The 516994-nt window shown below is 46.8% G+C and overlaps 6 protein-coding genes and 3 long non-coding RNA genes across 21 annotated transcripts; 4 read left to right on the forward strand and 5 right to left on the reverse strand.

The window, feature by feature from the left end:
* Positions 1-4321: 4321 nt before the first annotated feature.
* On the reverse strand, positions 4322-18791 carry LOC309350272 (uncharacterized protein). Of its 6 annotated transcripts, none has more exons than XM_081877141.1 (4): positions 18216-18587; positions 16306-16630; positions 7190-7354; positions 4322-4980 (listed from the first exon to the last, which is right to left on the reverse strand). In XM_081877141.1, exons 1-4 carry the CDS (start codon positions 18546-18548, stop codon positions 4778-4780), a joined length of 1026 nt encoding a protein of 341 aa, XP_081733267.1. In that variant the 5' UTR covers positions 18549-18587; the 3' UTR covers positions 4322-4777. The 6 variants fall into 6 exon arrangements, with proteins under 6 accessions (XP_081733267.1, XP_081733269.1, XP_081733272.1 ...); XM_081877143.1 differs by lacking the exon at positions 18216-18587 and adding an exon at positions 17909-18142; XM_081877146.1 differs by lacking the exon at positions 18216-18587 and adding an exon at positions 17583-17723.
* A 2736-nt stretch (positions 18792-21527) lies between these two features.
* On the reverse strand, positions 21528-61514 carry DDRGK1 (DDRGK domain containing 1). Its single transcript, XM_081877214.1, has 9 exons — positions 61366-61514; positions 55265-55426; positions 49510-49616; positions 46935-47036; positions 34771-34893; positions 30009-30047; positions 24111-24167; positions 22941-22989; positions 21528-21747 (listed from the first exon to the last, which is right to left on the reverse strand). Exons 1-9 carry the CDS (start codon positions 61451-61453, stop codon positions 21575-21577), a joined length of 900 nt encoding a protein of 299 aa, XP_081733340.1. The 5' UTR covers positions 61454-61514; the 3' UTR covers positions 21528-21574.
* On the forward strand, positions 26453-34764 carry LOC309350465. The gene is made up of 3 exons (XR_014160405.1): positions 26453-27329; positions 33651-34268; positions 34635-34764. It is a non-coding gene; the product is annotated as an uncharacterized lncRNA (long non-coding RNA).
* Positions 61515-73295: 11781 nt separating the features above from the next.
* On the reverse strand, positions 73296-75634 carry LOC309350515 (olfactory receptor class A-like protein 1). 2 transcript variants are annotated; one of them, XM_081877488.1, is made up of 2 exons: positions 75429-75634; positions 73296-75301 (listed from the first exon to the last, which is right to left on the reverse strand). In XM_081877488.1, the coding sequence occupies exons 1-2, from the start codon at positions 75554-75556 to the stop codon at positions 74437-74439; spliced, it is 993 nt and encodes a 330-aa protein (XP_081733614.1). In that variant the 5' UTR covers positions 75557-75634; the 3' UTR covers positions 73296-74436. The 2 variants fall into 2 exon arrangements, with proteins under 2 accessions (XP_081733614.1, XP_081733615.1); XM_081877489.1 differs by having other exon boundaries at positions 73296-75497.
* Positions 75635-83486: 7852 nt separating this feature from the next.
* Positions 83487-84590, forward strand: LOC309349347. Its single transcript, XR_014159863.1, has 2 exons — positions 83487-83846; positions 84327-84590. It is a non-coding gene; the product is annotated as an uncharacterized lncRNA (long non-coding RNA).
* A 6445-nt stretch (positions 84591-91035) lies between these two features.
* On the forward strand, positions 91036-109548 carry LOC309350445. Its single transcript, XR_014160379.1, has 2 exons — positions 91036-91504; positions 109351-109548. It is a non-coding gene; the product is annotated as an uncharacterized lncRNA (long non-coding RNA).
* Positions 109549-152377: 42829 nt separating this feature from the next.
* LOC309350216 (5-hydroxytryptamine receptor 7-like) lies at positions 152378-174475 on the reverse strand. Of its 2 annotated transcripts, none has more exons than XM_081877031.1 (3): positions 172683-174475; positions 166130-166656; positions 152378-154688 (listed from the first exon to the last, which is right to left on the reverse strand). In XM_081877031.1, the coding sequence occupies exons 2-3, from the start codon at positions 166639-166641 to the stop codon at positions 153917-153919; spliced, it is 1284 nt and encodes a 427-aa protein (XP_081733157.1). In that variant the 5' UTR covers positions 166642-166656; positions 172683-174475; the 3' UTR covers positions 152378-153916. The 2 variants fall into 2 exon arrangements, with proteins under 2 accessions (XP_081733157.1, XP_081733156.1); XM_081877030.1 differs by lacking the exon at positions 172683-174475 and adding an exon at positions 170604-170784.
* Positions 174476-200294: 25819 nt separating this feature from the next.
* On the reverse strand, positions 200295-453287 carry SLC4A11 (solute carrier family 4 member 11). Of its 6 annotated transcripts, XM_081876743.1 has the most exons (21): positions 453228-453287; positions 444928-445063; positions 325833-325883; positions 312829-312981; positions 291722-291768; positions 288256-288487; positions 286497-286578; positions 264703-264826; positions 261251-261457; positions 258093-258177; positions 248263-248388; positions 246644-246757; positions 240891-241023; positions 239939-240012; positions 234342-234558; positions 233128-233234; positions 229557-229725; positions 225037-225210; positions 216195-216390; positions 209186-209355; positions 200295-207328 (listed from the first exon to the last, which is right to left on the reverse strand). In XM_081876743.1, the coding sequence occupies exons 2-21, from the start codon at positions 444983-444985 to the stop codon at positions 207265-207267; spliced, it is 2583 nt and encodes an 860-aa protein (XP_081732869.1). In that variant the 5' UTR covers positions 444986-445063; positions 453228-453287; the 3' UTR covers positions 200295-207264. The 6 variants fall into 6 exon arrangements, with proteins under 6 accessions (XP_081732869.1, XP_081732868.1, XP_081732865.1 ...); XM_081876742.1 differs by lacking the exons at positions 444928-445063; positions 453228-453287 and adding an exon at positions 434488-434528; XM_081876739.1 differs by lacking the exons at positions 444928-445063; positions 453228-453287 and adding an exon at positions 398759-399093 and having other exon boundaries at positions 291722-291765.
* A 39896-nt stretch (positions 453288-493183) lies between these two features.
* LOC309350116 (kyphoscoliosis peptidase-like) lies at positions 493184-506931 on the forward strand. The gene is made up of 7 exons (XM_081876776.1): positions 493184-493589; positions 496187-496946; positions 498384-498501; positions 498666-498783; positions 500982-501173; positions 503960-504150; positions 504771-506931. The coding sequence occupies exons 2-7, from the start codon at positions 496302-496304 to the stop codon at positions 506090-506092; spliced, it is 2586 nt and encodes an 861-aa protein (XP_081732902.1). The 5' UTR covers positions 493184-493589; positions 496187-496301; the 3' UTR covers positions 506093-506931.
* Positions 506932-516994: the final 10063 nt, after the last annotated feature.

Genomic DNA, 516994 nt, shown 5'->3' on the forward strand with positions numbered 1-516994 from the left:
CTGGAGGAGGGCAAATGTTGTCCCTATTTTCAAAAAGGGGAAAAGAGAGGACCCAAATAATTACTGCCCAGTCAGTCTGACATCAATACCAGGGAAGATTCTGGAGCAGATCATTAAGCAAACAGTCTGTGAGCACCTAGAAAGGAATACTGTGATCACCAAGAGTCAGCATGGATTTCTGAAAAATAAGTCGTGTCAGACTAACCAATGCAATTCTGGGCTGCATCAATAGGAGTATAGCATCTAGATCAAGGGAAGTAATAGTGCCACTGTATTCTGCTCTGGTCAGACCTCACCTGGAGTACTGTGTCCAGTTCTGGGCACCACAGTTCAAGAAGGACACTGACAAACTGGAACGTGTCCAGAGGAGGGCAACCAAAATGGTCAAAGGCCTGGAAACGATGCCCTATGAGGAACGGCTAAGGGAGCTGGGCATGTTTAGCCTGGAGAAGAGGAGGTTAAGGGGTGATATGATAGCCATGTTCAAATATATAAAAGGATGTCACATAGAGGAGGGAGAAAGGTTGTTTTCTGCTGCTCCAGAGAAACGGACACGGAGCAATGGTTCCAAACTTCAAGAAAGAAGATTCCACCTAACCATTAGGAAGAACTTCCTGACAGTAAGAGCTGTTCGACAGTGGAATTTGCTGCCAAGGAGTGTGGCAGAGTCTCCTTCTTTGGAGGTCTTTAAGCAGAGGCTTGACAACCATATGTCAGGAGTGCTCTGATGGTGTTTCCTGCTTGGCGGGGGGTTGGACTCGATGGCACTTGTGGTCTCTTCCAACTCTATGATTCTATGATTCTATGAACTATTAATGGCTGTTTGCTTTTAAATCTCAGTGGAAATCTCAGTGGAACCTCAGTGGAACCTTACAGGGAAGTATACCTCTGAATATTACACTAAATGTAATGGTCCATTTAGCTTAGTAGTGGTCACACTGAGTGGATTTTAGACAGGCCTCTGTCCCAGTCCTACCTGGGACAGTGAGGCTGTGGCTCCAGAAAGGCAATCTTGAGGGATCCCCGTTCCACCTTGCCGGTGGTCTCTGGGCCCTGGAACCCAGCCTGACCTTACCACGATGTCCCTGGCTTCTATGCTGAATGGCCGCCCGGCCAGCACTTACTTGCTCCTCTCGAAGGGGCGACCCCAGCATGGCCCAACCCAACACTCCTCTCCATGGGCATCGGGGGCGTGGGGTTTGCCCACCAAGGGCTGTGTCAGCCGGCTGGTCTCCCTCCTGCGCTGGCGGGTGGGCAGGCAGCACAGCATGGCCCCGCTTGGCTCCAGGGGCAAGGGCTGGGCTGGCGTGGCGGGCTCTGTGCCCTGTGCCTGCCTAGCGTGTGCCCTGGGCACCAGCAACCCATGCTATGTTGCTGAGTTCCAGTAGAGACATATACAGCGTCCTTCCCCACTCCCCAAGAAATCTCACCATATTGCAACTGCCCCACAGCCATGTCTAAATCTGCTTTTGTTCTTCTTCTTCTTATTTTTTGCTAACGGCATTCGTACAGCTGATTGAGAAGACTGAGATTATCCTACATGCAGTAATAATCATCTGCAGAGGAGTTTGCTTGAATAGTGCAGATGCACAGTGGAACAAACGGGGTGGGTTGCAATAAAAGTTGGGGAGTGAGTTACGTATAATCCTGGCACCCAGTTTATGGAGTCTGCACCCGCAACCGCTCTGCTTAGCTCCTGTTATCGTCGGCTGGAGCATTTCTTGGACATCTCCTCTTTCCACTTTCCTCTTCTTTTCTTTTATTGCTCCATTGTTTGGGGGGTTGGGCTCGTTCCCGCTGTGCACAATGACTCTATTCATACAAATCGTTGGCTCGGTGAAATAAATAAATAAATGAAATTGAAAAGTGAATGATTAACCTCGAATGGAGGCAAAGAGCCCTGGGAACCTGCGGGCAGAAATGGGATCCAGAGCCTGAGGCGTCCAGCGCATGACTTTGGTGGTGGGGAAATGAAGGGAGGACTAGGTAATGAAACTTTCACTAAGCGGCGCGACTCTGGGCAAGCCAACCTGCTCTTTGAATTGCGGCAGCGGAGTTTCGAGTAACCTTGCTGTTGCCCTCCAGAGTTCCTCTGCCATGCTTGTGCACAGTTGCTATAGAGACGTGTCACGCAGAAATCCGAGAGACACTGCTGCCATCCCCTGGGCAAGGCACAGATTGTCCCATTTTTGGACCTCGACAGTACAGACCCCCTCCAGACAAGCTGTTTATTCAGGGTTCCTCCCGTGTTGATTGCACAAGGCTTATGAGGGGGCTAGACAGCGCCCGGCCTTTACAAAGCATTTGTTCTGCTTTGTTTACGGGGCACTCATACAGCAATGAGCATCCGTCCTGATTTATTTGCACAAAGCTATTTCGGTGCGGTGGTTAAGGGACGCGGGTGGCGCTGTGGGTTAAACCACAGAGCCTAGGACTTGCCGATCAGAAGGTCGGCAGTTCAAATCTCCACGACAGGGTGAGCTCCCATTGCTCGGTCCCTGATCCTGCCAACCTAGCAGTTCGAAAGCACGCCAAAGTGCAAGTAGATAAATAGGTACCGCTCCGGTGGGAAGGTAAACGGCGTTTCCGTGCGCTGCTCTGGTTTCGCCAGAAGCGGCTTAGTCATGCTGGCCACATGACCCGGAAGTTGTATGCCGGCTCCCTCGGTCAATAGAGCGAGATGAGCACTGCAACCCCAGAGTCAGTCACGATTGGACCTAATGGTCAGGGGTCCCTTTACCTTTTTATTTCGGTGGTTAGACTGCAGGCCGCTCTTGATATATTTTTTCTACAAAAATATAACGAAAATATTTTTACTCCGCCTTTTCCTCCCAGAAACTCAAGGTGGCACTGTTCTCCCCCTTCCCCATTTTATCCTCACGACAAGCCTGCGAGGTAGGTTAGGCTGTGAAAACATGACTCTCGACTTGCTGACTTGCACCAAAAAGACTCAAATATGTCTATGGTACAAGGAGTCGACGCAAAGCCCATCCCACCAAATACTATGGCACATTTTCCAGCTGCAGTTTTCAGTAGTTTTATAAAGAGCTGGAAATTGAGGGCTGAATAACAGGACATGTATATAAACTTAAGGATTGCCCAGCGCTGTTTCTTAATGAAGGAAAGGCAGATTCGGGAGAGGGGCAGAGAATCAGAAATAAATTTCCCGTCTGCAGGAATGCAGTTCAAATGAAAGCTAAATGCAGATTTTTGGACCATGGTGGTGCTGGGGGCAAGCAGCTGGGGTGGAAGTGGGGGCAGCAAACCACAGAATCTGTAGACATAGAACGGGTTAAGTTACTCCCCCTGCTTCTTCACTCCAAATTCCTTCTCACCTCCTGAAACTGCCTTTTTAATGGCATCAGGGCTGTATGCCTGATGTATGCTGATGAGATGAATAGCTAGCTGCTTTCACTTCCAGCAGATTTTCCTTGCTCTAAGGCTGCCTTGGGGTGCCTTTGTTCCCTCCTCCCCACCCGATGTTGCAAACATCATGCTAACCTGATGTGGACCATGAAACAAGGTGACATTGCAACAAAGGAAGACTTAGCTCCTGCCCACTTCTGAAATCTTAGATGACGCTGACATCATCTTGAAAGAAAAGGGATGACTCCTACAGTCCTAAGCCGTGCAAATGTATTTTCAGGGCCACTACCTCTCTTTAGCAAACAATTCCTCCCCTGTTGTTGCCTCTCCTCCTTTCAATCCTCCTCATCGCTGCTTAAGAAGTGGTACCCAATGTTGTGTACTGAGGTTCTCACCCTAGGCCAGCAGGGGGATACTGTAAATAGTTTTCACTCAGGTCCACATACGCAAATAAGTGACGTTCAGTGATTGGATAGTTACAGAAAGTTGTTACTGTTGCTTTGTAGTGGAGCTCTATATAAGCAGCTTGGCTGAACCCTTCAGCTCAGTTCTGTTCTGGCCTGCGAATAAACAAGAGCTGTTTGAAGAATCGCTGTGTCGTCTGATATGAAGAAGAAGAGAAGAGTTTGGATTTGATATCCCGCCTTTCACTCCCCTTCAGGAGTCTCAAAGCGGCTAACATTCTCCTTTCCCTTCCTCCCCCACAACAAACACTCTGTGAAGTGAGTGGGGCTGAGAGACTTCAGATTAGTGTGACTGGCCCAAGGTCACCCAGCAGCTGCATGTGGAGGAGCGGAGACGCGAACCCGGTTCCCCAGATTACGAGACTACCACTCTTAACCACTACACCACACTGGCTCTCCCACAACTTAACACCCAAACTTCTGCTGGTTCCTGGAGGCAGAATACATAAACCTGGAACTGGTGGTTTTGGAACAGAACACCAAACAAGATGTTGTTTCTTGCCTAGGTTTATTTGCCAACCTTTATTGAAAAGCAGTGTGATTTGGTTGGTGGTCACAACAATGGGCAGACTTGCATGCAATCTTCTCACCTTCATAAACAACAGCTAGGAACAAGAGCTGAGCATCTCTTGCTCCTCCCCTCCTGCTCTGGCAGGTTTTCTTTAAACCAGAATTCCCCACTACACACAACTCTGGTTGACAGCCATCACTTAATATCCTAGCTAGTACACTAACAGCAAACCAGAGTTCCCTTTCTGGAACTTAAACAAACCAGGACTTTCCACATGAGGGTAGGGGTGAATTCATAGTTTTCACCTTTGTTTCAGGCTTCACAAACCATGGTTTCTGAACCAGGGACTGCTGCATCCAAACCAGACCATTGGCAGGGTGTTTAGACTGTGCAGAGGGTTGTGGGCTTCTCTCCGCCGTTTTCGGCTGCGCTGACGCTATTCTTGTCTGCTGAGCTTCATCGCCAGAAAGCTTAGCGTGCTAGCTAAGCTCGCGAAAGCAAGGGACACCAGGGCGATATAAAAACTCTCTCCTAGGAAACTGAGCAACTCGGCGTTCATCAGATCATCCCTGTAGATCCGTTCGTTAACCGTCACAAAACACCAGCAACAGATTCCAATGAGGATTACAAGGAAGATGCCTGCAGGGGGAGGGAAAAGAAAGCCCATTAGAAAGGTCTCATTAGAGTCCAATTCTTCCTGTTTGTGTCATAGAGATGGAACAGGTAGGCAGGGCAGCTATGAGCTTATCTGTTGACAGCTGTTGGTTCTGGGAAGCCATGCACAGTACTTAAATTTCATCTGTCTGTCTGTCTGTCTATTATGTACTGAGTTGAATAGGATCCAAAATGCAGCAGTCTGATTGGTCCTAGAACAATAAGACCCAGATTGCAGCAGTCTGATTGGTCCACAGGAGCCACCCAATCCAGCTCCAGGTGGAAGTGAATCCGCAACCTGATTGGCCTACAGGAGAATCCGGGAATTAGCCAATCACGTGGGGCCCATTATGAAAATAATGTATATAAAGCAGACATTCCGGGGGAACTCCTATTCCTCCTCACCACTATGAGCTGAATAAAGAGAATGAAATCCACTCTCGACTCCGAGTATATTTCACTATCTATCCTGAGCCCTGCAGGAACAAGCCAGTGGCCCATCCTGGGTGATGCACAAGACTATTTAAAACAACACGTAAAATCTAAATGTCAGTTAAAAGCCATTCAACCAATAAAACAGTTCAGCAACAATAAAAAGAAAACAGATTCCACCTAGAGTGTTGCACCCAAATGCCTGCATGAAAATGGGTATATTATTGCCTTCTGTTATGGAGGGGGATTGCCTTATCTCCAGAGGTGTGAGTTCCACAACCAGGGAACCACCATGGAGAAGGCTCTAGCAGAAGCTGCCTTATACAGAGTCAGACCATTGGTCCATTTTTTAATTATTTTTTTAAAGAAGAGTTTGGATTTGATATCCCGCTTTATCACTACCCTAAGGAGTCTCAAAGCAGCTAACATTCTCCTTTCCCTTCCTCCCCCACAACAAACACTCTATGAGGTTAGTGGTGCTGAGAGACTTCAGAGAAGTGTGACTGGCCCAAGGTCACCCAGCAGCCGCATGTGGAGGAGCAGGGAAGCGAACCCGGTTCCCCAGATTACGAGACTACCGCTCTTAACCACTACACCACACTGGCTCTCACCATTGGTCCATTTGATGCAGTGTTGTCAACACTGACTGGCAGCAGCTCTCCAGCATTTCAGGTAAGGGTTGTTCCCAGTCCTACCTAGAGATGCCAGGGAAGGAACTGGGAGCCACCGTGTGGAAGACAGACCCTTTACAGCGGAGCTACAGCCTTTCCCCAAAGGTTCGGCCCAGCTTGGGATTATTGATACCCTGAGCCAGCAAAGTTATTGACATAAATGTGAGGCAGACCCGCTCCATGGCATTTAGGGTGTGAGAAAATTAATGCAGACAAATACAACAGCATTCTTATCCCCATTGCCTATTGGCAATCTATGCTTAGTTGAATTTGTCTGCATTAAATCCCCCACAATCCCCTTCTCACCATGGACTCAGCTATACAGCTGCAAATAAAACATTTTAAGTGTGTTCTAAGTACAATATGCAATGTGACACTACATGGCGATGGCAAAACTTATGGAAAACTCACTGTATTTTAAAAAACGCTTTAAAAAAAAAGCATTTTCAGAACGGTTTTTATATGTGTGTAGATTCCACCAGTATGGCATGCAAAGTTTTCTTAAACTACTCTCAGTCACACTGTAACCTCACAGGGCCCAATTGGAGAGATATGGGTGGGTCAGGTATAAATTAAATTTAAAATCTACTCTGCCTTCTCTTTGTGGATAAATGTGCAAGGCACACCCAGAAAATTTATACCCATTACTTTTGTTCTCTCACTGACACCTAGATTTTGACTGTGGGCTCTTTGGGAATTTTCTGCGTCTTGTGCCTTATTCACTGGTGCATCTTCCAAAACAACCATGAAAACTATCAAGACCTGCAACAACACATTGCTATGTGGGGTGTTCCTGTCCAGGGTTCAAGCCAGCCATGCCCTCTCCCAGATTTCCCCATTGCATTCCTCCACCTCGGTTTTCCATTCCCCACAACAGTCACTTATTGTTCTGTGAGCCACAGAACACGTCGAGTCGGGACAAAGCACACAAGGGCCGCTCTCTTCTGTCAGCCAGCTATGCATGCAAACTGAAGATTTCCCTTGCTCAATTTTTTTAATACCAATGCAATTTATGGGTTGAGTTGAAACTGTCCCTTATCAGTGTTAGATGCAAAAGAACCGGCAAGTCTACGTAGAAACTGGCAAATTACCTGACAAAATGTGCAGGGAAGTAGCAACGGCTGTTCTACGCTTGCCTAGGATCTCAATTTCCATGAAATCCAGGAGAAAAGCCGCAAAGCCCAAGAACATGCCCACGAAACAAATGCTGATAAACCACGGCACGAAAGCAGTGTTGGGAAAGAAATGAACTTCCGCTGTCGGAATAGAAAGGAGAGGGAAATTCATATGGCAAACTGTAAAGGTAAAGGTACCCCTGACAGTTAGGTCCAGTCGTGGACGACTCTGGGGTTGCACGCTCACCTCGCTCTATAGGCCGAGGGAGCCGGCGTTTGTCCGCAGACAGTTTTTCCGGGTTATGTGGCCAGCATGACTAAGCCGCTTCTGGCGAACCAGAGGAGCGCACGGGGAACGCCGTTTACCTTCCCGCCGGAGTGGCACCTATTAATCTACTTGCACTTTGACGTGCTTTCATAGAATCATAGAAGAATCATAGAATCATAGAATCATAGAATCATAGAGTTGGAAGAGACCACAAGGGCCATCGAGTCCAACCCCCTGCCAAGCAGGAAACACCATCAGAGCACTCCTGACATATGGTTGTCAAGCCTCTGCTTAAAGACCTCCAAAGAAGGAGACTCCACCACACTCCTTGGCAGCAAATTCCACTGTCGAACAGCTCTTACTGTCAGGAAGTTCTTCCTAATGTTTAGGTGGAATCTTCTTTCTTGTAGTTTGGAACCATTGCTCCGTGTCCGCTTCTCTGGAGCAGCAGAAAACAACCTTTCTCCCTCCTCTATGTGACATCCTTTTATATATTTGAACATGGCTATCATATCACCCCTTAACCTCCTCTTCTCCAGGCTAAACATGCCCAGCTCCCTTAGCCGTTCCTCATAAGGCATCGTTTCCAGGCCTTTGACCATTTTGGTTGCCCTCCTCTGGACACGTTCCAGTTTGTCAGTGTCCTTCTTGAACTGTGGTGCCCAGAACTGGACACAGTATTCCAGGTGAGGTCTGACCAGAGCAGAATACAGTGGCACTATTACTTCCCTTGATCTAGATGCAATACTCCTATTGATGCAGCCCAGAATTGCATTGGCTTTTTTAGCTGCCGCGTCACACTGTTGGCTCATGTCAAGTTTGTGGTCAACCAAGACTCCTAGATCCTTTTCACATGTACTGCTCTCAAGCCAGGTGTCACCCATCTTGTATTTGTGCCTCTCATTTTTTTTGCCCAAGTGCAATACTTTACATTTCTCCCTATTAAAATTCATCTTGTTTGTTTTTGGCCCAGTTCTCTAATCTGTCAAGGTCGTTTTGAAGTGTGACCCTGTCCTCTGGGGTGTTAGCCACCCCTCCCAGTTTGGTGTCATCTGCAAATTTGATCAGGATGCCCTTGAGTCCATCATCCAAGTCGTTGATAAAGATGTTGAATAAGACCGGGCCCAAGACAGAACCCTGTGGCACCCCACTAGTCACTCTTCTCCAGGATGAAGAGGAACCATTGATGAGCACCCTTTGGGTTCGGTCAGTCAGCCAGTTACAAATCCACTGAGTGGTAGCATAGTCAAGACCGCATTTTACCAGTTTCTTTACAAGAATATCATGGGGCACCTTGTCAAATGCCTTGCTGAAATCAAGGTAGGCTACATCCACTGCATTCCCTTCATCTACCAGGCTTGTAATTCTGTCAAAAAACGAGATCAGGTTAGTCTGACATGACTTATTTTTCAGAAATCCATGCTGACTATTGGTGATCACAGTATTCCTTTCTAGGTGCTCACAGACTGTTTGCTTAATGATCTGCTCCAGAATCTTCCCTGGTATTGATGTCAGACTGACTGGGCAGTAATTATTTGGGTCCTCTCTTTTCCCCTTTTTGAAAATAGGGACAACATTTGCCCTCCTCCAGTCTGCCGGGACTTCGCCTGTTCTCCAGGAATTCTCAAAGATGACTGCCAGTGGTTCTGAGATCACATCTGCCAGTTCTTTTAATACTCTTGGATGCAGTTCATCTGGCCCTGGAGACTTGAATACATCTAAACTAGCCAAGTATTCTTGTACTATCTCCTTAGTTATTCTGGGCTGTGTTTCCTCTGCTGAATCATTTGCTCCAAATTCTTCAGGTCGGGCATTGTTTTCTTTATCGGAGAAGACTGAGGCAAAGAAGGCATTGAGGAGTTCAGCCCTTTCTGTGTCCCCTGTTTGCATTTCACCATCTTCTCCTCTGAGTGACCCCACTGTTTCTTTCTTCTTCCTTTTCCTACGAACATACCCATAAAAGCCTTTTTTGTTGCTTTTAACCTCTCTAGCAAGCCTGAGTTCATTCTGTGCTTTAGCTTTTCTGACTTTGTGTCTACACGTGCTGGCTATTTGTTTGAATTCCTCTTTGGTGGTTTCCCCCCTTTTCCATTTTTTGTACACATCCTTTTTTAATGTTAACTCAGTTAAAAGTTCTTTAGATAGCCACCCTGGCTTCTTTAGGCACCTTCCATGTTTCCGTCTCATTGGTATTGCCTGAAGTTGTGCTTTTACTATCTCCCTCTTAACAAACTCCCAGCCATCATGAACTCCCTTTCCTTTTAGTATTACTGTCCATGGGATCTCACCCAGCACTTCCCTAAGTTTTATGAAGTCGGCTTTCTTAAAGTCAAGAAATTGAGTCCTAGTATGCTTGGCTGCTGCTTTCCGCTGTATAGTAAACTTCAGAAGAGCACGATCACTCGGGCCTAATGATCCTTCCACTTCTACCCCACTAACCAGGTCATCAACATTGGTTAGGACCAGATCTAAAATGGCTGTTCCTCTTGTTGCTTCTCCCACTTTCTGGACAACGAAGTTGTCTGCAAGGCCAGTGAGGAATCTGTTTGACCTTATGCTCTTGGCTGAGTTTGACATCCAGCAAATATCCGGGTAATTGAAGTCCCCCATTACTACTATCTCCCTTCCTTTTGCATGCTTGGCCATCTGTTCCAGGAAGGCATCATCTATGTCCTCCGTTTGGCTTGGGGATCTATAGTAAACTCCCACAGTGAGGTCCCTGTTATTCTTCTCTCCCTTAATTTTGACCCAAATGCTCTCACTTTGGCTTTGAGGTTCTAAATCTTGGATCTCTTCACAGGTATACACATCCCTGACATATAACGCCACTCCTCCTCCTTTCTTGTCTGGTCTGTTTCTCTGAAATAGATTGTAACCCTCCATTATTACATTCCAGTCGTGGGACTTATCCCACCAGGTTTCAGTGATGCCTATTATGTCATATTTAGTTTGCTGTACCAAGAGCTCAAGCTCATCTTGTTTATTACCCATGTTTTGCGCATTAGTGTACAGACATTGAAGTCCATTAATCATTCCCCCGTGTCTCTTATTTAAGGATTTTTTCCTCCCACCACTAGGTCTGCGTGCTGTTTGCTCCATTTGGTCTATGACATTTGGATGATCATGTTCATCAAGTGATAGACTCCTACCTTCAGGAGCACTGTCTTCCTCCCCCACATTAGTCAGTTTAAAGCCCTCCTGATGAGGTTTCTGAGATTTTTGGCAAAAACATTCCTTCCAACCATTGTGAGGTGCAGCCCATCTCTTGCCAGAAGTCCATCTTCAAGAAACTGCAGTCCGTGATCTAAGAATCCAAACTGTTCCTGTTTACACCATTTGCGAAGCCAGCTGTTCACTTCCACTATTTTTCTCTCTCTCCCTGGGCCACGTCGTTCAACTGGGAGGACAGATGAGATGACAATTTGTGCATTTAATTGCTTCAATTTCCTGCCCAGAGCCTCATAGTCTCTTTTGATATTCTGGAGGCTATTACTTGCAGTGTCATTGGTTCCCACATGAACCAAGAGGAAGGGGTATTTGTCAGTGGGTTTTATGATTCCTTGCAGTCGTTCAGTTACATCTTGGATCTTAGCCCCGGGGAGACAGCACACTTCCCGAGACATCTTGTCAGGCCCACAGATCACTGCTTCTGTTCCCCTCAGTAGGGAATCCCCTATCACCACTACACGCCTCCTCTTAGGTTTGGTCGGGGTTCTTCCGTGATCTGTCCGTTCCAAGGTCGCCTGCACATTCCCTGAGGACTGACTTTGCTGCTCGTCTTCATATACCTGATCAACTGTAACGAGGGAGAGATCCTCAAATGGAGTCTGCTCTTCGTCTTCCATTCTAGGGGAGAGGACCTCAAAGCGATTGTGTATTTCTAAACAATCAGAGCGAACCCTGGGCCTCCTACTTCTTTGAGTCACGTTTCTCCATATATTTGGCTCCTGTGTTGGTGAACTAGCCTCCTTCTCAGGGGAGTCCCCTGTCTCCTCCTTGGTGGAGACGGTGTGCTCTGTTGCTTCCAAGAAGAGCTCCAGCTCTCTAATTCTTTGGAGCGTAGCCACACGTTCCTCCAGTTGCTGGACTTTGTCTTTTAAGAGGGCAATCAACATGCAATTGCTGCAGGTAAAGCTGCCTGCAACCTTTGGCAAGATGGCAAACATTGTGCAGGAACCGCAGGCGACTGCAGCTGTTCCCTCACTCTCCATCTTGAGAACGTGTCGTTGGGGCTGGCTACAGTGGTCCTCCATCATAAGAAGCGTGCAGACAGGACAAGTAACTCCCCCCCAAAAAAACCTAGGTCTCCCCCAACAAACGTTTGAGACTAGCAGCGCGCGCCGCTGCCCTACAAGCTCTGATAAGCTCCTCCCACAGCTAATCACCTACCTCAACAGAAACCCTGCCCCCACTGACCTTTGCACAGGGAGAGCAGCTAATCAGCCACAAGAAACACACACAGGAGAAAACCCTTTTTGCTCCTTCTTCAGCCGCTGCTCTACAAGCTCTGCTAGGTTTCGAACTGCTAGGTTGGCGGGAGCAGGGACCGAGCAATGGGAGCTCACCCCGTTGCGGGGATTCGAACCGCCGACCTTCTCATCGGCAAGCCCTAGGCTCTGTAAAGGACAACACATCTGCACAAAAACCGGAATCAATTTGTACCCATTTTTTCACCCAAACTCCCAAGGCCTCCCCCGAAAAATCCTGGGAAGTGTAGTTTGGTGAGCTTATTGAGGAACACAAGAAGTTGCCTGATACAGAGTCAGATCATTAGACTACCAAACTGTCCAGGCTGAGAGGCAGTAGCTTTCCAAGGTTTCATTCAGGCCCGACAAAGGCCTTTCCTAACTTTAACTGGAGATGCTGGGGGCGGAACCCACACCCTTCTGCATGCAAATCAGATGCTCTGCTACATGCTATGGCCATCTCTCTGTTAAACTAGTTTAGATGGCTAGTTTAGATGTATTCAAGTCTCCAGGGCCAGATGAACCGCATCCAAGAGTATCAAAAGAACTGGCAGATGTGATCTCAGAACCACTGGCAGTCATCTTTGAGAATTCCTGGAGAACAGGCGAAGTCCCGGCAGACTGGAGGAGGGCAAATGTTGTCCCTATTTTCAAAAAGGGGAAAAGAGAGGACCCAAATAATTACCGCCCAGTCAGTCTGACATCAATACCAGGGAAGATTCTGGAGCAGATCATTAAGCAAACAGTCTGTGAGCACCTAGAAAGGAATGCTGTGATCACCAATAGTCAGCATGGATTTCTGAAAAATAAGTCATGTCAGACTAACCTGATCTCGTTTTTTGACAGAATTACAAGCCTGGTAGATGAAGGGAACGCAGTGGATGTATCCTACCTTGATTTCAGCAAGGCATTTGACAAGGTGCCCCATGATATTCTTGTAAAGAAACTGGTAAAATGCGGTCTTGACTATGCTACCACTCAGTGGATTTGTAACTGGCTGACTGACCGAACCCAAAGGGTGCTCATCAATGGTTCCTCTTCATCCTGGAGAAGAGTGACTAGTGGGGTGCCACAGGGTTCTGTCTTGGGCCCGGTCTTATTCAACATCTTTATCAACGACTTGGATGATGGACTCAAGGGCATCCTGATCAAATTTGCAGATGACACCAAACTGGGAGGGGTGGCTAACACCCCAGAGGACAGGGTCACACTTCAAAACGACCTTGACAGATTAGAGAACTGGGCCAAAACAAACAAGATGAATTTTAACAGGGAGAAATGTAAAGTATTGCACTTGGGCAAAAAAAATATGAGAGGCACAAATACAAGATGGGTGACACCTGGCTTGAGAGCAGTACATGTGAAAAGGATCTAGGAGTCTTGGTTGACCACAAACTTGACATGAGCCAACAGTGTGACGTGGCAGCTAAAAAAGCCAATGCAATTCTGGGCTGCATCAATAGGAGTATAGCATCTAGATCAAGGGAAGTAATAGTGCCACTGTATTCTGCTCTGGTCAGACCTCACCTGGAGTACTGTGTCCAGTTCTGGGCACCACAGTTCAAGAAGGACACTGACAAACTGGAACGTGTCCAGACGAGGGCAACCAAAATGGTCCAAGGCCTGGAAACGATGCCTTATGAGGAACGGCTAAGGGAGCTGGGCATGTTTAGCCTGGAGAAGAGGAGGTTAAGGGGTGATATGATAGCCATGTTCAAATATATAAAAGGATGTCACATAGAGGAGGGAGAAAGGTTGTTTTCTGCTGCTCCAGAGAAGCGGACACGGAGCAATGGTTCCAAACTACAAGAAAGAAGATTCCACCTAACCATTAGGAAGAACTTCCTGACAGTAAGAGCTGTTGGACAGTGGAATTTGCTGCCAAGGAGTGTGGTGGAGTCTCCTTCTTTGGAGGTCTTTAAGCAGAGGCTTGACAACCATATGTCAGGAGTGCTCTGATGGTGTTTCCTGCTTGGCAGGGGGTTGGACTCGATGGCCCTTGGGGTCTCTTCCAACTCTAGGATTCTATGATTCTATGAAACTATGGAACTCACTGCTACAGGAGGCAGTGGTGAACACCAAGGTAAAGGTAAAGGGACCCCTGACCATTAGGTCCAGTCGAGGCCGACTCTGGGGTTGCAACGCTCATCTCGCTTTACTGGCCGAGGGAGCCATGTACAGCTTCCGGGTCATGTGGCCAGCATGACTAAGCCACTTCTGGCGAACCAGAGCAGCACACGGAAACGTCATTTACCTTCCCACCGGTGTGGTACCTATTTATCTACTTGCACTTTTACGTGTTGTCGAACTGCTAGGTGGGCAGGAGCTGGGATCGAGCAACGGGAGCTCACCCTGTTCCGGGGATTCGAACCACCGACCTTCTGATCGGCAAGTCCTAGGCTCTGTGGTTTAACCCACAGCGCCACCCGCGTCCCGAACACCAACCTAGAAGGCTTTAAAAGAGGACTGTGACAAATTCACGGACAAGAGGGCTGTCGATGGCTCCTAGCCAGGATGGCTCTTCTTTGCCTCCACAGTCGAGACAGCGATGCTTTTGAATGCTACCGGTTGCTGGAAACTACAGCAAGGGGAAGTGCTCTTGTGCTTGGGTCCTGCTTGCCAGTTTGGCACAGGCATCTGGTTGGCTACATCTTGTGAGAACAGGATGCTGGATCCACCTAACCCCAAGGCTGTCTGTTCTGACTGCAGTGGCGTAGCGTGGGGGGTGCAGGGGGGGCGGCCGCACCGGGCGCAACATCTGGGGGTTAGGGTTAGGGATAGGGTTAGGGGGCGCAAATCCAGGGTTAGGGGGCGCAAATTACTTGCCTTGCCCCGGGTGCTGACAACCCACGCTACGCCACGGTCTGACTGGCAGCAGAGCTACTAACCCAGCTTGTGGTACCCATGGCGCTTTTATCTAGAGATGCTCTGGCTTGTTAAACAGGAACCTGATACTTTAGAACATATTTTCTTGTGATTTTGGCATTTATGCCAGAAGAAAATGATTAGAAGCCTTACAGCTCAATAGGCAGATTTCTATGCTACCAACGGTTCAGGACCTGCTTTTGGACAGGAATGATCAAATTACTTTAATAGTGGCTGAATTTTTGAGTGCTGTCCACGTAGAAAGACTAAAGAAAATTAGTGGTTCTTAACTGATCGGGGATTTGGTAGTGCTGTATTGTATTATTTATGCAAATTGTTCTTCTCTGGAGTCAAAGATATTACTGGGACAAACCTTGTTATGTTGAGTTCGTATTTTGCACCATTTGTATACGGTGTCTGTTTGATAATGTGTGGTTTGCTATGCCTAATAAAGGATCTTGATTAATAATTGTTAAACCTTGCCAGTCTGCCTACCAAGTCCTGAAGCAGGACTTTGGAACTCCCTCCCTAAAGAAGTCAAACTGGCCCTCTCCTTGTTGTTCATTTGCTAGCAGGTGAATATTTCTTGGTTCAACAGGCTTTTGGGAACAAATTGCTTTTAATGAAAAGGGTGGTGCTGTGCTGTTTTAATTATACCAATGTTTAATTGATTTTCAGTTGTTTTCCCTCTGTGTTTTTAGCTGCTCTTACAGTGGAACCTCGGGTTGCGGACGTAATCCGTGACGGAGGCACGTCCGCAACCTGCAGTGTTCGTAACCTGCAGCACCACATCTGCGCACGCGCGTGACGTGATTTAGGGCTTCTGGTGAAGTAGCGAAATCCGGAAGTAACCCTTTCCGGTACTTCTGGGTTTCCTGTGGCCCACAACCTGAAAACGCGTAAACTGAAGTTTCTGTAACCCGAGGTAGCACTGTATTTTTATCTGTAAACGGCCTTCACTGTCAGTGGAAAAGACGGGGGAATAATAATAATAATAATAATAATAATAATAATAATAATTTTCTGAAAATGACTCAGAGAGAGTCTTGGCGTCTGCTCAGCAAACGGCTCAGCCTGTTTTGTGAAAGTAGCAAGTCCAGGGTCTTCAGGGAGTAGAAGTTTGTATTCACTATTCACTCAGCGCCGTAACGATAATTTACGACAACCATGGACAAAAATACAAGGCTTCAGCAAAACAAACCGAGCTTTTGCAAAAGCTTTTTGAAAAGCAAGTGATTTAAATATACTTTTAGAGGGGTGGGGTGGGGTTGAACTCCTAATTTTAAAATAGTTTGAACAGCGAACCACAGGAGCAAATGAAAGCAACGTAAACATAACCACCTACGCCTAGCTGATAACACCAAGGTTTCAGGTTTGATCTCTATATGGGATAGAGGGGGTTGGACTAGATTTGGGCCCCCTTGGTGCAGAATCCCCACCCACCCTGAAACGGCGCAGGAGCAGGGGCTGTTTGGGGGAGAAGGCCCTCTTACGAATGTCTGTGCCGTTGGGTTGCTGTGTCTCGTACACTTCCATCACGTCGGGCACCCCGAAATTGTACGTCACCCACCGCTTCGGCTGCCTGGTATATGGATATTGAACCACGGCCACCCACTTGAGCAGGGAAACGGCCACGCAGAGGCTGCCCAGGCTCAGACACTGCATCAGAGCGGCCAGCAGGCAGTAGATGGTGGACAGAGACAAGCCGTCAAGCTGTTCGTGGATGGAGCGGGCTCGCACGCCTTTCGACGCCAGCAGGACGCTCAGCACCTCTGCAGACTGGATCGATTCTTGGTGCGACTTGCACACGTGGGCTTCCTGCAAAGACAAAGGGTGGGGCCAGTTCCATACATGCCACAGACGCTCGGGTTGAGATTTCTGCATTGCAGGGGGTTGGACTAGAGGACCTCCAGAGGTCCCTTCCAACTCTGTGGTTCTCTGTGTCTTGCCCACTGTGGCTCTCAATGCACCCAGGATGCTATTTTTCACAATTGCTGCAGGCCTCCTTCCTGTGGAAAATCTGAAGCTGTTGTTGGCCCCATGTACGTACCTCGAAAGTATCCCAGAAAAACATTTCTCCGACGCAAATAGGGATGTCCTATTCCTCCTCCTCCACCACCACCATCATCATTTTATTATTTAGACCCCGCCCATCTGACTGGGTTGGCCCAGCCACTCTGGATGGCCTCCGACATACATAAAACATAATTAAACGTTTTTTAAAAACTTCCCTATACAGGACTGCCTTCAGATGTTTTCTGAAGGTTGCCTAGTTACTGATCTCCTTGGCTCAGGAGGTCGGATAACTCTAGACCCGTGGTTCCCAACGTGGGCCATATTAAGGGGGGCAATTCGAGAACGAGTTATTAACAGTTAATGGCCTTTTAGGCTTCCTCCACGTGAATAGGAGTTCACTATTTGAATAATAAGAATTATATGTCACAGGGGGTGGTGGGTGGCACCAGGATTTGAGAGATGCTTAGGTGGGGCATGGCAAAAAAAGAAGAAGAAGAAAAAGGTTGGGAACCACTGCTCTAGACCCTCCAAAATAATAATAATAATAATCAATTATTTGTACCCTGTTGCTTCCAACAGAGATTAAAAATAGGGACATCCTAAGGGAAGGTGGAACATTCCAGGCTCAAAAAATTTACGGCTTCTGTAAATCTGGGATTGTCTCTGGAAAACAGGGATACTTGGGAGTGATATCCCATTTTTTAATCACGAGAGAACGGCCGTCATATAGGTTGTGGCTCCTGTGTCTGCGAACCGTGGGGAAGGGCGCCATCTTGTCCTCTGCCTCAGGCCGCAAAATGTCTTGGGAAGGCCCTGCGAGAAGCCCATGCTTCCTAGGGCCTCAATCCGAGGCCCAACCTCTCATTTATGGCATGGGTTCTGGATTCTGGCCTCAAGGCTTTGCCACATACACGGACGCCCAAGGTGCAAGTCCTTCGCCTGCACACAAACTACGCCGGCTCCTCAGGCCCAGCCCCAACTGTTGCTCGGCAACTGTTATGCGCCCAAGGGGGGTTGCGCTCTCCAGCCCCAACCGCAACCTCCCCACGGTCGCCTTGCGCCCTGCGCATGGCGGCTCACCGGGACTTCGTTCTGTAGCGACATGGCTGCGTGTTTCCCTCCAGTCCCATGTGGCTGTGCGCAGACCAGTGCGCGTGGAAGCGACAGCAGGCCAGAGAACCTCTGTGGCAAAACAATGGAAGGGCAACTGTTCTGTTGCCACAACTGCCGGCACATCGATCACATCAGCGCCAGGGATGGGGAACCCTAGGCCCGCCACATGGCCAAACTGTGGAACTTGCTCCCTCAAGAGGCAGAGATGGCCGCCAGCTTCGATAACTTTATGATCACTGCTCTATAGCAATTGTTGTTATACAATTCCATTCACCATATAGATGAGTTTATGAAGCATTTCTGTATCCTTCTGTTGCGTTGAAGAATTCCACGAAACAGTGGATAAATCCTGAGGTTGAATCCTGACAAGACAGAAGTACTGTTTTGGGGGGACAGGGGGCGGGCGGGTGTGGGGGACTCCCTGGTCCTGAATGGGGTTACTGTGCCCCTGAAGGACCAGGTGCGCAGCCTGGGAGTCATTTTGGACTCGCAGCTGTCCATGGAGGCGCAGGTTAATTCTGTGTCCAGGGCGGCTGTCTACCAGCTCCATCTGGTTCGCAGGATGAGACCCTCCCTGCCCGCGGACTGTCTGGCCAGAGTGGTGCATGCTCTAGTTATCTCCCGCTTGGACTACTGCAATGTGCTCTACGTGGGGCTACCTTTGAAGGTGACCCGGAAACTGCAATTAATCCAGAATGCGGCAGCTAGACTGGTGACTGGGAGCGGCCGCTGAGACCACATAACACCGGTCTTGAAAGACCTACATTGGCTCCCAGTACATTTCCGAGCACAATTCAAAGTGTTGATGCTGACCTTTAAAGCCCTAAACGGCCTTGGTCCAGTATACCTGAAGGAGCGTCTCCACCCCCATCATTCTGCCCAGACACTGAGGTCCAGTGCCGAGGTCCTTCTGGCGGTTCCCTCGCTGCGAGAAGTGAGGTTACAGGAAACCAGGCAGAGGGCCTTCTCGGTGGTGGCACCAGCCCTGTGGAATGCCCTCCCACCAGATGTCAAAGAGAACAACTGCCAGACTTTTAGAAGACATCTGAAGGCAGCCCTGTTTAGGGAAACTTTTAATGTTTAATAGGTTATTGTATTTTAGTGTTCTGTTGGAAGCCACCCAAAGTGGCTGGAGAAACCCAGCCAGATGGGTGGGGTATAAATATATTATTCTTATTCTTATTCTTATTCTTATTCTTATTCTTATGCACTTCTGTCAAAAATACCTGTTGGGAGTACTTGAATCTCAGTGCCATCCTGCTCAGAAGTTGAACTGAAGTGTTCCAAGTTGGCATTCCTTTAGGTATACTGGGCCAAGGCCGTTTAGGACTTTAAAGGTCATCACCAACACTTTGAATTGTGCTCGGAAACATACTGGGAGCCAATGTAGGTCTTTCAAGACTGGTGTTATGTGGTCCCGGCGGCCGCTCCCAGTCACCAGTCTAGCTGCCGCATTCTGGATTAGTTGTAGTTTCCGGGTCACCTTCAAAGGTAGCCCCACATAGAGCGCATTGCAGTAATCCAAGCGGGAGATAACCAGAGCATGCACCACTCTGGCGAGACAGTCTGTGGGCAGGGAGGGTCTCATCCTGCATACCAGATGGAGCTGGTAAACAGCTATTATTAAGTATGTACATTCAGTGAGCTCCAGAAACCAGACCCAGTGAGAAAATGTGCTGTGTATTAAATAGCCAGTGGTTCTGCATCTATAATGTTAGACATCTCCGTTGATTTTTGTGTGCAACACTGCTGTTCCTAATAATCCGGCGAGATGTGCTATCTGGGTAGTTTTTCTGCCCTAAAATCGTGAGCCTACTCGAGGGGTTGACAGTGTGGTGCTGTGGGTCCAATGGTATTCTTGTGGTCCTCCTGTGGCACCCACAAAGTCCTCTGCCAACTGTGTAAAAAAGGACCTCCTTTTGTTTCTCTGGAGCCTTCCTTTCAACTTTATTGTTTGCTTGTTTTTAAATAATTTTTTATTAGGTTTTACAATTCCATCATTATAATAACATATCAAATCACATACTGAAGAGTCCCCAGATTCCCCCCCAACTTCTCTCAACTTCTTATTCTGGTTTTTAACACATTTCCTTCCCCTGCTTGCTATATTACCCTTTATATCAAATTCTTTATATCCATGAAAGGGGGGGGGGATTGTGTGGTCTCCGAGAAGGCTGATCGATCGCCAAATGATTTATATCTGTGGAATACAGTTCATTTACATTGCAATATTGCAAACAGTCTGCCCAACAATAGTAACAACTCAACAACGTCTATAGTAACAACTCAACAACGTGGAAGACACTGCGTCACTAAATCTCAAAAGAAAGGTTTGGACAACAGCCCAGATTGGAGTGATTTAACAACTTGGGAGTTGCTGCGTCATTTAACTTCAAATGATAAACCTGGATTGGAATGAAGTCAGGAAAAGCTGCTCTGGTAAATAGACAGTTGAAAATATATATATTTACAAATAAAGCTGTATTCGGTGGATGGAAGGACATATGATTTTTGACATGATTGAGAATTGCATAGCTAGGGACAAATAACTTTAAAGCGTTAAGACCAGAAGGCAGAAAATATGAAAACAACAAGAAGAGGCAGGACTGAAGATTTGGAGATATGCTTCAGAGGTCCAGACTATGGGGAGCCCAGAAAAATAAATAATTACAATTTGGAATACAATTTGGTCTTGTTTTATTTTAGTTTCTTGTTTTTAATTGGAGTATGAAGTGGATATGTTGATTGGCTGTTTTTATTGGAAAATCTATAAAAATGTTTTTTTAAAAAAATTCATTATATCCAATAGTATTCTCTTATCCTTTTTACATCAGTTGCAAGTGTTTACTCAACTTTATTGAATGCCCCCTAATTCCAAATATTACACCAAAGCCCTCATCATGCTGTCTGGAAGTTTCCTCTGCTTTTCTGGCACTTCTCTCTCCTCCTGAAACATTTTTTTTATTTTATTTTTTGGACTTCTGCAAACCTGCAGGTTTGTTCAATCCTACCAATACCTCTCTCTTGTGGACGGTGACACTGGTTTGACTATAGAAACAATGGCACTCACAGTATGAAAAGGAGCAGAAGAAATGATGACACCACTTAACAAAAAAATTATTTGTCATATATATATATATATATATATATATATATATATATATATGTGTGTGTGTGTGTGTGTGTGTGTTTACTTTTTTTTACACACAATTTTGGCCTTCTGCCAAGAAATCAGGTGATTTCTTCACCTGAGTATCCTGTTTTAATTTGGTTATTTTATTGCATAGTTTATAAAGAGACCACTTCATTATGTATTTTAATTGGTCTGATTTTTTTAAAAAAACAGCGACGACACCCATCTTCTGATTCTGTATGATACTGAACAAGCGTAAGAAAGTACATAAAACGACACCATATTTTAATAATGTTGTACGGTTGGCATTTGGGTTTTGTAAATTGCTTAGAAGCCATCGTGGCATATAAATTATAATATATTTTATATATTACTTTATATAATATATTAAAATATATTAAGTGGCATATAAATGAAATGACAAGGAAAACAAAAATTTGATGGAGACACCCGTTTTATAACCACACTTTATTTCCTCTGAGCGTGTAAAAATTGCCTTTTTATGCCACCCCCTTAGCGATTGCTCTGGCCTCGGGTTCCAGGTTGATGAGAGAATTGCTCTGCTGAGCCAGTTCTGTAATGGAGACACGTCCCCTCCGCCGAATGAAGTCGGCCACGGCCGTCATTTCCTCCGTCGTGATGTAGATGAACTTTCCTCTGTCATCGATTACGCCTAGAGGCAAGGCCAAACCGGAATTAAGCTCCGCAAGCTGCTCTTTCTACATTCGTTTTATTGCCTAGCTAGGATTTCTTAATCAGCCCGTCTCCAAAGGTTTGGGTTCGGCTGCACGATATAAATACTGTAACCTCTAATTGACGAATTGGTTCCATTAGGGCCCTAAATGTGATTTTAAGTGTCCTACTAATTAATGGGGGTGGGTGGGTTTGCTTTTACTCTTCTTGGCAGGTTTACCTACATCGCTCTATCATCACCAGCCAAGGGCGAGGCAGGATGTGTTGCCTGGAGCATGTCGCTTGATGGAGGAGGAAAGAGTTGATGGCCCCCTCTACAAAAATTCAATCAGCCTTCTTTTTAAGCATCTCCTCCACCCCAGTATAGGAATGCAGCAGGCTTCTTGGCTCCCTCCCTGTGGACTGCCTTCCCATCAGATGTCAAACCACTACTTGACTTTTAGAAGACATCTGAAGGCAGCCCTGTTCAGGGAAGTTTTTAATGTTTGATGTTTTCTACTATCTCAGTTTTTGGTTAGCCAGCAACGGCCAGACACGAGTCTTCTCAGAAGTAATCCTTGACGTTTAAGTTGTGCTAATTTGGATGTATGGAAGTGAGAGCTGGACCAGAAAGAAGGCTGATCGCCGAAGAATGGATGGTGTTGGAGGAGACACTTGAGAGTCCCATAGACTGCAAGAAGATCAAACCTCTCCATTCTTGAGGAAATCAGCCCGGAGTGCTCACTGGAAGGATGAAGCTGAGGCTCCAATACTTTGGCCACCTCAGGAGAAGAGAAGACTCCCTGGAAACGACCCTGATGCTGGGAAAGATGGAGGGCACAAGGAGAAGGGGACGACAGAGGACGAGATGGTTGGACAGTGTTCTCGAAGCTACCAACATGAGTCTGACCAAACTGTGGGAGGCAGTGGAAGACAGGAGTGCCTGGCGTGCTCTGGTCCAGGGGGTCATGAAGAGTCGGACATGACTAAACGACTAAACAACAACAACAATTTGGACCCATCTGCAACTATTTTTACTCCGACAGCTGACATTTTCAGCACTGGGATGTTACCAAGCTGAAACAGCAGCTGAATATCAAAAATAATCAACCAGAGATGTTCAGGTGCTGCTGCTGCTATACTGCTGCTTCAGTCTAAACAAGGCGATCGGCCCCATAATGTTTTCACTGTTACCTGTGAGCGTTCCATCAGCCATCAGGTCTTGCACTCTGTTAATTGCATCCTGTTGAGGAAAAACAAACCCTGTAAGCATCAAATTTCATATTTCCAGGTGCAGAGGCATGTTTTCAGACAACACCACGACACACCAGCCTTTCCACAAAGGCCTGGCAAGTGTCTGCTTCAGGGGGACATTTCTCTTACACATCAGCATACATTAAAGGCGAAGAGGGAATGCCTATATATTTATTTATTTCGATCAATAACAAGTTGAGAAGGTAGGAAGAAAGGAAAATACGTAAAACACCATATGATACATTAAGTTCAATATTAAATACAGAATTTAAAAACAATGCAGAATATAAAAACAGATGGGAGAACTATAAAACAATGATAATTTAATGATGAGGAGCAACTTAAGGTGTTAGCAATTTTAAAGTTAGAGCAAGATCCTGCGCTGACAAGCTATCGCAGCCGCACAAAAACTAGCTACCTTGGCGATAATCTTGGGAGACTGGCCAACCAAAAGATAATCAATATAAAACACTTCAGATCTGCCTAGTATACTTTGTAAAATTTGAATAGTGAAATGGTGGCGGATATCACAATAGGAAGAACAGGACATGCAATAAAACATGTTCCGCATTTTCTATTTTCTCTGTTTGACAGGGGCATAAGCACCCATTGTATGGCACTGTTGCAACTACCCTCCTGTACTGCAGATGGAAGCACATTAAATTTAGCCTGGGTAAATGGTTTCCTAAATTTTGGAATAGTCAGATGGATCAGATGATCTCCACGAAGAAACGCCCGCTCTGATTCTAAAAGCTGGAAAAATAGAAACTGTGTTTATATAATTTTGCAACTTGGCATCCCAGATGCATTGGCACATGTTTTGGTTGGCTTTTGCAGAATCCACAGCAAGAGTGGCATTTGGCGAGAATCCTAGTTTTAGGGCTTTCTCATTTACTGTGCCAAATTTTCTCATTATGTCCAGGAACCCTTCCCCTGTGCTATGATAACACAGGGTAGCGCATTTCCCCAGCGAACATCGCTGGATGCCAACAGAGAGGATATGCGGCCCTGATAGGACACCATCCCATGAGGTCGGTGTCAAAACATATGGATTGGATTGGCGGTGTCTCTGTCGCTGATGCACCTGTGGCCTGGCCTGCAAACACGTACCTGTGTCCTTATGCCCAGATGGGAGGCCAGGTCCTCCAAAAGAACCACTTTGGCACTCTATGAGGAAGAGGCAAAAACCTGAAATTAGCGAGTCAAACAGTACACATTTTGCAGCTTTATTTTAACACAAACTGGACTTTGGTATGTACTATATTATCAGTTGGTGAAAGATTTTGGGAACTTAGTTTTGACAGAAATGATAAATATTGCTAAAGAAACTGTTGTTTGCTATCCAAGATGAATGTCGCTGAATATTTTTTGATGATACCAATGTAAAATACATTTGTCAAAATAATTGTTCTTCTGCTTGAACTCGGCAACGTGAGCCGTAATTGCAACTCAATGGAAAACAGCCCAAAATCTTACACTGGGCGCTTGGTAATTATTATCCCTACAGACACTTTTCCAAACGCAAAGTTGGCTAAAAAATAATAACCAATGTGAATAGGTAAAGGTAAAGGTACCCCTGCCCGTACAGGCCAGTCGTGTTCGACTCTGGGGTTGCGTGCTCATCTCGCTCTAGAGGCCGTGAGCCGGCGCCGTCCGAAGACACTTCCGGGTCACGTGGCCAGCGTGACGAAGCTGCACTGGCGAGCCAGCACCAGCGCAGCACACGGAAACGCCGTTTACCTTCCCGCTATAAAGCGGTCCCTATTTATCTACTTGCACTTAAGAGTGCTTTCGAACTGCTAGGTGGGCAGGAGCTGGGACCGAACGACGGGAGCTCACCCCGCCGCGGGGATTCGAACCGCCGACCATACGATCGGCAAGTCCTAGGCACTGAGGTTTTACCCACAGCGCCACCCGCGTCCCAACCAATGTGAATAGCAGTCCTTAAAAAAGGAAAGGGAAATGTACAGTGTGTAAACAAATAAACCCATTTCATCGGATAAAGGCCAGCCTTTCCAAGTCCCCAAGTTATGAAGTCAGATGCAGCCGAGCTAGAGAACTGAGCATTATGGACTGAACATACTGAACTGGAACCAGTCCATGAAAACCAGTTCTCAGAGCTTGGAACTGCCAGGGTTCTGCATATCTTCTTCTAAAGGGATTAAGGGGGAAGAATGCCAACTGCGGTCCTGCTCAGCTGGGCACCAGCTTTGCCAGGGCGATGCAGCCAGGATCCTGCCTGCCTGCTCCTGACAGCCCATAGTCACCTGCACAACAACAGCCGTGGTGGACTGGATGAGGGCGAAGGAAATCAAAACTCTTGGTCAGCCGTGTAAGGCAAGACAGGGAATAGGGATTCAACCCGTGTTGCGTGTGGTTACGCTCCTCCTGAGGCTCACAATTAGAACATGCTCCTGGACTCAGCCCTGAGCATGGATACTCAAGTCTCTGCGGTAGCCAGGAGTGAATTGGCAGAGTTAAAACTAGTGTGCCGGTTGAGCCCGTTCCTTGAGATGTCTGATGTGCCAGCACATGCCTTAGTTCCATCCCGCTTGGATTACTGCAACCTGCTCTACATGGGGCTGCCTTTAAAAAGGGCTCAGAAATTTCAACTGGCTCATAAAGCTGCAGCCAAATTGTTGACCGGGTTGGTGATAAGGAGAAGGCATGTTAGGAGCTAGCCGGCAGTAAATCACACTGTGCATGTTGGAGTTAACTCTTTATTAGAAAAAAAAAAAAAAACACGTGATCTGCACAGGGGTGACAAAGTGTTGGTGCTGACCTTTAAAGCCCTAAACGGCCTCAGCCCAGTATACCTGAAGGAGCGTCTCCACCCCCATCGTTCAACTTGGATACTGAGGTCCACCTCTGAGGGCCTTCAGGTGGTTCCCTCACTGGGAGAAGTGAGGTTGCAGGGAACCAGGCAGAGGGCCTTCTCAGTAGTGGCGCCCACCCTGTGGAACGCCCTCCCATCAGATGTCAAAGAAATAAACAACTATATGACTTTTAGAAGATGTCTGAAGGCAGCCCTGTTTAGGGAAGTTTTTAATGTTTGATGTTTTATTGTGTTTTTAATATTCTGTTGGGAGCCACCAGAGTGGCTGGGGAAACCCATCCAGATGGGTGGGGGTATAAATAATAAAAAATATTACTATTATTATTACTACTGGGTGACATCACCTTGCCGACAAAGGCCGGTATAGTTAAAGCTATGGTTTTCCCAGTAGTGATGCATGGAAGTGAGAGCTGGACCATAAAGAAGGCTGATCGCTGAAGAATTGATGCTTTTGAATTAAGGTGCTGGAGGAGACTCTTGAGAGTCCCATGGACTGCAAGAAGATCAAACCTATCCATTCTGAAAGAAATCAGCTCTGAGTGCTGGCTGGAAGGACAGATCCTGAAGCTGAGGCTCCAAGACTTTGGTCACCTCATGAGAAGAGAAGACTCCCTGGAAAAGACCCTGATGTTGGGAAAGATGGAGGGCGCAAGGAGAAGGGGGCGACAGAGGACGAGATGGTTGGACAGTGTTCTCGAAGCTACCAGCATGAGTTTGACCAAACTGCGGGAGGCAGTGGAAGACAGGAGTGCCTGGTGTGCTCTGGTCCAGGGGGTCACGAAGAGTTGGACACGACTAAACAACAACTACTTCTACTACTGTAGCCCTAATGAGTGCAGCAACTCATCTCCAGCAGGTCTTGTTCCCATGAAGCAGGTGCTGAGACTGAAGGTCCCTGCCTTCCCACATCCATCTAAGTCCCCTTCCTCTCCAGGGTTTTCGCCAAGCAATCATAGACTGCGTATGTGTGCAGACAATATCTCCTCCGCCTTGTTCATTCCTCAGAGGAACAAGCACTCAGGTCCTGCTGAATGGGCTTTTCGCACACATCTGGCTGGCTACTGTGAGAGCAGGAGGGCAGACCAGGTGGGTAAATGGCCTGATCCAAGAGAGCTCTTCTTACAGACAGCCGCTGTCCCGCCAACTAGCTAATGCCAAAGCAAGAATCGGTGTTTTGTGCTCTGCTTCTTCTCCTCTTCAGAAAAGCTTTCAGTTAGCAGACATCTGACAAAAGGTAAGATCTTCTGCTTTCATTTGGGCTGTGTGGGAGGGATTGCTTCAAGTACTAAACTTGGTGGTTTAAGGCTTTCAGGTTTGAACAGGGAGGGGAAGCAGCGTTAAAGGTTTTATGCGACCTTAATTGTGAAAAATGTACTTTGAGCGGGCAGAGGGTGGGGTGTACGGATTCATTCACCATAGAAACAGGAGAATCAGAAGGAAGGAACTTGACAATACAAGGCAGAGATGAGAATCCTGGCCTAATGTTAAGCTGTGTGTGTGTGTGTGTGTGTGTGTGTGTGTGTATATATATATATATATATATATATATATATATATATAATTTTTATTTTTATAATCTACAAAACTGTCTTATTTATTTTATAGTACAGAACATTGATTATTGCTTTTGTTTTATGGCTCAATGGTCTTGTTAGATAGTAAAATTCATGTTAAATTGCTGGTTTAAGGCATTACCGTATTTTTCGTCCCATAGGACGCTCCGTCCCATAGGACGCACCAAGTTTTTTTTTAGTTTTTTTTTGGGGGGGGGGGAAAATAAAGGAAATTTTTTTCCCCTTTATTTCCTCCCCAAAACCAGGTCGGGGAAACCGAACCAGGTCGAGGAACAGCGGGATGGCGGCGCTGCGCCTCGCTGCTGTCCCCTGAGCTTGTGGGGCTGGCCGATGTCTGCCCAGTGCGAGGGGCACTCTGCTTCAGGGCGCCCCGCGCGCTGGGCGGCAGGCTGCTATCCGCAGCGAGGGGAGCCCTGCGGGGAACTCCTGCAGGGCTCCCCATGCTGCGGATGTCTGCCCGGCGCGAGGGGCGCTCTGCTTCAGGGCGCCCCTCGCACCGGGCGGCAGGCTGCTATCTGCAGCCTAGACAGCCCTGTGGGAACTCCCGCAGGGCTGCCTAGGCTGCTGATGTCTTCCTGAAGCCTGGCGAGCGAGAGGGGTCGGTGCGCACCGACCCCTCTCGCTCTCCAAGCTTCAGTGAAAGCCTGCATTCGCCCCATAGGACGCACCCAGATTTCCCCTTCATTTTTGGAGGGGAAAAAGTGCGTCCTATAGGGCGAAAAATACGGTATTTCTATGGGAAAGTGTGCCTTCGTTTTGGAATGCTTTGGTTTTGGAACGGACTTCCGGAACCGATTAAATCTGAGAACCAAGGTACCACCGTATTGTGTGGGTGAGTTGGGTGTTCCCCTCAAATACCCTAATCAGTTTTCTTAAAACTTTTTTTTTTAAAAAATCACTGTCAAGTAGGAGGCTTATTTTCCCGAATGCTGACCAATCAGTGCTGTGCATTGCCCCTCTGCTACAAACGGCTTCCCCTGAGCTCAATGATTAAGAGAAGGTTATACAGTCATACCTCGCGTTACAGCCGCTTCAGGTTGCATTTTTTCGGATTACAGACCGCCGAAACCCGGAATTACCGGGACGGGTAACTTCCGGGTTTCGGCGGCCGCACATGCGCAGAAGCACTAAATCGCATTTTGTGCATGCACAGAAGCGCCGAATTGCAACATGCGCAGACGCGGGTTGCGCATGCTACGGGTTGCAAATGTGCATCATGCACAGATCACGTTCGCAACCTGAGCGTCCGCTGTACAGTCTGACCAAAATGGGGCAAGTCATTGAAACCTCCTGCCCTGAAAGCCATTAGCCCTTCCTTGCTTGTATTCTCAGATTCACAGAATCATAGAACCATAGAGTTGGAAGAGACCCCAAGGGCCATCGAGTCCAACCCCCTGCCAAGCAGGAAACACCATCAGAGCACTCCTGACATATGGTTGTCAAGCCTCTGCTTAAAGACCTCCAAAGAAGGAGACTCCACCACACTCCTTGGCAGCAAATTCCACTGTCAAACAGCTCTTACTGTCAGGAAGTTCTTCCTAATGGTTAGGTGGAATCTTCTTTCTTGTAGTTTGGAACCATTGCTCCGTGTCCGCTTCTCTGGAGCAGCAGAAAACAACCTTTCTCCCTCCTCTATGTGACATCCTTTTATATATTTGAACATGGCTATCATATCACCCCTTAACCTCCTCTTCTCCAGGCTAAACATGCCCAGCTCCCTTAGCCGTTCCTCATAAGACATCGTTTCCAGGCCTTTGACCATTTTGGTTGCCCTCCTCTGGACACGTTCCAGTTTGTCAGTGTCCTTCTTGAACTGTGGTGCCCAGAACTGGACACAGTACTCCAGGTGAGGTCTGACCAGAGCAGAATACAGTGGCACTATTACTTCCCTTGATCTAGATGCAATACTCCTATTGATGCAGCCCAGAATTGCATTGGCTTTTTTAGCTGCCGCGTCACACTGTTGGCTCATGTCAAGTTTGTGGTCAACCAAGACTCCTAGATCCTTTTCACATGTACTGCTCTCAAGCCAGGTGTCACCCATTTTGTATTTGTGCCTCTCATCTCTTTTGCCCAAGTGCAATACTTTACATTTCCCCCTTGATTCCTGCCACCTCTTTTTCTTTTATTCCCCCAGCACCGGCTGGAAAGCTCATAGAATCACAGAACTGTACACTTGGAAGGGAATCAAAGGGTCATCTAGCCCAACCCCACATAATGCAGGAATCAAGAGTTGTAGAAACATCAGCAGGTGGCCGTCCTACCTCCGTTTAGAAAACCTCCATTGAAGGAGAGTACCAGGAGTGTGTTCTGTGGCTGCGGTTTGGGCTTGCAAACGGCAGATACAGATCCCAGTTCTGCTTACGAACCCGAGTGACCAAAGGGGCAGAGTATTGAAAGAACTCACTGCAGCACTCTTTGCCACAGACCAAGCTGAGTAGTGAACCCATTTTACAGATGCAGTGCAGACAAGTAGCTTACAAGAGACACAACTCTTTATGCGAGAGAACGAGGCGCTTTGATAGCCAAACAACAGATGTGCAGCAGAAAGGATGATATTCATTGTTAAAGGGAAAGAACAAAGGGAGTGTAACCTACCTTGATGTAGTCGAGAAGTTCTGATACGAAGCTGCGGGACTAGGTACAGCAAAAGAAACTATTATTAATCTGATGCTGCTATAGATTATAAAACCAATCTCTGCCTGGATTTCTATGCAAAGGGCCAAGCGTGTCAGGGACAGAAGGCCCTCATTGCTTAAGTACACGTAGTCCCCTTGGAGTTAGGAATGTCCGGGTGGGTAATTCTGCTTTCGGAAAAACTTCTGTCCTGCAACTGACCACCCGGTTTATTGTGGATTTTGTCTGAAATGGCTTAAAAAGCTTTCCACCACCACCAGGAGCTGCCAGGTGTCATGAAATTGGCTCGTGCATGACTTTTGCACAGAAAAGCTCAAGATACACGTTGATTTACCCACGCGTAGTTGCTATTCTCTGAGAAACGTAGAAAATAACAGGATATATTTATCCGAAAGTCTTCAAACTTACACGACCCTTTAAAAATTAGCTGATGGAGGTGAATACATCAAAACAGGGCCCTGTCCTGGCTTCTGATCCATAATTGACTTCTGACTTCTGCTCAGTGATTGAAACTAAGACCTCCACGTCAATTCTGACTATGGACTAACATAAACTCTTATTTCTAATTCTGTAACAAATTATTGTGTTACACATATCTTTATGAGTTTGAGTTTGTAATCTCTGTTAGAGTTTGTAATCTCTATTTGAGTTTGTAATCCTTGTCAGAATACATACTTTTGAATGGATCAGTTTTTGTTAAAACTGATTATTTATTTGTGAGTAGGGACTACTCACACCACTGAAACTTACATTGGCCTGAGTTCTTGGTGTGCTTTTTTTCTTGGCATATTTAATAACAAGAACTCCAACTTATTTGACTTTCGTAGATGGCGCCACGCAAAAATGTGCTGCATTCAGATGGCTCTGCATTCGTGAGGAATTTATGCCTGGGGCTCCCTCCCCGAAATCTTACTTATGGTCTCTCTCACCTCCTTCTTCCTCTTCAAATCCTTCCTGGAAACCCACAACCGAAGCAGATTTTTTGTGTGACTGCACCTCTGCATGCTCGCTGCTCTACTGCTGTCCCCTTGCCTCGGTCTACCCCAGGCATAGGCAAACTCGGCCCTCCAGATGTTTTGGGACTACAGCTCCCATCATCCCTAGCTAGCAGGACCAGTGGTCAGGGATGATGGGAATTGTAGTCCCAAGACAATTGGTGGGCCGAGTTCGCCTATGCCTGGTCTACCCTCTGCAATCTCCTTAACTGGTGAGTCTGTGGGCTCATTGGGCAGGGACCTTCCCCCCTTTCTCTTTGCATATATTTATTTTTAAAGTACCGTGTACACAATCGCAGGAGTGGGCAGACCACTTGGCATATCTCTTCGACAATTTGCAGTATATTGCTCTCGATTTCCGATTCCCCATCGTTCAACAAGAGCAATGGTTTAAAACCAGTTGATGGTAAAGAATGCTGGGAGCAGGGAGAGAGACAGAGGACCAGGAATGGATTTTCATATGAAAGGCCTTCTGAGCTTGCTTCTGGCACCGACCATACCGGTAAATTCCTGGACTGAGCATGTGCTCAGAGGCATAATGTTTCAACTCTTTATTGTACGGCCACCAAATTAAGCCACTATTTTGGAGCAGGCTCAAGGTTTTTGTGTGTGTTTATGTACTCAACCGACTTCTTCCTTTTTAAAAAATGAAATTAGACAGACACACAAGAGAGCACCAAAATCCTATATGGCATTTTTTAAGGACAGCCCCTTGTAACTACTGTATGAACATGCTTTTAATTAAAAAAAATATATCTGCATTAAATACGTATTTTTTTTTAAAAAGAGGATATCATCCTGGGTTCCATATTGATAGCCGTTAATTCAGATCAGAATCTATAGGGCAAAGGTGTCTATTCAAAAGTAACCCTCTGTGAGTTCATGGGTCTTATTCCCACGTAACTGGGCAGAGAATTGCGGCCTAAGTGCTAAAAATGCAACAGTTGTAACACTCAAATTAATTTTATTTATTTTTTAATATGCTTGATGTATGTGTTTAGAAATACCGGCCAAAATATTATGGGACAATGACAAAATGAGGAGAAATAAAGCTACTCTGGAATCTAACATAATAAATATTTATGGGTTTTTGTACCAGATTGGCTCATCCCTGCCCCAAAACACTGTTTGTGAAATAACAGAATTCATCAAAGATGGCAAGTCTATTTCACAAGCTACCAAAAGACCGTGGGTAACATCACCTCGGGGTGGAGTTGAATCACTTTTTCTAATTTGGCGCAGGGAACTTAGTAAATGCAAGAGGTATTAAGTTGTCTGGGCTTTTGGTATCAGAAATATTGCAACAGCACTGAGTATCTTTGGGTGAAATCCAATGCAGTCATACTTACGCCCACTGATTTCAGTGGGTCTACTCTGAGAAGGACTATGTTGACCATCGCCCTTTGTAAATAAAACTATGGGGAAAGGACTATCACTTGACCCATAAGCTTGCAATAAAAAAACCAAAAAACTTTGGCACAAGAGAAAATGAAAATTCATGCGACGTGACCTTAGAACAGGCATAGGCAAACTGGGCCCTCCAGATGTTTTGGGACTACAACTCCCATCATCCCTAGCTAAGAGGACCAGTGGTCAGGGATGATGGGAGTTGTAGTCCCAAAACATCTGGAGGGCCGAGTTTGCCTATGCCTGCCTTAGAAGGTTGCCATCTACTTAAGATCGTTTTTGCTCTTAATAGAGGAAATTGTTTCACACCCTCCCTTCCAGCACAGTCTGTTCATGTTCCACCTGAGAGCAGAATTTAGCTGGCGGCATTGATGGGCTGCAACAATCGACATGAAAGAGACTTGGGCTGACACTGTGCCTTTTGTTTAATGATTCAACGGCAGCAGACGCTGAATTACTAAGACTCTACGGTGTTGAATCCTGAACCTTCTGTGCCCCTGGTGCTTATTTTTTTTAGCCTGACATACGGCCTAAGCAGAAGCCAGGTGAGAGAAGGGCTGGGCATCTGACCAGTCCAAAAAATAAAAGATTTTTTTTCTGTCCATTTAGCCAGCCAAATCATATAACTGTAGAGTTGGAAGGGCCCCAAAGGTCATCTACCCCAACCCCCTACAACGCAGGAATCTCAAAAAGAATCATAGTATTTTATCAAATTATATGTTTTCTTTTTTAAAAAAAAAAACCACAAAAAATTAACATTATGACATCAACCAAAAATAAAATTATCAAGAGGTTTGAGTGTCACGTTACAAACCAAAAGGCAGATAGCAGTTATTGTGCAGCGATACTGCCATTTCCTTTTTTTACAAAAGCAATTATTTTATTACAGAGTAATAGTTGTGGTTTTTTGTTGAAAGACATGTAACCATTTAGTTTATTACCTCCTTACAGAGTCCCCATTTTAAACTCGCAACAGCCCTGCAAAATGATATAGGCTAAGGCTGCCCAAGCATCACCCAAGGAGCATCTTATCCTGGCTCATTATCCTATTTGTTAATTGACATTAGGGGAAAGTTCTCTGCTTTGGATGAAACTGGGCTTCACACAAGCGAGGATACTCACGAAGAAGTCTGCCTGCAGTGGGAAAACACTTACTCCTAGCTTCATAAATACTAAGCCGAGAATGATTGCCGCAACTGAGACAGTGAAGTTTTGGGGCAGGGGTCAGCAAACTTTTTCAGCAGGGGGCCAGTCCACTGTCCCTCAGATCTTGTGGGGGGCTGGGCTATATTTTGAAGAAAAAATAAACTAATTCCTATGCCCCACAAATAACCCAGAGATGCATTTTAAATAAAAGGACAGATTCTACTCATGTAAAAATATGCTGATTCCTGGACCGTCCGCAGGCCGGATTGAGAAGGTGATTGGGCCAGATTCGGCCCCCAGGCCTTAGTTTGCCTACCCATGTTTTGGGGGATACCTGATAATATTGGACCGCAGTCAAATAACAAGTGGGTTGGCTGACCGTCCAATTAACACTATCCAGCTGACCCATTGGCTGAAATGCCATCACTAACTGGGAGTCACTTTAATCCGATTCTTAAGTATGCTTTTAGGAACTTGACTTCTTCCTAACGTGCTGTAGTCCTTCATCGAAATGGGGGTCTTTGGCCTCATGTCCTGTGCCAATCTAATAATTCCACCTCCCGCAGCTGACGTGCCGTGACCCTCTCTCTGACGCATATGAATTTCACCTGGAAAAAGAAGTCTTATGAGCCCTGAACTTTTTGGGGCGAAGTCAGCCAAGTCAAGATGCAAGGTAAAGGTAAAGGGACCCCTGACCATTAGATCCAGTCGTGGCCGACTCTGGGGTTGCGGCGCTCATCTTGCTTTAGTGGCCGAGGGAGCCGGCGTACAGCTTCCAAGTCATGTGGCCAGCGTGACTAAGCCGCTTCTGGCAAACCAGAGCAGCACACGGAAACGCCGTTTACCTTCCCGCTGGAGCTGTACCTATTTATCTACTTGCACTTTGACATGCTTTCAAACTGCTAGGTTGGCAGGAGCAGGGACCGAGCAACGGGAGCTCACCCTGTCGTGGGGATTCAAACCGCCAACCTTCTGATTGGCAAGTCCTAGGCTCTGTGGTTTAACCCACAGCGCTACCCGCGTCCCTTTAAGACGCAAGGTAGACCTATGGAAATTGCAACTTAGTCTAATCAGGTGTCTGCCATAGCTGGATCCAACCTTTTGTATCTATTCAAGAGAAGCATCTGCAACTATCCCTCAAGCCGGTCATCGCACTCCAGCCCGGCCAAACTTACCTCTTCTTCGGTCATGCCTTCATCCTCTCCTTCTTCTTCCACCACAAAACTCTCCTTCAGCTTCAGGTATTCCTCATATTCCCGTTTCTCCTCTTCCTCTTTTGCCTTCTTCTTTTCTTCTTCCTGCAAAGCGAGGGAAGACAGAACTACATTATTTAATGGTGCATTGTTATATTTTTGCAAAGTGCATCCTGCTACCTGGACCCACCTGAGGACGGCTTACGGGCGGCCAGTCACTTGTGATACATCCTTTATATTAGCAGTGTTATACTTCTTTATATCCAGCCTTTCCCCCAGACCCTGCGACTCAAGGCAGCTCACACAAATTCAAACGCCGCAGAGCCAAAGACAAAAAAGCCCCAAAATTGTAAAAGATAATAGTCGGAAACCAATTAAGCAGAATTGAAAACAATGCAGATTATAAAACCTTGGTGGTAACAAGCGACTAATCAAACTAACAACAGCAGTCATAATGAATCCAACAGACTGCTGTAAAACAGGGGTCAGTAAACCTTTTCAGCAGGGGGCCAGTCCACTGTCCCTCAGACCTTGTGGGGGGCCGGACTATATTTTGAAAAAATATATATGAACGAATTCCTATGCCCCACAAATAACCCAGAGATGCATTTTAAACAAAAGGACACATTCTACTCATGTAAAAACACCAGGCAGGCCCCACAAATAACCCAGAGATGCATTTTAAATAAAAGGACACATTCTACTCATGTAAAAACACGCTGATTCCCGGACCGTCCGTGGGCTGGATTGAGAAGGCGATTGGGCTGGATCCAGCCCCCGGGCCTTAGTTTGCCTACCCATGCTGTAAAACAACGGGAAATCAACCAACTGCCAATGCCAGTGTCAGATCAAAACTCGCTTTAACTGTATTGGAAGGGTTTCTGTAATAGAGACGATTGTCTGATATATAATACAGGAGAAAAGGTTGTGAAGGGAAACACTGTGGAGGTATAGGTGGGAAGTCAATACATGAAGCTATTTAATTTGAAGTCAGTTTGTAAAAAAAAATGGCAATTCAATAAAAATTATATATTTTTTTAAAAGAACTCGGAGGAAACCTGTTTTCGATTTCCAGCAAGGTGACGGGTCAGTAAGGGAAGGGTTCAAAAAAGGAAAGCAATGCAGTCGAAAGGGCCGTGGCAGACGGTCTTGGGTTCAATTTTCAACATCTGCAGGTGGTGCTAGGAAAGACTTTCTGCCTGAAACCCTGGAGAGCCACGAATGGTCCGCGTGAGCAGGACCAAACTAGATGGACCAAGGATCTGACTGGATTTAAGGCAGCTCCCTGGGATTTCTCATCGACACGACTCCTGCTTACCTTGCTAAGGGGACAGAGCTCCAATTCCCCAGGAGAGGCAGGCAGCGGAGACAGTTCCAGAGAACCCTCCTCTGTTTCGAACTCTTCATTTTAGCAAGCTGCCTCTTGAGAAGTTCTGTTTCTAGAACTGCTCACCTCCATGCGCTGGCTTAGACCAAAAGGGAAACCAACGGTCTTATAGACAAAACAGCACTGCCAATTTGCATGAGGCCGTCTCTAATCATTTGCAGAGAAGAGGAAGTCCCCACCCCTCAAGCCAAAGTATCATTTCCACCCCCCACCCCAGTTTTCAGATTTGACCATGATTTGGTGCAAGAGTGCAAGTTAATTTCTGAAATCCACAAAGACGCAACCTCTGTTCCAATAGCACAACCAAGCTCTAAAATCATAGAATTGTAGAGTTGGAAGGGACCCCGAGGGTCATCTAGTCCAACCCCCTGCAATGCAGGAATCTCAGCTAAAACATCCATGACAGATGGCCATCCAACCTCATCTTAAAAGCCCCCCATGAAGGTGAGTCCACCACGTCCCAAGGGAGACCCTTCCACTGTCAATCCACTGTCAAACAGCTCTTACCATCAGAAAGTTCTACCTGATGTTTAGTGGGAATCTCCTTTCTTTGGATTTAAGCCATTGGTTCGAGCCCGACTCTCCAGAGCAGCAGAAAACAAGCTTGTTCCCTCTTCCATTTGACAGCCCCTGAGATATTTGAAGATGGCTATCGTATCTCCTCTGTCTCCTCTTTTCCAGGCTAAACAGACCCAACTCCCTCAACAGTTCCTCATAAGACTTGGTTTCCAAACCCTGGATCATCTTGGTTTCCCTCTTGGTGGGGGAACATGAGAAAATTGTTTAATAATAATAATAAATTTTATTTATACCCCGCTCTCCCCGGCCAGAGGTGGGCTCAGGGCGGCTAACACCAGTAAAATTACAGTAAAAACATAATGGGGGGGAACCAATTTAAAATACAGGTTAAAATGCAATTTAAAATGCAGCCTCATTTTAAAAGTAACCCATAGATCAAAATCATAAGGGGTGGGAAACATAAGGGTCAGACTGAGTCCAAACCATAGGTCAGGCGGAACAGCTCTGTCTTGCAGGCCCTGCGGAAAGATGTCAAGTCCCCTAGGGCCCTAGTCTCTTGTGACAGAGCATTCCAACAAGTCGGGGCCAGTACTGAAAAGGCCCTGGCCCTACTTGAGACCAATCTAACCACCTTGCGACTTGGGACCTCCAAAGTGTTGTCATTTTGGACAACATACTGCTTAATGCCAAGTTTCTAAAAAAGGTTGCAAGCTATAAAAACCAGTTGCACAAACATTTAAGCACCCACAATTAAAACATGCAGTGAATCCCACTGCAACAGACAAAAGACTGAGAACTTGCAGCCCTGCAGTTGCTTCCATACTCTGACACCCACCATCCCTGACAAGAACCATTGGCCATGCTGGCTGGCGCTGATGGAAGCCTAACACTACCTTAGGGCCACAGCAAGTATCCCATCCCTGCAATTAAATCTAAAGGTAAAGGGATCCCTGACCGTTAGGTCCAGTCGCGGACAACTCTGGGGTTGTGACACTCATCTCACTTTATTGGCCGAGGGAGCCGGCGTACAGCTTCCGAGTCATGTGGCCAACATGACTAAGCCACTTCTGGTGAACTAGAGCAGTGCACAGAAACGCCGTTCACCTTCCCACCTATTTATCTATTTGCACTTCGACGTGCTTTTGAACTCCTAGGTTGGCAGGAGCAGGGACCGAGCAACGGGAGCTCACCCTGTTGCGGGGATTCGAACCACCGACCTTCTGATCAGTAAGTCCTAGGCTCTGTGGATTAAATGTAGGTGGCAATTAAAACAGGAGAGCCAGGCCAGTAAATCGAGGGGATGCCTGCATAATTCGTTAAGAGCCTTTATTCTCCTTTCAAACCAATAAGCTGCATTCAAATGTTATTGATATAAAATTGGGTTTGCATGTTAAAAAAACAACAACCCCGGGGAGTGTGCATAACACAAGGGAGGCTTTTTGGCAGCAGCACATCGCAAGGAGCTGAAGCTCTGTAACGTGAGATATTTGCTCTCGCTGATCAGGTGTCCGTGGTAAACCATTTCCTCCAACAAAAAAACTCCACGGGTGAAAGGGAAATTCCCAGGGCTGCTGCATGCTGAAGCAATGGGTGGTTGTGGGGTGGAAGCATCTATCGGGGCCGCTGGGGATTTTGAGAGGAAACAAAGCAATTTAAAAATATACATTTTGGTTTTTTCAAATGCCAGAAAAGACTTGTGGAAAAGACTGCGTGAGAGTGTGTATGAACGCTCAAAATCAGTGTTCCTCTTCCCCGCTAATAGTCTGACCAAGTAAATGCAAGAATAATGGAAGCCCAGACTAGAAAATGAGTGCAAAATAATTGCTCCCGGCTAGTTTTTATCAGCCATGAGTGCGGAGGGCACAGATTGCTGCCCAGTCTGAACCATGCCCTCCTGTTCATGCCCTTGAGCCATGCTAATTGAAACTTAATCGACACAACAGAACTAGACAGAGCTCTGGACGCCTCTTGAGATTCATTGACCGCAACAGTAGACTCAAGGTCTTGGTGGATCCAAGTGATTTTATCTCCAAAATGCTTTGCAAAGAAGTCACAGCGAGCCACCGTTGGTAACTGTGGGCAAAAGGGCCCATGCCACCCAGAAAATTTCTGCTAAGTGGCATTTCTTTCTTTCCAGTAGCACCTTAAAGACCAACTGAGTTAGTTCTAGGTATGAGCTTTCGTGTGCATGCACACTTCTTCAGATACCAAGTGTGCATGCACACGAAAGCTCATACCTAGAACTAACTCAGTTGGTCTTTAAGGTGCTACTGGAAGGAATTTTTTTATTTTGTTTTGACCATGGCAGACCAACACGGCTACCTATCTGTAACTGGCATTTCTTTGTTGCATTGCCTTCCCTGCCATGGAGCAGGCGGGATATTGAGCACTCCCCAGTGTTTGACTGCATTCGTCTAGTTTTTCTGCAATTGTGTCTAAGCTGTCCCCTGGCTTGTTTCATTGCCCTGAGCTCCGGTATATGCTAAGACATATGGGACGCGGGTGGCGCTGTGGTCTAAACCACTTAGCTTCTTGGGCTTGCCGATCAGAAGGTCGACGGTTCGAATCCCCGCAATGGAGTGAGCTCCCGTTGCTCTGTCCCAGCTCCTACCAACCTAGCATTTCAAAAGCACACCAGTGCAAGTAGATAAATAGGTACTGCTGGGGTGGGAAGGTAAACAACATTTCTGTGTGCTCTGGTTTCTGTCATGGTGTTCCTTTGCACCAGAAGTGGTTTAGTCATGCTGGCCACATGACCCGGAAAGCTGTTTGTGGACAAACGATGGCTCTCTTGGCCTGAAAGCAAGATGAGCGCCACAACCCCAGAGTCGCCTTTGACTGGACTTAAACATCCAGGGGTCCTTTACCTTTACGCAAGTGGGCCCTAGGACACAAGAGAGGACACTTGGGGTGATCGTATCAATAGCCCAAGCTGCCTGTAAGTCAGCTGGATCATTCAACCTCTGAGGGTGGGCCATATAATAAATAATAATAAATTTTATTTATACCCCACCCTCCCTGGCCAGAGCCGGGCTCAGAGCAGCTAACACCAGTAAAATTACAGTAAAAACATAATAGGGAAAAAAAAAAAACCAATTTAAAATACAGGTTAAAATGCAGCCTCATTTTAAAAGTAGCCCATAGATCAAAACCATAAGGGGAGGGAAACGTAAAGGTCAGACTGAGTCCAAACCAAAGGCCCGGCGGAACAGCTCTGTCTTGCAGGCCCTGCAGAAAGATATCAAATCCCACAGGGCCCTGGTCTCTTGTGACAGAGCGTTCCACCAAGTCGGGCCAGTACTGAAAAGGCCCTGGCCCTACTTGAGACCAATCTAACCACCTTGCAAATTGGGACCTCCAAAATGTTGTCATTTGTGGACCTTAGGGTCCTCCGCAAGGCATACCAGGAGAGGCAGTCCGGTAGGTACGAGGGTCCTAGGCCAATATGTGTGTCGACCCCCTTTTGCAAGGGAGGGAAAGGTGCTGAACACCTAAATCTCACCAGGAAATGATCCAGCCATGACAAATGACTGATGCAACGCCCACCCCACCCCCCACTTTCAGATTATCTTCTGAATAATCTCGAGATCCAGAGTGTGGCCTGCCACTTGAGACAGGCCAATGACATGTTGGGACCACCATCTTGGGATGGAAGGACTGAAGCCCCTAAGAACCAACACTGGGAGTCCTCAACACAATCTCTGTCAGCTCAGGAAGGGAGACTGCTGGGCAGAGGGGCAGGAGGCAAACCAGCAGAATCCCTAATCTGTCCCAATTAATGGTAAAAAGCTAAAGGTACCCCTGCCCGTACGGGCCAGTCTTGACAGACTCTGGGGTTGGTGCGCCCATCTCACTCAAGAGGCCGGGGGCCAGCGCTGTCCGGAGACACTTCCGGGTCACGTGGCCAGCGTGACAAAGCTGCATCTGGCGAGCCAGCGCAGCACACGGAACGCCGTTTACCTTCCCGCCAGTAAGCGGTCCCTATTTATCTACTTGCACCCGGGGGTGCTTTCGAGCTGCTAGGTTGGCAGGCGCTGGGACCAAGCAGCGGGAGTGCACCCCGCCGCGGGGGTTCAAACCACCGACCTTTCGATCGACAAGCCCTAGGCGCTGAGGCTTTTACCCACAGCGCCACCCGCGTCCCTCAATCTGTCCCAATTACCCTACGCCAAATGCAACAGGAAGTGGACAGGAATCCTGGAGAGAGTGTGAGAGAGATAGGATTTCTACGGATCACAAAAACTCCCTATTTGCCACCCTCAAGTCTGTTCTGATGCTGTACAGAGCACCCAGTTGGGCATAGCTGGGCGAGACCAATTCTTCCCTGCTTACCCACCCAGGTCTTGGTAATGCAGACCAGGGCAGCCTCCTCATCCACAATCAAATTATGGATAAGGGAGGTCTTATTCAAGACCGACCTGGTGTTCATAAGAGGCAGTCGTAGACTGGAGGACAGGCAGATAGGACGACCCCAATTCCTCTCCCCAATGGAGACCCCCACCTCCCACACTATACGACCCTTTACCCAGAACCACTATGTTTCAGTGGAATTCAAATTGCCATATGATAAAACCAATATAGAGGAATAAAAGAAGAAGCAATAAATTTGCAGTTAAAAACAGGGCATTAAAATTGCTACAACAGGCAGGAAAATCATTAAGTAGTCAGCCAAGACCTTCGACTCTTTTCAGGTGGTTTGTGGTGGGAAGAGGAGAGTGAAGTTTGGGAACCACTGGCACGATTTATTTATTTTTAAAGCAAGGAACAAGTTTCAAACGGTTAAGCAAGCTCAACCAACATATGAAAACCAAAACCAAAACTTCTCTTTGACACTTCTATTGGCTAGGCTCTCCCTTCTCTATTTTGGAATCAGCAAGGAATCTAAATTTTGCATTGCAAACAGACAACTGTTCGTTAAAGGCTTTTGCAAACGTGAACAAAGAAAGAAGAACATGGAAATGCTTTAGTTTTGCTTGGTAACAGGGGATTTCCCCCCTGCTTTGAGGAAGTTAAGAAAATAGTCTGAGAATAAGCAATGAAAAGCTCAGTTTGAAGCAAGAGATTCCTGCGATCTCCTGTGGAAACTCAGGCAAAGCAAACCGGTTTTCTGCACCTTATTACCAGTTGCAAACAGAACGAGTTATCTCTCCATTCCTTATGCGATTTGCACCCCGCTGACTTATCCGTTAAGTCACCAGCTCAGCAGTAAATAGCGGGTTTTGCTCGCAGAATGTCCCAGGTTGATGCAATCTTTATTTATTTGGATCACTTCTATACTGCTTCACCAACAGACAGCACTGGGCTTAGATAGCACAAGAAGGCAGCAGGAACTCCCATCAGTCCCACCCAGATTGGGCAGAGGTCAGGGATGATGGGAGTTGTAGTCTAACAACATCGGGCAAGTGTCAGCTTGGCCACCACTGGCTTTGAAGAGCTGCCTGCCTGATCCCATGTGTTCGTGTACACTTGCACCGGGGGCACAATCTTGTACACAATTTGCTGTCCTGTAAAATATACTGATGACACAACCTTGATGGCAGAAAGTGAGGAGGAATTCAAGAACCTTTTATTGAGGGTGAAAGAGGAGAGCGCAAAATAAGATCTGAAGCTCAACATCAAAAAACCGAAGATCATGGCCACTGGGCCCATCACCTCCTGGCAAACAGAAGGGGGAGAAATGGAGGCAGTGAGAGATTTTACTTTCTTGGGCTCCATGATCACTGCAGATAGTGACAGCAGCCACAAAATTAAAAGACGCCTGCTTCTTGGGTGAAAAGCGATGAGAAACCTAGACAGCATCTTAAAAAGCAGACACATCACCTTGCCAACAAAGGTCCATATAGTTAAAGCTATGGTTTTCCCAGTAGTGATGTATGGAAGTGAGAGCTGGACCATAAAGAAGGCTGATCGCCGAAGAATTGATGCTTTTGAATTATGGTGCTGGAGGAGACTCTTGAGAGTCCCATGGACTGCAAGAAGATCAAACCTATCCATTCTGAAAGAAATCAGCCCTGAGTGCTCACTGGAAGGACAGATCCTGAAGCTGAGGCTCCAAGACTTTGGCCACCTCATGAGAAGAGAAGACTCCCTGGAAAAGACCCTGATGTTGGGAAAGATGGAGGGCACAAGGAGAAGGGGATGACGGAGGATGAGATGGTTGGACAGTGTTCTGGAAGCTACCAGCATGAGCTTGACCAAACTGCGGGAGGCAGTAGAAGACAGAAGTGCCTGGCGTGCTCTGGTCCAGGGGGTCACGAAGAGTCAGACACGACTAAAAAGACTAAACAACAACAACAACAAAATATATACTGAATCCATGAAATAAGGCTGGTGCTGCAGCTGCTGTCTCGCCGGAGGTGGAGTTGAGAGACTAAGGGGAAGACTCCCTGCCCGTGCGGGATGTGAAGAACAAGGGGTGTAGGGGGGAGATCTGTAGCTCAGTGGCAAAGAATCCATAGGCATGCAGAAGGTCCTAAGTTCAAGCCCCCAACGTCTGAAGGTGGGGCTGGAAGACCCTTACCTGAAACCCTGGAAAGCTGCTGCCAGTCCATGCAGACAATACTAACTAGAACAAAAGCCTTACTCCTGTGTGTTTCTCAGCTCTGTGCAAGCCTTAAGTGCCCAAATTTCCTGTGCCAATACTGCTTGGCATTACTCAACGTCTATGCAATTCTCGTTTTCTCTCTCTCTCTATATGTGTGTGTATGTACAGTGGTACCTCAGGTTAAGTACTTAATTCATTCTGGAGGTCCGTACTTAACCTGAAACTGTTCCACCACTTTAACTAATGGGGCCTCCCACTGCTGCCGCGCCGCCGGAGCCCGATTTCTGTTCTTATCCTGAAGCAAAGTTCTTAACCTGAAGCACTATTTCTGGGTTAGCGGAGTCTGTAACCTGAAGTGTATGCAACCTCAGGTACGTATAAACACATACAGTCGTACCTTGGAAATCGAACGGAATCCATTCCGGAAGTCCATTCGACTTCCAAAACGTTTGAAAACCAAATCGCGGCTTCTGATTGAAGCTCCTGCAGCCAATCAGAAGCTGCGGAAGCCCCGTCGGACGTTCGGGTTCCAAAAGAACGTTCATAACCAGAACAATCACTTCCGGGTTTGCGGCATTTAGGAGCCAAAACGCTCCAGGGTGTTCAGGATTCAAGGTACAACTGTATAATATATATGTGGGTGGGTGCACAGACACCCACGCGTGAAATTTAAGGTGTCTTGCGGCACAGAGGCGAAGACTGAGCTGAGAGCAGAAAGTGCCCAACACAATCGCACCTCGATCATAAACCCGCCAGACAATTTCACACAACCCACTCTTTCTCAGCTTCCCCCCACCCCCATTTACAACGTGAGAGTAAGAAGGATCTTATTTTGCAGGGCTGCAGACACGAAGCATTTTGAGGGTATTACGAAACCTCCCTAACTTCATGCATTTATATAACTTGATGAAGAAACGGTGCCCTGAATATGCTCCTGCGCTCTCGCTCTCTCCCCCCCCCAATCCCTTTTATCTTGTGCGTCATTTCTATTAAGATTGTGAGCCTGCGTGTCACTTTTCAATCAAGCACCTAAAAAAACCTTAAGGTTGTACAAAGAACAACAGCAGCAACAACAACAACAACAGCAACCCTTTTTTAGTGTCTCCCAACTTATGAAGTACCGGTCAGGCTGGAAGTATACAAAATTTCTGAAGAAGCAATTGAGACCTGGACCAGGACAATGGTTATCTACGTAGTCCAACCTCTTGGTCTTACGATCGACAGCCAGATCCCTGCGAGAAGGCCCACAAACAGGACCCGGGTGCAACAGAACTCTCCCTGCTTCTGCGTCTTCCACTTTTGTAGGTGCTCCAGAGAAGTGGCAGAGCATAGCCATTGGAACTAGTAGCTAGCATCCGACCCAGACTCTGTGTTCATCCTCTGAGTCCCTTCTCCGTGTGCCTCCTCCGCGAGAGGTCGGGAGGGTGGCAACATGAGAACGGGGCCTTTTTTGCAGTGGCTCCCCGTTTGTGGAATGATTTCCCCAGGGAGGCTTGCCTGGCGCCTTCATTTAGGTGCCAGGCGAAAGTGTTCCTCTTTAACCAGGCCTTGGGCTGATTAATATTCTACTGCCTTTTAAATGTGTTTTTGGGAGGGGGTGTTGTTTTGTTGTTTCTGTTTTAACTATTTATTTGTGCTTTTACCTTGCATTTTTATCTTGTGAGCTGCCCTGAAATCCTACAATGAAGGGTGGCACATCATCGCCATCATTTGTCCAATCCTCTTTCGAAGCCATCCAAGTTGGGGACAATCACCAATTGAAATTATGACACATATCGCAGTACAATCAGGTCAGGGAACTGCCATCAGCTCAGAGGCGAGAGGTGGAAGGGCAGTTGTGTTACAGGGAGCCTCCGAAGATCTTGCGAAGCAGTTAGAATCATAGAATCATAGAGTTGGAAGAGACCACAAGGGCCATCGAGTCCAACCCCCTGCCAAGCAGGAAACACCATCAGAGCACTCCTGACATATGGTTGTCAAGCCTCTGCTTAAAGACCTCCAAAGAAGGAGACTCCACCACACTCCTTGGCAGCAAATTCCACTGTCGAACAGCTCTTACTGTCAGGAAGTTCTTCCTAATGTTTAGGTGGAATCTTCTTTCTTGTAGTTTGGATCCATTGCTCCGTGTCCGCTTCTCTGGAGCAGCAGAAAACAACCTTTCTCCCTCCTCTATGTGACATCCTTTTATCTATTTGAACATGGCTATCATATCACCCCTTGACCTCCTCTTCTCCAGGCTAAACATGCCCAGCTCCCTTAGCCGTTCCTCATAAGGCATCGTTTCCAGGCCTTTGACCATTTTGGTTGCCCTCCTCTGGACACGTTCCAGTTTGTCAGTGTCCTTCTTGAACTGTGGTGCCCAGAACTGGACACAGTACTCCAGGTGAGGGTCTGACCAGAGCAGAATACAGTGGCACTATTACTTCCCTTGATCTAGATGCTATACTCCTATTGATGCAGCCCAGAATTGCATTGGCTTTTTTAGCTGCTGTGTCACACTGTTGGCTCATGTCAAGGTTGTGGTCAACCAAGACTCCTAGATCCTTTTCACATGTACTGCTCTCAAGCCAGGTGTCACCCATCTTGTTCTTCCTCTGGCGAGGAGGGAAGCCCCGCCTCTAGTGGGGAAGGGATGCAGGGATCGGAAGATGCTAGAAGAGCCGCAACACCGAGCCTGAGCAAAGCGGGGGAGAGGCAAGTCCCTCTTTGCCAACGCCCTCTGTGCGCAGTCGGTTTGCGCACAGAGAGGGGAGGAGAAGAATGGGGGTCAAAAGACTGTTATGCTGGGGAAAGTTTAAGGACCGCCCACTCCCAGATTCTGCTAGCGACATGGACTTGAGATGCTCTACACTGTACAGTGGTACCTCAGGTTAAGTACTTAATTCGTTCTGGAGGTCCATTCTTAACCTGAAACTGTTCTTAACCTGAAGCACCACTTTAGCTAATGGGGCCTCCTTCTGCCGCCGTGCCGCGGGAGCACTCTTTCTGTTCTCATCCTGAAGCAAAGTTCTTAACCCGAGGTAATATTTCTGGATTAGTGGAGTCTGTAACCTGAAGCGTATGTAACCCGAGGTACCACTGTAAATGTTTTTGTACAGATAATAAAGCTTGGAAAAGACCGGTGGGAGTCTTGCCTGTTTGCTCTCAAGCAACCACGCCGGCACATAACAAATCACATCTTAGGTGTGTGAATTCAACCATGTGCAGCTGAAAGTGCACAAGTGAAATCCAAACTAGGGGGAAAGCTTAAAGGTTCAGCCCGACGGCTCTAGGATGTTCTCGCGAGGCCATCTGAATTCTCACGAGATCTTGTGTGAGCGTCCCTGGCCTTCAGGAGCCGGCATGATGATCAGGTCTCCCCGCCAATCGGCCCACAAGCAAGGCAGAGAGCTCAAAAGCTTTGTGCCAGCAGTACGGAGCATTCTTTCTCTCTCCCCTTCGCCCGCTAGCTAAAGGTTTGGGACTACACAATTTCCACGGATACATGGAACCCTTGGAACTGAACCCCTGTGTAAGATGCATTGTATATTTATATTTTTGCCCTTTCCCCGGAAAGCTCCTGCTGGCGTACCAGCATGTCCCAACCAGCCTCCTCCCTGGTGGTTTATTTTCTGATGTCTTTGCACCAGGTCCCCACACGGGATGTTTCTGAATTCAGAGCACACCCATCTCAAATCCCAATCCTTTCACCCCTACCTGCTTTTCCTCCTCCAGGCGCAGTCGCTCGTCCTCTTTGCGCCGCTCCTCCTCTCTCTTCTGCTCGAGCTTCTTCCGTTCCTCCCGTTCCGCATCTTCGGCCTTTGGAAATTGGGGAGCAGGGAGAAAAAGCGAGTGTTATTCTCTGGCAAGTTTGCAGGCTAAGTCCACCTACCTGCTACCTAACCACCTAACACACGTACACACATACGTATGTGGGGAATGTGACCCAAGTACATCAGACAGGAGTGGGGAGGGAACCTTTCTCAGTCCAGGGGCCAGATTCCCTTCGAAGCAACCTCCCAAGGGCCGCATTCCATCGGTGGGTGGAGCCAGAGGCAAAAGGAGGCAGAGCCACAAACGTAAATGTGACCTTTGTGCAGAAGGCTAGTCTGTAGGCACACTCACACACCCTCTTCCAGCCTCCATCCCAGCAAGAGACATGGCCAGAGTCCAAGGACACATTCCAGGCAGGCAAAACCACTTGGTGAGATGAGCAGGGCTTGTGATGTGTTTGTGTGTGTGGCTTTGAAGGGCCAGGGGAGAAGGACTGGGGGTCCACACCCAGCCCTTGCTTCTCGAACCTTGAGCAGAAGATCATCTCCCCCCAGATCAACCTTCTCAGTCGGTTCTTGTAATCAGAAAGCTCTTAGTGGAGCCAACTCTTTGTGCTGCCTAGGTGTTGGCCCACCCGGGGCCTTCTCAGTCGTGGCCCCGTCCCCTTGGCAAAGTACCTCTGCCCCCGCTTTGTTCATTCAATTTTATTTTTTTTGCATTTATATCCCAATTTTCCTCCAAGGAGCTCAAAGTTGGTGAACATGGTTCTCTTCCTCCCCATTTCATTCTCACAACAAGGCAGGCGAGGCTGAAAGACTGCCGCTGGCCCAAAGGCAGGTTTTTTACCATTGTAACATGGGCTAAGTTCTGCACACACTCATTTCCTTTCATTTCCAGGGGAAATGAGACATGGTGCTGATCGTCAGACAAGGGCATTTCCCACCCGCCTTGCCTTCAGAACAGAGTTGCTGCCGTGGGCCTTATGTCTCTCTGTCTTTTATGAACCGAGTGGAAGACTATGAGTCATGGAGGTGGGGAGAGAGCGCATGTGAATTCAGCGTTTTTGGTTGCTAGCTTGCTAATGTTGCAAACAATGTTTCATGGGTTGTGATGTGATGCTTTGCAAGTCTTATAATACGACTTTTGCTGTGGTTGTGCTTTTCAGCTTTTTTTTTTTTAGTTGTCTTGTTAATGGCGTTTTAGAGAAAGTGATTGTTTTAGTGATGTCCCGTAATGGTTTAACTGAGGATTTGTTAATAATTCTAGATGACATGTTGAAACTGTGGTGTCCTATTAGGCTATTGTTATTCATCTTTTGCGACACACTTTGTGACTCGTGTTGAGTGAAAAGCGACATAGAAATAAATGCATCTAAAGGCATTTATGGGGAAGTTTTCAATGTTTAATTTTTTTATTGTGTTTTCATATTTTGCTGGAAGCAGCCCAGAGTTGCTGGGGCAACTCAATCAGATGGGCAGTATATAATTAGAAGAAGAAGAAGAAGAAGAAGAAGAAGAAGAAGAAGAAGAAGAAGTTGTTGTTACTAGCCCAGAGATGGAAGGAAGAGACAACCCTGACCAGAGTGGAATGGCAAATAAAGTTGATAGACTATGCCGAAATGGCAAAATTAACGGGGAAGCTCAGGGATCAAGAAGACAAGAAATTTAAAAAAGAATGGGAAATGTTTATAATGTATATACAGAATCATTGTAAACAGGTCAAAACATTAGTAGGATTTTAAATACAGTGGTGCCTCGCAAGACGAAATTAATCCGTTCCGCGAGTCTCTTCGTCTTGCGGTTTTTTCGTCTTGCGAAGCACGGCTATTAGCGGCTTAGCGGCTATTAACGGCTTAGCGGCTTAGAGGCTATTAACGGCTTAGCCGCTTAGCAGCTTTAAGAAAAAGGAAACAAACTCACAAGAACTCGCAAGACGTTTCGTCTTGCGAAGCAAGCCCATAGGGAAATTCATCTTGTGGAACGACTCAAAAAACGGAAAACTCTTTCGTCTTGCGCGTTTTTCGTCTTGCGAGGCATTCGTCTTGTGAGGTACCACTGTACACTTGTAATGCAATAGAACGTATAATCTAGGAAGATGAAAACTTGAAGAAGTACTGATATGCAGTTGAAAATAGAATCAATAGGACCCATGGAAGGTTTGGGGGAAGGTCAGGAGATTCAGAGCAATATTGATATTTGGATTTTGTATTGTTTTGTGTTGTATGCTTATATTTTGGAAAAACAAATAAAATTTATTTATTTCAAAATAATAATAATAAATGAAACGAAATGAAATGAAACGAAACACACTCACAAACCTCTCTCTATCCCCCATACAGACAAGTATCACATTCCAGCCAGGCAAAAGCAGTTGGGGTGCAAATAAAGGCTTGTGAGGTGTATGCCTTGGAGGGAGTCAAGCAAACCAGGTCCATGAAGGGGGAATCCTGCAGGGCTGCGATTGGCCTGCAAGCCTGAAGTTCCTTATCCCTACTTTGCAAACTCTGGAGAACACTCACCTCCCGCTGAGCCTTCCTGGCTTGTTTCTCCTCTAGCTTCCGCTGTTTCTTTGCTCCAACCTTCCCAGAAAACTGAGATTCAGCCGCTTCTGCTCCATCGTTCTCCTCTGCATAAGGATATTAAATGATTAAGAAGAGAAAATGAAAAAGTAACGAGAGAGAGCCCATTATCAAAGGGATCGCACAACAGGGGGCCAACTTGGCTGGCTTCTACCTGTCTTTCAGGAAACTTCTTAAGTCTTTCCTGGGGGCTGGGACGTGATGCTATTCGTGCACGAATGATTCTGATTTTAGGCTATTTATATATGGTAGTTATAAATTGTTCATCTGTTTCGCTGAATATTTTTTGCCGGCTCCTGAGAGAACCTTTTGAGTCGGTTGGAGGGGAATCTATCTTAACACAAAACTTTTTGGCGTTAGGGCTGGGCGATACCTGGTTTTTGCCATCATGATGTATCACCAGCTAAACATTGCAAAAAATAACAATATGGCATAATGTCTGAAATAAGGATTGGGCTATGCAGAGGCCTTGGCCAGCTTCATGGTTTTCCCTGCACCATGATTTCTGCATAGTGCACACACGCACGTCATGATTTGCGATATATTGCAGGGTCAGAAATGATGAAACCCCTATCACAATATGGACTTCAAACTGGTTTTGGATATTGATGTATCACCCAACCCTAATCAGATGATGGACAGAGAGAATGACCTGAATGAGGAGGCAAAGATTAAGGACGCCAAGAAACAATAACTCTTGAACATACTTGGGAATTGGGCACCAAGGCTTAGCTGATATCACTCTACTCCTTATCAGTTGTGAGCTGGCTTGTGGAGTGGGAGGCCTGGAAAAGAAGGCTGGCTGCATTGGGAGGAGTCTGCACCTGGTTCAGAACAGGTTGTGGCTTCTCCAACTAGAGGGGTTCATATTCTGAACCCCCAGTTCTGAAATATGCCCGCATCACTATAGGAAACCTGCCCTGTTGCGACGACTACTGGCGTCCAATGAGCCTGGTTCTGTGTTCTTGTTTCTGTTCAGGGATTCTGGTAGTTGCAACACGGGGCCAAAGGAGACCCTAAGGCAATGTGTGGCTTAAGAGTGTGTGTGTGTGTGTGTGTGTGTGTGTGTGTGTTGGGGTGGGTGTGTATTTGCATTCAAGTGTGATCCTGACTCTTGCAGGGTCCGTATGTGAGGGACTCTCCCTCTTACTGTTGCCACTCTCATCAGATGACCCCATAACACAATCAAAAAGTTAGGCTACCACTTACTCCCAGATGAGATCTTGGTGTAACACTAAACTGTGGTTTAACATCCACAAGCCTTCTCTGTCCTCTCCTCTCCTCCCACGGAACAGTTGCGAGGAGGAGGATGGAAGCGCCTGCTATATCCGAACCAGGATCTGAAGTTAAACTATGGTTTATCCAGCTGTAAACCATGGTTTAGGCAAGGTTCAAGGTTTGACAAGCTGCTGACACTAGGGAAATTTGTGGCTTAGTGTATGTGTGTTTGTGTATTTGCTCCTGAATGAAGGGTTCATCCAAGTGTGATCCTGACGCTTGCTACGATGAGGAGGATGGAAGCACTTGCTTCCATTTTCAACTAACCAAAGTTTGCTACATCCGAACCAGGATCTGAAGTTATTTTTAACCAAGGTTTATCCAGCTGTAAACCATGGTTTATGCAAGGTTCAAAGTCTGACAAGCTGCTGCCAGGGGACAGGGTGGTGGGAAGCTTCCAATCTCCTTGTTGCAAGGGAGGAGTGTACAAGCCCAAAGGTAATTACATTTTTTGCTCTATAACACTCACTTTTTCCCTCCTAAAAAGTAAGGGGAATTGTGTATGGAGCGAATGCAGGCTTCGCAGCTATCACAGAAGCCAGAACAGCAAGAGAGATTGCTGCTTTCACTGCGCAGCGATCCCTCTTGCTCTTCTGGCTTCTGAGATTCAGAATATTATTTTTCTTGTTTTCCTCCTCCAAAACCTAGGTGCGTCTTGTGGTCTGGTGCGTCTTATAGAGCGAAAAATACGGTATGTAGCACGAAACTACAGGTGGGGAAGTGAACTTCCAGATGTTGTGGATTTCCCAGCAGGCATGGTCAATGACCAAGGATGATGGAAACTGCACTCCAAAAATATCACGAGAGACACAGGTTTCCCATACGTGCATAATAATAATAATAATAATAATAATAATAATAATAATTTTATTATTTATAACCCGCCCATCTGGCTGGGTTTCCTCAGCCACTCTGGACGGCTCCCAACAGAACGCTAAAGACAGAATAAAATTCCAAAGATTAAAAACTTCCCTAAACAACTGTTCTTATGAACTAGGTCAAAATATTTTTTACTTGCGACGTATCTGGCAATATCAAGCAGCCATGGTCAAAAAGCAGGGAGCCAACTTATGGCATTGGCCTAGTCAGCGGGCAAGTGACTCAAGCTTAATGCAGTCTCAACTCAATCCCTGATGGTGAACTCCTTCGCTGAACTGAAAGATTCAACACAAGCAGCGCCGTGCCTCGGAGATTACTTCAGTGGGTTTGGTAATTTGACAGAAATTATAAGCAGCCTGGCCTGAAAACATCAAAAGGGCTTTTTTCTTATTTCACTCTTTTTGAAATGCCTCCGCACTTCAAAGAGACCCACCCCAAGTTGAAAAGTTCAGAGCTGTCAATTTACCATCTGGGCGCCGCTAAAACGCAATCGTGAATTCAGCAGGCGCACGGTTCGTGCAGATCAAAGGCGAGGCTCTGCCACTTTCAAAGTGGAAAAGCACAGTCCCCTTTCAAAGAGGGAAGCCAGCCTCGCACGCTTTTTATGTGCTACCAATTTCACAGCAAACAAAGCACCTTCCGTTCCAGCGGTTGTGCAAGTTCCCACCAACGGAATTATTCCAGGCCGTGTGGCAAGCTGGCAGCAGTGGCAAGGACTTCTCAGTGTGGAATTACCAACATAATGTATGGCTTCTGATCTACCTTAACCCATGGCTCTCTCCCCATGGAACTGCTCTCACTGACTCTATGTATATGCTGGGAGCCACCATCTCCCATCTCTGGAGCAGGGAAATCTTTTTTCCCAGCCTGAGGGCCGCAATTCCATTGGAGGAACACTTCCAGGGGGCCACATGGCAGGGTGAAGGAAGGAATATGTGCCTTTAAAGCCCTAAACGGCCTCGGTCCAGTATACCTGAAGGAGCGTCTCCACCCCCATTGTTCTGCCCGGACACTGAGGTCCAGCTCCGAGGGCCTTCTGGTGGTTCCCTCACTGTGAGAAGCCAAGTTACAGGGAAGCAGGCAGAGGGCCTTCTTGGTAGTGGCACCCGCCCTGTGGAACGCCCTCCCACCAGATGTCAAAGAGAAAAATGATTACCAAACTTTTAGAAGACATCTGAAGGCAGCCTTGTTTAGGGAAGCTTTTAATGTTTAATAGGTTATTGGATTTTAGTGTTCTGTTGGAAGTCACCCAGAGTGGCTGGGGAAACCCAGCAAAATGGGTGGGGTATAAATAAATAATAATAATAATAATTTAAAATGTAGCTTTCTACGGTGGGCCATTTTGAACCCACTTTCCCATGCACCCTCTCTATCTTCCACCCAGAGAAACAAGAAGCATGGCCAGGGCTCAAGGGCACTTGCCAGCCAGGCAAAACCACCCAAGGAGGATGTGAGGCAAAGCAGGTGAGGGGGTGTGGCCTAGGGAAGAGGGTGTGGCTGAGGCATGTGGCCTGGGGAGAATTGCAAGAGCAAAACACAGAGATATGGAAGGCTGCATTTGGTCCCCCAGGTCTGAAGTTCCCCATCCGTTTCCTATCCCACATGCAAACTCCGGCATAGATTATAGCCTGCTACACAGTTGTGGCCAAACCAGAAAATGGCCCCAGTGCTATCTGAAAGCTGCCTGTTTTTAGATGATCTATCATGAATCTGGAGGCGATATTCCTAGAATACTGCTATTCGTCAGCTGGCTCAGCTGCTTTTGTTTTCCAGATTTAGTGCTGTTTGCAATTTTACTGGCATAGTAGTAGTAGTAATAATAATAATAATAAAAAAATTTATTTATACCCCGCCCTCCCCAGCCACAGCCGGGCTCAGGGCAGCTAACACCAATAAAATCACAGTAAAAACATAATACGGGAAAAAATAACAATTTAAAATACAGCCTCATTTTAAAAGTAGCCGATAGATCAAGACCATAAGGGGAGGGCAACATAAGGGTCAGATTGAGTCCAAACCAAAGGCCAGGCAGAACAGCTCTGTCTTGCAGGCCCTGCGGAAAGATGTCAAGTCCCGCAGAGCCCTAGTATCTTGTGATAGAGCGTTCCACCAAGTCGGGGCCAGTACTGAAAAGGCCCTGGCCCGAGTTGAGACCAATCTAACCACCATGTGACCTGGGACCTCCAAAATGTTGTCATTTGTGGACCTTAAGGTCCTCCGCGGGGCGTACCAGGAGAGATGGTCCTGTAGGTACATGGGTCCTAGGTTGCATAGTAAAACAGTGAGCACGTAATGTTAAACCAAACCATGGTTTAGTGTGAACAACCAAGCATGCGGAGACGCAAGGGTGGAAATCGCAGCCGCTGCCACGCTACCCAGAGCTGAGCCACGGTTTGGGCTTAGTGTTATGTCCAAACTTGGGTTCATGCAAACCACAAGCCTGCATTTAGATGTTCATGCTAAGCCAAACCATGGCTTTAGTCTCAGTAGAATGGCAACACAAGGGGAAGAGCAAAGAGGCTGCAATTTCTGCTCTGAGTACTCCGACCTTTGCTTGTTTGCACTTGGTCACGATTTGACTTGGCATTAGCGTCCAATCTGGATCACTGTACAGTGGTACCTCAGGTTACTTACGCTTCAGGTTACAGACTCCATTAACCCAGAAATAGTGCTTCAGGTTAAGAACTTTGCTTCAGGATGAGAACAGAAATCGTGCTCCGGTGGTGCGGCGGTAGCAGGAGGCCCCATTTGCTAATGTGGTGCTTCAGGTTAAGAACAGTTTCACGTTAAGAATGGACCTTTGGAACGAATTAAGTTCTTAACCAGAGGTACCACTGTAGTTTGATCTGTTCTGAAACCCCCATAATTCCATAATTACGTAAATGGCTACCCTAACCCACCCATGGATATTGGCAGCGGCGCTTAGCAGTTGGACAGCTAACTTCAGTCCTAGACCAAGGCTGTCAGACTCTAGGAGCAGCTAGATTTGCCATAGTTTTGTCTCAACCCTGAATGACAGCCACCATGTTAACTTGAGCGTGCCTATTTTTCATACCGGCAATTCGTGGAGGAGGGGATTAATTTGTGTTGTGACCTTCAGGAGTCTTGGTCATTAAAACCTTTCATGGAAAGCTACTTTTAGGTTTTGTGTATGTGCCAGTGTGGTGTAGTGGTTAAGAGGAGTGGACTCGTAATCTGGTGAACGGGGTTCACGTCTCTGCTCCTCCACATGCAGCTGCTGGGTGGTGCTTCAGGTTAAGAACAGTTTCAGGTTAAGAACGGACCTCCGGAATGAATTAAGTACTCAACCCGAGGTACCACTGTACTTTTAGTGTTTTTTAACTGCTGTGGTGCATTGTCTTGGATCTTCAAAAAGTGGGGTGTAAATGCTAGAAATAAACAGATATTTGAGAAGCGAGAACATGGGTCCTAGTTGGCCACTGTGGATGGAGATGGGATGCTGGATGAGATTGGTCGAACAGACTCTTCAAATAGCCAAAAACTAATCTGACAAGGAGAAGCTGTTTGCATCGGTTACCTTCTGCCGCATCCTCTGCCTGCTGCGAGCGTCTCTGAACCAGCACCCGGTTCCCCAGGTTCCTGCGACGCCGGGGCATCCCCTCTCCCCGCTCGCTGGTGTGGGGTTGAGGCCTGCCAGCTGCAACAACGGCCGCCACATTCTGCTGGTGCTCCTCATCACCTAGAGAAAGGGGACATCTTTGATTGTGTCTCCACCACAGCTAGGTTATTCAGAACTGAGTCTTTTGGTTCAGTACTATTACTAAGGAATTTGTGCACAAAATGCTTTTGAAAAGAATGTAACGGCGCACCCTATGCATGGAGTTAAATGCGTACTGAACTCATGGCTCAATGGCACCACCCACAGGACACACAGATCAATCCGACGCATGTCTACTTAGAAGCAAGTCCCACTGCGTTCAGATGACTGTGCGTAGCAGGTGTGGCAAATCCTGCGGCCAGATGTTGTGGAACGACTGCATCCAACGTCATCAAGGCCATTGGCCTTGCTGGCTGGGGCTGATGGGAGTTGGGAGTCCACGAACCTCACGGGTCAGGGGGTAAACAGGTTCATCTCTTCTGCTGTACAGGATTGCAACCCAAATGCCCCAGAAACATTGCTCAGCAGAGATCGAGACGGCGATGCATCTGAAAATCTGATTTCCCCTGCTAGCTGCAACTCTAGAGACAGGAAAACCAATGGCAGAGCTGACATGTTAAGTATTCAGTAAAGGTAAAGGTAAAGGGACCCCTGACCATTAGGTCCAGTTGTGGCCAACTCTGGGGTTGCGGCGCTCATCTCGCTTTATTGGCCGAGGGAGCCGGCGTACAGCTTCCAGGTCATGTGGCAGCATGACTAAGCCGCTTCTGGCAAACTAGAGCAGCGCACAGAAACAGAAACGCCGTTTACCTTCCTGGTGGAGCGGTACCTATTTATCTACTTGCACTTTGACGTGCTTTCGAACTGCTAGGTTGGCATGGGCAGAGACCGAACAACAGGAGCTCACCCCGTTGCAGGGATTCGAAACGCCGACCTTCTGATCAGCAAGTCCTAGGCTCTGTGGTTTAACCCACAGCGCCACCCGCGTTAAGCCAGGAATTTTGAAATATGCCCTGAGGTTTCTCAGAGTTTTATGCTCTTGGAGAAAGTCAGGATATCCCAAGGAACAAATTGCAACAGTGCTTTCAGACCTAGAGTGGTATTTTAAGTGTTTTTTCGATTAGCACAAGGACTTCCATTTATGCAGCGGAACTCGCCCCGGCCCCGAGCTTCTCTCTGCACTCTGCACTCTCTCAGAATCTGTTGGGGAAGCCCCCAAAACAGATTTTGGGGGCACACAGGGAGAAAAGGAGTGCAGTTCTGGCATGCAGCCAAAAGTCCTTGCACTGATGAATCCTGCCTCTGCTTGCTGGGGTAATATTTACAAGACACTTTGAACCGGCCCCATCAGAAAGCAAGGTGGGTCTTGCATGCCTCATCTCTTGTGAGAAGTACTACTACTACTACTACTAATAATAATAATAATAATAATAAATACATAAATAAATAAATAAATAAAGGAGTGCTGCAGTCAGGTGATTTTTAGACTCATGAATTAAGGTTCTTAAGGGGAGAGGTAAAGGTAAAGGTAAAGGTACCCCTGCCCGTACGGGCCAGTCTTGACAGACTCTAGGGTTGTGCGCTCATCTCACTCTAGAGGCCGGGAGCCAGCGCTGTCCGCAGACACTTCCGGGTCACGTGGCCAGCGTGACGACGCTGCTCCGGCGAACCGGCACCAGAGCAGCACACGGAAACACCTTTTACCTCCCCGCTATAAAGCGGTACCTATTTATCTACTTGCACTTAAGGGTGCTTTCGAACTGCTAGGTGGGAAGGCGCTGGGACCGAACGACGGGAGCTCACCCCGCCGGGGGGATTCGAACCGCTGGCCATGCGATCGGCAAGTCCTAGGCGCTGAGGTTTTACCCACAGCGCCACCCGCATCCCATTAAGGGAAGAGGAGGGGGGCTCTTTTAGGTAGCAGCATGTATTACTTTGCTTATTTCAAAACATGCGGCAGGAAAACCTGTTGCAACACATCCATGACTGTGTGGGTCTGAGGAAGTGGAAAATGTCTTTTTCCATGTGCCCTTAATGATCAGCCACACAAAGTTCATCTGAGCAATGTAACGGTTTCTACAGCAAACTGGGCTATGGGGTCAGAATATACAGTATATACACGTATATTAGGCACTTCAGCTGTAATTCTAAATGCTGCCTGTTATACCTGCACTTAAATTCAACTTCTCAAGTTCATCTAATTGCAGTGGCTCCGTTTCTGGAATGCTTGCCTTATATACCTTCACTACAGATCTTTAGGTGCCTGGCAAAAGCATTCCTCTTCTCCCAGGCCTATGGCTAATTAAATATGGCCTTTTAAAATGTGTGGGTGGGGGTATTTTGTTGGTTTGTTACTATGGTATGTGTTTTTATATTGTAAACCACCCTGTGATCGTCAGATGAAGGGCAGTATTGAAATACTACTACTACTACTAATAATAATAATTATAATAATAATAAGACTAGGAGTACAGCTGCTGCATATTCATTTTGTCTGTAAAAAACCCCACATAATTTTATTACCTATTTTTTCTGATGTTTTACAATTTGTTGTTCAGATAATATTCAGCTTTGTTGGCCGTTGGGCACACTATAAAAGGACTGATAGTAAAAACCCCTGCTAGAATCGGATATTAAAAGGGAATGAAAATGGTAGCCCCAGAGTGAAATTCCAACACTCGCACAAAACTACAGAAATTTCTGTGTGCAAATTATTTATCCTTCACAGATACACACTGCCAGGATGTGGATAAAGGACCACATGATTTTTTAAATTCTATTTTGCATGTGCTTCATGGAAATATCCAAATAAGAACAGCAACATAGAAACTTTGTTGGCTTGCCGCTGCGCCCCCCCCCCCAATCACAAAGTTGAACTGAACTCTCCTGCAGCCTTGATGTTAAAACAAAAAGGGGAGAGAAAAGATGCTACCGCCAAGACACATTGTGTAAGACCCACCTGCACTATGTCAAGAGTGTAAAGATGGAGAGTCAGGGTTGTGTGTGCGCGCACAGAATTGTCCAAGACACACAGAGTTGTGCAATTGTGCAGTTATCTCCCCCCCGCCCCCCGCTGCACCACATCCTGCAACACCTCAGATTCAAATACCCAACTCAGCCTTCCTTGGCTTGCGAAATGTCAAGTCTGCTGACGTGGATGATGCCTCAGACGTCATTAATGATCTGCCTTGAAGTGCCATGCAGAAATATGGTGTTCAGAGATGTTGATTAAGAAAAGGAATGGAATTGATCAAAAAACTTTGGGAAATAAGGGAATGGATTTACTGATTGGATAATGAAAATAGAATACAGAACGGGGAGGTATGAGGAAGTCGGGGAAAATAGGTTGAGAAAATAAGGCTCGAAATTATACTTGTTGTTTTTTGTTTATGTATGTTTTTGTTGTTGTTGTTTGTATTTACATGTTGTTATTGGAAATTTTAATAAATATCATTAAAAAAAAAAAAAAAGAAGTGCCATGCAGAAAGGATGTCAGACGTATAGTAACCCCTGCAGAAATGACTAGAAGTCACTTTTGGCCTCTGTGCACAGAGTTCAAATACTGGGCGCCTGGTATGGTGCACCTCTTTATGGTTCCGGGTGCAATTGCTTAAAAAGGCTCATCTCGGGACAACAGGAGCAGATGATCTAAATACCTGATTGATGTGCTCTCAAATACAGCAGAACCCAAAGTGCACGCATGTGTGTATCTAATAAGGGTGGTTATTTTTTAATTTCTGAGGTGGCAGCCACAGCCAACATTTTGCATTGATCTGGATTGAAGTGCCAAGGAATCACTCCTTAAATGCTTAATATCGACAATCAGAAGTCTGGGGCCAGGAAAAGTTTCCCCATCTCATTTGTTTGTGCCTCCTCAAAAATGTGATGCTGAAATTACCTCCAGGGTAGCAATGAAGGAAAGGCACTCTGCACATGGTTAGAGTCACTCTTTCCAGGAGGCAAAGAGACACAGGGTATGCAAAAAAAACAGACTCTGGCACAGCCTACCTAGGTCAGCAATGCCAGAAAAATGGGACTGCGGGTCAGTATATGCTTTATCCAAAGAAGCCAAGCTTCTCCAGCTAAGTCCAGGAACAACTCGTGCTCATTATCCAGGCGCTGTTGCCAACGTGGTGCTCTCCAGATGCTACCAGACTCCAAAAGCCCAGTGGCTCCTGGCTAGCAACTAGGGATGGCAGGAGCTGCAGTCTGCCAACATTGGGCAGACACCACATCACCTACCCCTATAAGGTATCAGACTACTAGGCAGATTTTGTTTTCATCTTGTAATTTTACGTTGTGAAGCACACCGAGATCTTTGGATGATGGGTGGTATGCAAATTTAATAAATAATAATAATAATAATAATAATAATAATAATAATAATGTAATGGGCCGACTCCATCCTGTGTGAGGCACTCTGTGTGTCGGGTTGCCACCTTTGTTCTGGCAAAATACAGGACAGGACGGGGCGAGTGGTGCACGATGTTATTTTATTTTTTAAAAAAATCTGGCGCTGAAAACAAGCAATCCATTACAATCTGTTGCATACTAACAGCATGGCCATAACTTGGCAGAGAGAGGAGACCTGAAATGCAGGACAAAACTCATCGATACAGCACACAGCATTCGGTAGCAGAAGCAAGAATAGTAACAAAAACAATCAATGCTTTTTTCTTTTTTTTTGCTGGGGGGGGGGAATGCAGGGGTACACATCCCCCTAAACATTTTGTGAATCTAAGTTTGGCCTCATTGAGCAGCAGTGTTTCAATATGAGTAGGAAAATGAAAAATTCTAATTTTTTTTTATAGAAAAAAGCACTAATAATAATAATATGCAGCCACCCATCTGACTGGGTTGCACCAGGAAGTGAAATGCAGCTTCTGGGGCTGGGGAATGAGTATCAGATTACTGACCTTGACAGATTAGAGAACTGGGCCCAAACAAACAAGATGAATTTTAACAGGGAGAAATGTAAAGTATTGCACTTGGGCAAAAAAAATGAGAGGCACAAATACAAGATGGGTGACACCTGGCTTGAGAGCAGTACATGTGAAAAGGATCTAGGAGTCTTGGTTGACCACAAAACTTGACATGAGCCAACAGTGTGATGCGGCAGCTAAAAAAGCCAATGCAATTCTGGGCTGCATCAATAGGAGTATTGCATCTAGATCAAGGGAAGTAATAGTGCCACTGTATTCTGCTCTGGTCAGACCTCACCTGGAGTACTGTGTCCAGTTCTGGGCACCACAGTTCAAGAAGGACACTGACAAACTGGAACGTGTCCAGAGGAGGGCAACCAAAATGGTCAAAGGCCTGGAAACGATGCCTTATGAGGAACGGCTAAGGGAGCTGGGCATGTTTAGCCTGGAGAAGAGGAGGTTAAGGGGTGATATGATAGCCATGTTCAAATATATAAAAGGATGTCACATAGAGGAGGGAGAAAGGTTGTTTTCTGCTGCTCCAGAGAAGCGGACACGGAGCAATGGCTCCAAACTACAAGAAAGAAGATTCCACCTAAACATTAGGAAGAACTTCCTGACAGTAAGAGCTGTTGGACAGTGGAATTTGCTGCCAAGGAGTGTGGTGGAGTCTCCTTCTTTGGAGGTCTTGAAGCAGAGGCTTGACAACCATATGTCAGGAGTGCTCTGATGGTGTTTCCTGCTTGGCAGGGGGTTGGACTCGATGGCCCTTGTGGTCTCTTCCAACTCTATGATTCTATGATTCTGGGTTGGGAGGAAAGGAAGAGGCACTCTGCACATGCTCAGAGGCGGTCTTATTTAGACACCCACCCCAAGGGGACAAAGCTCTTAAAAGATGTTGTCAAATATAATATTATAGATATTATTTTATACTATATACTATATTATTACATAATATCTAATCTAATCTACATATTAGGACCCCCCCCCCAGGCTTCTCTTTCCCACAACCTTCCCCCCCCCCTTTCCAAGCAGGTGGGAGATTCCGCCCCCCCCCCACGGACCAGGTAGAGAACTCTCCCCCCCCCCTCGTCCTACCCGCGCGCGCCTGTCCCCTGACGCGGCTGACGAAGACGAGAAGCGCCGCCAGCAGCGTCGCTGCCAAGACGTAAAGCACCGGGTCCATCTTCGCCTCGCAAGCTCCGCCCCTTTTGGCCACGCCCCTCCCTCCCTCCGACGCCGAGAGGAGCCCGGCCAATCCAGAGCGAGCCCGGCAGAGGCGACGTGGTTCGGCGCGGCTCGGGAAAGCAAACCACGCCCACCGTTCGGAGAGAGGGGCGGGTCCAGAGCCAACCGCCGACGAAGCTTTCCGACGAAGCGCTAGGGGCGTTCTCCCGCGGCGTAACCTAGCAACTGGAGAGGACCCCGCCTGGCAGTTGTTATAGCTGGCTAGTGAGGATGCCTGCTTGGAAAGTGCCAAGTTTCCCCTCCCTTTCCGATTGAAAAGCAGGCCAAGGCCTAAATGGACTCCAGCGCCGGCACTTTCTGTGACGGTGCCGCTTTCTGTAGCTTTTTAAAGATAGGGTCCTTTTTAAAAAAAAAAAATGGACCCGAGGGGCTGGCTAAGTAGCTGCCTGCTGAGCAGTGGGTGTGGGGCGGGTTGGGTCTTGCCTCTTCAGGTACGCTGTGGCTGATGGGAGTTGTAGTCCAAAACACCTGGAGGGCATTAAGCTGCGGCTGCCCGTGTATTCCTCCACACAAATAATAGTGTTCCTGCAATTTCCTTGTCTGGCCACTAGATGTCGCTGCAGTTCCAAAGATGCTCCATAGAAGCTCCATAGACCTCTGATGGGGACAAAGGTTGCCCTTGCAAGTGCGCTAGAAAAGGTAGTGGGGACAGAATTGCATATTCTTACCATTCAGGGTACCAACGTCTTTTGCAAATCTGTTCCTTGCACCGTTTCCTGTAGATAGTTAATAATTTCTTAATCTGAGGTACTATTTCTGGGTTAGCGGAGTCTGTAACCTGAAGCGTCTGTAACCCGAGGTACCACTGGGGTTGTGTGGGTTTTTTTGTTTTTACTTTAACAGTCATCACTAGTTTCCTCCTAAGCTGGTTCTTAGCAGTTTGGGGGTCTGGCTGCATTCTTACATACAGTGGTACCTCAGGTTAAGAACTTAATTCATTCCGGAGGTCCGTTCTTAACCTGAAACTGTTCTTAACCTGAAGCACCACTTTAGCTAATGGGGCCTCCCGCTGCCGCTGCATGATTTCTGTTCTCATCCTGAAGCAAAGTTCTTAACCCAAGGTACTATTTCTGGGTTAGCGGAGTCTGTAACCTGAAGTGTCTGCAACCCAAGGTACCACTGTACCAGAGATTTCACCAGAGATTTCAATGGAAAGGCTGGATTAAGATGCATTTTCCTACAATAATCAGGGTAGTTTAATATTATTATAATGGTACCTCGGGTTACACAAGGAACTCAGAATGGCAACCAACAGCAGCTTCTCGCCGTTCAACCCAGCATCTGAAGACTGGGAAGCGTACGCCTCCCGTTTCACCTTCCTCCTAGAAGCCAAAGGGGTCACCGACGAAGAAGACGCCAAGAAGAGGGCGACATTCTTCAGCGTCTGCGGAGAGGAGACGTTTGAAATCACCTGGGCTCTCCTTGCACCCGAAGATGTCGCTACTGTTCCATACAAAACAATAATGGAACAGCTGAAGGGGCACTTTTCGCCACAGCCCTCAGTGGTGGCTCGTCGAAATGCCTTCTACACAAAGCGGCAAGCCCCTGGGGAAACCATAACTGGGTTTGTGACCTCTCTCCGCCAAGCCGCCGGTTCTGCAACTTCTCAGAGTTGGAGAACATGCTTCGTGACCGCCTCGTCAGTGGCCTGAAGGATGCGAAGCTGCAACGACGCCTCAACGCTAAGAAGGACCTAACGTTCCAGGTCGCTCTGGAGGAGGCCCTGGCAACGGAAGCTGCCGAGAGGTCGATGCAAGAGGCACGGCTGAGCCTGCCGTCCCAACCGAGGGTCCACCACGAAGACCTCACCGACGACTCAGGATCTGACAGGGAGGAGGTGCACCGAGTACAGCAGCGCACTCAAGCAGCCCACATACCACAGCTGCCTCGCCAAGAAGGAGGGAACTGCGCGAGCTGCGGGGAAAGTCACGAGAGGAGGACCTGCCGTTTCCGCAACGCAGAGTGCAGGGTGTGCAGAAAATTGGGACGCATCGCCTGGGTGTGTCGGGCTCGGCCCACCTGACGCCAGGCATCAGATGACCAATCCAAGAGCCCCAGGTCCCGGGGTCCAACGCACCAAGGCAACTCGACGGAGCTCACGGACTTCTAGGTATACCAGTTGCCCCACCCCAACGTAGAGAAAATTTATGTAGAGGTACAGATAGAGGGGCCCCCGTGCCGGATGGAGCTTGACACGGGTTCAACTCTATCCATAATCTCGGCAAGGACCTTAAGGAAATTGTGTCCTACTGGGGGTCCCAAACTCAGGCCGGCCCCATTCACCCTCCGGGACTTCCAGAAACGTAAGGTCCCCACAATGGGGGTGGGGACCTTCAGGGTGCAATATCGAGGGCAGACGCGGCAACTGGACTTGCTTGTGGTCAAGGGCCCCTACATTAGCTTACTGGGATTGGCATGGTTTGGACCACTGGGGCTAGCCATCACCGGGGAAACCCCAATCATCACACCTGTCAAGCCTAATGGTTCGGTCCGCATCTGCGCAGACTACAAATGTACCATAAACAAGGCCCTCACGGCCCACGCATACCCAGTGCCAGTGGTCAGCCATGTCCTTGCCACCCTGGCTGGGTCGAAAATTTTTGGCAAGCTGGACTTGGCCCAAGCATATCAACAGCTGCCAGTAGATGAGACCACAGCAGAGGCACAGACGATTGTGATGCACAGAGGAGCGTTCAGGGTAAAGTGGCTGCAATTCGGTGTCAGTGTGGCACCAGGCATATTCCAGAATCTAATGGACTCTCTCCTTAAAGGGATTCCTGGTGTCACCCCCTTCTTCGATGATGTGTTGATTGCCGGGCCTACACCAGAGGAGTTTGAGGACCGCCTCTGCACCGTTCTGCACCATTTCCAGACGGTGGGTCTCAAGGTGAAGCGGGAAAAATGTCTACTAGGAGTGCCTCAGGTGGACTTTCTGGGATTTATGGTGGATGCAGAAGGGGTCCACCCGACTGGGGACAAGGTACGGGCCATTTGTGATGCCCCAGCGCCCAAGAGCAAGACTGAACTTCAGGCCTTCTTGGGACTATTGAACTTTTACCATTCCTTCCTTCCCCACAAGGCGGCGGTAGCGGAGGCCCTACACAGACTCCTGGACAAGCGGGCCCCTTGGGTGTGGGGCCAGTACCAGGAGGCTGCATTCCAGGCAGTCAAGGACTTGCTTGTCTCAAACTCGGTCTTGGCACACTTCGACGAGAGGCTGCCGGTGGTGCTAGAATGCGACGCCTCACCCTATGGCATTGGCACTGTCCTGGGACACCAACTCCCGGATGGAAGAGAGGTACCGGTGGCATACTTTCCCCAGACACTCAACGCAACCGAGCGGAACTACTCGCAAATCGACAAGGAGGGTCTGGCAATCGTGAAGGGAGTAAAAAAATTCCATGATTTCTTGTACGGGCGGCCCTTCACCGTGGTGACTGACCACAAGCTGTTGCTTGGCTTGTTTGCCCCCCAAAAGCAGACCCCCCAAGTGCTGTCTCCTCGCGTCCTCAGGTGGACAATTTTCCTTGCCAGCTACCAGTATGCACTGATTCACCGCCCTGGGAAGGCGATGGGCCATGCGGACGCCCTCAGCAGGCTACCACTACCGGAAACAGGCCCCGACCCAGCACCTGCACAAGAGGTTATGAGCCTGGAGCTGCTTCCCGACCGCCCCATTCAGGCACAAGAATTGGCACACCATTCCAAGAAAGACAGGGTCATCTCCTGGGTCCTGGACTGGGTGTGGAGGGGATGGCCCAGCAGCAGCCCCGGGCCAGAATTCGCCGGCTACACAACCAGCAAACATGAACTGTCGGCCCACAAGGGGTGCCTGTTATGGGGAAGCAGGGTTGTTGTTCCCTAGCCCCTCCGCAAAAGGGTCCTCACAGCCCTACATGAGACACACCCAGGGGTAGTAAGAATGAAGGCCCTTGCCAGGAGTTATGTGTGGTGGCCGGGGATCGACGGAGAGATAGATGCCTGGGTCAAACACTGCCAGGCCTGCCAAGAATCCTGCCCGGATCCCCCAAGGGCCCCAGTCTAGTCCTGGGAGTCTGCCCGAGCACCATGGTCACGCCTGCATGTGGACTTCGCTGGCCCCTTTCAGGGGAAAACATTCTTCATAGTGGTGGACTCCTACACCAAATGGCTGGAAGTCGCACTGGTACCGTCCACTTCTACGTCCGCAGCCATCTGGGTACTACGCAGGCTGTTTGCTACCCACGGTCTCCCTGACACTCTCGTCTCAGACAATGGGACCGCATTTATGTCAGGAGAATTCCAAACTTTCACAGTGCAGAACGCCATCCGCCACATCCGTTCAGCGCCATTCCACCCTGCCATCAATGGCCAAGCAGAACGCATGGTGCGGACCACCAAGGACACCCTTCGCCGCATGACACAAGGGGATTGGGAGTACCGCCTTGCCACATTCCTTCTAGCACAGCACAGCACAGCACCCCCAGCTCAACGACTGGCCGGAGCCCCGCCGAACTACTAATGGGTCGGCGCCTTGCAATCAGATTGGACCGCCTTCACCCCGATAGAGCTCAGGATGATGTAGTGGTGGGGGAAGGCAGGAACCCCCGGACCTTCAAGGCCCATGACCCAGTGTACGCAAAGAATTTTGGGGCAGGCCCAGCATGGGTAGCTGCCACAGTCACCAGAGTCACTGGCCCCGTGTCGTACGAGGTGTTAACGGATGGGGGGCAATGCTAGTGCCACCACTGTGACCAGATATGGCGACGATTCTCAGGAGAAAATCAGGAGGAGGACAGATCAGAGGAGTCCCAAGGGAACAGTGGGGCAGTGAGGCCCATAGAACAGGAGGGGCCAGCAGGAGAGGCAGAATCAGTAAATACAGAGAGGACCCGCAAGGCCGAAAGGACACCGGAACCAGAACCATGACTGAGCGAGCCGGTTGCGCCAGACCAAAAAGCCCCATCACAGCCAGCATCCTTGGAACATGAGCCAGAACCTAAACCCCGGACCAGGGAACACCCCAGGCCGCAACGCACACGCAGGCCGCCGGCGTACCTTGAGGACTATGAATGTGACCTCCCAGGCAGGACTGGAACTTAGAGGGGAGGGGTGTTATGTACTGAGTTGAATAGGATCCAAACTGCAGCAGTCTGATTGGTCCTAGAACAATAGGATCCAAATTGCAGGAGTCTGATTGGTCCTAGAACACTAGGATTCAGAATGCAGCAGTCTGATTGGTCCTAGAACAATGCAGCAGTATGATTGGTCGGCAGGAACCACCCAATCATGCTGCAGATAGAAGTGAATCCACAACCTGATTAGCCTACAGTAGAATTCCGGAATTAGCCAATCATGTGCAGCCCATTGTGTAAATAATGTATATAAGCAGATACTTTGAGGGGACTTTCATTCTTCCTCCTCACCACTATGAGCTGAATAAAGAGCATGAAATCACTTTGCGACTCTGAGTATATCTCAGGGGCAATTCCTGATCAGATGCCTGTTTACTTCCTGTGCCCCAGAAAATACACAGCCGGGGCCCTTGGTGGGAGATTTCCCCACAATGGCAGAATGGGGGTGGTGAGGTCGGGGCTTCCTGGGAACATTGGCATGAGCACTAGATTGACGTCGCCTGTGCCACCCAACGCTACCCAGGTAAGATGCAGCAGCATCCGTTTCGGGAGGCCGGCCACTGTGGCTTCATCCTGCCAGGTGATGCTGGTACCTTCATTTCTGTTAAGATAGTATCAAGACCATCGGTGAGCCTGCTAGGAGCTGAGCGATATGGCGAAACGGGAATTTCACCTGCAAAATTGGAACTTGGCCACCTTGTAACAAGACTTGGGGGGGGGGTCCCCCTCTTGTTTGCGTATCCCTATCTGTTCTTGCCATGCCCAGATGTGAAACTGACAGTTATTGTTGTCCAGGGAAACTGATGATCTTACAATGGCGTGATTAAAGAGAGAATCTGAGCGTGGCCAGCCAGCGGGAAGGAAATCTAAAGATAAGATGTCCTAATCTGTCCCTTTGCCGGGCGCTTTCCCCATCTGACTGTTTGTATACCAAGATGGCTCCGGTTTGCCAAACAGCTAAGCAAACCGCCTTTGAGTCCGCCCAGGTGTGTTTGCTCTTCAGCTCGAGCTGTTCATTTTGGGGGGAAGTTGGGTGAGCTGCAGAGAGCGGAGATTTTGTGTGGTTCAACAGGCAATGGATTTTTCCACCTGCCTTGTTCCACCCTCCAGCCCTCACATCCTTTCCCAGACCATCTCTTTGAGAACAGTAGAAGCTGCTGGGAAGAGAGGAGTTCAGGGATATAAAATAATAATAATATAAAAAATGATAAGTTGTGTGTCCTTGTTTCCCAGTATGAACCTTTTGCATTGTTTTGTGTGTTCTGTGGTATTTTATGCCTTGTGACTTGCTGTTATTTTTTATTGATTACAGTTTAAAGGTAAAGGGACCCCTGACCATTAGGTCCAGTCGTGGCCGACTCTGGGGTTGCGGCGCTCATCTCGCTTTATTGGCCGAGGGAGCCGGCGTACAGCTTCTGGGTCATGTGGCTAGCAAGCTGCTTCTGGCAAACCAGAGCAGCGCACGGAAACACCGTTTACCTTCCCGCCAGAGTGGTACCCATTTATCTACTTGCACTTGATGTGCTTTCGAACTGCTAGGTTGGCAGGAGCAGGGACCGAGCAACGGGAGCTCACCCCGTCGCGGGGATTTGAACTGCTGACCTTCTGATCGGCAAGTCCTAGGCTCTGTGGTTTAACCCACAGTGCCACCCGCGTCCTCTGATTACAATTTAGTAATTCTTTATTGTAATTGATAACTATTAAATTATTTGCTGATATTTAATTTGACTGTTTACTATTATATTCTAATGCATTATTGAATTTTGCTTTATTTGATATAAGTTGTACATTTTAAAGTTATTGTGATTTTTTTTTTTTATTGGATCATATTGTTATCACGTGTGTGGTCTCTGCTGTCTCTGTTGTCTATGACATCCCCCCCCTTTTCATTTCGCTTTTTATTTGTTTACTGCCTTTCTATAAAAGCGAAATGAATAAAGGGGGGGGGGAATGCCACCACCTGCCCCACCAATCTTCTCCATGGGAGAAATGAGCAAAACATCATGTTGCTTGTAAAATGGTGGGGACAAATGGGGTGTCCACCAAGGCCCTGAAATTCTTCAGAACAGGGCTTCCATGTGCCCAGAATTTCCGAGACATAGTCAGGATTCGGCCCTCATAAACAGCGTCCGGGCGGAAATTGCAAATAAGCTCAATTTTTATTTATTTATTTTACGGAACAGCTTTTGTGTCCGGATTTTGCCTTTTTGAAATATGTCAACCCTATTTCAGACGCTTCAGTGTCAGCTGTACAAGCACCCCATGGCTTCCCCCAAGGAATTCTGGGAGCTGTCGTTTGTTCAAGGAGATCGTGGCGGCTCTGTGACAGGTGAGCTGATGCTCCCAGAATCCTTTAGGAAAGTCACACGCTTTAAATGTGTGGTGCGTACGGGACTGGAGTGTGTGTGGAAACTAGCCTAGTACAGTCATACCTCTTGTTACATTTGCTTCAGGTTAAATCTTTTCAGGTTGCTTCCCGCGGCGACCCGGAAGTGCTGGAAAGGGTTACTTCCAGGTTTCGCCACTCGTGCATGTGCAGACGCTCAAAATGACATCACGCGCATGCGCAGAAGCGGCGAATCACGACCCACACACGCGCAGACACGGGTTGCATTCTGCTCACGTTGCGAACGGGGCTCCGGAACGGATAGCGAAAGGGAACATGGACATTTGCTGTTTCACTCTTTTTTGCCTCTGGCCCCCAACATATGGCCCCCCAAAGGGAAATGTGGCCTTCAGTCTTCAATAGTAATAATAATGGCAGTATTTATGGTATATGGGACACGGGTGGCACTTTGGGTTAAACCACAGAGTCTAGGGCTTGCCGATCAGAAGGTTGGCGGTTCGAATCCCCACGATGGGGTGAGCTTCCGTTGCTCAGTCCCTGCTCCTGCCAACCTAGCAGTTCGAAAGCACGTCAAAGTGCAAGTAGATAAATAGGTACCACACTGGTGGGAAGGTAAACGGCGTTTCCGTGCGCTGCTCTGGTTCGCCAGAAGCGGCTTAGTCATGCTGGCCACATGACGTGGAAGCTGTACGCCGGCTCCCTCGGCCAATAAAGCAAGATGAGCGCCGTAACCCCAGAGTCGGCCACAACTGGACCTAATGGTCAGGGGTCCCTTTACCTTTACTTTATTTATGGTATATGCCATCCATTCCTGTTCTAGGGTTTTCTATACCATCAAGATGGGTAATATATATTTGCCTCTTTTTTATGAGTACAATATGGCAGGATGGGATGTGTTATGGTCATCTACGTTACTTTTGCGGTTTGTTTCGCTTCTGGGGAAACTACCCCCCCCCCCCAGTCGTTGCTTGAGATCGCGCCACCGGTTTGCAGCATTCATTTTACTCTTGGGAGTTCTCTCTCTCTCTCTTTTTTAACTGAAAAAAATTATTTATTAATATTAACAACAAAATAGAACAGTACATCAAAACAAAGAAGAAACAGTTCCAAATCTTACAGATTAAAACACAAAACAGAATGAAATAAAAAGAAAGAATAAAAGAAACGAAGATAAAAGACAAAGAAAAAAAGAAGAAAGACAGAAATATTCCCAACACCGTATTCATCGTTATGTAACCAAAGTTGATAAAACTAAGACTTCCACCGACCTCACAACCCTTCGTTTCAGTCTCGTTATATCTCTCTGTATTTCCTTATTATCTCAATCCTAATTTGATTATGTATATATATATATATATGTCAATATTCCTTTCCCTTTCTATTCATGAGGTCATTCTAAACTCAACCAGATTTTTACCCTTGAACCTTGTTTTTTGAAGCATTCATTCAAACAGTCCCATTCCTTCTTCACACAACTTTTTGGTTTTTGTCCTATTATGTCCACCAGTTTGGCTAACTCTAAGTATTCACAAAGTTTACATAGCCATTCTTCCCTGGTAGGTATTTATTTCCCTTTCCAGTACTTAGCTACCAGGATTTTTGCCGCTGACGTCGCGTATAAGAATATTTTAACTTTATCTTTTGGAATGTCATCATTTAATATTCCTAATAGGAATGCCTCTGGACTTTTACTATAAGTTATTCTTAGTATTTTCTTTATCTCCTCATGAATCGTGCCCCCAAATTTCCCAATCTCTGGGCATGTCCACATATGGTAGAAGGTTCTGTTTTGTTTCATACACCTCCAGCACTTATTATTGTGCATTTTGTTCATTTTAGCCAGCCTTTCCGGGGCCAAGTACCACCTATGATACATCTTCATATAATTCTCTCTTATTAAATAACATGCTGTGAAGTTTATGGTTTTTGTCCATAATTTTCCCTACTCTTTGTATTCTATTGTATGACTAGATCTTGTTTCCACTTTTTAGTGGCATTTCCCTTTTCTTCTTTTTCTGATTATCCATTCTGACGCGGGTGGCGCTGTGGGTTAAACCACAGAGCCTAGGACTTGCTGATCAGAAGGTCAGTGGTTCAAATCCGCCCGATGGGGTGAGCTCCCGTTGCTCAGTCCCTGCTCCTGCCCAACTAGCAGTTCAAAAGCATGCCAAAAGTGCAAGTAGATAAATAGGTACCGCTCTGGTGGGAAGGTGAACGTCGTCTCTGTGTGCTGCTCTGGTTCACCAGAAGCGGCTTAGTCCTGCTGGCCACATGACCCGGAAGCTGTACGCCGGCTCCCTCGGCCAATAAAGCAAGATGAGCGCCGCAACCCCAGAGTCAGCCATGACTGGACCTAATGGTCAGGGATCCCTTTACCTTTAACTATTTGTAGATTTTTAAGATACAGTGGTGCCTCGCAAGACGAAAAGAATCCGTTCCGCGATTCTCTTCGTCTAGAGGTTTTTTCGTCTTGTGAAGCAAGCCCATTGACGGCTTAGCGGATTAGCGCTATTAGCGGCTTTTAGCGGCTTATCGGCTTATCGGATAAGCAGATGAGTGGCTTAGCGGCTTAGAAAAAGGGGGGGGAAGGGAAAAAAAGTCGGAAAAACTCGCAAGACATTTTCGTCTTGCGAAGCAAGCCCATAGGAAATTCGTTTTGCGAAGCACCTCCAAAACGGAAAACCCTTTCGTCTAGCGGGTTTTTCGTTTTGCGAGGCGTTTGTCTTGCGGGGCACCACTGTAGTCTTTTGATTATTGTATAATATTTCCTTTTCCCACACTGATTTTTTTTTTATCAAAACCCTTTGATATTTTTTATCCTTCTTGAACGTTGCTGCTAGCTGGTGATATTCTAGCCAATTTACCCCACTCTGTTTTAGTTCAATTTTTTTCACTTTCACTGCTCTTGGGCATTCTCAACGCAGCCTCTGAATACCATGCCTCTCCCTCTCCCCCCCCCCCCGCTTTGCAAGATAACCAAACATCAGCACTTTGACGCTGAAGGGTCAGTTACGCGGTGAGCTTTTGTTCCCGTGTTCCAGGCTGGGTGGCGATGCTTGGAGCTGTTCATTTGCCTTCAGCTGATTGCAGGCAAATGTTTACCTGCCTCCCTTCGCCTTTGGAAAGGAGAACTCTCTTTCCCCCAGAAAATGCCTTGTTCAGTCGGTCATCAGGAGTGGGTGTGTTGCTTACATAGGGTTCTCGTATCAAGCAGGGGAACCAACCCGGGACTCCCGTTTTGCAGTTCCAAAGGCAAGGTGTCAAGGCTGAGAGTTGCTTTAAAGGTACCAAGAAGTCTCTACTGCTACACGTCACCCCAATCTCTGAGCATAGAGGGGCTCCAGGTTGTTCCAGGTGCTTTTACAAGTTTGATTTCCTCGGAATGAAGGTCAGCAGAGACTGTGGTGTCTTTAAGATATATGGTTTTATAATAATAATAATAAATTATTACTTATACCCCACCCATCTGGCCAGCTCCCAACAGAATATTAAAAGCACAACAAAAACCAAACATTAAAAACTTCCCTAAACAGGGTTGCCTTCTGATGTCTTCTAAAAGTCAGATAGTTGTTTATTTCCTTGGCATCTGATGGGAGGGCGTTCCACAGGGTGGGTGCCACTACCGAGAAGGCCCTCTGCCTGGTTCCCTGTAACTTCGCTTCTCACAGTGAGGGAACCCCCAGAAGGCCCTTGGAGCTGGAGGGCTGAACGATGGGGGTGGAGAAGCTCCTTCTGGTATACGGGGTGTATTATTTACACCTATGTACAACCTGAGCATATGATGGAGGTGCTCACAAAACATTTATCAGGGAGAGGCTTGATTGCCCGGGCAGCAATCTCTGAAGAAACACTGTCTCCATTTGGTCTCAGTTTTGGACATACCTTGCTAAATCTCTGACTGGAGATGGGGGTGTGGGGGTGTACGAACACATCTTTTCCACAACGCACCTACGTGCGAAGGAGGGCATAAGGACATTAAGGTGTAACAGAGCACAAGTATTCCTGTTATACCCAATGGCTTATTTCAAACTGTTGGGAATGCTACAAGCCAGCCTGTTGCAAAGAAATGAATGCCTAAGAATAGCCAAAGGCACACCCAACCGAGCAGTCAGAGATTTAGCTGAATCCGAACACTGGAATTTTTTTTAATAGCAAGGTATGTCCAAAAGGCCAAAACTGAGACTGAATGGAGACAGTGTTTCTTCAGAGATTGCTGCCCAGGCAATCGGACCCCTCCCTGATAAACAGGGACATTGGAAACATACAACAATAAATGGTTTGAGGGAGGTTACCAATATTTCAGCAGGTAGAGCAGAATAAATCTAAAATTGCTCTCCTTCAGAGGACCCTTGGGTGCTGTCCATGGTGGTCAACACAGAGTTGGAACTCTGTCCTGGGAAAACAACACCAACCAATTGCTCTGGGTTTTCCATTTCCTTCCTCCAGTCCTTGCCTTCCTTTGTGGCCATTCCTCCTCGCACACAGGGCCGCAAAACTGCCAGTTCCAGTCCCCATCCCACACCACACGCTCCTTCCCCGCCTCTCACCTTTCCCCCCTTCAGAACGGGTGTGGCCAGAGTTTCCGACTCTCAATTGTTTTAACAGTGGCACCGATGGAACGACCACACTCCACCTCTGTTTGGCTAGTGAAATGAAGAGAGCAGACTGGTGAGAAAGGATTGTGTGCTTGGTTCTGTTGTTGAAAACAAATGCCTGAACTCACAGACGCCCTGCTCTTTCATTCTGTACCTGCATAGCTGTCAACTTTTCCCTTTTCTTGTGAGGAATCCTATTCAGAATAAGGGAATTTCCCTTTAAAAAAGGGAAAAGTTGACAGCTATGTGTATCTGGCTCGGGTTGGTAGATCTCGGGTATGAAGTAAAAGGATAAACTGCATCCCATGAACCTGACATCGGCCCGCCCCTGGTTTAGGCTATGTTTTCTGCATGCTCCCCTCTTCTCTGGGCTAATTGCCGCTGCTTGACATCTGTCTCCCCAGTATTCTGGTCCTGTTCCCTTCCCCTCATCTCACGTCCATTTACATGGCTAGCTAGACTGATCAAAGGTGGTCAGGTGGTGGCCGCCCTGCTTCCCTGAAATCTGAGATGTAACCTCAAGGTAGAAGGCGAGATATCAAAAGAATAATAACCATAATTGTAACCTGCGTAGAAGAACTGGAGGCAGCGACATAAAAGCCAGAATCCAGTGCAACAATTATGAGTTCTCCATGCCCATCCTCCTTGTGAAGTCTTCTTACATCCTTTCCCACCAACGAGGATGCTGAACACATCAACTGGTCAGGATCCAGGAGATAGATAGCTGATATTCTGAAGGAACATTGGTTCCCAAACTGTGATCTGTTTTCTTTCAGGTTGTGGCTTCCTTCCCCATGGAGGAACAGCCTTTTGTGAGTTTGGGCAAGGCGGCTGGACTTGGCCACCATCTGTGGGGCACATCCTCCTAGGACAGGTTCTCAACCATGGTTTGCCTGGTGCACCTCAAACACCAGCAGGCTTCCACCAGGTACTCCCGGACCTTCCTGTAGCCAAAGACCACAACGTATGAGCTGGCCGAGTAATAAACGGAAGACAGGATGCCGTAGAGGGCGCTGAGGACGCTATTTTCGAAGCTGCTCTTGATGTACCCCGAGGCAATGGCGATCCAGACCATGTCGTTGGAGATCCAACAGACCACATATATGGACAGCAAAGAGAGCAAGACTTTCGTGGCCTGGGCAGTGTGCTTGTTCCAGCTGCCGCTGGTGACCGAAGAAGCCGCTTTCACTTTTCGGCTGTGCTTGCAGAGAAGGTCGATGATGAAGACATTGAGGACGATGACCAACAGGACGAAGACGAGGTCCAAACTAACCGAGGCGTATGTGGTGAACTTCATGGCGAAGCTCCCTGTGGACCTTAAGCAGGTTGACGTCGCCAGGTAGGCGATGGTCTTGTTCCTTCTGCCCACCGTCTTCTCATACTGCAAGTAAGGTATCTGTAAGAAGATGCTGACTATCCAACACCCGGCCAGGGTGCTGTTGACGTACTTGCCCTGGTGCCGGTAAATGAACTTGGACCACCGGTAGCTGGGCCGACGGATCTTGATGAGATGCAGGAAGCTCAGGTTCTCCACCGACCAGATGCTGATCAGTCTCAGGGTGTGGTATGTGTAGAGCAGGATCCTGCAGCCCAGTTCTCCAAACACCTTGGTGCTGCTGAAGATAAGGAGCCCCGGAATGGCCTTGTAGCAGCAGAGAAGGAAGTTCACCAGGGACATGTTGACAATGATGCGGTCCAGAGGCTGCAGCGATTTGTGCCGGATGGCGTTGCTGATGAAGGCAAAAAGGACAATGAGGTTTCCGACCATGCCGACGAAGGACGACAGGTACATAAGGATGGATGTCGCGAACATGAGATTGTGCACCATGGTGAAGCAAGGTCTCGCGTGCACATTACCGGGTTCCAGACGCCTCACTTCTTTGTTTGGCTTCCTTTTGGTAGCTCTCCGGTCTGACACAGGACACCAGCTTCTTTGCAACCCTATGAAAGGCAGGTGTCCGGAAGGCGATTTCCCCCCTGCTCATGAGATCCGGGTGTTCTTTTATATAGGCACAACTTCTCCTGGCGCACTCCCACCGGGGACATGATTACTCTGCTATTTGCATAAGGCTTGTTATCTTATTTTCCTGAAAAGGGTCAGGTGTAAAGCAGATTAGCCAGGGGCTGATAAGAAATGTGCCAAGGCAGGGAGGAAACCGAGGGAGGGAGCAGGATGCAGGAGGGAACACGAGGAGGCCATATACGTGGCCAAAACAACTTTCAGATGCGCTCGGAGGGGGGCAGCCGAAGGGATGCCCATCAGGCGATGTCGGACTTCAGTTGGCACCAGCCCCAACCAGCGTGGCCAGTGGTTAGGTGTGGTGGGAGGTGTGGCCCACCACATCTGCAGAACACCATGTTGACTGGCCCCGTGTTATGTACTCAATGCACCGCTCACTCTAATTTATGCCGCTTTGAATTCACCCTCCATTCTGCAAGTGCAAAGAAGGAGATTTGCAGCATTCAAGATCTAGCTAGCGAGCTGTATATACACAGAAATGTAGAATTGTTGAATTGGAAGAGGAAGAGTTGGCAATGGCAGAGGCAGCAGCCGACAGATCTGCCAAAGGGGGTCCAGATCTGCTCCCCAGTGCAGCTGCCTCACCCTGCTTCCTGAGTGGGCTGGTCCTCCCTCCCCAACATTACTAATGCCCCGCCTAGTTAGGGGGCAGATTTCTAATTCCGCCCCGCCCCACAGGCTGCTACTACCTAGGTCTAATCCTGTTGGCTCCGCTTTCTCATAAACACACCTATTGAAAGGTACAGCGGGTGGGAAGAGATTTGGGGGTGGAGAAACAGTGGGTGGGGGGGTTAAGCACAAACCCTGCTGTTTCTCCCTTCTCAGTTACACTGCCCAATTGGAGAGATGCTATGGGCTGGTCCTGCCCTGTCCGTTTCCTTTCAAACACACATTTTAAAAGTATTGTCAAAAAGTGGTCAGTGGGAGGAGGGTTAAGCACACAGCTCCCTGGGTGCGCCTCCCTTCTCATTTGCACCATCCAAAGCTGTTTTCCTTTCTTTTCTTTTTTTATAAAAAAGACATGGGTAGGTCTTTAAGGAATACGTCCTTGCATAATCTGTAGTTCACACCTGTGGCCGTGATCTGGTGGTAAGAGGGAGGTTGGATTTTGCTCACAGATGCTATGAGAACACACAGCTGGCTACTGAATTGCGGCAAAGAGACATGCAGAGGATCTCTTGGAAACAGGGAAGTGCCTTTGTTGTTGGTTGCTGGGAAATCTGCTGAGGACAGAAATCTTTATCCAGTGATTGAAAACCGGTGTCGTTCAACCATTGTTGCAACCAGGAAAGGACCCGCCAGTCATTTGTCATTGTTCTTGCTCCAATTTTGTTCTTTCCAAAGTTTACCTTCTCCACGACCCATGTTGGATGGGATTTTGGGGGGAGAGAAAGGGGTAGCCTAAATCTGGTTCCAGACCCTCCAAGTTTCCCTATTTTCCAGGGATGTCCCTAGTTTTAGAGAAGCTGTCCTAGTTTCTGATTGGATCCCAGAATGTCCCACTTTTCCTTAGGACGTCCCTATTTTCATGGGAGAAATGTTGGAGGGTATGGAGTTATCTGACCCCTGAGGCATCTGAAGGCAATCCTGTATAGGGAAGGTTTTTTTAAAAAAATGTTTAATATTTTGTTATGTTTTTATATGTGTTGGAAGCTGCCCAGAGTGGCTTGGACAACCCGGTAAGATGTGTGGGGTATAAATAGTAAAATTATCATTATGGAATGGGACGTCCCTATTTTCATTGGAGAAATATTGGAAGGCATGTGATTCCCATACAGTTGAAGGCCTTGAGAAGAGAAGACTCCCTGGAAAAGACCCTGATGTTGGGAAAGATGGAGGGCACAAGGAGAAGGGGACGACAGAGGACGAGATGGTTGGACAGTGTTCTCGAAGCTACCAGCATGAGTTTGACCAAAATGCGGGAGGCAGTGGAATACAGGAGTGCCTAGCGTGCTCTGGTCCATGGGGTCACAAAGAGTCAGACACGACTGAACGACTAAACAACAACAACAAGCACACCCAGCTGCATGGCTCCGAAAAGGTGGTTTATAAGGTTAAAACGTCGATACACTTCAAAGTCGATGGGAGTTGGATAACACCTGAAGGATGCTGGGCTGGAGAAAGGTGGATCTTGTTCACAAAACAGGTAGCTGTTGTGTAATGATGGTGTCTCCAACGTTGCACCTCTGGGCACCATGCTTCCCTCAGTCAACCCCCTTCGGTGATCCCCAAGGCTGCCATAACCTTGTATTTTAATCTTTTCATTAGGGAAAAGAAAATAAGTGGGGTAGGGTTTGGTTGAAGACAGAAGTGCCTGGCGTGCTCTGGTACAAGGGGTCACGAAGAGTCGGACACGACTAAATGACTAAACAACAACAAAGGGTTTGGTTGGCTGGGTGGGGGGGCACCCTTTTGTGGGGGTCGCTTCCTGTTTTCTTTCTCTGCGTTTCCTTTGGCTTTGGTGTGTGTGAATATTTCGCCTGCTTTTCGGTGCTGGTTAATAATAATAATAATTTATTATTTATACCCCGCCCATCTGGCTGGGCTTCCCCACCACTCTGTGCGGCTTCCAACAAAATATTAAAATACAGTAATGCATCAGACATTAAAAGCTTCCCTAAAGGGGTCTGCCTTCAGATGTCTTCTAAAAGTCTTGTAGTTGTTTATTTCCTTGACATCAGATGAGAGGACGTTCCACAGGGCGGGTGCCACTACCGAGAAGGCCCTGTGCCTTGTTCCCTGTAACCTCACTTCTCGCAGTGAGGGAACCACCAGAAGGCCCTTGGCACTGGACCTCAGTGTCCAGGCGACGATGGAGGTGGAGACGCTCCTTCAGTTATACTGGGTCGAGGCCATTTAGGGCTTTAAAGGCCAGCATCAACACTTTGAATTGTGCTCGGAAATGTACTGGGAGCCAGTGTTCCAGTCACCAGACTAGCTGCCGCATTCTGGATTAGTTGTAGTTTCCGGGTCACCTTCAAAGGTAGCCCCACGTAGCGCGCATTGCAGTAGTCCAAGCGGGAGATAACCAGAGCATGCACCACTCTGGCGAGGCAGTCCGCAGGCAGATAGGGTCTCAGCCTGCGTACCAGGTGGAGTTGGTAGACAGCTGCCCTGGATACAGAATTGACCTGCGCCTCCATGGACAGCTGTGAGTCCAAAATGACTCCCAGGCTGCACACCTGGTCCTTCAGGGGCACAGTTACCCCATTCAGGACCAGGGAGTCCTCCACACCCGCCCGCCTCTTGTCCCCCCAAAACAATACTTCTGTCTTGTCAGGATTCAACCTCATTTTGAGTATCGCCAGTTTTCCTTCTGTGAAATCGGTCTCTTGTGGGCAACCTCAGCAGTTTCTTAGCTTTCCCAATATTGCCTCCAGACACTGGGGATTCCTGGTCTAAATGTGGCTGTCTCAAAATTCTGCTTCTCCCATAAGTGGTGTGTTAATGTCAGAATGTGCTCTGCTGTGTTAGGATGATGACACTGGACCCTGTAAGAATAAGACACAGAGACTTATGGTCTGTGTGTGTGGTTTGGGAGCTGCACGGCCAGGGAAAAAACAATGCTGTCCAGGGTTGTAAAAACTGCAGAGAGAATAATTGGGTGCACTCTTCCCACCTTGGATCAAATCTATGCTTCCAGGTGCCATAAGAAAGCGGCAGAGATAGCGCAGAATAGTGCGCACCCCGGAAATGATCTCTTTCAGCTTCTGCTTTCTGGAAGAAGGTATAGGGTTATAAAGGCCAGGACTAGCCGCCTGAGAAACAGTTTCTACGCAAATGCAATTCTGGTTCTAAATGCAGCATAAGGGGTCTCTATAGTATAGTGTATTTTAAAATGGGGTTTCAGAGTTTTTAGGGGTTTTTGAATGTTTTATGTAGTTTTATGTAGTTTTGTAGTAGTTTTATGTAGTTTTTCAATTTCATTGTTCTGCATGGGACAATGACAATAAAGATATCGTATATCGTATTGTATATCGTAAAAACAGAGTTGGAAGGGGCACCCAGGATCATCTAGTCCACCCCCCGCCATGCAGGAATCTCAACTAAAGCATTCCTGACCTCTGCTTAAAAACCTCCAGTCAAGGAGAATCCACTGCCCATTGTGGTCCTCTGTTCCACTGTCAAACGGCTTTTACCGTAAGAATGTTATTCCTGATGTTCAGTTGGAATCTCCTTTCTTGTAACTCAAGGCCATGAGTTCGAGTCCTGCCCTCCAGAGAAGGTATAAAGTCGCTACTCTGCGAGACTTGCTGCAGTCACTTAAATGTCCCTTGAAAACATGCTTAATTCCATGCGGAAGGAGAATCTCACATACATAAGTTAGCATGGTTTTGATAACTGGACATCTGTTATGGGAACTGCTGATGCTCATTTTGTGGTCATGTCAAGGGCTGCATTTCTACTGCTCCACTCTAACTAGGCTCATTTACTTGCCACCCACTCAGAGCAACCAGATCTACCTTGATGACATTATTGGGGTTTCTGAAAAAGCTGCGCTCCCAGTATCTCCACGCCCTTGCAGACCTTCTCTGAACACTCCCAATTGTGTCAAAGATCTGCTTGCAACATGTGAAGTTAATTACTTTGTGTTGAGCTGCATCGGGGAAATGTGATTTTAATTAAGCAAGTGTGCGTCACGAAAACATATGGGAGAAGCCAGAAAAACACTAACACATTAGCAAAAGGGGGTGAATCGTTGTCAGGAGAGCAGCAACGCTGGCAACCTGCAGAAAGTTGCATGCGCTCTCTCTCTCTCTCTGATCGCTTGCTTGAAAAGATCTGGGATATAGCTGTCTTGGTTCATTGGTGAGCTGGGCCACAGGAACTGTCTCGTGCGTGCCTAGAGTCAGGATCAAAAAAGCTGTGGAACAAGCTGGACGTTAGGAATGAAGGACAAGCCAGGACCAAAGGGCAAGCTGGAACTGAAGGACAAGCCAGAAGTCAGGACTGAAGGACAAGCCAGGACCAAAGGGCAAGCCGGAACTGAAGGACAAGCCAGAAGTCAGGACTGAAGGACAAGCCAGGACCAATGGACAAGCCAGAAGTCAGGACTGAAGGACAAGCCAGAACTGAAACACAAAAGGATACAAGAACACATGGGAGTTCAGGAAGACCAATTTTGCTCAAGCAAGGTTCAAAAAGAACAATAAGCCCTTTTTATACTGCTTCCTGTCCAGAAGAATCCCACAAACAGTGAGTGGAGGCAACGTACGTTGATGAAGAGGCTGCCACCTGCAGTTCAACAGCTCAGCCACATGAGGGAGCTGCACACAGACCCAGCCATTCCTGTAAGCTTCATTCTTGAAAAACTTCATTCGTGAAAAACCCAGTCCTTTGAATTGACTAAGAGGGCACCCTCTGATGAAGCAGACAGCATTATTAACTCTGATGCACCGAATCACGCTGTGTTTAAATCATAAAATGCTGCACTTTAAATGCACAGATATTTATCACTTTTAATGCAAGAGTATATAAAAAGTGCAGGTGGCCAGTTGCATTTCCACAGATGCATTCGCCCACCTTTCTCATGGAAGAGAATAGCTCTTCTAAGAGGGTATCCCTGCTACACCATCAGGCTAAAACAAGGGCAGGCCCTGGGTAGGACTGCCCCCATGTGGACAACCATCACAACTGCAGCTTGGCAGTGGTACTTTTGGTTTTTTCCCTGGGCATTCCTCCTATTCTTCTTTGGAGATCCCTCGTAGCCGAGTAAGATTGTCTTCCATAAACACGGTTTTAGCAATGAGTCCGTTAGTGACTGTGGAAGCCAATTCTGGATCCACACGTCCTTCCACAGTGGGGACATTGGTTTCCGGGCGGGAGTTGATCATGGTGTGGATTTGACAAGCGCATCTTCCTCTTAGCACATTTCTCTCTTGAGTCCTGAGTTCGAGTGTCTTCAAAGCCCATGACACCTTGGTAAAGGCTGTTCTCCAACTGGAGCGCTCGCAGGCCAGTGTTTCCCAGTTGTCAGTGTTTATACTACATTTTTTTTAGATTTGCCTTGAGAGAGTCTTTAAACCTCTTTTGTTGACCACCAGCATTACGCTTTCCATTCTTAAGTTCAGAATAGAGTAGTTGCTTTGGAAGACGATAAACAGGCATCCGCACAACATGACCAGTCCAACGAAGCTGATGTTGAAGAATCATCGCTTCAACACTGATGAGTGATAGGCCAAGCTTTTCGTAAGCTTCTGCAAAGATATTCAGGATGGTTTGGAGATCATCCTCTGAGCATGCACAGACTACGTTGTCATCAGCATACTGAAGCTCTATGGCGGAAATTACGGCAACCTTACTCTTTGCTTTCAGCCTGCTCAGATTGAAGAGCGTTCCATCTGTTTGATATATGATTTCTACTCCGGTGGGAGTTTCCCTTCCACAAAGTGTAGGATCATGGCAATGAAAATAATGAATAGAGTTGGGGCAATAACACAACCCTGTTTAACACCTGATCCCACTGTAAATGGTTCATTTTGAGAGCCATTGTTATCTGCGATTGCTGCTGTCATATTATCATGGAGGAGCTGAAAGATGTTTACAAATTTATCTGGGCAGCCCATTTTCAGAAGGACAGTCCACAGGGCATTACGATTTACAGTGTCGAAAGCCTTAGTCAGGTCAATAAACGCCATATACAGGGGTTGGTTTTGCTCTCTGCATTTTTCTTGAAGCTGTTGAGCGGTGAAAATCATGTCCACTGTGTTAGAAGGAGGCTGGAATGAAGTTATGTGGCTTTAGCAGAAGTATTATAAAGGACTAAGTAAAAATAGATTGTTAATGGATGAAAGGAGGGAAGGTAAAGTTACATTGTATCAGGATAAAAATTGGGAAGGATGGAAAGGATTTGTTGAAATAGCTAACCGAACTAGAATACAAAAAAGGGAGGTGTGAGGAGGTCGCTGAAACAAGTAAATGAAAGTTAATAACATTGAAAGTATTGCATGTGTTTTTTTTCTTTTAACTGTTTTTGTTTACTTTTGTTATGTATATGTAGTATTTTTGTCTTTGTATTGTATTGTATTGTATGGTTTTGTTATGTTTAATTCTTTTTCTTTTCTTTCTGTAACTTTTAAAACTTTAATAAATATTATTTTAAAAAAAGAAAAAAAAAGAAAATCATGTCTACCGTCCCCCTAGAAGGCCGAAAACCATTTTGGGATTCAGGAAGGGTCACCTTGGATTTTGTTAAGAGACGGTTTGCTAAGATCCTTGCAAGAATTTTGCTGGCTGCAGCTAATAGAGAGATGTGCTCCCTGCATGGGTTGGCGCAGGATGCGGCTCTGTAGCTAGAGGTCAGAGGTTCATCAAGATCCAATCTGTTGGTGCATGAACATCTACTCTTGGGTTCTCATTTCTTTCTGCAGCAGTGTTCTTTTAACAGAAAAAAAATCTTGCATCTTTTACTTTTTTTATAGCAGCAGCAGCATTCCACCTCTCTCTTAGTGAAATTCCCATTACAGGAATAAACACCATTTAGAGACTTGGGCAGGCCACTCCCTCTCAGTCTAAGCTACCTCGCAAGGTTGTTGTTGTAAGGATAAATTTCTCAATCAAGAGTTATCTTCTGTCCATTATGAATCAAGCTTGGCTTTCTGGCTGAGCCATCTTGTCCAAGTAGCGAAAGGAATCGATTTTGATGATGCAATTTCAAAATTTGAAGAGAACACAAGTTAGGAAAAAAAGATTTTAAGTGCTTGTGCTCACAATGTTAAATAAATAAACCCGAAAATAACACTTGCAATTTTATCTTATTTTTCCTTCTTTTAATAATTTCAACGTGGGGAGGGCTGACTAGAAATTTTCCACACCGGGCACCACCTCACCTTGCTACACCACTGTTTAGAGTCTTTATTATTTACAAAACTTTACGCTGGCCATTAATAAAGAAAGAAGCAAATAAAGAAACACAATATTTTTCTCTTTTCAGCCATCTGGTCAGAGACCTAATGCTGATTCATTCACATACTCATTTTACACTGACCCAGACTTAGCTGATCCCATGCCCTGGTAAGGACACCTGTTGCTGGGGAAATTTTCCGTTGCCTAGCAACTTGTTCAAGGCCATTTACAAGTTTCTTCTAGAATATTCCAATCACCAAGTTTCTCATGCACCACAAGGACAGTGCAACTCCTAGAACTGTCCATCCGGGAAGAGACAGATGAGCTTCAGCAGCCAGCATATCTGCTCCACAGAAGGATATTCTCCGATCTTAGATCTTAGCTTTTCTTGTTGGGCTACCGGACAATATGTGAGATGTCTGCATTCTGTCAAGGGCTGGGCAAATCAGTTTAACTTTTATAAAAATGGGCGCAAATATGGGGAAAGGAGCAAAAGAGAACCTGTTTTTCCTTTTGCAGGTTTTGTTTCTGCTGCCATCTAGTGGCCAGTTCAAGGCTTTAGCAATTGTGGCAGGAGGGAGAGGGATGGACCAGAAAACGTTGTTGTTGTTAAAATGAACATTCAGAAAGGGCTGGAGGTGTTTCTTCTTATCCATGTGTAGGCAGATATACTTGGAGAATTTGATATTTGCAGATCTTCACATGTACTGGCCTGGTCTGCACCTCACAGACTAAGGTGAGAATTGGAAGGTCAGGTTCCGTACTTCTGTCTGAAATGCTGGGGTGCAGTTTTGTGTTAGCTTAAGTCTATCAAAATGCCTTTTAAATCATATGTTTTGAGAGAAAGCACATTATTTATTACTTATATTTCCCCCCGACCTTTCCCCCAGGGAGCTCAAGTTGTTTGACGTGGTTCGTCTCTAATTTTATCCTTGCGACAAGTCACAAGAACCCTGTGAGGTGGGTTAGGCTGCAAGAAGGTGGAGAGCCCAAGGCTGATTTGAACCCAGCTCACCCAAGTCTTAATCTGCCACACTAATCACTCGCCCACAAAGTCTCTCCGCACCAGAGAGAGTTGGTTTTCATGTGGATTAAAACAAAAAGCAGATGAATGCAGAAACAAACAGAACGGAACAGACTTGCGAGCACATGCACGAAGTGAGAAAAACAGATCTATTCATCTCTACCTAAAAGTGATCTAATAGGTCTTTGAAATATAGAATTAATCATTTAACAAACACAGTTTTAATAAGCTGATAACACAGGCTTTTGGCTGATAAACATTCAGTGTCCTTTTAAATGTGTTGGTGGAAGGGGGCTGTTGCATTTGTTGTTGTTCTTGTTTTATAATGTATTTTGGGTTCTCATTTTGCATTTTTATGTTGTGAACTGTCCTGTGATCTTTGGATAAAGGGCAGTGTGCTGGTCCTGGGGGGTTACAGTGCGGCGTGGTCCAAGTCCAGTCTGAGGTCAAGGGTGTGGTATGGAGGCTGTCCATCAAGGCTGAAGCGGGGTCCAAGGCAAGGAGTCGGGTGGGGTCAGGAACTCTGGCAGAAGAGCAGGACAGGGTGCCAGCAGGAACAGGTTACCACCAATGTTGCTTGTCCCAACCTGGGACTGGGCTGGCTGGCCCTGAGGCATAGGGCGGCCCTGGTCCACAGGTGACTCGCCTCTCCTGGCCTGGAGGCGAGCAGTCCTCCTGCGGGAACTTAGTTCCCTCCGCCTCTCTGCTCTGAGCCTCTGCAGCTCAGGAGAGGCTGGAGGGTTACTGGACCCAGAGGCAACCTCAGCTTCCCCTGACGGGGCTGAGAGTGGAGCACCTGCAGGCAATGGGTCCACCATCACCTCCAGAGCCAGAGCAGACTCAGCTGGTGCCTGCACCTGAGGATCCAGCACAGGTGAGGACCTTTCAGGCTCAAGCCCCAGCCCCGGCTCAGCTGGTTCTGGAGGCGGGGGATCCTGTGCAGGCTGGGATTCCTCAGGTTCAGCCTCTGAATCCAATTCCCAGGCCATCACAGGCCTCTGTCTGTCTCAGGAGACAACAGAGGAAGGCGCCTTTGGAGGTGAAGTCAAACTTTTGGAGAGTTACAGCGCCTGCTGTGGCTGTAGAAACCGATGTGGGAGAGACATGTTTTGTTGCAGCTGAGGCATATGAAGGCATCTGGTTGTGCTGATGCAAATGCACAGAGGCATTTTTTCTCTCTGTGCTCCTCCCAGCAGTCATTCCTTCTGTGGCCACTGCTGTGGATCCACAACTTGACTGTCTGTCTCCAGGTGCTGCCCAGCTGCAGAATATTGGGGGGGGGGGGCTAGCCCCTTCACTCATTTTTTGGGGGGAGCCTTGGCCCCTACGGCCCCACATGGATGGCGTGCCTGTTTGGGGAGGGGAAAGGGGGAAACTTTGTTGTGCTACTGGAACTCATAGGCCTAGCTTCCATCACCGTGCCAGGTCATAGCTGTCAACTTACAGATTTGAAAATAAGGGAAAAGCAGCCTCGAAAATAAGGGATCAGCAGCCAAAAGAAAGGATTTTCCGGGCACAGGTATGTTCAACTTCTGAGCCCCTCCGAGCCAAAGGCAGAAAGCCCAGCCAGCAGCCAAACAAAGCCTCAAGCGGTGGTTCCCACAGCGCAGCAACCCGGCAAAGGGGATGCAGCAAGGAAAACCACCGTCAGCTCTCCGCTGGGAAGCGCTGAGCAAAGGCGAGTCCCCAGGCAACGCGGCCGATTTGATCAGCACAAGGCATGCAAGCTCCACCCCCCAGTTGTTCTTAGACTCCTTATTGGGTGAGCAACGCAGCCAAGCAACACAGTTGGAGCCTCCCTCCTCCCTGGCCGGCAGGGAGGGAGGGAGAGGAGCTGCTTCCTTTGAAACCAGGGAAATTTAAGGGACATCATCAATAAGGGACAGCAGCGGGAAACGGCGCTGGGATAAGGGACTTTCCCGCCAAATAAGGGACGGTTGACAGGTATGTGCTGGGCTAGTTAAATCGGGGCCACGGAGCCACATTTTGAGGAAACTGATAATTTAAGACACAGTCACTGAGCTGGAAGATATTGTGGGGTGCTGGGGAGCAGACAGAAAGCTTTGAATCTCCTTCGCTGACTCCTTGACTTTACAGCCTTTTCACCTTTCCCACCCTTATAACTTTGTGGGCTGTAACTTACCCCTTTGCTGGAACACACCCAGACAAGAAGAAAATTGCTTTTATATTCCGTTCTTGCCTCTTATAATAATTTTGCACCAGGTTTGGTTTCCCTGCGCTGAGTTTGTCACACTTCCGTGGCCTCCTAATTAATCTTTGTTACTACATTTGGAAGATTGTGTTTCGCTCCTTATCAGAGCTGTTCCTGATTATTTTTACACAGAGCTAACCTTTACTAGCTTGGCTTATTAATAGCACTGATTAACTGTTACACGTAGCGAGCTCAGCTTTGTCCTGGGGATAGATTTCATTTTAATAGGTTCCATTTCATTTCTCCTTATTTTCTTTATTTTTGGGTGAGCCTCAGGCTCCAGTATTTTATTTTAAGGCAGCCTTTGCCAACCTGAAGTTGCCCAGAAATTTTGGACCACAACTCCCATCAGCTCCAGTCCGTAGGGCCCTGGGGCTAATGTAGTGGTGTAATTAGCCGCTCGGATGCCGGGTGCGGTGTGCACATCCTGCAGCCAGGGACGGGGCGAGCCACCCATGGGGCAGGGTGCATTGTGTGGAGGCTCTTCGCCGCCACCCCCTCAGCTGTAGGGCAGCTGAGGTAGAGGCGGGGCGTAGACGCAAGCCTCACGTTGCCGTTTCAGGCTCCCAAACCACCACGTCTGAAATATACTCAGAGTCGAGTGTGGATTTCATGCTCTTGATTCAGCTCATAGTAGTGAGGAGGAATGGAAGTTCCCCCGAAATGTCTGCTTTATATACTGTACATTATTTACACAATGGGCCTCACGTGATTGGCTAATTCTGGGATTCTCCTGTAGGCCAATCAGGTTGCGGATTCACTTCCACCCCGGATTGGATTGGGTGGCTCCTGCAGACCAATCAGTCTGCTGCAATCTGAATCCTATTGTTCTAGGACCAATTGGACTAATGCATTTTGGATCCTATTGTTCTAGGACCAATTGGACAGATGCATTTTGTTTTTTTGTTTTTATATATATAAATATTTATTAAGGTTTTTTTATAAAAGAAATGCACAAATAATAAACAGCATTGGTTATATCGTAACATAATTTCATAACTTCTTTGGACTTCCTCACGTTTTCTGCTCCCACTTACATCGTTGAAAAATTTTTCAAGCAAATTATCAACTTGTTTGCAATCTTATATCCAATCATTTAAATATAATCTAACAATTCTCCAAAAGGTTTATGTTTTCCTTAATCTGACTTATCATCAAATTCCAATCTAATTTAGTGGTGGCCAGTTATTTATGATCAAGCATCCTTCTTAACGTTCAACCAAATTACAATATTTTTGTAAATAAGTCTTAAATTTCTTCCAATCTTCTTCAATCCTTTCTTCTCCCAGATCTCGGATTCTGCCGGTCATCTCCGCCAGTTGCATATAGTCTATCAGCTGCATCTGCCACTCTTCCAGTGTGGGTAGATCTTGAGTTTTCCAGTTCTTGGCGATGAGTATCCTTGCTGCCGTTGTTGCATACATAAAAAATGTTTGGCCCTTCTTTAACACCTTCTGGCCGACAATACCCAGGAGGAAGACCTCTGGTTTCTTAGTGAAGGTATACTTAAATACCTTTTTCAACTCATTATATATCATTTCCCAGAAGGCCTTCACTTTAGGGCAAGTCCACCAGAGGTGAAAGAATGTTCCTTCATTTCCTTTACATTTCCAACATTTGTTATCAGACAAATGGTATATTTTGGCAAGTTTAACTGGGGTCATGTACCATCTGTATATCATTTTCATTACATTTTCCTTCAAAGCATTACATGCAGTGAAGTTCAGCCCAGTGGTCCACAACCTTTCCCAGTCCTCAAACATAATGTTATGCCCAATGTCCTGTGCCCACTTTATCATAACCGATTTAACCATTTCGTCTTGTGTGTTCCATTTTAACAGCAAGTTATACATTCTTGATAATACCTTAGTCTTTGGTTCTAACAATTCTGTTTCCAACTTCGATTTCTCCACCTGGAACCCTAATTTTTTGTCATTTTTAAAAACTTCTTTAATCTGGGCGTAATGTAACCAGTCTCGCACTTTATCCTTCATTTTCTCCAAACTCTGCAATTTCCAATTGTCTCCATCTTTTTCTAATATTTCCCAATATTTTGGCCATTTGGCCTCCATATTGGGTCTTTTTCGGGCCTTAGCTTCCAGAGGGGAAAGCCACCTCGGAGTTTTGTTTTCCAATAAGTCTTTGTATTTTGTCCAGACATTAAATACTGCTTTCCTGACAATATGGTTCTTAAAGGCCTTATTGATCTTAACTTTGTCATACCATAAGTATGCATGCCAACCAAAAGCATTGTTAAAACCTTCCAAGTCCAACACATCAGTGTCTTCGAGAAGTAGCCAGTCTTTTAGCCAGCAGAAAGCTGCGGCTTCATAGTACAACTTTAAATCTGGCAGGGCAAAGCCCCCTCTTTCTTTTGCATCAGTTAATATCTTAAACTTAATTCTGGGCTTTTTGCCCTGCCAGACAAATCTAGAGATATCTTTCTGCCACTTCCGGAAGCACTCCGTCTTGTCCACAATCTGTAATGTTTGAAACAAAAACAACATTTTTGGCAATACATTCATCTTAATAGCCGCAATTCGGCCTAACAAAGAAAGCTTCAATTTTGTCCAACTGTCCAAGTCTCTCTTAATTTCAGACCAACATTTTTCATAGTTATCCTTAAATAGACTCAGATTTTTTGCTGTTATATTTACCCCTAGGTATTTTACTTTTTTAACCACAGTTAGTTCTGTTTCTCTCTGAAACCGTTCTGACTCTGTGTCTGTCAAGTTTTTTCCCAACACCTTAGTTTTCTGTTTGTTTAGTTTAAATCCCGCCACCCGACCAAAATCTTGAATCAGTTGTAGTACGCTTTTCGTACTAGATTCTGGCTCCTGCAAAGTCAAAACTAGGTCATCTGCAAAAGCTTTGAGTTTATATTGTTTCGCTCCGACCTGAATCCCTTGCACCAACCGGTCCCCTCTGATCATATTCAAGAGCACCTCCAGAACCGAAATAAATAACAGAGGGGAAATCGGGCAGCCTTGTCGTGTTCCTTTTTCAATTTTAAACTCTCTGTAACCACATTATTAACTATCAGTTTTGCCTTTTGTTCTGAATATATTGCATCAATCCCATTCTCAAAACCCCGTCCCACTCCCATTTCTTTTAAATTTCCCTTCATAAATTTCCAAGAGATATTATCAAAGGCCTTCTCCGCATCTATAAAAATTAGCACTGCTTTTGTATTTATGTCTGTTTGCAAAAGTTCCAAAATGTCAATAATGTTCCTTGTGTTAGCAAACATATGTCTATCTGGGAGAAAGCCTGCCTGATCTTTATGAATTACTTCATTTAAAACTCTTTTAAATCTACTTGCCAAAATATCTGCAAATATTTTGTAATCCACATTTAGAAGGGAAATGGGACGATAGTTCTTGAGTTGTGTCTTTTCAGTTTCAGATTTTGGTATCAATGTGATAAAAGCTTCCTTCCACGATTCCGGCGCCCTCTTTCCCTCCATAATTTCGTTGCTGACCTCCATCAATGGTTGAATCAAATAGTCTTTTAATATCTTATAATACTTGGAGGTCAGACCATCTGGCCCTGGAGATTTGCCCAATTTCATGTTCTGAATGGCTTGTTCGATCTCTTGTCGTGTTATTTTACTGTTCAGGAGTGATCTATTTTCTTGTGACAGTTTTTTAAGTCCTTTTTTTCCCCAAAAATTGTTTAATCTCAACCTCATCCTGCGGCCCTTGAGTATATAATTTTTTGAAATATTTCTGTACATTATTTACACAATGGGCCTCACGTGATTGGCTAATTCTGGGATTCTCCTGTAGGCCAATCAGGTTGCGGATTCACTTCCACCCCGGATTGGATTGGGTGGCTCCTGCAGACCAATCAGACTACTGCATTCTGAATCCTATTGTTCTAGGACCAATTGGACTGATGCATTTTGGATCCTATTGTTCTAGGACCAATTGGACAGATGCATTTTGGATCCTATTCAACTCAGTACATAACAACATCACTCCCAGGAGAGACGCATGGCTCTGGCACACTGCAGGCCCCACAGTAAGTGCCGGCCCCCACAGTGTGGCACTCAGTGCCAGCCACATTTCGTTACGTTTCTTGACTGAACTAAAAAGTTTCGTAAGCCCATTTATTTTAAACTCATGTTTTTGTTATTTTGTCATACACACCCCTTAGCAATGATCCCCGGACCACCCCCCGCACCCCCTTCCTCTGCCACTGGGCTGATGGAAGTTGTAGTCCAAAATATCTGGAGGGCACCAGGTTGGGGAAGCCTGCAGGAGCTTCTTTGTGGCCAGCTGCTGGTTGGAATGCTCACTGGAAGGACAGATCCTGAAACTGAGGCTCCAAGACTTTGGCCACCTCATGAGAAGAGAAGACTCCCTGGAAAAGACCCTGATGTTGGGAAGGATGGAGGGCACAAGGAGAAGGGGACGACAGAGGACGAGATGGTGGGACAGTGTTCTCGAAGCTACCAGCATGAGTCTGACCAAACTGCGGGAGGCAGTGGAAGACAGGAGTGCCTGGCGTGCTCTGGTCCAGGGGGTCACGAAGAGTCGGACACGACTAAACGACTAAACAAGCTGGTTAGAATACAATTTCATTACTGCCATCATTGTTGTGTAATTGTCCCACAGATTTTATTTCTGCCTTTTGGTTGCCCCCATGCAGAAAGGTGCCCTCCTGCAGCATCACTGCATTGGCATAAAGGAGCGCATTTCTGTTCTGAGCGCTTGATCATTCACCTTTGAGCACAATGAACCACACACGTGAAGAGGATGATACCTGGGGGTCATGACCTGGAACCCAGCTAAGATGCCTTTACCTAAGGCAGCTGGCAAGACCCTCAGGTCAGTAGAGCGCACGCACTCTGCCTCTAGACGGTACATGTTTCTGACACCTGAAAGCCATAACACTGAAGTGTGCACATCATGTACACAGCTGACCCCAGCCTGCTGAGTGCTGAGTCCACATAAACATGTTCTCACAGCCACAACCGAATTGTATCTAACGTTGCTTAAACCGCAAGGCGTTCCCCCAGTTATGCTGGGCCTGAGCTGGAGAAGTAACAGTAGAAGTAAAGGTAAAGAGACCCCTGACCATTAGGTCCAATCGTGGCTGACTCTGGGGTTGCAGCGCTCATCTCGCTTTATTGGCCAAGGGAGCCGGCGTACAGCTTCCGGGTCATGTGGCCAGCATAACTAAGCCGCTTCTGGCGAACCAGAGCAGCGCATAGAAACACCATTTACCTTCCTGATGGAGTGGTACCTATGTATCTACTTGCACTTTGACGTGCTTTCGAACTGCTAGGTTGGCAGGAGCTGGGAACGGAAAGTGGGAGCTCACCCTGTTGCGGGGATTCGAATCGCCGACCTTCTGATCAGCAAGTCCTAGGCTCTTTGGTTTAACCCACAGCACCACCCGCGTCCCTTAACAGTAGAAGTAGACCTGACTTAAGCATGTTTTTTCTGTGTGTATTCCTCACCAGCAGTGACGCGAGAGAGCATGTGTTTGTGTGTTTGCTATAGTTGTATAAAAGCTTTGTGTATCCTTTCTTCGGGGCTCGGTTCTTTTGGAGATATCCAAACCAAGACTCACTGCTGCAGCTTTGAATAAACTCTTTTCAACTTTTCATCTAGTGGCGTAGCGGCATTTGCAGGTGCCCGGGATGTGTGCTTGCATGAACTGGGCACAACCAGGGCACAGAGGATGAACAGAGCCTGCCATGCCAGCCCTGCCCTCACTGCCAGAGCCAAGCGGGGCCACCTGCCCACCGGGTAGCCCAGCCAGCCAACATGGTTTTGGCAGGTGAACCCCCCTGATGCCCACAGAGAGGAAAGCTGGGCCGGGCCACGCTGGGGTCACCCCTTGCCACGTCCTTCTGTCCTCACCCGCTCACTGTCCAAGCAAGGAGTCAGCAAGCACTGGCCAGACAGCCATTCAGTGAGGGGACCAGGGATGCGAGAGGGCGAGGCCTAGCCCGGCTCCGGGGCCCAGAGAGCCCCAGCGGCAGGCAGAGCAGGATGGGGGGCCCTGGTTTGTGACCCCTCAAATTTGTGCTACGCCCCCATTTCCACACTCGTTCACTTCATTTGGCTGGTGAGGGGCAGCGTTTTGTATTTTGTTCCAGTAACAAGGACGTTCACAGCTTAAAGAGACGTGTGGAAATACCCTGAAGAGAAGACCTTAGAAGAACTCGCTTCTCCCATGAGCAATACAACAAAACAGTAAATGGTTATTCAGCCTAGCAGAACTCTGTGTTTGTTACTGATGCTGGCGACAGGACAGAGCACGTAAATGATAATTAATGGCTCTTATATGGCTTATTAAACAGAGTAATTCTATTGAACTGTCACGGAGGAAAACACAATTCAACAGGCAAGTTGCCATGTCTCTTCCGATGAAGTCAATGAATCCTGCGAATGTTAAGGCGGTAGCAGTTACAACAGCAGGAGATAAAGGGAGGTAGATTTAAGAAGCTTTCATAATAATTAAAATTATACTCTTTCAAAACTGCAAAACAGCCTCCAGAGACCCTGAACAAGTCTGATCTTGCATTTACGGCTCATCTAACATGTAGTGGAGTGGTTTAAATAAATTGATGGGTATTTTGCAGCCCTAAAGAGCCAGCGTAAATGAGATTTGAAGCAAGGCAGCTGAGATCTGAATGGAAAGGATTACGACTGAAGGAGGGATGTCTAGGGATGAAGGAGACACCCATGCCATTTACATTCTGATTTCAACTGCCTTCAAAAGACAACGGTCCTTTGCAATTTGTACTTTGCCAAATTGTCTGATGCAGTTCTCTGACCCATGGGTGCATTGTGGGGAGAATCCTTGCAAAAATATGTGCATTTGGCACAAATGCATGTGGGAACATGCCAATTCGAAGAAATTGCTGGTGAAATTTTGCCGACACAGGCAAAAATTCCTGAGAGGAGATATGACAGCCATCTTAAAGGCTGTCACACGGAAGAGAGAACAAATTTGAAATCTGGAATTTTTATGTAGAGATATTTAAAGTTTAATTTAAAAAGTTGACATACACACACACACACGCAAAATGCAACATGGTTCCCAGTCTTTTATCCTGAAAGCGTCCTTAGTTGCAAACCCAGAAGAAGTAGCTTGTTCTCCCACGCCTTCAGCCCTGGAAACAGCACCACTTAAATCTGACATTTTGCAACGTGTTGCTGTGAGAGCAGCTGCAATCGCTCTCTCCCTTGTTACTGTCAGATGCCAAGAGGCCTGCGAGAGAAGGAAGACTGGACGGGCGCCGGAGAGATGGATAATAAACTCAGCGTGGCGCCCTTTATGAGGACTTTGCCAGCTTGGTGGGGAGCCGATGACAGGGGAAACGATCGCCTTGGGGCCATTCGCCTCTTGACAGGACTGCGGGACGGAATTAGAAACATGTTATTAGCAGGCACCTCCTACCGAAGGCAGCGATGGCTGCAGAATGGGCTTCTCTGGCTGAAGACATCTGCAAAGGCTGCAGGGGGAGAGACCTTTTAGGGATTGCTGTCAACAAACAGCAGTTCAGTTTTCCTGGTGGGATTTCCCCCCCCCCCACACTCTCAATTTTCTTTTAAATCTCAAAACAGACTTGTGCAGGAAAAGTGTCCCTAGGATGTTTTGTCCCTGCCTTGCCTTTTGTTACATCCCTCTTGGTTTTTAAAAGTGGAGGCGGGTTAATCAGAAGTGACTTTCCAGGTGGACTGGAACCACTATGCCAGCTTCTGGGCAGGTGTGTCACTGTCAAAAAACCAAAGTGCTGCACCAACAAGTACAAAATAACCCCTTTGCAGCACCACAAATCCAACTCAGTGGTGTAACGCTGGAAAATGTCGATCACTTCTCCTACCTAGGCAGTTATCTTTCCACAAGGATCAACACTGATGCCAATATCCAGCATCTCCTGAGCTCTGTGAGTGCGGCTTTCTCCTGATTGAAGTGCAGACTGTTTGAGGACCGGGACATTTGCAGGGAAACCAAAATGCTTGTTTACAAAGCTATTGTACTCCTAACCTTACTGTATGCTTGTGAAACACGGACCACTTACAAACACCATCTCCAACTCCTCGAAAGATTCCATCAACGGTGTCTCTGAAAAAATTTACACTTCACTTGGGAAGACAGGCAAACTAATATCACTGTACTGGAAGAAGCAAAGATCACCAGTGTTGAAGCAATGATTCTTCAACATCAACTTCATTGGACTGGTCATGTTGTGCGAATGCCTGATGATCGTCTTCCAAAGCAACTACTCTATTCCGAATTTAAAAATGGAAAGCGTAATGCTGGTGGTCAACAAAAGAGGTTTAAAGACTGTCTCAAGGCAAATCTAAAAAAATGTAGTATAAACACTGACAACTGGGAAACACTGGCCTGCAAGGGCTCCAGTTGGAGAACAGCCTTTACCAAAGTTGTCATGGGCTTTGAAGACTCTCGAACTCAGGACGCAAGGGAGAAACATGCTACAAGGAAGACACGCTTGGCAAACCCTCACCGTGATCAACTCCCGCTAGGAAACCAATGTCCCCACTGTGGAAGGATGTGTAGACCCAGAATTGGCCTCCACAGTCACTTATGGACTCACTGTTAAAACCATGTTTATGGAAGACAATCTTACTTGACTACAAGTGATTGCCAAAGAAGAAGAATGCTTTTAAGGCACCCCAAGCTCCTGACTGGAGGAAAGGCAAAACTGGGGTTGCGGCACTCATCTCGCTTTATTGGCCGATGGAGTCGGCGTACAGCTTCCGGGTCATGTGGCCAGCATGACTAAGCCACTTCTGGCGAACCAGAGCAGCGCACGGAAACGTCATTTACCTTCCCGCCGGAGCGGTACCTATTTATCTACTTGCACTTTGACGTGCTTTCGAACTGCTAGGTTGGCAGGAACAGGGACCGAGCAACAGGAGCTCACCCTGTTGCGGGGATTCGAACTGCAACCTTCTGATCAGCAAGCCCTAGGCTCTGTGGTTTAACCCACAGTGCCACCCGTGTCCCACAGCATCATCCAAAGGTCCCCTCAATTCTCCTAAGAAGATGGTGCCTCTGACAAACAGGGGGAAGTGTTTGGGGTGCCTCACTCTGCCCAACAAAACACCAAACTCTCAGTATAGTACTTTTATTACTTTTTTTTAATTCGCTGTTCCCATTTAAACTCCTGATAATGAAGAAATGCTCTCGTCTACATAACCTTCCCTGCATTCTCTCGCACTCTCCTGGGCCTGCGTTTGAGAGAGCTTGAACTCTGCAGGAGTCTTCTAAGGCAACGAAGCAGAGCGCATTGCGGAAATCAGAACCGACAGATCCAGGGTGCCTTTAACCTACAGCTAAAATATTTATTATATCGGTTTCTCTTCCACCCCGCCCGTCGCACTCTGACAGGATAATGCTTTAAAAGCAGCGCATCTATAAAACAAGGGTAGAAAGAACTCGACACACCCGAAAGGATGCTAACATCCCAATCTCCTTATTATGTGCCTAGCCCCGATGGCCAAACTTGACTTTGAATAAAACTCTAAAGGATGTTCCCCAATAATTTCCACCATCACTTATGAGTGGGCTTCAGTGAGAGCACCTCCTTAGGATTTGAGATGGCAGGAATTAAAATTTGGGCTTTCTGCATGCATCTAATACAGTGGTACCTCGGGGTACAAACGCTTCAGGTTACATATGCTTCAGGTTACAGACTCCGCTAACCCAGAAATATTACCTCGGGTTAAGAACTTTGCTTCAGGATGAGAACAGAAATCGTGCTCCGGCAGCAGCAGGAGGCCCCATTAGCTAAAGTGGTGCTTCAGGTTAAGAACAGTTTCAGGTTAAGAGGGGGAAAATTTTGGACTTCCGGGTCGGCGCCATCGCCGAATGGCGGACTCCCTCCGAGCTCCGGAGGGAGTCTGCACGGCAGGGGCTGGGTCCTACCGCACCGGCGATGCGGGGACCCTTAAAAACCACGGCCACGGGGGCCGTGGACATGGAGACTCGGCTGACACCGTCAGCGCCCTCCCGACTCGTGAAGGAGCCTTTTTAAAGGCTACGGATCGGGTGCCGGGGAGAAGCGTGGTGTTTTGAGTCCTCTGCTATCCCTGCCGTGCGAAGCCGCATGCCATTCGGCGGAGAGCGCTGGCTTCTTCCTTTGAAAATTCGGACCTAAAAGAACAACCTGTAAGTAATTGGAACTTGGATTAAAAAGAGGGATAAAAATTTTAAAAATTTCGGAGCGAGCGGGGGAGGCGCAAAAAAGGAAGTCAGCCACCCCCTCCATTGTAGAAGGATCAAAGCAAAGGATCTGATAACTAAGATCGGAGTAACATCATTTTGGCAAGTTTTTAACCTCACGAGTGAAGAATATGAGATTGAGCTGGAGGAGGAAAGTAGAATTCGGACTTAAAAACAACCCCCCCTGGAACCCCGGGAGCGATCGATGACGGAGTTTGGAGAGGAGAAAGGCAAGTTTTGACAGCTGTCAAAGAGCTGTCAAAGCGGAAAATAAGATAGAGACTATGTTACAAGGACTTTGCTGGTTATATTTGTTATAAATTGGATACAAATTGTTTTAAATAAGGATTACAAAGTTACTAGGGCTAATGGATGCGATCTGGAAGAGAACTCAGTTTTTGCAATCCACCTAGAGGAGCCGAGGGATATTACAAGTTTTAGCTGGAAATTGGAACTGAACTGTTTATCTCCTGGGAAACTGCAGAAATGGAACATTATTATGACTACAGAGGCCACTACACCGAAGAAGACAATGGAATCATCTGTTGTGGAATGAAAGGAACTTGACGTAATGTTTTGTTTCTGAATAACAAGCCTCTGTAAAGGAACTAACTTTTGGAATTAGGACATTTGTGCAGGAAAACAGGGACAGAAAGAAATAGAAAGAGGAGTCTGATCAATAAGAACAACAAAATAACAAGAATTGGACCAAGTCAAAAGTGGGGACATTTGGGACATCCAGATTTGACAAGCTTAAGGATTATAATTTGGAGTTTTTCACTCCTGGATATAAAAATCTGGATGGAAAAAATGGGCCTCTCTTTGAGACAGAATCCTTCCATGATTGGACATTCGAAATTAAAGAGGACTGGCAAAGGACTATGATTTAGAGAGACGTGGAAATATCGGACATTGAGGAACATTGGGAACGCAACCGGGAAAAGGGGGGGTGGGAAATGTGGAATCCTTAAAGGCGTAAACTATGTTTTATTTAGGCTATATACATTTATATGGTATTCTAAAGTGGGGAACTCGTGGTGGGAATAAGCCGATTTTAGGGGAATGGAAAATAATGTTGTTGTTTTTTTTTTAAAAAAAAATTGGGTTAAGGATAACAAGTTTGAATTGAGGAGAAGAACTTGTTGAGATCATTTGAGAGATTTGGAATACAAGGGGGGGAGGGAAGGGGAGGTCCTGAAAGGATGTAATTGGAAAAAGATTTGAAATTGGATGTTTTATTAATTTGTAATTAATTGGAAAATTTTAATAAATATTATTAAAAAAAAAAAAAAAAAAGAGGGGGAAAATTTTGGACTATGTATCCTGCAGGAGAGAGTGATTAAAATTAAATTACCACTGCTCCGAACCTGGGAATGGGCTCCCAGTGATTGATGTTTCGGGAGAGTTCATTGACAGCGAAGAGAACGGATGTTGACAGTCAGTTAAATAAGAGAAATATATTGTTTCCATTGTCCGCTTCTGCGTTTAAAAGGGAGGAAAAGTAACTGAAAATTGAAACTATCTTTACTTTTTGATCTGTGTTGGAAAAGATTGATACAAGTGGAGACTGTTCCCCTCTAGAGGGAGCTTTTGAAACTGTTACAAGAGTGGAGCTGGGAAATCTCCAGCTGCTTGATAAGAACTGTGAGAACTAGAGATTGACCTTGGATATTCAAGAATGTCGACAGGAGAAGCCTTATGGACTGCATTTTCTAAGATAAGCCACCTGTTGGAACAGCTTCATAAAAAGATGGATGCTATGACTACTAAAATTGACATTTTGGAACCAAAAGTGAGCACCAATACAGAAATTATTCAGGATTTGGCACAGGGATCTATTTCAACAGGACAAATTGCTGAAAAGGAGAAGGAGAAAGTTGCTGTTGTCGAACCTAAAGTAATACAAGGGGGAGCCTTAGCCTTACAGAGGCAAATTGAGGACTACAAGTTGAGGCCCTTTATGATTGAGACTAGAAAAAAGTCAGATTTTGAAGATCGGAGCCTGGCCTGGACTAGAAAAGGAAAGTTGGAAGGATCCCTCTATGCAGGGATTAACTGACTTTTGGAATATGGACTTGGGTCAGGAGGAGATTGGAGTTCTGGGGGCCTTTGGATTTGGAGGAATTTTGAAACATGCCCTGAAATACTTTATGGATCCTAGCTTTAATTATGGAAATTTGGCTGACCTGTCGAGAAGGAATAAAAGTATTGTTGGATTGGAGTTTCCCCGAGATCTGCTTTTTAGCATCAAAGAATATGAAGAAGACTGGCAGAAGGGACGTGAAAAAGAGTTAAGAGCCTCGGACATAAGATCTCCAGGTTGATGGACTGTATGGAGTTGACGGAAGTGGCTGGCAGAGTCCGAGACCAGGGAGAAGAGACGGTGGAAGAAGATTGGAAATTTAAAGTCTATATATAGAAATATTGTAAAATTAATGAGTGATAGAAAAATGTTGGAATGAAATTTTATGGCTTTAGCTGAAATGCTATAAGGAGTTAAGCTTAAATAAGTATACTAATTTTAATGGAAATAAGATTAAAAATATGTTAAGACATTTATATGATAGAAAATAGAGAAAGATGGAAAGGAATTGCTGAAACAATTAATGGAAGTGGAATACAAAGAGGGAGGTGAGAGGAGGTCGATGATACAAGGGAATGAAAGATAGAATATGGAAAAGGTATGATGTATGTTTTAAAATTGTTTTTGTTTTGTTTGGTTTAGTTTATTGTGTTAGTTTAATGTGTTAAGGTTGTGTTTTGTATTGTTTATGTATTGTATTGTATTGTTTTTTCTCTTTTTTGTTCTTTTTTTTCTTTTGTCTTCTTTCTTCCTTTTCTTTTTTGTAAGCTTTAAAAGTAATAATTTTTTTTTTAAAAAAAGAACAGTTTCAGGTTAAAAACGGACCTCCAGAACGAATTAAGTTCTTAACCCGAGGTACCACTGTAAAGCAGAATGAGGAGTGGAAAATCCAGTAGAAATCAACCACTATTGCATCAATGACATGTCGCAGAATATACCTGCAGAAGCCCAAAGTTAAGATACCAGTCCTCATGAAACATATGTTTATTCAGAGCTTCATGTGTAAGCACCAGACTTTTCATTAAAAGCAGTCCATTCCCAGAAGCCTGTTGGAACAAGAAAGACTTGTCCTCTGGCAGAAGGACAAGGAAGGAGCCAGTCTGGCTTTTCTAGGAAGGGAGTCCCAAAGTTGTCTGGGAGCTGCCACCAAGAAGGCCATCTCTTGAGTCCCCACCAAGCGTGTCTGTAAGAGTGGAGGGACCAGAAGAAGGGCCTTTCCTGAAGATCTCAGAGCCCAGGCAGGTGCGTATGAGAGAATACGGTATTTTAGGATTGCAGTATTGCTGGGCCAGGTAAGTGGACGCAGACAGTGTATTCTTCCCTCATTCTTCTACCTGCTGCAGCCAACTTTGACCCATGAGAGGGGCCTTTCCTGCCAATCACCTGGTGTCACAATAATGTCTTAATTTTTTTAAAAAATATAATTTTCATCGTTACAATTTTTCCACATTGAAAATAACAATCCATTAAACTTCCCTTTCCCCCCTTCCATGGTTTCCTCCAAGCTTCCATTCCTATGGCATATTCTAGTTAATCCATATCTTCTCTCTCTCTCTCTCTCTCTCTCTCTCTCTCTCTCTCTTAAAAAAATAATATTTATTACTTTTAAACCTTACAAAAGGGGGGGGAGAAAAAAAAAGAAAGCAAAAGAGAGAAAAAACAATACATTACAATAACACAACACAACATTAACACATTAAACTAAACAAAACAGAACAAAAACAGTTTAAAAACATACATCATACCATTTCAATGTCTTATCCTTCATTCCCTTGTTTCCTCGACCTCCTCTCACCTGCCTTTTTGTATTCCATTTCTATTAATTGTTTCAGCAATTCCTTTCCATCTTTCTCTATTTTCTGTCTTATAATTATCTTAACTTATTTTAACCTTATTTTCCATTAATACTATAATACTTATTTATGCTTAACTCCTTATAACATTTCTACTAAAGCCATATAATTTCATTCCAACGTTTTTCAAACACTCATTAATTTTACAATATTTCTATAAATAAACTTTAAACTTTTTCCAATCTTCTTCCACCGTCTCTTCTCCCTGGTCTCGGATTCTGCCAGTCATTTCCGTCAATTCCATATAGTCCATCAACCTGCTGATCTTCTGTCCGAGGCTCTTAACTCTTTTCCAAGTCCCTTCTGCAGATCTTCTTCATATTTATACATGCACTTTACTTTGTCTTCTGCTGATCTTGTTCTTAATTTCCTTCCTTTAATGCTGAAGAGTAGATCCCGGGGAAGCTCCTGTTAGAATTCAGGCTCGGTCAGAGGTATGTGCCTATCTGCAGGCACCGGCTGAATTCCTTTGACCTCCCTCCGGCGACTCCCGGCAGGAAAAAACACACGAGGTCCGTTCCGGCGATTTTCCTCAGGCTGTGAGAAAAACACACCAACTGCTTCTCCTCCTCCTCCTCCTCCCTGCATATCCCCAGGGAGGGGAATCAGACACAGACAGAAATGTAACTACATGCTTTTATTCCTGTCTATAGCAGTCATATAGTAAAAGATGTCTGCTCTCTTCAACAAACAGAGAGAAACTCCAAACTCCACCCATGTACATCCTGTACAGGTCAAATGACACACACTGAGCTCATATCCTGTGCTCAATAAGGATGGACTGCCCCTTTGTTTCCATGGCAGCAGTCACACACATCCTGTCTGGCTTTGGTGGCACTAGCAGCTGTCTGAGCTGTTAGAGCCTTTGCTTGCTGCAGCATTGCTGCTTTAGAATAACATACTCCCCCTAAAGTATCAATGCGTGCTGCGAGCAAAGCGTCATCCAGAGAAGAAAACAAACAGTTGTTATACTTATAACACTCCCCTGTTGTTTCAGTTCCACCCTTGGAACTACCCGCCACTGGTTTTACCAATGTACCTCTCTGGTTGTGTGACTTCCAAGGAATGAGTGCATCTGCATTACCTTGGTTAACAACTCCCTGTCGTGCCTTTGTCTCTGACTCAGACACAGCTTCAATTTGACCTTGGTCGTTTACAATAGCAACAGCTAGGTTAGCAAACTCCTTTGAATACCTCTTGGGTGGTACACCCTTCGTTGCTCTCTCAGACCTACGTAAGAAGTGCTGCTCTTCTTTGCTTTCTGGTTCAGCCTTTGGACTCTTAGGAGAACCAGTACCAATTGTAAACAGTGGTTCGTCTTCCTCCTCTTCTGAGGGTCTAGTCATTACGTGAGATCTCCTCTCAATGACTGTGACAACTGAGCTGTCTGAGCTATCGCTGTCATCAGTACTACTGAACTCAACAAAATCAACATCATCATCAGAATCATCATTACCTGTGGGAAATGTGTGAACAACCACTCTCTCCTGTTCAGGAGCACTCTCTAGAAATTTTGTGAGAATCACCTGACCAGATTCAGACAAAATTACTCTGTAGAGACCCTTTTCATAACCCACAAAAATGCCTCTGGCATTCTTTACTCCATCCGGAGCTTCTGTCCTCACATGAGACCCAAAAACCTTGAAATGGGCAACAGAAGGTTTTCTGTGGAACAGTTTCTCAAAAGGAGAACTTCCCAACTCTTTTGAAAACTTTCTCAACCACGTATAACAATATGACATTAGCGATTCAGCCCAGTACTTATGTGGCAGATGTGAACTAAGCAATTGCGCTTCCATTCCCTTTTGCAATTCTTTGTTCACCCTAACACAGACACATCTGTTCCAAGCTTCTTCTGAAGCTGCAATTTTGTGTCTTATCCCTTTCTTCTTCAGGAACCTCTGGAAATCCTGTAAAAGAAAAATTGGCTTCTCATCTGTGCAAAGACAATCTATGTCAGCATCATGCATATTTTTAACCTTGTCACAAAACTCTTTAAACCTCTCTAAGGCTTCTTTCGGTCTCTCCAAAAGATAAATCCAGACAAAACCTGTGAAAGAATCAACACATATTAGGTAATACTTTGCATTGCCTCTAGAAGGTGCTAGAGGACCAATCACATCAGCATACACCCGCTGAAATGCCTTGTCGACCCTCGAGGTGACCTGCTTGGCGTTCTTCTTGGTTACACCTGCAAAAGAAATCATGTTAGAATCACAAGAATTACATTCCATGTAATCACTTTGATCAAAAGTCAACAAATATAGTCCATCTTTCTCTTTGGCAGAAAGATACAGCTCTCCATCTTTGTAGATCTCGCAGTGTTGATCATCATAGGACAGTTTTAGTCCCTTCTTGGCAATCTGCGATACGCTGAGCAGATTGTACTTTAACTCTGGAACCAAATAAACATTGTTTATAGTCAAGTTCTGACTTTTAAGATACACAGTCCCAATTCCGGTGGCTTCCAGCTCTTGACCGTTGGCTTGTTGCACAGCGAAGCTTTGCCTCTTAAACGACGAAAACAAATCCCTGCGATGGGTCATGTGAAATGTACACCCAGTGTCTATGATAAAAACGTTCTCCACATCTGGCTTGGTTCCTTTCGACATCAAAGCCTTTGCAGGCTTCGTCTGTGACTTGGCATGACCTCTGCCTAACGCCTCAGACTTCGTGGAGCTTCCCTTGGCTCCCTTGTTCTGACATGTCTTCTTGCAGTACCGCTGAAGATGCCCAGTCTGTCCACAATTGAAGCATTGGACAACGTTCATAGCTACGGCATTTTCTCCAGTAGCTGTAGCAGTGGGGGTGTCAGAACTCCGTTCTTGTCTCCCCGTGTCCTTGACTTCCAGGGCAGCAAGTCTGTCATGTTCACAAAGAACCACGGCAAAGACCCTCTCCGACGTTAAATCTTGCGCTGGGAGAGACCCCAGCTGACTGGCAACCGTTTTGTAAGTCCGATTCAGACTGTTGATCACCATGAAGCAAAACACTTCCTCCTGCAGACGGAAATTGCGTTCCACCATCTGTTGACGCAGAAATTTCATTTCCGTCAGGTGCGCTTGAACATCTCCATCAGGCGCAAGCCTCAGGTTGGTCAGCTTCTCAAAATACAGCAACGCTGAAGAACCTGCATCTCTCTGATGTGTCCTTCTCAGCGTGTCCCAAACATCTCTCGCGTGCTGTAAATCTTGTATATGAATAAGCTGCGAATCTGACACACACAGAATTATAGCAGTTCTGGCCTTCACATCCTGTGACTCCCAAGCACGCGTTGGTGCTGCTGGGATGGGGTTCTCAATCACCCCAAACAGCCTCTGATTCTGCAGCAGGGCCTTCATCTTAATAGACCAAGATGCATAATTGTCACTGGTCAAAAGGGGGAAAGAAGGCAGGGCTCCCCCCTTCTTAGCATCCATTTTGAGTCCTTGCATTGACTCTCAAACACAAGGCTCTAAAATCCAATAGCTGGCTTGTTTACACTCTGTGCACCTGGCAGCTATAACACTGGCTGCTTGCAAAGTCGCTTTCAAGAGTTTCTTTCTAAGGACCTAGTCAAAACACTTCCAGCCCTTATCTTGAAACTGGCCTGTGTTGCTAAGCAACTGCATTCTTTTCCTTGGACAGGATTAACCACAGGAATGTTTGGAATGCAGAGTCCTTCTCTCTCGGAGCTGTTTTTCCCAAACGCGGCTCCCTCGAAGCAGAGAATGAATCAATCTGCATTCACACCTTTAAGCCCGAAAATCTCATACCTGGGCTCCGTAGCTTGGCTTTCAGCTTCCTCTGGTGAGCTTCTGGCTGCAGAGAAATAGCCTCTCACTTCAGGCTTCCATGGAGCAATGGAAACAGCAGCTCTGCCACTCTTTGATGCAGACTTCCATGGATCGTAGAAACCATCTGGCTCTTGCTACCACTGTTAGAATTCAGGCTCGGTCAGAGGTATGTGCCTATCTGCAGGCACCGGCTGAATTCCTTTGACCTCCCTCCGGCGACTCCCGGCAGGAAAAAACACACGAGGTCCGTTCCGGCGATTTTCCTCAGGCTGTGAGAAAAACACACCAACTGCTTCTCCTTCTTCTCCTCCTCCCTGCATATCCCCAGGGAGGGGAATCAGACACAGACAGAAATGTAACTACATGCTTTTATTCCTGTCTATAGCAGTCATATAGTAAAAGATGTCTGCTCTCTTCAACAAACAGAGAGAAACTCCAAACTCCACCCATGTACATCCTGTACAGGTCAAATGACACACACTGAGCTCATATCCTGTGCTCAATAAGGATGGACTGCCCCTTTGTTTCCATGGCAGCAGTCACACACATCCTGTCTGGCTTTGGTGGCACTAGCAGCTGTCTGAGCTGTTAGAGCCTTTGCTTGCTGCAGCATTGCTGCTTTAGAATAACAGCTCCGACCTAGCAATGTTTTTATTCCTTCTGGACAGGTCAGCCAAATCTCCGTAGTTAAAACTAAAATCCAAAATATATTTCAGGACGTGTTTCAAAATTCCTCCAAATCTGAAGATCCCCACAACTCCAATCTCCTCCTGACCCAGGTCCAGGTCCCAAAAGTCAGTAAATCCCTGCATGAGGGGATCTATCCAACTTTCCTTCTCCAGTCCAAGCAGGGCTCCAATCCTCAAAATCTGACTTTTCTCTGACTTATAGTCATCAAATTGCCTCTGTAAGACTGGGGCTCTCTCCCTCTCCACTTGTATTACTTTAGGTTCAACAACAACAACTTTCTCCCTCGCGTTCTCCACAGTTTGCCATATCAAAATAGATTCCTGTGTCGATTCCTGAATGGTTTCTGTATAGATATTCATTTTTTGTCAAAAATAAGTCACTTTTTGACCCAAATTGTCAATTTTAATAGTCATCACGTCCATCTTCTTGTGGAGCTGTTCCAATGAATCACTTATCTTACAAAACGCAGTCACTAAGGCTTCTTCTGTCGACATTCTTAAACAATCCAAGGTCAATTCCTGGTTCTCACAATTTTTTATCTTGCAGCTGGGAATCCGCCCAGATCAACTCCTGTAACAGCTTCAAAGGCTCCCTCTAGAGGGAAACAATTTCTATTTGTATCAATCCTTTTAGGCACAGTTCAAACAATAAAATTAGTTTCAATTTTCAGTTACTCTTACTCCTTTTTAAACGCAGAAGGAGACAATGGAAACAATGTACTTCTCTTATTTAACTAGCTGTCAACAACAATGAACTTTCCCAAAACGTCGGTCTTGCTAGCAGCCCGTTTCCAGGTTCAGAGCAGTGGTAATTTGACTTCCTTCCCTCTCTCCTGCTGGCTTACGCGATCCAATATTTCCCCCCTCTTCTCCTGCTTCCAAGGGGGGTTTAATGATTTTAGCCGATGGAAGTTTAATCCTTCACAGAGGACTTTCCAAGACTTTAGCTTACAAGCTCTTTGCTTCAATCTATTTACAAAAGGGGAAGGCGGACTTCCTGTTTAAAGCCTCCCCGTTTCGGTGCCAAATTAAGACATTTAAGAATCCAATTTTCCGTTCTACTCACGGGTAGTTGTTTAGAATCAAATTGTCCACAGGAAAAAGTCAGCGCTCTCCGGCAACAGCAATGCGGCTTCACTCCGTGAAAAAAGCAATCAATTCGAAGCACCGCGCCGCTCACCCCACGTCGCTCCAGATCTCCGAAACAGGGTTTCCCCATGAGTAGGGGAGGCGCAAAAGGTGCCAGCCGAATCCCACGTTCACAGGCTTCTCCCGCCTGTAATTTTAGTGGGTCTCCGCCTTTGCCATGGCGGCCAGACCCTAATTTCCATGGAGCGAATTCCTCCTGGTCAGAGGAATTCCGCCATTGCCGGAGGCGCCAACCCGGAGGTCCCGTCATATCTTCTCTCTCTCTCTCTCTCTCTCTCTCTCTCTCATTTATGCAACAACAGCAGCGAGAATGCTACTTGCCCAGAAATGGAACGAAGGAGAAGTACGAACTAAAGAAGAATGGCAGAAGAAACTGATGGACTATGGAGAGATGGCGAAACTGACAGAGAAGATCAGAAACCAGGAAGATCAAGTATTTTCAAAGGACTGGAGTAAATTCTTAATTTACTTAAAAGACCACTGTAAACAGTTAAAATCATTGGCAGGGATGTAATGACACTTGTGATGTGGAATTAACTATTGTAATTATGGATATATAACAGATGGATAACGGTAAAAGATGCAAAAAAAAAATAATAATCTTAAATGTGGAACCCATGGAGGGAGGGAAAGAGGGCCAAAGGTTCAAAAGAAACTCTTATTTTAATATTTAAAGTTGGTTAAAGTTAAAATGCACAAAATGGCTAAAGTTAAAATGCACAAAATTGTGTAAAACCAAGAAAAAATATTATTTAAAAAAAGAAAAAGAAGAAAAAAGAAGAAGATCCCTGCGGGATCATCTCAAAGGTCCATCAAGTCCAATATAACATTTCCCACAATGCACCACTAAAGACTCCAGCAAACCTACGAGTGGCACACACAGCTTTGTGACCTGATGTGCAAAACTCGCTGGTCGATTATGCCAAACATAATGCATGCAGAAGGGGCCAATTTAGGGCATTTGTACATGCTGACGCTTCCTCAGCTCTCTCCAGGAAAGGAAGATGGAATATATAAATATATATACGATGCCCAGAAGATCTCGGCGTTCGCATTGACAGCCCCACGGAGATGTCAGCTCAGTGTGCTGCTATGCTTAGCAAAGCGCATATAATGCATTCCGCCGAAATTCAAAGGAGGAGAGGGAATAGGAGGGGAAGCGTGGAATTGTTGTGATTGACAGAGCAGGGCAGCGTTACCTTGAAGGAGAGTTTGCAAAGGCAGAGTGTCCCAGATAACGCCCAGGGTTTAAAATACTGTTGGAAGACTTTGGATTGCGCAGGAGGAGCCTGGAGAATAATCTACTCGGAAGGAAGTTCTAATGCATCCAAAGGGGCTTACTCCTGTGTAAAGCGGTGTTAGCACTACAGCCTAAGAAAGGCAAAGAGAACTGAGTTTGGACATTCTTGGATGTTGGCACCCTTCCTGCAGATTTGATGGGGGGAGCAGCGGTCTTTGCCTGTTTGGGTGTCTGAGCTGTGAAATTGCCACCTAGGCTCAACCTGTATTTCTCTAAATGAATACAAAATATTAAAATAAGGTTACCAGATTTTTTTTTCAAAGAATCCGGGGACACTTTTTTTTTTTTTTGAAAACAGGGGGAAAAGTTATTAAAAATTATTATTTTTTTAAAAAATTAAGAAGTAATCTCTTCTGTGGTCTCCTCTGTTGAGCAACCTTCCTCTGGGCCCCGGCCTGCTCTCTTGGAGCGCTAGCCGCCATGGAGTAGGCTCAGGTCGGACCTGGGCTCAGCCACGTGTCCTTGCCCTCCCAGTGCTCTCCTTCCTCTCCTCCCTAGCTGCGGCGGTGGCGTGGCAAGCTTGGGGCTCCCCTCTTTTTTCTTCTTTCTCTTTCTCTCTTCCTTCTCCTTCTACTCTCCTCCTTCTCCCTGCGTCAGCTCCGGGTTTTTCTTGGCCCCAGAGCACCGCTGGGCAGTTGGCCAGGCACTCTCGCTCCTGGCTTGATTTGTTCCGCGGGGTGTGTGTGTCAGTGGTTCCCCCAGTTGATGCACCGGGCGTCCCCGATTCCCACTCGGCAGTGGCAGCGGCAGTCTCAGCAGCCCGGAGCCAGCCTGGTAGAGCAGTTGGCTCTGGCTGGCTTCAGGAGCTGCCCACTGCCAAGGCGCCTGCCATTCTGCCTCACCGGAAGTCCCCATATGATGTGTCTTGTGCCATTGAACCAATCATGCAACATTCATTCCCTACTAAGAAATCTACAACCATTAAAAGATAAACCGGGACATTAAATGAAATCCGGGGACAGATTTTGTCCGGGGACAGATTTGTAAATCCGGGGACTGTCCCTGAGAAACGGAGACATCTGGTAACCATATATTAAATGCCAAGGATTCTGGAGTAACTTTCTTCCAAAGCGCACCAAACCTGGTTCAGCACTGCAGTCGTACCTTGGTTCTTGAACGCCTTGTGACTCGAACGTTTTGGCTCCCGAACACCGCAAACCCGCAAGTAAGTGTTTGCGAACATTTTTTTGGAAGCCAAACATCCGACATGGCTTCCATGGCTTCCGATTGAGTGCAGGAAGCTCCTGCAGCGATTCGGAAGCCGTGCCTTGGTTTTCAAATGTTTTTGGAAGTTGAATGGACTTCTGAAACGGATTCCGTTTGAGACCCAAGGTACACCCCTTGGATTTTTTGCCCCACTGGAGTGAGCCTACCAATGTATGCAAACTGCTTTGCTGGATGAGACTAAGGAACTGCCCCACCAGAGGGATGCCTTCTTTCCTTGTGGCTGGACCAACCATCAGCCAATTTTAAATGGGCCCTAAAGACAAATTTTGTATCAAACGTCAGGATTGTTTGTTTCCTTGCTTGTGCTTTGTTCTAATTATCTGTTTTTTTCCTAATGTATTTTAATGAAGATTTACTGTTGCATTGTTTTTTCTTGCTTGCTCTTGCAGAAAAAGGCAGGATACCGATGTAAACAAAACATAACTCAGAGTTTTGCACCAGAAAAATATTGACAGCTGTTGTGGTGAGATGTTCATGGGAAGTGAGGTTTCACCTGGTTACTTGTGGTCACAAGTATTGGTCACAAGATACCTCCATTGGAAGCAACCTCTTCTTATAAATAAAGACAACCTCATTCAGCTGCAGAAGCTTTTGTAGTTCTTTAAAACAATTGTGTTGTTTTTTAAAAACAACAACCAAGGTGACTGTTTTACTGTACCTTTCTGACTGGTGTCAGATATAGGAGTACAGTGGTACCTCGGGTTACAGACGCTTCAGGTTACAGACGCTTCAAGTTACAGACTCTGCGAACCCAGAAATAGTACCTTGGGTTAAGAACTTTGTTTCAGGATGAGAACAGAAATCGTGCTTCAGCAGTGCGGCAGCAGCAGGAGGCCCCATTAGCTAAAGTGGTGCTTCAGGTTAAGAACAGTTTCAGGTTAAGAACGGACCTCCGGAACGAATTAAGTACTTAACCCAAGGTACCACTGTACACTGTTCTTCATGGCTACTAACCAATCAGATTTCCCTTCACATTGCCCACACCCTTATGATATAGAAACTTGTGGTTTTTAAAAAAATAAACTGTTGAGATTCTTGGGATGCTGAATTTTGCATGTGGCACCAAAAGTATACCTAGAGATATGGAATGCACACATCTGTGCAGCTGTTAAAATGAGAAGCAATGCGGATTTACTTGTAAGAAGCCTGAATGAAAAATATCCTTTCATGCAATCAAGTTAGATATTGCTGCTTGCTCCCCTTTCAAAGATGGCTAGGTTTTTATGGCTGCTGTTGTTGTTTTTTAAAAGCATTTTGTTTTGCCCAGAGTATTGCATGCTATGAATTAGCATCAGCAGGTTTTTTTTCTGGGTTTAGCCTCTGGTGAATGCTGGCGAGAGTTTCTTATGCAACCCAGCCATTTTTCATAATGCATGAGGCGTCATTCAGATGCAGCCGTGGTCCCTGGAGGTTCCCCAATACCTTGTCTCATTTTCCCTGCCCATGGCTTTTGCCAGCCCTGGTTTAGGTTTTAGAGAGACCTTTCCACTGCCCAGCGGGATAAATTTTGTACGTTAGCGAACCTTGTACTTACCGTATTTTTTCTCTATAAGACTCACTTTTTCCCTCCTAAAAAGTAAGGGGAAATGTGTTTGCGTCTTATGGCGCGAATGCAGGCTGCACAGCTATCACAGAAGCCAAAACAGCAAGAGGGATTGCTGCTTTCACTGCGCAGCGATCCCTCTTGCTGTTCTGGCTTCTGAGATTCAGAATATTTTTTTTCTTGTTTTCCTCCTCCAAAAACTAGGTGCGTCTTATGGTCTGGTGCGTCTCATAGAGCAAAAAATACGGTATTTGCAGCATGCATGGGGATGTGTTGGGATGCGCTGTGCAGCTTTAAGGCCCTTTAAGTCTTCTCCAAACTGGTGGTGCCCTCCAGATGTTTTGAACTACCACCCCATCATCCTTGACCATTGGCCGTGCTGGCTGGGACGGATGGGAGCTGTGGTCCAGAACAACTGTCAGGGTTGGAGTCAGGTGCAGCTCAGCAAGAAAGGACACAAGATGCCAGTGAGGTTAACTCTTTCTTCCAGGAAACAAAAATGCAACTCTGCCTAGTGGTCGCAGCAACCCTTCCCAGTAGGTCTTGCCCCTATGGAGAAGTTGCCAGGTCTGAAGGTCTCTGCCTTCTACTGCTCTCCCCCTAATTTTTATTAAATTTTCAGTTTTACATTTTAAAATATTCATTTAATCAACCTTAAAATATCAATGACTTCCCTTCTTCTCTTTCCATGGTTCATTCTGCATATCACAAACCCCTGCATATTTTACATAAACCAAACCATTCAGTAATCCATTATTACATCCATCAAAACTTGTTTACACTGTTGAATTTATCATAATGCTGCCCACATTTTCAAATATACACAATGTTCCCCCAGATATTCAATAAACATTTTCCAATCTTCTTTAAACATATGTTCTTCTTGTTCTCTTGTTCTGTGTGTTAAATCTGTGCATATTCCATCAACTTAAGTTGCCATTCTTCTTTAGTTGGGACCTTGCTTGTTTTCCATTTTTGGGCTAACAAAACACAAGCTGCAGTAGTGGCATGCATAAATGGTCTTTTTTTTACACCTTTCCATCCAAATTATCCCCAACAAAAAGTAGTCTGTAAATCATTTTCTTTCTTTTTTTATAGAATATTTATTAAAGTTTTCAAAAATAATACAATGTAAAATAAAAAGAAAAAATTACAAAAATACAAAAATAAAAACAATTAAAAACACATAGAATTTCCATTACTTATTTTCTTTTAACTTATTTTCCAGACCTCCTCATACCTCCCTTTTTTGTATTCCAATTCAGATTGTTAGTTCAGCAAATCCTCACCATTAGTTTTTACTTATTTCTAAACCTTTTTTTTCATATTCTCTTAAGCATTACAGCTGGAAACCACTTAATTTCTGTCCAACATCATTCTAACATTCATTAATTTTACAATATTTCTGTAAATAGTCTTTAAATTTCTTCCAGTCTTCTTCCGCCGACTCTTCTCCCAGGTCTCGGATTCTGCCAGTCATTTCTGCCAGTCCCATATAGTCCATCACCTTCATCTGCCATTCTTCCAGAGTGGGTAGATCTTGTGTCATCTCTGTAAATCATTTTCAGGTATTTCTCCTTCAAGCAATAACATGCTGTAAATTTCAGATCGCTCTTCCAAAGTTTTCCCCAGAGATTAAAATCTATATTTTGTCCTATAACCATTGCTTTCTACTGCTCTTAAGGCCCCTCCCCTCCCGGATGTTTCTGAAGCAGACTCAAACTGTGTCTGTGTACCTCTGTCTGGACACCATGTTATCCTAGGATGGAGAGCAATAGGCGAGGTGTGTGTGTGTGGTTTGGTTGATAATAATAGCAATAATGTATTATTTGTACCCCGCCCATCTGGGCGGCTTCCAACAAAGATTAAAAATACATTAAAATGTCACACATTAAAAACTTCCTTGAACAGGGCTGCCTTCAGATGTCTTCTAAATGTCAGGTAGTTGTTCATCTCTTTGACATCTGATGGGAGGGCGTTTCATAGGGCGGGTGCCACTACCGAGAAGGCCCTCTGCCTGGTTCCCTGTAGCTTTGCCTCTCGCAGTGAGGGGACTGCCAAAAGGCCCTCGGCGCTGGACCTGAGCGTCCGGGCAGAACGATGGAGGTGGAGATTCTCTTTCAGGTATACTGGGCCAAGGCCGTTTCAGGTTTTAAAGGTCAGCACTAACACTTTGAATTGTGTTCGGAAACATACTGGTCTTTCAAGATTGGTGTTATGTGGTCTCGGCGGCCGCTCCCAGTCACCAGTCTAGCTGCCACATTCTGGATTAGTTGTAGTTTCCGGGTCACCTTCAAAGGTAGCCCCATGGAGAGCACATTGCAGTCGTCCAAGCGGGAGATAACCAGAGCATGCACCAGTCTGGCAAGACAGTCCGCGGGCAGGTATGTCTCATCCTGCATACCAGACAGAGCTGGTAAACAGCTGCCCTGGACACAGAATTGACCTGTGCCTCCATGGACAGCTGTGAGTCCAAAATGACTCCCAGGCTGCGCACCTGGTCCTTCAGGGGCACAGTTACCCCATTCAGGACCAGGGAGTCCTCCACACCCGCCCGCCCCCTGTCCCCCAAGAACAGCACTTCTGTCTTGTCAGGATTCAACCTCAATCCATTAGCCGCCATCCATCCATGATGGAAGTTAGAAACACAGAGACTCATCTTCCTCTGTGCTCAACCCAAAGCTGTGAGTCAATGCATTGCCTGCCTGCCTGGCTGGCGAAGGGCAGAGGAAGGGGGGTGCTGTGGGGGCAGGCCGCCCCGGGTGTCTTCTCTGAGGGGGTTACATTTGGCGGGCCACCTGGCTGCGACTCCCAAGCTTACCCTGAGCTGTCAGGGGAAGGGGGAAGCTGTGCCACTTTGCTGACGGCATTCCTCCCCTCCCACTTCATTTTGATGGCTTGGGAGTCGCGGGTGGACGGCTAGCCGAATGTCCGCCATCGACAGCTCACTCCACGCCTGTGCGTGGCCTGCTCCGCCCCTGGCTGCAAGGGCACGCATGCCACTCCATTTACCCGAGCGACTAACCCGTGCCTGGGAGGGCACCTTCCACCCCCCTCGGGAGCACGCCTGCCCTGGGCAACATGGGCATATGCTCTGCCGCTGTGCCTGGCCTCCTAGTAATAATAATAATAATAATAATAATAATAATAATAATAATAATAATAATAATATATTTGTACCCCGCCCATCTGGCTGGGTTTCCCCAGCCACTCTGGGCGGCTTCCAACAAACACAAAAAATACACTAAAATGTCACACATTAAAAACTTCCCTGAACAGGGCTGCCTTCAGATGCCTTCTGAATGTCAGGTAGTTGCTTATTTCTTTGACATCTGATGGAAGGGCGTTCCACAGGGCGGGCGCCACGACCAAGAAGACCCTCTGCCTGGTTCCCTGTAGCTTTGCTTCCCGCAGTGAGGAAACCGCCATAAGGACCTCAGAGCTGGACCTCAGTGTCTGGGCAGAACGATGGGGGTGGGGATGCTCCTTTAGGTATACTGGACAGTTGTTCGGCCATTCCCAACAGCAACGGCTGGTGGACTGGCTGGCTGGCTTGCCCACTTGCTTGCTTACTCTGAGGCCGCCTCAGCTCCTGGCACTTAGCACCCCCTGGCCAGGCACCATTCGCCTGCAGAACTTGTAGCCAGGGCTGCTGCAACAAACAGCCCCACAAGTCTTTGGGAGGCAGAGACTCAAGAGGGCATCAGAGGAGGGAGGGAAGGAAAGAGGGACAGAGGCCAGTGTTGCCCGCGGCATAACTGACCATCATTCAAGGCACCCCAGGGTACCATGGCACACTGGTTGGAAACCATCGTTTTAAGGCATTGGCTGTCACCACTAGGGATGGGCCTCCCTGCCCATTTCTGTTTCTCATTTTGCTCATCTTGACTCCAGCGTGGTGTGGTGGTTAAGAGCGGTGGACTCGTAATCTGGTGAACCGGGTTTGCATCTCCGCTCCTCCACATGCAGCTGCTGGGTGACCTTGGGCCAGTCACACTTCTCTGAAGTCTCTCAGCCCCACTCACCTCACAGAGTGTTTGTTGTGGGGGAGGAAGCGAAAGGAGAATGTTAGCTGCTTTGAGACTCCTTAAAGGTAAAGGGACCCCTGACCATTAGGTCCAGTCATGACCGACTCTGGGGTTGAGGCGCTCATCTTGCTTTACTGGCCGAGGGAGCTGGAGCTTCCGGGTCATGTGGCCAGCATGACTAAGCCACTTCTGGCGAACCAGAGCAGCGCACGGAAATGCCGTTTTCCTTCCCGCCTGAGTGGTACCTATTTATCTACTTGCACTTTGATGTACTTTTGAACTGCTAGGTTGACAGGAGCTGGGTCCGAGCAACGGGAGCTCACCCCATTGTGGGGATTTGAACCGCCGACCTTTTGATCAGCAAGTCCTAAGCTCTGTGCACCACCTGCGTCCCTTTTTGAGACTCCTTAGGCTAGTGATAAAGCGGGATATCAAATCCAAACCTCCTCCTCCTCCTCCTCCTCCTGTCCTTCTTCTCCTCGGTCTCCACATTTCCAGATCAGTTTGCTTAAAAAAGAAGCGGCCCTCATGAATATTCATTGACTATTTTAGTGCTGCTAATGTATGCATACTTGCAAGCAATTTCCTCTAATACAATGCATTCTTTGTCTGTTGTTTTGGTTGGAGTTTGGGATATATAAAGCAGCAGAATGCCGAAATAAATCGTCTGGTAAGTGTGCTGATTGAAAGAATGATTTTTTTAAAAAACAACACAAAACTTGGATTTATTATTCCTGGCAAGGAAGCCCATTCTGAACACCAGCTTCCATGTGGCTGTAATGGAGTCATGAGGTCAACCAAAGAAGGTCTAAAACTCAACCCTCACTGAACTGGAGGAGGGAGGGAGGAAGGAAAAGTCTGAGAAACAACTATCTATGGGTTATCAAGGAGGAGTCCGTGATGAGGAAGGTTGCCTTTCTGTCTATTGCCCCCCACTGGTTCAGGTAACATACTGCAAGCGTTGTTGCTTTATTCCAGCGGTGGCCAAACTTGGCCCTCCAGCTGTTTTGGGACTACAATTCCCATCATCCCTGACGACTGGTCTTGCTAGCTAGGGATGATGGGAGTTGTAGTCCAAAAACAGCTGGAGGGCCAAGTTTGCTCATCACTGCTTTACTCCCAATGAATTTCACAAATACATGAATTTTTATGCCCACTTTTCCCTACCATGCAAATTATTTGGTAGGAGGACTGCACTGCAAACTCTGGAGAAGTCCAGCTGTTGAGGGATAGCTTTTTTTGGCTCATGCATTGTTTTGAGAAGTTCAAACCAAACCACTTTTTCACCTCATTTTGTTCAGGCAACAAGCTTTCGGTTAAGCTCAAACTGCCAAGGCTAGTACTCCTGTAACTTGGAAGCCCATCAATCTAGTGGCCTCAGTCCAGTATACCCGAAGGAGCGTCTCCACCTCCATCGTTCTGCCCAGACACTGAGGTCCAGCTCTGAGGGCCTTCTGGCAGTTCCTTCGCTGCGAGAAGCCAAGAAGCCAAGTTACAGGGAACCAGACAGAGGGCCTTCTCGGTAGTGGCACCAGCCCTGTGGAATGCCCTCCCACCAGATGTCAAAGAGAAAAACAACTACCAGACTTCTAGAAGACATCTGAAGGCAGCCCTGTTTAGGGAAGCTTTTAATGTTTGGTGTATTACAGTATTTTAATATTTTTTTGGAAGCCGCCCAGAGTGGCTGGGGAAGTCCAGCCAGATGGGCGGGGTATAAATAAATTATTATTATTATTATTATTATTATTATTATTATTATTATTAATCAACTTGCCTGCTTCCGATTCCTGGGGAGTTTGTTTGTTTGATGGTTTGTTTGTTTGTTTGTTCTATAGATGGAGTTTGGGGGGAATTAACGTTTCCTGCTTGGGAATCCGGTGACAAGAGTATTATGCTTGCCTGGACAAAATGCCGCTGCAAAAATGAGTACCTAGGGCAGGAGGAACGTTGCAAAGAGTCTTGTGATGGTTTACATGACAGGCAAAAAACCTAGCAATGTTGCAAATCAGAGTGATTGTGTTTATAGGATGAAGGAAACGAGTCCTAGTGGTTGGACTGTGTTTGCGAGAGCTGCCTGATCTCCAAAAGGCTCATGGGGTCTTTGTATGGACAAATCATCATTATACAGCCGAGTCCTTGATTTGATTTCATTTTTCATGTCTCTTTCTCTTCCCAAAATCTTCTCTCCTTCCCAAATAGATATGTGGGCATTTTGTGGCAATTTATTGGATTTTCAAAGATGCCTTCAGTCCCAAAAGGATTGGGACCCCAACCCGTTAGGCAAAAACCAGCAGATACCCCGGTGTGGAACAACGCCGGCTGCAAAGGTAACAGAGATCTAGACCTGGAAATATGGTGCTTTTTAATCCCATGCATATTTGGGAATGATAAGTGTTAAACCCTTTTAGTCAAGGCCCATGTCGATTAAATAAATACTCTGGGAGGAATGAAAGTGCAGGTTTGCGGGCGCTGCTTCCTCTCACGGTGGAAGCAATCCAGCAGTGATAATTGTTATGTTTAGGAAGTGTGAAATTAGATTGTTATATTCAGACTCGGAGTGGCAAGCCTGAGTTAGTGGGAGTTGTAGGGGGGGGTGAGGGTGAGCAAGGGAGTTCAATCAATATTTCTTGGTCAGTTTCCCCCCCTTTATTGTCCTCAACATAAAATAGGAGTGCAGTCCAAACTGCTGTTTCTGAGCATCATCAGTTTTTGTTCTGTGAAATGGGTGTTTTGTGGTTCCATCTAGCTCAGTATAGTCTTCTGGCAGGGGACCTGTAGTATTTCAGGCAGAGGGCATTTCCTTTTTTTGTGGTTGTTGTTGTTTAGTCGTTTAGTCGTCCATGACCCCATGGACCAGAGCACGCCAGGCACTCCTGTCTTCCACTGCCTCCCGCAGTTTGGTCAAACTCATGCTGGTAGCTTCAAGAACATCGTCCAACCATGTCATCCCCTTCTCCTTGTGCCCTCTATCTTTCCCAACATTTTCCAGGGAGTCTTCTCTTCTCATGAGGTGGCCAAAGTATTGGAGCCTCAGCTTCAGGATCTGTCCTTCCAGTGAGCACTCAGGGTTGATTTCCTTCAGAATGGATAGGTTTGATCTTCTTGCAGTCCATGGGACTCTCAAGAGTCTCCTCCAGCACCAGAATTCAAAAGCATCAATTCTTCGGCGAACAGCCTTCTTTATGGTCCAGCTCTCACTTCCATACATCATTACTGGGAAAACCATAGCTTTAACTATATGGACCTTTGTCAGCAAGGTGATGTCTCTGCTTTTTAAGATGCTGTCTAGGTTAAGATGCTGTCTAGGTTTGTTTTATTTGGGTTTTTCAAATTAAAATTTTTACAATAACATATCAACATACAATATAGAAACAAGATTCCACAGAATCTCCTGGACTTCCCTCCTCCCCTTTGTGGGTCCCATTGTTAGTCCTTTCCTCCTGCATCTTTTATAATAATCCAAATCTTTTGCATCTCCATTGTGTCCAAAATTCACCATTAAACTACAAGTATTATTCCAGTCCCACTAATGATTTTACATGTTTACAATGGTTTTTAAGATAGATTATAATTTTTCCCCTGTTCCTTATTAACATTTTGGTCTTTCTGATTTTTCCGGTCCTTTTTGGACTAGACAGAGGCCATTTCTAGCCCTACCTGGAGATGAAGGATCAAACCTGGAACCTTCTGCATGCAAAGCAGATGGCTTTTTCCCTAAGCAGGTGTGCCAGAGGTACTTCAGTAACATGCTGGGGGTCAACTCATGGAAGACATAGCATCATAGAATCATAGATTTGGAAGAGACCACAAGGGCCATCGAGTCCAACCCCCTGCCAAGCAGGAAACACCATCAGAGCACTCCTGACATATGGTTGTCAAGCCTCTGCTTAAAGACCTCCAAAGAAGGAGACTCCACCACACTCCTTGGCAGCAAATTCCACTGTTGAACAGCTCTTACTGTCAGGAAGTTCTTCCTAATGTTTAGGTGGAATCTTCTTTCTTGTAGTTTGGATCCATTGCTCCGCGAATGGTATACTTTTTTAAAGAGCCTCTCCTCAGCAATTGGTATTAAGAGGTGGGATGCCTCTGATCCCAGAGGTCGCCTATGGCCATTAAGATCAGTAGCCATTGATCGTGATGGATGTATGCCAACTCCTGAATTACAGGATGTTGCCAGGTGTTTAGCGTTGGGCGGAAAACAACAGGGTGTGCAATAAACTACTTGAACCACTGGGGGGGCGACAGATAGACTCCTTGTTCTTCCTCCTCACTGATCACTTCTCTCTTTTAGTACGTACTTGTTGGTAAATGACATCACTTCCTGTCAGCCTTTACTTCCTTCCTGCTTCTTCTCCAAAGTTGGCCAGTATTGTCAGTGTGTCAGTGTGAACTTCTTGGACCCATCTTGGCCAAAGCTTGCACTCAGCAAGGCTTTGTTGGCCGGAAGCAATAAACAATAAATTTATTTATTCTTCCAACCATTGGTCTTGCCAGACTATTTATTTCCGTGCACCACTGCAGTACATTTCTCAGGCTCTTAACATTTGCTCATGGCCAAAGGTGCTCATCAATGCCACACAAGGTTTGGCCAGGCCATCTCTTTCTATGCACAAATAGAAGCCACCCAATGTCACCCCACTCTGAGGGGGAAAAGGGAAAAAGGCAAACGAGTTCCATCCTCCCTGTGTTCCCTGACACATAGGCAGGGCACAGTGCCTTTTGAGAAAATGTCTGCTGGCTGACAGCTCGTTGACACAAACGAAGAGGCTCTCCGACATTCGATGAGAGTGATTCTGACAGGAGACCCCTCAGAACACTTTGAAGCATGGACTTCTTACAAAGACAGGTCTTTGCTCTCCTTTGGAAAAAGATGAAACCTACACAGCGCAGACAGGGCTGGATTTATGTTTGATGATGCCCCAAGCTACTGAAGGTAATGGGGCTCTTTATATGTCCAGCTGTCCTTTGTCAACAAAAAATCGTCACTGTTATGTACTGAAGTTCTCACCCTGGGCCAGCAGGGGGATACTGTAGATATTTATGCAAATGAAGGATCGAAAGTGACATTCAGTGATTGGATAGTTTGTATGCAAATGAAGGATCGAAAGTGACGTTCAGTGATTGGATAGTTTTAGAAAGTTGCTACAGTTACGTTGTTCTGGAGCTCTATATAAGCAGGCTGACTGAGCTCTTCAGTTCAGTTCAGTTCTGACCTTTGAATAAACAAGAGCTGTTTGAAGAATTGCTGTGTCATCTGATATGTTCGCCCACAACTTAACAGTCGCTGTTTTCTGTGTTGAATATATGCTATATGGTCATTTATGGACCTAATAGGTATCTAAAGCCATTTGCGCATGTTGCCATGCAACCAGTCCATGCAGAATGCAGGCACTCTATATATAGAAAGGAGCAAATAAGTGATATTTTAGGGAGTAGGTTTGTAGGCGGGGCCCATGACTTACATCATAGGAGCCTACACAACACAAAACACTGTTGCTGTATGTAGGTTTCATTTTATTTGTTTTTTTCTCTTACATTCAAGGTTTTTTTTGCTTTAAACTTTTTGGGGACCCCCAAGAGAGTGGGGCCCTAAGCTATAGCTTGTTTAGCTTCTATGTAAATTCAGCACAGAGCTAAAATATGCAACTCGCTCTCACAAGAGACAGTGGTGACCACCAACCTAGATAATAATAATAATTTTTTATTTGTACCCCGCCTAGCTGACTGGGTTTCCCCAGCCACTCTGGGCGGCTTCCAACAAAGATCAAAAATACATTACAATATCACACGTTAAAAACTTCTCTGAACAGGGCTGCCTTCAGATGTCTTCTAAATGTCAGGTAGTTGTTTATCTCTTTGACATCTGATGGGAGGGCGTTCCACAGGGCGGGCACCACCACCGAGAAGGCCCTCTGCCAGGTTCCCTGTAGCTTTGCTTCTTGCAGTGAGGGAACCGCCAGAAGGCCCTCGGAGCTGGACCTCAGCGTCCGGGCTGAACGATGGAGGTGGGGATGCTTTGAGAACACTATCCAACCATCTCGCCCTCTGTCATCCCCTTCTCCTTGTACCCTCCATCTTTCCCAACATCAGGGTCTTTTCCAGGGAGTCTTCTCTTCTCATGAGGTGGCCAAAGTATTGGAGCCTCAGCTTCAGGATCTGTCCTTCCAGTGAGCACTCAGGGTTGATTTTCTTCAGAATGGAGAGGTTTGATCTTCTTGCAGTCCATGGGACTTTCAAGAGTCTCCTCCAGCACCATAATTCAAAAGGATCAATTCTTCGGCGATCAGCCTTCTGTATGGTCCAGCTCTCACTTCCATACACCGCTACTGGGAAAACCGGAGCTTTAACTATACGGACCTTTGTCAGCAAGGTGATGTCTCTGCTTTTTAAGATGCTGTCTAGGTTTGTCATTGCTTTTCTCCCAAGGAGCAGGCGTCTTTTAATTTCATGACTGCTGTCACCATCTGCAGTGATCCTGGAGCCCAAGAAAGTAAAATCTCTCACTGCCTCCATTTCTCCCCCTTCTATTTGCCAGGAGGTGATGGGACCAGTGGCCCTGATCTTCGTTTTTTTGATGTTGAGCTTCAAACCATATTTTGCGCTCTCCTCTTTCACCTTCATTAAAAAATAGATGGATTTAGCAGTCCCTAATGCTAGCGATGACAAGGACAAGCCAGCCTTCCTCGCCAGCTCTTTATTTGTCTAGGCAAACAACGAGAGTGTTGGCAAGGCACAGAAACAGCAGAAAGATGAAAAAGGAAGCCTCACTGACGTTGTAGAGATGGACCGGAGTGGCATTTACAATTCTCAATGACCTTTCCGTGAAAGAGCATTTGTACCAATCACTGTCTCCTTCGCCGTTCAATTTCAGAAAAGAATCTCATCCGTTACGGTGCTGATTGCCTTTCCAGGTTAGGAGACACAACATTAATTCTATTCGATGAGTTTGCCCCAGGCTGGAGACCCATCTCCCCAAATCTGCGGAACAGAGCTGGCACAATTGCATCTTCTATTCCAAGTCTGATTTAGACGCAAGATTGAAAAGTAACGTTCTGAGTGTGACGTACACAGTGTTATCATTCAGAGGGCAGACGAAGGTTGGAACAATACTTTTGGGATGTCTTAATGTGTTGGAAGCTTCCCGGAGTGACTGGGGCAACCCAGTCAGATGGGCGGCATATAAATAGTGTATTATTATTATTATTATTATTATTATTATTATTATTATTATTATACTTGTCCACTCAGTTTGCTATCTCTCTCTCCAAGTGTCTTTACTTTTAAAAGTTGTGTGCCTCTGCTAGTTTTTAAAATAGACAAGGAATACGGAGAGATGAATCAGAAACTTAGCAACTCTGTGTGTAGCTTACAAAAAATCCTTAACAATAATGTATAGCATTTCAACCATTTCTAATACAGTCGTACCTTGGTTCTCAAACTAATATATTAACATACCATTTTCAACAGTAATTAAACATACTTTTACATCTTATACAATTTTTTGACTTCCATCAATCCTGCCTGAAAATTTTCCAATCTTATCTCTTAGTATACATTTCTTATTTTCCCTATTACATTTAAAACTCACAACCGATATCTCTGTTCTTTATCTAGTTTGTAACGTTTCATATATTTCTCCTTATAAAACGTCTTGTAGTCCTACTAGTGTAATTTGCTGGTTACAATTGTTCTTCAAATAGTTGATTTCCTTCTTCCAATCTTCCGTAAATCTCTGTTCCCGCAGGTTTCGAATCCTTCCTGTCATTTTGTCCAATTCTGCATAATGTATTAATTTCATCTGCCATTCTTCTTTCGTCTACCTTGGTTCTCACACTTAATCCATTCCAGGAGTCCATTCAACTCCTGAAACCATTCAAAAACCAAGGCGCAGCTTCCGATTCTGAGAGCCAGTGTGGTGTAGTGGTTAAGAGCGGTAGTCTCGTAATCTGGGGAACTGGGTTCGCGTCTCTGCTCCTCCACATGCAGCTGCTGGGTGACCTTGGGCCAGTGACACTTCTCTGAAGTCTCTCAGCCCCACTCACCTCACAGAGTGTTTGTTGTGGGGGAGGAAGGGAAAGGAGAATGTTAGCCGCTTTGAGACTCCTGAAGGGGAGTGAAAGGCGGGATATCAAATCCAAACTCTTCTTCTTCTTCTTCGATCGGCTGCAGGAGCTTCCTGCACTCAATCAGAATCTGCGTCGGATGTTTGGCTTCCGAAAAGCGTTCGAAAACCAGAACACTTACTTCCAGGTTTTCGGCATTCGGGAGCCAAAACGTACGAGTACCAAGGTGTTCAAGAACCAAGGTATGACTGTACATGAAATCTTAATTAATATATACAATGCCAAAATAATAATGACATGCGCAACTCAATATCTCAAAGCCTCATGTTAGCAAAGCAGATTCATACATTAAGGTTACAACGCATTTCATTCAAATTTTAGAACAACGTACAATTATTTTTCGCTCTATAGGACGCACTTTTCCCCCTCCAAAAATGAAGGGGAAATGTGTGTGTGTCCTATGGAGCGAATGCAGGCTCCTTGGCTTCAGAGATAGCAACGCAAAGCCTCCGAAGCGCAGAGGGAGAGCTCCCCCCGCGCTCCGGAGGCTTCGCGTTGCTTTCGCTGAAGCTGCCTGAAGCCCCCGGAGCGCAGCGCAAACTCCCGCTGCGCACCGGGGGCTTCGGGCAGCTATCCACAAGTCTTCGGAGCACAGCAGGAGTTCCCGCTGCGCTCCAAAGGCTTGCGGATAGCTGCCTGAATCCCGGAGAGCGAGAGTTTTCCCTCTCTGCGCAGCGCCCCTTCAGCGAAGCAGGAGGAGAAATGGAAGGGGCTCTGTTTCTCCTCCCGCTTTGCTGAAGGGGTGCTGCGCAGAGAGGGGGAGATCCCCCCCGTTCTCACCCTCCTATGGTCCGGTGCATCCCATAGAATGAAAAATACAGCACAATCTTTATACACATCTATTCCCTTGGTTGAGGGCAGTTTAGTTCTTGAGGATATTCTAAATACTCAGAAGTCCTGGGACTTGCTAAGTTTGTGTTATGTACTGAGTCGAATAGGATCCAAACTGCAGCAGTCTGATTGGTCCTAGAACAATAGGATCCAAAAGGCAGCAGTCTGATTGGTCCTAGAACAATAGGATTCAGAATGCAGCAGTCTGATTGGTCCTAGAACAATGCAGCAGTATGATTGGTTGGCAGGAACCACCCAATCATGCTCCAGATTGAAGTGAATCCACAACCTGATTGGTTTACAGTACAATTCCGGAATTAGCCAATCATGTGCAGCCCATTGTGTAAATAATGTATATAAGGCAGATACTTTGAGGGGACTTCCATTCATTCCTCCTCACCACTATGAGCTGAATAAAGAGCATGAAATCACTTTGCGACTCCGAGTATATTTCACTGGCGACGAAGGTGGGATCCCGCTGAGCTGACTGCCACACACAGCACCGCAGCACCGCCACCTGCCGCACCGCTGCCTCGCACCGTGTATCCAGGCTTCAGCTCCGGGACACAAGGAACTCAGAATGGCAACTGACAGCAACTTCTCGCCGTTCAACCCAGCATCTGGAGACTGGGAAGCGTACGCCTCCCGTTTCACCTTCCTCCTAGAAGCCAAAGGGGTCACCGATGATGAAGACGCCAAGAAGAGGGCAATATTCTTCAGCGTCTGCGGAGAGGAGACATTTGAAATCGCCCGGGCTCTCCTTGCGCCTGAAGACGTTGCTACTGTTCCATACAAAACAATAATGGAACAGCTGAAGGGGCACTTTTCGCCACAGCCCTCAGTGGTGGCTCGTCGAAATGCCTTCTACGCAAAGCGGCAAGCCCCTGGGGAAACCATAACTGGGTTTGTGACCTCTCTCCGCCAAGCCGCCCGGTTCTGCAACTTCTCAGAGCTGGAGAACATGCTTCGTGACCGCCTCGTCGGTGGCCTGAGGGATGAGAAGCTGCAACGACGCCTCTACGCTAAGAAGAACCTAACGTTCCAGGTCGCTCTGGAGGAGGCCCTGGCAACGGAAGCTGCCGAGAGGTCGACACAAGAGGCACGGCCGAGCCAGCTGTCCCAACCGAGGGTCCACCATGAAGACCTCACCGACGACTCAGGATCTGACAGGGAGGAGGCGCACCGAGTACAGCAGCGCACTCAAGCAGCCCACATACCACAGCTGCCTCGACGAGAAGGAGGGAACTGCGCAAGCTGTGGAGAAAGTCATGAGAGGAGGACCTGCCGTTTCCGCAATGCAGAGTGCAGACAGTGCAGAAAATCGGGACACATCGCCCGGGTGTGTCGGGCTCGGCCCACCCGACACCAGGCATCAGACGACCAATCCAAGAACCCCAGGTCCCGGGGCCCAACGCACCAAGGCAACTCGACAGAGCTCACGGACTTCCAGGTATACCAGTTGCCCCACCCCAACATAGAGAAAATTTATGTAGAGGTACAGATAGAGGGGGCCCCATGCCGCATGGAGCTTGACACGGGTTCAACTCTATCCATAATCTCGGCAAGGACCTTAAGGAAACTGTGTCCTACTGGGGGTCCCAAACTCAGGCCGGCCCCATTCACCCTCCGGGACTTCCAGAAACGTAAGGTCCCCACAATGGGGGTGGGGACCTTCAGGGTGCAATACCGAGGGCGGACGCGGCAACTGGACTTGCTTGTGGTCAAGGGCCCCTACATTAGCTTACTGGGATTGGCATGGTTTGGACCACTGGGGCTAGCTGTCACCGGGGTGAACCACACTAGCTTACAAGTGGACGTGGACGCCATATGCAAGGAATTTCCGGGGGTTTTCGATGGGAAATTGGGACAGTATACGGGCCCCCCCATTGCTCTACAGCTTGACCCCGCAGTACGACCAGTCAGGCTCAAGGCCCGCCGGGTCCCGTTCGCTCTGAAACCCCGTATAGACGAGGAATTGGACCGGCTCGTGGAGCAAGGAGTGCTGGAACCGGTACCTAATGCCCCCTGGGAAACCCCAATCGTCACACCTGTCAAGCCTAATGGCTCAGTCCGCATCTGCGCAGACTACAAATGTACCATAAACAAGGCCCTCACGGCCCATGCATACCCAGTGCCAGTGGTCAGCCATGTCCTTGCCACCCTGGCTGGGTCGAAAATTTTTGGCAAGCTGGACTTGGCCCAAGCATATCAACAGCTGCCAGTAGATGAGGCAACAGCAGAGGCACAGACGATTGTGACGCACAGAGGAGCATTCAGGGTAAAGCGGCTGCAATTCGGTGTCAGCGTGGCACCAGGCATATTCCAGAATCTAATGGACTCTCTCCTTAAAGGGATTCCTGGCGTCACCCCCTTCTTCGATGATGTGTTGATTGCCGGGCCCACACCAGAGGAGTTTGAGGACCGCCTCCGCACCGTTCTGCACCGTTTCCAGACAGCGGGTCTCAAGGTAAAGCGGGAAAAATGTCTACTAGGAGTGCCCCAGGTGGACTTTCTGGGATTCATGGTGGACGCAGAAGGGGTCCACCCGACTGGGGACAAGGTACGGGCCATTTGTGATGCCCCAGCGCCCAGGAACAAGACTGAACTTCAGGCCTTCTTGGGACTATTGAACTTTTACCATTCCTTCCTTCCCCACAAGGCGGCGGTAGCGGAGCCCCTACACAGACTCCTGGACAAGCGGGCCCCTTGGGTGTGGGGCCATCGCCAGGAGGCCGCATTCCAGGCAGTCAAGGACTTGCTTGTCTCAAACTCGGTCTTGGCACACTTCGACGAGAGGCTGCCGGTGGTGCTAGCATGCGACGCCTCACCCTATGGCATTGGCGCTGTCCTGGGACACCAACTCCCAGATGGAAGAGAGGTACCGGTGGCATACTTTTCCCAGACACTCAACGCAACCGAGCGGAACTACTCACAAATCGACAAGGAGGGCCTGGCAATCGTGAAGGGAGTAAAAAAATTCCATGATTTCTTGTATGGGCGGCCCTTCACCGTGGTGACTGACCACAAACCGTTGCTTGGCTTGTTTGCCCCCGAAAAGCAGACCCCCCAAGTGCTGTCTCCTCGTGTCCTCAGGTGGTCAATTTTCCTTGCCAGCTACCAGTATGCACTGATTCACCGCCCTGGGAAGGCGATGGGCCATGCGGACGCCCTCAGCAGGCTACCACTACCAGAAACAGGCCCCGACCCGGCACCTGCACAAGAGGTTATGAGCCTGGAGCTGCTTCCCGACCGCCCCATTCAGGCACAAGAAGTTGCACACCATTCCAAGAAAGATAGGGTCATCTCCCGGGTCCTGGACTGGGTGTGGAGGGGATGGCCCAGCAGCAGCCCCGGGCCAGAATTCGCCAGCTACACAACCCGCAAACATGAACTGTCGGCCCACAAGGGGTGCCTGTTATGGGGAAGCAGGGTCGTTGTTCCCCAGCCCCTCCGCAAAAGGGTCCTCACAGCCCTACACGAGACACACCCAGGGGTAGTAAGAATGAAGGCCCTTGCCAGGAGTTATGTGTGGTGGCCGGGGATCGACGGAGAGATAGAGGCCTGGGTCAAACACTGCCAGGCCTGCCAAGAATCCCGCCCAGATCCCCCAAGGGCCCCAGTCCAGTCCTGGGAGTCTGCCCGAGCACCATGGTCACGCCTGCATGTGGACTTCGCTGGCCCCTTTCAGGGGAAAACATTCTTCATAGTGGTGGACTCCTACACCAAATGGCTGGAAGTCGCACTGGTACCATCCACTTCTACATCCGCAGCCATCCGGGTACTACGCAGGCTGTTTGCAACGCACGGGCTCCCTGACACTCTCGTCTCAGACAACGGGACTGCATTTACGTCAGGAGAATTCCAAACCTTCACAGCGCAGAACGCCATCCGCCACATCCGTTCGGCGCCATTCCACCCTGCCACCAATGGCCAAGCAGAACGCATGGTGCGGACCACCAAGGACACCCTTCGCCGCATGACGCAAGGGGATTGGGAGTACCGCCTTGCCACATTCCTTCTAGCACAGCACAGCACCCCCAGCTCAACGACTGGCCGGAGCCCCGCTGAACTACTAATGGGTCGGCGCCTTGCAATCAGATTGGACCGCCTTCACCCCGATAGAGCTCAGGATGAGGTAGGGGTGGGGGAAGGCAGGAACCCCCGGACCTTCGAGGCCCAGGACCCAGTGTACGCAAAGAATTTTGGGGCAGGCCCTGCATGGGTACCCGCCACAGTCACCAGGGTCACTGGCCCCGTGTCGTACGAGGTGCTAACGGATGGGGGGCAATGCTGGCGCCGCCACTGTGACCAGATACGGCGACGATTCCCGGGAGAAAACCAGGAGGAGGAGGACAGGTCAGAGGAGTCCCAGGGGAACAGTGGGGCAGTGAGGCCCATAGAGCAGCAGGGGCCAGCAGGAGAGGCAGAACCAGTAAATACAGAGAGGTCCCGGGAGGCCGAAAGGACACCGGAACCAGAACCACGACTGAGCGAGCCGGTTGCGCCAGACCAAACAGCCCCATCACAGCCAGCATCCTTGGAACACGAGCCAGAACCAGAACCCCGGACCAGGGAACACCCCAGGCCGCAACGCACACGTAGGCCGCCAGCGTACCTTGAGGACTATGAATGCGACCTCCCGGGCAGGACTGGAACTTAGAGGGGAGGGGTGTTATGTACTGAGTCGAATAGGATCCAAACTGCAGCAGTCCTAGAACAATAGGATCCAAAAGGCAGCAGTCTGATTGGTCCTAGAACAATAGGATTCAGAATGCAGCAGTCTGATTGGTCCTAGAACAATGCAGCAGTATGATTGGTTGGCAGGAACCACCCAATCATGCTCCAGATTGAAGTGAATCCACAACCTGATTGGTTTACAGTACAATTCCGGAATTAGCCAATCATGTGCAGCCCATTGTGTAAATAATGTATATAAGGCAGATACTTTGAGGGGACTTCCATTCATTCCTCCTCACCACTATGAGCTGAATAAAGAGCATGAAATCACTTTGCGACTCCGAGTATATTTCAGTTTGTGTTTTTAAAACAGATAGGCAGAGGGAAGGGGGTTGTGGCTGGGCTGGCTTGACAGTCCTTCAGGGAATGTCTCCTAGGAACACACAAATCCGCCTTGTACCAGATCAGACAGTTGGTCCACCTCGCCTTGCATTGTCAACAATGACAGTGGCTGTCTGGGTTTTCAGATGGGGGACATTTTTAGCCTTACCTGGAGACACTGAGGATTGAACTTCTGACCTCGCGCATGCAAGGCAGAATGCTGCGCCACTGCTCTATGCGGGGCTGCGCTTGAAGCTGACCCAGAAACTCCAGCGGGTGCAGAATGCCACGGCGAGGCTCCTTACAGGGTCTTTGCCGCAGGATCACATTCATCCAGTGCTTTACCAACTGCACTGGCTCCCGGTGGAGTACAGGGTCAGGTTTAAGGTACTGGTTTTGACCTTTAAAGCCCTCTGTGGCCTAGGAGCCACGTACCTACAGGACCGCATCTCCTGGTATGCCCCGCGGAGGACCTTTCGGTCCACAAATGACAACACCCAGGAGGTCCCAAGTCGTAAGGTGGCTAGATTGGTCTCAACTAGGGCCAGGGCCTTTTCAGTACTGGCCCCGACTTGGTGGAACGCTCTGTCACAAGAGACTAGAGCCCTGCGGGACTTGACATCTTTCCGCAGGGCCCGCAAGCCAGAGCTGTTCCGCCTGGCCTTTGGTTTGGACTCAGTCTGACCCTTATGTCTTCCCTCCCCTTATGGTTTTGATCTATGGGCTACTTTTACAATGAGGCTGCATTTTCAATTGTATTTTAACCCGTATTTTAAATTGGTCCCCCCCCATTATGTTTTTATTGTAATTTTACTGGTGTTAGCTGCCCTGAGCCCGGCTCTCTCCGTGGAAGGCGGGGTATAAATAAAATTTATTATTTATTATTCTTCTTCTTCTTCACTGAGAAACATAATAAGCCTCTTTGTGCCAAGTCAGAGCCTAGTCCATATAGCCAGTGCAGTGGCGTAGCGTGGGGGGTGCAGGGGGGGGCCAGCCGCACCGGGCCCAACATCTGGGGGTTAGGGTTAGGGGGCGCAAATCCACGGGTTAGGGGGTGCAAATCCATGGGTTAGGGGGCACAAATTACTTGCCTTGCCCCGGGTGCTGACAACCCACACTACGCCACTGAGCCAGTGTTGTCTACACTGACTGGCAACAGCTTCTTCAAGGTTTCAGTTGGGGGACATTCCCAGACCTGCCTGGAGATGCTCTCAGAGTTTGAACCTGGAGCCTTCTGCAATGCAAACTGTGAGTTCCACTGTTGTAAGGCCAGCTGCTACGCCCCCCATCTTCCTAGAGAGGTAAGACATGGCCGTAGAATCATAGAGTTGATGGGCAGGATGCTCTTGTTTGAGATCAAAATCAATCACTTGCAGAAGGCTTCTCCCCACACTTCCATCACCTCGCCCAGGGGCCAGCCAACTTTTTCAGCAGGGGGCCGGCCCACTGTCCCTCAGACCTGGGGATGGGGTGGGGCTGGACTATATTTTGAAGGGGAAAAAAATGAATGAATTCCTATGCCCCACAAATAACCCAGAGATGCATTTTAAATAAAAGCACATATTCTACACATGTAAAAACGTGCTGATTCCCGGACCATCCTCGGGCCAGATTTAGAAGGCGATTGGGCCAGATCCGGCCCCCAGGCCTTAGTTTACCATGACCTAGCCTGATTAGACTCTCACGTACCCATTTGCCTCCACATTGCTCTCATCCAACGTTGGCATCCATGGGTATTTTTTTCCAGTGGTGGAATTCTGTGCAAAACATAATGTCCTGCGCTGCTTCACATGACTGCTGCCAACAACGGTCTAATCCTGGTACTTTTCGTAGCTACTGGGTAGCGCATAGCTGACATATGATTACCCCATGTTGTATGCATAACACATTGCTCTGCATCGTGCTGCCTAGGGACCTCTTTGCTGGGTGTTGTCATGTGCAGCGCATCTGATTTCTGCACACTGTTTTTAAAATGCCCCACTTTTCATGCTTGGCCATGCTCTGATGAGTCAAGGGGGGTGGGAGGCCTCCCTCCCAGCTGCTAAAGCCTTCTGAGAGAAAAAATCTGCTCATGTAGGGTGGATAGGGAGCAATCTGTGGGCGGAAAAGAAAATGGCAGTGGTTTGGAGCTTGGAATCGTAGAATTTGTGCTGGGCCTGGGCGTAACCTGTGAAAGGCAGTCCAGGACCAGTCCAGAATCTGAAGGTTCCGCTGGGAGTCAGTCCAATAGGGCCAAGGCAGGACACGAGGCAGGAAACCAGGCAGGGTCAAGCACAGGATCACAGGCAGGTTCTAGCAAACAGCAATGTTGCTCCTGCAACCTGGGGCGGGGTTCGGCAGCCTTTTATCTTTGTCGGGGTAGCGGCCGGTCCTGATCACCCGGCGACTCACCTCCCTGTCTCGCCCAAAGGCGAGAACTCCTCCTGCGAGTACTCAGGTCTCGCCTTCTCTCAGACCTTCGTCTCTGCAGCTCAGGAGATCTCAGTGGGTTACTAGACCCAGAGGCCGCCTCAGCCTCCCCTGACCAAATCGGTAGTGGAGCAGTTGTAAGTGATGGCCCAGCTGGAGGCAATGAGGTCATCCCCGCATCTGGAGCCAGGGCAGGCTCAGGCCCCTGACTCGGCCCTGCTGGTCCTTGTTGCAGGGGAACCTGTGCAGACTGGGACGCAGGCCCCAGACTTGGTTCAGATGATGCCTGAGGCAAAGGATCTGGTGCAGACTGCGTCTCCTCTGGTTCCAAGTCCGAGTCCCAGGCCATCACAGAATCGTAGAGTTAGAAGGGACCCCAAGGGTCATCTAGTCCAACCCCCTGCAATGCAGGAATCCTTTTGCCCATCATGGGATTCAAACTCACAACCCTGAGCTTAAGAGTATCAAGCTCTACCGACTGAGCTATGCCGGCTGTTCAGACGGTGTTTCTTTCGGCCAACGTTGAGATGGGCTCCTTTAAGAAATGAGGTCACAGTGTGTTTGTGTGTGTGCCAAGGAGATGCCCGAAAAGGGTTTGCTTCTTGCAAGGAATGATGGTGGGCATTCTTGGCACTGTAGATAATATGACTGCATTACTGAGCAGTTTAGAAAATGATCGTATGATTCCATGAAATTATAGTGTGGGGTGTTTGTGCCATGCCCTATTTGAGATCATAAAGGGACCCCTGACCATTAGGTCCAGTCGTGGCCGACTCTGGCGTTGCGGCACTCATCTCGCTTTATTGGCCGAGGGAGCCAGCATACAGCTTCCGGGTCATGTGGCCAGCATGACTAAGCTGCTTCTGGTGAACCAGAGCAGCGCATGGAAATGCTGTTTACCTTCCCGCCAGAGCGGTACCTATTTATCTACTTGCACTTTTGATGTGCTTTCGAACTGCTAGGTGGGCAGGAGCAGGGACCGAGCAACGGGAGCTCACCCCGTCACAGGGATTTGAACCGCCGACCTTCTGATTGGCAAAGTCATAGGCTCTGTGGTTTAACCCACAGCGCCACCTGCGTCCCATTTGAGATCATAGGGAGGACCAAATAATAAAGGGGGGGGTCTGAGAGTCCACTTGGAGGCTTAATTTGCAAACAGGTCATTGAGAGATTGCAAGCAGGTAGACAGCCACAGGTTTTTTGCTGTGTGTGTTGGCTTTAAATATATATATATATATCAAAATGTACTTTCCTGCATATATGTTTGATAATTCTCAAATGACATAATGAGGAAAGGAAGAACAAAATCCAAGGATTGTCCTATGTATAGCTCAGTCATCATAAATATAACACCCACTTACACTTTCAGGCATCAAATAGAAAATAAAGATTTGCTAAGGTCTAGCTTTCAGATGCCTGGTGAATAACAGGTTTTATGTGTGTGTTTTTAACTTATTCAATTTCCCCTGGAAATGGTGCATCTGGAGTCAATGGGGAAGAAATATGGGCTAACATATTAGTGCCAACAACATTGTGTGGACCCTGCAAAATAACTTGCCTTCTTGAAGAGCTCCCATCCCACAATAATCTCCCATATCTGGAAGCAGCCAGCAGTCCAACACAATCAAATAAGCCATCCTCTAGCCGTACTCTACCGTGTACCTTTTACAACACCTGAATTTCAGATGCAGAAGAACTGAATTCTTGAGAGACAGAAGGAAGAATCCTGTAAGACACACTGTCTGATCCGCTGTACTTCAAGGTGCAACTGGGGTAGAGAAACGAATTCTGGGTTTATGTCCTGACTCAACTGCCGCTTGTAGCCTAGAGGTGTCAGGGAGCATATAAGCTGTTTGGAAAGAAGCAGTGTCAAGCAAATGCAGAAAATGGTTCGGACGAATTGCATCTATTCAGAACCAAGGGAACCCTGTTCCGAGGTCACGGAATAATGTTTCCAATGCATGTCCAGGTTTTTTTTGTGCAAGTGAAATCTGATGCTGATTATTCCTGCTCTCTGATCAGCTGTCCTTATGTTGGTGTTAGAGCATGGAGGTGAATCACAGAATCATAGAAATGTAGAGTTGGAAGGGACCCTGGAGTCATCCAGTCCAACCCCCTGCAATGCAGAAATCTCAGCTAAAGTATCCTTGACAGATGGCCATTCAACCTCTGCTTAGAAACCTCCAAGAAAAGACAGACCACAACCTCCCAGGGGAGAAAGCCACTTCTGCCCTATGGAGGAGGTGGGGTTGCGGGCTTCATGCCCCCTCCACACGTGCAGAGGCTGGAACCCAGCCCCCATGTGATTGGGGGGATTCCTGGCCGCATCACTCCCTGGCCGGCCAATCGGCTGGCTCAGGGGGCATGGCCTGCCCTATTTAAGGCAGGACATAGCCAGGGATCTCCCTCTTGGCCGCCTCCCAGCTGTTCCTGTTTCCCACCCTCCCGCCCTATAAGGTTTTCGTTCCTTGACCTTACTATGGACCTTGGTTGGTCGCTGTTGAGGGCCTGGTAGGCATTTTTCCACTTGGCAAATTGGCACCAGCCACTTGGTTTTCGCCTACCTCGTAGCAAATGGTCGCAACTTTCTGGGTATTGGCGGTTAGGCATTGGTATAGTTCTGTAGATGCAAGAGGGGAGGTAGCGCCATCACCTGCCCCGCATATTGAAGGGTAGTCCGATAAAGGATTCGGGGGGGGGGCCCTGTCTGAAGCCTGGGGAGGTGAGGGCCTAAGGCACGCCCCCTAGCAGTGACCCCGGGGGAGTTCCTAGTTGATGTGCATCAGCAGGACTCCCCCTACTGGTGGTTAACCCTTCCCGGACTTCAAGCGGACGGGCTGAAGTCGGATATAGTCGGTGAGGACCAATGCCCAAGCCAATACCGCTCATCACCTGTAACCAATAAAGCTGTGGCCTTATTTAGCTCATTAACTTTAATAATTGTGTCGTGTCTCATTATTTCCACTGGGGGGGTCAGGAACTCGCCACGCAACATTCCACTGTCAAACATCTCTCACTGTCAGAAAATCCTGTAGCTTAACTCCATGCTGAGATTTGTACTCTAATCAGCCTTATCGCCAGCCTTCCTTGTCAGGTGGGGCGGGCACATTTGTAAGTGGGGCATGGATATGTGCGCATGATGCTCGACCTCCCTGCATCCATGGAGAGATGTGAGGTGGGGAAGATGTGAAGGCCAGGCCAGCGGAAGGGGAAGTTGGTGACATTCTCCTCCATGCAGAGAGTGTATGCTAACTTACATAATGAGTTATGTAAAGGTCAAGTGGCAGAGAATTTAATATGAACTGCAAGAATTAAATGACTGGTGTATTTTTGGTTTCAAAAGCAAAAAGGGATACAAAGGGGACAGTGAACAAGGGGAAAGCGAAAGTTGCAAAGCAATTGAAATGCTTGATTCTGTAGCTAAGTAGTTAAAAATGAGTGTGGAACTTGTTTTCTCAAAAAATCAGTTTTACTATTGTATTACAACAGCAGTACAAAAAAGAACAGCGTTAGGAACAGAGTTAGTGCACACTACAATGCGATCATCTACAAGCACGTAGGGAGAGTGGGACTGAGAAAAACGCGCATAACTTTACTGTCAAAGTCAATGAGCTTTGAGCTTTGCAAAATATTTACTGCACAATAGGCTTCCTTTCGCAAACCCGTAAAAAGGCATGACAAACATTCCAGAAAGGTTTCTGAATGATAGGTTCACAATGCACCTTTTCAGCAAGGAAACACCCCGATCCCTCTCTACTTCTCATAATAACCGCAGAATAAACTCTCACTTCTTACCGCAGGCAAGCAAACATGTTACTCTGAATTGTGCTTGGAAACATACTGGGAGCCAATGTAGATCTTTCAGGACCGGTGTTATATGGTCTCCGTGGCCACTCCCAGTCACCAGTCTAGCTGCCGCATTCTGGATTAGTTGTAGTTTCCAGGTCACCTTCAAAGGCAGCCCCACATAGAGCGCATTGCAGTAGTCCAAGCGGGAGATAACTAAAGCATGCACCACTCTGGCGAGACAGTCTGCGGGCAGGTAGGGTCTCAGCCTGCGTACCAGATGGAGCTGGCAGACAGCTGCCCTGGATGCAGAATGGACCTGTGCCTCCATGGACAGCTGTGAGTCCAAAATGACTCCCAGGCTGCGCACCTGGTCCTTCAGGGGCACAGTTACCCTATTCAGGACCTGGGAGTCCTCCACACCTGCCTCCCCCCTCTCCCCCCAAAACAGAAGTTCATCTTCTTGCCCCCACCTGTCCTGCTCCACCGTTTCCCAGGACCAGGAGAGGATTGAAGAGGGAGGAACAGAAGCAGGTTGCATGCAGGCTTAGTCTCTGCTTATTTGAGTGCAAATTGTGGGGGGGAGATCCATAAGCTGGGGTCGGGGGTCTCTGTTGCTGCAACTGCCTCATCGGGTCCACACCTAGAAGTCGCTGAGAGACGTGGGACATACATACCTTTTCCTAACCTGCAAGTATACTTTTGACAATGAAGAGTTAATTCCTCACCCTGAACACTCCTTGCCTTACAATTGGCCATACTGGCTGGGGGTGGAGGGGGGGGGTTGAGTCCAACAATATCCGGAAAGCCACAAGTGTCCAACCCTGCCTTAATAATTTCGAGGGCTCTATTTGCAATGCCTGCCTTTGCAGTCTTGATTCCCCCATGAAATATACTTGGAGTCAAGTGTGAATTTCATGCTCTTTATTCAGCTCATAGTAGCAATGAATGAAACTTTTCCCCAAAACGTCTAGCTATATATACATTATTTACACAATAGGCCCCGTATGATTGGCTAATTCCGGGCTGCTCCTGTAGGCCAATCAGGTTGCTGATTCACTTCATCCAGGAGCCTGATTGGTTGCTCCTGCAAGCCAATCAGGTTGCTGAGTCACTTCCACCTGGAGCTGATTGGGTGGCTCCTGCGGACCAATCAGACTGCTGCATTCTGGATCCTATTGTTCTAAGATTCAGCTCAGTACATAACACCCCACTTCAAAGCTTGATTCCATCCCCCATAAAAAAACAAAAACTTGATTTGCCCCCTTTTAAAAAGAAAATATGAAAATGGAAACCGTTGTGTGGGTATGTGTGGGGGCTCAGTTCTGCATCTTCACTCGCAGGGGTGCCAACTTGAATAAAATATTTGTTTTGGTTTTTTTTAAATGATATTTTTGTAAATTTTTAACAAGAAAAAAGTTACAAGACGATAAACAAAAAACACAAGAAAAATACAAAAACCAAAATTTAACATAGAAAGAAAAATAAAAAAATAAAAAATCCCTCTTTTTAATTTCTTACCATTCATTTACTTATTTTCCTGACTTCCTCACACCTCCCTTTTTTGTATTCCATTTAAAAATTTGTTCAGCAAATTCATACCCTCTTAATTTACCCTTAATTATTTGTCCTCACATATTATAGCTTCAAATTTTCGTCTAATATCAATCCATTCTTGCATATTCTTATTTTACCTTATTACTAGAACCACTTCATTTCATTTCAATGTCATTAACATTCAAAAATTTTACAGTGTTTCTGTAGATAGATTTTAAATTTCTTCCAATCTTCTTCCACCAACTCTTCTCCCTGGTCTCGGATCCTGCCAGTCATTTCCGCCATTTCCATATAGTCCATTAGTTGCATCTGCCATTCTTCCAAGCTGGGTAGGTCTTGTGTCTTCCAATGCTTTGCGATGAGTATTTTTGCTGCTGCTGTAGCGTACATAAAGAAAGTTCTATCCTTCTTTGGCACCAATTGGCCGACCATGCCCAGGAGAAAGGCCTCTGGTTTCTTCAGGAACAACTTGAATAAAATATTTGAGGGGGAGCAGGTAAGCCCTGCCCACATAACCAATCACATGACACAGTGCCTCCCTCCTTGTTTCAATGCCTTTGCAAACCAAGGGCTCTCAGGTCTCTGGCAGATTCTGGAACCTGGTCTTGGGGGGGAGGCATGCCACCAATTCATTTGATCCACTTCATCGCTTTTCGATGGCGTTTCAGAATCTAGCCTCCTGTGGATATCTCATTATTAAAATTTAAAGAAGTCGATGATTTTTTAAATGCAGACCAGAAGGCTTTTTGGGTACATTAGAATGGGAAGGTTTTTCAAAAGTTTGGCCGGCCTCCTATCTGATTAACCTTTTGCTCTGTACAAAGAGACCTGCGGGTTGCCAAAACTGCGAAGGCTGATAATTGAATCTGCAGCCTCGCATTTTTAAAAAGACGATGTGGCGGCGTTGGCTGATGCCGCCGTGTGCTTTTTCCGAACAAGTGTTTGGAGGAGAGAAACCCTTCAAAAGGAATATGCATTTTTAGACAGAGAGAGAGGAGAGAACAGCTACAAACAAAAAAAGGATCCCCCGTTATTTAAACTAACTGACTGCTAAGAAATAAAAGACTCCTAAAGGAAGTTGGATTATTCTCAGTAGTCATGACAACACCTTAAATAACTCTTGGCAAGGACAGAAGAAAGGGAAATAGCGGATCCGGTGCAAGGAAAGGTCCGTTAAGGCTCCTGCGCCACTTCTGCATTGCCAAACAGGAGAAAATGGATTTGTGTTTACTGGCGCCCTGGCAGACAGACTGGCATGTAAGTGCGCCATGCCAGGAAACAACATTCTGCAAGGACAGAGTTTAGGAACAGATAGGTAGCCGTGTTGGTCTGCCATAGTCAAAACAAAATAAAAAAATTCCTTCCAGTAGCACCTTAAAGACCAACTAAGTTAGTTCTAGGTATGAGCTTTCGTGTGCATGCACACTTCTTCAGATACACATTCTGAATCTTCTTCAGATTCAGATTTTTTTAAAAATGCGTGTATCTAAAGAAGTGTGCATGCACACGAAAGCTCATACCTAGAACTAACTTAGTTGGTCTTTAAGGTGCTACTGGAAGGAATTTTTTTATAGAGTTTAGGAAGTTACAGAATAAACTAACCCTCAGCGAGTGGGAGCCCTTTGTGGCCCAGATCCTGAGTATTTTTTTTATTTGTAATTAGTTTTTATTCCATTTTAATACACCACATACAAAAAGAAAATATGCAGATACACAGATATCCATCACCTCCTAACAACTAAGAAATAAATAAATAAAATAAAAATAAAACAACACCAATACATTAAATATTGCTCACAATACATTTAACATAAAAATGACTTTTTCCTATGTAGCTGACTTCCTATTTACTCCTTACTTCTATTTTTCCTCTGTTATTCAGTGCCATATTATAACATATTTTGGCTCTAATGTTATTTATTCTATCCTAGGTTTTCCATCAGATTTAAAACTCCTACTGAAGTTATTCAAATGCTGCTACAGACTTCAAACTGTCATTGTTATTTTTCAAATAAATTTTAAAGACTTCCCATTTTATGGTAAATACTTCCTTTGATTTTTTTTTCTTTTTCTTTCTGATAACTGGTCTAATTCTGCATATTCGGTCATTTTTTGAATCCACTCTGATCTAGAAGGGACTTTATCACTTTTATAATTTGTCGCAATGACTATTCTTGCTGCAACCGTAGCATAGAGAAAAGATCCTGAGTGTTTAAAGGCACGCATTCTCCCTCCAACTCATTGATGGGGATGGGTGGCAGCTCAATTGTGGAGCATTTCCTTTGCACGCAGAAGGCAGGAAGAGCTGTCAGAGAACCTTGCTGGCAACCCTAAGGAGCAGCTGCCAGTCAGTGTGGGCAACAGTGAGCCAGACAGACCGAAGGCCTGATTTGGTAGAAGGCAGTTTCTTGTGTTATCAGCAGAGTCCTTGCTCCATGACCAGGTTTTGCAACTCCCTTCTCCAAAGCATTGACCCAGCCCCCACTCTATAGGCCTTGCTGTTGGCACCTGTCTATCTAGAGAGACAGTGGAGTGCGCAGTCAAACCAGTGGGAGTGCAAGCCTGGGCAGTGTCAGTCAGTCAGTCAGTTTTATTGCACATAGCCAAAGGCTGCCGCAATGTACACAGAATCATTCAACAATTAAAAGAAAAGGTGCCATAGGAAGGCACTGGACATAGTAAAAGATCCATCGCATCCTGGTCACTGTCTCTTCGAGCTCCTGCCGTCGGGACGGAGATACAGGACGATGAAGACAAGAACGAGCCGTCTCAAGAACAGCTTCTTCTCCAGAGCGATCTCGGCCCTGAATGGGAAACCTGGACTTTGAAAGTCATCTAATCTTCCTTGCTGTATTATACTGTATTGTTTTAATTAGTGTTTTTATAGTTGTTCTGATTTTGTGTGGAGTGCCCTACCTGGGTGGATGGAGCAGCCAAGTAATCTCGTTGTCCCCGAGAGGGGGCAATGACAATAAAGATATTATTATTATTATTATTATTATTATTATTATTATTATTATTATTATTAAAATATACTGGGCAATGTGGATGGCGATCCTGGGCTGCCCAGAGGACAAGACCCCCCTCTTGATGTGGTCCAAGGAAAAGAGGAGGAAGACTGGGTTGCAGGAGTTCTGGGAAGGAGATGTAGCTACAAGGCGCCATCCAGCCATCCAGTCTGGATTTGTGTAGAGGTTTCGGGTCAGAGTCTTCCTTCTCAATACAATATCTTTATTGTCGTTGTCCCATACAGAACAATGAAATTGAAAATCTACATAGGACATTCAAAAACCCCTAAAAACTCTGATACCCCATAATTAAATACAATATAGTCCCATAGAGACTACCTTACACTGCGTTTAAAACCAGAATCGCATTTGAATAGAAACTGTTTCTCAGGCGGCTAGCCCTGGTCTTTATAACCCTGGACCTTCTTCCAGAAGGCAGAAGCTGAAAGAGATCATTTCCGGGTGCGCACTATCCTGCGCTATCTCTGCAGCTTTCTTATGGCACCTGGAAGCATAGATTTGATCCAAGGTGGGAAGAGTGCACCCAATTATTCTCTCCGCAGTCTTTACAACCCTGGACAGCATTGTTTTTTCCCTGACCGTGCAGCTCCCAAACCACACACAGAGACCATAAATTAATACACTCTCCACAGTACAATGGTAAAATGCCATCAACAGGTCCTTTGAGAGATTGTTTTTCTGGAGGATTCTCAGAAAATATAACCTCTGCTGTGCTCTCTTCATCAGGTCTTTGCCGGTTTCTTCCAGGTGGACCAACCCCCCCTGAGTCTCACTTCCCTCTACAGCAAGTGCAGAAACCGGCTCCATGGCTGTTGTTTGGGTCTCCTATTCATCTCATCCGCTCAATTCGCCAGAGCCTGTCTTTACATGCAGGGGAAGTCCCTGACTCAATGAAGGTTTGAGACCCACTGGCTCCCCTCACCTGGTTTAGCCGGCCATCCGAATCCGTTTCCCAAGGTGTGGCCACTGTTGCATGCTGACAACCCAGGATCTCTGTATACCCTGCCCAGGCTTGAGCCCCAGGAAGGTCACTTCAGTGCCACTAATGCAATGGTTTCACCCCTGGAGGTGCACTCCATTGTCTCTTGAGGCAGATGGGTGCCAACAACACACTCAAACATCCCTCTCTAGCCAAGCAAGCAAGAAGCATTGATCAGAGTGACTCAAAGTTAGGGCCAATCACTTTCTTAAAAGGTAAAGGGACCCCTGACCATTAGGTCCAGTTGCAGACAACTCTGGGGTTGTGGCACTCATCTAGTTTTATTGGCTGAGGGAGCCGGCGTACAGCTTCCGGGTCATGTGGCCAGCATGATTAAGCCGCTTCTGGCGAACCAGAGCAGTGCACGGAAACGCCGTTTACCTTCCCACCGGAGTGGTACCTATTTATCTACTTGCACTTTGACGTGCTTTTGAACTGCTAGGTTGGCAGGAGCTGGGACCAAGCAACGGGAGCTCACCCCGTTGCGGGATTCAAACCGCTGACCTTTTGACCGGCAAGCCCTAGGCTCTGTGGTTTAACCCACAGCGCCACTTGCGTCCCTTAATCACTTTCTTACTTGCAAGAAAAAAGTGTGGTTTTTTTGTTGTATTTTGGGATAGGAGCTTGACAGTCCTCACCTTCCATAGAATCTTCTCAGCCCCCCCCCCTTTCATGTTCTGAAAGCCAGACGATTCTGGCTGTTCCCTCACTGCAAGAAGCAAAGTTACAGGAAACCAGGCAGAGGGCCTTCTTGGTGGCGGTGCCCACTCTGTGGAACACCCTCCCATCAGATGTCAAGGAAATAAACATCTATCTGCCTTTTAGACGACATCTGAAGGCAGGCAGCCCTGTTTAGGGAAGTTTTTAATGTTTGATGTTTTATCGCTTTTTAATTGTTATTGTTAATATTCTTCTGGGAGCCGCCCAGAGTGGCTGGGGAAACCCAGCCAACTGGGCAGGGTATGTATGTATGTATGTATGTATGTATAAATAAATAAAATTCTTCCCAATTCCTTCCTTGGTCCTACCTGGAGGTTTTCTACCTTGATCTGCTTAGCAATTGTTCTTTCCAGCTTTCAACATGGCTTGTGATTGACAGATAATAATGGAATTCTATAAATACAAATGTGCCGCAGGAAGGACAAAAAAATTACGATAAAAGCACATTTCTTGAAGACAGTCATCAGGATAGTGGTTATGATAACAGCTGTCACTTTGAAGGAGGCGAAGAGAGAGGCATTTAGACCAACGAGGAAGCTATTTATTAAGAGAAGGGGGGGTGGATAGATAAGTTTGGGGGCGGGGGAGAGAGACGTTGGAATATGGCCTTGTTTTTGGAACCGATGCAAGTTCCTGAAGCAAAAATGTTGAGGAGCAAATGCAGAATCCTGAGGGAATCCGAATTGTAATCAATGCTAAGTGTGTCACAAAAATTCAAGGGATGGGGAGAACATCCCTTCCTGCCTATCTATTAATCACATTCGCATTTCATCCTTTCTGCATACATTAAAAATATTTATTTATTTATTTTTGAGGGACATCCATGACAGATGGGCCTCCAAACGGATTCTACTTCCTTGGAGGTTTTCAAGCGGGTTTTTAAAAAAGGTTTTTAAGATGGATGGCCATCTGCCGTGGATGCTTCAGTTGAGATTCCTGCATTGCATGGGGTTGGGCTAGATGACATTCAGGGTCCCTTGCAATGCTTGTTGTTGTTTAGTCGTTTAGTCGTGTCCGCCTCTTCATTACCCCCTGGACCAGAGCACGCCAGGCACTCCTGTCTTCCACTGCCTCCTGCAGTTTGGTCAAACTCATGCTGGTAGCTTCGAGAACACTGTCCCACCATCTCGTCCTCTGTCATCCCCTTCTCCTTGTGCCCTCCATCTTTCCCAACATCAGGGTCTTCTCCAGGGAGTCTTCTCTTCTCATGAGGTGGCCAAAGTCTTGGAGCCTCGGTTTCAGGATCTGTCCTTCCTTCCAGACCTGTTTAACTATTTCACCTCCAGCACTCTCTCATATGTTAACGTCACAACCAGTTCCTTGTCATTTTGACAAATGTGGAGCTGCCTTCTGTTTCAGCAGCTCTGGTCTCACCTTTCGACTTTGCCTTATCAAATTTCAAATTTTAAAAGGAGCATATCCTGAGCTAAGATGGTGTGCTGCCCAGGTCGATAGCACAGGGAAAAGAGAATTTGTGCAGATTTCTGTCAACAACAACAACAACTGGGTGGAGGCGAGGTTACATTTGGGGCAGCAATGGGCAAGGTTTTTAAGTTTCCCTGATTCATGTCCCACCTACGTGAGACCCTCATAAGGAAGAGTGGGGGGCACTTTGTTCCCCCAGTGGCAAAGCAAATGCCCCAATTGGAATTTAACAAGCAGGGCATGAGAAGGGCAGCACTCTGCCCACTTGCAATTTCCAAAACCTGATATTTAGAGGCATGTTGCATCTGATACCAGAGGTAGTAAAACTGCCACGACTAGTAACTACCAGTAGACGAATCCTCCGTTCAATTTTGCTCATGCTTAAGTAAACCGCTTGTCAGAGAGCGAGCCGGCAATAAATCACTGTCCAAAGTTGCAGTTAACATTTTATTAGTAAAAACACAATCTTCACAGACTTGGCTGGCTGTCAGGCCTAATGAGGACAGCAGCTCATCCCATGAATCAGTCGCTGAGACTGAATCAGTCGCCGATTCCCCAGCGCCGTCTAAGTCCCCTCCTGTCCAGAGCTTTCCCCAAGCAATCGGAGACTGTGCCTGCGTTCAGCCAGCCTATCCTCCGCCCTTTTCATGCCTCTTCTGGTTCCCCCAGTCCTGACTCTTCTCTGCCTCTTGGTCTCCCTCCTCTTCTGCTTCATCTTCCACCTCTGATTCTGAACTTCTCTCTGCCACAGACTCCCCCCGCTCACTAAGCCCTGTTGCCTCTTCAGCTTCCGACACCGCCTCTTCCCAGTCTTATCTCTCTGAGCACTCATTGTCCCACCACCAACTCGGGCTCTGAGCCTTCTTCCCTTGGTGGTTTCCCGGCTGGTTCCTCCCACTGTTCCTCTGCGTCCAACCAGCCCAGTCCATCGCTGCCAGTGACACATTTCCTAATGACACATATCTTTAAAGGGCGGGAGCTAGGAGGCACCCAACACTTTTGCATTAGCAATTCCACGAAACCTGGCCAAGCAGAGGGATGCGATTGGGCAGCTGTTCCGTCTTCGCTGCCATCAGGCACATTCAAGGGAACGTAGCACACGACAATCTTCTTAATTATGCTCCAGCTTGCTGAACACACATTTTGTTTTCTGGCAGGAAGTGAGAAAGTCTTTGGCTGGGCTTTTGACAGTGGAAATTTCAAGACGCCGCTCAGTTGTATTCGGGTGAGCCATTAATGGATTATAATAAGTTGTATCTGCTAAAATTATCTTCTGCGACTGGAACGGCTCAGTCTTAGTGCTTTGCTATAAGGTAATGGTAATGGTAAAGGTAAAGGAAGGTTAAGTCCAATCAAAGGGACTATAAGGTTGCAGCGCTCATCTTGCTTTCAGGCTGAGGGAGCCGGCGTTTATCCACAGACAGCTTTCTGGGTCATGTGGCCAGCAGGAATAAACCGCTTCTGGCGCAACGGGACACCGTGACAGAAACCAGAGCGCACGGAAATGCTGTTTACCTTCCTGCTGCAGTGGTACCTATTTATCTACTTGCACTGGCGTGCTTTCTAACTGCTAAGTTGGCAGGAGCTGAGACAGAGCTGCTCTGGTTTCACCAGAAGCGGCTTAGTCATGCTGGCCACATGATCCAGAAGCTGTCTGCGGACAAACACAGCCTATAGAGCGAGTTGAGCATGCAACTCCAGAGTCATCCATGACTGGACTTAATGGTCAGGGGTCCCTTTACCTTTATATATGTATGTATATATATATGTGTGTGTGTGTGCATATATATATACATATATATGCTTTCGTAGATTTTCACGGGTACAGGAATGCAGGTTTTGGTGTCCTCGGGTGTCTTCCCGTGTAAAAGTTGGGGTGTCTAGGCGACGTTTCGACGAGGTCTCACTCGTCATCTTCAGGCTGGTGCTTTCGGCTTCTTGTTACTGGAACAGAGCAGGATCTCAGTGTTTGAGTTCCTATAAATACTGTAGAGGGGGTGTGGTGTATAGCCTCCAATGTTCTGGGCAGAGAGGAAGTTCCCAGGTTAGTGTGCCTTTTCTTCTTTTGTTCCTTAATTACTTGAGAGATATCTTGAGTGATTTCTTGAGTGATATCCTGAGTACCACTTAGGTGGGTCATTAGGTGTGGATTAGTTGTTAAAGTCTTTGTGTCTTGACCTCTTGAACTTTGTGAAGAGTTTTCCTGAGAAGATGGCTGTACTGTACTTAGTTGTGCTCTGGCTTGGCTTCGTGTATAGGGGCGAGCTGTGGTTTTGTGGCTTGTGTCAGCCAGATCTGTGTAGGGATTGCAGGGGGGTGCAGCATCCGGAGGTGCCACCATGGATTGGCTACTGGATGGTGTCTGTAATTCATCTGTGGAGAGGGTCTGGGTTTGGGTCTGGTGTGGTTGATTGGTGTTGGCGTTCTGTGTGCCTCTGGATCTGGTGTCAGTTTTTGTGGGGAGGGCTAATTTCCAGATGTCTGGCAAGCGGGATGTGTCGTCACGCTTGTTCATGTTGTGAGGGTGTTTCTCTATCTCGATGGCTTCCATGATTATTCTCTTGTGGTGATGTTCCGTGTTAAAGAGCAATTTGGAATCTGCAAAATTAATTTCGTGTCCTGTTTCTTTCATGTGTTGGAAAAGAGAGGAAGTTTTTTCTTCTTTTTTGACGGCATTCTTGTGTTCTGCGATACGTGCATTTATTCGTCTGTTTGTTTGTCCAATGTACGTGGCTGGGCAGACTTTGCAGGGTATTTCATAGATCCCTTGGTTTTCCAACTGGATTTTATCCTTGGGGTTTCTGAGGATATTGGCTATTTTTTGGTTGGTGCAAAAGGCTGTTTTGATATTGTGTTTATGGAGGATTTTGCTAATTTTATCTGTAGTGCCCTTGATATAAGGAAGGAGGGCCATGCCATTGTTTTCTTCTGTGTCTTGGTTTTTGGGGGGTGTTTCCTTTTGGATTAGCTTCGTAATCCTGTTTTGCTGGTATCCATTGGCAATTAACACGTTTGAGAGATTCTGCATTCCCGTACCCGTGAAAATCTACGAAAGCAAATATATATATATATATATATATGCAGGTTTTGGTGTCCTCGGGTGTCTTCCCGTGTAAAAGTTGGGGTGTCTAGGCGACGTTTCGACGAGGTCTCACTCGTCATCTTCAGGCTGGTGCTTTCGGCTTCTTGTTACTGGAACAGAGCAGGATCTCAGTGTTTGAGTTCCTATAAATACTGTAGAGGGGGTGTGGTGTATAGCCTCCAATGTTCTGGGCAGAGAGGAAGTTCCCAGGCTAGTGTGCCTTTTCTTCTTTTGTTCCTTAATTACTTGAGAGATATCTTGAGTGATTTCTTGAGTGATATCCTGAGTACCACTTAGGTGGGTCATTAGGTGTGGATTAGTTGCTAAAGTCTTTGTGTCTTGACCTCTTGAACTTTGTGAAGAGTTTTCCTGAGAAGATGGCTGTACTGTACTTAGTTGTGCTCTGGCTTGGCTTCGTGTATAGGGGCGAGCTGTGGTTTTGTGGCTTGTGTCAGCCAGATCTGTGTAGGGATTGCAGGATTACACAGATCTGGCTGACACAAGCCACAAAACCACAGCTCGCCCCTATACACGAAGCCAAGCCAGAGCACAACTAAGTACAGTACAGCCATCTTCTCAGGAAAACTCTTCACAAAGTTCAAGAGGTCAAGACACAAAGACTTTAGCAACTAATCCACACCTAATGACCCACCTAAGTGGTACTCAGGATATCACTCAAGAAATCACTCAAGATATCTCTCAAGTAATTAAGAAACAAAAGAAGAAAAGGCACACTAGCCTGGGAACTTCCTCTCTGCCCAGAACATTGGAGGCTATACACCACACCCCCTCTACAGTATTTATAGGAACTCAAACACTGAGATCCTGCTCTGTTCCAGTAACAAGAAGCCGAAAGCACCAGCCTGAAGATGACGAGTGAGACCTCGTCGAAACGTCGCCTAGACACCCCAACTTTTACACGGGAAGACACCCGAGGACACCAAAACCTGCATTCCTGTACCCGTGAAAATCTACGAAAGCATATATATATATATATATATATATATATATATATATATATACATATCTGTATCTATATATCTGCATCCTATATGTACATGTTCTCTCTCTCTCTCTCACACACACACGAGTCTTACCTTTGTTTTTGAACAGCTTAGTTCTCAAACGTTTTGGCTCCTGAATGCCGCAAACCTGGAAGTGAATGTTCTGGTTTGCGAACTATTTTTGGAAGCTGAATGTCCGACGCGGCTTCTGCACCTTCTGATTAGCTGCAGGAGCTTCCTGCAGCCAATCAGAAGCCACACTTTGGTTTTGGAAGTCAAATGGACTTGTGGAATGGATTCCGTTCGACTTCCAAGGTACAACTCTCTCTCTCTCTCTCTCTCTCTCTCTCTCTCTCTCTCTCTCTCTCTCTGTGTGTGAGTGTGTGTAATTTTCTTTTTTGCATGAGACAACTTAATCCCCTGGATGGAGAATTTGAAGGGCATCCTTTTGGTCAAATTGCCAGCTGCACATTCCTCCAGAAAGCATTTCTTCATTTCATGCTGTTTGATTCCGGAATGGCATTCAGATCCGTCGAGGTGGAAAGACAGATGTTGTTTCACCTGGAGAGTGAGGTCCTGCAGGGAAACAGATGACTTTCGATGTTTCCCAAGTGGCAAACATATGCAGTTCCTCTTTTTTTAAAGGGAACCATATGGACACAACATTTCAAGTCAGGGAAGCTCCTTGCATCTTCCTTCAGGATAACACAGTCCCTTAAGGCTACCCAAAAAAACACATTTTGTTATTACTGCTTTTTTTAAAAAAATGTAACTAGATTGCTCCACTTCCCAGCTAAAGCTGAGCGAAGTTGTTTGATTTGCCTTTCAAACATTTACCTTTCTTGGATGCTGTCCCAGAACAGCGACTGCCTTAGAGACATATTCAGAAATAGCTGTGTTACGGTGCCAGCTTCTGTCAAAGGAAACACAACCTTAGCTACGTCCAGAGATCTCCACGGCTGTGTCCCAGAGGTCCCCAAACAGAAGATCCCCAGAAGTCTCTGTTTTCAGAATTATCCTCGTTTTAGCCGCTTCCATTGTTTTCTGCTCTAAAACCTGAGTCAGAAGAACAGCTGTTTTGCTAAGGATGCCCTCAGACAAGTATTTGGACCATTCGCCTCTTTGAAACCATCTCTGCTCACTTACAGGAGGCTTCCCCCAAAGTCATCCTTCGATGGCACCGGATAGCCAGGCCAGCACAAAGGAATCCCTACCTTTCCCCTTTTGGTTGTGAAAAACTTGGTTCATTATTCACGTTTGATGGGAATGCCCCCATGTTAAAAACTTTTGGAACCGAGCATTCTCTATTATATCCATCATTACAAGTCAACTGTCAGGGACTTCTCTTCCCAGAGCGACCAGGCTGCTCCTGAGTCTCCTCGGAGTAGGCAGAAGAGTAGAGTACAGGTGCAATGCTGGCCCAGCAGGAGGTGGAGCAACCGGTGGAGGATATCCTGCTGGTGTTGACAGCGTCATCCAGTCGGTCCAACTGTCTCATCGGTTGAGGACTGAGCTGAGAGGGCTCAGACTGAGCTACTGTGTAAATACTCAATAAATCTAAGAGTAATAAACCTGCCAGCTTGCTGCGTCTTGGTGTGAGAGAGACATCGCAAACCTGACACCAACCTCTTTCTCCAAATCCTGCCTTAGCCCTACTATCTTTGGACATAGACCCTGCGCCACAGAGAACTGGTAGGCTTCTTACTGACTGTGGCACAAGTAGAGCCAGACTGAAATACCCTTGGAGACATGGAAAATAATATCTGGAATAGAGCAATGTCTGAGCATCTTACCAGACACCAATTAAAGGCATAACGAATAGAGACACCTTCCAAGAAACATCAACCCCTTTCTTTAACTTGGTTAATGGCCCATATCAAGACCTTGATATACCAACCACTCAATATTCTTGGTGGATAAAGGTAAAGGTAAAGGTACCCCTGACCATTAGGTCCAGTCGCAGACGACTCTGGGGTTGTGGTGCTCATCTCACTCTATAGGCCGAGGGAGCCGGCATTTGTCCGGAGACAGCTTCTGGGTCATGTGGCCAGCATGACTAAGCTGCTTCTGGCGAACCAGAGCAGCACACGGAAACGCCGTTTACCTTCCCGCCGGAGTGGTACCTATTTATTTATTTGCACTTGATGTGCTTTCGAACTGCTAGGTTGGCAGGAGCTGGGATCGGGCAACGGGAGCTCACCCCGCTGCGGGGATTCAAACCGCCGACCTTCTGATCGGCAAGCTCTAGGCTTTGTGGTTTAGACCACAGCACCACCCACATCCCCATTCTTGGTGGATAGTTTACGCTAATTAATATGTTCGAACCCTGTGTGTGTAAGTTTATGTCTAAACTCAACGGACAGAAAACAATCCAGATGTATAAGTGTTTAATAGTCCAATAAATATTTGCTTTTAAAAATGATGCCCTCAAACATCTGTGTGCTTCTCCGCTCCCTGCATTTAGCCATTGCACTTCAATGGAGCCTCCAGCTTTGGAGACACTGTACCTGTGAGTATCTCTTGTTGGACAACAATCAATGGTGGAAGGCTGCTGCATCCATGTCTTGTTTGAGGACATCCTGGAGGCATTGGGCCAGCCCTCCCGTTAGGCAGAATTGAGATGGCAGCCTCAGGCACCAGGGGCTGGAGAAACAGGGCTGGGCTGGGTATTTAAAAAAACAGAATAGGGAACTATATAGATCATCAGGGTGGAGGCAAGGACAGATTAAGACCTTTAGAGACCCTACGCACTGAAAAGATTAGGGTGCCCCAAATATGTAATTCAAAATAGAATCAATGCTAAACCATAAGATAAAGCTTAATTTATTTCAAAATGACACATGGAGGATGCATACCAAAATTAAAATAGCTTCTTTCTAGATTTTCTGATTGCGGAATTCTGGATAAGTTCATTGAAGCTGACTCAACAAAACACGCTAGGGAAAGTGAGTCAAATTTGTCCTAAAATATTGTTGTGTTCCGTGGGTTCCCTTCCCCATTCTTTTCAGCTGAGAAAAAAAGCTTTCTTTAGAGCAGTTAGTAATCACCAGTGTCAGAAAAACACATAGTGCAAGCTCCATGTTTGGAAACGCACCATGTATTCTGTCTTTCACTATGGTGTCATGAAGGGCAACGTGACTGAATTTCATTTTTCTCATTTAACTTTGCACGCCCATAACAATGGAACTGTCGCAGTTCTACAAAGAGATTTGTGTTCAAGTCAAAAGGGTATGAGTCAATTGGTTTGGAATCATAGAACTGTAGGTTTGGAAGGGACCAAAAGCCCAACACCCTCTGTAATCTAGTCCTACCCCCTGTAATGCAAGAATCTTTTGCCCAACGTGGGGCTCGAACTCCCAACTCTGAGATTAAGAGTTCCGTGCTCTGCTGACTGAGCCATCTAGGAGTGCAAGGCTTTGTACATTCTTCCCCCTCTGTCTTTGGTGAACATAAGAAAAACCTACTGGATCAGGCCAATGGCCCATCTAGTCCCACATCCTTGTTCTCACAGTGGCCGACCAGATGCCTCTTTTGGGAAACCAGCAAGCAGGATTCAAGCACTAGAGCCCTCTCCCCTCCCGTGTTTTCCAGCAACTGATATCCAGAAACATTGCTTTTTCCAGCTGCAGGGGCCATTGTGGCTAGAAGCCATTGATTGTCAGGGACGTGGCTGAATCGAACACATGGGAAGAGTCAGACTCAGGAGATGAGGGATTGCCAGTACAAAGAGAGACAGAGTCCAACTCTGGAGAAGAAATATTGCAGACAGAGCAGGAAGGGGAGGGCTTGCCCCCCCTTCACCAAGAGTTCCATAACTCAGCTAGAGCAGCAGACACAGACAGCTCACTAGAAGGTGGAGGGGGAGAGATAGATGGCAGTGAGAGAGTTGCTATGCAACCAGCAGAGAAACAGCCTGCTGAGAGTTCTTTTGAGAGCAGGGGGGCATTCCACCCTCCTTCTCCCCGAACCCGGAGAGCTGAAAGGGTTAAAATGCAACAAAAGTGCAAAAGAAGAAGGGCTGGACTTTGGCACCCTTCTTGCTGTGACAGGGGCGGAGACTCAGAGTGACCAACTCGTTTCAAAGAGCAGCAGGCTGGGAGCCGCACTCTGGATGTAATTTATAAATAAACATACCATAAAACTGCCAGAGATTAATTCTTATCAAGGCTTGCTTGCCTGTCTGAGATCATTACATTGATTGCCCTTTTCTCCTCCATGAATTTTTCCAACCCTCTTTTAAAGCCATTCAAGTTGGTAACCGTCTCTGCCTCCTGAAAGAGCGAGCAATCAGCACTGTTTGCACCTTAGTTTCCAAGGGCTGGTCTGAAGATCTTCATCTGCTGGCAGAAGGATAAGAAAAACGGAGCCAGTCTAACCTCTTTCAGGAAGGAATTCCACAAAATGGGAGCAACCACAGAGAAGGCTGTCTGTCTTCCATCGCCAATAATGCTTCTGATGCAAGGACTCCTATCCATTTCTCCACCTGCTTTTCCTCTAGCCATACCCACTTTTGCTTCTGGCCTCATCCATTGCTGGTGTGTGGCCCCCAAAAGGTTGTCCATGAAGGAATGTGGCCCTTGGTACACTCTTACATGTTTCTCCTCTCTCTCTCTCTCTCTCTCTTAAAATAAATTTTATTGAATTTTCAAATTGTAACAACGAATTTTCAACAAATCTTAATTGAACAATTTCTATATCCATATTTCTCCCCTCCCCCCTCTTTGGCTTTCCCTGTATTTCCGTATTTCATTCCAGTCCCCCAGTCCGATGCGGTACGCCTCTTTGTGATAAAGTTAGCCCATTGTTGTTCTTTCTAAAAGCCACTGCATGTAGCCAAACCATGTTTCTGCCTGATGGGTATGCTGGTGTTTTTGTTTTCTGTACATTGCTTTGGATGCGTGGACATGCATGGTTACCAGACGGCAGCAGAGACTAGCGAAACAGAGCCAGCAGCTGCTGCGAAATGCGAGAAATGTGGGGAGATAGGGAGGCGTTGGACAGCAAGCTCAGTTAGCAAATGGAAGAGGCTTGTTGAGCCTGGTATACTCCAGGCCACCAACTAAGGAATGAAAATATGCATCTCTGATAACAGAATTATAGAATTTTAGGGTTGGAAGGGGCCACAAGGGTCATCTAGTCCAACCCCCTGCAATGCAGGAATCTTTTGCTCAACGTGGAGCTCAAACCCACAACGCTGGGAGTAAGAGTCCCTTGCTATACTGACTAAGCTATCCAGCATCAACGCAGGACGTGGCTCTTTGTGGAGAGGCCAGGGAATCATCAAAGAAGGAGGAGAAAAACTGTGTTCTGCTACCTGTCTACATGGGTGCATATTATTTTATTATTATTATTATTTATTATTTGTACACTGCCCATCTGGCTGGGTTTCCCCAGCCACTGGGCAGCTTCCAACAAAGACCAAAAATACATTAAAATGTCACACATTAAAAACTTCCCTGAACAGGGCTGCCTTCAGATGTCTTCTGAATGTTAGGTAGTTGTTTATCTCTTTGACATCCGATGGGAGGGTGTTTAACAGGACGGGCGCCACTACCAAGAAGGCCCTCTGCCTGGTTCCCTGTAGCTTTACTTCTCACAATGAGGGAACCGCCAGAAGGCCCTCAGAGCTGGGCAGAACGATACAGGTGGAGACGCTCCTTCAGGTATACTGGACCAAGGCCGTTTAGGGCTTTAAAGGTCAGCACCAACGCTTTGAATTGGGCTCGGAAACGTACTGGGAGCCGATATAGGTTTTTCAGGACTGGTGTTTTGTGGTCTCAGCGGCCACTACCAGTCACCAGTCTAGCTGCCGCATTCTGGATTAGTAGTAGCTTCCGGGTCACCTTCAAAGGTAGCCCCATGGAGAGCACATTGCAGTAGTCCAAGCAGGAGATAACTAGAGCATGCACCACTCTGGCGAGACAGTCTGCGGGCAGGTAGGGTCTCAGCCTGCGTACCAGATGGAGCTGGGAGACAGCTGCCCTGGATACAGAATGGACCTGCGCCTCCATGGACAGCTGTGAGTCCAAAATGACTCCCAGGCTGCGCACCTGGTCCTTCAGGGACACAGTTACCCCATTCAGGATCAGGGAGTCCTCCATACCAGCCCGCCCCCTGTCCCCCAAGAAAAGTACTTCTGTCTTGTCAGGAATGTATGAGAATGTATTGACTCATTTGGCTTAACTCCTTCTGGACTAAACCAATGCTTAGTGGTTGAGCAAATGCTATGCTTGTGGAAGCTCCCTGGTTCAATTCCTTGCATCTTCAGGTAGAAGGATCGGAGAACAGGGGCCGGGGAAGACCTTTTACAGCCTCAGACCCTGGGGACATGCTGCCAGTCAGAGCAGACATTGCTGGCCAAGATGGACAAACTATCGGGCCTGATAGAAAGCCGTTATCTTATGCTCCACTTCTCTCCACCAAAGTGAGGCACAAGGTGCTAATGTCAGGTCCCCTGAAAATTTTTGCTCCGTTTCCCTTTCTAGCCAAAGGACTAGAAACTTGCTTTTTTGTTTTTATTTCAGATGGGGACAGAGCATCTCAGCATGCTGGGTTCCATACTCAAAATCTAAGTCCTCACTTGGTCAGTGTGTGCACCCATGAAAACAAAGAGCCCTACATCTTGCCTCATCTATGGTCTGTTAACATAAACCGCTTCCTCTCTCTCAGTCCCTAGCGGCTATGACTATCCTTACGGGTCGTACGGTAAGGATAATCGAGGCAAATGAATGCGAAATGCCCTGGGCACTCGGGAAGAACTGTATAAATGTTAAGTATTATTATTACATAAGAGCTCCACAGCAAATGTCATGCCTTCTTCATCCTGATGACTTCCAGATGTCGTGAGACTCCAACTCCCATCAGCTCCAGCCAGAATGGCCAAAGGTCAGGGGTGATGGGAGTTGAAGTCCAAATTATCTGGAGGGCATCAGGTCAGGAAAAGCTGTTCTAGGCCTTCTGTTGAACATCCTTGCTACTGCCTCTCGGATATACAATTCTTGCTTGGCTTGCCAGCTAATTTCCTTTCCCTTACAAGGCATTTACTAGGATCTTATAATCCCCTCTCCCCAATTTCCACACATAGGAAAATTCTTGAAAGTAGCAAAATATTGTTTCCCCTTTATACCGCAAATGGCTGCCATAGATGCACAGATTTATTTGGGCCCTTTTGTGAATTAGCATCTTCCGTAGACTTATTTGCAAAGCTGTCGTTTCCCCCAGGGCTGCAGGGGAACCGGATAATCGTTGCCCTGCTTTGGTGATGCCCATCCAGGTGAGCCCCCAATCCTTGGTGTGAGCGGGCAGCCATAGGGAGGGTCTGCCTCCGTTAGTGAGCGACCACAACGCTTTTAAATGCCAACGTCCACATGGGCCCGCAGCCTTAGATGATGCCCTCGTGTTTCTCTGTGGCTTTCAGGGCCTCGTGCATGCTTGCGGCGGACAGCCTGCGGTTGATGTTGCGGTAGCTGCAGCGCAGCAGGTTCCAGAAAGTAGTCCTCAGGTCCCGGTTGAAGAGGGCATAGATCAAGGGGTTGATGAGGGAGTTGGCATACCCCAGCCAGAGGAGAGTCCTCTCCAGCCTCAAAGGGATGCAGCTGCAGCGGCTGCCGCAGATGAATGGCCGGGCCGTTGACATCAGGAAGAAGGGGAGCCAGCAAAAGGTGAAGGCCCCCACGATGATGCCCAGGGTCCTGGCTGCTTTCTGCTCCCTCTTGAAGATGGAGATGTTCTTCCGGTCTTGGCGGAGGAGTTTGGACAAGGTGGCGCATTGCTCCACGGCCTTGCTCCTCTTGGTGCTATGCTGGCGCCGGACGCCAGGTTCGATGCAGTAGGCTCCGTCTGGCTCGTAAGGCCTGGGGAAGTCCATGAATCGGTGTTTCTGAGCGCTGGCCTTGGCTGCCTTGTAGATCCTGTTGTACATGACGAGCATGACGGCCATGGGTATGTAGAAGGCGACGCCGGTGGAGTAGATGGTGTAGCCAAAGTCCTGGCTGATGAGGCACACCCGTTCTACTGTGATGTTCTTCGCCCAGCCAAACAAAGGGGGCAGAGTGATGGAGGCCGAGAGGAGCCAAACGATGGACACCATCTTGGCCATGAGCTTCCCGTCTTGCCTCACGGGATACGTCAGTGGCCGTGTTATTCCCAGGTACCTGGAAAACACCAAGGAAAGGTTGGTAGGTTGGATTTGGCTTCATCAAACCCTTATTAGTCATTAGAAATACAAGGTAAGGTAAAAAGGGAAAGGGCCCCTGGACGGTTAAGTCCAGTCAAAGGTGACTATGGGGTTGTGGTGATCATCTCAATTTTCAGGCTGAGGGAGCCGGCGTTTGTCCACAGACAGCTTTCCGGGTCATGTGGCCAGCATGACTAAACCGCTTCTGGCACAACAGGATACCATGACGGAAAACAGAGCACATGGAAACGCTGTTTACCTTCCTGCCACAGCGGTACCTATTTATCTACTTGCGCTGGTGTGCTTTCGAACTGCTAGGTTGGCAGGAGCTGGGACAGAGCAATGGGAGCTCACCCCGTTGTGGAGATTCGAACCACTGACTTTCTGATTAGCAAACCCAAGAGGCTCAGGGGTTTAGACCACAGCGCCACCCACGTCCCAATTAGAAATATAGGCCATCATAAAATATTCATATACATTTTTAAAAATATATATACGAATAAACAGCCATGTAAAAATATGCAATAACGAGGATTTTCGTAACAAACAAATACAGTACCCCCACAGTTTAAAAGGTCATAGATAGTTTAATTAGCCAAAGGCCTGGGAGAAGAGGAATATTCTTGCTTGGCACCTAAAGATGTATAATGAAGGCACCAGATGTGCCTCCCTCGGAGAGCATCCCACAAATGGGGAGCCACCACAGAAAAGGCCCTGTACTCATGTTGCCACCCTCTGGACCTCACATAGAGGAGGCACACAAAGAAGGGCCGCAGAGGATGATCTCAGGGTCCGGCTAGGTTCATGCATGTTGTATGTTGTATTCACAAAGGCATGCCTATTTATGCCATATGCCTTTTTTATACAAATTACTTGACTGGCGAACTGCACTGCAAAATTCGGGGAAGTGTGAATTTTTGAAAGGTGGCCACGTTTCGACTCTCATGCTATTTCAGAAAGGTGAATTAAGCAGGAACACCTTTAAATGTGACCTGAACGCAATTCCCATCGCTCGCTTCACTCCCCGCCACATGGGGCAGAGCCATTGGTTGAGGTGGAGCCATGTGCTTGTCATGCGCTGCGTCCAGGGTGGATTCAATCCCTGGCCTCTCCAGCCGGTGTCACAGTTAGCAGGGATGGGGAAAAGCTCATTTCTCCTTTCCAAGGAGACGCTGCTCAGGGCTAGGTGGCTTGATGCTCTAACTCAGCAAAACAAAACTCCACACAGGTCACTTATTCCCTCTGCCCACGACACTGCGGCTGCTGAATTGAGTTTCTTTTGGGCGATGCAAAGTGGGTCACAAATCTTTGCAGCAGTGAACACAGCCACCTTTTAACCACCCTCTCAGGAACCGCCACTAGAACCCATGTGGTAGGGTTTCTCTCTTTTTTACAAACATTACTCTGTTCTAATTACATCTCTTTGGTTACCAGGCAACAACGTGTGTGCTTGTCCTACAGGGGGTCCTGCTAGCTCTTGGAGTTAATGTAAAAATAGCAGGGTCCAGGGTCCGTTGCATAACCACGTTGCAGTGGCAGATCATACAGAGGACTGTTTGCAATTGCTGTAAGGATTTAATTAGCAAAACAGAAATGGGCATGCGTGGGCATGAAGTCATGATCCAGATCCCAGGAAATCTCTGTGGCCCCAGAAACCCCTCCAAAGGTGCACTGGGATCTGGGCTGGCCAGGACTGATGAGAGTTTGAGGTCTAAAACATCTGGAGGGAGCCGGCCTGAGAGAGCCGGGTTGAGAATAATTTTATTCTAAATGGTCTAAATGCTTATTATGTTTATTGTGGAAGAAATGCCGGAATGACTGGATTTAGAAAGTTTAGAAAGGCAAAAGCTACGCAGACATCCTTCGTGGAACAAGAGGTGTGTGGCTGTCTCAAACCACCCAACTCAAAAAGTAAAATAAAAAATATGATGTTTGTTTATTTCACAAAAATTATACATCTCTCAGTTGTAAAAAACAAACAAACCACCAACCCACAAACACAGCCTCAAAGCAGTTCACAAAAAAAGATAGAGCAACAAAATCATCAATAAGAAAATTTTAAACTTTAACAATGATAAAGTTTAATGATAAAGCTTGATAAAACAATGATAAAGCTTGCAGGGCAGCAGCTGAAGAAGGAGCAAAAAGGGTTTTCTTGTGTGTGTGTTTCTTGTGGCTGATTAGCTGCTCTCCCTGTGCAAAGGTCAGAGGGGGCAGGGTTTCTGTTGAGGTAGGTGATTAGCTGTGGGAGGAGCTTATCAGAGCTTGCAGGGCAGTTTGATCCATATTGTAGATTTAGGGGAGCTAGTCTCAAACGTTTGTTGGGGGAGACCTAGGGTTTTTTTGGGGGGAGAGTTATTTGTCCTGTCTGCACGCTTCTTATGATGGAGGACCGCTGTAGCCAGCCCCAACGACACGTTCTCAAGATGGAGAGTGAGGCAACAGCTGCAGTCGCCTGCGGTTCCTGCACAATGTTTGCCATCTTGCCAAAGGTTGCAGGCAGCTTTACCTGCAGCAATTGCATGTTGATTGCCCTCTTAAAAGACAAAGTCCAGCAACTGGAGGAATGTGTGGCTACGCTCCAAAGAATTAGAGAGCTGGAGCTCTTCTTGGAAGCAACAGAGCACACCGTCTCCACCAAGGAGGAGACAGGGGACTCCCCTGAGAAGGAGGCTAGTTCACCAACACAGGAGCCAGATATATGGTGACACAAAGAAGTAGGAAGCCCAGGGTTCGCTCTGATTGTTTAGAAATACACAATCGCTTTGAGGTCCTCTCCCCTAGCATGGAAGACGAAGAGCAGACTCCATTTGAGGATCTCTCCCTCATCAAATTTGCAGATGACACCAAACTGGGAGGGGTGGCTAACACCCCAGAGGACAGGATCACACTTCAAAACGACCTTGACAGATTAGAGAACTGGGCCAAAACAAACAAGATGAATTTTAACAGGGAGAAATGTAAAGTATTGCACTTGGGCAAAAAAAATGAGAGGCACAAATACAAGATGGGTGACACCTGGCTTGAGAGCAGTACATGTGAAAAGGATCTAGGAGTCTTGGTTGACCACAAACTTGACATGAGCCAACAGTGTGACGCGGCAGCTAAAAAAGCCAATGCAATTCTGGGCTGCATCAATAGGAGTATAGCATCTAGATCAAGGGAAGTAATAGTGCCACTGTATTCTGCTCTGGTCAGACCTCACCTGGAGTACTGTGTCCAGTTCTGGGCACCACAGTTCAAGAAAGACACTGACAAACTGGAACGTGTCCAGAGGAGGGCAACCAAAATGGTCAAAGGCCTGGAAACGATGCCTTATGAGGAACGGCTAAGGGAGCTGGGCATGTTTAGCCTGGAGAAGAGGAGGTTAAGGGGTGATATGATAGCCATGTTCAAATATATAAAAGGATGTCACATAGAGGAGGGAGAAAGGTTGTTTTCTGCTGCTCCAGAGAAGCGGACACGGAGCAATGGTTCCAAACTACAAGAAAAAAGATTCCACCTAAACATTAGGAAGAACTTCCTGACAGTAAGAGCTGTTCGACAGTGGAATTTGCTGCCAAGGAGTGTGGTGGAGTCTCCTTCTTTGGAGGTCTTTAAGCAGAGGCTTGACAACCATATGTCAGGAGTGCTCTGATGGTGTTTCCTGCTTGGCAGGGGGTTGGACTCGATGGCCCTTGTGGTCTCTTCCAACTCTATGATTCTATGATTCTATAATTTAAAACTTTTGAAAAGTTAAGGTAATAGACTAAAAATAGATTAAACTTTGGCTGGGGCAACCCAATCAGATGGGCAGGGTATATGTAAGCAACAATAACAACTTGCACCAACTATTTAACCATCTGGGTAGGCTTGTCTAAACAAGAATGTTTTTAGCAGGTGCCAAAAAGAGTGCCTGCCTGCTATCAAGTGGTGGGGAGTTCCAAAGGGCAGGTGCTGCCACAGTAAAAGACTGAGTTCTTACCAATGAGAAATGGGTTTTATATGGCACTTGTAACAGTGCGAGTTCCCCCAATTGCAGCAGTCGAGTGGATGCATGTGGGGTCAGACGTTCTTGTAGGCAAACTGGTCCCAATTTGTTAAGCGCTTTGCATGCTAATAGCCCCACCTTAAACCTGGCCCAGTAGCAATTCAGCCACCGGTGCAGCTCTCAGATGGATGTAACAGGCGGAAGTTTCTGAGGCTTCGCAGAAAAGAGCACTCGGCTGAAAATTCCTCAGGACGGCAGAGTTTATTTCAGTTCAGTGTTTTTTAAAAAACAGATCCGGATTAGCAGTGCTTCTATCACCAGCAATGAAGTCCCCCTCCTCCATGTACACAGCATCTGGAAGGAGGCCGTGAAAATACTTGCAAGGGATCGTTAAGTGATTAATTAATCTGTACTTTGAGTCGCGTAAGGCTTAGAGAAGGGTGCTGCATGCATGCTTAAATGCTGTTCAGGGTCTGCTCCAGTTGCTGGGCAGTGTCAGGTCCTATTTGCTTCGGCGACACCTGCAGGCAGCCAGCACCTCTCAGGATTTATTCATTTCAGAGCATGCAGAAGCTCGTTGAGACACACGTGAGGAGGGGTCGGATGCCAGACCCGCCGACACCCATGCTGAGTCCCCAGGGAGCACATGTGCAAGACATGCAACACGCAGGGAGGTGTGGTGGTGTTTGTTTGTTTTTTTTTCATTTTTTGTATTGATTTTCCAAATTTATGAACAAACAAACAAACATAGATCCTAACTGTAATAATTCCACTTTTGTTAACATTATTGAATGACTTCCTCAAATCCCCCTGGCTGAATTTCAGTGTATAATAATAATAATAATAATAATAATAATAATAATTTTTATTTATACCCCGCCCTCCCCAACCAAGGCCGGGCTCAGGGCGGCTAGCAAGCAATAATAAAAACAAGTTGAATGAATACAACTTAAAAACAAGATTAAAAGACAACATTAAAATATTGAAACGTTAAAATATTAAAATGCAGCCTCATCACAGGAGGAGAAAGGAAAAAGAAAGAGGGGGAGGGAATCAAATTGGCTCCAAGCCAAAGGCCAGGCGGAACAACTCTGTCTTACAGGCCCTGTGGAAAGAAATCAGATCCTGCACGGCCCTGGTCTCATGAGACAGAGCAATCCACCAGGCCGGGGCCAGTGTTGAAAAGGCCCTGCCTCCGGTTGAGGCTAATCTGACTTCCTTAGGGCCCGGGACCTCTAGGGTGTTGCTATTTATGGACCTTAAGGTCCTCCGTGGTGCACACCGGGAGAGGCGGTCCCGTAGGTACGAGGGTCCTAGGCCGTGAATTTCAGTGTATATCATTGTAACAATTTTCCAAAACTAATTTTCTCATAAAATTAACTTAGTCAAGTAACATCTTTCTTTCTTTTCATATTAACTTTAAATATATTGTTCTATAACATTACATATTTAAATCCTAAGCCAATCTAGTAATTGCAAGTATTTCTATTTAAATTATCTTAGCATATTTAGCTAAATAGTCTTTGAATTTCATCCATTCCTCCTGGTACTCCTCCTCCTTCTGGTCACGGACTCTTCCGGTCAGGTCGGCTAGCTCCCAAAAATCCATCATCTTCATCCACTGTTGGCACTTCTTGTAATTTCCAGTTCTTGGCTAACAAAATCCTAGCAGCAGTTGTGGCGTACAAAAACAATCTAACATCTTTCTTGGGCAATTTCGGACCTATTATTCCAAGAAGGTGTGGTGGTGTTACTCACCCAACCTCCCATCAGTTGCGTCACTGCTGAGGGGGCATGCGAGGTCGCAGTGGAGCAAATGCACCAACGGAACCAATCCTGCACTCCCTCTGGCGCGTCGACACTGCACCAACCTCCTGACTCCTCTCCCCCTCTAACCTCCCAGTAAGCAGCAATGATGCAACCGACTGGAGGTCAGGTGAGTGCTGCCATCGCGCCCACACCATCCACCACCTGCAACACAGTCAAGTCAGGTGTACCCAGCCCAAGCCAAAGGCGATGGACTTGTTAAGTACAATTGTTTAATTGACACTGAAATGGGGAATTCCCAAATGTACATTAACGAAGGCTTGAATGTGGGGATTTTCCACGGGGCTATATCAAATCCCCGCGACGGGGTGAGCTCCCGTTGCTCAGTCCCTGCTCCTGCCCACCTAGCAGTTCAAAAGCACGTCAAAGTGCAAGTAGATAAATAGGTACCGCTCCAGCGGGAAGGTAAACGGTGTTTCCGTGTGCTGCTCTGGTTTTGCCAGAAGCGGCTTAGTCATGCTGGCTACATGACCCGGAAGCTGTACACTGGCTCCCTCGGCCAGTAAAGCGAGATGAGCGCTGCAACCTCAGAGTCGGTCACGACTGGACCTAATGGTCAGGGGTCCCTTAACCTTTTTTATATCGAATCCCCGCGATGGGATGAGCTCCCATTGCTCAGTCCCTGCTCCTGCCAACCTAGCAGTTCGAAAGCACATCAAAGTGCAAGTAGATAAATAGGTACCACTCCGGAAGGTAAACGGCGTTTCTTTGCGCTGCTCTGGTCTCGCCAGAAGCGGCCTAGTCATGCTGTCCACATGACCCGGAAAAAATTGTCTGCGGACAAATGCCGGCTCCCTCGGCCTATAAAGCAAGATGAGTGCTGCAACCCCAGAGTCGTCCGCAACTGGACTTAACTGTCAGAGGTCCTTTACCTTTTTTTATATTGAAGCTAAAGAAAAGACTGAGCTCTAACTGAGTTGGTAACTATCTATTGTTGTTTTCTGCTAGCAAAAATGTGAGTGTTTAACCTTAGATCAAAGGTATCTCAGAGGGATGGATGAAGGGACCAATCACTCAAGCTGGGTTGGCCACCAAATGGGCCATCTCTTTAATGCAGAGGTGAGGAGCCTCAGGCCAAGGGAACAAATGCAGCCCCTTAGATCTCTCTCCCTGGCCTTGCTACAGGGAACCAGGCAGAGGGCCTTCTCAGTGGTGGCACCCGCCCTGTGGAACGCCCTCCCATCAGATGGCAAAGAGATAAACAACTACCTGACATTTACAAGACATCTGAAGGCAGCCCTGTTCAGGGAAGTTTTTGATGTGTGACATTTTGATGTATTTTTAATCCTTGTTGGAAGCTGCCCAGAGTGGCTGGGGAAACCCAGCCAGATGGGCGGGGTACAAATAATAAATTATTATTATTATTATTATTGCCTCCACCCCAGCCACTTGTGTTATCCCCAAGCAAAACCTTTCATTAGCCTTCCTTCTCACCTTCCTCAAGGGTTTTTGCCTGGCTAGGATTTGTCCTTGAACTCTGATCATGTCTCTTCCTTGTTTGAATGGAGGGCAGAGAGAGGGGTGTGAGTATGTGTAGGAACCAGCCTGTTGTACAAAGCTATAAAAAATATTCATTGTTCCACCTGCCTTTGCCTCTGGCCCTCCAAACACTGGCATGTGGCCCTTGGAAGATTGCCCAGAAGGAAAGACAGCCCTCAGGCTGGAAACAGCTCCCCATCCCTGCTACAAGGGACTTCTGCTTCGTAACCATTCTTTTTTTAAAAGCCACAACAACAACAACAACAACAACAGGCAGTGATAAATGCGATTGCTGAACCCAGCTTGTGTACAATGGGCGCCCTTCACCGAAGAGGCTGCTCCTTTTTATTTCTCTGCATATTTATACTGAAGGGCAGGGCAGACATGTCCAAATAAATAAAATAAATCTCTACCTCTCAGACTTTATGGCTCCTTCTAACGGGAGCACCAAACATTAAATACGTGCAGTCTGGGATTGCTTTTGAATTCCACACGCCTACCCTTTGCATTCAGAGACGCTGCTGCTGCAACTTGCACAATTAACTTTAAGTGTCTGCTTCCTAATTCTGCTCAGATTTCTTTCCTTTGTTTTTGTTTCAAAGATAGAAAATTGCACAGACAAGGAATTAAGTGCACAGACTGGGGGGAGAAGAACAGGGTATTTTAAAAGCATCAAGGGATAGCTGTACAGTGCGGTGCAGAGTGCCAGACTAGGACCCGGGAGAGACACGAATTCGAATCCCCACTTAGGCACAAAGCTCACGGGGTGACCTCAGCCTAACCTACCTCACAGGATTGTTGTGGAGATTAAGAGAGGAGGGAGAGGTCCGTGCACACCCCCCTTTTGCTCCTTGGACAAGTGGGATATAAATACCGCAAAGAAACAAATTCATTATCTTGGCAGATTTGATTTGGATATACAGTAGTGAGGCCCCCTTGGCTTCTAGACTTCCAGACTGTTTTGTAGCTGGGATTCAAGCACTTACCAGAAAATTCAGGGTGTAAAATTAAAGTGGTTTGGGTGCTCTTGCACCATAAACTGCTTTCAACCCCTCCCCAACCCCCCTCCCCTAGAAAGGAAAACAATGGAAAAAGGCACTATGGCTTGACACAGTCTTTCCACCAAGACATCATGACGAACAGCGGATGTTGCAACACCCAGCCATAATCTTTGTGTAAGCAAATCAAGGCGAATGCTCAACGAACAGGTTGTTTGGACGCAACGTGGCTCAGTTGAAATGGGCTTAAATTTGTGGTATAGGCATTTCCTTGTGGTGCGAGGTTGTACTAGACCAGGGTGGTCCAACACGCATACAGCCCTTGTTTGGCAGCCCTCAGCAACATTTGACTCAAAGTATCGACGTGTGCATAGGGGAAAGCTGCATTCAAATTTTTGATGGATTTTTGTGCAGACCCCTTAAAAATCAATCAATCAATCAATCAATCAATCACGAACTGGTATGGAAAAGTGAAAAACGGAAAAGTAATTGTAATGAACAGATTAGGTTAGTAGGACTGCAAGAAGTTTTGTAAGGAGGACTATTTGAAATATTGCAAGAAAGACTATGAGGAGAGTTATTAGTTAATGATAATTAAGAGTAATAGAGAAATTAAGAAATGCAGAATAAGTGATAGAGAATGAAAAATCATCAGAGGAGTTGATGGAAGACTAAAATATTGTATAAGATATGTTAAATGTTATATGATTGTTGGAAATATGTTTTAAAAACCAATAAAAATGTATAAAAAAAGGAAAAGTGAAAAATGAATATTCCAGTCCATTACTTCTCTCTCTCTCCCACACCCCCAGTTTTTCATTAACCCATCCCTACAAAAAAATTGGCATTCCATGGCATCCTCCATACTCTCTGAGCTGAAACCGCTACCTTTGACGGTGACCCGGACTCTGCAATTAATCCAAAATGCGGCAGCTAGACTGGTGACTGGGAGTGGCCACCGGGACCACATAACACTGGTCCTGAGAGATCTGCATTGGCTCCCAGTATGTTTCCGAGCACAATTCAAAGTGTTGGTGTTGACCTTTAAAGCCCTAAACAGCCTCGGTCCTGTATACCTGAAAGAGCGTCTCCACCCCCATCGTTCAGCCCAGACACTGAGGTCCAGCTCTGAGGGCCTTCTGGCGGTTCCCTCACTATGAGAAGTGAGGTTACAAGGACCCAGACAGAGGGCCTTCTCAGTGGTGGTGCCCACCCCGTGGAATGCCCTCCCTTCAGATGTGAAGGAAATAAGCAGCTTCAGATGTGAAGGAAATAAGCAGCTATCTTCTCTTTAAAAGACATCTGAAGGGAGCCCTGTTTAGGGAAGTTTTTAATATTTAATGCTGTATTGTTTTTAACACTCGATTGGAAACCGCCCAGAGTGGCTGGGGCCAAACTCAGCCAGATGGGCGGGGTATAAATAATATATTCTGCAGGCAGTGATTACATGCCATCTTCATTGGGCTGTTTTGTTTTTTGGAGGGGTGAAGTTCTACAGATTCTCCTCGCTCCTACATCTGCAAGTCTCTGATTTCCCCCAAGCCTGCCGGCATCTCCCTGTGGCTGTTCTCACTACATAAATAAAGACACTTGGACAACTGAATTGAATAGACTATCGGGTGACCTCCGTCAGGAAATGTCACCTTTAAGCCACGCATACCATCCTCTTAATTTCCCTGTACTTCAGTGAGAAACTTAGAGAGAGTTTCATTTGCAGTTGAGTACAAAGCACACCAGACAATGACAGTGATTCTAAATAATCGGCCTGGTGAAGGTTTTCTGTATGCACGACATGTGCTCTGCCTCTAAGCAATGACTCTGCCCATCTGAATTCAATCTTCACGCATCCTCGTACTGTTCCCAATCGAGCAAAAGGATCTGAATGCATAGGCTGTACACCCACATCCACGATCATCATCCATAAGGTAGTTGCTTATTTAGCGGTGCTCCTTCAATAGCATACATTTCACATTCAGCAGCAAGAAATTATCAGGGACCATGGGTGGCATCCAACACGCTCGTTCTGTTCACGCAAGGATTTGTAGCTATAAAATGGAACCTCTCTCCTACTTCTTCCCCTGAGTGCACTCCATGCCTTCTCCAAATTTGCTTCGGAAAGGTTTTATTGGGGGGGGGGGAGGAGAGGGGAGAAAGTTCCTTCGCACAAGGGCAAATCCTTGCGCCGACAGAATGAGTTGCATAGCAAATGCTCTAGCCGGGGGTTTCCTGTTTTGATCTAGATCTAGACCTTTCTCAACTCCAATCTTCCCTAGCTAGCAGGAACAGTGGTCAGGGGATGGTGGGAGTTGTAGTCCAATGACATCTGGGGACCCAGGGTTGAGAAAAGCTGGTCTAGATGACCTGCAAAGGCCATGTGCGCATTTTGTGGGATGTGAAACACAAGAGCAGTCAAGTACAACATTCCTAGAGTGAACATGTTTACACATGGGGAGGAATGTTTGTCCAGCCAGCAGGTCAACTTCCTGTTTCCTTCTGGGCTGGGACAGACTTCCTCTGCATGTGACTAGAGGTGGGCGTGGCCAGACCTGTGCAGGTAACAACAAAAGCACAGGGCAAGGCAGCCATCTCTCTCTCTGTGACTACATGCATCGAAGAAGCAACATCTGCTTAGCCAAAGATGCTCTCTTGGCTTCAGCCAAGAGAGGACAAAGGGACTGTCTTCTTATGAGATAGTTTCCAGGTAAATGTTACTTTTCTAAGCTAAGTCTGCCTTCTGGGATCCAACTGTGAGCAGAATGTGAGTAAACTCTTTATACTTTTATAGAAGACTGTGTCGTGTCTTATCTTTTATGAGGGAATAAGGGGAAAATACCAGAACAGTTATAGAGGCTTTAGTGAGCCTGAGCAAACGCATCCGCTGTGAGTTTAAAAGGGGGACTGTTACTCTGCTAAATTGTGAACTTGCTAACACAAGTTGGAAAGGCTATATATAATAAAACAATATGTCCTCTCCTGCATCCCTGAACATTCCCACAACAATCCAATGATTCTATGAACCTGGACAGTCTCGTCTCTGTTTTCTGCCCCTGCTGCTGTTTCCACTGAACATTTCCACACGCATACGCGCACAAACACATACAATTCTGTGAGCCTATGATTCGTAAAACAGGAGACCATCCTTACCGGTCCACGCTGATGACGCAGAGCGTCATGATGGATGCCGTGCAGCACATGACGTCCATGGCAATGAAGACGTTGCAAAAGACCTCCCCAAAGAGCCACTCCCCTCCCACCAGGTCGGTGATGATGACGAAGGGCATGACAGCAAAGGCCACAGACAAGTCAGCCGCAGCCAAGGAGACCACCAGGTAGTTGGACGGCTGGCGGAGCTTTTTGACGATGCATACGGAGATGACGACCAAGCTGTTGCCCGCAATGGTCAGCAGAGTGATGACCGAGAGGACCGTCCCGATGATGACCTTCTCAGTGTCCCCGTACAGCAGTATATCCTCCCCGCAGTCCGTGGCGTTGGTGGCATTGGCGGGCAGCAGAAGGTCTGGCTCAGGGGATGCGGAGGGTTCTTCAGGCATGAATGGAGCTGAGGGCAACTTCTGGGTGGAATACTCCTGACCCGAATCCTCCACGGCGAGAAGATGTTGTTCCGAAAACGGGCTGGGGCCGATCCTGACCAACATGCTTCGAGCAGACCGCTGTGCAGAGAAGAGACACGAGCTTATTATTATTTCAGGCCAATTGCTTCAGCTGCAAAAAAATAAATAAAGCAAACCTCCAGCAAGTTAGACGCAGCAAATGGAGACTGATGCAAATTCGCAGATGTTTGCTTTGTCTGCTTCCCTACCAATGCTCAGATGCTCAGATGCTCTCCTACTTGGAACTAAAATGTAGCACTCAGATACAAAAATTATCAGGGCCGGCCCTACCATTAGGTCAATTGATTCAGCTGCCTCTGGCAACAGATGCTGGTGTGCCGAGGAGAGGGGTTATTCCTGGCCATTCCTGCTGAGCAGAGCTGCTCTTAAGCTCACCAGTTGCCTCAGGGGTGGGGACCGTGTCTCATTGCTGGTGTTGAAATATGAGTTAACTTCCACTCTGCTCCCTACGTGGAATAAGGGGAGGACATCTGGCCTACTCCTTCGGGTAGTGATAAAGCTGGATATCAAATCCAAACTCTTCTTCTTTGCTTTAAGGTAAAGGTAAAGGGACCCCTGACCATTCGGTCCAGTCATGGCCGACTCTTGGGTTGCGGCACTCATCTTGCTTTATTGCCTGAGGGAGCCGGCGTACAGCTTCCGGGTCATGTGGGCAGCGTGACTAAGCCACTTCTGGTGAACCAGAGCAGCGCACGGAAACGCCGTTTACCTTCCAGCCGAAGTGGTACCTATTTATCTACTTGCACTTTGACGTGCTTTTGAACTGCTAGGTTGGCAGGAGCAGAGACTGAGCAATGGGAGCTCACCCCGTCGCGGGGATTCGAACCACCAACCTTCTGATTGGCAAGTCCTAGGCCTCTGTGGTTTAACCCACAGCGCCACCTGCTTCCCATTTCTTTGCTTTAGGCAACATAAAATCTTGAGCCAGCCATAAACAGCATTCACACACACTGCTCACCTGCCATTCTCATACACACACGGTCTGAGGCAGTCTTTGCCAACCTGGTGCCCTCTAGCTGATTTGGACTACAGCTAGCAGGGAGCATTGAAGGGCACCAGGCTGGGCAGAGACTAGTTTAAGAGTTCACCAATGGTGGAATTGTGGCCTTTCCCACCAACACCAGTTGCTCCTGGACTCTATGGGTGGAGAATCCTTGACACTTCGAAACAGTTGGAAAATGTTTGTGAGCATTCCATGATACCCCAGCAGCTTAACCAAACAGCTGATTTCAGCCAACTCCAGCTAGTTCTCTCACTAGCTCATAGCTAGACCGGTTTGAAAGACGGCAGCCTGTCTTGATCTGATGGAGGAGATGGGAAGTTGGCAAAAGCATTTATGTGGATCTGTGAGTTGCATGTTTTATATACTGCAGACTAACTTCTGCAGGCAAAGATTACCCAATTTCAGGATGCACAGCAACTAAGAGAATAAATAGTTAAGACAGCTCATATAAGCATAGTTATCAGTCTCCTTTTCAACCCTTATTCCTCGCCGTCTCCTTTTTAAATATATATTCTATGTTTCCCCAAGTGCAGTTCAATCATAATGAAACGGGCACAGGAAAATATAAGGCTGTTAAGCTGAATTACCCACTGGTCCATTAATAAAACTGGCGTAAGTCTGCAAATGTTTGAAAAGAATTGTCCTAAAGCAAAAAAGAGAGGCATGCTTTCTTTGCTAGAAGATGATCTCATAGCAGGTATAATCTTCCAAGAAGTGGCATTTTCTGCTTCGTCAAAGAGAAGAGGCATGTCACTTTTAAGACAGTACTTGCCACCTGCAATTCTTATAAGTCCTTTTATTAAAAATAATATTTTTTTAAAAAAAATAATCTGCTGCCCACAGCATCTTTTTAGTAGTTCGGAAGTGCTTGAAATTGCTAAATCGTGCTGATGAATCATTTAGATATTATAGCTGAACTAATATTATCAGGAAGATTTCTTCTATGTAGTTGTTACTATATGAATTGGCTCTTCTACATTGTGGAGAGCTGAGTGCAAATTCTGATGTGCAACTGGGTGGTCAGCAATCATTTGGGCCTACCGTTTTCCTGATTCACTGTTACAGCCTTCCCCAGCCGAGTTGCCCTCTAGTTGTTGTAGAACTATAACTCCTGCCAGCCCCAGTCGCCATGGCCATTGCAATGGGAATTGTAGTACAAAATATCTGGAAGGTTGGGAAACGGGGGCTGCTGAATCCACCCCCAACAAATCTCCTCACTAAAGGATCACTCTCTTTATTAAATATTGTTTGCTTCGGAAATATGAACACTGGCAGGGCACAAATTCTGAGGCCGGACCCTTCCCCTGAAAACAACATATTTTTGCAGCGTTAGTCAATATGGCAGCCTTCAGGTGTTGTTGGACTACTTCTCCCATGATTCCATGCTGCTTGGGGCTGATGGAAGTTAAACAGGCAACTCCCCGTTCACGCTCATTCAAGGCACACACAACCGCGCATGCGTGCATCGCTGTGAACCTGGAAGTGGCATGAAAAGGGGCAAAAACAGCCCCGAAAGGAATGGCAGATGAAGATGATGGACTTTTCGGAGCTTGCCGACATGACTGGAAGAGTCTGCAACCAGAAGGAGGAGGAGTACCAGGACGACTGGATGAAATTCTATTTCGTTAAATATGCTAAGATACCTTAATTGGGAAAAACTTGCAAATACCAGATAGGCTTAGGATTTAAATATGTGATGTTAGAGAATAATATGTTTAAAGTTAAAATGAAAAGGAAGAAAGATGTTAAGTGACTAAGTTAATTTTATGAGAAAATTGGTTTTGGAAAACTGTTACAAAGATATACCATGAAACTCAGCCAGGGGGATTCGAGGAAGCCATTTAACAATGTTACTAAGATTGTATTAAGTATAGTTAAGATACATGTTTGTTTGTTTAAAATTCTGGAAAATCAATTAAAAAAAAAATCGGGGGGGGGGGCAGCCCCGGAAGATCGTGGAAACAGCAAAAACAGAAATCCTACGAGCTCTTGCCCCAGCCTTTGAACAGTGGCATAGCTAGTTGCTCGGGTGCCCGGGGCTACGCACGTGCCCTGCAACTGGGGGCAGAGCAAGCCACCCATGGGGGGCGGGGCAAGCTGCCCATGGGGGCAGGGCAGGCCAAGCCTTCCCCTCAGCTGTACGACAGCTGAGGTGGTGGGCAGATGTAAGCCGCGCGCTGCTCGAAAAAGCAGCGCAGAACTTGCAGGCAGTCCGCCAACCGCCTCCCCCTCAGGAGAGGCGCGTGGCTCAGGCACGATGCAGGCCCTGCGGTCTGGCACCCAGTGCCCCCCACCTCACCTAGCTACACCTCTGGATTAGGCAGATTTATGGAGGAGAAGGCTGTCAAAGGCTGCTGGTCATAAAGGCTGTGCTCTGACTGCAAAGTGGAGGCAACAATGCTTCTGGTTTTTGGAAATCACTCGAGGGGAGAGTGCTCCTGCCGTGGCGTAGGAAGAGGGGGGGTGAGGCAGGTGCAGGAATTATTACTTTTCAAAAACACATATTTTTGCCATTTTGTCACCCCCTCAGTGATGACACCTGGGGCGACCCGCACCCACTCCACCCCCCTTCCTACGCCACTGCCTTTGAGGTCTGTGGAGAGTTGGACGTTGAGCAAGGAGATAAGATAAAACTTTATTCACATTAGCCAATGGCCATAGCAACAGTAAAACATTACAGTATACGCAGAAAAGGGAATTTGATATAAGAGCACAATTTAAAGTCCTGAATCAGCCGTCAGTTAGTTGCCCTTATTCTGATTGCCCCTGCTATGAACCTAGCAACCTTTGAGCAAGGAGGCTTGTGGGGAGCGAATGTGATGGAGTTTGGTGGACTTGGTAAGTGCTGATGATTTTTTTAAAAGGGGGTTTTCAAGGGTTTCCAGACGTTTAGAGGGTGCTTGCGGGCTTTTCCAATGGTGCTCCAGATATACACAATTTCACTGAGATGTGTGCTGCCTCAGAACATAATATCCCACATTACCTCACGTGTAATCCAACAACATCTGGAAGATAGCATTCTGGCTACCCTGGTTTTATAGCATCAGGTAATGGGCACAATCCAAATGGACATTCTCTACTGTGTTTTTACACCATAAAAACAATGCTGGGGCAGAGAAGCCAATAGAACCAATGATAGACAGAGATGGAGCCAGTGACAGGTAGAACCAATTAATTCTACATTTCCCCCCGTGCTTCTCCCTGCAAAAACGAGACTAAGGAGGAGAAGGAAACAGGCAAGACCACCCTCTGGGCTGGTCAAAAGAAGGCAGGCAGGTTTGGAAGAATCAAGGCTGATGTTTGGGGGGCAGTAACCTGTTTGCATTTATGGAGTAGCCTCCACGCGATCTTCTTCCATTTCAAAGGGGCTCGCTTGGGCGAACCTCTGAGTTGGAAGTGACAAGCTTAGGGTCACCCAGCAGTTTCTCCCAGCAAGGTATTGCCTTTATCTCAGATCTGGTTTTTTTCCTGTTGCCTTTGCAGGTACCTCTTCAAAACCAGCATTTGAGTCAGTGGTGGCTGGAGCGGAAGGTGGCAGAAATGGCCTGGTCCCATTCATGACTGATTTTAGAAGACTTCAAAAGGTGGAGGGAGAACGTGATTTGCTGGAGTGAGAAGGGATGTCACTTGTGGATTTCATTAAGGGACCTCCCCACCCCCCACATTCTTTCTTCTCTAATTAGGGAACTAGATTAAATGTTGTAGCCAAGTCCCTGGGAAGGGATGTGGGAAGGAGTTGGAAAGTCTAATATTGGATTGATTTTATGTATTCAAGTGTGAATTCATTGATGCATATTGCAAAGGTACACACACACAATTATACCCTTTAGCAAAATAGCCCAAGACATCAGAGTTGTTCAGATAATCAGAAGTACAGATAAATCAAATTGGTGAGTTAAAATTTAGAGAGAGAGGGAAAGAGATTATCATGACAGACAATGAATTCTAATCATCAAGAAGTTCCGAAAACTGAGCAGTGGCAATAAGACTACTAATCTAGCACACAAACATAATTATGTTCATAGCTCTCATGGTATCCCTTCCTCAACTTTTTTCTGCCTTTCACCCACATCCTGGTATTTACACTGGAAGGTCCTTGAGACCAGGGACCTCATTTTACACAAATGCTACTGTGCAAGTATTAAACAATATGCCCTCTATTTAACAAGGTTTGCATTAAGGAACTCAATGGCCATATGTAGCCTAGAAAAGCCTTCCTTGACTTGGTGCACTCCCTATGTTTAGACTACACCCACCAGTCCCAGCTGATGGGAGTTGTAGTACAGAACAACTGGCAAGCTCTAGCTGGGGGAAACTGGCCTACCACAGCCAGCAGCTGAATAAAATGATATTTAGGGACACCATCTGAAGGCAACAGGGATGGGCTGCCAACCGCAGAGAGGGCATTTGAACTTGGCAGCAAACAAGTCTAGACTGGACGTCTTCAGCCAATATGAGATCTAGCAAAGGTTTGATTTGCAAGTGGGATATGTAGGAGAGTGGGAGCTTGTGGGGGGGTCAGACTTTAGGACCTTTAGGCGCCCCGCTTCTCTTAAGAGAGTTGGCACTCCCAACAGACGTTGGCACTCCCAATAGACATCGCTCTCCCAAATCCCATCTCTTTAAACACCATGGATGCTTGGACCATTTTATATTTCATGCACGCCACGCGTGCAAAGCATTGAGGCAGTGCAACAACCTCTGCACCCCACAGAGTCCTGCTGAACTGCAACATCACCCCAGGTTAGACGTCTTCCCAAGTGCCCATTAGTACTCGCATCTCTCTGGCTCGTCTCCTTCGGCTGTTAACAATGAATCGGCTGCGCTCTTTCGGAGAGAGATGCATCTTCTCAAAAGTCTCTCTCCTGCCCACTCCCCTTAAAAACACTTTAAACAAATGCCAAACATCTACTGCAGAAGAAGTACAACTTTCCCCCTTCCCCCATTGTGCCCTGCAAAATCCCAGGCTGAGACTGGCTTTCTGCACATAGCGCATGAGAGGCTGCCCCTCTGATAACTTCAGATACCCTTCCTGCAAAAGAATGGGAAAAAGAAGTCTCACCTCTAAGGCAGCGAGGAGGGAGAAATGTCAGGCAGGAGATGGCTTTTGCCTGGTCTCTTGAGATGGCCATCTTCTGTCCAGGAGCACAGAGTCCCTTTTACCTTTTTGAAATTGCTGGAGACTCTTCAAGCCTGACTTTCAGTGGTCCAAGCATTCCCTGAGAAAGATCCAAGAGTGAAAATGTTGGCTGCAGGTCGCCAGGTTACATCCTCTGGAGGCTGCTTCTATTTCCCGGGCAAGCTAAGAACTGCCACAGCAGGAGGAGAAGATGCAAAGAGGCAGGCTCCCTCAACTCTCTCTCTCCCCCCTCTCCCCCTCCCCTCCTAAGCATCATTCTGCTGCAGACACACAGAGAGTGGCAAGGAAACACCAGGCGAATCTTGGCGGCGGCTGCAAAAACTCAGGGAGAACAGCCTGGGGGATCTCTTCTCGTTTCCCTGAGCAGAAAGAGAATCTGGTCTCTCCCATTCCACCCTTCCTTGCCAGGGCATCAGCAACCTGGACTGCTAGAGGCGAGCTGCGCGAGGAAGGAAACGAGCTTTGTCAGGGCTGCAAGAATTGCCACGAAGGTGCAATCGATTCTGTCACACTTCTTTTGCTGGTTTTTTCGAGGGAGCATTGAGAAAAGCGAAGTGGAGACGCCTTGCAGGAACCTCGCAGAAGCGAATGGTGGTAGCCGGCAGTTAAAGTCTTTCATCTGCAAGTAAACCAAGACCTGCTATCGTTTCCTTTCAGTCAGACTAAAAATATACCTTCTTTATATGAGAACCCTTTCTTTATATATTGAAGTCTACATGGATCATCTGAACACGCGACCCCCAAACCCCACCTAAGACCTAAAAAGGATGACTTCACTTGTTAAGATTTGGGAGCTGGTTAATTTGATCATAGTTGTCACCATAACAAAACCTCAGTGTTGCAAAATGAAAAGTTTTCAGTCATGAGAAACCTGCTATGGATATATAAAGCATTTCTGCATCGTCAAATATTATTTAAAATTTAAAGGTTTTTTTTCCCCTTACAATGCTATTTTGGATGCCCCCCCCCCCCCGTTTTCCTCTCATGTCTGATTTTACGGATTTTTAAATTATGATTTTAAATGTATGTATACATTCTATCCCTGATAATATTGTGCAAAGTGTAAACTTTCCCAAAGTGTCAGAAAGAAAGAGGATCTTGTAAAACCTGAGCTGTACTATCAAATTTCTCTCCTGGCTACCACACTGCAGGACTGAATCTAAGCCAGGCCTGTGTTTGAGGGCCTGTGGTGTTCAGTGCTGAACGTTATCCACGGAGCATGTGAAGTAAAATTAAAGTGGAAAATGTCTTTGGTAGCGAACTGTTCCCTTTCCGCTACTGAGATCCACGGGTAGCGTATGAGATGCATCTAAAAGAGATTTCCCCTTTGCCCACCACAAATTGATCACCAGCAGGTGGGAAGCAGAATAAAAAATAAAAAATGTTAATGCCCCATCTCCCCACCCCCTTCTCAGACACCTCTGGTTTTCTTTCCTTTTTTCTGTGTGCTCGAAAATGGTCTTTCGAACAAATAACCCAGCAAATGGTCCTTTCTGCAAGCAGCAGTTTGACAATTCCTGAAGGAGCATTTAGAAAACGCGTCTCCTTCATCGATCGAACGGTCTTTGTGTTTGAACGAGACTTTATGTATAATGTATAACATATATTCTTCTTAAATAGCGCCGTCCTGCAATGCACACAGCTCTGCTTAGAAGCAAATTTGCTGCCCATCAACATGCTTTCAATGTGCCTCATGAAGCCCACTTTTAAATTGGCTGCTGTTTCAGATTGGCAGCTTTTATTGCTGCTCTATGATGATCTCTCTTTTTGTTTCTATCATGGGTTTCCGTAAGCTGCTTTAGGATCACAGGAAGTTCCTACGTATTGAGCTCTCTGCACATGCTGGGGACATCCTATTTCATCCTCTCCAACATTTCTCCAATGAAAATAGGGGCGTCCTATTCCATCCCATCCAATATTTCTCCAATGCAAATAAGGACATCCTATTCTATCCTCTCCAACATTTCTCCAATGAAAATAGGGACATCCTATTCCATCCCCTTCAACATTTCTCCAATGAAAATAGGGACATCCTATTCCATCCCCTTCAACATTTCTCCAATGAAAATAGGGACATCCTATTCCATACCCTCCAACATTTCTCCAATGAAAATAAGGACATCCTTTTCCATCCCCTCCAACATTTCTCCAATGAAAATAAGGACATCCTATTCCACCCCCTCCAACATTTCTCCAATTAAAACAAGGACATCCTATTCCATACCCTCCAATATTTCTCCAGTGAAAATAAGGACTATCCTGTCCTGTAAATCCAGGACTGTTCCTGGAAAGAAGGGACACTTGGAGGGTCTGACCCTGGCACCTTCTGCATGCAAAGCAGATGCTCCAACACCGAGCTCTGGCGCATCCTCTCATCTGCTTTGGGTGCTAAAATGTTAAAAGGTAAAGGGACCCCTGACCATTAGGTCCAGTCGTGGCCGACTCTGGGGTTGCTGCGCTCATCTCGCTTTAGTGGCCGAGGGAGCTGGCGTACAGCTTCCAGGTCATGTGGCCAGCATGACTAAGCCGCTTTTGGTGAACCAGAGCAGCGCACGGAAATGCCGTTTACCTTCCCGCCGGAGCGGTATCTATTTATCTACTTGCACTTTGAACTGCTTTCGAACTGCTAGGTTGGCAGGAGCAGGGACTGAGCAATGGGAGCTCACTCCGTCACGGGGATTCGAATCGCCGACCTTCTGATCGGCAAGTCCTAGGCTCTGTGGTTTAACCCATAGCACCACCCGCGTCCCTCGCTAAAATGTTAAGCCACCTTCAATACTGATTCCTGACTAGGTAAAGGCAAACTGTGGTTCCTGCCAAGAGCTGGAGTCAACGCGGCTTTTCCTTTGCTCAGTTCATGGCAAGGCAGAACGACTGGGAACGACGACTGGTCTCAATTTGTGAGCCTTGAAGCCAAACAGACAAGCAAACAAATTGACGGTAGCCCACCAAGGACGTGATAAACACCTCGGTTTTGCTAAAGCTTGGGCCTGCACAAATAGGCATGAATTGTTAGTGTTGACGAGACTGAGCCAGAGCCAGACCAATGGTCTAACTGCATATAAGGCAGTTTCCTATTTCTTGAGAAAAACACTTTTGCTCAGTGGTTGGAGCACCTGTCTTGGGTTCAATTCCCAGCACCTTCAGATAGGACTGGGAGAAACCCAGGTGTGCATTGGCTCCAGCTTCTAGGGGCCAGCACTTTGGGAGCCCCCAATACCCCCCCCCAATGTTCAGAATGAGGAGAAGGAAGCTGAGAGCCATTGAAAGAAGGAGCCACCAGCCACTGAAGCTGCGCTGCCGCCACGTTCAGCTCAGCTCCCTGGCTCCTCCTGACGTGTCACTGCGCCTGCCCACCCCAGTCTAAACCACTGAGCCTCTTGGGCTTACAGATCAGAAGGTCGGCGGTTCGAATCCCCACAACAGGGTGAGCTCCCGTTGCTCTGTCCCAGCTCCTGCCCACCACCTAGCAGTTTGAAATCACACCAGTGCAAGTAGATAAATAGGTACCACTGTAGCGGGAAGGTAAACTGCATTTCCGTGCACTCTGGTTTCCGTCTCAGTGTCCCGTTGCGCCAGAAGCGGTTTAGTCCTGCAGGCCACATGGCTCAGAAAGCTGCCTGTGGACAAACGCCGGCTCCCTCGGCCTGAAAGCGAGATGAGCGCTGCAACCCCAGAGTCGCCTTTGACTGGACTTAACTGTCCAGGGGTCCTTTAACTTCTTCTTTTTTCTGTGCAAGTCGGTGCATCTGCAGATGTGAAACCTTGGAGAGCTGCTGCCAGCCAGTGCAGACAATAGCTAGATGGAACAATGTCTGGTTCAGCAGAAAGGCAGCTTCTGATGTCCCGGCGATTGTAATATGTGGCTGGAGGGCTGTGTTCAACCTGGAAGGTTATGATACGTGCAGGCTTGCGTGAATCACAGGGGAGGAGAGGGGGATTATTGGATTCATAGAATTGTAGAGTTGGAAGGGACCAGGGGGGCATCTAGCCCAACCCCCTGGAGTGCAGGAGATGGTTGTTCTTTTTATTCTGTCTTTTATCAGGGGGTTTGGGCTGGGTCTTCATCAGTATGCGGATGAAACCCAGCTCTACCTCTCTTTCAAATCAGAACCAGTGAAGGCGGTGAAGGTCCTGTGTGAGTGCCTGGAGGCGGTTGGAGGATGGATGGCGGCTAATGGATTGAGGTTGAATCCCGACAAGACAGAAGTACTGTTCTTGGGGGACGGGGGGCGGGCAGGTGTGGAGGACTCCCTGGTCCTGAATGGGGTAACTGTGCCCCTGAAGGACCAGGTGCACAGCCTGGGAGTCATTTTGGACTCACAGCTGTCCATGGAGGCGCAGGTCAATTCTGTATCCAGGGCAGCTGTCTACCAACTCCACCTGGTACGCAGGCTGAGACCCCACCTGCCCGGAGACTGTCTCGCCAGAGTGGTGCATGCTCTGGTTATCTCTCGCTTGGACTACTGCCATTCTCTCTATGTGGGGCTACCTTTGAAGGTGACCCAGAAACTACAACTAATCCAGAACGTGATAGCTAGACTGGTGACTGGGAACTGCCGCCGAGACCACATAACACCGGTCTTGAAAGACCTACATTGGCTTCCGAGCACAATTCAAAGTGTTGGTGCTGACCTTTAAAGCCCTAAACAGCCTCGGTCCAGTATACCTGAAGGAGCGTCTCCACCCCCATCGTTCAGCCCGGACACTGAAATCCAGCGCTGAGGGCCTTCTGGCAGTTCCCTCGCTGTGAGAAGCCAAGATACAGGGCACCAGGCAGAGGGCCTTCTCAGTAGTGGCGCCCGCCCTGTGGAACGCCCTCCCACCAGATGTCAAAGAGAAAAACAACTGCCAGACTTTTAGAAGACATCTGAAGGCAGCCCTGTTTAAGGAAGCTTTAATGTTTAATAGACTATTGTATTTTAATATTCTGTTGAAAGCTGCCCAGAGTGGCTGGGGAAACCCAGCCAGATGGGCGGGGTATAAATAATAAATTGTTGTTGTTGTTGTTGTTATTGTTGTTGTTGTTGTTGTTGTTGTTATTTCTTGTGAACTGCCCTGAGACCAGCAGGTATAGGGCGGTTTACAAACAGCAACAGCAACAGCAACAGGCACAAGCACAGACACTCTCAAAAACTGTCCAAGTCAAGGGAGGAGCAGCCAGTCTTCTCCGTGTGATCCTACGAGGTACCTCTTAATAGTAAAGTCGCTGTTTACTGTGAGGACGGGCTCTTTGCCAAGAACTTTCCCTCCTGGGAATCAGAATGGAGGAAGCTGACGATAAGATGTGGGCCCAGAAATATCCTGACTTATTAGCATGTGCCTTGCAATCTTCTTAAAAATACGCAAGATGATTCATCTCCCCATCTGGCTTGCAGGACGCTCAGACTGTTCAGAGGAATGAGAGATTATTAGTTGATCATGTCTAATTATAGCCCAGGTGCTCAGGGGAAAGATCCCAGTTTATCCTCACAACAGCCTTGCAAGGTAGGCTGGGTTGAGACGGGGAAAGCCTTGCTGGGCTCAATCTCGCCTAGCCAGTTTCTTTCTTTCTTTCTTTCTTTCTTTCTTTCTTTCTTTCTTTCTTTCTTTCTTTCTTTCAAAATTTTTTATTCATTTTATAATACAAGTAAAGAACACAAAGAGACATCACTTTGCCAACAAAGGTCCATATAATTAAAGCCATGGTTTTCCCAGTAGTGATGTATGGAAGTGAGAGCTGGACCATCAAGAAGGCTGATCACCAAAGAATTGATGCTTTTGAATTATGGTGCTGGAGGAGACTCTTGAGAGTCCCATGGACCACAAGAAGATCAAACCTCTCCATTCTTAAGGAAATCAGCCCTGAGTGCTCACTTGAAGCTACAGATCGTGAAGCTGAGGCTCCAGTACTTTGGCCACCTCATGAGAAGAGAAGACTCCCTGGAAAAGACCCTGATGTTGGGAAAGATGGAGGGCACAAGGAGAAGGGGACGACGGAGGGCAAGATGGTTGAACAGTGTTCTTGAAGCTACAAACATGAGTTTGACGAAACTGCGGGAGGCAGTGGAAGATAGGAGTGCCTGGTGTGCTCTGGTCCAGGGGGTCACGAAGAGTCGGACACGACTAAACGACTAAACAACAACAACAACAAAGAACACAAACAAACAAATTCTTGTCATATCCTTATTTTTCTAAACATTGTTAAGTGGGCTTCCCCAGGTCCCACCTATCTGATTTTCATTTTACTTCATCTTTAGCAGTTTACATACCGGTATATCATAGTTTCTAACCATCTTTTTTTTAAATCACACTTAAAATAACTTCACATTTTATCACTTACAAATAATACTATTTTAAAATACACTATCTTCTACTTCTAACCCTACAGCCTATTCAAAGCTATTCAAAGATTTAAATATTAACATAGTTTTTCAAATATTCCTTAAACTTCTTCCAGTCTTCTTCCACCGTCTCCTCTCTCTGGTCTCGGAGTCTCCCGGTCAGTTCGGCAAGTTCCATATAGTCTGTCATCTTCATCTGCCATTCTTCGATAGTTGGTAAATCGTGTTTCTTCCAATTCTTTGCTAGCAATATTCTCGCAGCTGTTGTGGCATACAGAAAAAAAAGTGACATCCTTTTTGGTCGCCTAGCCAGTTTCATGGCTGAGTGTGTGTGTGAGTGGCATGTCTTTCTGGTCCACATCTACCATTTTGCTGTATTTAGACTGAAATAACACAGCACTGGTGTTCACTAGAGGCTGATAAGCTAAAACTGGTGACTTCTGATTTCCAAGCCTCATTGAGTTCCCCCAATCCAGCTGCTCTGCTATTTCACCACAGCCAGAGAGCAAGGTTTGTGTGGGGCTGACTCCTCACTGATAATCTGAACTTTTACCTTGAAAATTAACCATCAATCGCCATTTTCAACTATCTCAAGGGCTGTCACATGGAGGAGGGAACAAGCTTGTTTTCTTCTGCTCCGGAGGGTAGGATTCAAGTTACAAGAAAGAAGATTCTAACTAAAAATCAGAAAAACTTTCTTTTTGTAAAAAAAATAATATTTATTCAAATTTTAAAGGTTACAAAAAGAAAAAGAAAAAAAAGGAAAAGGAAAAATAAAAAAGACAGAAAAAATACAATCAGTTAAAAAAAAAGAACAAATCGAACCTTTACATAGCTTTCTTTCCTTTACTTATTTCCTTAACCTCCTCACACCTCCCATTTTTGTATTCTAATTCAAATTATTGTTTCAGCAAATCCTTCCAACCTTGTTTTTATCTTAATAATTTGTCTTAATATACTATAATTTTACATTCTCTCTTTCACCAATTCATTTTTACTTAATCCTTTATGTCATTTCTGCCAAAACCACATAATTTTCTTTTTCCAACATCTTTCTAACAATCCTTAATTTTACAATATTTTTGAAGATAAACTTTAAATTTTCTCCAATCTTCTTCCACCGACTCTTCTCCTTGGTCCCGGATTCTGCCAGTCATCTCAGCCAGTTCCATGTATTCCATCACCTTCATCTGCCATTCTTCTCGGGTGGGTAGATCTTGTGTTTTCCAATACTTTGCGATGAGTATTCTTGCTGCTGTTGTGGCGTACATAAAAAAAGTTCTATCCTCCTTTCGCACCAATTGGCCGACCATGCCCAAGAGAAAGGCCTCTGGTTTCTTCTGGAAGGTATATTTAAATATCTTTTTCATTTCATTATAGATCATCTCCCAAAAGGTCTTAATCTTTGGGCATGTCCACCAAAGGTGAAAGAATGTACCTTCAATCTCTTTACATTAAAAATCAGAAAAACTTTCTGACAGAGCTGTTTGACAGTGGAACGGTCCCCTTTGGGTCGATATGGACTCTCCTTCCTTGGACATTTTCCAGCAGAGGTTGGAGGGCCTAAATAGATGCTTTAGTTGAGTTTCCTCCATTTTAAGGGGTGGGGTCCCTTCCAACTCTACAATTCTTCAGTTCCATGATTCTGCTGTGTCTGACCCATAAGAGAACCTGTCCTCTTCATCTCGTGGCTGTGGATCTTACTCAGGAGTTTTCTTTTTCGTAAAGAACCTCATCAAACGATTTATTATTATTATTTTTTTGAAAATGCAAGTACGCCACGTGTAGCACCGAAAGGCTGGTTAGACAGGGCTCAACATTGCCGAAGCCATGCTGATTCTTTGTCAGCGAGGCTCATTCTTCGACGCGCTGGGTAATTTTATTCTTGACAATGCTTTCCACTCGTTTCCCCCCCACAGCAGATGTCAAGCTAATGAGCCTGCAATTTCAAAGGTCCTTTTTGGTATTAGATTGGCCACTTTCCCAGACCTTGGGTATGGAAAATGAACTTAGGCGAGTAAGAGACAACTTGATAGAAGTTTTTTAAAAAATTAACTATGGCATGGAGAAAAGATTTCTCTCTGTCTGTCTGTCTTTCTGTCTGTCTCTCTGTCTCTCTCTAACACTAGAACTTATTGGTATCCAATGTAGCTGAGTGTTGGAAGATTCGGGACAAATATAATAAACTAATGAAATAAGCATCTTAGAGGAATAAGTAGAAAATGTCATAAAACAAACTGTGCGATAAAATCATGACAGCATAATAAGTACAATGAGAACAATTGGAAGTTTTCTTCATTAGACTTTATTGGATAGGATATGATGCTATATAAATAACTGGCTTTTTTAACTGATTTTTTTTGCTACTGTTAGTTCTTTTTATGTCTTTTTTCTTTTTTCTTTTTTCTTTTTCATTTTTGGGTTCAACTCTGATGTACCCATCTGTAATGTATGGTTGTATTTTAAATTAATAAAGATGATTTTTTTTTTAAAAAAAAGGAAGATTCGGGACAAATAAAATAACGTACTTCTTCATGCAGCACTTATGGAACTCCCTGCCACAGGAGACAGCGATAGGCACCAACTTGTATGGCTTTAAAATAGGATCGACAAATTCAGCGATGTGAGGGTTGTCAATAGCTAAAATGTGTTATGTACTGAAGTTCTCACCCTGGGCCAGCAGGGGGATACTGTAGATAGTTATGCAAATGAAGGATCAAAAGTGACGTTCAGTGATTGGATAGTTTTAGAAAGTTGTTACAGTAACAAGGTACTGGAGCTCTATATAAGCAGGCTGACTGAGCCCTTCAGCTCAGTTCAGTTCTGGCCTCAGAATAAAGAAGAGCTGTTTGAAGAATCGCTGTGTCGTCTGATATGTTCGCCCACAACTTAACACAATGGCTATGCTCTGTCTCTACAGCTTCCAAATACCCGTTGCTGAAAACCACAAGAGCGGAGAGGGCTCTCGTGCTTGTAGGCTTCTAACAGGCATCTGGTTTGCTACTGTGAGGATGCTGGACTCGATACTGGCTACTGATCATAGAATCACAGGCTTGTAGAGCTGGAAGGGACCCTGAGGATCATCTAGTCCAACCCCCTGCAATGCAGGAATATGCAACTGTTCCCTATGGGGATTGAACCTGCAACCATGGCATTATCAGCACCATGCTTGAACCAATGGAACTATCTGGGCCAGCAAGCTATTCATATATATATATATATATATATATATATATATATATATATATGCAGGTTTTGGTGTCCTCGGGTGTCTTCCCGTGTAAAAGTTACATATATATATATATATTCGGTACATAACTCTCTCTACACACACACACACACACACACAGATTTTTATTGATTTTTTAACATAACAGTTCCAGCAGCCATACAACCTATCTTCTCATCTTATAAAATGTTTTAGACTTCCGTCAACACCTCTGATGATTTTCCGTTCTTTATCACTTATTCTGCATTTCTTAATTTCTATATTGCATTAAATGTTCCTTAACTAATAATTCTTTTCATATTCTTTCTTGTAATATTTCACATAATCCACCTTACAAAACTTCTTGCAGTCCTACTAGCGTAATCTGTTCCTCACAATTACTTTTCAAATAGTTCATATATTTACTCCAGTCCTCTAAGAATCTCTGATCCCGCAGGTTTCAAATCCTTCCTGCTAATTTATCTAATTCTGCATAGTCCATCAACTTTATCCTCCATTTTTTTTTCGTCGGTGGGCCAGCAGGCTATTCTTACGTTGTTATGGCAAATAGCACGTTTTTGTTAGAAGTTCAGCCATTTTACATTTGAGTGCCTCTAGCTTGATACCATCAGGACCCTGTGATTCATCAGTGTTTAATTTGTAAAAAGGGCTTAGAATCCCTCATAAGCCATGGTCGCATTTCCCTTTCATTGCATCACAGAATTCTAGATTTGAACCACGAGGGTCATCCAGACCAACCCTATGCAATGCAGGTATCTTTTGTTCAATATGGGACTCAAACCCATGACCTTGAGATCAAGAGTCTTGTGTTCTACTGATTGAGCTATCCTCCACTTTCTACAGCATATTATACCCAACCAAAGCCAACCAGGCAGGTTTCTCCTCCTTGAATTTATCTCCTTTTTTTTCTAGCCATCTAAACTAGCAGCCATCCACACAGCATCTCCTAGAGCAGGCTTCCTCAACCTCGGCCCTCCAGATGTTCTGAGACTACAATTCCCATCATCCCTGACCACTGGTCCTGCCAGCTAGGGATCATGGGAGTTGTAGGTCAAAAACATCTGGAGGGCTGAGGTTGAGGAAGCCTCTCCTAGAGAGACTCCTTTGTTGGGAGCCCCTGGAACCATCTGCAGCTCCCCCGAGTGGTAAACCCCAGAACTGCAGGAGCCGTTTCTTCCTATTTATTTACGTGTTGAATTTGTAATACCGCCATTCATCTGAAGATCTCGAGGTGGTTCACAGCATAAAAAAGCAGAATTAAACCAGGAGGTACATAATAATGAAAAACCAAGAATGTGAACAGGTCCTGGATTTGCTTCACCCACCAAGGTGAGCTTCCACTGGATCTACCTGGACAGCGAATAATCCTCTTAATTCCATGTGATTCCCTTTGAATATCCCACATTTCCTGCACCCCTTCCAACTGTTCTATGGTTCTATGTGAGAGAAAAATCCCTTTCTCCTGAAGGAAACCCTCGAGTCTGCCTTAATGCTAACGGACATGATGAGAGATGCTTGTTGTTTGCTTCTGGTGAGGCATAAAAGGATTCGGAGCGTGTGTGCGTTCGGGTGTGGGGACCGGATTAGAGAAATGACTTTTGGAACGGACAGGCCAAACGTTAAGGACAAAAGGCAGAACGTCCCTCTTCTGCGTAAAGCCAGCAATTCAATTATTCCGCTCCGTTCCTTGCCTGGCAGGAGGCCATTAGAGCACAGCGCTCTGCTTTCCTGGGTCTCTCTGTTTCAAGAAAGGATATGTGAGGGAATTAGGAGGGCGGGGGAACTCCTGAAATGGGCCTGTGGAAATCAAAGCGAAGTCGGGACTCTGTGGACCACCTGCTTCCCACAGCGGCAAACACCCAAACAAGGCACCCTCATGCCACCCACGGGGATTTGAGGCTTCAACCACTCTGGGAATCGTACCTCTGTAAGAGGAACAAAGAAAGACTGTGGAAGATTCCACAAAATCCACACTGGACTCTGCCTAGAGGAACATCGGAGCAAAGACAAGACAGTACTGTTTTGAGGGGACAGGAGGCGGGCGGGTGTAGAGGACTCCCTGAATGGGGTAACTGTGCCCCTGAAGGACCAGGTGTGCAGCCTGGGAGTCATTCTGGACTCACAACTGTCCATGGAGGCACAGGTCAATTCTGTGTCCAGGGCAGCTGTCTACCAGCTCCACCTGGTACGCAGGCTGAGACCCCACCTGCCCGGAGACTGTCTCGCCAGAGTGGTGCATGCTCTGGTTATCTTTCGCTTGGACTACTGCCATTCTCTCTATGTGGGGCTACCTTTGAAGGTGACCCAGAAACTACAACTAATCCAGAACGCCATAGCTAGACTGGTGACTGGGAACTGCCGCCGAGACCACATAACACCGGTCTTGAAAGACCTACATTGGCTTCCAGTATGTTTCCGAGCACAATTCAAAGTGTTGGTGCTGACCTTTAAAGCCCTAATGGCCTCAGTCCAGTATACCTGAAGGAGCATCTCCACCTCCATCATTCTGCCCGGACATTGAGGTCCAGCTCTGAGGGCCTTCTGGCGGTTCCCTCACTGCGCGAAGCCAAGTTACAGGAAAGCAGGCAGAGGGCCTTCTCAGTAGTGGCACCCGCCCTGTGGAACGCCCTCCCATCAGATGTCAAAGAGAAAAACAACTACCCAACTATTAGAAGACATCTGAAGGCAGCCCTGTTTAGGGAAGCTTTTAATGTTTAATAGGTTATTGTATTTTAGTGTTCTGTTGGAAGTCACCGAGAGTGGCTGGGGAAACCCAGCCAGATGGGCGGGGTATAAATATATTATTATTATTATTATTATTATTATTATTATTATTAATCCGAGCAGTCAGGGGCAGAGTGAGCTGCTAATGGCGGACATTCAGCGTGCCGCCCGCCCATATCTGCCAAATGTCACCCCCCTCAGTGAAGACACCCGGGGCATCCCGCCCCCACCGCACCCCTCCCTCCACCCCTGAATCTGAGTCATGGATCCATCTTGCTCAGTACTGCATACACTGACTTTCAGCAGCTCTGAACCTGGGACCTTCTGCATGCAAAACAGATGATCTGAAAGCAATTTATGTTTTCTGACTTTCAGAACAGGTACGGCACTGGTTTTAACGATCACGCCGGTTGCACGATTACAATTTGAGTTAAGAATACGCTTTGACTTTGAGGACTCTGAGGACTGAAGATCATGCTTGTTTATAGAAAGTGGCTTTATTTGGCTGTTATATCGGATTGGACAAAGTGAATATTGTTTTCATATAGCGGACATATGAAGAATCAGAAGTTCTTTATTTTCGGAATCTTATTTTTCTTTCTTTTTAATCCTCCTTTCTCCTATTTTTTCTTTCTTTTTCTTTCTCTATTTCTTTCTCTCCACCTTTTTTGTGTTCTTATTGTATCTAGATCATAGAATCCTAGAGTTGGAAGAGACCACAAGGGCCATCGAGTCCAACCCCCTGCCAAGCAGGAAACACCATCAGAGCACTCCTGACATATGGTTGTCAAGCCTCTGCTTAAAGACCTCCAAAGAAGGAGACTCCACCACACTCCTTGGCAGCAAATTCCACTGTCGAACAGCTCTTACTGTCAGGAAGTTCTTCCTAATGTTTAGGTGGAATCTTCTTTCTTGTAGTTTGGAACCATTGCTCCGTGTCCGCTTCTCTGGAGCAGCAGAAAACAACCTTTCTCCCTCCTCTAGGTGACATCCTTTTATATATTTGAACATGGCTATCATATCACCCCTTAACCTCCTCTTCTCCAGGCTAAACATGCCCAGCTCCCTTAGCCGTTCCTCATAAGGCATCGTTTCCAGGCCTTTGACCATTTTGGTTGCCCTCCTCTGGACACGTTCCAGTTTGTCAGTGTCCTTCTTGAACTGTGGTGCCCAGATAAATAGATAAATGTCTTTGTTTGGTTAAAAAAAGGGGGAAAGATATTAAGTTTTCTAGTTTTCTCTATAAACCTTATTATTATTATTTTAAGGAATATGCTTCTTGTCTAAGAACAAGAAGCAGAATGAAAAACCACTAACTGCAACCAGCAATTTCCAAGTGGTCTGAGGTGGCAAAAAGATGTAGACCTACTGCCTTAAACATGCAAACAGGGAATCATGTTTCAAAGTGGGGAAAGGAGGCTACTCCATCAAGATAAATAAGTAATATCCGCAAAAGAGCTTTTCTCTCTCTTTCCCACCCATTTTTAGCTCCTTCTGCAAGATTAAAAATTCTTGTGCATTGTTCCCTTTCTGATGACACCCCATTAGTGTCTGTTGTGTGTCATCGTCACTCGGGAGGAACACAATGGCGTGCGAAAGCATATCCCAAGCGTGCGCATGGATGTTCCTTCTAAATTGTGGGCCATCTACAGAACTAGCGAGGCTCCAGTCCCCCCCCCTTCTTTTGTTAGGGAGAAGAATAGCCCTTTGAAGCTTCTCTCAGCTTGACGGCTATGGCAAAAGGAGAGCTTGTTCTGAGCGCGAGCCGAGAAGCTGCTGAATAGAGCTCAACCCACAGTGCAAACAAGGAAAGGGATTGCAAGAGACATGGCAGTACAAAGCCAGATGTGTGGGGGGGTTTTTTTGCAGGAGAACAAAGGGGCCAGGGCACTTTTCTGCTGGGAGTTGCTAGCTGCTGGTTTGTTTTTTTTCCTAGCTAGACTTTGATCTCCCTCTTTGCTAATCTTCCTTGGACATCATCTCTACTCGACTGGCCTGCCATATTGGAATTTTTCATGGCATTTATTCCTCAGTAAGGGAGACAATAGGGACGCAGGTGGCGCTGTGGGTTAAACCACAAAGCCTAGGACTTGCTGATTAGAAGGTTGGTGGTTCGAATCCCCACAACGGGGTGAGCTCCCGTTGCTCGGTCCCTGCTCCTGCCAGCCTAGCAGTTCGAAAGCACGTCAAAGTGCAAATAGATAAATAGGTACTGCTCAGGCGGGAAGGTAAACGGTGTTTCTGTGCCTTGTTCTGGTTCTCCAGAAGCAGCTTAGTCAGGCTGGCCACATGGAGCTGTACGCTGGCTCCCTCGGCCAATAAAGCGAGATGAGTGTCGCAACCCCAGAGTCGGCCACGACTGGACCTAATGGTCAGGGGTCCCTTTACCTTTAAGGGAGACAATGGACTCAGCTACATTAGTCAAAAAAAAACCCAACGCTTTGAACGTGTTATAAACATGCAACACCAGATGGCATCAGAGAGCAAACAAATTGCCATTTTTACATAGGGTTTTTTCCCCCTTTGGTTATGGTGATTTAATTTCTGACTTATTTATAGCGTCGCCCCCGGTGTGTCGATCCATCCAATGCCATTATTGAAAGAATGGATGTTGAAAGGGCTGGAAGCAAGCTTTTGAGCGGCACGGAATTCTTCTCCCATCTTTCCTGGGTGAAGAATAAAGCGCTCATCTCGCTTTATTGGCCGAGGGAGCCTGCGTACAGCATGACTAAGCCGCTTCTGGTGAACCAGAGCAGCGCACGGAAACGCTGTTTACCTTCCCATTGGAGCGGTACCTATTGATCTACTTACACTTTGACGTGCTTTCGAACTGCTAGGTTGGCAGGAGCAGGGACCGAGCAGCGGGAGCTCACCCCGTCGCAGGGATTCGAACCGCCGACCTTCTGATCGGCAAGTCCTAGGCTCTGTGGTTTAACCCACAGCGCCGATATACTATGGACAAATATGGGAAATGAATAACATACAAAATAGATGAAAAAACCAGAAGAAGGAAGGAGGGAAGTCAATGCTTAGGAGCAAGTATAAATGTAAAATGCAACACATTATGTGTATGTGGATTATGCAACTGAAAAATATTATTTTGAGGGGGGAATTAAATTCCTGATATTGGAGCACAGGGAGACTTGCAAAGCCCTTTAAACATCTGAGTGAGTGAGTAGCTAGCTAGCTGCAGGGGTGGAAAAAGAAAGCTGCACTGTACGGGCTATTTTCTCCTTTCCCATCCCTTCCTCCTCCTCCTTCACCACCCACCGGATCAGTGGATCACTTGGATATTTTAAGGAAAAGCACCCTCCCACTCAGCCCCTTCTCCTGTTAGAAACTCCTCAGAACTGCTCTTAGAACGACTGCTACTCAGTTGGTTAGAGTGTGGTGCTGATAATGCCAAGGTTCCAGGTTCGATCCCTGTATAGGACATCCTCAGATTCCTGCATTGCAGGGGGTCGGACTAGATGACCCTCAGAGTCCCTTCCAACTCTACGATCCTATGATTATACTACCATCACCACCGGCAATAATAAAACCAGAAAAACCATCTCCACTATGAGGCTGTGCAACAAAGTTCTGAAATAATTCCCAGAGGAGATGAGGAGCCACATGTTGTTTTCCTGGGCGACATCACAACCCAGTTTGTCTTTTTCCCGCTGGTAGATTTAGTGTGCGATACCCTCGCTGACAGATCCATCAGCAGCATTCATATCGTTCAGCGGTTTTTAATGAGAAAGTTGCACGCTCTTGTGATTGCTATGCAAATGTTCAGAAAACTCATTAACTGGCAAGATATTTAACCTCCCACTGCAAACTTCGCTCCGAGCTCACATCTGTTCGAAATCAGAGCAGGAGACCCCTGTTCTCCATGCGCCCTCCATGAACATGTGCGAGCATGTGCCTTTCAGAGGCAAGGCTTGTAGGAACATTAGGGGGTCTTAGCTTTGGGGGCAAAATGTAGGTTTGGGGTACTGGTTTTATTTTCAAAAGCTTTGGTTTCTTGTAGCATCAGATTCCATGTGTTTATTGTTTATTGTGTGAAGAAGTACAGTGGTATCTTTGGTTGCAAACGGGATCTGTTCTGGAGGTCCGTTCACAACATGAAAGGAACGCAACCTGCAGCAGCGCATCTGCGCATGCGCGGGTTGCGATTCGCTGCTTCTGCGCATGCGCATGACGTCATTTTGCACGTCTGCGCATGTGCAAGCGGTGAAACCCAGAAGTAACCCTTTCCGGTACTTCCAGGTTGCCGCGTAACCTGAAAGAACGTAAAATGAAGCAGACATAACATGAGGTATGACTGTATTTCCTTTTGCCTGTCCCGAATCTGTCTCCAACGAATTTCATGGAACGAACCCGAGTTATGGTAATATGAGAGAGGGAGGACAGATACCGAGTTTCTCTGTAATGATAAACACCTTAATCATGTCCCTGCTTAAGTCTTCTCCCTATGCTTCCAAATTTTGTGACTGGATGCCTCCCAGATCTGGCGACTTGTCTAAGTTATGCAACAGGGGTGCCCAATATGCAGGTCTAAGCCCAATAGGGATTGGAGTGGGTGCACTGGGGAGCAAGGCAGGAGAAGGGTTTATGTGAGTGAGTGAGAACACTGACTTAGTTGGTGAAGCCTGACACTTTTTATTTTATCTTTTAAAAAATTAATTAAATTTTCTGTTTTACAATTTCAAATACTCATTTTACATCCTTAAAATATACCAGTGGCTTCCCTGCTTCTCTTTCCATGGTTCATTTTACGTATCTTAAATCCCTGCATATTTTACAAAAACTATACCAATCAGTTTTCCTTTCTTACATCCATCAAAACTTATTTACACTCTTGAATTTATCTTAATACTGCCAGAGTTTTCAGCTGTATACAGGCATGGTCAAACTTGGCCCTCCAGATGTTTTGGGACTACAATTCCCATCATCCCTGACCACGATCCTGTTAGCTAGGGATGATGGGAGTTGTAGTCCCAAAACATCTGGAGGCCCCAGTTTGGCCATGCCTGGCTGTATACAATTATTTTACATGTATTCAATAAACATTTTCCAATCTTTAAACATATGTTCTTCTTGTTCTCCTATTCTATAGGTTAAGCTTGCAAGTTATGCATATTCTGTGAACTTAAGGTGCCATTCCTTTTTGGTTGGTACCTCACTTATTTTCCATTTTGGGGCTAACAAACCACGGGTCACATAACCTTTTCTGACACCTGGGGACTTCACCTGGGCGAAAGTACTTTAAATCATTTCTTTCAATTCATTATACATCATTTCCCAATACTCTTTTACCCTTTTACATGTCCACCACATATGACAGAACGTTCCCTCCTATTCTTTACAACTCTTACACTTATCTGATTCTGTCTTGTACATCTTAGCAAGCCAACTCGGAGTTAAATACCATCTGTGAATCATTTTCAGGTAGTTTTCCTTCAAAGAATTTGTTGTTGTTGTTTAGTCGTTTAGTCGTGTCCGACTCTTTGTGACCCCCTGGACCAGAGCACACCAGGCACTCCTATCTTCCAATGCCTCTTACAGTTTCGTCAAACTCATGCTTGTAGCTTCGAGAACACTGTCCCACCATCTCATCCTCTGTCGTCCCCTTCTCCTTGTGCCCTCCATCTTTCCCAACATCAGGGTCTTTTCCAGGGAGTCTTCTCTTCTCATGAGGTGGCCAAAGTCTTGGAGCCTCAGCTCCAGGATCTGTCCTTCCAGTGAGCACTCAGGGCTGATTTCCTTCAGAATGGATAGGTTTGATCTTCTTGCAGTCCATGGGACTCTCAAGAGTCTCCTCCAGCACCAGAATTCAAAAGCATCCATTCTTCAGCGATCAGCCTTCTTGATGGTCCAGCTCTCACTTCCATACATCACTAATGGGAGCTTTAACTATATGCAGGGCAGCGGCGCACGCAGTTTGATCCATCTTTTAGATTTAGGGGAGCTAGTCTCAAACGTTTGTTGGGGGAGACCTAGGTTTTTTTAGGGGGAGTTATTTGTCCTGTCTTCACACTTTTTATGATGGAGGACCGCTGTAGCCACCCCCAACAACACGTTCTCAAGATGGAGGGTGAGGGAACAGCTGCAGTCGCCTGCGGTTCCTGCGCAATGTTTGCCATCTTGCCAAAGGTTGCAGGCAGCTTTACCTGCAGCAATTGCATGTTGACTGCCCTCTTAGAAGACAAAGTCCAGCAACTGGAGGAACGTGTGGCTACGCTCCAAAGAATTAGAGAGCTGGAGCTCTTCTTGGAAGCAACAGAGCACACTGTCTCCACCAAGGAGGAGACAGGGGACTCCCCTGAGAAGGAGGCTAGTTCACCAACCAGGAGCCAGATATATGGAGAAACGTGACTCAAAGAAGTAGGAGGCCCAGGGTTCGCTCTGATTGTTTAGAAATACACAATCGCTTTGAGGTCCTCTCCCCTAGCATGGAAGACAAAGAGCAGACTCCATTTGAGGATCTCTCCCTCATTACAGTTGATCAGGTATATGAAGACGAGCAGCAAAGTCAGTCCTCAGGGAATGTGCAGGCGACCTTGGAACGGACAGATCACGGAAGAACCCCTACCAAACCTAAGAGGAGGTGCAGTTACAGATAGGTAGCCGTGTTGGTCTGCCATAGTCAAAACAAAACAAATTCCTTCCAGTAGCACCTTAAAGACCAACTAAGTCAGTTCTTGGTATGAGCTTTCGTGTGCATGCACACTTCTTCAGAGTGTATCTGAAGAAGTGTGCATGCACACGAAAGCTCATACCAAGAACTGACTTAGTTGGTCTTTAAGGTGCTACTGGAAGGAATTTGTTTTCTTTTGACTAAGAGGAGGTGATAGGGGATTACCTACTGAGGGGAACAGAAGCAGTGATCTGTGGGCCTGACAAGATGTCTCGGGAAGTGTGCTGTCTCCAAGATGTAACTGAACGACTGCAAGGAATCATAAAACCCACTGACAAATACCCCTTCCTCTTGGTTCATGTGGGAACCAATGACACTGCAAGCAATAGCCTCCAGAAGATCAAAAGAGACTACGAGGTTCTGGGCAGGAAATTGAAGCAATTAAATGCACAAATTGTCATCTCATCTGTCCTCCCAGTTGAACGACATGGCCCAGGGAGAGAGGGAAAAATAGTGGAAGTGAACAGCTGGCTTCGCAAATGGTGTAAACAGGAACGGTTTGGATTCTTAGATCACGGACTGCAGTTTCTTGAAGATGGACTTCTGGCAAGTGACGGGCTGCACCTCACAACGGTTGGGAGGAATGTTTTTGCCAAAAATCTCAGAAACCTCATCAGGAGGGCTTTAAACTGACTAATGTGGGGGAGGGAGACAGTGCTCCTGAAGGTAGGAGTCTATCAATTGATGAAGATGATCATCCAAATGTCATAGACCAAATGGAGCAAACAGCATGCAGACCTAGTGGTGGGAGGAAAAAATCCTTAAATAAGAGACACGGGGGAATGATTAATGGACTTCAATGTCTGTACACTAATGCGCAAAGCATGGGAAATAAACAAGATGAGCTTGAGCTCTTGGTACAGCAAACTAAATATGACATAATAGGCATCACTGAAACCTGGTGGGATAAGTCCCACAATTGGAATGTAATAATGGAGGGATACAATCTATTTCAGAGAAACAGACCAGACAAGAAAGGAGGAGGAGTGGCGTTATATGTCAGGGATGTGTATACCTGTGAAGAGTTCCAAGATTTAGAACCTCAAAGCCAAAGTGAGAGCATTTGGGTCAAAATTAAGGGAGAGAAGAATAGCAGGGACCTCATTATGGGAGTTTACTATAGATCTCCAAGCCAAACGGAGGACATAGATGATGCCTTCCTGGAACAGATAGCCAAGCATGCAAAAGGAAGGGAGATAGTAGTAATGGGGGACTTCAATTACCCGGATATTTGTTGGATGTCAAACTCAGCCAAGAGCATAAGGTCAAACAGATTCCTCACTGGCCTTGCAGACAACTTCATTGTCCAGAAAGTGGGAGAAGCAACAAGAGGAACAGCCATTTTAGATCTGGTCCTAACCAATGTTGATGACCTGGTTAGTGGGGTAGAAGTGGAAGGATCATTAGGCGCGAGTGATCATGCTCTTCTGAAGTTTATTATACAGCGGAAAGAAGCAGCCAAACATACTAGGACTCAATTTCTTGACTTTAAGAAAGCCGACTTCATAAAACTTAGGGAAGTGCTGGGTGAGATCTCATGGACAGTAATACTAAAAGGAAAGGGAGTTCATTATGGCTGGGAGTTTGTTAAGAGGGAGATAGTAAAAGCACAACTTCAGGCAATACCAATGAGACGGAAACATGGAAGGTGCCTAAAGAAGCCAGGGTGGCTATCTAAAGAACTTTTAACTGAGTTAAGATTTAAAAAGGATGTGTACAAAAAATGGAAAAGGGGGGAAACGACCAAAGAGGAATTCAAACAAATAGCCAGCACGTGTAGACACAAAGTCAGAAAAGCTAAAGCACAGAATGAACTCAGGCTTGCTAGAGAGGTTAAAAGCAACAAAAAAGGCTTTTATGGGTATGTTCGTAGCAAAAGGAAGAACAAAGAAACAGTGGGGTCACTCAGAGGAGAAGATGGTGAAATGCAAACAGGGGACACAGAAAGGGCTGAACTCCTCAATGCCTTCTTTGCCTCAGTCTTCTCCGATAAAGAAAACAATGCCCGGCCTGAAGAATTTGGAGCAAATGATTCAGCAGAGGAAACACGGCCCAGAATAACTAAGGAGATAGTACAAGAATACTTGGCTAGTTTAGATGTATTCAAGTCTCCAGGGCCAGATGAACTGCATCCAAGAGTATTAAAAGAACTGGCAGATGTGATCTCAGAACCACTGGCAGTCATCTTTGAGAATTCCTGGAGAACAGGCGAAGTCCCGGCAGACTGGAGGAGGGCAAATGTTGTCCCTATTTTCAAAAAGGGGAAAAGAGAGGACCCAAATAATTACCACCCAGTCAGTCTGACATCAATACCAGGGAAGATTCTGGAGCAGATCATTAAGCAAACAGTCCGTGAGCACCTAGAAAGGAATGCTGTGATCATCAATAGTCAGCATGGATTTCTGAAAAATAAGTCATGTCAGAATAACCTGATCTCGTTTTTTGACAGAATTACAAGCCTGGTAGATGAAGGGAATGCAGTGGATGTAGCCTACCTTGATTTCAGCAAGGCATTTGACAAGGTGCCCCATGATATTCTTGTAAAGAAGCTGGTAAAATGCGGTCTTGACTATGCTACCACTCAGTGGATTTGTAACTGGCTGACTGACCAAACACAAAGGGTGCTCATCAATGGTTCCTCTTCATCCTGGAGAAGAGTGACTAGTGGGGTGCCACAGGGTTCTGTCTTGGGCCTGGTCTTATTCAACATCTTTATCAACGACTTGGATGATGGACTCAAGGGCACCCTGATCAAATTTGCAGATGACACCAAACTGGGAGGGGTGGCTAACATCCCAGAGGACAGGATCACACTTCAAAACGACCTTGACAGATTAGAGAACTGGGCCAAAACAAACAAGATGAATTTTAACAGGGAGAAATGTAAAGTATTGCACTTGGGCAAAAATAAATAAATGAGAGGCACAAATACAAGATGGGTGACACCTGGCTTGAGAGCAGTACATGTGGTTGACCACAAACTTGACATGAGCCAACAGTGTGACGCGGCAGCTAAAAAAGCCAATGCAATTCTGGGCTGCATCAATAGGAGTATAGCATCTAGATCAAGGGAAGTAATAGTGCCACTGTATTCTGCTCTGATCAGACCTCACCTGGAGTACTGTGTCCAGTTCTGGGCACCACAGTTCAAGAAGGACACTGACAAACTGGAACGTGTCCAGAGGAGGGCAACCAAAATGGTCAAAGGCCTGGAAACGATGCCTTATGAGGAACGGCTAAGGGAGCTGGGCATGTTTAGCCTGGAGAAGAGGAGGTTAAGGGGTGATATGATAGCCATGTTCAAATATATAAAAGGATGTCACATAGAGGAGGGAGAAAGGTTGTTTTCTGCTGCTCCAGAGAAGCGGACACGGAGCAATGGTTCCAAACTACAAGAAAGAAGATTCCACCTAAACATTAGGAAGAACTTCCTGACAGTAAGAGCTGTTCGACAGTGGAATTTGCTGCCAAGGAGTGTGGTGGAGTCTCCTTCTTTGGAGGACTTTAAGCAGAGGCTTGACAACCATATGTCAGGAGTGCTCTGATGGTGTTTCCTGCTTGGCAGGGAGTTGGACTCGATGGCCCTTGTGGTCTCTTCCAACTCTATGATTCTATGATTCTATTGTCCTTTGTCGGCAAGGTGATGTCTCTGCTTTTTAACCTTCAAAGAATAACATGCCGTAAATTTCAAGTTGCTTTTCCAGAGTTTTTCTGGAAATCTATATTGTGCCCTAAATCTATTGCCTGACACTTTTAATCCTAGGGCCGTGGGTTCGAGCCCCACCTTGGGCAAAAGATTCCTGCATTTCAGGGGGTTGGACTAGATTACCCTCAGAGTCCCTTCGAGCTCTGCAATGCTGTGATTCTATAAGAAGAACCCTGCTGAATCAGGCCAAAGGGGGCCAATCCAGGAGCTCACAGAGGTTGAGATTCACATTTTAAGGTTGCGTTACTCCTTTCAGAAAGCCATTTGAAAGCATTCACATTAGGATGCAGCCACTAGAGGACATTTGCTCCACTTGCAACGAGAGCGTAAGAAACTACAGAGGAAAATCTAGGGCTGGCATGTTGTTTTCCATCACAACGGATAAGGTCCTACATTTAAGAAAGATCAGGGATACAAGGGAAGAGGGAGGAGAAGAATGGGGTAGGGGAATGAGAGTCACATTAAGGCAAATTAAATTGCGGCAAGAAAAAAAGAGTAATAGTTTCACAGGCCTGCAGGGGAACCAGAAGGCAAACGAGGATTTTCTGCTCCAAGACGAGGCCATGCACTCGCCCAGTTCCTACAGATAAGTCTATTCACCCGAAGCTTGTCATTCTTTTCACACATTATGATTTAAAAGGTACACCTATCTGTGATTTATTTTTATTGTTTTTAATGCGAAGCATGAATGCAACACACCTGGATTTTCAAATCAAGGCACCCATAAGAAGTGCACCCAAATTGCTCAGCTGAGCATTTTCTCAGTTGGAAGTATATGAAAGATCCCCACGGAACAATTGTGCAACGAGGCAGGCTGGATGCCTTATGGCTGTGAAGTATAGAAGCAAATGCATTCACGTAAGATTAGTTGTGAGGATCTGATCAAAGGCTGCAATTAGAAAAAGCTGGAGAGAAAAAAAATCAAATATAAAGTGGAAGAATGCAAAAATAAACATTGTTTTCCATCTTACTATAGGTTTTATTTTGAAAAATAGAATTCCATTTTACAGTTTATCTTTGTTTATGCTTTTAATGCAAGAAGATCAAACGTATCCATTCTTAAGGAAATCAGCCCTGAGTGCTCACTGGAAGGACAGATCGTGAAGCTGAGGCTCCAATACTTTGGCCACCTCATGAGAAGAGAAGACTCCCTGGAAAAGACCCCGATGTTGGGAAAGATGGAGGGCACAAGGAGAAGGGGACGACAGAGGACGAGATGGTGGGACAGTATTCTCGAAGCTACTAACATGAGTTTGACCAAACTGCGGGAGGCAGTGGAAGACAGGAGTGCCTGGCGTGCTCTGGTCCATGGGGTCACGAAGAGTCGGACACGACTAAACGACTAAACAACAACATGTTTTTAATTAGATCTCTGTGGGGACACCAAAATCTTTTAAGGGCCTCTAAAGGTCTTAATGGGACACGGGTGGCGCTGTGGGTAAAAGCCTCAGCGCCTAGGGCTTGCCGATCGAAAGGTCGGCAGTTCGAATCCCCGCGGCGGGGTGCGCTCCCGCTGCTCGGTCCCAGCGCCTGCCAACCTAGCAGTTCGATAGCACCCCCGGGTGCAAGTAGATAAATAGGGACCACTTACTGGTGGGAAGGTAAACGGCGTTTCCGTGTGTTGCGCTGGCTCGCCAGATGCAGCTTTGTCACGCTGGCCACGTGACCCGGAAGTGTCTCCGGACAGCGCTGGCCCCCGGCCTCTTGAGTGAGATGGGCGCACAAACCCAGAGTCTGTCAAGACTGGCCCGTACGGGCAGGGGTACCTTTACCTTTACCTTAAAGGTCTTAATCTGCTGATATGCATGTGTGGGGGGGTGTGCAAACACACACACACACACACACACACACACACATATACACAGTCATACCTCGCATTACAAATGCTTCAAGTTGCATTTTTTTGGGTTGCGTACCGCCAAAACCTGGAAGTACCGGAATGGGTTACTTCCGGGTTTCGGCAGTCGTGCATGCGTAGAAGCACTAAATTTCACTTTGCGCATGCACAGAAGTGAATTGCAACCTGCGCATGTGCAGACGCGGGTTGCGAATGCTGCGGGTTGCGAACGTGCATCCTGCACGGATCACGTTCGCAACCTGAGCGTCCACTGTGTGTGTATGTGTATATATATATATATATATATTTATATATATATATATTCACACATACTTGAAACTTGTTGCAAGTTCGAGAGCTGTTCACAGCACACGTTTTCATTCATGCTGAATCCATTTTCATTGCCAAGTTGTTCCTCTGTCTTTAAGAGCCGTCCAATACACTGCAACCTTAAACAGTGGAGATAACATGGCGGCGGAAGTTTCACCTGCTTAATTGTTGCAGGCAGAGGCATGGTGGTGAAGGGAGAGAAAAGTTGGCAACCCTCCCAGGAAAGAGAAACCAGGTTCAGTCCTCATTAGAAAGGCCTTTTGTTTTCTCCTTCGTAAACTGTAGATGGCAGCTTCTCTCAACAAATCAGGCGAGTTGAGGGTGAAATGTTTCTGTGTGCCAAGCATTTATCCTCCCTTCAGTTTGGAAAAGATTATTATTTGTTCGCTACTCCCCCGTTCCATTTGATTAGTGAGCCTGCTGCAACAGCAACTGTTTCCTTTCCCGATACGCCCTGAGCTCTGTTACCTTTTCTGTGGCCTCAAGGTCTTAGAACTGTACAGTTGGAAGGGACCCGAGGGTCATCTAGTCCAACCCCCTGAAATGCAGGAATCTCCGCTAAAGTATCAATGACAGGTTGCTGTCAAACCTCTCCTTAAGAAGTCCGAGGAAGGAGAGTCCATGTCCACCCAAAGGGGCCCGTTCCACTGTCAAATGATTCTTATTATCAGAAAGTTTTTCTGTATGTTTAGTTGGAATCTCCTTTCTTGTAACTTGAAGCCATGGGTTCGAGTCCTACCATCCAGAGCAGGAGAAAACAAGCTTGTTTAGGGAAGTTTTTTATGTGTGACATTTTAATGTATTTTTAATCTTTGTTAGAAGCTGCCCAGAGTGGCTGGGGAAACCCAGCCAGATGGGTGGGGTACAAATTATTATTATTATTATTATTATTATTATTATTATTATTATTCCTTCTTCCATGCGGCACCCCTTTGGGTATTTGAATACGATCTCCCCTCAATCTCCTCATTTCCAGGCTAAACATACAATCTCAAGAGCTTCTCCTACTTTTGAACCCTTATCATTCTAGCCTCACAAGCCAAGGTAAATTTGAGTTTCTCTGCATTTCTTTACGTATGCAGGGAAATCGGGGGGGCGGGGGCGGGGGGGGAATCAATTTGGTAGCGACAATCTGGGTTTTGGAATTCAAGGTATTGATTTCCTGGCAACCCTCCGAAAAAGGGCCTGTTTGATTGGATTATTGGACTGATTCATCAGTCTGAGCGAAAACCATTCTAGAGTCTCTCCTCTCGTTTAGCGGATGACTGCATTCTCTCCAAACAACCCCCACCATTCCATTTTAATAATGACTATAACTGGACTTCCGTAGTCCAGTGTGCTATTATTTCAAGCATCCACAGTGGCAGAGGGAGTGACGTCTATGGGGACTTCCATTTTCCAACTTTCCTTCCACTCTGAGGGAGCCAGCAGCCTGTGGCCACTAAACTAGCTCACTCCTCACTGGTCTGAAGCAGCGTCTCCACTCCCATCACTCAGCCCAGACACTGAGGTCCAGCTCCGAGGGCCTTCTGGTTGGCAAAATAAGGCCCGGGGGCCAGATCCAGCCCAATCACCTTCTAAATCCGGCCCACGGACAGTCTGGGAATCAGCATGTTTTTACATGAGTAGAATGTGTCCTTTTATTTAAAATGCATCTCTGGGTTATTTGTGGGGCCTAGGAATTCGTTCATTTCCCCCCCAAAATATAGTCCGGCCCATCACAAGGTCTGAGGGACAGTGGACCTGCCCCCTGCTGAAAAAGTTTACGGACCCCTGTTCTGGTGGTTCCCTCACTGCAAGAAGTGAGGTTACAGGGAACCAGGCAGTGGGCCTTATCGGTAGTGGCACCTGCCCTGTGGAATGCCCTCCCATCAGGTGTAAAGGAAATAAACAACTATCTGACTTCTAGAAGACATCTGAAGTCAACCCTGTATTGGGAAGTTTTTAATGCTTGGTGTTTTTATTTTTTTGCTGGAAACCGCCCAGAGTGGCTGGGGAAACCCAGTCAGATGGGTGCCATATAAATAATATATATTTTTTATTATTCCAACATTCGGCTTCATTGGATGTCTGAGTTGGATGGCCATCTGCCATGGATGCTTTAGCTGAGATTCCTGCATTGCAGGGGGTTGGATCAGATGACCTTCAGGGTCCCTTCCAACTCTCTAGATTCTATGAGTTCTGGTCCTACCAGAGAGGGATAAAAAACCTTTCTTTGTCCACTTTCTCCATCATTTTATAAACTTTTATCCTGTTGCCTCTTCCTCGTCTTTCCTCTCAACTCAAAAGTCCCATCCCCTTAATTATTTGGGTTGCCCTCACCTGAACCTTTTCCAATGGAAAGGCAGGATGGAAGTTGTAACTCAACATCATCTGGAGGGTGGCCAGTTAAGGAAGTCTTATAAGGATGATCACCAACCATGTCAGGATTGAGAGAGTGACTTCTCCCACATTAAATGAACAGATTGTGGTAAAAGCATAGTAGGAAAACAATGCTACTGATGTCTTTTATCTGATACAGGAGGGGATGTCCCTATGTAGCAATTGATACACTTGGAAATGCCCCTGTGATTTTAATATATGGCACCTGAAGTCTCATCAGCCATCAATTAAGGGGAGGATTTCAGTGCTTTACCTAGGTGTGGGGGACCCTCATACACACAAAAAAATTAACTATAGGAAGCAGAACCTTTAGACAAAGAGTAGAAATAGAGATTTATTTATTATTATTTTATTAAAATACAACCAAGTTCCTTATACAAATAAAGGAATTTCTGTTGTTTCCAAGAAGCAATTCTTTTATCAAAAGAAAACCATTCACGGAAAAGAAAAGAAGTCATCAATACTAGCTAAGAGGCATGCATTGCAATCCGAACAGAGCGAGTGCAAAATAAAACATAGGCTCTTCTCTCTTGCATTCTATATTCAAAACCCTTGCATTTGGTCACTTTAAAAAATACGCATTTAGAACCGACCTCCAGGCCACTTGGTAAGGAACCCCCCCTCCCCCTTTTGCTACAAAGTACAGCAGTTAACATGAACCGGCTACATTCCAAGTCAGGGAATGGGGGGCAGGGGGACAAATTAAGGGCAAGGCAAACCAAATCTCCCAGTGTGTTTCAGATTGTCTATGCACAATATCGCCACTTAGATGGCCCATCAGCAGGGCGCAAGGTTTGCAGGACTCCTGGCTCAAGAAAAATGTGAAGTAAGGAATATCAAAATACCCCCATCCTGTCTTGGGTTCTGTACATTAACCCATGCCTCTAACAAAGGTAGGGGGGCTGTGGAAAATGAAGGTCCCCCATCCCCGTTTCATTTGAGTCCAGACATGCACCAAGGATTTGCTCTGAGATCTTTCATGCAACTGTTTCCTGCGCAATGGAGCAACCACAAGCAGACTTGATGTCCTCAGTTATGCTGCAGCCTGACACCCCCATCCCGGGGAATATCCAGAATGTTGGGCGCTGTCGTGTGGCAAAGAGATGTAGCGCCGTCAGGTACCTGAGCATCGATCAGTAACGGTTGCTGTGCGCACGCAATCGGATCGCAATGGGTACATTCAGAAAATGGCGGGCGAATGAATTGCAGGTGTTTAGCGGTTGCTAGAGAAAAGGGTTCAGGAAGGAAGCGAGTGCCAAAGGCCACGAAACAGTTAATCTCTGCTGGATCCGCCCAGCAGGGATATGGATCGCAGTGCCACGTTCCAACTCTATAATATTTTGCACACACGTGAATCACCATTATCAATTTAAAAGCGCGCACACAGAGAAGTCAGTGAAAGCAGACTTTTTCGGCGAGAAGGCTCAAATGTTGGTTTGCGGGGGGGGGGGGATATGAAGCACTGGCGTGGGATCTTAGCACTTTAAATCTGGGAGCAGATCAGTGAAGCGTGTGCCGTGGCTGTTTTTGCCAAATCTCCCTTTGATGAACAAAAGCTCACAAATTCAAAAACCATTCCGCGATGGGAAAGCGGCAAGGCGGCAGGGGTGAGAGCTGGTAGAAATCAATAATTCAAATGCACATATGCCACTGCTTCTGAAACACACATTTCCTCTAAACAGAGCAGCTACGGGTGCAGGGAACAAATTGGATGCAAGTCCGGGATAGGGGCTTACAGAGCTGCTCAAAATTTTTTAAAAGGAGCAATGAAGAAAATGCCTAAAAACTGCATACATTCAAATACTGGCTTAAAACCCTGGTCAGCTATACAGCAGAGCCTACCAGGCCACGATAAAACAGTAACCGACTGAGGAAGTTAACTAGATTCCTGCCAAAATATAAACTAGAAGGTGGAGCTGAAGAATTGACTGTAGTCCAGGAGCACTGAACTCTTGAGGGCACAAGCATGTCTGCACCAGAAGAGGGGCTGCTGCCTCCAACGCTGGCTTTAAAAATAGCTAGAAGTGGGAATGCGAGGAAATCAGGGTCTTGTGGGGTGGGGTAGAGGAACGATGCAGCAGAGGATAACTGCATAGCAAACTTTGGGGAGGGGGATAACTCCCCTCAAAATGGCTTGCGCAGAGACACATGCAACCCCACACGTGACGTTCCTTTCGCTGCAAGGCGGATAAGGAGGAATCATCAGAAGACAACAAGAACGCTGAAGGTACACAGGTGGGCGGACTTGCCAATTGGTGTGTTTCCAGACAGCGGCAGGGGACGGGAATAGAAACTGAGGCAGATACGGAGACAAAGGAATTTAGAGGTTGGGTCAGTTTCGAAACAGGAGCTAACACGAAACCGATTTGATGGCGAGTCTCGGTTGGCCGATATCAGAGTCTACTGCTACGAAACACCACTCACGGCTCGCCTCAGGTTAGCTGGCACAAAGCCCCTCTTACTCGTGAGGTGAACTATTTATGGATCTTTAAAGGGAAGCGTTAACAGGTTTTTCTGCAGACAATTGTCTCTGGGTTGTTTAAATGGATAGGCCCATCACCAATTTTCCACCAGAGATGTCTTGTCTCATCATGGCTAACACCTGGGACTCAAGTCACATGATCAGGTGTGACCATTTCTCCGTCCCCTAATAATTCCCCCTCTGCAAGTCACTTCCTGGGAAATCAAATTTTTAATTTACAGAAAAGAAGTCTGTTGAAAATGGATCAGCCCACAACCGTTAAGCCATTCGTGTTACTCATGATGAGCATATATGGATCAACAGATAACAAGAAAAGAGAATTTGGAGGTGGGAAAGATTGTGAATCCCTCCCCAGTCCTTGAGACAGGAAGGAAGGATTCACAAAACCGTCCCCTATTGGGTCTCCAGATTTAGCTTTTGATAATTTTCCAGGGGTTGGTATCTCAATTTTGCTTGGAGCAAGTTCAGGAGGAAAGTTTAGGGGGAGTTTACGGCATCAAGACAAATTTGGCCTAACAACGATCCTCTTTTTTTGCAAACTCTGCTTGAGTTAAGGGAGGCGAAAGCACCCCATAATCACAAAAGGCATTCACAGTATCTCCCGACGAGCGGAACACGTACAGAGATATCTTCCTCGCACCCGTTTCTTTGGCAAGATTCACGCAAAGAAAGAAAATGAAGTTAAAAAAGAAGAAGAAGTCATCTTCTCTACAGAGCTTATAATAAAAGCATTTGGTATGTACATTCTAACCGTCTTAAAACCTTCGCAGTGGTTATTAAAGTGCAGAATTTGTTCTGTCTACGACAGACACTCTTCCTTCGCTAAGTCTGTTTCCTGGTAACCCAAGCGGAGGTCAGTAGAAACAAGAAACAGAAAATAGAACAATAAAACGAACCCCCCCCCCCAAACCAACACCGTTTGCAGCAGGAAAGGAGGGAAAGATGAGGGACGGGCAGTCAGGGAAAACCTTCTGAAGTTAAGACATGTTCTGAGACAGCTCGGTTTCTGGTCTGCTACCTGTTCAAGTACAAGACGAAGACTACGGGGTGGAAGGTTACTGGCCTTAAAATGTGCTAAGCCGCTCAGATATGCAAGCTCTGAAGCTCTGGGTGATAACTGGAAAGAGACTATGAAATGTGTGCCACTGTGGGGGGGGGGGCACTGTGCAATTAAATCTTAAAAGCAGGAGCAGTCTTCGGCAAGAGAGGACCATTTTCACAAAGGTATCTAAGCACATTGCTCGCTGTTAAATCTCAACAAGCTCTGCCTATTTCACACGGCATACAGGCTACCCCTATGCTACCCCCTGGGTATATAGATCTAGAAACCCCAGAGGACTCTGCCCCCATGCAGCGCACAGGGCATTTCCTGAGGACCACGGGTGGGAAGCTGCACAGAGAAGCTGCACAGAAGCTGAAACCAAAATTATTATTTTTTAAAGTTCACATGAGAACATCAGGGATGCTCCTGCCGGCAAGTGAGATCTGCATTCCTTGAAGTTACTCTCTGTTTGCCTTTGCCCAGTCTGCGTCAAACCCTGGCACATCCACTTGTCGTAAGCTGCAAGATAAGAAACCTGGGTTGTGTGCACGGATATATTTAAGTGTTTCTATTATCTGCATCAACCTCCACAGCCAGCCACAGATCACGTGTGCCACGCGCTAGCGATTTGGCTTTTAAAAAAAATATTAATTAAGAGGAGAGCTTTTACCCTGCTTTGCTTCCGTGTAGAACTGAAAAACTGGCCTTTGTAAATGAACTCCCTGTACTCACAGGCAGGTTTCATATCCATCGCACGACTAATGTGCGGTTCTATTACGTTGGATGACAGGGTCCGCCAGAGAGATGCATTTCGGCAGGACCACAGACCCTGCTAAACATGGCAGCCTCACATCTAGCTATGCTCCCTTGCCCTGGCCCTGTAGCATGCAAGAATGAACTTATGACATGCTTTACTACCTCTTCTGGTGGGGCAAGGTCTTGACACATGGCTGCCATTTTGGGCAGCAGTCTTGAGTCTTAAAATCTGTTTACATGCTAAAAAACAAAACAAAATCCAGCTACTCCATACACAACTCCCCTTGGCTTTCTGGAGTCAAATCTCCTGCAAAGATGGCTCCCAAATTTTCTCAGCGCAGAAACACCGGTGTCAACCCCGGAAATGAGTTAAGGGCAGCCCCTGCAAAATATGGCTACATGTCCTACCAGCCTTAGCAGAGGAATTCAAGGCAGTGGGAACTTGAGTGCAGAGGAGAGTTCTTAGTTAAAAATAAAACCAGAGAGAGCAGGGTGTTGTTTGTGAACCTCCTATGGAACAATAAATCTGGCTTCTTACATTATACATTCATACATAGGTGGACTATTTTAAGGTTCCCGCCCATGACTGACTACATGGTGTGTCCATAATTATTCCCTGTGATTAAGCAGCTCGGGACAGAATCACAAACTGCAACATTTTGGACAGGACTTTGCAGACCAGACCTGGTAGGACTTTGCAGAGCCAAGATGCTAAACTGGGTTCATCCAGGCCAAACGAGCAACTCCAGAGATATATTTTTATGCTTTTGGAAAGCTCAGCATGAGAATATGTCATCCGCAAAGGCAAAAAGCCCCCCTTTTGCACTTTTCAAAGGTGGACTGTGTCCTTTGGCCACAAAGGTGGCCAACCTATGCAGCCTTGACCAACCGGGTGCCCTCAAGACGTCTTGGACTGCAACTCCCATCGGCCCCGGCCAGCGTAGTTGGGAGTTGTAGTCCGAATAATCCAGGGAGCACCCAGTTGGCCAAAGGGACAACCTCTCTGAATTTCCAGATGCGGTTCTTTTATTTGGTCATCGTTCTCACTGCAGAAAGTGATGCTCAGGACTTAGTAAAACAACAACAACAGCAGCTCCCCTAGTCTGGCTAACTTAGAACTGGTCTACTGCATTGGGCTGCAGCGAGTGTGCATTTATGCACATATGTGCTTGTCCATTGTGATCTGAACACTGTTCCTGGGCCAAGAAGGGGGGAAATGCTATATTACTCAGAGGATTTCCATGTTAGGTAGAAAAGGAGGGGAGAATCCGTCTCCCTGACATCTGGTTTTCTACATGTAAGGAGAGAGAGAGAGATGATAAACCACTGAAACATAAAACAGTATCTATACCTCACCTGGTGATTATGCAGACCAAGCTGGGAACATCCTTGACTCTGAACTGTCGAACTATCTACAGACATCAAGCCTCTGCAACCAGCAGCTTGGGTTCAGGAACCACTTTACGCCACATCTAGCCTTCTGCAAAGTCTTTAGCTCTCTTTCTTGCAAAAAGGGCTTAAAAAAAATAAATCTTACCTTGCATGGAAGAGGAACATTGGGAAGTGTAGATAACAGGGAAGCTTGACACATATGCCTAATACAATATGGATTTTTGATTCTTTTTTTTTTTTTTGCAGTACTTAAAATAAAAAGGAGGCGGGACCAACAGGCTGGAACACAGAACACGCACACACAAATTATAATTAGGACCCGCAGTGTATAAAGCAGACATTGGGAGCATTCGGATTTTCCAGAAATATAATGTCATGTTTTGCAGAGGGGGGAAGGAGGAGGTTAGCTACAAAATTGGAACAGGGCAGAGACAAGCAGCAGAAACACAGCCTTTGGGTGGTGGAACGAGACAAACCCTAACCTGGAACGAGACCCTGCCCAGGACCCCAATGTTCACTATGTACTGTACATTAAAATTAAACGCCAAGAGCAAATCAAAACCGATGGGAGCCAAAGGGCTAGGATTTAAACGGAGGAGAGGTGGGAAAGAGCAGAAAGTGCGAAGGAGAAAAGAAGAGGAAGGAGGAGAGAATTTAAATTAATGGCAAGATACAGTACATGTTAACACTGATTGCACAAGAACCCTTTCACTCTCTGGTGGGAAAGGGGGGGGGGAACGACAGGCATCAATTACCCAGGACATTTATATGCAAAATATATACACAAATCTAGATTAGCTATGTATATATGTACACATAAGTAGTACTGTACACACAGGGGAAGGGAAGAGGGATTCTGCCAAATGTTTCAATGCCTGGTTCAGTCGCCGTCGTGCAAATCTGCTGTTCCATGTCGGGACCGTCTGCAAGAGGGTTTGGCTAATTCGCATCCACCTCTGGGCTTCCGCTCGAAAGCAGGGAGCTGCCTCTGCGTCAGTGCAGATGCCCCCAGACAGAAAATGATACAGAACTGAAGCAAAAATCTGTCCCGGCTCTGCTCCATGTTGGTCTTCTGGTGGCTCTTGACTGAGTCAGTCACCCACTGATCTCCGGGGCTCCTGGCATGAGAGGTTGTATTCAGAAGCAGAGGAAACCGCCCAGAGGACACTGTAATTCTGTCGGGTTAAAAAGGAGCGCCCTACTGTTCCTTTCGCAGAGCAGCACAGTACAGGGTGTGTGTATTTGGGTGTGTGTGTGTCAAAAATGTCTATAAAAATGCGCTGCCCTTTCCTAAAACAAAGAAGCAGGGAACGCAATGCCAAACTTTTGTCTTTGGGGTTTCCGTAAAGCACACCTGCCGCTCCAGCTTCAAAGAGCGCTGCTTCCCCCACCCCACCCCACCCCAAACCCCCCACCCCTGAAATCTGGGCACTTGGTTGGTCTCTAGCAACATGCCTTTGGGTAGTCAGTTGTGCAGGAGTACAAAAATCAAGTCACGAGAGGTTCGGGGACCAAACCAAACGTCCGGCGAGTCATCTACCCAGACGCCAGCTTCCTTTCCGTTTGAAAAAGATAGAAGCCCGCCGGCTGATGTAAGGGAAACAAGGCTGCGTCTTTCCCTAGTGCTCAGCATCCATTGCGTCCAAGTATTTCGCTTCAATGATCCTTGGAAGCAAGTTATACCTGGGTGGAAGAAGGGGGACACCATTAGATTCTGCCCTAAGCAGAAGACTTTCCGTGTGGCTCTTTTGGGCTCTGCACCTAACGCATTGCAAGGGCACAGGAAAGCGCCTGGCGCTGAGCCACACCAGTGGTCCAAGGAGCTCAGCACCTCCTACACTGGCTGGCAGTGACTCTCTGGGAATTCAGAGCAGGGAATATATCCCAGAGCTACCTGGGGAGTTGAACCCGGGACTTTTCTGTGTGGAAAGCAGATGCTCCATCTCTGAACTGCCGTCTTTCCCTTACGACCCGGGAAGAGAATCTGCTGTGCATGCAGGAAGACCCCAGGATAATTTGCAACGAGAAATGCAGGATACATCATAATAGCAATCATCATCATCACAGCTGTCCATGGAGGCGCAGGTCAATTCTGTATCCAGGGCAGCTGTCTATCAGCTCCATCTGGTACTCAGGCTGAGACCCTACCTGCCCGCGGACTGTCTCGCCAGAGTGGTGCATGCTCTGGTTATCTCCCGCTTGGACTACTGTAATGCGCTCTACGTGGGGCTACCTTTGAAGGTGACTCAGAAACTGCAATTAATCCAGAATGCGGCAGGTAGACTGGTGACTGGGAGCCGCTGACATCATATAACACTGGTCCTGAAAGATCTTCATTGGCTCCCAGTACGTTTCCGAGCACAATTCAAAGTGCTGGTGCTGACCTTTAAAGCCCTAAATGGCCTCGGCCCAGTATACCTGAAGGAGCGTCTCCACCCCCATCGTTCTGCCAGCGCTGTGGTCCAGCGCTGAGGGCCTTCTGGTGGTTCCCTCACTGTGAGAAGTGAGGTTACAGGGAACCAGGTAGAGGGCCTTCTCGGTAGTGGCGCCCGCCCTGTGGAACGCCCTCCCATCAGATGTCAAGGCAACAAACAACTATTTTACTTTTAAAAGACAACTGACGGCAGCCCTGTTTAGGGAAGTTTTTAATGTCTGACGCTGTATTGTTTTTAATATTCAGTTGGAAGCCGCTCAGAGTGGCTGGGGAAACCCAGCCAGATGGGCGGGGTATAAATAAATAAATAAATAAATAAATTATTATTATTATTATTATTATTATTATTATTATTATTATTATCTCCAAGGTGATCTCTGTGGCTTCCGGCACCACGCCTGTTGGCAGACCAGCCCTGTGTTACAAAGATGTCTGCAACATCAACCTGCCGTGAGTGAATCCCTTGCAGACGACCGCAGTGCCTGGAGGCAGACAGCCAAGTCGTGCATCCGCAGCAGTGACCAGAGAAGGAATGACCGCTGGGAGGAGCGCAGAGAGCAGAAAAGTCATGGTGCATCTGCGGCAGTACAACCAGGTGTCTTCACCTGCCCCAGCTGCAACAAAACATGTCACAGCAGGCGCACTCCTCTGTTGTCTCCCGAGACAGACCAATGCCAGCTAAATATTTACATCCCACCTTTCTTCGAATGAGCGTAGGGTTGCTTACATGCTTCCCTGCCCTGCTTCCATTTTGCTCCTCACAACATCCCTGCAAAGTAGGTCAGGCTGGTCTACCATCCTGCCCCCCCCCCCCAAAGTGCATTTCATGGCTGAGCACGCATTTCAACCCTGGTTGCGCCTGGCTCTTATAGCCTGACTCTCTAACCCAGTGATGGCCAAACTTGGCCCTCCAGCTGTTTTGGGAGTACAATTCCCATCATCCCTGACCACTGGTCCTGTTAGCTAGGGATGATGGGAGTTGTAGTCCCAAAACAGCTAGAGGGCCAAGTTTGGCCATCACTGCTCTAACCACTACCAGCAGGATAAAAGAGGCCTCATCCAAGCCCAAAGCCCTCTTGGGCAAGGAGCACATCTCCGGAGCGTACCTGATAGGGACCATTCCGATCATGATGAGGGGGAAGATCATCTTCATGTAGGGCAGGGGAGACATCCCAAATCCACAAAGGATGAGGAGCTGAAGGACCTGCAGACCCGTGAAGTAGTGGATCTTCCTCTGGGGCACCCGGCGGATGTAATGCGTCGGAGGGTAGGCCGTCTGGAAACGACAAGGGTGTTAGCGAGAGACTGAGGCTGCCGCACTCTCCACCCCACCCCACCCCGTCCTTCATCAGAGGAGCTGCTTCCAGGAGAAAATCTGTGAGGGGATTTTCTGTCTGTGCCATAAAATAATAATAAATTTGTTTTATTGGGTTTTATAAACAGGAATAATGTTATACAAACAAGTATACCAAGTTTTCTCATGTCATTTGTATATCACAAAAATAACATGATATAGTGGTGCCTCGGGTTACAAACGCTTCAGGTTACAAACTCCTCTAGCCCGGAAGTAGTTGCTCCGGGTTGCGAACTTTGCCCCAGTATGAGAACAGAAATCACGCGGCAGCAGCAGCAGGCCCATTAGTGAAAGTACGCCTCAGGTTAAGTACGATTTCGGGTTAAGAACTGGAATGAATTAAGTTCATAACCCGAGCTACCACTGTAAATGTGGAAAAATATCTGCAACATATGTTTCATTATTAGTGGTCAATGTACAAGTTCTTGGTTCATGAATTGGTTTAAACAGTTAAGGAGAAAGAAAGAAAGAAAGGGAGGGAGGGAGGGAGGGAGGAAGAAGGGAGGAAGGGGAATGGTGAGTGGGGTGGGATCAGAGGAAAGAACTCACTCTGAAACTCACTTGCAGATGATACCTAACACCATGGAAACTAGCGCTAATATGCCCAGGAACCTCACCAAAATGCTGGAGAGGATGCACCTCCACAGGCACATACCTCCACATGTGGTGGGAATGCCCCAAAAGCCAACTGTTCTGGACAGCAATCATACAAGAAATATGCAAAATAACTAAACAAGTATTAGAAGTCACCCCAGAACTGGCCCTACTAAACATCTTCCACTCACACCATAAAGAGCTCATAACCCACCTACTCTCAGCAGCCAGAAGAGGCCTATTTTCCCTCCCCTGTGTGGTTATGTGCCAGGCATAGGCAAATCTGCTTGTTATTGTCTCTTTTCAGTTCCTCACTTTCCCAGTCTCTCCAGTCAGTTCTACTGTTGGAGGTTGGAGGATGGATGGCGGCTAACAGAATGAGGTTGAATCCTGACAAGACAGAAGTACTATTTTGGGGGGAAAGGAGGCGGGCAGGTGTGGAAGGACTCCCTGGTCCTGAATGGGGTAACTATGTCCCTGAAGGACCAGGTGCACAGCCTGGGAGTCATTCTGGACTTGCAGCTGTCCATGGAAGCACAGGTCAATTCTGTGTCCAGGGCAGCTGTTTATCAGCTCCATCTGGTACACAGGCTGAGACCCTCCCTGCCCGCAGACTGTCTTGCCAGAGTGGTACATGCTCTGGTTATCTCTCGCTTGAACTACTGCAATGCGCTCTATGTGGGGCTACCTTTGAAGGTGACCCAGAAACTACAACTAATCCAGAATGTGGCAGCTAGGCTGGTGATTGGGAGCAGCCACCGAGACCATATAACACCGTCTTGAAAGACCTACATTGGCTCCCAGTACGTTTCCGAGTCCAATTCAAAGTGTTGGTGCTGACCTTTAAAGCCCTAAACTGCCTCACTCCAGTATACCTGAAGGAGTGTCTCCACCTGCATCATTCTGCCCGGACACTGAGGTCCAGTGCTGAGGGCCTTCTGGCGGTTCCCTCACTGCCGAAAAGCCAAGTTACAGGGAACCAGGCAGAGGGCCTTCTCGGTAGTGGCACCCGCCCTGTGGAATGCCCTCCCACCAGATGTCAAAGAGAAAAATAACTACCAAACTTTTAGAAGACATCTGAAGGCAGCCCTGTTCAGGGAAGCTTTTAATGTTTAATAGGTTATTGTATTTTAGTATTTCGTTGGAAGTCGCCCAGAGTGGCTGGGGAAGCCCAGCGAGATGGGCGGGGTATAAATAATAAATTATTATTATTATTATTATTACACATTTCCGCACCAGTTTTGGGGCTAGTATTTTTATTTTTTAAAAGTCCTTGTGAGTCTATCCTGGGGGGAACGTGGCACCCTGGAGGCCCCACAAGTGAGCCATGGGTCCTATGGGAAACAGGATTAAATGGAACCCCAGTTAAGGACCCGAGAGTCTGATTCCTAGAGCAGGTCTCCTTCTCTCCCTTCAGTTGTCATCTAGGGGCAGCCCCTCTGCCCCAGTTCGGCGTATTATCAAATCAACTTCTGAACGCAACTGTAGAGAGCACCCTATTTTTTAAAAAATAACAGTAATAAAGCTTAGCCACAATTCTACTGGTTTTCACTGGTTTTAAAAAGAAAGTCATTTGGACTGAGGGACCAGAGGTCATTGCTGCAACCCAGAATTCAGCATCGTAAAATCAAAACAGCCCCACTAGAGCCACTCATTTGCTAGGACAACAAGACCTTCCGCCGCAGGCCAAAACTACGACTGCCTGCGATTCTGCAGGAGGAGAAAACAAGTGTGATCTCTCCTCCGGGAGCCCGTGTACCTGGGCGAAGCCATCATTCAAAGTTTACTGTTACACACGGACTCTGTCTCTTGCCGCAGTGGCGAAATTTCTGGCTGGCAAACTGTGGGCTCAAGCTCTCCATTTAACACAGGCACGTCCACCTCTATACAGACTGCGATCTACTCCCAGTACAGTGGTACCTCGGGATGCGAATGGGATCCGTTCCGGAGCCCCGTTCGCATCCTGAATGGAACGTAAGACGCGATGGCGCATCTGCGCGTGTTGCGTTTTGCCGCTTCCGTGCATGCGCGCGACATCATTTTGAACGTCTGCGCATGTGGCGAAACCCGGAAGTAACTCCGTTACTTCCAGGTTGCCGCAGAGCGCAACCCGAAAGCGCTCAACCTGAAGCACATTCAACCCGAGGTATGACTGTATAATAAAACTGGCAGTGATCTACTCATTGGCATTGCCCATAGCTGTTGAGCGTTTTTTAGGGGGAGAGCCCAGAGTTGTTGAGCTTTCTTGGGCAGGGGTTGAGCTTTTCTTAGGGGCAAGTGACAAGCTTTTTTTGGGAACGGTAGCATTCAAACACTCATCCATCAGTCCGCAGCCCTCGTGCCACAGACACAGTGAAAAAAGCACAAAATGCAAGGGCGCCGGCGGAGACAATGGGGCAGAGCGCTGGGGGCAGGACGCGTCAAGATCGCTCAGTAACTAGCAGGCGATCTCTTCTTTTTACTACCACGATCGACCTAAAGGACCCTTGTGATCTACCTGTCGATCGCAGTTGACCGGTTGGACACAGCTGATTAACAGAATGAAGATCATGGCAAAGCAGCCCAGAGTGGCTGCAAATACAGTGGTACCTCGGGTTAAGAACTTAATTCGTTCCGGAGGTCCATTCTTAACCTGAGGCACCACTTTAGCTAATGGGGCCTCCTGCTGCCTCCATGAGATTTCTGTTCTCATCCTGAAGCAAAGTTCTTAACCTGAGGTACTATTTCTCATTTAGCGGAGTCCGTAACCTGAAGCGTCTGTAACCCGAGGTACCACTTAATAAAATCATTATTATTATTACTACTCAGCAGCTGTGAAAGAGGGGTGGTAAAGAAACCCTGCACACAAACAGGGCTCATCCAGACTTGTGCCGGTCCCTTGCCTAGATAGCATGAGTTTCTGAGTCGTTTTGCGGCTGCCGTACTGCTGCTGCTGCCCTCTCTGTTAGCATGAAGTAGAGCAAATGTCAGTCCAGAGAAAACCCAGTTGCCGTTTGCTCCGATTCAGTGGCAAGGGCAAGTCCGGACAAGCTCCCAATTGAAGCCTGCAGGGATGGCTTAGAACAGGGGTCAGCAAACTTTTTCAGCAGGGGGCCGGTCCACTGCCCCTCAGACCTTGTGGGGGGCCGGACTATATTTTGGAAGAAGAAGAAAAAGAACGAATTCCTATGCCCCTCAAATAACCCAGAGGTGCATTTTAAATAAAAGGACGCATTCTACTCATGTAAAAACATGCTGATTCCTGGACCGTCTGAAGGGCAGATTTAGAAGGTGACTGGTCTGGATCTGGCCCCCAGCCCTTAGTTTGCCTACCCATGTGTCAGGGAACTGCCATCAGCTCAGAGGCGAGAGGTGGAAGGGCAGTTGTGTTACAGGGAGCCTCCGAAGATCTTGCGAAGCTGTTTTTCCTCTGGCGAGGAGGGAAGCCCCACTTCCAGCGGGGAAGGGGCGCAGGGATCAGAAGATACTAGGGAGAGCCTCAACACCCAGCCTGAGCAAAGGGGAGGGGAGGCAAGTCCCCCTTTGCCAATGCCCACATTGCGCAGTAGGTTTGCGAGCAGAGAGAGGAGGAAAAGGATGGGGGTCACACGACTGTCATGCTGGGGAAGGTATAAGGACCGCCCACTCCCAGATTCTGCTAGCGACTGGGCAGACATGGACTTGAGACGCTCTGCACTGTAAAATACCATATTTTTTGCTCTATAAGACTCACCCCCCCCCAAAAAAGTAAGGGGAAATGTGTGTGCGTCTTATGGAGCGAATGCAGGCTGCGCAGCTATCCCAGAAGCCAGAACAGCAAGAGGGATCGCTGCTTTCACTGCACAGCGATCCCTCTTGTTGTTCTGGCTTCTGAGATTCAGAATTTTTTTTTTCTTGTTTTCCTCCTCCAAAAACTAGGTGCGTCTTATGGTCTGGTGCGTCTTATAGAGCGAAAAATACGGTAGTTTGTACAGATGATAAAGCCTGGAAAAGACAGGTTGGAGTCTTGCCTGTTTGCTCTCGTGAAACCACACCATCACCTGACACCATGGCTTAGAACAAAGGCAGGCGAATGGAAATAGATGCTGCGATCGTCTCCTCTTCTGCTGACAAGCAGCTCTTTGCATCAAGCAAGGAACGAGGGGGTGGCTTGGCCTGGCCATAGCATTGCTCCCAAGCCACAGCTGGGCTTCCACGTGTTAGGAATAAATCACCAGCTGTTTGAGATGTTCTGCCCAGCCTGGTCCTGCGGGTGCCTCTGCTGTGGAAGCAGATAAAAGCTTCCTGATCTGCAGCTGCTTCCTTTCATGCTACCGAGCGCCTTCTGATCAGGGCACTGCCTGCGGATTTTTCAATGCCCCCCCAAAGCATGCTGGGACTGTCTTTTCCTGTGGCAAGAGATGCTTTGGACACCAGCCCAACATGGGAAGTGAACTCTGACAACAGCTAAATACAGGCACGGGTCCTGCGGTCAACAAGAACCATCAAGGAAAGCTGGAGGGGACTTGGAAGAGGGAGTTCAAGGGGGTGTGGAACCATTAGGAGTTCGGGAAGCCCAAACCCAGGAGGTTTGTGACACACGCATCGCAGTGCCCCTAGCTCACGGCTGTACCGTACAAGCACCCTTCTGTTGCTGCAGGGAGGGAGCATTATACAACCCAGTGCCAAAGGTTGCAATCAGAAGCACAGAAATTTGTGCGGCACAAAAAGAGCCTCAGGGGAACACAAACAGGGCGCCGCTTAACCTTCCTGCGTTAGGAAACAGAAAGGAGAAGGGGAGAGGAAAGGAAAGGAAAGGAAAAAATAGCTGCAGATGGACTGCCAGGCTGAAGGGTAATATCTGCGGCTTCCTTCAGTGGTTGGGATGTTTCGATCCTGCCTTTTAAAAATACAAATGTGCTTTGGGTTTTTCTCTGCTTTGTTTTATGTTGGTTTTAATGTATGTGCTATTTATTTGATGTTCTAAGTTGCTTCGAGCTCCTAATAAGTTTAATAAAGTTGTTGTTGTTGTTGTTGTTGTTGTTGTTGTTGTTAGACAGCCCTATATCTGCAGGTCTCAGGGTGGTTCACAGGATCAAATCACAATATAAAACCACAAAACACATAATCAAAATAAAAATGAAAGCAACCCAATAACCACCACCACCAAACACATATTAAAAGGGCATTGGATGTCAATTAACCAAAGGGCTGGTTAAAGAGCAACGTTTTCACCTGGCAACTAATGGTGTATAATGAAGGTGGCAGGCGAGCCTCTCCGGGGAGAGCATCGCATGATGGGGAGCCACTGCAGAAAAGGCTCCGTTCTTGTGATGTCACCCTCTGGACCTCTCATGGAGGAGGCACATGAAGAAGGGACTCAGAGGATGAACATAGAGTCTGGGTAGGTTAATAATAATAATAATAATAATAATTTTTCTGCACAGAGCATACACGTGTGCATTGGTGGTGCAGGGAAGCATTTTGGAAAGCTCCCCAGGCGGCACATTTCCAAGAAAAATGTTCCACCTGAAACAGTCTACCACGTCAATACACCTCAGCCTTAGGCCTGACCTCTCCTTCCTCCACAAGACGGTGGGATTATTGGGGGCTAACCACATGCAACTGCAAGCAAGAGCCTTGCTAAAAGCCATTTCCTATTGGATTTTGGCTCAGCATTTGGTGGGGGGGGGGAGCCCACTCAATCCGAGTCGGCGCCCTGCCCCTGCGGAGAGGGTCTCGCTCGCTGCGGAAACGGCGCCCCTGCCGCTGCGACCACGCAGTGTTGGAGGAGCCCCTTTTATTTCGAAAAGGCTAAACAGTGGCTGCTATGCCGTTGCACAAGCAGAGGGCAAGACCAAGGCCGCTTCTGGTGCCAGGAGGTGAAAGTTGCTGTTTCCCCCCCGGACCGGATGACTGGGATGTTCTTGCTGGCAACTGTCCCAGCGGCATTTCGTCCGTAGGGTTTTTTGCTGCCGGAGCAGAGCCAAGACAACAAACAGGGCGTGAGGCGGCAGCGGTGGTGGCAGGAGCAGAGGGAGATCATAAAAAGCAATCAGAGGCTCTTTAACGGCCGTGTTTTTCAAGTTGCGGCAATCAACTCGTGATTATGAGCTTCCTCAGGAAACAGAGGCCTGCAGGTCCGCCGGGGCCTCAACTCCTTATCCTGCACAGCTTGCAAAGTCCGTGCTGCCCCCCAGTGTGCTTACCTGCTCTTTCAGCAGGAGGGCGACCCTCTCAAAGAGCTGGTTCCCGTCGATGGAGGTCAGGGCGATGTAGAGGAACAGGCCGTAGAGGACGGGCTTCGGGATCAGCTGCAGCGGGAAAGGCAGGAGCAGCAGGGAGAGGCCCACCAGGAAGTTGGCTACCAGGGTGGTCAGCCGGGTCTCCTTCACGCTCACGATCCTGGCCAGGGAGGAAGCAGAGAAGCAGGATGTCTTACTGAGCAGCAAGAGAGCCCATCACGCAAGGATGCGTGCAAGCGTTTGAGAGAGCAAATAGTAGTACAGTGGACGCTCGGGCTGCGAACGGGATCCGTGCAGGAGGCATGTTTGCAACCCGCAGCGGTGTGTCTGCGCACGCGTGGGTTGCAATCCGGTGCTTCTGCGCAATGTGCGATTTAGCGCTTCTGCGCATGTGTGAACCCGAAACCCAGAAGTAACCCCTTCCGGGTTTTGGCGGGCCCGTAACCTGAAAAAACACAACCTGAAGCGTCTGTACAGTGGTACCTCTGGTTACGTACTTAATTCTTTCTGGAGGTCCGTTCTTAACCTGAAGCTGTTCTTAACCTGAGGTACCACTTTAGCTAATGGGGCCTCCCGCTGCCACCTGATTTCTGTTCTCATCCTGAAGTAAAGTTCTTAACCCGAGGTAATATTTCTGGGTTAGCGGAGTCTGTAACCTGAAGTGTATGTAACTTGAAGCGTATGTAACCCGAGATATGACTGTAGTAGTAGTAGTAGTAGTAGTAGTAGTAGTAGTAGTAGTAATACAGTGGTACCTCAGTTTTCGAACGTCTTGGAAGTCGAACATTTCAGTTTTCAAACGCCCAAAACCCAGAATGCTTCCGTTTTCAAACATGCCTCGGAAGTCGAACGACTTCCGCTGAGTTTGTAGATTTCCACTTGTTCCTCGGTTTTCGAACGTTTCATAAGTCAAACGGTCTTCCAGAACGGATTACGTTCGAAAACCAAGGTACCACTGTATTATTTTTTAATTTATACCCCGCCCATCTGTCTGGGTATGGCTGGGTTGCCCCAGCTGCTCTGGGTGGCTTCCAACACATATAAAAACATAATAAAATGTCAAACGTTAATAATTACAATCTGATCCAACACAAAAAGTCACAACAACTTTAAAATAAACAACTTCTATCAAATAAAGCAAAATTCAACGGTCCATTAGAATCTAATAGTGAACAGTAAAATTAAATACCAGCAAATAACAACAAAGAACCACAAAGACCCCGGGCACTCTTGATGGCTGGGTGCCGAGAGATGATTTACACGAGAGGAGGAGCCATCGAAGATCAACCACCGCAGACTGAATGTTGCATCGATCCCGCTATTCGACTGCGATTGGTACTTATCAGGAGTCACAGAATCAGAACTGTAGAGTTGGAAGGGACCCTGAAGATCATCCAATCCAACCCACTGTAATGCAGGAATCTGCAGCTGTCCCATACGGGAATTGAACCTGCAACCCTGGTGTTATCAGCACTGCACTCTAGCTCACTGAGCTATCTCCCGTTGATTCACATGCAAGCAGCTGAGCTCTTGGGTAAACAGAAGAAGCAAGCGGTCTGCATGCATGTGTGAACGACTCCCACCCGTCATACTAGAGTCGGGATTCTGGACCACACCTGGGGCATTGACCTACTTTTTGTTTTGCTATATAGTGAGTGCCTTGGATGTGCCATGCCTCAGGAACAGGACTTAGTCCCTGACCTGGAATTCTGCAAGGCCAAAGGAAGTAGAAACAATAGAGAATAGAAAAACCAGGGGTCTGAAAAGGCGTCAACGGAGCTTTTTATGTTCACCCATAATTCTATGGAAATTGAAGGGTGCTGTGCAAGGTTGGAATCTGGAGTTGCAGTAAGGGGAAAAAATTCAGCATCCTGAAAATACCTTGAATTTTTTAAAAAGTCAAGTTTCTAGTCTTTATCGATGGAAAATGCAGACTTCTTCTTTGTGCAACGTCTGAAGAAACCTCCAAAGTTAAATGGGCATTCTGGTATTCAGGGATGTGTGGCTAGCAAGTGACAGGATTTGTTGAAAGTGCATAATTTATACGAGCCAGGGACCCTGCTTCTCTAGACGCACAATTAATGTGTCTTCTTTACCAATGAGCACACACAGCTCCAGCGATTCTCTTATTCTCGTTCCCACATTCAGAGCTTAAAACTAATTTAGCCTTTGCGGCACGCTACACAAAATCTCTTCGAACGGTTCAAATCCCCCTTTCCTGCCTTTTGATCCTCTCCAAGCCGCAACTATCAGATCTCAGAGGAGGGCATTGATTTCCTTCGTTTTCGTGGCATCCGAATAACCAAAGGAAAGCGAAAAAGAAATCGAAGGGCATCTCAGCAGAAACAGAAAACCCATCACCGCGAGGGGGCCAGGGATTCTGATGAACCTCAAGGATAATCCTGTTTATAGCGCCAAATGATGCTGCGCAAAGTGTAATTTCTATGGGGGGGATTAGGAACTTCAGCCCTGATGTGGATTACGGGAGATAACACTGGCAAACTCCCAAGATAAAATGGCAAGTAGCGGGACAACCTTTTTGGAATTTAAAGTGAGCTCACATGCGCCAAGCATCTCTCTTGCAAACTCCAGGTCCGGCCAGTGGCAAAATGGGCAAGACGTTTATAGAGCATGTTCTCAGCTAGGGAGAACGTTGTGAGGTTTTAAGCAGCATCAGCAGAGGGTGTCACATACAGTATCTCAGGCAGGTCTTTGCAAGGGTCTCTCAGCCACAGACCACTTAGTCAGGGATTCCTCGGCAAAAGGCACTTAACGAAACTTCGAAAGAAAACGGGGCTCCCCCATACTCCCACTTGCCCTGTGCCTAGAAAGCACAGCTCCAAGCGCTTTCCCCACACTTTTGAGGCATGGGTCCCTGCGGTTTCACCTTTGCCCTACTGCTTTCCCCAGAAAATCTGCTCTTTGGTGCTAAATTGGGGAATCTGGAGAAAACCCGATCGACGTTTGCTCCGATTCAGCAGCGAACAGCGGGTTTCCCCAGTGGAAAGTGGCAGGACAAACGGAATTGTGGATGATCCCATAGTCCCCCTCTACCACTACAGCCTCTCACATTCTGAGTCACATTCAGACAAGCAAGGCTGCCATCAGTTACTGGTGACCTGCAGACCAGCTACAGATCACTGTCCCTGCAAGCTCACTTCAGTCCAAGCTTGAGCACGTTTGGGAAGCATTTGAAAACTTGTTTGGGGACTTAAGGTTAACCCAGCAGAAGGGATTGGGGGGGGGCTGGGGACGGAAGGGCTTTTGCCAGGCAGGGATAATGGTTTTGTTTTGTTTTGCTCGTATAATCTGAGCCTACAGGATTCCCACACACACAAGCAGAACAGGCCTGATTTCAATATGTACCTGGATCCTAAACATATGAATACATTTGCTACGATTCCACATGCCTAGCAGAAGCTTCCGGGGGGTGGGGCAGGGGGAGAGGGAGCAGAATCTGGAAAATATGCTCATAGTGCCCGGGAGGTATCGTAACACCCACCAGCTACATGCATCATTGGGACGCGGGTGGCGCTGTGGACTTGCTGATCAGAAGGTCGGTGGTTCGAATCCCCGCGACGGGGTGAGCTCCCGTTTCTCGGTCCCTGCTCCTGCCAACCTAGCAGTTCGAAAGCACGTCAAAGTGCAAGTAGATAAATAGGTACCGCTCTGGCAGGAAGGTAAATGGCATTTCCGTGCGCTGCTCTGGTTCGCCAGAAGCAACTTAGTCATGCTGGCCACATGACCCGGAAGCTGTACACCGGCTCCCTTGGCCAGTAAAGCAAGATGAGCGCCACAACCCCAGAGTCGTCTGCAGCTGGACCTAATTGGTCAGGGGTCCCTTTACCTTTTACATCCATTATTATATAAACCTTCTAAAGCGCACCGGTGTGGAAACAGGATGTTTAGTGGCAGATGGAATTGTTTTCCACCCATGCGCGGGTCCAAAGACATGGTTTGTTGTACAGAGACACAGCACACAACCTCCACACTGTGCTACAAAGCTGCAACCATCCCACAGGAGCAGAACGGGCACAAGGCTGTTCCTGGAGCACAATGTTTAAACGAGTTTTAATTACGCTGCCCTTCCGCTACCTGCCCCGGAGCATAGGACTAGAACCAACGGCTCCAGGTTACAAGAAAGGAGATTCTGACTAAAGCTCAGGAAGAACTTTCTGATAGTAAGAGCTGTTTGACAGTGGAACAGACCCCCTCGGAAGGTGGTGGACTCTCCTTCCTTGGAGGTTTTTAAGCAGAGGTTGGAGGGCCATCTGTCATGGATGCTTTAGCCGAGATTCCTGCATTGCAGGGGGCTGGACTAGATGGCCGTTGCGGTCCCTTCCAACTCCACAATTCTATAATTCTTGTGCAGGGCTGAGTGTGCAAAGACAGCCTTACTCTGGGTCAGCAAAGCTGTCCCCAGTGCTTAGACAGCAGGAATGGGGAAGCTGTGGCCTCTGAGATATTGCAGGACAATGACTCTCATTATCAAAGGGGAAAGGGCTGTGGCTCAGGGGTTGTTGTTCAGTCATTTAGTCGTGTCTGACTCTTTGTGACCCCCTGGACCAGAGCACGCCAAGCACTCCTGTCTTCCACTGCCTCCCACAGTTTGGTCAAACTCATGCTGGTAGCTTCCAGAACACTGTCCCACCATCTCGTCCTCTGTCGTCCCCTTCTCCTTGTGCCCTCCATCTTTCCCAACATCAGGGTCTTTTCCAGGGAGTCTTCTCTTCTCATGAGGTGGCCAAAGTCTTGGAGCCTCAGCTTCAGGATCTGTCCTTCCAGTGAGCACTCAGGGCTGATTTCCTTCAGAATGGAGAGGTCTGATCTTCTTGCAGTCCATGGGACTCTCAAGAGTCTCCTCCAGCACCAGAATTCAAAAGCATCAATTCTTTGGCGATCAGCCTTCTTGATGGTCCAGCTCTCACTTCCATACATCACTACTGGGAAAACCAGAGCTTTAACTATATGGGCCTTTGTTGGCAAGGTGATGTCTTTGCTTTTTAGGGGTGATCAAATCTGTCAACCTCAATGTCTTTTTCACTTATTAAGCTCAGCTCTCCACATTTCCACAACCATTTTCTTTGTCTGCTTAAAGTCCCTGAGAACATTCATCAGCCTTTCATGCAAATTTATCCTGATACTCATTCGTTTGCAAAACAAATTCCCCCGAGTGCAGCAAATTTTGCCTTACTTTTGATAACGCAGGCATTCTTATGCATGCTTTAGTTTGGCCCATGAGTTTTTATACACAAGACTAGGTTGGGAGAATCGCACTGCAAAATTCAGGGAAGCGAGAATGTCAAAAGACGGGTCTGTTTCGGTTTGTGAATTTTCAGATGCTGCAGGTTCAGGAAGTTCACCTTTAAACGAGAATTGAATCATGTTTCTTCCCCCACTCCTATCCAACGAGAGCACCTGCTTTGCATTCAGAAGGCCCCGAGCTCAATCTTGGAGCAGTGGGGTACAGTTAAATTTTTCATAGGGGAACTGTTAGGGGCAGAGGCGCCAGGACGTCTGGACACTGTGCGTATGAGCATTGCACCTCCTCCCTCCCTAAGCTGGGCAAAAGCTTCCCAGGTTTGGGGAAGAAGGCGCCAAGAGGGAAGGGAGCATTTAGGGGATTAGCCTAGTCCCCCTAGTCCACTGACCACGCACCACTGGCTGGGAGAGACCCCTGCAGAACCACTGCACATCGGTGAGGACCATACTGAGATGGTTGGTCAATAAGAGAGCTTCCTACTATGGACACTGGGCCATACTAGCTGGGGGTTGGCAGTCCGACAACATATGTAGAGCCACAGGTCTCCCAGCCCAGGCCCCCTGGACTTGCTTCTGCCCTTGAGAAAACAGACCCACTTGTTCCAGAGGGCTATACCTGAAGGAGCGTCTCCACCTCCATCGTTCAGCCCGGACACTGAGGTCCACCTCCGAGGGCCTTCTGTGGGTTCCCTCACTGCGAGTAGTGAGGTTACAGGGAACCAGGCAGAGGGCCTTCTCGGTACTGGCGCCCACCCTGTGGATAGCCTTGACATCAGATGTCAAGGAAATAAACAACTATCAGACTTTTAGAAGACATCTGAAGGCAGCCCCTGTTTAGGGAAGTTTTTAATGTTTGATGTTTTATTGTGTTTTTAATGTTCTGTTGGGGGCTGCCCAGAGTGGCTGGGGAAACCTAGCCAGATAGGCAGGGTATAAATCATTAAATTTACTACTACTGCGATTCCCAAAGCACCCTGCTAGATCAGATCACAGCTGTAGCATCTCAGATTCCTCAGGGAAGTCCACAAGCGGAGCTTGAAGGAAACAGCTCAGTGGCCCAGACTGCCTCTGATCCCGGAGGCTCACTTTTATAGCCATTGATCGACACAGCCTTCCTGCCGAATCCCTCTTTACAGCCAACCAAAACGAACAGACTATGCATCCAACATAGATGTTCCTAACTGCAGGGCGCCCTCTAGCGGCCACAGTATTTCTTAAAATAATATTAAAAGATTTCATCTGATCATGGACACAGAGGACGATGCTGAGATTTTGTGTTGCAGTTCAATGCGTCGTTCCTCTGTCATGGAAATCAGAAAAGCTTCTGGGCAGTCTGCATGGCTGAAGAGCCTTAAAAAGGGGGAGGGATTTTTGAAAAAATACTTGATGTTTTTAATTTGTTGGAAGCTGCCTAGAGTGGCTGGGGCAACACAGTAAGATGCGGGTGGCGCTGTGGTCTAAACCGCTGAGCCTCTTGGGCTTGCTGATTAGAAGGTCAGCAGTTCGAATCCCCGCGACGGGGTGAGCTCCCGTTGCTCAGTCCCAGCTCCTGCCAGCCTATCAGTTCAAAAGCACGCCAGTGCAAGTAGATAAATAGGTACCGCTCAGGCGGGAAGGTAAACGGCATTTCCATGTGCTCTGGTTTCCGTCACAGTGTCCCGTTGTGCCAGAAGCGGTTTAGTCCTGCTGGCCACATGACCCGGACAAACGCCGGCTCCCTTGGCCTGAGAGCGAGATGAGCGCTGCAACCCCAGAGTTGCCTTGGACTGGATTTAACTGTCCAGGGGTCCTTTGACTTTTACAGTCAGATGGGTGGCATGTAAATTATCACCACCATCACACCAGAACTGGGGGGCACCCAATGTTGTTGAATGCTTGAAAATTCAGGATGGGTCAAAGAAAGGACTTCTTCATGCAGTGCAAGAACTATGGAACTGCCTCCTCCAGTTGTCCACCAGCTTAGATGGCTTTGAAAGAGGATCAGACAATGGCTACCAGCCACGACAGCTCTGCTCTGACCCCGCAGTCAAAGGCACTAATGCTTCTGAATACCAGTTGCTGGAAACCGCAGGAAGAAGGAGGGCTCTAGTGCTCAGAACCTGCTTGCTGCATCTGGTTGGCCACTGTGAGAACAGGACGCTGGACCAGATGAGCCATGGGCCCCGATCCAGCAGGCAGCTCTTATTTTTAAATAATAATAATAAATTTTATTTATACCCTGCCCTCCCCGGCCAGAGCCAGGCTCAGGGTGGCTAACACCACTAAAATTGCAATAAAAACATAACAGGAAAAAAACAAACCAATTTAAAATACAGGTTAAAATGCAATTTAAAATGCAGCCTCATTTTAAAAGTAGCCCATAGATCAAAACCAGAAGGGGAGGGAAACATAAGGGTCAGATTGAGTCCAAACCAAATGCCAGGCGGAACAGCTCTGTATTGCAGGCCCTGTGGAAAGATGTCAAGTCCTGCAGGGCCCTAGTCTCTTGTGACAGAGCATTCCACCAAGTTGGGGCCAGTACTGAAAAGGCAATGGCCCTAGTTGAGACCAATCTAACCACCTTACGACTTGGGACCTCCAAGGTGTTGTCATTTGTGGACCGAAAGGTCCTCCACGGGGTATACCAGGAGAGGCGGTCCGGTAGGTACGTGGGTCCTAGGCCGCATAGGGCTTTAAAGGTCAAAACTAGCACCTTAAACCTGATCCTGTACTCCACCAGGAGCCAGTGCAGCTGGTAAAACACTGGATGAATGTGATCCCGCAGCAAGGATCCCGTAAGGAGCCTCGCCACGGCATTCTGCACCCGCTGGAGTTTCTGGGTCAGCTTCAAGCGCAGCCCCGCATAGAGCGAATTACAATAATCAAACTTGGAGGTCACATTTTATTATTATTATCAGTGCTTTTTTCTTTAAAAAAATTTAGGGATACTTTCATCTTGCTGCTTCCCTTCCCCCTCGCCCCCTTCCTCCCTCCCAACTTCCGGATGAGGGACTCAAGGCGGCGGCGGCGCTGAGAGGACGGGAAGCCCCCTGGCAACAGCAGGTTCAGCTTGAGCAAGGAGGGGCGAGACAGCTGACATGTCAGTTCGTCTGTTGGTCAGTCGGGGCAACACAAAATGTTTAGGGGTCCCCCCAGAAAAAAGGACTGATTATAATTCATTATGGGACATGGGTGGCGCTGTGGTCTAAACCACAGAGCCTAGGGCTTGCCAATCAGAGGGTCAGCGGTTCGAAAGCACATCAAAGTACAAGTAGATAAATAGGTACCGCTCCGGCGGGAAGGTAAACGGCGTTTCCGTGCGCTGCTCTGGTTCGCCAGAAGCGGCTTAGTCATGCTGGCCACATGACCCAGAAGCTGTACGCCGGCTCCCTCGGCCAATAAAGTGAGATGAGCGCCACAACTCCAGAGTCGTCTGCGACTGGACCTAATTGGTCAGGGGTCACTTTAACTTTACCTTCTTATAATTCATTATCTTATATTTCACATGCTGTCAACTGCCCTGGCCTCCAAATAAAGAAACAAACAAACGTTGACCCCGACTTACGTCTCGTAGATGTGCCCGTTCTCCACCCTCTCCTCCACGTAGGCCAGGGCTCGGACATGCATCGGCGAGTGGGGGAACGCAGCGTGGATCCACGGCAGCCCAAAGATGGAGAGCCCTATGTTGATCAGAGCCACAAGGAGCAGGTCCCAGTGATAAGCTGTTCCTTTCACTAACCTGAAATAAACTCTTGTTAGTACAGTTGTAAATGCATGCTAGCCGGGAGATGGGAGCATGCAGACCCGAGTCAGAACAGCCCCGCCCCCAAATGCACAGCAAGCTTCTTGGGTCACACAGAGCATTATGCACTTGGGAAACAAGAGACTTAAGAGAATCACAGAAAAATATAATGGCCAGCTTGCTCACTGGGGCATGACGGTTTGAGCATCTTACACCAATCCTGGCCCAACTGCACTGACTGTCAATTAGTTTCTGGGCCCAATTCAAAGTGCTGGTTTTGACCTATACAGACTTAAGTGGCTCAGGACCGCAATACGTCAAGGACTGCCTCTTTCCATGTGAACCTACCCGGACCCTAAGATCATCTTCTGAGGCCCTCCTTTGTGTGCCGCCTCCTCGAGAGGTCCGGAGGGTGGCAACACAAGAACAGGGCCTTCTCTGCAGTGGCTCCCTGTTTGTGGAATGCTCTCCCCAGGGAAGTTCGCCTGGCGCAGCCTTCATTATACAACTTTATGTGCCAGGCAAAGAAGTTCCTCTTCCACCAGGCCTTTGGCTGCTTGACATCTAATGCCCTTTTAATGGTTTGTTTCTTTTCTTATTTTTATTATGTATTTTGTGCTTTTTATATTGTAATTTTATGTTGTGAACCACCATGATATTTATGGGTATAGGGCAGTATACACATTTTAGTAATAATAATAATAATAATAATAATAATAATAATAATAATAATACAGTGGTACATCGGGTTAAGTACTTAATTCGTTCCGGAGGTCTGTTCTTAACCTGAAACTGTTCTTAACCTGAAACACCACTTTAGCTAATGGGGCCTCCTGCTACTGCCGCACAGCCGGAGCACGATTTCTGTTCTCATCCTGGAGCAAAGTTCTTAACCCAAGGTACTATTTCTGGGTTAACGGAGTCCATAACCTGAAGCGTAAGTAACCTGAAGCGTATGTAACCCAAGGTATAATACTACTACTACTAATAATAATAGAATCAATGAGTTGTAAAGGACTGTGAGGAACAGTCTACTCCAACACTCTGCAATTTAGGAAACTTTCGCCCCATATGGGGCTCAAACCCTCAACCCTGAGGTTAAGAGCCTCATGCTCTACCAACTGAGCTAAACTTGCTCTTGGCCTCGCCTGCATTGGGCTCACAATGACCTCCGAGCTTGTTCACATTTAATAATACTGCCCCAAACATCTCTTTTAACATGAAGCCCAGACCACAAGTCAGAAAGGACTGCCTGGCTCCTTATAATGACAAGACAAACACTGTCAGGGTTTGAGTCCGAAGGCTGCATCTATTTACCTTTAGGAAAATGGAAGGAGCGTTTCCACCCGCATCATTCTGCCCCAACACTGAGGTCCAGCTCCGAGGGCCTTCTGGCGGTTCCCTCCCTGCGAGAAGCCAAGTTACAGGGAACCAGGCAGAGGGCCTTCTCGGTGGTGGCACCCACCCTGTGGAACGTCCTCCCATCAGATGTCAAAGAGAAAAACAACTACCAGACTTTTAGAAGACATCTGAAGGCAGCCCTGTTTAGGGAAGCTTTTAATGTTTAATAGGTTTTGTATTTTAATATTCTGTTGGAAGCTGCCCAGAGTGGCTGGGAAAACCCAGCCAGATGGGCGGGGCATAAGTAATAAATTATTATTATAAGAGGTATGACTGTATTATTATTAAAAAGAGAGAGCCTTGTATTCTGGCAAATTCTGGTGCTCATAGACACCATCTCTCTCTCTCTCTCAACCAATACAGAAAGAAAAAATTCAGAAAGCCTCCTGTTGAATTGGAGGAGGAAGAAAAAATAATGCCGTCTCCCACCAGCCGTCATCTGACACTCTGCTTGGTTCTAGTTAGCTCAGAAACATCAAAGGGAATTCTCAAGCGCTGCAGAGCCTGTGCATAAATCAGGGCTCTCTGCTAGATAAAAGCAAGAGCACGTTCCATTTCTTGGCCTACTTTCAGCTCACCCGCCTGCCGGGCGGCTCAGAGGGAGACACAAGCGCCGGGGGAACGAAGCAACGATGACGGCAGCAGCAGCGTGGGAGAGCAGCTCCGCAGCACAGATCCCTTTGAGGGCTGCGCTGCCTTGTAGACCAAAGAGAATGGTGGGAGGCATCTAGTTGGCCACTGTGAGCACAAGATCCTGGACCAGTTGGGCCACTGGCCTGATAGATCTGGCAGCCAGACTCTGTGCTGGTCTTGATCTCTGGCTGAAAGGGATTCTGGATACACCGGTCTCTTAATTCATATTCACAGCCTTTGGACAACGCTGCCTGGCATCTGGGGGACCAGAGCAGGATGAATCCGCAAGCACAAACAGACTGTAGGGGCTGGAGAGGTGTATTTACAGGACCGCCTTTCCTGGTCTGCCCCACAGAGGACCTTAAGGTCCACAAATAACCATAGTTTAGAGGTCCCGGGCCCTAAGGAAGTCAGACTATCCTCCATCAGGGCCAGGGCCTTTTCAGTGATGGCTCCGACCTGGTGGAATGCTCTGTCCCATGAGACTAGGGCCCTTCAGGATTTAACCTCCTTCCGTCGGGCCTGTAAGACAGAACTATTCCGCCTGGCTTTCAATTTGAATTCAGCCTGGTCTTTTATTTCCCTTCCCTTCCTTCCCCCTCCCCTTTTATGAAGATCACCCGCTCTGAGACCTCACAGCTAATTCTCCCCTGGCCTCCTCGCTGGCCCAAGTAGGAACAATTCAGCCAGCTAGCCCTGGGGATTATCTAATGCTTATTAGATGGATTTCCCCTAAATTGATTTCTGAACTTTGAATTTTATTGTTATTCATGTTTTTATACTGTATTTTACGCTGCTTTTACAATTAAGTGCTTTAAATTTGTTGTTAGCCACCCTGAGCCTGGTTTTTGAATTGGGAAGGGAGGGTTTAAATAAAAAAAAATTATTATTATTATTTATTATCATCAGACGAACACCCGCACCTGGAGGCAGGCACCATACAGGGAAAGGCTGAATTATGGCAACCGCCTGGAAAAACTTGCAGATTTCTGCAATGCACAGATTTGAAACATGTCTTTCAAATCTGAGCATCAGTGCTGGAGATCTGCAGTAACTCAGGCAACATATTCAGTGTGATTTCTAAACCGTTATTTGCCTGTGCCACTGAGCCGGAGCCCAAGATGCTTTTCTTCACTCTCTTTCCAGCTTAGCTTGGATAGCTCAATTGGTTAGAGAGTGGTGCTGATAACGCTAAGGTTGCAGGTTCGATCCCCATATGGGATAGCTGCATATTGCTGCATTGCAGGTGACTGGACTAGATGATCCTCAGGATCCCTTCCAACACTACAATTCCATGATTGTAAACTAAATCTGCCCCTTGCCCCATTGTGTTGCATTCCTCATATACCGCTTAGAGACAAATGTAATTAAGTAGGACATAAGTTGTCTGAATAAGTAAGAATTCAGCGAGATTTCTTTACAATAAAAGCAAAGATGCTGGAATTCTAATTCTAATAATAATAATAATTTATTAATTATACCCCACCCATCTGGCTGGGTTTCCCCAGCCACTCTGGGTGGCTTTCAACAAAATATTGAAGGTAAAGGTAAAGGGACCCCTGACCATTAGGTCTAGTCATGACAGACCCTGGGGTTGCGGCGCTCATCTCGCTTTACTGGCCAAGGGAGCCGGCATACAACTTCCGGGCCATGTGGCCAGCATTTCTAAGCCGCTTCTGGCGAACCAGAGCAGCACATGAAAATGCCGTTTACCTTCCCGCTGGAGCGGTACCTATTTATCTACTTGCACTTTGACGTGCTTTCAAACTGCTAGGTTGGCAGGAGCAGGGACTGAGCAATGGGAGCTCCCCCCGCCGCGGGGATTCGAACCGCTGACCTTCTGATCGGCAAGTCCTAGGCTCTGTGGTTTAATCCACAGTGCCACCCACGTCCCTCCAACAGAATATTAAAAACACATTAAAACATCAAACATTAAAAACTTCCCTAAACAGGGCTGCCTTCAGACGTCTTCCAAAAGTCATACAGTTATTTCTTTGACATCTGATGGGAGGGCATTCCACAGGGTGGGCGCCACCACCGAGAAGGCCCTCTGCCTGGTTCCCTGTAACTTGGCTTCTTGTATTAAGGGACCCACCAGAAGGCCCTCGGAGCTGGAACTCAGTGTCCGGGCAGAACGATGGGGGTGGAGACGCTCCACCAATGTCTAGTCCTCATTGTGAAGGAAGCAGAATTTGACGTGAGGCCTCCCAGCATGCCCCCTGCCCCTACCCCCACCCCACTGCCACCTTAAACGTGGAAGAATTATAACAGAACAGGTGAACACAAAACAGACACACACACAAAAATACCTGTTTTCCGGGGCATTTGTGAGTGATGCCACTATATTTTGCTCGATGAAGAAAAGCATGGAGAGCAAGAACCCCAAGCCCATCGCACTCATAACGGAGCCAATGGAGAGGTCTAGGAGGGGGGCCAACACGAACAAGCTCTCCGACGGGTTGTAATTAAACTTAGACACTGAAAGACACAAACAGGCAGCAAAGGTTTCTTCAGAAACTGCTTCCCGACTGCCACGGTTTTGCGGGCAAACTTAGGCTGCGGAAAGAAAGTGGACTCGCTGCTCTTGTGCAAGAAACCCATTTCCAAAGAAAGAAAAAGGAAGGGGGAGGCCTTTTTGCAGCAAGAACAGAGATGGGAAAATGCACTGAACAATGGAAGACAGTAATTAATTCTCCCAGGTCTGAAACAACAATGTCTATGAAAAGCTACACATGTGAAATGGATTTTATATTTATAAGATGTAACAGAGGCGCTTTATTCTAAGGAGAAAAAAATGTGGTCAGCTGCAAGAATGGACTAACGACAAGTGAAAGATCAGTTGGACATTAAATAAGAAATGATGTGTCTATGGGAGGAAACGATCAACATATGTTTGCAACAGGAGTGAGAAACCTGATTTTAAGAAATTGTATTAAATTAAAGTAATTTGGTTTGATTTGTAATCACTTGGAAAATTAATAAAAATAATCTGGGATAAAAAGGAAAATGCACTGGGAAGTGTGGAATAAACAATGATGTTGGGCAATGTCATATGCAACGTGAAGAACGAATGTTCAATAAACGTAATAGTTGCAAATTAGTTGTCATCCGTCTGTCAACGGAAGAGTGTGCTCTTGGGGTAATAAAAAGAGGTAACACACCTGTTCAAAATTTGTGCAAACAAATCGGGATGGCTCTACCACATTTGTTTGGAAAGTTGTGTGTTTGGTATACATTTGAACACTCTTGCGATATCACAACCAGTGGATACCATTTTGAAACAAGATGGTGGACGGGACCTTGCAAAACTGCCCTTTTGAGCCAGTGTGGTGTGGTGGTTAAGAGCGGTGGACTCATAATCTGGGGAACCGGGTTCGCTTCCCTGCTCCTCCACATGCAGCTGCTGGGTGACCTTGGGCCAGTCACACTTCTCCGAAGTCTCTCAGCCCCACTCACCTCACAGAGTGTTTGTTGTGGGGGAGGAAGGGAAAGGAGAATGTTAGCTGCTTTGAGACTCCTTAAAGGGAGTGAAAGGCAGGGTATCAAATCCAAACTCTTCTTCTTCTTCTTCTGATCTTCCTGAGCAACTAGGGGCAATGATTCAGTGGGTCACCTGGATACAGCTGGGGATGGGAAGTGCTAATTTTGGAAGAATCTGAACCAAGGGTCCATTCAACCCTGTTGGACGGAGGCAATTTTAGATGAGTAGGCAGGAATGAACTAGCTGCAGACTTCTGTAGTGTGAAATGCAGCCTTGCAAAGTCACTTGTTCAGTTTCGCTGCCCTGGAGGTGGGTGGTCCAAGCCTTCTCCTTTAGGACAAACCATTCTGGAATCCCAAGCGTGGTTTGACCTGCCTCTCATGCACAAATTTGGGCCACCAGCCATCCCATGTTTAGGGAAGTTTTTAATGTTTGATGTTTTATTGTGTTTTTAATATCCTGTTGGGAGCTGCCCAGAATGGCTGGGGAAAGAAGAGTGGGGTATAATTATTATTATTATTATGCCCCCAAAATGCACATTTGGTGCAATGCATGGGACATCTGCAATTTGGACTCCTGTACCGACAGAAGCTGTTCCCGTTATCATTTTACAGTAGACGTATAGCTGCAGAATATTGCAGTTTGCTCTGAAAATGACTTCTCCCTATGTAATTGTGACCCTTAGCCAAGATCTGTTCAAGATCCCTGGAGTTCCTTAGCAGTAGCACTGACTCTGGCATTCTTCCTTAAAGGTAAAGGTAAAGGGACCCCGGACTATTAGGTCCAGTTGTGACCGACTCTGGGGTTGCGGCGCTCATCTCGCTTTATTGGCCAAGGGAGCTGGCGTACAGCTTCCAGGTCATGTGGCCAGCATGACTAAGCTGCTTCTGGCGAACCAGAGCAGCGCATGGAAACACCGTTTACCTTCCGGCCGGAGCGGTACCTATTTATCTACTTGCACTTTGACCTGCTTTCAAACTGCTAGGTTGGCAGGAGCAGGGACCGAGCAACGGGAGCTCACCCCGTCGCAGGGATTTGAACCGCCGACCTTCTGATTGGCAAGCCCTAGGCTCTGTGGTTTAACCCACAGCACCACCCTGCATCTTCCTTACCCTCCCCTAAACCCCACCAGGACCTACAAGATCCATCTCCCTCCTTCTCTTAAGCTACACAGCCAAAGCAAGCCTGGACCAGCAAGGCTTGAAAGAGCATGTCCTCTAGTTCAGTGTTGTTGGACTACAACTCCCATCATCCTCAACCTTTTGTTTAAGAGAGCTAGGGATGAGGGGCGTCGTAGTCAAACAGCCAATGGCGACCCAAGCTTGAAGAAGACTGTGGACCAGAAATTGCAAGGTCAGTCTTCCCCGTTCTCCGTACGCAGCAGGAGAACAGCTGGCAGCTGTTGTTGTTATTGGGTGTGTGATGGCGTTTGTGTGTTTGCGCGCCTGGAAACCAGAGCGGCTGCACTCAGAAGATGGCCAACGGCTTCAGGCAAAACACCAGAGTTATATCTTTCATCCCTCCAGCGCTTGGGCCAGTTCCCATCTCAGCAGCTGAGGTGCACCTGAAGCTGTTGCTTTGCAAGCTGCGCAACGGGGATTTCCACAAAATACCCCGCATTAGTTTGCTTTCTGACAGGTGGCAAGGGAGCAATTGTCATTAAGGAAGTCAGGGCACAGGCATGCACACACGCAACCGAAAGCTGCCCACTTTCCAGTTCCGAATGGATGGAATGATGGTCCCCTGGGGGGGGGAGAGGGGGGGAGAGGAACCTTTCTTAATTCTCTTCCATTCATTTCCTCGCATTTCCCATGCGCGTCATCACTGGGGCAGGCGATTCCTGCCTTCCTGATGTGGAAAAGGTGACCCGCTTGGCCGAGAGGGACCTTGGATAATTTTTCAGGTTTCCTTGTGCATCTGATCGTCCTAGCAGATGTGCCAGGCCATCAGCACGTTTCAATTAGGAAAAATATTAAGTGGCGGACGGAGGGAAAAGCTCACAGGTCAAACCCATCACCAGAACATCTGTAGGTTTGCTGACAAGTCTTCCTGCCTTTGGCAATTAGGCGAGCCTTTTGTTCCCTTGCCAGAACCATATGGAGGATCAGGTATTTAATAATAATAATAATAAACAATGCAAAAAAACCCGACGTTTTAATTACGCTGAAATTAAATTACAGGCTGGAATAACTCGCAGGAACAAAACAAACCCTGCTGATACCATCTCGTCTGATTAGCTTGCCGCATGAATTAACGCAGACTGTGAACTTGGGAGCGTAATTATTTGGGTTGTGGGGAGTCACCTCTGGGGTTTGGGCGTCACAGTTCTGAGCTATACCTTCCTCAGGCATGTTTGCGATCCCATAAACCTCCCGGCTGCGAGGAGACCAAAGACTTACTTGTTATTTCCTTGAAGAAATAAGACCCCACGGCGGAAAAGGTTAGGACAGAAATGGGCAAGGCACAGTCGGACAGGATTTCGCGGACTCTGGCGTGCAAATAAGGGCTGCAAGGATAAATATATTACAAATACTCAAGTCAGGGCAAAGGAATACAGCATTTCTACTTCAGGGGCTTAAAATGGAAGGATGGTGGGGGGTTATATAGCACTGGTCCTACTCAGAGCAGACCCAGCTGGATAGCTTAGTGGGTTAGAGCATGGTGCTGCTGATCATCATCATCATCATCATCATCCCCCCTGAAATCTTTATGGACATAGGATGGATGAACCAATTTAGACTGCTTTTATTTCTAAGTTTGCATCTATATTTCTAGCAATGGGAGGAGTAAAATCAGTTTAACTAAGCAACACACAGCACATAATCCAAGTTAAAGATACCTGAAACACATATTTTATTTTTTTTAAAAAAGACCTGGAGATGCCAAGGATTGAACTTGCGAACTTCTGCATATTTAGGTATTCAATTTGTATACTATCCTTCTTCTGTAGATCTCAGGACGGTTCACAACATACAAAGCAGCATTTTATCATTGAGCCACAGGCCTTCCTCTTCAATCTAATGTACTGGGTTCTAAGATGTTTGCAACCCACCAAGTATTGGTACTATGTCTGGCTTTGCTATTCCATTTTTATTTTTATTTTTGATGCTCTAAAGGTAAAGGGACCCCTGACTATTAGGTCCAGTCGTGACTGACTCTGGGGTTGCGGCACTCATTCTGCTTTATTGGCCGAGGGAGCTGGCATACAGCTTCCGGGTCATGTGGCCAGCATGACGAAGCCACTTCTGGCGAACCACAGCAGCACACAGAAACACCGTTTACCTTCCCGCCAGAGTGGTACCTATTTATCTACTTGCACTTTGACATGCTTTCGAACTGGTAGGTTGGCAGGAGCAGGGACCGAGCAACGGGAGCTCACACTATCATGGGGATTTGAACCGCCAACCTTCTGATCGGCAAGCCCTAGGCTCTGTGGTTTAACGCACACCGCCACCCACGCCACACCGTTTTTTTTGTTTGCTTTGTTTGCTTTTTTTTTGCTGCTCTACAACTCCCGTAATTCCTCATCGCTGGTCATGCCGACTGGGGCCAGTGGGAGTTGGATGCCAGCAATACCCAGAGGGCCATGGGCTCCCCATCATCTTTGACGTACCTTTTCTTAAACTGATACAGCGTGTGACCGAGCCAAAGGGTTCCCAGCATCAGCATGAGACTAAGAACGGCTGTCTCTCGCCCATACTGCGTAGCAGCAGGGGGGGCGTCCGTCTGGTTCGCCAGTGCTGAGCGCTCAGCTGACATGTTCAAGAAGAAGGTGGTGTTATCAATCGGTGTGCTGTGCACTCTCGGGAAATGGTAGTACTTTGTAAAAACTAAAACAGAGAGGGAAAGAGAGAAGAAAAATGAGTGCATTTTAATAGAAGCCAGGCCTGTGGCACTCATAGGTGGGGCTGGGACAGGGACAGGGCAAAGAAGAACTTGTTTCTTATTCCAGAGGATCACACAATCTTGGTTTTCGAACATAATCTGTTCCGAAGACCATTCGACTTCCAAAATGTTTGAAAACCGAGGCCTGCTAATTCAATAGAGAAAATTGTGAAAAACAACAGATACACGCAGAGGAAGCCGTTAAACCTCTGAGGCACGTTCAAAAACAGAAGCATTTTCTTCCGGGTTTTTGGCGTTCGAAAACTGAAACGTTCGGCAATGGAGACGTCCAAAAACCAAGCTACCACTGTATTACCTTGTCTGCTCTTTTCAAGGAAAGGAAGACATCTTTGGTCGAACTACATGCTAGGCTCAGCACACAAGGTTTCTCTTTGTCAGGAGTGAGCCAGCAGTGAATCACCCAAACAAGCTGAGCTAAGTCTTTATTAGCAGAAAGCAGGATCTGCAGAGGGGTGTCATGCCTAATGAGCAGAGAGACTCAACGCCGGCAGGTCTTTCCACCATGAAGCAGTTGCTCAGACTGAAGTTCCCCACCTCCCCACAGCCGCCTAAGTCCCCTCCTCTCCAGGGTTTCCCCCCAAGCAATCTGAGACCGTGCCTGCATGACCCTAATTTCTCCTCTGCCTTCTTCATGCCTCTACTGGTCCTGGGAGACAAGGGGAGTTTGTCGCAGCAGGAGTAGGAAATAGCCACAACTCTTCACCAGCTGGACTCATCTCTGCCTCTTGGTCTTCGTCCTCCTCCACTTCAGTTTCTGATTCTGATTCTCCCTGCCACAGACTCTCCCAGACTGTGAAATATGATATTTGTCTCATATTTCAAAGGCTTTGCATCGGGTAAAGGTAAAGGGACAGGGACCCCTGACCCTTAGGTCCAGTCGTGACCGACTCTGGGGTTGCGCGCTCATCTCGCTCTATAGGCCGAGGGAGCCGGTGTTTGTCTGCAGACAGCTTCCGGGTCATGTGGCCAGCATGACTAAGCCGCTTCTGGCAAACCAGAGCAGCACATGGAAACGGTGTTTACCTTCCCGCCGGAGAGGTCCCTATTTATCTACTTGCACATGATGTGCTTTCGAACTGCTAGGTTGGCAGGAGCAGGGACCGAGCAATGGGAGCTCACACCGTCACGGGGATTTGAACTGCTGACTTTCTGATTGGCAAGCCCTAGGCTCTGTGGTTTAACCCACAGCGCCACCTGCTGTGGGAGCCTGACCTAAATCCAGAAGTGTCTAGTCTTGCTCGCTCAGAGACCTTTAAGACGCTCCATCTCTCTCACACATAAAACCACACAAAATATGGTGCTGGTTAGAATCACTGTTTACGCCAAGTCTGGGGTTCTGTCAGGTAGAGACAATTTTTCTGCCTGCTAGAGAGAGATTGTTCTTGCAGAAAGAAGGCAGAGTCGTGAAGGGAACAAGCTGACATAGGTCATGCACTGGTTGAAAGGGTATACAAAACAGGATGATTCCTCCAAGCCCAGCCTTTCAGCGAGTTAAAAGAGCTGCAGACCCTTTTAAGACATCATGAAGTTAAGGGGTAAAGATGCTCAGCAGCAAACAACAGGGCAGATGTGGTCTCATGCAAGAGCCAGCTAAGCACAGGTGTTTGCTAACCATTGTTCACCAGTTCCATGGTTGTTCCTTAGAAGCTCATGTACGTCATTTTAATAAATAACCTAAGATCTGATGTGTGCAACTTTGAAATGCCACGGGCTATATACGTCTGTAGAAAATGGCTGATCTTTACATCATTTTCCTATTCTTCGGATGAACAAAGCCAACTTTTGCTGATAACTCCTAGAGTCTCTGCTCCTTTGTCTGTGCACATGAAACGGTGATTCCCTAATTTTTCTATATGATTTGTGTTGCATTTGTGATGTTCTATGACAGGGGCAGACAACCTAAGGCCCGTGGGCCGGATGCGGCCCAATCGCCTTCTCAATCCAGCCCTCGGACGGTCCAGGAATCAGCGTGTTTTTACATGAGTAGAATGTGTCCTTTTATTTAAAATGCCTCTTTGGGTTATTTGTGGGGCATAGGAATTTGTTCATCCACACCCCCCCAAAAAAATATAGTCCGGCCCACCACATGGTCTGAGGGATGATGGACCGGCCCCCTGCTGAAAAAGTTTGCTGATCCCTGTTCTATGAAGTTCCATCATGTTACTGTCTTTTATTGTTCATAAGGTGCTTTGCAATTCATTTCACTGAAAAGCGGCATAAAAATATAATAAATTATTTCCTTTAAGCGCCAGGCAAAAACATTCCTCTTCTCCCAGGTTTTTGGCTAATTAGCCAATCTATGGCCTTTTAAATTCTGTGGTGGGGAAGGTTTTTGTTTGTTATTATGGTATGGTTTTTGTGTTTTTATACTTTAAACCAGCCTGTGATCATTGGATGAAGGGTGGCATAGAAATTTAATAAATACATAATAAAAAAAAATGATAATAATAATAAGGAGGGGAACTTGTGGCTGCCGGCTGGAATGCTCAAGGGAACCCAAGGCCACAGCCCCCGGCCCTTTTTGCAACCTTTTCTTCCAAGATTTGCATCTCCGTCCCTATCCATGCTCACTTGGAGCTTCCATTGACACCAGCAGAACTTTGTTCTGCTGGGCGGGGGAACACGGTCGTCCAAGCTGAAGGCCACATTGCTATCTGGGCAAGAGTAAGAGCTATGCCCATTGCCACGCCCACTTCTGCTCCTGGCCCCACCCACTGCCATGTGGCCCCTCAAAGGTTGCTTACAAGGAAGGTGGCCCTCAGGCTGAAGCCCCCCCCCCCCACTGCTGATCTCTGGCACTACAAGCATGGGGGATAGCTCAGTCGGTAGGGACTGAGACTCTTAATATCCAGGTTGTGGGTTTGAGCCCCGTGTGGGGTGAAAAAATTCTGAATTATAGGGTATATGACCCTTGTGGCCCTCCCAACTATCCTAAGCACACTCCTGCTCCCATTTCCTGGTTCGTGATAACTGACTGGCAGGTTATCTCCCCAAGCCTGCCGCGTAATTAGGAATTTAGTATTTAATATTCAACTGCCGCTTATTTAGCAACTTTCGGCTGATGCGGCCCAGGAGGGCAGCTGAAGGGATCCCTCTCTGCACGAAAATTGATTAACAGATTGCCCTTTAAATAACACAAAAGGCGTCTCCTGACTAAAGCAGAGCTGTCGCAGCTTCGGGGAGTTATTTAAGGTCCCTCTGATGTTGTTTGCTTCAGCTGCTGCCTGGCTGTTTCCTGCAAAGTGCAGAAGTCAAGATCAAACAGGAGTGCAGCTTAGGTGGCTAAGCCACAACTTTGGAAAACAAAGTGTCATTAAGCTGGTGAGAAGAATGTGGGGCTTGAATGTGATGAGATTTTAAAAAGAGAGGGAGGGGGAAACCTCCCACGCCCCTTTCCTGCAGAGCCGCTGGACCAACGGAGCTTTAGAAATTAAGAGAGATATTCAACTGATCTTCCCGTTGGAAGGAAATGGGTCATACACAGGGATGGAAAAGGACACGGCCTCCCCCCTCCAAGCCCCCAGCAAGCGAGTTCCGAAAAAAACAAGCGGGGGGTTAATGAGGGCTAGAGATTCTGGTTATTCCATACATCTGCAGACCACAGAGGCAGAGGAAAACAACTCACTTCTTGCACTCATTTGTGGGCAGAGGAAATTGTGAACATTCATGCCTTACATTCGAAGCACTTTCACCCCACTTTAAGCGGTCATGGTTTCCACCCAAAGAATTCTGGGAGTCGTAGCTTGTTTCTAAACCCCCCCCCCCAATGCAAAATTATAACAGAAATTACAAACACTGAATCAAAAATAATACCATACAAACAAGGGGGGGGGGGAGGATACAAAAAAAGGAAAACAAAAACAAACAAAAAAGAACAATTTTTTTTCAAATTTTCTCTGATTGTGTAACATGCCGTAAATTTAATATCACATTTCCATAATTTCTCCGAATTGCGTCACCTATATCGCATGCCCAATTAGTCATAACTTATTTTACTTCTTCATCCTTTAACTCACATTCTAATAATAAATTATACATTTTGGATATACTCTTTTTCGAGTTTTGTAATAATAGTTTTTGTAATTTTGATTCTTAATTTCAAATCCTATTGCTTTATCCTGATTAAATATTTGGGCAAGTCGTAGCTTGTTAAGGGTGCTGGGAGTTGAGGAGACCCCCATTTCCCCTCCCAAAACTACAGTTCCCAGGTTGATTTGATGATCAATCCCTCTTCACAGGGAGCTCTGAGAACTGTAGTTCCGTGAGTGGAACAGGGGGGTCTCCTAACAACTCCCAGCACCCTTAACAGACTACATCTCCCAGGATTCTTTGAGGGAAACCACCACTGTTTAAAGTGGTGTCACAGAGCTTTAAATTTATGGCATGAATGTGTCCAGAGGCAGCTTTCTGCCGGCCCGGCGCACCCTAAATGTTCTGGGCCTCAGCCTCTCAACCAGCAACCACTATGAGAGGCCTCCAAATCAAACTTGCTTTTTAAGGTTAGGAGTCCAATCGTTCAGCAGATCTGCGGTATGATCTGTGCTGATTTTACCCTTTGGAATCACAGCACAAAAACAAGGCACGAATGAAGGTCCTCAGTTCCAAACACTTTCCACACCTCGTTCTACAAAGCCCTTTTTGCATGACTAAAGAACAGAATCACTGCAGATGGGGACAGCAGTCACGAAATTAAAAGACGCCTGCTTCTTGGGAGAAAAGCAATGACAAACCTAGACAGCATCTTAAAAAGCAGAGACATCACCTTGCCCACAAAGGTCCGTATAGTTAAAGCTATACGGTAGTGATGTATGGAAGTGAGAGCTGGACCATAAAGAAGGCAGATCGCCGAAGAATTGATGCTTTTGAATTATGGTGCTGGAGAAGACTCTTGAGAGTCCCATGGACTGCAAGAAGATCAAACCTCTCCATTCTGAAGGAAATCAGCCCTGAGTGCTCACTGGAAGGACAGATCCTGAAGCTGAGGCTCCAGTACTTTGGCCACCTCATGAGAAGAGAAGACTCCCTGGAAAAGACCCTGATGTTGGGGGAAATGGAGGGCACAAGGAGAAGGGGACGACGGAGGATGAGATGATTGGACAGTGTTCTGGAAGCTACCAGCATGAGTTTGACCAAACTGCAGGAGGCAGTGGAAGACAGGAGTGCCTGGCGTGCTCTGGTCCAGGGGGTCACCAAGAGTCGGACACGACTAAACAACAACAACAAAAGAACAGAAGGCTGCAAGAACACAACTCCTCATGGTTTCCACAACCAACAACAAAGAGAGTCACCTGCTGCCTGGCTTACCTTTTGTTATGCCCTTGAGAGCATCAAGGACAAATGTGATGGAGATAAAAAGTGCAATGATTTCTTCCGTCGACCTGAAAAGAAATTCCATGTGGGTCATCGCATGTGAGTTACAAGGTCTTATTCGGATCAGCGTTTTAAAATATATTTTAAGGAAAAAGCAAGGCGTGAGAACCCTACGCCAAAGGATAAATGGACATAAATCTGGTATCAGGAATCACAAGACAGAGAAACCAGTAGGAGAACAATCTCCCAGGACATTCTATACAAGATCTCAAAGTAGCTGTCTTATTACAGAAGAATTCAGAAATAGGCTGGAAAGAGAAGTTGCTGAGTTGCAACTTATTACCAAACTTAAAACCATGGAGAGACCTGGTCTGAATAGAGACATTGGATTCTTATCTCATTATACATGATAAAGCTATTTTTAGCCATCTCACCCCTTGCTTTTTCCTGTAAGACCAAATGCAGTCATCAACAGGTTTACCACACCTATCAGCCAATCATTCATTCCCACCACCCTTCTGAGTAATACCCCTCCCCACCTTCTCACTATATAGAAGGGTCTGGTGACTTCTGTTTCAGTGTATCTGAAGAAGTGTGCATGAACACGAAAGCTCATACCCAGAACAAACTTAGTTGGTCTCTAAGGTGCTACTGGATTTTTTTTTTAAAAAAAAAAATTCCATGTTGGTGACACACTTTTTTGATATGCATCCTTTCGTGACACAGTAATTCAATTTTACTAGCAAACGGGAGGTTAAATGAACCCCTTTCCAGCCCTGTGAGGAGCACAGGGAGCGTTCGTGTGACACACCTACACACTGAAGTGTCGCGAAACACAGTTTGGAAAGCTCTGGACTAGATGATCCTCAGGGTCCCTTCCAAGTCTATGATCCTATGGTGGCAATTTCCCGCCTACCAAAGTGGTGGAGATAATGTGAGGAGTTACCTTTTGAAGAGCTTCATTACAAGACTGAAATTGAAAAGGGAGTAGAGCATCAGGAAGAAACTGTTCCAGAGTCCCACCCAGGCGTAGAAAGCGCGAAATTCCAAGTTGTAGTCAGTGCAGATCCCTTTGATCACTGAAAACGAAAAGAGCATCATCACACAAAGACAGAAATGACAAAGACAGAAATGTACCAATGGCAGCCTCAGCTACCCAAATACAACAACCAGCCACGTACAAGAATTAGGTTTCTGTGTTTTTATATTGTAAACAACCTTGTGATCCTTGGAAAACAGGCAGTATATAAATATAGTCAATAATAATAATTATATACAAGTAATATTCTACGCCTAAAGTAACCAGCACATAAACAATTGGATGCAACAACGGATGCAGTTGCACAAAGAAGGCATGTGCATGAATATAGTTATTAAATCATGCTGCAGAACTGTAGTGCCACATGGGGCTTGATTTGTTTATACATACAGTGGTGCCTCGCAAGACGAAATTAATTCGTTCCGCGAGTCTCTTCGTCTTGCGGTTTTTTCGTCTTGCGAAGCACCCCTATTAGCGGCTTAGCGCTATTAGCGGCTTAGCAGCTATTAGCGGCTTAGTGGCAAAGTGGCTATTAGCGGCTTAGCAGCTTAGAAAAAGGGGGGGAAAGGGAAAAAACTCGCAAGACTCGCAAGACGTTTTCGTCTTGCGAAGCAAGCCCATAGGGAAATTTGTCTTGCGAAGCGCCTCGAAAAACGGAAAACGGAGTTTTTCGTCTTGCGAGGCATTCGTCTTGCGGGGCACCACTGTATTGTAAACATGCAATAATAACAACAACAACAATGACAACAATAACTGTGGTGGGATAGTGTGCTGCTTGTGCATAAAAGCTTGATCCCTCTGGGGTTTGGCTGGTCATCCAAACCGATGCACTAACGGAGCCCCCAAAGCATGACTCCGTCAGTCGCTGGTAGAATCTGACAGTGGGCGTCTACGGAATTTACGCCAACATAAAAGCTCTTTGACAGACATGCGCTTTCGAGACTCTCTGCGTGACAGTTTCCGGCGAAGGGTGGGCGTTCCCAACGGGGGTCCCGTTACCTCTCCACTACTCTCACTGGAAGCATCCCAGAGCCTCCCCTCCGCTGTGACTCCTGCACTCCCCCTGCTGGTTCCCTCTTCTACTGCAGATTCTCTCCTATTCTCCTGTAGCCTGTCCACTACCTGTCTCTCCGATGGCAGTTCCCTGACATCCACCTCCCCCCCAGGGCCCCCTTCACCCCCTCCCGCCTCCTCTCCCACTGGCGGTGAGGGCGGAAAGCCCCTGAAGGAACTCTCCTCGTCGTCCGAGGATTCTAACACTTCCAGCCACGGCGTACCGTCTCTCTCCCCGTCTTCCTCTTCTTCGTCGGAGTCGGCTTCTTCACCCACCCCTGACTCTGGGAACCCTTCAAACTCTCCTTCCTCATCGGTGGTCCCAAAGTGTTCCCTTCTAAATCGAGCCACGGGTTGCGGTTTTCTTGGGAAACGCTGATGAAATGTTTCTATTAAAACCTCGTCATTGACTACCTCTGCTGGTACCCAAGTGTTTTCCGACTCTGCTTCCCCCTCCCATGGCCTTTCGGGCGTGGGTAAGGGTTGTAATAGCCCCGCTGGCGCCACCCTCTCTCCTTTCGCTCGCTGGCACCTGTCGCAACCCCTGACATATTCCCGTACGTCCTCCCTCACCTTGGGCCACCAAAACTCCCTGGTAACCAACCACATGGTTTTGTGCTGTCCAAAATGTCCCGCTGTGGGGCTGTCATGCAACTGCTTGAGTACTCTGCCCCTCAGTTCCCCGTCGGGTATGTACAGTGCCCCTTTGTAATACAACGCCCCGTTCTTTTCTTCGAACCCCCCTGTGTTCTCCTCTGTCCTCCGGAGCTCTCTGAGTTTCTCTTGGGCGTATTCATCGTTCTCCGTACCCTCTATCAGTTCCCTCTGCCCCACCAATGCCGCCCCACACACCCAGCGGTCTTCAGGGATTACATGCCTTGCCTCAGGCGCTCCCTCCCCCTCTAAGTACTCAGGTTTCCTGGAAAGAGCGTCCGCCCTCACGTTCTCGGAGCCGGGCACGTAACGAATCTCAAAGTGGAATTTGGAGAACTCCTGGGCCCATCTCACTTGTCTCTGGTTCAGCACTCGGGCTGTTCTCCAGTATTCCAGATTTTTGTGGTCAGTTCGGACTTGAACCTTGTGCTGCGCCCCAATCAGCAAGTGCCGCCATTTCCGGAATGCTTCATGAATGGCGAGCAGTTCTCGGTCGTACACTGTGTAGTTCCTCTCTGATTTGTTCAACTTCCGCGAGAAGAATGCACACGGTCTCCATTCAGACGTATCTTTTCCCGGCTGGAGAAGAACGGCCCCCACCGCTCGGTCTGACGCGTCAGTCTCCACTCTCATTGGTTGTTGTAGATCCACGTGCAAGAGTTGCTCTTCCGACGCAAACGCCTGCTTTAAGCGTTCGAACGCTTGTTGCGCTTCTCCCGTCCAAACAAATTTCTTTTTGCTACTAAGACAATCCGTGATGGGCGCTGTTAAATGGGCAAAGTTTTTGATGAACTTCCTATAGAAGTTTCCGAAGCCCAGGAACCTTTGCACGTCCTTCTTGGTTTTTGGTGTTTTCCATTCCAGTACCGCTTGAACCTTGCTGGGATCCATGGCCAATCCCTTGTCAGACAACCGGTACCCCAGGAATTCCACCTCCTTGGTATGAAACTGACACTTCTCCAGTTTCACCCACAGCCGGTTTTCTCGCAGCTTGCTCAGTACCTCTCTTACATCTCGCACATGCTGCTCCTCATTGTCTGAGTACACCAGGACGTCATCTAAGAACGCTACGCAGTTCTTGTAGAGCAGTGGCCCCAGGACGTGATTCATGAATGATTGAAAGCAGGCGGAGCCCGCTTGTAATCCGAAAGGCATAACGAGGTACTCAAAGGCCCCCAAGGGGGTGAACATAGTGGTCTTCCACTCATCCCCCTTTCTCACACGTATCAAGTTATATGCCCCCCTAAGGTCCAGCTTGGTAAAAATTTTCCCTTTTCTCACCCGTGTTAGAATGTCATCAATTCTGGGCATAGGGAAAGTCACTGGTTCTGACACTGCATTTAGGGCCCTGAAATCACATACAAGCCTGGGCTTGCCTGTGTTTTTTTTGTCCACAAAGAACACTGGGCTGCCCCCCACCGCTCGTGACTCTCTGATGAAACCTCGCTTGAGATTCTTGTCAATGAACTCCCTTAACTCCTGCATCTCACTGTCTGACATTGCATACAGCTTGCCCACTGGCAATTGTGCTCCTGGGAGTAAGGTAATTTGACAATCAAAGGGTCTGTGCGGGGGCAGTTTATCTGCTTCTTTTTCGCTGAATACGTCAAGCAAGTCAGCGTATTGTGGTGGCACCCTCCCTTTGTCCATCACTTCCATCCCTGCTAGAGTGCCCCTGGCGCCTGCCTGAGCCTCTCCCTCCTTGCAGTGTTCTAGGCAATGTGCTGATCCAAAGGAAACCACTCTCTGATGCCAGCCTACTAGCGGATCGTGTAGCGCCAGCCAGCTCATACCCAAGATAATAGGAGCTCCTCCCAAGGTGGCTACGTTAAACGCTATCAGTTCGGTGTGTCGTGCCACCCTCATTATCATTGGTACAGTCTGTTGGCTCACTTCTCCTCCCAACAGCTCCCTCCCATCAATCGTGGTAACCTGCAAAGGCTTACTCAATGGGATAGTCTGTATTTGGTGTGCAGCTGCAAACTCTTTGCTCATGAAATTACATGAGCTACCTGAATCCAATAGCGCCTTTATCTTCAGTGGGTGTCCGTTTGCCAGTTCCAGCAACACCTCTATCACAAGCGCTGGTCTTGGAGGTTCCGGCGTGGGCACATTCATTACTCCCTGGCCTGGCTGCTGTGCCCTGATGTTGGCAACCAGGCGTTGGCTTTTACTGGCTCCGTGATTTCTTCTTCCTCCTTCCCCCCAACAGTTCCCGCCATCCCTTGCCATTCCTTCCTTTGCGGACAGACTCTGGCAAAGTGACCTGGCTGTTGGCAGAGATAGCATCTCTTGCCGCTCTTTCCCTCCTTCTTCCGCCCTTCACTGGTGTTTGAAACTGCGCGCGCGCGCGCTGTTCCAAGTTCCATCGGCTCTGCTGGCGGGAAAGGCTGCTCCGGAATCTCTGGAATGCGGAAGTCCTTCCAACGTTCCCCCTTTCCTTCCCGCTTTTCCATAGCTCTAGCTTCCTGGCGTGCCCCAATGGACAGCGCTGATTTAGTCAGCTGATCCATAGACTCCGCCCTAGGCGCCCGGGAAAGTTCATCTTTCACTGCCGGAGAGAGACCTTCTTCAAACAGCATTTGAATAGGTTCACTAGCAAGGTCCCACCCAAGTCTATGAATCAGCATGGTGAACTCAGTCCAGTACTCACGTACAGATCGGCTCCCCTGTTTACACGCCATTAACTGCCTGCGCACCACTCCCTGCTCGATCTCGCTGGAAAACATCAAGTCCATGGCGCGGAAAAACTTCATTGTGTCCTTTAAGATTTCATTATTGGCTGCCATCAGGGGCCGAACCCAGTCCCTCGCCCCTCCCTCTAGATGGCCAATCACGTACGCCACTCTAGAGTTCTCGTCGGGGAAGTCATCAAACAGTAGATTGAGTGCATATTGCATCTCTGTCCTAAAGGCTTGATAGTTCCGGGGATCCCCCCCAAATTTCTGCACCAGTCCAGGCACCCGTCTGGCAAGTGGGGTGGTCTTCCCCTTATCTGCATCTTGAGCCCTCCTCTCCTCGAGCCTCGCCGTTTGCAGTGCCAGCTGGACCTCCAACGCCCTGTACCTTTGTTCCAGGCTTGGATCTGCGCCAGCTCCCGCTCCTGCTCCTCCGGTTCCGGATGGTTCGCTCATGATGCCTTCTGCTTGCACAAGCTGCTTTCAAAGACTGTCAGATTGCTGTGGTGGGATAGTGTGCTGCTTGTGCATAAAAGCTTGATCCCTCTGGGGTTTGGCTGGTCATCCAAACCGATGCACTAACGGAGCCCCCAAAGCATGACTCCGTCAGTCGCTGGTAGAATCTGACAGTGGGCGTCTACGGAATTTACGCCAACATAAAAGCTCTTTGACAGACATGCGCTTTCGAGACTCTCTGCGTGACAGTTTCCGGCGAAGGGTGGGCGTTCCCAACGGGGGTCCCGTTACCTCTCCACTACTCTCACTGGAAGCATCCCAGAGCCTCCCCTCCGCTGTGACTCCTGCACTCCCCCTGCTGGTTCCCTCTTCTACTGCAGATTCTCTCCTATTCTCCTGTAGCCTGTCCACTACCTGTCTCTCCGATGGCAGTTCCCTGACAATAACTACAACTACTACTTTTCTTTTATACTTTTATACTTTTATACTTATTTTCTTTTAACTTATTTTCCAGACCTCCTGATACCTCCCTTTCTTGTATTCCAATTCAAATTGTTAGTTCAGCAAATCCTCACCATTAGTTTTTTACTTATTTCTAAACCTTTTTTTTTTTCATATCTCTTAAGCATTACAGCTGGAAACCACTTAATTTCTGTCCAACATCATTCTAACATTCTTTAATTTTACAATATTTTCCAGCCACTCTGGACGGCTCCCAAGAGAATATTAAAAAACACGCTAAAACATCCAACATTTTAAAACTTCCCTAAACGGGGCTGCCTTCAGATGCAACACAAGCAGCTGGCGCGACAAACTCACCATTGATGTAGAGCGCTAAAGGAGCCGTCGTCAACAGCACCACAAGCGGCTGGCCTGAGAACAGCGCATAGAGAAGACCACCAATGCACTGGCCAACGATGGTTTTCTGCACATCTGAAAAGTTAGGAGGGGGGGGGGAGATGAATTTGCAAGAATCATGTGGCTGTCGAAGCAAGCTTGCGTTAAATGATGGCACCACTGATGGTGCAAAGAGCACAGTGCACTATGCACACTGGTGCAACAGACATGCTCAAAGCATTAGCTAGGAGCGGAGCTGTGGGAGCATGGACTGTCACACTGGACACAGTTGTGTAGATGCCTGCACCTTTTTTGGTGCAAAAGCAAAACAGTTAAGTCTCTCCTCCTCCTTGTAACAGTCTTCTCCTTTGTACTGTAGCCGCAGTGCCTGCACTGCATATATCTTTTAAAAAAGTATCCTAACAAAGTACAGTGAAACTGGATGCAGTGCTAAGCACCAACTTCAGATTTTCAGCTTTCAAGAAAGCTCACAGTCCATTTGACAGTGAAGAACCACATGCAAACAATGAGTGTGGAAATCTGAGGAACTGGCAGGGTAGGGTCTGGGTCTAATTTCCAGGGGTTGGGGGCAAGTCTTTGATACCCCTCCTTCTGATTGGCAAAGCCAGAATAAATAACATTAATAAACACGGCTTCCTTTCAGACAAGCAGTCAAGGCAGTTTTACTCCAGTAAGCTCTTTTAAGGCACTGTTGACTTTTCGCCCTTTTTCAATTGCGCTGGATATTTTCCAATAATAATAATAATTTTTTATTATCATGCATTGCTTTCAGTTTCTGCAAGCCACCGTGAACTGGAAAAAGCAGACTATAAACGCTGAAATGAAACATGTGTTATGCAAAGCTATAGTGAACCTGCAAATTTGCTCCATTTGTACTTTTTCATTAGAGCAAGCCAATGGGCTTTACTTCTGACATACCACCGGGTGAATGCGTCATGCACTCTACTGGCTCTCAAACCAGTTCTGGGCGATATACCAATACATTGCCCAGGCCGAGTGTGTGTGTCTGTGAACTACTAGTCTAATCTAAGCAGTAAGCTTATCTTGGGACGCAGGTGGTGCTGTGGGTTAAACCACAGAGCCTAGGACTTGCCGATCAGAAGGTCAGCGGTTCGAATCCCCGTGACGGGGTGAGCTCCCGTTGCTCGGTCCCTGCTCCTGCCAACCTAGCAGTCTGAAAGCACATCAAAGTGCAAGTAGATAAATAGGTACTGCTCCGGCGGGAAGGTAAACGGCATTTCCGTGCGCTGCTCTGGTTTGCCAGAAGCGGCCTAGTCATGCTGGCCACATGACCCGGAAGCTGTACGCCGGCTCCCTCGGCCAATAAAGCGAGATGAGCGCCGCAACCGCAGAGTCGGTCACGACTGGACCTAATGGTCAGGGGTCCCTTTACCTTTACCTTTAAGCTTATCTTGGGGAGAGAAGAAAAATCGCCCTTAAAAGGGCTTCCTTTGTTTAGACAGCAGTGGTTTCTTTGGTTGTGATCACACAAATTAGATCTTCCCTCCGGGGTCCCCAGTGAGAACCGGAACTTCCAGGGGGGCGAGCGAGGGATGGGGCAGGAAGGAGGGAAGACTCACCGATGACCCCGTCCGTGTTTTCGTCATTGAGGGAGCCAAAAGCGATGGAAGGCAGGAGGCAGGCGAAGTACAGAAAGATCATGGTGGTGATATATTTGCCTATGGCTTTGTTGTTGCCGATGATGCCTAAAACAAACCCCAAAGAGCAAAGTGAAGAAAGGGGGGGGCGAACTCCACATGGATCGAAGCGCGCTCGACGCCAAAGCTGTAACCAAAAGGGCAGACCCACACTGCAGGAGGAAGGACTGGACAATCCCCTCACGGTCCCTTCCAACTCTATGGTTCTAATAAGAAGCACATGGACAACAAGAGTCATCCCATTTAAGTGGGGGTTGGCTGGGACAGTGGGACAGTCCTACTGGACTAGCCTCTGCTGGTTTGGAGACTTCCCTGAGTGAATCTGCTGCTATGCTTCACTATCAGTGGTCCGTAAACAGTTTGGGGGCCACTGCCCCTTAGTTCCATTAATAATAATAATAATAATATTTATACCCCGCCTTTCCCGGTTCAGAAAACCGGGCTCAGGGCGGCTAACAACAAATCTAAAACACTTAATTGATGCTACAAAAAACAGCATAAAATACGGTATAAAACATGAATAACAATAAAATCAAAAATCAATTTAGGAGGGAAATCCACCCAATAAACATTAGATGATCACCAGAGCTAGCTGGCTAAATTAGTTCTATTTCGGCCAGCGAGGAGACCAGGAGAGAATTAGCTGTGGGATTCCAGAGCGAGGAATCTTTATAAAAAGGGGAGGGGGAGGGAAGGAAGGGGAATAAAAGATAAATGCATCCCTGGTGCCCCCTCCCCTATAAAAAGCATTCTTGTTTATAAAACCCTATAGAGGAAAGAGCGCGCATTACAGTTGTACCTTGGATCCTGAACGTCTTGGTACTCAGATGTTTTGGCTCCTGAACGCCGCAAACCCGTAAGTGAGTGTTCCGGTTTGTGAACGTTTTTTGGAAGCTGAACATCCGGCGCAGCTTCCAATTGAGTGCAGGAAGCTCCTGCGGCCAATCAGAAGCCGCGCCTTCATTTTCGTACTGTCTCAGGAGTCGAATGGACTCCTGGAACATATTAAGTTCGACAACCAAGCTACCACTGTATTCAGAATAGCGGTTTGCACGATTGATAGCAATGCGATAAAATTCAAATCGGTAACAATACATTGCACATTTATTCAAAATCCAATGAAAACTAGTTGGTTTAATTCGTTAAAAAAAATTTGATGAACCAGCTTTTCAAAGTCCGGTAGTCATTTGAACCTTGTGAGCAGCCCCCACCATGTCTCCTTGCCTCTTAGTGGGTAATTCTGCCCCCCACCCCAAAACCCCCCTCTGTTTCACTTTATACCAGGTCATCTTAAATTCCTGGTCCAAGGCAAAACCCACCATTGTGCAGCCACCCTCTTTTTCATGTTGGGTTTGCGCCCACTGCAAAATCTCTAGCAAATGTTTCCAATTATAACGTGGCGTGGGGTGGCAGGAAGAGACCAAAAAGCCCTTAGGGGAAAACCTGATGCAAACCAAATCTTGAACACCCTGTCGCCCTGGCAGCCAACCTCCAGGGGTTTACATAGCGCTGTAGGAGGCTTAGCAGAACGTATGATGAAATGTCAAAAAGGAAAAACATGCAGCAAAACGGCACCTCAAAAACGGCTTTGCTGGCTTGCTTCAAGGGCTGGCATTTGCTTCCCTGGACGCGAGTCAATTATTTTATTTTAAAAATTCTCCAAACAGACAAAGGCAAACCAAACATGGACCCATGCTAAAGCATCACAGAGGCTCCTTTGGGGAGGCTGGTGGGCGATTGATTCCTGCAAATAAATGAACCCCTGGCTTGTACACTCATGTACAAGGAGAGGACTGAAACTAGCGGGAGGGAGGGGAAAAATAACTAGCAGCAGCTGAACCAGAATCTGCCTGCTGTTCCTGAATTTAACAAAGGGCAGAGGGTCAGAATGAAGGATTTCATTCTTACTTGGCCAAAGACTGCCTGCGAAACAGCTGAATAAGGCTCTGCTATGTGTGCGCGCGCGCACACACACACACACACACACACACTCGTCCTTGCTGAAGATAAGATTTCTTTTTAAGCAGAGGAAAATACTCCCAGGCGAGGAAGCTAAATTTGAGAAAATAAACAGAACACCCAGGGGATTCCAATGGCTCTACAGCTTCTATTCCTCATGGCTATTATATCTCACAGAGAGGATGAGACATGTTTGCTCCTGGGAGACACACACACACACACACACACACACACACACACTTTTAATCAAAGCGTTCAGTTTTTGCCACAAATTTGTATTTGCACACAGCTGAATGCACACCACATCTTATTCCTTACATGCTGAGTTTGTCTGAGTGTTATTTTAAACTATGCTCAATAGTCTGGGTGTTATTTTAGACTATGCTCAATAGATGTGTTTGTGTGAGCCCTTGAGACTGGAGCTTCCAGCTCGAAAACACGCTGACAAACAAACATTATCCCTGGGGGAGATAAATGTCGCTTTTGAATTTTTTTTAAAAAAATATTTATGAATTCATGGAACATAGCCTTATGCTGAGCCAGACTATTTGTCCAGCCTTGCAAATAGGTGCAGAGAAGTTGCTAGCCCGTAGAGCATCATTTTTCCATCTAGCCTGCCGTGGGCTGGCAGCGGAGGAATTAAGAAGCACCATGCCTCTTGCAGCAGCTCCCTGCTCTTCTATACTAGGTAAGGGGAAGGGGGCTTTCCTCCTCTTCCAGACTCTCTGGTTTCTATTGCTGAGTTCACAGAGAGATGGAGCACCCCGACTCCCCTCCACTAGTTCTGCTCACACCTGTAAGCTATTCTTGCCACCTATGACTACCAGGCAAGCGCTCCATCTCTAAATGCAGCTCCCACAAAAAAGAAAGAGCAAATCTGTTAGTTTTGGTTTCTCTCTGTTTCTTATTTTAAGTTCAGTTCTCCATGTTTCCTTATCTATTTGCCTTTTTTAAAAGGTCCCCATGAAAATTCATCAGCACATGTGTTTTTTTAAAGTGATATATGCATCTTTAACTCAAGCTTTATCCCAATGTATGCATTTCTGAATGCATCACTCAGTTGGAGAACCTTGCAAAATTCAGAGAAGTGCGAATTTCGAAAGATGGCGGCATCCTGGCTCTTGCAAGTGAGAATGACGAAGGTTCGCCTTTAAACGCAAACCGAATTGGATCGCCCGCCTGTCCCCAACTACGCATGTTGAACAGCTGCAGTATAATGGAAAGAGGAAAGATCTGTGCAGACGGATGCTCACTGTTTTGCAGTCCTTGCCAATCGCGCTCCTTGCAGAACTGCAAAAACACAAAACTCTAATTAGGTGACACAACACCCGTGTGAAGAAAACAAGGCAGGAAGTGACAAATTCAAGGCTAGCCTTTGGCAGGGAAGAGGCAGCAGCATCCATCACAGCAAGTCTCTGCTCCCGGTGATCTCACCACTCTGAAGTACAAGTGTTTGCTTACGACAAACATGGTTCGCCCTCACTTATGGAAACGACTTTGGCTGCAATGGGCTCCACACTATCTGCTCTGAAACTCTAGCTCCAAGGGACTCATTCACACTGTAAGAAAGTAGCAGGAGACTGGGAACCCTGTTCTCATCCCATCTTTTTAAAAAGAGAGAAACAACTAAAGAACTGATAGAAAACTGTGGCCAGAATGAAGAGAAAGAATGCCAGAGAGGCCGAGCAAAGGGAGATGCATATTTTGAAGGGCAAAAAAGACGGCACATTTGACGACTTTTACTTTTAACTGTGGGTTAAACCACAGAGCCTAGGGCTTGCTGATTAGAAGGTTGGTGGTTCGAATCCCCACAACGGGGTGAGCTCCCGTTGCTCAGTCCCTGCTCCTGCCAACCTAGCAGTTCAAAAGCACGCCAAAGTGCAAGTAGATAAATAGGTACCACTCCGGTGGGAAAGTAAACGGCATTTCCATGGGCTGCTCTGGTTCGCCAGAAGCAGCTTAGTCATGCTAGCCACATGACCCGGAAGCTGTATGCCGGCTCCCTCGCCCAGTAAAGCAAGATGAGCACTGCAACCCCAGTCGTCCACGACTGGACTTAACGGTCGGGGTCCTTTTACCTTTAACCATGAATGGAGACTCTCCTTCTACATACCTATGATAAAGAGGACGTGTCCAGGAAAAAGAGGACATATGGCAACTCTCACTGGGAAAGAATCATGGTGTTGCAAGGGAGCCTGAGAGCCTCTAGCCCAACCTTCTGCTAAATGAGTGCAGGATGCAACAACAAGGCCATCCACCCTCTGCTTCATAGGTGCCAGCTCCCTTGGGCCCTGGGTGCTCAAGCACCCACAAAATTTTCCATGAAGTGGCTGGGCACCCACAAATTTCGGCACTAGGGCATGCATGCTGCATGGAACCCATGGCCCTGGGCACCCACGTCATGGGGCCAAGCTGGTACTCCTGCTCTGCTGAAAAGTTCCCACTTCCAGAGGCAGGTCGTTCTACTGTCCGACAGCTCTTTTCTCTTAACGCTTAACCAAGATCGGCCTCCTTGCAATCTCCACCCATTAGTTCTAGTCACGTACACAGGAGCACCAGGGAAGCAAGTGTGCTTTGTCCGCTGCCTGACAGCTCCTCAGATATTTGAAGAATTCTATCGGGTTTCCCCTTAATCGTCTCTCCTCCAGGCGAAAACATACCCAGCTCACCGTGCCCAACTCAGCAGGGGCGGCGGGAGAGCGAGAATGCAGCCTCCTCTACAAGGAATTAAGTGACAAGTACACATTCCCCGAAGTAGGCACATGCTATCTGGAAAGACTTTAATCAGACCTTCTTGGGAAACTGCACACTTCGAACCAAGAACTCTAACGCTATGCGCGGCTGGGAGCACATCGTGCTCAGCGATTTTCCCATTTCTAAAAGCAAGCATCAGAATTCTCCTGCTGTACACACTGCACCATTTTTTAGTCCTTTTGGCTACGAAGCAAAATGGTAGTGACTCAAAGCATTGGGTCTTTTCCTGGGGTCCTGCGTACTTTGCAGGGGCACCCCTCTTGGGACCACAACATGAGATACAGAGCAAGGTTTCCCAAAATTGGCTGTCCAGCTCTTTTTGGACTACCACTCCCATCATCTCCAACAACTGCTTCTTCTAGCTAGGGATGATGGGAGTTGTAGTCCAACAACAGCCAGAGACCCAACTGGGGAAACCCTGATCTATAGTAAGACCTCGGCTCAAAAGCCTCATTTCTACTGGCAGAAAGGTTGGGGACATGGAGTAGAGACTTCTCCACAATTTTCCAGAGAGGCTAATCTGAGCCTAGCCTTGCAGGGAAAAGGAAGAGACTTCTTACTTGGGAAACTTTTTTATTTGGTATGTTAAACTTGATTAGAACACGTATCTGGCTTGTTTCTTCAGATACCACAGTTGACTTATGACACTTTTACAACGCACACATTTCTTATGTTTCAAGCTACTGGCTCTCACTTTTAGGAATTTTGCAAGAGTTGCAAGCTGCACAGGACTGGTGGGATATTAAATCTGTAAAGAAATATACAAAAAATTGGGCAGGTATCTGCAAAATCAGATGGGTGATTTTGTTCTCCACTCCATCCTTCTGGCCTCTACATAAATCATTCCTCAATCTCTGAGGTACCTCCATCTTCCTTAGTCTCTGGAGGGGCTTGGGGGGGGGGATCCCTATAATTTAAATTTTCTAATCAGATTAAATGGTGTGCAGCCTTAGTGATCATTGTTGGAAAAGCAGAAGAAATAAAGTTAACTACATGTTTGGTGGAGTTGTGATGAGATTAGAACTTATTGGGAGAAAATCTTAAATTTATCAGAAGATATGGTTAATTACACCATACCTTTAAATCCATTACAAGTTCTGCTGTGATACCTGCAAAATGATGTTGGTCCAAAACATTTTAATCTTAAGGAAATCTATGAAGAACTGTAAAAAAGTTGTTAGATGCTAAATGGCGCTGATCAGAAGCGAAGCTGCCAAAGCGTATAAGACGACCCCCCAAATTGGCAGCTGCCAATTTGGGGGGTCATCTGATACGCCCCGTCGCCTAATACACCGGAATCTATGATACATAACATCAATATATTATTTCTGCAAATTCCCCACATCTAACCCTAACCCCGCTTCACTGGGTGGCTTCCTCCTGGCGCGGAGCGGAGCCTGTGGCCCACTGCAGCCATACCTGGCGTATAAAACAACCCCCGACTTTTTAACCTCTTTTCCGGGGTTAAAAAGTCGTCTTATATGCCGGAATCTATGGTACAAGGCTGAAGGTGTATGGCAATTAACATGTAGTGTGAATTAACTGGAAATAATAAAAAATAATAAAAAATTAATATAAAGTCAAAAAAGAAAAAAGAAAAAAAGAAAGAATGCGGAAAAGCAGTTGCCAAGAGGTGCTTGGCTGTGGAATTGAGCCCATGGTGCCGGACCCGGGAAGAGAAGTGCCACAGAGGAGCTACACCCCTCCAAACAACATTCCCAAGAACTTGGATTTCATAGGACAGGTGTGAGTCATTGAAGCCCCAAATATACACTCTCAGTCGAGAAACCACAGCTTAGTGCTAAGCCACATGGATATTCAAGGAATTAATAGCCTCTTTGTGGCTAAAGTTCTCTGCAGGCCCAAAGTCAACAGCTAGCATGACCACACCACGGGAAGCCTGCGGGCCAAATCAGGCCAGCCAAACCTATCCAGCAAAAGTGGGGAGGTTCTGGCCCATGGGCCTAATTAAGCCCAACATGGGGCCCAATTTGACCCATGAGCCTGTTTTCCCCAACCATGCCCACGTGCCCCACACCCCATCTTATACAGCCTCCTCCCACTAATGCGCAGGTTACGTTCTGGGCCCCCACACTCAAGTGAAATCGTGCAGAGTGGGGAGCATCCTCTAAAAAAAGCTTCTAAATGCCTATTCCCAGCTGTTCTCCCGCTCTCTCTCCAATCCAGACCAAAACATCTAGAGTTGAAGCTCTGGGGCTGGAAGGACGTTGAAGGAGGTGCTGGAAAACTGCAGCTGCTGCGCTACCACACAAGCCGGCTGTTAGGTGGAGAGGCTGAGCAGCCTAAACAAAGCCCCACCGAGCCCTGAGCCCCTTCTCTGCCCTCACCGATGTCCTCTTCAGGCTCGGGGTGTGTGTATGTCTTCTCATGAGGACAAGGACTCTCTAGCTTTCTCCTGCCATTTCCTGGTATAACAACAACAACAACAACAACAACAACAACAACAACAACAACAACAACAACATATTTATACCCCGCCTATCTGGCAGGGTTTCCCCAGCCACTCTGGGCAGCTTCCAACAAAACACTAAAATACAATAACCTATTAAACATTAAAAGATTCCCTAAACAGGGCTGTCTTCAGATGTCTTCTAATAGTTTGGTAGTTGTTTTTCTCTTTTACATCTGGTGGGAGGGCGTTCCACAGGGCGGGTGCCACCACTGAGAAGGCCCTCTGCCTGGTTCCCTGTAATTTCTCGCAGTGAGGGAACCGCCAGAAGGCCCTCAGCGCTGGACCTCAGCGTCTGGGCAGAACGATGGGGGTGGAGATGCTCCTTCAGGTATACTGGACAAGGCCGTTTAGGGCTTTACAGGTCAGCACCAACACTTTGAATTGTGCTCGGAAATGTACTGCTTCCATGGATTGATTGATTTCCTGGCCTGCACGCAAACACGGTCACACACAAGTTGACTGCGCATTAATGGGGGGGACACCTGTGCATGACATCAGGCATGGGGCAGGGAAAAATATGCCTCCTAACGAAGAACCAGAAATGCCAAAACGCGCTCCCAATTGGCAAGGGAGGGCTTGCTGTCGCTGCCAATCAGCTGGTCGGCGGCGACAGCAAGTCCTGCAGCAACCGGGCGCAAGGCAGTGTTCCCCGCTGAAAACGACGATGAGCAAACATCCTTTGCCAAGGAACTGCCTCCTATAATACTGAAGAATGCTTGCCTGCTTTCCTCCCCCTGGTGCCTTTCTGTTGTACTGTCACTCTTTGCCTACATACAGCTGCCCTATCAATATTATTTTTAAATAAACCTGATCATGCACTGTATAAGGAACATGGAGGTTTCGACTGGGGCACAGTTAGCCCCATGTGAACAGCTGCGGTACCGGGTGCATGGATGACCCAAGGCATTGGCCAGAGGGTGGACTGCACCAACCCCGCAAAGCTGTTTCAAAACTCACCTACGGCTGTTGTATGGCTGTTATCGCAGCTCAGCGAGCCTCAGCTTAGTCACAGCGAGGAGGCAGGAGACTGCCTGGAGACTGCCTGGAGCCCCGCGTAATCTGCTCTGAGCTTCCCAAAGAAAGAGAGGGACGTGCGCGCAGTAAATAAAAGGAAAACAGAGAAAGTATCGCAGGCATTTATGCCAGAATCAGCTCTCGGCATTTCTGAAACAGGCCCCTTCGCAAGATAAATGGCGAACTGCCGATGAAATTGTCGACAGTCAGACAAGGCCGGTAATAGCTTCTGCCTAGGAATCGTACCCAAATTTAAGGGAAATCACGTCACTGAGATATATGTACATAAGCAATAGTGCTCTGTCCAGAGCATGCAATGACTGCTTTTCTTTGCATTCCCACAAAGCTATTTAGGTAGAAAATGGCAGCCCTGCAGAGCTCTCAGGCAATCAGGGAAAGGGATGGATGGTACATGGAAGGGCACAGGCTGTGAATGTGAAGCCTCTCATACAAAGCTGCCTTTATACAGAGTCAGACCATCATTCCATCTCCCTCAGGTGCCAGGAATCTGGGCCCCTCCCGATATTGCTCAACCCCCACCAGCCCCAGCCAGCTCTCACAAGCCACTCTCGCGTTCATAAACCAATAATTTAGAAACTTTCGCCACTTTGTAACGAAGCTACGTTTTACTGCCTGCGCAACTTTTTCTGAATGCTGCATGGAAAATCACATGAATATGACCTTTGGAGAGTCTGTAAGTAAACCATTTTAAACTTACCAAATGTTTGGTCTTTTTCTTTGCTGGGGGGAGAAGGAAACTTTGGAACATACTTGAAAGGGTATATCTTAAGGGTCTAACAGCCTATATTTCCAAATTTGTTCTGCTGCATATTTTGTGACTTTAAATCTCTGCTGGGGTCCTCTCACAAAAGAGTAATTGCCCCAACCTTCGATCTTGGCATTCAGGGTATTATCCTTTTCATATCAATTGTTTTCCTTGAAGCAACAAAAACAACACTAAAAAATGCAATCTTTAGGGGGGAACGCTTTGCAAAAATGCGATTAGACAAAATAGCGTAAAAAAATGTGTACTGTAGGAGAAATATGCGCTAAAACACTGATTATTATTTTTTAATGACTTTAAAAAGAAAAACTCCACGGAAAACCGAAATTAATGAGAAAATGAAATTGACAGAATTGCCAATCTCTACTCTATGGAGACATTAGTCATCATTTAGCTTACATAAATCTTAGGCAGTCATTTAAAAAGCGCCAGCAGTACTATTTTGCCAAAAACAAGGATGAGAACTCTAGTTCTGTTGGATTTTCCCTTGCTTATGAATGAAAATGTGTTTCTACATGTGGATTAGCCTTAGTGGATCAAGGAATTTATCTAAGGCACCAGCCTTGGCTGAAGACATCGGGAATAATCTATAAGCCCAACACTCAGGATCCTTCCTGGTCCAATGTGTGACTGTCTTTCAGAAACAACAGAGCTACTGCAGAGATTTCCCTGCCCTCCGATAAAAAGAAAAGAGTGCTCTTTAAACAGGACATGGTGCTATGAGGACCCCAGTCAGGCCGGCGTTGTCGTAAACAATGGCTCACCTACCATCAGTAAAGTCCAGCGCGTACACTGGAAACCTTCGTGCGATGTCATCAAAAATTCCCTTGCCAACATTGAAGAACTCGTGGAGCTGGAGAGAGGAAGGAAATGTTATGTCAGTTCAAATGCTCATCTATTGTTGAGAGAGGAGAGGGAGGCTCGAGCCGCCTGCCACGAGACCTTTAAAACCAACGGCTTTCCTTTAAAGGCTATGCAGAGGAGATGCTAAATCACAGAATCGTAGAAGGGACCCGAGGGTCATCTAGACCAACCCGCCGCTGTGCAAACGAGGCAATGCACGTGGTTTGGCAAAGCGGCCACCCTGTCTCAGCACCTCCTAAAGAGGCAAGAAAAGGGATCTTGGCCTCTATTGTGTGCGCCATATTTGTAAAATGGCTTCCTATCTCTCCCGCTCCCAGAGGCATAGCAACAAACGAACGTGTTTGCATTAGGGGATGTCCTGAAGTAGAGGACCTTATGCATTATATCTTGTGCTGCCCCTTACATAATGAAGCAAGAGAACGATTTTTAGCACCTGTAATGACAAGGTCCCCTGGCCAGAACCCCTCTGACATGATTTTATATTTCCTCGCAGACACAGATAAGTATGTGACCTGGTGTGCAGCACTCTTTGCAACTGCCGCTAGGAAAATTAGAGCAAATTATATAGCCAAGGTAGCCACCAACTGTAAAGGAGGTGAATTAATTTGACCCTATCTACATCAAGCTGTGGGTAAAACCTCAGCGCCTAGGGCTTGCCGATCGCATGGTCGGCGGTTCGAATCCCCGCGGCGGGGTGAGCTCCTGTCTTTCGGTCCCAGCTCCTGCCCACCTAGCAGTTCAAAAGCACCCTCAAGTGCAAGTAGATAAATAGGTACCGCTTTATAGCGGGAAGGTAAATGGCGTTTCCGTGTGATTCGCTGGTGCCGGCTCGCCAGAGCAGCTTCGTCACGCTGGCCACGTGACCCAGAAGTGTCTCCGGACAGCGCTGGCCCCTGGCCTCTTGAGTGAGATGGGCGCACAACCCTAGAGTCTGTCAAGACTGGTTCGTACGGGCAGGGGTACCTTTACCTTTTTACATCAAGCTATATTCTATCTTTATCACCAAACTCCGAATATAATTGCACACTGTATTAATTAACATTCTTTTTTAATATATTAGTGGCCATGTGGTGATTTTAGCCTATACATTTTATTGTTTAATGTCTGAACCTGTATATTCAGATACTTTTATAGCTCTGTTTCAAGTAGGTAACGTCTTGATAATATAAATGTTTTAAGTTTTTTGTATTAATCCAGCATATTTTCTTTTGAATGATTCTGTGTATATTGCGTCAGCCTTTGGCTATGTGCAATGAAAGTGACTGACTGACTCTCTTGATACTGTGCAGGGAGGAGAGGAGGCAGCCGATATACGGGGAGGGCCTTCGTGCAGGGCTCCCCCCCTCTTGCCAACCAGCAGTCAGATAAATGTTCACTACACAAGATTTTGCATATACAGCCGTACCTTGGAAGTTGAACAGAATCCGTTCTGGAAGTCCGTTTGACTTCCAAAACGTTTTGAAGCCAAAGCGCGGCTTCTGATTGGCTGCAGGAGCCACCAATCGGAAGCCACAGAAGCCCTGTTGGACATTTGGATTCCAAAGAACGTTCACAAACCAGAACACTCACTTCCGGGTTTGTGGCGTTCGGGAGCCAAAACGTCCGAGTACCAAGGCGTTCGGGATCTAAGGTATGACTGTATGCACTACCTCTGGAATGGAACCCCCATGTTTGATGGGACTGCACTGTTGCACAAATAAATAAACGTGGATCTGGTAACAATATGGGAAATAATATAACTAACCAAGGTCAGCTGCAACTACCCATGCATTTGAGGAGTCACAAAATTAATTTCTTTGTGGCATGCAGGTTCCATAAAACAGTACCAAATGTCACCGAATCTGTCTGTTTCCTTTTCTTACTTTCACCGCTTCCAATACAAAAAACCATGCTTGAGGTCACATCCGCACCGTAGATTTAAAACACACAGCTTCTCCCCTCCCCAATAAAAAAGAATCATGGGAACTGTAGTTTTTTAAGGCTGCTGGGAATTGAGGGATAAACTACAGTCCCCAGAATTGCAAGGTAAAATTTGGAGGAGTGCAGATTTTGAAGGACAGCTGTATTTAGGTGCACGTATTGTTTGGGTAAGTGCGAATTGGGAAAATTTGCCTTTGAATGGGAACAGGATTGCATTTCTCTCCCACTCCTAGTGGTCGGAAGATAGTCTCTTCCTGGGTCTGTACGCGGCAGCTTTGCATGTTTCCGACATACATTTGGGAACAAAAGGGATGCAAAGTGCATCTGTCAACACCAGCTTCCAAAACCCAGCAGGGGTACTGGGAATATGCTGTGGCATTTGCTGCCAGCCCTCCATGGCCCTCGCCTGCCCCCTCGCTGCTTGGCCCCCTGTCTGTCCCTTCCAGCCCTTCCCTGCCTTCTCCCCATTACGTCTCTCCACTTGCGGGACAACTTGTTACAGCAACAGGGGTTTCTAACCTCTGCCCCTCTTCTCCCTCCAGGGAGAAAATTCATTTTTGTGCCTTTGTTTTGAGACACAATTGTCTACAGGGCTGGTGGCAGGGAGAGGGTAGGTTTAAAGTGCAGGATGATTTGAGCAGAGTTTAAAAGGGCTATTTTTAAGATTCTTTCTTTCTTTCTTTTTAAGTAGCTCTCAAAGGAAGGAGCAAAACAGCTTCCAACAAACTTGTCCTGCTGTGACATGCGAGAAGTTGATGGCGTTACAGGGCAGAAAAGGGAGAAGGGAAAGGATTGTGACCAATTCAGCAAGGGGGCGGTTATACTTTTTTTGATCCACTGTGATCCACTATGCACCTTTATCATGCCCATCTCTATTCTTAACTTGCTTTTCACTCAGCAGAGAAGTCCTGAACTTTTTTTGGTGGGACTTCTCTTCATACAATGGACATATGGGACTTTGAGGGCTGGATGAGCTCTGCCGACCCAGGATGAGAGACCTGGACCTCGACTCTGAGGGGATGCCCAACTCCCTGTCAGGATTTACGCAACTTTGGCCTCTTTGGACGAGCATCTGGTATTCATCTCAAGATGATTTGGCTTTATAAGGTCCACCTGAAACAGTGGACCTTTGCCACACGTACCTTGAGGGGCTTGTGGTTGTGTACTATGTGTCCGTCGGCCATTGCCGATGGCCTCTGGTTCACGACGGTCAGCAGATGACGTTGGTGAACCAAAGCCTCCTTGAACTCTTCCTCCGTTTTCGTTTCTAGAAGCTTCTGCCGGAAGGTTATATCTGAGAACATTGTGGCAAATGTCCGGCCCACTTCGGTTGCAGTTTTGGTACTTTTCTGAGGGGTGGAAAACAGGACACATCCATGAGTGGTTTGGGTTACCTACACCACAGCTTGAGTTTTATGTTATACCTTAGCTCTGACAGGTTAAACTGATCGACCGTGATCAACAGGTAGATCCCTGGGTGATCCTGGTCGATTGCGGCATCCTTATCGATCACTGGATTGAAAAAACTGGGGAATGAATGTCTCTACCCCCGCCCCTCTTGCTCTGCCCCTCCGCCTCGTCCAGTGGGCGTTGTTTGGCGCTTTCTGCTGGCGATTGGGAATACAATGATTTTTTTTGCGCTGTGTGCATTCGTTAGCGGCGTACTTTAAGGTGAGCGATGAATGTCACCCCTGTCCTTAAAAAAAACTGAACGACTCTGGTCAATCCTCAATAACAATGGGTAGATCACGGCCCATATTTTTATACTGGGAGTAGATTGCAGTCTCTTGGGAGTTGGACGGGCCTGCCTTAGCTGATTTTGGATGTGTTGCTTCAGCACAATCTGCGAAAACCCAACCTTAATGAAACATTATTACAGTGGTGCCTCGCAAGACGAAAAGAATCCGTTCCGCGAGTCTCTTCGTCTAGCGGTTTTTTTGTCTTGCGAAGCAAGACCATTGATGGCTTAGCGGATTAACGCTATTAGCGGTTTAGCGGCTTTTAGCGGCTTAGCGGATAAGCGGCTTAGAAAAAGGGGGGAAAGGGGGGGGAAACCGCAGGAACTCGCAAGACATTTTCGTCTTGCGAAGCAAGCCCATAGGAAATTCGTTTTGCGAAGCACCTCCAAAATGAAAAACTCTTTCGTCTAGCGAGTTTTCCGTCTTGCGAGGCACTCGTCTTGCGGGGCACCACTGTATTATTTATTAAATTTATATACTGTACTTCATCATAAAATCTCAGGGCGGTTTGAAGAATAAATCTTCGGGAACATCAGACATCAAATACTGGGAAAACCCAGCTGCGATCAAACCAAGAGAAGTTTGCAAGAGGTTGAGTCATGCCACACCCACAGCCTTTAAGGGCACAGTAGACAGAATCAGGTCTGGGAGAAATAATTTTCTCTGATAAATCAGACCAGTGGTCCATCTACTCCAGACTCCCCCTGAAGCTGTAGGTTCCACATACAGTGGTACCTCGCAAGACGAATGCCTCACAAGACGAAAAACGCGCAAGACGAAAGAGTTTTCCGTTTTTTGAGTCGTTCCGCAAGACGAATTTCCCTATGGGCTTGCTTCGCAAGACGAAACGTCTTGCGAGTTCTTGCGAGTTTGTTTCCTTTTTCTTAAAGCTGCTAAGCCGCTAATAGCCGCTAAGCCGTTAATAGCTGCTAAGCCGCTAATAGCCGTGCTTCGCAAGACGAAGAGACTCGCAGAATGGATTAATTTCGTCTAGCGAGGCACCACTGTATCCATAATGAAAGGCGGCAATTGATAAGACTTCTCTTCCACAAATTTGTCTGGCACCCTCTAATCTAGTGGTCCTCACATACAGCTGGAAATCAGGAGTACTGTTTTATTATTTCATTCATTTAGGACAGGTCTTTCTTCAATGAAGGGTGGCATCAAATTCCAGGTCAGTTTGCAGATAATATAATCCAATCGACATAAAAGCACATTAGAACCATAAAACAGACAGCTGCTAAAACAAATATAGTGGTACCTCGGTTTAAGAACAGCCCTGTTTACGAAATATTTGGTTTATGAACTCCGCAAAACCGGAAGTAGTGTCCCAGTTTGTGAACTTTACTTCGGTCTAAGAACGGAAGCCGAACGGTGGAAGGCCTCATTCGGGAAAGCGCACCTCAGTTTAAGAACAGCTTTTTTAAAAAAATGGACTTCCAGAAAGGATTAAGTTCATAAATCGAGGTACCACTGTACTGAAAACCTGGTAAACACTTGGGCACTGTACTCTGTGTTTAGGGGTGATTTTAAACAAAATCCCACTTCAATGGGTTTATGGAATGGTTTGTGTTGGTCTTGGACTTTTTAGAAGAAGGATGAGAAACCTGGGGCCTTGCAGTTGTTTTGGGGATCCAACTGCCATCAGCCACAGCTAGCATGGCTGATAGCCAGGGATGATGGGAATTGTAGTCCAGGAACATATGGGAAGTTCCCCATTGCTGTTTTGGGAAAACAGATAAATATTATGCACAAACCCAGCCCGTCAAAAAGAAAATACGTCCCCACACAAACATGTATAAAAGCCTAAATTGGCATTTGAATATCAAAATTCCACAAAATAGAATAGCATGAACGAAGTACATAAAACAACTCTGTATCATGAACGCTCATTTGAAATTGGCCCAAATAACTATGCCAAACGTGTTTCAACCATAATAATGTATTTATATGTATTTTTAATCTTTTGTTGGAAGCTTCCCAGAGTGGCTGGGGAAACCCAGCCAGATGGGCAGAGTATAAATATATTGTTGTTGTTGTTGTTGTTGTTGTTGTTGTTGTTGTTGTTGTTGTTGTTATTAAACATGTTTGGTTTAGTTATATTTAGGTTGATTTGACTTCCCTCACAATGAGTATCCAAGTTCGGTCACTTACAATTTGTTCATGTTTATGATATAACTAGTGGATACAATTCTCTTTGTTTGTGGGGTTTTGATGTTCAGATTCCAGTTGCATTATATATATTGTAATGGTTCTAGGGGTTGCTCGTGCGTAAATCGACGCCACACCTGGCTGGGTTGCCTGGGTGAACCCTATTCTGTCCGGACAGCCACTCATCCGTGGCTGTCTCAATCGCTGGCAGAATCCGTCAGTGGGCGTTTCTTGAACTTCTTCCAGCAAAGAAGCTCTTTGACGCCTAGTCTCCTCCTACTCTCCCTGCGCGGAAGCCTTCTGCGCAAGGAGGGCGTGGGCAGCGGAGGACCCGTGCTCTCCCCGCTGGTCTCCGGCGAGGAGTCATGGAGCCACCTCGTCGATTCCCCCATCTGCCCCCCTTCTCCACTGGTGCTACGCTGATTTCCTTCCCCAGAAGATGGGCTGCTTCTCTCCCTCCCGGGACGCTCTCCGGAATCCCTCTGGAGCCCTCCCTCTCCCTCTGGCTCCGATGGCAGTTCCCTGACATATATATAAATAATACCATACATATTCTTATATTCTGTTATAATGGCATGTCAAGGGATAAGACGAAAGGCACAGGATTTATTATTATTTTTAATCCTGTTTTAAAGAAAAACAATGTCCGGCCTCCTGTTTTAGCAGGATTCCAAAAATAAAATGGAGGAGGAGCTCAACCCTACCATTTTCGGAGGAGCAAGGACCAGAATGACGAATCGCACTTCACAGGAGTTCTCCCCCCAGTTCTGAGGCCTTTCGAGGCGGCTGATGCAAACATGGCGACGCTGAAGGGATTTTATAGTGCAACTGTCAAAAAAGAGAAGAATATTATCAGTAGTCGAAGCAATGCACAGGGCAGCAGACCGTTGCCTTCAAAGAAGGAAATCAGGTTCCTAAGGAAGGGCAGTAGGACTCTGCTATCCAGTGGCGTAGCGTGGGGGGTGCAGGGGGGGGGGTCGGCTGCACCGGGCGCAACATCGGGGGGGGGGGGGGCGCGCTTGCACTCACAGCTCTCTGCCCCTACCGGGTTAGGGGGCGCAAATTACTTGCCTTGCCCCGGGTGCTGACAACCCACGCTACGCCACTGCTGCTATCACAGACGACCGATGGAGGAACGCATGTGGACTTGTAACTTTGAGGCGCGAAAGATGTGCAGGCACCTATGAGGATAGTGTGTTAAATCCATTGGCCCTCCAGATGCAGCTGGACTGCAGCTTCCATCATCCCTGGCCACTGGCCATGCTTGCAAGGGATGCTGGGCGTTGTAGTTCAGCAACATCTGACAGGCCCAAGGTTCCCCACCTTTTAAAGTTGTTTTTTAAAGATTTCTGTAAGGTTTTAAATGACAGATTTTGGCATTTGAGCGGAATAATGCTGGGGTAGCAACGATACATTAAGTGCTAGGTGCCCATCTATCCAATTAACAAGCAAACAAAGAAAAATATATGCCTGTTCTAGCCATGACATTCGGAAGCACATCAAAGTGCAAGTAGATAAATAGGTACCGCTCCAGCAGAAAGGTAAACAGCTGCTCTGGTTCACCGGAAGCGGCTTAGTCATGCTGGCCACATGACCCGGAAGCTGTATGCTGGCTCCCTCGGCCAATAAAGTGAGATGAGAGCCGCAACCCCAGAGTCGGCCACGACTGGACTTAACTGTTAGAGGTCCTTTACCTTTTTTTATATTGACACCAAAGAAAAGACTTAGGTCTAACTGAGTTGGTTACGAACTGTTGTTGTTTTCTGCTAGCAAAAATCTGAGTGTTTAACCTTAGAGGGATGGGTGAAGGGATGAATCACTCGAGCTGGGTTGGCCACCAAATGGGCCATCTCTTTAATGCAGAGGTGAGGAGCCTCAGGCCAAGGGAACAAATGCAGCCCCTTAGATCTCTCTCCCTGGCCTTGCCTCCACCCCAGCCACTTGTGTTATTCCCAAGCCAAACCTCTCATTAGCCTTCCTTCTCCCCTTCCTCAAGGAAACTGGACTTAACTGTCTGGGGTCCTTTACCTTTTTTATCCATGACATTAAACTGAGCAACTAAGGCGTAAGACCATTTCATGGATCCCCCCTTCCCTTCCTATGAAGAAGGTCCAGAGTAATAATAATAATAATAATAATTTATTACTTATACCCCACCCATCTTAAAAAGCATCTTAAAAAGCAGAGACATCTCCTTGCCAACAAAGATCCATATAGTTAAAGCCATGGTTTTCCCAGTAGTGATGTATGGAAGTGAGAGCTGGACCATAAAGAAGGCTGATCGTCGAAGAATGGATGCTTTTGAATTCTGGTGCTGGAGGAGACTCTTGAGAGTCCCATGGACTGCAAGAAGACCCAACCGATCCATTCTGAAGGAAATCAGCCCTGAGTGCTCACTGGAAGAACAGATCCTGAAGCTGAGGCTCCAGGACTTTGGCCACCTCATGAGAAGAGAAGACTCTCTGGAAAAGACCCTGATTTTGGGAAAGATGGAGGGCACAAGGAGAAGGGGACGTCAGAGGACGAGATGGTTGGATAGTGTTCTCGAAGCTACCAGCATGAGTTTGATCAAACTGCAGGAGGCAGTGGAAGACAGGAGTGCCTGGCGTGCTCTGGTCCACGGGGTCATGAAGAGTTGGACATGACTAAATGACTAAACAACAACAACACCACTCCACCCATCTGGATGGGCCTCCCCAGCCACTCTTGGCGGATACAACATCTCTCAAGAGCCATCTCCCCTCGCCTGCCTCCCGCCCTCAGTCTGAAAACACATGCATCCTTTCCTCAAATGTGAGGCATTAGCCAGCCAATCAAAGAATGGCCGCTGATTAAAGGAGTTGGATGGGGCTCCACCAGGATCTGGACCAAAACTCGCACTTCCTTTTCCCTGCACACATTTTTCTTTATCAACACCTCCGTAAACATCCTGAGCCGAATTGCTCAGAGCAAGATTCCCTGAGTCTCGGACAAAGTCTGCCAGAGCTGAATTAATTCCTTCCACCCAGGTGCCATTGGTTAGCACGTAAGTGAATGCATATGAGAGTTTCCGAATGCTGAAGGAGGCCCCTTTCTGATCGACACCTTGATAGTTAAGTCATGCAAATGAAAGCCACCCGCGAACCGTAACAAAGGCAAGCTCATTTCCATTATGTTGCTGAGGACGGTTAGAGAGTTTCTCAGGCATGCAAGATATTCCGTTTCTCTCGCACGGCCTGTCTCCGCTGCCTTCTTTCTTTCTGACCCAACTTTCTAAATGACCCGTCCTCCCAAGAGAAATGCCAAATCTCTCTTAGTCTGGATATCTTCTCGCCAACAAAAATACACTCAGAGGGGGCTTCCCAGTGTCCAGGCAGAACGGCTAACAGATTGAGGTTGAATCCTGACAAGACAGAAGTACTGTTTTGGGGGGACAGGAGGCGGGTGGGTATGGAGGACTCCCTGGTCCTGAATGGGGTAACTGTGCCCCTGAAGGACCAGGTGTACAGCCTGGGAGTCATTTTGGACTCACAGTTGTTCATGGAGGCACAGGTCAATTCTGTGTCCAGGGCAGCTGTTTATCAGCTCCATCTGGTCCAGTATACCTGAAGGAGCATCTCCACCTCCATCGTTCTGCCCAGACACTGAGGTCCAGTGCTGAGGGCCTTCTGGCGGTTCCCTCACTGTAAGGAGCCAAGTTACAGGGATCCAGGGAGAGGGCCTTCTCGGTAGTGGCACCTGCCCTGTGGAATGCCCTCCCACCAGATGTCAAAGAGAAAAATAACTACCAAACTTTTAGAAGACATCTGATGGCAGCCCTGTATTGGGAAGCTTTTAATGTTTAATAGGTTATTGTATTTTGGTGTTTTGTTGGAAGCCACCCAGAATGGCTAGGGAAACCCAGCGAAATGGGCGGGGTATAAATAATAAATTATTATTATTATTATTATTATTATTATTATTACAAGGTTAGACTGCGCCTCTTTCTTGCAGGGAGAAAGGTGCAAGACTCTCCTCCAATGCTTGCCGTGGGATCACATTCATTCAGTGCTTTACCAACTGCACTGGCTCCCGGTGGAGTACAGGGTCAGGTTTAAGGTGCTGGTTTTGACCTTTAAAGCCCTATGCAGCCTAGGACCCTCGTACCTACCGGACCGCCTCTCCTGGTATGCCCCGCAGAGGACCTTACAGTCCACAAATGACAACACTTTGGAGGTCCCAAGTTGCAAGGTGGTTAGATTGGTCTCAACTAGGGCCAGGGCCTTTTCAGTACTGGCCCCGACTTGGTGGAACGCTCTGTCATGGGAAACTAGGGCCCTGCGGGACTTGACATCTTTCTGCAGGGCCTGCAAGAAAGAGCTGTTCCACCTGGTCTTTGGTTTGGACTCAGTCTGGCCCTTATGTTTCCCTCCCCTTATGGTTTTGATCAATAGGCTACTTTTAAAATGAGGCTGCATTTTAAATTGTATTTTAACCCGTATTTTAATAAATTGGTTTTTGTCGTCGTCCTCCCCATTATGTTTTTATTGTAATTTTACTGGTGCTAGCCCCCCAAAGCCTGGCTCTGGCCGGGGAGGGTGGGGTATAAATAATAATTATTATTATTATTATTATTATTATTATTATTATTATTATTATAATATTATTATTATTATTATTATTATTATTATTATTAAATTATTTTTGATAAAACATGTTCTGGGGCTGAATCACAAAAATTGGAGAAGTGATTTCCAATAATGAAAAGCACCCAAAAACCTCAGCTTCAGGAACAGAGAGCGCTCCCAGATTCAGGAGCCTTTCTTTCAGGTTTCCAAGAGGCATCTGAGTGGTCAATGTGAGAATAGGATGCTGGACCAGATAAATAATAATAAATAATATATTTATACCCCGCCCATCTGGCTGGGTTTCCCCAGCCACTCTGGGCGGCTCCTAACCAAATATTAAAAACACAATACAAGATTAAACATTAAAAACTTCCCTAAACAGGGCTGCCTTCAGATATGTCCTTGGCCTGATCCAGCCGGCTTGTCCCATGTTCTTAACTGGTCCACAATGTTGCCATCAACCGATTGCCTATGATGGGATGAGCAGAGAGGGAATCTGCCTATGTTTCTCCCAGTTTCTCATTTTTCCAACTTTAAGTCCCGTTTTCCACATCAATTTGTGATCTTTTTTTTTAAAAGAGTGAAAATTCACCAGCATGTGAATTTCTCCGGGGGGGGGGTGTATGGAATTTCCCCTAATGCAGTGCATTTTCATGCACACTATTTGGCTGGCGAAGCCCACTGCAAAATTCAGCAATGTGCAATTTTCAAAGGATGCCTGTTTTTCGGGTTCATTATTTCAGGAAGTACAAATTAGGTGGGTTCGCCCTTACAAGTCAATGGAATAGTATTTCTCTCCCATTCCTGTGAAAAGATCAAACTACTCTGGTCCTAGCTGACCTGCATAGATCACCTCTTCATTTCTGAGCTCCATTCAAGTTGCTGGTTTTACCATGAAGGCCTTCCTTCTCCTGTTGCACATTCATCCTTGCAATTTCCACTCAACACCTGAGATCTTGCTCTGCGTTCCCTGGTTGGCTGAAGAGCATTGACAAATTGGTTCCCCACAATAATGCAAGGCATTCTCTGTACCTTCCTGCAGAATCAGCTGATTTGTCTATAACGATTTGTCAGTCAGAGCAAGATCACACATGCAAAAATACAATTTATAAGCCAGCGAAAGAAAGAGCAAGAACTGGGATTGGCTACAGCTCCACGCTAGGTGACAAAGAAGTACTACATAAAATGGCTTGTATAAACTCATTTGAAAGCCTGGAGACATCGATGCGTCAGTGCAGGTGGAAAACCTTCTATGACATCCCTCCATTGAGCTAAACAAACAGAACTTGAATATGATTTGCTCCAAGAAGCTAATTTCAATTCCCTGGAGTCGTCAGTGTGCTTAGATTTAATTGCACTCACACCCTCTTGTGTAAATTCATATTTATTGCCATGGAACGCTCCAGATAAATAGGCTGTTCAGTTCCTAGGACTATTTGGGTGTTAAGTCATCTAGCTTCGCAGATCATTTTACTCTCATACATATTCATCAGCAGAGCCGGCGAGTGAACCGAGAGGTGAGGAGCTAATGTACTATTTGCAATTTGCCATTTTGTTCTGTGTGTTCAGTGAGCAACCCTTTTCACCCTTAAAGGTTAAAATTCTGGAAGCTTGAGAGAGGCGGAGGGAATAAAAAGGAAAGATTTCTGTACTAGTTTTATGATTGTGTTTAAGCACACCTCACTTACTTTCTTTATGTTTGACTCAACGAGGGGCTCCTCTACATGCCCTACTGCAGAGTAGACCCTCCCCAAAAGACAGGCACTACCAAACAGAATGGAAAGGCTCCCCTACCATTAAAATAAAGTCTCTAAAGCACAGATGAGGAACCTGGGGCCCTCCAATAGTCTCCAATTCTCATGGACTGGGACAACGATGGGAGTTGTAATTCAACAGCGTCCGGAGGACTACAGATTCCTCAACCCCTGATTTAAAGGCTCTGAATGTGGTCCACTAGGAAACCAGTCGAAGATCATGGCCACTGGGCCCATCACCTCCTGGCAAACAGAAGGGGAAGAAATGGAGGCAGTGAGAGATTTTACTTTCTTGGGCTCCGTGATCACTGCAGATGGTGACAGCAGTCGCGAAATTAAAAAACGCCTGCTTCTTGGGAGAAAAGCAATGACAAACCTAGACACATCTTAAAAAGCAGAGACATCACCTTGCCAACAAAGGTCCGTATAGTTAAAGCTCTGGTTTTCCCAGTAGTGATGTATGGAAGTGAGAGCTGGACCATAAAGAAGGCTGATCGCCAAAGAATTGATGCTTTTGAATTCTGGTGCTGGAGGAGACTCTTGAGAGTCCCATGGACTACAAGAAGATCAGACCTCTCCATTCTGAAGGAAATCAGCCCTGAGTTCTCACTGGAAGGACAGATTGTGAAGTTGAGGCTCCAAGACTTTGGCCACCACATGAGAAGAGAAGACTCCCTGGAAAAGACCCTGATGTTGGGAAAGATGGAGGGCACAAGGAGAAGGGGACGACAGAGGACAAGATGGTTGGACAGTGTTCTCGAAGCTACCAGCATGAGTTTGACCAAACTGCGGGAGGCAGTGGAAGACAGGAGTGCCTGGCGTGCTCTGGGATGGATCATAGGGCCCTTGGCTTGACCTCCAAAAATTCCCCATGACAATGTTACAAACAGCTGACGATGATTATCTTGTCAACCATCTTGGCCCAATCAAACCACACCGAAGGGAAGCCTGGAGATCTTTTTGGCAGACAGCTGCCTCAAGACAAAATCAAAAGTTAAGGGTTTGGGGGTTTTTTTAAGGCATACGGGAGAAAAGGGAAAATGTGTGTGTGCATGTAAAAAACCAGCAACCGACAGCTGACCTGAGTGTTTATGCCTTAACAGTTTATAAACTCACAAGATCTCTGTGACTGAAGCAAGCTCACCAGTGCTGGGAATAAATATTTCAATTATATTTTTAGTGCCACCCTGATTTTAAATGGGAGGGGGGTCCAGTCTTTGGAATGGCATCATTAGAAGACAATATATAACTAAGGGAGTTCCAACGAGGAAAAATAATTAATTACCTTTGCCATGGCAATGAAGCTGAAATGCATCACCCGCAGTGGTAAGGAACAATGGTTTGATTACATACCCAGGTGCTATCTAGAATCATGAGTATGAATGCTAAATAATAATAATAATAATAATAATAATAATAATAATAACTGTTCATGTTTGCTGTTCTTTCTGCTTCTCAGGGTGGCAGACACGGAGGGCTACCTAACTGTATCCTCACAAGAACCTTGTTCTGTACATCAACATTGATGACTGCATTGTAAGAAGCAATGGGACTGCCTGGTCCATCCCAGTTCCGCAAAGATTTTTAAATGGAAAATCCTTTAAAGAAGACTTACAAGGCAGTCCAATGGCTGCACTGCTGGCCTGAGTCTTCAGAAAGGGATATCTGCCCTTTAAACTTGTAAAAACATTGAATACAACCGGCCTGCAGCGGTTAGCCTATGGGACTCCTTGCCACTGCACACTTTGAATGCAATGGAGCAAGTCCCCCAGGGAGCAACCCATCACTCTTAGGGACAATTGTATAAGAGGCAAAAACGTGGCTTCTCCCAATAATTACCTGGGTTCTGCCGGTTCTGGAGTGGACCCGTAATAATTTATAATTTTTAAATAATTTTATTATTTCTGGCCCTCCCATCTGGTTGGGTTTCCCTGATCTGATTTGGGTCTTGATTCACCTGGATTGGATGAGGGGAGTCTGCTTTGGAATCCGAGATTGGCAGATTCTTCCCCACCCCTAATTGTAGGTCGGGATCTCTGTTTGTTGGCTCTGACGTTGTCATGGGAAGTTCTCGTCTGGTCGGAGGTTAAAGCCAAGACTACTTTGATCAGATGAATCATGTTTAAAATACCAAGAGGAAGGATCCTTGGCAGAGGTACGTTGGCCAAAGTCACCCATGTAAGTTCCACGGCAGACCCAGGATTTGAACTCAGGTCCGTCTGGTCTAAATCAAAAACTGCCCACTACCCCATGCTGGTTCTTAATTTATCTGTCTAAATACCACATTGACACCCTGCCTTTCCATGCATTGCACTCTGCAAAAAAAACACACAAAACACCCCCCCCCAAAAAAAACAGCAATGAAAAAATAAGCGCAAATCACAACATATACATTAAACAGGAGCCAATAAAAAAACAGTCGGGGGATTGAATAAAACAGGACAGCTGTAAAACAGAGGTCAGGTTGAAGTCCTATTAAAATGTAGCAACAATTGGACTATGCAGAATTAGACAAACTGACAGGAAGGATTCGAAACCTGTGGGACCAGGGATTCTTAGAGGACTGGAGTAAATATCTGAATTATTTGAAAAGCAATTGTAATAAACAGATTATGCTAGTAGGACTGCAAGAAGTTTTGTAAGGAGGATTATGCGAAATATTGCAAGGAAGACTATGAAGAGAATTATTAGTTAAGGACAATTAAAAGTAATAGAGAAATTAAGAAATGCAGATTAAAGGATAAAGAATGGAAAATCTTCAGAGGTAGTCGATGGAAGTCTAAAAAATTGTGTAAGATAAGAATGTATGTTAAATGATTGTTGGAAATGATATGTTAAAAAAGTAATAAAAATGTAAAAAATAAACAAAACAAAACAAAACAAAACAAAACAAAACAAAACAAAACAAAACAAAACACAGCAGCAAAAAATGAACCTGATTAGACGGTCCAAAGAACTGTCTAAATAAAAATGCCTCTATGTGTTAGCAGGAGGAGAGAGGTGGCTCCCTACGACTCAACAGAATCCTGGGGCAGCCACCGAAAAGGCCCTTCTTTCGAGTTCTTCCAAACACACTTCAGATGTTGACAGGATTGAGAGAAAGGCATGTTTGGAAGATTTCGTAGCACAGGCAGGCCCAAATGGGAGAAGTGCAGCTTATTGGTCAAGCTCAGCTTTTTTGAGTTCTGCCATCAATGATTGAATCTACAGACTGCTGGTGATGCTGGTTTAACAGAACAGAGCGGTCTACGATGGTGCTGGTAGGCTCAGGGCTTTGGCAGAGGGAACGCCGACTCTTTTACTAGCTCTTTTTCAGATGACCAAGCTAGCCAGGATATTGCTGAAAGGGCGGGCTAGGAGGCTCAGCCGATTGGGACAAAGGGATGCAGGTGCTTAAAAATATATATATTATCGGCAAGAACAGGGAAAACAACATCTGAAAATAAAGTATCCACAGCTACTGCTAGAGCCAAAAGCCCCAAACAGATTCTCAAGAGTGTGCAGTTTTCCTAGTGGGCTTTTTACAGGAGACAACAATCCCCAACAATGACGCAGTGACGTCATTCGTTGTCCTGCCAAAATGTCATCCAAACACATGGCAACAACGGGAACACCACATACCTGAACCACAGAAAAAAACTTCCTTATGCCGAGAGTGAAAAACAACAACCACAGACTGAAACCATATTGCGTCGGACGTGATCCAAGCGAGGCCTGGTTTGCTTAGTCCAGAGTCAGTGACCCAGACAGGATTTTTGGCTCTCAAAGCAAGTTATTTTCCACTTAGCAAGGGGGAAAAACCCAGGAATGGTTCTCTGTCTTTATGTGATGCTGCTGCAGAATTACATACCCTTCCAAAATTTTGGGAGGGCAAATTGGGATCAGCACCCTCACATCATCCTGCTGCCATCATGCGCCCACTCATCACACACCCGCTCCCTTGCCCGCCTGCCCAATGACTTACAATTTTTGTTTAACCCTCAAGAAAGAAGGGCTTTTTCGCTGGCTAGGTTCAATTCTAATCCTTCTAACCTCCTTTGGGGTAGGTTTGCAGGTATGGCAGAAGGAGACAGGATGTGTCCATGCGATGCCCACCTGGTGGAAACTCTAGCTCACATGGCCCTTAAATGTAAAATGTATGATCATCTTCGCCAACAATTTCTAGACCATCTATGTATTCCAACATGGAAACCAGAGACAGAGGTTATACACTTCTTATTACAGGGGAGAGACCAGGACCTCACCAAGACAGTATCTAAGTTCCTCTACAGTGGTGCCTCGCAAGACGAAAAGAATCCGTTCTGCGAGTCTCTTCGTCTAGCGGTTTTTTCGTCTTGTGAAGCAAGCCCATTGACGGCTTAGCGGATTAGCGCTATTAGCACTGTTAGCAGCTTTTAGCGGCTTAGCGGATAAGCAGATAAGCAGCTTAGCGGCTTAGAAAAAGGGGGGGGGGAGGAAAAAAAAACCCGCAGGAACTCGCAAGACATTTTCGTCTTGCGAAGCAAGCCCATAGGAAATTCGTTTTGCGAAGCACCTCCAAAACGGAAAACCCTATCGTCTAGTGGGCTTTCCGTCTTGCGAGGCATTCGTCTTGCGGGGCACCACTGTATTTGATTTTTTGTTGCCAAAGTACGCTGCAGGATCCTGGCCCTTGCTGGAGACCCACAGGGATGAAACAGATTGCTCGCCTCTTCTTCCCTTTGGCAAATGACTGTACTGTTGGAATGGCGACGAGATCGCACTGGCCTATTTATTCTGAATGTATTCTGAATGTTCCTATGTAATGCCAATCAAGGTTACTTGACTTGTCTTACCCCCCCCCCCCCGCCAATCTTCTCCTGCCTTCTCCTCTGCCACTGCGGCCAAAGTGCCTTCCTGGAAGGCGACCGTGAAAAGATCGTGCCAACGGCGAGGTGGTTTTGCACGACCCTTTGACGGTCGCGCCAAAGCGATCCAAGAAGATGCTCTGGTGCCTGTCAACAGGCTCTGGCGCAACCCTGCTGACTCGCCTGAGGGTGCCAGTCTTTAATGAGACATTCTGGGATCCAAACAGAAGCCGGGATCCGGGTCATAACCACTCAAAATGGGCCAGTTGTGGGGTATGGAATTATGGAATGTGCCATGATAAAATATGGCACGCAGTGCAGGATTTACAGAACTCACTTCCACAAGATGTGGCAAGGACTAGGACTTTAGATGGCTCTGAAAGGGGAGCAGAAAGAGCCACAGACGGCAAGGCCATCAACAAAAGCTAAGTAGATCCTTCAGATGCAAAGGCAGTATAGCTGAGAATACAAAATGCTGAAGGCATGCGATGTGAGAGGTCTGTTGTTTTCCTGCCCTGCCCTCCTGGAAGCACTTTATTGGCTACTGTTTTAAACAGGGAATTGGACTAAAGCAGCCTTTTTACAGCATCTTAAAAAGCTTGCCAACAAAGGTCCGTATACTTAAAGCTATGGTTTTCCCAGTAGTGATGTATGGAAGTGAGAGCTGGACCATAAAGAAGGCTGATCGCCGAAGAATTGATGCTTTTGAATTATGGTGCTGGAGGAAACTCTTGAGAGTCCCATGGACGGCAAGAAGATCAAACCTCTCCATTCTGAAGGAAATCAGCCCTGAGTACTCACTGGAAGGACAGATCCTGAAGCTGAGGCTCCAAGACTTTGGCCACCTCATGAGAAGAGAAAACTCCTTGGAAAAGACCCTGATGTTGGGAAAGATGGAGGGCACAAGGAGAAGGGGACGACAGAGGACGAGATGGTTGGACAGTGTTCTCAAAGCTACCAGCATGAGTTTGACCAAACTGCGGGAGGCAGTGGGAGACAGAAGTACCTGGCGTGCTCTGGTCCATGGAGTCACGAAGAGTCGGACACGACTAAACGACTAAACAACAAGCCTTTCTCTACCTGTGGGTCCCCAGATGTTGTTGAACTACAACTCCCATCACCCCTAGCTAGCAAGGCCAGAGCTCAGGGATGACGGAAGTTGTAGTCCAACATCTGGGGACCCACAGGTTGAGAACCGCTGGACTAAAGGGACTCTTGCTCGGCTTCAGCAGAACTCTTCTTATGCAGTTGTGCTCTGGAGGCCAAGACGGTTCCTAGGCTTGTAGAGAGTGAGAATCGATACGCTGAGCAAACTGCACAGGGTTCAGCAACATTTGGCCTGGAAGTGGCCAAAAGGCAGCGAAGTGAAAGTGGACTCCCATCTGTCAGAGTCAGCGTGACTAATGGTCAGGGATGCTGGGATGTGTAGTCCAAAAACATCTGGAAGACCACAGGCTGTCTATCACTGCCTCAGCAGAAAGTTCTGCATGCTTAGTTTGGCAGGGCAGGAGAGAGTCGAGAAGAAAAAAGGAAGATATTCAGCAACCTCAGCAAATTAGTTGTTGTTGCTGCTGTTGCACCTTTAGATTTGTATACCGCCCTCCATCCGTACATCTTAGGGCCGTTCGCAACATAAAAATAAAAGATAAAATCAGAAAATAAGCAACTGCTTTAAAAAAAAACCCTTTAAGGGTGGGGGTAAAAAACTAAAAGAAAATCAATAACACTTGGCTGCGTAATTCCAGGGCACAACTTCTAATTAATTGTGGCACTTTAGGCGCCTTAGATGTAAAATGCATGTTCCTTTTTAAAATACTGCATGATAATGACCTGGATTCGCCACAGTAATTCAAGCCCCAGAAGACCAAAAGAAGAGTGGCCTCAAGTCCAGGGAGAAAATTACTTTTAAATCACTCGCAGAAATAATTCACTGCTCCTCAGCACATCCCAAGGCTCAGGGGCGGGAAAATGTGTCATATGAAGACGAATTGTTCGCATTAAGGGAACTGAGTGGCCACTTGCCAGCTTCAGTTCTTTCTGCTCCGCAAAGCTGCTGAGGCCGCTGGCTCGGACGACTCCGATACTTGTTCCGAAAAGGGGAAACCTGTTGTCTGTTTGTGTGTTGCTGATCATTCCGGATTCCCGCGAGGACAGCTTCATTAGCAGATTAGAAGAATAATCCAATGTACGGCATCATTGCCCGCGTTTCAGTCGAAGGCTATTTTTGCCTCCCAGCTCAGCAGCTATGTGGCTTTATTGAATTAAGAGGAAGATTTTGCTGCCCTTCAAATGCCTAATAACTGTGACAGAAGGAGGCAGCTCTGTTCATCGCACCAGTTGGCATTGGGCAGGCTTTTCTGAATAATAATAATGATAATAAAGGAGACAAGCGCATTCCGGACTGTCGCCTATTACAGGGCAAAGCGTGGGCCGCGATTGCACAAACAGAAGCGTTTGCCGTTGTCTGTCTGCTGCAAAAAGCAAGAAATCAACTGAGTGGTTACTTAGCTGCAAGCTCTAGGTGGGGTGCTAAGGTTCTCAGAACCTCAGCTTTGCAAATGTGGTCTCCAGCAAGCAGCAGCGAATATTGCAGGAGTGAGGCCCTCCAGCCACCCCCAACCTGGTCCCATCCAGGTGCTTTAGACTACAACTCCCATCAGCCCCAGCCAGCACCTGTGAGGAATCACGAACAGTGAAATCCTAAACAAACACACAAAAAAGCCAGAAGAATCCAGCAGACCAATCACCAACAGTGAGTTACAACAGTGTTTCTCAAACTTGGGCTTCCACCTGTTGTTGGACTACAACTCCCATCATCCATAGCTAGCAGGACCAGTGGTCAGGGATGATGGGAGTTGTAGTCCAACAACAGGTGGAAGCCCAAGTTTGAGAAACACTGAGTTACAGCCACACGGGTTGTTGCTTATAAAGCTTATAACCCTCTTGGCTCAGATTTGTGATTTGGTACAAATACCAGAGACAAATCAAAAGTTCAAGGGGACAAACAGTTGAGGGACCTGGGAATGTTTAGCCAGGAGAAGACTGGAAGGTGATATGATTGCCATCTTCAAATACCTGGAGGGCTGTCCTATGTGAAGATGGAGCAATCTTGTTTTCTGCTGCTCCAGATGGGAGGACCTCAACCAATGGATTTGGAGATTCCCACTATCTTTCTGATGGGAGGAGCTGTTTGACGGTGGAACGGGAGACCTCAGAAGTGGTGGACCTTCACTGAGAGGTTTGCAAACGGAGGTTGGATGGCCATCTGTCAGGGATGCTTTAGATTTCTGCATTGACTAGTTGACCTTTGGGTGCCTCTTCCAACCCTACGTATCTAGGATTCTGTAAGTTATAGCCAAAAGGAAGCTCATGTTGGAGCTCTACAAAACCAGCAAAGTCTCAGTTGATTGAAGGACACAGAGCTGACTTTTGCTTCTTTGCATGCACACACACAATAGCCCCCGAACAACCTGAGCAAGCAGGTTCGTGAGGAGGCCCAATGAGCTCTGCAGACAAGCTCCCAGGAGCTGTCAAGATGACAACTGCCGCCTTCTAAGCTCAATAAGTCTCTGAGTACCGGAGATGGAAATTCCTCCATGCATGGAGGCAGAAAATATCACACCCATCAAATTGTGACACCTGAAGGTGGGTGGGAAAATGCCTCTGCGGATGCAGTTATGCTCAGACTGGCTTAATTCTCTTCCCAGGGAGCACCAGGAATTTCAGCTTGGGGAGCGAGGAGGAAACAGGTATCTCCTAACAAATCTCAGCACTCTTAATGAATTACGCAACCCAGGATTCTTTGGGGAAAGCCATGACTCTTTAAAGTGGCATGATACCACTTTGTGGTGCCGTAGTCAAGAGAAACACATATTAAATATATTTGAATATGGGAAGACAGGCTCTGGCGGACTCAGCGTGGTTTCTGCCCGTGCTGTAACCCACTTCCCCAAATTGTTGGACTTTTTGCAATAAAAACAATAATAGTAATAATAATAATAATAATAACAACAATAATAATTTATTTGTAAACCGCCCATCTGGCTGGGTCTTCCCAGCCACTCTGGGCGGCTTCCAACAAAGATTAAAAAATACATTAAAATATCACACATTAAAAACTTCCCCGAATAGGGCTGCCTTCAGATGTCTCCTAAATGTCAGGTAGTTGTTTATCTCTTTGACATCTGGTGGGAGGGCGTTCCACAGGGTGGGCGCCACTACCGAGAAGGCCCTATGCCTGGTTCCCTGTAGTTTTGCTTCTCGCAGTGAGGGAATTGCCAGAAGGCCATCAGAGCTGGACCTCAATGTCCGGGCAGAACGATGGGGGTGGAGACGCTCCTTCAGGTATTCTGGGCTGAAGCCGTTTAGGGCTTTAGAGGTCAGCACCAACACTTTGAATTGTGCTCAGAAACGTACTGGGAGCCAATGTACGTCTTACAAGACCGGTGTTATGTGGTCTTGGTGGCCGCCCCCAGTCACCAGTCTAGCTGCCGCATTCTGAATTAGTTGTAGTTTCCGGATCACCTTCAAAGGTAGCCCCACGAGGAAAGTGCGTGATAACACAATTCCATCCAACCCGCCTGCGGAGAAGGCAGCGCTAACCCTGAAGGAATCGCCAACCATGTTTCCAAAGCAAACAAATCAGCATCAATGCTCGATATACACAGGATGTGCCAGTTCACAGAGAAAAAAATAAACCGTGGTTTCTTGGACAATTTCCCACATAGTGCATCTTAATGCCATATTTCAGGAGAATATTCTGAAAGAAAATCGACTGTACATTTCAAGTGGAGAGCAATGCCAGAGAGAGAGCTAAGTTGAAGTCATCTATATTGGCAAGACAGCTTTTGCAGATACTATCCAGACTGTTCTCTGAAGAAATCTGTGCCAGCTGCAGGATTTGACAGATGGACTTAGGAAGAAAAGCTTTGGGGCAAAGTTTATTTTGTGTGTGTGTGTATGTGCTTCAACTGCTGCTGGTGCAAGGATCAGACTTTAATGGATTCCCTTTTGGGCGGCTTTGATTTTTCACGCCACAAGAGAAGACATCCTCTGCTCATTTGCGTGTTCTAATCAATTAATACCACCCTCTCACTAGGCACTGTGTTGGCCTCTTTGGGTCTCAAGCATAACAAAACACGTTTTCAAACAGAGCAGATCGGCGTCCAAAGTGTCGCCTGCAAAAGAGCAACAAGGGACGATGCGTTTGTGTTCATGCCCACAGTTGGGACGCGACAATTCGAGACACTTCCGGCCACAAGGTCTTAAAAATAGAAGCAAGTTTTCTGACAAACCTCAAGTGCCTTAACATCTTTGCTGCTTATACCCTGTATTTATAAAGTGTTTCTAATATATATAAATACACGCATACATAAAGGCACAATAACACATTGTTCAAAACAAAACAAAACTCACAGTGCTATTTAAAGCTTTTCTAAAACGCAGACAGTGGGGGAAGGATATGGGGGAAATAGCTTCTTAAGAGTCATCATTGCAATTAACGTATCCTCCACTGTCCAGCAAAAGTACATGTGGTTACTCTGATTAAAATAAGACATACAAAAGTTCTCTGTGTGTGTGTGTGTGTAGAAAACTAGCCAACATACTAGCAGAAATATTTGGCTATAAACCAGTTTCTTGAGCCCTTCCTCAACCAAGTGCCCTCCAGATGTGTTGGACGACCAACATTTTGGGAGTTGTGGTCCAAAATGTCTAGAGGGCACTAGGTTGACGAAGGCTGCCACGGAAGGATGCATGACTCAGATGCTCTGTGTTATTCACTCCTCGCGGCTGCCTGCCTTCCGAAGAAGGGAACATCAGAATCGACAGCAGCTTGCCACATGCATTTAATTAACCAGAACCTTTGCTCCCTAAGAAATTCTCCCACATCAAAATATGGTCAGAGAGCAGGAACGCAAAGAGGTGTGTTGTGAATCTCACCAGCAAATGCCTCCCGGGAGAGAGAACTTTATATGAGGACGGTTGCCTTGTAGAAGTGATGGGAGGGGGGCTTTTCGGCCTTCTTCTGGGGGCCGTGTTCAAGTGGTGGGCAGATGCAGAAGTGGGCCGAAAAACAAATGCAGGTCTCTCCTTTGTGCAGTAGGCTAGTTGCTACGCAACCCACTCAAGCCTCCATCCAAGGAAGCGAGATGCATTTTCAGAACTGGAGAACACATTTCAGCTAAAGGAAAAAATACTCAAGGAGGGTGCAAAACTGAGCAAGTAGGGGGTGTTGCTGGGAACGGGGTGAAGTCTGGAGAGGGTCCTGAGGGCCAGACAAATAGATCTGGGGGGGGGGGAGCACATCTGGCCTCAGGACCTGAGGTTCCCCAGGCCTGCCATATAACATTGTTGTAATGTCGTCGTCAAGCGCTCATGTTTTTCTACCCAGCCAAGACTGAAATTTTTTAAAGCTTATTCCTAGCGTGGGAATCTTCCGTTCCAAAGACTTGACAAAAACACAATTAGATGTCTGAGAGATAAGAATTGTGGGTAAACAGCCGCACTGGTTGGAACATTTTAGGAGAGGTGTGTGGGTGTTTGGGGTTGCTGTTTTTCGGGCAAAATGTACCTGCTCACCTGTGATTCATAGTGCCTGATTGAAGACAACCTCTATTAACATACAGGAAGGGTCTCATCATGAGTTTACCCAAAGGGAGACCTTGGTGGGCGGTCTAGAAGGTTCTCCATCCTCAAAGCAGATATTTCACACATCACGTCAGAGTGTTTACAGATAGCACACGTCCTGGTCTCTCTTCTCCCCTCCCCCCTTCATATTGTTAATGCATCTTAAAAACATTCTTCTTTCTCTTATTCAATAGTGCATTATACACATCACATGGATAATGTTCAGCGCCAAAGAAAATGCCAGATTTTGCAAAGCTCATAATGAGAAACTAATGAAGTGGAATCTTATAACGGTCTTAAGACGAAAATCTGCAGGCGAAGCTATACGACAACTAATAAAATATCGCTCTATCTAAAAACCCAATTCATTTTTCTGCTTTGTGACCATGTTAAACCACACTGACAAAACTCTACTGCAATACCTTCAGTAGAGAAATTCTATCATGTCAGTGGGATAAGCCAGCCAACAATTTATAAGTTTTGTTCTGCAGCAGCTACATATATCCCTACACATGTTTCCGAGCACAATTCAAAGTGTTGGTGCTGACCTTTAAAGCCCTAAATGGCCTCAGTCCTGTATACCTGAAGAAGCGTCTCCACCCCCATCGTCCAGCTGAGGTCCAGCTCCGAGGGTCTTCTGGCAGTTCCCTCATTGCAAGAAGTGAGGTTACAGGGAACCAGGCAAAGGGCCTTCTTGGTGGTGGTGCCTGCCCTGTGGAACGCCCTCCCAGCAGATCTATTTTACTTTTAAAAGACAACTGAAGGCGGCCCTGTTTAGGGAAGTTTTTAAAGCTTGATGCTGTATTGAAGTTTTTAAAGTTTGATGCTATATTTGGTTGGAAGCAGCCCAGACTGGCTAGGGAAACCCAGCCAGATGGGCGGGGTATAAATAATATATTACTACTACAACAACAACAACATAGGGTGTGTTGCAGTAATTAAAGCCAGCTGGCTATCTCAGCTGCTTAGAGCATGTTGCTGATAATGCCAAGGTTGCAGGTTCAATTCCCGTGAGGGGAATCCTGATTCTATAATTCAAGCCCACTGTGCCCAACATCTAGAGCAGCGTTTCTAAAACTTGGGTCCCCAGCTGTTGCTGGACTACAACTCCTATAATCCCCTGTCAGCACACCGGGGATCATGGGAGTTGTAGTCCAAAACATCTACAGTGGTACCTCAGTTTTTTTCTTTTTTCTCCATTGACTTTGCTGACCGCCCTTTGCGCCTCAGTTGTCGAACGTTTCGGAAGTCTAACAGTCTTCCGGAACGGATTACATTCAACAACCAAGATACCACTGTACAAAGAAACAGGTTGGGGAATTCTGGTCTGTACAGTACTGAGTTATATGGGCATAAGGTGTTTGCAGTCTTAGAGTGCATTTGTTGATTGACAGAGAGTAGCCCGCTCTGTACTGATTCTTCATTCTAATTTTTCTAGTTTATGATGGATTGTTTCATGTAATGTGAGTGCCGTCCCTTGCCCTGGGATCTCTTGCAATGAAGGGTAGGCTGTAAATTCGCTTAATAATAATTCTATCACATAAGAACATCCATTCTGCTGCTCTCCTCCGACTCAAAGCCCTGAGAATCTCAGCCTGGCCCATCTTTCCTGGAAAAGGCAAGCGCACTCAGATTCTATTAGAAACTAATTGTCCTAGACACACTCTTTGTCCTCACAACAGAGCATTCAGGGGGATGAACAAGCCAAGCACCAGCCAAATTCTTTTTTTTCCAAATGACTTTTCTTTTTCTCCAAGGGGGAAAAAACCCTATGTCTCCGAGAGCTTGAAAGGTCAGAGTTTTTATTAACTCGAACGTGCTTTAAAAAGACATATATTTACAAAGCCTGTGTCATTTCAACCTCAAAGAAAGGATGCACAAAGCAAATTTAAAAGGTGCTCAGGGAATAATTAATTCCTCCAGCATTAAACTTTCACCAAAGACCATTGGTACAAGTGTCACAGCATCACACAAACACACACAAATTATACATTTACAGTTAAATGTGCATCATTTCCTTTCCCAGTCACCAAAACGTGAACAACTTTTAGCTGCCGAAAATCAGTGAATGGAAAATTGTTAAGAATTGTGTTCCTGTGTGGGTTCTGGTTTTGTGTTGGTTTTTTGCTTAACCATCACAAAGAGACTATTTATTTATGTTTTGATTTTTTTTGCATTAAGGCTACCCTGGTTAAAAGGGACGTGGGTGGCACTGTGGTCTAAACCACAGAGCCTAGGGCTTGCCGATCAGAAGGTCGGCGGTTCAAATCCCCGCGACGGGGTGAGCTCCCGTTGCTCAGTCCCTGCTCCTGCCAACCTAGCAGTTCAAAAGCACATCAAAACGCAAGTAGATAAATAGGTACCACTCTGGCAGGAAGGTAAACGGCATTTCTGTGCGCTGCTCTGGTTCGCCAGAAGTGGCTTAGTCATGCTGGCCACATGACCCGGAAACTGTACGCCGGCTCCCGCGGCCAATAAAGCGAGATGAGCGCCGCAACCCCAGAGTCGGCCACGACTGGACCTAATGGTCAGGGGTCTCTTTACCCTGGTTAAAGGAACCTCTTACCCAGTTTGCAAGGTAATTCTCCCAATCAGATGGCTTTGCAAACACAAGATGCTCCCTTCTACAAAGGCCAGCCATTGGTCCACCTACTACAGCATCTTTTGGAGCAGAGGTTTTCAAAGGGTTGTTTGTTAGCACCACCACTCAGTTGTGGAAAAAGTCAAGAAGGTTGACTGACTCAGCCCCTGATCATCACAACCAAAGCTGATAAAATTAGTGCCAGATTTACGAAGCACAATGCCAATGATGTCCGCAACAGAGCGGGTGCAGCCTGCTCATTCTCCCCCCCCCCCAATAACTCCCTTTTTAAAGGGGGGAAAAGTGGGCCTTTTTTAGCCGGTTGGCCGAGGGCCCACAATTTCCATTGAACGGCACTGGTTTTGATAAAAGAAAACGAAAGTTTGCCAAGTGGTCTGCCAAGACCCCCAGCAATTTTTAAAAGGTTTGCATTAACTGCAAAGTTTGAGGGTCACTGTTCTATGCAGATGAGCAATAGCTCTCCGGGGTTTCAGAAAGGATTATTTTCCCAGCCTTGTCTGGAGACGTTGGGATATCGAATGCAGGTGCTCTTCTGCCAAGTTATGGCCCTTTTCCAACGCAGCTTATCAGGAGGAAATGTTCCAAGCTTTTGTCCCAGTTTACTTTCTTTTATATTTCTACGGTGGGCTGGCATAACCTCCCCAGGTGTAAGAGGGAAATGAAAGCCAGCAGTCAGTGGCGCCTTTTGGGACTGATAGGTTGGAAGACAGAGCACGAGACTCTTAATCTGAGGGTCATGGGTTCGAATTCCATGTTGGATAAAAAGATTCCTACATTGCAGGGGGTTGGACCAGATGACCCTCATGATTCCTTCCAACTCCAGAGTTCATGGTTCTGTGAATTCTGTGGCTTAAGGAGCAGGAACCTGATAGGAAGTGCGACCCCCTGGATTGGTTGTGAGAAGGGCAGGTTGGTGGGGCAGTGCCCCATTTCTCCATACAAACCAGCCCCCACTGGCTCAATTTCTACAGAGGGGTTATCCCAGCAGTTGGGAGGGGGGTGTTAATTTATGGGAGATAAAGAACGGCCCAATATACCTGAAGGAGCGTCTCCACCCCCATCATCCAGTCTGGACACTGAGGTCCAGCGCCGAGGGCCTTCTGGAGGTTCCCTCACTATGAGAAGTGAGGTTACAGGGAACCAGGCAGAGGGCCTTCTTGGTGGTGGCACCTGTCCTGTGGAACACCCTCCCATCAGATGTCAAGGAAATAAACAACTATCCGACTTGAAGGCAGCCCTGTTTAGGGAAGTTTTTAATGTTTGAAGTTTTATTCTGTTTTTAATGTTCCGTTGGGAGCCACCCGGAGTGGCTGGGGAAACCCCGCCAGATGGGCGGGGTAGAAATGATAAATTATTAGTCTTATAAAGCAAAGAGATGTTTGTGAGATTCTGTGCAGAAGGATGGGTTGAAAGTAAACTTCTTTTCTCCTGCTCTGGAGGGCCGGACTCAATCCAACGGCTTCAAGTTACAAGAAAGGAGAGTCCTACTAACCATCAGGAAGAATTTTCTAACAGGAAGAGCTAATTTGACCGTAAGATGGTTGTGGCCTCTCCATCCTTGGAGGTTTTTAAGCAGAGGTTGGATGGCCATCTGCCAGGGATGCTTGAGCTGAAATTCCTGCATTGCTGGGGGTTGGACTAGATGACCCTTGGGGTCCCTTCCAACTTCCATGATTCTTTGACAAGATTTCCTAATGGAGTAGTCCTTTTCACCATAACTTTGCTTGCAAAAACACTGGATTTCAATTGATCTGTAGGCATGTGGCCTGTTCTAAACCAAACCCGACGCCCTAGACACAGGAAGCTATTGTATACCAAGTCAAGACGACTGGCCCATTTAGCCCAGTACTGCCTACACTGGCCTGGCAGCAGCTCTCCAGTGTATGAGGCTGGAGGCATTCCTACCTAGAGGAGCCGAGGATTCAACTTGGAGGGGCTTCTGTGTGCAAAAGCAGATAATTTAGGACTGAGCTATAGCACTTTCCCTTGGGAAACAGAAAGGAGAAAAAGGAGATGGAGCCTTGCGATAAGAGAGAAAAAATATATTGCCCGCCACACAGTTTGGACAGAGATGCTCTGGCAACAGAAACATACTGTACTTACATGATACAAAGCCAGGACTGTTGATACTGTACCCCAGTGACTGTCGCTGTGACGCCCTGAATTGTATCTGACAAGAGGTGAACTGCAGAAAAGGGGGAGGAAGAGGAAATTAAATACATTTCGAATTATATTCAAGGCCTATCATATATGGAATTACATCTTCATTCAGCCACAAACTATTATCTGAGCTTTTTAACAGGCCGGGTCGCTCTCAGCTGCTCAATGGCCTTGGTATAAAGAGATAAGAAGCATTAAAAAAAGGGAAATCTCAATGAAACACCATCCTTGAAAAACCCATTGCAGCTTTGAAGTGTGAAGTTTCAGCCTCTCTCAAGCTGAAAAGAAAAGAGGAACAATGGCTAATGTGGCTTGGTAGGTTTTTCCGAGAGGGTAGGATCGTTCCATTTTGCAACTTCCTGCTTAATTGGGAAACGAAATGTTCTGGCCAAGCATGGCTGGGACCGAAGACACAAGCAGTGTTATGGGAGACAAAAAGCAGAGAGAAAATGCTAGAGGCTAATTCAGTGACAAATGAGTGTGTATATTCCATCCCGCTACATATCAGAGAGGTTCCATCTGCATTATATTATGTATATTGTCATACACATGTGATAATTTCAACTCTTTTCATATACGCGATAGCTTTAAAACAACAACAAAAGCGAAACAAAACCACAGAAACTCATCAGATGCTTATACAGTGGTACCTTGGGTCAAGAACTTAATTCGTTCCAGAGGTCCATTCTTAATCTGTTTTGGGGGTTTTCATGTCACGCTGGTCGAGTCCATTGTGCGTGTCCATTTATTATGTAACCCGTCTCAAGAGGGCTGGGCGATGAAGGGGAAGGGGGTGGAAGTTTTACAAATAAATAAAAATGCCAGAGGTAGCAGCAGTGCAGGAAAACCTCGCCTTAAAACATCAGACTATTGGGATCATCTAAAGCCACTTCCACACACCCCCCCCCATGATTGGGGGGATTCCTGGCCTTGTCACCCCCTGGCTGGCCAATCGTCTGGCTCTGGGGGCGTGGCCTGCCCGATTTAAAAGCAGGCACGGCCGGGGATCTCCCTCTTTGCCGCCCGCCAGTTGTTCCTGCTTTTCCCACCCTCCCGCCCTTTAAGGTTTTCGTTCCTTGACCTTGCTATGGACCTTGGTTGGTCGCCGTTGAGGGGCCTGGTAGGAATTTTTCCACTTGGCAAACTGGCACCAGCCACTTGGTTTTTACCTACCTGGTAGCAAATCGTCACAACTTCCTTGGTATTGGCGGTTAGGCAATGGTATAGTTCTGTAGATAGAAGAGGGGAGGTAGCGCCATCACCGGCCCCGCATATTGAAGGGTAGTCCGATAAAGGATTCCGGGGGGCGTGGCCCTGTCTGAAGCCCGGGAGGTGAGGGTCTAAGGCACGCCCCCTATCGGTGACCCCGGGGGAGTTCCTAGTTGATGTGCATCAGCAGGACTCCCCCTACTGGTGGTTAACCCTTCCCGGACTTCAAGCGGACGGGCTGAAGTCGGATATAGTCGGTTAGGACCAATGCCTAAGCCAATACCACTCATCACCTGTAACCAATAAAGTTGTGTCCTTATTTAGGCCATTAACCTTAATAATTGTGTGATTATTTCCACTGGGGGAAGGGCGGGAACTCGCCACGCAACTCTGTGTTGCCGACACTGACTGGCAGCATATCTCCAGGGCTTCGGACTGACGCTCGACCTCTTTCAGTTCAGACAAATAGAAAGAAATAAAAGAGGTATCTCACCATTCCCTTCTCTGGGGGCCCCCGAATCGGTGAATAAAGTGCTCATGATTTTGTCAAAGTTGCAGCTGGGCTCCGCGTTGTCAGAGTCCTCCGCAAAGTGTTTCAGCATCTCCCGCAGGACGTCGTCCAGAGAGGTTGCCGTCTCGTCCAGGATGATGCTGGCTCTGGCGAGGAACCCGTCGAGGTCACGGTGAGCTCGGATTTCTTCCTCAAAATTCTTTAACTTTAGGTACTGCAACGGAAAGGCGATGCCTTAGAAACGTTTCCCTAGCAATGAGAGATTCATTCTGCTCCATATTATCTTTATATAAGTTTATATTTTGTGATGTTAACCATATTGCCTAAATACTTAACCTTTTTATGGACTTCTATCTCAATATTTTGCTCTAAATCCTTTTCTTCTTCTTCCTTCAAGTTTTTGACTAGTAGTTTAGTTTTGTTCCTATTTAGTTTAAATCCTGCCACTTCCCCAAATTTCTGAATCTTTTCTATTACATTATCCGAGGTAAGAGAGACTTTCTGCTGTTTATCAGGCAATGGCTTTTCCCACCTGCCTTGCCCCACCGTAAAGCCCTAACAGCCTTTCCCAGACCATGACAAAAGCAGCTGAGAAAGAGAGAAGAGAATATTTTTTAAAAACACAATTTCATAAGTTGCGTGTCCTTGCTCCTCACCAACGAGTTATGCAAACATCACTTTGAAACAGTCAGGTGCATGCTACTTTCATTTAAGGAATATACTCAAGCCAGGCTGAGGTCTTGAGCAGCTCAACCCAGATAGGAAGAAGTTGATTTATATTTTTATTTTAAAGGAGACTTAGGAGGTTCTGCGCAAGTCACCCTCCTTCGGCCTCAGTTCCCCAACTGCTTAATGTGAGTGGACAAAGTTCAATCTCCCAGCAGAGGTAAAGGTAAAGGTAAATGCACCCCTGACCATTAGGTCCAGTCGTGGCTGACTCTGGGGTTGCGGCGCTCATCTCGCTTTACTGGCCGAGGGAGCCGGTGTACAGCTTCTGAGTCATGTAGCCAGCATGACTAAGCCACTTCTGGCGAACCAGAGCAGCACACAGAAACGCCGTTTACCTTCCCGTCGGAGCGGTGCCTATTTATCTACTTGCACTTTGACGTGCTTTCGAACTGCTAGGTTGGCAGGAGCAGGGACCGAGCAACGGAAGCTCACCCCCTTGCGGGGATTCGAACCACCGACCTTCTGATCGGCAAGTCCTAGGCTCAGTGGTTTAACCCACAGCACCACCCGCGTCCCTCCCCAGAAGAGGTACAAGACGACAAAGAGGGCAGACCCTGAAAAACACCTGGTCTCTGCCTTTCATTCTGAATGCCCACCATCTAGGATGGAGCAGGAATCCCCGTCAGCGCTGCCAACTGTTTGCCCGGCCAGCTCCCCCCTCGGGCACAAAGAGCAAGACCTTTTGGGTTTCAGAGGTGCCTTCCTCTCCACCCAGCAAGCAGATAAGCGCCTTATGGGATTTCATGCGTTCCTTGCGCATAAACTGCCACAACCGCCGAGTGCGGAAGGAAGAGCCTGGGATAGGTTAACAGGCAGGAATATACATCAAAGGCATCGCCCCCTTCGAGGGAGTGGGCTACAGTGGAAGAATGTCGGCAGAAAAGATTAAAGCTTTAGGAAGGCTGCTTTAATTTGCCAGGCTGCAGAGCTGGCACCGGTGCTTGTGAAACAGGAAATCTAACTTTCCTTTACGGTAATTATGCACTCATCGCCGCACCGTTTGTTGGCAGGGGGCAAATGTTACTATAGCTATACGAAGTCGTAAATAAATACTGGCATAAGGCGGCCAGGATGGGGCACGAGGGGCCTGTGGAGAGGGCAACTGAGCTATAATTCATATGTCAGGAAGATGCTTTGTTCTGAAACAGACCATTGGGCTCCTCTACCTCAATGTTGCCTACACAAAGAGATGGAGAAACCTGTGGTATTCAGGATGCTGTGAGACTACAGTTCCCATTATTCCTGTTCATTGGGCATGCTGGCTGTGGCTGATGGGAGATGGAGCCTTTCCAAGCCGGAACTGAGAGCCTTCTGCACAAATGTTGTTGTTGTTGTTGTTTAGTCGTTTAGTCGTGTCCGACTCTTCGTGACCCCCTGGACCAGAGCACGCCAGGCCCTCCTGTCTTCCACTGCCTCCCGCAGTTTGGTCAAAGTCATATTTTTCTGCACAAATATGCTCTGTGATTTGCCAGTATCAGACTCGGCCCAACGTAAGGAGAAGCCTGCCTTCTCTTCCGGAATAAGTAACCAAACAATTAAACCCCTGTGTTGCAAACAATTATCAGTAATATCCAAGGCATCACGATGACCAAGTACAACAATGCAATATCAATATAAACTCTTTATATAGTCTATACGGAACATTGAACAATATGAGAAACCAAATAAACAGAAATCTTCTAAATCTCTGAAAGTCACTAAATGTGCACTCTTGGTGGATTCTCTTGAAAACATAGAACCAAATAACTTTATGACCACTGCTCCACAGATATTGCTGTTATACAATTCCATTCACCATATAGATGGGTTTATGAAGCATTTCTGTATCCTTCTGCTGCGCTGAAGAAGAATTCCACGAAACAGTGGGTATATCCGGAATCACTGTTCACTACGTCTGTTTGCGGACCACTTCGGCAGCGCTGGACGTCATATAACAAAGCTTTACGGCTTGTTTTCATCAGATAAGAATCTGACCCATTGCTTCTTTCAGAGACTTGCATAGTCTACAAAAACTTTCAGAGACTTATAAGACTTATGTTTATTTGGTTCTACGTTCTCTTCTGGAAAGGCAGAGGCGGTGAATGTTTTTGAGCTCAGGGGCCGCGTTTGATTCTGGGCAACTTCTCAGGGGCTGCATGCCAGTGGTGGGTGGGGCCAGAGGGAAAAGTGGGTGGAGCAAATGTCACCTTTGTGCAGTAGGCTATTTTCTGCACACCCACAGACCCCTCTCTGATCTTTCTCAGATGCATTGCAAGAGTTCAAAGGCGTATTCCAGGCAGGCAGAAACCCCCAAGAAAGATGCAAAGCTGTCCTGGGGAGGGAAGAATCTTGTCGGCAAGGGAAAAAAAGCAGCTAGGAGAGCCCACAATTGACCCCTGGGTCTGGGGGCCTCTTGTAAGGCAGGAATACCCTGTCAGACAGGTGACATATAAATAATAAAATTGTATTATTATTAATATTATTATTACCATCCCCAGCATCATCAAAGGGAGAAGTACTGCACTAAGGAGAGTGAAAATCATTATTATTTCAGAAGAACATCAAACTTTAGGGATTTAGGGGAACAGATTTTTAGAGACAGCAAGAGACACACATTTCCTCTACTCTACGGAAAAGGGAATGGCTGGAGAAAGGCTAAGCGCCTTTCTGCGCTGAGAGTGTGTTAAAGGCAAGTTATTCTTAAAAGACAACAATAATAAATAAGGACAATTGTACCTACTTTTCTTGATGTGTGTAATAAAACGCACCCAGCGCCTTCGCTTTCTGCTGGAAAAGAAGAGGAAAAGTTGCAATTGTGGGTTCGCAACACACCTAGGGAAAAAATCCCAGCTTTGTGACCCATGTTTTTGTATTTAAATATTCATCCCGTTTCATCTCAGAAAGGCCAGCTACTGAACCAGATTACAAATTCTGGCATTTGAGAGCTCTTGGAGCAATTTTCTTTCTGTGGAAGCAGCTTTGATTTGGGTTGAGCCATGGGGCTCTAACTCTTCCCCGATGCGTTGCACCCCCAAATCTGGTTTACTCCAACCCGCTGCTAACCAGGAATCTGAAACCTTGCATTCCATGGTTAATAACAGCTTGGTGGAGAGCTGATTAGGATCTCCACTACCAATGGGTCAGAGCACACCTGGAGCCTGCGTCCAGTTCTGGGGACCCCAATTTAAGAAGGATATTGACAAGCTGGAAGGTGTGCAGAGGTGGGCAACCAAGATGAGCAAGGGTCTGGAAACCAGGCCTTATGAGGAACGATCACAGGAGCTGGGGATGTTTAGCCTGGAAAAGAAGAGACTGAGTGGAGATATGAAAACCATCTTCGAATATGTCATGGAAGAGGGAACAAGCTTGTTTTCTCCTGCTCTGGAGGGCAGGACTCGAACCCATGGCTTCACGTTACAAGAAAGGAGATTCCGACGGAACATCAGGAAGAACTTTCTGAAAGTAAGAGCAGTTTGACAGTGGAACGGACCCCCTTGGAAAGTGGTGGATTCTCCTTCCTTGGAGGTTTCTCAGCAGAGGCTGGGTGGCCAAGTGGCATAGATGCTTTCGTTTAGATTCCTGCATTGCAGGAGCCTCAGCAGTGGTGGAGTTATGGGTGTGCAGGAGGGGCGGCTCACCCTGGGCTGCACTAGACCTGCAGGGCATCTGAGCCGCCAGGGTGGCTGCCTACCAGTTCCATCTGGTACGTAGGCTGAGACCCTCCCTGCCGGCAGACAGTCTCACCAGAGTGGTGCATGCTCTAGTTATCTCCCACTTGGACTACTGCAATGTGCTCTACGTGGGGCTACCTTTGAAGGTGACCTGGAAAATGCAATTAATCCAGAATGCGGCAGCTAGACTGGTGACTGGGGGCGGTTGCCGAGACCACATAACACCGGTCTTGAAAGACCTACTTTGGCTCCCAGTACGTTTCCAAGCACAATTCAAAGTGTTGATGCTGACCTTTAAAGCCCTAAATGGCCTCGGTCCTGTATACCTGAAGGAGCGTCTCCACCCCCATCATCCAGCCCAGACACTGAGGTCCAGCGCTGAGGGCCTTCTGGCGGTTCCCTCACTGCGGGAAGTGAGGTTACAGGGAACAAAGCACAGGGCCTTCTCAGTAGTGGCACCTGCCCTGTGGAACGTCCTCCCACCAAATGTCAAAGAAATAAACAACTACCAGACTTTTAGAAGACATCTGAAGGCAGCCCTGTTTAGGGAAGCTTTTAATGTTTGATGCATTACTGTATTTTAATATTTTGTTGGAAGCCGACCAGAGTGGCTGGGGAAGCCCAACCAGATGGGCAGGGTATAAATAATAAATTATATTATATATATTATATCATTCCTGGCTGGAGGGCGCCCGGGAAGGACGCGACGGCTTGGACTTCCTGCAGGCCCAGCGCTGCCCAAAAAAGCAGCACAGGGCCGGCACACACCTGGGACACAACCACTCCGGCCAGTGCCGGATTTACGTATAAGCTAAACAAGCTATAGCTTAGGGCTTCACTCTCTTGGGGGCCCCCCAAAAAATTAAAGGAAAAAAACCTAGATGTACATTTCCGAAATAGAAGATAAAAAAGAAATGAAATAAAACCTACCTACAGCAACAGTGTTTTGTGTTGTGTAGGCTCCTATGATGCATGCAATGGGCCCCGCCTGCTAGCCTGCTCCCTAAAATATCACTGGTTTGCTCATTTCTATATATAGGGTGCCTACATTCTGCATGTGCAAATGGCTTGAGATACCTATTAGGTCCATTAATTACCATATAGCATATATGCAACACAAAAAAACAGTGGCGATTTGTTGTTGACAAAGGACAGCTGGACATATAAAGGGCCCCATTACCTTCAGTAGCTTGGGGACGCATCAAACCTAAATCCGGCCCTGCCTCGCCCCCATGACATAGAGCTCGCATGCATCCCCAGGCACCGGCGGGACTTTCTAAGTCGCTGTCCCTCAGGATCCCTTCCAACTCTTCTACAATTCCATGATTCCATGCTTCTTATAAAACGAAAATGACTTTGAGAGATCCGAACACATGTCCCTTTTTGTTGCATTGATGATGATTTGCGCTCACAGTGTTTTCAAGGCAGTTGGATGTGACGCTGCTTTTAACCAGGCCTTTGGTTGACATGATTGGCATCCTATACCCTTTTAAAATGTGGCTCTTTTGGGGGCCTGTGTGTGTTATTGGGTTACTGTATTTATTTTGATTTTATATATTGTGCTCTTTTCTGTGAACCGCCCTGAGACCTCTGGGTATAGGGCGGTATATAAATTCTATTATTATTATTATTATTATTATTATTATTATTATTATTATTATTATTAGTTTTTATTGTTATTATTATTATTTGTTTCCAGTCAGGAAATGCCTCTCACTTGCTGCTGAAATCCCTCAACTCCTTTTATAGCACCTGTTGCAGGTTTTAATCCCCACCCATTCCTGCCTTTTTTTTTTTTTTGCACTATAGGCTCTCCATAATGCAGAAACTATGAGGAAGCATTGCAGAACTACTAATATAGCAGATTGCAGGGGGCTGGACTGGATGACCCGTGGGACCCCTTTCCAACTCTACATTTCTATGATCTATGAAGACAGGCCGGCCTTCACAGCTTTCCCGTGTGAAGAGGTAATATATGTTTTGGCCCCGTTTTCAGAACGATCGCATGCCAGCCATTCCGGCCCAGTACAGATGCTCCTGACCTCATGCACTTCTTATTGTTTCATAAATACAGTTTCTTAAAAAAAAAACCCACCAGCCTTTCGTGACGTGCATTAAATTCCTAGGGATTGCAACCGGCTATTCATCAGCCCTGCAGCAAAAATGCCTGCCACTTGCCGAAGAAATATTGAAGCGAATATGCTGACGAGAGCAGAACTGCTAACCACAGTCTTGTCTTGTCTTCCTTCAGAGAACATACATTCCCCCCCCCCGCCTCCTATTGTCTTTAAAAAAAACAAAAACTGATGTGGAGAAATCCAATAAAAATATGCAAATAATTAGATGCAATGCAAGAGGAATCTAGCATAGCTTTGCTGACGAGTCAAAATCTGCCTTCGAAAACCTGAGTGGCAGAATGCCCACGCCATTAGTGTAATTATATGCTGACTTGGGCATGAAATTTATGAAGGATTTGGGGGGTAGAAATGTCTTTGCGGCCCAAGTTTCAGAGGGTTAAAAAGACCAACTTGCTTCCTTAATCCATCAATGGGCAAATCAGGAGAACCAGATTTAAAATTAGGGAGATATGAATGGGGAACGTTGGAAAGATGCCTTATGCAGAGCCAGGTGGTCAGTCTTCTTCCTATGCCATAAGAATGGAAGAAGAGTCCTGCTGTTGCCACCAAGACCATATAACACCGGTCCTGAAAGACCTACATTGGCTCCCAGTATGTTCCCAAGCACAATTCAAAGTGTTGGTGCTGACCTCTAAAGCCCTAAACGGCCTCAAAGGCCCAGGATACCTGAAGGAGCGTCTCCACCCCCATCGTTCAGCCCGGACACTGAGGTCCAGCTCCAAAGGCTTTCTGGCGGTTCCCTCCCTTCAAGAAGTGAGGTTACAGGGAACCAGGCAGAGGGCCTTCTTGGTGGTGGTGCCCGCCCTGTGGAACGCCCTCACATCAGATGTCAAGGAAATAAGCAACTATCTGACTTTTAGAAGACATCTGAAGGCAGCCCTGTTTAGGGAAGTTTTTAATGTCTGATATTTTGTTGTGTTTTTAGTATTCTGTTGGGAGCCACCCAGAGTGGCTGGGAAAACGCAGCCGGCTGGGCGGGGAATGAATGAATGAATATTACAGTCATACCTTGGGTTACAGATGCTTCAGGTTGTGTTTTTTTCAGGTCACGGACCACCGAAACCTGGAAGTACCGGAACGGGTTACTTCTGGGTTTCGGCGGTCGTGCATGCGCAGCAGCTCTGAATCGCAACCCGCGCATGCACAGACACGGGTTGTGAATGTGCATCCTGCACGGATCATGTTCGCAACCCAAGCGTCTACTGTATTATTATTATTATTATTATTATTATTATTATTATTATTATTATGTCGTCGTCGTCATCATTATCATCATCATCATCCGGCCAATGGCCCATCTAGCCCAGCGTTCTGTTCTCACAGTGGCAAACCTGATGCCTCATCAGGGAACCCCAAAAGCAGAATCTGGGCACAAAGAGGCCTCTCCCCTCCTGTGGCTTTCAGGAACTGGTATTCAGGAACACTGATGTCTACAGCTGTGGAGGCACAACAGAGACAAGCACGATGTAACCTTCACAGTGAGTAGCTCCCTTCTGCCTGCGAAAGAACTGCTGACCAAGGGCTCAGAACGGTTGCTTTCCCTCCACCTCGCAACCTGCTCCAGTCCAGTCAACACCTTGAGCAACTATGAACCCACTATATGCTCCGATGTACAAACCAAGGACCAGTTCTACGAGGAACTGGACCAGGCTGCCAGGAAGGTTGCAGATTGCGAAGACCTCTTCCTAGCTGGGAGGTTTCAGTGCCAGAGTTGGGGACGATCATCACACACAGGACAAGTGCATAGGTCATCATGAATGAGAATAGACAAAGGCTGTTTGAGCTGTCCTCTTATCACAGCCTCTGCATCACAAACACCTTCTTCTGCACCAAGGCGAAACACCGAGAGTCCTGGGGAACCTAAACTGCACACACACATATTCCTAATGCAGCCTGCCTCGCCTTACAGGGCTGTGCTGAAGATTGCTAAAGCCAGCTTCCCCAACATGGTGCCCATACACAGCCAATAGCCAGGATGATGGGAGGGAGCTCTGGTCCAAAATACCTGGAGGGCACCAGGTGATTTAAGGGGTGCAAGATATGCCCAAAAACACTTGAGATGCAGTAAAGAGCTGCTGAGCTCTGCTGACATTATACAACTGACGTCGTTACGTTTTTTCTTCGGCTGTTTTAATACTTCAAAAGCAGCTCTCATTACTGGAGCTGAGGGAGCTGTTCAGAGATTTCTACCCAGGATCTCTCTCTCCTAGGTCAGAATTAGTCATCCGTTCCTATTTGCAGAAAGAAAACACAAACACCTAATTGGAATCATACTTAAAAATAGGAAAATAGCTCGCACCTAAATCTGAAGAAAAACAAGAACCGGCCTGTGTTGAGTTTTTCTCTTTTGTCTTTTCTGAGCTTTTAGGACCACCTCATTATTATTCTTTAATATATATATTTTAATTTCAGGGATGCGACTGAGACCTGGGGTGGTGCTGCAGATGTCGGCAACAAGGGAGAGAAACAAAAGAGATCCTAAGAAATTGCAACCTCTGCCCAACCCCAGAGAGCTTATAATCAGGTGTCTGGAAGCCCATGTCATGTTGAAGGAGGTGTGAAACATCCAATAAGGTTTCCATCGCCCTTTTGGGTCCCTCGCTGAGCCTGGCTGCGCTCTTTCCTTCGCATGCGTGCCGAAGAGACGGCTGTGTTGCCATCGCCAGTTCTCAAAAATAGCAGCCCCTTTCGCTTTCTTATCAAAGGAACCCGTTGCACCCCCTGAGCTGCGACTATTTCACTTCTCACCCAGCGGCAGAGTAGGAGGGGCTGAGATTTCCAACCCCCTGGAAGCCGCAGGTTTCATCGCACCCCACAATAACTTGCTCATTCCGTCAGACGGGGAAGGGAAAAAATCCCATGCATCGAGAACCTGCATTCTGAAGTGTATACGAGGCCCAGGGGCAATTAAACTGAGACCATTTGGGGTGACCTGCCAGGTGACGCAAGAGAATGCATGGAGGGCCTGCCGGATCAGGATCAGTTGCCTGTGGGAAACTTGCAAGCGCATGAGCACTCCCAGATCCTCTGGTTTCCAGCAGCTGATGCTCAAAAACACAAAATAAACAGCAAAAACAGACAGACCTCAGTGTAACACTCAACATGGAAGTGTGGCACTCAAAACGGAAGCATGGCACTCTCTCAAAACAGGGCACGTCCAGCTTCCGAAAAAAGTTCACAAACCAGAACACTTACTTCCAAGTTGTTTGAGTACCAAGGCATTTGAGAACCAAGGTACCACTGTGATTGCATCTCTTTTTAAGATGCAAGCAATCTCACCATAGAAAAGGAATATGGTACCCAGATTGCCCGCATCCCTGCTCGGTCTGGTGTCGAGGTGCTTGCAATAGACGAGCAACTTCCACCATGGTCCCTTAAAGCCAGATTTGTCCTGGGCAGCTATTGCAGGAGGGGATGGCTTCTGGCAGAAGACTGTCCCCTTGGCAGCCGAAACAAAATAAATAAAAAAAAAAATATTTCCAATAGCACCTTAGAGACCAACTAAGTTAGTTGTTGGTATGAGCTTTCGTGTGCATGCACATTTCTTCAGATACCCTGGCAGCCATTCAAGTAGAGGACTGTCTTCTGCAAAGTAGGACACATGGGCACCCTGAGACCAGAGCTTGCCTTATTTGAGCAGTGGAAGGAATCTCTAGACCCGGGCAGCGCCTGGCCACCCCATATACACAGCATTTGATATTTTCATATATTCATTCGAAATAAGATGGGGTATCCACTCTTTTTCATTACTGTTTGTATTATAGTTTATAATTTTTGTAAAGTGATATGTGCATGCAGGCCATCGTCTGTAAAAAAAATATTTTCAGTTTATGAAGCAATTCTATATCCTCCCACCACGCTGACGAAGAATTCTATGAAACAGTAGTCAACATCCGGAATCACTGTTCAGTGTTGGACATCATATTTGCTGAATACACAAAGCTTCACAGCTTGTCTTTCATTGTACAATGTCTGGTACCTCACTTCATTTAAATATTTTCAGAGACGAAAAATTTCATATTGTACTTGTTATGGTTTGAAGGAATTCTATAGGTAAAGGTAAATGGACGCCTGACCATTAGGTCCAGTCGTGGATGACTCTGGGGTTGTGGCGCTCATCTTGCTTTATTGGCCGAGGGAGCCGGCGTACAGCTTCCGGGTCATGTGGCCAGCAGGACTAAGCCGTTTCTGGCGAACCAGAGCAACGCATGGAAACGCCGTTTACCTTCCCACCGGAGCAATACCTATTTATCTACTTTCACTTTGACGTGCTTTCGGACTGCTAGGTTGCCGGGAGCAGGGAACTGAGCAATGGAGCTCACCCCGTCACGGGGATTCGAACCGCTGACCTTCTGATCGGCAAGTCCTAGGCTCTGTGGTTTAACCCACAGCGCCACCCGTGTCCCAAGGAATTCTATAAAGATTGTCCATTGCGTATGTACACGGTCATTGTGTTGCCTAGACATTGCTGACCTCCCCATACACACAGCAGCCTCTTCTGCAAACTCTACAGAGGCCAGACCATTTTGACTTCCCCCTTGCTCATTCAGGGTTTATCCTGGCCCATCTGAAACAAAACCCTCCAGCCTCCAGCCTCCGACCTCAAAACTGCACGCGAGAACTGCGCACAAGCGTTCCAAAGGCTTTAAGCCGGGCGAGCAAAGTTCCTAAGAAACATTTAAATTCTTTCCCCCCTTCTTGAGCTGCCCTTGTCAACCAGGAAACACGGACAGAGGCCTGGCCTATCAGGGAACACAATTGGCCCATCCATTTTCCATTCTCGGAGTAGGAAGCACTAAAGTGGCCGGCATCCCACCCTGACATCAGGGTTTCTAAAATAGGATTTATCAGATGGAGCTCGCGGGGCCGGCATTGTGCCTGGCGACATGAAAAGGGCTTTGCTATTAATGTGAGGAAACGCAACTATTGTGTGCAGAATGATACCCATGCCGTCCCAGACCACTTGTCTCTGGACGGCTCTCTCTCTGGAATTCCTTGGCGCCGACAGAGTGGGCTCCTTCTTATATCCACGCAACCCCTCCTTTCGGGGGGGGGGGGTTAATCTCAGCAGCGGGACCCACCTCCTGCCCTCGCCCCCCCCCCATGTTTTGGAAGCTCTCGCTTGCCGGTTGAGTTTCCGGGTGGTTTGCCCCGGGTGTGCCTGCGTTGCGTCTGGAGCGCTTTTCAGGAAACTGTCGATTCAGTATCTCGGCACGGTCTATTGTGTGGAGGGTGGGACAAGCCTTATTAAAAGTGGGTGTTTGTGTGCAAGAAAGTGTAAAGGCTGCCCCATTATTACAGCTAAACAAAGCCACATCCTGCCTTCCAACTGGCTCTCCACCAAATTGCTACCACCGAGAAAATAATAATAATGATTTAGGAAAAGGGGGGGGGGGGTTTGGACACAACCACTGCCAGAAACTTTTTTCTTTCTTGTTTTCGACCTCAGGCACAGATGCACGGAGAAGCATTTGCCATTAGGAAACAAGCCAGCTAGTAAAAGAGTGAGCACAGACGGGGGAAATAAAAAAATGACTTGTCCTTGGTCCCATATTGCTCAGTACTGTCTACACTGACTGGCAGAAGCTCTCCAAGATTTCAGATAGGGCTCTCTCCAGCCTTTCCTGGAGATGTCAGGATTGGAACCCGGGACCTTCTGCATGCAAAGCAGGTGTTCCTGAATGGAGCTAAACTCCTCCCCAGTTGGCACCGTCCAATATTCACAATCTTGAATCTGGAAACAGAAATGGGCTCACCTTTCAGTTTCCCCAACAGAAAGCCTCTCAGACTCAAGTTTGTCATTTTGCTAAAGGAGATGTACAATGAGCTGAAGATTTCAGGTGTCCCTGCATTTCAGGTGTCCCTGCGTCTGGGTACACACACAAATATTTCTAGCTGATATGTGGTTAATGCTGATGTTATTTTACAGGTTAGAAACGCCCATATTGATTTGATAATCGTATAATAGGGATTTTGCTGTAACTGCGATGTTTAGCTTATTTAGTTGCTTATTTGTTGATAGTGTTTAGAAGACATCTGAAGGCAGCCCTGTTTAGGGAAGTTTTTAATGACTAATAATAATAATAATAATAATTTATTATTTATACCCCGCCCATCTGGCTGGGCTTCCCCAGCCACTCTGGGCATCCAAAAAAATATTAAAATACTGTAATACTGATGTTTTAATGTATTTTAAATATTTTTCTTGGAAGCTGCTTTGGTATTCCTTTGAACAGTGCGGTAGAAATACAATCAATCAATCAATCAAATTGTGCTGTGGAACGAGAAATGGCGTCACCACCAAATAACTTGTGTTTTCCTCTTGGCGCTGGTTGTCTAGGTCTAGGACATGGGTAGGCAAACTAAGGCCCGGGGGCTGGATCTGGCCCAATCACCTTCTCAATCTGGCCCGCGGACGGTCCGGGAATCAGCGTATTTTTACATGAGTAGAATGTGTTCTTTTATTTAAAATGCATATCTGGCTTATTTGTGGGGCTTGCCTGGTGTTTTTACATGAGTAGAATGTGTGCTTTTATTTAAAATGCATCTCTGGGTGATTTGTGGGGCACAGGAATACGTTCATTATTTTCCCACCAAAATATAGTCTGGCCCCCCACAAGGTCTGAGGGACTGTGGACCGGCCCCCTGCTGAAAAAGTTTGCCGACCCCTGGTCTAGGACAATGCAAAATGCTTGCAAGTCCAGGGTACAGGAATTATCCAAAGCAGACACCTTGTACTTGAAAGACAGAATGTGTGAATCAACCCTTTATCTTCAGAGGCTGAGATTCCTTCATTGCAGAGGCTTGGACTAGATGACCCTTGATGTCCTTTCAAACTCTACAATTCTCCGATTCTAAATAGCTGCATTATTCTCCTACCTTTGAGCAACAACGCTCAGATCTAATTCCCCGTATTTTTCATTCTGCTGGGATGTTGTAGTAGTTACTATACACAGAGCTACTTCCTCCCACCACTAAAGCTATCACAAACCTGCAGACTCGTCAGATACCTTCCTAAGGACTAGTAACTTCTTGGGCACATAATTTAACATGGTTCTACGAATCCGCCTTTGCTCTTAAGACATGGAACTGGCCTCAGAAACCTGAGAGGCAGACTCAGGTCATATTTCTGAATGCTCTTATCCTTACCCCACCCCACCCCCAAAAAAAGACCTGCCATGTGTAGGGTACAGCACAGTTCTTTTCCAATACAGTGGTACCTTGGTTCTCAAATGCCTTGGTACTAAAACAACTTGGAACCCAAACACTGCAAACCCAGAGGTAAGTGTTCTGGTTTGCAAACTTTTTTCGGAAGCCAAACAAGCTCCGTTTTGAGTGTTACGCTTCCATTGCAACGGCTCTCAACCTGTGGGTCCCCAGATGTTGTTGGATTACAACTCCCATCATCCCTGACCATGCTGGCTAGGAATGATGGGAGATGTAGTCCAACAACATCTGGGGACCCACAGGTTGAGAAACACTGGTTTAGAGTGTTACACTGAGGTCTATCTGTTTTTGCTATTTATTTTGTGTTTTTCTGGCTCTTTGCTTTTTGTTTCTGTGACTGTGTGGAACCCAGTTCAACTACTGATTGATTGATTGATTGATTGTGTGACTGCAGTACATTGTTTATTGCTTTCATTTTATTGCTCAATGGTCTCGTTAGATAGTAAAATTCATCTTAAATTGCTGTTTTAGAGGTTGTTTTTAAAAGTCTGGAACGGATTGATCCGTTTTGCATGACCAAAGCGCGCCTTGGTTTTGGAACGGACTTCCAGAATGGATTAAGTCTGAGAACCAAGGTACCACTGTATACAAAATGTCCCAATGTCAGCCTGGATAGCTCAGTTGTTGGGAGCGTGGCGTGGCGCTGATCACGCCAAGGTTGCAGGTTTGATCCCCATCCGGGACAACTGCATTGCAGGGTATTGGACTAAACTATCTTCAGGATTCCTTCCAATTCTGTTATTCTATGATTCTAAGGTGGGATGGGGGGGGGGGACCATTTAAAAACATAGCGCAGCCCTGAATTCCACAAGACAGACTTCCAACTTGACTAGCTTCAATAAATTGTGCAAACCCTGTTCTTTTTTCCCTCCCTCTCCTTCACTCCCCCAGGCAAAATTATGCTAAAGTTTAGCACATTGACAGTTTTAAAAGCAAGCCTATGACAGCGCAAGTATGAGATTTATTATACTTGCATTATGCACATGCATCCAAACGCCTCGAGGCTCTGGGCATGTTTTCTAAACCTAATAAACAACAACATGAACAGTAAGGGGTTGTTGCTTTCAATCGCATGGCTCAGATGAGCCTGTTAGGAGTTAAGTGCTCCCAGAGAGCTCAGAACATAGTTTTAAAGGGTATAAAACGTCTGTTCCCAATGGTCTATTAAAACAGGAGTTGAATGCTATTACGAGAGCGGTCTGACCTATCAATGGGGCAGGGGGACAACTAGGTCAGTTGTCCATCTAGTCAGTGACTTAGGGGGTTGGAAGGGAAAATGAGAGCAGCCACAGCAAGCTACAAGCCCCCCCCCCAAACCACCAGAAATTCTGCCTTTGCAATAATCGCCATCATGTTCAAGACCAGTAGCGAAGCCAGAAAGGTCACAGACAAAAGGGAGCGTTGCACATCCTCCAAGTGTCCCTGTTTTCCAAGGACAGTCTTGGATTTACAGAAGCCGTCCCGGTTTCCAATTTGATCCCACAATGTCCTGCTGTACACCTACAGTCATACCTCGGGTCACAGACACTTCACGCACCTGCTGAAACCCAAAAGTACCAGAACGGGTTACTTCCGGGTTTCGCGGTTGCGCAGAAGCGCTAAATCGCGCTTTGCGCATGCACAGGCGCGCCGAATCGCAACCCGCACGTGCGCAGACACGCCACTGTGGGCTGCGAATGTGCATCCCGCATGGATCATGTTCGAAACCCGAGCGTCCACTGTATTTTCATCGGAGAAATGTTGGAGGGTATGGTACTGGCTTCTGTATCAACGCCGTTTTAGCAATCTAGGTTAGACTACTGCACTGCACGACGCCTGGGACTGCGTTTGGAGACAGTTGCAGAAACTTTGGCTGGCACAGAATTCGGCAGGCGGATTGCTGAACGGGACCCGGCGGACCCAAGGATATCACCTGAATTCTGGCCTGGCTGCGTTTTCTGTCAGTCGGTTTCCAGGCTCAACTCCAAATGCCAATTGTGGTTACGAGTGTTTGAACCGGACCTGGGAGACCTGGGTTCAGATCCTGGGCCAACCACAAAGCTCATTGGGACACTCTTATTTCACTCTAACCTACCTCACACGGTCATTGTGGGGATAAAATGGGGAGGCGAAGAATTATGTGCAGCACCTGTACCTCTTCAGAGAAAAGGTGGGATAAAAATGTAATGGTCGTCACTGTAGACTCTCTTCCTCCTGGATTCTGTTCCATCAGGCTGATATGTTAATTCCAAAAAAAAAAACCCACCTCTCCTGAAAAGGCTTTTAAGGTAGTTTACCATTACGTAGCATGGACAAATTTAATGATGAAACGTATTTATCGAAACTATAGTGGCACCTAAATCAACATATATCCCAGTGATTAATTTATACCTCTACATATATACTCAAAAGTTTTGTAACCTTAATTATAAATTAAAGGTAAAGGGACCCCTGACCATTAGGTCCAGTCGTGACCGACTCTGGGGTAGCGGCGCTCATCTCGCTTTATTGGCCGAGGGAGCCGGCATACAGCTTCCGGGTCATGTGGCCAGCAGGACTAAGCCGCTTCTGGCGAACCAGAGCAGCACACGGAAACACCGTTTACCTTCCCACTGAAGTGGTACCTATTTAGCTACTTGCACTTTGACGTGCTTTCGAACTGCTAGGTTGGCAGGAGCAGGGACCAAGCAATGGGAGCTCATCCCGTCGCAGGGATTCGAACTGCCGACCTTCTGATCGGCAAGTCCTAGGCTCTGTGGTTTAACCCGCAGCGCCACCCGCGTCCCTATACTTTATGGTTATTTTCTTACTGCTGTTTTCCTTTGCTTTTTATAATGTTTTTAATGTATCCTCTTTATTTTTCTCTTTTCTATTCTTTCCCCCTCCCTTTTATTTCCTTTAACTCACTATTATAATCTCAATAAAAGAAGAGTGGCAGATGAAGAACTTTGCGGAACTGGCAAAGCTGATGGGAAAAATCAGAAAACAACGCGATCAAGTATTCCAAAAGGACTGGAGCAAATTTATACAATATTTGAAAGATCATTGCAAGCAATTAACAACACTAGCAGGGTTACCCGAAGTCTTGTAATGAGAAATTTCTGGCCTTTCTATATTTATTTAAATTTTGAGGTATCTTGCCATGAATTAGAATATTAGAATTGGGAGATATATAAGATGCTGTGATATAAAGATTACTTTTGAAAGCCATCAGGTGGGAGGGAAGGAAGTCGATAGGCTCTAAAGAGTCGAAGAAGTAATATCGATAATAATGATGTGATTATATATGTTTAAATGGAAAATTAATAAAAATTGTTTTTTTTAAAAAAATATAATCTCAATAAAATATAAATAGTAAAAAAAGAAAAAAGAATATACAGTGGTGCCTCGCAAGATGAAAATAATTCGTTCCGCAAGTCTCTTTGTCTTGCGGTTTTTTCGTCTTGCGAAGCATCCCTATTAGCGGCTTAGCGGATTAGCGCTATTAGTGGTTTAGCGGCTATTAGCGGCTTAGAAAAAGGGGGGAAAAGGGGGAAAACTTGCAAGACTCGCAAGACGTTTTCGTCTTGCGAAGCAAGCCCATAGGGAAATTCGTCTTGCGAAGGGCCTCGAAAAACGGAAAACCCTTTCGTCTAGCGGGTTTTTCGTCTTGCGAGGCATTCGTCTTGCGGGGCACCACTGTACAAGCATGGTCTCTGTCAACTGAAGAAGAGGCAGTAGCAGACGTAAAAGGACTTCCCCTCCCAGATTTTTTGGGAGAAGGAGGAAGAGGCCTATCGATGGCTACCAGCCCTGATGGCTCTCTTCTGTCTCTACAGTCAGAGGCAGTGACGCTTATGAATATCAGTTGCTGGAAACCACAGAATGTAAAAGGGCTCTTGTGTTCGAATCCTGCTGTTGGCATTCCCAGATGACACATCTGGTTGGCCACTGCGAGAACAGGATACTGGCCTAGATGTGGACCCTTCTTATGTTTTCATTTATTTTCTTATTTAAAAATATTCCGCCTGAGGGTAGCTAGGTGCCAGCTTGCTGCAGCATAGTGGTACCTCTGGTTGCGAACGGGATCCGTTCCGGAGGCCCGTTCGCAACATGAAAAGCCTGCAACTTGAAGCGCCATATCTGCGCCGGTGCGCAGCATGATTTGGCGCTTGTGCGCATGCGCGAAGCATGATTTAGCACTACTGCGCATGCGCGAGCAGCGAAACCTGGAAATAACCCTTTCCGGTACTTCCGGGTTGCCGCGTGACGCAACCTGAAAAAACGTAACATGAAGCAAACGTAACATGAGGTATGACTGTATACCAAAACCGCTTCTCAGATATGAGAACGAAGCACTGAGCAAAGACTAGGCACGCCTCCTGAGCACAAATTAAAACTTAACGTTTAAAGATTAGCAGAGCAAGGTGTTTCGTTTCGTTTTGACAAATGGTGTCAATCACGCCAAAAAAGGATGTCTGTCTCTGGCAATGTTTCAGCACTCCTTGTGAAAACGTTTAATTATTGCAATTGCTCTCGCTTGCATCAACTTGCAGATCAAATCTGATTGGCTATGTAGTATTTCGACATGTTCCCTGATTGGCTGGGACATCCATGGACCAATACAACCAAGGGAGAAATCAGCCTCCGCCAAAATGGACAACCCTTAACAGGCCTTAGCCTTCCTACCTCAACCAAAATTGCCGGTTTTTGCAGGAAACTGGGACACATTTCCGTGCAGCTGTGGAGTTCAATTAATCATTAATTTCAGAATGTGGCAGCAGCAGTCTAATGGGCAATAACAATAATAATTGAACAGCCTGTGTGCTTAGATTAAATTCGAATGCACTGCATTTTTAAATTGCTCCTCTACAGTGCATAATGATTTGGAAGAGATACTTTAGAAACTAAGCGTGCCGCGCAATTTCTAGGAAGCACTAACGCCCAGAGAAATTTATATTCTAACAGCCTTCTGAAGACTGAGGTTGCATGAGTCATACCTATGAGCCCATGCATAGCGAGCGGACGGCTTCAAATTTTATTTAACACTTTGTTGTTCGAAGCGAGTCTCTGAGATGTGCAGTGGCCTCTGTGCAAACCATTCCCAAGAAATTGCTCTCAAAGCAATACCACACCTTCAAGTAGGAATTTCTCCCTTCCATCAAATAGTGATGGATGTGAGGACTTAGCCAACGAACCCCAAACCAAGTCTTTGGTCCAGGGAGCGAGAGAGTCCGTTCGACTCTCCAACAGCTCTTACCACCAGAAAGCTCTTCCTGACGTTTAGTCAAAATCTCCTTTCTTGTAACGTGAAGCCTTGGGTTCGAGTTCTACCCTCCAGAGCGGGAGAAAACGAGCTTGTTCCCTCTCTCAAGCGACAATGCTTGAGATGCCTATCAGATCTCCTCTCTGTCTCCTCTTTTCCTGGTTAAACATACCCAATTCCCTCAACCGTTCCTCATCAGGCTTGGTTTTCAGGCCTTTGATCATCTTGGTTGGCCAAGTACATCTTGGTTGGTACAGTACATGCTCCAGCTTGTCCACATCCTTCTTCAATTGTGGTACCCAGAACTAGAAACAATAGTGGTGTCGTCTGACCAAAGCACAATAGAGGAGTACTTCCTTTGACCCTGTCGATGCAGCCTAGAATAGCATTGGCTTTATTTGCTGCTGGATCACACTGTTGACTTGTGCTAAGCTTGTGGTCCACTAAGATCCCTAGATCCACAAGATCAAGACAAAATATGGAATGGCCCTTACCTGTAGCCCTAAGAGCCCACTAGAGTTTAGGAAGAAGAGTAACAGGAAGGATAACATGTTATTTTAGAGCATAAAGGCCAACTCCTAGGAGCTGAGGTCCTTTCAACCCCGCCAATAAAATATTTGTGGGGGCCTAGCCTCCCCCAAAGTTGATGGGCATTGGCATTCAAATGGTGTGTGATCAATGATGTAGGGGGCAGGGCTTATCTGCACCCCGCAATATTTTATTCAATTCCCCCCCCCCATTTTAGAGAACGGATTGCCAGTTTCTGGACGTGCATAAAGAGGTGCGCCACCTTCTCCAAAATGCGCCAACCTCTCTCATGCCCTGTTATTATTTACTTGGGGAAACTTGCAAACCGCTTAATCAAAAAGAAATACAGTCATACCTTGTTTCTCAAACGGCTTAGCTGACGAACAAATCGGCTCCCGAACGCCGGAAACCCCGAATTAAGTGTTCCGGTTTTCGAACGTTTTTCGGAAGCTGAACGTCCGACGCAGCTTCAGTTTAACTGCAGGAAGCTCCTGCAGCCAATCGGAAGCCATGCCTTGGTTTTTGAACGGTTTTGGGAGTCAAACAGATTAAGTTTGAGAACCAAGGTTCCACTGCACATCTCTAGGCAGGGTATATAAAGCGATCATCCATGATGCACAGATAGAAACCAGCAGAATTTTTTTTTTTTTTTAAAAAAACTAATGTATATATAACTAAACGATGTATCTGGGTAGCCTTCCCGGCATGGAGTGAAGTTTTTAGAAGAAGTCGTAAAACAGCATAGCAAAGCTGCCTGTCCAATGTTAACAGGCAGGCAGTTCCAGGCAGAACTCAGGTCTTGCCCCCATCGCCGCATCTGACTGGCCACTGGATTGGATGGGCCTTTGGCCTCATCCGGCAGCCAGACCACAGTTGTCAACTTCTCCCTTTTTTTAAGGGAAATTCCCTTATTCCGAATAGGGTTCCTCACAAGAAAAGGGAAAAGTTGACAGCTACGAGCCGGACTCCTCTCTGCACTGCAAGACAGACGTCTCACAGCTGTGGGCCAAGCGTTATACGGCGCATGTTTGGGTTCAGCAGGCGATGGGAGTCACGTAACTTGCAGCTTCCGAAAGCAGCAGGGGAAACGGCCTTAGACCAGCCGGGGAAAGCTAAGAGCAAGGGGCCGGCATCCTCTATTCATTCCGGCGAGGGTTTTTTCCTCTGCAGTCAAACAATGCTAATTCACAAGGGCAGGATTTTTCGAATAGCAGAGAGGCAAATAATGGCACAACCGATTGCGTAAACAGAATAGCAAGACACGGACGCAGCGGGGGCAAAATGAGCAGGCCGACATTCTGGCATTCCTCCATGCACACCCCAAGGGGAAGGTACTAAATTTAGCTGCCCCTCATTTCGCCTCGGCTCGCCCTGCGTCCACCTCCCCACCCAACTCTCCGGGGGCTGTCGGGCTTATTGCATTGTCAGCGCTGGTGTATCTCAAGGTGCAGAGAGAAGAAAGCAACATTATGATGGCTGACTGGGAAAAATTATGGATCACAGGTATGAAGTTTACGGCATGTAATGCCTTAAGAGAAAATATAATGAAAATGATTTATAGGTGGTGCTTGACACCAGTCAAGCTTGCAAAAATTTATCATTTGCCCGATAATAAATGTTGGAAATGTAAAGAGATTGAAGGTACATTCTTTCACCTTTGGTGGACATGCCCAAAGATTAAGACCTTCTGGGAGATGATCTATAATGAAATGAAAAAGGTATTTAAATATACCTTCCAGAAGAAACCAGAGGCCTTTCTCTTGGGCATGGTAGGCCAATTGGTGTGAAAGGAGGATAGAACTTTTTTATGTACGCCACAACAGCAGCAAGAATACTCATCGCAAAGTATTGGAAGACACAAGATCTACCCACCCGGGAAGAATGGCAGATGAAGGTGATGGAGTACATGGAACTGGCTGAGATGACTGGCAGAATCTGGGACCAAGGAGAAGAGTTGGTGGAAGAAGATTGGAAAAAATTCAAAGTTTATCTTCAAAAATATGGCAAAAATTAAGGATTGTTAGAAAAATGTTGGGAAAAGAAAATTATGTGGTTTTAGTAGAAATGACATAAAGGATTAAGTAAAAATGAGTTGGTGAAAGAGAGAATGTAAAATTATAGTATATTAAGACAAATTATTAAGATAAAAATAAGGTTGGAAGGATTTGCTGAAATAACAAATTGAATTAGAATACAAAAATGGGAGGTGTGAGGAGGTCAAGGAAATAAGTGAATGTAAGTAAGTGATGTACAGGTTTGACTTGTTTTTTTTAATCTTTTTTCTTCTGTTTTTGGTTTTTGATGATGTTTTTCTTTTATATGTATTGTTTTTTCTGTTTTTCCTTGATTGTTATTATTTCTTTTTTTTCTGTAATCTTTAAAACCTTAATAAAAAATTATTTAAAAAAAAAAAGAAAGCACCTCGTGGTGCAAGGAGAAGGGTGGAAAGATATACATCGCAGTTCGTGGGAGAGAAACATAGCAGGAGCTAATGCAGAGAAGGGCAGCCTAGCCAGAGAGAGAGAGAGAGAGATGCGCTACACAGGGTCACAGAAACATACGAAATTGCTTTGTGCCAAATCAGAGCACTGGTCCATTTAACTCAGTGTGGTCTAAACTGACTGGCGGCAGTTTTCCAGCTGAGCTACTGCCATGGACTGGCTGGATGCAGAAGAGTGGGAAGGAGGCAACCGCTGGGAATTGCCAGGGGAAGAAAGCTCAGAGCCAAGGGATTAGTGGTGGGTCGACAACGCGTGGTCAGAGGGAGAAGAGGGAGCAGACTGGGAGGAAGAGGCACCAGGGTTTCGTGAGCTGGGAGAGTCTGTGGCAGAAAGCAGTCCAGAATCAGAGGCCAAAGCAAAGGTTGGAGAGTAGGGGAAGGGCCAAGAGGCAGAGATGAGGCTGAAGAATCCAGGGAGTCTCCCACTCCTGCGGCAACCAGCTCCCCTCCCCAATGGTCTCCCAGAACCAGAAGAGGTATGAAGAGGGAGGAGCAAATTCAGGCATGGCGGCATAGTCTCAGATTGCTTGGGAAGGACCCGGGAAGGAAGGAGACTTAGGGAACTGTGGGATCTTCAGTCTCCACAACAGGGGCAAGATCTACCAATTCGAGCTGCTGAGCTCAATAGGCCTGCACAAACTTTGTTTCCATGAGTAAACAGTTAACTTCACTGATGCCTTGTGATTTCTTGCTGACCTGTTCCTGACAGCTACAGCCTTTCCTTTCAATTTTAAGAACAAAGGAAGTGCTTTATACTGAACCAGGCCATTGGGGCATCGAGGTGACTGGCAGCAGGGTTCAAATGGGCTTTACAGGGGGTTACCAGTGTGATGCCCAAGGGCACATCTGCAGAGGCCTTCCTTGGTGCCCACAGTGTCCCCTTCCCCCACCTTTCCTCTTGCTGAAATTAAGCTTGGAGGCAGCATTCTGTTGCAGGCAACTGAAGAGATTTGTGGTGTGTGCTTGGTTGCAGCGTGTGTATGTGTGTGTGTGTGTGTGTGTGTGTGTGTGTGCAATTCTCACAACAGTTTCCCCCATCTGGAAATGTATCCATAGGCCCAAAATATTTGACAACCCCTGGCACGGAATGAGATTTCCCAGAAGCTCAGGCACCTGCTGTTGTGCTAACACAGTCAGCAAACAGCGCAGATGGAAGCGAAGACAAGCGGGACATTATGGGGGAAATTATGTATTGTAAAAATTGATGGAGACGACGCTTTGTGCCTCTGTTGTGCCCGTGCTTTGTTCTCCTCCTGATGCGATCAACTGTACCATTATACACCTTGTTGCATATAGAAACATGACACAAACGCCCAAGCAAACAGAGTTTCAAATAAAAAAAAGTCCAATTCTTCGGCAAATAGAAAGCAGCCTGTGTCTTCAAAATTGACTTCAACAGGATGCCACACACATGTATCCGTAGCCTTAGGTGTGTGTTTTTTGTGGGGGGAGATCGTTCTGTTAAGTCTTCACACTTTAGGGGCTAATTCAGTGTTTCCCAACTTTTTACAAATCTCTCTCTGGGAAGATGGAAGTATTTTCCAAGCATGGCAGAAAAAGGATATATTATTAAGGGCAGCCTTCCCATTTTGAACACCTATGCGCCGCCACACAACCGAGTCCTCTAACATGTGCCAAGACAACCCCTTGTGCAAAATGAGAAACGGCCTCATTCTCGTTTGCACAACACTGTAAACCATGGTTAAGCTTAAAGGTAAAGGTAAAGGTACCCCTTGCCAGACTCTAGGGTTGTGCGCTCATCTCACTCTATAGGCCGGGAGCCAGTGCTGTCCGCAGACACTTCCGGGTCACGTGGCCAGCGTGACAAGCTGCATCTGGCGAGCCAGCGCAGCACACGGAACGCCGTTTAACTTCCCGCTGGTAAGCGGTCCCTATTTATCTACTTGCACCCGGGGGTGCTTTCGAACTGCTAGGTTGGCAGGCGCTGGGACCAAACGACGGGAGCGCACCCCGCCGCGGGGATTCGAACCACCGACCATGCGATCGGCAAGTCCTAGGCGCTGAGGTTTTACCCACAATGCCACCCGTGTCCCTATGGTTAAGCTTAACTATGGTTTAAAGGTGATCGCGCAGCCTGCTGGTGCACGGGGAGAAGATCATGGCCGCTACTTGGAGTTGAGACGTGTTTTGGTTTAGTGTTAACATCCAAACACAGGCTTGCTGGGAGAGAGACAAACTATGAGCCTGGGCTTGGATACAAGGTTCAATCAAACCATGGTTTAGTTGCCAGTAGCATGACAGCTGCAGGACCAGAGAAGGAGCAAAGGAGGGATGATTTTCTCCCCATCACCAACACAATGCTATCCACCTTTAAGCCATTGTCAAGCTTAAAAGGTAAAGGGACCCCTGACTATTAGGTCCAGTCGTGGCCGACTCTGGGGCTGCAGCGCTCATCTCGCTTTCTTGCCGGAGCTTAGCTGCGATCTAAAAAGTGATGTGCAAACCAGGCCATGGAAAACAATTTTACAACCAGTCGGGAATTTATGAGAGAGAGACACACCAAGATGGTCTCAGGTACGAAGGCGGCAGCATCCTTACCTGTAACGTTCTGCTGTACATCCAAGTTGACATTCACAAAGAACCTGATGCTGTCCCCGGAGACAATCGAGGAATTGACAGTGTCAAAAAGTTCTTCACCCCCGACTTCTTCTTTGTTCTCACAGCCATCGTCCGTATCGCACTTAAGGTAGCCTGCAACAAGAGAGAGACTGTTTTATTGCTCACTCTCCACCACACATCTCAGGGAATCAAAGCAAAGTCTTATCAAGGTGTTTTTTGCAAAGGCAGAACAAAGCAGCCATTTTTGCTCTCGGCGGGATCCTGTTCTTCCCACCAGGCACGTTCCAAGCGTATTCTCTGAGCGGGTCAAAGGAATTTCAGACTTAGGAGGGAGAAATAAGAAAAAGGTACCAGAGCTGGGAGGAGAGGTGTGCTCAGGGCTCGAATGAGAATTCTGTCCTGGCTCATTCGCAGCTACCTTTATTTTGCAATAAATTGGCTTCGTGCAACTTAAAGGCTGGCCGAAGCTTGCCTTTTGTAATTGCTCCTTGAAGTCAAGAGGGTTAGAAACTTGAAAGAAAAGAAGAGAGAAAGAAGAAGAGAGAAAGCAGACTCCACATTTTAATGAAATCTTGTTCCAGGATTTTGGGGGAAGTCCAAGAGGAAGATGCAATAAAATGCAAACTATAAAGGGAGTTGGAGGATTGGAAGGTGCTTTATACAGAATCAGGCCACGGGTCCTTCTAGCTGAGAACTGCCCACACTGGCTGGCAGCAGGTCTCTGCGGTTTCAGGTCTTTCCCCCAGCCATACCTGGAAATGGGAGGGACTGAACCAGGGACCTTCTGCAGGCAGAACAGCTGCCCTAACATTTTACTATAGCCCTTGCCCTTGCACAAGAGATCAACGGAATACAGGACAGTTATAGCAAGCTCAGTTGGTTAAACCACGCTGCTGACAATGCCAAGGTTGCAGGTTCGATCCCTGTAAGAGACAGCTGCCTATTCCTGCATTGCAAGGGGGTGGACTAGATGATCCTCAGGGTCCCTGCCAACTCTATTATTCTAGGTCAGGCTATTTGGGTGTCCAGTCCAGCCCAGCCTTGAGAGCACTCTGCCAGTGCCTCTCCGAGTCTTCTGGCGTCTTCCACATCACCTGCTACCTTCATCCTTTTGAGCTGAACTGAACCTGGAGCTTCCTTCACACAAATCATTTATTTACAGTAGAACCTTGGTTCTTGAACTTAATCCATTCTGGAAGTCCATTCGACTCCCGAAGCCGTTCGAAAACCAAGGCGTGGCTTCTGATTGGCTGCAGGAGCTTCCTGCACTCAAGAGGAAACCAGATCGGACGTTCAGCTTCCGAAAAACGTCTGCAAACCAGAACACTTATATTATGGTCTAAGTTGAATAGGATCCAAAATTCAGCAGTCTGGTTGGTCCTAGAACAATAGGACCCAGAATGCAGCAGTCTGATTGGTCCACAGGAGCCACCCAATCCAGCTCCAGGTGGAAGTGAATCCGGAACCTGATTGGCCTACAGGTGAATCCCGGAATTAGCCAATCACGTGGGGCCCATTGTGTAAATAATGTATATAAAGCAGACATTCTGGGGGAACTTCCATTCCTCCTCACCACTATAAGCAGAATAAAGAGCATGAAATCCACTCTCGACTCCGAGTATATTTCAACTTACTTCCGGGTTTTTGGCGTTCGGGAGCCAATTTGTCTGTTAACTAAGCCTTTTGAGAACCAAGGTACCGCTGTATTTCCGAGAGCCAGTGTGGTATAGTGGTTAAGAGCGGTAGTCTCGTAATCTGGGGAACCGGGTTCGCGTCTCCGCTCCTCCACATGCAGCTGCTGGGTGACCTTGGGCCAGTCACACTTCTTTGTAGTCTCTCAGCCCCACTCACCCCACAGAGTGTTTGTTGTGGGGGAGGAAGGGAAAGGAGAATGTTAGCCGCTTTGAGACTCCTGAAGGGGAGTGAAAGGCGGGATATCAAATCCAAACTCTTCTCTTCTTCTCTGCACATCACTTTTCTTCCACCTTGGAACCCGGGGCAGCAGCTTACGATTCCCTTCCAGCCTCCCACGGCTCAGACTCAGACTCAGACCTGGCTTCCTCCCCGAAGTATAGCTACTACATTTAAGCAGGAGCCCTCAGGGAAATCTGGTTTCTGTGCGTTCCGACGGGAACCGATCCATGCCACACAAAGACAGCAAGCATCCTTTTAAGGCTGCCATCTTCAGGCTGGATTCTGAACACGTCCTTGGACAACTACGCTGCTCCGCGCCGGTCGCCAGAAAGGTTTCGTTTCAATATTTCCCACTCGCTCCTATTACATCATGCAACGCATGTTTAACATACAGAGTTTGCTGCTGCAAAGAGGAGACAGAGACAGCCTCCAGCTGAGATGGATTTGAAAGGCAGGTGAGGAAACAAACTTCACTCATATATGTTCATCTCACTGGTGATTGGAGGAGATGGGTATTGGTCTAATGCAAAACAGGCAGCTCTTCGTAAGAGCATGCACTGTGCCACAGCGTCCCAAACCACCCGGAATGAGAACTACCAGGAATTTTTGAGATACAGACACACAGGGTTTTGATTGCAGAAACAATACTGGGGGGGGGGTGAAGCATCACACCTAGATTGCCAGCTGGATTAAATTAATTAGAAGTGCTTCGCTCGCTTTCTTTAACCTCTTGCAAGCACAGATTATTGGCTTGATGTAGACATGCCGCAGTGAACTGGCTCTAAAGGATTAAGCACACCCAAGTAGTCTTGCAACATGCAATTGGTTTAATAATAGGAGGTTCGCGGGCTTTTTCATAAACAATCGCTCCTGGGGAAAGCGAGCTAATGTTTCAAGCATCACCTAGTTTTTAAACAATGTGGGGATCTGTTTGTTCTTTGGTTATGACAGGGCAAAACGTGGGTGGAGCACAAGAACTACCACCGTGTAGCTGAGGAAAGGTGGGGTGCAACAGGCAATAACAAAACATGTGATTTATTTAGAGAAATATTTTTATACCGTCGTAGCATGAAATAATAAATAAAATAATAATAATAATAATAATAATAATAATAATAATAATATATTTTTATATCCCACCCTCCCCAGATTTATTTAGAGAAATATTTTTATACCGTTGTAGCATGAAATAAATAAATAACAACAACAACAACAACAATATATTTTTTATATCCCACCCTCCCCAGCTGGGCTCAGAGCGGGTAACAACAATAAAAGTAACACAGTTTGCATAAAATCACAATCAATTAATTGACATGCATTCTAAAATCAATTCATTCTAAAATCAATTCAGAATCAAATTCATGGCAACCATTGAGCTAGAGTTCTGTGAGGATTACCGAAGGAGGGGGTCAGACTGTGCCTTGGCCAAAGGCCTGGTGGAACAGCTCCGTCTTGCAGGCCCTGCGGAAATATGTCAAGTCCCGCAGGGCCCGGTCTCTTGTGACAGAGCGGTCCACCAGATCGGGGCCACAGCCAAAAAAGCCCTGGCTCTAGTTGAGGCCAGCCTAACCTCCCTGTGGCCCGGGACCTCCAAGATGTTTTTATTTGAAGCCCGTAAGGTCTTCTGTGGGACAGACCAGGAGAGGCGTTGCCCAGTGTCAAAGCTAGGGAAAGCAACCTTTTTGCTATTATAAGAGCTGTACAGTGGTACCTTGGGTTAAGTACTTAATTCATTCCAGAGGTCCGTTCTTAACCTGAAACTGTTCTTAACCTGAAGCACCACTTTAGCTAATGGGGCCTCCCCCTGCTGCCGCGCTGCCGGAGCACGATTTCTGTTCTCATCCTGAAGCAAAGTTCTTAACCTGAGGTACTGTTTCTGGGTTAGCGGAGTCTGTAACCTGAAGCATCTGTAACCCGAGGTGCCACTGTATTCCTGGATAGCCCAGTTCAGTGGTTTTCAACCCGTGTGCCGTGGCACCCTTGGGTAACCAGAATGATGGTCAGGGATGCCACGAGCAAAACTGTCCTCTGTTGCTCTATCCTTCCCTGCCTCCTCTGATCTTCTTTCGCATCTCTGCCTCCCCAAGGCTTGCACAGCTGTTTGTTGCAGCAGCCCTGGCCATAAGCTCCCCCCCCCCAGTGAATGGCGCCCCTGGTGCTGGCCAGGGGGTGCTTCCCAGGCCCCTGTTGGGCAGTTGCCCTCTTTAGGGCCAAGGGGGCAGCTCGGAGAGCAGGGGCAGCAGCAATGGCTGCCCAGAGGACTCCCAAGGAGAGAGGAGAGGAGGGAACACTCCACAAGGGAGGGTTTCAAAAAACATAATAGGCTGCTGTCAGGGAACTGCCACCAGAACAGGGCCGGGAAACAGAGGGGCAGTTGTGTTACAGGGAGTCTCCGAAAATCTTGCGAAGCAGTTCCTCTTCCGGTGATGAGGAAAGCCCCACTTCCAGTGGGGAAGAGATGAAAGGACCAGAGGATGCTGGTGGGAGCCTCGGCACCGCTCCTTGCCAAGCCGGCCAGGAGGGAAGCACGCCCCTTCCGTCACCCACCCTGCGCAGAGGTCTAAAGCGCAAAGATGGAAGGAAAAGGCTGGGCGTAACGAGGCTTTTATGTTGGGGGAGGTCCAGGAAACAAGCACTCCCAGATTCTGCTAGCGATTGAGGCAGACATGAACTTTGGGGTTCTGCACTGTAAATAGTTTTGCACCTAAATAAAACCTGTAAAGGACAGGTCGGAGTCCTGCCTGGTTACTCGTGAGCAACTACCCTTGCCATCTGGCAGCTGCCAGCTCTGCAGGCAAAGGGGTGACCTCACTGGGCTCCTGAGCAGTTGGTCAAGGGAGCCGTGGACCCAAAAATGTTGAAAACCTCTCGCTCAGTTGGTTAGAGAGTGGTGCTGATAACGCTAAGGTTGCAGGTTCGGTCCCCGTATGGGGCAGCAGCATTTTCCTGCCTTGCAGGGGGTTGGACTAGATGACCCTCAGGGTCTCTTCCAACTCAACCATTCAATTAATAATAATAATAATAATAATAATTTATTATTTATACCTTGCTCATCTGGCTGGGCTTCCCCAGCCACTCTGGGCGGCTTCCAAGAGAATATTAAAATACAATAACCTATTAAACATTAAAAGCTTCCCTAAACAGGACTGCCTGCAACCTAAGGCCCGGGGGCCGGATCTGGCCCAATCGCCTTCTAAATCCGGCCCACGGATTGTCCAGGAATCAGCGTGTTTTTACATGAGTGGAATGTGTGCTTTTATTTAAAATGCATCTCTGGGTTATTTGTGGGGCATAGGAATCCTTTCATTCCCCCCCCCCAAAAAAAATATAGTCTGGCCACCACATGGTCTGAGGGACGGCCTACAGCTGAAAAAGGTTGCTGACCCCTGCCATAAGCAATCCATTAGGGGTCTGCGTGTGGATTGTGGGTGGGGTACCAGAGAAGACAATGTGTGGGGCCTCCCCTTTTCTCTTTCAGCCCCCCCTACTGCCTTTCTCTCTGTGTGTAGCAGGCAGGAATCACATCACTCTCGCCAGAGATCTGAACTGAATTGCTTGCAGAGAGCTTTTGAAATTGGGGGGGGGGGTCCTTGCAAAGCATTAGGCCAAAGACATGAGGTTGCCCACGTGTTTTACAGAGATCGGGGGAAGAGACAGAAACCAGTCAATCACTTCTTTGAATCTGTATCTTGTATGGAATTCCAATCTAATACCAGTTGAACTTAGAGGGGTTACAGTGGTGCCTCGCAAGACGAAATTAATCCGTTCCGTGAGGCTCTTCCTACAGTGGTTTTTTTGTCTTGCGAAGCAAGCCCATTGACAGTTTAGCGGGTTAGCGCTATTAGCGGTTTAGCGGCTTATCAGCGGATCAGCTGATAAGCGGCTTAGTGGCTTAGGAAAAGGGGGGCGAAAGGGGGGGAAACCGCAGGGACTCGCAAGACATTTTCGTCTTGCGAAGCAAGCCCATAGGGAAATTCGTCTGACGAAGCGCCTCCAAAATGGAAAACCCTTTCGTCTAGCGGGTTTTCCGTCTTGCGAGGCGTTCGTCTTGCGGGGCACCACTGTATTTTTCAATTAACCGACAAGCAGCGCAGGGTATGTGTCATAAATGTTTTTTGCAGACACTCACGCTTTTATTTATTTTTTTAAAAATCACACCCCGCTTTTCACATGTGTCTCAAAGCAGATGGCAAAGAAAAACAAACAAATAAGAAATCATAAATAAATTTTGTTTTGAGCTTAAAAGGCAAGAGAGCAGATCTGCATCGGTGCTGTGAGTGGATTCAACAAGATTTGTGGAATTATTGGCAAGAGATATCAGAAAGGCAATTGTAGGCAGACGTCTTAGCCAGATTTCACCTATTATTAAACACTGCCACTTGATAACCAAAATTGCTTCTGAGCTGTTCGTAAAACAAAAAAAAAAAAAACAATAATTGCACAACATTCTGTGCAAATTTCCTTTCATGCAACGACCACCATCTGCTAAAACTGCTAAGCGGCGCAGAGTCTTACTGTCTCCCTTTTTTAAAAAGTACCACCTTCGACTTCAAGGGTGCTCAGAGTCTCGGATCTCTGCTGTACCCATTTCTATAAGGTTTTACCATCAATCAGATTGTGCTTGCTTCAGCTGCAAAAAGAATTCTGCACTTATCAACACTGGCAACCACCCAAAGGCCAGTGAATGATATTTCCTACCTTTCTGCAAGAATCTACAAGACGCAGAAGAATGCATCAAAATCTCTTGGAATTTGGGGAGGTTCTTTCGTTTTCGAATCCTGCAAAACACCTTGGGAGAGGGGCGTGCATTGCAAGGGATCATCACCTAGTTGTGGGGAGTGGGCTTGCACATTCCTATGACCCTTGTGAGTGAAGCCGTTGGGAATCTTGTACTCCCAGCAGGGTCACCCAAGGAGGTAAGGTCAAAGGGAAGGAGCTAGACAAAGAATGATCCAAGAAGTTCTCAATGGCAGAACAGGCGGATGATAACAAGCCGTATGTTACAAGGGCTGTGAAGGCCACAGCAGATAAGAATCTACCGGTCATTGTGATACACATGCCATCGGAATACAGCAGTACCTCTGGTTAAGAACTTAATTCGTTCTGAAACTGTTCTTAACCTGAAGCACCACTTTAGCTAATGGGGCCTCCCGCTGCCGCCGCCGCACGATTTCTGTTCTCATCCTGAAGCAAAGTTCTCAACCCGAGGTACTATTTCTGGGTTAGTGGAGTCTGTAATCTGAAGTGTCTGTAACCTGAAGCGTCTGTAACCCGAGGTACCACTGTAGAGCCTTACTGCGAAGACTGTGCATTGGTCAGTGTGCACTGATCTACACACACAATACAAATTCACGCACAGGCGTCTTGCAAAAACGCATCCCTAACCCAAAGTCCCACGGCGATCGGCAATTGGTGCAAACCCTCGCCACGATCAACTCCCACCCGGGAACCAATGTCCCCACTGCGGAAGGACGTGTGGATCCAGAATTGGCCTCCACAGTCGCTCACGAACCCGCTGTTAAAACCGTGTTTATGGAAGACAATCTTACTCGATAAAGTGATTGCCGAAGGAAGAAGAAGAAGAAGAAGAAGAAGAGGAGGAGGAGGAGGAGGAGGAGGAGGAGTTTGGATTTGATATCCCGCTTTATCACTACCCAAAGGAGTCTCAAAGCAGCTATCTTTCATCTTTGTTGGAAGCCGCCCAGAGTGGCTGGGGAAACCTAGCCAGATGGGCGGGGTACAAATAATAAATTATTATTATTATTATTAATTATTACTAACATTCTCCTTTCCCTTCCTCCCCCACAACAAACCCTCTGTGAGGTGAGTGGGGCTGAGAGACTTCAGAGAAGTGTGACTGGCCCAAGGTCACCCAGCAGCTGCATGTGGAGGAGCGGGGAAGCGAACCCGGTTCACCAGATTACGAGTCTACCGCTCTTAACCACTACACCACACTGGTGTAGAAGAAGTAGCAGCAAGGGGGAGCAGGAAGAGACACGCCTAATCCGAATTGCGGCAACTGCATTCCCACTGAACTCTACTCCGCTGCTGCACCAACTCTGCAGGTTCTAGATAAGCACGGATCCAGAGCGCTGTTAGGGTAAGAGAGAAAGGGTAGAAGCATCCTCCTTCTGCACCAACATACAAACAAATCACATGTGTGCAATAAAATGAAAAAAGAAGACAGAAGACTCAGAGTAGCAGGCTTGCTAAGATATAAAAGACTGAATCAGGTGTTGGAGATGCAAAGAGATGGAGGGAACGTTCTCTCAGATGTGGTGGGCCTATTAAAGGGTAAAAGAGTATTGGGAAACAATCCATAATGAATTGAAAAAAGTGTTTAAAAGTAGCTTTCAAAAAAAAAAAAAACCCCAACAACCCCAGAGTCCTTTCTTTTGGGGATAATTCAGATGGAAATTCCCAGGTGTCAAAAATGGTTATTTATGTATGCCACTACTGCGGCCTGTGTTTCGTTAGCCCCAAAATGGCGAACGAGTGAGGTCCCAACTAAAGAAAAATGGCAACTTAAGCTGATGGAATACGCACAGCTTGCGGACTTAACGTAAGAGAACAAGAAGAACATACATTTAGACAAGATTGGAAAATGTTTATTGAATATATGGGGGAGGGAACTGTGTACACTTGAAAACAGTGGCAGCATTAAGATAAATTCAACAGTGTAAATAAGTCTTGATGGATGTAACAATGGAATACTGAACGGTTTAGTTAATGTGAAATATGCAGGGATTTATAATATGCAAAATGAAGCATGGAAGGAGAAGGGAAGTCCCTGATATTTTAAGTATTTTTTTTAAAGAAAAATAAATAATAAATATCAAGAAGAAGAAGAAGAGGAAGAAGTGAACAGCCAAAGTGCACATGATTATATGGCTGCCTCTTGAGTTGGCAAGGACCGTAGCTGAGTGGCACAGCACTAGCCATGCAAGCAGAAGGTCCCGGGTTCAAGTCCTGGCATCTCCCAGGAAGGGTGCCAACCGGTGTAAATCACAAGCGAGGAGGGTGCTGGTGCATTGAGATGCAGCTTCTGGATTCCCCATGGGCATCTGGTTGGTCCCTGTGAGAATGGAGTGCAGGAGCAGAATCCTAGAGTTGGAAGGTACCCAGTGGTCATCTAGTCCAACCCGCTTTGGCCCCATCCAGCAGGCAGGATTTCCTTAGGTTCTGAAAAAGCCGCTTGAAATGCCTGAATTGCATCAATGTTCTTTTTTTTAATCTTGAAAATAATTGTTTGCATGTCAACACAGCTTGAAGTACCGCACAAACCTTTAAGTCGCACAGATCACTCGAGATTTGTCTCAAAGTGAGCCCTGGAGCGCTGCATTTAATTTATAATCTCGCTCTCATACGAAAGAGAGAATTTGCACGCAAAATCAGAAGGCTTCATCCTCGGCCTTTTCCAGCCAGCTCCGGCTCCCCCCAAACCCCCCCCCCTTATTCACCCTTTTCCTTTTCTAAACTTGTCAGTTTGGCGGCGGGTGGGGAGGGGGGACAGATGCTTTAAATACAAATCAGACAGAATTGGCAAGACTTTTCGCGAAGTATTCCCAGTATCAACATTCCTTTACCCTCCCCCCCCTTTCCCACCCCCAATATAAACAAGCCAGAGAGTCTCAAGACTTTTCCTGCAGGTCCTAACGGAGACCCCAGAATACACTATAAACTGTAGCCTTCTCCATCTGGTTTCCTTAAGTCTTTGGCTGCAAGTGGGAAGGAATGAAAACCATTCCGTGGGTTTTGAGATGCCTCGAGATGGCATGGAGTCTTAACTACAGGTGAGATGGCAAATGGCAGGAGGCGGAACAGGCAAAACGGCAAAACTGTGGGCACAAGTTGCTTTTGGCTCTTTTCAGTTAAACCACAGAGCCTAGGACTTGCCGATCAGAAGGTTGCCGGTTCGAATCCCCGCGACGGGGTGAGCGCCTGTTGCTTGGTCCCTGCTCCTGCCAACCTAGCAGTTCGAAAGACGCACTTTCCCCCTCCTAAAAAGTAAGGGGAAATGTGTGTGCGTCTTATGGAGCGAATGCAGGCTGCACAGCTATCCCAGAAGCCAGATCAGCGAGAGGGATCACTGCGCCGTTCTCCCTCTTGCTGTTCTAGCTTCTGGCTTAGCCCCTCTGTCCCTTTGCCCACCTCCTGGAAAAGCCCCCAAAGCCGCATGCCCTTTAAAGAGAAAAAGGGGGAAAAAATTCTTTCAAGGGAGTGCTGAGCAGAGCCTGTATGCATCCCAGGCTCTGCTCAGCGCTCCCTTTAAAGAATATTTTTTCTTGCATTCCCCCTCTAAAAACTAGGTGTGTCTTATAGTCAGGTGCGTCTTATGGAGCGAAAAAGACGGTAGGTAAATAGGTACCGCTCTGCCGGGAAGGTAAACGGCGTTTCCATGCACTGCTCTGGTTCGCCAGAAGCGGCTTAGTCCTGCTGGCCACATGACCCGGAAGCTGTACGCCGGCTCCCTCGGCCAGTAAAGCGAGATGAGCATTGCAACCCCAGAGTCGGCCACGACTGGACCTAACGGTCAGGGGTCCCTTTACCTTACAGCAATGATTGCAATGCAATAGTTCTGCTCTGCATCCCCTCTGGTTAAAGAACCATGCATGCAGTCAGCAGGATGGATCTGCCCTAGAAAAGAAAGCCTGGCATTCCAAGACCCCTTGACAATTCACTGTGTGTATCTGTTTGTGTGTTCATTTGGTAAAACAAGGCAGACAGCAAGGAAATATCCCAGGACCATCTTGAATGGATTTGCTTCAGTAAAGCATTTGGGTTAATTCCACAGTCAGGCAAAGAATTTGGAGAGTTATAAACAAGGCAGACATACCAAACGCAATGACAAAAGTAATGGGGGGGGGAATGCAATTCAAAAAGTCTGGGGGGGGGAGAGAGACAGAGGAACCAGAGACAACAACCAGAGCTGTCTAGGGACCTCAGTGCCCTGGAGCAAGACTGCAGCTCTGCATTGCCAGCAAAACCAATTAGTCGATCCTTGGAGTTCGCCAAGACGGAGAGGCACTAAGCAAGGCAACTCCTCTGCTACCCATGTTGCCAGGGAGGGTTGCAAATCGCTCAGGACCATTAAGCCATGTTACTTGCAGAGGAGGGCGATGATGAAGGGGTCTCGGAAACCGAGCCTTACAAAGGACAGTTGAGAGCTGGGAAAGAGGAATCGTAGAATTGTAGAGTTGGAAGGATCCCTGTTTAGGGAAGTTTTTAGTATTTAATGCTTGAACTTGTTTTTAACACTCGATTGGGAGTCGCCCAGAGTGGCTGGGGAAACTCAGCCAGATGGGCGGGGTATAAATAATAAATTATTATTATTATTATTATTATTATTATTATTATTATTATTATTATTTATCCTGCAGTGTGAGGCTCGAACCCCCGGCGCCGAGATTAAGAGTCTCACGCTCTACCAACTGAGCTATGCACAGGAGATGGAGATAGCATAGCTATATTCGGATATTGGAAGGGCTGTCACATTGAAGATGGAGCAAGCTTGTTTTCTCCAGTTCTGGAGAGTAGGACCCGAAAAAATAGATTCAAGTTACAAGAAAGGAGCTTCCAAATACACTTCAGGAAGAACTTTCTGACAGTAAAAGCTAATGGAACAGTCTCCATCAGCAAGGGGTGGCCTTTCCTTCCTTGGAGGTTTTTAAGCAGAGGTTTGACGGCCATTTGTCAGGGATTCTTGAGCTGAGATTCCTGCATGGCAGGGGGTTGGACTAGATCATGGGTTGGCAAACTAAGGGCCACGGACCGGATCAGGCCCAACTGCCTTCTGGATCCAGCCTGCAGATGATCTGGGAATTGCCGCGTGGATCACCAGCACTCGCAAGATACTGGTAAGCAGCCACCGGGGCTCGTGGTGCTCTTGCATCAACTCCCCACCCCCAATATAGTCCGGCCCCCTACAAGGACTGAAGGACAGTGGACCGGCCCCCTGCTGAAAACGTTTCCTGACCCCTGGTCAGCGGCGTAGCGTGGGTTGTCAGCACCCGGGGCAAGGCAAGTAATTTGCGCCCCTAACCCCTAACCTGCCGCCGCTGCCAGCTTCTTCTTGCTGCTGCCTGGGCTGGGGTATTTATGGTAAGGTAGCCACGGCGGCGGCAGCGGGTCCGTGTCAGGTGATCTGAGGCGAGTTGCCGCTGGCGCTGCCGCCCAAACGACGCCGCTTGCCCGGAGGAGGAGGGCAGAGAGGCGAGGAAAATGCAACATGGCCCAGCAGCTGCAGCATTGGGGCTGTGAGGAGGGGCTGCCTGGCGCGCCCTGGCGCGCGGGGACCGCGGCGAGCGCTGAGAGCCGCTGCCTGCCGGACGCCTTCAGCCCGGACGCGCGCACATCTCGTTGGTTCCGCAAGACATGGCTACAGCCTACGCCCGAGGCTCTTCGGCGACTCCAGAGGCGGCGAGCGCCCCCCCCCCCGATGTTGCGCCCGGTGCGGCCGGCCCCCCCCCGCACCCCCCACGCCACGCCACTGGCCCAGGTCCCTTCCAACTCTACAATTCTATGATCCCTCCAGGCGAGGACCACATTCCCCAGAGAAGGAAATCTACTTGCTTCCTGGACCCAAGAGCTCGTAACACAGAGCACCCTCCATCATGCCAGTTTCTATTTATTGGCCCCAATCCATCTCATCGCCACCTCCAGGCAACGGTCAAACACCTGAGCTGCCTTCTCCCGATTCAGATGGCACGGAGAGATGGAGTTGTGTGTCACACCCTGACAAAGTCCGCCGGTGCTTTCATATAAACGGTGAATAGCAATGGAGAACAAGATTAACTCCCCGTAGGACGCCGCAAGAAATGATTAAGATTTCTGATTGCTAAGTTCTGGATGAAGGGAGCGAGCCTCCGCCCTCCAGGAAACATTTGGGAACTGCTGTTTTGAAGGGAGAACAAACAGCAAAAGAGATCAAATGCAAAGAAGTCAGCCAGCAGGAGATAAAACAAACATGTGGGCTCTGCAACAAGGTGTTGCAGCGCAGAGTGTTGCCATTTGGGCTACATTAGCAGAAGATAGGTTTGCTACTCGTAAGGTAGGATTCTACTTGCCTGTTTCTTCGAAGAAGTAGCCGTTCCTGGACATCGCTGCCGGTGGGCTTTCTAAGAGGAGAAATGAGAGAAAAACAAATTAAGAGGGCAGCTCAGACAATTCAGGGGTTTCTTTTTAAATGAATGGACATTCATTCTTCGGCATGCTTCACTTTTCTTCCGGAATGTCTCCGTTACATGGATTTATCACGTGAAAACGTAGGCATATTTGCAAGCGCTGGTTTCCATTAGCCTTTATTTATTAGTATTCATTATTATTAGTATTCACTTTATCTCACCCAGGGCAACACAAAAACGACTTACAACCAACCAAACAGACAGGCAAAACCTCCCACAGAGATTCATTAAACCCAAGAGGGGAAAGAAATGGATTAAAAACATCTCACCCACTTCTAAAAGGCCACAAATAGTCAAAAGCCTGGTTATAGAATAAAGTTTTTGCCTGGTGCCTAAATACATGCTATAAAGGCGCCAGGTGAGCGTGCTTCGTGAAAAAGTAGACTAGACTAAAGTCGACGTGTTTTTACCCAAATGGCAACTCTTAAACGTTCCATGTGCAAGTTGAAACCATCCTATCCAGATTCGTCCTGAACTTTCGTCTTCATTTCCAGGCAAACGGGCTGCTAGGAATCTCACCGTGATAGGGGTGATGGATGAGCACAATGAGATTCGGAAAGAGAGCAGGCACCGGGAAGAGCACAAAGCTTCGGGGCCACTCACACAAGAGGCTAGTGCAATGTGAAACGGCACACAAGGTTTGCCAGGAGGCAGCAAAGAGGCTACTCTCTTTCACTGTTACATAATCCCAGGGTCACCCGGAGGCCCATCTCTGCCTTTGTTTACAGGCACATCCCTCACTTTCCTCCAGGTGCTCGTATATCAAAAAAATGAGCCCTTGCCTCTTAAGGCAAGGATGGGGAATCTCCAGAAGTTGAGGGACTCTGGGATGGTGGGAGTTGTAGTCTAGCAAACCAGGCAGAGCCTTCTTGGTAGTGGCGCCCGCCCTGTGCAAAGCCCTCCTACCAGATGAAAAGGAGACAGAAGTTCTACATACAAGTTTTTTTAAAGGTAAAGGACCCCTGGACGGTTAAGTCCAGTCAAAGGTGACTACGGGGTTGCGGCGCTCATCTCGCTTTCAGGCCGAGGGAGCCGGTGTTTGTCCACAGACAGTTTTCCGGGTCATGTGGCTGGCATGACTAAACCGCTTCTGGCGCAACAGGACACCGCGACGGAAACCAGAGCGCACAGAAACTCCGTTTACCTTCCTGCTGCAGTGGTACCTATTTGTCCACTTGCACTGGTGTGCTTTCAAACTGGCAGGAGCTGGGACTGAGCAACGGGAGCTCACCCCGTCGCTGTGATTCGAACCACCGACCTTCTGATCGGCAAGCCCAAGAGGCTCAGTGGTTTAGACCACAGCGCCAGCCGTGTCCCATCTTTCAGAAGACAGCCATGATTATGTTTTTGTAGCAGATGGAAGCCACCCAGAGTGGCTGGGGCAACCCAGTCAGATGGCAGGGGACAAATAATACTATTATATTATTACCTGGACTAGTGATGTATGGAAGTGAGAGCTGGACCATAAAGAAGGCTGATTGCCGAAGAATGGATGCTTTTGAATTATGGTGCTGGAGGAGATTCCCATGGACTGCAAGAAGATCAAACCTATCTATTCTGAAGGAAATCATCCCTGAGTGCTCACTGGAAGGACACATCCTAAAGCTGAGGCTCCAAGACTTTGGCCACCTCATGAGAAGAGAAGACTCCCTGGAAAAGACCTTGATGTTGGGAAAGATGGAGGGTGTAAGAAGGGGACGACAGAGGACGAGATGGTTGGACAGTGTTCTCGAAGCTACGAACATGAGTTTGACCAAACTGCGGGAGGCAGTGGAAGACAGGAGTGCCTGGCGTGCTCTGGTCCAGGGGGTCATGAAGAGTTGGACACAACTAAACGACTAAACAACAAAAATTACCTGGACAGCACCACTTTGGAGAGGTCTGGTTTAACATTGCACGTGAGTGCAGCCAAATTGGAAGCCATTAGGTCCCAGGGCTAGGAATTCGAACAGGTATCTGCTTTGCGGACCTGAGCATGCAGGTGTTGATTCTGCTTCTCCTGCTTCTGGACGCAGTCCTTACACGTCTGGACGCAGTCCTTACATTGTCACAGAATGAGGCCGCAATGGACCCCATGCATGAAGCATTCAATAAGAAGAGGATCCCATGCACAAAACGTTCGATAAAGAGATAGAGATCTAGAAGAACAGAGCAATTTGTACGGCTAACCCTGCACCTTTAAACGGCAGTGTTTTCAGAAATGTCCCCACAACAGAACACACTCAAGACATGTTGCTGTGCAAATACCGGAATCTCGGGAAAGCACAAGAAAACAGAACAAGACAGAGGAGCAGGCTTGTCAGATCAATGTTTTTTCAAAAAATAATAATAGTCAGAATATTATTAGCTCGTGTGCGTTTTGCAGTGCTTCTGTGTTGAGCCATTCTGACACAAGGTATATTACCCTGGAACTGAAAACATTCCTTAATAAGGGATGCTGCAAAGGAAAGTCTTGAAACTCCGGCCCCGTCAAGGTGAAGGGGTCAACTGCAGCTGAGAGACAAGAAGGGATATTGCCTCTCTTTCTTTTTCTCTTTTCATTTCATAGATTTTTCCCCCTTTCACATTTGCACATTTGCATCCAACAACATTCCGTTATTAAATTCCTCAGAAGATGCGGCTCAGTGTCTTGCCAGCCAGCTTCCTTGATATTAAAAACATAACAAAACCTGCAAATTCCAGTCTCCTGAGCTCTGCTATATCCCCAACAGAAAAAGACAACCTTGCATTCCCCGAATACTTCACAGAAGCATTTCTAACTTGGGGGCAACCTGAAGGGAATACCTCCCCAGTTCCATGCTGTTGTTTCCACCCATCACGTCCTTTTATTCAGATGCCCAAAATCATTTACAGTTAAGCCACTGTTCCACGGCCCTGCAAAACTCCCCATTTTATAGGGGTTTCCATAAGCCTTTATTTATGAGTATTCATTATTATTAGTATTCACTTTATCTCACAAAACAACTTACAACCAACCAAACAGACAGGCAAAACCTCCCACAGAGATACATTAAACCCAAGAGGGGAAAGAAATGGATTAAAAACATCTCACCCACTTCTAAAAGGCCACAGACATTCAAAAGCCTGGTTATAGAATAAAGTTTTTGCTTGGTGCCTAAATACATGCTATAAAGGCGTCAGGTGAGCCTTCCTTTGATGGCGCGCTTCGTGAAAAAGTAGACTAAAGTCGACGTGTTTTTACCGAAATGGCAACTCTTAAACGTCCCATGTGCAAGTTGAAGCAATCCTATCCGGATCCATCCTGAATTTTCGTCTTCATTTCCAGGCAAACAGGCTGCTAGGAATCTCACCGCGATAGGGGTGATGGATGAGCACAATGAGATTCGGAAAGCGAGCAGGCACCGGGGAAGAGGAAGGGCACAAAGCTTTGGGGCGGGCACAGAACGGGGTCACCATCTTATCCACTTGCCACCCACCATTCTGTGGCACTTCAGTGATGCCCTTTGGTTTTAAAACACATGAAACTGACTTGGTATGGCCATTGGTTCATCTAGCAACATACCGTCAACTCTGACTGGCAACAGCTCTCCGGGATTCTCTGGTCTCTCCCGGTCCTTCCTTGAGATGCTCAGGATTCCACCTGGCTGGGACCTTCTGCATGCCAAGCTAATGCTCTACTGCTGCCCAAAGGGGAACCAATTCTCTCCAGTGCAAAAGGTGAATGTATCATCCACTCACTGATTTAGAAATGCAACTGTCCTGGATCGCAATGGTAGGACTGAGGGCAGCGCAAGACACAACCCCAAACAGTTGTTGCGGTACCATTAGGGATCACAACGAAGCCATGCAATATCTGAGGAGCTCCTTCCACGCTGCAGAGGATACTGGGAGTAGCTGAGCCTTGGGTGAGATTCTTCTGGGTAGTTACACCCACCCAGTGGCACTCCCTTGGGTGAGATGCAAAGGTGAGATTCGAACCCAGGTCCTCTAGGTTCCACCCTAACCCTACATTTTGCAACAGATTGCTGGGTGCAAACAGCTCTAAATTACAACAAGGGCAGGGGGGAGACAGAGGAATTTGCTGTCAATGCCTTAGCGGGCCTTCACAATACAGTGGTACCTTGTTTCTCGAATTTAATCCATTCCTGGAGTCCGTTTGGCTCCCGGAACCGTTCAAAAACCAAAGTGCAGCTTCCGACTGGCTGCACAAAAACAGCCGCAAACTGGAACACTTACTTCTGGGTTTGCCACGTTCGAGTACCAAGGTATCTGATTAATGCATAAAATGATTTGCCCACAATATTTCGCTAAGCCTCTGTCTTTACAGTCTCTTTCCTGCACCCCCCACTTTCCAAAGAGTGGGAGCTGGGAGATGCACCTTCCAGTGTCCAACCCTGAACCGACACTGCAAATTTGCTTTTGCAACATCCTATTAGGGGGTCCGTGCAGCCGCTGCTTAAAGAACTTCTGAGACAAGGTCTGTTTCTCAAAGGGTGAGGTCCACTTCCTCAAGGAACAGTGAACAGGCTCACAGACAGCAGCCTCTTCCGGATGCAAGATGCTGGACAGTCTTTATTCATCCATATTTTGGCCTTTTTTTGGCTGTTGGCCCAGGATTCAATAGGTGGACAGTTAAGGAAAGAGAGGGTTTGTGCCTCCATTTGGCCGGTTATTTCGTACCACCAGGAGGGTGGGAAGGTGGAGTTTAGCGGTTTTATAAGTTGTGTGTCTTTGTTTGTATGGGCCTTAGGTTGCCTACCCCTGATTTAGGGCTTTAAAGGTCAGCACCAACACTTCAAACTACTCACTTTATGAACTACTCACTAACTTTGTCACAGATCTTAAGAATGGGAAAATGCCAACAGTTTCGCTTGGGTCAAGACACTGCTGTATTTCCCCAGCAGAGAAGCTAAGCTCATGTGAATGATCGTTAATTCTGTTCTGGTTTCCGCTGAAGAAAATGCACCAGGAAGCTTTCCCCTCCTTCCCGGTGCCAAACACATCTCCGCTGCCAGCACACCTTTGTCAAACTTCAGGCCCTAACCCACTTTTGCTTCTTTTGCGGCTGAAGAGATTGACAGAAACAGGGAAGGAGAAGCCTCATTAATGAGAAATAAGAAATGCTGTACAAGCTCGCTAAGTAGGTCAGGCCTCCCTCATATTGTGCGGCATCACTCAGAGCCACGGCTAAGGAGGAAAAACACCCGCCCATGAAAACAGAGAGGAAACAGAAGCACGCAGTCAGGAGGACCCGGGGCGCCTGCCTGTCAGTCTCCCTCCCTCCTACCTCCCTCCCTTACCTCATACCTTGGTTGCCATTAATTTGATTTTGAACTTGATTTGATTGGATTTTGAAATGATTTTAAAATGAATTGATTTTAGAATGTTGTGTTACTTTTATTGTTGTTAGCCGCTCTGAGCCCGGCTTTGGCTGGGGAGGGCGGGATAGAAATAAAATTTTATTATTATTTTATTATTATTATCATTATTATTATTATTATTATTATTATTATTATTATGGGCAGAGGGCAAAAACATCCACAATGGAGCCATCTCTGAAAAGGGGTCCAGCTTGGTGCCTGCCTCCGACATTCCCACAGCAACCCTGGGGGACAAGAAACAGGCTCGTCTTTGGATAGTTCTAAAATTCTGCAATTGGTTGCTTAACCCCCTAATGTAGTTCCTTTATTGATCTTGCCAAGTTCTGCGTCTCAAAATGAGATTTCAGTTTGGAGGCAGTCGTGGGGGGGGGGGGAGGGTTGCATCTAGGCCGAATCTGAGCTGCTCACTCCCTAAGCCGAAAACACACCCTATCGGTTTTGCTTCTTTAGTAAGGTAAAGGTAAAGGGACCCCTGACCATTAGGTCCAGTCGTGACTGACTCTGGGGTTGCGGCGCTCATCTCGCTTTACTGGCCGAGGGAGCCGGCGTACAGCTTCCGGGTCATGTGGCCAGCAGGACTAAGCCGCTTCTGGCGAACCAGAGCAGTGCACGGAAACGCCATTTACCTTCCCGCTGAAGTGGTACCTATTTATCTACTTGCACTTTGACGTGCTTTCGAACTGCTAGGTTGGCAGGAGCAGGGACTGAGCAACGGGAGCTCACCCCGTTGTGGGTATTCAAACTGCCGACCTTCTGATCGGCAAGCCCTAGACTCTGTGGTTTAACCCACAGTGCCACCCGCGTCTCTTTGCTCCTTTAGTAGGACCACCCTACAGGCAGGGTTAGAAACTCAACTTACTATACAGTAGACACTCGGGTTGCAAACATGATCCGTGCGGGATGCATGTTCGCAACCCACGTGTGCACACATGCAGGTTGCGATTTGACGCTTCTGCGCATGCGCAAAGCGTGATTTAGCGCTTCTCCGTATGCACGACCGCCGAAACCCGGAAGTAACCCGTTCCAGTACTTCCGGGTTTCGGCAGTCCGTAACCCAAAAAAACGCAAACTGAAGTGTCTGTAACCCGAGGTATGACTGTATAAGCCTGGCTCGAAACGGCTCCTTAAACCAGGGTTACAGTCGCCAAGATGGAATGCCTCGTTGCCATTTCAGAGGGCAGACAGCTCAAAAGTTGTATTATTTTTCAACATGACTTTCTGGTTGCTCTGATTTCACAGGCAAGGGAGAAGAGTGAAAGGGAGGTTTCGCAGCTCAGCCTCTGAGACCCTCTCATTTCCCAACCCAGCCAGGCGTCGGCGACAGAAGACCCCCTGCCAGGATCGCTCTCTGCAGGCACTAAAGGGATTGCTTTGCAGAAAGAAGCCGCCTCCGTTTTTTAAAAATAGCACGGGAACCAGCAGAGGGGACCCCTCTCTCCATCCCGTAGGAGCAACAAGAGTTTTAATTTCCCTCTTTCTTGTTATTATTCATCACACTTGCAGCCTGTCGTTCTTGCAAGGACATTAAGGCAGACGGCCAGCCCTATCCTTAAGCACACTGGGGAAGTTGCCTCAGGCAGTACTCTAGGAAGCCAGTGGGGTTAGGGTGTCGGATTAGGACCTGGGAAATCAGGGTTCAAATCCCCACTCAGCCATGAAGGGTGACCTTGGAGTCAGTCTTAACCTACCTCATGGAGTTGTTGTAGGGATTAACTGAGCGGGAAGGAGACGGCCACGTACTCCCTGGAGAAAAAGGTGGGATATAAAAAGCTCTTCTGCTCACCTACTTAAGAAAGCTGGAAGGGCCAGCCAGGTGGAGAGGTCAGTCGCCAACCTGAGATCCAGAGATCTCCACGTGGCCACAACTGGACCCACATCAGTTACAAAACATGCCAGGCACCTGGGTAACTGGACCTGCACCAATCTCAAAGAAACCCAGCTCTTGCTTGCTGTTTTTGGATATAGATGTGCTGGTGTTTTTTGTTTTTTTAAAGAGTATGCCAGCATCAAATTAGATAGATAATTTATTACGGTCAAATACCAGCTCACATAACATAACATAACATAACATAACATAACATAACATAACATAACATAACATAACATAACAAAAACAGCGTTCATAAAGATAAAATATACAATCAGAGCAGATTGCAGCAATAGCTCAGGAGTTAAAATCTGAGATATATACATACACCCGTACAACTGAGATTTGGGCTACCATAAGAAATTGAGTCTGAGGCACCCCAAAGGGCGACTTCAGCATTTCCCTAGTAAGCTATTTTATTCTAGAGGATGATCTGTGCCTACAAATCTGGGCGCAGAATCTGGCTACCAGCCAGGTCATCTTGTGATCTTTGCCTAAGAGGAGAGAATTAAATTTAGACTCGTCTGAAAGATCGGCGAGCCTCTTCAGCAAAGGATCAGTGGTGTCTCTGCGAATCTCAACATATAAAGGACATCTAAAAAATATATGTTTGGGGCTTCCTATTTCCCCTAATGGGCAGGCGCAAAGTCTCTGTGTGTACGGGACTCTTCTATAGCAGCCTTCCAGAACCGGTGAGGGCAAGGATGAGCTTCTAGCAAGAGTAAAAGCCCTTCTTGTGTCAGTATCAGATTGCTTCCGGTCGTGTGCCTGCCCCTCTCTGCATGTGTGCTTCTCATTCCTCCATTTGTTCTGTTCCTCTTTTCTAAGTTTGCAATAAATCGGTGACGGGAGTTGTCTGTAGATTTTTGGGACCGTAAAGTTTTCCAGTGCAAACCAGGCATCGTAACTGTTCAATGCACAACATCAGAACCTGCCCTCCCTCCGACCCCACCATGGGTTCTACAGAACTTTTCAGCTGCAGACACTGAAAACAACCACGACAGCATCCCAGGCAATGGAAGCAAAGGCCAGGCATCTCATATTGCAGCTCCTACAATGAACTGGGGTTGAGATAGTAAGACCACATCTGGGTCCTGTTCTGAGCATCACAATTTAAGAAGGATGTTGACAAGCTGGAATGTGTACAAAGGAAAGCGACCGAGATGATCAACTCTACAATTCTATGGGTTCTATGACCTCCTCTTGTCTTTGTCCATGACGTTTTCTTGGCAGGGATACTGGAGTGGCTTGCCGGTTCCTGCTCCAGGTGGATCACGTTTGGTCAAAACTCTTAAAAAGCAGAGACATCACCTTACCAACAAAGGTCCGTATAGTTAAAGCTATGGTTTTCCCCGTAGTGATGTATGGAAGTGAGAGCAGGACCATAAAGAAGGCTGATCGCCAAAGAATTGATGCTTTTGAATTCTGGTGCTGGAGGAGACTCTTGAGAGTCCCATGGACTGCAAGAAGATTAAACCTCTCTATTCTGAAGGAAATCAGTCCTGAGTGTTCACTGGAAGGACAGATCCTGAAGCTGAGGCTCCAATACTTTGGCCACCTCGTGAGAAGAGAAGACTCCCTGGGAAAGACCCTGATGTTGGGAAAGATGGAGGGCACAAGGAGAAGGGGACGACAGAGGACGAGATGGTTGGACAGTGTTCTCGAAGCTACGAACATGAGTTTGACCAAACTGTGGGAGGCAGTGGAAGACAGGAGTGCCTGGCGTGCTCTGGTCCATGAGGGTCACGAAGAGTCGGACACGACTAAACGACTAAACAACAACAAATGACCTCCTAGGTACTTTCCAGTTCTTTAATATCCTTCTGCAAAGCACCATTCCAGTTTGACCAGGCAAGTGACCTCATACCTGTCCCCCCTTGCTGTGTCACAGTAATAGTGGGGACTCAAACAGCCTTTGGTACCCAGGTATATACCACTTCAAAGGATGATGCAAAACTCAAAGAACAGAGGGCTGTAGCCAAGTTAGAAAGGGACACAGAGGAGTTCAGGTGGAAAGGGATGGGCAAGGAGAGCACGTGGAGGCTAGGGCTTTGCAATAAGCTATGTGCCCCAGAAGCAGAGATCAGAAAGAGCTCAAATTCCCTCCAGGGAGAAGAGAAGAGGCATTTTATGAAAAGAGAAAGCTGCAGAGAGAGAAAGAGAACAATCTAATATGCAAAGAGGAAGGAAAGATTTGAATACTGCTACAGCTCGAAGCTCTGCGGGCACAGAGGAAATGAAAAGGATTTGGAAGAAATGATTCAGCAATCCTGCCCAATGAGAGATGGACTGGAGCATAGGTAGGCAAACTAAGGCCTGAGGGCCGGATCCGGCCCAATCGCCTTCTAAATCCAGCCCACGGATGGTCCAGGAATCAGCGTGTTTTTACATGAGTAGAATGTGCCCTTTTATTAAAAATGCATCTCTGGGTTATTTGTGGGGCATAGGAATTCGTTCATTTTTTTTTCCTTCCCAAAATATAGTCTGGCCCCCCATAAGGTCTGAGGGACAGTGGACCGGCCCCCTGCTGAAAATGTTTGTGGACCCCTGGACTGGATTGATCTCTGCCTGCCGAAATGCCAACTGAACGGGGGTAGGAAATGAATTTTGAACAGGGGAGGAGGAGGACAAAAAAAATAAAGGGAGAGGGAAGCTGTAGGGGCAGGAACACTACAGTACTGGACTAAAAAAAACAGGCGCTAAATGAATGCATGCTCATTTCCTAACATTGAGCAATTAAGTTTACACTCCATTTCTGATGTGTGTGTTTATGTATTAGCTGTGCTTTGCAATGGGCCCAGATATGCAGAAGAGACAAGTTAAAGCATCCTAACAAATTTTGCAATACGTTAAACGTCCATCACACCGAACACTTTTCATCCCAGCAAGCATTTTATGAACTTAACTGCTTTTGTTTTCACTGGACTGAGTTGCTTGTAAAGATTGCTGCAGTGGAGTGGTATATACGTTGTCAAAATAGATAAATGAAATAAATAGGAAACTCTAGGCTGGCAAAAGTGACTCTAGAGGAAGCAAGAAAACTGCATGTTGCAGGAAACTGAGGCCCCAAGAACGAACTTCTACAAACCACTGAATCCCATGGTTTCCCTGCTGGAGCCACCAGCAAGAGATCAACTTCAGACTCACAACAGCCATCACACCGGACAGACAACAGCAGATGTATGTAAATCAATCAATCAATCAATCAATCAATCAATAATTTATTATTTATTCCTGCCCACTCTGGGCAGAATATTAAAAACACAATAAAACATCAAACATTAAAAACTTCCCTAAACAGGGCTACCTTCAGACGTCTTCTAAAAGACTGGTAGTTGTTTATTTCCTTGACATCTGATGGGAGGGCATTCCCGAGGGCAGGCGACACCACCAAGAAGGCCCTCTGCCTGCTTCCCTGTAACTTGGCTTCTCACAGGGAGGGAACTAGCAGAAGGCCCTTGGCGCTGGACCTCAGTGTCTGGGCCGAACAACGGGGGTGGAGACGCTCCTTCAGATATACTGGACTGCGGCCGTTTAGGGCTTTGAAGGTCAGCACCAATACTTTGAATTGTGCTGGGAAACGTACTGGGAGCCAATGTAGGTCTTTCAGGACCGCTGTTATACGGACATGGTGGCTGCCCCCAGTCACCAGTCTAGCTGCCGCATTCTGCTTTAATTGTAGTTTCCGGGGCACCTTCAAAGGTAGCCCCATATAGAGTGAATTGCAGTAGTCCAAGCGGGAGATAACCAGAGCATGCACCACTCTGGCAAGGCAGAGCACAGACAGGGAGGGTCTCAGCCTGCGTACCAGGTGGAGCTGGTAGACAGCTGCCTGGACACAGAATGGACCTGCGACTCCATGGACAGCTGTGAGTCCAGACTGACTCCCAGGCTGCACACTTGGTCCTTCAGGGGCACAGTTACCCCATTCAGGACCAGGGAGTCCTCCACACCCGCCCACCTCCTGTCCCCCAAAAACTGAACTTCTGTCTTGTCATTGCTGATGCTAATGTAGAACATTTTGGTGTGGTTCAGATTCACCAACTGATACCAAGGAAAATCACTTATCGTCCACGTGTCTCTAATAATGGGAAATGGGCAGTGGAGTGTGTGGAACAAAAAATGAACTTCAGACCACAAGGCACCTGAAACGTAGTTAGATATCCTTTGCTACTGGATATAGTTTCACAGATGCAGCCAAGCAATCTCCATCTCTCTTCCGAAACTGCATGCAAGCATCCCTAACAAAGAGCACACAGTTCAAAAGCCGCCAGCTGGACCCATTAGAAAGCATCGTTCCATTCCCTTTACGTTTCCCCTTTGCCACAGAGGAAGCTTGCAGCCCGGCAGGATCCCGGTCATAGCAGCTGCTGTGTTCGTCTGCAAATGGAGCCCACGGGAGCTGGAGAGCCAGCGGGAAGGGCAAAAACAGCTTCTCCGTGCCCGTTGGCGAAGACTTGGCAGAGAAGCCAATTGCCAAGAGTTGAAATAAAAGCACCAGGACGGAATGACGAAGTCTGTGCGTGGAAAGGGCAAGCGGGGACGTAAAGGCCCAGTTGTTCGTGGAAGAAGAAAGTGCCGTTTTGAAAAGTGAGAGGGAACAGGTGGTCCACAGCTGGTGCAAAGAGGAACAGGCTGCAGAAAGTGGAAATTGCAACTATCTTAAAGGTAAAGGTAAAGGGACCTGCGACCATTAGGTCCAGTCATGAATGACTCTGGGGTTGAGGCACTCTTCTCGCTTTATTGGCCAAGGGAGCCAGCGTACAGCTTCCGGGTCATGTGGCCAGCAGGACTAAGCCGCTTCTGGCGAACCAGAGCAGCACACGGAAACGCCGTTTACCTTCCCGCCGGAGCGGTACCTATTTGTCTACTTGCACTTTGACGTGCTTTCGAACTGCTAGGTGGGCAGGAGCAGGGACTGAGCAATGGAAGCTCACTCTGTTGCGGGGATTCGAACCGCCGACCTTCTGACCGGCAAGTCCTAGGCTCTGTGGTTTAACCCACAGTGCCACCCGCGTCCCAACTATTTTAGACTTAAGTTGGAAATGGAAGGAAGGAGCAATTCCAGGTGAGTTGCCTCCTTCTGGGTGATGGGAAGAAAGGACAGGGCTCAAATGGAACCCAAACGGCGTCAAGCGCACAAAAGGAATCACAGAACTGTAGAGTTGGAAGGTGTTAAGTTGTGGGTGAACATATCAGACGACACAGCGATTCTTCAAACAGCTCTTGTTTATTCACAGGCCAGAACAAAACTGAACTGAAGGGTTCAGCCAAGCTGCTTATATAGAGCTTCACTATAACACAACTGTAACCACTTTCTGTAATTATCCAATCACTGAACGTCACTTTCAAACCCTTATTTGCATATGTGGACCTGAGTGAAAACTATCTACAGTATCCCCCTGCTGGCCCAGAGTGAGAACTTCAGTACATAACAGAAGGGACCTCGGGGGTCATCTAGGCCAACCCCCTGCAATGCAGGATTCTTTTGCCCAATGTGGGGCTTGAACCCACAACCCTAAGAGCCTCATGCTCTACCGACTGCAGATTTCCATTAAGTTATTTTTATCTTTTGTTTGTAAGCTGCTTTGGGATTTATTTGAATAAAAAGCGGCACAGAAATAGAATAAAATCAATCAATCAATATTACAGTACTGGCAGTTTCCAGTGCAAATCTGTATGGCAGCAAAACACTGAGCTGCCACAAACTGGTAGGTCGCATCCATCGCAGCATCCATTTAAAGCACATTTCTCTCCCCCCCTCCAAGAATCCTGAGAACTGTAGTTTGTTAATGGTACTGGGAGTTGTAGTTCTGTGGTGGGTGAACTAGCTCCTGTGGTTGTTTTTTTATGGTGTGATATATATAAGTATATATATATCGAGAGAGAGAACATGGCAAAGAGGGCCCCTCATTAAGTCTTGCCCAAACGAGACCGAAAAGGAACGCAAAAACTCTGGCAAGTTCGCAGCTGATACGGGAAGGCAAAGGAGAATGTGAAGTATCCATTGCTAAGACCGTTTCAGCCCAACATTAATAATAATAATAATAATAATAATAATAATAATAATAATAATAATAATAATTCAATACATTAGAAGAAGGAGACTTGCCACAGAAGACAAAGCACTTCTGAAAAGAGCATTAAAAGAGGACCAATGGAGACAGCAGGGCAAGGCAGCTGAATGAATTCTTTGTGTCTGCCCTCACTTCAGAAAATGTAGAACAGACAGAATTGCATTTTATTTTATTTTATTAAGGAGGGAGACTATCTGAGGGAGGGAGGGAGGGAGGGAGAGAGATTCAACAGCCAGCAAACTCTAATCTTGTGGAATTCCCTCCCCACAAAAGTGCATTCAGCACCCTCATTCTGAAGCTTTCATCACCTTTGAAGATGTACCTATTTATGCTCTTAAGCATGTGGGGTGTGTTTGTGTGCTGTGGGGTTGGTCTGCTTGATGCCAGAGTCCCTTAAGCAATTCCTGGGGCCCTGGATCCAGCAAGAGTTAAAATCCAATGGAGGTTAAAGATAATGTCAAAAGAGCGCAAAGCAAAAGACAAACTTCCAGTTAAAATCACGGAACCACAGAATTTACAGAAGGGTCCAACTCCCTGCAATGCAGGAATCTCAACTAGACCATCCATGACAGATAGCCATCCAAGGAAGGATGATATATGATAGTTCAATTGGCAGAGCAATGGACTCTCAGGTTCATGGGTTCGAGCCCCACGTTGGGCAAAAGACCTGCTCTAGTTGCGATTGTAACGGGAAATTCGAAAATCGAATCCAAGTCAAAGAGAGGTGGCAGGAGGATGCATCAATAGGAGTATAGCATCTAGATCAAGGGAAGTAATAGTGCCACTGTATTCTGCTCTGGTCAGACATCACCTGGAGTACTGTGTCCAGTTCTGGGCACCACAGTTCAAGGAGGACACTGACAAACTGGAGCGTGTCCAGAGGAGGGCAACCAAAATGGTCAAAGGCCTGGAAACGATGCCTTATGAGGAACGGCTAAGGGAGCTGGGCATGTTTAGCCTGGAGAAGAGGAGGTTAAGGGGTGATAGGATAGCCATGTTCAAATATATAAAAGGATGTCACATAGAGGAGGGAGAAAGGTTGTTTTCTGCTGCTCCAGAGAAGCGGACACGGAGCAATGGTTCCAAACTACAAGAAAGAAGATTCCACCTAAACATTAGGAAGAACTTCCTGACAGTAAGAGCTGTTCGACAGTGGAATTTGCTGCCAAGGAGTGTGGTGGAGTCTCCTTCTTTGGAGGTCTTTAAGCAGAGGCTTGACAACCATATGTCAGTAGTGCTCTGATGGTGTTTCCTGCTTGGCAGGGGTTTGGACTCGATGGCCCTTGTGGTCTCTTCCAACTCTAGGATTCTATGATTCTATGATTCTAGGCCATCAGACATGGGTAGCATTCAACTCTAGGATTCCTGAAGCTCTCAACATGCAAAATCTTTGGTCTTTTTAGCAAAAACGCGCCACTATTTGTCCCAAAACCTAGCCTCTATACCAAAGGACTAGGAAGTAACCAGCGTGGTTCAAAAGCGATCCAAGAGATCCAGCGCTTAAATCCCAGGGGGTCCCTGTAGCTACCGTATTTTTCGCCCCATAGGGTGCACCGGCCCATAGGGCGCACCTAGTTTTTGGAGGGGGAAATAAAGGGGGGGAATTATTTACCCCCCAGGCGCGGGGCTGGGGCGGGGAAGCCCCAGCTTCCCCAGCCCCCAGAACATGCTGCTCTCCGCAAGCCATGGGAGCCCTCCCACGGCTTGCGGAGAGCTACCCGAAGCCCGGGCACGACTGCTCAGTGCGCCCGGGCTTCGGGATGCAGGCAGCTCTCAGCAAGCCGTGGGAGCCCGGCGGGAACTCGCGCGGGCTCCGCAGGCTTGTAGATAGCTTCCTGAAGCCTGGAGAGCGAGAGGAGTCGATGCGCACCGACCCCTCTTGCTCTCGAGGCTTCAGCGAAAGCCTGCATTCACCCCATAGGACGCACACACATTTCCCCTTCATTTTTGGAGGGGAAAAAGTGCGTCCTATAGGGCGAAAAATACGGTACTTAATACTTGTACAGTCGTACTTTGGTCATCGAACGGGATCCGTTCTGTGAGTCCGTTCGGCTTCCAAAATGTTCGCAGACCAAGGCACGGCTTCAAATTGGCTGATTGGACCCAGAAACAATGCGAACAGCCGAAACAGACATTTGGCTTCCTAAAAAAATGTTCACAAACCAAAACACTTACTTCTGGGTTTGCGGCGACTGGGAGCCAAAACGTCCGAGTACCAAAGCATTCGACAACCAAGGTACAACTGCACTGGGATAGTTAGTGGGAAGCATTGAAATATATACACTATTAACTGTGTATATGTGTGTATGTGTGTGTGTGGTACTCATCCTCATTTGACCTCCACAACTACCTTTTGAGGTAGATTAGGCAGAGAGGCAGTGGCTGGTCCAAAGTGGAGATCTGAACCCCAGTCTCCCAAGGTCCTAGTCCAGCACTCTAACCATTACACCTCGCTGCCTCTCTCTAGAGCAGCCTTGTCCAACCTGGTGCCCTACGGATGTTTCGGTCTACACCTCCCATCGGTCCCCGTCAGCCATGCCCTCTCAATTTTCCTCTCCGCAAGTGGGCCTTGCGCTTGGCAGCAGTTAAATCTGGGGCTGAATGTGTAATATGACTGATGGGGTGGAGACCCACTGGGGTCAGAATCTGTGTTTGAAATTAGCCAGGGGCCAGGCGCGTTTTTGCGACTGCCGCGGATGTGACTGCGACCATGTTGAGATCCCTGGATGCCAAGTTGGTGACTGACATCTCTATCTGGCTGGCTCCTCCAGCTTTTTAAAGCCGGTAAGTAGAAGATCTTATATATTGCCTCCATCTCCCCCCTTTTTCTCCAGGGAGTACATCGTTCACACCCACTCCTCAGCTAATCCCTGCAAGGACCCTGCGAGGTCGGTTAGAGTGTCAGACTAGGACCTGGGAGACACCAGGTTTCAAATCCCCACTCGGCCACAAAGCTCACTGGGTGACCTTGGACCAGGGGATTAAATGGGGTAGGGGGAGAACCATCTGTTCCACCGTGAGCTCCTTGGAGAAAAAGCTGGGATATACCTGAAGGAGCGTCTCCACCCCCATCATTCAGCCCGGACACTGAGGTCCAGCGCAGAGGGCCTTCTGGGGGTTCCCTCCCTGTGAGAAGCCAAGTTACAGGGAACCAGGCAGAGGGCCTTCTCGGTAGTGGCACCCGCCCTGTAGAACACCCTCCCATCAGATGTCAAAGAGAGAAATAACTACCAAACTTTTAGAAGACATCTGAAGGCAGCCCTGTTTAGGGAAGCTTTTAATGCTTAATAAGTTATTGTATTTTGTTGGAAGCCCCCCAGAGTGGCTGAGGAAACCCAGCCAGATGGGCAGGGTATAAATAATAATAATTTTTTGTTGTTGTTGTTGTTGTTGAACCATAGAACTGTAGAGTTGGAGGGACCCCCAGATTCATCTAGTCCAATCCACTGCAATGTAGGAATCTTTTGCCCAACGTGGGGCTCGAACTTGTGAACCTGAGATGCTCAGCCAACTGAACTATCATATAAATACTGGGCATCTGGAAATCTGACATTGTTGCTGGTTTCTTTGTAACTGACAGTATGAGCTGTTTGACAGTGGAACAGACACCCACAAGAGATGGTGACCTCTCCTTCCTTGGAGGTTTCTAAGCAGAGGTTGGATAGCCGTCTGTCATGGGTGATCTGGTTGAGATTCCTGCATTTCAGGGGGTTGGACTAGATGTCCCTTGAGATCCCTTCCAACTCTACAAATTCCATCTTTCCATGATTTTAACTGGAAGTCTGTCTTTTGTTTTTTACGCTCTTTTAACATTATCCGTAACCCTTATTTTTATTGCAAATGCAACAGAAAGAAATGCGCTCTCCCATTTACAATAAGAACCTTCTACGAATCCTGATTTAAACACACATATTTGCGGAGGCGGCCCATATGTCCAAACAAGATTGTTGATTCTAAGACATATGTTCAAATGTAGCATCGTGTGTGGAATAGAATTCAAATGTGGAATATATAATATGATTGCTGGATTTCGGCTCAGGTTGTACCCATTCTTGCCCTAGTGCCTTCGGGTAAAGGGTGGGTTATAGATCCTTTTAATTGATTAATAAGGCGACTTCTGGAGAAGGAAATATATTTTTGTTGTTGTTTAGTCGTGTCCGACTCTTCGTGACCCCATGGACCAGAGCACGCCAGGCACTCCTGTCTTCCACTGCCTCCCGCAGTTTGGTCAAACTCATGCTGGTAGCTTCGAGAACACTATCCAACCATCTCGTCCTCCGTCATCCCCTTCTCCTTGCGCTCTCCATCTTTCTCAACATCAGGGTATTTTCCAGAGAGTCTTCTCTTCTCATGAGGTGGCCAAAGTATTGGAGCCTCAGCTTCAGGATCTGTCCTTCCAGTGAGCATTCAGGGCTGATTTCCTTCAGAATGGAGAGGTTTGATCTTCTTGCAGTCCATGGGACTCTCAAGAGTCTCCTCCAGCACCAGAATTCAAAAGCATCAATTCTTTGGCGATCAGCCTTCTTTATGGTCCAGCTCTCACTTCCATACATCACTACTGGGAAAACCATAGCTTTAACTATCCAGTGGTACCTCGGGTTACATACACTTCAGGTTACATATGCTTTAGGTTACAGACTCCGCTAACCCAGAAATAGTACCTCGGGTTAAGAACTTTGCTTCAGGATGAGAACAGAAATCGTGGTCTGGTGGTGCGGCGGCAGCAGGAGGCCCCATTAGCTAAAGTGGTGTTTCAGGTTAAGAACAGTTTCAGGTTAAGAACAGACCTCCGGAACAAATTAAGTACTTAACCCAAGGTACCACTGTACGGACCTTTGTCGGTAAGGTGATGTCTCTGCTTTTTAAGATGCTGCCTAGGTTTGTCATCGCAGGCGCCTTATAATTTCATGACTGTTGTCACCATCTGCAGTGATCATGGAACCCAAGAAAGTAAAATCAGAGATCAATTCCTTGCAAGAAGGTTTGAGGGGAAAAGGGAAAAGCAGTCCATTGACTGCAAAAAAAATATATTCACATTCTGCGACAGGGAACACCAACCTGATCAAAGCTGGAGTTGTTCAGTAAAGCCGGGAAAACACTCTGCACATGATGTGAGGCAAAATCGGTTTTGTTACACTTCCAGGGGTGAGCCAAGAAGAGGAAACCAGCGCTTCTAGGCTCAGTTTAGGTAGGAGAGCATTTGGCTCTGAATGAAGGCACAGTTCACGGGCAGAGCCTCTGGTAGAAAAGGTCTCCGGTTTGATCCCCAGGCAAGGCTGGGAGAAATCCCCCATTTGAAATTCTGAAGAGCAGCTGTCAGTCAGTGCAGACAGTACTAAGCCGGATGACAGATATTCCTCACAAAGCTGCAAAACTATCAAACTGCTCAAAAAAACGCCACACAATTGGCCTGACCTGCCAATTTCGCGTTCCTAGGATGGCAACCTTTACCCGCTCCCTATAGAGTTTGACTCGAGTTCAAGTCTTCCTGCCACACACCTACAGCAATGCACTGCCGCCCCATCTCAGCCTCAGTTTCCCCTCTGTAATAGGAGCCTAGGACGGATTTCTCTCTCAAACACACAAGCACACACGTACATATATACACCAGGAGGCTGTGCACAGAACACAGCGCCTGCAGAACAAATTTTTAAAGGCAGAGAGCGCAGAAACGGGTATAATGATGCAAAGTGGAAAATTTATCTCATCCCCCACCGGCAGAGATGGGGAGGGGATTCTCCAGCGGCTGAGCGCTTCGCAGGCAAAAAACATCCACCCCCACACACCGTGTGTCTGGAGTGGAAACAGGTTGCTGCTTAAACCAGCTTCATAGGAGTCGCTGCTCAGCTCCAGCCAATGCTAGGGACAAGCGCCACAACAACAACAACAACCAAGCGAGCCCAGGCAAAGGTGTCCGCGATCCGGGGCTCTTTTTCGGAGCAAGCCTGCCTCCCTGAGAAAAGTCCAAAGGGGGGGGGAACGTCTCCCCGCCACTGAGTGGACTGGGCAGCTGTCAAAAGCAACCAGGAAGCAGCTACGCTTGTTTTTAAATTTTTTATTTCGCTCTCTCCTCTCCCATCCTCCCTATCTTGGCCGGCGTTCCCTTACAGGTGTCACCAAGAAGCAAAGGCCGGCTAGTTTTCCGCCCCCAAAAAACAACAACAACTCTGGAGGAAGGAACTACAGGGAGACAGAGAAAACCCACCATGCCAGCTGGCCCTCTTTTTGGCAGCGGACGATAGTGAGTTTTCACAATTGCGAATTTGATCGGGAAGGGACAGGCGAATGTCAAGGCCGTGGGGACGCACTGGTCTCCTTTCCCCGCTTTTAAAGGGAATTTTACCGGGTATCAAGTCTACTCATGGAAACTCAGAAAAGCAGGTCCATGGTTTCTGATGGGGAACAAGGCAGCAAATCACCTGGTTGGCCTTTGTGGAGGACGGAATGCAAGACTGGATGAATCCCTGAAGTGCATTCTGATCTGAAGTGTAATTATTCCTATCAGAAAGGGTGTCTCTGCTGCCCTGAATGTGCAGCTGCCATCATCCCTGACCAGTGGACTAGGCTAGGTGGAGTTCGTGGGAATTAAGCGTTTCGTTTCATTTCACTTTTCATTTGTATACCGCCTTTCTTACTATGCCCAAGGCGATACACAGCTACAAAATATACAACGAAGAACACATGCCTTATAATAATCAGATCCAATACAAAAACTTTAAAATGGAACGACGTATATCGAATAACGTCCTATTCAAGAATAAGAGTCCAGCAACATCCCGAGCCACAGGCTCTGCTACATAAAAACTCAAAAGCCACGCTTTGAAAAGTACCTGGCAAGTTGCATTGTCCTAGGAGGAACACCTGAGATTCTTAGCTATCTCAGCTTTGTGTGTTTTGCTGTTCTGTTTTTAAAAAGGCTCTAGCCTTCATGCTTCCAAACAGGGTTTTTTTAAAAAAGAAATGTGATCATCTGTGCCACACAACCTCTGCACACTTTTTCCCACCGCGGTCTTCACACTATGATCCCAGACAAGCATCCTATGCAATCGTCATAAAATCAGAGAGCTAATCCCATGTCTTCTGTTGACTCAAAGGCTAGGCTGTGGAAGCCCAGGGGATAAAATCCTCAGGAGGAAGGATCTGGGTGGGAGAGGCTCCTTGGTTGGGTCGTCTTAGCCTCACAGTACCCTGTCCATGAAATGGGAACAATAATATGAGCCGACTAGGAATAAATAAGGAGGATGCAGCAGCTTGCAGATTTTTTAATTGCTACGTAAATTTTGCATGGGCCACAATCTGGTAGGATCCTCGCCTGCACATAAGCTACTAAAAACTGTAAGATCTGAGATCATTCAGGTCCTAAGGGGGAACTGATTTAACATGCTACATTTAAACTGTGAGCAACAGCAGAAATGGTGTTATCCAAACCCCTCAGGATCACACAGGGGTAACGAGATGATATAGATTATTCACAGTATAGCCGTCCTACAAGCCATCCTGTGGAACGAGCATTTTTCATTTCCCTGATGAAGAAATACGTATAATTCCCACCCCCCAATAAATGAATAAAAGCACAAGAACCTGCCACAACATTAAAAAAAAAAAACCTTCGCACTGATTCTAAGATAGGGCACAGGTGTGCCTGCAGCAACAGGTTGTCTGAAGATCCCCACTTAAAACTAAATTAATGACAGAATTCAAGGCAGATGTTGATCTTCATCTGCAATAGCCAAAGGAACACCAACAAATCCAAAACATGCTGAATTTTGGACCAAAAGAAAAAACGATGGTGTTGCAAAACCATTTGAGATAAGAAATTCATGTCCCTAGATGTGTGTGAGGCAGAAGAAAGTAATAAAACAGAAAGGGAGATAAACAACAACAACAACAAGAGGAAGACACCTTGATCCAAACTTGTGGCCATTTCAACTCAGAGGAAACTATTAAGCCACAAAACGAAGACGTATTAGCAGGGATTTGGGAAAGAATCAATCTGGCCGCAATGCTGTGGGAGAGCTAAATAAGCAAAAAGCATCAGAGACTAGACAATGTGAGTATTCCCACTGTACTTCATAAAACTGGGAGAGGGGTGGACATTATTTCCAGAGAAGCTGTGTCCTAATACTGGCAAGCTGTGTACAGACAGAAGCGTGAGGAGGAAGATCTCGGGGCTACAGGAACTTTAATGCCACCAAGGAAGTGGGGAGTGGCAGCCAGGGTGAAACCCAAAATCTATCCCTCAATCCATCCATAGATAAACGTGAACACACACACACACACACACACACACACCATGAACAAACAGATAAACTCCCATGCCACGGATCTCGAGAAAGAACTCTGAATTTCTATGCTGGAAATCCAGGTAAGGCAGAATCTTCAGATTCTTGCCCATCAAAACACAAGTCGTACCTTTCCGGGGAGGTGGAGACCCCAAATGGCTAGGCACTTCTGAATTTTCATTCATCTCATACATAACACTGTGCGGATTAATTAGCCAAGCTGCACAGCTGCAAAGCCACCGGGAGCAGATATTTCAGCATTGGACGGGCACTTTACATACAGTTGGCCGATCAATTAATCCCATGATCAATGGTGATGGGTCGTCCCCCCCTTTATTCTACACGTCACCCTGGGTAGGATCAACAGTGTGCAAAAATCTGTGCTGTTAGGATGTATTAGTTGAGAACACAGACACACACACACACACACACACCTTGGTTTATTTCCTTACGCAGCAAACACAAGCAACCTTGTTTTAATAACCCTGATACATTTCCTTTTCGTTCAGCGTCCGGATAGGAATCGACCCAGATGTTTCATTATTAAGGCAGAACGGCTCGTAAGGAAAAACAACAAAGTATCGCCTTACTCTCTGCAATTAAATATTTAAAAAGCTGGCGGATTAAGAGTTCGCGGAATCACCTGTTGAAGGGGACGCATCGCCCGGCAACAGCAGCGCCCAAATCGAAGGCAGGAGATTGTGTGTTTATTCTCAGAGAGAAAGAACTTACCTAGGCTGCAACTTTAAAGGGAGATGCTGTAGAGCCAAAAGGCAAGACTGGTCTCTCTCCCCTTTGCAGATCTCCTTCCCCTTAAAGGCTCCAGCCAGCAACACTTGTTCCTCCGGTGACAGTTTGCACCCAGGTGGCCAGGCAAGGGAGTAGCTCGTGGTCCCAGCCGTGGCTTCAATATTAATATCAATCAAGCCTGGGCATCTCTTCTCCTCCCCCCCCCCCACCCAACTCGATTCCAATTGGAGAGCGGCGGATGGGTGGGAAAAAGAGAACGGACCCGTCAGATTGCAGAAAGGCAAGCCTCAAATCCAGTTTAGAGAGAGGCAGAGAGATGATGCCTCGTCCACAGCGGTCTTTAGAAAACGGCTTCCCAAGCCAAAAGGTGCCAGGAGGATTCGCGAAGCTAATTCCTTGCAAATTTGCATTCCGTGGCACAGCAGATTAGTCCGGGAACCTGGACTCTCCTTCTTCCCTAGACGACACTGCCTGCCTCTGCACTTTGCTGGATCTCAACATTTTTTTTTCCTGCCTCTGCTGGTCTATAGGAAGAAAAGGGGGGGGGGATTGAACAATTAAAGCGACCCTGCACATTTCAGCCAGTGCTTTTAGGTTGGATACCCGGCAAAGCTGGCTGTTTTCTCCTTTAAAAAGCCTTTCAAGATGCAGGAACTGAGAGAGGTATGGTACCCAGAGGAGGGAAGCAGCAGGAGGAAGGGGGTGGGCAAGGCTGCGGCTCGAGGGCAAAAAGCAGGAGCTCTCTGCCAGTTCTGCTTGCCCACGTTTATAACCCGCCATCTGGGGAAGAGGGGATGGCGCAGAAGAGGACAGCGAGAAACCTCCTTGTGTGCAACAAACGGCCTCCCCGCCGATGCTTCCACACCTGGAAGCATCTCTCACATCCAAGGGGAAGCTATGAGCCACTGGGAGGCAGTAAAGCAAAGGGGAAGGTTGCAAAAAAAACCCTGCCTGCCTCGGGGTTCAGCAGCAAAGAGCTGGGGCTCAATTCACACAACCACACAGCTCAGGTCACGCCCACTCCTTGCATTTAAAGCACTCCTGCGTCCCTTTAACAGCCACGGTTTTCTTTCCCCACCTTGCAAAGGATCTTGGGAGCTGTAGTTTGCTTAGGGTGCTGACCTCCCACAGAGCAGCAATTCTCAGGACCCTCAACAAACTACAGCCTCCAGGATCCCCCACAACTGTTAAAGCGGTATCAAAGTGCTTTGAATGTCTGGTGCAGATGCAACTGCGATGGGAGGGCACCTGTTTTTTGTGGGAAAGGTCCCAGGTATAGTCCTGCTACCAGATTCTCCAGGTCTGGCTGAGAACGGTCCCTACCTAAAACCCAGGATTGTGGCTGCCAGTCTCTGCAGTCAAAATGAGCTAGACAGGACAATGAGATGCCCTGGTATAAAGCAAATTTTTTTTAACGGGGCCTTCTCAGTGGTGGCTCCCAGACTTTAGAACTTCCTTCCTAGGCAGGCTAGACTGCCTCCATCCTTGTTCTCCTTTTGCTGACAGGTAGAGACTGATTTATTCCAGCCAGATTTGGGGGTCTGCTCCCTTTTTTTTTAAGGAACGGGATTTTAAATAGTGCTGGCTGCACTGCTTTTCCTATCAGCCTTTTAATAGATCTGTTTATCTATTGCTTTATTCCATTACCATTTAAGTATTATTTAAAATACGTTTTTAGCCTTCTGCCTTTTACCCACGTTGTTTTAATTTGTGTAAAGCGCTTGAACTCCCGGTCTGGGAGATTGTAGAATATAAATCAATCATAGGATTGTAGAACTGTTAGAGTTGAAAGGGGCCCCCCAGGTCATCTAATCCAACCCCCTGCATTGCAGAAACCTAAACTAGATCACACATGACAGATGGCCATCCAGCCTCTGCTTTAAAAACCTCCAAGGAAGGAGAGGCCACAAATATAACAGCAACTGCAATAAATCAGTAACTCATTAGATTATTAATCTCAGGGTTGTAGGTGTGAGTCCACGTTGGGCAAAAGATTCCTGCATGGTAGAGGGTTGGACTAGATGACCCCTGTGGTCTTTTTCAACTCTACAATTTTACGGTTTTGTATAATAATAATAATAATAATACAGTGGTGCCCCGCAAGACGAATGCCTCGCAAGACGGAAAACTCGCTAGACGAAAGGGCTTTCCGTTTTGGAGGTGCTTCGCAAAGCGAATTTCCTATGGGCTTGCTTCGCAAGACAAAAATGTCTTGCGAGTTCCTGCGGGTTTTTTTCCCTCCCCCCCCCTTTTTCTAAGCCACTAAGCCGCTTATTCACTAAGCCGATAAGCCGCTAAAAGCCGCTAAACCGCTAATAGCGCTAATCCGCTAAGCCGTCAATGGGCTTGCTTCGCAAGACGAAAAAACCGCTAGACGAAGAGACTCGCGGAACGGATTCTTTTCATCTTGCGAGGCACCACTGTAATGTGTCTCAGTAGTAGAGGATCCGCTTTGCCTGTAGATGGTCCCAGGTTGAACTGGAAACTTATGTTGTGGACAGCCCTGAGATCTACGGATGAAGGGCGGTATACAAATTTAATTAAAAATAAAAATTAAAACAACTCCCGGCACTTCCAGACAGGCCTGTCTAAAACCCCAAACAGCTGCCAGCTGTTGCTCATAATCCTGAGCTCGGTGGACCAAGAGTGTGACTCACAGGATAGCTCAGCATGTTAGAGTATGGTGCTGAGAATGGCAAGGTTGCAGGTTCGATCCCCGTATAAGACAGCCGCATATTCCTGCATTGCAGGGGGTTGGACTACTAGATGATTCTCAGGTTCCCGTCCGATTCAATAATTCTATGGCTTGGTTAAAAGGCAGCTCCTTTAGTTCCTATGCCCAACAACCCCTTTCCCCTTTATTGCCGATTTACGCAGAAGGGTTGCACAGTCGTACCTTGGAAGTCGAACAGAATCCGTTCCAAAAGTCCGTTTGACTTCCAAAACGTTCGAAAACCCAAGCGCAGCTTCTGATTGGCTGCAGGAAGCTCCTTCAGCCAATCAGAAGCCGCGGAAGCCCTGTCGGAGGTTCAGCTTCCCAAAATAGTTTGCAAACCGGAACAGTCACTTCCGGGTTTGCTGTGTTCGGGAGCCGAAACGTTTGGGAACTAAGATGTTCCATAACCAAGGTATGACTGCGCCTAGTTTACAGAGGTGGCAAGGCATTCTGCACATGCTCAAGGAACTATATACTGGAGTATGGAGTCTTGGGACCCGAAAGCAGAATAATAAGCCCCAAAGAAAATCACTGATCAGAAGGAGTCAGTGTTTGCTTTAATGTTATTCCAGAAAAAGTAGAGCAGAGCAGAATGGGAGTGGAGGAGACATGAAACCCCCAATACCAGACTAAATAGGTCATATATGTATATATGTGTGTGTATCTCACATATCTGCATTAGAAGCATAAACCAGAGAGGAATTTCAGCTTACTTCCCCATGGCGTAGCATTCCTTGCTTCTGTGTTTACTTAAACTCTATACTCCTTTCCCATATAGATGGATAGCTATTCAATGTTTTCTTTGGGGGGGGGGATGTAAAGGCAACACTATAATTACTAGGCGGTTCTGAGCACTTTTCCCAAGGCTGGCTGTAAGGCGCTGGAGGATTAACAAATCATCTCCAACCCTGATTGGTTTATTTACGGGCTTTTCTGTTTTCCCAAACTGGACGCATAACCACGCAAACACATCCGAAACTGGAACTTCAGGTTGAAAAAGTAACCCGCCGCATTCCATCGCTCCTTCCGCAAGAAATTTACAAGAATTCCGAACTTGGGAGCTTAATTATGCCCCAGCCTTAGGCAAAAACCATCGGACTCTCTCCATCACTCAGCCCAGCACAGGTATGTATAGACAAACTAGGGAGAGAGAGGCTGCTATTTTTATACTTCTGGGTACAAGCAGAAGATAAGCAATGCCGCTTAAATCAGCATCCGTGGAGACACCCACAAACCCACCCCCTGTGCCCCGTAAGAACGCCATGAAATTCCAAACATGAATTGCACATTTGTTCAAAACCCAATTAAAGCCAGTTTAATTAATTCAACAAAAATTGGTCCAGGGACACCAGCTTTTCAAAGTCTGAGAGTCACTTTACACTTCAGCGGCTCCCTGCCACCTCTTAGCACAAACACCCCCCCAGTAATTCCCCCCAGGGGGCAGTAGCGGCCAATTTTGGGAACTGCTTCTCTACAACGTGGGGGTATGGGGTGCCCAAATTTGACAGCGTTAGTCCTCAACCCTTCACTTTCAGACCCCGTTGAACTAGACTAGGAAGGTTTAACAGCAGCTATTATTAGCCACAAGGATAGCTAAATGGAGACTCCAGATTCAATGGTAGTGTATCTGTAGGTGTCACTTGCTGGGGAATAGGCAAACAGGGGAGGACAGATGTCTGCATGGCCTGCTTGAAGGAACATCTGGGAACATCTGGGTGGGTGCTGTGGGAAGCAGGGTGTTCGACTAGACCTGAGAGGGGGCATCTGTAGTCCCTTGGAAGTTGCTGGAAGACCATTCCCATCATCCCACAACTATTGATGTTGCATGATGGGACGGATGGACCTTCCTTGCCCAGATCCAGCAGAGTTCTCACGTTCGAGAGATGGAGGCACCAGAAACGGAAGCATTCCCGAAGCCAAACAAATGTGGTGCTTATTAGGAAGCTACAGGAGGAATTCTTCCAGAGGCAGGAGCAACACGCAACACTGTAAAGAGGGGAGCAGATTCATTTCACACACACCAAAAGAGAAGAACGGTGCCTGCACATTTTGCTGGAAATGGGACGGAAGGAAACTGGGAATTGGGGGGGGGGGTATGGTTCATCTCGAAGGAGAAGATTCCCTAATTTCCCCTGCAGTGGATGCCCAAATGGGAATTGCTTTGAATCGAAGAATCACAGAATTATAGAGTTGGAAGGGCTTCCGAGGGCCATATAGTCTTACCCCCTGAAATGCATTGCAGGGGTTGGACTGGATGACCCTCATGGGTCCCTATTCCCACCCTCCATCTTCAGGTTGGTAGCAATGCAGACAAATACCAAGATATCGTATTTGCTTAGGGTGAGGAAGAGTTCTGGAGAACTCAGAGGAATAGCTCCCTATACAGCTATCTTTCCTCTTCCTCTTTGCTTTCATCCTGACTGATCCTCTCTTTCCAATTATACTCAGATGCATCTCCACCGCCGAGACCACACAACACTGTTCCTGAAAGTTCTTTATTGGCTCCCATTACATTTCTGAGCACAATACAAAGTGTTGGTGCTGACCTTTAAAGCCCTAAACGGCCTTGGCCCAGTATACCTGAAAGAGCATCTCCACCCCCATTGTCCAGCCCGGACACTGAGGTCCAGAGCCGAGGGCCTTCTGCCGGTTCCCTCACTGCAAGAAGTGAGGTTACAAGGAACCAGGCAGAGGGCCTTCTCAGTGGTGGCACCCGCCCTGTGGAATGCCTTCCCAGCAGATGTCAAAGCAATAAACAACTATTTTACTTTTAAAAGACAACTGAAGGCAGCCCTGTTTAGGGAAGTTTTTAATGCCTGACGCTGTATTTTTTTCAATACTCGGTTGTAAGCCGCCCAGAGTGGCTGGGGAAACCCAGCCAGATGGGCGGGGTATTAAAAATTATCATCATCATCATCATCATCTGCAAGGTCTGAATGCTTGTCATCTAGAGTCCAAACGGCAAAGTCACATTTCAATTGGCTTTTGGTCATTAGGAGTTTGTAGGAGTAAACGCCTTCTGTTACTTCGCCATCCTGGTGCCCTCCAGCTTCTCTGGACTACAATTCCCATCATACTTAACTGCTGAGCATGTGCTGGCAGGAGCGGAAGGGAGTTGTGCTCCACAACACCTGGCGGAAACCAGGTTGGCAAAGGCAGAGACAAGATGTCCTTTCTAAGCTGGCAGGAACAAGCCGGCAGTAAATCACACTGTGTAACTCTTCATTAGCAAAAACAGGATCTGCACAGGAGTGTCAGGCCTAATGAGCACAGCAAGTAATCTCTGGCTGGTCTTGCCCCCATGAAGCAGTTGCTGAGATAAAAGGTCCCTTCTTCCTCACAGCTGCCTAGGTCCCCCTCTTCCCCAGGGCTTTTCCCAAGCAATCAGAGACTACACCTGCATGAAGCCAACCTCTCCTCTGCCTTGTTCATGCCTCTCCTGGTTCTGGGAGACCAAGAGGGAGAGGAGCTGGTCATAGCAAGAGGGGGAGACACCCCTGTGTCATCTCTGCTTCTTGGTCTCCCTTCTCTCCTGCTTCCAATTCTGTACTTCTCTCTGCCACCAACTCCCCCCGCTCACAAAGCCCTGTTCCCTCCTCATCTTCCGACACCTCCTCTTCCCAGTTTTTTCCCTCTGACCCCCAACATCACCCCACCACCAATCCCTGGCCTCTGAGCCTTCTCCCTTTGGGGGTTTTCTCCAACTGGTTCCTCCCACCATTCCTTTGCATCCAACCAGCATGTCATTAGCTTTAAAAGTATGGAAGGGAGACCCAGGGCCCTCCAGACTCCCAGCTGCCATCACCCCTGGCTCTTGTATTTACGGGACCGCCTCTCCTGCCCTGCCCTGCCGAGGACCTTAAGGTGCATGAATAACCATAGTTTAGAGGTCCCGGGCCCTAAGGAAGTCAGACTATCCTCCACCAGGGACAGGGCCTTTTCAGTGATGGCTCCGACCTGGTGGAATGCTCTGTCCCATGAGACTAAGGCCCTTCATGATTTAACCTCCTTCCGTCGGGCCTATAAGACAGAGCTATTCCACCTGGCCTTTAATTTGAATTCAGCCTGATCTTTTATTTCCCTTCCCTCCCCATCCCCTTTTATGAAGATCACCCGCTCTGAGACCCCACAGCTAATTCTCCCCCGGCCTCCTCACTGGCCCAAGTAGGACCAATTCAGCCAGCTAGCCCTGGAGATTATCTAATGCTTATTAGATAGATTTCCCCTAAATTGATTTCTGAACTTTGAATTTTATGGTTATTCATGGGTTTTTTCCTGTATTTTATGCTGCTTTTACAATTAAGTGTTTTACCGTATTTTTCGCCCCATAGGGCACACCGGCCCATAGGGCGCACCAAATATTTTGGTGGGGGGGGGGGAATTATTCCCCCCCTCCCGGCGCGGGGCTGGGGCGGGGGAAGCCCGAGCTTCCCCCGACCCCAGCCCCCAGAACAGGCTGCTCTCCACAAGCCGTGGGAGCCGTCTCATGGCTTGCGCAGTTACCCGAAGCCCGGGAGCGACTGCTCAGCGCGCCCGGGCTTCGGGATGCAGGCAACTCTCCGCAAGCCGTGGGAGCCCGGTGGGAACTCCCGTGGGCTCCCAAGGCTTGCAGACAGCTTCCTGAAGCCTGGAGAGTGAGAGGGGTCGGTGCACACTGACCCCTCTCGCTCTCCAAGCTTCAGCGAAAGCCTGCATTCGCCCCATAGGACGCACACACATTTCCCCTTCATTTTTGGAGGGGTAAAAGTGAGTCCTATAGGGCGAAAAATACGGTGAATTTGCTGTTAGCCGCCCTGAGCCTGGTTTTTGATGACAGCTGGAGCTCAACAGGTTGCCCCTCCCTGCCGAAAAGTGCTCCTAAGCATCCAACAGTCCAGGGATGATGGATGGATCCAATAGGCTATAGGCCAAGCAGCAGGCAGCTGTGATTTTGCCAGCCTTTTCAGGGTCTGAAAACTTGATGGTGCAATCAAAGCCAAGAGGATAACTAGCCTGGCTGGCAAGCACCTTCTAGAATATAGATGCCAGGGCTGGACAGAAGTCCAAGTGAATAAATGCATTCTGCAGAAAGCAGCTGGGGGCCACAACGACATGCACTGCCCTGTTTTCCTCCCATGGCAACGCTGAGTTGCAACGGGAACAAGCGGCCAGCCTGAATGATGCTCCTCTGTGCTTCGCCACCAGCAGCTTCTCTAAGCCATGTTGGAAAGCGAGGAGAATATGCAAAACAGCAAAAGCCGAGCAGGAAAAGGCCAAACCCCACCTTCCCGTGCCAGGAATTGATAAGGCAGGTTTCAATATTCAAGTAGCGGCAGCAGCAACACTCCAGCCTCTTCCAGGAACAACTTGGACGATGTGTTTGCTGACAGTGCGCTCACATTGCTGTGTGCAATGGGAGTAAGATCTCCAGCATTTCCAGAGAAGGGTTTCTGAAATGCTGGGGTGTTGTGGGGGGGGCTGCTTACTTCCACCTTCTTCCCTCCACCTAGTTTTGAAAGGATTCTGGATGTAAGAGCTAAAACGCTCCTGCATGCGGAAGACTCCACACATACGTACAAAACCCACGCTCTCCACCAGAGCAGCATGGCACAGCAGTGACACAACTTAAAAATGTCTCTCTGCCGCTTTGCACAGATTCTGGCTTCAGCTGCTGTTCAAAGCCTTCAATGGTCAGAGCTCCCAACCACAGCACTTCACGGACTGGTTGGATGCAGAGGAATGGTGGGAGGAACCAGCTGGGGAACCCCCAAGGGAAAAAGGCTCAGAGCCCGGGATGGTGGTGGGCTGAGGAGTGGTCAAAAGGAGATGACTGGGAAGAGGAGGAGTCGGAAGCTAACAGATCTTTGTGAGCTGGCAGAGTCTGTGGCAGAAAGAAGACCAGAATCGGAGGCAGAAGCTGAAGCAGAAGAGAGGGGAGGCCGAGAGGCAGAGAAGAGTCTGGCTGGTGCAGAGTCACAGGTGTCTCTCCTTCCTGCTGCAACAAGTTCCCCTCCCTCCTGTTTTCCCAGAACCAGAAGAGGCGTGACGAGGGTGGAGTAGTTACCTTCACGCAGGCATAGTCTCAGATTGCTTGGGGAAAGCCCTGGAGAGGAGGGGACTTAAGACAGCTGTGGAGGATGTCGGGATCTTCTGTTAGCAATTTCACTCCTCCGATGCTGCATTTGTGATGGGTGTAAATCACATGCCTGTCTGAGAAGAGTGTGGGAAACGGAAGACAGTCTTATCTCTTCCACTGTATAGTATGTACTTTGTAATGTACTTTGACTTGTGCCTATTGTTTTCTCAGAACTGGAGAGCATGGACGCCATTATGCTTTTGTCTGTACATAGCGTGTAAATAAATAGTCATTAGCTCTACAATGCCTCACGCTTCTTGCTGTGTTATGCCAGGCGTGTTAGTGTGCATATACCATCTGGTATATGTCGCTGAGCATACTGGAAGAGAAGGGAGGTGCCTTTTCCAGAGCTGCGCATACCCCAGGGTGTTTTCCAGCATCTTCATTCTCAGAAACTGCTTCATGGGAGCAAGACCTACCCGAGATGACCTACTGTGCTCATTAGGCCTGACACTCAGCCAAGTCTGAGAAGATTGTGTTTTTGCTAATGAAGAGTTAACTGCAACTGCGATCAGTGTTATTTACTGCCGGCAGGCTCCTGTGACACAGCCTGAGTGACAGCTCAAGGATGAGACCCCATTTCGGCAGGGACTTAATTTCTTCTTTGTTGTGCAGCGCTGAGGACATGTTGGACGGCCTTTAGATGGGTGGTGGGGAACCTCTGGTCTGCGAGCCAAATTAGGCCTCTCCCCCCCCCCGCCCGCCCGCCCCCCCCGCAAAATCTGGTCAAGCCAAGTCCACCAGCCATACTACGTTTTATATGCGACATCAGGTGTAGATCAGGTAAAGCAAGCAAGAGCTTTGCAGGCACCTTATTAGCTGATTGTTAGGGCTTGCAAAGCACAGGGCTCACAACATCATTGTCAGCGGGCCCATCTGTCAAACCCAACCTGCAGAGGGTTGGGGAGGTAAGGCCAGATCCATTGCCTAAACCCAGTCCCCTACTGTGCTCTGGATATTGTCGGACCCCAACTCCCATCACCCCTGACCACTGGCCATGCCAGGCAGGGGCTGGTGGGAGATGGACTACAGCAACATCTGGAGAGCGGCAGGTTCCCCATCCCTAGCTTAAAAGGTAAAGGGACCCCTGACCATTAGGTCCAGTCGTGGCCGACTCTGGGGTTGTGGCACTCATCTCGCTTTACTGGCCGAGGGAGCCGGCGTACAGCTTCCGGCTCATGTGGCCAGCAGGACTAAGCCACTTCTGGCGAACCAGAGCAGCGCACGGAAACGCCGTTTACCTTCCCGCCAGAGCGGCACCTATTTATCTACTTGCACTTTTTGTGCTTTTGAACTGCTAGGTGGGCAGGAGCAGGGACCAAGCAACGGGAGCTCACCCCGTCGCGGGGATTTGAACCGCCAACCTTCTCATTGGCAAGTCCTAGGCTCTGTGGTTTAACCCACAGCGCCACCCGTGTCCCTTCATCCCTGGTTTAGGATGATCTTAAGCCTAATGGTGATTTGGGAAATTCTTCTGCAGAAAGTATGAAGGGACTGGCTTGGGCAGATCACACTGGGGACACAACGGGAAAATGCACCAAGGCGTGGACTTGAAAAATAATACATCTTGAAATTGTTTTGTGAAAGAATCCCCAAAGCTACACATTTTTGTCGCAGACAGAGTGCTTTAGACAAGAAATCCGATTGCCTAGGAACATCATGGCGCCGTGTCATCTCAACACACGAAATGGCTGTTAAGACATAACTTGGGGGAGAACAAGCAGACACAAGCTGAGGTTCTGCATGCCTTCCTCCAATTAGACACAGGGATTTGGCATAACCTCAGTATGCGACAAACCAGTTTGCCATTCCATCCTGAATCTGGCAATCCGGGATTGAAAAACAAAGCTGATTCCACGAGTGCAAGGACTTCCAGCCAGGCAATGGAACATTTCTGCCCTCTCCTTTCCCTATGTCTCCCTCCTCTAAATCCCCTCCAAAGGGATTGGGGGGAAACCCAAAACAAATTTAGGGAGCGTGAAGGCTGAGGATAGGATAGGGAAATTCCACACAGCTCTAAGTCCTCACACTAGCAGAACTGTCTAGCTAGATGCTGTCCACAGTTTGGAGGCAAGCTTTGGCTGACTGGGTTTGGACACAACAGGAAACCATGGTTTGCTGCAAACTGTGATGCAGGATTTCAAAGTTTCATATTGAAATATTACAGGAATATGAAATTTCTGTATTACAGGAAATAAGCAAATACGATTTCAATCTTTAAAACTTATTCTCTTAGGTCTTTCGATAACTTCCCCACTTTCTGTATGCGAGCTGCAATTTCTGCAGGACCAACCATGGTACTTGAGAACCACGGGTGGTAGTCAACTAGCTTTTACTCAGAGTAGACCATAATCAATTACCATAATTAGGCTAGTCGCATTAATTTCAATGGGCCAACTTTGAGTAACACGTGAGCCTTGCGGGATGTCTTCAGGAGAAGAAAAGGCTCATAAAGAAGACACTCGGCTGAAACCACCTTTAAATTTCAACCTCTTCCTTTATAGACATATCAGCTTCTAAAAGCACAAGCCTTGTGCCCTACCAGTTCTGGAGCTTCGACTTAAATTACGACACCTCTCTTTTGTAGGCTCCTTGCATGCATTTATTAAAAGCTTTGCACTCTAATTTTCCAAAAGCATCCCACATAAAACCCTACCACAGTAATGTATGTTTTAAATCCACATACCCTGCGCCCCCCCCCCTTTTCGCACCAAATATCCTGCCCACTGAAAGTCGGCTGAAGCAATACAGTGGTACCTCAGGCTACATACGCTTCAGGTTATAGACTCCGCTAACCCAGAAATAATACCTCAGGTTAAGAACTTTGCTTCAGGAGGAGAACAGAAATCATGCTCTGGCGGCACGGTGGCAGCAGGAGGCCCCATTAGCTAAAGTGGTGCTTCAGGTTAAGAACAGTTTCAGGTTAAGAACAGACCTCTGGAACGAATTAAGTACTTAACCCGAGGTACCAGTGTAATGCCCTGCAGATGTTCCAGAGCTGGGGTAGAAAAGACAGGGCTCTCCAGATGTTGTTAGACGCCAACTTCCATCGGCCAGAGTTTCAGGGATGCTGGAAGCTGCCAGCCCAGAAACAGCGGTGGGGGGTGAACACAAGTTTAAGAAGACGCTTAGGAGCATCTCCCAGAAGCAACAAACTTCTGACCATTTTGAAACGAGGCAGCAACTGATATAAGCATGTCATTTTGCGGTTCAAACCCATGATCTGGAAGAGAAAGCCCCTTTCCTCTGGCACTCGCAATGTGTCTTCTCAATAATAATTATAATAATTTATTTATACCCCGCCCATCTGGCTGGGCTTCCCCTGCCACTCTGGGCGGCTTCCAACAAAATATTAAAATACAGTACAGTGGTACCTCGGGGTGCGAATGGGATCCGTTCCGGAGCCCTGTTCTCATCCTGAATAGAACGTAAGATGCAACTGCGTGTCTGCACATGTCACATTTTGCCACTTCCGCGCATGCGCGGGACGTCATTTTGAGCATCTGCGCATGCGCCAACGGCGAAACCCGGAATTTACGCGCTCTGTTACTTCCGGGTCGCCACGGAGCGTAACTTGAAAACACTCAACCTGAAGCACATTCAACCCAAGGTATGACAGTAATACATCAAACATTAAAAGCTTCCCTAAACAGGGCTGCCCTCAGACGTCTTCTCAAAGCACCCTCAACAGGTGAGGAGCTGAAGACACCTGGAATGGCAACATCCGGCTTGACAACTTGCACACGGGGCCCCCACAATTCGCTCGTGAGCCTCGCGGTCAGCTTTGGGGCAGCCCGTGCCCAGTTAGACAACATTCCTTACGTCACAATATCCCAGTTGCGAAACACAAAGTGCCTCACAGCCTCTGAGCATCCTTGTTCTGACAACTCAGTCTCCCTACAATGCAGCGCCACGGCTTCAGTGCTCACAGGGAGCGTCTGTCTGTTTACGTGGTGCCCGCAACGAACTCTTGAGGCAATTGGCACATGGCACTTCTCAGATGCTCCTGGACCCTCCCAAAGAAAAGCAAATGGTTCCATCCTGGACGGCACTTAGCCACAGGCAGAAATCCAGACCTTCCTGTTCCAAGCACAGCAGGAACAGCCAACGGGGGAATGCCACAACATGTCGCGCACTGCCCACCTTGACAAAGAACATTGCCATTCCCTCCTGCCAAAATGTTTAGGGCTACAGTTCCCAGCAGCCTCAGACACAACAGCCACGCTGGCTGGGAGTCCAAAATATCTGCAAGGTGTCACAACATTATGATGGAAGATTGGGAAAAATTATGGGAAACGGATTTAAAATTTACAGACTGTTCCTTACTGAAGGAGAATTACATGAACATGATGTACAGATGGTATGCGACACCAGTGCAGTTATGGAAAATGTATAAAACTAGTTCAAATATATGTTGGAAGTGTAAGGCAAAGGAGGGGATGTTTTATCATATGTGGTGGGACTGCAATGTAATTAAAAAAAATTGGGAAATGATATATAATGAATTGAAGAAAATGTTCCATCTCACATTTGTTAAAAAAACCTGAAGCATTTTTGTTAGGGATTGTAGGGAAAGACCTGCCAAAAAAACTGAAAAGCATCTTCATGTATGCGACAATGGCCGCGAGAGTCTTAATAGCACAAGGATGGAAGACTGAAGAAACTTCAACTAAAGAATCATGGCAAGAAAAACTGGTGGACTATGCAGAACTGGCAAAATTGACACATAAGCTACGGGACAAGGATAACTGTGATTTTAAAGATGAGTGGGAACCCTCTACAAAACATTTGAAGACGCAACAAAGTGAATTGGACTCCTTGGCAGGTTTTGAATATACATTCACAAACTTTTTATTGATAATAATAAGTCATATAATTTAAGGATCTATACAACTTTGTAACATGCAGAGAACAGCATTTACAGAGAAACCAAAGACTGGAACTGAGGGAAGTCAGGGGGGTGGGGGGGTTGTGGGGGAGGGAGGAAAAATGGGGGGGGATTAAGGATGATATGTTTTTGGATAATATGTTTTGTTTAAATTTTCAATAAAATTCTTTTTTAAAATATATATATATCTGCAAGGTGCTTCCTACCAGAGAGGAATGGCAAACCAAGCAGATGGACTATGATATACGGTAATAGTTAAGAGTCTGGAAGAATATGTGGTTTTAAATGTTTAAAATGGGACTCCAGGGGAAGTCCTGAGATTTGGAGGAATCTGAGTTAAAGAAAACCTATAAAAATACTTTTGTTAAAAAACCAGAAGCATTTTTACTGGGTATAGTGGGGGAAGAGATACCAAAAGGAGATAAAGAAAACTTTTTATGTATGCAACAACTGCAGCAAGAATTATTTTAGCCCAAAAATGGAAGCAACAAGAAGTCCCAACGAAAGAAGAGTGGCAGACGAAGATGATGGACTTTGCAGAACTGGCGAAGCTGACGGGAAAAATCCGAAACCAGAATGACCAAGCATTCCAAAAAGATTGGAGTAAATTTATACAATATCTGAAGGACTATTGCAAGCAATTCACAACACCAGCAGGGTTGTAAAAAGACATAATGACAACTGCTCTTCCTTTTTTATATTTATTTAAAAATTGTGACATTTTGAAGGAGTGAAATGTAAATTGGAAAATGTATAAATGATATGAGATAAAGGTTAACTTTGAAGGTGGAAAGGAGGGGAGTCAACAAGCTCTTAAGAGCTAAAGAAGTAAAATGCATAGTGATGATGTGTTTAAATTTTATATAATGGAAAATTAATAAAAATTAATTTTAAAAAAGAGTCGGAGGAATCTCTGTATATGGATACGTATTTGAATTTTTTATAACTTTGTATTGGAAAATCAAATAAAAACGATTTCAAAACAAACAAATGAAAATCTGCAAGGTGCCACCAAGCTAGAAATTCCCCAGGCGCGTTTTGCAAATGGCGCAGGTCCAATTGAGACGATATGGAGATCTCTGAATGCCGGACTGGTGAATGACATCTCCATCTGGCTGGCCCCTCTGGCTTTCTTAAGCAGGTCAGCAAAAGAGCTTACCTATTGAATGTAAAGGTAAAGGGACCCCTGACCATTAGGTCCAGTCGTGACCGACTCTGGGGTTGCGGCGCTCAATTCGCTTTATTTGCCCAAGGAGCCGGCATACAGCTTCTGGGTCGTGTGGCCAGCATGACTGAGCCGCTTCTGGCAAACCAGAGCAGCGCACGGAAACACCGTTTACCTTCCCGCTGGAGCGGTACCTATTTATCTACTTGCACTTTGACGTGCTTTTGAACTGCTAGGTTGGCAGGAGCTGGGACCGAGCAACGGGAGCTCACCCCGTCGCGGGGATTCGAACCGCCAACCTTCTGATCGGCAAGTCCTAGGCTCTGTGGTTTAACCCACAGCGCCACCCGCGTCCCTTACCTATTGAATGTACATCCCACCTTTTTCTCCACGGAGTATATGCTTCACCCCCCACCTCAGTTAATCCCTACAATGACCCTGTGAGGTAGGTTAGGAGGCTGTGACTGGTTCAAGGTCATGGTGGGAATTTGAACCCTGATCTCCACGTCCTAGTCTGACACTCTAACCACAAAACCACACTGACTTCCCAGAGTACTTCTGCTATGGGGCAGCTATATAAATTAGGTAGGTAGATAAAATATGGGGAAAGCAAAATGTCACTTAGAGAAGGACCTGAAATCTTTTCTTTGTGAATTTGTTACATTCTGGATTCTTTTATTTGATGTTTTAATGTCTTGCAAACCGCATTGAGATTTTTTTCATTTAAAATAGAAAGCAGTACTGTATAGAAATGAAATGCGTAATAATAATAATAATAAATTCAATTGTGGGGGAAATGGCACCTAAACATTCCATTGTGGCAACCTAGGATTAAGGTTGGTGCTGGAGGAGACTCTTGAGAGTCCCATGGACTGCAAGAAGATCAAACCTCTCCATTCTGAAGGAAATCAGCCCTGAGTGCTCACTGGAAGGACAGATCCTGAAGCTGAGACTCCAATACTTTGACCACCTCATGAGAAGAGAAGACTCCCTGGAAAAGACCCTGATGTTGGGAAAGATGGAGGGCACAAGGAGAAGGGTATGACAGAGGACGAGATGGTTGGACAAGCATGAGTCTGACCAAACTGCGGGAGGCAGTGGAAGACAGGAGTGCCTGGCGTGCTCTGGTCCAGGGGGTCACGAAGAGTCGGACACGACTAAACGACCAAACAACTACAAGGTTTAAGGTGCCAATTGGCAATTAGCTTATATATCTGGGTTTCTAATGCTGGTACCAAGTCAGAAAAGGCTAAGATAGAGCTACACCAGTTTCCTCTGCAGAAATGAAAGTGATCAGGATCTGAAACTAAGGCACTTCCTCATATTGTCAGTCGAGGCACTTGCAGAATCACAGAATTGTAGAGACGGAAGAGACTCAAAGGGTTATCCAGTCAAGACCCCCCCCCAAAAAAATACAGGAATCACAGTTGTTCTTGCACTGTATGCAAGAATCTCCAGCTAGCAGAAGGCCCACCGCTCTTGTGCAACTTGTATTTGGGAGCCCATTGTTCCCATTTCACAGATGGAAAACTGAAGCTCTGAAAAAGGTCAAGTTAGCTAACCAGACATTCATCCCCCCCCCTCCCGCTTGTGTAATAAGCAGCCAAACTATGTTTGGGCCACGCCTTTGTGATCCATCTAATTAAAGGGCGGAAAACTTCTCTGGAATGATGTGTTATTTCAGACAATAGCAAGACAACAACTCGGGCTGTTGTTGCTTCCCCCTCTGCAACCAAATCCCTGACAAGGAAATTGCCCTCTTAAAAAAAAAAAAGGTGTTCCTTGGTTGACAGAGACGCTTATTTTGAAAATTGCCATTTGCCGTATATTATAGCCAGCGCTAACTCCGCTCAAACTTATTGGACTTATTGGACAGCCTAACAGGGAGATTTCAAGCATTTGCAACTTTTGTTTTGCAATTTTGAACGGAAACCAGGAAAAGAAACCAGGCAAGTATAGATCTGTCCCTGTGGCAAAGAAACATCTGAAGCCGCAGATCCCTTGCCCCCCAGCCATATGGATGTAAGGAACAGCCTCACACATCATTTTTGCAAGTGACAAGAATGAGACTTTCTGCAATATGCAAAAGTATGCAAGGATCTTGTGCCAGTTTTTTTGGGTGGGGGAGACACAAAATCAAAACACAAGTCGGATAATGTGTTTACTGGCATGCGATGGGGGGTCAGGCATGTTACCCAACAGTTAATTATGCGAACTGTCCTCAAACGAAGTGTCAGTTGGGAACCTTGCATAAGATCCTACATCAAGCAATTTGCCTGGGCTCTAGGGGTATATTTCTGTCATTTCTACGCCTTGCAAAGCCATAGATGGCTTCAGAACAGGAGATAGGCTCTAATGGCATCTTAAAGGCCCACATATCCGATTAATCTGGCCGTCCAGGAAGTCCAAGGCAATGCATTTTTAAATTATTGACAACTACAGTACCAATCCACAAATATGATTGCCACAAACAAAAGCACCAAAAAAACAGAGGAAATGTGGCATGCCCAATCTTGTCGGGAGTGAGGGACAGAAATGCTGGAGCAAAGATTTGCCAGACTCCCCTACAGGTAGGTTTGTATCCCTTCCTTATAAGTATGTGACAATCTGCAACAAGAATCATATTCCAGGCAGGTTTGCTCTGAAGGAAAGGGCACAGATAAAAGCAGAACAGAACCTTCAGAAAGAAGACATGTTTTGCAGAAAAAGATGAATAATCATCCACTTAGGAAGACAGGAAACTGCCTTTCGCTGAGGTTGCATCTGCAATATACATTGAAAGCACTCTCCCCCACTTTAAACAGTCATAACAACAACAACAACAACAACAACAACAACAACAACAACAACAACAACAACAAATTTTATTTATACCCCGCCCTTCCCAGCCAGAGCTGGGCTCAGGGTGGCTAACACCAGTAAAATTACAATAAAAACATAATAGGGGGGAGAAGAAAAAACCAATTTAAAATACAATTTAAAATGCAGCCTCATTTTAATAGTAGCCCATAGATTGAAACCATAAGGGGAAGGAAACATAAGGGTCAGACTGAGTCCAAACCAAAGGCCAGACGGAACAGCTCTGTCTTGCAGGTCCTGCAGAAAGATGTCAAGTCCCGCAGGGCCCTAGTCTCTTGTGACACAACGTCCCACCAAGTCGGGGCCAGTGCTGAAAAGGCCCTGGCCCAAGTTGAGACCAATCTAACCACCTTGCAACTTGGGACCTCCAAAATGTTGTCATTTGTGGACCTTAAGGTCCTCTGCAGGGCATAACAGGAGAGGCGGTCCCCCCCCCCAAAAAAAAACTGTAGTTTTTTCAGGGTTCTGAGCGATGTTAGGTAAGGTAAAGGGACCCCTGGCCATTAGGTCCAGTCACAGACAACTCTAGGGTTACGGTGCTCATCTCGCTTTACTGGCCGAGGGAGCCAGCGTACAGCATCCAGGTCATGTGGCCAGCATGACTAAGCCGCTTCTGGCGAACCAGAGCAGCGCACGGAAATGCCGTTTACCTTCCTGCTGGAGTGGTACCTATTTATCTACTAGCACTTCATGCTCTTGAACTGCTAGGTTGGCAGGAGCAGAGACCGAGCAACGGGAGCTCACCCCATCGCGGGGATTCGAACTGCCGACCTTTGTTTGACAATAAATCCCTCTTCCCTGGGAACTCTGGGAAGTGTGGCTCTGCAAAGGGGAAATGGGTTTCCTAACAACTCTCCACACCCTTAACAAACTACACTTCCCAGGATTCTCTGGGGGAAGCCAGTACTACTTAAAGTGTTATGATACAGCTTTAAATGTGCAACACAGATGAGGCCTGAGTCTGACAATTGGAATATGTAAGCTCAGGATAGTCTGCTGGCACATTTGCAAAGCTAAGCAGGGTCCGGTATGCTTTCAAATTGGATGGGAGACCAACTGCGTGTTGAGATTCCTGCATTGAAGGGGGTTGGCCTAGATGCCCCTCAAGGTCCCTTCCAAATCTACAATTCTACGATTCTATGACTGAGCTATGGCCCTTCCCCAAATTATCATTCCTGTACATTACTGCAAGTGCTACAAGGGAGGAGGGAAGAGGAAGGTCAAAGCCTTACAGCCCTACTGCCAACCAAACTCCATCCATATGAGCTGCTTAATGTATCCTACGCGCTGTGATTTTGGAGTGATGCCTACAAGCAAGAGGCTTCACTTTAGGAAGTGATGACTGCTCATGTAAAACTGGATATTTACAGCTCTCCATCAGCACAGAACAGTACGTCCTATGCGTGTTTGAAAATATATTCCCTGAAGCGTGGACAGGTATGAGATTTATTCATTTTGTACTATGGATCTAGGCAATTTGCTTGGCCTTCAAGAGACCAGAACACTCCCACAGAGACTACGGGATTGTCGGTGCCCAACAATTAAAACTTCTCTCGAGTGCAGGTACAGACAGCCGAGCAAATTGCTGAAAGCTGCTCTACAGCTTGGAAATACTGCACCAGGTTTGCCAGCTTTAGTTTTTCTAGGGTAGCCAGCTCTCAAAAACGTTGCAAAATAAAGGCTGCACTCATGCATTACAAAAAGCTATGGTTTCTGGCATGTCATGGTTTACTGTGAAAAAGCAGAGAACTGACACTGCCCAAGTACTCTTGCATTCCTTCTCCTCTAATGCAAGCAGGAAGAACAAACCCGGAATCCACAACTAACCTTGGCTTCTAGTTATGGTTAAATACTTGGTAGCGGCTGGCTGCTCCTAAACATAAACTATGGTTTGCTGCTGGTCCGATTTGTTCATCTTGCTCTCTCTAGGAGAAGAGCTAAGCCGGAGCAACAGAGCAGCATATACCAGTAGTGGGCTACTCGCCGATCGCCGAAGAATGGATGCTTTTGAATTCTGGTGCTGGAGGAGACTCTGGAAAGTCCCATGGACTGCAAGAAGATCCAACCTCTCCATTCTGAAGGAAATCAGCCCTGAGTGCTCACTGGAAGGACAGATCGTGAAGCTGAGGCTCCAAGACTTTGGCCACCTCATGGGAAGAGAAGACTCCCTGGAATAGACCCTGATGTTGGGCAAGATGGAGGGCACAAGGAGAAGGGGATGACGGAGGACAAGATGGTGGGACAGTGTTCTCAAAGCTACCAGCATGAGTTTGACCAAACTGCGGGAGGCAGTGGAAGACAGGAGTGCCTGGCGTGCTCTGGTCCAGGGGGTCACGAAGAGTCGGACATGACTAAAGGACTAAACAAGAAGAAGAAACCACAGTTTATTGTGCAAACACAAATCCGAGCCCTCGTTTAAAGCCCTGCCTCATACCCAAACCTTTCTATCAGAAACCAAGGGAGAAATCCAAGACAGCATTCTAGATCTTTCTCAGCTTCCACCTGCCACTCCGTTTGATGAAATATTATTCATTGGTTTTGAAGAGATAACTCCCCTTTTCTCTCTCAATATAATTGGCCGACCACAAATGCCACCGCCATCCCAGCTAGTGATAGTGGATCTCCCTAATTGCAACACTTTTCAACCTCTGCTGTGACTCACCAGCTCATCATCGCTACAACCTCAACCCTCAACACCAGTGGGATGCATTTGCTAAATCCTAACGCGCATCGTAATTCCGATGTCAAACCAACCCATCTTGAGGCCCCAGCCTTCGTTATTTATTTATTTTGCCTGCCTTCTGCCCTAAGGTCCCAGGGCGGGTCACAACAGTTCAAAAAACATCATTTGGAATCGTTTTACAACAAATGACAATCCTGGAACAGTGCAGATGAAGATTGTGCTTGTTCCAGATCTCTTGAGCATCATACCTGGAGGACTTCCTTCCGCTTACCTGGAGAAGGTGAGAAGTCTAGTCTCCAGAGGGTGGAAACATGAGAACGGGCCTTTTCTGCAGTGGCTGCATGTTTGTGGAATGCTCTCCCCAAGAAGGCTCTCCAGGCACCTTCATTACATATATTAAAAGAGCCAGGCAAAAATGCTTCCTTCTGCCAGGCATTCCAAGCCAGTACATTTCCGAGCACAATTCATAGCGTTGGTGCTGACCTTTAAAGCCCTAAACAGCTTCGGTCCAGTATACCTGAAGGAGCGTCTCCACCCCCATCATTCTGCCAGGACACTGAGGTCTGGTGCTGAGGGCCTTCTGGTGGTTCCCTCGCTGCGAAAAGCCAAGTTACAGGGAACCAGGCAGAGGGCCTTCTCAGTGGTGGCACCAGCCCTGTGGAAGGCCCTCCCACCAGAGGTCAAAGAGGAAAACAACTACCAGACTTTTAGAAGACATCTGAAGGTCCTGTTTAGGGAAGCTTTTAATGTTTAATAGATTATTGTATTTTAATATTCTGTTGGAAGCCACCCAGAGTGGCTGGGGAAACCCAGCCAGATGGGCAGGGTATAAATAATAAATTGTTATTGTTACTCAGCTGATTAACATTTTATGGCTTTTAAAATGTGTTTGTTGGATTATTGATATGCTTTCACTTCATTGTGTATTTTGTATTCTCGTTTTATTTATTTATTACATCTGCACACCATCTTTTTCTTCCAAGGAGCTCCAGGTGGCATACGTGGTTCTCCTTCTCCCCCATTTCATCTTCACAGCACCCCTGCGAGGCGGATGAGGCTGAGAGAAGGCAACCACCCAAACGTCACCGAGTGTGCTTCATGTGGGGATTTGAACCCTGGTCTCCCAGGTCCTAGTCCAACACACTATAACCATTATGCCACACTGGTTTGCCCTTCAGATGAAGAGCGGTATACAAATTTAATAAATAATAATAATAATAGTCCAACCCCCTGCAATGTAGGAATCTTTTGCCCGACATGGGGCTCGAACCCACGACCCTGAGACTCAATGTCTCGAACTGAAATCCTAACCTGGAATATGCCTGAATAGCTGTTCTGGGGAGCCACAGTTTTAGAGTGCCCTGCTGAAGCGTCCTGCATGTCAGGGGCTAATCTCAGGATTCTCAGATCACTGCAAAGAGGGTGCAACTCTAGGCTCATGCTCAGTCAGAACCGCACCACAAAGGACCCCAATCTTTCTCAGATCGAAATTTGCTTGAGCAGCAAAACAGTCTTGCCTGAGGCACTCTGACCTCACCGAAGCCACTCCAACTTTCCCCTCATTTACTATTATTATTCATTGCACTTTCAGTCGCTTTTTTCACAAAATAAACCCGCCACTGATGCACTATCAGGCTGCATCCTCAACATACAATTAAATCACAATACGTACAATATTTAACAATATTTTTTGAATTTCTATACAGTATTGTTCTTCATCTGAAGATCACAGGGTGGCTTACAATATAAAAACACAAAAATACATACAGTAATAACAATAAACACACACACACACCACACACACATACAGTTTAAACGGCCATAGATGGTTAGCTAGAAGGCTAGCAGAAGAAGGATGGTTTTGCTTGGCTCCTAAAGATATGGAATGCAGGTGCCAAGTGAGCCTTCCTGGACAGAGCTTCCCACAAGTGGGGAGCCAAAGCAGAAACGACCCGTTCTCATTTTGCTGCCCTCCAGGCCTCACACGAAGGAGACACACAAAGAAGGGCCTCAGATCAGCGGCGTAGCGTGGGTTGTCAGCACCTGGGGCAAGGCAAGTAATTTGCGCCCCCTAACCCGGGGCAAGGCAAGTAATTTGCGCCCCTAACCCCTAACCTGCCGCCGCTGCCAGCTTCTTCTTGCTGCTGCCTAGGCTGGGGTATTTACGGTAAGGTAGCCACGGCGGCAGGTCCGTGTCAGGTGATCTGAGGCGAGTTGCCGCTGGCGCTGCTGCCCAAACGACGCCGCTTGCCTGGAGGAGGAGGAGGGCAGAGAGGCGAGGAAAATGCAACATGGCCCAGCAGCTGCAGCAGCGGCGGCGGGGCTGTGAGGAGGGGCTGCCTGGCGCGTCCTCTAGGCGTCCTAGAAGGCTAGCAGAAGAAGGATGGACGCCTTCAGTCCGGACGCGCGCACAGCTCGTCGGTTCCGCAAGACATGGGGCTCTGCTACAGCCTGCGCCCGAGGCTCTTCGGCGACTCCGGAGGCGGCGAGTGTGCCCCCCCCCCAGATGTTGCACCCGGTGCGGCCGGCCCCCCCTGCACCCCCACGCTACGCCACTACCTCAGATGCTTGAGCTGAAATTCTCAGTCATTTAACAATCAGTGCTTCCTCCTGGGAAACTCTGGGAAATAGGGCCCGTCTAACAACTATCAGCACAGTTCCCAGGATTCTTTGGGGGAAGACATGACTGTTGCAATGGTACAATAGGGCTTTAGATATAAGGTATGGATGTTATTGCAACAAAGACATGTTGAAGAATTTTGTTGGCAACCTTCTGTCTCAAGTGACAATGGAGTGTGCCTCTGGGGGTGAAATCAAACCACTGTGTTTGCAGCTTTCAAAGTGACCCCCCCCCAGGGGGGTGCAAACCTGGGCAGTATGTATGTATGTTCTGAGAGTCTGTTCAACTCCCAAAACCATTCGAAAACCAAGGCACACCTTCCAATTGGCTGCAGGAGCTTGCTGAGTGGAAGCCACGTCAGATGTTTGGCTTCTGAAAAACATTCACAAACCAGAACACTTATTTCAGGGTTTGCGCCATTCGGGAGCCAATTTGTTCGACAACTAAGCCATTCGACAACCAAAGTACCTCTGTACTTCTTAGCCCAGAGCATTCCAAACTGTCTCACAACACATTAGTGCGTCAGCGGCAGTGTCTAGGTGTGTCGCATGGACGCTCCCCACTGTGTCACAAAATGATGCATGTCTAAAAAGTGTGTCACCAACATGAAAAGTTTGGAAAGCTCTGCCTTAGCCTTTTCTTCTCCCAAAACTATCCCACAAGACAGCAGAGGTTTAGGACCAGAGCTTTCCTTTTTCTAGAAGGGCTTCCTTCCCAGGCGTACAAGCCACACCTGCCTCTCACTTCCCTCTACTACAGCAAGTGCAAAAACCGCCTTCTTGACCACTGAACCCACTACCGTTCTCATCCACTCACAACAACGGAGCCTGTCTTCACATGCGGGGGAAATCCCTAACTCAGCAAGGCTTTGAGACTCATTGGCTCAAACCCTCATCTGGTTTAGCAGCTGCAGAATACAACAATCTGGAGAAGCTGACAGCTTCACATGAAGCACGAGAAGCTTGCAAACATCAAAGGCTATCAGATAATTAGTGTTGACCATCATCAACACAAACACTTGTCTTTATGCTCAGCTGGATAACCCCAGAAGTCCACTTGGGTTCCGATATTGTGGCTACCCCAGGACAGGTACTTCTAGTAACAAGAGGCAAAGAATATACAGTGGTACCTCAGGTTACATACGCTTCAGATTACAGACTCCACTAACCCAGAAATAGTGCTTAAGGTTAAGAACTTTGCTTCAGGATGAGAACAGAAATCATGCTCTGGTGGCGTAGCGGCAGCGGGAGGCCCCATTAGCTAAAGTGGTGCTTCAGGTTAAGAACAGTTTCAGGTTAAGTACGGACCTCTGGAACGATTTAAGTACTTAACCTGAGGTACCACTGTAGCTATAAAAAGAGAACGGGTCCACTTGTTTGGAAAGGGCCTCGCAGAATTAATGGCAGGTTAAGTACGGACCTCTGGAACGATTTAAGTACTTAACCTGAGGTACCACTGTAGCTATAAAAAGAGAACGGGTCCACTTGTTTGGAAAGGGCCTCGCAGAATTAATGGCAGGTTAAGTACGGACCTCTGGAACGATTTAAGTACTTAACCTGAGGTACCACTGTAGCTATAAAAAGAGAACGGGTCCACTTGTTTGGAAAGGGCCTCGCAGAATTAATGGCACCTTTTGCAACCCATATATTGGTCAGCCACACACATCCCGGACCCGACACCTTACAGGAAATGCTTGCAGCGGTCAAGATTTGTGAGTCCCCAATGAGCTGAACTGCTCTGCCACCTACAGCTCTTTTTGCTGAGGAGCAAAGCAACAAAGGGGAATGAATGGGATTTGTGCATCCTGCGAAAGTAGGGATAAGAAACGCCCCGTTCACTCCAATGGTCTAACGCTGGAGAAGTTCCCCGCACAAGATTATACCGGAGTCACTTTGCTTCTAAGGAAAGGGAGGCGAGGGAGGAGAGAAGGGGGGAAACCCAGCAACCTCAAAAAAACAAAGCCAAAGACACCAGGAAGTGCTGATAACCGCTTTAAAAACCATAAACAAACTGAATTGCACAACATCCACTGCCTCTGTTTCGCTTGCAAATAACTCGAAGACCATCAACTACCTTATTTCAACAAGAGCAATTGCAGCAACTAAAGCCCATTATGTTTTGTTTTGTCTTCACGAAGTCAAGTACAGTAAATACCGCTGGATGTTGCCAAAACCGCACTCCCTTTTCACTAACAATAGCTTGAACACCCAGTATTTGACAAAGGCTTCAAACCTCTTGTTCCCTTAAGCTAGGAGCAAAAAGGAGAGCTCGCCGCTCGCTCCGCAGGTCTTTGGGGAGTTGCGGCTGGCCAAGAAGAAGCGCCCCCACCCGACCTCACCAAACCCTTCCATTTTTGTATGTGCCCCTTTCCCCAGCCGCAAGAAAACACCTTGACCTGGTCCAGTACAGGATCTGCCTTCTTGCTCGGGGTTGTTTACGCGCAGCGAGACCTGCCCTCCCTTTTGTTTAAATTCCCCTCCATCCTCCTGTCCAAAAAGGGCCGCTTCCCTTTTGCTATCCCCTTCTGCGTGCGCAAAGCGAGCTCGTCTCTTTCGCTCGCTTGCAAAACTTTGCAGAGCACGACAGCAAGCCCGTGCAAAAGCCAAACTGGGGGGGGGGGGGAGAGAGACGGTTTTGTGGGCTTTTCAGGGGGCGAGGAAGTCTTCCCAAAGTTGCGGAAGCGGGGGGAACCGTCAGCCCTCTTTTATGAAGGGCTGGGAGTGTCTGCCCCCCAGAAACCGGACGGAGCGCGCAGTTGCCAAAAAGGCGCTCCGGGGAGGAGCTGCAACTTTGCAAGCGAGCTGCACCAGCTGGCCCGTGACCCCGCCGGGCAAGGGGCACCTTCGCCGGCTGCTGCGGCTGCCCGAGCTCCTTCCTGCCTCCGCCTCCGCCCGCCCCGGCCAAAGCAGGCGCTCACCGCATGGCTGGAGGTGGAAGACGCGCCTCGCCGTTGCCATCGCCGCCGCTCCGGGGCTGCGCTTCACACCATCGCCGAGGCGCACCACGCCTGCCGCCTCGCCGCCGTCGGAAAGAGCAGAGCAGCCCGAACTGAAAGCGGCCGCGCATCGGCCCGGGTGGCGGAGGGTGGAAAGGGGAAGGGACGGCCGAGGAGGAGCAGGAGGAGGCGGCGGCGGCGGAGGCGCAGCAGAAGCGGCGGCGGCGGCGGCAGCAGCCGCGCCGAGGGACACACCTCCCTCCCTCCCTCCTGCGCCGGTCCTAGCGCGCTTCCCGCGGCGAGGCTCTCCCCGAGGAGGCGTGGGAGGCGGAGGGAAGAGAGGCCCCCGCCACCTCCCGCTGCGCCCGCACCCTGGGGCGCCTCGCCCCTGGCGCGCTCGGGCCCCCTAGGGGCGCTTTCCAAAAGGAGGCGCAATTGCGCGCAGCAGCCGTCGAGCAGGACCCAGCGCCTCTTCGCGCAGGAAGGCTGCGCCCCGGGATGGGGAGGCGGGTACAGAGTCGCCTTGAACCCATCTGAGATCCACGGGCAGAGTGCCGACTTGGATCAAATGTTGGGGAGGGGGCCATGGGATTAGCCAGGGGGGCAGTGGACGCAGATGCCCCCCAAATCAACAGAAATCAATAATAATAATAATAATAATAATAATAATAATAATTTATTATTTATACCCCGCCCATCTGGCTGAGTTTCCCCAGCCACTCTGGGCAGCTTCCAATCAAGTGTTAAAAACAATACAGCGGTACGTATTAACGCAGCGTTACAATACAAATATTGTAGCTGAGGTTCTGCTCCCCCTACCATAAAGCCTGCCACACCATCATAAATCCTGGCTACACCCATAGAGGGGGCCGTGTAAGCCCCACCCAACATAATCGATCACAAGATCACGCACGAACACCATTTGTAATGTCTATCAACTTTGAGGGGACCCACTCCCTCAAAATATTTTAGGGAAGGCAAAAGGACCTCGGCCCCTAGGAGTTGGCGTCTATGCCTATGGGTGACGGGTGGTATACAAATTAAATAATAATAATTCGTTTTGCACGGATAAGAAGGGAGAAGCCCTGCGTATCTCGGTTGTTGCAGCTTCCCAGCTTCCCTTTGGAATTAGGATCTCTGGGGAGCACGCTTATTTTCCCTTATTATTTACCTATTGTTTAAGTGTGGAAACCTCAAAGTGGTTTTAGGGTTGCCAGGACACCCCGAAATTGTTGGGCTTTTTTTTTTTTTACCAACCCCAAAGTTGTTGAGCTATTTTATTTTTTTACAAAAATACCAAGAAAACAGGTGTGAGTTTCATAATTATTTAACTATGCAATGAGTGGAAAAGCACAACATTCAGCTTCCGTTGGTTGTCTTTGGATTTCAGTATTATTAGGAGGGAGGGAGAGGAGCCACTGTGCTCCACCAACAGGATCTTAGCTGCCTTATAGAGAGAAAATGGACCCATGGCCCTCCACATGCTTGCAGATTACACTTCTCACCATCTTATTCCTGATGGGCCTTGCTGGCTGCTGGGAGTTCATAGATTTGTAGAGTTGGAAGTGTCCACGAGAGTCATCTAGTCAAAACCCCATGCAATGCAGGGATCTATGGGGTTGAATTCATGACCCCAAGGTTAAGAGTTTTATGAGCTACCAACTTACTCCGTTTACCACCCTGGGCTCCACTAGGAGCAAGGGTGGGATGCAAATGAAATAGATATAGATATAGATATAGATATAGATATAGATATAGATATAGATATAGATATAGATATAGATATAGATATAGATATAGATATAGATAGATATAGATAGAGACAGATACCAAAATCCAACCCACCCAGTATTCTTTGCAAGAAAGCCCAGCACCCAACAGATCCCAAACTGCCTCTTAAGAGAAGAACGGACCTGGAGACTCCTTCAAAACCCTCTCCAGTTCAGACTCTCAACTGCTCTTAAAAGAAACTCTCTGCAACAGGAAGGAAGGAAGGAAGGAAGGAAGGAAGGAAGGAAGGAAGGAAGGAAAGGAAGGAAAGGAAGGAAGGAAGGAATTGGAGTGATTTTTTCTTATCAGCTTTTGACTTTCCCAAGTAATTGACACAGCTTCCCAAAATGCACATTCAGTTTGCAGAGATCAGAGTTCACCACTGCAACCAGTAGGGTCCTTGTAAACTTATCAGGGCAACCAGCTGCCCAACAAACCTCAGCCCACCTGCCTGCACCTGCCTTGCTTTGGTACTTACTTACAACCAGTCCAGGGGGTGGGGCTGCCGGCTGGAATCAACCTCCTCCTCTGTGTTGCCTTTGAAGAACTGATTCAGCCTGGCGGACTCTTGCGTTCCTTATTTCCCTCTAGATATGGAACTGCCTTGTGTGAGTGGGAGAGTGGTGCCCCTCGCCAAAGAGCAGGGGGATAGGGGGTATTAACTAGCATTAGTTGGCTCCGCCTCTCATTGAGCTGTGGCTCCGCCTCTCATTCACACTGGCTCTGCCTGCTGTGGTCCTTCCCCCCCCCCTTTCCAGTCCCAATGGGCAGCAGCCATCGCTGCAGCCGAGTCCAGTGACCACAGCCCAAACGAGTCTTGCGGTACTTTATAAGGACTATCAAATATATTGCGGGAGAAGCTTTTGTGGATTAGGGATGTGAAGTCTTACCTGGATAGCTGAGTCGGCAGAGCATGATGAGACTCATAATTTCTGGGTTGCGGGTTCGAGCCCCACATTGGGCAAAAGATTCCTGCCTTTTGCAGGAGGTTAGTCTAGATGACTCTGGTGGTCTCTTCCAACTCTACAATGCAATGATTCTAAGAATCATGCAGGATCAGGTCGGCGGCCCATCTAGCCCAGCATCTTGTTCTTATGGTGGCCAACCAGGTGCACATTATGGGATGTCCATAAGATGAACCCAAGTGCAGCAGCAGATCTTCAATTTTGGGGGGGGAAGGTTGGCATATACGCTGGGGAGCTAAGCACCAGGACAACCAGTTTGAGGGGGGGAAAGCATCTGAAAGGTGGCACAAACAGACCGGTATATTTGCCAGGGCAAAGCCAAGTAGAAAAGCAAGACACAAACAAACAGTGGGACCGTGCAAAGAAGAGATGCACTGTCTAAAAAATATCAGAAGCCCTTTGCAGGATCAGAGGTCCAACATACTGTTCTCGCAGTGGCCAAGCAGGTGGCCGTGGGAAAACGACAGGCAGGTTTCCCTGCATTTGTAAAACCGCAAAGATGCAAGGAACCCAGAGGATCATGTATGCAAGAATATGCAGGTGGCCTGTATGGCTATTGACCTTGGCGTTATCAGCACCGTGCTCTTACCAACTGAGCTAATCTGGCTCCGGCAGGAAGGTAAACGGCATTTCTGTCCGCTGCTCTGGTTTCGCCAGAAGCAGCTTAGTCCTGCTGGCCACATGACCCGGAAAAACTGTCTGTGGGCAAACGCCGGCTCCCTCGGCCTGTAAAGCAAGATGAGCACTGCAACCCCAGAGTCATTTGCAACTGGACTTAACTGTCAGGGGTCCCTTTACCTTTTAGACTTGCTAAAATGTATAAGAAGTGGCTCCACCCCCATCGTTCTGCCCGGACACTGAGGTCCAGCGCCGAGGGCCTTCTGGCAGTTCCCTCACTGCGAGAAGCCAAGTTACAGGGAACCAGGCAGAGGGCCTTCTCAGTACAGTGGTACCTCGGGTTAAGTACTTAATTCGTTCTGGAGGTCCGTTCTTAACCTGAAACCTGTTCTTAACCTGAAGCACCACTTTAGCTAATGGGGCCTCCCGCTGCCGCCATGCCGCTGGAGCACGATTTCTGTTCTCATCCTGAAGCAAAGTTCTTAACCCGAGGTAATATTTCTGGGCCCTTCTCGTTTTGCCATTTATACGGCCCATTTCTAGGACCAGAGGAGGAATGACCGCTGGGAGAAGAAACGCCCTGGTGCATCTGCACAACCGGACGCCTTCCTTTGCCCCGGCTGCAACAAAACACGTCTCTCCTGCATCGGTCTCTGCAGCTGTAGCAGGTGTTGCAGTCTGCCAACAGCTTGACCTCATCCCCAAAGGCGCACTCCTCCGTTGTCTCCCGAGACAGACGCATGCCAGCCCCCAAATGTGACAGCCGTACAACAACAACAACAACAACAACAACAATAATTTATTATTTATACCCCGCCCATCTGGCTGGACTTCCCCAGCCACTCTGGGCGGCTTCCAACAAAATATTAAAATACAGCAATGCATCAAACATTAAAAGCTTCCCTAAACAGGGCTGCCTTCAGATGTCTTCTAAAAGTCTGGTAGTTGTTGTTCTCTTTGACATCTGGTGGGAGGGCGTTCCACAGGGCAGGCGCCACCACTGAGAAGGCCCTCTGCCTGGTTCCCTGTAGATTTGCTTCTCGCAATGAGGGAACCGTCAGAAGGCCCTCAGCGCTGGACCTCGGTGTCCGGGCAGAATGATGGGGGTGGAGACACTCCTTCAGATATACTGGACCGAGGCTGTTTAGGGCTTTAAAGGTCAGCATCAACACTTTGAATTGTGCTCTGAAACGTACTGGGAGCCAATGTAGGTCTTTCAAGACCGGTGTTATGTGGTCTCGGCGGCCGCCCCCAGTCACCAGTCTAGCTGCCACATTCTGGGTTAGTTGTAGTTTCCGGGTCACCTTCAAAGGTAGCCCCACATAGAGCGCATTGCAGTAGTCTAAGCGGGAGATAACCAGAGCATGCACCACTCTGGTGCCTCCATGGACAGCTGGCCACAAAACACCCGCGCCTGTGTTGCAAACTATTTGTGCATGGAAGCATCAATTATTATTTTTTACAGACCGCTGCCCCTTTCCGGCTTTGTGCAGAGGCCTGTTTCTGCTCACATGGCCAGAGAGCATCGTTGGTGACGTGCCAGCAGCCGCATTCTTCTCAGAGGGCCTGGAGCAAGTCGCCTGCAGTCCCTGTCCCACACACACACACCCTTAACATGCAGATTGCAGTCTCTCCCCTAGCGGGTTTGGCAAGATCAGAGGTTAGCCATTGCGACACAGGGCCCCCGAGCAGCGCTTCTGCGAGAGCCCCCAGGATAGTCCCATGCCTGAAAATTTCCCATCCCTGCAATGGGAAGTGCTTGCACCTCCAAAACGTTCATTGCTCCGTTGGAAAATACCTTCAGCCTCACCTAGGGGCTGAGAACCACTTAAGATTACACCCCACACAACCTTCCTTTTGTTCTCCAAGTTTTCTCAGAAGAGAGGAGTGCATTTCTTCGCTGGCTAGATAAGGCCCCTCCTGGACATGGGTCAGATCAGCAACAGATATAATTTCTACTCATTAACCGCAACAAGGCTCTGGCTATAGCATCTAAATTTTGTTTTAAATTCTGGCAGGGAATGACCTGGATAATGGATAGTTTGTGATGTGTTAGGTTTGTGTTGTTCTCTTTTGTTTGCTGTGAAGGTTTAGCAGAAAAATATTAAAAGGGTGCAGCTGGATCGTTCTAGCCCACTCCCCCGTTTCCCGTCACGGACAACCAGATGATTATGGGATGGGAGCCTGCAAGCAGGATGCGAGAGAAGGTACGCTGGAATGCGCAGCAATTGCATCCAATATGGTGAGCTAGCATAGAACCCATGCTTCCTAACCAATATCCACTGATAGCCACTGATTTGGGTGGCTTTAAAAAAGGATTAGGCAAATTCCAGGAGGAAGATAAGGCTATCGCTGCAACTCTGGGGAGGATCCCACAGTTTAACGATTAAAAAATTCCCTTTATCATTAGCTTATCTTCTTTCTTTATACATGAAAGACAGATGTGGTGAGGAATAGCTCAGCTAGTTACAGCAAGGTGCTGATAATGCGAAGGTTGCAGGTTTGGTTCTATTCCTGCATTGCAGGCAGGTGTTGGACTAGAATTCAGGGTTTCCTGAACTTGGGTCTCCAGCTGTTTTTGGACTACCATTCCCATCACCCCTGACCACTGGTCCTGCTAGCTAGGGATGGTGGGAGTTGTAGTTCAAAAAACAACTGGAGACCCAAGTTTGGGAAACCTTAGCCTATCAGCGGTTCTCAACTTGTGGGTCCCCAGATGTTGTTGGACTACAACTCCCATCATCCCTGAGCTCTGGCCTTGCTAGCTAGGGGTGATGGGAGTTGTAGTTCAACAACATCTGGGCCCACGGGTTGAGAAAGGCTGGCCTAGATCAGGCATCCCCAAACTCGGCCCTCCAGATGATTTAGGACTACAACTCCCATCATCCCTAGCTAACAGGACCAGTTGTCAGGGATGATGGGAATTGTAGTCCCAAAACATCTGGAGGGCTGAGTTTGGGGGTGCCTGGCCTAGATGATCCTCAGAGTCCCTTCCAACACTTTCTTTGACCAGATTTTTCTTTCTTTCCACAACAACAGTTATTGCAACTGATATGAGGAATAAAAAAAGACACATGAAATTATAACATCAAAAGCCACACAAAGGCGGAACTAAACTGGAGCACTTGCAGATTTTAGCCAGCCATTTACTAGTTAAGTGATTTGATTTCGTATCCTAATCTTTTGAAGACGCTTTTGTAAGGAGGCTGGAGGAAGGGAGTTGCTGCTTTTCGACCGGGAGATAATCTGCCATCCGGTCTTCAACACATCTACCCGGAATGAGGTCACACTGAGTTCAGGAGGGTTTACTTCCTGATAAGTGTGCTTTGTCATGTTGAGGAACCTAGAATATGATTTCCTATTATTAGTAACACATCAAAGCAGCACCAGCAAAGCCAACAAGTATTGTAGGAGATCCAGATTTAAGAGATTGTGTCGGCTCCAGTTTTCGTCTGATCATTGTCAGATTCAGTTGCCTCTGGTTTTGGATTGCTAGAAGGAAGTCATTCTCATCTCTCACCCTGAAATGCAAAACTGGCAGGTGGTTTAGGGAACAAGGATCCCTGCCCAAAACCGCACATCTTTAATTTGCTCCCCGCCCCCAACTATGTTAGCATAAGGAAAATGAAATGAGTTTGTGCAGATTGAAAGGGATAACTCCTGAACAATCCCAACTCTGCCTCAATTGCGAGGCAAGGTTTACTCTGCAATTAAAAACACACATAGAGGGAGCAGTTCTCAGTGATTAATCTAGCAGTTAATTAAAGCTTGCAGCCCTAGTCTACCTCATGACCCAGGAATCTGGGGACTGCTGCGTGGGGGGCAGGTGTGGCTCTGGAAGTGGGAGGCTCAATGGATGTGGCTTGTACACGAGACAAGGGGTCCCCAAGTGGTCTGCAAGTTTCATTCAGGCGCTTCATGGAACATCTCCGCATAGCCATTGCATTAAAGATCCCTATTTTTCATCTCTGCCAAGCTAAGCAGTTGGCTCCTTACCTCTCTCGCCCTGACCTAGCCACTGTGATCCACGCAATGGTCACCTCCAGACTGGATTATTGCAACTCACTCTATGTTGGGCTACCCTTGAGACTGACCCAGAAACTCCAGCGGGTGCAGAATGCCGTGGCGAGACTCCTTACAGGGTCCTTGCCGCAGGATCACATTCACCCGGTGCTATACCAGCTGCACTGGCTCCCGGTGGAGTACAGGATCAGGTTTAAGGTGCTGGTTTTAACCTTTAAAGCCCTATACGGCCTAGGACCCTCGTACCTACGGGACCGCCTCTCCTGGTATGTCCCACGGAGGACCTTACGGTCTTCAAACAAAAACATCTTGGAGATCCCGGGCCACAGGGAGGTTAGGCTGGCCTCAACTAGAGCCAGGGCTTTTTCGGCCGTGGCCCCAATTCAGTGGAACGCTCTGTCACAAGAGACTAGGGCCCTGCGGGACTTGACATCTTTCCGCAGGGCCTGAAAGACAGAGCTGTTCCACCAGGCCTTTGGCCAAGGCGCAGTCTGACCCCCTCCTTTGTTAATCCTCACAGAACTCCAGCCCAATGGTTGCCATTAATTTGATTTTGAATTGATTTTTAAATGAATTGATTTCAGAATGTTGTGTTACTTTTATTGTTGTTAGCCGCTCTGAGCCCTGCTTTGGCTGGGGAGAGCGGGATATAAATAAAATTTTATTATTATTATTATTATTATTATCTATTATTATTATTATTATTACTAGTATTGATTGCTAATTGCATTTTTATTTTGCATCTTACATTGCATTGCCACTTGAATCCTATGGACAAATGCAATACATAAGAAACAAAAGAAGCCATTCAGATGGGATTTCAAACCATGCAGCATCTAGCACAGAGCATTGCACTTGCTGCGACAGGCAGGAAAAAATAAAATAATAATTAAGTGTTCTGCCGTCAGCAATTTCCAAGCAGCTCGGAGAGAGAAAAACTTGGGAACCGAGGCTGCAGGGTACATTCCATCCTGCACACAAAGGTTTTACCCCAACAGCACACAAGCACTTATCTCCAAAGCAAGAGACACTATCACAATTCCCAGAATAATAAAATGGTGAGAACGGGATGGTTTGGAGACGACCTCTATCTGACAGAAGGGCACATTCCAGCTGAAGAATGCATTCTTGCCAGGAGGAAGGTGTGAAGCGAGGACCAAGGACCTTGAGGGTTGCAGCCTGGGCAGAAGAACGTGGGCTTGATACATAAAACTATGCCTGGATTTTATGGAGAGGTTTTCCTCCTTCTGTCATGCTATTAAGACCCAACGGGGTCATTCCTTACAGCTGAATGATGGGAGACTCGGGGAAAGAATAAAGGAAGTACGGTAGTGATGGCAACCATCTCAGATGGCTTTAAAAAGTGACTAGACAATGGCTACCGATCACGTTAACTGCATGCTGTCTCCGGGATCAGAGACTGCGTGCCTCCGAATGCGAGTTGCTGGGAAACCAGTGGGGAAAGTGTTCTTGCCCTGTCCATGTGCCCCTTGTAGGCTCCTCTATCAGTCTCTGGTTGAGAATCCAACACTGGACCAGACAGGCTTTTGGTCTGGCCCAGCAGCCAAGTTCTTCTCATGCCACACCAAATATACCTTTTCATCGAAAAAGAGCATGAGACAAATGTCAACAAGCGTTGGGAGCCTGGGAGAGGAGAATGGCCGGCCAGCTCACACAGAGCTCAAAGCCTCAGGGTAAACAACGCGGAGGAAACCCAACACTGATCCCACGGAATTAAATTAGACGGGGACATAAAGGCTGACATTTCTCGCGCACATTACGTGAGGCAGTTGTTCCGGTATGTACAGGGCTCAGTTTTACGGGTGACATGCACTTTTCCTTTGTTTTGATCTAGTTTTCAGGAAACGTTTGCTGCATTTTATTTTTATTTTAAAAGCCCTTTAACACAAACTGCTTGGAGAGACTTTATTATATTAAGCGGTACAGTTTTCTGCAAATAAATGAAACGAGCAAGCAGGCGAGAGTAGGGTGCATTGAGGTTCATGTGGCTGCTCTTGGGCTGGTGTCTGTTGAGCTCAAATTAGGCTGTTCGCCTCTCTCCAGTCTAGAAGCAAGACGGAAAGGCAGGCCCAGAAATCGGAATAAGAAACTGCATTAGCAGAGCAAGATCATTGGGCACATCTAGCCCAATACTGTCTGCTCAGACAGGCAGCAGCCCTCTCCAGTGTTTCAGCCAGGAAGCCTGGGATTGAACCCAAGACCTTCTGCAAGCACAGCAGATGATCAACCTCTGAGCCAATCTGCACACCGAGCGGCATTATGGCATGTCCAATAGACTGCTGTTTCCAATCCCATGATCCTGTTTGGTGTAGTGGTTAAGAGCGGTTGCGTGGCGATTCCCGCCCCCTCCCACAGATGGAGTAAATAAAGACACCGGACACCGGTATTAAGGTTAATGGGTGAAAAATGGCCACAACTTTATTGATTACAGGTAAGAGTGGTATTGGCCTTAGGCATTGGCCCTAGCAGACTATCCGGTCTAACCGGGAAGGGTTAAGCACCCACAGGGGGAGCCCCCGAGATGCACATCCCTAGGCGCTCCGCAAGGGGTTACTGCTCGGGGGGGCGCTTTAGGCCCTAGCCTCCGTAGGTTTCGGACGAGGCAACGCCCCCCGGAGTCATTTAACGAACTACCCTTCAAGAATTGGGGGAGGTGATGGCGCTCCCCCCCAACCTCATTTGCATAACAATCCCCCTGCCAATGCCTAACCGCCAAAACCAATGAGTTGTGACGTTTTGCTACGAGGCAGGCGAAAAAGCCAAGTGGCTTCAAAATTCAGCCAATTAGCCAAATGGAAAAACTCCTACCAGGCCTCTTGCGGCGACTAGCCGAAGCCCAGAGCAAAGTCCGAATGCACACCTAAAGGGTGGGTGGGCGGGAAACCGCGCTGCTGCAAAGAAGTAAAAGGGGCAAGCCAGGGCTGCCCTGACCTTAAGTGCCCTTAGATAGGCCCGCCCCTTCCGCCAGCCGATTGGCTGGCGCTGTAGAAGACGAATACTAATGGGCAACCCTGAGTTTTGCAGGGCTGGCGCCAGCCCCGCAAAAATAGTTCGGGAGTGGCTTAGTCTCGTAATCTGGTGAACCAGGTTCGCTTCCCCGCTTCTCGACATGCAGCTGCTGGGTGACCTTGGACCAGTCACACTTTTCCGAAGTCTCTCAGCCTCACTCACCTTACAGAGAGTTTGTTGTGGGGGAGGAAGGGAAAGGAGATTGTTAGCCGCTTTGAGACTCCTTCGGGTAGTGATAAAGCGGGATATCAAATCCAAAACTCTTCTTCTCTTCTGTTACTCCGTTCTTTTTCGGAGACGTGTGTCGGCTTGCAGGGCAGAAGAGAATCGCCAAGAACAAAGTGGGAGCAAACATTGCTCCAGAACCGTGTGGTTCACGATTTTAAGCAGGCAGAGCTGTCTCCTTCCAAGGCACAAAAGTCTCTCCATCTGCCTGGAAGCAGAACGCTTGGCGAGGCTTTAGTCAAGCTGAGATCACGCAGCCCGGGTGAAGATGGAAGGCTCATTAGTAGCTTCGAGTGGCCTTCAGGAGACTCCTTCACCCAGATAAAGCTTGGGAATATGTCACTCCCCCAAAATAATTAAAAATCATCTAAAGCAAAACACCTGCTTTTAGCAGAAGCCTGCCCTCGATGCATCATTTGCCAATACAGAAGTGAATTTTAGTGGGGGGAATGGCGAGAGAGAAAAGTGACTCAGAATATAAGAAACTCATTTACCTCCAGAAGCTGATCTTGGGCATTTTTCCTAAGCCAGGATGAACAGTTCTGAAACAGATGCAAGATTTATAGGGTTTTTGCTTCCCCTCATTTTCATTTTACTTTCTGTTTATTCCTCTGTAAGTCTTAGGCTTCACTTTTTTCAATTTTAAACACTTCTCTATTTTTTCCTGAACTAATTTCCGATTTGTGCCATTTGGGCTCCTGTTCAACCGTTTCATCTTTCTCAACTTTCCTCATTCGTCCACACAGGCCATAATCCAACCCCGCTCCTTAATCTTCAGGTTAAACTGCTATAAGGCAGTTTAGTAAACCTTTAAGTAGTCGGAACTGATGGAAGGGATTTTTCTGGAGGTTTTCAATCAGGGCATAATAACCATTTTTTAAATAAAGAAAAACTTTATTTGCTAGTCTAACAATGCTTTTCCTTTACAAATCGCTCTCCTCTGTTTCATTCATGCATTATGTTCTCTCCTTATATTTCACATATCGCTGGGTGCATTTATCTTCATTGTTCCTGCGCTGCAATTTAAGCAAATCTTTCAAATTCATTTTGTTTCTGGTCTTACTCGGTACATTTGCGATTGCAACCACTGGCTCACGGGAGCAAATTCACTGCTGCAAAATCTTAGAATCTGTTTTCATGCATCTGTGTGGCGATGCCACGTTGCGGCAGACTATCTATTGTACTTTTCGGAGAATTTATCTTTCTACACCGTATAGAAAGACAGGGCAAGGGGGCAGGTACAGTGGTACCTTGGGTTAAATATGCTTCAGGTTACATACGCTTCAGGTTACAGACTCCGCTAACCCAGAAATAGTGCTTCAGGATGAGAACAGAAATCGTGCTCCAGCGGTGCGGCAGCAGCAGGAGGCCCCATTAGCTAAAGTGGTGCTTCAGGTTAAGAACAGTTTCAGGTTAAGAACGGACCGCCAGGACGAATTAAGTACTTAACCCGAGGTACCACTGTATTCCTGCCTGTCTCCAGAGTCTCTGACACTTCACCAGACAAAGACAAAGTCAGGCCCAGAACAGCAAGAACAAAACCAGCTGCTTTGGAAAGCAAAGTTCCTTTCCTACTGCTTTGCTAGCTAGCAGCCTCAGGTAAGTGACAGAACGCAGGCAATTAAGGTTAAGGCAGCTGCTCCAGCAAGCAGCCCTGTCTTTTCTTCCCCTGCAGAAGTGCTGCCGTGGATAGCTCCTCGTGCTTGCACAATCAAGAGAGCGACAAAGTACAGGGAGAATGAATGAGCAAGCAAGTCACACAAATCAATTAGCTCTGGCTGAGGAGGAGGAGGATTATACAGTATTTTTCCATGTATAACATGCCCCCGTACAAGATTAGCTATATTTTGCAGGAGTCAAATTTAAGAAAATGGGGAGTGGGGAGATGGCCCAGAGTTGTTGAGCTTTGAACTTTTGGGGGGATGATTGCTCAGAGTTTTGGGAATAATAATAATAATAATAATAATAATAATAATAATAATAATTTATTATTTGTACCCCGCCCATCTGGCTGGGTTTCCCCAGCCACTCTGGGCAGCGTCCAACAAAGACCAAAAATACACTAAAATGTCACACATTAAAAACTTCCCTGAACAGGGCTGCCTTCAGATGTCTTCTGAATGTCATGTAGTTTATCTCTTTGACATCTGATGGGAGGGCGTTCCACAGTGTGGGTGCCACTACCAAGAAGACCCTCTGCCTAGTTCCCTGTAACTTTGCTTCTTGCAATGAGGGAACTGCCAGAAGGCCCTCTGTGATGGGAGTTGGGGTTCAGCAGCATCATTAGGTCACCTAGGAAATTTTCAAGGTGGGCATGAAGGCGATGGTCGATGTGTTTGTTCTCCGCAACCATCAACAAGGAGATACACTACTTTAATGATGGCGATTCTACTTGGTCCATAAGAATTATCGCCCAATGATAGACCCATCTTTCATGATGTGGTCATCAGCAAGTGTTACAGGTCAGGCCCAAGGGTGCCCATCTCATCCAGCACCCTGTTCGCCCAGTGGTTAACCAGAGGCGGGTGGTGCTGTGGTCTAAACCACTGAGCCTCTTGGGCTTGCCGATCGGAAGGCTGACGGTTCGAATCCCCGCAACGGAGTGAGCTCCCGTTGCTCTGTCCCAGCTCCTGCCAACCTAGCAGTTCGAAAGCACACCAGTACAAGTAGACAAATAGGTACCACTGCAGTGGAAAGGTAAACGGAATTTCCATGCACTCTGGTTTCTGCCACAGTGTTCCGTTGTGCCAGAAGCAGTTTAGTCCTGCTGGCCACATGAGCCAGAAAGCTGTCTGTGGACAAACGCCGGCTCCCTCGGCCTGAAAGCAAGATGAGCGCTGCAACCCCATAGTTGCCTTTGACTGGACTTAACCATCCATCCGGTGGTCCTTTACCTTTTTTAAAAAAAAAACACAACCAGATGCCCATTATTGGAAGCTCACAAGAGCCCTCTCTCCTCCTGTGGTTTTCAGCACAGGTGAGGCGACCAGAACTGCAGACAGTATTCCAAATGTGGTTGCACTACAGATCTGTATCCCTGCGTTAGGATTCTGGCACCATTATTCACAGTTCCTTTTATAATGATCCCTAGCACCGAACTTGCCTTGTTCAGAGCTGCTCCCAGTGGGTTGACATGTTCATCAAGATATCTCCAAGGTCTCATTCCTGGTCCGTCACCACCAGTTCAGAACCCATTAGCACATAGGCAAAATTAAGATCTCCCCCCCACCAATCGCTTTACATCTGTCTACACCAAATTGCATTCGCCGTTTTACCGCCCATCCACTTAGTTTGAAAAGAGGTCCTTTTGGAGATCTTCGCCACCTCCTTTTCTTTCAGAGACCCCAAACAATGTGGCTCTTGCACATTCCTGCAGACGAGGTCCCCTGCTCTCCATTTTTTCCAACGTTAAACATGGTCTCTTCCATCCATGGTCCAGCGCAGCGGCAGAGGATCTGCTGGGGCCAAACGAGCAGGGATTTCCCCTCCAACCTCATGCCAGAGTTTCCTAGGAAATGGGGCTGTTTACTGCTAATTCTGGAATTTATTGGCTAGCTCTGCCTTCCCAAAAGGCAGCCAGGATTGCAGTTTCTGGACAAGCCGGCTGGACACACACGCTAAACAAATGTCCTTAATGATGCTTTTGTGCCAAAATGCATTCAGTGCCGAGGGTGGCTGTTTTGTTTTTATTGTCGTGAGTAAACGCTGGCTGCACGCTCCTTCCCTAAGAGAGCTAATGTGGGACACAGGCCCTTTTTCACAGCAAGAGGGTATCCCTCCCGGGCAAAAGCCAGAACATCTTGAACTTCTTTCACACATCTTGATTTCTCCCAACAGAGAGGTCACATCTATGTTACCGTTTAAGAGAGAAGGAGAGAATAAAATCTGTCAGCATTTACGAGTTCTGTTTTCCCACGAGGAAAACCTCCCAATACAAACAGTGGAACACAATCTGCAACGCCGCAGTTAAGAGTGTCGCAATAGGACCTGGGAGAGCAGGGTTCGAATCCCCACTCAGCCCCATGACGCTCACTGGGGGGACCTTGGAGACCAGCCCTTTGCCTCTCAGCCTAGTCTACCTTACAGGGTTGTTGTGAGCATATAAGAAGAAGAAGAGTTTGGATTTGATATCCCGCTTTATCACTACCTTAAGGAGTCTCAAAGTGGCTAACATTCTCCTTTCTCCACAAGAAACACTCTGTGAGGTGAGTGGGGCTGAGAGACTTCAGAGAAGTGTGACTAGCCCAAGGTCACCCAGCAGCTGCATGTGGAGGAGCGGGGAAGCGAACCCGGTTCACCAGATTATGAGTCTACCGCTCTTAACCACTACACCGTCTACACTACTTTGAGCTCCTTGGAAAGAAAGGTGGTATGTAAATATAATATTTAATTATTTCATTCTTATTCTTATTTAACACCTTTGGGATGTAAGAAAGCATCGTTTTCCATTCCACCCTGCTTCCATTCCACTGCAGCTGGTATTCCACCAAAACGTACATTATTTGTCTCGCTGTCCACTATGGCCAAATTACGTAAGCTACATAATTTACAGAATGAACTAGGTAAATTATGTCGTCAATAAGTCATTCCACAGCATTCATTTCAATGCAGAGAAAATGCAATGCAAAGGGGGTGAGGACATAATGAAATGCAGTGGACGCTTGGGTTGTGGATGTGATCCGTGCGGGAAGCACGTTCGCAACCAGCAGCGCCGCATGTTCGCATGCGCAGGTCGTGGGTTCAGTGCTTCTGTGCATGCACAAAGCGCCAAAACCCTGAAGTAACCAGTTCCGGTACTTCCGGGTTCGGCGCGGTGCGCAACCCGAAATCATACAACCTGAAGGGTCTGTAAACCGAGGTACGACTGTATGTTGAATTACTTTTTAACTTCTTTTTTAAAAGCTTTTTGTATTTCATCTCTGTGGTTCTAATTTGTGTCAGCCATTTTGAGTCCCAGTCTGGGGGGAAACAGGATATAAATAACAACAACAACAACAACAACAACAGAGTATCATTTGCATAATTGATTGCATTATGGATATGGAATGAATAAGCGAACACCCACAAATTCAATTCCTGTTTTCATCAAAAATGAATGACATCTCCCCCCACAGTCGATAAAACACCTAGTGCTGAATTTCAACAAAACAGTGGTACATCAGGTTACGAACGCTTTGGGTTACTTTGAGTTACAAACTCCGCTAACCCAGAAATAGTACCTCGGGTTGAGAACTTTGCCCCAGGATGAGAACGGAAATCGCGTGCCGGCGGCGTGGTGGCAGCGGGAGGCCCCATTAGTGAAAGCGCGCCTCAGGTTAAGAACGGTTTCGGGTTAAGAACGGATCTCCGGAACGAATTAAGTTTGTAACCTGAAGTACCACTGTAATCTCACAGAACACGGGTCCTGCCTTACCTGCGAGAGAGAGAGGCATTGCAGTGCACCTTTGTGTAAGGAGGGGAAAAAACCAAGTAAATCAGACCTACTCCCAGTTCTGTTGGAGGGGAGGTAGTGTTGGCACTCTGCCAAAGACACTCTACTCTGCACATGTTTAAAGAACTTCAAACATAACCCCTTCAAGGAGTTTCATGGGGGAGATTGCCAAGAAGCAGGCGAAAGCAGTGCCAAGAAGCAGTGTTGCCAGGGTGAAACCCATGGCCCAGGACTAGGAAGAGCGTCTGGGTATGCAAGTGGGACACACGAAAGCAGCTAGATGTGCCCAATGTCATATGCGTGGGCGAGAATGTGCAGAACCTCTGGAGATGTTGCGGTGGCGCATGCCGTTCCCAGTGAGTGACCTATCATTTGATAGCAGCAGCAGCACAGAGGAGGGCTGATCGATACTGCGTCAGTCCGTGGCTTCCACAAAGGGGCTTAAAGGGCAGGGCTTACGTCATACAAAAGCTTTGCTGGGTTAATAGTTTCAGCTGCTTCGGGGTAGATCAGATGTAAGCCGCAGTGGTGAACGAGCCCTAAAAACCGTGACCTTAAGAAATGTACAGAAAAATCCCCTTTCTGCCCAGGCAGTCGCCATCAGCACAGGAGCAGATCAGAAAGAGGCAGCGCCCGCTTGGGATGCTCTGGTTATCTCCCGCTTGGACTACTGCAATGCGCTCTATGTGGGGCTACCTTTGAAGGTGACCCGGAAACAACTAATCCAGAATGCGGCAGCGAGACTGGTGACTGGGGGCGGCCGCCGAGACCATATAACACTGGTCCTGAAAGTCCTACGTTGGCTCCCAGTACGTTTCCGAGCACAATTCAAAGTGTTGGTGCTGACCTTTAAAGCCCTAAATGGCCTCAGTCCTGGATACCTGAAGGAGCATCTCCCCCCCATCATTGAGCCCGGACACTGAGGTCCAGCTCCGAGGGCCCTCCCTGTAAGATGTGAGATAACAGGGAACCAGACAGAGGGCCTTCTCGGTAGCGGCACCCATCCTGTGGAAAGCCCTCCCACCAGATGTCAAGGAGACAAACAACTGTCTGACTTTTAGAAGACATCTGAAGGCAACCCTGTTTAGGGAAGTTTTTAATGTTTGATGATTTATTGTATTTTTAATATTTTGTTGGAAGGGTTTTCCGTTTTGGAGGTGCTTCGCAAAACGAATTTCATATGGGCTTGCTTCGCAAGACAAAAATGTCTTGCGAGTTCCTGCGGGGTTTTTTCCCTCCCCCCCCCTTTTTCTAAGCCGCTAAGCCGCTTATCTGCTTATCCGCTAAGCCGATAAGCTGCTAATAGCGTTAATCCGCTAAGCCGTCAATGGGCTTGCTTCGCAAGACGAAAAAACCGCTAGACGAAGAGACTCGTGGAACGGATTAATTTCGTCTTGCGAGGCACCACTGTATTATTATTATTATTATTATTATTATTATTATTATTATTATTATCATTATTATTATTTAAGAGAGGAAAGATAGCACAAAATCTTCCTCTGGGGGCATCTCCGTGACCCAACACAGGCAAGGAGGGTTTGCAAATGCAAGACCTTCTGTTGGCAAGGGAGACCTGGAGATGCACATAGCTAGTTGAAGGTGCTTTTCCTGTCCTGAGAAGCTGGGTGCATGAAAAATGCAGAAGAAGACATTCACATTCGGATTCCAGATGCTGCATCTGCCACACCTGTGTTCCACTTGGTTTACAGGGCAAGGTTTGGAGGAGGTTCATTATATTATTTAAGGAAGTGAACTCGACATGAATGCACCATTAGAAAACAGCTGTCACAGAGAGCTGTCACACTTAGCAATTACGGGGAACATCTACCGTGCCCTATCACATGGTGCTGGGTGCATGTACAGTACCATGACCGCCTTGTGGCACGCTCTCTGCGCTTTGCACAATGCAAATGCATGGCAATTTGTGGCGTCGAAAACCGGTTCTCAGCTAGGGATATGCAAAACCCCTTGAGACATTTTGAGGGTGTTTCAGCTCCCCTTCGTATGCTTTGCTAAAGAAGACACACCCAAAAACATGACTTAGAATTTTGCAGCAAGTGGATTTGCCGTGTCAACTCCGCTGTCTACTAAACAGCCCTTAAGTTCCTAACACATCCAAGACCTGGGGTGCAAGGAGGCAGCAGTTTCTGTCCCGTCCTTTTTAATTTGAAATCGGCGCTCTTTCCATCGTGCTGTGGTTCGGCTTCTGCAAAAAAGTACGTTATTCGTCTTGCTATCTTGCTATTGAAAAAGATTTCAATACAGTCATACCTCCGGTTATGTTTTTTTGGGTTACAGACCGCCGAAACCCAGAAGTACCAGAACAGGTTATTTCCAGGTTTCGGTGGTCGCACATGCGCAGAAGCGCTAAATCGCACTTTGCCCATGCACAGAAGTGCAGAATCGCAACCCGTGTGTGCATCCCACACAGATCACATTCGCGTCCACTGTAATGGCAATTGATGTCAATGCATTTCAGCGGAATGGAAATGTCAGAAACAATGCGCAACACAACGTAATTATTGATGGAGTCATCGTGGACTAAAAAAAAACCAGGGACCATATCTGCTTGCGTGATTTCCATTCCTGACCTCAAGACAAACGTAAAAACCCTGGCAACGTCCACTCCCATTTCAGTTTCCAACAGAATTCTCCAACATTCAAATACACTTTGCAGGAGAACGCATTACAATTCAGAGCAGCCCCCCGACTCCACAGACAAGAAATCCCAGGGCGTTTCAACTGCTTGAGTCACTCGCAGAGCACTGTGTTTCTGCGTGGAACTGCGAATGACGAGATCGCTTGTGCCAGGAGGACAAAGAGGTGATACACGAGCCCATGAGCTTGGCAGGCATTTCTGAGTCTTCCAGCTCACCCCAGCCTGTGACTCATCCTGCGCACATGTAGGTTTCATATACGCCGAGCATTTAAAGTATGTGACTTCACCCAAAGAAACCTGGGAGCTGGCATCTGTGAAGGAATTGTAGCTCTGTGAGTGGCAAACTACACTTCCCTAGATTCTAGGGGGCCGGTGCTTTAAATGCAGGGCGGGCCCGTGGAGCTTTAGTCAGTACCAAGAAGGAAGAGTCCGTCAGAAAATGGCCCCAAGGATCCCTGGGATCTGTAGTTTGTTCAGGGTGCTGGGAATTGTAGCTTTATGAAGCATAAAGTACAGCTCCCAGGATTCTTTGGGTGAATTTATGTTATTAAAATGTGTGTTAAAGGCATGGTTTGTACGCCACCAGTAAAGTAACGAAAGGCTGAAGCGAGTTCAAGAGTTGGCAAGCTAGGATTAATGGGTGGGCTGGTGGGCAGTAGATCCCCTGCTTCTTAATGACAGGCTGTGGTCAATCTGTGCGGGGGGAGAAGGCACTCTGCCCATGCTTTAAGGCACTCTCTTCCTGTATCGATTATTCTATTATCGGGTATCATGGAAAGAAAGGCTTTCCACAGCTACAGGACTGTCTTCACAAAGAAGCTCCCTCTCTTCCCATTTTGGAGGAGATGCAAAACTTTCTTTTCATAAGGTGCTTTTTAACAAACTGACTTCTTCTGCTGCAACAGTCTCGTTCTGCCAATATCTTCTTAATGATTCGAGAAAATACCAGGTGTTAAGTGTCAAATGTTGCCTGTGTTCTATATGTGTGTGTTGTCCTTCTGCCTGCCCTGTTATATTTTGAGTAACTCCAATGAGTTCAAAAGGCAGTAAAATCCAAACCTAACGGGTTGCCTGAAGAATAGGGATGTGGGATTTTGTGTTTCCCTAGGAATAGACTGGATTTTCACCTTGTCTTAGAAAAATTATGTTATAAGTTCCCCCCAATTTTATTTTGGCTTTAAAGGTAAGAGTTTCTTTGATTTAAAGGTATTTCTGGACGGCTTAATATTCTAGTAATTTCTAAGCGTGCACAAACAAAACAAAGCCATAATTTTTAAAAAGCAAAACAGGGATAAATACAGAAATCCAGCCAAGATGTCTAGTTTCTCCACATCACACACCTCTATCATAAACCTGCTTACTTCCCTTCTCTCTAAATTAAAAAAAGCCCCAAACTTTGCTACCTGTCCATGCAGGGAAGCCCCTTCGATAGTTTCGTTTGCCTTTTCCTGCTGCCTCCAGTCCCCTTGGAAAGACTCAAGGCCTGAACAAGCTATTTTTGGAACAACTCAAAGCAGACACTCCATGTCAGAGCGCCCACAGCTATTTTCCCACCGTCGCACGGCAGAATCGTGGACTTGGCTCCGACGCCAAAGGCCCCGGTTTATCAGGAAGCCCTTTCCACACGCCCTGACCCCACGGCACATCCCCAGGGCTGGAGCCACCTCCCAGGTGCTGGAACCGCAGGAGAAGGGTCCCATTCAACTGTCAAGGGAATGCTGCAGAACGGGATCTGCGGAGTCGAGCAGCAAAAGCAAGAATCTCTTGGCTCCAGCCTTGCCTTCCGTACCCATCCTTGGTTTCCTTCTCCGTTGCAGCACTTAACAACCACCAGAGCCCCTCTTCCATACTTTCACAGGTCATTAGCCTAGCAGAACATCACGTTTCCGGCCAAATTTTATTACGCCGTGTGCCCCAGCAGCCACTACCGTCTGTTAGTACACAGAGCTTTTTGGCATAGCAGGCAGGCAAAGATGCTTCCTCACCTGGAGTACTGTGTCCAGTTCTGGGCACCACAGTTCAAGAAGGACACTGACAAACTGGAACGTGTCCAGAGGAGGGCAACCAAAATGGTCAAAGGCCTGGAAACGATGCCTTATGAGGAACGGCTAAGGGAGCTGGGCATGTTTAGCCTGGAGAAGAGGAGGTTAAGGGGTGATATGATAGCCATGTTCAAATATATAAAAGGAGGTCACATAGAGGAGGGAGAAAGGTTGTTTTCTGCTGCTCCAGAGAAGCGGACACGGAGCAATGGTTCCAAACTACAAGAAAGAAGATTCCACCTAAACATTAGGAAGAACTTCCTGACAGTAAGAGCTGTTCGACAGTGGAATTTGCTGCCAAGGAGTGTGGTGGAGTCTCCTTCTTTGGAGGTCTTTAAGCAGAGGCTTGACAACCATATGTCAGGAGTGCTCTGATGGTGTTTCCTGCTTGGCAGGGGGTTGGACTCGATGGCCCTTGTGGTCTCTTCCAACTCTATGATTCTATGATTCTATTCTATGATTCCATCGCAACTATTCCACATGTGTGTTTGTATTGGAGAGCTTTGACCGCAAGAGGGTTTCAGATACCATGTGGGGTTCAATGTTCTTGCATATGCTGTCTGCATTTATTCTTCTTTGGCGATCACTCATAGCTGAGTAAGATTGTCTTCCATGAACATGGTCTTAATTGTGAGTCCATAAGTGATTGTGGAAGCCAATTCTGGATCCACACATCCTTCCACAGTGGGGACATTGGTTTCCGGGCAGGAGCTGATCACGGTGTGGATTTGCCAGGTGTGCCTTCTTCTTAGCACATTTCTCCCTTTCGTCCTGAGTTCAAGTGTCTTCAAAGCCCATGACACCTTTGGTAAAGGCTGTTGTCCAATTGGAGCGCTCGCAGGCCAGTGCTTCCCAGTTGTCGGTGATTATACTACAGTGGTACCTCGGGTTAAGAACTTAATTCATTCTGGAGGTCCGTTCTTAACCTGAAACTGTTCTTTAGCTAATGGAGCCTCCCGCTGCCACCACACGATTTCTGTTCTCACCCTGAAGCAAAGTTCTTAACCTGAGGTACTATTTCTGGGTTAGCGGAATCTGTAACCTGAAGCATCTGTAACCCAAGATACCACTACATATTTTTAGATTTGCCTTGAGACAGTCTTTAAAGCTCTTTTGCTGACCACCAGCATTACGCTTTCCATTTTTAAGTTCAGAATAGAGTAGTTGCTTTGGAAGACGATCATCAGGCATCCACACAACATGATTACCAGTGTCAAAGCTGTCTGTATATTCCTTTTACAGATAGGTAGCCGTGTTGGTCTGCCATGGTCAAAACAAAATAAAAAAATTCCTTCCAGTAGCACCTTAAAGACCAACTGAGTTAGTTCTAGGTATGAGCTTTCGTGTGCATGCACACTTCTTCAGAAGTGTATTCTTCAGAAGTGTATCTGAAGAAGTGTATTCTTCAGAAGTGTATCTGAAGAAGTGTGCATGCACACGAAAGCTCATACCTAGAACTAACTCAGTTGGTCTTTAAGGTGCTACTGGAAGGAATTTTTTTATTTTGTTTTGTATATTCCTTATCTAGCAGCGCAACTGCATCTCTCCCCAGAAGAGAACTTTGCTTTCCCCCAATTTCCAGAAAGGTAGCTCTGCTGGTCTACAGCTGCCAAACCAGTCAAGAGTCTTGAGGCATCTTAAAAGGCACAATAAATTTATTACGGCAAACGTTTCTGCTGACCGGAGTCCACTTTCTCAGAAGCGCACCCTCGTTCACAAATGTTTATAGTGTGGATCTGTCCATTTTCTTTTCTCATTTTTCAAACATAGGCTCCATTTGCCTCATTTCTGCATCACTTTCTGAATGTTTTATTTAAAATCCTCCCAGAGATTCCTCAGTGCTTTAGCATCCATTAATCCTAACACACATATTTTTCTTGGCAATTTTGCCCAACGTGCAGATTTTGCAAGTGATTTCCCCTAATACAGTGCATCTTCCTATGTTTTTCTCACTAATATATGCATTCTTAAGCACACATTCCCATAATATGCACATTTTTTATGGTTACAGAAGTGCAGATTTTGAAGAATAGTTGCATTTTGGTTCACATACCGCTTCAGGACACATGGATTAATTAGATTTGCAGCCAAATGCAAACAAGGCCCAATTCCTTTTTCTATCCTAGTCATAATACCATTCGTTCCTCTTTAGAAGTGACAAAATACCTTTCTGCTTTCGGTATTATGAACCAAGCTAACAAAATCAAAAGGCCCTTATATTTCAGATGTAAGATAAAAATAAATCGCTTACATAGCCCACTAAAAGCTTTGCAAGTTTGAACTTTGTATTCCTCAGGCAGCAGAGTTCAGACCGAAGAGGAAAACAGAAGTAGAGACTGATGTGTGTGCATCTGCATCCATCCAGATTCTGCATTCTTATATTTGTAAAAGATAAACCAAGTCTTTGCAGGGCATTAGAAATAGGAACTGGTCCAAAGATATGTTATCTGTCAAGATCTGATCCACAACACAGGACCAAAATAATTACTAATGTTCAGTTCTTTTTGTACAATCCCCAGTGCGTCACAGGGACACGGGTGGCGCTGTGGGTTAAACCACAGGGCCTAGGACCTGCCAATCGGAAGGTTGGCGGTTCGAATCCCTATGACGGGGTGAGCTCCCGTTGCTCGGTCCCTGCTCCTGCCAACCTAGCAGTTCGAAAGCACGTCAAAGTGCAAGTGGATAAATAGGTACCGCTCCAGCGGGAAGGTAAATGGTGTTTCCGTGCGCTGCTCTGGTTCGCAGAAGCGGCTTAGTCATGCTGGCCACATGACCTGGGAGCTGTACGCCGGCTCCCTTGACCAGTAAAGCGAGATGAGCGCCACAACCCCAGAGTCGGCCATGACTGGACCTAATGGTCAGGGGTCCCTTTACCTTTACCTTTAATGTTCAGTTGGGAAATGGTGGGCTTAAGTTTTTGGTAGGAACAGGTGAAGCAGCTGATTGAAAAGCGAGTTCCTCCTTGGAACAGATGCTCTCAAGGAAATGTAAGATAAAGGTAAAGGGACCCCTGACCATTAGGTCCTGTGGCGGATGACTCTGGGGTTGCGGCGTGCATCTCACAGAACTTCTGCTTTCCGGGCTGCAAAGAATGAAAGGAGCAACGAAAGTGCCCCAGCTCAAGTGGGTTATATAAAGCTTCCTTCGTTCAAGGCAGAATACGTCAACAGATGCTCGGAAAGCAGCTCTCACTAAGAGAAAAACGTAAATCTCATCCAAAGCCGTATTGCTTATTCTCTCGTGCAAGAGCTGAATTTAAAGCTTCGCCATCCAGGGTCTCCTTGTCAACATCTCCTTTCTCTTTCCCTCCGTGCTATTTCGCTATGACTCAAACCGAGGGAATGCATTCCTGCTATTGCCGGAGGCATCCTTCGCTAGATAAGGAGGGTAGTTATTTTTAAACGCTCAGATGTACGGAGGGACAATAAGAGGCTCCGAGTCCAAGATTTCCTGCTCTTAAACATAAAGTGCAGAGGCACGGCGCATATTCGGCAGAAGCAAAAAGGATGCTTGAAAATAGCCTTAATTGCACCTGGAAGCCACAGCACAAGAGCACTCTCCTGTTGAGCACCACAACCAGAGGGGGAAAACAGAGTCATGCCCCAGTTACTGAAACACACACAAACATTGGTTTTGTTTTTCAGAACGAAAAGCATGTCACTATTTTTTTGTTCAAATTACTTCTCTCTCTCTCTCTCTCACGCACTCACACACAAATATTGAAAAATGGGAGGGATTTCACTTTACCCGATATTGTCACGAACATCGTGTCAGGGAGCGCTGGGACCCACGGCGCATGACGGTTGCAACTGGCGACCAGAGCGTGTGCCCCAAACAGCGAGAGGCAGCCTAACTTGCCAAGCCATCTTCCGTGCCAAAAGATGGACCCGAGAAGCCAAGAACCGTCCTCATCCTCAGCCAATGCCCACAAAGCAGATCTGCCAGTCATGTGCAACTCAGAGCCGTGTGCGAGCTCTGCTGAATTCTACTTCCGAACATTGAAAACAATAATTGTCAGAGCCTGGGATGTGGTTTCGAGAAACCTTCATACTTCAGAACGTCGCCTTTTATCTCGCTGTCACAGCTTTAACAGCTGCTGACAGGTCGGAAGCAGCATACAGAACGCAGAAAACACTTGGTACATGCCAGCCTCAAACGACACTGAATCAAGAAGGGGATGTGTGTCGGAAAGCATTTTTTAAAAAGAGGGTGGGAGAGAATCAGAAGGTTTTGCTTCCCCAACTCGTTGAAAGAACAGCACTGTAGGTTCTCAATTCCTCTCATTCCACATGACATATTTCATCTTAAGAAAGTGCATCGGAACTGCGCATGCATTGCTGAAAACAATTTAGGTCTGGAGACCAGGATGGTTGCCTTCATAAGCAACGATGCTGAAGTCCTGCTCTGCTGATGCATGCCGATGACATTTATGACTTAAGATCTGGTACCAATTGTTTTTAAATGAAATAAGCCTTTGTAACATAACTGTTAGGGACGCGGGTAGCACTGTGGGTTAAACCACAGAGCCTAGGACTTGCCTATCAGAAGGTCGGTGGTTCGAATCCCTGCGATGGGGTGAGCTCCCATTGCTCGGTCCCTGCTCCTGCCAACCTAGCAGTTCAAAAGCACGTGCAAGTAGATAAATAGGTAGTGCTCTGGCGGGAAGGTAAACGGCGTTTCCGTGCGCTGCTCTGGTTCACCAGAAGCCGCTTAGTCATGCTGGCCACATGACCCGGAAGCTGTATGCCAGCTCCCCGGCCAATAAAGAGAGATGAGCGCCACAACCCCAGAGTCAGTCACGACTGGACCTAATGGTCAGGGGTCCCTTTACCTTTACATTTAACGTAACTGTTGCCAACCAACCCAAATGGCAATGAATATTGTGCCGTTACTATGCTTTGCTCGTACCTGGCACCCGATATTGAAGGGCACAATGCGAAAGAACCAGGTCTGGCCTGATCCAGCGGACTTAGACTGAGACCCCGATTTCGCCTCCTTCGTCCTTTATTGCAGCAGTGGCTCACCTCTGAGCTTCCCCACGTGGCCGGACTACAACTCCCATCATCCTTGGCTACTAGCCCATGCAGGGGGGGGGGGTGATGGGAGTTGCAGTCCAGCAACATCTAGAGAGCCACGTTAGTCAGTCACACACACACACACACACACACACACACACCATAGTATGAGCTTCAGCTCTGTCCTACACCACTTTGTCAGCTTCTACCACGGCTTCTACTATGAACTGGGCTGGCCTACAACTTCTTTAAAGAGCTGGGCCTTTTCTGTGGTGGCCCCCCAGTTGTGGAACGCTCCTCCCAGAGAAGCTTGCCTGGCACCACCATTGCACGTCCTTAGGTTTCAGGCAAAAACATTCCTCTTTCTCCAGGAATATTAAATAATCTATAGCCTGTGAAAGTGTGTGTGACTATTTTATCATTATTATGCTTTCTCTCAATATGCCTTTTGTTATGTTTTTTATCACTGAAGTTCTGCAATGTGTTTTTCATGTTGTACACCACCCTGGGATCTTTTGATAAAGGGCAATATATAAACTGAATAAATATAAATAAACAACAGCACAAGACTGCCAGCAAATCACACGGATCCTTAGACTACATAATATATTCAGATTGTGTTCTGCTAGAGGCAAGAGCGCAGAGTGCTTGTGGTTCTGGGGAGTGAATGATGGCAGCGATCGCTTGAGCACCATCAACTGTTTTAAGTGAGGAACTATTTAAATGCACTCTGAACGGCTTGACACTCCGGAATCAAAAGCTCCCATGAATGCAGAACGATCCCACTTCTGTGCAAGCTCAGCCTAAAGCTGAAACTTCCAGAAATAAAAATTTTAAACCCTGTGGTTTCGTTTAAGTCTCACCACGACAAAACTGGTCTACACAGGATTGTTCCATCAAAGCTCTTATGGGCCAAGGATGTTTTTCCCCTATAGAAGATGAATGCCAGCTATTGAGTGCAGAACTGATTTCATGCTAATTCACAAAAGGGGAGAGCGGCACGACATGGGCAGCAGAGGACTCTTTGGGACTGGGGGGTATTGATTGTTCTCGTTGATGTTGTGCCATGCATTTTTGTGGTTTTACAGTGTAAACCGCCCTGTGATCTTCTGGTGAAGGGTGGAATATAGATATTATTATGTTACCAAGAAGAAGAAGTGCCAGAACTCGCCATGAACACCTCTCCTGTTCTCTTAGAACGGCAATGGCACCCACCTGTGCTGGAACTAAAGGGCTTCCCCGATCAAAACCAAGGCTTGGGGATTGTTGAGAGAAGGCAACAGAAAGCAGTGACTGCAACTAGCATGAAACGAGTGTGCTGTGTCTGCCCTGCCGAGGCTCATGAAATGCATTCCTGGTAAACAGACATATTTCATAGACAAAACAAAATAAAAAAATTCCTTCCAGTAGCACCTTAAAGACCAACTAAGTTAGTTCTTGGTATGAGCTTTCGTGTGCATGCACACTTCTTCAGATACACATTTCATAGAATATTAGAATCATAGTAGAGCTGGAAAGGACTTCAACCTGACCTAAATTTGTACTATGACTCAGTCTGCTTAGATTGGTTGAAAGAATGGATAAGATTACAAGATGGAGACCTATTGGGTTTGGAAGGGTGGCGCTGTGGGTTAAACCACAGAGCCTAGGACTTGCCTATCAGAAGGTCGGTGGTTCAAATCCCCGTGACAGGGTGAGCTCCCATTGCTCGGTCCCAGCTCCTGCCAACCTAGCAGTTTGAAAGCACGTCAAAGTGCAAGTAGATAAATAGGTACCACTCTGGCAGGAAGGTAAACGGCGTTTCTGTGTGCTGCTCTGGTTCGCCAGAAGCAGCTTAGTCATGCTGGCCACATGACCCGGAAGCTGTATGCCGGCTCCCTTGGGCTACAGAGCGAGATGAGCATGCAGCTCCAGAGTCAGGGGTCCCTTTTACCTATGGGTGGCATGCTTATTTAAGATATGAAAAGGTGAAAATCCACAGGGGATTTCTTAATCACATCATAAGGAAACCAATATATAGAGTATGGGTAAAGTACAAGGAATTACTGGAACCTAAGACACCCTGGTGGATTTCACCTTTAGAAGCGATAACGGTAAAAAAGAAAAACATGGAACAAAATTGGGCTACATATACGGATTTACTAAAGGAAAAAGGACTCCAAGTGTCATCTAGTCCAACCCCCTGCAATGCAGGAATCTCAGCTAGATCATCCATGAGAGATGGCCATCCAGCCTCTGCTTAGAAACCTCCAACAAAGGAGAGTCCACCATTTTCCAAGGGAGTCTGTTCCACTTTCCAGCAGCTCCTACCGTCAGAAAGTTCTTCCTGACGTTTATTATTATTATTATTGAGTTTATATACTGCCCTATACCCTGAGGTCTCAGGGGAGTTCACAACTGTGAAGATGACAACTGTCAGGGAACTGCCACCGGAGCCAGAGGGAGAGGGAGGGCTTCAGAGGGGTTCTGGAGAACTTCCCGGGAGGGAGAGAAGCAGCCCACCTTGTGGGGAAGGGATTCAGCGTAGCACCAGTGGAGAAGGGGGGCAGATGGGGGAATCGACGAGGTGGCTCCATCACTCCTTGCCGGAGACCAGCGGGGAGAGCACGGGTCCTCCGCTGCCCACACCCTCCCTGCGCAGAAGGCTTCCGCGCAGGGAGAGTAGGAGGAGACTAGGCGTCAAAGAGCTTCTTTGCTGGAAGAAGTTCAAGAAACGCCCACTGACGGATTCTGCCAGCGATTGAGACAGCCACGGATGAGTGGCTGTCCGGACAGAATAGGGTTCACCCAGGTAACTCAGCCAGGTGTGGCGACGACTTACGCACGAGCAACCCCTAGAACCATTACAATAACATATATAATCAGAATAAAAACAACAACCCAATAACACACACAGCCCACATTTTAAAAGGGCATAAGATGTCAAACAGATCAACCAAAGGCCTGGTTAAAAAGGAACATTTTTGCCTGGCGCCTAAAGGTGTATAATGAAAGCACCAGGCGAACTTCCCTGGGGAGAGCATTCCACAGACAGGGAGCCACTGCAGAGAAGGCCCTGTTCTCGTGTTGCCACCCTCCAGATCTCTCGAGGAGGAGGCACACAAAGAAGGGCCTCAGAAGATGATCTCAGGGTCCGGGTAGGTTCATATGGAAAGAGGCGGTCCTTGAGGTATTGCGGTCCTGAGCTGTTTAGTCCTTCCTTGTACAGTGGTGCCTCGGGTTACATACACTTCAGGTTACAGACTCCACTAACCCAGAAATAGTACCTCGGGTTAAGAACTTTGCTTCAGGATGAGAACAGAAATCGTGCTCCGGCAGCACAGCGGCAGCAGGAGGCCCCATTAGCTAAAGTGGTCCTTCAGGTTAAGAACAGTTTCAGGTTGAGAACGGACCTCCGGAACGAATTAAGTACTTAACCCGAGGTACCACTGTACCTTGAAGCTATTGGTTTGAGTCCTACCCCCCAGAGCAGGAGTAAAAAAAAAAAACTTGTTCCCTCTTCCATGTGACAGCCCCTGAGATATTTGAACATGGCTCTCATATCTCCTCTCAGTCTCCTCTTTTTCAGGCTAAACATACCCAGCTCCTTCAAGCATTCCTCATCAGGCTTGGTTCCCAGACCCTTAATCATCTTGGTTGCCCTCCTCTGCACACCTTCCAGCTTGTCAGCATCCTTTCGCAGCTGCAGGTCTTGGAGCGTGTCCTCGAAGACACCCAGCGCATCACAATAACCATCAAATGCACATGCACTAGAACACACTTCGAAACACGATACCTGAAGGCAGCTGTGCAAGACCTTGGCACGACTGTGCTCAGAGATCATTGAAACAAGGTGTGGCAGACTTCCAGCAGAAGAGAACGCCCTGGGCTGCAATGACAAACTCGCTGCCCCCATTTATTAAAATGGGCGTCATTTGAATAGTATCGTCAGGTGCTTATGTGACGAGTTCTTGCAACAGTCATTAGCAAACCTGAAAGTTGTTACTATGCGCCGACGCTATTTAGTCTTCCTTGTGCCTCGCCCCATCTTGAAGACTTGGGGCAAGGAAGCTAGTGCCCTACTGATGTCTGGGGAGTGGTGGGAGGAAATAAACCCTCGTGTTTAGGGGTCAAAGTAGATTTGAGGCTAGCTGCTCGAATGGAATGAATACGCACATTCCTAATTTAATGTAACTGGCACCCAAGAGCCCTGAACAATCTTGGCACCACAACAGGCAGCGAGTATTTAAAATGAAATTTTAAAAAATCTCTCCCTCCTTGATCCCAACAAAAATAGCCTAAAGGAAGACGCCATTTTTCATTGCATATTTTTAGGCGCCAGGCAAAAGCATTTCTCTACAACCAGCCGTTCGGCGTCTATGGCCTTTTAAATGTGTCGGGGGGTGTGTGTGTGTGTTATTGGTTTGTTTTGCTTTCATTTCATTCTGTATTTTTGTGTTTTCGTTTTGCACTTTTTATCTGATCTTCAGGTAAAGCGTAGTATACAAATCCAGCAAATAAGTAAATAAAACATTTGCATTTCAAGGCAGAGAATGAAACTTCTTCATCGCAGGACTGTCAGTTCGAATCCCATCTTGGGCAGAAGATTCCTGCATTACAGAGGTGAAATCAGTTTAATGTCTGAAGATTGAACGGCGCCAAGCTATTTCGGCAGCGGGGGGCAGAAATCACTGACCTGCCTTAACACGAAACAAATTGATGCGAATTACAATTAAAATGAAGAGCCCTTCGCTGAATGGGGCAGTAGCTGGAGGGTGGGATTGAAGTTGCTAGGCAATAACAATTACACACTTTGACGCTGCTCACAAAATCCAGCACAGAAGGACAACAGAGTGAATAGTGATTTCTTAAGTGGAAGCGCTGACACGAGACAGTGTACTTTTATTGAGGAAATCATCTCTCCCCTTTCTTCCGTCTCTCCAAAGCAGATCGTGAGTTCCTGGGATTTTTTGTTTTTCCCCCCCTCCTAATCCTGCTGTATTTGTTGTCATGATGTTGACAAGAACATTTTGAAAACTCCCAAGGCTGTAGAACCTTAGATGACTCCGAAAGATATCCAAGCCTAGAACGTACTTGGTCCTCCGGCCTGGAGGGCAAATGTGGACCCCCAAACCTGTCTTTCTCTCTTTCTCTCTGGCCCTGGGACCACCCCCAGGCTGCCCCCCCTTCCCAGACACACCCGTCTCTGGTCTTTTTATACAAACCCCTTGAATGTTGTTTTTTTCCAGAATGGGATGTGTCAAACTCTGATAATGTCTCTTGCTGGCCTGAGCGAAGGATGGAGAGGGGTGTGTTAGTCAAAACCAGCCTCCTCTTGTACAAAGGTAAGCATTGCATTCCTTGGCCCACCCCCTCGTCTCTGACCTCACCCACCCCTGGTGTCAGGAGTTCGTGCAGGAGCCAGGCCCTGTGACCAGTAGGGCTTCGCAGAACAGAGGCCTTCCTAAGTTTGTTCTGAAGAGGCAAGGCACGGCCGCACAGGTGAGGCCAATTGGTAACTCACTACACCTGGTGGCAAGAGCCAGGAAGGGATATAAGGTCAGCATTTCCCTTCAGCTCTTTGCCACAGCCACACTCTTCCTGCCTTGCTGTGTTTGGCTTCTTGCTTCTCAAGCCTCAGACCTCGGCTTCTTGACTCCTTGCTTCTCAAGCCTCAGACCTCGGCTTCTTGACTCCTTGCTTCTCGACCCTCGGACCCTTAACTTCGTGACTCCCTGCTTCCTGACCCTCAGACTCCTGGCTTCTGGACTCTCGTTCCTGCTCCTTGGTCTACACAGGATTTTTTCATCAAAGCTCTTGTGGGCCATGCATGTTTTTCTCCTATGGAAGATGAATGTACTGATTTCATGCTAATTCAGAAATGGGAAGAGCGGCACGAAATGGGCAGCAGATGACTCTTCGGGACTGGCGGGTGTTGGTTGTTCTCGTTGATGTTGTGCCATGCATTTTTGTGGTTTTACACTGTAAACCGCCCTGTGATCTTCTGGTGAAGGGTGGAATATAGATATTATTATCTTAAAAAAAATTGGCACCCACCGGAGAGGTGCTGGAACTAAGGGGCTTCCCTGATCAAAACCAAGGCTTTGGATTGTGGAGAGAAGGCAACAGAAAGCAGTGACTGCAACTAGCATGAAACCAGTGTGCTGTGTCTGCCCTGTCGAGGCTCATGAAATGCATTCCTGGTAAACAGACACATTTCGTAGAATACTAGAATCATCGTCTCGTAGAGCTGGAAAGGACCCGCCATCTTGCCCCCGGTCCCAACGTCCTTAGCCAGGACTTCGATCGCCAGTCGACAGGACTGTGACACCTGGCATAACATCACAGAACTGGAAGGGACTCCAAGGGTCATCCAATCCAACCCCTTGCCATGCAGGAATCCCAACGCGTGGTCTCCCATCCAATTTGAAACTGGACCAGACCCTGCTTAGGTTTGAAAATGTGCCTGCAGTTTTATTGCTGCACCCCTAGGAAGGTGGCTTCTTCAAAAGCTTGCCCGCCATTTTGTGATTCATTTATTTATTTGCCCTAGTATGCCGAAATATCCACAAGTATTAATTTTGTTAGGCCTGTAATGATCCAAGGTACGTACCAATAAAGCCCATTCGCGCGCCCCTGCCTAAAAAAGAAGTCCTTAATGAGGTATTTCTCTCTTCCTAGAGGTGTTTATCACTAGTTATACTGCTCATTAATGTCTACATTCGCCTTCTCTGTAGTCGCGCAAATAACAGCCGCAGTCTCTCATCCTTTAGTTAACAGCCAGAAAAGTAGGAGACGCAAATCCATCAAAGCTCTGTTCTCTTCCTACTTGTCATCTTTATGAACTCCAAGGGAATGATGTGTAGATTTAATGAGATCTTGTTATTTTAAGCAGAGGTTGGATGCTTTTGCTGATATTCTTGCATTGCAAGGGGGCTGGACTAGATGACCCTCCGGGTCCCTTCCAACTCTACAATTCTATGAAATATGGGCAAATGTATTTTTTTTTTAGTTTTAATTTACACTTTCCAAATTTATACCTATCATTAATTTCCACAATCATGTTAACGTTTCGAAGTTTGACTTCCTTCCCCCTTTTTCTGCGGTTCCTTATTTTTTAAAATCTTCTGCATATCCAAATTCATTTAATTCACTCATTTAATTACCTAAATATAAACTCTTATGAAACTGCGGGTTATTACGATAATCCTGCCAATGTTTTTACCTGTTTGCAATTTATCTGTAAGTATTCGAAAAACCATTTCCATTCCGTTTTTTTTTTAAAAAAAGTTTGTTATCTTGCTTTCTTATCCTTCCTGTGAGTTTCACCATTTCTGCACATTCCGTAAGTTTTTGCATCCATTCTTCCTTTGCTGCGACTTCTGCTTCTTTCCATTTTGGGGCGAGCAGCATTATTGGCCAAATGTAATCCAAGGATACTCTGATCATGCCACCCATCGGTCAGATCTAGATTCCCCCCCCCCCCCCGATTTCCTGGTGTCTGCCCTGTGCATGCAGGGAGGCTATGGAACGAAGGAGGAGTTTTCAGTTCAGAGACTAGACCCTTTCAGATTCTGAAGCTCTCTAACAAGGAGTTGCAGCCTGGAAGAGGCGATCTCCGGAGCGTTTAGCCTCTGCCTCAGTCAACTCCCAACTTTTATCAGAGCTCGTTGCTCATTCGGAGCTGTCCGTGGTCCAGAAACATTTCTCCAGCCTTGCCTGCTTCCTGCATTTCCCTGTGTCTGTGGGAAATGACGGAGATCAGAATCGCAGTTGGAAGGGACCCCATGGATCATCTAGTCCAAGAATATTTTTGCCCAATGTCGGTGTGATGGCCTGGGACTCAGGCTTGGAACCAGAGGAGTCGAAGTCCGCACCGGATCCTTTGCCTCAGGCATCATCTGAACCAAGTTTGGGGCCTGACCCTGAAGAGTCCCAGTCTGCACAGGTTCCCCTGCAACAAGCACCAGCTGGGCTGAGTCAGGGGCCTGAGCCTGCCCTGGCTCCAGGTGCGGGGATGACCTGGTTGCCTTCAGCAGGGCCATCACTTACAGCTGCTCCACTACCAGTTGGGTCAGGGGAGGCTGAGGCAGTCCCTGGGTCTAGTAACCCACCAACGTCTCCCGAGCTGCAGAGACTGAGGTCTGAGAGAAGGAGAGACCTGAGTACTCGCAGGAGGAGTGCTCGCCTTCGGGCGAGACAGGGAGGTGAGTCACCGGGGGATCAGGACCGGCAGGTACCCCGACAAAAATAAAAGGCTGTTGGACCCCTCCCCAGGTTGCGGGAGCAACATTGCTTTATGCCAGTTCCTGCCTGAGATCCTGTACCTGTCCTTGCCTGGTTTCCTGCCTTGGCCCCGTCAGACTGACTCCCAGCGGAACCTTTGGATTCTGGACTGGTCCTGGACCGCGTTTCACGGGTTACCCCCATGCCCAGCACAATGGGGCTCCAACCCGTAACCCTGAGGACAAGTATGTCCTGCACTACCAACAGAGCTATCCCAATTGTTGGGAAATGATGGCGATCTCTGCATTGCAGCGGGCTGGGCACTGGGTCCCTCCCAACCATGATTCAACGAAAACCCAAAATTGCACCCAAACTCCGAGAGACAGACAGAAAGAGAAAGTGATCTTCTTCTCTTTGCATGTTCTTTGCAGCAAGAACGAAAATGTGTCTGAAAGTGCAGTTTCCTCCTCAGTCCCAGCCCCCTGCATGGAACACGGCTGCTCACAGGCAGAAGGGAGCCAGAACTTTCTAAAAATGCCCAGTTTTGGTTTGCATAAGCCAGGGGGTGCGGAGCCGAGGTCCAACTCGCATCAGCGTTAGCCAACTTCTGACAATTGTGGGATTAGAAGCGGGGGGGGGGGGGAGAGAAATTCAGATCCATTTGCATTCAAAGGCAAATCTACCTAATCTACGCTTTCTGAAACACTGTGTGAAGCAAACATGAAGCCATCCGAAATTCACTGAATTTTGTAGTGATGCTCTCCAACCAAGAAAGACGCAAAAGCCAAAGACATTTATTAGGGTAAAGTATGTACAGCAGTCCATGCATTTGTGAAAACAACGTACTGAAATGCATAAATATTGGGGGGGGGGGGAGCTTCGCAAAAATGTGCATATTGGAATAAATTCACACCAATGAATTTTCATGAGAGCTACATGTTTTCATTGCAAACTGGTGAGGAAATGTGGAGAACTGAAATTAAGAAGAGAAAGGTGAGGAACTGAGACAAACCAGAAGGGATGTATTATTTGCCCACCCCTGACTACAGCTCCCATCAGCACCAGCCAATCTGGCCAACGGTGAGGGAAGATGGGTGTTGTGGTTCTGCAACATTTGGAGAGACACAGATTTCCTGCTCCTGCCATAGGCTAATTCAGTTTTAACTGTTTTCAAGTTGGAATTTTAAATTCATGTAACCCACCCTGGGGCCTGCTGGTGAAGGGCTAGCAAATACCGTATGTTCTGGCGTATAAGACAACTTTTGAACCCTGGAAAATCTTCTCCAAAGTCGGGGGTCGCCTTATATGCAGAGTATGGTTGTGGCAGGTGGTGGCTGCGGGCTGGAGAGAGTTAACCTGCACGGCGATGGTTGCGCAGGAGGCAGCCAGGCAGCGCTTGCAGGCTCGAGAGGCTGCAGCCGGGGAGGAGCGCCCAAACTCAAAAGGATTTGCAAGCAGCAGCAGCAGCGGAGAAGAAGAACCGGCAACGACACTTCCCACCCACCCCGTTCCAAACCCTTGCCCTCTCGCTCGCTCGCTCACCTGCCCTGCCACCATGGGGACTGCCAGATAGCAGGCAGTACAGGGGCAAGGGCCAAGAGGGGGCATCGTCTCACGCCTGGCTTGGAACGGCGATGGGCAGAAGGATGGTAAGAGCTGCCCCGCTATGCGCTTGCCTCGCCTCGCCTCGGGCTGCTGCTGCTGCGACAACAGAGGTAGTGGAGGGGTGCACGCCCTGGTGGCACTTGGTGGGCGGTGCTTGGTGAGCTTTAGGTTGGGGGGCTGCCTCTAGTTGTCTGCAGGCAGGGGTAGTCTTATACGGCGAGTATATCCCAAACTCTATATTTTATCAGGAAAAGTTGGGCATTGCCTTATACGCCCAGTCATCTAATACGCCGGAAAATACGGCACATTGGATCCAGCCTTCTTTAAGGGCCGGTTTCCTTTTAAAAACCAAGCCGACAGAAGTTAAAGTCCAATGTAAGTAATCAGGAAAAAGAAAAATGAGCTTTTCAGTTGACGCAGACACATTTCCACCACACACGGTTAGGATTTCCTATAACAAAATATGTGTGTGCATTTGTCTCTCTTACAGTTCTCAAGAACTAGTATGGCTTGATATCTTGGCTGCCGTGGGTAGTTTCAGGCGAGGAACATCCTGCATGCCAGTGAAAAATGACTTGGCAACAGTAATACGAAACAAAAGGTGAAGCAGCCAGAAAAAGGAATGCATTCCTTACCCAGATTAAAATTCCAAGTAATTCTTGGGTTTCCTGGTTGCATTGGGCAAGGTGTGCTTACAGCCTCCTCCTGGAAACACCCAAAGCTCACAATGCTCTTTCCTAACAGAACTCTTCTTAGGAGGAAGAAAAAATATTTATTGGAAGCAATCCAGCAAGTTCGAAAGTGGCTGCAGTTGTGGCATGTTGGGAGACAGAGGACAGAAGTAAAGATTGTGTGACATTATTATTTTGAGTTGAGGGAGGGGGCGCAGAGAATAGCTGTCATAGTACCCACCAAATCAGATTTGTCCCATGGTTCCGGGAAGGTAATGAGAATTAATATGCATAAGAACATGAGAAAAGTCACTGGCCCAAGTCCAATATCCTGTCGATTTCATATTTGTAAACTCCCAAGAGCCATTTCTGCATGTAAGTGGTATATAACTAATAATAATAATAATAATAATAATAATAGACAGGACCTGAAGCCATAGGCAAATGGTGAGTGGGGCCATACCAAGGCTATGGGCACAGCGTCATTTGCAATGTCAAAATGTGTAGCAGTGACCAGAGGAGAAATGACTGCTGGTATAGGACCCCTGGACAGTTAAGCCCAGTCAAAGGCGACTATAGGGTGCAGAGCTCATCTCGCTTTTCAGGCCCAGGGAGCCAGTGTTTGTCCACAGACAGCTTTCCAGGTCATGTGGCCAGCATGACTAAACCACTTCTGGTGCAACGGGACACTGTGACGGAAACCAGAGAGCACGGAAACACCATTTCCCTTCCTGCCGCAGCGGTACCTATTTATCTATTTGCACTGGTGTGCTTTCAAACTGCTAGGTTGGCAGGAGCTGGGACAGAGCAATGGGAGCTCACCTCGTCGTGGGGCTTTGAACCACCGACCTTCGAGTCGGCAAGCCCAAGAGGCTCAGCTCCTCTGCTGGGAGGAGCACAGAGAGAAGAAACACTGTGATGCATCTGCAGGAGCACAACTGGACGCCTTCCTCTGCCCCAGCTGCAACAAAACACGTCTCTTCCACATCGGTCTCTGCAGCCACAGCAGGTGCTGCAAGTTCCAACAGTTTGACTTCTCCCTTAAAGGCGCACTCTTCGTTGTCTCCCGAGACAGACAGATGCCAACCAGAATGTCATCATCCCCTGTCACTGGATAATGAAGCACTGCTATTTTAAGGGAATACGCCCCACATAGGAAAGTGAGGCCACTGGTCCATCTAACTCGCTAAATGGATTGGGAGCAGCTCTCCATTTCAAGTTTTGAACTATCCAAGTCGTAACTGGAGATGCCAGGTTGGGATGGCTCAGTCAGTAGAGAGCAAGACTCTTAATCTCAGGGTTGTGGGTTCAAGTCCCCACATTGGCCAAAAGATTCCTGCACTGCAGGGGGTTGAACTAGAGGACCCTCGTGGTCCCTTCCGACTTTACAATACTATGATTCTATACAATGGTACCTTGGTTCTCAAACGCCTTGGTACTCAGACAACTTGGAACCTAAGCACTGCAAATCCAGAAGTGTTCCAGTTTGTGAACTTTTTTCGGAAGCCGAACGTGCTCCGTTTTGAGTGCCACACTTCCATTTTGAGTGTTATGCTGAGCTCTGTCTGTTTTTGCTATTTATTTTGCATTTTTGCGGCTCTTTTTGTTTTGTTTTTGTGACTGTGTGGAAGAACCCAGTTCAGCTACTGATTGATTGTGTGACTGCAGTACATTGTTTACTGCTTTCATGTTATGGATCAGTGGTCTCGTTAGAGAGTAAAATTCATGTTCAATTGCTGTTTTAGGGGTTGCTTTTAAAAGTCTGGAACGGATTAATCCATTTTGCATGACTTTCTATAGGAAAACACACCTCGGTTTTAGAACGCTTTGGTTTTGGAACGGACTTCCGGTACGGATTGAGTTTGAGAACCAAGGTACCACTGTAATTCCTTCTCTTCAAATAATAGCGTCGTGATATTTTTATGAAAAGGGCCATCACCGTTTTAAAAAGCAGGCCAATAATCCAGCAGCACTAGAGATTCTTTACTAGCTGTGCAGCGCTGTTGTCATTTACATGCCAAAATCACTCCCCCCCGAGACCACTGTATATTAAAACACACCAATTGTGCCTACTGCGAAGGCATCTTCGGCTATCGTTAAAGGAGGAAGCTTCCCTGCAAGGCATTGCATTTTCATCAAAACAAGAAAGGGCACCAACTCAGCGGCATTCATTTCCTTTCTGTGGTCAGAAATTATTCCCCCGCTCCTGCGAGAACAATGGAAGTGCAAAGAGCCAGCTGAGAACCCCGTACAGGGTGTCCTTCCTTATGATCAACATTACGAAACCTCCTTTGACAAGATTTATGCGCTGTACATCTTGGATTGGTGCAATTTAAGTGAAAAAGCAATACAAAAGAACCCTCTCTTTAAAAAGAAAAACCAACCTCTTCCTCTATATAAGCAATTTTTAAAAAGCTGACATTTTGTGCACTACGCAGAATGAGCAGAGAAGGAACTATCAGTAGGGATGAATGAATCTGTCAGTCTCCGTTGCTGTTTTTCAGTTTAGTTCAGTTCTCTACATTTCCTCATTGGGTTTGCAACTTTCTCTTATCATCCTCATAAAAATTCACCAGTATCTTGGTGCAAATTTCTCCTCGTATATTTATTTCGGTATGCAGTTGTACCTGACATGCATGTATATATTTAAGCAATACCCCCCCATATAATGCATTTTGCATGTTGGTTTCCATAGCATACACATTTAAAAGCACACTTCTCCATAATATATACAGTATTTGCTTGAAGAACTGTGCCACAAAATTTGGGGGAGTGCAAATTTCAGAGGGTTGTTCACACATTGTTTTGGAAGACAAGAAATATGTAGGTTGACGTTAAATGCCTAACCAAATTTATTTCCTGTCCCTAATCAGAAGGTCTGTGGTTCGAATCCCTGCGGCGGGGTGAGCTCCCGTTGCTCAGTCCCTGCTCCTGCCAACCTAGCAGTTCGAAAGCACCTCAAAGTGCAAGTAGATAAATAGGTACCGCTCCGGTGGGAAGGTAAGCGGCGTTTCCGTGCACTGCTTTGGTTTGCCAGAAGCGGCTTAGTCATGCTGGCCACATGACCCGGAAGCTGTACGCTGGCTCCCTCAGCCAGTAAAGCGAGATGAGCGCCGCAACCCCAGAGTCGGTCATGACTGGACCCTAATGGTCAAGGGTCCCCTTACCTTTTTAATGATCAAGCAGTGGTTGGTGGGAGCCTGTCGAATGAGGCCAAATTATTCAGGAGCAACAACTGGTGGGTCTCTTGTGTCAGATTTTAGGAGCATGTATGCAGGGCCATCGCCCAAAGGCTTATGCTGAACAGTGTTAGAAACTCGGATATATAAGCTAGGTGCCAAATGGCTCCTTAAACCAAGGTTGCAGTTGCCAAAACGGAATGTCCGGTTGCCATTTAGGGGCAAGATGGCTCTAATGTCTTATTTTTCAAATGATGGGCTATGATTGCTTCTCAGTTAAACATCTGCCTAGTTCAGATGGCAACCTTGAGCCGGGCTAAGAGCTTTGAGAGCTTAATGAAAAGTCCCTTGATCCAGGGACAGTCTACATATATATAGTCCAATTCCGACCTCTTTTTCCTAACGGTGACATGGACCATTCATAACGTAAGGCTGTTCCTCACAACTGTGAGCAGGGCATGGGGGGCAATTGTCATAGGCCAGCTACAACAACTAACTATACCATTGTTCACTGCTCCTGCTCAGGCTGCACAGAAAAAGCAATTTGGTTCCTGAAATTCATTCCGATTGTGCAGATAAAATATAACCGACAGACTTCTACAGGATGTGGTATTAATGTGTGAAAACACAATCCCTATTTTCCAGGGACATTCCTGATTCATCCTGGTACCTCTGGATATGAACTAGATCCGTTCCGGAGCTCCGTTCACATCCTGAAGCGAACGCAACCTGTGTCTGCGCATCTGCGGGTCGCGATTCGCCGCTTCTGCGCATACGTTTGACGTCATTTTGAGCGTCTGCGCATGTGCGAGTGGCGAAACCCAGAAGTAACGCGCTCCATTACTTCTGGATCGCCATGGAGCACATCCCAAAAATACTCATCCCAAAGCTACTTCAACCCGAGGTATGACTGTATAGTAGGCTGTCCCTGTTTTCGTTGGAGAAACGTTGGAAGGTATGGAGTTATCCAGCCCCCAAGCTGTCTGAAGGCAATCCTGTATAGGGAAGGTTTTTTTAAAAAAAAGTTTAATGTTTTATTATGTTTTTCTATATGTTGGAAGCTGCCCAGAGTGACTGGGGCAAGCCAGTCAGATGGTCAGGTTACAAATAGTAAAATTATCATGATGGAATGGGATGTCCCTATTTTCATCAGAGAAACGTCAGAGGCTATGAAAACACTCCAGATCCAATGATCTCCAAATGATGGAGCCATCAGGAGCTACCCTGCCCCCCCCCCAAAAAAACATCTTCACTTGGTCGCAAGTGGCTGGGAGCCAGGTGCAAAATTCACCTGGTGAATTCTGAATACTGATGTTGCAACTAAACATGCCTTGGACCAATTATTCGGTGGATAGGATAAATGTGATACTGGGGTGGGGAGTGGGGGTGGCAAGAAAGATGAAAATATATATCATGGATGGGGGAACCTGTGGCCCTCCCAAAGTTGCTGGACTATCTGATCAATAAAACGAACAGGAACAAACTTCAGTTGCTTAAAAGGTGAAAACAAGGCAAACCTGAAAATATAGCCTTATGTGATTAAAGGAGCTTGCAGAAGATTTGCTAATAGGGCATTCACTCTGATTTGTTTGCAGGGAGGTTAGGCAATGCTAATAGACAACACTATTGCTATTTAAAGAGCATTCTTGCAGGTGACTGCAGTGCCTGGAGACAGGCAGCCAAGTTGTGTATCCACAACAACGACCAGAGGAGGAATGACTGCTGGGAGGAGCGCAGAGAGAATAAATGCCCTGGTGCATCTGCAGCAACACAACCGGACGCCTTCACCTGCCCCAGATGCAGATAAGAGTGAGGTCAAGCTGTTGGACGGTTGCAGAGCCTGCTGTGACCACACAGACCGATACGGGAGAGACATGTTTTGTTGCAGCTGGGGCAGACAAAGGCGTCCAGTTGTGCTGCTGCGGCTGCCCTAAGGCGTTTCTCAAATAGCAGTCAAAATAACACAGAAAAAAAACCATATTATATTGAGGGAAACTGCTTGTGAAAGTGATTACACTTGGAGAAATGTACATTAACATGCACTTAAATGTCTGTGAATTTAAAAAAAAAAATCACAAGTGGATGAGAAAATGTGGAGAACTGGAATTAAGATTGGAAAAACGAGTTACCGAATTTTTTGCTCTATAAGACTCACTTTTCCCCTCCTAAAAAGGAAGGGGAAATGTGTGTGCGTCTTATGGAGCGAATGCAGGCTGCGCAGCTATCCCAGAAGCCAGAACAGCAAGAGGGATCACTGCTTTCACTGCGCAGCAATCCCTCTTGCTGTTCTGGCTTCTGAGATTCAGAATATTTTTTTTTCTTGTTTTCCTCCTCCAAAAACTAGGTGTGTCTTATCGTCTGGTGCGTCCTATAGAGCGAAAAATACGGTACCCAAGTTAACAAATGCATCCATCCCTCTCTACACCCCTCCCCAATTTTCAGGGGGGGGGGGTTACAATCCCACCAGCACTGGCAAAAAGTGCTTTCGCTACAGATAGCCCCCCCAACTTTCTCTGTTCATTCTGCAGCGTAGCCCCAAAGTTGTCCCTTTGCCACGAGGGCCGATTCTAGCGAGTGGCTGTACATTTCAAATAAACATTGCTTCCTTACAAGAGAGAGAAGGCAAGAACTGAATAGAGCCATTGTTCAGCCAAGTTCACAATGTAGACTATTATTTAACTACTCCAATACAAAAGCAATTTAAAAAGGAAAACAATGTTTTCCGTAGCACAGGCTCAGCGCTCTACCTGCCCGCTCTCGATATGTGTTTGAACACAGCACAACCCTAAACAGCAATTGTTGTGGTCACTATTAATCCTGTCCAACCCCTACAGACACACCCGGATTCCTTTTCTTGGATCTGGGATTAGCTGGTTTGGGGCCCGGGTCCAAGAGTTTGCTCTCGACCTCAGTCAACAGTCCGCATCTGGTGAAATCAACTCCTGTCCACGGAAGCCGACGCCATAATAAATGGCATCTAGTAAGTTGCATCCCATTTGGCATGGGTTCCAGTCACAAAACAGGATTTCTCCAATTTCTCCCCGAAATCCCGCACACGTCTACCCCAAAGAACCTGCAGGTTTAATTTTTATTTTTTTCAATTTTTTAAATTAATTTTCCAAATTTATAACAGAAATAACATACAAAACACACAAAAGAAAACACATTGCAATACTAAGGAGAAAAACAAAACAAAACAAAACAAAACAAAACAAAACAAAACAAAACAAAACAAAACAAAACAAATAAAAACACTTATTACTTCTAATCTGTTTTAACTTTCATTGTTAACTGGCTTCCTCGAATCCCACCTAACTGAATTTCATTGTATCACCTTTTAACAGTTCTCCAAAATCATATTTCTTATAAAATTAACTCCTTCAATTTACTATCCTCTTCTCTTTTATTAGTATTCTTATCCTTAATTCTTCACAATTCATTCTTAATCTAATCCTAAACCTATTTGATACTTCCAAGTAATTTCTAATTATCTTATGTTACAATATTTGGCTAAATATTCTTTGAATTTCTTCCAATCTTCTTGGTATTCCTCCTCTTTCTGGTCACGGATTCTTCCAGTCAGGTCGGCCAGCTCCAAAAAGTCCAACATCTTCATCTGCCATTCTTCTATTATTGGTATTTCTTGAGATTTCCAATTTTTTGCTAATAGCAGTCTTGCCGCTGTAGTGGCATACAAAAAAAATCTAACATCTTTTTGGGGCGATTCCAATCCTATTATTCCAAGAGAACCTGCAGGTTTTAAGGGTGGATAAGAGACTGAAGTGGGAAGAGGGAAAAGGCAAATCCCATTGCAAATGTCTGTTCCACTGGGGCCACAGCAGCCCTGAGTCTTCAAAGAAGCAACACAACACTTGGCTGTTTTCCTTTCTACAGTGGTGCCTCGCAAGACGAAAAGAATCTGTTCCGCGAGTCTCTTTGTCTTGCGGTTTTATCGTCTTGCGAAGCAAGCCCATTAGCGGCTTAGCGGATTAGCGCTATTAGCGGATCAGCTGATAAGCGGCTTAGCAGCTTAGAAAAAGGGGGGGAAAGGGAAAAAAACCCGCAGGAACTCGCAAGACATTTTCGTCTTGCGAAGCAAGCCCATAGGAAATTCGTTTTGCGAAGCACCTCCAAAATGGAAAATCCTTTCGTCTAGCGGGTTTTCCGTCTTGCGAGGTGTTCATCTTGCGGGGCACCACTGTATCTAGATCAGGGCAGCACAAAGTCTTTGCAGCCTGAGGGCCACCTGGCGGGAGCCGCACGCAAGTATTGCGTGAGCCCAGGGGCAAAAGTGGACACAGCAATGAATCCTAGATTCATGGAATCGTAGAATTGTAGAGTTGGGACCCCAGGGGACATCTATTCTAACCCCCCGCAATGCAGGAATCTCAGCTACAGCATCCATGACTGATGGCCATCCAACCTCGGCTGAAAAACCTCCAAGGAAGGAGAGTCCACCATGTTTCATTTGAGACGGTTCCACTGTCAAACGGCTCTTACTGTCAGAAAGTTATTCCTGATGTTTAGTTGGAATCTCCTTTCTTGCAACTTGAAGCCATTGGTTCGAGTCCTACCCTCCAGAGCAGGAGAAAGCAAGCTTGTTCCCTCTTCCTCGTGACAGCCCTTGAGATATTAGATGATGGCTCACATATCTCCTCTCAGTCTCCATTTTTCCAGGCTAAACATACCCAGCACTTCAACTGTTCCTCATAAGGCTTAATTTCCAGACCCTTGATCATCTCAGTCACCCTCCTCTGCACACCTTCCAGCTTGTCAACATCCTTCTTCCATTGTGGTGCCCAGAATTGGACACAGTACTCCAAGTGTAGTCTAACCAAGGCAGAATAGAGTGGAACTATGATTTCCCTTGATCTGGACACTAGACTTGTGTTGAGGCAGCCTAGAATAGCATTTGCTTTTTTTTGCTGCTGCATCACCCTGTTGACTCGTGTTCAGCTTGTGGTCCACCAAGACCCCTAGATCCCTTTCACACAAACTACTGACCTTTAAAGCCCTAAACGACCCTACCCATCTGGCTGAGTTTCCTCAGCGACTCTAGGCAGCTCCCAACAGAATACTAAAAACACGATAAAACATCAAACATTAAAAACTTCCCTAAACAGGGCTGCCTGCCTTCAGGTGTCTTCTAAAATTCAGGCAGTTGTTTATTTCCTTGACATCTGATGGGAGGGTGTTCCACAGGGCGGGAGCCACTACCAAGAAGGCCCTCTGCCTGGTTCCCTGTAACCTCATTTCTCACAGAGAGGGAACCGCCAAAAGGCCCTCAGCCATAGCTGTCAAGGTTTCCCTTTTTTAAAGGGAAATTCCCTTATTCCGAATAGGATTCCTCACAATAAAAAGGGAAAGTTGACAGCTATGCCCTCAGCGCTGGACCTCAGTGTCTGGGCAGAACGATGGGGGTGGAGATGCTCCTTCAGGTATACTGGGCTGAGGCCGTTTTGGGCTTTCAAGGGCAGCACCAACACTTTGAATTGTGCTTGGAAACGTACTGGGAGCCAATGCAAATCTCTCAGGACTGGTGTTATATGGTCCTGGCAGCTGCTCCCAGTCACCAGTCTAGCTGCCGCATTCTAGATTAGTTGTAGTTTCCGGGTCACCTTCAAAGGTAGCCCCACATAGAGCACATTGCAATAGTCCAAGCAGGAGATAACCAGAGCATGCACCACTCTGGCCAGACAGTCTGCGGGCAGGGAGGGTCTCATCCTGCGTACCAGATGGAGCTGATAAGCAGCTGCCCTGGACACAGAGTTGACCTGCACCTCCGTGGACAGCTGTGAGTCCAGAATGACTCCCAGGTTGCGCACCTGTCCTTCAGGGAGACAGTTGCCCCATTCAGGACCAGGGAGTCCTCCGCCCCCGCCCGCCCCCTGTCCCCCCAAAACAGTACCTTTTCCCCAATACTGATTTGTAACCGTGCATGCCCAGGAAATATGGAAGGGGGGAGGAGTCAGCAAAAGAACATCACCACAAAATAATAAAAGTCATTTTAAACACACTGCGTGACAAGAGAGAGAGAGAGAGAGAGAGGCTGGAAGATGTCTGAAGAGGCATTCTGAGTGGCAGTTTCATTGGGTGAGTGAAGGGGATTCTGCACATTTGTGATTAATTTGTTAGAACAGTTAATGCATATGCCAATTAATGCATCTTGCCAATTAATGGCTTTGGTCTTAATTGGTTCAGACACGAATTTAATATGTCCATTAAATTGGTTGGTCATTAAAAAAAAAACACCCTACTATGGGTTGGGCAGGTAGTTCTGCTTCCTTTAAAACTCTGCTTTGCGAGAGAGAAGCAAAACGACTGTTCTCAGATGGTGCCAGACAACTGCGGTGTTTCTAAGTACTGATATTAAAAATGTCTTTCGGTTTTTAAAACACACATGGCCCAATTAAATAGATACACCTTTTCAGTTTATTCGCAGGTTTCTGATCCAATAAATCCAGCTAGCTGACTAATCTACGGGTCTAATTAAAACACCTCAAAAGATAACACAAAGGCATACTGAAAGATTCCCAACTCTGTCTCTGTGTGTTCACTTCCTTTAATTTGGGAGTTTTTTCTTAAGGCACCAATAACTAAAAAACAAACTCAGCTGGAAACAAACTCAGCTGGAAACAAACTCAATCGGAGAACCGACCCCATAATCGTTTGCAGTTTCTTCACCAAACAGGAAGTCTGGAGAAGACCCCAGATTTATTTGCCACTCAGGTGCACCCCTTAGACGTCGTGGTCATGGATAAAAATAAATAGTTGCAAACAGGGTGGATAAAAATCTATGATATTTTTTAAACAAAAAATAAAAGAATCTGAGTTTTTTTTATTTAAATCAGTTTTTTTTATTTAAATTGGATTTTTAAAATAAAATGCCTTTGGAGGAAAAAGTATTTCTAAAGATAGTTTTCTATTTAAGTTACATTAGTCCAAAAGCTATTCAGCAAGAAATAAGGATCTGTTTTAAGTTTTTCATGTGTGCTAAAACTCAGTCTGTTTAAAAAAAAACAAAAAATGTTTAACCGCATCAGTTAACAAACATGGATACATATGCTATAATGTTATTATTTTAGTTAAATAAATTGTTATTAAGGAAATGATTATTTTTCTCCTTCCAATAAAGTACAGCAGAAAAGTTGTCCAAATATAAACAGTTAACTTCTTAAACCTCACAATAATTTCATAATTATCTGTTTATGTATTTATAATAGTATAACCAAATCAGTAATTTTTGATGTAAGTGTAAAAACTGCTCTGAAAATTTATTCTTCCAAAACCAAAAGCTTCATCTGTATTCATTTGAAAATATTAAGATTATACCAGCAAAAATGAGTCTTTCTGTAAAAAAAAATGATGTAAATCAAGTCTCACTGATTAGTGATCACCCTGGTTGCAAAGTCTGTATTCCAACAAATGGAAATTCTTAAGCAACTTTAATATAATTGCTATGTGGTATTGGTATTAATTTTGCCCTAATCCCTTTTACATTTCTTAACAAAAAAAAAAATACTGTTAGAGATTTTCTTTGAGGTTTTTTGGCTTTTCCTCTGCCTACTTTGTACGGAACCCAAGTATCTGTTGTTGGAATCTGATGGACCATTGATGAACCTGGGCAAAAGCATCATTCCACTTTTGAAATTTATTTATTTGTCTTACTTATATTACACATTTATAAACCGCTTCGCAGCCTTGAAGTCCTCAAAGCTGTGTATGGCAATAAAAAACAGAGATATTAAACTGCCTCCCCAAAAGTTCTAAAAATAAATAAAACCGCTCCTACAAATGTGCAATTAATGTTACACTGAGGACGGGGACCTCGGGGAAAGCCTTCTTAGACAAAAACAACTCCGTTAGGCGCCAAAGCATTGCGACACAAGGTGCCTCATTTCCCAAGGGAGAGACGAAATAAAAAGCTCGTTCCTTTCCTGGTATTTAAGTTTTCCCACCAGCAAGGGGAGCTGGATAGTGGCAAGTTCGGATATCAAAGCTGAAGATAGCTGCATTTATCTCCTGGGTGCTGTCGTGCCCAAGAGCTGCAGTTTAATTTCTTTCTTTTTCGATATAATTATTATTAAATTTTCTGTTTTACAGTTTAGAATACAGTGGCACCTTGGTTCTCAAACTTAATCCGTTCTGGAAGTCCGTTCCAAAACCAAAGCGTTCCAAAACCAGGCGCACTTTCCCATAGAAAGTCATGCAAAACGGATTAATCCGTTCCAGACTTTTAAAAACAACCCCTAGAACAGCAATTGAACATGAATTTTACTCTCTAACAAGACCATCGATCCATGAAATGAAAGCAATAGACAATGTACTGCCGTCACACAATCAATACATCAGAAGCTAAACTGGGTTCCACACAGTCACAAAAACAAGAGCCACAAAAACAAAAACGCAAAATAAATAGCAAAAACAGACAGATCTCAGCGTAACACTCGAATCGGAAGCATAACACTCAAAACAGAGCACATTCGGCTTCTGAAAAATCTTTGCAAACTGTAACACTTACCTCCAGGTTTGCATTGTTTGGGTTCCAAGTTGTCTGAGAACCAACGTACCACTGTATTCACTTAAATAACCTTAAAATATCAATGACTTCCCTTCTTCTCCTTCCATGGTTCATTTTGCATAGCATAAATCCCTGCATATTTTATGAAATATACTCAGAGTCGCAAAGTGATTTCATGCTCTTTATTCAGCTCATAGTGGTGAGGAGGAATGAATGAATGTCCCCTCAAAGTATCTGCTTTATATACATTATTTACACAATGGGCTGCACATGATTGGCTAATTCCAGGATTCTACTGTAGGCCAATCAGGTTGTGGATTCACTTCTATCTGGAGCATGATTGGGTGGTTCCTGCTAACCAATCATACTGCTGCATTGTTCTAGGACCAATCAGACTGCTGCATTCTGAATCCTATTGTTCTAGGACCAATCAGACTGCTGCCTTTTGGAGCCTATTGTTCTAGGACCAATCAGACTGCTGCAGTTTGGATCCTATTCAACTCAGTACATAACACCCCTCCCCTCTAAGTTCCAGTCCTGCCCGGAAGGTCGCATTCATAGTCCTCAAGGTACGCCGGTGGCCTACGTGTGCGTTGCGGCCTGGGGTGTTCCCTGGTCCGGGGTTCAGGTTCTGGCTCGTGTTCCAAGGATGGGGCTGTTTGGTCTGGCGCAACCGGCTCGCTCAGTCGTGGTTCTGGTTCCGGTGTCCTTTCGGCCTCGCGGGTCCTCTCTGTATTTACTGATTCTGCCTCTCCTGCTTGCCCCTGCTGCTCTATGGGCCTCACTGCCCCACTGTTCCCTTGGGACTCCTCTGACCTGTCCTCCTCCTCCTGGTTTTCTCCCGGGAATCGTCGCCGTATCTGGTCGCAGTGGCGGCGCCAGCATTGCCCCCCATCTGTTAGCACCTCGTACGACACGGGGCCCGTGACCCTGGTGACTGTGGCAGGTACCCATGCAGGGCCTGCCCCAAAATTCTTTGCGTACACTGGGTCCTGGGCCTCGAAGGTCCGGGGGTTCCTGCCTTCCCCCACCACTACCTCATCCTGAGCTCTATCGGGGTGAAGGCGGTCCAATCTGATTGCAAGGCGCCGACCCATTAGTAGTTCAGCGGGGCTCCGGCCAGTCGTTGAGCTGGGGGTGCTGTGCTGTGCTAGAAGGAATGTGGCAAGGCGGTACTCCCAATCCCCTTGCGTCATGCGGCGAAGGGTGTCCTTGGTGGTCCGCACCATGCGTTCTGCTTGGCCATTGGTGGCAGGGTGGAATGGCGCCGAACGGATGTGGCGGATGGCGTTCTGCACTGTGAAGGTTTGAAATTCTCCTGATGTAAATGCAGTCCCGTTGTCTGAGACGAGAGTGTCAGGGAGCCCGTGGGTTGCAAACAGCCTGCGTAGTACCCGGATGGCTGCGGACGTAGAAGTGGACGGTACCAGTGCGACTTCCAGCCATTTGGTGTAGGAGTCCACCACTATGAAGAATGTTTTCCCCTGAAAGGGGCCAGCGAAGTCCACATGCAGGCGTGACCATGGTGCTCGGGCGGACTCCCAGGACTGGACTGGGGCCCTTGGGGGATCTGGGCGGGATTCCTGGCAGGCCTGGCAGTGTTTGACCCAGGCCTCTATCTCTCCGTCGATCCCCGGCCACCACACATAACTCCTGGCAAGGGCCTTCATTCTTACTACCCCTGGGTGTGTCTCGTGTAGGGCTGTGAGGACCCTTTTGCGGAGGGGCTGGGGAACAACGACCCTGCTTCCCCATAACAGGCACCCCTTGTGGGCTGACAGTTCATGTTTGCGGGTTGTGTAGCCGGCGAATTCTGGCCCGGGGCTGCGGCTGGGCCATCCCCTCCACACCCAGTCCAGGACCCGGGAGATGACCCTATCTTTCTTGGAATGGTGTGCAACTTCTTGTGCCTGAATGGGGCGGTCAGGAAGCAGCTCCAGGCTCATAACCTCTTGTGCAGGTGCTGGGTCGGGGCCTGTTTCCGGTAGTGGTAGCCTGCTGAGGGCGTCTGCATGGCCCATCGCCTTTCCAGGGCGGTGAATCAGTGCATACTGGTAGCTGGCAAGGAAAATTGACCACCTGAGGACGCGAGGAGACAGCACTTGGGGGGTCTGCTTTTCGGGGGCAAACAAGCCAAGCAACGGCTTGTGGTCAGTCACCACGGTGAAGGGCCGCCCGTACAAGAAATCATGGAATTTTTTTACTCCCTTCACGATTGCCAGACCCTCCTTGTCGATTTGCGAGTAGTTCCGCTCGGTTTCGTTGAGTGTCTGGGAAAAGTATGCTACCGGTACCTCTCTTCCATCCGGGAGTTGGTGTCCCAGGACAGCGCCGATGCCATAGGGCGAGGCGTCGCATGCTAGCACCACCGGCAGCCTCTCGTCGAAGTGTGCCAAGACCGAGTTTGAGACAAGCAAGTCCTTGACTGCCTGGAATGCGGCCTCCTGGCGCTGGCCCCACACCCAAGGGGCCCGCTTGTCCAGGAGTCTGTGTAGGGGCTCCGCTACCGCCGCCTTGTGGGGAAGGAAGGAATGGTAAAAGTTCAATAATCCCAAGAAGGCCTGAAGTTCAGTCTTGTTCTTGGGCGCTGGGGCATCACAAATGGCCCGTACCTTGTCCCCAGTCGGGTGAACCCCTTCTGCATCCACCATAAATCCCAGAAAGTCCACTTGAGGCACTCCTAGTAGACATTTTTCCCGCTTCACCTTGAGACCCGCCATCTGGAAACGGTGCAGAACAGTGCGGAGGCGGTCCTCAAACTCCTCTGGTGTGGGCCCGGCAATCAACACATCATCAAAGAAGGGGGTGACACCAGGAATCCCTTTAAGGAGAGAGTCCATTAGATTCTGGAATATGCCTGGTGCCACGCTGACCCCGAATTGCAGCCGCTTTACCCTGAACGCTCCTCTGTGCGTCACAATCGTCTGTGCCTCTGCTGTGGCCTCATCTACTGGCAGCTGTTGATATGCTTGGGCCAAGTCCAGCTTGCCAAAAATTTTCGACCCAGCCATGGTGGCAAGGACATGGCTGACCACTGGCACTGGGTATGCATGGGCCATGAGGGCCTTGTTTATGGTACATTTGTAGTCTGCGCAGATGCGGACCGAACCATTAGGCTTGACGGGTGTGACGATTGGGGTTTCCCAGGGGGCATTAGGCACCGGCTCCAGCACTCCTTGCTCCACAAGTCGGTCCAATTCCTCGTCTATACGGGGTTTCAGGGCGAATGGGACCCGGCGGGCCTTGAGCCTGACTGGTCGTACTGCGGGGTCCAGCTGTAGAGCAATGGGGGGGCCCGTATACTGTCCCAATTTCCCATCGAAAACCCCCGGAAACTCCTTGCATATGGCGTCCACGTCCACTTGTAAGCTCATGTGGTTCACCCCGGTGATGGCTAGTCCCAGTGGTCCAAACCATGCCAACCCCAGTAAGCTAATGTAGGGGCCCTTGACCACAAGCAAGTCCAGTTGCCGCGTCCGCCCTCGGTATTGCACCCTGAAGGTCCCCACCCCCATTGTGGGGACCTTACGTTTCTGGAAGTCCCGGAGGATGAATGGGGCCGGCCTGAGTTTGGGACCCCCAGTAGGACACAGTTTCCTTAAGGTCCTTGCCGAGATTATGGATAGAGTTGAACCCGTGTCAAGCTCCATGCGGCATGGGGCCCCCTCTATCTGTACCTCTACATAAATTTTCTCTACGTTGGGGTGGGGCAACTGGTATACCTGGAAGTCTGTGAGCTCCGTCGAGTTGCCTTGGTGCGTTGGGCCCCGGGACCTGGGGCTCTTGGATTGGTCATCTGATGCCTGGCTTCGGGTGGGCCGAGCCCGACACACCCGGGCGATGTGTCCCAATTTTCTGCACTGCCTGCACTCTGCGTTGCGGAAACGGCAGGTCCTCCTCTCGTGACTTTCTCCACAGCTTGCGCAGTTCCCTCCTTCTCGTCGAGGCAGCTGTGGTATGTGGGCTGCTTGAGTGCGCTGCTGTACTCGGTGCACCTCCTCCCTGTCGGATCCCGAGTCGTTGGTGAGGTCTTCGTGGTGGACCCTCGGTTGGGACGGCTGGCTCAGCCGTGCCTCTTGCGTCGACCTCTCAGCAGCTTCCGTTGCCAGGGCCTCCTCCAGAGCGACCTGGAACGTTAGGTTCTTCTTAGCGTAGAGGCGTCGTTGCAGCTTCTCATCCTTCAGGCCACCGACGAGGCGGTCACGAAGCATGTTCTCCAGCTCTGAGAAGTTGCAGAACCGGGCAGCTTGGCGGAGAGAGGTCACAAACCCAGTTATGGTTTCCCCAGGGGCTTGCCGCTTTGCGTAGAAGGCATTTCGACGAGCCACCACTGAGGGCTGTGGCGAAAAGTGCCCCTTCAGCTGTTCCATTATTGTCTTGTATGGAACAGTAGCGACGTCTTCAGGCGCAAGGAGAGCCCGGGCGATTTCAAATGTCTCCTCTCCGCAGACGCTGAAGAATATTGCCCTCTTCTTGGCGTCTTCTTCATCGGTGACCCCTTTGGCTTCTAGGAGGAAGGTGAAACGGGAGGCGTACGCTTCCCAGTCTCCAGATGCTGGGTTGAATGGCGAGAAGCTGCTGTCAGTTGCCATTCTGAGTTCCTTGTGTCCCGGAGCTGAAGCCTGGATACACGGTGCGAGGCAGCGGTGCGGCAGGTGGCGGTGCTGCGGTGCTGTGTGTGGCAGTCAGCTCAGCGGAATCCCATCCTCGTCGCCAGTGAAATATACTCAGAGTCGCAAAGTGATTTCATGCTCTTTATTCAGCTCATAGTGGTGAGGAGGAATGAATGAATGTCCCCTCAAAGTATCTGCTTTATATACATTATTTACACAATGGGCTGCACATGATTGGCTAATTCCAGGATTCTACTGTAGGCCAATCAGGTTGTGGATTCACTTCTATCTGGAGCATAATTGGGTGGTTCCTGCTAACCAATCATACTGCTGCATTGTTCTAGGACCAATCAGACTGCTGCATTCTGAATCCTATTGTTCTAGGACCAATCAGACTGCTGCCTTTTGGAGCCTATTGTTCTAGGACCAATCAGACTGCTGCAGTTTGGATCCTATTCAACTCAGTACATAACATTTTATATAAACTAAGCCATTCCGTATTCGATTATTACATCCATCAACACTTATTTACACTGTTGAATTTATCTTAAGGCTGCCCACATTTTCAATTGTACCCCATTATCCTCCGTATATTCAATAAACATTTTCCAATCTTCTTTAAAGGTACAGTGGTATTTCGGGTTACATACGCTTCAGGTTACAGACTCTGCTAACTCAGAAATAGTACCTCAGGTTAAGAACTTTGCTTCAGGATGAGAACAGAAATTGTGCTCCGGTGGCAACGGGAAGCCCCATTAGCTAAAGTAGCGCTTCAGGTTAAGAACAGTTTCAGGTTAAGAATGGACCTCCAGAACGAATTAAGTTCTCAACCCGAGGTACCACTGTATGTTCTTCTTGTTCTCTTATTCTGTAAGTTAGGTCCGCAAGGAGATTATGGGGGACAGACTTGGAAGTTGAAATTACTCATGAACGACGAAGCGTTCTATGGGGGAAAAGGACCTTTAATATTGGTGCTGGCTAAAACGATGGAAAACTCGTTAAACTTCTTCATGGATGCCTTTAAGATTGTCGCATAATAATGTAGACCTCAACTGCTGGAGGGTATGTGTGGATCAAACATCTCATTTTCGTATGCGATGGAATTGTAGTCAAATTTTCAACTATGGTTTTCGGAGAAATAAGCCTCATTTTCAGGACAAATGTTATGGCATTGCTCAGGTTATGGGAAGAAAAATTTCCAAGATGGATTACACATAAAGATCTATTAAGCTTTTCATTTGTAGCTGCTGGGATGGAAATTGTTCAATCCTGGCGGAGGGCCAAGGGTCTTACTTCGGACACACAAGACATAAGAGTTTGGATAATAATAATAATTTTTAATACCTCACCCATCTGGCTTGGTTTCTCCAGCCACTCAGCAGCTTCCAACAAAATATTAAAAATACAATAAAACTGTGTTAGCAGAAAAATTAACTAATCAGATTAGAGCTGCTCAAGGGAAGTCAAATCGCTTTTCCTTTCACAACAGTTGCCAACCATTTCTAGACTACGTAAAAAACAGAAGACAATGGAAGATCACCTCTGCAGTCTCTATTGTGCTTGTGGAATGATCTACTGAACTGTGTCAATACCGTTAAAGTTTCATTCTTGCAGGAGCTTGTGACGACCAATATGGGGTGATGCTCTTTTGTTAGTTGCGTAGTTATGTGGCCGCAAAAAAGGAATTTAAAAAAATGCATTTCTTTCTTTCTTTCTTTCTTTCTTTCTTTCTTTCTTTCTTTCTTTCTTTCTTTCTTTGTAAACTGCCTTGGGCCTGGTAGGGTTTCAGAACCACAGGCAATATCAGGGCGGAAGAAATGAGCCTGTCGTATTTTGTGCCAATGAAACAACGTCGCGCATACATTCCCTTGAGTCGTCTGGGTATATAGTCTTGCCTCCAGCCACTGATTAAAGGCAGAGAGATTTTTGTTTTATTGGGGTGGGGAGAAAGAGATGGAGAATGATTCAAAATAGGAGCTTTTCGCCTGAAGGAATAACTAGAGCCAATTTGGAAGACATTGCTCAGAGGAACGCACCTGTAGAAATTCTGAGGGAAGCCAACAGGTTTCGCAAAAGAGGCGTTGAAAGCAAAAGAGAAATCTGATTGCCTGCCTGCCCCTGTTCGCAAATGCTCACCGACAAACCTCTTCCAGCTTTGCAGGGCTAGGCAAATGTGTCCCGGTTGGGTTTTAAACAACGACAGGAGCCAAAAAAAGAAAATAATGACACCGAGGATTGGCAGAAGAAAACTCTGACCCTAAACCTCCGCTGCCTTGCGGGATATCTTTGGGAGAAGAAAGGGCCAAGGAGGAAACGGTACACAAATCTGGAGTGGAGTTCGTAAGATGGTTGGGTCGCACCTTGTATGCCTCCTTCTGGCAACTCCTGCAGCCAACCTGGTGCCAAAAATATTGCTCTGCTTTCCTTTGGACTACATCAGCGAGGTCAAGAGGGGGGTCTTGCTGTCTGGACAGACCAGGACCCCCAGGTACACTGTCTAGGCTTGCACGCCGGGGAGGTCACTTCAGTGCTGCTAAAACAGCTGTTTGACTTCACCCCTGGAGGAGAACTCCATTGATGCTTGAGACGGAAGGATGCCAGCAGTATAACAACTACTACTACTACTACTTTTTATTATTTACAAATAAATTATTATTATTATTATTATTATTATTATTATTATTATTATTACCCCGCCCATCTGGCTGGACTTCCCCAGCCACTGGCCCCCAGTACATTGGTTCCCAGTACGTTTCCAGTACAGTTCCGAGCACAAAAGTGTTGTTGTTGACCTTTAAAGCCCTAAACGGCCTCAGCCCAGTATACCTGAAGGAGCATCTCCACCCCCATAGTTCTGCTCGGACACTGAGGTCCAGCGCCGAGGGCCTTCTGGCGGTTCCCTCATTGCGAGAAGCAAAGCTACAGGAACCAGGCAGAGGGCCTTCTCGGTAGTGGCTCCCGCCCTGTGGAACGCCCTCCCATTAGATGTCAAAGAGATAAACAACTACCTGACATTCAGAAGACATCTTAAGGCAGCCCTGTTCAGGGAAATTTTTAATGTATGACATAGAATCATAGAATCATAGAATCATAGAGTTGGAAGAGACCACAAGGGCCATCGAGTCCAACCCCCTGCCAAGCAGGAAACACCATCAGAGCACTCCTGACATATGGTTGTCAAGCCTCTGCTTAAAGACCTCCAAAGAAGGAGACTACATATTAGTGTATTTTTTGTCTTTGTGGAAGCCGCCCAGAGTGGCTGGGGGAAACCCAGCCAGATGGGCGGGGTACAAATAATTATTATTATTATTATTATTATTATTATTATTATTATTATTATTACCCCGCCCATCTGGCTGGGCTTCCCCAGCCCTTCTGGGCAGTTTCCAACAAAATATTAAAATACCGTAATGCATCAAACATTAAAAGCTTCCCTAAACAGGGCTGCCTTCAGATGTCTTCTAAAAGTCTGGTAGTTGTTGTTCTCTTTGACATCTGATGGGAGGGCATTCCACAGGGCGGGCGCCACCACCGAGAAGTCCCTTCGCCTGGTTCCCTGTAACCTCGCTTCTCACAGCGAGGGAACCGCCAGAAGGTCTTCAGTGCTGGACGCAGTGTCCGGGCAGAACAATGGGGGGGAGATGCTCCTTCAGGTATCCAGGACTGAGGCCATTTAGGGCTTTAAAGGTCAGCACCAATACTTTGAATTGTGCTCGGAAACGTACTGGGAGCCAATGTAGGTCTTTCAAGACAGGTGTTATGTGGTCTCCGCAGCCGCTCCCAGTCACCAGTCTGGCTGCCACATTCTGGATTAGTTGCAGTTTCCGGGTCACCTTCAAAGGTAGCCCCACGTAGAGCGCATTGCAGTAGTCCAAGTGGGAGACAAGCAGAACATGCACCACTCTGGCGAGAGTACTTTCTTTTGCCTGTTTTTCATTTTCCAACATCCAGCTCGACTGGGTCTCCCTAAGTTCTGCTATTATTCCTATCCACTTTTCCCACGCCATGAATAATTCTGTACTCCTCTGTCATGTTCTGCCCTGGCGCACCTTTCCCCCTAAACAGAACCAAAACAAAAAGCCCCGAACACTGCTTAGTTTTTACGCAGCACTTGCAATTAGGATGCTCAGGCGCATCTTTTATTGAGACGAGCGTTAGGATGGCGACACGCTTCATAAACGCCAGCAAATGAAAAACACCAGAACGAGAACAGCGACTAAATGGAGAAGAGAAAGTGCTTTTCATTCTCCCTCACCCACTGAGGCAGCAGATGCTATCGGTTTACATAGCAATTGCCAAGGGAATATTCCTTACAACGAAGACTAACAAGCTAGTTATGAAACTGGCCGCAGGGACAAAGATAGTCCAGATTTAGGGCAGTGAGAGCAGGCACCAAATCGAGGGGGCACAAAACAACAACAACCCCCTATATTTATACCACAATAAGAATAACCTATATTTATATAGGTAATTACTGAAAAGATCCATAAAAAGCAACTGTACCAAAATGAATTATTGTAAAAATTATAAGAAGCATCTGGGGCATAGCTGTCAACTTTTCCCTTTTCTTGCAAGGAATCCTATTTGGAGTAAGGGAATTTCCCTTTTAAAAAGGGAAATGTGGACAGCTATGATCTGGGGAGGGGAAAATTTTGTCCTTGCTCAGGGTGCCATATTAACAAAGTCCTCCCCTGAGTCCAGGTGAAGAAGAAGAAGAAGATTTTGGATTTGATATCCCGCCTTTCACTCCCCTTCAGGAGTCTCAAAGCAGCTAATATTCTCCTTTCCCTTCCTCCCGCACAACAAACCCTCTGTGAGGTGAGTGGGGCTGAGAGACTTCAGAGAAGTGTGACTAGCCCAATGTCACCCAGCAGCTGCATGTGGAGGAGCAGGGAAGCGAACCCGGTTCACCAGATTACGAGTCCACCGCTCTTAACCACTACACCACACTGGCTCTGCTTTAAACGATCTCCTTGCTGCTTGAATCCACCAAGTTTGCTAGACCTTAACCACTGATTTTCCCATCATAGAATTGTAGAGTTGGAGGGGACCCCAGGGTTCATCTAGTCCAACCCCCTGCAATGCAGGACTCTTAGCTAAAGCATCCATGACCAGGGCCGGATTTAGGTTTGATGAGGCCCTAAGCTACTCAAGGTAATGGGGCCCTTTCTATGTCCAGCTGTCCTTTGCCAACAACAAACTGTTGCTGTTTTTTGTGTTAAATATATGCTATATAGTAATTTATGGACCTAATAGGTATCTAAAGCCATTTGCACATAACAAAATATGTATTTTATCAAAGTAATTGTTGAACTTATATTTTGGAAATGTAGATCCAGGTTTTTTTTCCTTTAATTTTTTGGGGGGCCCCCAAGTGAGTGGGGCCCTAAGCTATAGCTTGTTTAGCTTATACGTAAATCGAGCCCTGTCCATGACAGATGGCCATCCAACCTCTGCTTAAAAGCCCCCCATGAAGGGCTGTCCACCACCTCCAAGGGAGTCCGTTCCACTGACAAACAGCTCTTTCTGTCAGGAAGTTCTTCCTGATCTTTAGTTGAAATCTCCTTCCTCGTAACTTGAAACCATTGGTTCGAGTCCTACCCTCCAGAGCAGGCGAAAAAAAGTTTGCTCCATCTTCCCCATGACAGCACTGTAGATATTAGAAGATGGCTCTCATATCTCCTCTCAGAGTCCTCTTTTTCAGACAAAACATACCCAGCTCCTTCAACCATTCTTCCTAAGACCTGGTTTCCAGACCTTTGATCATCTTAGTCACCCTCCTCTGCACACCTTCCAGCTTGTCAACATCCCTCTTAAATTGTGGTGCCCAGAACTGGACACAGTATTCCAGGTGTGGTCTGGCCAAGGCTGAATAGAGTGGTACTATTACTTCCCTTATAGTGACAGCAGTGACGAAATTAAAAGACGCCTGCTTCTTCGGAGAAAAGCAATGACAAACCTAGACAGCATCTTAAAAAGCCGAGGCATCACCTTGCCAACAAAGCGCTGGTTTTCCCAGTAGTGATGTATGGAAGTGAGAGCTGGACCATAAAGAAGGCTGATCACCAAAGAATGGATGCTTTTGAATTCTGGTGCTGGAGGAGACTCTTGAGAGTCCCATGGACTGCAAGAAGATCCAACCTCTCCATTCTGAAGGAAATCAGCTCTGAGTGCTCACTGGAAGGACAGATCCTGAAGCTGAAGATACAATACTTTGGCCACCTCATGAGAAGAGAAGACTTCCTGGAAAAGACCCTGATGTTGGGGAAGATGGAGGGCACAAGGAGAAGGGGACGACAGAGGACGAGATGGTTGGACCAGCATGAGTTTGACCAAACTGTGGGAGGCAGTGGAAGACAGAAGTGCCTGGCGTGCTCTGGTCCAGGGGGTCACAAAGAGTCGTACACGACTAAACGACTAAACAACAACAACATTACTTCCCTTGATCTGGACACTTGAATTCTGTTGATGCTGTCTAGAATACCATTAGCTTTTTTGCTGCTGCATAACACAGTTTAAAAGCATTATATAGTAGCATGCATTTTTTGAGGGGGGGGGTGTTTATAATGTCTGTAGTTGTTTCAACTCAGAACTGCTTCCCCCTCTGCACACATAATGAATTCTTAAGATCCCCCGACATAATAGTGAGAGCTTGAGATCTCATCTCACCCACGACAGTGCTTACTCATAAGTGCTTTTCATTAGGCGGCAAAAGCATGTATTGAAAGAGAAATGTTTATGGAGCGGGTAATTTTCACCTCATAAAACTAACGCATGATCAAAAGTGGCATTTATAAAGGGGGGGAGAGAAACACCTTAACAGGAAATGTGAACAACCTGCAAAGGAGAGGTGCTAATTTAAAGCATCTGCTAAAGGACTGTTAGCACCCAATTATTTTAGGCTGTTATTTCTGATAAGCGACAAAACCATCTCAGCCCTTAACACCACCATTAACAGTAATTGTGATACAGTACAGAGTCTTGTTAAGTCTTGTTAATGGTACAAGCCATGCTATAAAGAGGATGAACAAGGGTCCATGGCTTTTTAAAAAAAATACAGAGCAATGACGTCACCTGCAAGAGCGCCAAAGTAACTGAGGAACCCTCCTTGCTCTGGACAGTGAATGGAGTGATAACAAGGCTTTCAAGTTCTATATAAAGTTGATGGCAAACTAGCACAAATACCAAATTAGCTAGATGCCTCTTCTGTTTGTTGGGATACCTGTTCCATGCCAGCTGTTTAAATGGAAGGGCTTTACTACAACAACCTCACACCTCTCTCCCCTCCAACACTGGAATCTTTGCACAAAGCAAAGTCACAGGGAAATGCACTGGAAAGTGCAGAACAAAATTTGCTTGGTGCAATGTCATGAACAAATCAAAGTGAATGCTTAATAAAACATCATTCGGAAGTGGTCTTTTAATAACTAAAGACTAAAAGATGAAGCTTTCTCAAGTGCAAGTGACTGACTGATGGTTTCCAATTCATTGGGGAAAGTAATTTGTCAAGACTCCAACTTTAATCAATAATAAGCACCACTCCTCCCAAGATGGTTATAGGATAGGTGCAAATACCAACTGTGCTTCTATATAAAACACTTGGAGTTAGCACACTGGTGTTAGCAGAACTTGCTGTTTAGGTGAATTAGATTGGAATAGTGACTAACAGTTTCTGGAGTTCAAAGGCTTTATTTATGCAGGAACTGTTTGCATGATGAGTGGAGATGAAAGAAATAGCAGACATCTTGTCTGAAGAGAACGGCAAAAAAAATGGCTAGAATGTATGCAAATAAAATAATCCGCAAGTTGAGCGAGCAAAATTTTCAACTGTGGAAATTCAAAATATAGAATCTCCTTGGAAGCAAGATTTGTGGCAGAGTTATTGCTGACCCATGCCCAGCTGCTAATTTTGAATAATGGGATAAGCAAGATAAGCAAGCAAAGGCCATTATCTGTCTTTCGGTGGAAGACTCACAGATCATACACATCAAAGAATTGCAACATGCCAAAGAGGTTTTGGAAGAACTGTGTAATTTGCAGAGTAATTCTCTGAAGGAGCCTGTATTCAATTAGGCTGAAACAGGATGCAGATATGCAAACTCACCAAATGCCATTGTTTGTTATTCTCTCCAGACAATGTATGTGCTATTTTTTCTCTCTCATCTCAACTCATACACATCGGCCAAATATTCAATCCTCACTGTGCAACTGAAGTCCCCCCATGCTGTACACTGTAACCTAATAAAGCGGGGCGGGGGGGGGGGAATATCTGTGGGAATGTTCAGAGTGGCAGGAGAGGATATATTGTTTATTTATATCCTTCCTAACTTGCGTTAGAAAGTTCCTTTACTTAGCAGAGTTTACATTCCCCTTTAAATACACAGCAGATAGCTGGTTGCAGGCTTGTGTAAGCCTCTCACTATTATACAATTCAGTCTGTCTCAGATTGAATTGTATAGTTCCTGGTAAATTCCCTTTAATCCCTCGTAAAAGAATAAAGACACAACAATCTTACCTAAACCCCCTCCTTTAAAACAAAACTTTTCCCCACACCACCGCCACTGCTATAGTTACCTCCCCCCCCTCCTCTTCTTCCCTTCGCTCCTCTTCCTTCTCTCTTTTTCTCTCCCCCTCCCCCCTCTCTCTTTAAAGAAAACACATACATACTCATACACACACACCACTGCAGTATACTTTTCCCTCTCATATTATAACCAAAACTATCACTGCAAACAATCTTACCTAAAGTCAATAAAAGAAGTTTACTCACATCAGTTCACAGTTGGATCCCTGAAGGCAGACTTAGTTACAAATATGTACATGTGGATCTACCCCATATGGGGGTATAATCCCAGTGCTTATGCTAGCTGAAAGCTAACATAGCAGTCCCTAGCTAAAAAGCTGGTCCAACGAAGAAGAAAGTCAAAAAGAGAGAGAGTGCTATGTGACTTCTCTTTTTTGTTACCTGGACAGGTAAGGCCACGCCCACTTCTAGTCACATGCAAGGAAGGATGCTCCAGCCCAGGAGGAAACAGGAAGTTTCGATTGGCTGGACCAAACATCCCCTTGCATGTCCACTCTAGGAAAACAAGGAATGTTGTACTTGACTGCTCCCAGTGGATTACATCCCCCATTATCACTTACAGTGGTGCCCCGCAAGACGAACGCCTCACAAGACAGAAAACCCGCTAGACGAAAGGGTTTTCCGTTTTGGAGGCGCTTCGCAAAACGAATTTCCTATGGGCTTGCTTCGCAAGACGAAATGTCTTGCGAGTTCCTGCGGGTTCCCCCCCTTTTCCCCCTTTTCCTAAGCCGTTAAGCCACTTATCAGCTGATCCGCTGATAAGCCGCTTATCAGCTGATCCGCTAAAAGCCGCTAAACCGCTAATAGCGCTAATCCACTAAGCTGTCAATGGGCATGCTTCGCAAGACGAAAAAACCGCTATACAAAGAGCCTCACGGAACGGATTAATTTCGTCTTGTGAGGCACCACTGTACTGAAAACTTATGCTCTCCATGTACTCCTAGTCTGAGCTTGTTACTGCATGCATAAAACCCAAAAGGGAACATTTATCTATGATTAATCCATCGGGAATTAAAGCTGCCTAATCCAGTGTGCACAACCCCCAGAGATAATACAGGGCGCTCTATAAATGAGGCAGCAGCATGCGCCATCAATCACAGTCGCATCTTATCGACAACCCAAGAAAATAATTCCATTAGCTCCTTGAGTCACAAAAGCTGGAGGGAGTTCAGCTATCGGTTTTCTTCTTACGCAGTACAATCTGCTGTGCGTTGCTAGCAATGCTTAAATGGCAAAGTCCGCGCCACACTTTCTGGGCTTGATAAATTAACAGGGTTGATCAAAGGTTTGGCAGGCCTTACACTTGCTTCTCTCTCTAGCCAGGCTTTTAATCAAAAGTATTTTCAAAGTACATTAAGGGAAAAGCCACTGGTAGTTAAATTGCAGGTGCAAATCTTCCAAAAGGTAGCAGTTTGACACTCGGCATTCCTGTCGAGCTACCCTTACAAATCTCATATCTCAATGCCCAGAAAAGCCTCTGTGCTACTGGAGAGCCTTTTCTTTTCTTTGAAAATATGTGGGGGGTTTTTACATTGACTTACATTCAGATCATATAACATACAATTTACATCAAAATCTTTTTATCTTGGCGACTTCTCATCCTTACATCCATGAGGGTCTCATTCTCTCTCCTGCCTGCTGCCAATCCAACCTCTTAACCTTACCTATTCATCTCAACCATGGGTAGGCAAACCAAGGCCAGGGGGCCGGAGCCGACCCAATTGCCTTCTAAATCCGGCCTGCGGATGGTCCAGGAAACTGGGTGTTTTTACATGAGTAGAATGTGTCCTTTTATTTAAAATGCATCTCTGGGTTATTTGTGGGGCCTTTCTGGTGTTTTTACATTAGCAGAATGTGTGCTTTTATTTAAAATGCATCTCTGGGTTATTTGTGGGGCATAGCAATTCGTTCATCCCCCCCCCAAAGAAATATATATATATAGTCTGGCCCCCCACAAGGTCTGAGGGACAGTGGACTGGCCCCCTGCTGGAAAAGTTTGCTGACCCCTGACCTAAACCCTATATTACAATGTTTTTCTATTTTCTTTCCATTGCTCGTAAGTCAAAACCTGTTTGATCTTTTATTTGGCTGTATTGTGGTTTTATCTAGACAGAAAAGGGTCCCTGTTCTTCCAAAGATATTTCATCTTTCTGATTCCTTATTTAAACCATGAGTTCCGCCATTTCTGAGTGCCTCATTCCTCCCTTGAGTACTCATTCCTCTTTTGTTGGGATTTCTGATGTTTTCCATTTTTGTGCATAGAGTACTCTTGCTGCCGTAGTGGCGTACAAAAACCATTTAACCAACTACTGGAGAGCTTTTAGCACTGGCCTGCTAAGGGGCTGGGGAGTCATCAATATGGCCAACTATGCAAATCGTTAACTCACAACACATAATCAGTCAGGCTGGCTGACGGCAGTCCTGAACACCCTTCAGAAACTGGGTTTTGCCCCTCAAGCCCTTCTAAGTCTGGGGTTGGGCCAGGCAAAAGCTACGGTCAGGTAAAGAATCATAGACACCGAGAGACAACAGGACTGCTCAAGGTGCCCCAATTATAAAATTGGAGAAATCGAGAGATATATAGCCGCACCTGCAGCATATCTCTTCTTTCTGGTATCCAAAAATGCAAGAAGGGCCTTTACACTCGCCAGAAGCTCAGCTCTGCCCTCGCCGGTCCTGGAAGGAGCCTTTAAAAAGTCCCATATGCTCAGAGACTTTGCGCCTGTTCATTGGGGGATATAGAAAGCCCAGGGCACTTGTTCTTTAGATGTCCCTTTTATGAAGAGGCACATATGTAGTAAGACCATTGATCCCCTGCTGGTGTGGCTCGCTGACCTCTCGGAAAAGCAAAAATTCGACCTTTTCCTGTTAGCCAAAGATCATAAGACGACCCAGATGGTCGCCATATTCTGTGTACAGATCTGTAGGCGCAGACCGTCCCCCAACTCAAACTAGTTCATGAAGAAAATCCCCAAACTCGGTTCCATGGGTGACTCTGGGTCATCTCTCTGAGGTAGCTTATCTTAAAGTTTTAAGTGTCTATATGCTTATCACATTTATAAATTTTAAATTTATTGTTGTACATTGTTTTAACTGTTTTCTTTCTGGGATTTTACCCCCAAGTGTGTTTTATAAGCTGGTCTCCGACCATAATAAATTATCTCTCTATCCACAACACATAAATCACTGTTGAGAGGAACACAGTTGGAAGGGATCCTGTGGATCATCTAGCCTGACCCCCCTGCAGTGCAGGAATATGCAGCTGTACCATGCGGGGATTGAACCTGCGACCTTGGCATTATCAGCACCATGCTCTAACCCACTGAGTTACCCCACATGATATCAGAAACCGGGATGACTTCCGTAAATCCGGGACGGTCCCTGGAAAATAGGGACATTTGGAGGGTCTGTACTCTTTGAATGCCAGTTGTGGGAATCGCCTGTCGGGGGGAGCCCTGCTTCGCTCCTCCCCAATTGAGATTCCCCACTTGCGAAACATAAACTCTCTGCTTTTTTCATCTTAGAAAAGCTGAGCCCTTGGATGTTGAACGATAATAAACTTTCCAGCGCTTTAAACCAACAGACCAATTTGATGTGGCATTTTGCCACGACAGCCTGCCCACTTCAGCGCTCTGTTTTTAAAGCACACTCACTCTCAATCATCGGTGGCACTTTGGAACGGTTTTGTTCCAAATTTGTTTACTTTCGCGCTTTCCATCATTCCAGCTCGGGTGGTGGAGAATCCTCGCTAAGTTCGTTTTTCTCCCGATGTCTCCTACGCTATAGAAAGAAGAGGAGTTGGGGAGGGAGGGAAGTGATGGGACATTTGCTCCCCGGACAGAACAGAACGTTACACAAGAATTGCATTTTGACACCCCAGAGTCTGCAGTGTTAAAACACTTTAGTGCACCAGAAATGGTGAGCAAAGGGGCAAGCGAGGATGCCACGGGCTGGACTGTATCCTCCGGGATTGTATGCTGGACAGAATCTGAAGTGTGGCATTATGCTCCTAACCCACCGTACAGGGCTGGTTTGTTGGGACATTCAGGTGGTTTGCAGAGTACTAACTTATTTAACTTATATGCAGAATTCATCGTGCGAAAGGCTGGGCTGGATGAATCTCAAGCCGGAATTAAGATTGCCGGAAGAAATATCAACAACCTCAGATATGTGGATAACGCAACCTTGATGGCAGAAAGTGAGGAGGAATTAAAGAACCTTTTAATGAGGGTGAAAAGGAGAGCGCAAAATATGGTCTGAAGCTCAACATAAAAAAACCCAAGATCATGGCCACTGGTCCCATCACCTCCTGGCAAATAGAAGGGGAAGAAATGGAGGCAGTGAGAGATTTTACTTTCTTGGGCTCCATGATCACTGCAGATGGTGAGAGCAGCCACGAAATTAAAAGACTCCTGCTTCTTGGGAGAAAAGCAATGACAAACCTAGACAGCATCTTAAAAAGCAGAGACAGCACCTTGCCAACAAAGGTCCGTATAGTTAAAGCTCTGGTTTTCCCAGCAGTGATGTATGGAAGTGAGAGCTGGACCATAAAGAAGGCTGATCGCTGAAGAATAGATACTTTTGAATTATGGTGCTGGAGGAGACTCTTGAGAGTCCCATGGACTGCAAGAAGATCAAACGTATCCATTCTGAAGGAAATCAGCTCTGAGTGCTCACTGGAAGGACAGATCCTGAAGCTGAGGCTCCGATACCTTGGCCACCTCATGAGAAGAGAAGCCTCCCTGGAAAAGACCCTGATGTTGGGAAAGATGGAGGGCGCAAGGAGAAGAGGATGACAGAGGACGAGATGGTTGGACAGTGTTCTTGAAGCTACCAGCATGAGTTTGACCAAACTGCGTTTGTCAAGAATGTATAACTTGCTGTTGAAATGGAACACTCAGGACGAAACGGTGAAATCTGCTATGATTAAATGGGCACAAGATGTTGGACATAACATTATGATGGCTGACTGGGAACAGTTATGGACCACAGGTATGAAATTTACGGCATGTAATGCCTTAAGAGAGAATTTAATGAAAATGATTTACAGGTGGTACATGACACCAGTCAAGCTTGCAAAAATTTACCATTTGCCCAAAAATAAATGTTGGAAATGTAATGAGACTGAAGGTACATTCTTTCACCTTTGGTGGACATGCCCAAGGATTAAGACATTCTGGGAGATGATCTATAATGAAATGAAAAAGGTATTTAAATATACCTTCCTGAAGAAACCAGAGGCCTTTCTCCTGGGCATGGTCGGCCAATTGGTGCCAAAGAAGGATAGAACTTTCTTCATGTATGCAACAACAGCAGCAAGAATACTCATCGCGAAGTATTGGAAGAAACAAGATTTACCCACCCGGGAAGAATGGCAGATGAAGTTGATGGACTATATGGAACTGGCGGAAATGACTGGCAGAATCCGAGACCAGGGAGAAGAGTCGGTGGAAGAAGATTGGAAAAAATTTAAAGATTATTTACAGAAATATTGTAAAATTAATGAGCTTTAGAAAAATGGTGGAATGAAGTAATATGGCTTTGGCAGAAATGTTATAAGGAACTAGGTACAGATAGATTGTTAATGTATTAAAGGGAAAAAATCAGGTTAGAATATGTTAATTATAGGACAGAAAATAGATGAAGATGGAAAGGACTTGCTGAAATAGTTAACTGAAGTGGAATACAAAAAGGGAGGCGTGAGGAAGTCAATGAAACAAGTGAATGAAAGTTAAGATTGAAAATATTGGAAGTGTTTTTAATTGTTTTTGTTTTGCTTTATTAATTTCAATGTGTCATGTAGTGTTTTTGTTTTTGTATTTTATTATATTGTTATGTTTAATTTTCATTTTTTCCTTTTGTATTTTCTAAATTCTTAATAAATATTATTTTTTAAAAAAAAAAAAAAAAAGAGTTTGACCAAACTGCGGGAGACATGGAAGACAGGAGTGCCTGGCGTGCTCTGGTCCAGGGGGTCACAAAGAGGCGGACACGACTAAACGACTAAACAACAACCAGTGAGGAACCAGCTGAATGCAACTCACCAATCCATTCTACATGATGGAAGGCCACACCCCCTCACTGGCCCAGCTCTGAGTGGTTTTGCATGGTCAGGATGTGCCCTTTAATTGCTGCATTATAAAATCACAGAATCGTAGAATTCAAAGGGACCCTGAGGGTCATCTAGTCCAACCCCTGTCAATGCAGGAATCTCAGCTAGATCATCCATGACAGATGGCTATCCAACCTCTGCTTAGAAACCTCCAAGGCAGGACAGTCCGCATTTTATTTATACATCATTTTTGCTAGGTAAGCCCCCGCAGAAGGCAACATCCCATTAATACAAAACCAAGATGTAACAAAACTGCAATCAATAAATCAAATAATATAAAATAGCAAAATCATAAATTGCCCACTACGCTAGATATGTGCAATGCCTCGTGTGTTAAATGTGGTGCAGAAACTCCTGGTTTTTGCATGGCACACATATCTGCAACCTGAGCCTACAATGAAAGGGTTCACAGCATTAACACCCCAATCAAGCAGAAATCAAGCATGTCTCCCCCTCTCAGGTTCCAGCCTGCCTGTTCCTCTAGCTTCTAGCACACTTAACTAAAAAACTGCCAACTCTGTGCTGTTTTTCTAACTACCAGCGAGCTGAGGAAGGGGGGACCCACTCGCCTGTAATCTGGCACAGAGCCACTTCCTTTGTTACCTTAATGACCCATACTTAGAGCCAATACCTCACCATGAAACTAGCCTGACTATTCCAGGAATTAGAAGGGCCTCTGTGTACAGCCTACCCCTCCCCAAACTCATAATGCAAAGAAAGGACTCTCAGTTTCAAAAGCAAATGATGCCCCTTTGGGCATTTTTTTCACTAGCGGCAAACACGGAACAAGAACAAAATTGTTGTGGATTCATACTGGACCGTTCGGCACAACATTCTGATTTACTGGTTGTTCTGCAATGCTTCCCCAATGTTACCACATTATTGCCATCCGGAGGGGCGCTCTCGCACTATAAACATGACGAAAGCGGGACACAAAACAAATAAATAAACGGGTACATATCCGTGGTATAGAAAGTTACACGCTTTCTGCTGGAGGCTACAACAGATACGAGTGGAAATGAAGCAGAGCAAAACATGTTCCTCACTGGATACTTAAATTTTACTGCTCTCGTCGCTTCCAGAACTATTCCCTTTGTCCATGTTTCGTTTGTATTTTCGGATCTAAGTCGTCACAATCCACAAGCAAATTATTGGTAATAGCTATTGATTTGCTTATACAGTTAGTACCTTGGTTCTCAAACATCTGGGTTCTCAAACGCCTTGGTTCTCAAACGGCAAAAACCCTGAAATAAGTGTTCCAGTTTTCAAATGTTTTCCGGAAGCTGAACGTCCAATGCAGCTGTCGGCTATTGTTTCCGGTGTGCCTGCACCAATCAGAAGCTGCGCCTTGGTTTTTGAACATCTCGTTAGTCAAATGGAGTTCTGGAACAGATTAAATTTGGTGCTTCTGCTTTTGGGGCTTTTTCAGTTAATTTGTTTTTGTGACTGTGTGGAATCCAGTGCAGCTACTGATTGATTGACTGAATGTGCGTCTGCGGAAGTGGATAAAAGCCTCCAATCCCAACAATGACTATTATCAGTGCAGCTAAGAATTTTTATCATCTACAATACAGTGCTGTCTTATTTATTTTATAGTACAGTACATTGATTATTAATTGGGACATGGGTGGCGCTGTGGTATAAACCACTGAGCCTCTTGGGCTTGCCGATCAGAAGGTCGGCGGTTCGAATCCCCGCGACAGGGTGAGCTCCGGTTGCTCGGTCTCTGCTCCTGCCAACCTAGCAGTTCGAAAGCACGTCAAAGTGCAAGTAGATAAATAGGTACCACTCCGGCAGGAAGGTAAACGGCATTTCCGTGCGCTGCTCTGGTTTCGCTAGAAGCGGCTTAGTCCTGCTGGCCACATGACCCGGAAGCTGTACGCCGGCTCCCTCGGCCAATAAAGTGAGATGAGCACCGCAACCCCAGAGTCATTTACAACTGGACTTAACTGTCAGGGGTCCTTTACCTTTACCTTTTTACATTGATTATTGCTTTCATTTTATGGATCAGTGGTCTCGTTACATAGTAAAATTCATGTTAACTTGCTGTTTTAGGGGTTGTTTTTAAAAGTCTGGAACGGATTAATCTAGTTTGCATTACGTCCTATGGGAAAGCGCGCCTTGGTTTTGGAACGCTTTGGTTTTGGAAGGGACTTCCGGAACGGATTAAGTTTGAGAACCAAGGTACCACTATAATTAGTTACCACACAGGTAACAACTTAGGGTTTGTGCATGTTACATATGAGTCTTTTATGCTATGCCTTGCCTTCATCCTTACATTTCCGTTAGTAAAAATATTTGAAATGCAGTTATCTGACATCTCTGGATCAAGTCCATCCATTTTTGGTAGTGGCACCCTCCTTGTGGAACGCCCTCCCTTCCAATGCCAAGGAGATAAAGAACTACATAACTTCTAGAAGACATCTGAAGGCAGACCTGTATCAGGAAGTTTTTAATGTTTGGTGTCTTTATTATGTTTTTATTATGTCTGGGGAAACCCAGCCAAATGGACAGGGTATGAATAATAAATTTGTTGTTGCTGCTGTTGAATTAATTAAACTAAATAGTTTTGGCTGGGTGTTTATTATTATTATTATTAAATTTTCAGATTTTGAAATTTACAAACAATTGTCAAACCACCAAAACTGAAAGCATGTTGCTCAGACGTTACTAGCCCAAGAGGTGGAAAGAAGATATAGTCCCTACCAGAGAAGAATGGCAAATTAAACTGATGGATTTTGCTGAAATAGCAAAAATGACCGGAAGAATTAGAAACCAGGAAGACCAAAATTTTAATCAGGAATGGGGAAATATATATAATTTACTCTAGAAATCATGGTAAACAATTAAAATTAATAGTAGGACTGGAATGACACTTGTAGTTTAACATTGGACTATGGTTGCAGTGGAGTTTTAATAGAATTGGATTAATACAGAAGATGTCCGTGGAAATTTATGGAAATTTCTTTCTGTTTTGGTTGTTTGACAATTGTTTGTAAATTTCAAAATCTTAAAATTAAATTAAAAGAGGAAGAAGTTTGGGCTAGGTTTTGAACAGAATGTGCAATTGACCGTTACTGTTCTGAATTCTATTTATTGTGTTATTGTCCTCCTTAGGGTTGGGGATGAATTTATAGAACCAAGGTTGGTGGGGACAAACCAAAAAAAAGAAGTTTGAGAACCGCTGATCTAGAGGAATGAGAAGACTTTTCCCAAAGGGCCTATTTCTCTCAGTTGAGTCTCCATCTATCCAGGCCGCCATTTTGCTGGCTCGCCTGCAACAACAACTCTCTGACCTCCCAAGACACAATAGTCTTTTATGCATGCATCTCTTTACCACACCTGTTTCCACAGCGGTTCTTCGCAGCTTGCAGGCCTAAAAATAAATAAATAAAATAAATACATGCTTACCTTCCACTATGGTCAAGAGGTAGCTCTCGCACACGGTCCTCTCTGAATCAGGCTTCATTTTGCCCAAAGTGCACTGCTTTGCAGAGTGTGGAAATGGCAACAGCAGGCCGGTTTTTCTCCTCGGCACTTTGAAAGCCTTGGGGACAGGAAATGATGTAATAGAAATAGGTTTTTTTGTGGGGGCACCTTCAAAGCCCCGCACTTTATTCTGGAAAAATGATGCACGCACAATTTCTCTTTTTTCTTTTTTTTTCTTTTTTGTTTCCAAATAAATATTGACTCTTCTGTCTATTTTGTACAGATTATCTAGTACATCACTAGCGACTGTTCTTAATTTTAATATTTTATTGAATTTATGATTCATGGTTAAATTCATGCACCCAGGCTGGGTTCTAGAGGACTGCAGCTCCAAGTCTTCGCAGACAGTTATTTGCATGCCTTTGCTTCGAAGAGAAGGAGGAGGCGGTTGAGAATTAATGCAGAAGTTTTTGCAAGAAGCCAGTCATTGCAGAGTCTGGTTTTCCCCTCCCCCCAAGTGCACAAAACGTAGAGCAAGCCACTTGACAAATGGGTGTGCAATCACAGGTCTGAGTTTGGAGAAATACCTGCTGAGGGAGTGTGCCCAAATATGCAAACTGAGCGGAAAATAATATAGGCCTAAGGTTGCCAACTTTCCTACTAGGCCTGCTCCGGTGCCTGATAGATACACACATCCTGGAGCCAATTCCCCACTCTCCTTTATACCCTGATCAGGAAAAGGCTGCCTGCTGTAACTTTGTGTGTTCAGTGGGATGCTTTTTAAACAAAACATAAGGGACACGGGTGGCGCTGTGGGTTAAACCACAGAGCCTAGGACTTGCCGATCAGAAGGTTGGCGGTTCGAATCCCCACGACGGGGTGAGCTCCCGTTGCTTTGTCCCTGCTCCTGCCAACCTAGCAGTTCGAAAGCACGTCAAAGTGCAAGTAGATAAATAGGTACTGCTCCGGCAGGAAGGTAAACGGCGTTTCCGTGCGCTGCTCTGGTTCGCCAGAAGTGGCATAGTCATGCTGGCGACATGACCCGGAAGCTGTACTCTGGCTCCCTCGGCCGATAAAACGAGATGAGCGCCGCAACCCCAGAGTCGGCCACGAATGGACCTGATGGTCAGGGGTCCCTTTACCTTTACCTTTGGGGTAGCCCAATGCAAGAATCCTGAGAATCCATGTGGATCCGTGCTTTATAACCACGTTTTTGCACCATTGCGGCCCCACAAAACAGTGGATGTGTGTGTTTTTTGTGTGCAGACTGTAGCCATGGACATGCTATGTGATCTGATGGTGAATTTGGGGTGACCCAATGCAAAAATCCTGAGGATCAATGTGCTTTGTAACCTGACAACTATGGGACCTACTTTCACAGCCTCTTCATTTCAACCACTGGTTTTGCTGTGGATGCAGGCCTGAGCTTCACCACCCTTAGGTAAAGGTAAAGCTTCCGGGTCATGTCGCCAGCATGACTAAGCCGCTTCTGGCGAACCAGAGCAGCGCACAAAAATGCCGTTTACCTTCCTGCCGGAGCGGTACCTATTTATCTACTTGCACTTTGACGTGCTTTCGAACTGCTAGGTTGGCAGGAACAGGGACAAAGCAACGGGAGCTCACCCCATTGCGGGGATTCGAACCACCGACCTTCTGATCGGCAAGCCCTAGGCTCTGTGGTTTAACTCACAGCGCCACCCACATCCTCACCATCAAATCACATGTCTGTGGCCACAGTATGAACCACAAAAATCATACATCCACTGTTTCGTTCAGAATATATTTATTTTCTTGTTTTCCTCCTCTAAAAACTAGGTGCATCTTATGGAGCGAAAAATATGGTAAGTTGTTAGCATCCTTCTGGCTTGAGAGACAATGGAGTGAACCTCTGTGGGTGAAGTCAAATTGCTGGAGAATCGCAGCACCAGAGACTGATAACTCGTCACTGCTGCTTCCCATGTTGTTTTTGCTGCACTAGCTGCACCTAAGGGACCTCCCTGGGGGCGCAAGCGTGGGCAGTGTCTATGGAGGTCCTGGGCTGCCCAGACGACAAGATCCCCCCCCCCAGCCTCGCTGATGGGGTCCAAAGGAAAGCAAAGACCCTGCAGCAGTGAGTTCCATAGTTTTGACTATGCACTGCGTGAAATATGCACGCACATTAAAAGCATGTGCTGTCGTGGGTACCGTTAGGCCCAAGATGGAAGGAGGAAGCAGTCCCAAACCAAAGAAGACTGGCAAACCAAGTTAAAGGACTATGCTGAAATGGAAAAACTAACTGGAAAGCCCAGAAATCAAGATGAAATTTTTTAAAAAAATGAGAGTGTTTTAAACAGGCGAATACATTGGCCGGATTTTAAGAACAAGACCAATAGTGGGTCCAATGGTCAAGAAGGCAGTTTTTGCACGTGATGTAGAAGGAAGTGAGGCACAGACGGGGAACTATCAACCTTTGGAGGTAGCCCATCTAGGTGAAGGAAAACTCTCATCCTAAACCTCCGCTGCCTTGCAGGACATCTTCAAGAGAAGAAAAGGCTGAGGAGTAAATGCTACACAAATTTGGAGTGGAGTCCCTGAGGCAGTTGGATAGTGCCTTGCAAGTCTCCTTCTGACAACTCCTGCAGCTGGGCTGGTGCCAAACATCTTGCTCTGCTTTCCTTTGGACCCCAATCACTGAGGCCAAGAATGGGGTCTTGTCTTCAGGGCAGCCCAGGACCTCCATGCACACTGCCCAGGCTTGTGCCCCAGGGAGGTCACTTCAGTGCTGCTAACGAAGCGGTTTGACTTCACCCCTACAGGTGCACCCTATTGTCTCTCGAGACTGACGGATGCCAACAGCAACTCAAAGTCATGGTCCACAGAACAGTACCGGTTCACAAACCATCAGCTGACCATTCATCATGATTCCACCACAGTCCAGGTTGTGTGGGACACTTCAGGGATCTGATATGGTGCCTTTCTGTGGAACATTGGGGTGGGAATAACTGCCGTGGTGACACCAGAGAGCTGAGAAGCTCTGCTTTAGAGCACACGGCAAAATGCGCACAGGAACAGCATCGCTTTGCCCCTTCTATGTTGTTCTTGTTCGTCATCCAAAACCTGTAACGTTATATCCCAGGCAAGGACTTGCCCTCCGCCTTTGTCTCTGCTTACTTCTTTGTGAAATCACGCCTATCAGATGAACGCCTTGGCACATCAAAGAAATGCCAGCACATTCGCAGGTGGGAAATAGCAGGCCTTTCCAAATTTGCACTCGTTTGATTGCTTCGTGGGACCTGCCACGTCCTTCAAAAATCCTGGCATTGGCTGCAAACCTCAATCTGCTCTTTCCAGAGCATTGCACTTTTGAAACCGGCTCTCGGGGCTGGTTTTGGAGGAGGGAGGTTGGAGGACAAGAGACTAACCCTATTGCAATCAGGCAAGGCATTGTCTCGCGAGCAACAATAGAGTTGGCCTAGACACTCGATCTTGCTTGCGCAGTAACTCAAAGAGCACACAGACCGCAGCGGAAAGAATGGGCCGGAGTCACGTAACTGCGATGCTTTTGTGCCCATTACATAACATATTGCAAGCGTGCACAAGCTTTACGTTGTGTTTACCGTGTCAATTTAACAAAGAAATGAACTTGGAAAGTTTAAGCAAACTTTTTGTTTTCGGCGCTTCCTTCCCTGCCCCGCAGCACATGAGGACAGGGTGCATGTGTTGCTGGGTGCGCAACAGCAAGGATCATTCAGTTTGTAACTTGAGGGTTAATTCTGTTATTACTAAGTCAGCCAACCAGGTGTGGGGGGCGGGAAGTGTTGCTTAGCAGCAAGAGCGGCATGATCTCTATTGAGGTAGCATATGCCTTGTTGCCTTGACTGGCTGAGCAAGTTTTCTTCTGTGTTTGGTTGAATGTTTACTCGCTACATACAAGCCCTCAAGTAAGAAAGACAAAGTCTCTCTGTTTACAATTTCTCCCAAAATTATATACAGTGGTACCTCAGGTTACATACACTTCAGGTTACATACGCTTCAGGTTACATACACCGCTAACCCAGAAATAGTGCTTCAGGTTAAGAACTTTGCTTCAGGATAAGAACAGAAATTGTGCTCCGGCGGCGCAGCAGCAGCAGGAGGCCCCATTAGCTAAAGTGGTGCTTCAGGTTAAGAACAGTTTCAGGCTAAGTACGGACCTCCGGAACGAATTAAGTATTTAACCTGAGGTACCACTGTAGTCAAACCTCGGTTGTCGAACATAATTCGTTCCGGAAGCCCATTTGAAAACCAAGGTGTGGCTTCCAATTGATTGCAAGAGATTGCAAGATTGTCGGACGTTTGGCTTCTGAAAAACGTCCAAAAACCGGAATACTTACTTCCGGGTTTTCGGCGTTCATGAACCAAAACATACAATAACAGAGGCGTTTGGGAACCGAGGTTTGACTGTACACTGCTTTTGTTCAATTTCCATTCCTAATTCCTTTTCTCTACACCCCACCTGTGTTATTTAAGTGATTTTACTAACCTGCGCAACTTTGATCTCAAAATCCAATGGTCTTAGGGGTATAAATGTTGACATGTAGCAAGCAACCACCCTCTTTTGACTCAATTTTAATGATGATGATGATAATAGATGATTCGGGAATTGGTTCCAACAAAACATGCCATCACTGTTTTGGTGCTGGGTAGGAAAGGAATGGAATCGATATTGTGAATTTTTTTGCTTCTGGAACCTTTAAGAGTTGATGCTGAATAGCAACCCACGCAAGACTGCTTACAGGATTTATTAACAACCCTTAATAAATTGTTCCCCGACCTTTTCCCTTGCTGCATATCCCCTGTGACAGTAAATGCACAGTCCAGGTTGCAAGGTCAAGAGACTCTTCCAATAAGCCGTTGGGCCAGCGTCAGCATCTGTCGGTCGATCGTCGTCCCGATCAATCAAGCCCATGCTCTGAGCAACCTCCATTGATTGCAAGTCCCTGTTTTGAGCAATTCCCTACAAAAGCAAGCAACAGCTGGCTTCTTTGCGAAGGAATGAGAAAGGGTGCCAAATCTTTTAGTCATGGATAGAGTGGAGAACCTCAAGTCCAGGTTCCTGAGGTATAGCTCTGTTGGGTAGAACATGGCAGTGCCAGATTTACGTATAAGCTAAACAAGCTATAGCTTAGGGCCCCACTCTCTTGGGGGCCCCCAAAAAATTTAAAGGGGAAAAAAACTGGATGCACATTTCCAAAATATAAGATAAAAAAACAAATAAAATAAAACCTACATACAGCAACAGTGTTTTGTGTTGCGTAGGCTCCTATGAGGATGTGGGTGGCACTATGGGTGAAACCACAGAGCCTAGGGCTTGCTGATCAGAAGGTCGGCGGTTCGAATCCCCATGACGGGGTGAGCTCCCGTTGCTCGGTCCCTGCTCCTGCCAAACTAGCAGTTCAAAAGCAGTCAAAGTGCAAGTAGATAAATAGGTACTGCTCCGGCGGGAAGGTAAACGGTGTTTCCGTTTGCTGCTCTGGTTCACCAGAAGCAGCTTAGTCATGCTGGCCACATGACCCAGAAGCTGTACGCCAGCTCCCTCAGCCAATAAAGTGAGATGAGCGCTGCAACCCCAGAGTCGGCCACGACTGGACCTAATGGCCAGGGGTCCCTTTACCTTTAGGCTCCTATGATGTAAGTCATGGGCCCTGCCTGCTAGCCTGCTCCCTAAAATATCACTGGTTTGCTCATTTCTATATACAGTGGTACCTTGGTTCTCAAACTTAATCTGTTCCAGTAGTCTGTTTCAAAACCAAAGCGTTCCAAAACCAAGGTGCGCTTTCCCATAGAAAGTAATGCAAAACGGATCCATCTGTTCCAGACTTTTAAAAACAACCCATAAAACATTGTATTTCACTATTAATATACTTCTTCTTAATTGTATTTCAGTTCAACAATTACTTTGATAAAATACATATTTTGTTATGTGCAAATGGCTTTAATAATAATAATATAAATAATAATATTTTTTTTATTTATACCCTGCCCTCCCCGTAAAATTACAATAAAAACATAATGGGGGGGAACCAATTTAAAATACAGGTTAAAATACAATTTAAAAAGCAGCCTCATTTTAATAATAGCCCATAGATCAAAACCATAAGGGGAGGGAAATATAAGGGTCAGACTGAGTCCAAACCAAATGCCAGGCAGAACAGCTCTGTCTTGCAGGCCCTGCGGAAAGATGTCAAGTCCCGCAGGGCCCTGGTCTCTTGTGACAGAGCGTTCCACCAAGTCGGGGCCAGTACTGAAAAGGCCCTGGCCTTAGTTGAGACCCATCTAACCACCTTGCGACTTGGGACCTCCAAAATATTGTCATTTGTGGAGCTTAAGGTCCTCCGCGGGGCATACCAGGAGATATCTTTAGATACCTATGAGGTCCATAAATTACCATAGAGCATATATTCAACACAAAAAACAGCGACGATTTGTTGTTGACGAAGGACAGCTGGACATATAAAGGGCCCTGTTACCTTCAGTAGCTTAGCGCCTCATCAAACCAAAATCCGGCCCTGAGCATAAGACTCAATTTCAGGGTCCTGGGTTCGAGACCCACATTGCTCAAAAGATTCCTGCATTGCAGGGGGATTAGAATGAGCCAACTCTTTGATTCTAGGAGCCAAATTCAGCCTTTCCAGTCTTTTCTATCTGCCCCTCAGGACTCTTGGTAAGCCATACCCCTCCTTGGGTGGCCCAACTGGTCCAGCATTTTGTTCTTACAGTTGCCAGCCAGATTCCTAGGGGAAACCCACAAGTGCAACCCAAACACCAGAGCAACTCTCCCCTCCGGTGGTTCTAGCATTGCTGGCTCTGGCGATGGAGACAGAGCAAAGCCATTCATTCATTCACTCATTCTTTTAAAGTTTATACATTTCACAAATTTTAAACATTTCACTAATTTTATATTCATTCTGACATTTCAAAACTTGACTTCCATCCCCCTCTTTCTGCGGTTCTTTAAATTTGTTTTTCATATCTTCTCCATATCCAAATTGACTTACCGTATTTTTCGCTCTATAAGACACACCAGACCATAAGGCGCACCTAGTTTTTTGAGGAGGAAAACAAGAAAAAAAATATTCTGAATCCCAGAAGCCAGAACAGCAAGAGGGATCGCTGCGATCCCTCTTGCTGTTCTGGCTTCTGGGATAACTGCGCAGCCTGCATTCGCTCCATAAGACGCACACACATTTCCCCTTACTTTTTAGAAGGGAAAAAGTGAGTCTGATAGAGCAAAAAATACGGTAATTTGCTCATTTATTCAGCTTCTTTAAATATATACTCTTATAGAACTGCAGGTTGTGACAATAATCTTGCCTATGTTTCTATCTGTTTATAATTTATCTGTAAGTATTCAATAAACTATTTTCATTCTTTTGTTCTAAAAAAATTGTTATCTTGATTTCTTATTCTTCCGTTGAGTTTCGCTATTTCTGCATAAGTTTTTGTAGCCATTCTTCCTTTACAGGGACTTCTGCTTTTTTCCATTTTGGGGCAAGTAACATTTTTGCTGCTGTACATGAATCAGTTTCTATACATTTTAGCTAGTTCTGTCCCTATAATTCCCAAAAGAAAAGCTTCTGGTTATTGATAGCCCTCTCCTCATCCATGAATTTTTCGAACGCTCTTTTAAAGCCATCCAGATTGGTAGCCATTCCTGCCTACTGTGGCAGGTAGTTCCATAGTTTAACTATGCCCTGAATGAAGGACGACTTTATTTTGGCTTAATGCCGTTTGTTTCCTATGCTTCCCTAATAAGTGTGTGCTTAATTCTCCAGCTGAAATCAACGTAAAAGAAAACGCGCCTCTTGCTGTCGATATTTTGGTAAGGCTGCCTACAAACATATGTTTAAAATAACTACCGGTACAGTGGTGCTCCGCAAGACAAATGCCTCGCAAGACGGAAAACCCGCTAGACGAAAGGGTTTTCCGTTTTGGAGGTGCTTCGCAAAACGAATTTCCTATGGGCTTGCTTCGCAAGACCAAAATGTCTTGCGAGTTCCTGCGGTTTTTTTCCCCTCCCCCCCCTTTTTCTAAGCCGCTAAGCCGCTTATCTGCTTATCCGCTAAGCCGATAAGCTGCTAATAGCGCTAATAGCGCTAATCCGCTAAGCCGTCAATGGGCTTGCTTTGCAAGACGAAAAAACCGCTAGACGAAGAGACTCGCGGAACGGATTAATTTCGTCTTGCAAGGCACCACTGTACTTTGTTTAAAAAGAAAAAGTCCGGTGGGAGTCTGGCGAAGAGCAAAGCATGGACAGCACCTACCTGCTTGCAGCTGGAGAGTAAATCTCTTCCTTCTGCACATTCAACATTCCTTACAGATTGGGACTTTGTAAAACAGAAAAGGGAGGGAGGGAGGAAAAATACTTATCATGGTACTTCAGATCCAAACATGATGCTTGTCTCCTTTTGACTGACAGTTGTGTGACAAAAGACTGTGAAACTGGAATGTTCAAAGACCTTGGTGATGTTCCAAGGCCATTTCTTAAACAATGATCGATGCAGAATAAAACAGACTAGAGAACATGGTACGTCTTTTGTCTTCTAAATATTACATATGGAAATTTTGCAAATCTTGCCATTATGCGGCAAAGAGACCTGCGGAACATTCAGCTCTGGGCTTTGTGACGTATTATTATTATATATGCAAGCAAAAGACCTTTCATCCCTTTAATTAAATGCCTTTATATTCCCCACTCCGCACCCCATTCTTTGATTTAGTCTCGCTCCAGCTCTCTGCATTGTGGAATTATAAGAGATATCATCAAGATCTAAACCTCTATTTTAAAATTTAAAAAAGAAGAAGAAGCAGAGAGTCGATAAAACAGCTTGTTGTTCCCTTGAAAGGTGATCGGTACTGATGGCATTAGGATAAGTTAGGAGCCTGGTCGCTCAGTCGGCAGAGCATGAGGCTCATAATCTCGGGGTTCTGGGTTCGAATCCCATGTTGGGTGAAACATTCCTGCACTTCAGGAATTGGATTAGGTGACCCCCTCTCTTTCATGAGTTATTCCAGTCCTCTTTTAAATCCATCCAGGCTGCTGGCCATCACAACCTCTTGTGCGAGAAATCGGGTCCTCCCTTAAAGAGGGCACATATTGTGGTGAGACCTGGAAAACCGGCACCCTGTGTTGTGGGCGGATACGATTGGTCAGCCACAACACCCGATTGGTAGGTCCCTCGAAGCTGGGTGCAATCTGGCCAATCAGATGCAGTCCAAATGGTTCGAAGGAACTATTTATGCCCATGCACGTGACCTCTTCCTCTTTTGGCGCGTGCATTCGGAACACCCGCTCACCTCTCCCTACTTTTAGGGCTTTGCGCTTAACCTTGCTATGCCGTCGTGTGTCGTCTGTCTTTGGGACAGGGGCACGGCAGGAATTCCCCCCCCTTGGCTGATTGGCTGTTGCCATTTGGGTTTCGCCTGCTGCGTAGCAAATCGTCACAACTTGTAAGGTTGCAGTTAGGCTCTGGTTCATGTGATAGGGATGGGAGAACGCTCTCGCCATCCCTATGTGAAGGGCATTCTGTTAAAGGAATCCAGGGACTCGATGGTTTGGTCAACCCCTGAGAGGGGGTTGTGCCCGTGCCTGAGTCCAGGGAGACATTATATAAATAATAAATTATTATTATTATTATTATTATTATTATTATTATTATTATGGCCTTAAAATTCTTATAAAACACTGCACCATACTTTCTTAGACATTTGGTGTTAATAATACCCAGGCTTTCCATTGCCTCGGCTGCCTATTGTTTGCAGATTCTCTCACAACTATATTCTTTTCACACAGATCAATGTTCTTGTCTCAAACAAGACATAAGCAGATCCTTGTTGCAGGATCAGGCCAATGGCCTATCTAGTCCAGCTTCCTGTTCTCACAGTGGCCAGATAGATTCCTGGGGGAACCCTGCAAGCAAGACTTGAACAAAACAGCTCACCTGCTAGTCCCCCTGCAACTGGAGGTAAAGAGTCACGAAAATAAAACGTCCCACTTTTGCTGAAATGTTTATACTGCCCTGCCTTTTAGCAACTGAAGGACCCAAGATGGCTCACAGCACAAACAAAAACAGAGACGACAGAAAACATGGAATAAATATAAGTGTTTTTTTAAAAAACTACAACAGTTTAATCAGTAACCCTATCAGAAACAGCACTGAAAACACTTAAAAGCATTTAAAAGCACCATAAATAAAATGAATCCCAATCAAGGACTGCTAAATGGAAGGCCGATTCCTCCCTGTTGACTTTCCTGGAATCGCAAAACCCTCCACCCAGTCGCCTGTCAACATCTGGAGCCAGAAACCCTGGCAGGGTGTGTAGCAGGATCGAGTTGCCTCGAGAACAATCCCCACACCTGACAGACAGGCCTGGAAAGCTGTGCAAACAAGCCGAGGGGAGGAAAGGGAAAGCCTTTGTGAAGGACAAGTTGGGCAGAACAAGGGAGGTTTGCATGGCTCCTAAAGTGCTAGTGTAGCACCCTGCTTGTGGTTAACGCTTAGCTGGAATGAAATATTCAACGCAGCAATAGAGAAATTAAAATAGTAATTTATTTGTCAGACAAATAAATAAGAGGCACAGTGGTACATGGTTACCAAGCTCTGGCCTGGCCTCCTGCCATTCTGGCCAGCACTTATATTCCCTTAATCCAGCCCCCTTTGCTCCTCCTGTGGCTGCCTCTGTCCAATCAGCCTGGTTGAAATTCCTATTGGCTGTTTGCTAGAACCAATCACAAAAGATACACCTACAAAAGATACACCCATTTCCTTGCCCTTATAAGGGAGACAAAGAGCTATATATATGACATATAAGTAATAATATATCTTACATGGAATCTTAATTACCAGCTCACCTCTTGCCCTCCTTGCCCTATTGCCTTCTAAAACAAATGTTTAATCTTACATTTTTATGTTCAACAGATGTCAAGGATCTTGAGTTTCACATCAACATTGAAAGATTTCCTTCATTTAATGTTTCTAAACAAATGCCTGACAACTATATATCAAGACTGCTTGGATGGCGTCTTCTGTCTGGCAGGGGGGGGCTAGGCTGGTGGCTGACTTAATTTCAGGATAAATACAACTCTTACAACCATATGAAATAAGAATCTAGCATTCCTTAAATCCTTTGCATAATTACATTTAAGCCAATATATTTAAGCTAATATATTTCATACATTTATCATAGGTAGCCTCTTAAAAGAATAAAGCTTTTCAAAGTAAAAAGGAAGAAACTCAGTAAAACACAACTTTTAAAAGAAGCCTCTTCAGTTTGCACCCCTCCTTTCACAGCCAGCTAGATGCTTCTCCATTGCTCTTGGCCTTTCAACCTTAGAAAGAAGATCTGGCTCATTTTACTGGGAGGCACATTAGTATTATCTTACCCCATTCCTAATGGTGTTTTTTCAGCCTTGGGGCAGCATATGTAATTCTCCCTTTTTATGACTTTGAGAATTGTTTTTCTACTATAAATCAATGGGGCCCCCTTGTCTTAGGAGAATGGCCAAGGTTTTCTCTGCCTGGCATGAAACATTTGAAAATCCTTTTTAAGCTCATTTTTAAATACAAGCCTTGATTGAAATATATAGAAGCTTTGATAAAAATGCAGGCTTATGGTTAGGTGCCTCATTCCCCCCTTTCAAGCTCAAGGACCTTCATCCCAAGTGTCCTTGATAGCTTGACCTTCATCATATTCCTGAGGTAAAGCTCTGTATAGGGCCATGATATGAGGTAGAGTTTCATTTGAAACCATCTTGCTAATTGTACTTCTAAAACATGAAATGATACATGGCATCATACATAAAACCAATACTACTACTGTCAAGAAAAACAAGCAAGACAATAGTATCCCTTTGAGTCCTGTGACATTAGGTAACCAATTGGTGAGCCATCCCATATCCCATCCTTCCCATGTTTGTACTGGGACATGTGCTATATTCTCCATCTTTGTGGCCAACACACGGATTGCCTCACCATTATCAGAAATGTTAAAGCAACAGGCATTCCCTGTCAAGTTCAAGACTCCACATAGGCCTCCCTGCCTGGCAAGTACATAATCCATTCCCATTTTCAGCTGCAAAATGGCGGCTCTACTTTCATCCAACTGTTGTGCAATAAGTCTCAAACTCTGGGCCGTTGCATTGGTTACAAGTTCCACTACTGCTTGCAATCGAATTATTCTGTTTAGATTATAAATAGGATCCCGTGCCCCTTGTATGAGCTCACCAGGATTCCAGGAGGCAGGATCATAATAGGCTATAATGCGCTCTGGCGGCCAATCATCAGTACCGCTCCAACTTTGGGTACTTCCTCCTGCTATATGAGAAATATCAGCATTCCTTCGTGTTCGCCTGGCCGAACTAGTGGGCATAATCCACATTGGTGGTAATACCCAACCCAAGAAACAAGTCCCACTCCATTTGGAAGGGAGTTTCTTGTACGCCCATTCTCCACATATCCACCACAACCATCGGGTCTGAGGTTTTTGGTACGTGGAATACAGAAGGCGAAATACCAAAAGGGGTAGAGAGTTCACAGTGCAGTATGTTAGATTGCCTTTTTCTGTCACAGTTATGTTCCACACCACTTTCCATGCGTGAATAAAAGGAGGTGCACAGGGCAAGGTATTCCGAGTTCGATAGGTAGTACCGTGTGCCCAGGTATGACTATTCTTCTTATAATCCCAAGTATAGTGACAATGAGAAGAGCCTATCATGGGAGAATCAGCTGCATCTGATGATTTATGTACACAGAATTCCCCTTGTACAGGTATAACTCGTAATGGTTTAGTTGAGTTCCATCCGGGGAAATTCTGTATTTCAGTTTGGTGTGGCATTTCGCTTACCATACCAATAGCATCTAATGGTATCGGTAATAAGGGCATACCTCCCTCTGAATCATCTGGCCCAAGAGAGCAAACAAGGCAATTGGTCCTATTTGCAACATTAGCTACCATTTCAGCTAAACCTACCCACATATTGTGGTCATGGCTGAATCCATATTTAGCCAATTTGGTCAGATTCAAGGACCCTTCCCCTTCCCAAGGGATCAGGATTAATAATAAAATCATGTTGATGTCTAGTATATGCATTCCTTCCACAAAAGATTACCTTATTGTGATAGCAAATAATTATTAGCCCCAATATAATTCCCCCAGTGACAGGAATGGGGAACCACCAAGACCAAAACATATATCCCGAGGATCCCCAATGAGTAATATCTCTGATAATTGTTCCACAAGGGGGGCAGTCAATCAATTGTATTAGAGAATCTTTCCGTTCACAGTCGCTGGTTCAGACGCTCCTCAAGCTTCAGGCGTGCGCAGGTCAGCCAGCTTCCAGGTTGTGGCTGCAGCAGGCCGGTCGTCAAATGTTGCCCGTGACCTAGCCCGTTCCCGGTAGGGCTAGATACAGGGGTTTTTGGAGAGAGTTAGTTTTAAAGGATTAGAGGGGTCACCTTTGCACGTCCAACTGCCTTCGGACTTCTTCAAACGAGAGTGATGAATCCAGGGGGTCACCTCAGCTACCTTCACCGCTGTTGGAGTAGAGAGCAAGACGGTGTAAGGTCCACGCCACTTAGGTGCAAGTGGATCACGTTTCCACTCTTTCACCCATACGCTATCGCCAGCCTGGAACTGATGAATCGGCTCGGCAATGCTGCACGGCGTGCGTTCGAGGGCCCACCTGTTAAGAGAAACAAAAACACGGGAGAGAGATTGCACTTGTCCCTGTGTCACATGATCTCCTATTTGTTTAAGGTCAGCTGGAATATCCTGAACAAAGGAGGGCGGTCTCCCATACAGGAGCTCAAAAGGTGACAACTTAAGTCTTTTTGTGGGTGCACACCGAACACGAAACAGTGTTATGGGTAACACATCTACCCATCCCAATCCCGTTTCCTGGGTTAATTTTGCCAATTGGGTTTTCAGAGTCCGATTCATTCTTTCAGTTTTCCCTGAACTCTGAGGCCTATATGCTGTATGCAGTCTCCATTTTACTTGTAGGACTCGACATACATCTTGTACTACTTGATCAATGAACGCTGGCCCATTATCACTTCCAATGCATCTAGGTAATCCAAACCTTGGGATCAATTCAGTGAGGAGTCTTTTAGTTACCTCTCGTGCCTTTTCAGTTCGGGTGGGAAAAGCTTCAACCCATCCGGTAAGAGTATCTACAAACACAAGGAGATACTTGAATCCCTTAGAAGGGACCAGCTCTGTGAAGTCCACAATTAGGCTTTCCATGGGGACGTATCCCACATGCTGAATTCCAGGAGGTTGTACCGGTCCCTGCCTGGGATTGTTTTTAGCACAAAGAACACATTTCTGTGAAATGCAAGTTGCTAATTGTGATAGATTAATAATATACAACTTCCGACTGAGACTCTCTCTAGTTGCAGTACCGCCAAGGTGAGTAGATTCATGATAATTTCTTACAATTGTGCCTGCTAGATGATGAGGTACATAAATCCTATTGTCCGGCAGGATCATCCAACCGTCCTTCACAACTGCTCCTTCCTGATCAGCCCACTTCCTCTCTTCTGGGGTATAGTGAGGTTTAACATCTTCTGGAACTACCTCTGGTATGAGGGCTGCTATAAATCCTCCCACAGGCTTTTGGGCTGCCTCTCGGGCTGCTTTGTCAGCAGCATGATTTCCTCTGGTTATTGGATCCCTTCCTCGTCCATGACCTTTGCAGTGCATTACAGCAATCTGTTCTGGAGCCCATTCTGCTTCTAACAGGATTTCTACTTCAGGTCCATATTTCAAAGCCTTCCCGTGGGCTCCGATTAGACCTCTTTCTTTCCATAGAGCTCCATGTGCATGCAGGGTTAAGAAGGCATATTTTGAATCAGTATAGATGTTTGCCTTACATCCGGCTGCCAATTGCAGAGCTCTAGTTAAACCTATAAGTTCAGCCTTTTGTGCTGAGGTGCCAGCAGGCAAAGCCTCAGCTTCCACAACTTCCTCATTGGTGACCACAGCATATCCTGCTCGTCTGGCACCTTCATGCAGGTAACTGCTACCATCCGTATAATATACAACATCTGGATTTTTCAATGGCTCATCTTTCAGATCAGGTCTACTGGAATAAACTTCATCCATTACTTGGAGACAATCATGTGATTCCTCATCATCTACCTCTGGTAGGGGCAGCAAAGTCGCTGGATTGAGCATATTCACTACTCGTAGATGAATCCTGGGATTTTCACACAATAGGCCTTGGTATCTAGCCATCCTTGGGTTCGTTAGCCAATAACTACCCTTATATTCCATGAGTGTCAGAACAGCATGAGGTACATTCACATACATCGTCTGGCCAAAGGTAAATTTATCAGCTTCTTTGACAAGGCTCGCAGTGGCCGCTACTGCCCTTAGGCATGGAGGCCATCCTTTTGCTACTGAGTCCAATTGTTTAGACAAATAAGCTACTGGACGGTTCCAACTTCCTAATCTCTGGGTCAGGACTGCCGCTGCAATCCCATTCTGTTCATGTACATACAGCTGAAAGGGTTTTTCCGAATTAGGCAATCCAAGGGCTGGTGCCTCCATAAGTCGTTGTTTGATAACTAAAAAGGCTTGTTTCTGCTCAGGTCCCCATACGAATGGGTCCTTTTCTGCACCTCGAGTGCTTTCATGTAAGGGCTTGGCCAGACTACTGAAATCAGGTATCCATAGTCTACAAAACCCTGCTGTTCCCAGGAATCCCCTAAGTTGTTTTCTTGTGGTAGGTTCCTTGATAAGGCAAATAGCTTCTTTCCTCTCTGGTCTCAATGCTCGTTGTTGGTGTGAGATGTCAAAGCCCAAATATTTGACCTTTTCTAAACATAACTGTGCCTTTTTCTGGGAAACTCGGTAGCCAGCTTCCCAGAGCAAGTGGAGCAGTTCCTCTGTCCCTTCTTTACAGGTATCAAAATCCTTTGCAGCTAGTATAAGATCATCCACATATTGCAGAACCACCTTTTCTCCCGGTATTGAGGGGTAACTTGTTAGATCCCTCGCCAAGGCAGTGCCAAATAAAGTTGGGGAATTTTTAAATCCCTGGGGCAATCTTGTCCAGGTTAGCTGGCCTTTTGTTCCTGTCAAAGGGTCTTCCCACTGGAAGGCAAATATAGGTTGGCTCTGTGGTGCCAGCCGGCAACAGAAGAATGCATCTTTCAAGTCCAATACAGTAAAAAATGTTGCTTCTGGTGGGATCAAACTCAGCAAGGTATATGGGTTTGGTACATTTGGGTGCAAGGTCTCGATAGCCTGGTTTACGAGCCTCAAGTCCTGCACTGGCCTGTATTCATCTGTCCCAGGTTTTCGAACAGGCAAAAGGGGTGTGTTCCATTCTGATTGGCAAGGCTTAAGCAGACCATATTTTAATAGGCGGTCCAAATGTTTCTGGATGCCCTCCGCTGCTCGCCGGGGTAAGGGATATTGCTTTACAGATACAGGGGTAGCCATAGGTTTTAGGGTTACTACAATTGGAGCTATATTCTTAGCCATTCCTGGTGGGCTATTTTCGGCCCATACTCCTGGTGGCACCTGTAGAGTTCGGAGGAGCTTGTTTAATTCTGTATCCAATGTGGGTTGGACTTGCAAGGCTGACATTAGGCGCCATGATTGTTCCTTAGGTACTGAGAGGGTAATTATTCCTGCTGCTTTTGATGGCAGTTTCATTTCTGGACCTCGAGGAGTGAAAGTGATTTGGGCCTGCAATTTGGACAGCATATCTCTGCCTAAGAGAGGTATTGGGCACTCAGGTATATACAAAAACTGATGGGTTAAACGATGTCCCCCAATCTGGCATTCCAAAGGTTGGAGGAAAGACCTCTTAGCTGACTGTCCAGTGGCACTTTTAATGATTACACTTTTGGATGCCTTTTTCTGCAATAGTTCTGGGAGTACTGAGTATTCAGCCCCAGTATCAATCATAAAATCTATTAAATGGCTTCCTAATTGAATCGTGACCGTGGGCTCCTGGAAGCCTAACTTTATGGAGTCCGGTCGTTCCTAGTCTTGAGTAAAATCCTCTTCTGCCAGTCCAATGAAATTGTCTCTACTCCGTCCCTGTCCTGGTCTCTGATATCTTCCATCTCGGATCATTCCCCGTCCCCGTCCCTGGTTTCTTGGGCCGGAGCCTGGGCCTGGGCCTGGGCCTGGGCCTGGGCGTACTTCTTCCAACCTCAGGGGTTCAGGACACTCCCGCTTCCAATGACCCTCCTTCTTGCAATTTGCACATTGATTCCTTCCCAGTGGTGGATTCCTTCCTCGCCCTCGCCCTCCATTTAAGGGGCGGTGGTCTTGCTTCACTGCTGTGGCTAGCATCACCATCTTTTCCTTCTGCCACTTCTTCTTCTCTTGCTTCTCAGCCTCATCCCTATTCCGATAAACTCGGCGTGCAATGGCCATAATTTGGCTCATCAGCATCCCTTCCCATCCTTCTGATTTCTGAATTTTCTTACGAATGTCAGAAGCGCACTGGGCCACAAATGTAGCAGTAATCATTCTACTGTTTTCAGGGGCTTCAGGGTCAAAAGGAGTCCATATACGATAGGCTTCTTGCAGCCTCTCTAAAAAGTCTCCCGGACTCTCATTTGGTTTTTGTTCTACTTCTGAGACTTTAGACATATTAGTGGGCTTCTGGCATGCCCTACGGATACCTTGCACAAGTGTCTGGCGGTAGGTGGTGAGTCTGGCCAGGTGAATTGCATTGTTTGGATCCCAATTAGGATCTTCCAAGGGAAAGTTATCTTGGAGATGACGGTCAATATTATAAATATTTCCCACTCTGGCCTGCTCACGCAAATATATCTGTGCCTTTTCAATTATGTCTCTCCTTTCCTCAGTGGTGAACAGAGTATTTAGGAGCTGGCGACAATCTGTCCAAGTAGGGCTATGAGTATTTACTATTGAAGTCACCAAGTCCATCATAGCCTGAGGTTTTTCTGCAAAAGATGGGGTGTGTGTTTTCCAATTCATCAGATCTGTAGTTGTGAATGGAATATATTGCAGGGTCGAAGTTCGAGGTGGCCGTGGTCCGGGTTGCCCATTAACCAGCGCAGGCTCCTCAAGTGCATCAAATACTCTTCTAAGAGGGGCTACTACGTGATCTTTCTCTTCACTTTGCTCTAGGGGCCTCAAATCATAGGGGATGGTATCTGTCGCAAGGCGTTCTTTTAGCAGCTTTATACGCCTGGCTGTATTGCTTGCTGACCGAGCAAGGTCTCCCTGTAACTTCTGTAACATTTCTCTGGGACTTGGATGTACAGGGGTTTGGGGTGGGCAATCAGTTGTTCCACTAAAGGAGACTGTAGATGGAGGTCTATTAGGAGTCACAGGTGGAATAACCACTTCTGCTTGGGCTTTATTATAGGACTCCAATGCCTCCTGAAGATATTTATCATAATCTATCAAGGAATCAAACTCTGTGACTCCACTCCCATTATTCATTCCAGTTTCTTGCCTTGGGGTTACAACTGGTGGAGTGTTTGGATTAAGCTCCCTTCGATGTGGAGCATAGGGTGGAGGTGGAAGCACCTCTTCCTCTGGCCCCTCAAAAATGGGTTTGAGTTTATTTGGCAAGATTCCTTTCCTAGCTTCGGCTTTTACAGCCAATAATTTGCATCGTTTGACTTTGCATTCCCTTATCCATGGAGGATTTTTATTTAATGTGCTCAGCCAGGAATCTATATATGGAAATTGTTCTGGGCACCCTCCAGTTTCTTTGGCGATATCAGTCCAAAGTTTGCTTACTAAATTTATATCAAAGGTTCCCTGAGATGGCCATCCAGTAATTTGTTTTGGCCATTCTAGTTCACATAACGTTCTCAAGCGCTCTGGCGTCATTTTGACTCCATATGCCCCTGAGAAGGCTTTCTTAAAATTATTTAACATACACTCAAGAGGTGTATTTTCCCCCTTTGAACCCCCAACTCCCATTGTATGGCCCTGTGAAGTATCCACTCAGTCACTCACAGACGCGCTTTGTGGGTTTCCTTGCCTAGTGAAGTCGCCTTACTAGGAACCGAAGTACTGCCCACTCCACACTCAGGTCAGCTACAGATTGCTCTGTACTTTCTCACACATACAATGCGCTGGATACTTCACCACACTCTACCTCCCAATCCTTCCCTTTCCCTACACCAGATCACCATCTGATGTACCCAACCACCTAGCGTACTCAGTTTCCCCTTACTGAGACGCAGAAGTTTGATCAAGACTTCTCTTCCTCCTAATTAATTGGAGGGCCAAAAATCCCTTTGTGCACTTACCCTTGGTTGGTTCCCTGTTTCCCCCGGTCCGTCGCCGCCAGTGAGCAGGGTATCAGACAGACGAGTCTTCTGCGTTCCCCCTGGAAAAATTTACCAGTGCGCGCTTTGGGTAAGCAGTTGTCCTCTCTCTTGTACCCTGCCCAGTAGGGCGAAGGGGCTGCGTTCCAGCAGACCACTTATCCGAGTCACGGCACCATAAAATGTAGCACCCTGCTTGTGGTTAACGCTTAGCTGGAATGAAATATTCAACGCAGCAATAGAGAAATTAAAATAGTAATTTATTTGTCAGACAAATAAATAAGAGGCACAGTGGTACATGGTTACCAAGCTCTGGCCTGGCCTCCTGCCATTCTGGCCAGCACTTATATTCCCTTAATCCAGCCCCCTTTGCTCCTCCTGTGGCTGCCTCTGTCCAATCAGCCTGGTTGAAATTCCTATTGGCTGTTTGCTAGAACCAATCACAAAAGATACACCTACAAAAGATACACCCATTTCCTTGCCCTTATAAGGGAGACAAAGAGCTATATATATGACATATAAGTAATAATATATCTTACATGGAATCTTAATTACCAGCTCACCTCTTGCCCTCCTTGCCCTATTGCCTTCTAAAACAAATGTTTAATCTTACATTTTTATGTTCAACAGATGTCAAGGATCTTGAGTTTCACATCAACATTGAAAGATTTCCTTCATTTAATGTTTCTAAACAAATGCCTGACAACTATATATCAAGACTGCTTGGATGGCGTCTTCTGTCTGGCAGGGGGGGGCTAGGCTGGTGGCTGACTTAATTTCAGGATAAATACAACTCTTACAACCATATGAAATAAGAATCTAGCATTCCTTAAATCCTTTGCATAATTACATTTAAGCCAATATATTTAAGCTAATATATTTCATACATTTATCATAGGTAGCCTCTTAAAAGAATAAAGCTTTTCAAAGTAAAAAGGAAGAAACTCAGTAAAACACAACTTTTAAAAGAAGCCTCTTCAGTTTGCACCCCTCCTTTCACAGCCAGCTAGATGCTTCTCCATTGCTCTTGGCCTTTCAACCTTAGAAAGAAGATCTGGCTCATTTTACTGGGAGGCACATTAGTATTATCTTACCCCATTCCTAATGGTGTTTTTTCAGCCTTGGGGCAGCATATGTAATTCTCCCTTTTTATGACTTTGAGAATTGTTTTTCTACTATAAATCAATGGGGCCCCCTTGTCTTAGGAGAATGGCCAAGGTTTTCTCTGCCTGGCATGAAACATTTGAAAATCCTTTTTAAGCTCATTTTTAAATACAAGCCTTGATTGAAATATATAGAAGCTTTGATAAAAATGCAGGCTTATGGTTAGGTGCCTCACTAGCTCATTCGCAAAGCGAATTGAAACTGCAACGTGTTTCTGCTCAGAATCTTTGTTATTGTTGTTGTTGTTTAGTCGTTTAGTTGTGTCCGACTCTTTGTGACCCCATGGACCAGAGCACGCCAGGCACTTCTGTCTTCCACTGCCTCCCGCAGTTTGGTCAGACTCATGTTTGTAGCTTCGCGAACACTGTCCAACCATCTCGTCCTCTGTCGTCCCCTTCTCCTTGTGCCCTCCATCTTTCCCAACATCAGGGTCTTTTCCAGGGAGTCTTCTCTTCTCATGAGGTGGCCAAAGTATTGGAGCCTCAGCTTCAGGATCTGTCCTTCCAGTGAGCACTCAGGGCTGATTTCCTTCAGAATGGAGAGGTTTCATCTTCTTGCAGTCCATGGGACTCTCAAGAGTCTCCTCCAGCACCATAATTCAAAAGCATCAATTCTTCGGCGATCAGCCTTCTTTATGGTCCAGCTCTCACTTCCATACATCACTACTGGGAAGACCATAGCTTTTACTATACGGACCTTTGTTGGCAAGGTGATGCCTCTGCTTTTTAAGATGCTGTCTAGGTTTGTCATTGCCTTCCTCCCAAGAAGCAGGCGTCTCTTAATTTCGTGGCTGCTGTCACCATCTGCAGTAATCATGGAGCCCAAGAAAGTAAAATCTCTCACTGCCTCCATTTCTTCCCCTTCTATTTGCCAGGAAGTGATGGGACCAGTGGCCATGATCTTCGTTTTTTTGATGCTGAGCTTCAGACCATATTTTGCGCTCTCCTCTTTCACGCTCAGAATCTAAGAAGGAGCAAAGTCTCGGAACGCGTCGGGGATCCATGACTGGCTGCACCAACTCCTATCCCCGCAACAAAAGGTCAAAATAGGGTTAAGCTCAGGCCCAGGCCACCTGAAGGACTGTATTTCCCCATATGGATGCGCCCAGGCTCTGAGATCCTCAGGGGAGGCTGTTCTCTGGGTCCTTCCCCTCTGTCAGGCATCCTTGATATGGACCCAGGTGAGGGCCTTTTTGGTGGTTGCTCCCAGACTTTGGAACTTCCTCCCTAAAGAAGCCAGGCTGGTTCCCTCCTCATCCTTCTGTCCGCAGTTGAAGACTTTCTTGTTCCAACAGGCTTCTGGCAACTGACTGTGTTTGTTTGTTTTTTAATGGAGAGGGTTATAAATAGTGCTGTGCTGTTTTTATTATCTGCACTTTAATAGATCTGCTTTGATTCTATTTGTTGTTGTTTAGTTGTGCCCGACTCTTCGTGACCCCCTGGACCAGAGAACGCCAGGCACTCCTGTCTTCCACTGCCTCCCGCAGTTTGGTCAAACTCATGCTGGTAGCTTCGAGAACACTGTCCCACCATCTCGTCCTCTGTCGTCCCCTTCTCCTTGTGCCCTCCATCTTTCCCAACATCAGGGTCTTTTCCAAGGAGTCTTCTCTTCTCATGAGGTGGCCAAAGTCTTGGAGCCTCAGCTTCACGATCTCTCCTTCCAGTGAGCACTCAGGGCTGATTTCCTTAAGAATGGATACGTGTGATCTTCTTGCAGTCCATGGGGCTCTCAAGAGTCTCCTCCAGCACCACACAGTAGGAACCAAATCATGAGTTTTAGGATAGTGTAGAGTGTAGAATCATAGAAAACCTCCAAGGAAGGAGAGTCCGCCACCTTCAAAGAGAGACCGTTCCACTGTTGAGCCGCTCTTACGATCAGAAAGTTCTTCCTGAAGTTAAGTCACAGTCTCCTGTCTTGTAATTTGAATCCATTGGTTCGAGTCCAACCAATGCACAGCAGAAAAGCTTGTTCCATCTTCTGCATAACTGTTCAAGGATTACATGCAGCGAGCGCTGGCACATTTGAGCAAACAGGACAATGCCCTATCACTTCCTTATGCCAGAGCCCACCTGCCTCTTTGCCTTTTGAATTGCAACCAGGACAAGGGCTGGCACTGACTATGAGCTTCCTCAGCGCTGCCCTCCTGTGGCAGGGAGGATAATGTAGAGAAAATTAGAATTAGTTGTCTGGCCCTTATCATTGGCCATCTGCCCTACAAGTCTCTCCAGCCATAACTGATCACAGGAGATTTTTCTCCTGGATTGTGGCCCACTGAGTTTTATTTGCATTTATTAAAAAAAGGAAAAAATGAGGTGATGATTTCAGCTTCCATTTTAATGGCAGCTCCCCATGTATAGCTCTCTCCTTTTTCTTTTGGGGGGAGGGAAGGGGAGAGAGAGAGAGGAGGAGGAGGAAATAAATATAATAATAATAATAATAATAATAATAATAATAATAATAATAATAATAATTTATACCCCACCCATCTGGCTGGGTTTCCCCAGCCACTCTGGGCAGCTTCCAACAAAATATTAAAATACAATAGTCTGTTAAACATTAAAAGCTTTCCTATACAGGGCTGCCTTCAGATGTCTTCTAAAAAATAAACCCGCACAATTGAAATTATTCCTTCAAAAATCACAAGTGGAAGAAGGAATTTAAATCCTCTTCCTGATACAGGACATTTTGCAAACTTCTGAGTAAGAAGAATTGCCGGAGGTCTCCCTGGAGCAGGAGGCAATGAAAAATTACTTGGAACATCCCCAGAAGATGGAAGTAGATTAACGAGAGTCACACAGGAGGAACCCACAAGATATTAAGCAACGGGAGCAAGGCTGCTTCTGGTTCCTAAAGAGGATGCTGCTGTTGCCTTGGCAACAAAAGGATACAGTGATTTGCACACTCAAGAGGACTGGTACCAGAGGGAGGAATCTTGACAGGCAGTACAACCTGCAGGTCTGTAAACATCTTGAGCATTCACAAGAGGTTCTGCTTCGGGTTTCAAACATGTGCTGCAAAAAGTTAAATGCGTCGGCATTCGAATAATAAAACTCTCTGATTCTGAGAGTTAGAAGGGCCCTGAATGTCATATAACTTAACCCAGTGCCCATTTCAGGTGTATAGAGCCTCATTTAAGAGCCTCATTCAATTCTGAACAATGATAGTGTTGGGCATCAGCAGAGACCAAAGCTGGTGGATCAAAGAATGTAATTTTTGCCTTTGGTACAGTAGATTAATTTCTAGACACACAAACCTATCTAACCTCTATCCAGGGATTCACAGAACCATAGAATTTGTCGAGTTGGAAGGGACCACGAGGGTCGACCAACCGTCTGCAATGCAGGAATCTTTTGCCCAGAGTGGGGCTCAAACCCAGGACCCTGAGATAATTATTATTATTATTATTTATTATTATTATTATTATTATTGAATTTCTATACCACCCTATATCTGGAGGTCTCAGGGCAGTTCACAGAACAAAATCAAAATATGAAACCACAAAATATATAGTCAGAATATAAACAACCCAATAACCCCCGCACCTCCCCCCACATTTTCAAGGGCATGGGAGTTTTTTTAATAAAAATTATTGAGTATTTTTACATAACAAATTATTCCAACAATTGTGTTTTCCCCCATTTCCCCCCTCCCATTTTCCCCTCATACCCCTCCCTCCCCCCTACGACTTCCCTCAGTTCCTCTTTCTGATTTATTAACACATATTATTCTCTGCATGTTATAAAAATGTTAAAATCTCTAAGTTATCCATCTATTATATTAACAAATAAATTTGTGAAAGTTTATTCAAAACCTGCCATGGAGTCCCATTCATTTTGTTGTTTCTTTAAGTATTTTGTAAAGAGTTCCCATTCTTCTTTATAGTCACATTTGTCCTTCTCACGCAGTTTGTACGTCAATTTAGCCAGGTCCGCATAGTCCATCAACTTCTCTTGCCACTGGTCTTTTGTCGGGGTTTCTTCATTCTTCCATCCTTGTGCTATTAGGACTCTTGACGCCATTGTCACGTACATAAATATGTTCTTCCTTGGGAGGTCTTTTCCTACAATCCCTAACAGAAATGATTCTGGCTTTTTATACAAATGTTAATTTGAACATTTTCTTCAACTCATTATATATCATTTCCCAATTTTTTTAAAAAATTCTCTGCAATCCCACCACATATGATAAAGGGCATAAGAGCAGTGGCGTAGCATGGGTTGTCAGCACCCGGGGCAAGGCAAGTAATTTGCGCACCCTAACCCGTGGATTTGCGCCCCCTAACCCTAACCCCCAGATGTTGCGCCTGGTGCGGCCAGCCCCCCCTGCACCCCCCACGCTACGCCAGTGCATAAGAGATTAAGATTCTCGTGCTCTACCAATGGAGCCATCAAAGCTAGATAAGCAACAGGCATAATGACAATCCAATAATACTTCGCAGGGAAGCAAAAACTCTCCAGGAGGATGTGAAGTTAGGCTGGTGAGGTTTGGGAGTTAGTCACCTGGAGAGGGTTGTGAGGGCCAAAAACAGAGGCCTGGATTTGGGAGAGAAAGTGATTAGAACCATCTCATTGATCACGTCTTCTACTTTGCCCTTAGACTCGCCTAACACACTTATGGGGCTATTTGAGTCAAAGGGTTAAGCCTCGGGAGCTAATAGGGAAGGTAATGGTCCCTGCTCGCCTGCCAGTTGCACAAAATTCGGAAAATAGGTCAGCGCCAACAACGAAAGAATAGCTGGCAAAGATTTGAACGGGAGCGGTAAGGTATAAAATTACAGGATTAATAAGACTGAGGGGTGGTAAACAAGAGGGAGGAGGAATTAGACAAATGGAATCCCTTAATCGAATATGTGAAGAAAGAGATACAAGATAAATATTGATGAGTACAGCAGTTTTCCTATGTGGTAAATGAATAATATTTTACAATTATTGCATTATAGTATTGGTAATAATGGTATTTACATGTATGAGATATAGATAGAAAGATAGAAAGAGAGAGAGATGGTAGGTAGGTAGATAGATAGATGATAGATGATAGATAGATAGATAGTGTAATGGTTCTAGGGGTTGCTTGTGCGTAAACCGGCGCCACACCTGGCTGGGTTGCCTGAGTGAACCCTTTCTGTCCGGACAGCCACTCACCCGTGGCTGTCTCAGTCGCTGGCAGAATCCGTCAGTGGGCGTTTCTTGAACTTCTTCCAGCAAAGAAGCTCTTTGACGCCTAGTCTCCTCCTACTCTCCCTGCGTGAAAGCCTTCTGCGCAAGGAGGGCGTGGGCAGCGGAGGACCCCTACTCTCCCCGCTGGTCCCCGGCGAGGAGTCATGGGACCGCCTCGCCGCTTCCCCCATCTGCCCCCCTTCTCCACTGGTGCTATGCTGATTCCCTTCCCCAGAAGATGGGCTGCCTCTCCCCATCCCGGGACGCTCTCTGGAATCCCTCTGGAGCCTGCTCTCTCCCTCTGGCCCTGATGGCAGTTCTCTGCCAGATAGATAGATAGATAGATAGATAGATAGATAGATGATAGATAGACAGATAGATAGATGATAGATAGATAGATGATAGATAGATAGATAGATAGATAGATAGATAGATAGATAGATGATAGATAGATAGATGATAGATAGATAGATAGATAGATAGATAGATAGATAGATAGATAGATAGATAGATGATAGATAGACAGATAGATAGATGATAGATAGATAGATAGATAGATAGATAGATAGATAGATAGATGATAGATAGATAGATGATAGATAGATAGATAGATAGATAGATAGATAGATAGATAGATAGATAGATGATAGATGATAGACAGATAGATAGATGATAGATAGATAGATAGATAGATAGATAGATAGATAGATAGATAGATGATAGAGATAGATGATAGAACACGAATCTGGACCTATATTTGTATTTATTATGTCATTGCAATGATTGAAGTTTCTAAATTACACGATAAATGAAAGAGGCCCCAGCCCTGACGTGCAACAAGCAAACCATAGAAAGGAGGAATGTGCATTAATGCAGACTCCATGCTCCCTTTCTCAAGCCTCCAAATCCTATAAATAATGCGCTGGAATGAGCAAGGCGAATCCCCAGAGGCTTCCCTTTTCACCTCACTGCTGAGGATAAGCTTCTCTCCAGAGAGAAATTCACGGAGGCACTCGTGGGTTCAAGCAAGGATGTGTCCGCATGGATTAAGCTGCACAGCCTGCTTTCTGCCGTGCCATTTGCTCTGCCGGCAACTGCCGACCCATCAAGCAGCCGTCCTCTCCTCCCCCTAAAACATTTTGCAAGGTATCTTTCCTGGATACCTGGAGCCCCAGAGTCTCGTCTTTCCACCTCCTTTAGCTGAGAGTTTGCCCCGAACTCTATCCCATACTGCCTGCATGCCCCACAAAAACCCAGGGCTTGATGAAAGAAGCCATGTTCGTCCTGTTGCAAGAATTTATGTATAGGCTGGGGAGGGGTGCCCTTCCAGCAGATATCATGCACATGCAGCCCACTACCAAAATCAGCACAATCGCTTTTGTGACTTTTGTGATTTGTCCCCACAAAACACTTCATCACAGTTTCTTCCTATCTATTCAAAGGGCCTTTGCTGCACGATACCAAATGTAAGAATTGACCCGCCCTTGGCCAGGGAGGACAATGGACGGCCGGCCAGGGGTGGGCCTAAGGCCGAAAGAAAAGAGGCTGACCCCTTGGCTCAAGCCTCTTTTGCTGTTCTTCCTGCCAGGATACCCACCCACCTCCCTCAAATTAATAATTTCTTGCCTTATTAATTTCAGACTAGGTCAGCGATCTTCAATTTAATGATTCTTTCTTTACAGACGAATATTTTGCATTCCTGGTTAGCGGGCGCTGCTGAGGTTGTAAGATAGTTGCTGTATTCAGAACCGGGAAGGAATTTTCCCTGCATTGGCAGGTTTTGCCTTCCCTGTAGCAATTTCGTCACAACTTTGGCGTTTTTTAGGCCTTGGCAAGGTAGCATTTAGTCTAACATCAAGCATTCATGCTCCCTCCCCATGCGGCGGCACTTGCAGGGCCCGCTAAAGGGCAAACACCGGGAGACCCCTGCCCTAGAGCGGTGGCATGTAGGTTGGTGGTTGGTGCTGTGTAAGTTTGCGCTTTGCAGTCCCCTCTCACTGGGCCTCAACTGCCTGCATAACCTCAGCCAGGTGGGCTGAGAGGGTTACCTGCCAAGGCTTGTGCCAAGTTTCCCACTTCTGAAGTTCAATAAATTTGTGGCCAATTTGAACCCATACTCTGGTCTCTTGTCTCATCATTTGGGATAAAGGGGTAGGCACCACAGACGGGGTTTTGCGCGTGTTCCCGCAAATAACAAACCCAGATGAAGACAAAAGGGTGTGATTAATTTGGCTGGGAAACAGAGAAATGTAAATATCTTTTTTCTTACACTTGATGGGTGTTTGGTGGAGGGCAAGGGGAACCATGGGGCAGGGTCCAGTATGCTCAGATTACTGCCGCCAGACCTCCCCTTTCATGATGTATGAGTGATGTAGTTTTGGGGGGTGTAACATGGAGATTAGCAGCTAATAAAAGTTTGGGGGCTCTTTTGTTCGGGGCATCCATCTTGTTCCACCTTGTGGCAGGTGGGAGTCCTGTCGCGACAGTCTTTGATAAATACAAAGCCTACTGGCTGCTGTTTTGCTCTGGTATTCCTGGCTGGTGTCCTTGTTTTTTGTCCAAGGGAGCCCTCAGATTTCTCCGTTAACACTCCTGAGGTCTACACAGTACACTACAGCCAGTATGGGCGAACCTTTTTGGGCTTCCAGATGTTTGCCCCAGCCAGCAAGGGAAACATCTGGAGCTCAGCAACATCTGGAGGGCAACAGAATGGAACAACAGGGAGGCAGAATAGCTTTTGGGGACTTACTATAATAGTTTCATATGACGGTAGCTCAATTGGTTAGAGCAAGGTCCTGATAATGCCAAGGTTGCAGGTTCGATTCCTGTATGGGACAACTGCATATCCCAGCATTGCAGGGGGTTAGAGTAGAATTTAGGGTTTCCCAAACTTGGGTCTCCAGTTGTTTTTGAACTACAATTCCCATCATCCCTGACCACTGGTCCTGCTAGCTAGGGATGATGGGAGTTGTAGTCCAAAAACAGCTGAAGATCCTCTGCATAGGGTCCCTTCCAAGTCTACAATTCTTTGATTCTGTGACTAGAAATCTTGCCATCAATCTGTCATCTTCTCAATTAGTAGCGGCTAATGGAAGTAGAATTCATGATGGTTTCCACCCCACCCCACTGACCTGGAATTATTAATATGGGCCCTGCACAGATGCTGGGTGGTGGATTTGGCTTAATACACTAAATAATACACTAAATAATAATAATAATAATAATAATAACAACAACAACAACAACAACAACAACAATAATTTATTTATACCCCACACATCTGGCTGGGCTTTCCCTGCCACTCTGAGCGGCTTCCAACAAAGTATTAAAATACTGCAATGCATCAAACATTAAAAGCTTCTCTAAACTGATCATCAGACTCCAGGGATGTAGCATGGCCTTTATGGTTGTGGCCCCCACCTTGAAAAGTCTATACATGATGATGATGATTATATCATTTTATACATCACCTTGAACACTTTCCGAGGAAGAAGGCGACTCAAAAGCCTATTATAATGATCACACATCCCTATGCAACTTATATTAAATAAAGCAATATTCAACAATCTGTTAAAATATAATAGTGCACAATAAAATAAAATAAAATATCAGCAAATAAAAATTACACAGAAATTCACTCTTAACAATTGCGATAAATAATTACTAAGCTACAATCAGTAAAAATAACAGCAAGTCACAGTGCACTATATACCACAATACAGTACATACAAAAAACCATGTAAAAGGTTATGATATTTTTATTTTTTTATTAAAAAAAAAACAAGTCCTGGACTCCTCATTTCTCCTTCTTAAATTCATGGTCTGGGAAAAACTCCTGGGTCTGGAGGGTGGAGCAAGGCAGGTGAAAAAAACCATTGCCCGTCAGCCAGCACAAAGTCTGTCTCCCCTCCCCTTAGCCTGAGGTTCCCCAAGTTCAGGACTTCTGATTGGCCATGGCAATGGATCATTGTGATTGGTCAATGTCACAAGTCATTCTGATTGGGCTGACCCTGCGTGGAGGACTGGCTAGAGTGCCGGACTACAGCCTAGGAGATCCGGGTTCAAATCCCTGTTCAGTTATGAAGTCCATTAGGTGACTTTGAGCCAGTCAATCTCTCTCAGCCTAATCTACCTCGCAAGATTGTGGTGGGGATTAAATGAAGCGGGGGAGAAAGATGAATGTCACCCAGAGCTCCTTGGAGGAAAAGGTGGGGTGGAAATTAGTAATAAATAATTATATGATCTATGTAACCCCAAATGGGAGTGCCTGATCACCTCATCTGTCTCCTGAAAAATCTTTATGTGGGACAAGAAGCTACAGTTAGAACTGGATATGGAACAACTGCTTGGTTCAATATTGGGAAAGGAGTATGACAAGGCTGTATATTGCTTATTTAACTTATATGCAGAATTCATCATGCGAAAGGCTGGGCTAGTCCGTATAGTTAAAGCTATGATTTTCCCAGCAGTGATGTATGGAAGTGAGAGCTGGACCATAAAGAAGGCAGATCACCGAAGAATTGATGCTTTAGAATTCTGGTGCTGGAGGAGACTCTTGAGAGTCCCATGGACTGCAAGAAGATCAAACTGATCCATTCTGAAGGAAATCAGCCCTGAGTGCTCACTGGAAGGATAGATCCTGAAGCTGAGGCTCCAAGACTTTGGCCACCTCATGAGAAGAGAAGACTCCCTGGAAAAGACCCTGATGTTGGGAAAGATTGAGAAGGAGAAGGGGACGACAGAGGACGAGATGGTGGGACAGTGTTCTCGAAGCTACCAGCATGAGTCTGACCAAACTACGGGAGGCAATGGAAGACAGGAGGGCCTTGCGTGCTCTGATCCAGGGGGTCACGAAGAGTTGGACACGACTAAACGACTAAACAACAACATCATGTAACCCCAACTTTTTTTGCCAGCGAGAATGAAATGTACACCCACCCACAACAGCACACATAGAGTTTGAGAACCACTCATATCTTTCTCTCCCCCACCCCCTCCGTGGTTTCTGAGCAGGTCTTAAGATCCATGGCTCTTTTTTTTAACTGTATTCTCTCCCCCCCATACAATATTTTATTGGTTTTTTCCATATTTCATCACAATATGAATAAACCAAACTCATCACCACATCCTCCCCATTCCCCCATATATCAACCAATCAAATCTAATATTCTTTTGTCCCTCCCCCCACTTCCCTCTCCCCGCTCGATTTCCTCTACATTCTGAGATTACGTTTATCTTTGCATTTACAATCTTCTCAAATCTTCTATATATTCTCATTATCTTTCCTTACTAATATACCTTCCCCCAGATACTTTACATTTTAATCTAGGCATATTAGCATATCTTTTTTTGAGCAATATTTTACCATATATTCGTCAAAACATCCCCACTCCTTTTTTAAATTTTTGATTCGATTGGTTTCTTATAATAGCTGTTAGTTTTGCCAGAGTTAAGTATTAATTTAGTTTACAAATCCATTCCTCCCTTAGGTTTGTGACTTCCACTTAGCAGCAATCACTACTCTAGCTGCTGTACTTGCATATAAGAAGATTCTTTGTCCACCCCCCCCCCAGGGTATCTCTTACCCTATCAATCCAAGGAGATATATCTCTGGGTTTTTTTATTATCATTGATATTTTCAACATCTTCTTTAATCCTTCATGTATTACTGTCAAAATTTCTTAATTTCCTCACACCTCCACCACATATGTATTGTTGTTCCTATTTCTTTACCACATCTCTAACAAAGGTTGGATTTCATTTTGTATATCTTTGCCAGCTTAACTGGTGTTAAATACCAACTATGCAATATCTTAACAAAGTTTTCTTTGATTGTATATGAGGCGGTAAATCGTATATCTTCTCGCCAGAATTTCTCCCATTGCTCTAGATAGATAGTGTGACCGACATCCTGGGCCCATTTAATCATCGTTTCTTTCACTTCTTCATCCATCAATTCCCAGTCCACAAAAAGATTATATGTTTTAGACAGCAATTTCTTATTGTTCTGAATTATTACAGCATTGAATTTTGAATCTTCTTTTGCAAAGCCTTTCTTTTGATCAGAGATGGCTCTTTTTAATGAGCTTATTAACCTTGTCCCCCCACTCCCCCCCCCCCGCTTTAATTCTCTTTCCCCTCAATACAGGCTTCCATTAACCATACCTAAATTTGGAAGAGTTTGCTGTTCTTTCGAGAGAGACAGCCATGACTCGCTGTAATTTGATTTGTCTTTGGACTGAACGCAATAGGATACAGGGCTGAAAGTATAAACTTGCAATAGCAACAGGAAACCAGATCCAATAAGAGTTAATCTCCATATAGGGTTACATGGAACCTCTCTCGGGATCTACTTCAAATGCATTCTCAGAACGTCTCCAGGTTGGCCAGTCTCAAACGCTGGAAGGGCTGTGCGTTTCAGGTACTGGTTGCACGCACACCTACCTGGGAGTAAGTTCCATTGAACTCTGTGGGATTTGCTTCTAAGCAGGCATAGAACTATAGATGCCTGTGCGTGAATTTGTTTTATGTGTGTAGATCAGTGCACGCTGACCAACACAGAGTCTTCGCAGAAAGGCTCTGTTCCGATGGCATGAGTATCACAACGACTGGTAGATTCTTATCTACTGCAGCCTTCACAGCCGTTGTAACAAACCACTTGTTATCATCTGCCTGCTCTGCTGTTGAGGACTTCTTGGGTCATCCTTTGTCTAGCTCCTTCCTTTTGACCTTACAGCCTTGGGTGACCCTGCTGGGAGTATGAAATTTTGTGGCGAGTCCCCCCCCCCAGAAATAAAGACACATGACACAATTATTTAAGGTTAATGGGCTAAATATGGCCACAACTTTATTGGTTACAGGTGATGAGTGGTATTGGCTTAGGCATTGGTCCTAACCGACTATATCTGACTTCAGCCCGTCCGCTTGAAGTCCGGGAAGGGTTAACCACCAGCAGGGGGAGTCCTGCTGATGCGCATCAACTAGGAACTCCCCCGGGGTCACCGTTAGGGGGCGTGCCTTAGGCCCTCACCTCCATAGGCTTTGGACAGGGCTACGCCCCCCGGAATCCTTTATCGGACTACCCTTCAATATGCGGGGCAGGTGATGGCGCTACCTCCCCCTTTCCATCTACATAACAATGCCAATACGAATGCCTAACCGCCAATACCAAGGAAGTTGTGTCGATTTGCTACGAGGTAGGCGAAAACCAAGTGGCTGGGGCCAGTTCGCCAAGTGGAAAAAAATCCTACCAGGCCCCTCAATGGTGACCAACCAAGGTCCATAGCAAGGTCAAAGACGAAAACCTTATAGGGCGGGAGGGTGGGAAAAACAGGAACAACTGGCGGGTGGCAAAAGAGGGAGATCCCCGGCCACGCCTGGATTAAATAGGGCAGGCCACGCCCCCGAGCCAGCCAATTGGCTGTCCAGGGGATGACGCAGTCGGGGATTCCCTCGATCACGCGGAGGCTGAGAGCCAGCCACCGTGCGCATGGTGGAGGCGTGAAGCCCACAACACCACCTCCTCTGAAGGCGGAAGTGGCTTTCCCGACAACTTTGCTCACAAGGGTCATAGGAACATGCAAGCCCACTCATCACGACAAGGTGATGATCCAGCGACTGAGCAATGCTGGTGGCTGGTGGTCAACAAAAGAGGTCCAAAGACTCTCTCAAGGCAAAGTTTTAAAAATGTAGTACAAACACGAACAATTGGGAAACATTGGCCTGCGAGCGCTCCAATTGGAGAACAGCCTTTACCAAAGGTGTCATGGGCTTTGAAGACACTCGAACTCAGGACGCAAGGGAGAAACGTGCTAGAAGGAAGGCACGCTTGGCAAATCCACACCGTGATCAATTCCCGCCTGGAAACCAAATTCCCCACTGTGGAAGGACGTGTAGATCCCTGTTTAGGGAAGTTTTGAATGTTTGATGTTTTCTCGTGTTTTTAATATTCTGTTAGGAGCCACCTGAAGTGGCTAGGGAAACCCAGCCAGATGGGTGGGGTATAAATAATAAATTATTATTATATGTGTTGGAGTGGCCGGGGGCAACCCAGCCAGATGGGCAAGGTATAAATAATAAAATTATGATTATACTGAATCAGACCATCGGTTCATCTAACTCAGTGTTGTCTGCCCTGATCTCTCTTTCCAATGGGGCATCTCTCAGCCCTATCTGAAGATGCTGTGTATTGGGATGGAATAGTTGGGTCCATTGACCTGTTGCTGGGGGCTCTTCCTAAGTTCTTGCCTGCACATTGTGAGTGCCTGGCCTTTTCGAAATGTGCTTCCTACAAGGGCACCCAACCAAGAGCTTGGACTGGCTGCGGATCTCTCAGGGGATCCTCTCAGAACCAACCCAGGATCTACTGTGCGTGAAATAGCCCTTATCAAAAGCTTCACCTGGTGAGGGTACACAGATTCAATTTCTTCATTGCCGAGAAAAAAAATGTATTTGTTCCTTTGAGCCTCCTGCAAAGTTTTCTTTTTTGGCAAGGCTTCAGCTAATCAGCCATTGGTTTGTGAGCTGCTGGAAACAATTTGGTTGAGAGCCTTGAGGGCGGCAAAGGTGGTGGCGGTGGGGAGGGAATGACAGCACGGGTGCTGATGCTGTTTCCACGGCAACCGGCTAAAAAGGATGTCAACATCCCTCTTAAAAGAACCTCCATTCAGAAATTGGGAAGGCGTCCAAATGGCCAAGCCAAGGAGTGTCTACAAGCCCGCCTCCTTTTCGGTGAGCTGTCTGGGTGCGATTACTTTAACTCCGACTTGATTGGAAATTAATTATCGCAGGAATCAAGTAACTGGAGTAAATTTCTCCCCCTTTTCGAGAAATGAATTAAATCAAAGCGACAGGCAGCAGGCTCCAGTCCGGGCTTCATTAAAAATGGACGGCAATATCCCAGGCTGCCAGCGGGCACCGTGCCATCCGCCAGCAGAGCGTGAGCTTGTAACTTGCCCAGGAACACATCCCAGTTGCAAGTGCCATCTTCAAAGCCAGCCTGCTGTGCCAGGGCACCGTCCTGAGTTGGCCGAGGATAACACAGGCAACAGAGCCTCATGGCACTCTAAAGACTAAGAAACCTATTACAGTGATACCTCGGGTTACAGACGCTTCAGATTACAGATGCTTCAAGTTACAGACTCCGCTAACCTAGAAATAGTACCTCGGGTTAAGAACTTTGCTTCAGGATGAGAACAAAAATCGTGCAGCAGTGGTGCAGCGGCAGTGGGAGGCCCCATTAGCTAAAGTGGTACCGCAGGTTAAGAACAGTTTCAGGTTAAGAACAGACCTCCGGAACGAATTAAGTTATTAACCCGAGGTACCATTGTACTGGGCAAGGCTTTTCTGAACTCCAGCCCACTTCCTCAGATGCACAAAGGGAGAAGAAGAAGAAGAAGAAGAAGAAGAAGAAGAAGAAGAAGAAGAGGAGGAGGAGGAGGAGGAAGGAGGAGAAGGAGAAGGAGAAGGAGAAGGAGAAGAAGGAGAAGGAGAATTTATTATTTATACTCCGCCCATCTGGCTGGGTTTGCCCAGCCACACTGGTGGCTCCCAACAGATTAAAAACAGAATAAAACTTCAAACATTAAAAACTTCCCTGAACAGGGCTGCCTTCAGATGTCTTCTAAAAGTCAGATAGTTGTTTATTTCCTTGACATCTGATGGGAGAGCGTTCCACAGGGCGGGCGCCACCACCGAGAAGGCCCTCTGCCTGGTTCCCTGTAACTTCACTTCTCACAGTGAGGGAACCGCCAGAAGGCCCTCTGCGCTGGACCTCAGTGTCCGGGCAGAACGATGGGGGTGGAGACGCTCCTTCAGGTATAACAAATAAATAAATAAATAAATAAATAAATAAATAAATAAATAAATAAATAAAATTTATTTATACCCCGCCCATCTGGCTGGGTTTCCCCAGCCACTCTGGGTCGCTTCCAACAAAATATTAAAATACTGTAATGCATCAAATATTAAAAGCTTCCCTAAACAGGGCTGCCTTCAGATGTCTTCTAAAAGTCTGGTAGTTGTTTTTCTCTTTGACATCTGGTGGGAGGGCGTTCCACAGGGAGGGTGCCACTACCGAGAAGGCCCTCTGTCTGGTTCCCTGTAACTTGGCTGGTTCCCTGTATACTGGGCCGAGGTCATTTAGGGCTTTAAAGATCACAGAATCATCGAGTTGGAAGGGATCCCCAGGGCTGTCAAGTCCAACCCCCCTGGAAATGCAGGAATCTCAACTAAAGCAACCACGACAGGTGGCCATTGAAGCTCTGCTTTAAAATCTCCAAGGAAGGAGAGTCCACCACCTTCCGAGGGAGACTGCTCAGCTCTCAAACAGCTCTGTGAAAGCTTGTTTTCTCCTGCTCTGGAGGCAGGACCCAAACCAATGGAATCAAGGTACAAGAAGGGAGATTCCAACTTAATATCAGCAATAACTTTCTGTTTGACTGTGGAACAGACTCCCTTGGGAGGTAGAGGGCTGGGCTCTCATTCCTTGGAGGTTTTTAAGCAGAGGTTGGGTGCACATCAGTCAGGGATTCCTCAGCTGTGACTTTTGCATTTACAGAGGGTTGCATTAGGTAAGCCTTGGGATCCCTCCCAACTCCATGATTCACCCAATCTTTTTGGAAACGTTATCTGTGGGCAGAAAGCAACACTCCCTGACACAGGCGGCTTCTCCCTAAAGAATTCCTCTAGAAAACTGCCCCTAAATTCTCGTGGCAGGCAGTGTTATCTGTCAGTATATGGAAACATCACCGCTGCAGACAGCCAGATTGTTGACACCACATGATGCGCTTATCTGTGGGAAAGAAGATTTTCCCAGGACGTTCACAGGCTGGATAAGTCTTTGTGAAGAGTGTAACTTGAAACCTTCTGTGTGCGCATGTTCAGGAAGTTTGTCAGACTTGCTGGAAGAACTGAACTGAAAGGACGTGTTTTTCTCTAGTGCTGTAATGTCAGAAATAAACATCATGTAAATAGATTTCTGACTTTTTTTCTTTCCCCTGCGGAAGCAGGAGGGAGGGGTTGTGCATTTTGCCCATGCTTGGGAAAATGTCGCCTATCAAAATCTCCCTGGTCTGTCTGGATATCAGCCAGAGGAGATTACCGGCAAGCAAGCTCTGAGGACAGTGAGAGGGGCCAGCCTCTATGGAGGGGGGCTTGCAAACCAACATTATCTGTCCTCCTGAGCCCAACATCTCCTGAAATCAATTTGGATTTTTCAGGGCTGCTTCTCATTTTTATTCCTGCCTGTGCACAGGATTGGATGTGGGAACGGCCAAAGGAGATAAAAGATACCTCAGAGGCAGGCTAATGAATTGCTTCGTGGCAACGGCCGAGTCTTGCTTTCGGAATCCATTTCCAAGCCTCCAAAGCAAAGCAGCCATCTTTGCCCCAGCGCTGAAGATTTGTATGAAACGAAAAGAAGGCGATGTCCAGATAACATGGCTTATTACTCACCATGGAAACTCGAGAGAGGCTAATTTTGCCTGCCTTCCAAACTGCGAGCAGCTGGGGAATGGGGGTGTCTGAGAGGCGTGAAAAGGAAGAAGTTGCCCATTGTCGGACCTTGCTGCCACTTCGTTAACGGGTTGCATGAAATGTTTCTCTTATTTAATGAGAGGCAGAGCTAGCTCGGAGCTGACTCCATGCCAACGAATGCACACAGGTCAGAAGCAACGAGGGATGGCAGGCAGGAGGCAAGGACTGACTTCGCTTGTTCATTAGTTGGTCTCTTGTGTCGCCAGGCAGAAATTTATCACCTGCAAATGCAGGTCCAGACCTTCCAAGTTTTCCAGAGACAGTCCTGGATTTACAGAAGCCGTCCCAGTTTCTGATTTGATCCCAGAATGTCCCGCTTTTCAATGGACATTCCTATTTTCATCAGAGACATGTTGAAGGATTTGACCTCCAAGCCATCTGAAGGCAACTCTGTATAGTGAAGTTTTTGAGTGTTTACTGTTTTATTATGTTTTTACATACATTGGAAGCTGCCGACGGAGGAGGAGGAGGAGGAGGAGGAGGAAGAAGAAGAAGAAGGAGGAGGAGGAAAAAATATTATTATTTATACCCCGCCCATCTGGCTGGGTTTCCCCAGCCACTCTGGACAGCTCCCAAGAGAACATTATTATTATTAATAATAAAGCAATAAAACATTAAAAACCACCCTAAACAGGACTGCCTTCAGATGTCTTCTAAAAGTCGGATAGTTGTTTATTTCCTTGACATCTGATGGGAGGGCGTTCCACAGGGCAGGCGCCACTACCAAGAAGGCCCTCTTCCTGGTTCCCTGCAACCTCACTTCTTGCAATGAGGGAACCGCCAGGAGGCCCTCGGAGCTGGACCTCAGTGTCTGGGCAGAATGATGGGGGTGGAGATGCTATACTGGGCTGAGGCCATTCAGGAGTTTAAAGGTCAGCACCAACACTTTGAATTGTGCTCGGAAACATACTGGGAACCAATGTAGGTCTTTCAGGACCAGTGTTATCTGGTCTCGGAGGCTGCCCCCAGTCACCAGTCTGGCTGCCGCATTCTGGATTAGTTGTAGTTTCTGGGTCACTTTCAAAGGTAGCCCCACGTAGAGCGCATTGCAGTAGTCCAAGCAAGAGATAACCAGAGCATGCGCCACTCTGGCAAGACAGTCTGCTACTCCTACAACTCCTACTAATGGAACAGGGCATCCCTATTTTCATCGGAGAAATGTTAGAGGGTATGCAGGTCTCTTGAGTGCTCAGGGTCAGTAAGCAAAACTGACCCAGAAGTCTTTTCTGTAGATCAAGAAGCATTACTGGACTTGATCAGACCTACTGGGAACAAAAGGAGAGCCCTGCTGGGACAAAAAAAATCCCTCTTCTCCCAGGCCTTTGGCTTGATAAAATCAACAGTGAACTAAAAGCAGATGAAAACAAACAGCCACATTCTACATGTCTGGCTAGGCTTCTCCAGACCGAATTTTTTTTTACGAAAATATTGCCAAAAAGAGTACAGTGAAGGAGCCCGCCTGATGTCCATCGACAGGGAGTTCCAAAGCAATTAAAAGACCGATTTCTTACAAATATGTAACAGGCACCTGTAACAGGGCCACTTTAACAGATTGAAGCATTTGAATGAGCATAAAAGAGGTGAGTAATCGTTTTGAAACATCCTGAAGGCAGGTGTGATCTATAAGCTGCAAATTCCGCTTTGCACAACGCACACACGCACACACACACACCCAATTTACCTGCCCATCTTTCCTTCAACACATTGGCATCCTCTGCATTTCTGAGAACCATCCCAGAACCAAAGACGCGCAGCAGGAGAGTCACCAAGTTGAATTCTGAGAATCCTCTGGAAAAACAATCTCTCAAAGGACCTGTTGGTGGCATTTTACCATTGTACTGTGGAGAGTGTATTAACTTATGGTCTGTGTGTGTGGTTTGGGAGCTGCACAGTCAGGGAAAAAACAATGCTGTCCAGGGTTGTAAAGACTGCGGAGAGAATAATTGGGTGCCCTCTTCCCACCTTGGATCAAATCTATGTTTCCAGGTGCCGTAAGAAAGCTGCAGAGATAGTGCAGGATAATGCACACCCCGGAAATGATCTCTTTCAGCTTCTGCCTTCTGGAAGAAGGTCCAGGGTTATAAAGACTAGGACTAGCCGCCTGAGAAACAGTTTCTATCCAAATGCGATTTGGGTTTCTAAACGCAGTGTAAGGTAGTCTCTATGGGACGCGGGTGGCGCTGTGGGTTAAACCATAGAGCCTAGGACTTGCCGATCAGAAGGTCGGCGGTTCGAATCCCCATGACGGGGTGAACTCCCATTGCTCGGTCCCAGCTCCTGCCCACCAAGCAGTTTGAAAGCACATCAAGGTGCAAGTAGATAAATAGATACTGCTCTGGCGGGAAGGTAAATGGCATTTCCATGTGCTGCTCTGGTTCACCAGAAGCGGCTTTGTCATGCTGGCCACATGACTTGGAAGCTGTCTGCGGACAAATGCCGGCTCCCTCGGCCTATAGAGTGACATGAGCGCACAACCCCAGAGTTGGTCCCGACAGGACCTAATGGTCAGGGGTACCTTTACCTTTTTAAGGTAGTCTCTATAGGAGTATATTGTATTTAATTATGGGGTATCAGAGTCTTTAGGGGCTAACCAGGCTGGGATAGTTGGGATAGCAAGCTTGTTGCTTTTTGAATGTCTGATGTAGATTTTTTAACAATTTCATTGTTCTGTATTGGACAATGACAATAAAGATTATAGTATCATATCGTATTGTAATTGCTGCACCACCAGATGTGGCTTTTTTCAGAAGTCATACGGAGAAATATCCTCACCATGGCCCTCTGAGTTGGCGCCAAGGAGATGAAAGCAGCACTCTGTTCAGCCTCTGAGAAAGGCCTGCTGCCTCTTAAGAAATTGCTAAGCACTCCCCTTTTCTGGAAGTTGTGATGGTCATCGCTTGGAGATGACAGCTTGAGTTTTGTAGCTAACTAGGCGGAAGGGCTTGGTCGGTGTGAAGCCTGTTTGCTTAGAAGGAGGAAGCAGAGAGAAGATTATGCCTCTTGACAGCCTGGCACTTACAACAAGACCTCTCCTTTCTGCCTGTTCCCAGCCAACAGCTTTGCAAGATCAGTGCCAAGATCATGGAACAGGAGCAAACACTGGTCTGGGATGCTTTGAGTTTAGCAGCTGAGTATCTTGTTCCAGATAATCATCATCATCCTTTTCCATTTGTATACCGTCTTTCTATCTTACAATACTCAAGATAATAATAATAATAATAATAATAATAATAATAATAATAATAATAATTTATTATTTGTACCCCGCCCATCTGGCTGGGTTTCCCCAGCCACTCTGGGCGGCTTCCAACAAAGATGAAAAATACACTAAAATGTCACATATTAAAAACTTCCCTGAACAGGGCTGCCTTAAGATGTCTTCTGAATGTCAGGTAGTTGTTTATCACTTTGACATCTGATGGGAGGGCGTTCCACAGGGTGGGTGCCACTACCGAGAAGGCCCTCTGCCTGGTTCCCTGTAACTTGGCCTCTCGCAGTGAGGGAACCGCCAGAAGGCCCTCAGAGCTGGACCTCAGTGTCAAGGTGGTTTACAAGCTGAAGAAACAAAAAAATGTACAACTTATAACAATCTAATGCAATACAAAAAATGTGATAATAAAACAAAACTTTAAAATAAGCAACCTACATCAAAAAGTAACATTCAACAATTACTAGAATAGTACAAAATAATAATATCAACATATAAAAGTTAAACAGAAATCCACTCAACAGTTACAATAAATAATTTCTAAACTATAATCAATAAAACAATGGCAAGCCACAGTACATAAAATAATACAATACAAATTGAGAGATATGGGAGGTGAGGTGAGGGTGGCAGCAGCAGCTGCTGGATCTATTGAGATAGCAGAGGCGAGAGTAGAAAAGGAACGAGCCTAACCTGGTAGGCAGAGTTTAGCTGTTTTTCGACTACAGTTCCCATCATTCCTGACCACTGGTCCTGCTAGCTAGGGATGATGGGAGTTGTAGTACAAACAAACAAACAAACAAACAAACAAACTGCTGGAAACCAAGTTTGGGAATTCTGAGCTAGACTCTGCATACCAAGTTATGCTTGTTCACAAATGCTGCAACCTTTCTCGCAGCACTTAGAATCATAGAGTTGTACCATTGAAAGGGACCGCGACGGTCATCTAGTCCAACCCTCTGCAATGCAGGAATCCTTCATCCAATGTGGGGCACTGTGCTGGGCCCAGGGGTTAACCCGAGCAACGTAGTCCAGGTCCGGTCCCAAATCCAAGGATTCCACGAGGAGTCAGTCCAACAGGGCCAAGGCAGGACACGAGGCAAGGACAGGTACAGGGTCTCAGGCAGGATCTGGCATACAGCAATGTTGCTCCCGCAACCTGGGGAGGGGTCCAACAGCCTTTTATTTTTGTCGGGGTACCTGCCGGTCCTGATCCCCCGGTGACTCACCTCCCTGTCTCGCCCGAAGGCGAGCACTCCTCCTGCGAGTACTCAGGTCTCTCCTTCTCTCAGACCTCAGTCTCTGCAGCTCGGAAGACGTTGGTGGGTTACTAGACCCAGGGACTGCCTCAGCCTCCCCTGACCCAACTGGTAGTGGAGCAGCTGTGAGTGATGGCCCAACTGAAGGCACCAAGGTCATCCCCGCATCTGGAGCCAGGGCAGGCTCAGGCCCCTGACTCGGGCCAGCTGGTGCTTGTTGCAGGGGAACCTGTGCAGACTGGGACTCTTCAGGACCAGGCCCCAGACTTGGTTGAGATGCCGCCTGAGGCAAAGGATCCGGTGCGGACTTCGACTCCTCTGGTTCAGAGTCCGAGCCCGAGTCCCAGGCCATCACAGGCTCAAACCAAGAACCCTGAGATTAAGAATCACGTGCTCTGTTTGAAGAACTCTTCAGTTTCTTTTCTCCCACATCACAGGTCAAATTTGGGAGCAAAAAACAGGCAAATTATTTGGTTGGGAATTGCAGAAGTACAAAAGGAACCATTGGTCTGCGATGTTTTTGTTTTGATTTTTTTTGTGCAGACTCCAGCTATTTGCTATATCCTAACAGGGACAGAGTTCTCCAGGTATTATCTATTATGTATCAACAAAGATATTGCTATGAAGTCGTCTCCCCTCCACAAAGCCCAGGCTGATTATTAGGAAGGAACCTGGTTTTAATTAGGCAAGTTTCCTAATGAGAAACCGGGTGAAGTCAACTCCGCTGAGGACTTTCCAGAGCTGGCAAGAGGTCTGCCATAGAAACTGCCTATTCTCATAGGGCGCTTGCTGCTGTAGAGACATGTGAGCCTCAGCAATGAGGCAGGGGTTTGTCCAAGTCATCCTGGTTTGAGAACAGCCTTGCCACACCCAATCCAAGGCCTGTCTAGTTTGTAAGAACATGAGAAGAGCACAGGGCTACCTTCAGATGTCTTCTAAATGTCTGGTAGTTGTTTATTTCATTGACATCTGAAGGGAGGGCGTTCCACAGGGCAGGTGCCACCACTGAGAAGGCCCTCTGCCTGGTTCCCTGTAACCTCACTTCTCGCAATGAGGGAACCGCCAGAAGGCCCTCGGAGCTGGACCTCAGTGTCTGGGCTGAATGATGGGGGTGGAGACGTTCCTTCAGGTATACTGGGCTGAGGCCGTTTAAGGCTTTAAAGGTCAGCACCAACATTTTGAATGGTGCTTGGAAACGTACAGTATTATTAAGCAGAGTTATGTGGTGAAGTGAAGGCACAAGACAGGTGTTGATCATCATGTGAGCTGCGCACAGGTGGGCTGAAGCGAGCTGCCGGCCAGCCCTGTGGAGCCTCCTTTTATTGAGACAAATATGCAAGCCAGGCAAATACATTTTGGGCTGTGACCTTTACACATCTTCCGTCCCGAGATCGAGGGGTAGTACAGTACAAAGTTATTTTGGCACCTGTTTCCACCACGTCATTTTCCCCTTGCACAGTGTATGGCGAAGGAGACAAAAGGTCTCAGAGACAAAGGTTACAGACAGGACACCACAGACTGCTGAGACCGCAAAAGGTCAGACAGAGGGAACGATGTACAGACAGCTGTGGCTTGTCTGGGGGCGGGATGTGCCCTGCACCCCAGGGTCACGCGTGCAGGCAGACTGTGGCTGCCTGCTGGTGGGGAGTGTGCTCCACTCTGCGATATCCCTACAATGTGGTCTAGTTATGTGGTTCAGATATCTTAAGGGCTGTCCCATGGAAGATGGAGCAAGCTTGTTTTCTCCTGCTTTGCAGGGAAGGACACGATCCAATGTCTTCAAGTTACAAGAAGGCGATTCTGACTAAATAACAGGAAGAACTTTCTGACGGCACAAGCTGTTCAGCAGTGAAATGGACTCCCATGAAAGTTGTTGAGCTCTCCTTCACTGGAGGTTATTCAGCAGAGGTCAGGTGGCCATCTGTCTTGGATGATCTAGCTCAGATTCCTGCTTTGCAGGGGTTGGACTGGATGTCCTTTGGGGTCCCTTCCAACTCTGCAATTCTATGAAATATATTTCTTCTTTCTTCTAAGTAACAGCCTCTATCAGTGTGCCTTGGGCGGGAGCCGGGACGCCGTCAGTGTCCTCTGGCTGCTTTACTCATCCCTGACGATAGACTCTTTTCTGCGCACAGCGCAGGTTGGCTGAGGACAGCAAATGGAAAAGGACAGACACCGTAGCTGGAAGGCAAGAGAGCATGAGGACACGGGGTGAGATTTGCTCAGCTCGGGGAAAGTAAAGTAAGCTTGGAAGCTGCGCTGTAGCGGCAGCTGAGCCACGCAGGGTGCCATTTGGCCTGAAGGTGGTCCTTGCTTGAACCACGTGGCCTGGGACTGAGTTTGACGTCTCTGTCGCTGACAACTCCATGGTGAGTCAGTCTTCCCGAGGGTGTGTTTATCGGAGCTCCACTGCAGGGAGGCGTGTGAATGGTGTATGAAATAGGTTAAAAGCAGTAAAAGCTAGTGAGCAGGTAATAATATGATGATGATGATGATGATGATGATGATGATGATAATAATAATAATAATAATAATAATAATAATAATAATAATAATAATATTTATACCCCGCCCATATGGCTGGGTTTTATCAGCAACTCTGCGCAGCTCCCAACAGAATATTAAAAACACAATAAAACGTCAAACATTAAAAGTTTCCCTAAACAGGGCTGCCTTCAGATGTCTTCTAAAAGTCAGATAGTTATTTATTTCCTTGACATCTGATGGGAGGGTGTTCCACAGGGCGGGCGCCACCACCAAGAAGGCCCTCTGTCTGGTTCCCTGTAAGCGCACTTCTCACGGGGGGGGGGGGGACCGCCAGAAGGCCCTCAGAGCTGGATCTCAGTGTCCAGGCAGAACAATGGGGGTGGAGACGCTCCTTCAGGTCTACTGGGCCGAGGCCGCTTAGGGCTTTAAAGGTCAGCACCAACTCTTTGAACTGTGCTCGGAAACGTACTGGGAGCCAATGCAGATCTCTCAGGACTGGGGTTACGTGGTCCTGGCGCCCACTCCCAGTCACCAGTCTAGCTGCCGCATTCTGGATTAATTGCAGTTTTCGGGTCACCTTCAAAGCTAGTCCCACATAGAAAAACTACCTTGCTTGGAGTCAGGTTAAAATCAGTAAAAGCTAGTGAGCAGGTAAAACCACCATGTTTTGAGTCAGATTGTTGGTCCATGTAGCCCCACAATATGAACTTTGACATAGGGTGGTTCTCTAGGGTAGAGCTGGGGTGTTGGTGTATTGTGAAAAATGGGTTAAATTACACTATGCCTGGGCTCATGTCTTGAGGAGACATCCCCCACATCTGGATGTTCAGAGATAAGATACCAGGTGCATTGGGTTACCATAGCAACACCGGTGGCATCAAATATAGGACTTGCTGAGCCTTTCACCCTCCCAAGTTGTTGACATCCATCTGTCTCGGGAGACAATGGAGGAGTGTGCCTTTGGGGGTGAAGTCAAACCACTGTCGTGGCTGTAGAGACCGATGCAGGAGAGACATGTTTTGTTGCAGCTTTTGGCAGGTGAGTTTGTCCGTCCAATGATTTGTACTCTCCGGTAAAGGCACAGTCTGAAACATTCTTACTCCAGAGCTTTTTTAAAAAAATGAGCTAAAGGGAAGCATTTTAAGAGTTAAAGGATTGCAGCGTGGAAATTTGTGCGTGTTCTTCTGCAGATCCCATGAACGTCAGCGCACACCGGGCCAAATCCTGGCCAATGTAGATTCATTGGATTCCAATCAAGGTTTGATTTTGTCCACTAGCAACCCCATGGAATAGGGAGAAAAGCTTACACAAGTCTACAGTGCAGAATACAAATACAGAATAAATAATAATAATAATAATAATAATAATAATAATAATAATAGTTTATTATTTATACCCCGCCCATCTGGCTGGGGTATAAACAGTAGTCTATTAAACATTAAAAGCTTCCCTAAACAGGGCTGCCTTCAGATGTCTTCTAAAAGTCTGGTAGTTCTTCTCTTTGACATCAGGTGGGAGGGAGTTCCACAGGGCGGGCGCCACCACTGAGCAGGCGCTCTGCCTGGTTCCCTGTAACTTGGCTTCTTGCAGTGAGTGAACCTCCAGAAAGCCCTCGGCGCTGGACCTCAGTGTCCAGGCTGAACGATGGGGATGGAGACGCTCCTTCAGGTATACTGGACCGAATATCTATAGGATGACTCAAGCTGCAGATTCCCACAGACTGCTGGATAGCTCAGGCAGTAGAGCATGGGACTCTTAATCTCAGTGCTGTGAGTTCGAGCCCCACGTTGGGCAAAAGATTCCTGCATTGCGTGGGGTTGGACTAGATGACCCTTGTGGTCCCTTCCAACTCTACAATTCTCTGAGGCAAGAATGCCCAAAGTCTAGAAGACCCTGCAGAATCCAGATGGATCTATCCATTCACCGGGACTTGAGTTTTCTCTGCGACCAGTAGGTGGCAGATGGGAAGCCGGATGAGTAAAGCAAGGAAGGCAACAGAAGGAAGAAGCAAAAAATTATAGATGTGGATGCCCTGAAATGGATTGTAGGGCCCGTTTATGTCAATTGGGCAAGCAGCCTGGATGTGTTGCGTCCTTTGAGGCTGTCAGGGATCTGCTGCAGAAGATATTTGTGTCCTCCTCCCCATCCCAGTTAGATGGTTTGCACCACGCACTTTAAAAATATTGTAGTTCCATAGCTAACAGAACTTCTGTGTTCAGAAGCCGTCTGCTACTTCTGAATGTCTTATTTATTGATTTATTTATTTATTTATTTATTTGGTTTTTTCAAATTAAAATTTTACAGAGATATATCCAACATAAATCATAAAAACATAAAAACTTCCACCCTCCCCTTTGTGGGTCCAATTATTAATCATTTCCTCACACATCTTTTATGATAGTCCAAATCTTTTACAGTGGTACCCCTGGTTGAATACTTAATTCGTTCTGGAGGTCCGTTCTTAACCTGAAACTATTCTTAACCTGAAGCACCACTTTAGCTAATGGGGCCTCCTGCTGCTGCCGCGCCACCAGAGCACGATTTCTGTTCTCATCCTGAAGCAAAGTTCTTAACCTGAAGCATTATTTCTGGGTTAGCGGAGTCTGTAACCTGAAGTGTATGTAACCTGAGGTACCACTGTACATCTCCATTGTGTCCAGAATTCACCCTTAAACTACCAGGGATATTCCAATCCTACTAATGATTTTTACAATGGTCTTTAAGATAAGTTATACATTTCCCCCATCCTTTAGTAAAATTTTGGTCTTCCTGATTTCCGACTCTTCCGGTCATTTTAGCCATTTCAGCATAGACCATCTACTTCATCTGCCATTCTTCTCTGGTAGCGACTTTATCTTCTTTCCATCTCTGGGCCAGTAACATCCGCACAGCCGTGGTCGCATACATAAAAAGTCTTTTCTGCTCCCTTGGGATTTCAGCGCCTAGAATTCCTAAAAAGAAGGCTTCAGGGTTTTTTTTAGCAAAGGTTATTTTAAACATTTTCCCCCAACTCATTATATATCATTTCCCAAAATCCTTTTGGTACCTTACAGGTAACTTGTCGTTATAACCCTGTTTGTGAGCTTACAAAAACCTCTAGTTGTACCAGGATTATGGGACAGATCAAGACTTTGGTCGGATCCTGATGGAGTCTGCTGTTTTGCTAATATAAAACACAGCTCTTTATGCCTATGCTGGCTTCTTCCTCTTCTTTTTAAAGAAGCTTTTAAACTTTTGTTTAAGAATCAAAAAGAAATCAGAAGCTGAGCATTCCTCAATTGCATTTTTTTACAAAAGCACATTATATATGAACCACCTGGAGACCTGCAGGTACGGGGGGGTCAGTATACGACAACCCTGTGAGGTAGTGATTGGCTCAGCCTCTTTTTTTAAAAAAAGCTTTATTAGAACAATACATACAATACATTTTACAAAAACAAAACACAACAAACAAAACAATAACAAACCGAAACACCAGAAACATCACATGTTCTCTTGACTTCCATTCATCCCCTTCATTTTTCACTTCACACTTTTATATTTCTTCTTTCTAAATATTTAAAATCACTGTATTATTTCTTCCTCTATTGTCTTGCAAGATTCAGTCCAGACCCATCAAAGCATTTAGATTTTTACAGTGCTGTTTTATATACTCTCTAAAGCAGCAAACTTTTTCAGCAGGGGGCCAGTCCACTGTCCCTCAGATCTTGTGGCGGGCCGGACTATATTAGAGGGGGGAAACGAACGAATTCCCATGTCCCACAAATAACCCAGAGATGCATTTTAAATAAAAGAACACATTCTACTCATGTAAAAACACCCTGATTCCCGGACCGTCCGCGGGCCGGATTGAGAAGGCTATTGGGCCAGATCCGGCCCCTGGGCCTTTGTTTGCCTACCCATGTTTTAAAGACATTCCATTCTTTATTTAATCTCTGTTTTGAGTTGTTTCTTAATCTTCCCGTCATTTGGCTAATTCTATATATTCTATCATCTTCAACTGGCTCAGCCTCAACCTCATGACCAATTGGGTATTTGGACCCCGGTCTCCCAGGCTCTCGCCTGGCACTCTAACCACTGTGCCGCGCTGCCTCTCCTCGACACACCACCTCCCACTCCCCCCCCCATGTTAAAAGTTCAGCTCCTGTTCTGAATCTTGCCGCGTCCGCTGAATGATCACAGGGAGCCGTTGCACCTCTGAATGCCAGCTTCTGATAATATTCGGAAATAATCTCCAATTTCGCCCGCTATCAGGCCCCGTGGAGTGGTCGCTCGGTGGAAAGTCTGTGCTGAGTCCATCGGGGCTTTGTAATATTTTTAGACCCGTTGGCACCGGAGAGGTGAAGCTCAGGACAGCCGAGGCCCTGGCAGGGAGGGAAGGAAGGAGGCTTGGTACATATAGAGGTTCCCGCAAGGACCTTCCGCTGCCCTGGCAGAAGCACGGTGCCCGGAGATCGCAACAGCAAGAAGAATCAGACTAGACTGGCATCCAGGGACCAGGCAGACGGTTCCCTGAGACATCCAAGGACAAAACCGGGAGGTAAAAGCGAGCGGCAAAGGGCTTTGTCTCAGAGAGAGGGCAGGCAGAAGGTCTCTGGTTTAGTCCCCGGCATCTGAGAATGAAAACTCTGGACCTCCACTGCCAATCAGAGTAGACAATGCTGAGCTCCATCAGTGGAGGAATTGGGGCTTTCAAATTTCATTAGTGATGCCAAAATTTGGCGCCTCTCGCCTTCCGGTCTAAGTCATTGCTGCACCGCCCTCTTGGTTCGATGCCCAGTGTGGGCAAACAGGCCGCGCTCCCCTAAATCCCCTAGACGGGCAGTATAAGGCCGCTTCCTATATCCCTGTAGGGCTTTAGCTCAGTGATCAGGGCATATGCTTGGCATGTAGAAGGTCCCAACTTCAACTCCAGGTAGGGGTGGAAATTTTCCCATGTGAAACCCTGGAGAGCTGCTGCCAGCCAGTGTGGACAGTATGGAGGCAGGTGGGCCAATGTTCTGACTCTCCAGAATGGCAATTTCCTCTGGTTTTGGGGGTGTAGCTGAGTGGAAGAGGGTCTGCTTTGCATGCCGAAGGCCCCAGGTTCAGCCCCAGACATCTCCAGGTAGAACTGGAATTTGTTCCCCTGCCTGGAACCCTGGAATGCTGCTGCCAGTCCGTGTGGGCAGTGCTGAGCCAGTTAGAACTATTGGTCTGCTTACAGCTGAAAACGGCGGGAGAAACGGAATGGGTGGGAGTGCCTGCGGAATTTTAAGGGAGCGGCTTTTATTCGGGTGCAGCTTATATTCAGGCCAATGCGGTACTTAGTAAGAGGTGCCCTCCATGGGGAAGTTTTCACCTTGGTGGGCAAGAGAAGGAGCTGTGATCCAGGACCCCAGTTCTGCAAGCTCCACTCTTCCCAGATGCAGCTTCCTCCCTCGGAATAGGGGGACAGTCATACTGGCCTGGCTTGCAGTGCTCTCGCTGTAAGGATTGCCATGAAATCGTGCTCTGAATAGTCAGAAGTGCCATGTGCTTTCAGTGGCATCTGAGATCCTTGTAATTGCCTTTGCTGCTCTTTTTAGTTGCAGTTTTTAATGGCTGACGCTCTCGCTCTCTCAATGGCTCTTTTTATTTGCTCCTGGCTCTCTTTTAGCACTTTACATTATAATCTGGCTCCAGGCCATCTGGCGAAAAGGCAGGATAGAAATTCTGCACAAAGATAACTGCTAAGTATTATTCCTTTCTTTATTTCTCATAACGATATCCTGCCTTTCTCTTATGAGGGACATTTGCAGAAACCATAGGCATTTGCTGGCTCCTCCACAGCTGCCCACTCACTGGCTTTGCAGACCAATCTCTAACAAGCCCCCAGAGGAGGAAAGTTTAAAAACAGACACACCCCACACTTCATTCAGATCAGAAGAATCTGCAGAGATTCTGCTATGTTCTTTTTATAGCTTCAAGAGAAAGCTGAAGAGCTCTCTGTAAATAGGTTGTTGTTGGCATCTGTCTGTTTCGAGAGACAATGGAGCCGCACCAAAGTGACTTTCCCAGGGCACAAACCTGGGCAGTGTGTCTGGAGGTCCTGGGCTGCCCAGGTGATAAGACCCCCCTCTTGACCTTCTTGATGGGGTCCAAAGGAAAGCAGAGCGATACGTTTGGCACCAGCTTGGCTGCAGGAGCTGCTGGAAGGAGACATACAAAGCACCATCCAACAGTCTTAGGGACTCCATTCCCGATTTGTGAAGGTGTTTTTGTGGGATGTGAAACACACAAGCAGTCAAGTACAACATCCCTAGAGTGGACATAAAAGGGGATGTCTGGACCAGCCAGTTGGAACTTCCTGTTTCTCCCAGGCTGGGACAGACTTCCTCTGCATGTGACTAGAGGTGGACATGACCTCACCTGCCCAGGTAACAAAAGACAGGACTGGTCGGTCAGCCATCTCTCTCTCTCTGACCACATTTGTCGAAGAAGCCATATCTGCTTAGCCTAAGATGCTTCCAGCCAAGAGAGGATAGAGGAGCTATCTCCTTATGGGATAGTTTCCACATGTATATTACTTTTGTAACTTAAGGTCTGCCTTCTGGAATCCAGTTGTGAACAGAATGTGTGAGTAAACTCTTTTTATACTTTTATAGAAGACTGTATCGTGTCTATCTTTTTATGAGGGACTAAATGGGGAATTACCAAAAAGGAAAACACATTTTAGAGGCTTTAGCGAGCCTGAACAAACGCATCCACTGTGCAAGTTTAAGAAGGGGAATGTTACTCTGCTAAATTGTAGAACTTGTTAACACAAGTTGGAAAGGATATAATCAAACAATATATCCTCTCCGGCATCCCTGAACATTCCCACAGGGAAGACAGGGGGCATTGCAAGCCCTACCGGGAGATGGTGTGAGGGACTGAAACCTTGGACCATGCAAATCAGATGCTATACCCCCAGGGTTTGGTCCCTGATCTGCTTGGAGCAGATTAAGAGGGCTGAGGCATTGAGGATGAATCTGTGGCAGCCGATGTGAACAGAGTCGTTCCCTCAAAGTCTTCCAGCCTTTACAGTTTGCATTGTTTTTACTGTTGGCTGTAGGAACCGAGTCTTATTCTGCCCTGAAGCCCATTCTGTAAAACTCTTACCTGTGATTATTACAGCACAACTCTAGACAAGATCTGAGTGAGCTCTTCTCAGGCAAGAAAAGTCTCCTGTGAAAAAGGGAGGGCGAACTAACAGGCCATCTCCACTCCACACGAGTCTCAGTTGGCAAGGATGAAGCGAGATGGGCACCAAAGAGTTCCCCAAAACACCGGGGACAGCATGGTGCCCTTTATCAGCCCATCAGCAACACACCGCAATGCCAACTGGGGCTGTCCTACTATAAACAAATCAAATATCTCAAACTGCAGAGGAAAAATGGCACAGACCAAGGAAGATGCCATCTCGTCCACTTCTAGAGAGAGTCAAATGACGGACATCTGCAACGGCAACTTTCCCAAGGGAGGAGGAGGACCCTCCGAAGCTCTCTGCGGTTGGTCTTTGGCGACCTCCTGCCAAAAGCTTCCAGGAAGCAATGGAGGGAACAAGCAGCTTCGACACTTTGGCCAGCGGTGCAAAGAAATCCCGCCGACCAGAATTACCCAGCAAGGTTTCCCCAGAAAGGACGTATTTCTGTTCTGGACAAAGAAAGCTGGTGATGGCAACAAGATGGCCCCATGGAGATCAGGCTCCAAAAAGGCACACCAGGTGCAAGAGATGATGGACCGATGTGAGGAACAAGAAGAAGACTCAAAGGGAAGATGCTGGTCTCCCCCCACCAGCCCTGAAACAACCCAGAGGAAGAGACGGAGAGATCTTTTCCCAGACTCTGAGGTTTTCAGACAGCTGGACGCCCACGTTCTTCGTGTGAGCGAGCAGGTGGGTGGAGAAAAGAACGTCCCAAAGTTCTACCATTTCTCCTTTCCGCTGGAGCTGCAGGTGGTCTTCCATTTGTGTGTCGAGACCCTGAAGCCACCCCCTCGTTGAGAAATAACACACACAAGGACACAGACATTAGGTTAATGTTATTGGGCAAATTTTGGCCACAACTTTATTGATTGCAGAATGTGAGCAGTATTGGCTTAGGCATTGAATGGACCCGACTATATCTGACTCCTGCCCAATGTGCAGGAAGTCCAGTAAGGGTAAACCACCGGAAGGGGGAGCCCCGTCGATGCAGGCTAACTCAAGCTCCCCCTGGTGTTCCCGTTGGGGTCGTGTCATGGCTCTAGCCCTGCCCCGGGCTTCGGACAAGAGCCACACCCCCGGATTCCTTTAACGGAATACCCTTAAGCTTGGAGGGGCAGGTGATGGCCACACCTCCCCTCCCCTTCATAAGGTCAAACAATGCCTAACCGCAACCCTAACAAAGTTGTGAGGATTGCTACGAGGTAGGTGAAAACCAAATGGCCTTTGCCAACTTGCCAAGTGGAAAAATTCCTACCAGGCCACTCAATGGCGACCAACCAAGGTCCATAGCAAGGCCAATAACTAACCTGGAAAATAGGAAGGGAGGGAGGGTGATTGAGGAAGCGAGCCAAAGAGGAAGCCTCTGCTTAAATGGCCCCAGCTAGCAGATTGGCTGGCTGGTCGCTGACGTGGCCGGGATCCCCTGGGCAATGGGAGACTAAGTCCCCCATCCCCAGAGGAGAGTGGGTGGCCACGTGGTCCACCGCAACTTCTCCCCATGGGGAAGTGGAGCGGACTTACACAGTCACTGACTAAAGCTTTAAGCTCAGCTTGAAATCAGCAGGGCTAAGGTTGAAGAGCTCACACCCAGAGGCAGTCTTCCACTAACTCCCAAACACACTGTGACAGTGGGGCAGGGAGCTGCCCCCTTCAAGGCCTGCTTGGGGGGCATTTGGCTGGCCATAGTGGGAGAAAGGATGCGAGGCTAGATGGACCTTTGAGTTGGTCCTGCTACCCGGATGGGTCACGGATGATCAATGTGTGGTCCCCCCAGGCGCTGTTGGACTCTGTCGCCCATCAGCCCCAGCCAACATGGAAGGTGGATGGGAGGATGATGGGACTTGTAGTCCAGCAACGTCTGGAGGGGCCACAGGCTGCCCAGTTCCTTCTCCAGACGTTCTCTACAAATGCTGAGCAGAATTCCAACTGGGATGGGACAGAGTAGCCTTCACCAATTTGGTGCCCTCCAGAAATTTTGACTACAACCAGCATGGGCTGGCTGGAGCTGACAGATGTCCTCATCCAAAACACCAGGGTTGGCAATGGCTGGGCTAGACAAATGAATGGCTGCTTATCCTATTAAACAGATTGCTGATGATTGTCCAAATCCCAACCTATCTTCCCTAGCTGAAAACCAACCAGGAATCCTTGTCCGTCCAGACCATCGTTCCACTGATTACCAAAGGAGCCAATAGCCAGCTGGAGAAGGCGCGAGCCATATGGATCTGGCTGTGCCACAATATCGGTAAGTGTGTTTTCATGCAAACCTCCTTGGGGGTATTTTTAGGGGGCAGTGATGTATGGATTTCATAAGCCTAACCCACCTTTCTTCCAACAAGCAAGACATGGGGTGCTTCCTATCGTAACAACCTCTTGGTAAAGTGGTGTTTTGATTTTGCTTCACAATAGAGTACGATGTCAATGGCTTCTTGGGGTTCTCTGAGAAGATCCACACCCCTGAGCAGGTCCTTCACACCGGGAGAGGCGTGTGCTCTGGGTATGCCCATCTATACCGTGACATGTGCAGGTATGTGCTGCCGTGGCTTTTAACATGCTCCATCTCAAGGGCTGTCACATGGAAAAGGGAACGGGCTTCTTTTCTCCTGCTCTGCAGGGTAGGAACTGAACCCAAGGCTTCAAGTTACAAGAAAGGAGATTCCAACTAACCACCAGGAAGAACTGGTGTTCAACAGAGGAATGGTCTCCCTCGGAAGATGGTGGACTCTCCTTCCTTAATGGATTTTAAGCAGAGGTTGGATGGCCATCTGTCATGGCTGCTTTAGCCGAGACTCCTGCATTGCAGGGGGTTGGGACTTGAGGACCCCTGGGGTCCCTTCCAGTTCCAAGGTTCCATGATTCTATGATCTACCTCCGTAAAGCTTAGAGCATCTCCTCAATCTAACCATTTAAATGGAACAGGTGGCATATACGGGGAAAATAGTCCAATATCTATCCTCAGCCATTCATAGCCTGCTTCCAGGCCACTTCCACTATTGTGCAGGCAATTTCATTGTATACCAACCAATCCTGGTTGTGCAATTACAGGTGAAACTCAAAAAATTAGACTATCGTGGAAAACTTCATTTATTTCAGTAATTCAACTTAAAAGGTGAAACTAATATAGGAGATCGACTCATGACATGCAAAGCGAGACATGCTTCTTCTACTTCTCAGAGGTCCAATCTTGCTCTATTTGCAATCCTTGTTTTGCTGATTTCATTGAATATTCTAATTTTCTGATATTGTTAATTTGGGGTTTTCTTCAGCTGTACGCCATGATCATCACAATGATAACAAATCAAGGCTTGACATATCTCGCTTGGCATGTCATGAGTCTATCTCATATATAAGTTTCACCTTTTAAGTTGAATTACTGAAATAAAGGAACTTTTCCGCGATATTCTATTTTTCAAGTTTCACCTCTATAACAAATAAAAGCTTGGCATATCTCACTTGGCATGTCATGGGTCTATCTCATATATTAGTTTCACCTTTTATGTTGAATTACTGAAATAAAGGAACTTTTCCACGATATTCTAATTTTTCGAGTTTCACCTGTAAAATGAATTCAGTGCTCTTGAGCACTTGCACAATCCTCTTCCAAAATAAACTCCCAATGATTATGTATTTTATTTTATTTTATCTTTTGGCGGTAGGAAAATTGATAAGAAAATGTACCAGAAAGTGTGGGGATAATGGCAGACGTCATAATATAAGTGTCAGTTATTATTGGCCAGGGCCTCTGATACGATAGCGAGCCAGCCAGTTAAGAAATGCAGAACGTACGAACACATGAAATGGCCTTATAGTGAGTTAGACTCTCTGGCTTCTGGCTTCAGACTGGCAATGGCTGTCCAGGGATGCAGGTAGGGGTCTCTTCCAGCCCAGGATAGTGAGCACCCCAGAAATGATCTCTTTCAGCTTCTGCCTTCTGGAAGAAGGTACAGGGTTATAAAGACTAGGACTAGCTGCCTGAGAAACAGTTTCTATCCAAATGTGATTTTGGTTTTAAACACAGTGTAAGGTAATCTCCAGAAGGGTGGCGCTGTGGGTTAAACTACAGAGCCTAGGGCTTGCCGATCAGAAGGTTGGTGGTTCGAATCCCCGTGACGGGGTGAGCTCCCGTTGCTCAGTCCCTGCTCCTGCCAACCTAGCAGTTCGAAAGCACATCAAAGTGCAAGTAGATAAATAGGTACCGCTCTGGCGGGAAGGTAAATGGCGTTTCCGTGCGCTGCTCTGGTTCGCCAGAAGCAGCTTAGCTATGCTGGCCACATGACCCGGAAGCTGTACGCCGGCTCCCTTGGCCAATAAAGCGAGATGAGCGCCACAACCCCAGAGTCGGCCACGACTGGACCTAATGGTCAGGGGTCCCTTTACCTTTAAGGTAGTCTCCATGGGAGCATATTGTATTTAATTATGGCGTATCAGAGTTTTTAGGGGGTTAACCAGGCTGGGATAGCTGGGATAGCAGGCTTGTTGGTTTTTGAATGTCTGATGCAGATTTTTTCAGTTTCGTTTTTCTGAATGGGACGATGACAATAAAGATTATCGTATCGTACCCGGAAATACTTCTGGGGATGCTCTGCCACTGAGCCATGCTATGGTCTGCACCTGGAGTCCAAGCGCAAAGAGCAACTTAGCAGCACCGTAACTCTTGTATCCAGCTGCCCACTCCCTGTACGTTGAGTTTGCCCAGCCTCCATGCTCTCTTGTGAATCCTTACAGGGAAGCGGGCTTGACCTGCGCCGAAGTTTCGGGATATGGCCGAGGGGCCGGGTACAGCCAAGGCCAGAGCTGTATGCAGAAGAAGTCCAACCACATGTGGAACGCAGTGCAGTTGGGAGCCCAGTGGTTCCTTCTGGACGTCTGCTGGGGAGCAGGCCTTGTGGATTTTGAGAAGAGGCTGTTCATCCCTCGGTGAGATCTCTCCGCGTTCATAAGTTCTAAGTCCTGGTGTGTGGAAGGCAAGAACAGCCTTGTCTGGTCAGACCAGTAGCCTGTGGTTCAGAATTTCCTAAGGCAGGCTTCCTCAACCTCGGCCCTCCTTGTTTTGAGACTACAATTCCCATCATCCCTGACCACTGGTCCTGCTAGCTAGGGATCATGGGACTTGTAGGCCAAAACATCTGGAGGGCCGAGGCTGAGGAAGCCAGTCCTAAAGTAAGAAAACCAAAATGCATGTTCTCCTGGCCTAAGGTTAAAAGCAACTGAGATGCTGCCTTAAGCTTTGTCTTTGCAGGTTGCTAATATTTTAACACTAGGGTTGCCATATTCAAAATCCGGACACAAAAGTTGTGGAGCTTTCTCCCCCAAAATATAAATAAAAATAATAATAATAATATTTTTGAGGGTTTTTTTTAGGAAACTCACCAAAAAAACCCACTACAGTCGTACCTCGGAAGTCGAACAGAATTGGTTCCAGAAGTCCGTTCAACTTCCAAACCCAAGCACAGCTGGTGATTGGCTACAGGAAGTTCCTGCAGCCAATCGGAAGCCACAGAAGCCCCGTTGGATGTTCGCAAACCGGAACACTCACTTCTGAATTTCGATCATTCGGGAGCAGAGTTGTTTGGGAGCCAAGGGGTTTGAGATCCATGTACTTCCGATATGGGTTGCCATATGCCTGGATTTTCCCGGACATTTTAACCGATTTGTGAAAACTCCACCCAGACACAATTTTTGGATACGTCCAAGGAATTTAAGTGACCCTTAACTTATTCCCCTTTTAAGAGAGAAACCAGAGTTTTCGGAGCATGTGATTGGGGATGGACAAATCTGCACTAGCCAGCCTCTTATAGTTGCAAATAACTTTGGATCGGATGCTCTGCTTCTTCCTCTTCGCTACTTTAACTAGAGACCAGAGCCACCCTTTGATCAAATGATTAATCTCCCGCTCCCCAGCAGGTTTATTAGGTGGCCTGAGATGTAATTACTCGAGCCTCCTCCACACGTTTCAGACCGAGAGTAAATAATGACTTGCCTCAAACATTATTAATCGTGTTAAATTATTTTCCGCTAGATGCATTATGCTCTTGTCACCTTCCAGCCAATGCAAAATAATAAGAGCCCGTGTGGCATTTGAAACATCTAATCATGTTACGTGGAACAAATTTGCTCTTGGGTGTGTGTGTGTGTGTGTGTGTAAGCATGCATGGGGAAGAGAGATCGATTTGTTGTTTTGAATGTGCATGGGGAGAGAAGCGAGGCCTTGAAACGGGAAGAGTTAAAATGCGACTCTGGAGATACTTTCCAGGGACCCACATTTTCACATTTACTCTCAAGCTGAGCCCACACTTCCCTTTAAACATGCATTTCCTCAATAGTTTACATTGAGGAGATTGCTGCCTCGAGAGGTCCGGAGGGTGGCAACACGAAAACGGGTCCTTCCCTGCAGTGGCTCCCCGTCTGTGGAATGCTCTCCCCAGGGAAGTTCACCTGGTGCTTTCATTATACACCTTTAGGCGCCAGGCAAAAACTTTCTAACCAGGCCTTTGGTTGACCTGATTGACATCCTATGCCCTTTTAAAATGTGGCTCTTTTGGGGGTGTATGTGTGTTATTTGGGTTGTTGCTTTTATTTTGATTTTATATATTGTGATCTTTTCTGTGAATCGCCTTCAGACCTCCAGGTATAGGGCGGTATATAAATTCAATCAATAAAAATAAAAATAAATAAATAGTAGCAGGCAGACCGAGCATCATGTACCGCAAAGGATCCTGGGACGACTTCTAGGCTGCACACCTTGTTCATACAGAGCGGTTGGGGAGAGTTGTTGTTGTGCTTGTGTCCTGCTTGTCGAATTTCCTTTGGGTTATCTAATCAGTCACTATGAGAGCAGGGATCCTGGACTAAATGGGTTCTTGGCTGGACCCAGCAGGCTACTGTTGTAAACAAAATCTGCCCTTTTCCCCTTATGGGGTATCCAAGAGCCCGTATAGAGTCCTTAAGTGGGTTCCCTATCGGTAGGAGAAAATAACAGAGGCCAAACAGAGAATATTGAGAAGCAAAGCAGCTAGTAAGCCTGATCTTTATTAAAACTGCTGCAACAGGGTGCTCCCTTCACACGCAGGAGAAGGAGGAGGACCCAGAACAAAGGTGTGCCTGCCCTTATATTTACATTTTAAATTCCCTGCCCTGGAGCTCCAGACCACCCCTCCATACGTCATACATACACCACAGAAGGGGTGTAGCCCAAGATCACCCCCCACAAACATCATACCTACATCACAGAAAAGGTGGTCTACAACAGAAATTTGAATGTCATTGTTTTTCCTGTCTGGCAGGTTATCTGATAATGCCTTATCTGATTGCCTTTCCTGGTAGTCTGGCCATTCCTTTGAGATGGTGATTACCCAATTCCTGAGACAATGGGAAGGTTCCCTGACCCCCTCCCTCCTTGCAGAGAAAACATTTGGTCAGCTTGGGGATCAAAATGGTTTCAGGATGGTCTTCCTGTACTGCTCCAGACATGTGGCCCACATATCTATGTACATGCTTGGTTGGTACATTTATGAACATTTATTATATATCTAAGACCTTAAATTTTTTATTACAGTACTCCTTACACAATCAATCCACCCACTTCTCATCTTTTAGCAACAGACAAGCCATTAGCCTCCTGCCCCCTTCCTTGTTTGCCATTCTGGAATGTGGTTTGTTTCGTGTGATGTCTAAGGCGCCCCCCATTTCCCCCACTCCCCCAGGCACGAGGATTTTTTCTTCCTAACCGACCCTGAAGATTTCGTCGAAAGCCACTGGCCCGATGAGCCAAAATGGCAGCTCACTCAGCTTCCCGTCCCACTGCAGGTTTTTGAAGGGAGAGTTTTCAAGACGCCAGAGTTTTTCAAACTTCAGCTTGCCCTCGTCTCTCCAGACACCTCCAGGCTTAAAACAGGTATGGTCACAGCAAGATGCTTTGGCACACTCAGAAATTTAATCCCGCTGAAAGGAAGTGGCATGGCGTCAGTGGCGTAGCGTGTGTTTCCAGTGCCCAGGGCCGTGCAGGTTGGATGGGAGGGAAAGAGAAGGAGTAAGCATGTGCATCCAATTGCCTAACGGCGTCTGTGTCACCCAGGGGATCACAGCTGCATAAATTAAGAAAATAAGAGTCGTTCCATTGTCTGGAGAGGTCACTTCCTGGTTCGCATGGAGAAGCTGTTTTTAATGGAGCCCAGGGACAGAAATACACAGCTATATTGAGACAGTAATGGATGTTGAAATTTTGCGCCCCTAACAAAAGCTCTCTAAAATTTCAGGCAACCTTCCTCAAGTTGATGCCCTACAGATGTTTTGGACTATGACTCCCATCACCTGAGCCAGGCCAAAACATCTGGAGGGCAGCAGGTTGGGGGTGCTGCTGCATTGGGGGTGTTTAGGGCAAATACATACCCAAGGGAAGAGTTAGGCAATTGTGGGACTGCAGTCAAAAAACCCCCCCGAGGTTAACTGCTCTAGTGTGGTGCTCTGCAGTTAAAAACAGGCAAAAACAACCCCTCTCCCCCTTCCTTATCACAGACCAAGGGGAAGCAACCATTTCGTTAGCAAGTGCCCGCTCAACAGAGTTCACTTACCAGCTGTTGAAGCTTTGCCAGGACGACGACAGCAAAGAGGATATGGGCAAGACTCACGGGATGTTAACCATGTCTGACAAAAAGATGGTCCTCAAAGTCTTCCCCCCTACCGAGGGGCTCTTTGAACTGCAAATCTTTGCTCGCCCTTCCGATTCCCAGGAGCCATGCGCTTGGGTGTGTTCTCACCAGATCGAGTGCCTGGAACCCCACCGGCAAGAGGGGCTGCCGGATAATCCTTTCGCTTTCTGGGGGCTCCATCCCAAAGCAAGAGAGTTTGGGATTGAGGAGTGCAATTGGGAAGAAGACCCGATCGTTGCCACCACGGGGGCCCTGAGGCTGGCTTTGCAGACCCAGAGACCTCTCTTGGCCACCTACGAGTTGGTTCATCTAGAGATGGACACCTCTCTGAGCAGGAAGTGTTTGGTGTCCCAAGTGGAAGAGCAGAAACTCAGCTGCCACATCCTCTGTCCTTTCGTGGGCCACTACAGGCTCTCGGTGTTTGTCAAGGACCTCGACGAAGACAAGTTCAAGAATGCTGCAAACTTCTTCATACGCTGCTCCAGCCCCGTCAACCACAACGAGCTCTTCCCGTCGGGTCTCAGCGCACATTGCGGAGCAGGGATCAGCTCCCAGTGGAGAGGTCTCTCAAACCCCAGCCACATTGCCCCCATCATCAATACCAAAAAGGGACGGTGCACTGTCACTTTTCGTACCCAGCCAGGCTTTGAAGTCACTGCCACTTTGGGCAAGGACAAAATCACCAGCAAAACGTACCCGATGGAACGGTTCGTCTTGGTTAGCCACCTGGAGAGCAAGGTGAGCATCTCCGTCTTGCTCCCTGAATCGGGAGTCTACAGGCTCAGCTTGTACGGGAGGGACGCCGAAAACAAAGAATTTGTCCACGTATGTGATTACATCATCCGCTGCTTCACCAACCCCCAGTGGCTCCCCTTTCCCCGGGTCTACAGCTTGTGGAGGAAGGGGTGTGTCCTCCTAGAACCCAGGTCAGGAGTCCTGCAAGAGAAAAGCTGGGTGAGGTTTCGGATCAAGATGCCCGAGGCCTGCAGCGCTCATGTTGTCGGTCCTTCACGATGGGAGCTGCGGCTGGGCCAGAACAAAGTGTGGGAGGGAGAAGTCTACACTGGCCTCGCTGCGACGATGCTGAAGGTGGCCGTCAAATTCTCCCGGGACTCCCCAAGCATGGACGTCATCCTCTCATTCGACGTTGAAGGCAGTTCAGCGACTCTAAGCGACGCTTCGAGGTAAAATGGTTCGGGGGTCTTTGGATTCTCAGGAAACTTAACTCTCTGACCCATCCCAAGTCTCCAGCTGGATTGGACGGAAGTTCTGGGCCAGGTTCCAGCCAAGCCATGTACACAAGGTGATCAAGGGTCTGGAAACCAAGCCTTATGAGGAACAGCTGAAGGAGTTGGACATGTTTAGCCTGGGAAAGAGGAGACTGGGAGGAGATATGAGAGCCATCTTCTAATATATCATGGATGAGATCATTTGTCTTTCCTTGGTAATGGACAGGATGAGAGCCCACAAACTGAAGCTCAATCCAGATAAGACTGAGACACTGCTAGTGGGTGGTTCCCTAGACCAGATGGGTGGGAGATCACCTGCTATTGATGGGGTTACGCTTCCTCTGAAGGAGCAGGTTCGTAGCTTGGGGCTACTCTGGGATCCTGTACTGTTGCTTGAGGCTCAGGTGGCCTCAGTGGCCCCGAGTGCCTTCCATCAGCTTCAACTGGTGGCCCAGCTGCACCTCTATCTGGACAGGGATAGCCTAACTACTGTTGTCTATGCTCTAGTAACCTCAGGGTTACTGCAATGCGTTATATTTAGAGATGTCTCTGAAGACGGTTCGGAAACTTCAGCTAGTGCAGAATTCAGCAGCCAGGTTAGTCACCAGAGCAAGTCGGTCTGAGCACCTTACACTGATCCTGGTCCGACTGCACTGGCTACCAAGTAGTTTCCAGGCCCGATTCAAAGTGCTGGTTTTGACCTATAAAGCCTTAAATGGCTCAGGACTGCAATACCTCAAGGACCGCCTCTTTCCATATGAACCTACCCGGACCCTGAGATCATCTTCTGAGGCCCTCCTTCATTAGAGGTCCGGAGGGTGGCAACACGAGAGCAGGGCCTTCCCTGCAGTGGCTCCCCATCTGTGGAATGCTCTCCCCTGATGCCTTCATTATACACCTTTAGGCACCAGGCAAAAAACGTTCCTTTGTAACTAGGCCTTTGGTTGATCTGTTTGGCATCCTATACCCTTTTAAAATGTGGCTCTTTTGGGGGGGAGTGTTATTGGGTTGATGTTTTTATTCCGATTATATATCTTGTGATCTTTTCTGTGAGCCGCCCTGAGACCTCTCTCCGGATATAGGGCAGTATATAAACTCAATTATTAATGATGATGATGATGATGATGTAGAATTGGCAAATTTAACTAAGAGAATAAGAGATCAGGAAGATTAGGTATTTAAGGAAGAGTGGAAAATGTTTGCAGAATATCTGAAGAACTATGTTAATCAGGTTAAAACGTTAGCAGGGTTAGTGTAAATTCAGCAGTGTAAATAAACTATTAAAGATATAGGGGGAAGGGAGGAATATGAATATATGGTGAAATTAGAATATGCAGCCTTAACAGATAAATAAATAGAACCACGGAAGGGAGGGAAGCAAATAAGTCAGTGATTGAATATATGATTATAATCAATGAAATGTGAAACATTATAATGAAAAATGATAAATAAAATTATAAATTTGATACACACACACAAACAACCCGGGAAAAGTGTTAGGTTTCATGAGTGCAGCAGTTCATCCCCAGTAGGTATTGTCCTATGGACCAGTCCCCACCTCCCCACAGCCATCTAAAGAACAAAATCAAGCCATATATGGGGCTCTGAATTCTCCCCATCAGATAGTTTTTAGTACACCTTTTCAAGAAGGGCAAGCCCTTCTTTGCCAAGCCCTCAAACGTATTCCCTCCTCTCAAAAGCTGCATAACTTGACTTACCTGTTTGGAGAAACTGGGACTGCTCTGCAGTTCATTGCAAAGCACAGACTGATGCCGTGAGAGGTCAGGATTGCACCTCTTGACCCTCAAAGCTTAGGGGGCAGGTGTGGTATAGTCTTGGCAAGGGTCTGCAAACATAGACCCTGAGCGTGGGGTCTGCATCATAAGTCTCTGGGCCAGCGGTCAGCAAACTTTTTCAGCAGGGGGCCAGTCCACTGTCCCTCAGACCTTGTGGGGGGCTGGACTATATTTTTTTGGGGGGGTGAATGGATTTCTATACCCCACAAATAACCCAGGGATGCATTTTAAGTAAAAGGACACATTCTGCTCATGTAAAAACATGCTGATTCCCGGGCCGGATTTAGAAGGCGATTGGGCCGGATCTGGCCCCCAGGCCTTAGTTTGCCCACCCATGCTCTGGGCAGACTGGAATTGGAAGATAGGGCTTAGGGAGAAAGCTGAGGCAGCAGCAGCTATGATCCTGCCCTCTCCCTCCTCCAATACATACGTTTTCTGACGGTCAACACAGGGTTTCCCCTCACCCCAACCCATCCCTCTTCAAAATAAGGCACTGCGAGAGAAAACACCCACCAAAACTAGGTTCAAAGACACCCCAACAAAGGAAACATCATTTGGGGAAAGTGTCAGCACCCATATCTGGCCACTGAGGGCTTATCATATAGAAACATGGAATCGTAGAGTTGGAAGGGACCCGAGGGTCATCTAGTCCAACCCAATCTCAGCTAAAGCATCCATGACAGATGACCATCCAACCTCTGCTTCAAAACCTCCAAGGAGAGACCGTCCCCCTGTCAAACAGCATCTACTGTCATAAAGTTCTTCCTGATTTTTCGTCAGAATCTCCTTTCTTGCAACTTGAAGCCATGGGTTCGAGTCCTGCCCTCCAGAGCAGGAGAAAGCAAGCTTGCTCCCTCTCTCATGTGACAGCCTTTGGGACATTTGAATATGGCTCTCATATCTCCTCTCAGTCTCGTCTTTCCCAGGCTAAACATACCCAGCTCCTTCAACCACTCCTCATCAGGCTTGGTTTCCAGACTGTTGATCATCTCAGTCGCCCTCCTCTGTGCAGATTCCAGCTTGTCAATATCCTTCTTAAACTGTGGCGTCCAGAATTGGACACCGCAATTAAGAACCGGCAGCTAATGAGCTGCAATCCCTGCATTGCAGGGGATTGGGCTAGAAGTGGGTCTCTTGCAACTCTACAATTCTGATTCTTCTAAAGAAAGAGGGGGAAACAGAGTGTGTAATGGAGAGAGGTCAAAATCTCTCCTCCCCCCACAGAACAACCCCCCTGCTCTCACCCCAGCTGCTTTATTAGCACCTCGATATCTCCCTCCACAACTTAGCAGCAATTTCAGTAGCAGGATTGCAAAGTCGGCTTTGGCAGTTCATCACTCCCGGGTAGGAGATAAAGGGAGTTCTGGACAAGACAGCTTTCGCCAGCCATTGTGGCAAGCAGCCCGGTCCCCTTGCTAAGGACACATGGCTGAAGGTGTCTCTCCTCCTTCACCCCAAGCAATGGGGACAGGCAGGGGCCTACCTGAGGGGCTGGGGTGGACGGTCGCCAAGAGAGGCTTGTCTTGACCCCGGGCCCGGCAGCCAAATTGGCAATAAGCACCGCCACCCGCTGCTGTTCTCCGTCCTGGGCTGCGCAGAAGGCTTTGTTACATCCGTTTTTTGGGTGGGAAAACCAACTTGGGCAGCTGTTTTTGCAGCTGGGAAGGCTTCCTCTGCAGCCCTTTCACCCCAGTGTTGGATGAAGGGATCTTAGTCCAGCTGTAAAAGCTGGGAGAGAACCATTTACCCTGGCTTTTGGCCCTTAGGAGAGGGTGGCGCTGTGGTCTAAACCACTGAGCCTCTTGTGCTTGCCGATCAGAAGGTCGGCAGTTCGAATCCCCGCAACAGGGTCAGCTCCCGTTGCTCTGTCCCAGCTCCTGCCAACCGAGCAGTTCGAAAGCACACCAGTGCAAGTAGATAAATAGGTACCGCTCTAGCGGGAAGGTAAACGGTGTTTCCGTGCGCTCTGGTTTCTGTCATGGTGTCCCGTTGTGCCAGAAGCGGTTTAGTCCTGCTGGCCACATGACCCAGAAAGCTGTCTGTGGAAAAATGCCGGCTCCCTCGGCCTGAAAGCAAGATGAGCACTACAACCCCATAGTCACCTTTGACTGGACTTAACCGTCCAGGGGCCCTTTACCTTTTTAAAACGTTTTTAGGACCTACCTTATTTTTACGGTTGAAAGTTATTTTGCATTGTTTTCAATTTTGTGTTTTAATGCTGCAGCCTGATTTGGGACCTTCAGGTGAAGGACTAATAATAATAATAGGTTTACCAAACAGTATAATGCAGCAACTAAGAATAAGAATAAAAACATCAGGGCGGGAGGGATGGGAAGTCAAAAAGCAAAGTGTAAGTGAATGATATATTATATAATGCATATGCAACAAATTTGCTAAAACTTTTGAAAATCTAATAAAATTATTATTATTATTAAATGTGGGCAAGAGTTCACAGAGGCAGAATCAAAAGTGTTCGGCCACTTTCAAAGAGTTCAAAGAGGCAGAATCAAAAGTGAATCCACACAGAATAAAATACACACAGCCTGAAATATACTGGGAGTTGAGAGTGGATTTCATGCTCTTTATTCAGCTCATAGTGGTGAGGAGGAATGGAAGTTCCCCCAGAATGTCTGCTTTATATACATTATTTACACAATGGGCCCCACGTGATTGGCTAATTCTGGGATTCTCCTGTAGGCCAATCAGGTTGCGGATTCACTTCCAGCTGGAGCTGGATTGGGTGGCTCCTGTGGACCAATCAGACTGCTGCATTCTGGGTCCTATTGTTCTAGGACCAATCAGACTGCTGCATTCTGAATCCTATTGTTCTAGGACTAATCCGACTGCTGCATTTTGAATTCTATTGTTCTAGGACCAATCAAACTGCTGGATTTTGGATCCTATTCAACTCCGTACATAACACTGCCATAGGCCACCAGCTGCAACCAAGCAGTCGCAACCTACAAGGAGGTGCAAGCAGATAAAACTTGCACAATATGACTCAAGCAAGTGAGCCAATCAGCATTCACACAGACACACATAAATAAACCGATAGAAGTGATGGATATAATTTATTGGGCTTTTTTTAGAATCGCATCCAAGTTACAAGTGTAAAAAATAATAATCACAAACAGCAGGTATAAACGTGTAAAACAATACAAAAATAAAGGGAAAGGTACTTTTATATATTTACTGAATCAAGTAGTGTAATAAATACAAATAAGCAAAAAAGCTTCATTCACTCATTTCAGTTTAACTGAAGTTACAGTAGAGTTTGTAAAAATAACATTTTACTGAACGTTGCAAATATTAACGGGTTGAAAACTAGTATGAAAAATTAATTTTGGCACCTGGTAAAAAAAAAAAGAAGAAGAATTTGTTATGCGAGTCTTTCACAACTAGGTAAAAGGACAAAGCAGTTTCTTACTAGTTTTCTGAGGTACATCTAAAATTAGATTTAGCAACGCAGTTCTAACAACTCACAGTTTACGTTTTTACCTTCCCTCGCTATGCTAGTTACAATTTTCCCTTTTGAGGATACCCGAAACAGTATTCCGGAGCTTATTAGATGTGCAAAATTCAGGAGTGAGAGAAAAAAAATGATCTCAAAAGAGAAAAAAGAACACGGGGAACACTTTCAGCGCACAAACTGGCTCTGTGCTGCTGACTCGGGCGTTCCAGGCCGACACTGTCGCGTTTCGGCGTCCGCAGAGGATCCAGAAGGACAGAATTGAATAGGGTGGGGGAAGTTCTCCTGCAAAAGTCCCACTGGGATGAAAGGCGGACTTGTGCAGGAGCACCGCGCCCAGGATCCCTAGCTGACGGGAGAAGTAGATTTTGCATATGCAAAACCCCCAATCACACGCAGGGCTCCTGCCGAAACTGGTGCGGAATTCTTTTCCCTGCAAAATCTAGATCTCACGTCCCTGTGTCGCTGCAGGAGGGCGGGTGCCATTTTCAGCGGCAGCCCCTTGTCTCACCGCAACACCCTCCCTAGCAGCACAGAGTCTGGATTGCAAATGTACCCCCTCGCTTTTCCAAAGTTTGTTGCAACCCCTCCCCTCCCTCCCCACCCACAATATAACTTCAGCGATTTCTGACCACACTCATTCTCAGGTGATATGAAACCACACAGGCTGCTAATGGGAAGGTCAGCAAAAGCAGAGAGAAACCCCTTGAGGACTCGATTTGTGCATTTCCACGAGAAAAACACACGTACACAAGGAAAGCTCCGACTCTTGGCACTGCCGCCGTTTTTTCCTTTTCTTTTTTTCATCGCAAACGGCCGCAGTGCAAGAACAGTGTTAATGGCACTTCTGACTTTGAATAGTTGCAACTAGAACGGTGCTCTGCGTTTTACAGTAGCTTGAAACATTTCAAAACTAGATTATTTTATTCGGCGATGCAAGTCCCACCCACCCCCTTGTAAAAAAACAAACAAACAAGTTAGCTCCCCACCCCACCCCACCCCTTTATAAAAATGCTGCCGGATCATTGAAGCAATTCCTTAAATAGAATTGCCTTTAAAATGTCGGCAGGATCAAGTATTTCAATCGTTTTCAGTCCTCAAAGAGTTTTCTTTTTTAAAAAAGAAGACACAACAAACCCGAACAACTTAACCATGTGTGCTAAATATTCTCCGCTAGGTGGAGAGTCCTTTCACCAAAATGGTTTTTTCTTCTTCCCTTCAAAAGAGGGAGCGAGCAGCAGGAACCAACAGCGCCCGCCCGCTTGAAAAATTTGTGCCGCGTTGGCGGCGGTGCCGTAAAGCAAGGCACTGATATGTCTTGAACAGGATCCCATTGTCACAGTTTCGATATTTTGGCTATTTTATCCCCCTCCCCAACACTCCCCACCCCCTTTTAATTTCTTTTAAAAAAAAAATCACAGTTGAACGTTAAGGAAATTGAGGTAATCAAGAAAATTTCGTCAATACCAAAATAGAAGTCATCGCAGTACCAGAATGGTGAAAGGCCTTTGTAGTTATTACAGGGGTATTGTTCTTACTTAGCATGCAGTACAGTGTATACATATAGAGATATATATATATGTCTCTCTCTACCATGCCTCTGTTCCGCTAAAACTCTGACTTGTCTGTGCAGTCCCACTGGGATGGGTGGGAGATTCCACACACACACACACACCCTGCCCATTCCTGCTTGGTCCCCACAGCTTAGGGGTCCAACAGTAGAAAGGGTCCCTTCGGAAGCTTGCCCAACAGCCGTTGGCAAGTCATGAGATGGAGCCTAGGGCATGGCCCTGTGCCAATGCCCCAAACAGCTGATTTGGTGCCCCCTGGAAAAAAACGGAGGGGCGAAACAAACCCAGCAGCCTCCTCCTCACAGTCCGCCCTGCGGTCCTCCTCACTGGCTGAGGCAGCCTCCCTGCCTGTGCAGAGGGACTGAACTGCACTGACATGAGGTGCCTGACCTTCTTAATGTGAGGATTGCCCTCAAGAGTGTTCCTGGTGCCTCGTTGATGCCTGCCCAAAAAGGGATCTGCCCATTTAAGGCCAGCGCATCTTCTGTGGCTGCTATAGAAATCATTCAACATGGTGGATATCGTCAAACCAGGAAGCTGTTTGAATGCAGAGGCTCAGCCTATTTTCTGCAAACCCCTAGAGGCAGCCAAAGAGGAAGATCTCCAGAAGGTCTCTCTGGTTTGAGGCCTCCGCGTGCTGTGGGATCCCAACTTCCGCCAGCCCCAGCCAAAAGGTCTGGATGGCACACGGTGGCACAGAGGAAGTTGTGTGTGCTGGATGCTGCTTGCCACACTGTCCCATAAAATGCTGTTGCCAAGTCTACAGCTGCGAGGCATGGGATTGCCCTGAAGGAAATTCTCAGGGCAGCCGGGTGAGTCTCTTGCAAAAGCGGTTCTCGTGGCTGAAAAAGGCAATGGTTAGAAGCAGTCGCCGGAGGATCTGCTCTTTGGGATCTGCCCAGGCTTCTGTTTTGTAAATTTCAGAGTTCAGCAGAGCTAAGTAAGCTACAATCTCTTCACCTATTTTAATAACAATTGCACTTAAAAATCTACGATCATAATCCACGAAGAAGGTGAGGCAACGCATCCAAGCTGCCGTTTGCCTCACCTTCGAGAAGCTGCGTAGCAAACGCGGTTATCTCTATATATGGCTTTTGCAGATCATTAGACAATCTAAGCTAAAGAGAGAGAGGAGCAATTGGGGTTTGCGCTAAACTATGTTGATGGTGGGGGGAGTTGCTTAACACCCTCTCCACCCATTGACTTTGGCACAATCCACCAGGAACCTTCACCGGCATCAATTTAGAGCCTTGCAAGAGGGAAGGTTTCCAGTGGATCATGGCCCAGAACATTTTGACCTTTTATCCCTCCAGAAAACTCCAGACACCCCAATTCTTGATTGGCTGATGCGATCGAGCTGTGGCTGATTTGAAGGTGCTTTGCCTTTGGCATGCTTATAAATACTTGCCACACTCGGCAACAGTTTGGGCCCGATACACAAATGAGCACATGTTAGAAATCTGGAGTTTAAGTGCGGAGAAGCAAGCCAAAGGCAACAGAGGAGTTCAGTCTTCTCCCCGGAAAGCCAGGCTTTGCTGCCTGAACTCTTATCACCAGAGAAAGACTTTAAATTTGCCAAACAGCCGCAAGAGGGGCAAATTGTGTGCCACCTCCGGCAACTGATACTTGGCCTCCTTTTGCCGGAATCTCTCTTTGCTAATAAATCTTGCTCTTGACAGGACCATATTCAGGACCTGGACTCTGCCAGAGACTGGGCACAGACCCACAAACTCGAAGACCTCCTGGCCCACGACGGCTTCTCACTGGCTTCCATGGAAGAGGCCAGCTCCAAAGCGGGAGGAAGACAGGAGAGATTGTGTAGCCCCCCAGGAAGGGGCTACAAAACCACGCTCTTAATCTGAGGAACAGGATAACACAGGTCCACGGTCATTCAGTACACCCATGCCAACCTGTGCGCTAGCTCCTGAGACGTTGCTTCTCAGTATTGCTCTCTTTTTTTCTGGAGTGATGATTCAGAAATTGGTTTCTGTTTCAAAGCATATGGAGTAAGGTCAGGTGTGAGTTTCCCCCTGCTCGCTGTGGGAGCCACCTGAAGAGAACACCTTACCTTTTCACATGTTCCAGCCAAGCTGGCTTAGCTCAAATGCACCAACTGCCCCTCCAAAATTAATTTGCTAGCTACCATTTATACTACCAGGCACTATCAGTATATTATTCCAAGAGTTAACTAAGGTAACAGTCATGCATAGATAAATCCACAATCCTTAGGAGGATGCCCTATCACCTGTAGTACGGGCATTTACGACCCCACAGAAAGCTTAAAATAATATTTAGTCAACAAGGAAAGAAAGTCGGCCTTCAGTTTTACAGAAACCGCTTCATGCCTGTTTAAGGGCCCATGGAGTGCAACAGTAATTTAGGCTACGGAAGGAAAAAAAAACTTCAACAGGCATAATGAAAACATATGAAAACATTCAAAATCTAAGCTGCGTCACGTAGAATGCTAAGCTGGGGCTCTTTTTCTAAGGGTGAATCCACCAGGAGCAAAAGATGCTCAACTGGGAATACAGAGTACGCTACCCAACTAGGCTCCCTCTCTTTATCATCTACTGGAGATTAAGAATTTTGCATCAAGTTTTTACAGGAAGCCGCAGGCCGGCTCAGCTTTTGGAGTCCAGCTGTATTCCTATTATTTCCAATGGATAAAGAAGGTTGATTCGACACGCTTGCTTTTCTACTTGAGTTTTAGAAGCGCCTCTCAGGAGGCGGATCTTTGAATCGCTCCAGCTACCAAGGTGCACATATTGCGTCCTGCCCTTCAGCCTTCAGTTCTCAGGAGGCCACGGCAGCCGCGAAAACCACCAAGCAACTGCTTTCATGTGGTTTGGACTCCGCAGCGGACACACATGCAAACCGTCACTGGGTGGCCAGATTGCGGGGTTTGTACCTCCAGGCCCGTCTTTCGTGCATGCGCTGGGTCTACGCAAGAGTAGTTTGCACAGGCCAGAACCACGCAGGAATGAGCCCACAGAAGACTCAAGACATGGGGTCTGACTCCAGCGCACACACAGAAGCTGTGCCAACACGACAGCCAATGCATCTAACGGGAAACAGTCCCAACCTGCCCAAAAGCGGTAAGCAATTTATCCAAGCTGGCCCTGAATGCTCTGCAACTTTCCCAACTCTGCAAAGATGTGCATCTTTGGGCACTTACTGGAAACGCTCTTAAAGGCGTGCTCTTAATACTCAAGTAGAACTCTTAACACTCAAGAAGTGACTGTGGCTCTTACTTCAGCCTGGAACAAACTGACACGTTGCTGTTAATGTACCAAACGGAAGAACAGATGTTCTGTTTTACAGCAAGGGTACACAGAAACTGCAAGTGTGACACCAACTTTCACTTTAGCATTTGTGTTCCCCTATTTCTTACCAAAAACCACCATGCTGGTTAAGAGAAGCCCTCAAGAGCTTACGTGTTCCCCCATTTCTCGCTTTAGGAACACCCCAAAAACCACCATGCTGGTTAAGAGAAGCCCTCAAGAGCTTACGTGTTCCCCCATTTCTCGCTTTAGGAACACCCCAAAAACCACCATGTTGGTTAAGAGAAGCCCTCAAGAGCTTACGTGTTCCCCCATTTCTCGCTTTAGGAACACCCCAAAAACCACCATGTTGGTTAAGAGAAGCCCTCAAGAGCTTACGTGTTCCCGCATTTCTCGCTTTAGGAACACCCCAAAAACCACCATGCTGGTTAAGAGAAGTCTTCAAGAGCTCACGTGTTCCCCCATTTCTCGCTTTAGGAACACCCCAAAAACCACCATGTTGGTTAAGAGAAGCCCTCAAGAGCTTACGTGTTCCCCCATTTCTCGCTTTAGGAACACCCCAAAAACCACCATGCTGGTTAAGAGAAGTCTTCAAGAGCTCACGTGTTCCCCCATTTCTCGCTTTAGGAACACCCCAAAAACCACCATGTTGGTTAAGAGAAGCCCTCAAGAGCTTACGTGTTCCCCCATTTCTCGCTTTAGGAACACCCCAAAAACCACCATGCTGGTTAAGAGAAGTCTTCA

Source organism: Podarcis erhardii, assembly GCF_964252035.2.
Source record: "Podarcis erhardii genome assembly, chromosome: 9".
NCBI lineage: Eukaryota > Metazoa > Chordata > Lepidosauria > Squamata > Lacertidae > Podarcis > Podarcis erhardii.

Excerpts from the sequence above, each read along its gene's own strand:
- LOC309350216 (XM_081877030.1), bottom strand. The coding sequence starts at position 170,639 with ATGCTATCTTCCAGATGTTGTTGGATTACACGTGAG. Across the intron at positions 166,657-170,603 it reads GTTGTTGGATTACACGTGAG|CGGTCTGCTCGAAGCATGTT; the intron begins GTAATGTGGGAT and ends TTCTCTGCACAG. Across the intron at positions 154,689-166,129 it reads TGCGTCATCAGCGTGGACCG|GTACCTGGGAATAACACGGC; the intron begins GTAAGGATGGTC and ends GGTGTTTTCCAG.
- LOC309350515 (XM_081877488.1), bottom strand. The coding sequence starts at position 75,556 with ATGAGCAGGGGGGAAATCGCCTTCCGGACACCTGCCTTTCATAGGGTT. Across the intron at positions 75,302-75,428 it reads AGTGAGGCGTCTGGAACCCG|CAACGCCATCCGGCACAAAT; the intron begins GTAATGTGCACG and ends TGCCTTCATCAG.
- SLC4A11 (XM_081876738.1), bottom strand. The coding sequence starts at position 398,960 with ATGACTGGCAGATCTGCTTTGTGGGCATTGGCTGAGGATGAGGACGGT. Across the intron at positions 248,389-258,092 it reads CGCGCTGGACTTTACTGATG|GCATCATCGGCAACAACAAA; the intron begins GTAGGTGAGCCA and ends GGTTTGTTTTAG. Across the intron at positions 229,726-233,127 it reads TTTCTTCAAGGAAATAACAA|TGTCTAAGTTTAATTACAAC; the intron begins GTAAGTCTTTGG and ends TGTGTCTTTCAG.
- DDRGK1 (XM_081877214.1), bottom strand. The coding sequence starts at position 61,453 with ATGGACCCGGTGCTTTACGTCTTGGCAGCGACGCTGCTGGCGGCGCTT. Across the intron at positions 30,048-34,770 it reads AAGGCATGACCGAAGAAGAG|TCCCGCAGCTTCGTATCAGA; the intron begins GTAAGTTTGGCC and ends TGCTGTACCTAG. Across the intron at positions 22,990-24,110 it reads ATCTGGGCATAAGGACACAG|GATGCAATTAACAGAGTGCA; the intron begins GTACGTGTTTGC and ends TTTCCTCAACAG.
- LOC309350116 (XM_081876776.1), top strand. The coding sequence starts at position 496,302 with ATGAAGCGAGATGGGCACCAAAGAGTTCCCCAAAACACCGGGGACAGC. Across the intron at positions 496,947-498,383 it reads TTCTTCGTGTGAGCGAGCAG|CTGAAAACCAACCAGGAATC; the intron begins GTGGGTGGAGAA and ends TATCTTCCCTAG. Across the intron at positions 498,784-500,981 it reads CTATACCGTGACATGTGCAG|GGAAGCGGGCTTGACCTGCG; the intron begins GTATGTGCTGCC and ends GAATCCTTACAG.
- LOC309350272 (XM_081877141.1), bottom strand. The coding sequence starts at position 18,548 with ATGCACCACTCTGGCCAGACAGTCCGCGGGCAGGGAGGGTCTCATCCT. Across the intron at positions 16,631-18,215 it reads TTCATAAACTCATCTATATG|GAAGCCCACGTGTGCAAGTC; the intron begins GTGAATGGAATT and ends TTGTCTTTGCAG. Across the intron at positions 7,355-16,305 it reads ACCCAACGGCACAGACATTC|CGGAAGTTCATTTCTTTCCC; the intron begins GTAAGAGGGCCT and ends CTATTCCGACAG.